This window comes from Zeugodacus cucurbitae, chromosome 2 (genome assembly GCF_028554725.1).
Source record: "Zeugodacus cucurbitae isolate PBARC_wt_2022May chromosome 2, idZeuCucr1.2, whole genome shotgun sequence".
Lineage (NCBI taxonomy): Eukaryota > Metazoa > Arthropoda > Insecta > Diptera > Tephritidae > Zeugodacus > Zeugodacus cucurbitae.
Genome location: NC_071667.1, coordinates 20,909,726 through 21,486,441, shown reverse-complemented (window position 1 = coordinate 21,486,441; position 576,716 = coordinate 20,909,726). Strand labels below are relative to the sequence as shown.

The window sequence follows — 576,716 nt, the reverse complement described above, 5'->3', positions numbered from 1 at the left end:
TTGAAATGAATTTTAAATTCCATAAGATTGCACAAATAAATTCAAATACTTTAATTTAATTTTCCTTTTTTGCTTGAATTTCACTTCACTTTATTCTTGCTCACTGAGTTCATGCAACATGAAGTCAGCAAACGGAATGCAACAATAAAATACTATTATCTATATGTATGAGTACAGCACTCATGCATACATATTTATTTGGTGTGCATAACAAGTTTTGCAATTTTCTTGAAATTTCCACTCGTCGGCTTGAAAACTTAAATTAAATATTCGAAACGTGTCGGCTCTTTATAGACTATGGTAAACGGAGTTTCTTTGACTACAGCATGTTGATTGTGCGCACAAAGTGGGCTAATTGTAAATGCTTTAATGGAAATTGAGTTTGAAATGAAGTTAGTATAACGGTATAATATACAATTTGAGGACAGCGACGGAACTTTGTAAATAAAAGAAATAACTGTGTATTTTAAATGCCGGCGAAGCTTTTATTGTAAAACAATTTAATACAAAATAAAAGAGTTTAGTACAGAAAAAGTTTAATTTCTTGGTTTTTATAGATTTTTTATACTCTCGCAACAAAAGTTACTAAAGAGAGTATTATAGTTTTGTTCACATAACGGTTATTTGTAACACCCAAAACTAAACGAGTTAGATATAGGTTTATATATACCAAAATGATCAGGGTGAAGAGTGTAGTTCAAATCCGAATGTCTGTCTGTCCGTCCGTCTGTCCGTCTATGCAAGCTGTAACTTGAGTAGAAATTAAGATATCTTGATGAACTTATCGTATCGAACGGCCCGGATACCAAACGTGGCTTCAGACAGGGTGACTCACCATCGTGCGACTTCTTCAATATATTACTGGAAAAAATAATACGAGCTGCAGAGCTAAATAGAGAAGGTACAATCGTCTACAAGATTGTACAGCTACTGGCGTATGCCGATGATATTAATATCATCGGAAGCAACACCCGCGCCGTTTGTTTTGCTTTTTCCAGACTAGATAAAGAAGCGAAGCGTATGGGTCTGGTGCTGAATGAGGACAAGACGAAACTTACACACATACGTTAAGCCAAAATGTCGGAATACCTCATTAACACCCTGTAGAATTAGGCAATCAGAATCGATGTATTCGAATGCCAACATTAACGCAGCAATGCTCAATTCAATGAAATAATCAATTCAATATGCATTACCATACCTACGCACGTCAGTACTTACACCTACACACACACTCACACACATACTACAAATGGCCATTACTCACATTGAGTCCCTTTGGGCCAGCAAATAACTTCTTATGAACGAACTGAACATTTGAATGCTTTCAACTCAAACGACTGTCACAATGAATCATTTCAAGCCAAATCAATATCCCTTGCCCACCTGTGGAATCCACAAACACATGAGCATTAGACAGCAACACACACATACACAGACACTCGTAAGAACCGACGCTTCGAAGCTTTCATATTAGGCAAAGAGACTTAGCGACAATACTAGCGTGTTAAGTACCACTACCCTTGGCGTATGTGTTAGCCGGTGTGTGTGTGTGAGTTTGAGTACATTCTCTTCATTATTTATGGATTGCATAAAGTGCTGCTTCTTGTCTGCTGCCATTTGCCCCAAGGGGAAGTACCGATTGGTTTTGTGTGCCAATTCAATTTGCCATTAATTTCAAAACCTTTTTTGTTCCTACGTCGTGCACACAAACACATCTGCACACATACATACTCACATGTTCATGTATATGTGGGAACGTTGCGAATTTATATACGAATATTGGTTTTATTGTTGTAGCTGTCCCAAATATTTCGATGGCTTTTGATTTCCCAACGGTTTACTGGTAGTATTTTTACATACTTATGTAAGCGTACATATGCGTCTGTATATTTGTATATATGTATGTCAGTCGACGAATCCAATTGCGGTTCTCATATACGCGAGAAATGTACTACCATTATATATATTATAGATTTAGGCGGTTCCTAGATATAAGTTCTAAATTCAGTTTCCATATTTAGTCACAAAACTTCTATTTAATAGTCATAATGAAAATAAGTGGTGTTTTGTTTTCTCGTATTCGAGGATTGAGGACTTAAAAAAGTATCCATTATATTCTCTAGGAACCAACATAAAAGGTGATCCATTTCGAAAGACATCCATTTCCAAAGCCTGAATCGAAGAAGAATTGTTAGCATAGACTTTATCCCCACCTAAGGGTGTGATATCACACGATCTTGCTGGCCAATCGATCGATCCAAAACGTGAAATTATCTGCTTACTGAAGTGTTCTCTCCGTCTCCGTCTTGATGAAACCAAGTCGCCGAGATCAACTAATTTTTGATGAATTATGGACCTATGACTCCGTCTTCTTCGCAATCTACACCAAACCGTTGTTTTTTTCTGGATGAAACGGCAGCTTTTGGATCTCTTCAGGTTGCTCTTCGTCTCAAATGCGACAATTTTGCTTATTTACATACCCATTAGATAGAAAGGGGATTTATGTGGTATAACTGTTTTTGCCAATATAACGGTATCTACATTAGAACATATGTTTTTCTGAGAAGACTTGAGTCTAGGAAGTCTCAGCTTAATAAATTATAGTAAGCTAATGAGAGCGAGAGAGAGATGAGGATTAAGATGTAGAGGGAGAGGTGGTGAGAGATTGAGATGGAAATAGAGAGATAGGCCTATCTCGCGTACTTTCCTTATTAGCCCTTTTTGGGCTACAACATCTGTAGAGTCCATATATGCTTGAAATCGCTTTAGACGTGATTTTAATAAAATATCACAAAATAATATATTTAAATGATAATTAAGAAAATATTTAGAGAAAATAATTGATACATTTTTATTAATTTATAAAAAATTATAGACGACAGTTAGAAACCCCAAATTTTATGAATACAAAATGTATTGAAATGAAATAATCATTCAAAACTTTATGCATAATGCTCTTAAGGATACATATACTAGCCTTTAAGCCCTTTTAAAAGAAAATCAACAACAGTCACTGTACAAAGCTGACTACAATAAATAAAGGGATATAGATTCACTAGCAAGCCAAATACCACTCAGTACATTTCATTTTACAACTATTTTCACTCAACAAACAGAGAAGAAGGGCAAAACATCGTTCCCAATTCTTGCACATTGTCAGGACACAACCAAGCACCCTTTAAATGGCCGTATGGACTGACGAATGAAAAAAGAAGAGAAGCTAAAGTGAAATCAAATAAAAACAAAAGACCTACAACCAAAAGTAGCTGATTATTTGCTTTTAAATTCCGATTGTGCACATTAGCCGTCTTTTAAATGAAGCCGAATGGCAAAAGAGAGAAAATACAATTAAAAAAGAAAAGGTAAACGAATAAGAAGAAAAAACACAAAATGGAACTTAAGAAGTAAAAATTTGTTTAACTTGCGACTTGTAGCGATTTAATTAACTTCTCTGTTTGTGTAGAACACCTGTCGGCACGCAAGCAATTTGTGGGCCACACGCTTTCTTTTTTTGTGTTTGTGTAACGCGAACCTCATTTCAGCTGCTTGAACGCCGCAGCTGCTAAGAGCGCCTGCGAAAAAGGTATGCCCACATTGTCCGTTGCGGCTCTGCATACATAATAAACTTGACTGACCTTGTTTTTGGACAAAGGAGCAAGTTTTTTTTATTTTTGTGCCCTTTCCCATTTCTTGCATTTTTTCTGCTCTTTTTCGCTCTCTGTTTGTAGTCTGCCTTATACAATTTGTATACATTCTTATTTTACCTGATTTACCTGGTGTTTATTCGCTAAATTGAATATCACTTCACTGCAGCACCCCACCAACGCCGTCAGCATGTACGGTAAACTGTTTACTGACCATTTTTCTTGAATAAATATGAAAGACTACGCAACAAGGAAAATGGTATAAATTTGAATTTGCATTTGTTGCTCTCCAAACGTGCTCCAATTATGCAAATTTCATAGCGCCGCCAACACATGCGTGGCCTGATGCGTACTACGAAGCATATCTTTTGAAATTTATGCGCATATTAGTGATTTCCCAGTGTTCGCCGCAGGGAACATTAGCATGTATTTTATGTTTGTCAGCATTAAGGATGATATTTTATGCAAGTGTTCTTGTCATTCTGTATCTTTAATTTTGCCACTTGTTGAATATCGTTAGTGTCATAAAACTGTTTTTTTTTTCTGCTGTACTCTTTCCATGTTTAATTAATTGCCAACTTCGTTTCCACTTTAAAACCATAGACATGCAAATTACTTACAATTTAATGTATATTTAAGTAAAATAAAAATGCGTTTCATAGCAGTGAGTGCTCTTTCAGACGCCTCAAAGCGTAAAAATTCAAAATGAAAGCATGCCAATGCAGCGAAAGTGTATATCTGGCATCTTGCCAAAAAATTATAGAGCAATAATCATAAAAGGAATACAAATTTCTTGTGAGAAGCGAATGCACAAATATACACGATGGTACAGTGGATGGGGAGGCTCAGTGTTTGGAAAGAATAAGCTTGAAATGTTCATTTAAAACATATTTTACTGAAAAAACACTGCAGAAAAATATAATTGTAGCAAACAAAAGTTTAGCCGTTAAAAATTGTATTTGCCTTTTCTATAATATCATAGATTTCCCATAAATTTTAACTACATCGAAGTATATACGCAGTGGTATATGTAGGTGTATATTAACTTGAACAATTGCATAAATTAAAAACGAATAAATTTCAATAAATGTTAACAAAACAATAAATAATATAAATTAGCTTATATATGTATATGTATGTATGTATATACGTATACACGTATATGTGAATGTACATTAAGTATATAAAATGTGTGTTTACTCTTGGTACGAAAAACAAATGAATTTATACTTGTATTATAAAAAACAAACTAATTTACATATTTTTGATCTCTTTCCATCGGCTTTTAGTAAAAGATATGTACTTCTACATATTTATAAAATTTCTTTTTTTTTCTACTCTCGCAACAAAAGTTGCTAAGATAGTATTACAGTTTTGTTCACATAACGGTTGTTTGTTAGTCATAAAACTAAACGAGTTAGATACAGCTTTATATATATCAAAATGATCACGATGACGAGACGAGTTAAAATCCGGATGTCTGTCTGTCCGTCCGTCCGTTTCAGAAGAAATTGCAGAAGGAAGCTGCCCTCAGATTTTTTTACAAAATGTAAAATGGCCGTACCCACTTATGGGTCAAAAACCATATCTCAGAAACTACTCGACAGATTTCAATGAAATGAAATGTATATTATATATAATATTTTCTTGATACCCTGATAACACGGATAAAAAATGGGCGGAATCGGTTGACAAGCATAACTACTTTCTTTATAACTCCATTTTGAATTCCATCTTATTCCTTCACTTTAAATTGTGTACATAAGGAACCAATGAAGATAGCGGAATAAAACTTTACATAAATAGTGCATATCATCTCTGGCTTCACTTGTGAAAATATTGTCAAAAAAGGACTACAACTTTGCAAGGCCCCAGATATCGAACATGTTGAAATCAAGGCTTAAGGGTAAATTTTAACCGAAAATATCGGTAAATCTCTGAAATAATTTAATGTAATTCAGAGGAAATTGTTTTCTTCTAATAATGTGTCTCTCTCCAAAAATTATTAAAATCGGGTCATATAATAACATCTCCTACCTCCCATATACCTCATATTCGGTTTATCAAAACTCCGGTGAGCTTTATTCCGCATATATGTATTGGTTAATATGTGAGCTATCTTAGCAAAGCCCGCTTATGCGGTTGTGCGTAGGGTTTGGGATAAATTTGGTGTTGGATTTGTGGTGGGAGAGATACTCCGTCGCAGAGTCCTGGCATTCACCCCGGTGGATGAACGTCTTGCCACAATCCGCATCAAAGCAAGGTTCTTCAACATATCGCTGATTTGCGCCCACGCCCCAACGGAAGAGAACGACGATGTGACCAAAGATGCCTTCTATGAGCGCCTAGAACGCACCTATGAGCGCTGCCCCCGCCACGATGAAAAAATCGTGCTTGGCGATTTTAACGCCAGGGTGGGTAAAGAAGGTGTTTTTGGCACAACAGTCGGAAAATTCAGCCTCCATGACGAAACATCACCAAACGGTCTGAGGCTGATCGACTTCGCCGGGGCCCGAAATATGGTCGTCTGTAGTAATAGATTCCAGCATAAGAAAATCCATCAAGCTACTTGGCTGTCCCCGGATCGAATCACTCGCAACCAGATCGATCATGTTGTGATAGATGGACGACATATCTGCAGTGTTTCTGATGTGCGTACGCTTCGTGGTCCCAACATCGACTCGGACCACTATCTTGTAGCAGCTAAAATACGCACCCGCCTCTGTGTAGAAAAGCGCACATGTCAACAAACACAAGGAAGGTTCGACATCGAGAAGCTGCAATCACAACCGACAGCCGAACGATTTTCTACTCGACTTGCACTCCTGCTCTCTGAGAGCACTCATCAGCATATCGGTATAAGGGAGCTGTGGAACGGCATCTCAAACTCACTGCGTACCGCCGCAGCCGAAACAATTGGTTTTCGGCAACGACAAAAAACAAGCTGGTACGATGAGGAGTGCCGTCTCGCAGCGGGGAGAGAACAGACTGCCTACCTCGCAACGTTGCAAACGACCACAACACGTGCGGGATGGGATAGATACCGAGAGCTGAAGAGGGAAGCGAGACGCATCTGCAGACAAAGAAAGAAAGAGGCCGAAATGCGTGAGTACGAAGAGCTTGAGAAGCTGGCAGACAGAGGGAATGCTCGAAAATTTTATGAAAAAGTGAAGCGACTTAACGAAGGTTTCAAGACCGGAGCATCCTCATGTAGAGACCAAGGTGGTAATCTGGTAACCGATGTCCAGGGCATACTGGGATTATGGAGGGACCACTTCTCCGACCTGCTGAATGGCTGTGAGAGTACAACACCAGGAGATGGCGAACCCGATCCCCCAATCGATGACGATGGAACAGATGTTCCATTACCCGACCATGAAGAAATTCGAATAGCAATTACCCGCTTGAAGAACAACAAAGCAGCGGGGGCCGATAGATTACCGGCAGAACTATTCAAATACGGCGGCGAAGAACTGATAAGGTGCATGCATCAGCTTCTATGCAAAATATGGTCGGAAGAAAGCATGCCTGACGATTGGAATCTCAGTGTGCTCTGCCCAATCCATAAAAAGGGAGATCCCCAATTTTCGCCAATTACCGTGGGATCAGCCTCCTAAATATCGCATACAAGGTTCTATCGAGCGTACTGTGTGAAATACTAAAGCCCACCGTCAACAAACTGATTGGACCTTATCAGTATGGCTTTAGGCCTGGAAAATCGACAACTGACCAGATATTCACCATGCGCCAAATTTTGGAGAAGACCCGTGAAAAGAGGATCGACACACACCACCTATTTGTCGATTTTAAAGCTGCTTTTGGCAGCACGAAAAGGAGCTGCCTTTACGCCGCGATGTCTGAATTTGGTATCCCCGCAAAACTAATACGGCTGTGTAAATTGACGCTGAGCAACACCAAAAGCTCCGTCATGATTGGGACCTCTCCGAGCCATTCGATACCAAACGAGGTTTCAGACAAGGTGTTGGCAGTCATACCTTTAAAGTAGTAGATAGTTTCGTCTACTTGGGAACCAGCGTTAACAACACCAACAATGTCAGCCTTGAAATCCAACGCAGAATCACTCTTGCCAACAGGTGTTACTTTGAACTGAGTAGGCAATTGCAAAGTAAAGTCCTCTCTCGACGAACAAAAATCAAGCTCTACAAGTCGCTTATCATTCCCGTCCTGCTCTACTTCAGAAGCTTGGACGATGTCAACATCAGATGAGACGACACTAGGAGTTTTCGAGAGGAAAATTTTGCGCAAGATTTATGGTCCTAAGAACATTGGCAACGGCGAATACCGCAGACGATGGAACGATGAGCTGTACGAGTTATACGACGACATTGACATAGTTCAGCGAATAAAAAGGCAGTGGCTACGCTGGCTACTAAGTAGTCTCTGTTGTCCGAGAGGACGAAAACACTCCAGCTTTGAAAGTGTTCGCTGGAGTACCCGCCGGGGAAATCAGAGGAATAGGAAGGGCTCCACTCCGTTGGAAAGACCAGGTGGAGAGCGACCTGGTTACACTTGGGATTTCCAACTGGCGCCGAACTGCGAAGGAGAGAGAGAGATGGCGCACTATCGTCGATTCGGCTATAACCGTCTAAACGGTTGCAACGCCAATCACATACATACATCTTAGCAAAATTAAGTGAGCGTATAGTCTTGGATATAGAGTACCTTGCTGTTGAAAATGATTGAAATCGGTTCAGGAATTACCTCTGCCCTCATATCTATATATGGCGATTTTCGTTATGCCGAATTTATGGGTAAATTTGTGTGTTATCTTAATAAAATTTCTTCAATAAATTGCGAGAGTATAAAATGTTCGGTTGCAGCCGAACTTAGCCTTTCCTCTCTTGTTTCTTTTTTTGTGAATCAGGCAACTATTTATTCTTTTATTAATGGACATAAATAACAATACTTTTAGAATATATAAGCACAATTATTGGCTGGAAAATCCAGCTGTACTTGCATTTTTGCTTTATTTGGAGTGTCAGTGTGTATACGTAATTATTCGTGAAGATAAATGAGTGCATTTTAAAACAATCTCCTATTAAGTAATTTTAATGAAGAAGTATTAAATTTGCTTACAAACTAGTTAGTTTACCAAATATTTGTGTGATATTATAAAAAAATATGTAATCTCTAGCTGTTGAACAAATTATATTATCGGTTTTGAATCGATGCAAAAAAAATTGTAAAATTAAATTCAACAAAAAAATGCCAGAATATTTTCAAACATCTCCAATTAACAGAATTTATTTATATGTATTTTCAGAAAAAAAAACAACCCAACAATGTCTATAATTTAAGGTAAGTTCCTCTTATAAACTTTCATTCGAAAAAATAGTTCAGTAATTATTTTTATTGCTTTTTGTCAATCATTACCACCCCGAAGGAACATTTTGTATTTTCCCATTATGTAGGCACATGCATCCTAAAATGCCTTAAGCAAACCATAATGAAATTCCAACAACTTTGAGCCGTCAAAAGAATAAAAAAAGTTTTCGCGGCGTATGCCATAATTTTATGTGTCGCAAAAAGCGCACTTTTTTACCTCTTAACAGCCTATTGATAACTGCATTCAATTCGATTCGCTAATACACATGTATATATTATTACATATATATAAATAAATAAATAATATACAATGACTTCCAGCAATTTTTGCTCGATTATTATGGTGTACAAAGTAGGCATTAAAAAGTCAAAACCATCGTCAACTCACGCTTGCTTGCACAGTAATAAACGTAATCGAGGCTGTTTAGGTACCGCTATAGATAGTTGTATATTGAACACTTGAAAACTGCACATTGCAATGAATTTTATTGCAGACAATTTTTTTGCTGGCAATATTTGCTGCTTTGTTGTTGTACATGTGATGGTTAACTTATGTTGGATGAAATTCTTTTATTGTATAAAAACGCGTTTAAATTTTCATTCAATAATGGTAAATATAATTGAAATATAATAATTCTGTTAGCAATTATTTTATCCTAACACTCGTAGTATGCTTCTTATTGATAGATAAATCATAAACTCGACATCTGTTTAAGGATACTTTAATTAATTAATATTTTTAAATGATCCACCAATTAAGCACACGTTATAGAAGATATTTCATGAAAACTTTTTTCAGTGAAATGAGAGCCTTTCTCTTCATCGATCATTTGAAAAAATCATGCTTGATAAGTACATAAACCATCTCTCGGATTTTCAAATATATATCGTCGATTATTGCGCACCAATCTTCTCTTACCCTTGCAATTCGGCGCCAGTTGGAAATCCGAAGTGTAACCAGGTCGCTCTCCACCTGGTCTTTCCAACGGAGTGGAGCCCTTCCTATTCCTCTGATTTCCCCGGCGGGTACTCCAGCGAACACTTTCAAAGCTGGAGTGTTTTCGTCCACTCGGACAACAGAGACTACTTAGTAGCCAGCGTAGCCACTGCCTTTTTATTCGCTGAACTATGTCAATGTCGTCTTATAACTCGTACAGCTCATCGTTCCATCGTCCGCAGTATTCGCCGTTGACAGTGTTCTGAGGAACAAAAATCTTGAGAAAAATTTTCCTCTCGTAAACCCCAAGAGTCGTCTCATCGGACATTGTCCACGCTTCTGCACCATAAAGCAGGACGGGAATGATAAGCGACTTGTAGAGTTTGATTTTGGTTCGTCGAGAGAGGACTTTACTTTTCAATTGCCTACTCAGTCCAAAGTAGCACCTGTTGGCAAGAGTTATTCTGCGCTGGATTTCGAGGCTGACATTGTTCGTGTTGTTGATGCTGGTTCCCAGGTAAACGAAATTATCTACGACCTCGAAGTTATGACTGTCAACAGTGACGTGGGAGCTACGACGCGAATGCGCCGACTGTTTGCTTGATGACTGGAGATATTTCGTCTTGTCCTCATTCACCACCAGACCCAGTGTGGAAAAAGCAGAACTAACGGCGAGGTTGTTGCTTCCGATGATATCAATACTGATTCTGACGGAGCTTTTGCTGTTGCTTAACAGCCGTATTAGTTTTGCTCCTTTTCATGCTATCGAAAGCATAAAATCGACAAAAAGTGGTGTGTGTCGATCTTCTTTTCACGGGTCTTTTCCAAGATTTGGTGTATGATAAATATCTTGTCAGTTGTTGATTTTCCAGGTCTAAAGCCAGGTCCAATATCCATCGTGGAGGATGGAGTTCACGATGTAGAGGAGGATGGAATTCACGATGTAGAAGTTCACGTAAGTGAGGAAAGTTTCGGCCTCGGATGAGAAACCCCCCTTTTGATGACGACCACGGCAAACGTATAAAGGACTATGATTTAAGGGCATGCACCTGGAATGTCCGGACCCTTAATTGGGAAGGTGCCTCTGCCCAGCTTGTTGATGTCCTCGTAAGAGTAAAGGCTGACATCACCGCAATCCAAGAAATGCGATGGACGGGACAAGGACGGAAGAAGGTGGGTCCTTGTGACATCTACTACAGCGGCCATATAAAGGAGCGCAAATTCGGTGTGGGATTCGTGGTGGGAGAGAGACTCCGTCGTCGAGTCTTGGCATTCACTCCGGTGGATGAACGTCTAGCCACAATCCGCATCAAAGCGAGGTTCTTCAACATATCGCTGATTTGCGACCACGCCCCGACGGAAGAGAAGGACGAAGTGATCAAAGATACCTTCTATGATCGCCTAGAACGTACCTATGAGCGCTGCCCCCGCCACGATGTCAAAATCGTGCTTGGCGATTTCAACGCTAGGGTGGGTAAAGAAGGTGTCTTTGGCACAACAATCGGAAAATTCAGCCTCCATGACGAAACATCACCAAACGGTCTGAGGCTGATCGACTTCGCCGGGGCCCGAAATATGGTCATCTGTAGTACTAGATTTCAGCATAAGAAAATCCATCAAGCTACTTGGCTTTCCCCGGATCGAATCACTCGCAACCAGATCGATCATGTTGTGATAGATGGACGACATGTCTCCAGTGTTTTTGATGTGCGTACGCTTCGTGGTCCCAACATCGACTCGGACCACTATCTTGTAGCAGCTAAGATACGCACCCGCCTCTGTGTACCTCGCAATGTTGCGATCGACCGCAACACGAGCGGGATGGGAAAGATACCGAGAGCTGAAGAGGGAAATGCGTGAGTATGAAGAGCTTGACAAGCTGGGCGACAGGGGTAATGCTCGAAAATTTTACGAAAAGATCCGGCGACTAACTGAAGGTTTCAAGACCGGAGCACACTCCTGTAGGACCCCCAGCGGTGATCTAGTGGTTGATGACCAGAGTATACTGTGTTTGTGGAGGGAACACTTCTCCAGCCTTCTGAATGGCATTGAAAGTACAACACCAGGAGATGGCGAACCCGATTCCCCAATCGACGACGATGGAACAGATGTTCCATTGCCCGACCGTGAAGAAATTAGAATAGCAATTACCCGCTTGAAGAACAACAAGGCGGCGGGGGCCGATGGATTGCCGGCCGAGCTATTCAAATACGGCGGCGAAGAGCTGATAAGGTGCATGCATCCGATTATTGGAATCTCAGTGTACTCTGCCCAATCCACAAAAAGGGAGACCCCACAATCTGCGCCAACTATCGTGGGATAAGCCTCCTTAACATCGCTTATATGGTTCTATCGAGCGTACTGTGTGAAATACTAAAGCCCACCGTCAACAAACTGATTGGACCTCATCAGTGTGGCTTTAGACCTGGAAAATCAACAACTGACCAGATATTCACCATGCGCCAAATCTTGGAGAAGACCCGTGAAAAAAGGATCGACACACACCATCTATTTGTCGACTTCAAAGCTGCTTTCGACAGCACGAAAAGGAGCTGCCTTTTTTATCCCCGCAAAACTAATACGGCTGTGTAAGTTGACGTTGAGCAACACCAAAAGCTCCGTCAGGATCGGGAAGGACCTCTCCGAGCCGTTCGATACCAAACGAGGTTTCAGACAAGGTGACTCGCTATCGTGCGACTTCTTTAACCTGATGCTGGAAAAAATTATAAGAGCTGCAGAGCTAAACCGAGAAAGTACAATCTTCTAACAGAGTGTACAGCTACTGGCGTACGCCGATGATATCGATATCATTGGAAACAACACCCGCGCCGTTAGTTCTGCTTTTTCCCGCCTGGATAAGGAAGCGAAGCGAATGGGTCTGGTGGTGAACGAGGACAAGACGAAATATCTCCTGTCATCAAACAAACAGTCAGCGCATTCGCGTCTTGGCTCCCACGTCACTGTTGACAGTCATAACTTTGAAGTTGTAGATAATTTCGTATACCTAGGAACCAACATTAACACCGATAATAATGTCAGCCTTGACATCCAACGCAGAATCACTCTTGCCAACAGGTGCTACTATGGACTGAGTAGGCAATTGAAAAGTAAAGTCCTCTCTCGACGAACAAAAACTAAACTCTACAAGTCCCTCATCATTCCCGTCCTACTTTATGGTGCAGAAGCGTGGACGGTGTCAACATCCGATGAGACGGCACTAGGAGTTTTCGAGAGAAAGGTTTTGCGGAAGATTTACGGTCCCTTAAACATTGGCAACGGCGAATACCGCAGAAGATGGAATGATGAGCTGTATGTGTTGTTCGACGACATAGACATAGTCCAGCGAATAAAAAGACAGCGGCTACGCTGCCTAGGTCATGTTGTTCGAATGGATGAAAGTGCCCCAGCTCTGAAAGTTTTCGATGCAGTACCCGCTGGTGGAAGCCGAGGAAGAGGGAGACCTCCACTCCGGTGGAAGGACCTGTCTTCACTTGGTATTACCAATTGGCGCCAAACCGCCAAAAGGAGAGATGCGTGGCGCACTGTTGTGGACTCGGCTATAACCGCGTAAGCGGTTTCTACGCCAGTTAAGAAGAAGAAAGCTTGTTCTTGTCCAAAACCTAATCTGATCTCTATCCATCTTCCAAAAAGTTTACTTGGAACGAGATATAAAGATGGAATTTGTTCTTTTTTCCATGAAATCTTTAAATCATAAAATTTTAATGTGAAGTAAAGATCAGTCGATAGAGTTTCGTTAAAAGTTATATAGTTGAGATTGTCAATTAATAAACAAATCGCCAAGACATTTACCTCGAAGTGTCTTTTAAGATGTTATGAAAAAAATTGTTCAGTCCATGTACAATCGGAACCTTCGTAATTTCTATCAATAGTTGAGCGTGATTTGAAAAATACTTACCGCACTACCTAACTAGTCCATGTATATGAAATCATTACATGTTTTATTGCTGTAATACAGTCCAGCTGTTCATTTGTTACATATTACATTAACTATTTATTTTAATTTTATTTCTTGTTGTATACTTCCTTCAATGTATATTATTGTTGTGTGTGTGTTCTGCGTGTATTGCAGAATACGAAGAATAGCCCATCTCCAACTGATTATCTCTTCGTAACGCTAACTAACTGCGAGTTAAAACTTACTTATTGCAGTCACGTTCGTGAGATTGCAGATAGGCAGTTGGCATTTTTATTTCCACTGCTGCTGCCAAGCAAACATATACATTTAGTTTTGTTTTATATACAAAAATATTTATATCTGAACACACAGTGCCGTAAAACAAGATAAATGAACTGCTCCACAGAGCTGAGGTTCAAACGCCAAGGAATTCATCATTTATAGCTGTATGGAATGGTGTTCACAGCTGCTGAAGTGCTTACATTTGGCGCTAATATTTCATGTTTGCACCATTTGATTTTAGTACAGTCACTCACTTTTTCGGCAAAACTATCTGCTATTAGCTGACCTTGCCGCCAGCTAACGGCACCATGTGTTATTTCTATTGCTTTCATATAGACAGTTCAATGGTATTCTTTCGAGATTTCACGTGCTCTGCAGTCTCTGTCGCTTCATCGTTCTTCTTACCATTTCACGCCTCTCCGTAAAGTACTCATTTATACTCAGTTCTACTCGTATGCTTGTGTGTGTCCATTTCCCCAGCGTTCCATTCAATTAAATTTACTACGTGTTGCAAGGGTTAACCGATGTTTAGTTGTTTGCGCGCTACATTTATTATGTGTTGGCCGAAAGCGTACACATAAAAAATGTATTTCGCTTTTATGTCCGGCGGAACCTAAGAATATTCAATATTCTTGCGTTGAGTTCTGGTGAATTGTTTGTGGTTTTGTGTGTGATATTAGCTTTTGTCAACAAACAAGAAATAAAAAAACAAAACAAAATAGGAAATAAAAATAAATAAATTTAGTTCATACGTGATCAGTTTGTGAATTCAGTCAATTTGGAAAATTTCCATATAGAATATTGATTGGCAACGCTGTCCATGTAATATTTTATTAAACTTATTACTGATTCTAACAACGCATCAAATATGGTAGTTGAGGTACTGGGGTCTGCAGTTACTTCATCCTATGAAAACTAGGAACGATCTGGATTATTCCATCTTATAGGAATACTCATACGAATGTTCCTTATATCATGATCTTTTACAAAATGAGAATATTTTCTCCGTATCAAATGTTCTAAATTTAACCATTGTACAGATTCAGAGCCTTTTGACATATTCTACTTCTAGCTCTCATTTAAGTTACGAAAACTTCGACATCATCTGTCAAAAGTAGACATACATATATGAGGTGATAAGTTGCGTTGAAGCTCTTCTGAATATTTTTCAGCAATTAGTTTTTGAATCAATGAAGTACTTACTTTAAAGATACTAATATGAAACCCCAAAGTCTTATTATTGTGATATGTCATACCATTTGAGTGAGTTTTGTGAAGAAAATATTGATCTCTCCCTCTCTTGAAGCGATCTCAATCCAAGAATGTTACCACTACTTTATAAAATTAGTTTTGATTCTGATACCCATCAAAATTCACTCAAAACTCATTTGTGAAATAAAAAATTCGGTTTACCGGAAGAAATCCTTTTCGTTTTAGTTTTAACTCTTTATCAAGTTGACTACGCATATAGTATATATAATATACGAGGATTTCCTTAAGCTTTTTATACATTTAGCTGTTCGCCAGCTCACTTGAATGCATTTTTGCTCAGTCTGCTGTGTACATTTAATTAAAAAATGTATGTTTTCATTTTTTTTTGACTGCTGAAAACCAAGAAATATATTGGCCATATTGAAAGTGAAAAATGACCTCGCATGTGATATGATACACAACTCTTACAACAAGCGTCTGTATATTATTATGTTTTTCAGCGACATAAATAAAGAGTCTTCCAATAAGAGGAATACAATACAATAGTTTAAAATTCTTTATTCCTGTGAAAGTACATTCGAAGCCATTATGTATGAAACACGATTTCTTTTCCACGGGCACGCTTGCAAAAGTCCATCAGTTTTCAAGCATAAATCGTCCAAAACTGCTATAATTTCACGTTCGATATTCGCACGAAGTTCTTATATCGTCGTTGGCTTGCTGGCATAGATCATAGACTTGACGTAGCCCAACTGCGTCAAATCGCACGATCGAGGCGACCAATTGAGTGGGCCATTTCGTGAGATAACACGTTCACCAAACTTGATTTTCAATAAAACGATTGTGACATTCGCTGTGTGGGTTGTGGCGCTGCCCTGTTGGAAGCACATATTGTTCAAGTCCATACCATCCAATTCGGGCGAAAAATATTAGGTGATCATTGAACGGTTCCGATTCACAGTAAAGTGCCGGTCTTGATCATCACGGAGAAAGTACGGATCAATGACGCAATGGTGACTCATGAAGTACGTATGGATTGCTGTCTAACCAATACGCATATGAAGCCCTTAAGCGAGAATTGAACCGACCATAAATTGGACGTTGCGCTCTTAAAGATGAGGCCACTGATTCCGCATTTCGGTAGTAAATTTTAAAAATTTCAACTGTTGGATCGTATATCTTTCCATGATCCAGTGGCAAACCCTACTGAAGAGAAATGTCAAAAGACGGGAAAAATTATGGCGTCGATTGCAGTTCCTATAGGTCTACTTTTGTAGCTACCCTATTTAAATTTATTTAAAACCCCTTTAAATTTTTTGTATATGTGCATATCTTCTTTAGTAAAGATGTAACAGTTTTCACAAGCCGGTAAAGCCGTGAAGTGCACGACTTTAACGCAACCGTTTCTGAATGTAACGTTACATTCCAATTCACCACTGTCTGTTGTATTAATATTGAGAACCTTTTACAACTAGTGAAATTGGTCTAAACTAATCTAAAGTAAACCGAATATGGTCTAATTAACTTGTTGTCGGTATGTTAGCTTCCCAGTGAGTTGAGTTCTTGATAAAGTATCACCCTTTGACAGAGTGGGTAAGGCATATAAATGCTCCCAAAGAAAAGTTTCTTCTTTAGATACGGCTTTAATCGTGTTACCAGGCAGAGAAAGAGAGAACATTATGTTAATTTTCTAATCACGATTCAATATTATAACTTCTAAAAAATCACCCCAAAATGTAAGAAGGAGGACTAATAAACCAGCAGCAGTAAGAGGTTAGGTGGAAAAATTAAGATATGGGCAAATTTTTGCTTGAAGGTCCCATACAAAGGGCATGTCGACATGTCCAAATATCTTGCAGCAGCGTCTTTAACGAAGAGATGATGAAAAAGCAGATGTCTCAGGAGGTAGCAATATGGAAAATCGAAGACATTAGTTTGTGGGAAAAGAAGATTGTTCGTCGACTTCGAAGCTAGCGAAATGGCTATGACTTATAACTCCTTTCCTGTCTAAAAACATTGTTGCCCTGTAAATTGTAAAGCTTCACACTTGCAAACAACTGAATACTGGGCGAGGCCGGCAAGTCATATTTATGCTACAATAACAAACTATTCTACACATATATATGTTTGTATGTATTTCCTACTTTGATGGTTCAAGGAAATGTCGTACGAAGTTTGTTGCTGACAACCCTATCCCATCCGTTGTGGCAAGTAAATTTATATACTCTTTGTTGCTTTGGTGTTTTGCTTGTTAAGCTCTTACGCTTGGATATTTTGCAACAACATAACATAATTTTTCCTCTCCATTGCTGTCAACAAAATGCTACAAAGGCACAACTAAGCAAACGCTGTGGGCAAGCGGTGGCAATTTTTCACTTTCAACATTTCTTCGGTTTAATTTCTTGAGCTTCGGTTGCAAATACTCGGTTTGCATGTTGGCAGTAGGAAAAGAGCAAACAAAAGTTGTAAACATTTCAGCCAAACGGATGACTCGTTGTGTAGCTTTTTATACTCTCGCAACAAAAGTTGCTAAGAGAGTACTCGTATTATAGTTTTGTTCACATAACGGTTGTTTGTAAGTCATAAAACTAAACGAGTTAGATATAGGGTTATATATATCAAAATGATCATGATGGCGAGACGAGTTGAAACCCGGATGTCTGTCTGTCTGTCCGTCCGTCTGTCCAACAACGGATAATTTGAGTAAAAATTGAGATATCTTTCCAAACTTGGAACACGTATTCTTTGGCACCCTGAGGAGGTTGCTTTCGAAAGTGGGCAAAATCGGACCATTGCCACGCCTACAAAATGGCGAAAACCAAAAACTTAACAATAAAGTTATGAAAGTAAAATTTGGAATAAAGGATCGCACTAGTAAGGGGCATATTTGGACGTTTTTTTTGGGGAAGTGGGCGCGGTCCCGCCCCCAAATCGGCTATTTGTATATATCTCGCGAACCAATAAAGCTATACAAACCAAATTTTCTGCAGTCGGTTCTCCTACGTACTCCACCACACACCATGAAAATAGTTACAATCGGATAATAACCACGCCCACCTTCCATACAAAGGTTAAGTCGAAAATTACTAAAAGTGAGTTAACTCACTAACGAAAAACGTCAGAAACACTAAATTTCACAGCAATAATAGCAGAAGGAACCTGCACTAAGACTTTTTTACAAAATGAAGAATGGGCGAGGCATCGCCCACATATGGTTCAAAAACCATATCTCAGGAACTACTCGACAGATTTCAATGAAATTCGGTATATAATATTTTATTGACATATATGATTCATTCACTTTATAATGTATACATAAGGAACCAATGAAGATAGCGAAATAAAACTTTACACAAATATACTTTACAATAATATAATGTATATGATCTATGGCATCACTAGTGAAAAAATTGTCGAAGTCAGACTATAACTTTTCAATGCCCCGAATATCGAATATGAAGAACTCAGTGCCCCAAGGTAACTTTTCACCGAAAATTTTGGTAAATCTCTCAGCTATCTTAATTTAATTCAGAGGAAATATTTTTCTTCTAATACTGTGTCTCTGTACCAGAAAAGGTTAAAATCGGGCCATAACTTCCCTTATATATGAATATTTGAGAATACCTAATTATAAGATTTTCAAAAATACGATGAGCTTAATAGCTTATAAATCGTTAATATGTGAAATATATGCCGAATATATGGTTCAAATTGTGTGTTTTCTTAATAAAAATATAGCAATAAATTGCGCGAGTATAAAATGTTCGGTTGCACCCGAACTTAGCCTTTCCTTACCTTGTTAACTATTAAACTCGTTAGGGAATGTAATAGGTTGGCTTCTTTGTATTTTTTGGAATGTGACCAATAAGCTGAAATGTGCGTAAGTTGTTGAAATTGCACATTTTTCTATATATTTTTAGAAATTTATATATGGTTCATAGTCGATAAAAAATCTGCTTGCTGTATGCTCTGCTTTACCAATTAGCTTAATATCCACTTTTCCTCCATATTCACCCCACATTGCGTTGATTGGACGACAATCATTTATTTGCCACGATAAAGTTATTATTAGGTCTAGGTTAGGTTGAAAATTACTAAACGTGGGTTAACTCACTAACGAAAACGTCAGAAACACTAAATTTCACACAAGAAATTACAGATGAAAGCTGCACTCAGATTTTTTTACAAAATGGAAAATGGGCGTGGCGTCGCCCACTTATGGTTCAAAAACCATATCTCAGGAACTACTCGACCGATTTCACTGAAACTTGGTTTATAATAGTTTCCTTACATCCCAATCATATGTTGTGAAAATAGGCCAATCGCTTCACAACCACGCCTACTTCCTATTCACCAGAACTTTGAAGACGATCTGAATCGTTTACTTTACATTATATAAAGTATGTACTAGTGAAGATATCGGTGCAGAACTTTGCACAAATACTATGTAAATAGTGTGGCAGCCCCATTCTAAAAATCGCCGAAATCGGACCATAGGTTTTTAAGGCCCCATATATCGAACACGAGGACCTCGGTGCTTCTAACCAAATATTATGGTTTCCAACTTTCAATGGACTTTATACAATATATATGACGAATATGTGGGTCAAATTGTGTATTATATAATATAAATAAAGTTAAATAAATAAATTGCGAGAGTATAAAATGTTCGGTTACACCCGAACTTAGCCCTTCCTTACTTGTTTTATATCGATTTTGGACATTTGTGTCAACATAAACCCAACAAAATATTTATAGAGATATGTTTGCATCCCAAACTTATTCTCAACTGAAAATGTTGCGAAAAATTTTGCTTTTCTTTTTTAATTCCAAGAAAAGTGCGGCTGAGGCTCATCGAATGCTTTCGGATACGTACGGTGAGGCTGTCCTAAGTGAGAAAAAGCCAAAAAAACGGCGGAAGCAAAGTTGTATACCTTTGATGTAAATTTTGTGTATTCACAATCAATTTGAGCGTATATTAAGTGCTCCATTAAAGTGAAGGGTTACGAGTTCGCTTTCTCCACTTGGGTGTTCATTGAATATAGCTATGTATGTAATAAAGTCCGGCGGAAAATAACTTTTGCTATTTGAGGAAAAAAATTACTGACATTTCAATCATCATAAGGACAGACGAGAAGGGACTCGCTTTAGCCTAAAAATATCCAAGTAATCTCTGAAGGTTTCTGGAATCATTTGACTATCAGACACGGAGCCTGAAACATATTCAGAAAATAAACCTTTTCTGTACCAGAAAAGGTTAAAATCGGGCCATAACTTCCCTTATATATGAATATTTGAGAATACCTAATTATAAGATTTTCAAAAATACGATGAGCTTAATAGCTTATAAATCGTTAATATGTGAAATATATGCCGAATATATGGTTCAAATTGTGTGTTTTCTTAATAAAAATATAGCAATAAATTGCGCGAGTATAAAATGTTCGGTTGCACCCGAACTTAGCCTTTCCTTACCTTGTTAACTATTAAACTCGTTAGGGAATGTAATAGGTTGGCTTCTTTGTATTTTTTGGAATGTGACCAATAAGCTGAAATGTGCGTAAGTTGTTGAAATTGCACATTTTTCTATATATTTTTAGAAATTTATATATGGTTCATAGTCGATAAAAAATCTGCTTGCTGTATGCTCTGCTTTACCAATTAGCTTAATATCCACTTTTCCTCCATATTCACCCCACATTGCGTTGATTGGACGACAATCATTTATTTGCCACGATAAAGTTATTATTAGGTCTAGGTTAGGTTGAAAATTACTAAACGTGGGTTAACTCACTAACGAAAACGTCAGAAACACTAAATTTCACACAAGAAATTACAGATGAAAGCTGCACTCAGATTTTTTTACAAAATGGAAAATGGGCGTGGCGTCGCCCACTTATGGTTCAAAAACCATATCTCAGGAACTACTCGACCGATTTCACTGAAACTTGGTTTATAATAGTTTCCTTACATCCCAATCATATGTTGTGAAAATAGGCCAATCGCTTCACAACCACGCCTACTTCCTATTCACCAGAACTTTGAAGACGATCTGAATCGTTTACTTTACATTATATAAAGTATGTACTAGTGAAGATATCGGTGCAGAACTTTGCACAAATACTATGTAAATAGTGTGGCAGCCCCATTCTAAAAATCGCCGAAATCGGACCATAGGTTTTTAAGGCCCCATATATCGAACACGAGGACCTCGGTGCTTCTAACCAAATATTATGGTTTCCAACTTTCAATGGACTTTATACAATATATATGACGAATATGTGGGTCAAATTGTGTATTATATAATATAAATAAAGTTAAATAAATAAATTGCGAGAGTATAAAATGTTCGGTTACACCCGAACTTAGCCCTTCCTTACTTGTTTTATATCGATTTTGGACATTTGTGTCAACATAAACCCAACAAAATATTTATAGAGATATGTTTGCATCCCAAACTTATTCTCAACTGAAAATGTTGCGAAAAATTTTGCTTTTCTTTTTTAATTCCAAGAAAAGTGCGGCTGAGGCTCATCGAATGCTTTCGGATACGTACGGTGAGGCTGTCCTAAGTGAGAAAAAGCCAAAAAAACGGCGGAAGCAAAGTTGTATACCTTTGATGTAAATTTTGTGTATTCACAATCAATTTGAGCGTATATTAAGTGCTCCATTAAAGTGAAGGGTTACGAGTTCGCTTTCTCCACTTGGGTGTTCATTGAATATAGCTATGTATGTAATAAAGTCCGGCGGAAAATAACTTTTGCTATTTGAGGAAAAAAATTACTGACATTTCAATCATCATAAGGACAGACGAGAAGGGACTCGCTTTAGCCTAAAAATATCCAAGTAATCTCTGAAGGTTTCTGGAATCATTTGACTATCAGACACGGAGCCTGAAACATATTCAGAAAATAAACGAACTTCCTATGGATACTTAGAAGATCGGACGGTTGATATCCTTTGTTGCAGAGATCGCAGCCGCAAAGATTGGATTAAAAGAGGCTAAATAGAACCGAAGTTATTTCATCCGAATTTTGTATGTTCTGGCTTTAGGATAACTTCTTAAGACGTTTAGTCTAAAAGAAACCAGAGTTTTAGACTTTAGTTTGGAAAGGACCCGAAAAAGCTTCAAAAAAACTGTTTTGTTCCCCTAAGAAGTGTTCCTCTTCCACCCTTCTTCTATTAGCCAAATAGTTGTTGGGGGATACTGAAACTAAAACTCCATAAAGTCCGTTATTACACAAGATATCTTATTCAAATTTGGGTTGGATTCGGCGCCTTTAATAGATCCGTTTAGTCGAAAGGATTATCTTATAATTTTTCATCTCCAAAAAGTCTTTTGAGAGCTTCATACTTTGCATAAAATAAGATTGTTTTTAAAGTCGAATGTTCTGCTCGACTAACTTTAATCTTTTGAAGTTTCTGAATGCTCATTACGAGTGAGTAAAGAAAATTGTAATTTCCGGCAGTGAAAATTAATTTAAGTAACTGCAACTGAGACAAAGACATTTCCGCCAAAGTTTTCATTCAACAAACCACAGAAATTTCGGAAGGAAGTTACTTCTCAACCTTAAAAGGTCTTAAACACACGACGATTTTGCCATGAACTCACGTGCAACACCGGCGTACCGGCATACCGTTACAAATGACCAAAAGTACAGTCATTAATAAAGACGAGCTCGCGTCATAGCGATTATCAGCAGCGAGTAACTGTGTACATACTACGCCGCGTAGATATGTTAATGCGCCGAGAAAAGACAGATTTTTAATAGTTTACTAAGTTGCGGTGCGAAAATTTTGCAAAACCAGAGATACCGCCGCACAGATTGGCGGTTTGAATTTGAAAGCTTACCATTCGCAAATGAACCAACTCGTCTAACAAGTAACTGACAATGAGCAAACGAGCTGCGAGGAAATTAGTGTAGTTCATAATAAGTTGGACCATGATGGGGTTTTGTAGCCCTGTTGCCCGTAATTGTGATTACACTAGTTAACTGAAATAATATCCTGAGATTGAAACTATAGTTTTAGTTGGCGTAGCGACGAAAATTTTGAACGAAAATGATGGAGATGTTACTCTTTAACAATACAGAGAATACTAACGGCGTGTTGATGAACTCGTTGTCGAAGGGTTGTGCTAAACGAGGGAGACGAGAAAACTATAAAAATTCATCCTTGTGGAAAAGGAAGCCTGTGGGACTAAGCGAACTCGAGCGATTTATTTCGAAAAGTATGAATACTTTGACAATGGGAATGAGAAAAATATATCTTCTTAGTCAAGATCGTGCGTGGAAAATTGGCCTTAGCAGGAATGAGCCATCTTTGTCTGAAAAGACCGTCTCTGTCATCCGGATCTTCAAACAATTGGAATCGTAAAACATTGTTATTCTCAGTCTTAACCTTCCTTAAGCAATTGCAATCGAAAGAAACATTCATTCCTTTTCGCAGCCAATAAATTTTTCCTCAAGGAAAACACCTTGTAAGCGTAAATAATTTCCTTTACACCCATGTTGACTGGTGTAAATATCTCAATTTATTTATTGCCTGCAATGAGCAACTTAGCAGATAAAGTTGTTGTCAATTTACTGCGACAGAAGAATTTTATTGAAATTGTTAACTCACTGTGACAAGTTTAAAATGAGTTGAGAGAGCACAAGGTGAATACACGATTACAGAATACGTGATTTCGGCTATTTAAATTTGCGGTAAAATGAAGTTGTCTTTCTACGGTAGAGATTTAGGTGAGAGAAAGTGTATGAATTTGTAATATTTTTTTTCCTTTCTGTTACGTTGATAGATACTATAAAGAAGTCGTTAATTCCGGGGCTTAAACACTTGATTTGAATTTTACGTTGTCAATACCTTCAGTGAGATAATTAAGACTACTTAATGGCCGAGACTAACTATTCGGAGAGAAATTTGGGTGAACTTATGTGAAAGAAAAGTCCTAAAAATTTATATGACAGAAAATACTGCGAATTTTTAGCTTGAGGGATTAAATTCGGAGGGTCTAGTAAACACACTACTTCCTTTTATAGTGAGAAGACTGAGGAATCGTTCCTCAGTTAAGGAGTGCCTCACTTAAAATAAGCGCTGAATTAGTTCAGACTCCCAAAAATTTATATAAAAAGTTGTTCTTCTATCTTCAGTTTGAAAGTAAGGCTGAATTTCTGCCTAAAGATGTTTGCTACCAAAAAATCGGAGTAGTAGACCCGACCGATACAGGCGGTAAATTGCGAAGATAAGAGATCTAAACTTGGATCTACTAGGGGATCAGGTTTCCCTATTAAATATGGTTCGAATATAATTTCATGCAGCACTGCGGTACATCTACCGCTTACTTAAATATTAACTTATATTTCGTTATATTCAATATTTTATTTTTCAAGCTCCTTTATTTTAATTTCCACTTTCTGTTTGCTTGCCACTTTCGTGATTTTCAGCAAAGGAATTATTATGCTGCGGTTTTACCGCAGGCAATAGGTCGCTTGTCAACCGCGAAGACGGCATTACACACACTCACAAATGTCTGCATGTAATTATGCCTGACTGCAAATGCGGTGAAAAATCAGGCAACACGCAATTTTGCGACAGACCAATGACAGCCGTCAAGCTGCGTGTTTCTGCCACAAGTGCTGGAGTTTGAGTGGTTGCAGAAACAGTAGGAAATATGATTATAATTATTCTCGTGTTTATTTCCGATTTTTATGACATATGTACGTGTCGTATTTGAGTTGATGACTTTCACATAATTTCATTTCACTTCATCTTAAATTCTGAGCACTGACTTCATTTCTCTGGACTCAATGCATTGCAACAAGAATAAATATGAATGAAAGGTTGGATACGTAAGGGAAGTGGAAGAGAAATAATATTGTAAGATCGGGAGTTATTATATTCTCTTCGAAAATGCTTTTTCCACTTTAATTTGTCGATTCTTTATGACATTCCTCTAGTTTTCCCATCAAACCAATTTCATGCTTATAACCAAGGTTCCTCAATCAAGGTCAATATATATGGTGAACTACTTCGACTATCTCGTGTTAGGTTCAGACTTTAACTGATTTCTGGGAAAATAGTTTACCCAAAAATGTCTTGTATTGGTTGAGATGATTCAATAACTCGACTCAAGTACACAAACGAGTTTAAATCCAAAAACAAAATAATAAATTGCATACGACCACACCCACTATATCACCTGTATTGTTGCTTTGGTGCTATAATTATTTGCTCAGCTGTTATGGTTGCCACCTTTTCATGTGACGTGACCCAAATCATGCTCACGCTCTTACCTGTCAATGTGACAGTTTTTTCAGCACTTGGGTGCCTAGTTACTTAGCAACTCGTGCTGTTGTCTGCTGACCTTTTGTCGCTGTCATGTTAAATGCTTGTCCGCAAAAGGTGTCAAGTGACAAAATGTGCTATTGTTGTATTTTCTACTGACTGTTTGTTTTACCTTTGTTAAATGCTAAAATGTGTTATCTTAATTAAATAAAGGTTGAGTTTAACTTAAAACGATTACATTAAGTAAAATTTATTTTGAAATTGCTAATTTTATTTAATAATAAAATCTCGGTAATAAAAGCAATGGAAATTTCATTTTGAACATAATTGATCGTCAGGTATTTAGTGAAACAAAGCGTTTTCGTAACAAATTTCATTTAGAAGATTTTCTCTAAATTATAGTAATGTCACACATACAGAAATTGGTAAAAGATATATATATATATATATATTTATTTATTTATGTATATATATCGTATATCACCATAAAGCCTTCATCATTTGCCAAATAAGCACGTTTAATATTATATATATTATATGTAAAGGCCAAAAAACATGTGAAAACAATATTCATTCTTTAACAATAAATTAAAATGTAAATTATTATTTTATGAAGCAGCTGACAAAAAAACCAATTCAAATAAAATGTGCATTCATTATAAATATTTGATAAAAAATTGAAGAGCTCTCTATTGAAAACTCTGTTAAATTACCATAAAATGGCCAATATAAGCTGGAATGTAAATATGCAATGAATTGTTCTGACAGTGGAATAATAAATAATATAGTTTACGAACGGACAATGAATTCTCGTACATGTGATTTCGAATTTATTTTACGTATACGCCGTGGCAGTCATTGAAGTGATACATAGGGTAAACAAATTTTATTTTTTTTATTACTAGAGAAAATTACAGATGTTTAGAAATTTTTAATATTATCAAAACTTTGCTTGCGATGCAAATTGGTTTTAACTCAATTTTGAGGTACTCCTAAAGATATATATTTCCATTAAGTTCACTGATGATTCTGGTAATCATAATTTTGCAACGCCAGAGGTGTCTACTTATGTTTTTCGTTAAAATGAATGAAGTGAACTAAATATCAGTTGAATGTAAAGATTACTTTGAGTAATTAAAATGTAATGAATACATTACAATTACGTTAATTATTAAAAACAATATTAATTATTTTCAGCTGATAATTCAGTACTGGGTTTTGATTACTTTATATAATTACTTGGTTAATATACTTGATACTTGAAAGTATTGGAAATTATTACTTGTTTGTTGGATTCTGATTACTTTAAATAATTACTTGGATAGTATCAAAAATATTTAATTACATTATGTAATTTGTTAATCTTTGATACTTGAAAGTAATGAATAGTTTCTTAGAATGAATAGAATTCTTAGGAATAAAATGTAATGATTATTTAATTAATAATAACTTCTTTATAAATAATATGAATATTTGCTAAAAATACATAACATAATAAATTCTGAACGACTTTAGAGTAGTAAATTATAGTTTGTGTTATGTTTGATTATATTATGTATAATTAATAGGCTTTAAATACTTTGAAGTACTTGTTTTCTTCGATTGCAACGATTTGGCGTATTTTCACAACACATCATTGGTATGTAAGGTAACTATTACAAATGAAGTTTCATTGAAATCGGGCGAGTAGTTCCTGAGATATGGTTTTTGACCCATAGTAGGCGACGCCACGCCCATTTTCCATTTTGTAAAAAATCTGAGTGTAGCTTTCATCTGCCATTTCTTATGTGAAATTTAGTGTTTCTGACGTTTTTCGTTAGTGAGTTAACCCACTTTTAGTAATTTTCAACCTAACCTTTGTATGGGAGGTGGGCGTGGTTATTATCCGATTTCTTTCATTTTAGGACTGTATTAAGAAGTGGCTAAAAAAACGACTGCAGAAAGTTTGATTTTTATAGCTTTATTGGTTTCCGAGATATGTACAAAAAACTTATTTGGGGTGGGACCACGCCCACCTCCCCAAAAAAAATTACATCCAAATATGCCCCTTCATAGTGCGATCCTTCATACCAAATTTTATTTCTATAGCTTTATTTATGGCTTAGTTATGGCACTTTATGTGTTTTCGGCTTTCGCCATTTTGTGGGCGTGGCAGTGGTCCGCTTTTGCTCATTTTTGAAAGCAACCTTCCTATGGTGCCAAGAAATAAGTGTGCCAAGTTTCATTAAGATATCTTAATTTTTACTCCAGTTACAGCTTGCACAGACGCACGGACGGACGGTCAGACAGACATTCGGAATTGAACTCCACTCTTCGCCCTGATCACTTTGGTATATATAACCCTATATCTAACTCGTTTAGTTTTGGGTGTTACAAACAACCGTTATGTGAACAAAACTACAATACTCTCTAGCAACTTTGTTACTATCAACTTTGTTGCGAGAGTATAAAAATTATATGTAATGAATAAAATTCAGTAAATTTAACTCGATTTCCTGTTCCTTCAGGGTGGCAAAAAAATTTAAGCTTGAAAGCGTTGATAGAATAACAAATACATCCAACTACCCATAGAAAACACACACTTAAAGGATTTTAAAATTAATGGCAAATTGAATTGGCACACACGCGAAGCCAAAAGTGCATTGTTTTGTGGCAGCTGCCTTCAGACCTTAAAGTGCCGTGAAGCGAAGGTAAATATTTATAAGGAAATTTGAAATATGACAAAAAGGAAGTATGCATTTGTAATGCTTAGAAGAGGTGATTTTCCAAGATCGTCAAAAGCAATAATATGTTCTTGCACGGAACTCTTACGCAATACCTTTAGTTAAGTACAAAGGTACACAAGCACTGACTGGAATAACTAATTTCAGCAGTTAAGTTGTAGAACACCAGCAGGGAACTCATAAATTCTATGAAATATCGACAAATATTTAAAATCGTATGCGCGCAAGAAAGGGTACTGAAATTTGGGGTGATCCACTTAATTGTATCGATTGTGCCATTAATTCAACGCTCAAAAATGTATAGAATAGAATTTAGTGGAATTATACACTCGTATTTTGAAATTTAAATTTCACATTTTGCTTGAAATTGCTTTTTGTAATACAATGAAATATTTATAAGCATAATTGAGACTCAATTAAGTGGAATTGAGTTAGCAATTTCACAAGCCATAATATGTAGTTTTTTTTTTTAAGTACATAAGTTGGTCAAAGTATCTATAGATAGTTATAGAATATGGTAAACTTCAGCTTCAGTTAGGCAATTTATTAAATTAATTATTCAATTTAAATGTATAACTGAGGACGAATTTATTGAATAATTTAAACAATATCAGACCTATATTATAGTTTTGTTCACATAACGGTTGTTTGGAATTCATAAAACTAAACGAGTTTGATAAAGGGTTATATATATCAAAATGATCAGGATGCGGAGACGAGCTAAAATCTGGATGTCTGTCTGTCCGTCCGTCCGTGCAACGGATAATTTGAGTAAAAATTGAGATATCTTGACGAAACTTGGCACAAATGTTCCTTGAGACCGTGAGTGGGTTGCTTTCGAAAATGGGCAAAATCGGACCACTGCCACGCAGACAAAAGTGCGAAAACCGAAAACACATAAAGTGTCAAAACTGAGCCACAAATAAAGTTATAAAAGTAAAATTTCGTACAAAGGATCGTCCTAGTAAGGGCCATATTTGGATGTAACTTTTTTGGGGAAGTGGGCGTGGCCCGCCCCCAAATATGGTTTTTGTATATTTCTCGCAAACCAATAAAGCTACATAAACCAAACTTTCTGCAGTCGATTCTCCACTATACACCATGAAAATAGTTGAAATCGGATAATAACCACGCCAAAATAATAGCCGCGCCCAAGAAATAGCAGAAACTATCTGCACGCAGAGTTTTTTACAAAATGGGAAATGGGCGTGGCATCGCCCAGTTATGGGTCAAAACCATATCTCAGGAACTACTCGACAGATTTCAATGAAATTCGGTACATAATATTTTCTTGACACCCTGATAACATGTGTGATTTCGGTTCACAACCACGACAACTTCCCATATAACTCAATTTTGAATTCCATCTTATTCCTTTACTTTATAATATAGACATAAGAAACCATTGAAGATAGCGAAATAAAAGTTTACACAAATACCATACCATATATGATGATTTTAGTTTTTCTATTGGACTTTCTACCGAGTATATGGGTCAAATTGTGTGTTCTCTTAATCAAAATATAACAATAATTTGCGAGAGTATAAAATGTTCGGTTGCACCCGAACTCAGCCTTTCCTTACTTGTTTGCATTTGTTTTTAGTGATATCAGAAATAAAATTTCGAATGAAGATTGATTTTTTAAAGACCCTCTCTATTAACCAACACATAGGCAATAATTCTGAGTATTAACATTTCAAGGAGAAAAAATATAACAGGAAGAATATGCCAATTACTCTTTCAGATCTCCGAAAAAAAGCAAAAAAAAACAAAAATAGGCCGATATCGCTCTTACCCTGATTGGGAAAACTTCTTGAAAAAGTTATAGTTAACCGGCTGATGTGATGTGGCAACAAAAGAAAACTCATAAGCCCCAACCAAACCGCATACAGAAAGAATTATGGCACCATCGATGCTCTTTTGCATCTAGATCACTTTATAATAAGCGCTCTTTCCTCTAAAAACCATGTCTCAATTTTAGCAATTGAATGGCCATGGAAAGCAATGCAATGGAAACTAGGCCCTAAAATCAAGAAATTTGTCAAGAACTTCCTCAGTCACAGGCAATGCAAAGTAAAAATAAATGGTTTCCTATCCTCCATAGCTTCACTTGACAACGGAACCCCGCAAGGGTCTCCATTATCCGCCTTCCTTTTTATAATAGCTTTCGAAGAATTTACTCAACTCACTTTCAACCATCGCGGCATAGAGTGCCAGCTTTATGCTGACGATGTAATTTTTTACACAAAGAATGCAAACCTCACCAATACAGCCCAACTGTTTGAGAATATCTTATCCGAAATTTCGACATGGTCCCTATGATCAGGAACTACTATCTCTTACGAAAAATCAAAAACATTACACATTTGAAAAAAACGAACATCCTCAGGTTTACTATCCTATTCTAACAATATTAATATTAGTATGATAAATGAACTTAAAATCTTAGGGCTAGTACTAGACTCTAAATATAGCTTTAAGTCCCATTGTAAGCATATTAGGGACTGCCTCTTAACGCGACTAAATATAATCAAATATCTAACGTCGAAAAAAAGTTTAATTCATCCATTAACGCTTATCAACGTCACCAAGGCTCTAGTGATTTCCAAGATCGACTACGCTCTACCTATTTTCGGCAACTGCCCAGTTTCTACAATGAAAATATTCTCCTCCTCTTACCATGTGGCCATGCGCAAAAGCATTAGAGCATTTCCAACAACACCACTAAAGTATATCTTTGCTGAAACTGGCCTGCCAACTATAATAGACAGGACTATCGACTGCACCAGACGTTTACTAACAAAGCTTCTGTTCACGACCAACACTATTCTCGCCAAAGACGTCCACAATGCTCTCTCGAGGAAACGGAAACATAAGTGCTTGTCAGCCATCGCGCGATGCGTTAACTTCGCCAGGCAACTTGAGTTACCTTCCTATAAATGTTCTCTTGGACCTGAAACTCGTCCACAATGAATGATAAAAAATGTTTCCTTTGCTATTAAGACCCTGCAACTGCCGAAGGATAAGACCTCAAGCGAAAAATACAGGCAACTCTTCGCAAAAAACAGATTCACTTGCGTTGCTCTTCACAAACTTCCTATGAACCTCGCTGGTTCCTTTGACTAACTATTTACCTATTTGATCAGTACTGATTTGCAACATCCCATTATGTGGCAAATCACTATGCATGCTGTGCCCACTCTGTTCAAATCAGTAGCAAGCACTTGCGGTCGCTTTGCCAGCAAGTGACGGGCATGAAAGGTAGTGAAGCGAGACAACCGACTGCTGGCATGTAATGCGTATGAAGGCATGCGCACAGATTACATACCCATATGCCATATGAACCATAGACACAAACGTACTATATTTTGGTATATTTGAAGCTGTGTGCTGTTTTTGCATTGCCCGTTGTATGCTTCACTGCGTGTTACATGATGCTATAGGCTTGATGCTGTCCATACGCTGTGCACGTGAACGGTAACCGCAACAGTTGTAGCTATACACCTGAGTGCATGCAATGCCATTGCTTGTAGTTGTGGTTTCCCTAATAACGCATTTACTTGTTCAAGCTAAAGCAACCTTTTGTTCGTAACATGTAACTGATCGCGAATAATCGAGTGATTGTTTCTGTAGCTCTTACGAGTTGAGTGGTGAGTATATGAACATATTTTTAAAGCTAGTTTGGAAAGCTTATTTTTGAAGTCAAATTTCCAAAATTCATATTTTAACAGTATTGTATATTTAAGAGATTTTCTTTAGAAAATCGTGAATATATATAGGGGTTTCATGAACTTAATTCTCAGGAAAATATAATATAAATGTTATTTTTTAATTTATGAAATTATATCTAAATTGCTTAGTCACTCTGTAAAATATTTGCTAATAATAAGCCACAATAATACCAGTAAATCCAAAGCGCTTTGAAAACGCATTTAGCAAAATATTCAAACCCAAATAAATTATATAAGAACAAAAAACAATTCTAAAAACACAAGCAAACATAGTATTGTCCTCAGAGTTCACTCAAATGGCCATCAGCTGTTTATTTGTTTTTGTATTGCATGATTTCGATGACAGAGACGATAACAACGAACCTTTAAATATCAGCAACACATGCAGCCAAAGGTTGAAGCCTAGTTCATATACATATATTTTGTACTTATATATTTGCTCCAACGTATGTAAATGTTTATTGATTGCTTACTTATCTACTTATATATGTACATATATATATTAATGCCTACCGAAAAAAGGGTCACATGTATTTTATACGCTTTAAGCTCCCTTTTTATGGCTAAATTGGATAAAGTAGGTTCGATGACCAGACAAATTGGGTTATAAATTGTGTTGGCAGCCTAAGGATTGCTTGGGTTCGCTACGATAAGGGTTTTGTATATGCAAAACGACAGGTTTCTCATGTCATATATATTTATATTAGATATTTTGTTTATACAAATTTTATGCCATGTTTGTTTATTAATAATTTGCGAGCGGATCTGTGGCTGTAGTATGTTTATTTAATTTCGGTTGCAGTCATCGACTAAACCCCGCCGTGTGCATACGTTTGCTCTCTTTCGCGGATCTCGTCTGACTTTCTCACCCGGTTCAGTGCAGTTATCTTTAATTATTCTTCTTTCGCGCTCTATCCCACGTTTGTGCGAACAAAGGTATACTCTACCAAGTGACTAATAACCTAAAAGTGCAACATGCTCCCGGGGCTACTAACCTAGGGGAAAACAGGTTCGCTAATAGCTCAAGTCTTAAACATTCTTCTTCACACGACTAGACGCGCTATGCCAAGCATAGTTTACTCATAGTTGTCAAGACTCAATTTTCTCTCCCCACTCACTAGCTATTTATATTTCTCCCTTTTCTATTTCTTGTCTTTACTTTTTTCGGTATGCTGTCGATCATACAATGGAATATGAACGGTTATGCCAACAATTATCACGAACTAGAAACTCTTATCAATTCTTACACTCCATCCATGATCTTCCTTAATGAAACTCATATTCCACATAATCAACTTGCTCACACGTAGGTTATTTTAACAATCTCCCGCACGTAACAACAAAAAAACAAGGCGCTGCTATTTTAATAAGAAGAAGCTTATCCCACAAAGTACTACCTGTTCGTTCTAATTTCTCAGTAGTTGCCATTGAAATTAATGCACCAACAAAACTAGCAGCAGCTTGCATCTACATTCCACCCACACAAGATTTTGCTTCTTCTGGTATTCTGCAATTGATAAACCAATTAGAAAAACCACTTATTTTAGGAGGAGATATAAACGAATATAAAGTTGAAGATGCGATACTTGCATCCAATATTATCTGTCTTAACGATGGATCCGCCACACATTTTTCCACCCACAACACCTTCTCCAATATTGCTAGATTCTTTGTTTGGCAGCGACCACTTCCCAATATTCATACAAACAAGTCCGCGCAACGATCAAAATACGAGCACATTTAAATTTACATCTAAATTCAAAATTGATGAGGCTGATTGGAAAAAGTTCAGACAAATATGCAACAATCTTTGCGAGACCACGCAAGTTTCCTCCAACTCGAACCAGGAGTCTGCTAAAATTTCGAGAATCATACGTACCGCTTCTAACTTTTCCATCCCTCAAACGCTTCCCAACAAAAGTAAGAAAAATATTCCTTGGTGGAACGCTGACTTGTCCAGACTACGGCTCACCAAGCAGTATTTATGGTATGAATACAAGCGAACACGCTCAGCTGAAAACCTGCTCCTTTACAAAAAGGCAAATGCGTTATTCCGACGTTCTGCCAAACATTATAAAAAGAAAAAGTTTGAAGAACTCACTGAGACCATAAACCCCCGCACTAGTCTAAAGAAAATATGGGATGATTTCAAAATGCTAACCGGGTCTCCTAAACAGCCTCTATTTTCCTACATTTAAACTCAAAGCGGTCCATTAACGGCTCCCGTAGATATTGCCAACCATTTTGTTTCTTTCCTGTCACTCTCTTCTTCCGATGCTAGCTTCTCAGACACGATCCGCAACCTAAAATCTCAACGTATAAGTATTGAACCACCTATTTTGTACCGTTTATCGCCTCGAATTTGCCCTTTCGTTCGTTAAAGGCAAAACCCCTGGTCTTGACAAAATTACCTATCCAATCATTCAAAACTTGCCTTTCCAGGCTAAGCATCGTTTACTCAACCTCTATAATAATATATTTGAAAGCGGATGCTATCCTCATGCCTGGAAAACTTCGTGTATAGTTTCTATCCTGAAGCCCAATAAGTCAGCGCTTGATGTCAACAACTATAGGCCGATATCGCTCTTACCCTGTTTGGGAAAACTTCTTGAAAAAGTTATAGTTAACCGGCTGATGTGGTATGGCAACAAAAGAAAACTCATAAGCCCCAACCAAACCGCATACAGAAAGAATTATGGCACCATCGATGCTCTTTTGCACCTAGATCACTTTATATCAAGCGCTCTTTCCTCTAAAAACCATGTCTCAATTTTAGGAATTGAATGGCCATGGAAAGCAATGCAATGGAAACTAGGCCCTAAAATCAAGAAATTTGTCAAGAACTTCCTCAGTCACAGGCAATGCAAAGTAAAAATAAATGGTTTCCTATCCTCCATAGCTTCACTTGACAACGGAACCCCGCAAGGTTCTCCATTATCCGCCTTTCTTTTTATAATAGCTTTCGAAGAGATTACTCAACAATTACACAAAGAATGCAAACCTCACCAATACAACCAAACTGTTTGAGAATATCTTATCCGAAATTTCGACATGGTCCCTATCATCAGGAACTACTATCTCTTACGAAAAATCAAAAACATTACACTTTTGTAAAAAATGAACATCCTCAGGTTTACTATTCTATTCTAACAATATTAATATTAGTATGGTAAATGAACTTAAAATCTTAGGGCTAGTACTAGACTCTAAATATAGCTTTAAGGCCCATTGTAAGCATATTAAGGACTGCCTTTTAACGCGACTAAATATAATCAAATATCTAACGTCGGAAAAAAGTTTAATTCATCCATTAACGCTTATCAACGTCACCAAGGCTCTAGTGATTTCCAAGATCGACTACGCTCCTCCCCTTACCATGTGGTCATGCGCAAAAGCATTAGAGCATTTCCAACAACACCATTAAAGAATATCTTTGCTGAAACTGGCCTGCCAACTATAATAGACAGGACTATCGACTGCACCAGACGTTTACTAACAAAGCTTCTGTTCACGACCAACACTATTCTCGCCAAAGACGTCCACAATGCTCTCTCGAGGAAACGGGAACATAAGTGCTTGTCAGCCATCGCGCGATGCGTTAACTTCGCCAGGCAACTTGAGTTACCTTCCAATAAATGTTCCTGAAACTCGTCCACAATGAATGATAAACAATTCTTCCTTTGCTATTAAGACCCTGCAACTGCTGAAGGATAAGACCTCAAGCGAAAAATACAGGCAACTCTTCGCTTCGGAGAAGTCAAAATACTCCAGTTACGGTTGGAACTTTATATACACCGACGTCTCAAAAACAGCAAACAGCTCAACGTTCGCAGTCACAAACGAAAATGGTGACTTGATTCGACACGGCACTCTCCACACAATATGTTCATCATTTACGGCCGAAGTCGTCGCTTTATTAGAAGCAGTTACTTATGTAATTCACACCAGGGGCAAGTAAATATATATATATAGTATGCACCGATTACATCGAAGCCATAGAATCGCCGGAAAATACACAAAATGAAATAGTCGTCATATGCAACAATCTTTTGAAATATCCAAACAAACTGAAACTGATGTGGATCCCTTGGCACACAGGAATATCCGGTAATGAAAAAGCAGACGCAGCTGCGAAAAATGCAGCAAATACACCAACCATAACTTTCGGTTATTTCACAAAACAAGACATTATAACTGAGATTACACGCCTAAGGAAAAAAATCAGCAAAATATAATTGGAGTGGATATATTTATCACTATTCTAAAATCAACCCGTTCAGAATTAAGCCGACCTACACTGCCGACATCACCTTACGCGCCATCAGGCCCTTTACCCGCTTACGTCTGGGGCACAGCATAATTACACACGCTTATTTATTGCAACGTGCCCCTCATGGAAACTGCCCATTCTGCGACGAAAACGCAACGTTAGAACACATATTAACCGCTTGCCCTATAAATGCAACAATTAGACATGAGATTTTTAATTCGGCCGATCCATTCCAGCTTCTGAATGAGCCCACCGCTAAAAATGTGAAAATGATTTATAATTTTCTTAAGGAAAGAGATCTACTTCGACGAATATAAAGATTTATAGCTACTCTAATTAACTCACTAACCCTACTTCCTAAGTACTAATCTATCCTTTCACTTCTGTTTTAATATTACATTAAACATACATATGTATGTAGCATAACAGACAGCCGAAGGCCTCTGCTGCCAATGCGGCTAGATATTTATTTGTAGAATATTAAGTATTGTACAAATAATTTATAAATTAAAAAAATAAAAATAAAAATAAAATATTTCGGTTGTGCATAAGATTTTTTTTCTATTAAATTACTTGTATAATTAATATTAACGTTGAGAATAATTTAACAAATATTTAAATATTTATTTGAAATTTGTGAGACATGGCGAATGAGTAACATATGGTGTATGACTCACGTTGCCACGTCGTATGAGCGACATTGTTTTGTATGATGATCGTCATCTATAGCTTCAAGAGAGGAATTTGGCTGAGTTGAAATTTGCTATATGAAAAATGCAGTATCAAATAAGCCGATTATTTCTAATGCTCAAACCAGTGCTTTTTTGATCATTTTTGTATATTTTTCAACCGTCATTCCACTTTGCTCATAGCATAAAACAAAGCATTGTCATGCCTGAATTCATTCTAAAATTCCTCCAACAGTTAAATTCTTCTCTCTACTTCTTCAAGGTGTATCGTCTAATGCTCGCATTTACCGGCATCCTTGCTGTAATCTTGATTTTGTCAAACTCACGAAGGTAGACACTTTAGCTTGTCAACAGGAAGTACACATCCGCTTTGCCATCGTGCTCAATAACGGCAACGTAGATATTCATTACTAGCAAAAGCACAAGAAGCACTCGAAGTGTACAAGTGCAATAAAGCAGCTATGCTAGGCAAGAACAAAAACAAAAGCGCAAACAATAACAAAATCAAAGGCAAAACGTTTGAAAGGAAGTCGTGGTGACGCTTCAATTATACTGCTATGCATTAACCGCGCTCTAACTATGCGAACATAGTCATCATTTAGCTAGATGAGTACGATGCGTTGGTATGAAATGAACATCTTTGTGCGGCATTGCAGTTAAGTCACCGGGATTTCCACGTAATACCGTATTTTAAATGCTTCCGTTTCCTGCCGTTTTATGGCGCTTTTCACGCACCATTGTCAACGCTTTAAGCTGTTGTAAATCCGTTTTATTACGTTTGTGGATAGTAAATTATTGCAGCGGCAGCATGTGTTTAGGTATATGTGCTTGTTGCAGAAGTCCGATAGGTAGAAATGTGAAAAGTGAGGCAAAATGATATAATCACATTAAATATGAGTTCACATTTGAAAAGTAAGCGAGTGTTTTTTTGATAAGCGAGTTGTAAAAATATGCTGCATTTCATTAGAATTTTGCGTAATATTTATATCTTCATATTCTTATTGTGAATTTAGTGAATTATGCACCAATACATTATATCATCATTATGTCCATTAAATCAGCGCTGCTCTCTTCAAAGAAAATAAATTCAATGCAATTCATTTAGTTGCTAATTTTTTTGTCATAAGCGCCTTTAATCTCATCTTCTTAATTCATTTGTTCACTCCCATCTCTACCTACTTTTATCAGTTCCATTAATCGCTAAAAGCTACCAGGCCGCGTAAGTGTCATAGGGCTTTTGTTGCAACTTTTTTGAAGAGCAGCTTAATTATGAGTCGTTTATTGGATAATGAACTATTATGAACGATGCATAGAATGCTAAGCAAAATAAGTAGTATCTGTTATTGAATCATGTCATTCTTTGCTTATTTCATACTTTGACAGTTTTCGTAAATTATTAAGAAATTGAAAGGAATTAAAACTAACTTTAGAGTTTGCAGATAAATATTTTTTTTTTCACTTAAAATAATTAAATTATAAGAATTCTTCGAAATCCTTTATATTTTTCTACTTCTCTCAATTTGATGTCTTGACTTTCACTTTAATTATTTAAAAACACAAGCCAAAGTGTTATGGTTAAGTGGCCTGAATCTTAATGGCGCATAAAATAGCCATAAGAATTTAAAGTTTTTGTTGAAAAGAATAGTTTGTGCAGAAAGCGTAAAACCATTTTTTATTTTTATTGAAAGATGACTTTAAAGAGAACTAGGTGCATAAAGTAATAAAAAATGAATATTTTAAGGGTGATGACAGCTAATACTTATACTTGGTTTAACTCTCTCACCTTTGCAAAGCTCACGGGCAGGTAGCGCAATTAAAAACTTTTCACAACAATGTGCTAAAACCGTTGGAGAGAATGAAAGGAAAGAGAGAGTGAAAAAAGCAGGAAGCGGGAATAGAGTGACGAATTGACTGGCTAACTAAATATAATACAATAATTACTGTCACGTGATGAAATTAACCTAAATGTGTAGCGACAACAGCAACATTGACAACAAAACTACTTTTAGCAATTCATTTTCCCATTTCGCTGTTGAGCATTTAAGTAATTTCGTTGTACTTAGCTTTTACGAAATTCAGTTATTATAAAGGGAAGAGCAGAGAAGTAAAAGAGACTAGCAAAACAACAGTGACAGCGCATTCAATAACTCATTGGGGACAGACCGAAAATCCTTTACATATTGTATATGCATATTTATTTATTATTTATGTAGGAGTACTTATATTGTTCATGCCGTAGTCATTACCGAAGTCTTGAAAATATTGTATACAAATAAATACAAAATGATTACGAAAATATAGCATAGTCTTGGTTAGGCGAAGGAAGAATAATAAACAGTGTTGAGCAGAACGATACGTACAAACAGTTATTCGTAGAATTATATAAAATAGGGACTAAACGACGTTGGAACTTAGAGTGACATAGAAAGTTACAGGGATCAATTAGATAGGATGGTTTGAAAGAAAAAAGAAAAACTTTCCCCAGCGATGAAAATGTGAAAATTTTATTTAAAATAGAGTAACGAAATAATGCTGTATGCACGAACACAATAACAGCGATCTACCATAAGAGAAATTAAATTTATATACTTGTCATATAAAGAGAGAGGAAGAACCAAGTATACCCAAGCTTCGACATTAAAATCTCTTATAATGGAAATAGTGATCCCAATAACGATCTTTGGGTCGGATGAGAGCAGTTAAGGTACTATTGGTCTGAGGGTTCAATAAAGTCAATGACTAAAAGTCTGGCACGAGTTTCTAGAATAGCTAAGATCGGTTTTACAAAACTTATTAGTATCTCAAGAGTAAACACATTTACTTTCGACTAGTTATTTGCACACTTGTTGCTTTGCACATTGAAAAGTCGCTTTCGTTTGCTCAAATTAAAACTAAACCTACAATATTGCGACAAAGCTAAGAGCACACATATGTACACATTTCATCTATAGGTAAAGGCACAGGAAAAAGCGCTGTCTTACTCGCATATCATTTCAATTACTTTTGTGCGCATTTCCAATTTTATTACGAGCATGACATATCCTTGGCAATGACTGTAAAGCCATTTCATCTTAGCATCCATTCGTGCTGTCTTCGTTGCCTTTAACGGCGGCAGTTCATCTTCTGTACTTGGACCGACTGACGGTGTAGTCACAGATGAAGCGGAAATGTATGGTTTAAGGCGGTAGCTATTGGTGTTAGTAATTCCGTTGCTTAAGTGTTTCCGTTTCCGGTGGTGATGCTGGTTTCGCTGGCGGTGTTGCTGCAGCTGTTATTGACGGCGTTGATACTTAAAGCCGTCGAAAGACAATTTTATGACGGTTTAACGAAATTACGCCAGCTAAATGCATTTGGGTTATAAACTATTTGGAGTTACTTTATGGATAAATATATTGGAAATGTAAATAAATTTTATTGAGCTCTTTGAAATGAAAGTTTTAAGGGTTTAGAATGTCGGAACTTTTGAAATAAAGTTAAATTATATAGAAAATCTTTCTAGACTCTACTGAGTCTAACTTATAATAATTTAATATGCTGTATTCTTTCAAACAGTGATCATTTCCAATTGGTTGGTAACCCTGAGTATCCAAAGACTTCGGTCATAGATCTGAGTACCTGAACATAGCAATTTTAAAGGGCTTTGTTCTTGGTACGGTCCTCAATATTGGTATTTTATCAGAACATTAATGAAGAATCATTCTAGCAATAAATATAGACTATGTTACTCAGGGTTAATGTAGCTTTCAAATGGTGAAAGATTTTTTGCAATCGGCTCAGTAGTTTTTGAGTTTATTCATTACAAACATAAATACAAATTTTTTCTCTTTATAATAGTAGTATAGATTATAATATTTGCAGCTTGGATTGAACTTATGTTGCATCTGTTTTCATCATTAATATATCAAAGAGTCGGGTATACTGAAGTAACTGAGTTGGATGTACCAGAGACTCATGAGCAGTTGAAGGACTCTATTTGATACTATACTAGTCTTCATCTAGATTGCCCTCAATGATTCAGTTATGAAATATGAAAGATAATTACAGAGAGTAATGATTTTTCATGACAACCCCTAATTGCTTAAGAGTTTGGCCACATTTGTAAACTATTATGTTCTTGAAACTGATTTGATATAAGAAAGGCTAGTCTAGAAGCTATTTGAAGAGAAAGTTCTTTATTCCTAAAAGAAACACCCTATATACTTAAATATGCCCCTTATCATCCATTTTCTATCAACACCTTCACAACTCAACCCACTTACTTTATAGTATATACTTTATTTACACAAATATGAACTCATATATAATGGTATGTGTGTGTATTTTCTATGCTTATTTCCCGTTTATTCACTTCAACGCGCAATTAACTTTGTTGTTTTTGATGTCTGTGGTCTCCTGAGGTTTGAGATCTTGGTCAACACATCCTCCTACTGCAACTATTTTCCAGCCATTACCCTTGCTCTGAAAGTAACTTTTGGCATGTGTGTCAATATTTACACTAGAACAAATTACATACATACAAATAAAAAATATCCGTTACATGAATATACTTTTTAATATGCTGTGTGTAGTTATTGTCATCGCAGCATCGAGGTCACTCTGAAAAGTTTTCTCACAAAGGGAATAAATGTTGAACTTTACTATTGTTTGCACAAGTTCATGTGACCCCTATATCATATCACTCAGTTTGTATGGAACACACAACAGTATATGTGAATATATGCATGTGTGTACTGGATCTTTGCCTTTGCGGCCAACTGTGGCAGTTAAAGCAGGATAAACCAACTTGGTGCTTCCTGGAACGGGAGAGGGACTGTTTGTTTGTTGCTGTTTCACATGAAATGGGTAAAAGTGAAAAAAACTGAAAGAAGTTGTGTTTAAATAACTGAAAACCCACACTTGGTGAGCAAAGAAAGCCTTTGTGTCTTGACCTTCGGCTAACATCAATTGCCCTGTTCTCAAATGAAAATGTTAATCGACTTTAACTTTATTGTTGTTGTGTTTTTGATATTTTGTATAAAATCTTTTTATTGCTAACTTGTTCATCCCCAGAGAAATTTAAACCTACTATATGCTCGCACTGAGGAACACAAATTTTTCCACTTTTTCAAGGAAATAAAAAAGTAAAAAAGCTAAAGCCACGTCATTGCTTTAGGCGATTCACGTGGCGTGGCCTCTTCATTTATTTACGTATTAAAGCATGAATGCTCTTCACCATATACCATCAATGGGTTTTTGGATTCTCGCCTTAAGGCCCTGCGTTGTTAAAGTATTTTTTGCATTATAAGATAATGTGGTACGATATACTTATATAGTACCTGGTTTTATATTCATAAATACTTGGCTTTCCTTCTTAGTTGAAAATATTATCTTTGGCCACAAAAATAATTATTCGATCTTCGGAATGATATGTCGGTTAGTTTATGAATAACCCTGTAATTTTTTCCAACAATGTTGAAAAGGCGATGCATTACAGTTCGAAATTTATATCAACCATATCAAAATATACCGAAAGATCTAACATGGATTGCGGTGTGGTAACGGGGGTATACTCCACGGATCTTGACATCTCTGTATCTCTATCTGTCTACCAAACTCAGCTAGCAGAAAAATTATAACTACAGCGACATTCAAAGAGTGCTCTAAAAGTACCGTAATTTTTGTTGTAAACTAGCTATCTATTGCATTTCCCTGCCGTGATTATTACAAGGAAATATCGGATTTCCCACCAACATACCTACACATTTTGCTTATTGTTTTCGAAATCAATAAATGCCCAATCTAGAGCACTCCTTATAAGCGAAAACTTTGTCAATATCAACACACAATCAAAACGTGCGCCAATGATAGTGCTTAATGTCAGTGTGTGCGGGTGTGTTTTGTATTTTGTTTGTGTGTTTGTAAATATATTTGCGCACAACTGTGGCTCTATTGTTTGCCTTATTGCTTTTGTGTTACATTTCGTAACTTTCAGCTTTCATTTTCACCGCTTTTATTCTTGTCGTAATTTCCATAAGCAACATTGTTCTTATTGTTGCTCAATATTTCTTATTTTGTTTTACTTTTCTTCTCTTAAATCGTCACCTTTGTTTTAGCGCTTGTTATATTATATTCCTTGTTATTGCCAAGTTTATCGTTATTGTCTGTTGTTCGTTCGTTGTCCTGTTGAATGATCTAGCAATTCAAACCATTTGCATTGTAGGTCAATGTTAGTGAAATTAGCTGATTTAGTCATTTAATATGCTTTGTTGACTTTAAGGCACCTTTCTTTTATGAGTTGATAATTGTTTAACTGCAAGTTTATTTTGTAAACTATTTTTTAATAATTATAATTATCTAAATGAGTACTTAATTTGGGAGAAAATTGGTTCACAACCGCGCCTACTTTTCTGATACCACTATTTTGGCTACTCGTTCACTTTACTAATTTAGCACCAGTGAACAAAACCTTGAACAAATATTGATTGATATTCAAGACCCCAGATACCGAACATATATTCTAAAGAAGGGTCAATACTTTCTGTAGCACCGATATACCTGATATACGGATTTTCAAACTTCCGGTGGACTTCGCTTCCAATTAGTCAAAATGCCTCTTGAGCTGAATACCTTTCTAACTATGACATACTTCAGTCTGTAGAAGATGCTATACTACCTTGATAATAGTATGGAGATCCGGTACTTGTGATACAACTTTTACCTTTTAATATTTATTGTAAGAATTACTCACATTCGAAAAAAACGTACCTGAATATACAATTCTCAAACGGTATTTCCTAATATTTTATGTAGTTAAGATTAATGAATTAGATACCATCAGATTATTAAAACGATTAAACAATGTCCTTGAGAGCAACAATTGTTACCATGATTAAAGCAGACGTTTAAAGATTTAGCAAAAAATCCATACGTACTTTGGAAAAAATATCTCACGTAATTGTTAGTTAACGAAAATTCTGAATAAAACCAATATATTTGTTTCAAAAAGTGTTGTCTTTTTTATTCTTAAATAATAATAATAATTAATAAACATGCATAACTTATAGAATAAACTAAATTATTCGCTATATCATTCTAAATCTGAATCCTCTCCGAATATCTCGATCATTCTTTGCCTTTTTCGTGTTGCAGGAGTTGCGGACTTCGTGAAATTATCGCTTTTCAAGTCACGATGGTGTACTGTTTGTATGTTAGAGTCTGTAGGTGTATTCTTGTTGTGCGAGGGTTTATGATCACTGGTGGTTCTTTTTGCTGGAGTTATAGGATCTTCTCCGAATAGCTCGAGCATCCGCTTCCTCTTTCTTGTTGCTGGTGATACAGTCACTGTTTGACTCTTCTCTCTCTCCTTTGGCAAGTCCATTTTTGATTGAAATTTTTCTCGTAAGTCTGTAATATGCTTCTTATGCGAGTTTTCCATGCCTATTTTGTTGTTTTCGGTCTTGGATGAATTTTTATACTCAGATACACGAGATGTCAATTTTGCGTTGCCATTTACAGCGGTGTGACTGTAGTTCCGAGACTCATTGCTGATTTTATTTACAGGGGTTTCTCCGAATAGTTCCAACATCCTCTGCTTCTTTCTTTCTGGAGTTTTTGCTGATTCTATTAGACCCTCACTCTTCTTTTGAAAGTCCCGTTGGTGCTGACCTTGTTGTCGTTGTGACTCTTCATCATTAATGGATTTTTGCACAATGTTGATGTTCCTCGGAATGTCCCTCACTTGATGCATAGAATCTCTCATCATAGGATGGGTAACTGTAGCAGTTTTTGTAACCAAATGACTAATGCGTTGCTTCTTTGGTCGTGGTGCATATTCATACTCCAAATTGTCCGTCTCTTGTGGAGGAGTATCAATATAAGTATGAGTTGGATTCTGGTTTTCATCATTATTGGATTTATGCACGACGTTGTTGTTCCTCGTAATGTCTTTCACTTGATGCAGGGAATTCGTCCTCTTAGGATGGATAATTGTAGCAGTTTTTGTAACCATATGACTAATGCGTTGCTTCTTTGGTCGTGGTGCATATTCATACTCCGAACAGTCCGTCTCTTGTGGAGGAGTATCAATATAAGTATAAGTTGGATTCTGGCTTTCATCATTATTGGATTTATGCACGACGTTGTTGTTCCTCGTAATGTCTTTCACTTGATGCAGGGAATTCGTCGTCTTAGGATGGGTAATTGTAGCATTTTTGGTGACCATATGACTTATTCGTTGCTTCTTTGGTCGTGGTGCATATTCATACTCCAAATTGTCCGTCTCTTGTGGGGGACTAGCAATAATATCAGTTGGGATCTGACTCCCACATGAGCCTCGATCATTCGGATGATGTTTTGGAGTTATATCTTGAGAATTGACTTGATCAGTCGGATGATGTGGTGAAGTCTTATCTTGTGGCATATTCTGCTTGACTTGATCCCGCTCATGCTCTGTATAGAAGGGCCAATTTACATTCACATAGTACCACATGTGATCACGAAGGCTGTACATACGGCAACGGAGCAGAGCAATAGCCATGAGTATGCTAGCAACGGACTTGAGCTCATTATCTCGAATTCCTTCCTTTTTTAGTCGCGCATACAGATCTTCCTTGCTGAATGGTTTTAATGCCAACAAATGGGTGAGTCGTTCCCGAATATTACGACGAGATACATCAGATGTATTTTCACTTTTCCAGAGATTTCCTTTTTCATTAGCAGAAGGCCTGTTTTTGCTGTTGTTAGCAAAATCGGCTTGTGTTGTTTGCCGGAAGTTACTATAACTACTTGATTTATTACCGGAATAACGGTTAACAGAAATGTTCGATGTCATGGTTTGTTTTCGATTAGATAGATTCAAAGTTACTTGTTCCTTAAACGAATTGTCTTTATGAAATGAAATATATTTTGTTGTACGCCGTCCTTTTATAGTAATCGACTTTAGATCATGTTCGACTTTCCTACCTGTGTCTACAGGTGAGAGGTTTGTGGGCGTGTGCTTTTACATTATACCCTTCAATTAGTTTACCTGTTAGGTACACGAAGCAGGTATATGGTTACATTCAGGTAAACTTTTTTGGACTAACGGATGCATCCGTACTTAACCCTTCCTTATTTGTTTTTAATATTATTTCCCACAGGTATTACTGATTTATATAAAATTATTATATTTTATAGTGTGGTTGGAAACTCTATGGTATATTATGTTAAACTAACTAAATTTAATCACGTTTAACGCTTTGACAATTTGCGCAGGGACAACCCTATAGAGGTCTCTGAGTCTCTTCCAATGAGAGTTGTATTTATATATTTGACTTGTTCAATTTCATTATAATTCTCTATTTTCATGATCACGTTATCGCTATAAATAATATATTTAAAATAAGTAGTTGGCAACTCCATCCTTAGAGAGACAAAAGCAGGAAAACTAGCTTTTTTAGATAAAAATATCGTTTGAATTTTGATTTACCAATATAGAAAAATCGTTGGTCACCCTCTAACTAAGTAATTCACCTGTTCAAAAAAATCTGAAGATTGCAAATTGTAAAAATAATAATACCAAAACTGTGTACAAATTGCGAAATTCAACGACCTACATAAAACTACTCTCAACCATTTTCAATTGGAAAGCAAAAGTATATGAGACGCACAACAAATTGTTCACCAGCTGACTGCTGCCTGCACAAGTTGTTGTAATTCATCAATTTTTGATTGATTGTAGTTTGCTATGCTTGTCATTTGCCACAGACGCGAGTGCATGTTATTATTTTGATATGTATTTTAAATTTTGCTGACCTCTTTCGGTGAGGGATTTCAAAACCACTAAGACCCATATAAAGGAGCGCAAATTCGGTGTTGGATTTGTGGTGGGAGAGAGACTACGTCGCCGAGTCCTGGCATTCACCCCGGTGGATGAACGTCTTGCCACAATCCGCATCAAAGCGAGGTTCTTCAACATATCGCTGATTTGCGCCCACGCCCCAACGGAAGAGAAGGACGATGCGACCAAAGATGCTTTCTATGAGCGCCTAGAACGCATCTATGAGCGTTGCCCCCGCCACGATGTCAAAATCGTGCTTGGCGATTTTAACGCCAGGGTGGGTAAAGAAGGTGTCTTTGGCACAACAGTCGGAAAATTCAGCCTCCATGACGAAACATCGCCAAACGGCCTGAGGCTGATCGACTTCGCTGGGGCCCGAAATATGGTTGTCTGTAGTACCAGATTCCAGCATAAAAAAAAATTCATCAAGCAACGTGGCTGTCCCCTGATCGAAACACGCGCAATCAAATCGATCACGTTGTGATAGACGGAAGACATGTCTCCAGTGTTTTAGACGTGCGTACGCTCCGAGGACCAAACATTGACTCGGACCATTATCTAGTAGCAGCAAAGATACGCACTCGCCTCTGTGCAGCAAAGAACGCCCGTCAACAAACACAAGGAAGGTTCGACGTCGAAAAGCTGCAATCACAACCGACAGCCGAACGATTTTCTACTCGACTTGCACTCCTGCTCTCGGAGAGCACTCATCAGCATCTCGATATAAGGGAGCTGTGGAACGGCATCTCAAACTCATTGCATACCGCTGCAGCCGAAACAATTGGTCTCCGGCAACGCCAAAAAACCAGTTGGTACGATGAGAATTGTCGTTCCGCAGTGGAGAGAAAACAGACTGCCTACCTCGCAACGTTGCGATCGACCACAACACGTTCGGGGTGGGATAGATATCGAGAACTGAAGAGGGAAGCGAGACGCATTTGCAGACGTAAAAAGAAAGAGGCCGAAATGCGTGAGTATGAAAAGCTTGAAAAGCTGGCCGACATGGGTAATGCTCGAAAATTTTATGAAAAGATGAGGCGATTAACAGAAGGTTTCAAGACCGGAGCATTATCATGTAGGGACCGAGAAGGTAATCTGGTAACGGATGTCCAGAGCACACTGGGATTATGGAGGGAACACTTCTCCGACCTGCTCAATGGCAGTGAAAGTACAACACCAGGAGATGGCGAACCCGATTCCCCAATCGATGACGATGGAATAGATGTTCCATTACCCGACCATGAAGAAATTCGAATAGCAATTACCCGCTTGAAGAACAACAAAGCGGCGGGGGCCGATGGATTACCGGCCGAGCTATTCAAATACGGCGGCGAAGAACTGATAAGGTGCATGCATCAGCTTCTTTGTAGAATATGGTCGGAAGAAAGCATGCCTGACGATTGGAATCTTAGTGTGCTCTGCCCAATCCATAAGAAGGGAGACCCCACAATCTGCGCCAACTACCGTGGTATAAGTCTCCTCAATATCGCATATAAGGTTTTGTCGAGCGTATTGTGTGAAAGACTAAAGCCCACCGTCAACGAACTGATTGGACCTTATCAGTGTGGCTTTAGACCTGGAAAATCTACAATGGACCAGATATTCACCATGCGCCAAATCTTGGAAAAGACCCGAGAGAGAAGAATCGATACCCACCATCTTTTTATCGATTTTAAAGCTGCCTTCGATAGCACGAAAAGGAGCTGCCTTTATGCCGCGATGTCTGAATTTGGTATCCCTGCAAAACTAATACGGCTATGTAAGCTGACGTTGAGCAACACCAAAAGCTCCGTCAGGATCGGGAAGGACCTCTCCGAGCCGTTCGATACCAAACGAGGCTTCAGACAGGGTGACTCACTATCGTGCGACTTCTTCAATCTATTGCTGGAAAAAATAATACGAGCTGCAGAACTAAATAGAGAGGGTACAATCTTCTACAAGAGTGTACAGCTCCTGGCGTATGCCGATGATATTGATATCATCGGAAGCAACAACCGCGCCGTTTGTTCTGCGTTTTCCAGACTAGATAAAGAAGCGAAGCGTATGGGTCTGGTGGTGAATGAGGACAAGACGAAATATCTCCTGTCATCAAACAAACAGTCAGCGCACTCGCGTCTTGGCTCCCACGTCACTGTTGACAGTCATAACTTTGAAGTTGTAGATAATTTCGTTTATCTGGGAACCAGCATTAACAACACCAACAATGTCAGCCTTGAAATCCAACGCAGAATCACTCTTGCCAACAGGTGCTACTTTGGACTGAGTAGGCAATTGAAAAGCAAAGTCCTCTCTCGACGAACCAAAATCAAACTCTATAAGTCGCTCATTATTCCCGTCCTGATGTATGGCGCTGAAGCGTGGACGATGACAACATCCGATGAGACGACTCTTAGGGTTTTCGAGAGAAAGGTTTTGCGCAAGATTTATGGTCCTCTAAACATTGGCAACGGCGAATACCGCAGACGATGGAACGATGAGCTGTACGATTTATACGACGACATTGACATAGTTCAGCGAATAAAAAGACAGCGGCTACGCTGGCTAGGTCATGTTGTACGGATGGAAGAAAACACTCCAGCTCTGAAAGTATTCGATGCAGTACCCGCTGGAGGAAGCCGCGGAAGAGGACGACCTCCACTCCGGTGGAAAGACCAAGTGCAAAGTGACCTGGCTTCACTTGGTGTTTCCAGTTGGCGCCAAAAAGCAAAAAGGAGGAATGAGTGGCGCGCTCTGGTGGATTCGGCTATAATCGCTTAAAGCGGTTCCTACGCCAAATATATATATATATAAGACCCCAATGGTCACAAGTGGCATTTGGCACGCGCATAGGTAAAATATTTAGAATATTTATCAAGTAACGGCTGCCATGCGGTGAATTAATATCTATATAATATTTTTGATTTTATATGACATACATTTATGATATACATATAGTACATATATATCAACAAAAATTAAAAAAGCGCACTAATTGCTCACATTAAGTCGCAATTACCATCATTTATCAATGTTGCAATGAGCTAAATGGGGCCACACCCCTCACTCGTTTTTAATGAGCCTAAGGACATTCGTTGCAATCCTGCGTGAAGGCGATTGGACAATAATATATAACTAAGAGAGCCTGCAATTACGTGACTGTCGCTTAACTCACTTTGTTTTACCATTTTAGGGCACGACAAGCACATTGTACAAAAACTCACCTTGATGTTCACTTTTGATTATCGAATCACTTTTTTTTAAGGAAGAAAGAAACGCACTTGTTTCGGAATAAACGTTATAAATATTTATTGAATTTAATAATGTTACACAATAATTCACGAATTATTTATGTATTTATATTGAACAACGTTATGATAAATGTATGTATCGTTAGTGATTTTAGTTTACAAAAGTGGTTGTATTAAAAATGGATGTTAAATGTTGAAACATATAAGCGGGTGCCAAATATCGGAAAACCGGGATGCTGCGAACACGGAGGTGCGATGCGAACGACGTTATCGAAAAGAAAGGTGAAGTGCTATCCTTTCTATTCCTTTTTGTTAAAGTTTGTATGCTGTCATCGTGTTTTGATGTATGTGTGTGTGTGTGTGTTAACGTGTAGTGTTCTCTGGCGTGATGAGGTGGATGTAGTGTGGTGAAATGATATGAGTGTGTTTTTCGTTTTGACTCATTTAGCCATCCCGGCCCCCCTAGGCGAATGTTTAGCCTAGAAGCCGCTGTAACTGCTGTAGCGTGGCTGCGACGCTGCTGAGGCCTGTTGACCGGCGGGATTGCGGCCTAGGCTGCTGACGTCGTGCTGATGTGGCACGATGTTGCCAGTGACGGGATTCTACCGAAGGCGGTCCGCGCCGGCGGTATTTCGTCATCAGAGTTCTTTGAGAACGCCGGTGGTTACCACTGCTGCGAGGAGCCGCTTGTCGCCCAGCGTCGCGTCTGTTAGTGCGGCGCAGCAGGGTGTGATGCGACCGCACACAGATTTGGCAACGATTGTTCGATGAACACTCCTGCGTTGCGTGAGAAGTTGCCAGACAATTCAGGCAATACCCGTGTGCCTGTGCAACCTGCTGGCGTTGCATCGGTGGCATGCCTTTGAATATGCCGCAGTGCGATAGTCGATGCGGGCGTCGACACAATGGGCATCGAATGCGCTGCAAATCCGCTGTTAGTGCGGGTGATGCTGGTGTTGATGCCATGCTATTGCCCGGGGCCGTTGGCGCGGTGGTGCCTGTTGTTGGTTGAGGCACGGCGGTTGGAATGGTGGTCCGGCGTGCTGCGATTGGGGCAGTTCCAGGGCGCGGAGCGGGAACAACCGAACGCATGGTTGGCATTGATGGTGATGCCATTTCTACGTCCATATTGCTCTGTATAGAAAAATTGTAATATTAGTTATATGTATTGTGGAGTCAACAATAATATGAACATGAGTGCCACGTTATGTGGCATGCATAGATTGTTATTTCTTATCGGACATTTATGTTAGGGTTTTATGGCGTTTTTTGATGTTCGAGGTTTCGAGTTTGTAAGCGGTTTATCTGTTTTAACGATTTATTAATTAACATTCGGTTTTCGAGTATATTTACGTTTCTTTATCTTCGGCGTTTGGCAGAAAGCATAATTTGACGAGCGGTCTGGTTAGCGTTCCGGTTTGGGTGTGGAGATCAACTACTCGAACATGACCGTCGGAGCTGTAGTGAAGCTGCTTTATGCGTCCAAGTCGCCATTCCGAAGGTGGGAGACAATCGTCTTGTATAAGGACACAATCTCCAAGTTTTGGTTCTTTTCCTTGAACTTTCCAGCGGTATCTCTTGTGGAGGTCCTTGATTAAGTCTTCCTTCCATCTACGGCTGAAATCATGATGGAGAATTTTAATTCGTTCCCATCTGTTTAATAAGGATAGCGACTCCACGCCTGGCTCAGGTATGGCCAGAATGGGTGCTCCTTTGAGAAAATGCCCTGGGGTTAAGGCTGTGAAGTCGGAGGGATCTTGCGAGAGTGGTGAGATAGGTCTAGAGTTAAGAACGGCTTCGATACGAGCGAGTAGTGTGGTAAACTCCTCATAATTGAACTTATGGTTACCTGCCGTTTTCTTTAAATGGAATTTGAAGCTTTTTACTGCTGATTCCCAGAGTCCGCCCATGTGTGGAGAACATGGTGGTATGAATTGCCAATCGATCCCTTGGGGTGCATATTTTTTGACAATTTCAGGGGCTACTTCTTGGCTGAATTGTAAAAACTCCCTTTCTGTGGCTCTTTGAGCTCCGACAAAGTTTTTTCCATTGTCGCTCATAATTTTTAAAGGAAATCCGCGTCGTCCGACAAATCGTGCAAATGCTGCAAGAAAAGCCGCAGTAGTCAGATCGGAACATAGCTCTAGGTGTACTGCCTTTGTCGTAAAACATACAAAGACAGCCACATACCCTTTTCTAAATGAGGAAGACCTTAACATCGAGGCCTTTATCTGGAAAGGTCCAGCAAAATCAACCCCAGTGATGGTAAAGGGTAGAGCATAATTGCAGCGTTCAGGTGGTAAGGCTGCCATGATCTGCGTACGCATCTTGTGCTTGTATATCGTACACTGTTTACACATGAAGATGGTTCTTTTAATTTGTGGCTTTAGTCGCGGTATATAAAATTCTTGCCGGACCATTTGTTGCATCAGGCGATGCTCACCATGCAGTGTAAGCTGATGGAGATATATCAGAAATAAATTGGTAAAACGGGATTTCTCTGGAATAATAATGGGATATCGTTCGTTATAACTAAGGCTGGAATTTGCTAGTCTTCCATTTGCCCGTATTAATCCCTTAGCGTCCAGGAATGGGTTAAGGACGAGAAGTGAGCTTCCTTTTTCGAGAGGTCGTTTTTCCAGTAGCTTTGATTTCTCTCGACTGAAATAGCGAGTTTGGGTATATAAGATGAGACTGACCTTGGCATGTTGCAAGTCGGAATGAGTTAGTTGTGCGCAATGATCACTTGATATTCCCTTAATTTTTTGTTTAATCCTTTGGATGAATTTATGGATGTAAGCGATTACCCTTAGTGCTCTAGGGAATGATGAACATCGGTGGAGAATATCATCCTCTTCGGGAGTGATATGAAAATTTTCAATTTTCCGACTTTCCGGCGGAATTATATTCCGAGCAGGAGATTTTGGCCAGAATTCTTGTGACTCTGTTAGCCATGTAGGACCGTTCCACCAGAGTGTAGTGCTGGTGAGGTGAAGTGGTTTGCAACCTCTTGTGCCAAGATCCGCTGGGTTATCTGCACTTGCAACATGTTGCCATTTTGCTGGGCCAACTAAGTCTAATATTTGAGATATACGGTTAGAGACATACGTCTTCCAAGTATAGGGTGGTTTTTCTAACCATGCTAGAACTATTTCTGAGTCTGACCAAAGATACATTTTGTGATCGTTTAATTTGAGATGGGTTTGAACTATTGAAATTAATTTTGCTAACAGAAGAGCGCCATTCAGATCGAGCCGTGGCAGGCTTAGTGTCTTCAAAGGTGCAACTTTGGCTTTGGCTACCAAAAGATGTGAAGATATTTTACTATCGTACTGAGTTCGTACGTAGACAGTTGCGCAATATGCCTTTTCAGAGGCGTCACAGAAACCGTGTAATTCTACATTAATGTCAGGGCTGAAGTTTACCCATCGAGGGATTCGAATTTCTGATATAGTGTGTAAGTTGTTAGCAAATTGAACCCATTTTGTTAAGCGTATAGGTTTTACCTGTTCATCCCATTCAGTGCCATCTTGCCACAATTCTTGAATGAGGATTTTGGCTTGAATCATTATTGGCGAAAGCCATCCTGCGGGGTCGAAAAGTTTTGCCACCGAGGAAAGTATTTGGCGTTTGGTTATGGCGGACATTGCAGATATTGACTCAATTGTATATGAGAATTGATCTGTTATCGCATTCCATTGAATCCCTAGTGTTTTTGTTGTACTAGCCTTTTCAAACTTAAGGAAGTCTGTATCTAATAAGTCTTCCTTTTTTATATCTTTTATTATTTCGGGGTGGTTTGATGTAATTTTCTTGAGGGGAAACCCTGCTGAATTAAGTGCTTTGATCACTTGAGATAGTGATTCGCTCGCTAATGGGATACTGTGGCTACCTGATAGTATGTCGTCCACGTATGTTTGTGTTTGCAACACAGAAGATGCTAGGGGCAAATTAGTTTCGCATGTTTTTGCAACTTCATGTAATGTCCTAATGGCTAAATAAGGTGCGCAATTGATGCCAAAGGTAACTGTTTTAAGTTTGTAGTCGCTAATTGGACTATTAATTGAATTGCGGAAGACTATGCGTTGGAAATCTTGGTCATCTTCATGTACCATAATTTGCCTGTAAATTTTTTCAACGTCTCCGTTAAAAACGTATTTAAACATGCGCCAATTTAGTATTAGCAACATGAGGTCAGGTTGTAATGTTGGCCCTGTGTATAGTACGTCATTGAGTGATTTGCCTGAGCTCGTACATTTTGAGGCATTGAAAACCACTCGTACTTTCGTTGTGATTTTATCTGGTCTTATTACCCCATGATGTGGAAGGTAAAAAGACAAATATCTTCCTTTGGAAATTTTCTCATATGGTACAGTCTCTTCCATATGATTGAGGTCAAGATATTCCTCCATCACATTATCATATGCTGATTTAAGCTCACTTTTCTTTATCAGGCTTTTTTCCATGCTTAGGAATTGCTGGACTGCTGATATTCTAGAGTGGCCAAGAGCTGTGGTTTCTGGAAAAGTAGGTTTGAATGGGAGTCGCACAACATAACGACCATGTTCGTTTCTTGTTGTTGTGGACTTGTAGCAGGCTTCGCATGCCTGGTCTTCTTCTGAAAGTTGAGTGATTTGAGGTAATTCTTCTACTTCCCAGAATTTTTTAAGTTGGTTATTTAAATATTCGTTTGTGATGTTTTCCACTTGTGTTGTGAAAGAATTTATTTTTTCAGTGACTTGGCCACTTATAATCCACCCAAAGATTGTATTTTGGGCTAACAATTTATTGGAGATTTTCTCAATACCTTCAAGAATTATTTGAGGTATTAAGTCACTGCCTAATAATATGTCGATTTGGGATGGGGTATGACAGTTGGGATCTGCTAACTTGAGATGTGAGCATTTTTCCCAGTGTTTTTTATTAACTTCATAGCTTGGAAGCAAATTTGTAAGTTGCGGTAGAACGATGGCTTGCGCATCTATTCTAATATCCGCACTTGGAGATACTATGGTGATTGGACATATTTTGTTGGAATTTTGAATAATGCTCCCGCCCATTCCCGAGATTTGAAAGTTAGAATGTTTTATTGGCAGTTTGAGCCGATTTTGAACCTTTGAAGATATAAAGGATCTTTGAGAGCCTTGATCTATTAGTGCTCTTAGTTTGAATAAATCACCTTTATGTTCAATGGTGATGACCGCAGTGGGTAAAAAAATTTTGCTTTCATTTTCTGAATGAAGCGCTTGAATTTTTGCTGCTTTAGAGCATGATGGTTGTTCTTCCCTTTTTTCGGGATTTGATATTTCGGGATTATTTGATGTGGTCGTAGCGACTAACCCCGTGGTTTTATTAAACTTATTTTGCTTCATATTTTGAAAATTACTAATGTGAAGCAGTGAGTGGTGTCTTCGTTGACAATAAACACAATTGAATTTGCTTTCACAGTCTTTTGTCATATGATTATTCGACAGACAGTTTATGCAAAGTCTATGTTGACGGACAACATTGTTTCTATCTGAAACGGGTAATTTTTTGAATATCTCGCAAGATCTTAATTTATGACCTTCTTTACAGAGGTCACACAACGATTGCCGTTGATTATTTTGATTTGAAACGAATGTGTGACTTTTATTGACAGGTCTATTATATTGCATATTATTGCTGGCTTGTGGCTTAAACGAGCTTTTACTCGACTCATTTTGATGACTTGATATATTCATATTTTGGCTGCCCATTCGCTCAGCTATCTCGTACTGAGCAGCGAGGAATTTCTTCATTTGCTCCCAAGTGGGCATTACTCTTCTATCGTCAAGTGATTGCTCCCATCGTAGTACCGCAGCCTGAGGGAGTTTTTCTGTACAGATAGTTACTATCATATGGTCCCAATATTCTACGGGAGAATTTTGTGTTTTTAACACTGACAGGCAATTAGTCACTGTCGAGTAAAATTTTTGATATTCCTGGCTGGATTCTTGTTTAATTTTTGGATAATGTAATATAGTTTTTATAGGGTTTTCTATCATTACCCTTTTATTTTCATATCTTTGAACTAGTGCATCCCAAGCCAGCTTAAAATTGTCGCCATTTACATCGAATTGCTTGACGATAATGCTTGCTTCCCTTGCGTTTTGTACCTTAGTTGGAATAGCTTTTGTGCTTCTGCAAGTCTAGGATGGTTTATGTAAAGGGCTGTGAACATGTCCCGGAAGGACGGCCATTGTTCATAACATCCAGTAAAAACTTCAGTATCACAAGTTGGTACATTTAGATACATGCCTTTATCTAGGTCTTCTTTTGTTGTTGTGACTTCTCTGGGAGGGGGAGTAGTGGCGCTATTTGGCCTTAATACATTTAAGTGTTCGCTTATCATTTCCTTTATTATTTCTTTATGACCATGGCAATTATTTAATTTGGCTGTCGCCGAAGCTTTTATGTTTTCTGGGAGTTCAGCGTCGTCAGCATCAATTACTGTATCGTACGCTGCCAGAAGGCGTGCCCATATTTCGTGGACACTTTCGAGTTTTACTTTTAAAACCGATTCCGTGGTGTCAGCAATAGGGGAAGCTTTGAATTGCGTGCAATAGTTTATAAAAGTATCACTTTCAGTGATGAATCTTGATAGTAAAGGATCTTTTGATCTTTTTTGTTTTACACTCTGCTTTGAGCGTGTAGCTTCTGCAGGTGTGTTTTGTGGTTTATCTTCATCAGCCATTTTCGGAATTTGTAAAAATTGACTTGATTTAGATTCTTTTGAGTCTGTGCTCATTTAGAATTGAAAATTTGATAAGATAAATTGTTTGTTGTTAACTGATAGTGTTAACTGATAAATCTCGAAAACCGAAACTCTTTTTGGAAATAAGAGTTATTAAAATTATTAAATTTGCTAAAATACGCGTTAATCGTTTTTGTTGACCGCACGTTTGTATTTACTTGCGATTTTATATTTATATTATATATTACGGACTTATCCGTATGTCCTTGTATATTAGCGCTCGTAAAAGAGGTAAAGAAGGTCAGTAACCTTTGTACATATGTGTGCACGCTATGTGCCTATTTATGTGCATATGATATGCTGAATTGGTTGGTATACAATCCTGCTTGTTTTTGTAATACAAAGAACAAGGGGTATTGTTGTAATAATATTTGCCTATACGGGCTTAAATTGTTGTATTGTATATGTACTAATTAATATATTATCACTATTACCAATTTATACGTATATTTTTTATTTAAATCGAATTTCTTTTTTTTTTCAAATAGTATTTGCCGCACCGATTAGTTTTAAGAAAAAATGTTATGCTCGCGTTTTTTATAAGATTTAGATTTATTAAAATGTATATAAAGGGTGATTTTTTAAGAGCTTGATAACTTTTTAAAAAAAAAAAACGCATAAAAATCTCATCGGTTCTTTATTTGAACATTAGATTGGTTCATGACATTTACTTTTTGAAGATAATTTCATTTAAATGTTGACCGCGGCTGCGTCTTAGGTGGTCCATTCGGAAAGTCCAATTTTGGGCAACTTTTTCGAGCATTTCGGCCGGAATAGCCCGAATTTCTTCGGAAATGTTGTCTTCCAAAGCTGGAATAGTTGCTGGCTTATTTCTGTAGACTTTAGACTTGACGTAGCCCCACAAAAAATAGTCTAAAGGCGTTAAATCGCATGATCTTGGTGGCCAACTTACGGGTCCATTTCTTGAGATGAATTGTTCTCCGAAGTTTTCCCTCAAAATGGCCATAGAATCGCGAGCTGTGTGGCATGTAGCGCCATCTTGTTGAAACCACATGTCAACCAAGTTCAGTTCTTCCATTTTTGGCAACAAAAAGTTTGTTAGCATCGAACGATAGCGATCGCCATTCACCGTAACGTTGCGTCCAACAGCATCTTTGAAAAAATACGGTCCAATGATTCCACCAGCGTACAAACCACACCAAACAGTGCATTTTTCGGGATGCATGGGCAGTTCTTGAACGGCTTCTGGTTGCTCTTCACCCCAAATGCGGCAATTTTGCTTATTTACGTAGCCATTCAACCAGAAATGAGCCTCATCGCTGAACAAAATTTGTCGATAAACACATTTCGAACCGAACACTGATTTTGGTAATAAAATTCAATGATTTGCAAGCGTTGCTCGTTAGTAAGTCTATTCATGATGAAATGTCAAAGCATACTGAGCATCTTTCTCTTTGACACCATGTCTGAAATCCCACGTGATCTGTCAAATACTAATGCATGAAAATCCTAACCTCAAAAAAATCACCCGTTATTTATGCATTACCGCGTAGGCAAACGAATATCGTATATAGTAATGTAAGCATCCACATCACCCACATACACATATAATATTATCCATACACATACATATCAAACATATCTACATTTATATTTACATAATTAAAATTACATATGTTATTGTAATAACTAACTACTTTAGTTTAATAAGAGAAATTAGAGTAAGAGAACAAGAGGATACATATGTAAAGAGAGTAATTGAGATTAAACTTTAAAACTAAGATAGGATAAGTGCAAATGAAATAAAGTAAAAAATTGAGTTCTTATTCAGACACTAAAGAAAGCGTTTGGTTTTATTCGAAGAACATAATTGGCGACGAGGATAAAAAAAAAAAATTTTGCAATTTTTAAGTTGATTTAAATAATTGCTATAATTTAAAGGTTTATTTTATAAAATTATAAAAACCAAAAATATTGAACATTACGAAATTTGGAAATAATTTAATCTTTTCGGTTATTAAAGAATAAACAAAAAATTGTGTAAAAGTTCGTTTCATAATAACGATTTAAAATAAAAACTAAAATATTAAAAGGTTTAAGGTTATTTTAGTGGACGTGTAAAGTAATGTTGAGTCCCCAAAATTCCAAATATTGTAATAACCTATACATGTTCGAAATATCATTGTGACCTCTATCAAGGACATTGTGCGTGCAAAAACATTAAAGACCTGTGCCCTCTATGAAGGTGAATCTACCGCCGTTAAAAGCAAATTAAATATATATATATTATGACTTTGCGTTTGCGACCTCTGTGAAGGTGAAAGGTGTTCATGAGTGAAAAAAAGTAATAAAATAAGACGAACAAAAACTCTCTTGTTTAAACACGAACTAGAAATAAAGTCTCTTTTAAACGGTGCCTATGAGACAAAATACAAAAAACAATTGCAACAAAATATGAAATGAGCATAAACTATCAAACACTGCAATAGCGACAACATAAAACTTCGTATGCTCATTTGTCTACATTAATACTCTCAGGAGAGACGCAACAATAAAAACAATATCTTACATTGATGCAAGCGGAAAAGAAATCAAGAAAGCGAGCATTCAGTGACATTGCACTCATAAGCATTCAACTGGAGTTTAATGCAGCAGCAACAAGCGTTCAGCAAGACAGCAAAAATGACAACAAGAACATAGGATTTACATTTACGTACATATACATAAGTATACATATATATAAGTATTTTTCAATTTGTATTACATTCTCTTGTTAATTCTTTTGATCATATATCCGTTTCCTTTTTACGCACGTTAAATTCAATTAAATACTTCGCTATGGAAGCATTACAAATAAGTAGATTTAATCTAATTTTAAATTGTATTAAAAACATTGAATGTTTTGATGGTAATGATCATAATCAGTTACCAGATTATATAGATCAGGTTGAAAATATTCTTCCATCTTTTGAAGAATTTGATAATACCAACAAAAGTATACTTTTTGGTTATATTAAAAACAAATGTGTTGGCAAAACTAGAGAAGCAATTCACAGGCACTCTAACGTAAATTCATGGCCTATTTTGAAAGAAATTTTAATAAAAAATTTTGGTGAAAAATACAGTAGTAATGACTTAATGGACGAATTAAAAACTTGCAGATTACACGGAACAATTGAAAATTATTTTTTTAAAATAAATAAACTAGCAAATAGAATACATAATAGAAATTTAACTCACGGTGACAATACTTATACGACTGAAGAAGTGAACAGAATTTCACTTAAAACTTTCAGAGATTATCTTCCTGAACCAACACGTACTATGATATTCGCTAGAGACCCTAAAACATTAGAAGATGCATTTAAAATTATATTAGATGCTAAGCATCAAAATTACACACAGTTTGGACCAGCAAAAAGAGACTATTTAAATACAAATATTAGAACTAACTTTAGCAATAATTATAGTAACCAAATTAATTCCTTTCAAAGGAAACCGTTAAATTTTTACAATAATAGTAATAAATCTAATCAACATTTTGAGACCCAACAAAATGTGCCATATCAAAATCAACATTATATGAATGCAGATTATAATCAATATAATGATAATCTAGGCAGTTCAAATTTTACTAGTCAAACAAGGCGGACAAATTACTCACAAGCTACAAACAGAAATAACCCAAATTCGAATAATAATACAAATTTGTATCAATTTAGACAGCCTATTGTAAGACTTCAAAATAAACCTAATATGAGTAAGATTAATCAACAAGATGAACCAATGGAAATTGGAAATTCGAACGTAAATTTTCCAATAGCAAGCGAGCAAAACTTCCATATATAATAATTAATAATCTTATAAAAAAATTAAAATTTATAATCGATACTGGGGCTGAATTCAGTATAATCAACCCTGGCATTTGTCACCCGAATTTGAAGCAAAATGTTAACGTAGGTGCAAAAGCATTAGGTAGAAAGATAATAATAACGAAACTTTGTAAATTTCCTATATTTCGTGAATTTAATATTAAAGATTATAATTGTGAATTTTTAGAATACGCGTTTAATGAAAACTTTGATGGGCTTATAGGTAATAATATTTTACAAAATTTAAACTGCATAATAGATTTACCTAATAGACAATTAATTACAAATAATTCTGTAATAACAATGTTTTTATCTAAAGAGGAAGAAGATTATAATGCATTAGCTTATAAAGATAACTACTTTTTTAACTGTGAAATTGAAAAATCTGATATATTACCTCAAATTCGAACTGATCATCTTGAAAAATACGAAAAAGAAAAATTAACCAATGTAATTAAAAGGTATAAACATGTTTTTTACAACAAAAATGATAATTTAACTTTTACTAATGAAATAAAGCACAGAATAGCAACAAAGCATGATATGCCAGTATATTCAAAATTATATAGGTATCCTGAAGTACATAAAGCAGAAGTTAATAACCAGATTGAAATTATGTTAAAACAAAACATAATTAGACATTCAACTAGTCCGTACAATAGCCCAATTTGGATCGTTCCAAAAAAGTTAGATTCCACCAATGAACAAAAATGGCGCCTAGTAATTGATTATCGAAAGTTAAATGATATAACTGTTGAAGATAGATTTCCTATGCCAAACATTGATGATATTTTCGTCAAACTTGGTAAATGTTTATATTTCTCAACTCTGGATTTAGCCAAGGGATTTCACCAGATAGAAGTGCATCCTAATGATATTTCAAAAACAGCTTTTTCTACAGCTACAGGGCATTATGAATTTTTGCGTATGCCATTTGGCCTTCGTAATGCTCCCGCTACTTTCCACCGACTGATTAACCATGTATTGAAAGAATACATTGGTTCAATCTGCTTAATTTATTTAGATGACGTTCTGATTTTTTCAACTAGCATAGAAGAACATTTAGAAGCAATAGACAAAATTTTGAAACGTTTGAGTCAAGCCAATTTGAAATTAAAAGTTGATAAATGCAAGTTCCTTTTGAAAGAATCTGAGTTTTTGGGTCATTTAGGTACCCATGAAGGTATTAAGCCAAACCCTAAGAAACTTGAAACTATAGACAAATTACTATTACCAAAAACACAAAAAGAAATAAAATCATTTTTGGGTATAACGGGTTTTTACAGACGCTTTATTAAAGATTACTCCAAAATAGCTCACCATCTCATTAAATACCTCAAACAAGGGATAAAAGTTAACACATGTGATAAAGATTATGTGGCGGCCTTTGAAAAAATAAAAATGTTACTTAAAAATGATCCTATTCTCATTCATCCTGATTTTACTAAAACTTTTACGCTTGTTACTGATGCGAGCAATTTTGCATTAGGAGCTGCACTTATGCAAGGAAACAAAGCTGTTTCTTTTGCCAGCCGTACTTTAAACGGCCATGAACGAAATTATAGCACAATTGAGAAGGAGCTATTAGCCATAGTGTGGGCAACCAAATATTTCCGCCCCTATCTTTTCGGCCGTAAGTTTATAATCAAAACAGACCACCGTCCATTAGTTTGGCTTCACAATATAAAAGAGCCAAATTCTAAAATCCAAAGATGGAAAATTAGGCTAAACGAGTTCGATTTTGATATAAATTATAAAAAAGGGAAAAAAAAGGTAATCGCAGACGGTCTTAGTAGGTTAAATTATGAATCATTAAATAGTGACATTGAAATTAATTTACATGAATTATTCGATGAAGACGTTAATACAGTCCATAGCGCAGAAAGTGATAGTACTGACTACATTAAAATAACCGAACAACCAATTAATTTATTTAAAAATCAGTTATTTATTCAAAATTCAAATACAAATTCTTGTACAACAAAAATTATGTTCAAAAACAAAATTCGACACTACTTAAAAGTAGCAAGTAATGATGCTCTTTTAGAATTTTTGCGCGAAAAACTACCTGCGAAAGGACTTGCAGTAGTTTACTGTCAAAATATTGAATTATACAAAGAGTTCCAGTCTTTGTATATTAAATATTTTGTGAGACACAAAAGCTTAAAAGTGTTAAAAGCACACTCGTTGTTAGAAGATATTACTGACAGAGAAAAACTTTTACAATTAATAGAAAATACGCACATTAAAAATAACCATAGAGGTATTAACGAGGTTTATGAAGAATTGAGAAGAGTTTACTTTTACCCAAAATTTCAGAAAGAAATTCAAAAATTTATCAACAGTTGCGAAATATGTAAGCTTGCGAAGTTTGATAGGTCCCCAATAAAGCATAGCTTAAACATTACAGCTACACCAGAAAAGCACAATGATATCGTTCATTTAGATATATGGTATCCACAACGAGGCACGATGTATCTTACATGTATCTGCTTATAACTTGGAAGACAGGACCTGGGTATCGATACTGAAGGCACTTAAGCAAAGAATTCAATATTTAGGTAAACCAAACTTAGTAATTTTCGACAATGAGTTGGACACTGCTGTAGTTAGGAAATTTTTAAATGATCAAAAGATAAATTTCCACACAACAACAAATATGCTGTTTATGAAAACAGGTAACGCGGACGTAGAAAGACTACATGGTACTCTGAACGAACACATTCGACTTTTTAATGCTGACCCAAATAATAAAGACGATATCATTGAAAATGTGTATAAATCAATATTAGCTTACAATAACACTATTCATAGTACTACTAAATATCGCCCAATAGATCTTTTAAATAATATGATTCCACAAGAGGAAATATTTAAACTTTCAAAAATGGTACATGAGAGAAAATCTAAGAGAATAAATGAATTAAATCAAAAAACTAATAGAGTTGTAACGGACAGTTTTGCCAATAACATTGTTAATAATAAGAGAGTTAGTAAATCAAAACCCAAATATAAAAAAATTGTAAATTATAAGCAAGATGGAAATCACCTAGTATCTACTGATAAAAAATTTAAAAAAATATATAAGTCACAAGTAAAACGAAAAGCAGGAATTAATATATAAAGAAGCATTAAAATTATTTCTATACTGTATATGTTTGAATTCGCAGGGACTGCTTATTCTGGCGGCGGAGGAATAATGTAAGCATCCACATCACCCACATACACATATAATATTATCCATACACATACATATCAAACATATCTACATATATATTTACATAATTAAAATTAAATATGTTATTGTAATAACTAACTACTTTAGTTTAATAAGAGAAATTAGAGTAAGAGAACAAGAGGATACATATGTAAAGAGAGTAATTGAGATTAAACTTTAAAACTAAGATAGGATAAGTGCAAATGAAATAAAGTAAAAAATTGAGTTCTTATTCACACACTAAAGAAAGCGTTTGGTTTTAATCAAAGAACATAATTATATACTTATATAGTACCTGGTTTCAAATCCTTAGAAAACTAGGCTTTCCTTCTTAGTTGTCAATATTATCTTTGTTCGATCTTAGGAATGATATGTCGTTCTAACGGTACATTTAGTTTATGAATAAGCCTGCAATCTTTCCCAACAATGTTAAAAGTACGATTCATTACGGCTCGATACATCAATCATCTCAATCTATACCGACGGATCTAAAATGGTTTGCGGTGTGGTAACAGGGGTATACTCCAAGGATCTTGACATCTCTCACTCTATTCGTCTACCAAACTCAGCTGGCAAATTCGTAGTATGGATTCCCGGTCGCAGGCAAATTTTCGGAAACGAAAAAGCAGACAAGTTGGCAAAGATAGGAGCTTCTCAGGACGAATCCGAAGCGAAGCAAGTACCATGTCCGTCAGGAACTATCAATCGAGATCTTCACCCACAGTATGAATAAATTACTCAGGAAAGATGGAAATCGATAATCAACTGTAAAATAACAAAGCAGATTTGACCTAAATATGGCAGGTTAAGAACCACCGACCTATTAAATAGATCCAGGAAAAGCATATAGATTTACTGCTATCATATCGGAGCATTGGCCAATTGGAGAACATGCGCTGAAAATGGGTCTGCCTTATAAGAATATCGGTCGCTGCCGCAAATTAGAAGGGAATAGGGAAACGATTTTGCACTATCTCTAAATGCCCAGCTATATCACAAACCAGATAAAAACTCTTGAGATTTACCAAGCACCAAACTTTGAATGGATGACCACAAGAAGTATAAAGGAAATAAGTAGTTTCATTGGAAGCACTAAATGGGTTAAAGATGAAGCGAGATAGCAAGATATAAAGGTCTTACAATAGTGCATCAAAAATGCCGCTTCTAACGATAATTGAGCGGGAATGATCGCACTCTTTCCTACCTACCTACCTATGTCTCGATAGAATAGACATGAATTAATCTGCGACCTACGTTTGAAGATCATTACACAAAATTTAGATTTTCGTTTTTATAGCCTTTAATTTTCTAATATTATATAAGTCGTTAAGAATTCTTTACTTGTATATCCCCGTAGTGTTTTTACAAGGAAATACCATACATCCAGTATACATACTAACTATACATTGTTTGTGGACAATGTGGACGTTTGCTTATTGTTTTCGAAATCAATAAATGCTCAGTCTAGAGCACTCCTTGTAAGCGAAAACTTTGTCAATATCAACACGCAATCAAAACGTGCGCCAATGATAGTGCTTAACGTCACTGTGTGTGCGGCAGTGTTTTGTATGTGTGTTTGTAAATATATTTGCGCACAACTGTTTCTCTATTGTTTGCCTTATTGCTTTTGTGTTACATTTCGTAACTTTCAGCTTTCATTTTCACCGCTTTTATTCTTGTCATAATTTCCATAAGTAACATTGTTGTGTTTCTTTTTGCTCAATATTTCTCATTTTGTTTCACTTTTCTGCTCTCAAATCGCCGCCTTTGTTTTAGCGCTTGTTGTATTATATTCCTTGTTATTGCCAAGTTTATCGTTATTGCTGCTTCATTGCCACTGTTGCGCTTTATTTTGTTGTTGTTGTTATTTCATTTTCTGCTTTGTTGTCCAGTTCGTTGTCCTGTTGAATGATTCAGCAACTCAAATCATTTGCATTGTAGGTCAATGTTAGTGAAATTAGCTGATTTTGTCATTTAATATGCTTTGTTGGCTTTAAGGCACCTTTCTTTTATGTGTTGATAATTGTTTAACTGCAAGTTTATTTTGTAAACTATTTTTATACTCTCGCAACAAATGTTGCTAAAGGGAGTATTATAGTTTTGTTCACATAACCGCTTGTTTGTAACACCCAAAACTAAACGAGTTAGATATAGGGTTATATATACCAAAGTGATCAGGGTAAAGAGTGGAGTTCAAATCCGAATGTCTGTCTGTCTGTCCGTCCGTCCGTCCGTCCGTCCGTCCGTCTGTGCAAGCTGTAACTTGAGTAAAAATTAAGATATCTTGATGAAACTTGGCAGGCTTATTTCTTGGCACCATAGGAAGGTTGCTTTCGAAAAATCGGACCACAAAATCGGACCACTGCCACGCCCACAAAATAACGAAAACCGAAAACACATAAAGTGCCATAACTAGGACATAAATAAAACTATGGAAATAAAATTTGAAGGATCGCACTATGAAGGGGCATATTTGGATGTAATTTTTTTGGGGAAGTGGGCGTGGCCCCGCCCCTACTAAGTTTTTTGTACATATCTCGCAAACCAATAGAGCTATATAAACCAAACTTTCTGCAGTCGTTTTTTTTAGCCACTTCCTAATGCAGTCCAAAAACGAAAGAAATCGGATAATAACCACGCCCACCTCCCATACAAAAGTTAGGTTGAAAATTACTAAGAGTGGGTTAACTCACTAACGAAAAACGTCAGAAACACTTAATTTCACATAGGAAATGGCAGATGGAACCTGCACTCAGATTTTTTTACAAAATGGAAAATGGGGGCGGCGTCGCCCACTTTTGGGTCAAAAACCATATCTCAGGAACTACTCGCCCGATTTCAATGAAACTTGGCTTGTAATAGTTTCCTTACTTCCCAATGATATGTTGTGAAAATAGGCCAAATCGCTTCACAACCACGCCTACTTCCTATATACCAGAACTTTGAAGACAATCTGAATCGTTTACTTTACAATATACATACAAAGTAAGTATTAGTGAAGATATCGGTGCAGAACTTTTCACAAATACTATGTTAATAGTGTGGCAGCCCCATTCTAAAAATCGCTAAAATCGGACCATAGGTTTTTAAGGCCCCATATATCGAACACGAGGACCTCGGTGCTTCTAACCTAACATTAGGGTTTCCAACTTTCAATGGACTTTATACAATATATATGACGAATATGTGGGTCAAATTGTGAATTATATAATATAAATAAAGTTAAATATATAAATTGGGAGAGTATAAAATGTTCGGTTACACCCGAACTTAGCCCTTCCTTACTTGTTTAATAATTATAATTATCTAAATGAGTACTTAATTTGGGAGAAAATTGGTTCACAACCGCGCCTACTTTTCTGATACCACTATTTTGACTATTCGTTCACTTTACTAATTTAGCACCAGTGAACAAAACCTTGAATAAATATTGATTGATATTCAAGACCCCAGATACCGAACATATATTCTAAAGAAGGGTCAATACTTCCTGTAGCACCGATATACCTGATATACGGATTTTCAAACTTCCGGTGGACTTCGCTTCCTATTAGTCAAAATGCCTCTTGAGCTGAATACCTTTCTAACTATGACATACTTCAGCCTGTAGAAGATGCTACACTACCTTGATAATAGTATGGAGATCCGGTTTCTGGCTTGGAGAACGGATACTTGTGATACAACTTTTACCTTTTAATATTTATTGTAAGAATTACTCACATTCGAAAAAAACGTACCTGAATATACAATTCTCAAACGGTATTTCCTAATATTTTAAGTACTTAAGATTAATGAATTAGATACCATCAGATTATTAAAACGATTAAACAATGTCCTTGAGAGCAACAATTGTTACCATGATTAAAGCAGACGTTTAAAGATTTAGCAAAAAATCCATATGTACTTTGGAAAAAATATCTCACGTAATTGTTAGTTAACGAAAATTCTGAATAAAACCAATATATTTGTTTCAAAAAGTGTTGTTTTTTTATTCTTAAATAATAATAATAATTAATAAACATGCATAACTTATAGAAAAAACTAAATTATTCACTACATCATTCTAAATCTGAATCCTCTCCGAATATATCGATCATTCTCTGCCTCTTTCGTGTTGCTGGAGTTGCGGACTTCGTAAAATTCTCGCTTCTCTTTGTCAATTCATGTTGGTGTACTGTTTGTCTGTTAGAGTCTGTACGCATCGTCCTGTTGTGAGAGGGTTTATGATCATTTGTGGTTCTTTTTGGAGGAGTCAAAGGATCTTCTCCGAATAGCTCGAGCATCCGCTTCCTCTTTCTTGTTTCTGGAGATGCAGATACTGTTTGACTCTTCTCTCTCTCCTTTGGCAAGTCCAGTTGGGATTGAAATTTTTCTCGTAAGTCTGTAATATGCTTCTTATGCGAGTTTTCCACGTCTCTTTTGTTGTTTTCGGTCTTGGATGAATTTTTATACTCAGATACACGAGATGACAATTTTGTGTTGCCATTTGCAGCGGTGGTACTGTAGTTCCGAGACTCATTGCTGATTTTATTTACTGGGGTTTCTCCGAATAGTTCCATCATCCTCTGCTTCTTTCTTTCTGGAGTTTTTGCTGATTCGATTAGCCCATCCCTCTTCTTTTGAAAGTCCCGTTGGTACTGACCTTGTTGTCGTTGTGACTCTGCATCATTATTGGATTTATGCACGATGTTGGTGTACCTCGTAATGTCCTTTACTTGATGCATGGAATCCCTCATCATAGGATGGGTAACTGTAGCAGTTTTTGTAGCCAAATGACTAATGCGTTGCTTCTTTGGTCGTGGTGCATATTCATACTCCGAACAGTCCGTCTCTTGTGGAGGAGTATCAATAAGTGTATAAGTTGGATTCTGGCTTTCATCATTATTGGATTTATGCACGATGTTGTTGTTCCTCGCAATGTCTTTCACTTGATGCAGGGAATTCGTCCTCGTAGGATGGGTAATTGTAGCAGTTTTGGTGACCATATGACTTATTCGTTGCTTCTTTGGTCGAGGTGCATATTCATACTCTAAATTGTCCGTCTCTTGTGGGGGACTAGCAATAAGGTTATCAGTTGGGATCTGGCTCCCAACTGAGCCTCGATCATTCGTATAGTGTGGTGGTGTTATATCTTGTGACTTGACTTGATCATTCGAATGGTGTGGCGGAGTCTTATCTTGTGGCATATTCTGCTTGACTTGATCTCGCTCATGCTCTGTATAAAAGGGCCAATTTACATTCACATAGTACCACATGTGATCACGAAGGCTGTACATACGGCAACGGAGCAGAGCAATAGCCATGAGTATGCTAGCAACGGATTTGAGCTCATTATCTCGAATTCCTTCCTTTTTTAGTCGAGCATACAGATCTTCCTTGCTGAATGGTTTTAATGCCAACAAGTGGGTGAGTCGTTCCCGAATATTACGACGAGATACATCAAATGTATTTTCACTTTTCCAGAGATTTCCTTTTTCATTAGGAGAAGGCCTGTTTCTGCTGTTGTTAGCAAAATCGGCTTGTGTTGCTTGCCGGAAATTACTATAACTATTGACTTTCATACCGGAATAACGGTTAATAGAAATGTTCGATGTCATGGTTTGTTTTCGATTAGATAGATTCAAAGTTACTTGTACCTTTAACGAATTGTCTTTTTGAAATGAAATATATTTTGTTGTACGCCGTCCTTTTATAGTAATCGACTTTAGATCATTTTCGACTTTTTTCTACCTGTGTCTACAGGTGAGGGGTTTGTGGGCGTGTGCTTTTTTACCCCTTCAATTGTTATACCTGCTAGGTACTCGAGGAAGGTATATGGTTACATTCAGGTAAACGTTTTCTGGACTAACGGATACACCCGTACTTAACCCTTCCTTATTTGTTTTTAATATTATTTCCCACAGGTATCTCTACTATTACTGATTTACAAAAAATTATATATAATAAATTATAGTGTGGTTGGAAACTCTATGGTGTATTATGTTAAACTAACTAAATTTTTCAATTTTTTCATTTTAAACACACTCTGTACAATCTTCAACTTATGCTTAAGGGGTTATATACAGTTAGAATTTTCAAAAAATCGATTTTTTTTATTTCATTTTCTTAATGTACATGTATTTAAGAATACACACAGAAAATTTCATATCGTTCCGGTAAATATTTTCAAAGTTACAAGCAAATGAAAAATTTGAAAAGGCGTTTCAGAGTGCTTGGAAGTACAAGGTCCAAACTTTAAACGCGTTTTTTTCAAAATGGTGTTTTCAAAGTCGGTGACCAACATTACTCGAAAACGGCTAGACCGATTAGTCTCAAAATTTAACACAACCTTCTTAAATCACTTTTTTTCTCCGATAAATATTTTTTTTTTATAAACAATTTAAGGCCGAAATTTCGGTGAAAAATCGATTTTTTTTTTTGAGAAACCGCCATGTTGTCAAAAAATTTTATTTTGCTTATTCCTTCGATTAATTACTAGATTTAACATTATTTTAACGAAATCTGTTTGGTTTTTTAATTTCGGATGATCCAGTTCCGAGATATAGTGGTCAACGCAAAACGTCTTTTTTGAGAGGAGCTCTTGGAGATCAGCTGTAGCTCTTTTTCAAATAAATATTTTTGCTAGTACTAAGTCTTAAAATACAGTTAAAAGATACCATAATATGTGTATACATTTTTGGATCAATAAATTAAAAAGTTTTCTCAGAAAAAATTCTGGAAAATTCACTTTTTTTCGGCCGTCTAACTGTTTATAACCCCTTAACGCTTTGACAATTTGCGTAGGGACAACCCTATAGAGTTCTCTGAGTCTCTTCCAATGAGAGTTGTATTTATATATTTCACTTGTTCAATTTCATTATTATTCTCTATTTTCATGATCACGTTATCGCTATAAATAATATATTTAAAATAAATAGTTGGCAAATCCATCCTTAGAGAGACAAAAGTAGGAAAACTAGCTTTTTAGATAAAAATATTGTTTGAATTTTTGATTTACCAATATAGGAAAATCGTTGGTCACCCTCTAACTAAGTAACTCACCTGTTGATTGATTGTAGTTTGCTATGCTCGTAATTTGCCGCAGACGCGAGTGTATGTTATTATTTTGAGATGTATTTTTAATTTAGCTGACCTCTTTCGGTGAGGGATTTCAAAAGCACTAAGACCCCAATGGTCACACGTGGCATTTGGCACGCGCATAGGTAAAATATTTAGAAAATTTATCAGATAACGGCTGCCATGCGGTGAATTAATATCTATATAATATTTTTGATTTTATATGATATACATTTATGATATACATATAGTACATATATATCAACAAAAATTAAAAAAGCGCACTAATTGCTCACATTAACTCGCAATTGCCATCATTTATCAATGTTGCAAAACAAGCTAAATGGGGCCACACCTTCACTCGTTTTTTAATGAGCCTAACGACATTCGTTGAAAGCCTGCGTGAAGGCGATTGGGCAGTAATATATAATATATAACTAAGAGAGCCTGCAATTACGTGACTGTCGCTTAACTCACTTTGTTTTACCATTTTAGGGCACGACAAGCACATAACTCATGGCCAAATGAAATCAAGCGCAAATTTTCCTTTTCACGGGATACTTTAAAGAGAAGCTCGGTTCAGTTACATACTGGAGGGGTTGTGTATACTCGAATACTAGAATAAGGTATTATCCTAGGAAGGCGAGTGGAATCATTATTCATTCAAAAGTGTTTCATAAAGCAATTCGAAGTTTTTGAAGAATCTTCTAGTTTTTACGGGATCTCTTCGAGGACAACCTGAAAGTTTACATTTATTGTAGCAATAATCTTTGTCAAGGAGTAAGTCTGTTCGTTATGAACTATTAACTGAGTATAACCCCACTAACGGCCATCAAAAAGGCCGATGAAAAAATATTGTCTCATTGAAAATCACAAAATATATATAAGTTTATAAATATCAAAGTGATCAGGATGACGAGACTAGTTAAAATCCGCCTGTCTGTCTGTCTGTCCTTGTAACGAATAACTTGAGTAAAAATCAAGATATCTTGACAAAACTTGGTATACTGTCCGTTTGAACCGTGAGAGGGAAAATGGGCGAATTGGACCACTGACACGCCCACAAAATGTCGAAAACCGAAAACCATAATCCATAAAGAAAGTTATAAAAGTAAACGTTGGTACAAAGGATCGCACTACAATTTATTTTGATATAATTTATTGGGGAAGTGGGCGTGGTCCGCCCCAAATAGGTTTTTTGTATATATCTCGTAAACCTATAAAGCTTTGCAAACCAAACTAGTTGAAATCAGATAATAACCACGCCCGCCTTCCATATAAAGGTTAGGTTGAAAATTACTAAAAGTGTATTAACTCACTAATGATCAGAAACACAACATTTTACAGAAGATGTTGCGCTGAACTTAAAAAAAAAATGGAAAATGGGTGACGTTGCCGACTTATGATGAAAAATGGGCGAAATCAATTCACAATCCACAAAATCGGATTATAAATTTTCTATGCCCCGGATATCGAACACGAAAAATTCAGTGCCTAAGGGTAATTTTTCACCAAAAATATCGGTAAATCGGAATCCTTTTCTTCTAACAGTGTGTCTCTGTACCAGATATAGTTATCGGGTCCTAACTTCCCTTAGCTCCCATATACATATATGCATTAGGATTATCAAAAAAAATGCAAAGCCCACCGGAAGGCTTTATACCCCATATATCAGTTAATATGTGAGATATCTTAATAAATTAAGTGAGCATATTGCATTGGATATAGTGTACCTTGGTGATGAAAATATTATGTATATGTGATGATTTTCGTTATTCTAGTGCGGTTTTTTTGTATGCTTTTCTTTACATGTTTGGTTATATTTTTTCAAAGAACAACTTTATAACCGAGATCATAAAGGAGCTGTAGTCAATTATTGAATTATTGAGCGATAGGCACATGTTCACGTCTTTATCGGTCCTTGTCGCAATTTGTTTGTGGTTATAATAATTTAAAATTCTTCAGTTGAAACATGATTTCCTATAATTTAGTTTTCCAGCATATGTTTGCTCTCTTATTCATATTTAGTTATAAGCCGCTTGCCTCTGGATTGACAATATCCGGTTATTTAATAAATTTTTGATTAACGCCATGAATAATGGAGTAGTATATATTCATAAATACATACATCTATCCAACACACACTCAGTAATAGTTACAACTATGCTAATTAAACATTAACACAGCATGCATGGCGCGAAAATTATCACGTAGGTGATAATATTTAATAATACCCGGAACTAAGTGCACTTTGAAATGTTTGTAAATGTTTCTTAAATTTCACTTCTTTGTCAATAATACGGATTTTATAAATTACATTTATGCTATGTCTTGGTGTGGACTTATTTACCTAGGTTCAGACCTTAATTAGCATACCACCAAAAAACTAAAAACTCGACACACCACAGCATAACTTTCCCTACAGTGGATGTAAAAAGTATAGCGGCGGCATCTCTTGCAACAAATGCGATTTCGACAGCGGCCACAAATGAAATGCATAGGTCGGAAGTTAGACACTCATATCAAGAGATGTGGGTGAGTCCAATGCATCGTTTGTTTGGCAGCAACAAATATTCACACCTAAATTTAGAATGTAGACGCGCTTGCACCGCAGCTTATATGAAGCCACTTTGCTTGCCCACACCAGTTGAACTCAATTTTCGAAATTCTACACATGAAAGTTTGTATGTTGTTGTAAAGTTTACATTGTTTGCTTTTATGTCGTCTACATTGTTGCTGTTTGGCGCATAAAAGTAGTGTTGATGATTACATTGTGGCTAGATTGTTGCATAACGTGGCTGCTCTGCTTACGTTGAGGATAAACTTTTAGCTAATCATGAATTTTTTAAAGACATCTAGAAGCATTGTGGGCTTTGATGCTGGACAAATGAGATTCGGTCTTCCATGCATCTAAACTTACAACACTAACACTGCACACTCACCACACTCACCACACTTACCACCTCACTCAAGAGAACACTGCGCACCAATGCACACACAACTACACCCATACACGATGAAACTACATGATGACACTACACGATGACACCACACTGCACATCCGAACACAATCAACAAAAGGGACGTACAATGCGACCCGAACGCCACTTCTTTTTTATCGTTCGAGATTCCGCATTCCCGACCACCCGATCAGCGACTATTCTCCGCCTTCCGTTGTAATTTTAAACAACTAAAATTGTCAAAATCATTCTATAAATTCCATTTGAATCATTCTGTATATACACTTAAAGAACACATATAATACATCAAAACATAAAACATATCAACACGATTACTTGCGCTTTCTTATTTATTAACGTTTAAACTAATCTAACATACGAAGGTGAGTCACAGTGACGAAAAAGTAAGTACTCAAAATTATACATGGTCCTTCGAGCCTTAACGAAAGGCACTATTGGAACACGAAACTTAAATTTAAATAAATAATTAGAAATACATAAAAGGTGACAAAAATAAAGTGTCGTGAAGAAAAAGTGCAGTGAAGGAGTTTCAAATACTAAAGCAAAAGATCACATAAAAGGTGACAAAAGTAAAGTGCGACGTGTAGAACAAGTGCAGTGAAAGAGCTTTAAATACAAAAAAGAAAAGATCACATAATAAGTGACAAAAGAAATAAACAGGTCAATGACTAGAACTATATATAAAAAACAAAATATACATATATACACATACGAAGCTCAAACTAACTGAGTCCAGGTGCAGTGCAGTGACGGACAAATAAATATAAACTCATACTGTGAAAGAATAATAATATTAATATAAATAAAATAAAAATATAAATATACGCAAAAATCAAAAATTTTAAATAAGTATACATAAAAATATAATTTAAAGTGGGTGCAAAAAATATACAACAAATACAAATACAGCACAGTAAAAACCAAAAAGGAAAAAACCGGTCGGGCGCGAAAACGAAAACCAACACACTAATAAACATAACTAAAGAAACGGGCGCGAAATTAACTAAATACAAACCCAACAATATTCTAAAAGGGTCAACCAGCAGCCAAAAGGAAAGGAGGAGAAACTCGAAAAAAAAACCCAACAAACTCTCACTCAATAAATTGGAATAAGTTCATATACCCCCTAAACCCCTGAGAGAAGACGAAGTGAGTGTATCGAATCCAATTATTATTTCTTATTCTAATATGCATAAATGTATGTCTAAATACGGATAATTGATTTTGGACCGTAATAATAAAAAAGGTTAAAACAGCTCAATAGAAAAGCAGCTATTAACAATTCGTTATTATATGCCTATACTAAATTTCGTGTATACAAATATACACAATCCTCAGATACATAAAGAAAAATATAAATTCAAACATTGGTTTGCAAAAGAGTTCAGCAATACCCCTTCTGTTTATCAAAGCAGTAAGCAGGATTGCATCTAAAGAGCAAGTAAAGGTACAATAAAAACATATAAATATATGAAATAAAAAGAAAAAGAGAAATACGTACATATATGCATATGCATAAAACATACATACATATTATATTCAATACATATCATATCAATTATATCGCACGGGACATACCTTCACATATCTATGTACATACAATGTAATGAGTGCATTTCTGCATTTCATGAATTTCGTTTTCGCGCTCTCTTCTCTCGCATAAAAAAAGTATTCACATATATTCTCACTAACATACAGCATTTTCAGTTGCACATTTACACATATATACCCACATAATTAGGGTAGACCTAAACTATAGGAAATTCTTGAAAAAGATTATAAAAAAAAAACAAATAAAAATTGTTATCGTTAATTATCGTTGTTAAACTATTAAAATTCTTAACAAAGCAAAAATTATTATCGTTATAGAAATCGAAAACCAAAACCAAATCGGCTTAACAAAAAAAAAAAATAAATAAACCATATAACAAATAATTCATACCATATATATACATACAAATATACACATTCAAAGTCCGCATAGGCAAACATCACCAGCAATACCCCTTGTTCATTGTCTCACAAACAAGCAGGTTTGCACAAACAAGCAGGTTTCATTTGAAATAAATCATTTGTACATAACGAGTGCACACATACATACATATGTAAAAAGAAATTGACCTCTTCACGAGCGCCCACATACACCACGAGGACATACACATAAGTCCTTAAAAAAAAAAAAAAAAAAAAAAATAAAATAAAACCATTTATAAACGAAAGTAAATACAAACGCGATAAATAAAAATAACGTGCCCCTTAGCAAACTTACGGAAAAATAACTCTTATTTATATTTAAAAGAGTTTTCAGTCACGACAAATCTCAGTTTACACTGAAAGAAAATATATATTATTAAATAACATTTTCTAAATGAACATAGATTCAAAAGACTCTAAATCAACTCAGAGTTTAAAAATTCCTAAAATGATTACAGACGATAAGAGTCCATGTACACCGGCAGAAGCTACACGCTCAAAGCAAGGTGCTACAAAATCGAAAAGGGGGAAAGACATGTTGTACTCTAAATTCATTTCTGAGAGTGACTGTCTAATAAGATACTGCACTCGATTTACATCTTCACCGATGCAAAACAACTCTGAATCGGCACTTGAAATAAAAGGTCAAACAATTGAAAATTTTTGTACACGTCTCCAAGCGGTGTAAGACTTAATAGTAGAAACTGATGATTCAGATCTACCAGAAAATTTTAAATCTTCGGCTTACGCCAAATATGAAAACTGTTTAGACCAATATGTAGACACAAAAATTATGATCTCAGATCAATTAAAACTTTTGAAGTCAATCGCGCCTAGTCCCCAATCGGGAGTAGAGCTGGCACAAATAAAACCCCAAGAAAATAATTCAGACATTTATCTGCAAGTGCCAGCATGCGATACGGAAATATTTCACGGATGTTATGATCAATGGCCGTCCTTCCGGGACATGTTCACAGCTCTTTTTATAAATCATCCTAAACTCGCAGATGCACAAAAGCTATATCACCTAAGATATAAAACACAAGGGGAAAAGGGCATGATCGTCAAGCAATTCGGCTTAAATGGCGACAGTTTTAAGCTGGCTTGGCAAGCACTAGTCGAAAGATACGAAAATAAAAGAGTAATGATAGAAAATCCTATTAAAACTATACTACATTACCCTAAAATCAAACAAGAAACCAGCCATGAATTGCAAAAGTTTTACTCGACAGTGACAAATTGCCTATCAGTATTACAAACACAAAATGCTCCCGTAGAATAATGGGACCATATGATAGTAACTATTTGCGCAGAAAAACTCCCTGATGCTGCGTTACTACGGTGGGAGCAGTCACTAGACGATAGAAGGGTGATGCCCACATGGGCGCAAATGAAAAAATTCTCCGCTGCTCAGTACGAGATAGCTGAGCGAATGGGCAGCCAAAATATGAATGTAACTAGTCTTCAAAATGAGTCGAGTAAAAACTTGCTTAAACCTCAAGCCAGCAAACATATCCAATACAATACACACGTAAATAAAAGTCCCTCATTCGTGTCAAACCAAACTAATAAATGTCAATCAGTATGTGAAATTTGTAAAGGGGGTCATAAAATAATATCTTGCGAGAGATTTAAAAAACTATCCGTTTCTGATAGGAACAATCTTGTCAGACAACATAAACTTTGTATCAACTGTCTGTCGAATGCTCATACGACTAAAGACTGTGAAAGCAAATTTAATTGTGTGTATTGTCAACGAAGACATCACTCATTGCTTCACATCACCAATTATCAAAATATGAAGCAAAATCAGTTTCATAAAACCACTGGGTTAGTTGCTATAACCACATCAGGTAATCCCGAAATCTCAAATCCCGAAATAAGGGAGGAACAACCATGTTGCTCTAAAGCAGCAAAAATTCAAGCGCTTCATTCGGAAATTGAAAGCAAAACTCTTTTACCCACTGCGGTTATCACCATTGAACATAAAGGTGATATATTTAAACTAAGAGCATTAATAGACCAAGGCTCCCAAAGATCCTTTATATCAGCAAAAGCTCAAAGCCGACTACATTCCAACTTCCAAATTTCGGGAATGGGCGGAAGAGTAGTCCAAAACTCGAATAAAATCTGCCCCATTACCCTAATTTCACCCCTAGCGGATAAGCGCATTCAAGCAGAATCTATAGTCTTACCGCAACTTACAAACATGCTTCCAAGATACAAAATACAGAGCAAGCATTGGGACAAAGTTTTACACCTAAAACTAGCAGATCCCAACTGCAACACACCATCACAAATAGATATTCTATTAGGCAGCGACCTTATACTGCAAATCATACTAGAAGGTGTTGAAAAAATTTCAAACACCCTTCTAGCTCAAAACACTATATTCGGTTGGATACTGAGTGGGAAACAGTTTCCACCATGACAACTCAAGTTGAAGAAATTTCAAATGAATGCCTTAATTCACAATTAAGAAATTTTGGAAGTTAGAAGAACTCCACCCTATACCACTTGAAACCCCAGAAGATCAGTATTGTGAAAACTTCTACAAAGCCACAACTACTAGATCAAAAAATGGTCGGTACGTCGTACGACTACCCTTCAAACAAGAATTCCCAAAAACACTCGCCTTAGGTCACTCTCGCACCTCTGCAACACAGCAGTTTCTAAGTATGGAAAAAAACCTACTTAAAAAGGGCGAAATTAAACCAGAATATGATGGTGGCTTAGAAGAATACCTTCATTTTGATCATATGGAAGAAGTAAGCCCATTGGAAAAAATAATTAACGGCAAATACTATTCATTTTACTTGCCACATCATGCGGTAGTAAAGCCGGACAAAAAAACAACAAAGGTAAGAGTTGTCTTCAATGCATCGAGATCCACTAGTTCGGGGAATTCCCTAAATGACATTTTATTTACGGGACCAACACTGCAGCCGGACTTAATGCTCCTCGTTCTAAATTGGCGTTTATTCAGATATGTATTTAACGGGGACGTTGAAAAAATGTATCGACAAATAGTCGTACATGAAAAAGATCAAGATTTTCAACGAATTATTTTCCGAAAATCTCCCAATAGTCCACTACGCGACTTTAAATTAAAAACAGTTACCTTTGGCGTCAACTGTGCTCCATATCTGGCCATTCGTACACTTCACGAATGGGCAGAAGACACAAAGTCAGAATTTCCTCTGGCAACCGATGTATTAAAAACTCACACGATATTCTGTCTGGAAGCCACAGCCTTCCACAAGCATACGACTCACTATCACAGGTCATAAAAGCTCTCAATACCGTAGGGTTCCCCTTAAGAAAAATCGCAGCAAATCACCCAAATATCATAAAAAATATACCAATAGATAATTTGTTGGATACTAATTTCTTTATATTTGAAAAGGAAAGTACAACAAAAACTCTAGGCATACAATGGAATGCGATATCTGATCAGTTTTCATACACTAGAGATTCAATATCTGCATTATCCGCCAAAACAAAGAGACAAATTTTATCATCTGTGGCAAAACTTTTTGACCCCGCAGGATGGCTTTCGCCAATTATGATACAAGCTAAAATCATGATACAAGAATTATGGCTAGACGGAACCGACTGGGACGAACAAGTGAAACCTCTTCGCTTAGAAAAATGGTCCTAGTTCGCTAACAATCTCAATGATATCTCGCAAATCCAAATTCCACGGTGGGTAAACTACTCACCCGAATATAAAGTTGAACTACACGGCTTCTGCGACGCCTCTGAAAAGGCATATTGTGCCACCATCTATGTGCGCACACAAAACGTTACCGCAACCACAAGCCACTTACTGGTGGCCAAAGCAAAGGTGGCTCCTTTAAAGACGTTAAGTCTACCACGACTTGAGCTCTGCGGCGCGCTGCTACTAGCGAAATTAATATCCATGGTACAGACCCATTTAAACTTGGCGACGTATAAGGTATATTTATGGTCTGATTCCGAAATTGTTCTTGCCTGGTTGGAAAAACCACCACATGCGTGGAAAACATATATTTCCAACCGCACTTCTCAAATACTTGACCTAGTGGGAGCAGCCACATGGCGACACGTAGCCAGTGCTGACAACCCTGCTGATCTAGGTACAAGAAGATGCAAACCTCTGCATCTCGCCACCACAACCCTATGGTGGAATGGCCCCAGATGGATAACAGAATCTCCCGATTCTTGGCCACAATCGCCCATGCGCAACATCATTGCTCCGGAAAGTCGGAAAATAGAAACCTATCTTACAACATTGGATGATACGAGCCCGAGCCCTCAGAGTAGTTGCCTATATACTAAAATTCACAGAACGACTCAAACTTAAAGTAAAGGGGGCAACTGACACTCAATGCGATACATTAACGCACCTAGACTTACAAAAGGCAAAGGTCGCCCTTATCGCATCAACTCAAATGCGCTACTTCAGCCGCGATATATCGTTACTAAGAGAATCAAAACCGATTGATAAAAAGAAGTTCACTCTTAGTTCTGAACCCATTTCTGGACACAAAAGGTCTGCTTCGTGCAAATGGCCGGCTTGTAAATTCCTACCTAACCTATAATGAACGTCATCCCATAATAATTCCAGAGAAATCATCATTTGCCACATTAGTCATTAGTTACATCCACATCCTAATGCTACACGCCGAACATCACCTCATGCAACAGATGGTTCGCGAAGAATACTATATTCCCCGTCTCAAGCCCCAAATAAAGAAGTGCATTTTCAAGTGCAAGATTTGCACCATGCACAAGCAGAAAATGCGAACGCAGATTATGGCAGCACTTCCACCCGAACGCTGCAATTTCGCTCCGCCTTTCACCACTACAGGTGTCGATTTTGCTGGGCCTTTTCAGATAAATGCGTCCATCCTAAGGACCCTTATGAAAGGCTATGTGGCTGTCTTTGTCTGTTTCACGACAAAGGCAGTACACCTTGAGCTGTGCACTAATCTGACAACGGAGGCTTTTCTCGCGGCATTTGCTCGCTTCGTCGGACGACGTGGCTTCCCGTCAAAAATTATGAGCGATAACGGCAAAACATTTATCGGAGCTCAAAGAGCCACAGAAAAGCAGTTTGTGGATTTCATGAAACAGGTCTCACCTGACATAGTACAAAAGTATGCCCCGCAAGGCATCAATTGGCAATTTATCCCGCCAAGCGCTCCTCATATGGGTGGTTTATGGGAATCAGCTGAGAAAAACTTCAAATCCCACTTCAAAAAAATAGCTGGCAACTACAAATTTAACTATGAAGAATTCGCAACACTATTAGCTAGAATCGAAGCCGTATTAACTCACGGCCTATAGCTGCACTCTCGCAAGATCCCTCTGACTTCACAACCTTAACCCCAGGACATTTCCTGAAAGGAGCACCCATTCTGGCCACGCCTGAGTCAGGCATGGAGTCGCTATCCTTATCCAACAGATGGGAAAGAATCAAAATTCTCCATCATAAGTTCAGCCGTCGATGGAAGGAAGAATATTTATAGGATCTCCATAAGAGGTACCGATGGCAAACGCCAGAAAAGGCTGCAAAGCTTGGAGATTGCGTTCTAATCCACGATGATTGTCTTCCTCCTACCGAATGGCGACTTGGCCGCATAGTGAAGTTTTATTACGGCTCCGACGGTCATATTCGCGTGGTTGATCTCCGTACGCAAAACGGGACGCTAACCAGACCGCTCGCCAAACTATGTTTCTTGCCAACTACCGACTCTATCGAAAAGTAATTAAACCGATCAAATTAATAAACCGAATAAACCATTCAATAAACCGAATAAACCAATTACAATCCACAAAACCGACAAAGCGCAAACGAAATCCAAATCATATAGATGTCAATCAGAATGACAATAAATTCATACCACCTAATGTGACACCAATATTCATATCCCTCATATAAAACTCATTTTAATCATTAAAACCTTTCCCCATTCAGGTAAAATGGACGTAGTGTGTACCCCCCGGTCGGCGGTCAAGACGCCTCGTTCAGCAGCTACTCCCATAGCTGCACCTCATATAGATGTCAATCAGAATGACAATAAATTCATACCACCTAATGTGACACCAATATTCATATCCCTCATATAAAACTCATTTTAATCATTAAAACCTTTCCCCATTCAGGTAAAATGGACGTAGTGTGTACCCCCCGGTCGGCGGTCAAGACGCCTCGTTCAGCAGCTACTCCCATAGCTGCACCTCGAGCAATCTATGCCAAATATGCATGCTGCCGCATCATACACTACTGCACCGCGACCTGAGACGTGACGTTGTCCAACGACATGCACCACGCAGCCGAAGCGCAGCCCCTCATCCGCGGATAAGCCGAGCATCACGACCACGACGATGGGCAAACCCACCAGAATCCAGTTCGAAGCACCCACCGACAAGGACATCGACGCGCCCCAGACAAACTAGACGACAATCTCGTCACAACACTGGTATCAGTAGTGTTGTAGCTACGCTGCAACAACTACAACGTTTGCTAGGCTAAACATTCGCCTAGGGGGGCCGGGATGGACAAATGAAATTCTGTGTTCCATGCATCTAAACTTACAACACTAACACTGCACACTCACCACACTCACCACACTTACCACCTCACTCAAGAGAACACTGCGCACCAATGCACACACAACTACACCCATACACGATGAAACTACATGATGACACTACACGATGACACCACACTGCACATCCGAACACAATCAACAAAAGGGACGTACAATGCGACCCGAACGCCACTTCTTTTTTATCGTTCGAGATTCCGCATTCCCGATCACCCGATCAGCGACTATTCTCCGCCTTCCGTTGTAATTTTAAACAAATAAAATTGTCAAAATCATTCTATAAATTCCATTTGAATCATTCTGTATATACACTTAAAGAACACATATAATACATCAAAACATAAAACATATCAACACGATTACTTGCGCTTTCTTATTTATTAACGTTTAAACTAATCTAACATACGAAGGTGAGTCACAGTGACGAAAAAGTAAGTACTCAAAATTATACAGATGCTTTGTGGTTAATTAGAAGATGTCGTCAATTACCATTACTAATTTCAATTAACTATATTAACTAGTAGAAGAGGGTGATGAAAATCATACATATAAAGACAGAAAACTGACTAAGGCGCCCGAAAAGAATGCGTCTCCGCTGAGTGTCAAAGCGAAAGGGAAACGACATCATTCAGGGCGTCCGGTGTTTCAACCTATAAGTAAATGGGCTGCTATGATTGAAGATACTTAAAACTTTTGCTAAATCCAGTGAATAGTTAAACTGTGTCAATACAGGGAAGTATAACCATAAAGCAGGACAGAAATAATGAGGACTTGTTTGGTTTTGGTTCGTCGAGAAAGGACTTTATTTTTCAATGGCCTACTCAGTCCAAAGTAGCACATGTTTGCAAGAGTTGTCCTGTGTTAGATTTCGAAGCTGAAATTTTTGGAGTTGTTGATGCTGGTTCCAAGTTATACGAAATTATCTACAACTTAAATGTTATGACTGTCAAGAATGACGTGGGAGCCAAGACGCGTATGCGCTGACTGTTTGTTTGGTGACAGGATATGACCAGACCTATTTTCTTCATTTTGTAGTGTCTAATGATATCAATATCATCGGCGTACTCCAGCTTTTGTAGAAGATTGTACCTTCTCTATTTAGCTCTAAAGATCGTATTATTGATTCCAGTATCAGGTTAAAGAAGTCACACCAAAGTGAGTCACCCTTTCGAAAACCTCGTATCGAACAGCTCTGAGAGGTTCTTCCCGATCTTGATTTGAACTTTTGGAAGACACCGGAAAAAAACTTTGCCGCTCCGGTCTACTATGATAATTCCAGCTTCTTGTTCAATTCATTAGCATCTAAAAACTGGCGAAACGAAACCAGCTATAGTAGTTGAGGAATAATTTTCACTTCAAAACCTTCATTCGTCGGAATATTTCATGAATTTTTTTAAAGAGAGTGTTTAAATTATTCACAAGAGAGTTATTCTCAGTTTTCGGATGAGCTTCACATGGCTTCATCATACATTTTGATAAGCCATTAGGTTTTATTTTAACTTGAAACAACACGATTTCTACATTAAAACAGCATAACTTTATATGTTTTCTGCAGTTTTAAAACGTGATTACACAACTTTATGTATTTTCACATGTGATATTTAAACAAGAAAAGTTTTGAAAATTATTTTGATAACTTTGGCGTAGTAAAGGTGTGGGCAAATAGTGAGCTCAAAATGTAAATATTGCTCAACCGCTCTCTACTACGAGTATTTACATAGTTAATAACGAGATATATACGTATGTATATATTTAGATTGCACACATATACATATACAATAAATGTGTTTTAAATTTATCAAAAGATACGAACGGTCATAGTCAGACCTAACATACATACTGTATACGAATGTGTGTGGTACATTTATACAAAAATATAAATATATAAACTACCTTACTGTAGTGAGTGTAGCAAATTGCCCCAAGTGAATTTATCTCAAACTGCTATTAATATTAAATGTAATCCTTTCGCACAACCACAAAAGATAAGCCCCGAAAACTTGGTGGCTAAGGTATTGCTAGCACTTGGGTGGATAGATGTTGAAAACAAGTGTCGCATAAATGATGAGCTGCGAAAAAGTTTAGATTTCACTGTGAAAACCGAACTTGTGTGGTTTGATAGTGGCGGCTGAAGATAAACTTGGCATACACACGTACATACACTTCTTCAAAGCAAGTTAGTTAAGTTATACTTTGAGTTAGATACAAAGTATATTATATTGTTGCAGTAAAAGTAAAATGTAACTATCTGCAAATGTGTGAGTGTGGCTTTCGCTCGCACCTCTCAACAATTGTTTAATTAGCTTAAATGCCACCGCATTCCCAACACCTGCGTTTTTAGTAAATATTTATTTATTAATGTGTGTGTGCGCGACGTTGTAGAAAGCTAAATATTATGGTTGGTAGTCGAGATTGTTTGTTTTTTATTAAGAGATAGAAAAGCAATTAAGTAAATACCGAATTGGTGAGGAAAGCTGGCTGGAGCTTAAGTTAAAGCATGTACGGAAAGGGTAGCGCTTTTATTATAATGAAATACAAAAATTCGTATATTCATGGAAGGAAAAAAACAACAGGAGCTAAAAAATGATAAACCCGAATATACATGAAAAACTATTACCAAGGGTTATTGGTTCGGGTTTTGCTACATATCGCGTTTGTTCTACCTATAACCACAGAGTTTGATAGGGATGGCTCAGAGTTTCATCATATAACTAAGTTAAGTGGGGAAACCTTTCTGTGTATTAACAGTAACGAGTCTTCAGCTCAGGTTAGATTCAACAATTAGATCAACAAGTGTGCTAAAATTCTAAAATCTGCGAAACTGATGAAATAATTAATAGAATATGCTATACTTAACTTAAATTAAAATTACTGTGTTTGAGATTAGATGATGATATCAATTTGGCGGAGTTTTTAGTTTCCGGAAAATCATATTTTGTGATAATAAAAAAACAATTATTTTCTTGGTATAATGCGGTTCTAAATTGTATTTATTTATATAGTCTTGATTAGAACTAAGACTCTTCTGAATCCCAATTTTGCGTTACTTTGATCTACTTTTTACTATTTTTTCTATTAAGAAATATTTACTTAAGACTTCATTAATGCAATAAATTTTTAACTTAGCTACCCACTTCCCACGAACACGCTATTTCACCGATTTCACCGTTAAGCAGTAAATCTCATATGTTTACAAATCACTGGCCGCAGTGCTGCCGCCCACTTCCGGTGTGAGAGTAACACGCAAATGAAATTCTACAAAAGAAAAAAAGTAGCAGAAAACGCAAAACGAAACGCCAACACGAGTTGTGTTCGCCACTGCGCATGTCATGTTTTCATATTTGTGGGCAACAACAATTTCACGCGAATGAAAACGAAAGGAAAAAGCTGCTTTAGGTATTTTTGAGAACACACTTCAGTCACTTGGCGGCACTCAAAACGTACGGAAGTTTGACGAGTATTTACTGGCAAAAGTGCTAACGGACGTACGGTCGTATGTATGTGTGCGTGTGTGCCGCGTATAATTCAAGTGTGAATAATATGTGTAAAGTGAGAAATTTATGCAATTGCCCGTGGCGTGTTTAAATTTGTGTAATATATTTGTATTAAAAATTGTTAAAAGTTATAGTGAAATTATATTTATATACATTTTTTCAATTAGTAAAAAAATATTCGTCAAAAATTATAGTTGTTGCATGAAACACTTGTAAGTTTGTTTTTTGTAATTTCAATTATTTGCTTTACAACTTTGCGCGGCAGACATCACTACTTGCATATAGCGGTATGTAAACGTACCTACAACAACAACAATTTTATTGTTCGACGAGTTGGAAAAAGTCGAAAATTTACGATCATTAAAAATTCATAGCCCAACGTACATACCATATACATATGCCACTTGTTTGTAAGCGTTCAGTCAAGTGGGCATAAAAAGTGGTAACTTTCGGTGAAAAGTTCAAACCACAATGCTAGGGAATAAGCTATGTGTTTCAACTGTTGACATATTTTGAACATAGTCCACCTTGTGGCGTCTTTTGGTGATATAGAGGCTCGTTTTTAAGAAATGTCTGATATTGAATGAAGTAAACTATTATCTACAGTTTTTTTAAGATAATATAACCTCGAAATTTAAATGCAATTTTTTGGCACAGAGGCGCATTCCAATATATTGGGTAAAAATTAGCCACAAGCACATATATGCTCATTTTCGTAATCTGGGGCCTTGATAAGGCCCCAACTATTATTACATTATTTATATACATATTTACTCGAATGTAAGTATAATATGCCTGTGTGTGTGGTATATCTATTTAAATGCTAGAGTCAACACATGACATGCAAATTAATTGCCGCAAAACACAATTTTTGTTTCGGCAGTTTTAGACGCCATAGCGTGTGTCAGTGGCCTCAGACATACACGAACAATTTAATGCACACAAATGTAATTACCTTAATTACAAGCTGCAGACCGAACTACAACTAAACGCATGTGAACGCAAATAGCGGTTTATATATAATACATATACAGTCATGTGAAAAATAATAGGGACACATGACACATGTCCCTATTATTTCGCACACTCAAAAACGATCTTACTTCACAAAGTGATCAACATTTTTTCTTTGATAACGGTTCTTTACATCACTTACATCCCAGCAAACAATTGCATGTTACATTTTTCATAATTTTTATACTCTCGCAACAAATGTTGCTAAAGAGAGTATTATAGTTTTCTTCACATAACGGTTGTTTGTAACACCCAAAACTTAACAAGTTAGATATAGAATTATATATATCAAAGTGATCAGGGTAAAGAGTGGAGTTCAAATCCGAATGTCTGTCTGTCCGTCCGTCCGTCCGTCTGTGCAAGCTGTAACTTGAGTAAAAATTACGATATCTTGATGAAACTTGGCACACTTATTTCTTGGCACCATAGGAAGGTTGCTTTCGAAAATGAGCAAAATCGGACCACTGTCACGCCCACAAAATGGCGAAAACCGAAAACACATAAAGTGCCATAACTAAGCCATAAATAAAGCTATGGAAATAAAATTTGGTATGAAGGATCGCACTATGAAGGGGCATATTTGGATGTAATTTTTTTGGGGAAGTGGTCGTGGCCCTGCCCCCTACTAAGATTTTTGTACATATATAATATAAACCAAACTTTCTGCAGTCGTTTTTTTAGCGATTTCCTAATAAGGTCCAAAAATGAAAGAAATCGGATCATAACCACGCCCACTTCCCATACAAAAGTTAGGTTGAAAATTACTAAAAGTGGGTTAACTCACTAACGAAAAACGTCAGAAACACTAAATTTCACATAAGAAATGGCAGATGAAAGCTTCACTCACACTACTCGACCGATTTCCATGAAACTTGGTTTCCAATAGTTTCCTTACATCCCAATGATATGTTGTAAAAATAGGCCAAATCGCTTCACAACCACGCCTACTTCCTATATACCAGAACTTTGAAGACGATCTGAATCATTTACATTACAATATATAAAGTAAGCACTAGTGAAGATATCGGTGCAGAACTTTGCACAAATACTATGTTAATAGTGTGGCAGCCCCATTCTAAAAATCGCCGAAATCGGAACATAGGTTTTCATGGCCCCATATATCGAACATGAGGTCCTCGGTGCTTTTAATCTAATATTAGGGTTTCCAACTTTCAATGGACTTTATACAAGATAGAATATATTTGTATGTATAAACATATATATATAGATTGAAGATTGAACTGTAGAGTTGTACGCACATTTGTAAATGCGGTAATAAATAGCTGCGTGAAAGCTTGCGAAATTAATAGTCTAACTTGGGTTAGCCAAAGTTCGCATATTTAGTAGATTAACGCATATTAAAGTGTGGAGTAATTAATATAGAATGCTTCTTTTATTTCAAATAATAAAATGCAAACTAAATATTTTTTTCTTTTCTGTAACATATCAAGATAAGTTTTCTATAAATTAGTGTAAGATTTATTCCAAAATGATCACTTATCACTACTAGTTAGATCAAAACATTGCTTCTGCCGAAATGGTTTATTCATTCGAACACTGTTGCCCTGAACTCAAAAACAATTCTTTATAATAATACAATACATAATAATTAATTTCTTAAAATTATCCACATCACGATATCTGGGTTTTAGGCTAATCCCTTTGAATAGCTTTTCAATAATCTCTTAAATGTAGGCAATATTTTTGAAAAAATATGGTTTCATCAGCTGATCGCTATTTTTTTATTTATTACTAGCGGCGACATCTAATGTCGTGTAGTGTTAACAACAACTCGCAGACAAAGAACGTATATATAATTACAAATTTTTGCTGCAGAGTTGCATTTCATTTTCAAGTCGATTAAAATTCAATTAAAAATTAATGTAGATTTTTATTTTGTATGGTAAGTCGATCTAAATAAGCGTTTTAATCGAGCAGAGGCCGGTTAATTGAGTAATTAGCTCCTGTGTGAAAGGGCTATTATGATATTTGGATTAAATTAACCCATTTTACTTTTGCCTCAAACATTTTAAACATTTTCAGGAACCCCAAAAGTGTGGTTGGTATAAGAATGGCTTTCTTGTTGCCCGGTACGCGTTTGAGGAACAAAATAATTTAATTTTGACCATACTTGGAGACTGCTAAAAACATATAGCTGCCAACAATTGGGCGCAAAGATGTCTCTTGTTGATTCTACCATGAAATATAAATTCCATTTATGTTTTCCAAAATATTTAACATATTTGTTTCAAAACCTCCGTCATAAAGCTCCCCAGCCTTGAAGGCATAAATGAAAACTCTTCGCATATCCGAAAATTCAATGACAATTTCAATAACAACACACAGCTTTCAAAAATATAAAGCTAATTCAAATTTTATTATTGTTGTTGTTGTTGTCAACATTGCGTAAACAAATTCAATATGTCAGCTATAAAGCTTAAGTTAATGGTAGGTGAAGAAAAGATTTACGTTTGCATTATTCAATAGCTATTCAACGAAAAGCGAATTGGAAGAAAAGTTCTAAAAGAAGCGTTACGAATAACGGTGAAATGATAAAAGCGGTTTATGCGACTGACATTTTGTATTGAATTGATTTATATGGATTGGGCATAATTTTCGTTTCTTATTTCTTTTTATTTTTTATTTTTTTGTATTGAATCTTTCTTCGAAGTAAGCAAATGTCATCAGCGGTAGGTAACAGAGTACCATGCATGTACAATGATGTTATGGAGAGTAGTGTCAAAGGGGTTGGGTTAAGCGCATAAAGTGCCTTGAAGAGTTATTATATATGGAATTGTACATGCGAAACCCTGTGAGATACACGTGTGGCAAATCTCTTGAGGGAAAAGAAATATCTGGTTAAAAGATATTCGAATAACTATGAAGAGAAAATCTGTCAGTCTAACGAGACTCTAAGTATGACTTATGGAAACTGTTTTTACCGATTGTTTTCCTTTTAAAAAAATATCGTATATGGACCCAATGAATACTTAAAACTAACTTAACAAGATTCCGACGTACCTCCGCTTTCGGTCCTACGAAACCTGATCGGACCTGGATTTTTATTGTTCGTGGAATTTTTTGGAGACTAAAAATAATCGTTTATACAAATCTAAACTGTCGGTATTAGAGAAATATCTGAGGTCTTCATTACTTTATTACCTCATATGCATAAGCCCAACTCATTCTATTTCTACTCCTGACTACCTATTTTGCAAAAAAACACATCACATCTCGAAGACACCACTATAATAAACTCGAAATACTGTATTTTGGAAATTTGAAACACGAAAATTTAGTCTGCACAGTCTGTATATTTTCTCATATGGTTCTCCACCCTTTAAATCAATTCGAAGATGATGTTAATTTTAAGGGCATGCTTTCCCAATTCGAATGAACCACATTCTTCTTTTGTTATGGACTTGGTTTTACGATTGACTTTTGAATAAGCAACCTTCTATGATGCAGTCGTGAACTTAGTTAACGCAACTGAGAGAAAATTATCGTCAAATATGGATTTGAAGTTATGGAGAGATTTGATTTTATTAATTCATAATACTCATCAGCGACTACAGCGAAAAAGTTATTTGTAACCATGAAATATAGGTAATTTAGAGAGGCTGTTTTAAAAGGTTTGGAACCACTTCTTTCGAGCTAGCTTTATTTAGCACCAAATAGGTTTCAATAGAAGAAGGGTATACTGAAACTGTGGAGGCACCGGAACTCTTTTAAACATATTTAATAATGAAGCCATTGAATTTTGGGTGTCATAATATATTCACACAGATATTTAACACACAAACTGCTTGCAATCTCATCAATTTACACATCATTGGACGTGAATTTCAAATGTGCTTTCGGGAAGTGATTAATGAGTCTCCAATTCCGTACTAATAGCTTTTAAATGAAGTTAAAGAAAATAATATAACATTTAAGCGTGTTTGCAAAACACTCAACAATAAATCTGCACATACCCAAATCGCTCCGTTTAAACACAGACAACCTGTTGCTGCAAAATGACACTAATTTTCACAGAACACCATCTTTTCGCGCATTTCTCATATTTGTCGACATAAAATTACAAGCTTGAGCAAATATTCAACGACTACTCGCTCGTAATTGCTAAGCTTTTTTGTACGTTCGTTCGATTTTATGGCGCATTACCCGCTCGGTCTGGCGTCGTTTATCTCGTGTAAATGGGAAAATAATCTCTTGAAATCTAAATAAATAGAATTTGGAGACACAATTTTATTTTGCAATAAATGTTTGTTAAGCCGGATGATATTTATCTGGGTGGCTTGCAACTCTTTTATTATTTAAAAAAAATATTTATCAACAACACAATAGCTTCGGCGACATACTTATATTTCGATTTCGGATATTCAATGTCAACCTACTAGCAGGCACTTTGGCCAAAGTCTGAACTTAAGGAGTTTTTAAATGTTTAAATTTTGTATCTTCACAAAACTACCCAAAATGTAGTTAACGAATACTCAATTAGAGGCAATTAGGTCAATCTTGGAATCAGCCGGACTCCGTAAGTTATTGTTTACTTAAAATGCTACGACGAGTCATTTATACCACAAAAATTAGCGATTGAAAGTTAGCGCCATCTATCGGCGAATAATAAATTATCTCATCCTGGACTTATGAAATAATTTAATGTTCTTTTTAGGGTAGAGGTAGTTATGGACTAGGAAAAATTAAACAGATATAACCGGTTTGTGAAAAGTCAAAAGAAGCCTGGTTTTCTTAAAACAGGTAATGTACCATGGTTTTTTTAGCGTACTCACTTATGCTGGTACTCGAGAGAAATTCTATTGATATTTCCTGTCTTTTTTTTTTATAAATTTTATTCTTTTTAAGTCACTAATGTCCCTTATCAAATATCACTTGGCTAATACTTGACACTTGCTAAGCGAGGCACTAGGTATAGACACACTTTATTCATAATTAGATCGTGCATTTGAATCAATATGTTCTGCAAGTTCCAGTTTTTTTTCCAGTTTTATTATACAGGCGGAACCAAGCCCCCAATTCTTTTCCTTCTTCTTCTTGACTGGCGTAGACTCCGCTTACGCGGTTATAGCCGAGTCTACAACAGCGCGCCACATATCCCTCCTTCTGGCAGTTTGGCGCCAATTGGTTATACCAAGCGAAGCCAGGTCCCTCTCCACCTGGTACTTCCATCGGAGTGGAGGTCTCCCTCTTCCTCGGCTTCCAAAAGCGGATACTGCATCGAAAACTTTTAGAGCTGGGGTACTTTCATCTATTCGAACAACATGACCTAGCCAGGGTAGCCGCTGTCTTTTTATTCGCTGGACTATGTCTATGTCGTCGAAAAACACATACAGCTCATCGTTTCATCGCTCCATCGTCTGCGGTATTCGCCGTTGCCAATGTTTAATGTACCACAAATCTTCCGCAAAACCTTTCTCTCGAAAACTCCTAGTGCCGTCTCATCGGATGTTGACATCGTCCACGCTTCTGCACCGTAAAGTAGGACGGGAATGATGAGAGACTTGTAGAGTTTGGTTGTTGTACGTCGAGAGAGGACTTTACTTTTCAATTGCCTACTTAGTCCATAGTAGCACCTGTTGGCAAGAGTAATTCTGCGTTGGATTTCCCGGCTGACATTGTTATTGCTGTTAATGCTGGTTCCCAGGTAGACGAAATTATCTACAACTTCAAAGTTATGACTGTCAACAGTGACGTGAGAGCCAAGATGCGAATGCGCTGACTGTTTGTTTGACGACAGGAGATATTTTGTCTTGTCCTCGTTCACCACCAAACCCATACGCTTCGCTTCCTTATCCAGCCGGGAAAAATGATATCGATATCATCGGCGTACGCCAGTAGCTGTACACTCTTATAGAATATTGTACCTTCTCTATTAAGCTCTGCAGCATGTATTATTTTCTCCAGCATCAGGTTAAAGAAATCACACGAGAGTGAGTCACCTTGTCCGAAACCTCGTCTGGTATCGAACGGCTCGGAGAGGTCCTTCCCGATCCTGACGGAGCTTTTGGTGTTGCTCATCGTCAACTTACATAGCCGTATTAGTTTTGCGGGGATACCAAATTCAGACATCGCGGCATAAAGGCAGCTCCTTTTCGTGCTGTCGAAAGCGGCTTTAAAGTCGACAAAGAAATGGTGTGTGTCGATTCTATTTTCACGGGTCTTCTCCAAAATTTGGCTCATGGTGAATATCTGGTCAGTTGTTGATTTTCCAGGTCTAAAGCCACACTGATAGGGTCCAATCAGTTTGTTGACGGTGGGCTTTAGTCTTTCACACTGTACGCTCGACAGAACCTTATACGCGATGTTAAGGAAGCTTGTCCCACTGTAGTTGGTGCAAATTGTGGGGTCTCCCTTTTTGTATATTGAGTATACAGAGTACATTGAGATTCCAATTGTCAGGCATGCTTTCTTCTGACCATATTCTGCAAAGGAGCATGCACATTATCAGCTCTTCGCCGCCGTATTTGAATAGCTCGGCCGGAAATCCATCGGCACCCGCCGCCTTATTGTTCTTCAAGCGGGTAATTGCTATTCGAATTTCTTCACGGTCGGGCAATGGAACATCTGCTCCAACCTCGGAATCGGGTTCGCCATCTCCTGGTGTTGTACTTTCACTGCTATTCAGCAGGCTGGAGAAGTGTTCCCTCCTCAAACTCGGTATACTCTGGTCATCAATAACTAGATCACCTCTGGGGATCCTACAGGCGTGTGTTCCGGTCTTGAAACCTTCAGTTAGTCGCCGGATCTTTTCGTAAAATTTTCGAGCATTACCCCTGTCGGCCAGCTTGTCAAGCTCTTCATACTCACGCGTTTCGGCCTCTTTCTTTTTTTGTCTGCAAATGCGTCTCGCTTCCCTCTTCAGCTCTCGGTATCTTTCCCATCCCGCTCGTGTTGCGGCCGATCGCAACATTGCGAGGTAGGCAGTCTGTATTCTCTCCACTGCGAGACGACAATCCTCATCATACCAGCTGTTTTTTTACATTTCCGAAAGCCAATGGTTTCGGTTGCAGCTTTTCCCATTTGATATGCCATCCCACAGTTCCCTTATACCGAGATGCTGATGAGTGCTCTCAGAGAGCAGGAGTGCAAGTCAAGTAGAAAATCGTTCGGCTGTCGGTTGTGATTGCAGCTTCTCGATGTCGTAGCTTCCTTGTGATTGTTGACATGTGCGCTTTTCTACACAAAGGCGGGTGCGTATCTTAGCTGCTACAAGATAGTGGTCCGAGTCGATGTTGGGACCACGAAGCGTACGCACATCAAAAACACTGGAGACATGTCGTCCATCTATCACAACATGATCGATCTGGTTGCGAGTGATTCGATTCGGGGACAGCCAAGTAGCTTGATGGTTTTTCTTATGCTGGAATCTAGTACTAAAGACGACCATATTTCGGGCCCCGGCGAAGTCGATCAGCCTCAGACCGTTTGGCGATGTTTCGTCATGAAGGCTGAATTTTCCGACTGTTGTGCCAAAGACACCTTCTTTACCCACCCTAGCGTTGAAATCGCCTAGCACGATTTTGACATCGTGGCGGGGGCAGCGCTCATAGGTACGTTGTAGGCGCTCATAGCAGGTATCTTTGATCACTTCGTCCTTCTCTTCCGTCGGGGCGTGGGCGCAAATCAGCGATATGTTGAAGAACCTCGCTTTGATGCGGATTGTGGCTAGACGTTCATCCACCGGAGTGAATGCCAGGACTCGACGACGGAGTCTCTCTCCCACCACGAATCCCACACCGAATTTGCGCTCCTTTATATGGCTGCTGTAGTAGATGTCACAAGGACCCACCTTCTTCCGTCCTTCTTCCGTCCATCGCATTTCTTGGGTTACGGTGATGTTAATTCTTTTCCGGTTAATTAAATAACTCACCTGATGTGGAATCCTTCGAGTAAAATCAAACTATTTTTCTTAGCGTGAAATTAAAGAAATATTATTTTCGATAATCGGTTCCGTAACACTTTACAGTGTCAAAGAGTTCACAGAAATTTTGGATATTCCGATGAGTTAGCTATACGTGTCTGTGTTATGGATCTTTCTTAAATAGGTAATATATGTCGTCGAAAGTTAGTGAGTTAGTGACTATGCTGGGAGCTATAAAAAGGTTTAAATTAAGCATTCTAAAATCAAAAAAAGCAATTTTTTAATGCCAAACTCTGGATGTAACTATTTTGGTTTGTTCGAGTGAAGGAGAGTTATTTGAACTTTTTAAAAATAAAATATGTATTCTAATAATTTTAGAATTTTAACAATAATCTCTCAAAACTTTTTACCGCAACATACATATTGATTCAACATTTTCTCATATTTTTTCTTACAGATTATTATATATGAATTAAAAACCCCGCATTTCAATTGTTTTACTTGCCTAAATACCTCTGCCAATCAAGTAAGTGTTTATTAATGTTTAAATAGTATAAATTAATTGCTTTTATTAGTTGATACTTTAAGTCTTTGAGTATATATGAGTGTCACGAAATGTATTCTCTGCATGTCATGAAATATATTTTATTGAATAATATAATTAAAGCAACAACACAATTCAATTAATGCGGCTTAAAAGGCTTAAGCCGAAAATTAGATATGAGTTTTATTCGAAAGTGTAAAAGTTGAATGTTGATTAAGTGAACATTTGATATTGGTTTAGTACATATTGAATGAAGTACGGAATTAATTTCAATTACACTATCTCTTTCACAGTGTCAAAGGTCACACTCTTGCAGTATACACCAAGAATTTCTAATAACTATAAATCGTATGATGCAAGATAGGTGATTAAATTATTATTATTTTATCTTATAGCCTTTTCACACATTCAAATTAATTGATCAGTTAAAATTTTGATGAAGAAAATAATTTTGGCCTTTACACTGCCGGCTAGTCGATAATCGATCGGCAGTTAATAAATTAATGTAAATTTTTATTTTGTGTGGTAAATCGATTTTTAATCGAGCAGAGGCCGGTTAATTGATCAATTAGATGCTGTGTGAAAAGGCTATTAGAAATGTCTTTTTCGGAAATTAAATCTGACCATAGTTTGTTCGCTGGATAAAAGTGTTTCAAAGTTACTATAAAAAATATAAGAAAAATAATTAAGGTCGGCTTCTTTTTAATAAACGATAGTAGATTTCTAAGCAATCCATTGAATTTAATGTCAAACTGTTGAAAACTTTATGGAAATACCTTTCAATGATTCGGGGTTAAACCCATTTTTGTCGTTCGATACAAACACTTAACGAAACCTACAGTTTCTAATGAATCTAACCTGAAACTTAGTATAATATATGTAAGTATATAACATGATTGTTCCTAACATTAACCCAGTGCTCTAATTTCCTTCCTTGGAACTACTTGCTATGTATAGGTCACATGTTGCTTACGAAAAAAACAAGAGTAAAGGCATTTCCTAGTTGCATATCGTGTCACGCAATCGATAGAATGAACCAACGAAAGGAAGAAATGAAAATTTATGTGAAAGTAGGTTTCAAAAAAGGGAGTGTGTCAATGTTCTCTCACATATCAAGTCAATCGCGGACGCTTTAGAAATTAAGAATGAAACGTAAAGTAAAAAATTAAAAAAAGTAAAAATCATACAAAATAAATATACATGTTTGTATGCATGTTAGGAAAGCTACAAAGGAGGTTTCCAGCATGAATTAGTATTATATTATCATATCAATATAGTAGTTTTTTAAGAATTTCATTATATTATATATATTTATATGCCTGGCAACGCATGTACATACATATGTTTTGTGTATCAGTCTACGCGCTTGCAATTGTTGTGTTTAGTTGTCATGACAGCATTTGAAGAAATATTTTATATGCTCGGAAAACAGGTTAACCTCAACAATGCTTGGGTAAATAGGACAGCACACATATATTTTCTTACATGTAGTTGTTATATGCATATACCAAAGTTTTTATGAACTCATATAAATGGTGAAGCAACACAACACTTAATTAAGAATACTTATATTATAACCCTATATTGGTCAAAACCAATGGACAACTTTTTGATTTCGTTTTATATTTAAATCCGACGTCTGATTTGTGATGCTTCCTGTTCTTATAATATAATGGAACTTTTGAAGTACCTATATAAACAAAGGTATTCTTTCGTTTTTGAACACCAATCGTCATTATACGAGGGCTGCTATATATATTTCTGGCCTAATAATGAAAATAGGAATATTTATCAACGAAAATGGTTTTATTGTTTTTCAAAATATTCTCAATCAAGATTTATACACTTTTGCATGCGCTCAAACCAATTTTCGAAGCACTTTTTTTGAGCCTTTTTTTGAGCGATTGTCAAATTGTGCGGGATCCAACGAGAACAAACCTTTTTTACGGCCAGGTGTTCATGCAATATCGAATGTATGCTGGTGGGTGAAATGCATAGGCATGCCTCTATCTGAAGGTATGTTACATGACATACATAATGGTCTTGCATTAGCAGTTCACGTACGGCATCGATGTTTTCTGGCACAACGGCTGTTTTTGGACGACCTTCACGGAATTCGTCTTTGAGCGAGCGTCGGCCACGATTGAATTCGTTGTACCAGTTTTTCACAGTGCTATAGGATGGTGTTTCAGAGCCATAGAAGCCAGAAATATATATAGCAGCCCTCGTATCATCCTACTTGGCTCCTCCCTGGAATACTTTGTGATCCCTATCTCTAAATTAAAGTCTATATGACCTCGATAAATTTCTTTTGTCAAAGCAAATCGGTTGAAACATGCTATAGGGTTCTTGATATGTTATTTTTTGAATCACTTCTATCTTATAAAGATACAACTTCAGAAAATAAACTATCCACGATTAAGTCTTCGAAGACCTGAGGTCCCCAACATACTTTTACAGTTCTTAAATATTTTCTTCAGTGATTTCCTAGTATTTCGTCGTGGTTTACGATTCTCAACAACAACAGTACAGTACTTTCCAGTACAAGATCGACGAGCAATTTACACTGCAAATCAAGATATTGGCGCCTCATAAACTTTGCAGAGAGTCGAACTCCTGCTGAGTGTGTGATTGATTGCGTTTCGATATGTCAAAAAGGTTCCGTTTTTTTCCTTTTCAAAACCATTACTTTCAGTCTAACATAGCCTAGCACGATACATAGTACGGTATACACCAAGTGCACGTTCACGGTGTTACACACACAAGCACAGTGTGTGCGCGAGTACACAAGTATGTGTGATATATGAAAAATGATGTGCGCCGATTTTTATTCCTTAGCTGCACTCAATACCTGGGGAATGGACGAGAATATTAATTGCGATTGAAAACCATTTATCAATGGCAACCGAATGAAGAACAAGTGCACAAGTTTAGTTTGTACGTACAAATTGCGTTTAGCTGGTGGAGAATTCGTTGTGAGGAGATTATATAACAGCGAGTAAGAAGTTATTGCTCGCTAATTGATTTCCTTTCCAAAATGATGATGAATGAATGATGTGTACAGATTTAGTTGTCTATGTGGGATCCATCGCGAAACCTGTCGCGAAGGTAAACCTTTGAGCCTAACCTAACCCAACTTATGGATACAGGGTGGACATATTATGGTATTATTTTTTATAGTCAACTAGCTGACCCGGCGAACTTCGCCCCGCCCAATTTTTATTTGAAATAGTTAAAACGCTTTTTGAGCTCTGTTCAAGGCCATTTATTTGTATGGAATGTTAATATATTCAGGGAATAACGTCTCTAATCAATGTAAATATTTTTGGCGAAGTTCGTTCTTTGTTTTGTTGTGTAGCGTGTAAACAAATAAAGAAGATGGCTCTCCAACACGCTAACATGACACATACATACCTATGTATGTACATATGAAACTGTAAAATTTTGACTTAAACGATAAATCGGTTTGAATCATTCGAATTCTCAGAATGAACATTTCCTCACTTTTAGATTTGCTGTGTTGTAGTAAACTATTCACTACAGTGAAATTATTATTTATGAATAAAGACGGAAACCTTAGTATATACATATCTGGTATAAAAATCCACGGGATTGAGATTTGAACTTGAGGTCAAAATTTTTAAAATTATTGATGAAAATTTTCGTAGAGTTGATAATAAGCACAAATTTTCATAAAATAGTTCATTTCTGATTTTATATTCAAGTTTTTAACAAATAAGTTAATTACAAAATTGTTAGTTGATAACATGTAACATTTAATTTTATAATCTTAGGAAAGATAATTCTTAATTTTTAATAGTAGTATTTATTTTTTTGGATTATAAACATTTTAATTTAACTTAGCACTAATTGGTGCACAATATTTTTGGTTAACCTGTCTCGAGCTAACACAAATAGATTTGATGGTTTTCCCACACGTGAGCATGCAACATATAATTGCCCATGGGAAAAACATGACTTATTAATGGACATGGCAAAAGCTAAACGAATAGGAAACTGTAGTCTGTGCATTATTGAGGTTAGATTTTTTTTTTTTCAAAATAAGATTTAATAAATAAAATGAAAAGCAAGCTAATAATACTTACTTTTATTTAATTCGTTTAAAGAGTTTTAAATAATAAAAAGAAAGCAAAGCGTGGCCGAGTCTGATAAATTTTAAACACACGTTTTACGTTTAATAAATGGTAAATTTTATACACACGTTTTACGTTTAATAAATTTTAGCTAAAATAAACGTTTGGACTTTTAATATAACAGCATCTGCTTCTATAGCGCCATCTAGCCTAATACAGCGCACTTATTCAATTACCTTACAACGTCAGCCGTTAGTATCACAAATAAGTGTCAATAAATGTATTCTCATGTAGCGCCATCTACTGCAATAGCACATATAGCTCTAAATTTAACTCCAAATGTACTCCATACTTATGTTGTGCTTAAGATAAAACAGGAAAATAGTATTTTACAGTTCATACTTAGGTTATGCTTAACTGAAAATGGGAGGCTTAAGCAATGCTTAAATAACAGCTGATTTTTGTTTTGAATTTTCAGCGACATCTTTCGTAGCGTAGGGCAAGTGTCCGTTCGTTTGCACTCAATAACAGCTTATACTTTTCCTTCAGTTCCCATAGGTGCTCCGACTCGCTAGTGATGAAATTTGGGGTTCTTTTGTTGTTTTCATCAATTTTTGATATAATTTTCCTCGCAAGTTTATGTATTATCTGTTATAATTTAAATATTTCAAACATATTTTTATGAATGACATTTGTAAAACATATGTTGCCCATAACGTTGCCATATATCATAATAAAATTTTATAGAAATTAAGCATTGACTGTGAAACGCAAACGACTACTCAGTTTGCAACAATACTTAGCTAAGATTTTATTTAGGCACAACTTAAGAATGGACTGTGAAACCGGGCATTAGCCATACAAAATTCTATACCTAAATGCAAATAAATGAAATTTTTTTTTTGCATTTAGGAAATACATGCAGAAATCAACTTTGCGATTTCCTAAATTCCTCTGAAATCTCCCAAATTCGAGGAAGATTTACTGGAAAAGAGTGGCAACATTGCTTATTTGTCTGACCATACATATGTACATAACTTTATTTATTTCACGGATTGTATGTGATTTTTTCTTAAATTTAGAATATTGGAAGACATAGATTCGTATAATATATTACAGCAAATATATGAATAAATGCAACGATGCAGCATATACATCTTTATATTATGTAATTCTAAAGAAATTTGTGTGAAAATTGGCTTTAGCAGAGTATTCAATTAATTAAATAGTTTTAATTTTGACGTCGCATTTCATTATTGAACACATTTATATACTTTAGTTAGCATAAAAACTGTCATTACACAGTATTTTCATTAAAATGGACAGTTCCAATGAATTAAAGTATTGCCTAACTTCAGTTTATAGCTTTTATTCAAAATAAATAAAAATAACAGCCTTAGCCCTAATAAATTATCGTATATTTTGTAATTTCCAAGTAAAAATTACCGATATATTAATCGATATAAATCGATTTTCCATTTTCGTGAATTCTTTGAAACCAAAGTATTGATATATTTACCGATATTAAATTTTAACCCAAAAATGCTGTGCTGCTCCGACTTGTGTTTTCCGCCCCGGTATACTTAAAGAGAAAATGTAATGAAACAACAAAAACGGACGTACATTAGGGATCAGCTGAACAATCGTGTTCTATTCTGAAATCGATTTCGATGGTTATCCAGGAAATTATGTTACTATTTCAAAAAGCATGTTGTTTCCGATTTCCTCCAATTTTATTCTGTTTAAGGAAGTGGCTAAAAGAAAGGACTCTAGAGAGTCTGGTTGATATAGATTTAGTAGTTTACGAGATACGTACAAAAAACTTAATAGAGGGCGGGTCCATGCCCATTTTCCCAAAAAATAATCATCCAAATATGCCCCTCCATAGTGCGATCCTTTGTACGAAATTTTACCTTTATAACTTTATTTATGTCTTAGTTTTGGCACTTTATAAGTTTTCGGTTTTCGCCATTTTGTGGGCCTGGCAATGGTCTGACTTCGCCTATTCAATACCAACCTCCTCACGGTCCCAAGGAACATGTGTACCAAGTTTCGTCAAGATATTTTATTTTTTACTCAAGTTGTCCGTTGCACTAACGGACGGACAGACAGACATTCGGAACTCGTCTCGTCATCCTGATCATTTTGATATCCTATATCTAACTTGTTTAGTTTTAGGACTTACAAACAACCGTTATGTGAACAAAACTAGAATACTCTCTTAGCAACTTTTGTTGCGAGAATATAAAAACATCCAAAAGAAAAAAGTTCGATTTCATCGAAATTATGTGAAAATGCATATATAAGTAGGTTCCACAGACTATGCATGGCGTTTTCTGCCTCTAAAGAACGAATAAGTGCAATCAATCATGCAATTGGTAGGTAAGTCAATAAATAGCTAAGGTTGACATAAAAAGAACAGTTGTAAAAATTCGTTGACCAAACAAGGCAAACTGCCAAACAAAACACAACAACAACCTTCAATAAACCCCCAAGTGGCAGAAATCAGCTAACTGTTCGAACTGCTTGTCAGTTTGGCTAATTTAAAATTGATTAAAATTTGCACACCAAATTAAACAAAAATTAATTCTCACGAAATAACCGTCGCCCCAAATGACTGACTCAAAACACTAGTATTTTCTCTCCACTTATACACACAATTGTTTACCTTTAGGCGAGTAAATAATTTCTACGCCCACACTTTTGCTGTTCACTACATTAGCATTTTCATTTCACGCTTGCCACTTGTATGTTCGCCGTCACTCACTCACCTCGTGGTGGCGGAGGAGTGGGAGTTGGAATCGCGATGCGAGTCATAATCAGGTGAATGCAACAAAATGTAACGAAATGAAATGTTTACCTCTCAAATGCTAACAAAAAATGGAGGCATACAGCATATACAGCGCTGTTGGACACAATGCAGTTGGCGTTTGTTTAAAGTAGCGTGCTGATGTGTGAGCGCACACACACACACATTGACCCATCTTTAAAATAGAATTTGTGTTTAGTTTTTGTTGTAGTTGTTTTTATATTTATGAAAAGACGGCGAGACGTTGTGTTTTATGAAAATTTTTGTAGCTTACGTGGCGTATGAGTAACTTTTTGTTATGGGAGAGGGGAACAGCAAAAAACACAGCTGTTACTATGTATATTACAGACTTATTACCATAATTGTGAAAAATTACAGCTCTTTTGAGTTGAATAAGTGCTAGTTATATCTAGGTTAGGTTAGGTTAGGTACGAAGGCTGTTTCCCTATAGGGGGAAACCCATTTAGACTATCGAGAGCAGTCCTTTGTGATGCCGTAAAAATTCAGTTATATCCAGCACATAACATATTTTTTCAATAAAAAAAATGATCACAAAATAAAATATGGCAACTCTTATCAAAATTAGTTTGCTATAAAAACACATTATTTTCATTAATAATGCACAGATATTATAGTATTTCAATTTAAAAGCACACTTAATTATTTTCTAAAATTAATTCAAATAATAATTTGGTGGCAACCCTATTATTTATTTATTTTTTATTTTATATATTTATACTCTCGCAACAAACGTTGCTAAAGAGAGTATTATAGTTTTGTTCACATAACGGTTGTTTGTAACACCCAAAACTAAACGAGTTAGATATAGGGTTATATGTACCAAAGTGATCAGGGTGAAGAGTGGAGTTCAAATCCGAATGTCTGTCTGTCCGTCCGTCCGTCCGTCGGTCCGTCTGTGCAAGCTGTAACTTGAGTAAAAATTAAGATATCTTGATGAAACTTGGCACACTTATTTCTTGGCACCATAGGAAGGTTGCTTTCGAAAATGAACAAAATCGCACCATTGCCACGCCCACAAAATGGCGAAAACCGAAAACACATAAAGTACCATAACCAAGCCATAAATAAAGCTATGGAAATAAAATTTGGTATGAAGGATCGTACTATGAAGGGGCATATTTGGATGTAATTTTTTTTGGGAGGTGGGCGTGGCCCCGCCCCCTACTAAGTTTTTTATACATATCTCGCAAACCAATATAGCTATATAAACCAAGCTTTCTGCAGTCGTTTTTTTAGCCACTTCCTAATACAGTCCAAAAATGAAAGAAATCGGATAATAACCACGCCCACCTCCCATACTAAAGTTAGGTTGAAAATTACTAAAAGTGGGTTAACTCTCTAACGAAAAACGTCAGAAACACTAAATTTCACATAAGAAATGGCAGATGGCTGCACTTAGAGTTTTTTACAAAATGGAAAATGGGCGTGGCGTCGCCCACTTATGGGAAAAAACCATATCTCAAGAACTACTCGACCGATTTCACTGAAACTTGGTTTGTAATAGTTTCCTTACATCCCAATGATATGATGTGAAAATAGGCTAAATCGCTTAACAACCACGCCTACTTCCTATATACCAGAACTTTGAAGACAATCTGAATCGTTTACTTTACAATATATAAAGTAAGTACTAGTGAAGATATCGGTGCAGAACTTTGCACAAATACTATGTTAATAGTGTGGCAGCCCTATTCTAAAAATCGCCAAAAGCGGATCATAGGTTTTTAAGGCCCCATATATCGAAAATATAACCTAATATTATGGTTTCCAACTTTCAATGGACTTTATACAATATATATGACGAATATGTGGGTCAAATTGTGTATTATATAATATAAATAAAGTTAAATAAATAAATTGCGAGAGTATAAAATGTTCGGTTACACCCGAACTTAGCCCTTCCTTACTTGTTTCGATTTAATTTCATGCACTGAAAGCCTCAGAGGAACAGTCTGACTGAAAAGTACTGGTAAAGAGCTGGCAACCCTAATAAATTATAATAACATTGAATATCTTTTACGATTATATATTCAAGTTCATACCAAAAAATTAGAGAATTACAGCAAACTCTCGTTAAAGACACCCTTTATTTTACATATGGTATATTCCAACATAATGTTCGATAGATTGCACAGCAATTGTCACTGCGCATGTTTTGTTTACATCGCTCAAACAAAATTTCGCTCACTCGCCGCAATGTGAGCGCAAACAAAGACAACAGTGCAAAATGCTCACATGCAAGTAAATTATTGCCATTCAGTGAGTTGGCGTTGTTCGAAGAGTTTGGAGGTTAAGTGTTTTTTCTACGGACGGACCGAAAGCGTGAATGTAAACAACAAGTGATTATAATACATCCATACATCAGGACTTGTATGATGCGTGACTTATAGAGCGTTAATTTAGTTTTGCGATAGAGGACTCCGCTTTTCAATTGCCTACTGAGCCCGTGATAGCACCTGTTGGCCGTCCGATTGATTGGGTGGCTGACGTTTTTGTTGACGGAGCCTTTTATTATCTCGAAGTTATAACTGCCAACAGTGACGTGGTCTCCTAACAGGAGGTACTTCGTTTTGCTCTCGTTCACCACTAGACCCATTTTCTTTGCTTCTTTTTCCAGGCTTGAAAAGTTATAGTCCGATTTCGTTGCGCAAAGTTTGTTCGGATATATTCTCTAGCGCTTCATTTATATATAGTAAAGTGAACGAATCGGTATTACCTTCTTCACTACAAAACTTAATGCTTATAACCGTAAAGGGGGTGGACGTGATTATTATCCCATTGCAATCAGTTCCATGGTGATTAACATTTATGCAGTTAAAGCTCACTTGTTATGCTCAAGATTATTCAATACATACGACATTTGTATCTCATTGAGAGGTATAGCAATAGAGAAGGGGACTGCTCCTTTGAGGGTTTCTATGGAGTGTTATGATGTGTGTGAATGTAGCTAGTGGACCTCTATGGGACCTGTATTCTTTCTTTATCTATCCCTTATATTGAAATTTCCATTCGAGTGGCTACTCTAGTGGTTGTGCAAGCGTGACGCAATTTTGTTGCGTTACATAATTTCGTTGCACTCGAACAAGTTTACTACCGAGCCGGAAGAAGTTTCACTTCAGAGTAACTGCTTAAATACTTCAACTTCAAATGCTAAAATTTCTGAAATATTTAAACCGCTCAGATTAGCATCTTTCAAGGCATGCAAATCAACGAAATAACAACAAAAACAGCAAACAATAATAAATGCAGTAAAATGGCAAGCTGCCAAAGAAAGGAAAGAAACAGCTGCGCTGAAAATTATACTTTATGCAAATTAGCGTTTTTTTCACTGCTGAACAACAACACCAATAGCAGCAGCAGCAACAACGCTCATTCCAACTATTGGCAATCACAAAAAAGCGGGCACACAAAAGATATCAACAAGTTTTCTTGTATAAACTATTCGACGCTGCAGCAGCAGCAGCAAGGAGTTTGTTAGTGGCACAATGAAATCCGTTGTTAAAATGGCAATTAAAAGTCTGAAAAGCGGTTGTAATGAGGAATTTAAAACTTGTTGCATTCCAATTTGTTGTACATTAATTTTAACTAGAATTTCTTTGTACGGTAGACAATAAGATATTTTCCAAATGTTGGCATTATTGAGAGGGCGAACATTTGTAACTTTGCAGGCGCTTGAAATTGGTCGCATACAAAAGCAGTGGTTTGCCATTTTTTAATTTTAATTGCTATAAAATTATGTTTGAGCTTGAAATCTGACTTTTGTAGTTAAAAATATAAAGATTGGCTCATATTACCCGAAACATCATATACAGGCATGTTCTACAATCGCACGATTTAAATTCGGCACCGAATTTGCAAATCGCGTGAATTTGGTAACAGTGTTCCACAATTGGCGCGAATTGGCTTAAATTCGAAATCAACTACGAAACAGCTGATTGAGTATTGACAAATAAAATTTGCTTCAAAGAATTTTACAAAATGAGCTTATTTACCATTGCTGCATATTTATTGACAAAAAATTAGTGGGAAAAAAATAAGAAAGTTCGGCGGCGAATTTTAAGGGTTCATTCCAATCGCTTGGATATCCCAGATTCCGTGCAAGTATATATAAAACAAAGTTTGGAAGAAGAAATTAAAATGTCGAAAGCACATTTTTTCAACAATTTTAGTATTCCCGGAATAATCGGTTGTGTGGACGGGACACACATAAAAATTACGAAGCCCCACCAAAATGAGCATCTGTTTTTTAACAGAAAGGGTTACTTCAGCGTTAATACGATGATTGCGAGTTACAAATATGAAATTTGTTGGTGATATTAATTCACTTCTTTTACATATTTGCGATTACATAATGCGTATAACGGCTGTGGATTCATGCCACCCTGGCTCCATGATGCGTGACTTATAGAGCGTTAATTTAGTTTTGCGATAGAGGACTCCGCTTTTCAATTGCCTACTGAGCCCGTGATAGCACCTGTTGGCCGTCCGATTGATTGGGTGGCTGACGTTTTTGTTGACGGAGCCTTTTATTATCTCGAAGTTATAACTGCCAACAGTGACGTGGTCTCCTAACAGGAGGTACTTCGTTTTGCTCTCGTTCACCACTAGACCCATTTTCTTTGCTTCTTTTTCCAGGCTTGAAAAGTTATAGTCCGATTTCGTTGCGCAAAGTTTGTTCGGATATATTCTCTAGCGCTTCATTTATATATAGTAAAGTGAACGAATCGGTATTACCTTCTTCACTACAAAACTTAATGCTTATAACCGTAAAGGGGGTGGACGTGATTATTATCCCATTGCAATCAGTTCCATGGTGATTAACATTTATGCAGTTAAAGCTCACTTGTTATGCTCAAGATTATTCAATACATACGACATTTGTATCTCATTGAGAGGTATAGCAATAGAGAAGGGGACTGCTCCTTTGAGGGTTTCTATGGAGTGTTATGATGTGTGTGAATGTAGCTAGTGGACCTCTATGGGACCTGTATTCTTTCTTTATCTATCCCTTATATTGAAATTTCCATTCGAGTGGCTACTCTAGTGGTTGTGCAAGCGTGACGCAATTTTGTTGCGTTACATAATTTCGTTGCACTCGAACAAGTTTACTACCGAGCCGGAAGAAGTTTCACTTCAGAGTAACTGCTTAAATACTTCAACTTCAAATGCTAAAATTTCTGAAATATTTAAACCGCTCAGATTAGCATCTTTCAAGGCATGCAAATCAACGAAATAACAACAAAAACAGCAAACAATAATAAATGCAGTAAAATGGCAAGCTGCCAAAGAAAGGAAAGAAACAGCTGCGCTGAAAATTATACTTTATGCAAATTAGCGTTTTTTTCACTGCTGAACAACAACACCAATAGCAGCAGCAGCAACAACGCTCATTCCAACTATTGGCAATCACAAAAAAGCGGGCACACAAAAGATATCAACAAGTTTTCTTGTATAAACTATTCGACGCTGCAGCAGCAGCAGCAAGGAGTTTGTTAGTGGCACAATGAAATCCGTTGTTAAAATGGCAATTAAAAGTCTGAAAAGCGGTTGTAATGAGGAATTTAAAACTTGTTGCATTCCAATTTGTTGTACATTAATTTTAACTAGAATTTCTTTGTACGGTAGACAATAAGATATTTTCCAAATGTTGGCATTATTGAGAGGGCGAACATTTGTAACTTTGCAGGCGCTTGAAATTGGTCGCATACAAAAGCAGTGGTTTGCCATTTTTTAATTTTAATTGCTATAAAATTATGTTTGAGCTTGAAATCTGACTTTTGTAGTTAAAAATATAAAGATTGGCTCATATTACCCGAAACATCATATGCAGGCATGTTCTAAAATCGCACGATTTAAATTCGGCACCGAATTTGCAAATCGCGTGAATTTGGTAACAGTGTTCCACAATTGGCGCGAATTGGCTTAAATTCGAAATCAACTACGAAACAGCTGATTGAGTATTGACAAATAAAATTTGCTTCAAAGAATTTTACAAAATGAGCTTATTTACCATTGCTGCATATTTATTGACAAAAAATTAGTGGGAAAAAAATAAGAAAGTTCGGCGGCGAATTTTAAGGGTTCATTCCAATCGCTTGGATATCCCAGATTCCGTGCAAGTATATATAAAACAAAGTTTGGAAGAAGAAATTAAAATGTCGAAAGCACATTTTTTCAACAATTTTAGTATTCCCGGAATAATCGGTTGTGTGGACGGGACACACATAAAAATTACGAAGCCCCACCAAAATGAGCATCTGTTTTTTAACAGAAAGGGTTACTTCAGCGTTAATACGATGATTGCGAGTTACAAATATGAAATTTGTTGGTGATATTAATTCACTTCTTTTACATATTTGCGATTACATAATGCGTATAACGGCTGTGGATTCATGCCACCCTGGCTCCAGTCATGACGCCTTTATATTTTCTTTAAGTGCTTCCAAACAATATCTTTCATCCAGGTATGTGGGCGGAGACCATAGATCTTGGCTACTAGGAGATTCAGGCTATGGCTTGGAACCATATTTGCTTACCCCACTCCAAGGCAAGAAATATCGTTGAGAGAGTAATCGGAGACCTCAAGAGTCGCTTTAAATGTCTTCAAACAACTATGCCATATGTCCCAGAGAAAGTTGTAAAAATTATAAATGTATGCAGTGCTTTGAACAACATTTGTCGCCATTATAACCTGGAAGCCTTTGCTTTAGATGTAGTGGACGATTTTCTGGACGAAGAAGTTGCTGGTTATAGCAGTCATCTACAAACTGCCGCTGTATCTCTTTGAGATGAAATCGCAAATAACTTAACGCGTATAGTTTAATTTTCATATTTTTGAAGTTATACTTCTTATACGAGTGCGGAACAGTTGCGATAATTGTTGCGCATCAGCAACATGTTGCGCAACAGCAACATTATGCATAAACATACATATGTACACCAAAAATCAAAAGCAATGTTCTACAAAAACAACAAGCGCCAAAAATGTATGTCGATATGTTTGCATGCTCATACATTTTAGTAAGAATCAATACATAACACAATCCATAATAATATGAGTTGGGGACATGGACCTCTTTGCCTGCTAAAACGCGACACTGATTACAAGTCTGTGGCAAAAAAAATACTATTTGCGGTCATTCGTTGTCCGTGGCAACGAAGATTTTACAAGAAATGTAAAATTGAACAAACACACAAACTTACATTTGTATATGCGTGCACGTAAGTTTGTCAACCACCAAATTTACATTATCCCAGTGAACAAACAGAAAAAATTTTATCATGGCATTGGAAGCAATGACAGGTCATGTCGCGCTTTGCGAGATGAAATGATAAAATTACGTCGAAATCCAATTGTCACCTTAGAAAAAAAATTATTCGAGTTTCTTAGCACAAGAAAATGTTTATTAATAATATCATTCAATTGTCAAAGTCTTCGTTCTCATGTTGATGATTTCTCAGATAGAGTGTTTAAACAGTCAAACATCTTGATGTTATCAGAAACATTTATGAACGACAACGAGCCTCCTGTATTCGTACCAAATTTTGATTTCGTTGTAACATTTCAACGAAATGAAACAAGAAATTCAGGCGTTGCTATTTATCACAGTGCACAAGACAAATGTCATATTCTCACTCCCCATTTAGATATAAGGCTCCGTACGCGAGTGATGCTGAAGTGACGATATCAACATCAAGAAGAATTGGCGATTTGTGTGCGGTAGAATGCAAAATGAACCCTAGCGATAATCATAATAATAATCATAAAAAATTTAATTTAATTGCCATTTATATATCACCAAATTCATCGATGAGAGTTATAAAATTATTCATCGGTAAATCTTTATTACCGTTGTCAACTGCAGGTTCGCAAGCTTTTGCAGATATTATCGGAGAACCAGTAAGGTATAGCGAACAACCGGTACTCCTTGCGGGAGATTTTAATGTAAATTTCTCATTGCCAGAAGCTGAACTATTACTGGCATTCCTCAGAGAGAAATTTTCATTAGAAATGATCAATGGAAGAAATGATCCTACGACAAAGGGAGGTACGACTATTGAAGCGGTATTGCGAGAAATATAGATAAAATAGATGTAAGACATTTCATATCGTATTTTAGTTATCATAATCCAATTGTAAATATTTTAGATATCAATCCGTGAGAACCCAGAAATGATAACTGATTTGGACTTTGGTTTATAAAATGTGCATAATAAATGTGCATATAAAAACTAGGGTTTGGTGCGGTATATGGCCGGCGACGTCATTGTATCGTACTTCTTCCGTGATGATCAAGACCGGCACATTACTGTGAATGGGAATCGCTACCTCTCAATGATATCCGAATATTTTTGGCCCGAATTGGATAATATGGACTTGGACAATATGTCAACGAATGGCATTAAATTGTGCTTTATATTTTCTAACGTAACACCACCGATTTATTAATAATATTTAAATAAATTTTACATATAATTGTTTGGTGAGCCAAATCGATTGCATTGGTCTTAAGTTACTCAGTTATATATAAACAACTTATTTATTTACATATGTACATACAATTATCAAAAGTAATTTAGAATATTAGCTGCCTTTAAATATAAAATTCACCGCCATGCCATAATTATACTCGCAAAATAATATCGAATAAATAAATCAACCACAAGTATACAAGTATGTAACTGTAACTACACACACACACCGTGTGTGAATACATTTAGTGAGGTGGACGTGTTTTTTTGTGCGTTCCGTATACTTTGAAAAATCACCAGTTTACTACCTAGCAAATACAGCATATTTACCATAGAGACATTTGGGACACTGTGCCCTGTCAAGTGGACAACTAATTAGCTGAAATAGATAAGTACAAATCTTGCTTTTTGTCAAAAAATCATTTGCACTTACCTGCCTATTTTCGGCAAATTCAGTAGAATTAGTATTTTATTTAGAATAATTTCCCCTAGAAAACAGCAATTTGTAAAAAAACGTGCGCCCCATCCAATCTGCCGTTTTGTTTTGGTCGAACAGCTGTTCCCCTTTTCGCTTTCGTTTTCCTTTTCTGATTTGTCGTTGCCAACCATCCAAATTATAAGTAAATTTTTTTAGCGACAGTCACTGAACACACATAACGGCAGGTGTCCCCAACTATTTTCCTGCCAGAACATGGCCTCTGGAAATAGTCTAGGGATTACACCAGAGAATCCGTTTAGGAGGAATTCTAAAATTTCTAGAACGCCTCCCAACGACAAAACTGAGGTATCCACCGCTGCTGGATCAACTTCAAATTGTGAAATTGCTAATCAAGCGAATAAGAGCTCAAAAATCGCCGAAGTATCGAATAACTCGGAAACGATGAACATATTTAGCCAGCTGGGTCGTAAAATTAAAGAGTTTGAGCATATGATGGCTGGTCAAAGGCATGTTAACCAAGCTATGCGTGATCTAGTCAGTAGCATTATGAGTATGCACGAAAGTTGCAAGAAAACTGATAATAAAGGCAACAAGACTATGGTGGGAAGAGCTACCCAAGGCTGCGGGAGTTATCGGGCAATCTACCACCCACGAAAAAACCAAAAAATTTTATTGAAAAGGTAAAATTAACTTATAGTGAGACAGCGAAAATAACACCAGGAGATACTACGGCTGAACCCAATGCAAGCGAAAAATGGGTTGAAGTTGTTAAAAAAAGGAGACCAATCGAAAATAAAATAAGGTCGAAACCAGACGCCATCATACTAACCAAAAAGGATGATTCGTCGTATGCGGATATTCTTCGGAAAATAAAAACTGACAGCGGTCTTGAGGAACTGGGTGCAAATGTAACACATATCCGGACAACTCTCAAAGGAGATTTATTAATCGAGCTTAAAAGTAAAGACAAAAGAGCCGAAACGTTCAAAAGTGCGCTCGAAGGAGTGGTAGGAGAAATGGCAATGATACAGCCAAAATCACATAATGTCACTATCGTGTGCAAAGGCCTAGACGAGATAACGACCCCAGAGGAAATTTCCGAGGCATTGAAAAAAGAGTTTGGAATCCAAGATATGGAAAAAGGCAACATTAAAAGTATACGAAAAACCCGTAACGGCACACAAATAGCCCTCGTGTGCCTACGTGCTCAAGATGCTAAGACCGCATTAAAGTTAGGAAAAATAAAAATCGGTTGGTCGATCTGCCGCCTCCGGGAATTTTCCCCTATTTCCCGTTGTTTCAGGTGTTTTCAACTGGGCCACTTGGCACGTAATTGCTCCAACCCGATTGATAGGTCTTCTTTGTGCACACGGTGTGGAACCGCGGGACACGTAGCAAAGGCATGTAAGAACACCCCCAGTTGCATGCTTTGTAAAAGAGAACATTCGGTCTTCAGCACGACTTGCCCCACGTATCAGGAGATGTTGAAGCTAGCTAAGAAATGAGAATACTGCAGCTAAATCTAAACCACTGCGCTGCAGCACAAGAGCTGCTAAAACAAACCTTAGTAGAAGAGAACATTGATGTCGCCCTACTAAGCGAGCAATACTCACAGCGTTCGGAAAGCACCTGGATCGCAGACATAACAGGCAAGGCAGCAATATGGTCGTGTAAAGGACAACCCTTTATGTCCTGCGCTAGAGCAGCCTCAAATGGTTTCATATGGGCAAAGTTAAAAGGAATATATTTTGTAAGTTGCTATGCTCGCCCTAGTGCATCAATCATAGAATTCGAAGACTTTCTCCTAGAGCTGTCTTTAGAAACTAGGGGCAAATCGCCAATAATCATAGCGGGCGACTTTAACTCATGGTCGACGAATCTTACGATTAAGAATAGTGGCACGAAAAACACATTTGAGAAAGGACACAAAGGTTCCATAATCGATCTAATGTTTGCGAATGACGCACTTAGTAGACGCATTAATTGGAGGGTGACGGATATATACACAAATAGCGACCACATGGCTATTATGGCTGAAGTCTTATTACCTGGGGAAACGGAACCCCTCAGTAGGAACAGGTCTAAAAAAAGAGGCTGGAAGCTAAAAGAGTTTGATTCTGACCTTTTTGCGACAGCCTGGCGCTGCAAACGTTCCATGCGAAGACGCAGCCCGCCTGGTATCCGCAGTTCGTAAAGAACTGGTAGCAGCTTGTAACGCAACTATGCGCAGGACAACAACAAATAACACCAATCGAAGGCCAGTATATTGGTGGAATGAAGAGATAGCAACACTGAGAAAGCTCTGTCATACATCTAGACGTCGCCTACAGCGCAATCATGGTGGCGAAAACGAAAACAGTCTTAGAGAATCGTTTAAAAATCATAAGAAACACCTGAAGTCAGCCATTACTCGCAGCAAAAGAAACTGTTTTGAAAAGCTATGTGAGGAAGCAAACGTAGACCCCTGGGGAACAGCGTACAAGATTTGTATGAAAAAAATCAAAAATAAGTCGCAGGATACTAAAAGCGCAACGTTTATGAAGGAAGTCGTCGAAGCATTATTTCCGACGCATGACCCCATCTCGTACGCTGAACATCAAAACGAAGCGGCTGAGTCACCGCTATTAGTTACGGAAGAAGAACTATTGGCCATAGCGAGAAAAATAAAAAACAACAAAGCGCCTGGAATAGACGGAATACCCAACAGAGCTTTAAAGGAAGCTATAATTATGAAACCCACCCTGTTTGCAAACATGTACAACGCATGTATAAAAGAAGGGGTGTTCCCCGACTCCTGAAAAGTCCAACGTCTAGTTTTACTCCCAAACCAAAGGAAACCACCAGAGGAGCCATCATCGTATCGTCCCTTGTGTATGCTCGACACAATGGGCAAAGTATACGAAAACATTATACGAAACCGCCTGGAGTTAGCAATTCTGGAAGCCGGCGGACTATCAGAGAAACAATACGGCTTTATAAAACGAAGATCCACTATCGACGCACTAAAGGAAGTCCTTGAAACTGCAAAAGGTGCAGTCAGTGGAAAAAGATGGAAAGGTGGTACAAAAAAATACTGCGCACTCATTACACTGGATGTTAAGAACGCCTTCAACTCCGCAAAATGGGCAAACATTATTGACACTTTATACAAAATACACACTCCCCAATACCTCATTAATATAATAATGAGCTATTTTAAGAACAGAAGGCTGATATTCGATACGGACGAAGGCACTAAGAGCTATTTTATTTCGAGTGAAGTACCGCAAGGATCGGTTTTAGGTCCCCTCTTATGGAACCTAATGTATGACGGGGTGCTAAGAATAGAACAACCAAGGAGCATACAATTAATAGCATATGCTGACGACCTCATAGTGGTAGCAGTGGCCAAGCACCTAGATGATCTCCGGAGCAAATGTAATGAATGCATAAATAGCCCACGCCAATGGTTCTCTTCCATGAATCTGAAACTAGCAGAGCACAAAACTGAAGTATTGCTCATAAGCACAAGAAAAATTGAGGAAGCAATAACTCTGACTATAGGGGAGTGTGAGATTACTTCACAGCCACAGCTGAAGTACCTAGGGGTAATACTAGACTCAAGACTAAAATTCAAGGAGCATTTGGCGTACTCGTCAAACAAAGCAAACAAAATTTATAACGCCCTATCAAGAATGATGGCGAATAGAGGCTGCGTGCGTTCCAGCCGAAGATTTTTAATTGCAAAGGCTATGAGCTCTGTAATTTTGTATGCGGCACCAATATGGATCCAGGCGTTAGATATTAAAGCGTATGCTAGACCAATAAACGCAATATATAGACTGTCTGCAATAAGAGTAATAAGTGCAGGGAGATGAATTCGCGCGACTGCATAAGTTAGCAGCGCCCCCTACAGAGAATATAAAGTTAGAAGAGAGGAAAGCGAGCATCACGAAGTGGCAGCAACGGTGGGAAACCTCAACCAAAGGACGTTGGACCCACAAACTAATACCGGACATCCATTCGTGGATACATAGACAGCATGGTGACCTTGATTTCCACCTGACCCAAATATTAAGTGGTCATGGGTGTTTTAGAAGTTACCTTTATAAATTCCGTAATGACTTTAGCCCGTATTGTCCGGCGTGTTTAAAGTCTGTAGAGGATTCTGAACACGTATTTTTCCATTGCCCTCGCTTTATAGATATAAGGGAAAAGTTGAAAGAAACCATGGGTGGTAGCTTGACGGTGGAAAATTTGATTGCACTTATGTGTCAGTCCTCTGATAATTGGAAAGCTGTTAGTGAAGCGGCAGCCAGAATAGTGACAGAATTGAGACATCAACAACAGGCTAGGCGTCAGTCAGTCCGCGCTATAGAGGAGACTTAAATTGTCTTGGCACTCCCATAAAGTAATACCTAATCTGGTGGTTCCGTGGGAGTGTTTTGTGTTGGGAGTAGGTTAGGTTTAGCGGATTAAAGTTCAGCACTTCGGCTTTCGATGCTGCCCCCTACATTAAAAAAAAAAAAGATTTGCATACAGTTGAGTGCACACTTCCCTCCAAACCGCACACACACGCACACACACCAAAACAAACTGGTAACCTCCAACAAACGCCTGCAGCTATGCAATGGCATAGAATCTTCAGCAAATAAATTTATATAAATAAATAATGTGCGCATATGGTGAAAACAGACGCACACACACATACATATAAGTGAACATATGCATACAGTTAGTTGCATATGGCAGCAATAAACAAGAGACAAGCCGAAAGATGAGTGTGTCTGTGGCGAGTTTAAATGCATGCATGCAACATGCCAAATGCAGCATGTAGCTGAACAAGTTGCAACAACAACGCACAAACACACAGATATGGATATGCGAGTGAGTGTTTATAAATATAGAGAATGCATGCGGCAACGCTATAATTAGTTTAGCGTAGTTCAGTAAACAGTAATGAATAGAAAGAAAACAAATCTCAAAGAGGTCGGTCGCTCACACACACACACATGCCAACAGTGTGTTGAAAAGTAGAGAAAGTGAAAGTAAAAAACCTGCGCTTATATACCCGACAGACAGATAAATAGAAAAAGTTGATGTTTACAAACTCAAGCGCGTTTTTACACACCGAACACATTTCGCCATTGAGGCATGTGTGCCATGGCGTATGAGTGCTCTCGCAATTCTATGCTCAACATAAAAACAAAAACCTACTTTGAGTTTGAAAAAAGTATGCAAAGTATATGTGTTTGATATTTATATTTAACTTTAGCGTTGAACTTGTAAGCATACTCAGGCATACGTGCGCATTTGTGTGCAGTTCATTAAAGCCACTCAGGTGGCGCATGTTCGGTTGGCATACAAAGCTGAAAAGTCTTCCAAAGCAAATTGAATACAATTTTCGTTTTATATAAGCATTTCCCTTTTCAAATATTTATCTTTTATGCAGCGGTATAAAACTTTTCTTTTAGAATTCTATTTCAATGTGTTCATAATTTTTCAGTAAAGCTTTCATTTCTAATTGTAAATGGAAACTAATTAACTTTATTTTGTAATAATGCGATTAAAATTGTGCAAAGCTATGCAAACTTTTTTATTTAATGTTTTGAAATTTGTTTTTTTAATGTTATCAAAATACTGAATTAGTTTATTATTTACATCAATATATAAAATGTTTCAAATAGTTGGCAATTATATTTTAAAAACTCTAAAGATACTCCGATGCCTTACTTTTTTAACTTGTTTATTAAAATAAATATTTTGGAACAGTTGGCAACCCTGTTATATTTTTTTATAAATTTATAAAAATATTTTCAAATAGTTGGCAACTCCGTCATTATAATAATTCCAAAGTTTAATTATTTACCAGTATTCTCTTCTTTTAATTTTGATAAATTTCTTATAGCAAATGACGCAATATTTTTTCCCGCTCTTTTGACATTTCACTTCAGTATTTTAATTTTGCCATTTCATCATGGAAATACAGTGGAACTTCCTTAACTCGAAGTTCTCCATACTCGAACTCTTGAATTAGCAATAGAAGCCAAATTTCATACAAATCTCCTTCCATAAATCGAACTTTTCGACCAGGGCATAATACAAAATTTAATTTTACTATCGAGGCACATATGGTCCCTCTATATCATATGGTGGAGAACAAAAAATGTGATATTACTCTAATGAATTTCATAAATCATGTAACAAAAACTTGGGAAACAGACGTCGAGAGCCAAACAATAGCAAAGTGCAACACACCAATTTAAAGAATACATGTTTTAAATAAAACGTTATGCAAGGTAAATAATTAAAACTGTGAATAAATGTATATTTTACAGCTTTTTAAAAAATGTATGTTTTAATGAAAATTTCTATAACTCGAAGTCTCTCTAACTCGCAGATTTTTGTGAATTATGGTGATTCGAGTTAGAGAAGTTCCACAGTATATACCAACCAAAACCGATTCGAAAGTATTAAATTTATTACCGAAATGCGGAGTCAGTGGAGAACTTTAAGAGCGCTACGTCCAATTTATGGTCGTAGTAATCGTTCTGCCAGATGAAAAATTGAGCGTTTAGTGGAAAGTGAATCCACAGGAACAATGCAAAATGTTTCTGTGCCAGTGAGACAAATAAGTGCTCGTAGTGTCGAGAAAATTACTGCCACTGGTGCATCAATTGTCGTTTTGGCGAATTTTGCGAAAAGATTTTGGCCTACATCCTTACAACTAGAATTGTCGTATGTTCGTGAATTGGGCTGAGCAACAACTTGAAAATACTATTCCGCATTTTCATCGTTAAATGATCTTCAGCAATGAGGCTCATTTCTGGCTGAATGGCTTCGTTAATAAGCAAAATATGCGTTATTGGTCAGGCAGCAATCCACACGTACTCCATGAGTCACCATGGCATCCATAAAAAATTACTGTTTGGTCGGTTTATGAGCCGACAGCGACATTGGTCCTGAATTGGATGATATGGATTTGGACAATATGTGGTTCCAACAGGTCGATGCAAAAGCCGCACAGTCAATCACAATCGATTTATTGAAAACATGTGGGGCTACGTCAAGTCTATGGACTATGCCAACAAGCCAGCGACGATTGAAGAACTTCGAACGAATATCAAACGTGAAATTGCAGCGGTATTGGCCGATTTATGCTTAAAAACCCTCGAAAATTGGGTCCAACGTCTGGACTTCTGCAAGCGTCCATGTGGTGGCCATGCAAAAGAAATCGAGTTCCATACATAATGGCATCGAATGTACTTTCATAGAAATAAAGAATTTCATAGATATCCCAAAGCGTTTTGGTTCCATTTAAAATTTATTTATATTTATTTATTTGTAGCGCTCTTATTGAAAAATCCTTTATATTAGGAACTTTATTTTTTTTTCCCGGTCGACTATAATCTCTAACGGATATTTTCTGTTGAAGCTCTCTTAATTCTTAAGTTGCTTCTTCAAAGACATATGTAGTGATTTGAAGATCTTACTCCAATTTTATATCCTTGCATACTGACAAACAAAGCATACTAAGCTATTGTCCACATTTCAAGAGCAATAAAGTTTGGCTATGTTACATTAAAAGTATCCAATGTTAGACCTCTCAGTAGGCCTTAAAATATAAGAAATATATACTGACTGCAAAAATCTCAGCTTACACGCTTTCTTCTTCAATTCAAGCTTTAAAATGACTTTCATTAAAATGATTTGAAGTCATAACACTTCGATTGACAGACATTGTAAAAGTAAAAAAATCACAAAAAATCGTAAATGGCAGAGAACGCAGTTAACGTATGGCAGTAAAACACACACTCAACCACAGTTTACGATAAGCTTTTAATATGCAGCTTGTTGGCCACAAGCAACAAGTCAGCAAACACGGCGAATTCAGTGCGCTCATGCTGTGACGCGCTGAATGTGCGAAAAAAATCGAAATTAAAGTATAAAAGAAAAGGGAAAAACAAAAACATAACAAAGGAGGGAAAATGAAAGGGAAATAATTTAATTGCTGCTTGGTTCGTTGTCTGCTTGTTGCCGCCGTCGCGAGTTATCCTTGCTGCGGTTGTTCTGGTATACACGTGCTTCAGTTGTTGTGCTCCTTATGTAATATGGATGTGTAGCGTGTTGTTGTTGTAGCAGCTTTTGGCAGCGCAAGGTATCCATTTAATCGCTCTTGGCGCATATTTGCGCTGCTGTCAACTGGCAATGCCATTATGCTCTGTATTTTCTTTTTGCTTGTTTGTGTGTGTATGTGTATGTTTGTAATTATGAGTAGTAATGGTTATGATTGTTCATTGTCTTTTGAATGTTAATTATGATGTGCAAACATTTTAATTTTTTCGTTAATTTGAATAAGTGCTCGAGGTTTCTTTTTTATCACTACTGTGAGTGGGCGGAAGCTTTCGTATTTCTTTTGATTTTTTCAATAGAAATTCATTATTTTTCTGCCAAGAATTCCTCTCATTCGCCTCATTCTGTTCACTCAAATGAAAAATAAAAATTCAAACTGTACTTTATGTATACTAACCTCACCCGCGCTGAATATGTAAACAAATGTAAGGCATGTCATAAACATAATGCAAATTTACAGTTTAATCCCTTACAATGCTGTCTCTGTCCCTGTCTCTGTTTTTCATTGTGTTATTGCCTTTTCATATTCAGCAGCTTTAAAAAGCTTATCTGCTACGGCTCGATGACTAAGTGCTCAGTCATTATATTGCGATAACAATTGTTGCGTCCTTATAACCTTATGCCAGCCAGCCAGCCAGCCAGTGTATGTGCAGCATCCTTTGCAGTCCTTATGTATCCTTAGGCGTCCTTATGCGTTCATAAGCAGATTAATTAGATAGAGTGATTACACTGGATCACAAATTTGAATTTGTTTTTTGTTCCACGGATGCCACTATCCAATTTGTATGTGAAATGGCTCGCTGATTTCGAAAATCGAGTTAATTTTTTTTATGGATACGTTTTTGAGATATTTGCAATTTACCGTTATTCGACAAAAAAAAAAATTTAAGCTACCAACGAACAAAATCCATGGATAAAAAGGAAAGTTATACATGATCAAATAAATATATCCAACTCTCGCAAAGTCAATGTATACGTATATGCGTATGTAGTGTGTAAAGTAGGGGTGGGATATCTGGCTATGCGCTGTTTCTGTTCAGTAAAAAGTCAATTTTCATGTCGTTTTTAGTTTTTATAAACTCATTTATTTATATATTAGTATTATATATTATTCTCTTATGAGAAACCAACAGTAGTCACCCATCATACCGACGTCCCAGAAACCTTGGTATCGATTCTCAATTAATTGTATTTGATGGTGAAACCTTTCGCCTTCGATCAGGGGACAGCCACTTGCTTGATGAATTTTCTTGTGCTGGAATCTGGTACTCCAGACAATCATATTTCGAAGTCGATCAGCCTCAGGCCGTTTGGCGATGTTTCCTCATGGAAGCTGAATTTTTCGACTGTTGTGCCAAAGACACCTTCTTTACCCACCCTAGCGTTAAAATCGCCAAGCACGATTTTGACATCGGGGCGGGGGCAGCGCTCATAGGTGCGTTCTAGGCGCTCATAGAAAGCATCTTTGATCACATCGTCGTGAAGACGTGAGCTGCGTGAGTCATATGCAAAAGAATCGTTCCTGGCCACTCCCAAGTGAATGGCAATCAGAAACTTTCCTCACTGGCGTGAACTTCTACATATGACCCCACCCCATTCGAGGTTAGTTATTATAATCAATAGTTAAGATATTAAGTGACTCAGACATCAATAATCACACTGCCTGACCCTCAGATATAACTCTAATAGGGCGAGAGTGAAATCTCAATTAGTAATTGTTTTATTTTCGATTGCTAGGGTATACTTCTACAAAGAAATCGTCGGTGATTATCATTAATAATATATAATGATTGTCCTTGAGTCTTGAGAGGTTCCAATCAAGTTAGATTTGAATAATAATCCATAATTTAATGTATGAAATCGGTTTCTATATTTATATTTGCTTATAATTAGCCACAATAATACCAGTAAACCCAAAACGCCTTGAAAACTCATTTATCAAAATATTCAAACCCAAATAAATTAAATAAAAACAAAAAACAATTCTAAAAACACAAGCAAACATAGTATTGTCCTCAGAGTTCACTCAAATGGTCATCAGCTGTTTATTTGTTTTTGTATTGCATAATTTCGATGACAACGAACCTTTAAATATCAGCGTCACATGCAGTCAAAGATGAAAGCCTAGCTCATTTTGTACTTATATATTTGCTCCAACCTATATAAATGTTTATTGATTGCTTACTTATCTACTTATATACATACATATATTAATGCCTAACGAAAAAAGGGTCACATGTATTTTATACGCTTTAAGCTCCCTTTTTATGGCCAAATTGGATTAAATTTGCGAGCGGGTCTCTGGCTGTTCATAAGACTATCTTGTTTTCTATTGAATTACTTGTATAATTAATGTTTACGTTGGATAATAATTTATAAAATGAATAAAATGTTAAATGAAATTTGTGAGACATGGCGTATGAGAAACATATATTGCATGACACCGGATGCAATGGTCTATGAGTGACATGTTTTTTGTAAAAAGATCGTCATCTATATCTTCAAGGCAGGAGTTTGGTTGAGTTTAAATTTGATTATCGTGAAATACAGGAATTCAGTTTATTTTTATAATCGACGATCGACCAATTCTTCACCTTCATATGATTAAAAACAAAGCACTGTCACTGTCATCATTCTAAAATTCCTCCAATTGCTAAATTCTCCTCTCAACTTCTTCAAGGTGTTTCGCCTAATGCTCGCATTTACCGGCATCTTTGCTGTTATCTTGATTTTGTCAAACACACGAAGGTAGACACTTTAGCCTGTCAACAGGAAGTACACATCCGCTTTGCCATCGTGCTCAATAACGGCAACGTAGATATTCAGTACTACCAAAAGCACAAGCAGCACTCGAAGTGTATAGAAACAAAAACTTGAAGGAAGTTGTAGTTACGCTTCAATTATACTTCTATGCATCAATCGCGCTCTGACTAGGCAAACATAGTCATCATTTAGCCAGAAGGATGCGTTGCGTTAGTATGAAATGAACATCTTTATGAGGCGTTGCAGTTAAGTCAATGGGATTTCCACGTAATACCATATTTTAAATGCTTCAGTTTCCGTTCGTTTTATGGCGTGGATCGTAAATTATTGCAGCGACAGCATGTGTTTAGGTATATGTGCTTGTTGCAGAAGTCCGTTAGGCAGAAGTTGTGGAATATGAATGGAGGTGAAAAGTAAATGGAAAAATGAAATAATCAAATTAAATATGAGTTCACTTTGAAAAGTAAGCGAGTTGTAAAAATATGCTGCATTTCATTACAATTATGAGTAATATTAATATCTTCAGAGACTTCTTGAGAATATACTAAATCATGCTCATGTACTTCATAATTCTTTATATCCATTATTCTGAGTATTAAGCAGCTCTGCGCTCTTCAAAGAAAATAAATTCAATGCTAAGCATTTAGTTATTACTTTATTTATCATAAGCGTTTTTAATCTTTATCAGCTCCATTAATCGCTAAACGCTACCAGGTCGCGTAAGTGTCATGGCGCTTTTGTTGCAACTTTATGGAAGAGCAGCTTAATTATGTGTCGTTTATTGGATAAAGGACTATTATGAAAGATGCATAGAATGCTAAGAAGAAGAAGCAGAAACTGTTATTGAATCATGTCATTCTTTGCTTCTTTCATATTTTGACATTCTTGTATATTGTTGGAAGGCATTGAAAGGAATTAAAATTAACTTAAGAATTTGCGAATAAATATCTTCTTTTATTTTTTAGAAAATTATTTTCAATTATTTACTCATGAATGCAATACAACGGACTGCATAGATTGGGACAAGCCAAATTTTTTCTTAAGGTATTTTCTCTCAAAGTCTAGAAAGTCGGTTTTCAGAAAGTAAAGAGTTAAGTAGGAGGCTGTCACTCGGTTGTTTATGGTTTCGTTAGCAGAAAAATATAAAATTATCCAAAAAGTATTATTTAAGAAGAGGATGCCTAGAGCTGTTAATATTATACATCGAGTTTGTGTTATGAAAAGTTTTTCGCAAACCTAAATCAATGGACCAGAGCAGGTTTAACACTTTTAGACCCCGTATTATTACGATAAAAAATATGGCAACATTTATCAAAAACTAGCTGGCCCGGCGGCAAACTTTTCTCCGCCTTAGAGGCAATAAACGAGCTGATTTTGAATGACATTTATTCATTTCAATTTTTTATTTGGATGGCCTTGTGATTTGTTAATATTCATAGCGAATGCAAGACGAATCGGAAATTGAAATCATTTAAACTGAGACGCCATATCGGTTGGGGTCATCGGGATAATCGGAATGAGAATTTCCTCAGATTCGAACTTTTCTTTCAATATAATCGATCACATTGTTCAACAATTTCCTACCACCAAACTTGTTCCGTTGCATGATTTGGGTTGGTTTAGCTTTCGAAGCATTATTACTACGTTGCCAACCTTTAGTCGTAAATTTTTCGGTGGTAAGCAAGGCACATCCAAGGAGTTTAAAAATTCAATTGGATAGTTGGTAGCTTCATCTTCGTTTATTACACAGTCAATAGATTTGAATGAATGATCTGTACCACTGACCTCATTCTAAATTATGTAGTTCAAGTCATCTACATTTTTATTTTTGGCTGCCAAAATTGATCGCTCACTCAACCATTTATAATTATGCCAAACGGTGTTGATGAGCTCGTTTAGAAATGCAACTCTTATGTTTGTTGTTAGCTTAAGTTTCTTCATATATTGCCATAAATTAGATGCTTTCAGGCAAATTTATTTTACTTCTGTCTCACTCTCCTGGAAAAATAGTTTGGTCCAATACCCAGAAAAAAGTAAAATTTGACGAAACTAAATTATTATGGAATGAAATTTTATAATAAATCATCAGACATCTACAAACAGATTGGTGTGGCAGAAGTAGGCCTAAACATTATGCTTTCGCTTCAATTAAAGGGCAAGGAAAGAATGTTCTGCCAATGAATAAATAATGTTGTATATATAATTGGCATAGGAACTGGTTTAAGCGATTATAGCTGAATCCACCAGAGTGCGCCACTCATTCCTAATATTTGCTTTTTGGCGCCAACTGGAAACAAGGAGTGAAGGCAGGTCGCTTTCCACTTGGTCCTTCCAACGCAGTAGAGGTCGTCCTCTACCGCGGCTTCCTCCAGCGGGTACTGCATCGAACACTTTCAGAGCTGGAGTGTTTTCATTTATTCCTACAACATGACTTAACAAGCGTAGCCGCTATGAAAGTGAAATTTGGTACAAAGGATTGCACTATGAGCGGGATATTTGGACGTGTTTTTTTGGGAAGTAAGCGTGACCACTCGCTAAGTTTTTTGTACATATCTCGTAAACTAATAAAGCTAGAACAACGTCCACGGTCGGTTTTTTAAGGTAATGCAGCCGAAAAATGGAGGAAATCGGATTATAACCATCACCTCCCATACAAAGATTATGTTGAAAACTGCTGAAAATGCTTTAATTCAATAAGGAAAACCATCAGAAACCTTAAATTTCATTATTTCATTATAAAGATGGCAAAGAAGAACTGCACTCAAAATGGTATACAAATTTTTCAATGATCGTGGTTCCGCTTACTTATGGGTCAAAAATCATATATCGAAACTACTTGACCAATTTCAAGGAAATTTTGTTCATAATATCTTCCTGGCTTCCCAATGATATGTTGAAAAAAAGGTCAAATCGGATCACAACCACGCCTACTTCCCATATACAAGTAGATCTGAATCGTGTACTTTACAATATATATAGGTAGCACTAGCGTAGATAATCGAAAAGAACTTTGCAAACATACTACATTTAAAGAATGGCATCGCCCTTCTAAAAATCGTCGAAATCGATCCATAAGTTTTCAAGACCCTATATATCGAATATGAGGACCTAGGTGCTTCTAACAAATTTTTTACCGAAAATATTGGTAAGTCTCTCAGATATTTTGAGGAAATTCAGAGGAAATATTTTTCTTCTAATAATATGTCTCCGTGCCAAAAATGACTGAAATCGGTCCTAACTTCACCTATCTCCCATATACTTAATATTAGGGTTATCAAACTTTCAATTTCAATTTCAGTTAATACCATATATATGCCGAATATGTGAGTTTTAGTTGTTATATTAATAAATTTAAATAAATAAATTGCGTGAGTATAAAATGTTCGGTATCTATAAGGTACCGGTAAGCTACCTCCATATCAAATTTATGCCAAATCGGTTCAGCCATTCTTATTTTATAAGTAGTGTAACTAACACGACTTTCTTTTTTATATATAGATAATTAAATATTCTTCAGTCGTGTCTCTGAATATTAAACTACGCGGATCTATGTGAGATTCTGGTACTAAGTAAATATATCAATTTTCAAGATAAAAAATAATTTCTCTATATATATTCCTAATTTAAATATTTTGCCATGAATTTTTAAGCTTGAAAACTTCAAAAGCTCACTGCCACTACCTTCTCACTTTAAGAGAAGGAAATCTTGACTTTGACAACATTCGAAAAAGTCACTGTTAGATCATTCGGGGAGATATATGTATACTAAACTTTGTTTATTAGCATGAAAGAAGTAAAGCGTTGAGATATATGAACTGACCCAGAAAAGTTGTTCTCCGAATGTTATAGTATTTTTGTCTCTGAAAGCAACTAAGACAAGACTAGGCTAACATGGTTTGGAAGGTAAGAGTCAAAGTTAGAACTTGAGGTGCTGAGCAGATAAGGTACTATTAGTCTTAGGGTTCAATAAAGCCAATGATTAAGAGTCTGACATGATTTTCTAAAATAGCTAGGGAATATCAGTGTGACTCTCCAAACAGTGTTAAAATATCTAAATAATCATACTCCAATAGCTTGCTGATTTCAAAACTTAATTAGTATCTCAAGACTTAAGACATTTCCCTTTCTACTAGTTATTTGCACACCTGTTGATTTCCACATTTCAAAGTCGCTTTCGTTTGCTCAAATTAAAACCAAGCCTACAGAAAATAGCAATATTGCGAAAAGGCGTAGAGAAGAGGCACACATATGTGCATATTTCATCTATAGGTAAAGGCACAGGGAAAAGCGCTGTCTTACTCGCATATCATTTCAATTACTTTTGTGCACATTTTCAATTTTATTACGAACATGACGTATCCTTGGCAATGACTGTAAAGCCATTTCATCTTAGCATCCTTTCGTGCTGTCTTCGTCGCCTTTAACGGCGGCAGTTCAGTTTCTGTACTTGGACCGACTGACGGTGTAGTCACAGATGAAGCGGAAATGTTGGTTTAAGGCGGTAGCTATTGGTGTTAGTAATTCCGTTGCTTAAATGTTTCCATTTCCGGTGGTGATGCTGGTTTCGCTGGTGCTGTTGCTGCTGCTGATATTGACGGTGTTGATACTTAAAGCCGTCGAAAGACAATTTTATGACGGTTTAACGAAAGTCTCATACGCCAGCTAAATGCATTTGGGTTATAAACTATTTGGAGTTACTTTGCGGATAAATATATTGGAAAAGTAAATTTTATTAAGCTCTTTTGAAATGAAAGTTTTAAGGGTTTAGAATGTAATGGTGAGGTTTCGGAATTTTTGAAATAATTTTAAATTGTATAGAAAATATTTGTAGACTCTTCTGAGTCTAACTTATAATAATTTCAGTGGTCGACACAAAAAATGCATCAAAGATCAGACAATGATATTCTTATAGGATTTTCATCGCTGAACACGAATATTACCTCCAAAAATGCCCATCACGTCGAGATTTGGAGCAAAATGGACTCAAAGTCTCAGATCTCAAAGTGCTAGAAGTCTGTAACTAGGCTTAAATTGAAGCTTAAACTGTCAACTATAAGAATCAAATCGATAAAGTTCTGAATCAGTCAAAAATTTTCATATAGCACAACTTAAAAATCCCATAAGAATATCATTGTCTGATCTTTGATGCAGAGAAAAAGTTACTTTTTGTCGACCAGTGGTTTTTACGATGGGTTCTTGCAGACATTGATCTTTTCCAATTGATTCGTAATCCTGTGTATCCAAAGACTTCGGCCACAGATCAGAGGTCCTAAAAAAAGCAGCTTCAAAGGGTTTTGTTCTTGGTACGGTCCTCTATATTGGTATTTTAACAGAACATAAAGTAAATGAAGGATCGTATACTCAATATTCCAAAACAGATTCGCTGTTGCATATTCCAGAGAACAAGCGACATAATCTACAGTACTAGAAGTGCAAAACTTGAGGACTGAAATGATAGTAGATTAGTAGATAGAGAGTAATTGGTCAGGGTTGGTTTTCAGTAGATAAAATGAAGTCAGTTAAAAAGAATAATTATTATAGAAGATAATTTGATCGGATAAATATTATATAACATAATATAATATTTGCAGCTTGGATTGAACTTCTTTTGCAATACCGATCGTTTTGAACGAACTAGTGAGAATAAAAATCGTTCTTAAAATTTCTCTAGTCAACGACTGTTATATTAGTTCAAGTAGTTCACTCTCTTAACGAGCAGTTTGTGACGCTATTTGACGACATATATATATATAATTTTAGTCTTCATCTAGAATGTTCTAAATTTAGTTTTTATGGAAACTCCTAATTGCTTAAGAGTTTGTTCGAAGGACATTAGAACTCATTTCTAATCCATTATGTTCCTTAGATTAATCATATAGACCACATATAATTTACTATTCTTGAGATTGATTTGAGATAAGAAAGGCTAGCCTTGGAGAAGTAACATAAAATGCTAAGTCTTATTTGAAAAAATAGTTTATCTCTTATATCTCTACTATTATTATAAAGAGGAAAGATTTGTATGTATGTTTGTATTGACTAAACTCGAAAACGACTGTGCCGATTTCGCAAATCCTTTCACCATTGGAAAGCTATATTCACCAGGGGTAACATAGGCTATATTTATCGATCTTATCAACTTTCTGGAAATAGTTCCCAGGTAAGGGTATCAAAAAGACTCCGTGATGGAGAATCTTAATCTGAAAGAGAAAATCGTCTTGCACGTCGTTCTCTTCGCATCGCAATCGCGTGCCAGAGAGTCGAGTAAAGAACGCTCGCAGCTGCTTTCTGAACAAAATTTCAAAACCTGTCAAGTACGCGCTTGAGAGTCGAGTACGGAGCGTGTGCAGCGGCTTGAAGTATAAAATATTTGAAATATACAAGCTCGCACTAGACCGTCGAACTCTGGGCGTTCCCAACGCTAATCAAATAGAAAGACAACTGACATCAAAGAATATAGATTGTAATCACGATTTTGCTCATTACAAACAATTTCATGTTCGAATTTTCCATTTGTATGGGAGAGTGTGTATAAGTGTGTAAAAGCTTATAACTTTTAAAATGTTTGTTTAAGCCCGTGCAAAGCCGGAGTGGTCTGCTAGTTATTTATATATTTCCACTTTCCATCAAAACCATCACAACTCAACCTACTTACTTTTTAGAATATACTTTATTTACACAAATAGGAACTCATATATACTGGCATGTGTGTGTACTTTCTATGCTAATTTCTCGTTTATTCACTTCAACGCGCAATTAATTTTGTTGCGGTTGATGTCTGTGGTCTACTGAGGTTTGAGATCTTGGTCGAGTATATGTTGGTTGAGTATATGTACTGCAACTATTTTCTGGCCATTACCCTTGCTCTTAAAGTAACTTTTGGCATGTGTGTCAATATTTACACTAGAACAATGTACATACATACATATATACAAATAAAAAATCCCCGTTACATAAATATACTTTTTAATATGCTGTGTGTTGTTATTGTCATCGCAGCAACGAGGTCAATCTGAAAAGTTTTCTCACAAAGAGAATAAATGTTGAACTTTACTATTGTTTGCACAAGTTCATGTGACCCCTATATCATATCACTCAGTTTGTATGGAACACACAACAGTATATGTGAATATATGCATGTGTGTACTCGATCTTTGCCTTTGCGGACAACTGTGGCAGTTAAAGCATGATAAACCAACTTGGTGCTTCCTGGAACGGGAGAGGGACTGTTTGTTTGTTGCTGTTTCACATGAAATGGGTAAAAGTGAAAAAAACTGAAAGAAGTTGTGTTTAAATAGCTGAAAACCCACACTTGGTGAGCAAAGGAAGCCTTTGTCTCCTGACCTTCGGCTAACATCAATTGCCCTGTTCTCAAATGAAATTGTTAATCGACTTTAACTTTATTGTTGTTGTGTTTTTGATATTTTGTATAAAATCTTTTTATTTTGGTCCCCAAAATTGCTAACTTGTTCATCCCCAGACAAATTTAAACCTACTATATGCTCGCACTGAGGAACACAAATTTTTCCACTTTTTCAAGGAAATAAAAAAGTAAAAAAGCTTAAGCCACGTCATTGCTCTTCATTTATTTACGCATTAAAGCATGAATGCTCTTCACCATATACCATCAATGGATTTTTGGATTCTCACCTTAAGGCCCTGCGTTGTTAAAGTATTTTTTGCATTATAAGATAATGTGGTACGATATACTTATATAGTACCTGGTTTTATATTCTTAAATACTTGGCTTTCCTTCATAGTTGAAAGTATTATCTTTGGCCGCAAAAATAATTATTCGATCTTCGGAATGATATGTCGGTTAGTTTATGAATAACCCTTTAAATTTTTCCAACAATGTTGAAAAGGCGATGCATTACAGTTCGAAATTTATATCAACCATATCAAAATATACCGAAAGATCTAATATTGATTGCGGTGTGGTAACGGGGGTATACTCCACGGATCTTGACATCTCTGTATCTCTATCTGTCTACCAAACTCAGCTAGCAGAAAAATTATAACTACAGCGACATTCAAAGAGTGACGTAATTTTTGTTGTAAACTAGATAATATCTATTGCATTTCCCTGCCGTGATTATTACAAGGAAATATCGGACTTCCCACCAACATACCTACACATTTTGCTTATTGTTTTCGAAATCAATAAATGCCCAATCTAGAGCACTCCTTGTAAGCGAAAACTTTGTCAATATCAACACACAATCAAAACGTGCGCCAATGATAGTGCTTAATGTCAGTGTGTGCGGGTGTGTTTTGTATATTGTTTGTGTGTTTGTAAATATATTTGCGCACAACTGTGGCTCTATTGTTTGCCTTATTGCTTTTGTGTTACATTTCGTAACTTTCAGCTTTCATTTTCACCGCTTTTATTCTTGTCGTAATTTCCATAAGCAACATTGTTGTTATTGTTGCTCAATATTTCTTATTTTGTTTTACTTTTCTTCTTGTTATATTATATTCCTTGTTAGTGCCAAGTTTATCGTTATTGTCTGTTGTTCGTTCGTTGTCCTGTTGAATGATTTAGCAACTCAAACCATTTGCATTGTAGGTCAATGTTAGTGAAATTAGCTGATTTAGTCATTTAATATGCTTTGTTGACTTTAAGGCACCTTTCTTTTATGAGTTGATAATTGTTTAACTGCAAGTTTATTTTGTAAACTATTTTTTAATTTGGGAGAAAATTGGTTCACAACCGCGCCTACTTTTCTGATACCACTACTTTGGCTATTCGTTCACTTTACTAATTTAGCACCAGTGAACAAAACCTTGAACAAATATTGATTGATATTCAAGACCCCAGATACCGAACATATATTCTAAAGAAGGGTCAATACTTCCTGTAGCACCGATATACCTGATATACGGATTTTCAAACTTCCGGTGGACTTCGCTTCCAATTAGTCAAAATGCCTCTTGAGATGAATACCTTTCTAACTATGACATACTTCAGTCTGTAGAAGATGCTATACTACCTTGATAATAGTATGGATATCCGGTTTCTGGCTTGGAGAACGGATACTTGTGATACAACTTTTACCTTTTAATATTTATTGTAAGAATTACTCACATTCGAAAAAAACGTACCTGAATATACAATTCTCAAACGGTATTTCCTAATATTTTAAGTAGTTAAGATTAATGAATTAGATACCATCAGATTATTAAAACGATTAAACAATGTCCTTGAGAGCAACAATTGTTACCATGATTAAAGCAGATGCTTAAAGATTTAGCAAAAAATCCATATGTACTTTGGAAAAAATATCTCACGTAATTGTTAGTTAACGAAAATTTTGAATAAAACCAATATATTTGTTTCAAAAAGTGTTGTCTTTTTTATTCTTAAATAATAATAATAATTAATAAACATGCATAACTTATAGATAAAACTAAATTATTCGCTACATCATTCTAAATCTGAATCCTCTCCGAATATATCGATCATTCTCTGCCTCTTTCGTGTTGCTGGAGTTGCGGACTTCGTAAAATTCTCGCTTCTCTTTGTCAAGTCATGTTGGTGTACTGTTTGTCTGTTAGAGTCTGTACGCATCGTCCTGTTGTGAGAGGGTTTCTGATCATTTGTGGTTCTTTTTGGAGGAGTCAAAGGATCTTCTCCGAATAGCTCGAGCATCCGCTTCCTCTTTCTTGTTTCTGGAGATGCAGATACTGTTTGACTCTTCTCTCTCTCCTTTGGCAAGTCCAGTTGGGATTGAAATTTTTCTCGTAAGTCTGTAATATGCTTCTTATGCGAGTTTTCCACGTTTCTTTTGTTGTTTTCGGTCTTGTATGAATTTTTATACTCAGATACACGAGATGACAATTTTGTGTTGCCATTTGCAGCGGTGGTACTGTAGTTCCGAGACTCATTGCTGATTTTATTTACTGGGGTTTCTCCGAATAGTTCCATCATCCTCTGCTTCTTTCTTTCTGGAGTTTTTGCTGATTCGATTAGCCCATCCCTCTTCTTTTGAAAGTCCCGTTGGTACTGACCTTGTTGTCGTTGTGACTCTGCATCATTATTGGATTTATGCACGATGTTGGTGTACCTCGTAATGTCCTTTACTTGATGCATGGAATCCCTCATCATAGGATGGGTAACTGTAGCAGTTTTTGTAGCCAAATGACTAATGCGTTGCTTCTTTGGTCGTGGTGCATATTCATACTCCGAACAGTCCGTCTGTTGTGGAGGAGTATCAATATAAGTATAAGTTGGATTCTGGTTTTCAGCATTATTGGATTTATGCACGACGTTGTTGTTCCTCGTAATGTCTTTCACTTGATGCAGGGAATTCGTCCTCTTAGGATGGGTAATTGTAGCAGTTTTTGTAATCATATGACTAATGCGTTGCTTCTTTGGTCGTGGTGCATATTCATACTCCGAACAGTCCGTCTGTTGTGGAGGAGTATCAATATAAGTATAAGTTGGATTCTGGTTTTCAGCATTATTGGATTTATGCACGACGTTGTTGTTCCTCGTAATGTCTTTCACTTGATGCAGGGAATTCGTCCTCGTAGGATGGGTAATTGTAGCAGTTTTCGTGACCATATGACTTATTCGTTGCTTCTTTGGTCGAGGTGCATATTCATACTCCAAATTGTCCGTCTCTTGTGGGGGACTAGCAATAAGGTTATCAGTTGGGCTCTGGGTCACAACTGAACCTCGATCATTCGGATAGTGTGGTGGTGTTATATCTTGTGACTTGACTTGATCATTCGAATGGTGTGGCGGAGTCTTATCTTGTGGCATATTCTGCTTGACTTGATCTCGCTCATGCTCTGTATAAAAGGGCCAATTTACATTCACATAGTACCACATGTGATCACGAAGGCTGTACATACGGCAACGGAGCAGAGCAATAGCCAAGAGTATGCTAGCAACGGACTTGAGCTCATTATCTCGAATTCCTTCCTTTTTCAGTCGCGCATACAGATCTTCCTTGCTGAATGGTTTTAATGCCAACAAGTGGGTGAGTCGTTCCCGAATATTAAGACGAGATACATCAAATGTATTTTCACTTTTCCAGAGATTTCCTTTTTCATTAGCAGAAGGCCTGTTTTTGCTGTTGTTACCAAAATGGGGTTGTGTTGTTTGCCGGAAGTTACTATAACTATTGACATTCATACCGGAATAACGGTTCACAGAAAAGTTCGATGTCATGGTTTGCTTTAGGTTAGATAGCTTCAAAGTTACTTGTTCCTTTAACGAATTGTCTTTTGGAAATGAAATAAATTTTGTCGTACGCCGTCCTTTTATAGTAATCGACTTTTCTACCTGTGTCTACAGGTGAGGGGATTGTGGGCGTGTGCTTTTTTACCCCTTCAATTGTTATACCTGCTAGGTACTCGAGGAAGGTATATGGTTACATTCAGGTAAACCTTTTCTGGACTAACGGATACACCCGTACTTAACCCTTCCTTATTTGTTTTTAATATTATTTCCCACAGGTATCTCTAGTATTACTGATTTACATAAAATTATATATAATAAATTATAGTGTGGTTGGAAACTCTATGGTGTATTATGTTAAACTAACTAAATTTTTCAATTTTTTCATTTTAAACACACTCTGTACAATCTTCAACTCATGCTTAACGCTTTGACAATTTGCGTAGGGACAACCCTATAGAGTTCTCTGAGTCTCTTCCAATGAGAGTTGTATTTATATATTTGACTTGTTCAATTTCATTATAATTCTCTATTTTCATGATCACGTTATCGCTATAAATAATATATTTAAAATAAGTAGTTGGCAACTCCATCCTTAGAGAGACAAAAGCAGGAAAACTAGCTTTTTAGATAAAAATATTGTTTGAATTTTTGATTTACCAATATAGAAAAATCGTTGGTCACCTATTAACTAAGTAATTCACCTGTTCAAAAAAATCTGAAGATTGCAAATGTATTTCTCTTTCCTTTTCTGGCAACTCTCGAATTGTAAAAATAATAATACCAAAAGTGTGTACAAATTGTGAAATTCAACGACCTATATAAAACTACTCTCAACCATTTTCAATTGGAAAGCAAAAGCATATGAGACGCACAACAAATTGTTCACCAGCTGACTGCTGCCTGCACAAGTTGTTGTAATTCATCAATTTTTGATTGATTGTAGTTTGCTATGCTCGTAATTTGCCGCAGACGCGAGAGTATGTTATTATTTTGCGATGTATTTTTAATTTAGCTGACCTCTTTCGGTGAGGGATTTCAAAAGCACTAAGACAATGGTCACACGTGGCATTTGGCACGCGCATAGGTAACATATTTAGAATATTTATCAGGTAACGGCCGCCATTCGGAGAATTAATATCTATATAATATTTTTGATTTTATTTCTGATAATATAGTACATATATATCGACAAAAATTTAAAAAGCGCACTAATTGCTCACATTAATTCGCAATTGCCATCATTTATCAATGTTGCAAAACAAGCTAAATGGGGCCACACCTTCACTCGTTTTTAATGAGCGTAACGACATTCGTTGAAAGCCTGGGTGAAGGCGATTGGGCAGTAATATATAATATATAACTAAGAGAGCCTGCAATTACGTGACTGTCGCTTAACTCACTTTGTTTTACCATTTTAGGGCACGACAAGCACATAACTCATGGCCAAATGAAATCAAGCGCAAATTTTCCTTTTCACGGGATACTTTAAAGAGAAGCTCGGTTCAGTTACATACTGGAGGGGTTGTGTATACTCGAATACTAGAATAAGGTATTATCCTAGGAAGGCGAGTGGAATCATTATTCATTCAAAAGTGTTTCATAAAGCAATTCGAAGTTTTTGAAGAATCTTCTAGTTTTTACGGGATCTCTTCGAGGACAACCTGAAAGTTTACATATATTGTAGCAATAATCTTTATCAAGGAGTAAGTCTGTTCGTTATGAACTATTAACTGAGTATAAACCCACTAACGGCCATCAAAAAGGCCGATGAAAAAATATTGTCTCATTGAAAATCACAAAATATATATAAGTTTATATATATCAAAATTATCAGGATGACGAGACTAGTTAAAATCCGCATGTCTGTCTGTCCGTCCGTGTAACGAATAACTTGAGTAAAAATCAAGATATCTTGACAAAACTTGGTATACTGTCCGTTTGAACCGTGAGAGGGAAAATTGGCGAAATTGGACCACTGACACGCCCACAAAATGTTGAAAACCATAATCCATAAGGTTAGGTAGAAAATGACTAAAAATGCGTTAACTCACTAATGATCAGAAACACAAAAATTTTACAGAAGAAATGGCAGAGGAAAGTTGCCCTGAACTTCAAAAAAATGTAAAATGGGCATGGCGTTGCCGACTTATAATGAAAAATTTGCGAAATCAATTCACAATCCACGAAATCGGATTATAAAATTTTAATGCCCCGGATATCGAACACGAAAAACTCAGTGCCTAAGGGCTATTTTTCACCAAAAATATCGGTAACTCGGAATCTTTTTCTTCTAACAGTGTATCTCTGTACCAGAAATGGTTAAAATCGGGTCACAATTTCCCTTAGCTTCGGATTATCAAAAAAAAATTCAAAGCCCACCGGAAGTCCTTATACCCCATATATCAGTTAATATGTGAGATATCTTAAAAATTAAGTGAACATATAGTCTTGGATATAGTGTACTTTGGTGGTGAAAATGAGTGAAATCGGTTCAGGAATTACCTCAGCCCTCATATATTATATATATGTGATTATTTTCGTTATTCTAGTGCGGTTTTGCCGAATATATGGGTCAAATTATGCATTATCTTAATAAAACTATATTTATAAATTGCGAAGGTATAAAATGTTCGGTTGCACCCCATCTTAGAATTTCTTTACATGTTTCAAAGAACAACTTTATAACCTAGATAGATACATGTTCACGCCTTAGTTGGTCTTTTGTTTGTGGTTATAATAATTTAAAATTATAACTCCAGTTGAAACATGATTTTCTTTAATTTAGCATTTTCCAGCAGATACTTGTTATCTTATTCATATTTAGTTATAAGCCGCTTGCTTAAGGATTGACAATATGCGGTGATTTAATAAATTTTTGATTAACGCCATGAATAATGGAGTAGCATTTTTCTAAAATCTCTTATATATTCATAAATACATACATCTATCCAACACACACTCAGTAATAATTACAACTATGTTAATTTACCTAAGTACAGACCTTAATTAGCATACCATCAAAAAACTGAAAACTCGAGACACCACAGCATAATTTTTCCTACAGTGGATTTAAAAAGTGTGGCGACGACATCTCTTGCAACAAATGCGATTTTGACAGTGACCACAAATGAAATGCATAGGTCGGACGTTAGACACTCATATCAAGAGATGTGGGTGAGTCCAATGCATCGTGTGTTTGGCAGCAACAAATATTCACACCTAAACTTAGAATGTTGACGTGCTTGCACCGCAGCTTATATGAAGCCACTTTGCTTGCCCACACCAGTTGAACTCAATTTTCGAAATTCTACACATGAAAGCTTGTATGTTGTTGTAAAGTTTACATTGTTTGCTTTTATGTCGTCTACATTGTTGTTGTTTTGGCGCATTAAAGTTGTGTTGATGATTACTTTGTGATTAGATTGTTGCACAACGTGACTACTCCGCCTACGTTGAGGATAAACTTTCAGCTAATCATGAATTTTTTAAAGACATCTAGAAGCATTGTGGGCTTTGATGCTTTGTGGTTAATTATAGAGTAGAAGATGTCGTAAATTACCATTACAAATTTTAATTAACTTTATTAACTAGTAGAAGGGGGATGTAGAGCGGGTCGCCTCCTAGTGGTGCATCCTGGGTAACGCTAAATGACCTGCGGCCTCCACGGCCTTTTGGAAGCTCCTCACGGACTACGACCCTGGACCGACACGGACTAAGATTTTTGAAATTTGTTTTGGATTTGGTTATTACCTGGGCTGGTGGTCTTGGTATTCTGCCATCTGAGTATGTAGGGGTGACACTCTACAGAAATGGCTGGTGGGTTAATGCCAAGGCTGCCTCCGTCCCGTTAAAATTCTGGCAGGCCTCGGAGTACGTTCCACTCCCGTCATCATTAAGTTGATGTGGTAGGTGCAGGTTGAGAAGACTCTCTCTTTACGCTGGTCGGCTCTGAACGCATTGCCCCATAAGGGCGTGCGTCAACCCTCGCCTTGGCCTCTTAACTGAGATAACCTTGGGACCACTTTAAAGGCGACTACCTTCCGGGAGATGGATAGCGGCTCTGAGTGGGGACCCAATTAAATCATGAATAGCAACAACTACAAAAAAACGGAAGTGGGAGATGGAAAGTCGAAATCGACTTTAAAAACGGACAGTGTCCCGGGAGGTTCACTGCCGGCGGCGACGGAATCGTCTACCGCGAAAGGCGGTGAAAATACAAAACCTCCGCAGGAGAGGTTACCCCCCGTAAAGGGCAAGATGTTAGGCGCTGTCGGCGGAAGCCTGCCGAAAACAGCGGTTAGTGTAGCGGGTGTGCGAGGCGAAGTCGCCAGCACTAGTAAAGGAGCCTCTGCTAAGCTCACAGGAGTTCCGGGGCCCGGAGCAAGCGCTAGGAAACAGGTGTCGGCGTCCAAAAAGTTGAAGTCGGACCGCCGCATGGCAGCCAAGATCTTGGAACGCTACGGTGGCGAGCATGCTGAGCAGAAACCTGGGCAGCATGCTAGCACACTCGAGTGGGCTAGGAAGGTGCTTAGCGACGGTGGCGATGGTAAACCGGTGGGATTGGGTGGAACTCAATCGCAGGCTAAGCGACAAAGGTCGTTCGAGGGGGAATCCTCTCTTGGCAAGAAACCTCGGACTGGAGAGGCCCCGAAGTTTAGCGAAATCGCCAAACTTGCGGGGTCAATTGAGCTTGGGGTGTGCGACCGGAGCAGGGAAGATGGAGCCATCTCCCATGAGGAATGGAAGCGGGTCGCGGCGGCCATTTCCGCGGTTTTCATGGGGGTGATCAGAGGAAACCCTGGTCCCCCTCCAAGCTGCGAGAGCGCAGGATGGCACTACGGCATCCACAAACTTGTCAGGTGCGCTGATGAAAGATCAGCATCCTTGTACAAGGAAGCGGTGTCCCTGGTGGGAGAGGTCTGGAAGGGGGCTAAGCTCGAAGCGGTGGCTAAGGAAGAACTTCCACTACGCCCTCGTGCTCGGGTGTGGCTCCCCGCCGAACCCTCCACTCCGGGAGAGATCGAAGAAATCTTGCGGTACTGCAATCCTTCTCTTCCCGTTCAAGATTGGAAGGTCATTCGGCTAGAGAAAACTCAGGAGCCATATCGGCAAGCGCTGATACTTCTGAATAAGGAGTCCTTGGGTCCTCTCAGCGATGTAAAGGGGGTCATCAGCTATGGTTTCGAGAAGGTGGTCCTTCGGGTCCTCCCCACCGATGCCAAAGCCGATGTCCCACTACCTCCAGGAGCGGGAGAGGAGGGAATTGATGCCCAAGCGGGTATGGATGTTGACACATCCCACTCGGACACGGCGAGTATTGGAGACGGATCCGTCTTCAATCTCGGCAAATTGTTCGAGGAGGATCGAGCCGAATGTATGGAGAGTGCGGAACTCGCACTGTTGGAGAAGAGTTTGGAGGATGAAGATCCTGCAAATTAATTTCCAACACGCAAAGGCGGCATCCGCCAACTTACTGCTTCGTCTAGGATTGGACGAGGCCGACGTCGTCCTGATCCAGGAGCCGTGGCTAAGCAGCAACGGTGTATCGGGTTTAAGGACGAAGAGCCACAAGCTAATGACAGCCAGCGGCGCAGGTAAAATCAGAGCTTGCATGCTTGTCCGTAATGAACTTAACGTTTTCCTCTTACCCAATTACAGTAGCGGAGACGTTGTGACCACCAGATTGGAGGGTGATGCCGGAGAACTCTGGCTAATCTCGGCCTATATGCCGCACGACGACGAGGTGGAACCACCTCCCGTTATACTGAGAAAGGCTCTCTGGGAGGCCAGGCGTAGGAAAGTCAACGCCATCATTGGCTCGGATGCCAACGCAAGACATACTGTCTGGGGAAGCTCGGACATAAACGTTAGAGGTGAGTCGCTCTTTGATTTTATAAGTAGTGTTGATTTATTTGTATGCAATAGGGGGAACTCCCCTACGTTCGTGACTGCGGGTAGGGAGGAAGTCCTCGACCTTACCATGGAAAGTTCTCAATGATCACTCCTTTTCGGACCATAGGTATATCAGTTTCAACCTGGACAGAGCGTGTCCAGTACGCAAACCTTTTAGGAACCTTAAGAATACTAATTGGGTTCTTTATTGTAGGAAGCCTCGTTCAGCTCTTCCGGCAGCGCCCCCACGAGACTCAGTTCTCTCGGCCAATGCTATTGATGAGTGTGTCGAAGTTTTCAGCTCTGGGTGCAGGATGGCCCTTGAAAGTTCCTGTCCTCTGAGATCTCAGAAAGGCAAAGGGAAACCTCTTTGGTGGACGCCGGAACTTTCGGAGCTCAGATCTTCAAGTCCAAGATTTTTCAATAAAGCCCGTAGAAGTGGTCTAGGTGACGATTGGGCTTTGTATAAGGTGGGACTTGCCATTTTTAAGTCGGAAATGAAGAAGGCCAAACGGTCTTCTTGGAGAGCTTACTGCGAAAGTGTGAAAGGCTGCCAGGAGTCCTCGAGATTTAGGCGTATTCTGTCCAAGAGCCCAACATCCGTGGGTTACTTGAGAAATGGTGCTGGTGAGTGGACCTCGAGCAGTGAGGAGTCACTAAAGCTACTTTTGGATGCTCATTTCCCAAAAAACCAATTAGCGGAAAGAGTATCCCTCGGAGAGCTTCAAGGGGGCGAAAGCCACCTAACTTGGTCGTTGAATTCTTTCAAACCTTACAAGTCCCCCGGACTAGATGGCATCATACCTGCGCAGCTACAGCGAGCGGCCAAGGTATCATGCAGCTGGCTGGCACCGATCTACGCGAACTGCGTCAGACTGGGTCATATTCCGGAGGCTTGGAGGCAGGTTAAGGTGTCTTTCATCCCAAAAGCAGGTAAAAGCTCTCATGTTACTGCAAAAGATTTCAGGCCTATTAGCCTCTCCTCGTTCCTCTTGAAGACGCTGGAGAGGCTCATGGATCTGTACATAAGGGACAAAATCCCTAGAAATAAGCTCATTAAAGCTCAACACGCCTACTGTAAGGGCAGGTCGGTGGACACCGCCTTACACTCGGTAGTGTCGTGGATAGAGGAAGCCCTCTTAAATAATGATTACGCGGTAGGTACCTTCCTCGATATCGAGGGGGCCTTTAACAATGTAAGACCGGAAGCGGTCATTGCCGCATTAGACGATTTTGGGGTAGAAGCGAACCTTAAGTACCTCATTTACAGTCTGCTCAGCGACAGAACTGTCTTTGCGGAGTGGGGAAGCGTTTATGCGCTCCGGACTGTAAATAGGGGTACCCCGCAAGGTGGCGTTCTCTCCCCTTTGCTCTGGATCCTGGTGGTGAACGACCTTCTGGGGGAACTTGAAAATCGAGGCTGTCGAGTGACGGCCTATGCTGATGATGTAGCCCTTTTGGTCAAAGGAAAATTCCTAAGCACCGTATATGAAATGACCCAAGGTTACCTAGAAGTGGTTACCCGCTGGGCGCATAGAAGTGGCTTAGCCATTAACCCGAGTAAAACGGAACTCGTCTTATTCACAAGAAGATATAAAATTCCAAACGCCACTCTCCCCTCATTAGGAGGCTCCAGTCTGCAACCTGCGGACAAGGTGAAATACCTGGGGCTTATTCTTGATAGGAAGCTCTCACGGAAGCCAAACATTGAGGAGAGGGTAAGAAAGGCTACGGTAGCTCTTTACTGCTGTAGAGGGGCTATTGGTAAAAGGTGGGGTCTCTCACCGAAAGTGGTTTTATGGTTGTATGAGACCAATATTAAACCTATAATGTTCTATGGCGTTGTCGTCTGGTGGAGGGCACTCGAGAAAGTCACACTAGCTAAGCAGCTGGAGCGTGTCCAAAGAGCGGCTCTCATTGGAATCAGCGGAGCGCTAAGAACTACACCTACAATGGCTCTAAATTTCTGCAGAAAGCTCTCTATCAATACCAGCTTTAGGCTACCTGACCACTGTAGTGTCTTCCAAGCAGAGGTCGCAGCGATCAAAGTAGCAGTGGACGCACTGCTTCGTATGGTGACCTCTTTTAGAGAGGTATGTATTCACTCCGACAGTAGGGCGGCAATACTGGCATTGGAATCGATGACAGTACGCTCTGTGCTAGTTAAGGAGTGTCTTAGATCCTTATCAATAGCTTCTAGCTATTTTGCAATTCGACTAGTGTGGGTACCCGGTCACCGCGGGATCGCTGGTAACTGTATAGCGGACAAGCTTGCAAGGGAGGGTACCCTAGCTACTTTGACGTCGGAATGGGAGCGTATTGGTAGTCCTTGGTCCACCTGCGCAAGAGCGCTGGACATGCAGACTACGCATGAGCTCGTCAAACGCTGGTCAACTACCAGTACTTGTGCAGTGGCGAGGTCCTTCTGGCCCTCTGTGGACCGTAAGCGGTCCTTTCAACTGCTTTCTCTGGGCAAGGTTCATCTCAGCGCCATTATGGGTGTACTTACTGGACATTGTCCAATGGGTGCCCATGCGGTTAGACTTGGGATCGCGGCAGATGCAAGTTGCCAAAGCTGTATGGAGGAAGGCGAGATGGAATCATCCAAGCATTTCCTACTGCACTGTCCAGCTTTTGCCAGACTGAGGTTGAAACATCTCGGAAAGCCCTTTTTCGGCGATCCTAGCGAATTGGCTAGAATCGATATTACCAGTCTTAAGAAATTTGTAACGGATTCCAAGCGGTTTTCTGAATCTTAAAGGTCTATGATCCACAGGGAGTTTTATTGGTACCACAATGGACAGCACCTGGCTGTCTAAGTGAGATCTTCTGTCTTTACAGAGATCTGCCTACAAACCTAACCTAACCTAACCTAACTAGTAGAAGAGGGTGATGAAAATCATACATATAAAGACAGAAAAGTGACTAAGGCACCCGAAAAGAATGCGTCTCCGCTGAGTGTCAAAGCGAAAGGGAAACGACATCATTCAGGGCGTCCGGTGTTTCAACCTATAAGTAAATGGGCTGCTATGATTGAAGATACTTAAAACTTTTGCTAAATCCGGTGAATAGTTAAACTGTGTCAATACAGGGAAGTATAACCATAAAGCAGGACGGAAATAATGAGGGACTTGTTTGGTTTTGGTTCGTCGAGAAAGGACTTTATTTTTCAATGGCCTACTCAGTCCAAAGTAGCACCTGTTGGCAAGAGTTGTCCTGTGTTGGATTTCGAAGCTGAAATTTTTGGAGTTGTTGATGCTGGTTCCAAGTTATACGAAATTATCTACAACTTAAATGTTATGACTGTCAAGAATGACGTGGGAGCCAAGACGCGTATGCGCTGACTGTTTGTTTGGTGACAGGATATGACCAGAACTATTTTCTTCACTTTGTAGTGTCTAATGATAACAATATCATCGGCGTACTCCAGCTCTTGTAGAAGATTGTACCTTCTCTATTTAGCTATAAAGATCGTATTATTGATTCCACCCTTTTGGAAACCTCGTATCGAACAGCTCTGTAAATATTGCTCAACCGCACTCTACTACGAGTATTTACATAGTAAATAACGAGATATATGCATATGTATATATTTAGATTGCACACATATATATATACAATAAATGTGTTTTAAATTTATCAAAAAATACGAACGACTGACTATGACAGACCTAACATACATACTGTATACGAATGTGTGTGGTACATTTATACAAACATATAAATATATAAACTAACTTACGCCAGTGGGTGTAGCAAAGTGCCCCAAGTGTATTTATCTCAAACTGCTATTAATATTAAGTGTAATCCTTTCGCACAACCACAAATGATAAGCCCCGAAAACTTGGTGGCTAAGGCATTGCTAGCACTTGGGTGGATAGATGTTGAAAACAAGCTGCGAAAAAGTTTAGATTTAACTGTGAAAACCGAACTTGTGTGATTTGATAGTGGCGGCTTAAGATAAACTTGGCATACACACCTGCAAACACTTCTTAGAAGCAAGTTAGTCAAGTTCTACTTTGTGTTAGAAACAAAGTATCTTATATTGTTGCAGTAAAAGTACAATTTAATTATCTGCAAATGTTTGTGAGTGCTTGTATGTGGCTTTCGCTCGCACCTCTCAACAATTGTTTAACACAACACCTGCGCTTTTGGTAAATATTTATTTATTAATGTGTGTGTGTGCGACGTTGTAGAAAGCTAAATATTATGGTTGGCAGCCCGGATTGTTTGTTTTTTATTAAAAGATAGAAAAGCAATTAAGTAAATACCGAATTGGTGAGGAAAGCTGGCAGGAGCTAAAGCATGTACGGAAAGTGTAGCGGTTCTATTATAACGAAATACAAAAATTCGAATATTCATGGAAGGAAAAAAACAACAGGAGCTAAAAAATGATAAACCCGAATATACATGAAAAACTATTACCAAGGGTTATTGGTTCGGGTTTTGCTTGACCTACATATAACTACAGAGAATGATAGAAAAGACTCAGAGTTTCATCATAGAACTACGTTAAGTAGGGAAAGTAGAACTACGTTAAGTCAGTAAAGAGTATTTAGCTTACAGCATCGAGAATTAGATCAACAAGAACAGAATGGAACATTAGTTCCCATTCATTCTTATTCATTCAGTTCACATCCATAGTGTGATCCTATAGAGGTACCTTTTTCAAAGCATATTTTTGACAGATCAAACGTGAGTCGTGCCAAGCTGCCATGTTATTGTTGTTCAGTATTGTTTAGCATTTCATCATGAAAAGACTTAGGCCTGAACAACGCTTACAAATTGTTTAACTTTATTAGGAAAATTCACGTTCTGTATTCATTATTGGAAAACATTCTACCGAATACCACGTCCGTGGACCGTGGAGAGTCGATTCGGCCCCGTTCGCAGTAACTCGGACTGACGTATGGAACGACTTGGTGCATTTTTTGTCGAAATATGAAATTGAAAACGTACAAAATACAGCTTGTGCAAGAACTGCAGCCGTTTAACCTTCCGAAGCGACATTTCTTAGTTCTATGGGCTCTTGAAGAGTTCCAAGAAGATCCGACGTTTCGACGTCGAGCCACATTCTGTTCAGCGATGAGGTCCATTTCTGGCCCTAAAGATTTGCTATTTCATTAAAAAAAACGGTTTGTTGTGGTTTCTGGACCGGTTAAATCATAGGTCCATATGTCTTCAAAAATGATGCCGGTGAGAACGTATCCGTCAATGGCGACCGTTATAGCGCCATGATAACCGTCTTGCCCGAATTTAAATGGGCGGAGCTAACATTTTTTTAGGACAGATATATATTAGTCTTAACTCAAATATGAAGTGATAAAATTTCAAAATCCTATGTATCCTGGTTCATTAGTTACAGGATGTTGTTAAAGGCACAAATTAATTTATTATAAATAAACTAAACACTTTTCTCATGAAATTTTGTTCTTAAATAACTCTTTACTTATTTATATAGTTTACTGTGAGAGAACACTTCGGTGAGCAGATAATTTCACTATTTGGGCTAGTCGATTGGCTAACAAGATCGTGTGATATCATATCGGTAGACTTTTACCTGTGGGGTTGCATAATGTCTAAATTATAAAGTAAAGAATATTGTTTTAAAATACAAATTCGTGTATGTATATTATATTAAAAGCAATAATGTGATAAATTAGGTCTGGTTTACAGAAAAAACATATATCAGCTGAAAAGCGAAAGCGAATAGAGGTGGAATGAAAAAAGAAGAGAAAGTGGAAGAGGAAGTTAATGCTTCACAAAAATTCTAAAATATTCAAAACTAATGAAATAATTACTAGAATCTACTATACTTAGCTTAATTAAAATGAGTGTGTTTCTAGAGTAGACGATGGTCTTAATTTGGCGGAGGTTTTAGTTTCCAGAAAGGCATCTTTTGTGATAATAAAAAAAATAGTTTTCCTGGGATAATCTGTTTCTAAATGATATTTATTTATATCTGATCTCGGATAGAACCAAGAATTTTTTGAATCCACATTTTGTGTTACTTCGAAATACTTCCCATTCTTTTTGCATAAAGAAATATTTACTTTAGACTTCATTAATGCAATAAATTTTTAATTTCGCTTCCCACGAACACGCTGTTTCACCGATTTCACCGTTAAGCAGTAAATCTCATATGTTTACAAATCACTGGCCGCAGTGCCGCCACCCACTTCCGGTGTCAGAACAACACGCAAATGAAATTTTACAAAAAAAAGAAAAAAAATAAGCAGAAAACACAAAACGAAATGCCAGCACGACTTGTGTTCGCCACTGCGCATGCCATGTTTACATATTTGTGGCCAACAACAATTTCACGCGAATGAAAACGAAAGGAAACAGCTGCTTTAGGTATTTTTGAGAACACACTTCAGTCACTTGGCGGCACTCAAAACGAACGGAAGTTTGAAATACGAGTATTATCAGGCAAAAGTGCTAACGGACGTACGGTCATTTCTATGTGGGCGTGTGTGCCGCGTATAATTCAAGTGTGAATAATATGCGTAAAGTGGTAAATTTATGCACTTGCCCGTGGCGTGTTTGAATTTGTGTAATAAAATTGTTGAAAGTTACAGTGAAATTATATTTAAATACATTTTTTTTCAATTATTAAAAATATTATTCGGCACAAATTATAGTTCCTACGTGAAACACACGTAAGTTTTTTGTATTTTCATTTATTTACTTTGCAACTTTGCGCGGCATAGTTGTCATAGTCATAGCCCAACGTACATACCATGTACATATGCCACTTGTTTGTAAGCGTTCAGTCAAGCGGGCATAAAAAGTGATAACTTTCGGTGAAAAGTTCAAACCACAACGCTGGGGAATAAGCTATGCATTTCAACTGTTGACATATTTTGAACATAGTCCACCTTGTGGCGTCTTTTGGTGAAGTAGAGGCTCGTTTTTTAAGGAATGTCTAATATTGAAGTGAAACAAATTATTGTCAAGACCTCCAATGTGGTACTGATGCAAAGTTTTGATATCCTCACTAACCGATATGGTTATTGTGTTATATGGGATGTAGACGGGGATCTGAATCCGAAATTAGGTTGGAATTAGTCGAAAAGTGCCTGAGATATACATAGTATTTGACCTAAAAATGGGCGACTTCACACCCATTTTCCATTTTATATTTAATTTTTAATTTTTTAAATTAAGATACGAAGAAAATTCAAATAGTACTAAAATTTATCTCAAGAAACATCCCATCGATTGTCCGAAAATTTCTCATAAAAATCTCTCAAACCGCCAGAGATTCGAAATATGTAGGAATCTTCGGCCTATTATCAAATATTTTATACCCCGACAATCCATTAGAACGAATATGCTACTCACTCAAAAAAACTAAATAAAATCATTGAATAATTTTAATTAAATCTGCCCTTAAACAAAATGTGCAACATGGCGTATACTGAATATTCATAGCCGACCGCTAAGAAAATTGTTAAAACTTCCGAAACATGCGCGTAGTAGCGTAATTAGAAAAAAGCACCAGCCGCTGCTTACTCTTTTACCTACGCTTAGCGTGTATATTCACTCATATACACACAACAACAACTACAAAGAAATATATGAGTACATTAGGCTACAATTTGCAAGAGGAAACCGACCTAAACTTGCCATGGTTGTAAGCGACGCGCAACTATTATTATATTATTTATATAGATATATACTCGTATGTAGGTAAAAATAGTATGCCAGTGTGTATGGTATACCTATTTAAATGCTAGAGTCAACACATGACATGCAAATTAATTGCCGCAAAACACAACTTTTGTTTCGGCAGTTGAAGCCGCGTAGCGTCTGTCAGTGGCCTCAGACATACACGAGCAATTTAATGCACACAAATGTAATTACCTTAATTACAAGTAGACCTAACTATAACTTAACGCATGTGTACGCAAGTTATATATATGTACATTAGACTGGTCTTTTTTTGTATGGGAAAATTTTTTTTTTTTGCAAAAAAAAAGTGTGTCCCGCCCCCGCAAATTTTTCCTTTTTATGCCAATAACGAAATTCCAAAATCTTAAACTGATTGCCCTAGGTTAAGGCGTGGCACATGCCCACTAAAGTGGCTAAAACCGGTTTATATGGACTTTTCAAGAGACAAGGCACGAAAATATAAGTAAAATGTTTCATAGATGTCTTTAGTATATTATTATATTGAAATTAACTTACTTTTATTGATTAATATTCTTTATAATCATTTAAACTTAAGCGTAAAGGTCTGATTTATTAATGCTAGCGTATTTTTTCCTATATTCAGTTACTGTTTGCAAGATGTATTGTTTCTCTTCTTCGTTTTTTGTTAGAGCTGCATTATATTCTTCCATTAGTTTTACAAAACGCTCTGCGGTATCATTAACAACATGTAAGTTTTTCACAATATTCATTCCTTTTTGAAATTCGGAGTTATTCCAAAGAATTTCGGCCTCTTTGATAACCAGATACGCACTTGAACGAAGATCCAATTTCACTTTACGCATGTTATAAAACAACACTTTCAAAACTTGCCCATTGGAAGGCAGCTTAGATCCAACAATTTGGCTTTCGTCATATTCTAATAAATAAATTTTTTCACTAGCCCTTGTGTCCATTTTGTAAATACAATCAATATCAATTCTCTTTAAAGCAATAATGTTTCTCTGATTCAAAGCTCAAAATAAATACACTTCACTTTTTACACACTTTTAATTGCCACGTGGCTCAAAACTAACGGTATTGACCAGATGTTGACTTTCCTCCGTTGTTGCCAACATTTTATTTTACGATTTAAATATAAGTTTACAGAGTTGCCTTTTTGCGATTTTTTTAAAGGCTTATGTTTTAAAACTTTTATGCAAACAGTAACTGAGTATAGGAAAAAATACGGTAGCATTAATCAATCAGACCTTTGCGCTTAAGTTTAAATGATTATAAAGAATATTAATCATTAAACGTAAGTTAATTTCAATATAATAATATACTAAAGACATCTATGAAACATTTTACTTATATTTTCGTGCCTTGTCTCTTGAAAAGTCCATATAAACCGGTTTTAGCCACTTTAGAGGGCATGTGCCACGCCTTAACCTAGGGCAATCAGTTTAAGATTTTGGAATTTCGTTATTGACATAAAAAGGAAAAATTTGCGGGGGCGGTACACTCTTTTTGCAAAAAAAAAAAGAAATTAAGTCCGATCTAATGTACATATAAAGGGTGATTTTTTAAGAGCTTGATAACTTTTTAAAAAAAAAAAAACGCATAAAGTTTGCAAAATCTCATCGGTTCTTTATTTGAAACGTTAGATTGGTTCATGACATTTACTTTTTGAAGATAATTTCATTTAAATGTTGACCGCGGCTGCGTCTTAGGTGGTCCATTCGGAAAGTCCAATTTTGGGCAACTTTTTCGAGCATTTCGGCCGGAATAGCCCGAATTTCTTCGGAAATGTTGTCTTCCAAAGCTGGAATAGTTGCTGGCTTATTTCTGTAGACTTTAGACTTGACGTAGCCCCACAAAAAATAGTCTAAAGGCGTTAAATCGCATGATCTTGGTGGCCAACTTACGGGTCCATTTCTTGAGATGAATTGTTCTCCGAAGTTTTCCCTCAAAATGGCCATAGAATCGCGAGCTGTGTGGCATGTAGCGCCATCTTGTTGAAACCACATGTCAACCAAGTTCAGTTCTTCCATTTTTGGCAACAAAAAGTTTGTTAGCATCGAACGATAGCGATCGCCATTCACCGTAACGTTGCGTCCAACAGCATCTTTGAAAAAATACGGTCCAATGATTCCACCAGCGTACAAACCACACCAAACAGTGCATTTTTCGGGATGCATGGGCAGTTCTTGAACGGCTTCTGGTTGCTCTTCACCCCAAATGCGGCAATTTTGCTTATTTACGTAGCCATTCAACCAGAAATGAGCCTCATCGCTGAACAAAATTTGTCGATAAAAAAGCGGATTTTCTGCCAACTTTTCTAGGGCCCATTCACTGAAAATTCGACGTTGTGGCAGATCGTTCGGCTTCAGTTCTTGCACGAGCTGTATTTTATACGGTTTTACACCAAGATCTTTGCGTAAAATCTTCCATGTGGTCGAATAACACAAACCCAATTGCTGCGAACGGCGACGAATCGACATTTCACGGTCTTCAGCCACACTCTCAGAAACAGACGCAATATTCTCTTCTGTACGCACTGTACGCATTCGTGTGGTTGGTTTAATGTCCAATAAAGTAAACTGAGTGCGAAACTTGGTCACAATCGCATTAATTGTTTGCTCACTTGGTCGATTATGTAGACCATAAATCGGACGTAAAGCGCGAAACACATTTCGAACCGAACACTGATTTTGGTAATAAAATTCAATGATTTGCAAGCGTTGCTCGTTAGTAAGTCTATTCATGATGAAATGTCAAAGCATACTGAGCATCTTTCTCTTTGACACCATGTCTGAAATCCCACGTGATCTGTCAAATACTAATGCATGAAAATCCTAACCTCAAAAAAATCACCCGTTATATGTAGTATATATGTATGCATATTCATATATATATATATTTAATGCAAAGGCGCTTGAATTGTTCACGCAACTGTAGAGTTGTACGCACATTTGTAATTGCGGTAATAAATAACTGCGTGAAAGCTTGCAAAATTAATAGTCTAACTTAGGTTAGCCATAGTTTTCATATTTGCGAGGATTAACGCATATTAAAGTGTGGAGTAATTTATATAGAATGCTACTTTTTTGAACAATAAAATGCAAAATATATAGTTTTGTAGTTTTTACTTTTAAATAACATATCAAAATATGTTTATATAGATTAGTGTAAGAATGCCTACAAAAACATCGCAGTTAATTTATATAATAATAATTAATGTCTTAAATTTTTCTACGATATCTAGGTTCTAGGTTACTTCCTTTGAAAGACTTTTTCAATATACTCCTAAATGTAGACTATGTTTTTCAAAAATTATAGTTTCAGCGTAGCTGAATATTAAATTAAATTAAACGATTTATGTGATCTAATGTCTATTGTACCTATTTTAGACTACCTCAATCAGCGTAATCATTTTCAATAACCCTAAACGTGTGCTTGGTATAAAAATGGCCTTCTTTTTGCCCGGTTCGCGCTTGAGGAACAAAATAAATTAGATTTGATTATCCATACTTGGATACTGGTAAGAACATATCGCTGCCTACAATTAGGTGTAAAGAAGTTTCGATCTGATTCTATCATGAAATAGAAAAGCAAAAATTCCATTTATGTTTTCCAAAATATTTAACCGAAATCTAAAAAAGAATAAATTATTATCTGTATATTTTTTTTTCAAAACCTCGGTCATAAAGCTCCCTAGCCTTGAAGACATAAATGAAAACTTCTTCGAAAGTATGAAGCCTGTTCTGATTGGTAAGTTCCTTAGAGCTCTAAAGTTTCAAATAAATATATCAATAGACAAATATTACACTAGACATTACCTGTTAAGAAAAAAAACCCATCCTTCAAAGTTTCCCAAGACCATTATGTACGATGTATGTTCTGTCTACAGAGTTCTGTTGTGAGAATTGATGTTCCGAATATATTCGTAGAAGTGACTTGAACTAAAAGCCTGTATAGAGATATCCTAATTGGTCGCTTAAGTGCCTAAAATGAAGATTCCGAAGACACTATATTATATTTGGTAAAGTCGAAACTGTCCGTCAGAATAGCGCATAGCCCATCTTCTCTCAGCAGTACTAGAGGGTATTTTTCATATTATAAAGTCAATGATATCGGAACCATCTGAAGGCTACAATCGACTTTTTAAAAATGAGAACTACTGTCTAAATTAAAAGAAACTCCCAAATGCTGGTTCAACAATGCCCTCGTCAATTTGTATAAGCCTATATTTTGTTTTAGACATTGCAAAGCGGATTATTCAGGGACAGCACTTTTTGAGACAGCCCAACAGTAGTGAGAGGGTCATCAGAATAAATTTCTATAATTCCTGATATATGCAGACTACTAGAATTTTACTGTGAGCTATAAAAAATATCCCATTTCGAGAATATATTTGCGCTGCATTAACTAAACTATACAAAATCCCTATATAGTACAATAAACAATGACGGCATTGATTCTAATAAAATCGTGTAGTGGTTTGTTTACCTTTAACTCACTAAATTATACGACTATATATATGAAACATTAGCCAGTCGCTCTTGTTTACATTAAGTTGTTTTTAATTTGAGCAAGCCACCAGGTTTCTCCAGTAGCGATTTTATGGCATATAAAAATATATTTGTGTGTGTTTATTATTGCGAAGTCCATTTCGTTGTTTATAAATCCACAAAATGTTTATATTTCACAAAAATACAACACCGACCAAAAACAAAAATGTTTAGTACAATTTAATGAAGTGATGTTTTGCAGTTAAAGCGAAACCGAAAACAGTTTTTGTAGATATTACATTGTACCGATCGTATTAATATTAAGATTAATTTTAAGAAAATGAAAATATATAAACAAGTCTTTAATTGTATTAATATTTATAATAAATATATTTGGCGTAGGAACCGCTTAAGCGGTTTGCAATTTGGCACCATTTGGAGATGCCAAGTGCTGTCAAGTAGTAAAGGTTTTAATCTTCCGCGGCATCCACCAGCGGGTACTGCATTGAATGAACACTTTCAGAGCGGGAGCGCTTTCGTTCATTCGAACAACATGACCTAGCCGGGATAGCCGCTGTCTCTTTATTCGCTGAACTATGTCAATGTCGTCGAATAGCTCATACAGCTCATCGTTCCATCGTCTGCGGTATTCGCCGTTACCAATGTTCAATGTTACCAATGGACCATATATCATTAAAACCTTTCTTTAGAAAACACCCAGTGTCGTCTTCTCGGATGTTGTCATCGTTCACCTTACATCAGGACGGTATAATGAGCGACCTGTAGTGCTTGATTTTCGTTCGTCGAGAGACGAGTTTTCAATTGCCTACTCAGTCCAAAGGAACACCTGTTGGCAAGAGTGATTCTGCGTTGGATTTCGAGGCTGACATTGTTTGTATTGATAATGCTGGTTCTCTGGTAGACGAAATTGTCTACGACTTCAAAGTTTTGACAGCCAACTGTGACGTGGGAGTTAAGAAGCGAGTGCGCTGACTGTTTGTTTAATGACAAGAGATATTTCGTCTTGTCCTCATTCACCACCAGACCCATTCACTTCGCTTATAGAAGATTGTACCTTCTCTATTTAGTTCTAAAGCTCGTATTATTTTTTCCAGCAATGTATTAAAGAAGTCACACGATAGTGAGTCTTGTCTGAAGCTTCGTTAGGTATCGAATGGGTCGGAGAGATCCTTCTCGATCCTAACGGAGCTTTTGGTGTTGCTCATCATCAGCTTACACAGCCGTATTAGTTTTGCGGGGATACCAAATTCAGACATCGAGGCGTAAAGGCAGCTCCTTTTCGTGCTATCGAAGGTAGTTTTAAAAGCGATGAAAAGATGGTGTGTAACGTTCTTCTCTCTCGGGCCTTTTCAAAGATTTGGCGCATTGTGAATATCTGATGTGGATTTTGCAGGTCTAAAGCCACACTGATAAGGTCCAATCAATACCTCGGTAATTGGCGCAGATTGTGTATCATTTCATTTTCGTCATTTACATACACTTGGCAATAACTCACAAAAATATCTACAACAGAAATCCTTTTTAAACACATTATTAACATAAATACATGTATTTATTAATGAGATGATGAGAATTTTTATCTGAATAACCAGCGCTCAGGCAGCCATATATAAAATTTGAAAACTATCTTCGCATATCCGAAAAAGCAATGACAATTTCAACAACAACATACTTCTTTCAAAAATATAAAAATCAAAAAAGTATATTGTTATTGTTGTTGTTGTTGTCAACATTGTGAGAACAAACTCAATATGTCAGCTATATAGGTTAAGTTAATGGTAAGTGGAAAGAAAAGATTTACGTTTGCATTATTCAATAGCTATTCAATGAAAAGCGAATTGAAAAGAAAAGAAGCGTTACGAATAACGGTGAAATGATAAAAGCGGTTTATGCGACTGACATTTTGTATTGAATTGATTTATATGGATAGGGCACCATTTTCGTTTGCTTATTTCTTTTTATTTTTTATTTTTTGTATTGAATCCTTCTTCAAAATAAGCAGATGTCATTAGCGTTAGGTAACAGTTTTGCACACGCATGTACAATGATGTTAGCAAGAGTAGAGTCGAAGGTGTTGTGTTAAGCGCATAAAGTGTCTTGGAGAGTTATTCTATATGAAATTGTACAGGCGAAACCCTGTGAGATCCACGTATGGCAAAACTCTTGAGTGAAAATAAATATCTGGTTAAGAGAGATATTCGATTAACTATGATGAGAAAATCTGTCAGTATAACGAGACTCTACGTATGCCTTATGGCAACTGTTTTAACCGAGTTTTGTCCTTTTAAAAGAATATCGTATATGGATCCAATGAATACTTAAGACCAACTTAACAAGATTCCGACGTTCCTCCGCTTTCGGTCCTACGAAATCTGATCGGACCTGGATTTTTTTTGTTTGGTGAATTTTTTGGAGACGAAAAATAATCGTTTATACTGTCATCGTAATCGTCAACTGTCGGCATTAGAGTAATATCTGAGGTCTTCATTACCTCATACGCATAAACCCAACTCATTCTATTTCTACCCCTGACCACCTACATATTTTGCAAAAAAACACATCACATTTCGAAGGCACCACTATAATAAACTGGAAATCCCGTATTTTGAAAATCTGAAAATCGAAAATTTGGCCCGCACTGTCTGTGGATTTTCTCATATGGTTTTCCATTCTTTAAATCAATTCGACGATGATGTTATTTTTACGGACATGCTTTCCCAATTCGGAAATGAACCACAAGGTTCAAATTCTTCTTTTGTTATATAGTTTGTGTTACGATTGACTTTTGAATAAGCAACCTTCTAAAATCCAGTGATGAACTCAGCTAAGGCAAATGAGAAAAAAATATCGTCGTTGGTTTGAGGTTATGGAGAGCTTTGATTTTATTTATTCATCAGCGATTACAGCGGAAAAGTTATTTGGTACCAGGAAATATAGGTAATTTGGAGAGGTTTGGAACCACTTCTTTCGAGCTAGCTTTATTTTGCACAAAATGTGTTTCAATAAGTGAAGGCTCTACTAAAATAGTGAAGACACCGAGTAGAACTCATTTAAACATATTTAATAATGAAGCCATTGAATTTTGCCATGCCATGGTGCTAAAGGAGGATGGGATCATATGTAGAAGTTCACGCAAGTGAGGAAAGTTTTTGATTGTCATTCACTTGGGAGGGACCAGAAACGATTCTTCTCCATATGGTTCAAGCAGCTCACGACTTTGTTACACTTGGCATCTCCAACTGAACCGAACTGCGAAAGAGAGAGAGAAGTGGCGCACTATCGTCGATTCGGCTATAACCGGCTAAACGGTTGCAACGCCAATCACATACATACAAGGGTTTAAATTTAGTATCTTCACAAAACCAAAATTATCAATTAGAGAATTCAGTCTATATTGGAACGGTCACGGAATCCTATGATTCCTATATGAAAATTAACGCCATCTATCGGCGAATAAAATATTCAATCATCATGCCTCATGAAATAATTTACTGTCATTTTCAGAGTAGAGGTAACAATGGACTAAGGAAAAACCTAGGGCTGGAACCACTTTGTGTAAAATGGGAAGAATCCTTGTTTTATCTGATTTTGTCAGCGAAATCACTTATTCTAGTACCAGATAGTTTTATTAATTTGTCTTGCTTTTTACCCTTTTTAAATTAATTTTAAACTTTTTACGTCACTAATGTCACTTATCAAAGATATTTAACTAATACTTGATAGTGTCAAGAGAGGCGTTATTATAATTTATATACGATCGTTTAGTTGAATCAATATGTTCTGCAAGTTCTAGTCTTTATTTTCTAATGTTATTATAGCGACGGTTCTTTTAGTCTTAAACTCAAACTATTTTCTATACTGTGAAATTAAAAAAAAATATTATATTAGAGAATCGGTCCTGTAACATTTTATAATGAGAAAGAGTTCTGAGAAATTTTGGATCTTCCGACGAATCAGCGTTACGTGAGTGTGTTATGGATTTTTCATAAATGTTATGAATCATTCTCAAACCCTTGACCTTACTCTCTTGGTTTGTTCCAGTCAAAGTATGTTGTTTGACCTCTCCCAAAAATATGATATGTATGTGGACAAAATATCTTTAAAATTTCAACAGCAACATACATTTTGATTAAATATTTTTCTTATTATTTTTTACAGATTATTACATAGAGTTTGAGAAACAAAATTACTCCGCAAATCAATGGTTTTAATTGCCTAAATACCTCTGCCAATCAAGTAAGTAATTATTAATATTTAAATAGTTCAAATTAATTGCTTTTATTAATTGATACTTTAAGTGCATGATTATGTATGAGTGTCACAGAATGTATGCTAATATAATTAAAGCAACAGCACAATTAAATTAATGCGGCTTAAAAGGCTAAAGGGGAAATTTTGAGATGAGTTTTATTCGAAAGTGTGAAAGTTGAATGTTGATTAACTGAACATTTGATATTGGTTTAGTATATATTGAATGAAGTACTGAATTAATTTCAATTACACTATCTCTTTCACAGTGTCAAAGGTCACACTCTTGCAGTATACACTTAGAATTTCTTTCTAGCTAATAAATATAAATCGTATTATGCGAGAGCGATGATTAAATTATTATTATTTTATCTTATAGCCTTTTCACACAGTCAAATAAATTGATCAAATAAAATTTTGATTGGGAAATCTGTTTTGGCCGTCACACTGCCGGCTACTCGATAATCGATCAACTGTTACACATTTTTGGTTTAGCTTTTCATAAGAAGTTGGTAAGTAAACATTTACCGTCGTGTGGCGTGAACAACAACTCCCAGACAAAGAACTTATATATAATTACAAATACAGACTTCGTCGTAGAGTTGCCTTTCATTTTCATGTCAATTACGATTCAATTAAAAATTAATGTTGAAAAATTAGATTTATATTTTGTATGGTAAATCGATCTACATCAGCGTTTTAATCGAGCAAAGGCCGGTTAATTGATCAATTAGCTCCTGTGTGAAAAGGCTATCAGAAATGTCTTTCGGAAATTAAATCTGACTATAGTTTGTTTGCTGGATAAAAGTATATATATATATATTTGGCGTAGGAACCGCTTTAAGCGATTATAGCTGAATCCACCAGAGCGCGCCACTCATTCCTCCTTTTTGCTTTTTGGCGCCAACTGGAAACACCAAGTGAAGCCAGGTCACTTTGCACTTGGTCTTTCCACCGGAGTGGAGGTCGTCCTCTTCCGCGGCTTCCTCCAGCGGGTACTGCATCGAATACTTTCAGAGCTGGAGTGTTTTCTTCCATCCGTACCACATGACCTAGCCAGCGTAGCCGCTGTCTTTTTATTCGCTGAACTATGTCAATGTCGTCGTATAAATCGTACAGCTCATCGTTCCATCGTCTGCGGTATTCGCCGTTGCCAATGTTTAGAGGACCATAAATCTTGCGCAAAACCTTTCTCTCGAAAACCCCAAGAGTCGTCTCATCGGATGTTGTCATCGTCCACGCTTCAGCGCCATACATCAGGACGGGAATAATGAGCGACTTATAGAGTTTGATTTTGGTTCGTCGAGAGAGGACTTTACTTTTCAATTGCCTACTCAGTCCAAAGTAGCACCTGTTGGCAAGAGTGATTCTGCGTTGGATTTCAAGGCTGACATTGTTGGTGTTGTTAATGCTGGTTCCGATATTATCTGGATAAACGATATTATCTACAACTTCAAAGCTATGACTGTCAACAGTGACGTGGGAGCCAAGACGCGAGTGCGCTGACTGTTTGTTTGATGACAGGAGATATTTCGTCTTGTCCTCATTCACCACCAGACCCATACGCTTCGCTTCTTTATCTAGTCTGGAACGCAGAACAAACGGCGCGGTTGTTGCTTCCGATGATATCAATATCATCGGCATACGCCAGGAGCTGTACACTCTTGTAGAAGCTTGTACCCTCTCTATTTAGTTCTGCAGCTCGTATTATTTTTGCCAGCAATAGATTGAAGAAGTCGCACGATAGTGAGTCACCCTGTCTGAAGCCTCGTTTAGTATCGAACGGCTCGGAGAGGTCCTTCCCGATCCTGACGGAGCTTTTGGTGTTGCTCAACGTCAGCTTACATAGTCATATTAGTTTTGCAGGGATACCAAATTCAGACATCGCGGCATAAAGACAGCTCCTTTTCGTGCTATCGAAGGCAGCTTTAAAATCGATAAAAAGATGGTGAGTATCGATTCTTCTCTCTCGGGTCTTTTCCAAGATTTGGCGCATGGTGAATATCTGGTCCATTGTAGATTTTCCAGGTCTAAAGCCACACTGATAAGGTCCAATCAGTTCGTTGACGGTGGGCTTTCGTCTTTCACACAATACGTTCGACAAAACCTTATATGCGATATTGAGGAGACTTATACCACGGTAGTTGGCGCAGATTGTGGGGTCTCCCTTCTTATGGATTGGGCAGAGCACACTAAGATTCCAATCGTCAGGCATGCTTTCTTCCAACCATATTCTACAAAGAAGCTGATGCATGCATCTTTTCAGTTCTTCGCCGCCGTATTTGAATAGCTCGGCCGGTAATCCATCGGACCCCGCCGCTTTGTTGTTCTTCAAGTGGGTAATTGCTATTCGAATTTCTTCATGGTCGGGTAATGGAACATCTATTCCATCGTCATCGATTGGGGAATCGGGTTCGCCATCTCCTGGTGTTGTACTTTCACTGCCATTGAGCAGGTCGGAGAAGTGTTCCCTCCATAATCCCAGTGTGCTCTGGACATCCGTTACCAGATTACCTCCTCGGTCCCTACATGATAATGCTCCGGTCTTGAAACCTTCTGTAAATCGCGTCATCTTTTCATAAAATTTTCGAGCATTACCCATGTCGGCCAGCTTTTCAAGCTTTTCATACTCACGCATTTCGGCCTCTTTCTTTTTACGTCTGCAAATGCGTCTTGCTTCCCTCTTCAGTTCTCGATATCTATCCCACCCCGAACGTGTTGTGGTCGATCGCAACGTTGCGAGGTAGGCAGTCTGTTTTCTCTCCACTGCGGAACGACAATTCTCATCGTACCAACTGGTTTTTTGGCGTTGCCGGAGACCAATTGTTTCGGCTGCAGCGGTATGCAATGAGTTTGAGATGCCGTTCCACAGCTCCCTTATATCGAGATGCTGATGAGTGCTCTCAGAGAGCAGGAGTGCAAGTCGAGTAGAAAATCGTTCGGCTGTCGGTTGTGATTGCAGCTTTTCGACGTCGAACCTTCCTTGTGTTTGTTGACGGGCGTTCTTTGCTGCACAGAGGCGAGTGCGTATCTTTGCTGCTACTAGATAATGGTCCGAGTCAATGTTTGGTCCTCGGAGCGTACGCACGTCTAAAAATCTGGGGACATGTCTTCCGTCTATCACAACGTGATCGATTTGATTGCGCGTGTTTCGATCAGGGGACAGCCACGTTGCTTGATGAATTTTTTATGCTGGAATCTGGTACTACAGACAACCATATTTCGGGCCCCAGCGAAGTCGATCAGCCTCAGGCCGTTTGGCGATGTTTCGTCATGGAGGCTGAATTTTCCGACTGTTGTGCCAAAGACACCTTCTTTACCCACCCTGGCGTTAAAATCGCCAAGCACGATTTTGACATCGTGGCGGGGGCAGCGCTCATAGGTGCGTTCTAGGCGCTCATAGAAAGCATCTTTGGTCACATCGTCCTTCTCTTCCATTGGGGCGTTGGCGCAAATCAGCGATATGTTGAAGAACCTCGCTTTTATGCGGATTGTGGCAAGACGTTCATCCACCGGAGTGAATGCCAGAACTCTGCGACGGAGTCTCTCTCCCACCACAAATCCAACACCGAATTTGCGCTCCTTTATATGGCCGCTGTAGTAGATGTCACAAGGACCCACCTTCTTCCGTCCTTGTCCAGTCCATCGCACTTCTTGGACGGCGGTGATGTCAGCCTTTAGTTGTATGAGGACATCAACCAGCTGGGCAGAGGCACCTTCCCAATTAAGAGTCCGGACATTCCAGGTGCATGCCCTCAAATCATGATCCTTAGTACGTTTGCAGGGGTCGTCATCAAAAAGGGGGTTTCTCATCCGAGGCTCGGTGTTTGTTTTCATTGGGGAGATTTTTTTATGTGGTGGGTCCCAAGCCCTACGCACAACCGCAGAAGCGGGCTTCGTCTTCTCACTTTAGCTCGCCTCCAAACGGATGTCTGTTAGCTACCCAGGGGATACTTGGTCTAAAACCGGAAGTCGTGAGCTGCTTGAGTCATATGCAAAAGAATCGTTCCTGGCCACTCCCAAGTGAATGGCAATCAGAAACTTTCCTCACTTGCGTGAACTTCTACATATGACCCCATCCCTGGATAAAAGTGATAAATATAAAAATAGCGGGATAATTAAGAAAACATACTCTTCGATAATTGATATTCGACAAAACAAGAATCGATTGAAACTATTACAACTAGAGAAATGCGTGTGAAAACTGCATCGGACTCCTTAGAGGAGATCAAGGCATAGTTTCATAGATCGTAAGTCAAAAGAGCATGTTTTGTGTTTGTTTTTGGCGCTATGTCTAATGAGGGTCGGCTTCTTTTTAATAAACGATAGTAGATTTCTAAACAATCCATTGAATCTAATGTCAAACTGATGGAAATCTTTCTATGATTCAGGGTTAAACACATTTTTGTCGTTTGATACAAAAAATGCCAACACTTAACAAAAGCTTTAGGTTCTAATGAATCTAACCGCCACTTAATATAATATATGTATGAATTGTATGTACATAACATGTCTGTCGCTAACATTAACGCAGTGCACATATATTTTCTTACATATAGGTACTATATGCATATACCATAGTTTGTATAGGACTGGTGAAGCACAAAAACTCTTAATTAAAATAAAAACATGTACACTACAACCTTCTATTAGTCAAGACCAACTGTCAATTGCTTGATTTCTTATTATGCTTTCTGATATTTCTTAAACCCAAAGGTGTCTCTATGTGTACAATTTCTCTCGTTCATTTGAACAAATTCGAGAATCTTATCCTTAACAAAATTTTTCCTGGTACAGCGCAGAAAATTCTTCTTATTTCAAAAAAGAAATATGTAGAATTTAAGATTTTACAAGTAAAAAATGTCGAAGAGTTTCTCAAAAGTGTTGCATTCTACACAATTTACTTCACTCACAAATAAATAGTGCACAAGTAATAAGTACCGTTATACTTGCGTCGCTGTGTATTACTACAACTTGTTTTATTTGTATGCAAGCTGCTGGAACTGTAAAAACCTGTGAACTGCATATTTTCATGTTAATTAAAATACTTTTACTTCAAGTTGGCTCACGGAAACAATGTGCGAGTCGAGCAAAGTATGTGTTGAGAAATTGTTATATTTTTGAACTTGCCAGCAATTGCGGCAGGAAATTGCAAGAAAGTTAAGCTTCCGCTAGCTTTGTGGCTAGGAATTTTATTAAGTAGAAGTTTAACTTTAATTTTCAGTGAAAGAAAATAGGTAAGATCAGCTTATGGGGTTCTAAAACTTAAGTACAGGGAATTCTCCAAACTGAAACTAAGATAGGTAATATCATCCTATTTGGCTCCTTCCTGGAATACTTTGTGATCCCAACGAAGTTTGGAATCTTGAATCTCTAAATTAAAGTCTATATGACTTCGAGAAATTTTTTTTGTCAAAGCAAATCGGTTGCAACATGCTACAGGGTTCTTGACATGTTATTTTTTTTGACTCTGCGACGGAGTCTCTCTCCCACCACAAATCCAACACCGAATTTGCGCTCCTTTATATGGCCGCTGTAGTAGATGTCACAAGGACCCACCTTCTTCCGTCCTTGTCCAGTCCATCGCACTTCTTGGACGGCGGTGATGTCAGCCTTTAGTTGTATGAGGACATCAACCAGCTGGGCAGAGGCACCTTCCCAATTAAGAGTCCGGACATTCCAGGTGCATGCCCTCAAATCATGATCCTTAGTACGTTTGCAGGGGTCGTCATCAAAAAGGGGGTTTCTCATCCGAGGCTCGGTGTTTGTTTTCATTGGGGAGATTTTTTTATGTGGTGGGTCCCAAGCCCTACGCACAACCGCAGAAGCGGGCTTCGCCTTCTCACTTTAGCTCGACTCCAAACGGATGTCTGTTAGCTACCCAGGGGATACTTGGTCTAAAACCGGAAGTCGTGAGCTGCTTGAGTCATATGCAAAATAATCGTTCCTGGCCACTCCCAAGTGAATGGCAATCAGAAACTTTCCTCACTTGCGTGAACTTCTACATATGACCCCATCCCTGGATAAAAGTGATAAATATAAAAATAGCGGGATAATTAAGAAAACATACTCTTCGATAATTGATATTCGACAAAACAAGAATCGATTGAAACTATTACAACTAGAGAAATGCGTGTGAAAACTGCATCGGACTCCTTAGAGGAGATCAAGGCATAGTTTCATAGATCGTAAGTCAAAAGAGCATGTTTTGTGTTTGTTTTTGGCGCTATGTCTAATGAGGGTCGGCTTCTTTTTAATAAACGATAGTAGATTTCTAAACAATCCATTGAATCTAATGTCAAACTGATGGAAATCTTTCTATGATTCAGGGTTAAACACATTTTTGTCGTTTGATACAAAAAATGCCAACACTTAACAAAAGCTTTAGGTTCTAATGAATCTAACCGCCACTTAATATAATATATGTATGAATTGTATGTACATAACATGTCTGTCGCTAACATTAACCCAGTGCACATATATTTTCTTACATATAGGTACTATATGCATATACCATAGTTTGTATAGGACTGGTGAAGCACAAAAACTCTTAATTAAAATAAAAACATGTACACTACAACCTTCTATTAGTCAAGACCAACTGTCAATTGCTTGATTTCTTATTATGCTTTCTGATATTTCTTAAACCCAAAGGTGTCTCTATGTGTACAATTTCTCTCGTTCATTTGAACAAACTCGAGAATCTTATCCTTAACAAAATTTTTCCTGGTACAGCGCAGAAAATTCTTCTTATTTCAAAAAAGAAATATGTAGAATTTAAGATTTTACAAGTAAAAAATGTCGAAGAGTTTCTCAAAAGTGTTGCATTCTACACAATTTACTTCACTCACAAATAAATAGTGCACAAGTAATAAGTACCGTTATACTTGCGTCGCTGTGTATTACTACAACTTGTTTTATTTGTATGCAAGCTGCTGGAACTGTAAAAACCTGTGAACTGCATATTTTCATGTTAACTAAAATACTTTTACTTCAAGTTGGCTCACGGAAACAATGTGCGAGTCGAGCAAAGTATGTGTTGAGAAATTGTTTTATTTTTGAACTTGCCAGCAATTGCGGCAGGAAATTGCAAGAAAGTTAAGCTTCCGCTAGCTTTGTGGCTAGGAATTTTATTAAGTAGAAGTTTAACTTTAATTTTCAGTGAAAGAAAATAGGTAAGATCAGCTTATGGGGTTCTAAAACTTAAGTACAGGGAATTCTCCAAACTGAAACTAAGATAGGTAATATCATCCTATTTGGCTCCTTCCTGGAATACTTTGTGATCCCAACGAAGTTTGGAATCTTGAATCTCTAAATTAAAGTCTATATGACTTCGAGAAATTTTTTTTGTCAAAGCAAATCGGTTGCAACATGCTACAGGGTTCTTGACATGTTATTTTTTGAATCACTTCTATCTTATAAAGATACAACTTCAGAAACCAAACTATCCACGTTGAAGTCTCCGAAGATCGACGGATTAACAGTCCTGACCCAACTTACTTTTACAGTTCTTAAATATATTCTTCAGAGATTTCCTAGTATTTCGTCGTGGTTTACGATTCTCAACAACAACAGTACAGTACTTTCCAGTACAAGATCGACGAGCAATTTACACTGCAAATCAACATATTGACGCCTCATAAATTTTGCAGAGAGTGGAACTCCTGCTGAGTGTGTGATTGATTGCGTTGGTATCGATATGTCAAAAAGGTTCCGTGTTTTTTTCTTTTGAAAACCATTACTTTCAGAACTGCGGGGCCTAGCACGATACATACTTCAAGTACGGTTTCAACCAAGTGCACGGTCACGGGGTTACTCACACAAACACAGTGTGTGCGCGAGTACACAAGTATGTGTGATATATGAAAAATGATGTGCGCCGATTTTTATTCCTTAGCTGCACTCAATACCTGGCGAATGGACGAGAATATTAATTGCGATTGAAAACCATTTATCAATGGCAACCGAATGAAGTACAAGTGCACAAGTTTAGTTTGTTCGTACAAATTGCGTTTAGCTGGTGGAGATTTCGTTGTGAGAAATATTTAATGCTATGGTAGGTTATATAACAGCGAGTAAGAAGTTATTGCTCGCTAATTGATTTCCTTTCCAAAAAACCTCAGTAAGTTTTTGTAGACATTTTTTATATTTTATGAACTTGTGAAACAGTTGACTCACCGTATTAACTGATGGTTATTTTGGTTATTGAATGATGTATACAGATTTAGTTGTCTAAGTGGGATCCATCGCGAAACCTGTCGCGAAGGTAAACCTTTGAACCCAACCTAACCTATGGAAACAGGGTGGTCATATTATGGTAATATTTTTCCATGGTCAATGTTTAAAATGTCCTTCTCGAAGCTTCCGAAAGAGCATTATCTCTAATGAGACAAGTCTGCATCTCGTTAGCTTTGCTAATAGTAAAAATTACCACTCGGAATTTTTTTTTAATATTTTACCACTCAGTTATTCTAAACCTTACAACTTTTCATCAAAAAAAAATTTTAGCTATAAAATTTAATCACTTTAAAGTAACTTATATTGATTAAGTAAATTGCTTAATCCTATGAATTTCACTTTAAATATGATGTATTAATATGAATACAATTAATACATATACATATGAAAGTACATGCTTTCATTGGAATGTGATTGTACAAAAACAAATTTAATATGGATTATTTATAATTTCTTTGCAATGATTTCTATAAATATATCACAGTAAATATGTGAATAAATGCAACGATGCAGCATATACATCTTTATATTATGTAATTCTAAAGAAATTTGTTTGAAAATTGGCTTTAGCAGAGTATTCAATTAATTAAATAGTTTTAATTTTGACGTCGCATTTTATTATTGAACACATTTATATACTTTAGTTAGCATAAAAACTGTCATTACACAGTATTTTCATTAAAATGGACAGTTTATAGCTTTTATTCAAAATAAATAAAAATAACAGCCTTAACCCAAATAAATTATTATATAATTTGTAATTTCGAAGTAAAAATTACCGATATATTAATCGATATAAATCGATTTTCCATTTTCGTGAATTCTTTCAAACCAAAGTATCGATATATTTACCGATATTAAATTTTAACCTAAAAATGCTGTGCTGCTCCGACTTGTGTTTTCCACCCCGGAATAAAGATACTTAAAGAGAAAATGTAATGAAACAACAAAAAACGGACGTACATTAGGGATCAGCTGAACAATCGTGTTCTATTCTGAAATCGATTTCGATGGTTATCCAGGAAATCATGTTACTATTTCAAAATGCATGTTGTTTCCGATTTCCAATTTTGGTCTGTACAAGGAAGTGGCTAAAAGAAAGGACTCTAGAGAGTCTGGTTGATATAGATTTAGTAGTTTACAAGATACGTACAAAAAACTTAATAGAGGGCGGGTCCATGCCCATTTTCCCAAAAAATAATCATCCAAATATGCCCCTTCATAGTGCGATCCTTTGTAAGAAATTTTACCTTTATAACTTTATTTATGTCTTAATTTTGGCACTTTATATGTTTTCGGTTTTCGCCATTTTGTGGGCCTGGCAATGGTCTGATTTCGCCCATTCAATACCAACCTCCTCACGGTCCCAAGGAACATGTGTACCTAGTTTCGTCAAGATATTTTATTTTTTACTCAAGTTATCCGTTGCACTAACGGACGGACAGGCAGACATTCGGAACTCGTCTCGTCATCCTGATCATTTTGATATATATAACCCTATATCTAACTTGTTTAGTTTTAGGACTTACAAATAACTTTTATGTGAGCAAAATTATAATACTCTCTTAGCAACTTTTGTTGCGAGAATATAAAAACATCCAAAAGAAAAAAGTTCGATTTCATCAAAATTATGTGAAAATGCATATATAAGTAGGTTCCCCAGAATATGTATGGCGTTTTCTGCCTCTAAAGAACGAATCAATCATGCAATTGGTAGGTAAGTCAATAAATAGCTAAGGTTGACATAAGAAGAACAGTTGTAAAAATTCGTTGACCAAACAAGGCAAACTGCCAAACAAAACACAACAACAACCTTCAATAAACCCCCAAGTGGTAGAAATCTGCTAACTGTTCGAACTGCTTGTCAGTTTGGCTAATTTAAAATTTATTAAAATTTGCATAAGCAATTAAACAAAAATTAATTCTCACGAAATAACCGTCGCCCCAATTGACTGACTCAAAACACTAGTATTTTCTCTCCACTTATACACACAATTGTTTACCTTGAGGCGAGTAAATAATTTCTACGCCCACACTTTTGCTGTTGACTACATTAGCATTTTCGCACCAACAGACAAATTCAAATTACCGAATTTCCATAGCATTGCCCTGGCATTCATTTCACGCTTGCCACATGCATGTTCGCCGTCACTCACTCCCCTAGTGGTAGAGGGCGGTGGGTGCTGCGCTGCAAGTCATAATCAGGTGATTGCAACAAAATGTAACGAAATGAAATGTTTACCTGTCAAATGCTAACAAAACATGGAGGCATACAGCATATACGGCGCTGTTGGACACAATGCAGTTGGCGTTTGTTTAAAGTAGCGGACTGATGTGTGATCGCACACACTCACATTGGCACATCGATAAGATGGATTTTTTTTAGTTTTTGTTGTAGTTGTTTTTATATTTATGAAAAGACGGCGCTGCGTTTTATTTTATGAAAATTTTTGTAGCTTACGTGGCGTATGAGTAACTTTTTGTTATGGAAGAGGAGAATAGCAAAAAAGTAACACAGCTGTTACTATGTATATTACAGACTTATTACCATAATTGTAAAAAATTACAGCTGTTTTGAGTTGAATAAGTGCTAGTTATATCTAGCACATAACATACTTTTGAAATAAAAAAATTATCACAAAAAAAAAATATGGCAACTCTTATCAAAATTAGTTTGTTATAAAAACACATTATTTTCATTAACAATGCACAGTTATTATAGTATTTCAATTTAAAAGCATACTTAATTATGGTTTAAAATTAATTCAAATAATAATTTGGTGGCAACCCTATTTTTTATTTATTTTTTATTTTATATTTATTTCGATTTAATTTCATGCACTGAAAGCCTCAGAGGAACAGTCTGACTGAAAAGTACTGGTAAAGAGCTGGCAACCCTAATAAATTATATTAACATTGAATATCTTTTATGATTATATATTCAAGTTCATACCTAAAAATTAGAGAATTACAGCAAACTCTCGTTAAAGACACCCTTTATTTTACATATGGTATATTCCAACTTAATGTTCGATAGATTGCACAGCAATTGTCACTGCGCATGTTTTGTTTACATCGCTCAAACAAAATTTCGCTCACTCGCCGCAATGTGAGCGCAAACAAAGACAACAGTGCAAAATGCTCACATGCAAGTAAATTATTGCCATTCAGTGAGTTGGCGTTGTTCGAAGAGTTTGGAGGTTAAGTGTTTTTTCTACGGACGGACCGAAAGCGTGAATGTAAACAACAAGTGATTAAAATGGCAAATAAAATTTAATGATTTGTGTTGTGGTGAGAGGTGAAATTGTTTTTAAAATGCTTACAGAATCTGTGTACTAATTAAAGTTGAAAATAATAATATTAAATGTTGTATGAACAATAGTAACGAAAAAGAGAAAGTTCTAATTTCATTTAAAGTTGAATAAAATAATTACTAATACGTTTTAGACATAGAACAAAATTAAATGAATTATAAAATAAAATAAAAATTAACAGCTGAATATAGACATAAGCATATTACGGTGAGGTGTGATTCATATTCGAAACACGGAAATTCCAAAAATTTTGGAAAATATTTTTTATACGAAAAAACCTTCGGAAATATCCAATAAAGTGACTTATAACTAGACCTCTGGCCAAGGGTGAATCGAAATAGGAAACTCTTCGCCTTTATCAAAGTTCATTTCTCCTTGGTCGTATTGTCCCATGGGTTCCACGCTATCAGAATAAAACTCTTACCGTGCGTATGCTAGGACGAGGTCGAATTATCTCATCGATTTCTTCTATAATGTCCAGCCTTTGCGAGACAAATATGTTTTGGATCTCACTTTCTGGTGATTCTTGCTTCACAACGGACTGTCTATCATAGTCTAACTGTATTTCCCCATCATCCGAGTCACACTACATTTGGTTAGTCCAGAAACTGAAGGGTACAATGAGATTATGACGGACATAACCTCTAGAACTACCTTTTGAAAATATTGTCTATTCTTTTATGGTACTCCGACTAGAGCATCAAAGGCCATATATTTCTAAACTTTCTATTAGAATACTATAATTGAAACATCTCTATACCAATATTTGAGGTTGGTTGAGTGATCGAGGTCCATTCTAATCTCAGCAGAGTTCGGTTTCCTAAACATGGAATGCTCGATACTTAAGTCTTTGATATCGGCATTTGAGAAACAAAGAGTCGAAATTCGTTTCGCTATTTCTCTTTCTGGGATAGTTCAGCTGGATGAAGTTTGTATTCACAAACTAGCTTTTTACCCTTCACTAACAACAGTAGGTTTCTTTAACACAAATCTATTTTATGCTGGGACAACGTCTGACGTGCGGTAATTTGGAGTCCAATTGAAGTATCATTGGACAATCCGCGTTGTCTTCCATAATGGGTGTGTACAATTGGCATCTTTTGATATGTGAAGTCCTTCCAAAAAGTGAACAATTTTAATAACCGAAAGTAAAACATGAAGCTTCATTCATTTTGAAAGTGTACGTACGCACAACACTCTATCCAGGCCTGTATGGAAAAGTTATTTATGACAGCACCATCAAAACCTCATACGGTAATGAACATCTTAAGCTAGCAAATTCATAAGGTAAGATTAACTGGATTCCCAATTTGTATATTAACTTGCTCCACACACAGTCGCACGAATTTCCGTTGATAGGAATTACTCGAGGCGTAACTTCGTGTGTAAATACCACCTTTCGCCGAATGTTAATTAATTTTTTATTTACTTAAGCTATCCGTAAATGCGTACACATCTGCAATAAAAAACTTTCGAGTAACGCATACCAGCGAGCGAATCTCCAAATTCAACGACAAATCCAATCTCGTGGCTGTTAAGTCGTCTGCCACTGCCTAAATAAATAATGAGCTTAGCTGAAGGTAGACGCCGCCGTCACAGCGTCAATCACACACGCTGGACAGTTACAATATTTTGTATTTATTGTACAAGTTCTTTTAAATAGATATTTGAGAGAAGTTTTCACTCACAGCCTTCTCAAGCCATACAAATTTTAATGTCGAGGTTAAAAGTGAATTTAATTGGATTTTGTTCACTTTTGAAAAGTTGTGAAAAGTTAAATTAAAAGTCTGACATGCGAGGATGGTGCTTGTTTAATGAGAAGAAGATTCAAAACATTAAAATGTAATATTCATCATTTTTGTATACGCTATATCCATATCGCCGAAGAACTCATACTGCTCGTCATTCCAACGAATCCGGTACTCACCTACGCCCACGCGTAGCGAGCCATAAATCCCTCGGAGGACTTTATATCTCGAACGCTCCTAAGGAATGCTCGTCTTTGTTGGTCATCGTGCTTGCTTCCGCACCATACATCAGGACTTGTATGATGAGTGACTTATAGAGCGTTAATTTAGTTTTGCGATGGAGGGCTCCGCTTCTCAATTGCCTACTGAGCCCGTGATAGCACCTGTTGGCCGTCCGATTGATTGGGTGGCTGACGTTGTTGTTGACGGAGCCTTTTATTATCTCGAAGTTATAACTTCCAATAGTGACGTGGTCTCCTAACAGGAGGTACTTCGTTTTGCTCTAGTTCACCACTAGACCTTTTCTTTGCTTCGTTTTCCAGGCTTGAAAAGTTATAGTCCGATTTCGTTGGCACTGCTCCTTTGAGGGTTTCTATGAAGTGTTATGATGTGTGAATGTAGCTAGTGGACCCCTAGGGGACCTTTATTCTTTCTTTATCTATCCCTCATATTGAAATTTCCATTCGAGTGGCTACTCTAGTGGTTGTGCAAGCGTGACGCAATTTCGTTGCGTTACATAATTTCGTTGCACTCGAACAAGTTTACTACCGAGCCGGAAGAAGTTTCACTTCAGAGTAACTGCTTAAATACTTCAACTTCAAATGCTAAAATTTCTGAAATATTTAAATCGCTCAGATAAGCATCTTTCAAGGCATGCAAACCAACGAAATAACAACAAAAACAGCAAACGCTAATAAATGCAGTAAAATGGCAAGCTGCCAAAGAAAGGAAAGGTACAGCTGCGCTGAAAATTATACTTATTGCAATTTAGCGTTTTTTTCACTGCTCAACAACAACACCAATAGCAGTAGCAGCAACAACGCTCATTCCAAATACTGGCAACCACAAAAAAGCGCGCACATAAAAGTTATCAACAAGTTTACTTGTACAAACTATTCGACGTTGCAGCAGCAGCAGCAAGCAGTTGGTTAGTGGCACAATGAAATCCGTAGTAAAAATGGCGCCTAACAATTTTGGCGGTGGGTTCGTTGTCTTCTGCCTCCTATCTATCCCTTTTTTTCTCATTTAACAACTGTAAAGTAACTTTTTTCTCACTCTCAGTGTTATAGTTTTGTTGCCATGTTATTGCCATTTCATTTCTGAGTGGTTGTGGGCAAAAGTTTGCGTGCGCGCGCTTGCAGGCAATAGTTAAAGTTTCGATGGTAATAAGAGGGCGGGCGTGTGGGTGTTTTTGTGTTTTCGTGCTCTATATACATATGTATAGCAGTATGTTTGTATATGCATTAATGCTCACAATTTGTATTTGATAGTTGTGTGGGTAGGTCCTCCGGCAGGCAAAAATAAAGCAGCATGAAAATTAAAAGTCTGAAAAGCGGTTGTAATGAGGAATTTAAAACTTGTTGCATTCCAATTTGTTGTTAATTTTAACTAGTATTTCTTTGTGCGGCACACAATAAAATATTTTCCAAATGTTGGCATAATTGAGAGGGCGAACATTTGTAACTTTGCAGGCGCTTGAAATTGGTCGCATACAAAAGCAGTGGTTTGCCATTTTTATTTCTTATTGCTATAAAATTATGTTGGAGCTTGAAATCTTGCTTTTATAGTTAAATTTATATATTTTTAATACTTTATGATCATATTACTCGAAACATCATATAAAATCATATAATACAAATTCTATTTAGAAATAAAGAGTTCTATTTTTTGCTAAAATATACTGGAGCGTAAATATAGTAATGCTCCAATATAAATTATTTGTTTTATAAATAAGATTATAATTTTTATAATTTCGCAAAAAGTATCAAAGAGTGTATAGTAGTTTTGTTCACATAACGGTTGTCTCTGTCACCCAGAAATAAAAGAGTTAGATATAGAGTCATATACATATAAATGATCAGAGTGACGAGTAGAGTTGAAATCCGGATGTCTGTCTCTCCGTCCAGTGCAAGCGATAATTTGAGTATAAATTAAGATATCTAGATGAAACTGCTTTCGTAAATGGGCGAAATCGGACCGCTACCACGCCTAAAAAATTACGAAAACCGAAAACACATAAAGTGCCATAACTTAGCCATAAATAAATTTATAAGTTGAATTGGGTTAATAACCACGCCCACCTACCGTACAAAGGTTAGGTTGAAAATTACTAAAAGTGCGTTAACTCATTAACGGAAAACACCAGAGGCGTCGCTCACTTATGGGTCAAAAACCACTTGACCGATTTTATTGAAATTCGGTATATAATAAATAAATAAATTCGGTATCATGAGACAGAGGAATATGGGCGGAATCGGTTTGCAACAAAATTTGAGCTGTGACATCATACGTGGAGACATTTTCGAAATCGGACTGTAACTTTTCAATGCAGCGTATATCGAATATGAAGAACTCAGTGCCTAGGGGAATTTATAACCGAAAATATCCGTAAATCTCTCAGATATTTTAATTTATTTCAGAGGGAATCTTTTTCTTCTAATAATGAGTCGAGTCATAACTTCTCCTAGGTCCTATATGCCTAATTATGGGTTTTTCAAAAATACCTTATAGATCAGTTAATATTTGTGATATCTTAGCCAAATTAAGTGAACATATAAATAGTTATAGATATAGAGAACCTTGGTGAATCTACCAAAAAAAATATAATTTTCTAATATAAATATATCTAAAATTGATTTTAGAGCACACTAGAGATTTAAAGTATTATAAACAAATTATATATTTGCCTTTAAAATAATAAAAAAAGTAAAATTTTCACAAATAAATTTAATTTAAAACTTTAACCCTTTAGTATATTACTGCTGAAGATAACTTGAACACTCTTTTCGAAGAAAGTACCCAGGAATATAATATGAGCGAGGTTATGACATCTATAAAGAAGTATTGAAATCATGATTTCTGCTCAGAACTATCGAAGATAGCAGTTTTACTGAAAAAACCAACTGGTTTCGGGTATTCTAATGAATCTAAGTCACTTCATTTCGCACGTTACTTGGGCTTCAGAGTGCCAAATTTTTTTGAAACAGAGTTGCCACCTTGTTTTATATACCTTGTTATATATGCAATAATCCACAGTAATTTAGAATTTTAGCTGCTTTTAAATATAAAGTTCAGCGCCATGCCATAATTATACTCGCAAAATTCTCATTAAACCATAAGTTTACAATTATGTAACGGTACACACAAATAACCCCCCAAGATTTACACGTAGTTGAGTGCACACCGCTCTCCAAACCGCACACATACAAACACACACCAAAACAAACTGGTAACCTCTAACAAACGCCTGCAGCTATGCACTGGCATAGAATCTTCTCCAAATAAAATTATATAAAGAAATAATGTGCGCATATGGTGAAAACAGACGCACACACACACATACATAGAAGTGAACATATGCATACAGTTAGTTGCATATGGCAGCAATAAACAAGAGACAAGCCGAAAGATGAGTGTATCAAAGCAAAAAACCTGCGCTTATATGCCCGACAGATAAATAAATAGAAAAAGTTGATGTTTACAAACTCAAGCGCTTTTTTACACACCGCACACATTTCTTTGAGTTTGAAAAAAGTAATCAAACTATGTTTAGGTGTGTTATATATATATTTGGCTTTAGCGTTGAAATTGTAAGCATTCTCAGGCACACGTGCGCATTTGTGTGCAGTTCATTAAAGCCACTCAGGTGGCGCATGTGCGGTTGGCATACAAAGCTGAAAAATCTTCCACAGCAAACTGAATACAATTTTCGTTTAATATAAACATTTCTCATTCCTCTTTACAAATATTTATCTTTTATGCAGCGGTATAAAACTTTTATTTTAGAATTCTATTTCAATGTGTTCATAATTTTGCGTTCATTTCTAATTGCAAATGTCAACTAATTAACTTTATTTTGTAATAATGCGATTAAAATTGTGCAAAGCTATGCAAACTTTTTTATTTAATTTTCAGAAACTTTCTTTTTTAATGTTATCAAAATACTAAATTAGTTTATTATTTACATCAATATATAAAATGGTTCAAATAGTTGCCAGTTACATTTTAAAAACTCTAAAGATACTCCGATGCCTTACTTTTTAAACTTGTTTATTAAAATAAATAGGTTTTTTTATATGAAAATAGTTTAAATCGGATATTAACCACGCACACCTCCCATACAAAGATTAGGTTGAAAATTACTAAAAGTGGGTTAACTCACTAACGAACGTCAAAAACACTAAATTTTACAGAAGAAATGGCAGAAAGAGACTGCACTCAGACTATTTTACAAAATGGAAAACTGGTGTGGCACCGCCCACCTATGGGTCAAAAGATTTTAATGAAATTCGGTGTATAATATTTTCTTGACACTCTGATAACACGGATGAAAAATGGGTGAATCTTTTCACAACCACGACTACTTCCCATGTACCTCAATTTTGAATTCCATCTGGTCCCTTCACTTTATAATGTGTACTTAAGGAACCAATGAAAATAGCGAAATAAAACTTTACACAAATAGTGCATATCGTCTCTGGCTTCACTTGTGAAGAAATTGTCGAAAGGGACTATAACTTTTCAAGGCCCCAGATATCGAACGTGGTACACTCAAAGCCTAAGGTAAATTTTTCCCGAAAATATGGGTAAATCTCTCAGATAATTTAATGTAATTCAGAGGAAATTGTTTTCTTCTAATAGTGTGTCCCTGTTCCAAAAATTATTAAAATCGGGTCGTAACATTTCCTAGCACACATATTCCTAATTATAGGTTTTTGGTGAGAAAATAATTGAAATCGGTTTAGGAATTACATCAGCCCTCATATCCCATATATGATGATTTTCGCTATTCTATTGGACTTTATGGCGAATAATTGTGTGTTATCTTAATAAAATTACATCAATAAATTGCGAGAGTATCAAATGTTCGGTTGCACCCGAACTTAGTCTTTCCTTACTTGTTTTGACATATATAACCCTATATCTAACTCATTTAGTTTTATGACTTACAAACAACCGTTATGTGAACAAAACTATAATACTCTCTTAGAAAATTTTGTTGCGAGAGTATAAAAAGATGTGCATTCTTGGAAGAGACCTAAGTGGAGGTAAATTCTTAACACATTTGCAAGTTCTAATCATCTAAGTCGTCTTACTTTAACAGACGTATCTAATGAAACGATTTACCGAGAGCCGAAATCAAAACCCATTGGGGGGTTTTAAGCATTCAGTTACGAAATAAACCTCTCTGTATGCCTTAAAAGATAAGAAATATATACAGACAGCAAAAATCTCTGCTTACGCGCTTTCTACCTCTTTCCAAGTTTTAAAATTACTTTCATAAAAATAATTTCAAGTCATAGCACTTCGATTGACAGACATTGTAAAAGCGAAAAAAATATAAACAAGTAAGGAAGGACTAAGTTCGGGTGTAACCGAACATTTTATACTCTCGCAATTTATTTATTTAACTTTATTTATATTATATAATACACAATTTGACTCACATATTCGTCATATATATTGTATAAAGTCCATTGAAAGTTGAAAACCATAATGTTAGGTTAGAAGCACCGATGTCCTCGCTGTTCGATATATGGGGCCTTTTACAAACCAAGTTTCATTGAAATCGCTCAAGTAGTTCCTGAGATATTCTTATGTGAAATTTAGTGTTTCTGACGTTTTTCGTTAGTGAGTTAACCCACTTTAGTAATTTTCAACCAAACCTTTGTATGGGAGGTGGGCGTGGTTATTATCCGATTTCTTTTATTTTTGGACTGTATTAAGGAGTGACTAACAAAATCTACTGCAGAAAGTTTGGTTTATATAGCTCTATTGGTTTGCGAGATATGTACAAAAAACCTATTTGGGGCGGGGACACGCCCACCTCCCCAAAAAAATTACATTTTATTTCGATAGCTTTATTTATAGCTTAGTTATGGCACTGTATAGGTTTTCGGTTTTCGCCATTTTGTGGGCGTGGCAGTGTACCGATTTTGCCTATTTTCGAAAGCAACCTTATCAGGGTGCCAAGGAATATGTGTTCCAAATTTGATTAAGATATCTTAATGTTTGCTCAAGTTATCGCTTGCACGGACAGACGGACGGACAGACAACTGGATTTCACCCGTCCACCCGTCATCCTGATCATTTATATATATATCTTTTATTTCTTGGTGACACAAACAACCGTTATGTGAACAAAACTATAATACTCTGTGCAAAATGTTGCGAGGGTATAAAAATTACAGAGAACGCAGTCAACGTACGACAGTAATACACACACAGACACAGCTCACGATAAGCTTTTAATATGCAGCTTGTTGGGCACAAGCAACAAGTTAGCTGACACGGCGAATTCAGTGCGCTTATGCTGTAAGGCGCAGAATGTGCAATAAAATCGAAATTAAAATATAAAAGAAAAGCGAAAAACAAAAACAATGAAGTCGAAACATAACAAAGGAGGGAAAATGAAAGGGAAATAATTTAATTGCTGCTTGGTTCGTTGTCTGCTTGTTGCGCCGTCGCGCGTTATATCCTTGCTGCGGTTGTTCTGGTATGCATGTGCTTCAATGATTGTTGTGCTCCTTATGTGATATGGATGTGTTGTTGTGCGTTGTTGCAACAGCTTTTGGCAGCACAGTATATCCATTTAATCGCTCTTGGCGCATATTTGCGCTGCTGTCAACTGGCAATGCCGTTAATGCTCCGTTTTTTTGCTTGTTTGTGTGTGTGTGTGTATGTTTGTAATTATGAGTAGTAATGGTTATAATTGTTCGTCGACTTTTAAATGTTAATTATGATGTGCAAACATTTTAATTTTTCGTTAATTTGAATAAGTGCGGTTTCTTTTTCATCACTACTGTGGGTGGGCGAAAACTTTCGTATTTCTTTTGATTTTTCAATAGAAATTCATTATTTTGCTGCCAGGAGTTGCTCTCATTCACCTCATTCTGTTCATTCAAACGAAATATAATAATTCAAACTGTATGTACTTTGCATATGTATACTAACCTCACCCGAGTCAAATATGTAAACACAGAATGCAAATTTACAGTTTAATCCCTTGCAATAATGCTTTGTTGAGCCGTGTGTCGTATACGTAACCTTTTCATATAAACACAAGCATAAACGTTTTTCAATTGCTGTCACTTTCATGTTCAGCACATTTAATTTCCCGCTTGTTTTGCTTGCGCAATATTCTAACTAATTACTCTCTCTGCCTCTGTCTCCGTCTTTAATTGTGTCGTTGCCGTTTTATATTCAGCGGCCTTAAAAAAGCTTATCTGCTACGGTCGATGATTAAGTATTCAGTCATTATACTACCACAACAGTTGCTGCGTCCTTATAACCTTATGCCAGCCGGCATACGAGCCGCATCCTTTGTTGTCTTTATGCATCTTTATGTGTTCTTATGCGTTCATAGGAAGATTTATTGAGAGGAGTGATTATTACTTGACTCTACTGCCATTCATTTTGATGAGTTTATAATTCATTCAAATTAATTCATTTAAATTATTAAAAACAGAGTTCCCATATTTGCATATTTACACAACTGAAATAAAAATTCTATAATACGAGTATCTTGAGCAATTATCTGCGAAAATCGTTCTAATTAAATTAAAATAATAATAATATGTGGTTGCCACCTGGTTAAATATTTTGACATTATTAAAAAGCTGAAAATATACAATAAAATGTAAAATAATAAACATCCAATGTTTTCTAAAACTTAAAAATGTGTATAAGTGTCAAGAGTGTTGCCAACCTTTAATCTTTAGTACTCCGTATTATTAGCATTGTATAGAATATTATATTTTTGATATTTTTATTTATTTCTCATTAAATTTCTCTTAAATGGCAAAATATCTTCAACATTAAATCCCAATTTCATTTAAGTCCTTAAAGCATTTTGCATATCTTTACCTTGAATTTATGCACTCACACAATAAAGTTTTTTCTACGGTTTTTCTATCGCGGTTTACCTTGAAGAAAACAGTTGTCCCAATAGACTGCTTATTTTATAAGCTGACACCTGTTTCCTGTCATAACCGTAACCGTAACTGTCGTTGTCAGCAGCCACACCTAGTCAACTCTCCACAACACGCACTCACTCGCACCAACTTACGAGAAGTATGCACATAAACAAATACACGTAAACACATAACAGACAGTATAAATATAGAAGTAAACAAGTTGTCACTGCATTTGCGGACAGTCAATTCTAATAGCAATGCCAGCGATGTAGTAGTAGCGTGGGAGCTCCTTGCTAAATACATATACATATACTACACTTATTTATATGTATCATTCTACTTGCATACAAGCGAAACAGCGATAAATAAGTAACAAACAACAAAGTAGAACTTTTGTTGTGCTAAGTTTACGTTGTGTTGGAGTTTACGTGGCACATAAACTTATAGATGAGTAGTCGAGGATAAAAGATCCAACTTGTGTGGCTATTCATAATACACCGTACATTTCTTACACATTTCAGTGATCAAGGTAACGAGTGTGGTTGAAATCAAAATCGCTGCACTCAGATTAGTATAACAAACGTAAAACGGGTGTGGCACTGCCCACTTTTGGGCCAAAACCCATACCTCAGGAACTATTCAACCAATTTCCCAATTTCAATAAAATTTGGTGCATAATATTTGTTTGACATCATACGCCTACTTCCCATATAACACAATATTAAATTCCATCTGATGCGTTCTCCTTTCAATACTTCTCCATAACTCAAACTCTTGATTTGGCAATATAACTCAAATTTCATACAAATTACCTTCTATAACTCAAAGTCTCTCTATTTCGAAGTTTTTTTTTGTGGATTACGGTGTTTCGAGTTAGTGAAGTTCAACTGTATATAAACAAGTAAGGAAGGGCTAAGTTCGGGTGTAACCGATCATTTTATACTCTCGCAATTTTTTTATTTAACTTTATATTATATAATACACAATTTGACCCACATATTCGTCATATATATTGTATAAAGTCCATTGAAAGTTGGAAACCATAATATTAGGTTAGAAGCACCGAGGTACTCGTGTTCGATATATGGGGCCTTAAAAACCTATGGTCCGATTTCGGCGATTTTTAGAATGGGGCTGCCACACTATTAACATAGTATTTGTGCAAAGTTCTGCACCGATTTCACTAGTGCTTACTTTATATATTGTAAAGTAAACGATTCAGATTGTCTGCAAAGTTCTGGTATATAGGAAGTAGACGTGGTTGTGAAGCGATTTGTCCTATTTTCACAACATATCATTGGGAGGTAAGGAAACTATTACAAACCAAGTTTCATTGAAATCGGTCGAGTAGTTCCTGAGATATGGTTTTTGACCCATAAGTGGGCGACGCCACGCCCATTTTCCATTTTGTAAAAAAATCTGAGTGCAGCTTCCATCTGCCATTTCTTATGTGAAATTTAGTGTTTCTGACGTTTTTCGTTAGTGAGTTAACCCATTTTTAGTAATTTTCAACCTAACTTTTGTATGGGAGGTGGGCGTGGTTATGATCCGATTTCTTTCATTTTTGGACTGTATTAGGAAGTGGCTAAAAAAACGACTGCAGAAAGTTTGGTTTATATAGCTCTATTGGTTTTCGAGATATGTACAAAAAACATAGTAGGAGGCGGGACCACGCCCACTTCCCCAAAAAAATTACATCCAAATATGCCCCTTCATAGTGCGATCCTTCATACCAAATTTTATTTCCATAGCTTTATTTATGGCTTAGTTTTGGCACTTTATGTGTTTTCGGTTTTCGACATTTTGTGGTCGTGGCAGTGGTCCGATTTTGCTCATTTTCGAAAGCAACCTTCCTATGGTGCCAAGAAATGAGTGTGCCAAGTTTCATCAAGATATCTCAATTTTTACTCAAGTTACAGCTTGCACAGACGGACGGACGGACGGACGAACGGACAGACAGACAAAGTTGCTAGAGAGTATTATAGTTTTGTTCACATAACGGGTGTTTGTAACACCCAAAACTAAACGAGTTAAATATAGGGTTATATATACCAAAGTGATCAGGGTGAAGAGTTCAAATCCGAATGTCTGTCTGTCCGTCCGTCCGTCCGTCCGTCTGTGCAAGATGTAACTTGAGTAAAAATTAAGATATCTTGATGAAACTTGGCACACTTATTTCTTGGCACCATAGGAAGGTTGCTTTTGAAAATGAGCAAAATCGGACCACTGCCACGCCCACAAAATGGCGAAAACCGAAAACACATAAAGTGCCATAACTAAGCCATAAATAAAGCTATGGAAATAAAATTTGGTATGAAGGATCGCACTATGAAGGGGCATATTTGGATGTAATTTTTTTGGGGAAGTGGGCGTGGTCCCGCCTCCTACTATGTTTTTTGTACATATCTCGAAAACCAATAGAGCTATATAAACCAAACTTTCTGCAGTCGTTTTTTTAGCCACTTCCTAATACAGTCCAAAAATGAAAGAAATCGGATCATAACCACGCCCACCTCCCATACAAAAGTTAGGTTGAAAATTACTAAAAATGGGTTAACTCACTAACGAAAAACGTCAGAAACACTAAATTTCACATAAGAAATGGCAGATGGAAGCTGCACTCAGATTTTTTTACAAAATGGAAAATGGGCGAGGCGTCGCCCACTTATGGGTCAAAAACCATATCTCAGGAACTACTCGACCGATTTCAATGAAACTTGGTTTGTAATAGTTTCCTTACCTCCCAATGATATGTTGTGAAAATAGGACAAATCGCTTCACAACCACGTCTACTTCCTATATACCAGAACTTTGAAGACAATCTGAATCGTTTACTTTACAATATATAAAAAAAGTACTAGTGAAGATATGGTGCAGAACTTTGCACAAATACTATGTTAATAGTGTGGCAGCCCCATTCTAAAAATCGCCGAAATCGGACCATAGGTTTTTAAGGCCCCATATATCGAACACGAGTACCTCGGTGCTTTTAACCTAATATTATGGTTTCCAACTTTCAATGGACTTTTTACAATATATATGACGAATATGTAGGCAAATTGTGTATTATATAATATAAAGTTAAATAAATAAATTGCGAGAGTATAAAATGTTCGGTTACACCCGAACTTAGCCCTTCCTTACTTGTTTATTGAATTTTATTTGAAGAGCCAAACTTTATGCAGGCACTTCCATTACACCCCGTAAAAATAGTTGATATCGGATAATAACCACGCCCACATCCCATACAAAGGTTATATTGAAAATTAAAAAAAGTGCGTTAAATCACTAACGAAAAACATCAGAAACACTAAATTTTACAGAATAAATGCCAGAAGAAAGCTACACTCAGATTTTTTTTAATTTTAAAGGGAAAATGGGCGTGACATCGTGCAGTTATGAGTCAATACAGAAACTGCATGCACCTTATCAGTTCTTCGCCGCGGTATTTGAATAGATCGGCCGGTAATCCATCGCCCCCGCCGATTTGTTGTTCTTCAAGCGGGCAATTGCTATTCGAATTTCTTCATAGTCGGGTAATGGAACATCTTTTCCATCGTCATCGATTGGAGAATCGGGTTCGCCATCTAGTGGTTTTGTACTTTCACTGCCATTCAGCAGGTCGGAGAAGTGTTCCCTCCATAAAATCTTCGTTAAGTCGCTTCATTTTTTCATAAAATTTTCGATCATTTCCTCTGTCTGCCAGCTTCTCAAGCTCTTCGTACTCACGCATTTCGGCCTCTTTCCTTTTTTGTCTGCAGATGCATCTCGCTTCCCTCTTCAGCTCTTGGTATCTATCCCATCCCGCACGTGTTGTGGTTGTGGTTTGCAACGTTGCGAGGTAGGCAGTCTGTTTTCTCTCTGCTGCCAGACGAAGTTGCCGAAATCCAATTGTTTCGGCTGCAGCGGTACGCAGTGAGTTTGAGATGCGGTTCCACAGTTCCCTTATACCGAGATGCTGATGAGTGCCCTCAGAGAGCAGGAGTGTAAGTCGATACTGTACGTATTTCATGGCTGTCTATTGCGATTGCAACTTTTCGAACCTTCCTTGTGTTTGTTGACGGGCGTTCTTTGCTGCACAGAGGCGGATGCGTATCTTCGCTGCTACCAGATAATGGTCCGAGTCTATATTTGGTCGTCGGAGCGTACGCACGTATAAAACACAGGAGACATGTCAACGTGATCGATTTATTAGCGCGTGTTTCGATCAGGGGAGTAGCTTGATGAATTTTCTTGTGCAGGAATCTGGTACTACATACAACCATACTTCGGGGACCAGCGAAGTCGATCAGCCTCAGGCCATTTGGCGATTTTTCGTCATGGAGGCTGAATTTTCCGACTGTTGTGCCAAAGACACCTTATTTACCCACACTAGCGTTAAAATCACCAAGCACGATTTTGACATCGTAGGAGCGTGGAGCAAATAAATATGTTGAAGAACCTCGCTTTAATGCGGATTGTGGCTAAAGGTTCATCTACTGGGGTGAATGCCAGGACTCGACGACGAAGTCTCTCTCCCACCACAAATCCAACACCAAATTTGCGCAAGTTAACAAACTGTTGTTTGTCGTGAGTAAAACATATTATATTTATTAGGGCAGTACACTTATTTTCGTGTTGCCTTTTTTATTCATAATTTCTTACTGCATTATTATTCATGGGTTCATGGGTATAGATCTTCCACTAGCACTAATATACTCAAGGGGTGACAAAATTTGTATAGATTTTGGTCTAGTTCCCATATCACTATTACAATATTTCCCAAACGTTGAGCATTCCAAATTACACTATAACGTAACCCATCCTTTTTTCCTTATAATTTAAACTTCAAAATATCGAACCTTATCCTCAGAAGGCCTTTGACAGAACCCTTAATTAAATACATACAGAGAGTATATATACATACATATTTGAATATTATTAAATTTCACTCTCGTAATTAATATCAATTACATATGTATGTACACTTTCGGAAAACAATTTGAATTCATTTTCTACCTGCATGACTTTTAGGTCTTTACGATCGTACGCACCGGTATACATTTTTTCACCACAAAATCAAAATGCATGTATGTAGGAACAACTCAGTTTTTTTATTAATGTTTTCTTATTATATTACATTTTACATTTTTAGTTGTAAATTAAATTAGTTTTAATAATTTTAATTTAAGTCTTTAGTTACAGTAGGTTGTAAATTAATCTTTAGTTTTTTAGCGAGGTCTATCTTACGCTATGGTTATACTGAGACTGAATTCGTTTTCATTTTCAGTTCTTCTTTTGTCGTCCGTGTTAGTGTCCATATCGGCGTCTCGTCAAGTTCGGTCAGTCTGTCAGAGTTGTAATAGTTAGTATCAGTATTTCTGTCCGGTTCTATGTTCCCTGCCTACATGTATAATACCATTGTGTGGCTGTGAGCGATTGAGAATGGGTTTATTTCAAAAGTTATTGAACGAACTGTGCGAAAAAAAGCAATAATCAAGATATCGAGACAGTGACAGTGCAAGCCAACCAAAGCCGTACTGATGTACGTGTGTATGTATATGTAATATATGAATGCACTCGTATTACACAGGAATAGCTAACGAACGTTATGCTAACTCGGTAACTGTGTACATATGTATGTGCACTCTGAGTATAATCAAAAACAAAAAACGAACGAACGGAGGACAGAGGACAATGACAGAAGACAATTAAGACACAGCTTTTTTGAATTCGGTGATGGGCGGACGTGCCGCACTCACCAAGAGTATTTAAGAACAATTTGTGAAATATTAATAAGCGAAATATTTATAATAATTAAATAAACCTGAAATGAACTAAAAGGGACAAAGTGTTGTTATAATCCGAAAGGGCTCTACATACATATGTGTTAACCTTAGCATGATTCGTGCTATAACAATAATAATGGTCGAGTATTGTTGTGGAGAAAAATTTAAGTACGCGCCCTCACAAGTTAATGCACTTAGCGTGAGAACAAATTACTGTGTATAAACACAAATGTACATACATACGTTCATAATAGAGTTTATACAGTAGCGGATAGTATAAAGTGTATATATAAACTTTTCTCTTCTTTTTAATTGGCGTAGGAACCGCTTACTCGGTTATAGCCGTGTTTAAAACCGCGCACCATTCGTTCCTCCTTTTGGCTGGATGAGTGGTTGTTCCTTAAAAACACACAGTTTGTGCTATTTTAAGTAAAAAATCTAGATCCGTATGCTAACTTCTCGAGCAGAGTAAATGTTCTCAGTGAACATTATACATAAAGCTCGGCATTTAATCGAGTCTAGTGTTTAGAATGACTTTATCGAACTCTCTGTAAAAATTAGAATTTGTGGTCTGGTTAGGCTTACAGCTGATTTAGAGTTTAAATGATTGGTATTTATGATCTTTAAAATCTATACTTATATTATAAAGCTGAAGAGTTTGTTTGTTTGTTTGAACGCGCTAATCTCCGAAACTACTGGTTCGAATTGAATAATTCTTTTTGTGTTGGATAGTCCATTTATCGAGGAAGGCTATAGGCATAGCCTTCATATAGCATCACGCTGTGACCAATAGGACCAACAGTGGTAAATGTGTAAAAAACAGGGGAAATTATTTATCTTTGAGGGCTTCCGTTCCTTGCGCTGCGAAAGCGGTTCAAGATACATAAAAGTTATGTATGAAAGAATTATTTCTCTTTTAATGATCTAAAAAAAGATTATTAATCTTTATTCAAATAAATATGTTGTTGGTTAAGAGTATTTAATTCTGAATAAAATTGTCTTTGACGACACTTAATTTCAACGAACAACTTAAAAGATAATATTACAAATAAATAACTCGGAAACAAAATCAACTCGTACTCTGCGCTGCGCTGGCCGGCGGGCGAGAAGCGGTGTTTGCGGGCGCGCCGGAGGTGGGTGTAGCTCTACGAGATACCATGACGCGCGGCTCACTCGCGCGGTCGGCTCCGTACTGAACGGTCGAACGCAGCGCTAATTTGTTTTTGCGATATATTATCATCATAATAATACTTTTTAAACACATTTTCATTTTGTAGTTGTTTTCTATAGAGTAGATATTTTTTTGTTTTAGTATATTACTTTGTTTCTAATAGTTTCACAGTAATTAATCCTTTTTTGTTTTCATGTAGATTATTAATTAAACAAGTAGGTTAGTACAATATAAATTCAACTTTCTTTTATTTTCAAAACAAATAATTTCACGCATGGCAACGACTGCGCTGTCAGCTAGTATATTATAAACGGTTCTAGGTTGCGGGGGAAACTTGCATATTGCGAGCTTTTGATTTTGATTTTTTTTTATTAGAGTAAATTATTGTGTTCATGATTTTCTCTTTTCAACAATTCTAAAACCAAAACAGTTAAATAAGTTCACACAGTTTCGCACTTTTTCGCTTTACATCAAAAACAACAACTTTATGTGTGCGTGTCTAAGTGTGTGAGGATTTGAAACATTCGACGACTCCAAAGTCACCTACTGACAGTCACGTACTAAATGAACGTACAGGCACGCACACTCTCACATGTTCACCCACTTTCACACATCTGAACACTCTTAGACTCGCTACCACAATTGCATGTGCCGCGCAAAGTGTCTGAGCGTGCACGCAGCAGCAGCGGCAGCGCGTTTTGCGCATTTGCGTAATAATCATAATAATTGTATTGCCAGCTGTTGTCGCGAAAGTTCACGGCCTCCGTTGAGTGGGGCAAACGATTGTGCCCCGTCTTTATATATATATATATGTGTGTGCATTGCCGATGAATATTACTTTATGTTGGTGTGTGTGTTTGTCAGTTAAGTTACCCCATTCTTTAAAGCACATCTGTTATTATTGTAAATACAATAAAACTAGAAGTGCAAAAGCCATTAAGCTTTATTGTTTATTTTCATTATATTTTAGTCGACTTTTCGCTCAACTAATAATCATGTACTCAAATTCTAGCGTTTTCTTCGCCGTTAAGTTGAGCGCGGCTCTTATATTTTATGTGGTTTTTTAATAAATGGCATAGTCATCAGCGACAGTTGTTGCAAATGTGCAGCAGTTGTTTGTTGGCTTCGCACGACGCACTCGATTTATAGATCGATAACCCCAAACGAGACTAACATCTTTACACTTTGAGTGTAATAAATATATATATCTGATCCTTTGCGGGAGAAAGAGGTGTGAGCGCATCCTCATCATACTTCCGATAAGTGTAAAGTATATGTATATGCATGCATGTGTCTAACACACACTGTCACACCAATGCCTTGTAAATGTTCATCATACGCCCTGCTCTTAGCAGCCATAAGTGTACATTCCACAAATAGTCATGTTTGTATGTACTCAAGTAGGTGTGTATTCTTGCATATTTGCATGCCTGCTTTGAGATGTCGTTAAGTTCACTTTAGCCCACTTCTCAACAACAATTGATGTTGACTAATTTGCTTGTGCATTAACGTTGGATTTTGAAGTATGCTTCTGCTTGACACTTACGCTGTGATTGCTGCCTTTGAAGATGATGGATTCGATTATTTGCGCAAATAATGTGACTAGAACTTCTGATGATGTTTATAGTGCAATGTTTTGGTTGAATTTTTCGTAGAATGAATTTAAGTTTATAATTGGATCTTCTAATTTGATTTATTGGTTTTTCAAAAATTTGGTGGGCTTTATTCTGCACCGACATAGTTAATATGTGAGATATCTTAGCCAAATTAAGAGAACATATAGTTTTGGATATAGTCTACCTTGGTGGTGAAAATTAGTGAAATCGGTTAAGGAATTAGCCCTAGCCTTCATATACTATATATGATGATTTTCGTTAATCCATTGGATTTTAAGCCGAATATAAAGGTCAAATTGTGTTTTCTTTAAAAAATTACATCATTAAATTGCGAGAGTATAAAATGTTCGGTTGCACCCGAACTTAGCCTTTCCTTGCATGTTTTTGTAAGACATTTCTTTAAGCATCCAAACTATTCGTCCTCAATTCAGATTTGTTTTTGATTAAAAGAGATTATAAATTAAACATGCAAATCGAAATGTGCGTGAAAATTTATATATATTGTTATTCACATATATCAATAAGCTATTAAATTCAATCAAAGATCAGTAAATTTCTTTCTTCAAATTCTTTTGCATGAATTCATATTAAATATTTTTATTTTTATCATTTAGTTTTATTTGAAATTAATTTTAAATTCCATAAGATTGCTCAAATAAATTCAAATACTCTAATTTAATTTGCATTTTTGCTTGAATTTCATTTTATTTTTGTTCACTGAGTTCAAGCAACATGATGCCAGCAAACGAAAAGCAACAATAAAATAATAATATTTATATATATGAGTACAGCACTCATGCCTACATATTTATTTGGTGCGCATAACAAGTTTTGCAATTTTCGTGAAATTTCCACTCGTCGTCTTGAAAACTTAAATTAAATATTCGAAACTTGTCGGCTCTTTATAGACTATGGTAAACGAAGTTGCTTTGGCTACAGCATGTTGATTCCGCACACTAAGTGGGCAAATTGTAAATGCTTTTATGGAAATTGAGTTTGAAATGAAGTTAGTATAACGGTATAATGTACAATTTGAGGACTACGATGAAACTTTGTAAATAAAATAAATAACCGTGTGTTGTAAATGCCGTTGAAGCTTTTATTGTAAAACAATTTAATGCAAAATAATAGGGTTGTGTACAGAAAAGTTTAATTTCTTGGTTTTTATAGATTTCAAACCTACACAGTCACCTCATAACGTTGGATTCCAAGTTTCCAATAGAAGTTCTACAGTCGTATTACTAGTCCCTCGTTGAGGACAATAGTCCCACACAGTGCGACGATGTGTTTTAAATTGTTTTAAAGTCTTAAGTTTACATAACCACCAAGCCACGTACCCAAAATGTACTGGAAACTATGTTGAATTATTGGAAAAATTATCATTTTCGTTTATCCAGAACACCCTGTTTTTTTCATTTTTTTTGAATATATGACTTTTCTGTTCTTTTTTTGAAGCGGAATATATTTAGATCTCTTACACACATATGTTTAACCAAAATGTCGGAATACCTCATCAACACCCTGTAGAATTAGGCAATCAGAATCGATGTATGTATTATAATGCCAACATTAACGCAGCAATGCTCAATTCAATCAAATAATCATTTCAATACGCATTACCATACCTACGCAGGTCAGTACTTACACCTACACACACACATATATATACTACAAATGGCCATTATTCACATTGAGTACATTTGGGCCCCGCAAATAACTTCTTATGAACGAACTGAACATTTGAATGCTTTCAACTCAAACGGCTGACACAATGAATCATTTCAAGCGAAATCAATATCCTTCGCCTACCTGTGGAATCCATAAGCACATGAGCATTAGACACCAACACACACACACTCACTCGTAGGAGCCGCCACTTCGAAGCTTTCATATTAGGCAATGAGACTTAGCGTCAGCACTAGAGTGTTAAGTACCACTACCCTTGGCGTGTGAGTTTGAGTACATTCTCTTCATTATTTATGGACTGCATAAAGTGCTGCTTCTTGTTAGCTGCCATTTGCCCCGAGAGGAAGCACCGATTGGTTTTGTGTGCCAATTTAATTTTCCATTAATTTCAAAACCTTTTTTGTTCGTACGTCGCGCACACAACCACATCTGCACACATATACACACTCGCAAACTCATGTATATGTGGGAACGTTGCGAATTTATATGCGGACAGTGGTTTTATATTTGTAGTTGTCGCAAATATTTCGATGGCTTTTGATTTCCCAACGGATGGTTGGTTGTATTTTTACATACTTATGTAAGCGTACGTGTGAGCAATTGTCGAATCCAATTCCGGTTTTCATATACGCGAGTAACTGTAAGTTGTTCATTTGGTTACCATCTATATATATATATAAAATTAAGTGGCAAAACTTCCTGTTCGCATACTCCTCCTAGACGGCTTACCCGATTTCAATGAAATTGTCAGGGGTGATTGGGATCTGTGTGGAGGGTGCACGTTTTGCAAAAAAAAAAAAAAAAAAAACAATAAAAAAACAAGTAAGGAAGGGCTAAGTTCGGGTGTAACCGAGCATTTTATACTCTCGCAATTTATTGATGTAATTTTATAAAGACAACACAATTCGACCCATATATTCGGCATAAAGTTCAATAGAATAACGAAAATCATCATAAATAGTATATGGGGTCTGAGGTAATTCCTAAACCGATTTCACTCGTTTTCACCAGCAAGATACAATGTATCGAAGACTATACGATCACTTAATTTAATATTACTTATAATTAGGTATATAGGATCTGGGGGAAGTTATGACCCGATTTTTACCATTTCAGGTACAGAGAGAAACTGTTATAAGAAAAATTTCAGAGGGAATGAATTACATTAAAATATCTGTGGGATTTACCTATATTTTCGGTGAAAAATTAAGCTTAGGCACTGAGTTCTTCATGTTTGATATCAGGGGCCTTGAAAAGTCATGGTCCGATTTTGACAATTTTTCCACAAGTGATGTCACAGCTCAAATACAGTATTTGTGTAAAGTTTTATTCCGCTAGCTTCATTGGTTCCTTATGAATACATTATAAAGTGAACGAATCAGATGGAATTCAAAATTGGGTTATATGGGAAGTAGACGTAGTTGTGAACCGATTTCGCCCATATTCCACCCGTGTCATCAGGGTGTCAAGAAAGTGTTATATACCGAATTTCATTGAAATCGGTCGAATAGTTCTTGAGATATGGTTTTTGACCCATAAGTGGGCGACGCCACGCCCATTTTCCATTTTGTAAAAAAATCTCAGTGCAGCTTTCTTCTGCCATTTCTTATGTAAAATTTGGTGTTTCTGACGTTTTTCTTTAGGGAGTTAACCCACTTTTCGTAATTTTCAACCTAACCTTTGTATGGGAGGTGGGCGTGGTTATTATCCGATTTCTTTCATTTTTGGACTGTATAAGAAAATGGCTAAAAGAAACGACTGCAGAAAGTTTGGCTTATATAGCTTTATTGGTTTGCGAGTTATATACAAAAAAACTTATTTGAGGGCGGGGTCACGCCCACTTTTCCAAAAAAATTACATCCAAATGTGCCCCTCCCTAATGGGATCCTATGTTCCAAATTTCATTTTCATAACTTTATTTATGGCTTAGTTATGACACTGTATAGGTTTTCGGTTTTCGCCATTTTGTGGGCGTGGCAGTGGACCGATTTTGCCCATTTTCGAAAGCAACCTCCTCAGGGTGCCAAGGAACATGTGTTCCAAGTTCCATTAAGATATCTTAATTTTTACTCAAGTTATCGCTTGCACGGACAGACGGACAGACGGACAGACGGACGGGCAGACATCCGGATTTCAAATCTACTCGTCATCCTGATCATTTATGTATATATAACCCCATATCTAACTCTTATATTTCTTGGTGACACAAACAACCGTTATGTGAACAAAACTATGATACTCTGTGCAACAGGTTGCGAGAGTATAAAAAAAAACATGATACTTCCCGACCAAACAAATTCTCATGAAATAATGTTTTGCCGCAAATGTCAAATGCCTTTTACTAATAAACAGAAACAACTGGCGGATGTTTACAATTAATAAAAAAAAAACATTGACATCACATGTTGTATCAAAAAAAAATTTTTCAACATTGTGTGTATTTTTCTCAGATTTAAACGTGATTAACATTCTGCGTACAACACAAAGCAAGTGAGTATTGTTGTTGTTTCGTATGTGATGCCATGCGGTTCGATTGTCGCTTGAAAATGCGCGGTGTGTGTAAAAAAAAGTGTTTCAACATTGTGTGTTTTTTCCAGATTTAATTCCATCGATTTGCTACATTTATTCGAACCAATTTTGTGTTTTTCTGCTGACCGTGCAACACACACAAAGCAAGTGAGTATTGTTATTGTTTCGTAAGTGCTTCCAAGCGGTTTGCAAATGCACTGTTGGTGGGTCTTATTGCATATGAGTGTGTGGGTAAAATAGATAGTTTAAGATGTAGTTTTAGGTTAATTTTTCCATTTTTATTTATGTACTTCAAATATGCATACTCTAGAAAATGCCTCGACTACGCCAACGTAATACGGTTGGCAGGCATACGACTCATTCACGTCGAATGTCAATATCAAGAAGAAATCAAAACGAAGAGCAACGCGCTCAAGTGAATGCCCGAGGTAGAGCGGTGTATAGAGATCGGCGTGCACAGATTAGAGCTGAATTCGCCGACAATCAACGGTCAAATTACCGTCAAGGCCGAGTTCCGCTCCGCCTTCGCGATCAAATGGAACATGTTGGCTTTCACTACGATCCTGACTGCGACTACAGCCTGCATGGTGCCATTGGAGCAATGGATATTATTTGCATGCATTGCAAAGCAGCGAAGTTTCGAGGAGAAACAGCTGGCATGTGCTGCTCCAGTGGCAAAGTGAAACTGCCTGCATTGGAACCGCCACCAGAACCATTATATTCCTTGCTCACTGGAGAATTGCCGACGTCTTAGCATTTCTTGCAAAACATACAAGCATGCAAGTCATGCTTTCAAATGACTTCTTTTGGTGCCACAAAAATAATTAGAGATCCATTTATGCCGACGTTCAAGGTGATTACTTTGCATGGCATTTCCAGTGAAACATTTGACATTTTTATTCTACAGATTCAGGGGCAAATATACCATCGAGCAACTAAATTAACGATTCGATTGTTCAAAATCGCATTGGACCGCATGCCGTCTGATAACCATCGAATCGTCATCAGAGCAGACAAAATGCCGATGGGGCAGCATGCCAGACGATTCAACGCACCAACAATCGATGAGGTGGCAATCGTCATTGTTGGCGAACAGTTTGAATCGCGAGATATTGTACTGCACCGTAGAAACGAACAACTTCAGCGTGTTTCTGAGCTACACCGTAGTTATGATGCATTACAGTATCCGATATTATTATGGAGAGGATATGACGGCTATCACATCAATATGCGATTGATAAATCCAACTACTGATAAAAAAATACAATTTCTGAGAGGAAATGTTACTTACGATTCAATATTTTGTGTATTGTTCATTTATAGGCCAAGAAACACCGAAAAAACTCAGTGCGATGAACTTCTATTCGTACAAAATAATGATTCGTCCGCAAGAAGACAACTATATCCTGAAATGTCGCAAGCTTTTCCATCAGTATTTGGTTGACATGTATGCGAAGATCGAGACCGAACGTTTCAACTTTATTCGATTCAACCAAGCGAAATTGCGTTCTGAAGAGTACATCCATTTGAGAGATGCCGTAATGAATGATGCAAATGTGAATAGCATTGGACGTCTGACAATATTGCCAGCCACATACATCGGCAGTCCGCGCCATATGCACGAGTATGCGCAAGATGCGATGTCGTATGTGCGCCATTACGGCAGACCGGATCTGTTCATAACGTTCACGTGCAATCCCAAGTCGAATGACATCAAATGCCATTTGTTCCCCGGTTAATCAACAACTGATCGTCACGACTTAACAGCACGTGTATTCAGGGAAAAGCAAAAAGCAATGATGGATTTAATTGTGAAACTTCGTGTTTTTGGAGAAGTTCGATGCTGGATGTACTCGATCGAATGGCAGAAAAGAGGATTACCGCATGTACACATCTTGATTTGGTTAGTTAGCAAAATCCGACCAGATCAGATTGATAAAGTCATCTCAGCGGAAATTCCAGATGAAGCAATCGACCCACAATTGTTCGACGTTGTAACAAAAAATCCACGGCCCTTGCGGCGCTATTAATCCAACGTCACCATGCATGATTGACAATAAGTGTTCAAAGCGCTATCCTAGAGCTTTAGTTGATGATACAATCACTGGAAATGACGGATATCCATTATATCGGCGTCGATCCGCTGAAGATGGTGGTAATTCAACGGTCATAAAAGTTCGGAATCAAGACGTCGATGTTGATAATCGTTGGGTCGTGCCGTATTCACCATTGTTGTCAAAAATTTTCGAAGCGCACATCAATGTAGAATATTGCAACTCTGTCAAATCGATCAAATACATCTGCAAATACGTAAATAAGGGCAGTGATATGGCAGTTTTCGGAGTGGCTGATTATCAGAGAATCGATGAAATTCAGCAATACCAAATGGGCCTTTATATAAGCAGCAACGAAGCGGTATGGCGCATTTTATCGTTCCCAATACACGACCGGCATCCCGTTGTTCTTCATTTGGCAGTTCATCTCGAAAATGGTCAACGCGTTTATTTCACTGCAGGCAATGTACAACAGAGCGCAGTACGACCACCGAGGACAACACTAACTACCTTTTTCGAGTTGCGTGAAAACGATGAAATTGCAAGAACATTGCTATATTCCGAAATACCACAATATTTCACTTGGAATCCATCATCGAAAACATTTCAACGACGAAAGCAAGGGGAGCGTGTTGACGGTTATCCAAATGTCCGTAAAACCGATGCCATAGGACGCATTTACACCATCCATCCGAACAACGCCGAATGTTTCTATTTGCGTCTGCTATTAGTCAACGTGCGCGAACCAAGATCATTTGATGATTTGAAAACTGTTGACAGTCAGTTGTGTGCGACGTATCGTGAAGCATGTCAGCGATTGCATTTGTTAGAAGATGATATGCATTGGGACACCGCACTTCATGACGTATCACTCACATCTCATCCATCAAAAAAAAACATGTAATATCTACATGCCTTCCGTCAAATCCTCAAGAACTGTGTAATAAGTACAAAGACTGCATGACCGAGGACTTATTAATTTAGGCGCGTAATCGAGCATCGGACGCAGACTTGCTATATACATCACAAATGTATAATGATGCTTTGATATTGGTTGAAGATCTGTGCCTTACAATTGCGAATAAGGCATTAGCGCAACTTGGCATAACTGCGCCCAATCGTTCAGCGATTGATATGCTTGACCATGAGCTTCAACGTGAACAACAAGCTAACATTACCAAATTGAATATTCAGCAGAAAAATGCTTATGATAAGATTATACGAGCGGTTGACAATAACGCCGGTGGATTCTACTTTCTGGACGCGCCCGGTGGTACAGGGAAAACGTTCCTGATCTCTTTGATTCTTGCTACTATACGGTCACAGCAGAAAATTGCGCTGGCAATTGCTTCGTCAGGCATCGCTGCTACTATACTTGATAGCGGCCGAACAGCACATTCTGCGTTGAAATTACCGTTGAACATCCAAGTCGTTGAAACACCAACGTGCAACATATCGAAGAATTCAGCAATGGCAACAGTTTTGCGAGGAGCTGGAATAGTTCTATGGGATGAGTGCCCAATGGCTAACAAAAAGCCATTAGAAGCTTTCAATAGAACAATGCAAGATTTACGTCAAAAGCAACAACTTTTTGGCGGAGCATTAGTCTTATTATCCGGCGATTTTCGGCAAACTTTTCCAGTCATTCCTCGATCAACTCCTGCCGACGAAATAAACGCATGTTTAAAATCGTCAGTTTTGTGGAGACATGTTCAAAGGCTGACTCTTAACATCAACATGCGAGTCCAATTGCAAAACGATCGATCCGCAGCGGCGTTTTCGAAGCAGTTGTTGGACATTGGCGAAGGCAAAATACCAATCGATGATACCGGTTTGATCAATTTTGCCATTCAAGAAAAACTGCCAGGAGAAGCTACAACATATACAACATGTACATCGATTAATAGCGTTTTGAATCAAGATGAAATAGTCAATTATCCAACCGAATTCTTGAATTCTTTGGATCCCCCCGGTCTGCCACCGCATCGTTTGGTCCTGAAAGTCGGTTCACCCATTATACTTCCACGAAATCTGAAGCCACCGACTTTGTGTAATGGCACAAGACTTTCAGTCAAAAAATTGTGGCCAAATTTGATTGAAGCAACAATACTAAATGGCAAGGCAGCAGGTGAAGTTGTACTCTTACCACGCATTCCCATGATTCCAACGGACATGCCGTTTGAATTTAAGCGCTTGCAGTTCCCAGTACGTCTTGCCTTTGCGATGACCATCAACAAATCGCAAGGGCAAACGTTTCAAGTGTGTGGTGTCAATTTGGAAGAACCGTTAAAATATTAAAATATCGTATTGAAAATTCATTTGTCTTAGTGTAAATGAAAATATATTTATTGAAGTCAAGAAAATTTAGAAGTCTGTTCAACCAAGTTTGAAGAAAAAGCAATTTCGATAAACGTTTTGTTGTCAAACGATTGCGTTTTTCGGTCGCAGTTGCACCCGCTTTTGATATTTGAGTTGATATTTAACGTAGTTATTGCTTATTTTATTGAAAAATGTCCATACTTCGCTTTTAACTGGCGCCATTGCACTTCAAACAACTGAACGTAAAATGCGTTTGACTTAACTGTAAATGCAGTGTTACCAGACATTCATTTGTTGATATTAATGACATATTAGGATTTAACTATGTTTACAACGTTTGCAGTCATTAATGACTGATGTGACCAATTTCAACCCTTGTACGCTAACTTAGATGAACATAAAATGTATTAAATTTCAAAATGCTGTTTGCGATTATTTTGCAATTACTAGAGTAATAGTCGAGTAATTAGAAAAGGTGTTTCGATGCAATTAAATCGTAAATTGAATGAAAATAATCGATTAATTTAATCAAATGATTAATCGTTGCCATCCCTATTCCTAGGTAAAAATTCTAATATCAGTTGCCATATTTAGTCACAAAACTTCTATTTAATAGTCATTTTGAAAATAAATGGACTTTTGTATTCTCTTATTCGTGGATTGAGACCTTAAAAAAGTATCCATTATATTCTCTAGGAACCACCTTAAAGTAATAAAGAGTTTCCTACTTTTTTAAAGAAAAATACATACATAGAAAATTCAAATTGGGGAATGTTTTGAAAGAATTTATTTTATAAAGATTATCGCCTTCAAATATTGGCCGCGGTTACGTCTCAGATGGTCCATCTGCTGAGTCAAATTTTTTCGATTACTCGGTTCCACCTGCCCACAAACAGCACCAAACTATTGTTTTTTCTGGATGAAATGGCAGCTCTTGAATTTCTTCAGGTTACTCTTCTTCCCAAATGCGGCAATTCTGCTTGTTTACATACCGATTGAGGCAGAAATGGGTCTCATCGCAGAACAGAACTTTGGCTCTGATCTTCTTGGAATTCTTAAGAGCACATTGAGCGAAGCAATGAAGGTTGAGCGGCCTATCCATTTAAGATCTCGACCTAAAATACACCAAATCGTTCCATACGACAGTCTGAGTTGCAAACAAAAAAAAAAAAACAGGACAGCTTGAAACAACTCATGCATGATCTATCAAAAAAAAGGAAATTGAAACAAGTAAGGAAGGGCTAAGTTCGGGTGTAACCGAACATTTTATACTCTCGGAATTTATTTATATAACTTTATTTATATTATATAACACACAATTTGACCCACATATTCTTCATATATATGGTATAAAGTCCATTGAAAGTTGGGAACCATAATATTAGGTTAGAAGCACCGAGGTCCTTGTGTTCAATATATGGGGCCTTAAAAACCTATGGTCCGATTTCGGCTATTTTTAGAATGCGGCTGCCACACTATTAACATAGTATTTGTGCAAAGTTCTGCACCGATATCTTCACTCGTACTTTTTTTATATATTGTAAAGTAAACGATTCAGATTGTCTTCAAAGTTCTGGTATATAGGAAGTAGGCATGGTTGTTAAGCGATTTGGCCTATTTTTACAACATATCATTGGGATGTAAGGAAACTATTACATACCAAGTTTCATTGAAATCGGTCGAGTAGATTTTTGACCCATAAGTGGGCGACGCCACGCCCATTTTCCATTTTATAAAAAAATCTGAGTGCAGGTTTCATCTGCCATTTCTTATGTGAAATTTAGTGTTTCTGACGTTTTTCGTTAATGAGTTAACCCTATAAACTATAATACTCTCTTTAGCAACATTTGTTGCGAGAGTATAAAAAGTACCTCTACTTGTATCACCCGTTATTAATACTATTTTAAGACTCATCGCTATATACATTAATATCTGAACATATTTTGAGTTTTTCATTATCGACTGTAATGATGAGGCTGAAATAAAATAAGAACCACCTTAAAGTCAAAACTTTAAAACTGAGTTTAATCATCGTCCTAATAAAATGTGCGTATTTATTTTAAATACCTTTATTTTTATTACATTTAACATAACGGTAAAAAACTTAATAATGGAGAACCCATAACAACATTTTTGTAAGATTATATGGAGATCTACAATTAAAGGCAACCATTGATAACTTGTAGCGTCCTCGAAATTAACGAAAAGGACTTTGTTGATTTATGTGGTTTAATCGTTTTTGCCCATATAACAGTACATTTGAACATATGATTTTCTGTGAAGACTTGAGTCTTGGAAGTCTCTGCTTAATAAATTATAATAAGCTACTGAGAGTGAGAGAGAGATTGGGACTAAGATGTAGAGGGAGAGGGAGAGGGGGTGAGAGATTGAGTTGGAAATAGAGAGTAGTCCTATCTCGCGTACTTATTATTATACTATTATGGAGAGATTATTCTCCACCTCCTTAAGTTTTTGGGCTAAAACATCCAACAGTCCATATATGTTTGAAATCGCTTTAGACGTGGTTTTAATAAAATATCATAAAATAATTTATTTATCATCATTTATATATTTAGTGAAAATAATTGATACATATTTATTAATTTATAAAAAAAAACTATGGACGACAGTTAAAAACCCAAAACTTTATGAATAATGCCCTTAAGGATACATATACTAGCCTTTAAAACCCTTTTAAAAGAAAATGAACAGTCACTGTTCAAAGGAGATAGATTCACCAGCAAGCTAAATACCACAGCACATTTCATTTTACAACCATATTCACCCAAAAAACAGAGGAGAAAGGCAAAAATCATTTCCAATTCTTGCACATCGCCAGAACACAACCAAGCAACCTTTAAGTGGCAGTATCGACTAAAATGAAACAAGAAGATAAGCTAAAGTGAAATCAAATAAAAACAATTACCAACAACCAAAAGTAGCTCATTATTTGCTTTTAAATTCCGATTGTGCACATTAGCCGTCTTTTAAATGAAGCCGAAAATAAAATTAAAAAAGAAAATGAAAACGTGAAAGAAAAAAACACAAAATGGAACTTAATAAGTAAAAATTTGTTTAGCTTGCGACTTGCACCGATTTAATTTACTTTTCTGTTTGTATAAAACACCTGTGGACACGCAAGCAATTTGTGGGCCACTCGGTTTCTCTCGTTTGTGTAACGCGAACCTCATTTCAGTTTGAACGCTTAAGAGCGCCTGGCCACAGGTATGGCCACATTGTCCGTTGCGGGTCTGCATACATAATAAACTGGACTGACCTTGTTTATGGACAAAGGCGCATGGTTTTTATATGTTTGTGCCTTATACAATTTGTATACATTCTTAATTTACCTGGTGTTTATTCGCTAAATTGAATATCATTTCACTGCACCACTACACCAACGCCGTCAACATGTACGGCAAACTGTTTACTGACCTTTTTTCTTGAATAAATATGGAAGACTACGCAACAAGGAAAATGGTATAAATTTGAATTTGCATTTTGCTTGTTTGGTTAATATAGACGCTGCTTTATTCGCTTGGCACTGTTGATCTTTCTTTAATTAAATTTTCTTGAAAATTGCATTATTTTGGTGTTTCAAACTTTTTTTCTAGGGAAATGTTGTATGCGCCACTGCGTATGAGTAACAATCTCCGTCCACTACGTATGAGTAACAATATTCTGAGTAATAGTAATTGAAAATTCTCTTGTTCCGCTATATAATTGCACCGGCGGCTGCAAAGTTAAAGTATTTGTTGCTCTCCAAACTTGCTCCAATTATGGAAATTATGCATAGCGACGCCAACACATGCGTGGTCTGTTGCATACTACGAAGCATATCTTTTGAAATTTATGCGCATATTAGTGATTTCCAGTATTCGCCGCAGGTCACATTAGTATTTCTTTTATGTTTTTCAGCTTTAAGGATGATATTTTATGCAAGTGTTCTTGTCGTTCTACTTAAGTATGCGAATTAGTTGTAAGGGATGCTTTAAATCTTTAATTTTAAATCTTAAATCTTAAAACTTAAATCTAAAATCTTAAATCTTAAATCTTAAATCTTAAATCTTAAATCTAAAATCTAAAATCTAAAATCTAAAATCTTAAATCTTAAATCTTAAATCTTAAATCTTAAATCTTAAATCTTAAATCTTAAATCTTAAATCTTAAATCTTAAATCTTAAATCTTAAATCTTAAATCTTAAATCTTAAATCTTAAATCTTAAATCTTAAATCTTAAATCTTAAATCTTAAATCTTAAATCTTAAATCTTAAATCTTAAATCTTAAATCTTAAATCTTAAATCTTAAATCTTAAATCTTAAATCTTAAATCTTAAATCTTAAATCTTAAATCTTAAATCTTAAATCTTAAATCTTAAATCTTAAATCTTAAATCTTAAATCTTAAATCTTAAATCTTAAATCTTAAATCTTAAATCTTAAATCTTAAATCTTAAATCTTAAATCTTAAATCTTAAATCTTAAATCTTAAATCTTAAATCTTAAATCTTAAATCTTAAATCTTAAATCTTAAATCTTAAATCTTAAATCTTAAATCTTAAATCTTAAATCTTAAATCTTAAATCTTAAATCTTAAATCTTAAATCTTAAATCTTAAATCTTAAATCTTAAATCTTAAATCTTAAATCTTAAATCTTAAATCTTAAATCTTAAATCTTAAATCTTAAATCTTAATTCTTAAATCTTAATTCTTAATTCTTAAATCTTTAATCTTAAATATAAATTTTTAATTTTTAATCTTTATCTTTAATGTTATATAACATTATATTTTAATTAAGCAATATCTTTCTCCCATCCTCTATATTTAACTTTATCTTTAATCTAGTCACTTCATGAATATCGAATATCGGTAGTATCATAAAACTGTTTTTTTCTCTTGTCGCCAACTTCGTTTCCACTGTAAAGCCATAGACATGCAAATTACTTACAATTTAATGAATATTTAAGTAAAATGAAAATGCGTTTCATAGCAGTGAGTGCTCTTACAGACGCCTCAAAGCATAAAAATTCAAAATGAAAGCATGCCAATGCAGCGAAAGTGTATGTCTGGCATCTAGCCAAAAAGTTCTAGAGCAATAATCATAAAAGGAATACAAATTTCTAGTGAGAAGCGAATGCACAAATATACACGATGTTTCAGTGGATGAGGAAGCTTAGTCTTGGAAAAGAATATGCTTGAAATGTTCATTTAAAAAATATTTTACTGAAAAAAACACTTCAGAAAAATATAAATGTAGCAAACAAAAGTTAATCCTATTGATGGCACTGATATTTAAAAATGTCTACAAATTGTATTTGCTTTTTCTATTAGAAAATCCAGCTGAGCTTGCATTTTTGCTTTATTTGGTGTGTCTGTGCGTATACGTAACTATTCATGAAAAGATGTGAGAGCATTTTAAAACAAGTTTCTATTTTCATAAAGAAGTATTATATTTGCTTATAAACTAGTTAGTTTAGTAAATATTTGTGTAATAATACACAACTGGAAAAAATTAAGGGATCAAAAATAAATTCCAAATTTTTGGGCAAATTTCAACAGGCCGTAACTTCGAAAGACATGGTCGTACAAGAAATCGATAAAGAAGGAAATTATAGCTCCAAGTGTCTAGTTTTTGGATTAGAACTTTAAAAAATTTTAACCTCTGCGGTTTTTGAGTAATCGTAGAAAAACCAGCAACAAAAAAATTTTCAAAATTTTTTTAGTTTTTTTTGGTCTACGGGCGTGAAAAAAGGTTGTTTAGCTTAACCACTATAAGGATCAGATACTTTGTTCATTCAGCTTTAATTTGGTTTTTTGAACACCTCGATACGTCCACTTCTCGTCGAGATATCGGTCTTCAAATGGAAAAGGATCTTTTTGTTTTTAATTATCAATATCTCAGCAACCAATGATCGCACAGAAAGTTAATGGTGGGTTTCAAGAACTTGAATGAATTCTCATTAACGACTAGCCATTGCTTTTCCGAAAACAATTTTTTTTTCTTATTGTCACATGAATTTGAAAATGGAACAAAAAAAAGGGCTTTTGGTGGTTTTTTGGAAAATCGTGCGCTAGATCGAAAAGATTGAGGAAACCACTAATGACCTTTTACAGTTCAATAAGTCCACAAAAACCCTAAAAAAAATCAAATTAATTCAGCCAGCCGTTTTTTTGTTTCACTCGATAAAATTTTTGAAAAAATTAAAGGATCACGTTTTTTGCTCTGAACAGCTCATAATTTTAAAAAATGAAAAAAAAATCGTTTTTTCTAGCTTTTTCCACATTTTTGCTCCAGAAAAATCTTAAATTTAAAACAAAAAAAAAAACAAGTTAAGGAACAAGTTGTCTGCGATTGGGGAAGTTTCGAGCAACAATATTTGCATTGACAAAAGGTTGTCGTCCGCGCCCGTAGACCAAAAAAAAAAATTAAAAAAATTTTGAAAATTTTTTTGTTGCTGGTTTTTCTACGATTACTCAAAAACCGCAGAGGTAAAAATTTTTTAAAGTTATAATCCAAAAACTAGACACTCAGAGCTATAATTTCCTTCTTTATCGATTTCTTGTACGACCATGTCTTTCGAAGTTAGGGCCTGTTAAAATTTGCCCAAAAATTTGGAATTTTTTTCTGATCCCTTAATTTTTTCCAGTAGTGTATATAAAAATATATATTATCATCTGATATATTAAAGGCATATACATATATTAGCTGTTGAATTTGTATTAGAATTTCCAACTCGATTCAGAATCGATATAGAAAATTATTAAATTATTTTTAAAAATATTATCGTTTTTTTTTTTAAACAAATCAATTTTTCCTTTATATGTATTTTCAGAAAAAAAGCAACCCAACAATGTCTATAATTTAAGGTAAGTTCCTCTCATAAACTTCCATGCGAAAAATAGTTTAGTAATTATTTTCATTACTCTTTGTCATACATCACCACCCCGAAGGTGCATTTTGAATATTCCCATTATGTAGGCATATGCATTCTAAAATGCGTTAAGCAAACAAAATGAAATGCCAACAACTTTTGCACCGCCAAAAGAATAAAAAAAATTTTCGCGGCGTATGCAATAGTTTCGCTGGCATTTTGCCAGCATAAGGCAATGCCATAATTATATGTGGCGCAAAAAGCGCACTTTTTACCTCTCAACAGCCTGTTGATAACTGCATTCATTTGGATTCCCTAATATATATGTATATATAATTACATATATATAAATTATATACAATGTTATAACAATTTTTGCTCGATTATTATGGTGTAAAAAGTAGGCAATAAAAAGTCAAAACTAGCGTCAACTCACGACTGCTTGCACAGTAATAAAAGTAATCTAGGCTTTTTAGGTAGCGCTAGAGATAGTTGTATATTGCACACTTGAAAATTACAACTATCTTGCAATGAATATTATTGCAGACACTTTTTTTGCTGACAATATTTGCTGCTTTGCTGCTGTACATGTGATGGTTAACTTATGTTCGATGAATTTTCTTTCATTGTACAAAAACGCGTTTAAGTTTCCATGGTAAATAAATGATTTTTTTCGGTTAGCAATTATTTTATCGTGACTGTTCGTAGTACGCTTCTTAATGATAGACGAACCATAAAGGCGATATCTGTTTAAAGCATACTTTCCTAATTAATATTTTTAAACACTTCCAAATGATCCACTATTTAAGCACTCGTAATTGAAGATAATCTATGAAATTTTTTCAGCGAAATGAGAGCCTTTCTTACAATAGATCATTTGAAAAAAATCATGTTTGATAACTGCATAACACAGGCCAACACTCAATTTGCTTCTTTGAATTTATCTACTGATTCTAATTAATTTGCGCGCTGAATTTAGCTCTAGTTCAGTAGTCATGATAGCTTTTTTATACCCACCACTTAACTTATGACCTGAAAAAATAAGTGGAGGGTATATAAAAGCTCTTTCTTTCGGATTTTCAAATATCCATCATTTGTATGTATGTATGCAATTGGCGTAGAAACCGTTTATCCGATTATAGGCGAATCGATAATAGGGCACCTTTCTTCTCTTTCCCTCGCAATTCAGCGACAGTTGAAAATCCTTAGTGTAACTAGGTCGCTCTCCACCTGGTCTTTTCAACGGAGTGGAGGCCTTCCTCTTCCTACACTTTGCATCAAACACTTTCAAAGCTTGAGTGTTTTCGTCCATTCGGATAACATAGATTGTTGTAGCCAGAGTAGCCACTGTCCGTTTATTCGCTGAACTATGTCAATGTCGTCGTATAACTCGTACAGCTCATCGTTCCATCCCTGCAATATTAGGGGCAGCTCTTTTTCTTGCTGTCAAAAGCAGGTTTCAAATCGAAATTTTACAAACGAAAAGGTGGTGTGTGTCGATCCTCTTTTCACGGGTCTTCTACAAGATTTGGTCTATCGTGAATATCTGGTCAGTTGTTGATTTTTCAGGTTTACAACCACACTGATAATGTCCAATCACTTTGTTGACCGTGGGCTTTAGCCTTTCACACGGTACGTTCGATAGATTAAGCTGCTAAATTTTTGTCCAAAACCTAATCTGGATCCCTATTCCTCTTCCGAAAAGTTGAATTGGAACACGACAGATCCGTCGATAGAGTTCCCATTAAAGTTATATTAGTTGACATTAGAAATAAATGAAAGATTCTTGAAGACATTTAGCTCGAAGTGTCGTTTAAGTTTTTACAATAATTATTTCACCCTATATAAAATCGGAACCTTCGTAATTTCTATCGATATATGAGCGTGATTTGAAAAATACTTACCGTAAAGCACTACCTAACTAGTCTATATAAAATCATTACATATTTTATTGCTGTAATACAATCCAGCTGTTCATTTGCTACATATTAACAATTCATTTTAATTTTATTTCTTGTTGTCTACTTCCTACAATGTAAATTGTTGTGCTTATTGCAGAATACGAAGAATATCCCATCTCCAACTGATTATCTATTCTGTGAGTAAATGCTTGCTTATTGCAGTCACGTTCATGAGATTGCAGATAGGCAGTTGTCATTTTTATTTCCACTGTTGCTACCAAGCAAACTTAAACAGTTAGTTTCGCTTTATATACAAACATATTTATATCTGCTACTTGTAAGTGCTTCTTGCTGTTTCCTCCAGTTTTTGCTTCAGTCTCCTTCAACTTTAGTGCTGTCATTACATATGGACACGCCTGCCAATCCACAGCTGTCAAATGTCATGCCGCCTCAACACTGAACACTCAGTGCCGTAAAGCAAGATAAATGAACTGCTCCGCAGAACTGAGGTTCAAACGCCAAGGAATTCATCATTTATGGCTGTATTGCCTGGTGTTCGCAGCTGCTGAAGTGCTTATATTTGGCGCTAATGTATCATGTTTGCACCATTTGATTTCAGTACAGTTACTCACTTTTCCCCACACAACTATCGGCTATTAGCTGACCTTCCCGCCGGCTAACGGCACTATGTGTTATTGCTATTGCTTTCATATGGACAGTTCAATGGCATTTTTCAGAGGTTTCGCATGCACTCTATTCTCTGTTCTTCTTACCATTTCACGCCTCCATAAAGTACTCATTTATACTCGTATGTGTGTTCATTCCCCAGCGTCCAATTCAATAAAATTTACTACGTGTTGTAAGGGTTAATCGATGTTTAGTTACTTGCGCGTAGTATTTTTATATGCTGTTCGAAAGCGTTCAGATAAAAAATGTATTTCGTGCATTGCTTTTATCTCCGGCGGGACCAACGGATATTCAATATTCATGCGTTGAATTGTTTTCGTTTTTGTGTGTGATATTTGCTTTTGTCAACAGACAAGAAATAAATATTTTATAAATGTTATGAACGAAGAAAAATAAAATAGGAAATAAAAATAAATAAATTTTGTTCATACGTGCTCAGTTTGTAAATTCAGTGTATTTTGAAATTTTCCATATAGAATATTGATTGGCAACGCTGTCCATGCAATATATTATTAAACTGAATACTGATTCTAAAATGGTTGAGTTCAGATATGGTAGTTGAGGTACTGGGGTGTGCAGTTACTTCATTCTTGAGAAAGTGGGAACGATCTGGATTATTTCATCTTATAGGAATAATCATACGATCTTTAACATAATGAGAATATTTTACTTCATATCCACTTCTAAATTTAACCATTGTACAGATTCAGAGCTTTTTGACATATTCTACTTCTTGCTCTCATTTAAGTTACGAAAACTATGACATCATCTGTCAAAAGTAGACATACGTGGGGTGATAAGTTGCGTTAAACCTCTCCTAAACACTTTTCGAAAGTTTAGTTTTTGAATTGATGAAGAACTTATTTTCAATATACTAATCTGAAACCCCAAAGTCTTATTTTTGTGATATATCATACCATTTGAGTGAGTTTTGTGAAGAAAATATTGATCCCTCCCTCCCTTGAAGCGATCTCAATCCAAACTCATTTGTGAAATACAAAATTCGGTTTACCGGAAGAAATCCTTTTCGTTTTCGTTTTAACTCTTTATCAATTTGACTACGCATACATTACATATAATATATGAGGGTTTTCTTAAGCTTTTTATACATTTAGCTGTTCACCCGCTCATATGAATGCATTTTTGCTCAGTCTGCTGGGTAAATTTAATTAAAAAATGTATATTTTCATTTTTTTCTGACTTCTGAAAACCAAGAATAATATTGGCCATATTGAAAGTGAAAAATTACCTTACATGCGATTTGATACACAGCTCTTACAACAAGCGTTTGTATATTATTATCTTTGTCAGCGATATATATAAAGGATTATTCCATAAGATACAATACAAAAGTTCCTGTGAAAATACAATCGATGCAATTATGTATGGATTCGTACGAAGTTCATCAATCATCGCTGGCAAATAGTATTTTTTTCGGGATGCAATGGTGACTCATGGAGTACGTGTGGATTGCTGCCTAACCAATAACGCATATTTTGATTATTGACAATAGCATTAAGCCAGAAAGGAACAGACCATTAATTGGACCTAGCACTCTTAAACTTGAGGTCACTGACTTTTGGTAGTAATAATAATTTTGACTCGTTGTTGTATCGTACATTTTCAATGGTGAAATGGCAACCCTTACTGAAGAGAAATGTCAAAAGAGCGGGGAAAGTATGGAGCCGTTTTCTGTTCCTATTGGTTGACTTTTGTAGCTACCCTATTGAAAAACACTTTACATTTTTTGTACATGTGTATATCTTCTGTAGTAAAGATGTAACAGTTTTCACAAGCCGGTAAAGCTCTAAAGTGCACGAGTTTAACGCAACTGTTTCTGAATGTAACGTTTCATTCAAATTCACCACTGTCTGTTTTATTAATATTGAGAATCTTTTACAACTAGTGAAATTGGTCTGAAATGGCCTAAAGTCAACCGAATATGGTCTAATTAACTTGTTGTCCGTATGATAGCTTTCCAGTGAGTTGAGTCCTTGATATAGTATCACCCTTAACAAAGTGGGCAAGTCATATAAATACTCCAAAAGGACAGTTTCTTTTATAAATAGATTATGATATGCGATCCCTTATTAGTTCCATTATGTTTGATAATGATCTCGAAATTTGATTGAGAAACCAGGTTTTGCCATTCACACTGTCGATTAAAATTCAATTAAGAATTAATGTAAATTTTTATTTTGTCTGGTAAATCGATCTTAATAGGCATTTTAATCGAGCAGAGGTCGGTTAATTGATCAGTTAGCTCCTGTTTGAAAAGGCTATTACATTTTTAGTAATTTCCACTGTCAGTTGTTAGTACAATAGTTTATAACGTCAACTGAGATTCCTAAACTTCCAAGCATATTTAAGCTGTTGGTTCTCATATGGAATATTTCTAGCCGTTTGCAACAGTTTGTATCCCAAAAGCACAACTACTCTAAATACTTATCAAGTCAATTATGCCAATTCAAATACCTGCCTGCATCCGAACGTCTTGGCTAACTGTCAGCCAACCAACTTTGTCGAAATAACTTTAGATACGGCTTTAATCGTGTTACTAGGGAAGTGCATTATTCCAAAGTTTAGAATTTCAGAGAAAGAGAGAGAACATTATGTTAATTTTCTAATCACGATTCAATATTCGAACTTCTAAAAAATAACTCCAAATGTAAGGTCATCACAAATATGAACCACAGCAGCAAAAATATATGAACCACATTAGGGAAAATATAGCACAGCACTCGAACAAATGTGTTTGATGCCTGTTGAGGGCAGCTTTATACCTTTTAATTTAGCTCAATAGTTATTACTAATTTTCTAAATACGAGGGCTGCTATATATATTTCTGGCCTAATAATGAAAATGGGAATATTTATCAACGAAAATGGTTTTATTGTTTTTCAAAATATTCTCCATCAAGATTTATACACTTTTGCATGCGCTCAAACCAATTTTCGAAGCAATTTTTTTGAGCCTTTTTTTGAGCGATTGTCAAATTGTGCGGGATCCAACGAGAACAAACCTTTTTCACGGCCAGGTGTTCATGCAATATCGAATGTATGCTGGTGGGAGAAATGCATAGGCATGCCTCTATCTGAAGGTATGTTACATGACGGTCTTGCATTATCAGTTCACGTACGGCATCGATGTTTTCTGGCACGACGGCTGTTTTTGGACGACCTTCACGGAATTCGTCTTTGAGCGAGCGTCGGCCACGATTGAATTCGTTGTACCAGTTTTTCACAGTGCTATAGGATGGTGCTTCATAATCATACAAAGATTTTAGTTCATCGATGCACTCTTGTCGCGATAATCCACGTCCAAAGTTGTGAAAAATGATCGCACGAAAATGTTCACGAGTTTATTCCATTTTTTGACCGAGATGAATTTTTTAATTCCCTGTAAATAAAACAATTCACGATTAAATGACAAAACGTTCTGAGTGATGTTATGCTAAAAAATGTCAAACCTTCCAATGGAAATGTCAGATTGCACCTGGCAACACTTAGTATTGCCTAGGCCAGAAATATATATAGCAGCCCTCGTACCAGTACGTATGCGCTATACGAGGTCAGTTTGATAAGTTTATAGATAGAGATTGTATAGATGGAAGCTCTACTGCTTTAATGTATTATTCAAATACTCTCTTTTATGCAATCCGACAGAGCTACTTAAATGAGCAATACTAGTAAAGGAAATCCGAGTAACCTCTTAGAGATGCGAAGTGGAGTCCTGAGTGGATCCAAAGTCAGTGGAAACGGATCTAATACTAGAGTGGGAACTAATTCGGATGTCGTACTTCAAACTGCTCGGGATTCTGTGGAAGGAGGACTAACAAATCAGCAGCAGTAAGAGATTAGGTGGAAAGCTTCACACTTGCAAACAACTAAATACTGGGCGAGGCTGGCAACTCATATTTATGCTACAATAACAAACTCTTCTACACATATATATGTTTGTATGTACTTTTTTTGCTGGTTCAAGGAAATGTCGTACGAAATTTGTTGCTGCCACCCTTATCCCATCCGTTGTGGCATGTAAATTTATATACTCTTTGCTGCTTTGCTGTTTCGCTTGTTAATCTCTTACGTTTATATATTTTGCAACAACATAACATAATTTTTCCTCTCCATTGCTGTCAACAAAGTGCTACAAAGGCACAACTAAGCAAACGCTGTCGGCAAGCGGTGGCAATTGTTCACTCTCAACATTTCTTCGGTTTAATTTCTTGAACTTCGGTTGCAAATACTCGGTTTGCATGTTGGGAACAGGAAAAGAAGAAACAAAAATTGTAAATATTTCAGCCAAACGGATAACGGGTTGTGTAGCTTTTTAGCTATTTAACTTGTTATGGAATGCAATAGCATGGCCTGTGAATTATTTATTATTTTTGGGAATGCGAATAATAAGCTGAAATGTGCGTATTATTTGGCGCGGTTGGAGAGCTGGGTTAAGTTGTGGAAATTGCACATTTTTCTACAAATTTTTTGAAAGTTATATATGGTTCATAGTCGATAAAAAATCTGCTTTCTGTATGCTCTGCTGTACCAATTAGCTTAATATCCACTTTTCCTCCATATTCACCGCACTGTGCGTCGATTGGATGACGGTCATTTATTTGCCTCGATAAAGTTATAACTTTGATGTACATTTTTTGTATTCACAATCAATTTGGGCGTAAATTAAGTGCTCTATTAAAGTTAAGGGTTAAGGGTTCGCTTTCCCCAGATAACCTTTCGGTCATGTTTTTATGTTGAACTTAGCTATTTATTAAAGTCCGGCGGAAAATAACTTTTCCTATTTGAGGAAAAAAATTACTGACATTTCAATCGTCATAAGGACAGACGAAAAAGGAAAGTCAAATGTCAGGCACGGAGCCTGAAACATATTTAGAAAATAAACGAGCTTACTATGAGTACTAAGGAGATCGGACGGTTGATATCCTTTGTTGGAGAGATCGCAGCCGCAAAGACTGGATGAAAAGAGGCTAAATAGAACCGAAGTTATTCTTTCCGAATTTTGTATGTTCTGGCTTTAGGAATAACTTATTAAGTCGTTTAGTCTAAAAGAAACCAGAGTTTTAGACTTTAGTTTGGAAAGGACCCGAAAAAGCTTCAAAAACTGTTTTGTTCCCCTAAGAAGTGTTCCTCTCCCAGCCTTCTACTATTAACCAGATAGTTGTTGTTGAATACTGAAACTATCTTCCGTTATTACAGAAGATATCTTATTCTAATATGGGTGGGATTCTGCGTCGTTAATAGATCCGATCTTATATAACAATTTTCCTTTGAGTTATTGTTACCGCTTATCATTCTTCATCTCCAAAAAGTCTTTCGAGAGCTTCATACTTCGCATAAAATAAGTCGAGAGTTCTGCTTTCGACCATTTTAACCTGCACATATCTACGCGCTAACTTTAATCTTCTGAAGATACTGAATGCTCATTACGAGTGAGTAAAGAAAATTGTAATTTCCGGCATTGCAAATTATCTTAAACAACTGCAACTGAGATAAAGACATTTCCGCCAACGTTTTCATTCAACAAACCACAAAAATTTCGGAAGAAAGCTCCTCCTCACCCTGGAAAATCTCAAACACACGAATTGTTTGCCATGAACTCACGTGCAACACCGGCGTACCGGCATACCGTTACAAATGACCAAAAGTACACTCATTAATAAAGGCAAGCACGCGTCAAAGCGATTATCAGCAGCGACTGAATTCATAGTACGCCGCGTAGATAAGTTATTATACCGAGAAAAGACAGAGTTTTAATAGTTTACTAAGTTGCAGTGCAAAAATTTTGCAAAACCAGAGATACCGCCCCATAGACTAGCGGTTTGACATTGAAAAATTACCACTCACAAATGAACCAACACGACTAACAAGTAACTGTAAATTAGTGCAGTTCATAATAAGTTGGACCATGATGGGGTTTTGTAGCCCTCTTGCCCGTAGTTGTGATTACACTAGTTAACTGTGAAAATATCCTGAGATTGAAACTATAGTTTTAGTTGACGACGAAAATTTTGAACGAAAGGAATTTGACGAAAACGATGCAGAACTCGTTGTCCAAGGGTTGTGAGGGAGGCAGACGAGAAAACTATCAAAGTTCATCCTTGTGGAAAGGGAAAAATGCGACACTAAGCGAACTCGAGCGATTCTTTTCAAAAGGTATAAATACTTTGACAATGGGAATGAGAAAAATAGATCTTCTTTGTCAAGAGCGTGCGTGAAAAATTGGCCTAAAAAGGTATAAGCCATCTCGGTCAGTCTTACCATTCCTTAAGCAAGTGCAATCGAAAGAAACATTAATTCTCTTTCGGACCCAATAAATTTCCCTCAAGAAGAACCCCTTACAAGCGTAAAGAATTTTCTTTCTATCTATGTTGAGTGGTGTAAATATCTCCATATATTTATTGCCTGCAATGAGCAACTTAGCAGATACAGTTGTTGCAATTTCACTGCGACAGAAGAATTTTAATGAAATTGTTAACTCACTGTGACAAGTTTAAAATGGGTTGAGAGAGCACAAAAGGAAAAACGATTGCAGAATACGTGATTTCGGCTATTTAAATTTGCGGTAAAATGAAGTTGTCTTTCTACGGTAGAGATTTAGGTGAGAGAAAGTGTGTGAATTTGTAATAATTTTTTTCTTTTCTGTTACGTTGATAGACACTATAAAGAAGTCGTTAATTCCGGGGCGTAAACACTTGGTTTGAATTTCACGTTGTCAATACCTTCTGTGAGATAACTAAGACTACTTAATGTCGGAGACTAACCCTATTCGGAGAGAAATTTGGACATACTTCTGTAAAAAAGTCCTAAAAATTTATATGACAGAAAATACTGCGAATTTCTAGCTTGTAGGATTAAATTCGAAAGGTCTAGTAAAGACACTACTTCCTCTGATAATGAGAAGTATGAGGAATGACTTTAAGGATTGCCTCACTTAAAATAAGTGCTGAACTAGTTCAGACTAGCAAAAATTTATATAAATAGTTGCTCTTTTATCTTCAGTTTGAAAGTAATGCTGAATTTCTGCATAGAGATATCTGCTACCACAAAATCGGAGTTCAAAACAAAAATCAGTGAGTAGTAGACTTGACCGATACAGGAGGCAAATTGCGAAGATTTCTGAGATTGAGCCGAAGTAGTCGAGTATAAGACACTGCCCATATTAGAAGCTAAAGTAAGAGATCTAAAGATCCAGCTCCGCGGAGCATCTACCGCTTACTTAAATATTAACTTATATTTCGTTATATTTAATATTTTATTTTGCCAGCTCCTTTATTTTAATTTCCACTTTTCCGCAGGCAATATGTCGCTTGTCAACCGCGAAGACGGCATTACACACACACACACAAATGTCTGCATGCAATTATGCCTGACTGCAAATGCGGTGAAAAATCTGGCAACACGCAATTTTGCGGCAGACCAATGACAGCCGTCAAGCTGCGTGTTTCTGCCACAAGTGCTGGAGTTTGAGTGGGGAACAGTGTGTTCATTTCCGATTTTTATGACATATGTACGTGTCGTATTTGAGTTGATGACTTTCACATAATTTCTTTTCACTTCATCTGCAATTCTTGCACTGACTTCATTCCTCTGACAGTTGGACCAATGCATTGCAACAAGAAGAAGTATGAATGAAAGGTTGGATACGTAAAGCAAGTGGAAGAGAAATAATATAGTAAGATCGGGAGTTATTATATTCTCTTCGAAAATGCTTTTTTCACTTTAATTTGTCGATTCTTTATGATATTCCTCTAGTTTTCCCATCAAACTAATTTCATGCTTATTATCAAGGGACCTTGATTGACCCTCAATAAAGGTAAATTGAATAGAACATATATGGTGAATTCCTTCGACTTTCTCGTGTTTGGTTCAGACCTTAACAGCTTTCTGGCTTAACTGATAATGACGAAGAAGAAGAAATTAAAAAGGAACGCTGGAAATAGTTGTCCAAAAAATGCCTTGTATAGAGTGAGACAATTCACTGACTCGACTCAAATACACAAACAAGTTTAGATCTAGATGTAAAAGTACAATATTCAATGACCACACCCACTATAAATGTTGTGTCTTCACTGTCTTGTTGCTTTGGTGCTATAATTATTTGCCCAGCTGTTGTGGTTGCCACCTTTTCATGTGACGTGACCCAAATCATGCTGACGCTCTTACCTGTCAATGTGACAGTTATCTCAGCGCTTGGGTGCCTAGTTACTTAGCAACTCGTGTTGTTGTCTGCTGACCTTTTGCCGCTGTCATGTTAAATGCTTGGCCGCAAAAGGTGTCAAGTGACAAAATATGCTATTGTTGTATTTTTACTGGCTGTTTGTTTTACCTTTGTTAAATGCTAAAATGTGATAGATTGTAGAGACCGACCGGTTAATCGGCCTTGGTATCGGCAATATTTGGACGATTCTTAGCCGATTCTTTCTACTTCTTTCGGATTACACTAAATACAGTTTTGTTTAACAACTTGTTAAGATTTTAAAGATAATGTCATAAAGCCACTATTATAGAAGCATTTGTAACTAGGAGAGTCTATTTTTAAAAGTTCGCCATAGACAGGATCACGTAATAATCACTTGATGCTGTCCTGGACTATAAGGTGCATGCAAAAGAACCTGCCAAACAAGCTTCCAAAGTTTCTTTCGAGTCAATATGACTATGTCACAATATGCCTTTCACAATGCGAGACATAAAAGACAAAAGTCATCTCTTTAAAATAACGGATTAGTTTTACTAGACCTACTATTTTCGAATATTGGCCTTAATACTCATATTTGTCTTTAAGGAATTAAATGGCCTATTTTCAATAATTTTTTTTCTATCTAAACAATTATTTATATTATTTAGTTGTAATCGTTCAAGCACGAGTAAATAGTATCTCGAACACCTGTGCAAAATTCATCAACATCGGTTGAGTAGTTTTCGAGAACATTTGACAACCGACTTTGAAAACATGGCTCCGAAAAAAACGCGTTTAAAGTTTTGAGGAACGATAATAACTGACTTGGAACGCACACCTTCCAAAAGCTGTATCTTCGAAACTATTATTCGAATCGACTTGAAAATTTAGGATAATATTCTTGGGATGTTGAAGAAATTAATAAGCAAAAAACAAAAAAAAATTAAATCCACGAAACCCACGTAACTCCTTAAAAGAAAAAAGGTATATTGTTGATTCGCTTTGAAAAAATGTGAATAACTTATTTTTTTCTATCAACGTATGTATATATTATAATAATAATTTATTTAGTTTTGCATATTAATTAGATGAATAAACACCTTCATATTTACATATTAACTGAGTTGTTTACTTATTTTTGAATGTTATTTGTCTTTGTTTTTCTTTTGTTTCTATACTAATTTACTAAATAGAGTTGTTGATGAAAGAATCGGCATCGGCATCGGCATCGGCCAACAATTTGGTATCGGTCGGACACTAATAGATTGTTATCTTGATGAAAGGACGACATACGACAAAATGTATTTTGAAGATGTTAATTTTATTTAATAATAAAATCTTGGTACTAAAAGCAAGTGAAATTTCATTTTGAACCTAATTGACCGTCAGATATTTAGCGAAATATAGAGTTTTCGAAACAAAGGTAAGTGCATGGGAACCTCTCCAAATTTTAGTATTGGCCCATACACAGAAATTTGTAAATGATATATATATATATATATATATATATATATATATATATATATATATATATATCGTATATCACCATTAAACGAAAATTATTATTTTATGAAGCAGCTGACAAAAAACCAATTCAAACAAAATGTGCGTTCATTGTAAATATTTATAAAAAATTGAAGAGCTCTCTATTAAAAACTCTGTTAAATTGCCATAAAATGTCGGATATAAGCTGGTGTGTAAATAAATATGCAATAAATTGGTCTGACAGTGGAATAATAAATAACAGATTTTACGAACGGAAAATGAATTCTCGTGCATGTGATTTCGAATTTATTTTAAGTATACGCCGTGGCTGTCAATAATGAAGTTTACATATGGAGTAAATAATTTATATTTTATTTATTACTAGAGAAAATAATATATGGATAAGAATTTTTACTATTATCAAAACTTTGTGTGCGTTGTAAATTGGGCTTACCTCAATTTTAAGGTACTCCTAAAAATATAAATCGCGTGCAAAATATCTTCATCAACATTACTTAAGAAGATTATTAACACATATTACCATCGAGTTCACTGATAATTTTGGTAATCATAATTTTGCAACGACAGAAGTGTCTACTTATGTTTTTTATAAAATTTATGAAGTGAACTAAATATCAGTTTAATGTAATGATTACTTTGAGTAATTAAAATGTAATGAATACATTGCAATTATATTAAATATTAAAAACAATATTCATTATTTTCAATTGAAAATTAAGTACAGGTTTTTGATTACTTTATATAATTACCTGGTTAATATAAAAAAAATGTAATTACATTATGTAACTAGTTAATCTTTTATACTTGAAACTATTGGAAAGTATTATTTCAGTTGATAATTAAGTATGGGATTCTGATTATTTCAAATAATTATTTGGATAATATCAAAAAAATTTAATTATATTATATAATTAGTCAATAGTTGACACTTGAAAGTATTGTTTAGTTTCTTAGAATGAATATAATTCTTAGGAATGAATTGTAATTATTATTTAATTACATTCTTTGCATTTATTTAATAGTAATTACTTCCTAATTAATAATATGAATAATTGCTATGAATACATATCATAATAAATTCTGAATGACTCAAAAGTAATAAATGACAGTTTATATTATATTTTATTATACTATTTACCTAAAAAAATTAACTTAAAATTGAGAACATGTAACATTCATTAATTATTGATTACAATTACGTAATTAGTTGGCTTTAAATACTTTGAAGTACTTGTTTTCTTCGATTACAATAAAGTGATAAAATGTAACAAATGAATGTATTTGATTTATTTAATATATACAGTATATAGTTAGTGATTACTTATAATTATATAAAAGTAATGTAATTGAGTTCGAGTATATTAATGCAATGTTGATTGTTTTATTATAATTACAATATTTCAAATATATTTACAATATTTTTGACTTAACATCTGAAATAATTAAGAAAATTAAATTAAATTAATTATTCTCAACATTACTGTGTATTTAACTAGTATGTGAAAAAGATAATTACAAATCATATGAAATTAAAAAAGTGTAGTAAATTTAAGCCGAATACTGTTCCTACTGGGTAGCAAAAAATAGATAATAAAATACGCACTTAAAGGATTTTAAAATTAACGGCAAAATGAATTGGCACACACGCGAAGGCAAAAAGCGCGTTGTTTTTGTGGCAGCTGCCTTCAGGCCTTAAAGTGATTGTGCCGTGAAGCGAAGGTAAATACTTATAAGGAAATTTGAAATATGACAAAAAGGAGGTACGCATGTGTAATGCTTAGAAGAGTTGATTTCGTAAGAGCGTAAAACACAATAATATTTTCTTGCACAAAACTCTTACGCAATACCATTCGTTAAGCACAAAGGTACACAAGCGCTGACTGGAATAACTAATTTCAACAGTTAAGTTGTAGAACACCAGCAGAGAACTCATAAATTTTATGAAATATCGACAAACATTTAAAATCTGATGCACGAAAATAAAATGTAAGAAAGGGTGCTGAAATTTGGGGTCGAAGTGTGATTTTGTGCGTGAGCTTTTATGTTAAATTGTTGTTGGTATATCACCAGCGTGGCATATTCATATTGTAGCAGTGAGAAATTGCCAACATTGATCAGTGCATGTGTTTGGGTTTAGTCGGTTGCATATGCAAATAAGCGGATTTACACTTTGAGATGTTTTTCATTGTCATATGTGGAAATATATGTATGTATACACGTATATAAATGTATGTTCGTATTGCTTTCAACGTTACCCAAACACGAGATTTATAAGCTTTTATATAAACAACATTTTTTAGCTTCAACACACACACAATTGCGCGCAGGTGCGTTGGATGAATGAGCGCGAAGCTGAAAAAGTATAAACATATAATCAGAAATATACTTATGTATTCTCATGCACATTTATTAAGCTGATGTAGCTCTTTGTACTGATTGCTTTCACACTTCCGTGTAGCGTTCTCTCGATATCGATCTCTATTTCGATAAAACAAGAGAATACTTGCTTAATTCCAACCACATTCTGCTGAATTTAAAAATTATTATCCCGCGTGAATATGTGTAATTAACCGAAATGTGTTAATTAAGCCGATTACACTTAATTGAATTGATTGTGCCATTAATACAACTCGTAAAAATGTATATAAATAGCTTTTAGTTGAATTATACACTCGTATTTTGAAATTAAAACTTAACATTTTGCTTGAAACTGCTTTTTATAATACAATTAAATATTTATGAGCATAATTGAAACGCAATTAAGGGGAATTGAGTTATAGCCTTTTTACACAGGGGTTAATTGATCAACAAAGCGGCCTCTGCTCGATTAAAACGCTTATTAAGATCGATTTACCATACAAAAAATTAAAATCTACAGTGACTTTTAATTGAATTTTAATCGACTTGAAAAATGAAATGCAACTCTTCGACAAAGATATACGATAAACGTTATCGATTAGCCGGCTGCTTAAAAGGCAAAAAAGGGTTTCTTAATAAAAGCGATTTAACAAGCTATAATATGTAGTATATTTTTTATTTACGAAAAATTTTATTAATTTTGTTGGTGAAAATATGAAAATATCTATAGGTAGTTGGAGAATATGAAAAGCTGCTGCTTAAATTAGGAATTTTATTTGGTTCATTATCATCCAATTTAAATTAATTATTCTATTAAAATATATAACTTAGGACAAACTTATTGAACAATTTAACCAATATCCGACGTATTTACTCTTTTTGGCGTTTTTTTCGCTTGAAAGTCTATTTTATAGTTTGAATAGATTACTTACCCTACCCTGATGGCATTTTAAGGACATAAGTACTCACGCAAGCAGCGATTGATTTTTTAATTAGGTATCCGCATACTATCTTGCTCGAATTCATCTGAATAACCTTGTTGTTGCATATAAAATTTTTGACAAGTTGAAAGCGCCCATAGAATGAGAGCAGAGAAGCGACCAATCGAATACTGCTATTATTTCTTTTGGTTCGCATAGGGCTAAAATTTGCTCAAGGATAGGACCAAATTATATAAAGCAGTGTTGTATTTCATAAATAAAAGAAAACTGTTGTATATATATTGAGCGTATGATAAAATATGTGTTAGTAGTGTTTAATTAGTAGTGTTTAGTGAAATCATGAAAATTTCACATAAAACATAGTTACTGTTTTATATCAGGAGACTGATTAAAGGATTAAAACTTCGGGATCTTAAATATACATATAAGCACTAAAAGAACTTAAATGCTAAAGAATTAGAGATATTTAGGGAATTATCGAATGGTTAAAAAACGGAAACTGCAGACATTTAGAATCAATATTATTATTTTTGGATAGAGTTGCAACCTGTTAATTAAAAAATTTATCTGAATTTAAGAATTAAATGAAAAATTTAAATATTGCTATCAAAAAAGTGGGTTTAAGAAAAATGTTTGATGAAGATTGATATTTGAAAGAACACCTAATATTTATAGTCTCTCTATTAACCAAGACACAGACTACAATTCTGAATATTAATATTTCAATAATCTTTGGATCGACCTAAAACTTTACAGGAAGAATATGCCAATTACTGTTTCAGATCTCCGTAAAACAGCAAAAAAAGATTCACTTGCGTTGCTCTTCACAAATTTCCTATGAACCTCGTAGGTTCCTTTGACTATTCGTATATTTGATCAGTACTGATTTGCAAGATCCCATTATGAGGCAAATCACTATGCATGCTGCGCCCGCTCTGTTCAAATCAGTAGCAAGCACTTACGGTCGCTTTGTCAGCAAGTGACGGGCATGAAAGGTAGTAAAGCGAGACAGCCGACTGCTGGTATGTAATGCGTATGAAAGCATCAAGTACATGCGCACAGATTACATACCAATATGCCACATGAACCATAGACACAAACGTAGATATATCTTTTGGTATATTTGAAGCTGTTTGCTGATTTTGCATTGCCCGTTGCATGCTTCACTGTGTGTTACATGATGCTATAGGCTTGATGCTGTCCATACGCTGTGCACGTGAACGGTAACCGCAACTATTGTGGCTATACACCTGAGTGCATGCAATGCTATTGCATGTTGTTGTGTTCAAGCTAAAGCAACCTTTTGTTCGTAACATGTAACTGATTATTAAGATTCGGGTGATTGTTTCTGTAGCTCTTACCAGTTGAGTGATGAGTATATGAATTTATTTTTAAAGCTATTTTTGAAAGATAGTTTTTGAAAGAAAAATTAATAAATAATCAAAGTCAAGTTCCAAAGTTCACATTTTAACAGTATTTTATATTTAAGTTTTTAGGAAATCGTAAATATATAATATAGAGGTTTCATGAACTTAATTCTCAGGAATGCTAGTATGGTAAAATAATATTATTATATAATATAATATAGTATGTAATATATATATTATTTTTCAATTTATAAAATTATATCTAAATAGCTTAGTCACTCTGTAAATTTATATTTGCTTATAATTAGCCACAATAATACCAGTAAACCCAAAACGCTTTGAAAACTCATTTAGCAAAATATTCAAACCAAAATAAATTAAATAAAAACAAAAAACAATTCTAAAAACACAAGCAAACATAGTATTGTCCTCAGAGTTCACTCAAATGGCCATCAGCTGTTTATTTGATTTTGTATTGCATGATTTCGATGACAGAGACGATGACAACGAACCTTTAAATATCAGCGTCACATGCAGTCAAAGATGAAAGCCTAGCTCATTTTGTACTTATATATTTGCTCCAACCTATATAAATGTTTATTGATTGCTTACTTATCTACTTATATACATACATATATTAATGCCTAACGAAAAAAGGGTCACATGTATTTTATACGCTTTAAGCTCCCTTTTTATGGCCAAATTGGATTAAATTTGCGAGCGGGTCTTTGGCTGTTCATAAGACTATATTGTTTTCTATTGAATTACTTGTATAATTAATGTTTACGTTGGATAATAATTTATAAAATGAATAAAATGTTAAATGAAATTTGTGAGACATGGCGTATGAGAAACATATATTGCATGACACCGGATGCAATGGTCTATGAGTGACATGTTTTTTGTAAAAAGATCGTCATCTATATCTTCAAGGCAGGAGTTTGGTTGAGTTTAAATTTGATTATCGTGAAATACAGGAATTCAGTTTATTTTTATAATCGACGATCGACCAATTCTTCACCTTCATATGATTAAAAACCAAGCACTGTCACTGTCATCATTCTAAAATTCCTCCAATTGCTAAATTCTCCTCTCAACTTCTTCAAGGTGTTTCGCCTAATGCTCGCATTTACCGGCATCTTTGCTGTTATCTTGATTTTGTCAAACACACGAAGGTAGACACTTTAGCCTGTCAACAGGAAGTACACATCCGCTTTGCCATCGTGCTCAATAACGGCAACGTAGATATTCAGTACTAGCAAAAGCACAAGCAGCACTCGAAGTGTACAGAAACAAAAACTTGAAAGAAGTTGTAGTTAAGCTTCAATTATACTTCTATGCATCAATCGCGCTCTGGCTAGGCAAACATAGTCATCATTTAGCCAGAAGGATGCGTTGTGTTAGTATGAAATGAACATCTTTATGAGGCGTTACCGTTAAGTCAATGGGATTTCCACGTAATACCGTATTTTAAATGCTTCAGTTTCCGTTCGTTTTATGGCGTGGATCGTAAATTATTGCAGCGACAGCATGTGTTTAGGTATATGTGCTTGTTGCAGAAGTCCGTTAGGCAGAAGTTGTGGAATATGAATGGAGGTGAAAAGTAAATGGAAAAATGAAATAATCAAATTAAATATGAGTTCACTTTAAAAAGTAAGCGAGTTGTAAAAATATGCTGCATTTTATTACAATTATGAGTAATATTAATATCTTCAGAGACTTCTTGAGAATATACTAAATCATGCTCATGTAGTTCATAATTCTTTATATCCATTATTCTGAGTATTAAGCAGCTCTGCGTTCTTCAAAGAAAATAAATTCAATGCTAAGCATTTAGTTATTACTTTATTTATCATAAGCGTTTTTAATCTTTATCAGCTCCATTAATCGCTAAACGCTACCAGGTCGCGTAAGTGTCATGGCGCTTTTGTTGCAACTTTATGGAAGAGCAGCTTAATTATGTGTCGTTTATTGGATAAAGGACTATTATGAAAGATGCATAGAATGCTAAGAAGAAAAAGCAGAAACTGTTATTGAATCATGTCATTCTTTGCTTCTTTCATATTTTGACATTCTTGTATATTGTTGGAAGGCATTGAAAGGAATTAAAATTAACTTAAGAATTTGCGAATAAATATCTTCTTTTATTTTTTAGAAAATTATTTTCAATTATTTACTCATGAATGCAATACAACGGACTGCATAGACTCGGACAAGCCAAATTTTTTCTTAAGGTAATTTCTCTCAAAGTCAAGAAAGTCGGTTTTCAGAAAGTAAAGAGTTAAGTAGGAGGCTGTCACTCTGTTGTTTATGGTTTCGTTAGCAGAAAAATATAAAATTATCCAAAAAGTATTATTTAAGAAGAGGATGCCTAGAGCTGTTAATATTATACATCGAGTTTGTGTTATGAAAAGTTTTTCGCAAACCTAAATCAATGGACCAGAGCAGGTTTAACACTTTTAGACCACGTATTATTACGATAAAAAATATGGCAACATTTATCAAAAACTAGCTGGCCCGGCGGCAAACTTTTCTCGCCTTAGAGGCAATAAACGAGCTGATTTTGGATGACATTTATTCATTTCATTTTTTTATTTGGATGGCCTTGTGATTTGTTAATATTCATAGCGAATGCAAGACGAATCGGAAATTGAAATCATTTAAACTGAGACGCCATATCGGTTGGGGTCATCGGGATAATCGGAATGAGAACTTCCTCAGATTCGAACTTTTCTTTCAATATAATCGATCACATTGTTCAACAATTTCCTACCACCAAACTTGTTCCGTTGCATGATTTGGGTTGGTTTAGCTTTCGAAGCATTATTACTACGTAGCCAACCTTTAGTCGTAAATTTTTCGGTGGTAAGCAAGGCACATCCAAGGAGTTTAAAAATTCAATTGGATAGTTGGTAGCTTCATCTTCGTTTATTACACAGTCAATAGATTTGAATGAATGATCTGTACCACTGACCTCATTCTAAATTATGTAGTTCAAGTCATCTACATTTTTATTTTTGGCTGCCAAAATTGATCGCTCACTCAACCATTTATAATTATGCCAAACGGTGTTGATGAGCTCGTTTAGAAATGCAACTCTTATGTTTGTTGTTAGCTTAAGTTTCTTCATATATTGCCATAAATTAGATGCTTTCAGGCAAATTTATTTTACTTCTGTCTCAGTCTCCTGGAAAAATAGTTTGGTCCAATACCCAGAAAAAAGTAAAATTTGACGAAACTAAATTATTATGGAATGAAATTTTATAATAAATCATCAGACATCTACAAACAGATTGGTGTGGCAGAAGTAGGCCTAAACATTATGCTTTCGCTTCAATTAAAGGACAAGGCAAGAATGTTCTGCCAATGAATAAATAATGTTGTATATATAATTGGCATAGGAACTGGTTTAAGCGATTATAGCTGAATCCACCAGAGTGCGCCACTCATTCCTCATTTTTGCTTTTTGGCGCCAACTGGAAACAAGAAGTGAAGGCAGGTCGCTTTCCACTTGGTCCTTCCAACGCAGTAGAGGTCGTCCTCTACCGCGGCTTCCTCCAGCGGGTACTGCATCGAACACTTTCAGAGCTGGAGTTTTTTCATTCATTCCTACAACATGACTTAACCAGCGTAGCCGCTATGAAAGTGAAATTTGGTACAAAGGATTGCACTATGAGCGGGATATTTGGACGTGTTTTTTTGGGAAGTAAGCGTGACCACTCGCTAAGTTTTTTGTACATATCTCGTAAACTAATAAAGCTAGAACAACGTCCACGGTCGGTTTTTTAAGGTAATGCAGCCGAAAAATGGAGGAAATCGGATTATAACCATCACCTCCCATAAGATTATGTTGAAAACTGCTGAAAATGCTTTAATTCAATAAGGAAAACCATCAGAAACCTTAAATTTCATTATAAAGATGGCAAAGAAGAACTGCATTCAAAATGGTATACAAAATTTTAAATGACCGTGGTTCCGCTTACTTATGGGTCAAAAATCATATATCGAAACTAATTGACCAATTTCAAGGAAATTTTGTATCTTCCTGGCTTCCCAATGATATGTTGAAAAAAAAGGTCAAATCGGATCACAACCACGCCTACTTCCCATATACAAGTAGATCTGAATCGTGTACTTTACAATATATATAGGTAGCACTAGCGAAGATAATCGAATAGAACTTTGCAAACATACTACATTTAAAGAATGGCATCGCCCTTCTAAAAATCGTCGAAATCGGTCCATAAGTTTTCAAGGCCCTATATATCGAATATGAGGACCTAGGTGCTTCTAACAAATTTTTTACCGAAAATATTGGTAAGTCTCTCAGATATTTTGAGGAAATTCAGAGGAAATATTTTTCTTCTAATAATATGTCTCCGTGCCAAAAATGACTGAAATCGGTCCTAACTTCCCCTATCTCCCATATACTTAATATTAGGGTTATCAAACTTTCAATTTCAATTTCAATTAATACCATATATATGCCGAATATGTGAGTTTTACTTGTTATATTAATAAATTTAAATAAATAAATTGCGTGAGTATAAAATGTTCGGTATCTATAAGGTACCGGTAAGCTACCTCCATATCAAATTTATGCCAAATCGGTTCAGCCATTCTTGATTTATAAGTAGTGTAACTAACACGACTTTCGTTTTTATATATAGATAATTAAATATTCTTCAGTCGTGTCTCTGAATATTAAACTACGCGGATCTATGTGAGATTCTGGTACTAAGTAAATATATCAATTTTCAAGATAAAAAATAATTTCTCTATATATATTCCTAATTTAAATATTTTGCCATGAAATTTTAAGCTTGAAAACTTCAAAAGCTCACTGCTACTTAAAATACTTCTAATAAGAAACTAATAGTTTCTGTCAATTAATGTTGAGTAAAGAAATCTCATAGAATTCGTTGAAAGCGTTTCATTTTTCAACTTCTCACAATTCCATGTCTTGAATTTCACTTTAATTAATTAAAAATAAAAGCCAAAGTGTTAAGGTTAAGTGGCTAGAAGCTAAATGGACGATGAAGATTTAATGGCGCATAAAATAGCCAAAAGAATTTAAAGTTCTTGTTGAAAAGAATAGTTTACCCAGTGAACGAGGAAAAGTTTTCATAATTTTACTGAAAGATGGCTTTAAAAGGAACTAGGTGCAAAATGTAATGAAAAAATTGATATTATGGTAAGGATGATAAAAACTAATAAATTTTATACTATTTGATTTTACTCTCTCACCTTCAGAAAGCTCACGGGCAGGTAACGCAATTAAAAACTTTTCACAACATTGTGCTAAAACTGGTGGAGAGAATGAAAGTAAAGAGAGAGTGGAATAAGTGAACAAAGCAAGAAGCGGGAGGAGAGTGATGAATTGACTGGCTAACTCAATACAATACAATAATTACTGTCACGTGATGCAATTAACCTAAATTTGTAGCGACAACAACAACATGAACAACAAACCTGCTTTCAGCAATTCATTTTCCCATTTCGCTGTTGAGTATTTAAGTAATTTCGTTGTACTTAGCTTTCACGAATTTTTGTTATTCTAAAGGGAAGGGAAGTGAAGTGAAAGAAAATAGCAAAACAACTGTGACAGCACATTCAATAACTCAGTGAGGAAGGACCGAAAATCCTGTATGTACTTATATTGTTCATGCCATAGTCTTTACCGTTGTCTTGAGTACATAAATACAAAATGATTACGAAAGCAAAGCATAGCATGAGTTTGAGACAGCCAAAGAATATTAAACAGTGTTGAACATAAATATACGTATACATAGGTGTTAGTAAAATTGTATAAAATTAGGAGACTAAAATTCGTTAGAACTTAAAGTGACATGCATGGAGCAATTAAATAAAAATACCGGTTTGAGCTAAGTTATAATCTTTCTTTTCATCACTTTAAGAGAAGGAAATTTTGACTTTGACAACATTCGAAAAGGCACTGTTAGATCATTCGGGGAGATATATGTATACTAGACTTTGTTTATTAGCATGAAAGAAATAAAGCGTTGAGATATATGAACTAACCCAGAAAAGTTGTTCTCCGAATGTTATAGTATTTTTGTCTCTGAAAGCATCTAAGACAAGACTAGGCTAACATGGTTTGGTAGGTAAGAGTCAAAGTTAGAACTTGAGGTGCTGAGCAGATAAGGTACTATTAGTCTGAGGGTTCAATAAAGCCAATGATTAAGAGTCTGACATGATTTTCTAAAATAGCTAGGGAATATCAGGGTGACTCTCCAAACAGTGTCAAAATATCTAAATAATCATACTCCAATAGCTTGCTGATGGTGACGGATTTGAATCAATTAAGATCGGTTTTTCTAAACTTAATTCGTATCTCAAGACTTAAGACATTTCCCTTTCTACTAGTTATTTGCACACCTGTTGATTTCCACATTTCAAAGTCGCTTTCGTTTGCTCAAATTAAAACCAAGCCTACAGAAAATAGCAATATTGCGAAAAGGCGTAGAGAAGAGGCACACATATGTGCATATTTCATCTATAGGTAAAGGCACAGGGAAAAGCGCTGTCTTACTCGCATATCATTTCAATTACTTTTGTGCACATTTTCAATTTTATTACGAACATGGCATATCCTTGGCAATGACTGTAAAGCCATTTCATCTTAGCATCCTTTCGTGCTGTCTTCGTCGCCTTTAACGGCGGCAGTTCAGTTTCTGTACTTGGACCGACTGACGGTGTAGTCACAGATGAAGCGGAAATGTTGGTTTAAGGCGGTAGCTATTGGTGTTAGTAATTCCGTTGCTTAAGTGTTTCCGTTTCCGGTGGTGATGCTGGTTTCGCTGGTGCTGTTGCTGCTGCTGATATTGACGGTGTTGATACTTAAAGCCGTCGAAAGACAATTTTATGACGGTTTCACGAAAGTCTCATACGCCAGCTAAATGCATTTGGGTTATAAACTATTTGGAGTTACTTTGCGGATAAATATATTGGAAAAGTAAATTTTATTAAGCTCTTTTGAAATGAAAGTTTTAAGGGTTTAGAATGTAATGGTGAGGTTTCGGAATTTTTGAAATAATTTTAAATTGTATAGAAAATATTTGAAGACTCTTCTGAGTCTAACTTATAATAATTTCAGTGGTCGACACAAAAAATGCATCAAAGATCAGACAATGATATTCTTATAGGATTTTCATCGCTGAACACGAATATTACTTCCAAAAATGCCCATCACGTCGAGATTTTGAGCAAAAGGGACTCAAAGTCTCAAAAAACTCTGTTATTGGCCTTTTTTGATCACGTGTAGAGAATTATGCTGACGTGCTAGAAGTCTGTAACTAGGCTTAAATTGAAGCTTAAACTGTCAACTATAAGAATCAAATCGATAAAGTTCTGAATCAGTCAAAAATTTTCATATAGCACAACTTAAAAAATCCCATAAGAATATCTTTGTCTGATCTTTGATGCAGAGAAAAAGTTACTTTTTGTCGACCAGTGGTTTTTACGATGGGTTCTTGCAGACATTGATCTTTTCCAATTGATTGGTAATCCTGTGTATCCAAAGACTTCGGCCACAGATCAGAGGTCCTAAAAAAAGCAGCTTCAAAGGGTTTTGTTCTTGGTACGGTCCTCTATATTGGTATTTTAACAGAACATAAAGTAAATGAAGGATCGTATACTCAATATTCCAAAACAGAGTCGCTGTTGCATATTCCAGAGAACAAGCGACATAATCTACAGTACTAGAAGTGCAAAACTTGAGGACTGAAATGATAGTAGATTAGTAGATAGAGAGTAATTGGTCAGGGTTGGTTTTCAGTAGATAAAATAAAGTCAGTTAAAAAGAATAATTATTATAGAAGATAATTTGATCGGATAAATATTATATAACATAATATAATATTTGCAGCTTGGATTGAACTTCTTTTGCAATACCGATCGTTTTGAACGAACTAGTGAGAATAAAAATCGTTCTTAAAATTTCTCTAGTCAACGACTGTTATATTAGTTCAAGTAGTTCACTCTCTTAACGAGCAATTTGTGACGCTATTTGACGACATACATATATATAATTTTAGTATTCATCTAGAATGTTCTAAATTTAGTTTTTATGGAAACTCCTAATTGCTTAAGAGTTTGTTCGAAAGACATTACAACTCATTTCTAATCTGTTATGTTCCTTAGATAAATCATATAGGCCACATATAATTTACTATTCTTGAGATTGATTTGAGATAAGAAAGGCTAGCCTTGGAGAAGTAACATAAAATGCTAAGTCTTATTTGAAAAAATAGTTTATCTCTTATATCTCTACTATTATTATAAAGAGGAAAGATTTGTATGTATGTTTGTATTGACTAAACTCGAAAACGACTGTGCCGATTTCGCAAATCCTTTCACCATTGGAAAGCTATATTCACCAGGGGTAACATTGGCTATATTTATGGATATTATCAACTTTCTGGAAATAGTTCCCAGGTGAGGGTATCAAAAAGACTCCGTGATGGAGAATCTTAATCTGAAACAGAAAATCGTCTTGCACGTCGTTCTCTTCGCATCGCAATCGCGTGCCAGAGAGTCGAGTAAAGAACGCTCGCAGCTGCTTTCTGAACAAAATTTCAAAACCTGTCAAGTACGCGCTTGAGAGTCGAGTACGGAGCGTGTGCAGCGGCTTGAAGTATAAAATATTTGAAATATACAAGCTCGCACTAGACAACTGACATCAAAGAATATAGTTTGTAATCACGATTTTGCTCATTACAAACAATTTCATGTTCGAATTTTCCATTTGTATGGGAGAGTGTGTAGAAGTGTGTAAAAGCTTATAACTTTTAAAATGTTTGTTTAAGCCCGTGCAAAGCCGGAGTGGTCTGCTAGTTATTTATATAACCATTTATATATATCAACCTACTTACTTTTTAAAATATATACTTTATTTACACAAATAGGAACTCATATATACTGGTATGTGTGTGTACTTTCTATGCTAATATCTCGTTTATTCACTTCTACGCGCAATTAATTTTGTTGCGGTTGATGTCTGTGGTCTACTGAGGTTTGAGATCTTGGTCAACATATACTCGTACTGCAACTATTTTCTGGCCATTACCCTTGCTCTTAAAGTAACTTTTGGCATGTGTGTCAATATTTACACTAGAACAATGTACATACATACATACAAATAAAAAAATATCCGTTACAAGAATATACTTTTTAATATGCTGTGTGTAGTTATTGTCATCGCAGCAACGAGGTCAATCTGAAAAGTTTTCTGACAAAGGGAATAAATGTTGAACTTTACTATTGTTTGCACAAGTTCATGTGACCCCTATATCACATCACTCAGTTTGTGTGGAACACACAACAGCATATGTGAATATATGGACTGGATCTGGATCTTTGCCTTTGCGGCTAACTGTGGCAGTTAAAGCATGATAAACCAACTTGGTGCTTCCTGGAACGAGAGAGGGACTGTTTGTTTGTTGCTGTTTCACATGAAATGGGTAAAAGTGAAAAAAAAAACTGAAAGAAGTTGTGTTTAAATAACTGAAAACCCACACTTGGTGAGCAAAGGAAACCTTTGTCTCTTGACCTTCGGCTAACATCAATTGCCCTGTTCTAAAATGAAATTGTTAATCGACTTTAACTTTATTGTTGTTGTGTTTTTGATATTTTGTATAAAATCGTTTTATTTAGGTTTATTTATACTCGTACTTTGCTGTCCCCAAAATTGCTAACTTGTTCATCCCCAGAGAAATTTAAACCTACTATATGCTCGCACTGAGGAACACAAATTTTTCAACTTTTTCAAGGAAATAAAAAAGTAAAAAAGCTAAAGCCACGTCATTGCTTTAGGCGATTCACGTGGCGTGGCCTCTTCATTTATTTACGCATTAAAGCATGAATGCTCTTCACCATATACCATCAATGGCTTTTTGGATTCTCACCTTAAGGCCCTGCGTTGTTAAAGTATTTTTTGCATTATAAGATAATGTGGTACGATATACTTATATAGTACCTGGTTTTATATTCTTAAATACTTGGCTTTCCTTCTTAGTTGAAAATATTATCTTTGGCCGCAAAAATAATTATTCGATCTTCGGAATGATATGTCGGTTAGTTTATGAATAACCCTGTAAATTTTTCCAACAATGTTGAAAAGGCGATGCATTACAGTTCGAAATTTATATCAACCATATCAAAATATACCGAAAAATCTAACATGGATTGCGGTGTGGTAACGGGGGTATACTCCACGGATCTTGACATCTCTGTATCTCTATCTGTCTACCAAACTCAGCTAGCAGAAAAATTATAACTACAGCGACATTCAAAGAGTGCTTTAAAAGTACCGTAATTTTTGTTGTAAACTAGCTAATATCTATTGCATTTCCCTGCCGTGATTATTACAAGGAAATATTGGACTTCCCACCAACATACCTACACATTTTGCTTATTGTTTTCGAAATCAATAAATGCCCAATCTAGAGCACTCCTTGTAAGCGAAAACTTTGTCAATATCAACACACAATCAAAACGTGCGCCAATGATAGTGCTTAATGTCAGTGTGTGCGGGTGTGTTTTGTATGTGTGTTTGTAAATATATTTGCGCACAACTGTGGCTCTATTGTTTGCCTTATTGCTTTTGTGTTACATTTCGTAACTTTCAGCTTTCATTTTCACCGCTTTTATTCTTGTCGTAATTTCCATAAGCAACATTGTTGTTATTGTTGCTCAATATTTCTTATTTTGTTTTACTTTTCTTCTCTTAAATCGTCACCTTTGTTTTAGCGCTTGTTATATTATATTCCTTGTTATTGCCAAGTTTATCGTTATTGTCTGTTGTTCGTTCGTTGTCCTGTTGAATGATTTAGCAACTCAAACCATTTGCATTGTAGGTCAATGCTAGTGAAATTAGTTGATTTAGTCATTTAATATGCTTTGTTGACTTTAAGGCACCTTTCTTTTATGAGTTGATAATTGTTTAACTGCAAGTATATTTTGTAAACTATTTTTTAATAATTATAATTATCTAAATGAGTACTTAATTTGGGAGAAAATTGGTTCACAACCGCGCCTACTTTTCTGATACCACTATTTTGGCTATTCGTTCACTTTACTAATTTAGCACCAGTGAACAAAACCTTGAACAATTATTGATTGATATTCAAGACACCAGATACCGAACATATATTCTAAAGAAGGGTCAATACTTCCTGTAGCACCGATATACCTGATATACGGATTTTCAAACTTCCGGTCGCTTCCAATTAGTCAAAATGCCTCTTGAGCTGAATACCTTTCTAACTATGACATACTTCAGTCTGTAGAAGATGCTATATACCTTGATAATAGTATGGAGATCCGGTTTCTGGCTTGGAGAACGGATACTTGTGATACAACTTTTACCTTTTAATATTTATTGTAAGAATTACTCACATTCGAAAAAAACGTACCTGAATATACAATTCTCAAACGGTATTTCCTAATATTTTAAGTACTTAAGATTAATGAATTAGATACCATCAGATTATTAAAACGATTAAACAATGTCCTTGAGAGCAACAATTGTTACCATGATTAAAGCAGACATTTAAAGATTTAGCAAAAAATCCATATGTACTTTGGAAAAAATATCTCACGTAATTGTTAGTTAACGAAAATTCTGAATAAAACCAATATATTTGTTTCAAAAAGTGTTGCCATTTTTATTCTTAAATAATAATAATAATTAATAAACATGCATAACTTATAGATAAAACTAAATTATTCGCTACATCATTCTAAATCTGAATCTTCTCCAAATATCTCGATCATTCTTTGCCCTTTTCGTGTTGCAGGAGTTGCGGACTTCGTGAAATTATCGCTTTTCAAGTCACGATGGTGTTCTGTTTGTATGTTAGAGTCTGTAGGTGTATTCTTGTTGTGCGAGGGTTTATGATCACTGGTGGTTCTTTTTGCTGGAGTTATAGGATCTTCTCCGAATAGCTCGAGCATCCGTTTCCTCTTTCTTGTTGCTGGTGATACAGTCACTGTTTGACTCTTCTCTCTCTCCTTTGGCAAGTCCATTTCTGATTGAAATTTTTCTAGTAAGTCTGTAATATGCTTCTTATGCGAGTTTTCCACGTCTCTTTTGTTGTTTTCGGTCTTGTATGAATTTTTATACTCAGATACACGAGATGACAATTTTGTGTTGCCATTTGCAGCGGTGTGACTGTAGTTCCGAGACTCATTGCTGATTTTATTTACAGGGGTTTCTCCGAATAGTTCCAACATCCTCTGCTTCTTTCTTTCTGGAGTTTTTGCTGATTCTATTAGACCCTCACTCTTCTTTTGAAAGTCCCGTTGGTGACCTTGTTGGCGTTGTGACTCTTCATCATTAATGGATTTTTGCGCAATGTTGATGTTCCTCGGAATGTCCCTCACTTGATGCATAGAATCTCTCATCATAGGGTGGGTAACTGTAGCAGTTTTTGTAACCATATGACTAATGCGTTGCTTCTTTGGTCGTGGTGCATATTCATACTCCGAACAGTCCGTCTGTTGTGGAGGAGCATCAATATAAATATAAGTTGGATTCTGGTTTTCAGCATTATTGGATTTATGCACGACGTTGTTGTTCCTCGGAATGTCTTTCACTTGATGCAGGGAATTCGTCCTCGTAGGATGGATAATTGTAGCAGTTTTCGTACCCATATGACTTATTCGTTGCTTCTTTGGTCGAGGTGCATATTCATACTCCAAATTGTCCGTCTCTTGTGGGGGACTAGCAATAAGGTTATCAGTTGGGCTCTGGGTCACAACTGAGCCTCGATCATTCGGATAGTGTGGTGGTGTTATATCTTGTGACTTGACTTGATCATTCGAATGGTGTGGCGGAGTCTTATCTTGTGGCATATTCTGCTTGACTTTATCCCGCTCATGCTCTGTATAGAAGGGCCAATTTACATTCACATAGTACCACATGTGATCACGAAGGCTGTACATACGGCAACGGAGCAGAGCAATAGCCATGAGTATGCTAGCAACGGACTTGAGCTCATTATCTCGAATTCCTTCCTTTTTCAGTCGCGCATACAGATCTTCCTTGCTGAATGGTTTTAATGCCAACAAGTGGGTGAGTCGTTCCCGAATATTAAGACGAGATACATCAAATGTATTTTCACTTTTCCAGAGATTTCCTTTTTCATTAGCAGAAGGCCTGTTTTTGCTGTTGTTACCAAAATGGGGTTGTGTTGTTTGCCGGAAGTTACTATAACTATTGACATTCATACCGGAATAACGGTTCACAGAAAAGTTCGATGTCATGGTTTGCTTTAGGTTAGATAGCTTCAAAGTTACTTGTTCCTTTAACGAATTGTCTTTTGGAAATGAAATAAATTTTGTCGTACGCCGTCCTTTTATAGTAATCGACTTTTCTACCTGTGTCTACAGCTGAGGGGATTGTGGGCGTGTGCTTTTTTACCCCTTCAATTGTTATACCTGCTAGGTACTCGAGGAAGGTATATGGTTACATTCAGGTAAACCTTTTCTGGACTAACGGATACACCTTCCTTATTTGTTTTTAATATTATTTCCCACAGGTATCTCTAGTATTACTGATTTACAAAAAATTATATATAATAAATTATAGTGTGGTTGGAAACTCTATGGTGTATTATGTTAAACTAACTAAATTTTTCAATTTTTTTATTTTAAACACACTCTGTACAATCTTCAACTCAAGCTTAACGCTTTGACAATTTGAGCAGGGACAACCCTATAGAGGTCTCTGAGTCTCTTCCAATGAGAGTTGTATTTATATATTTGACTTGTTCAATTTCATTATAATTCTCTATTTTCATGATCACGTTATCGCTATAAATAATATATTTAAAATAAGTAGTTGGCAACTCCATCCTTAGAGAGACAAAAGCAGGAAAACTAGCTTTTTAGATAAAAATATTGTTTGAATTTTTGATTTACCAATATAGAAAAATCGTTGGTCACCTTCTAACTAAGTAATTCACCTGTTCAAAAAAATCTGAAGATTGCAAATGTATTTCTCTTTCCTTTTCTGGCAACTCTCGAATTGTAAAAATAATAATACCAAAACTGTGTACAAATTGTGCAAATTGTGAAATTCAACGACCTACATAAAACTACTCTCAACCATTTTCAATTGGAAAGCAAAAGCATATGAGACGCACAACAAATTGTTCACCAGCTGACTGCTACCTGCACAAGTTGTTGTAATTCATCAATTTTTGATTGATTGTAGTTTGCTATGCTCGTAATTTGCCGCAGACGCGAGTGTATGTTATTATTTTGAGATGTATTTTTAATTTAGCTGACCTCTTTCGGTGAGGGATTTCAAAAGCACTAAGACCCCAATGGTCACACGTGGCATTTGGCACGCGCATAGGTAAAATATTTAGAATATTTACCAGGTAACGGCTGCCATTCGGTGAATTAATATCCATATAATATTTTTGATTTTATTTCTGATAATATAGTACATATATATCGACAAAAATTAAAAAAGCGCACTAATTGCTCACATTAATTCGCAATTGCCATCATTTATCAATGTTGCAACAAGCTAAATGGGGCCACACCTTCACTCGTTTTTAATGATCCTAACGACATTCGTTGAAAGCCTGCGTGAAGGCGATTGGGCAGTAATATATAATATATAACTAAGAGAGCCTGCAATTACGTGACTGTCGCTTAACTCACTTTGTTTTACCATTTTAGGGCACGACAAGCACATAACTCATGGCCAAATGAAATCAAGCGCAAATTTTCCTTTTCACGGGATACTTTAAAGAGAAGCTCGGTTCAGTTACATACTGGAGGGGTTGTGTATACTCGAATACTAGAATAAGGTATTATCCTAGGAAGGCGAGTGGAATCATTATTCATTCAAAAGTGTTTCATAAAGCAATTCGAAGTTTTTGAAGAATCTTCTAGTTTTTACGGGATCTCTTCGAGGACAACCTGAAAGTTTACATATATTGTAGCAATAATCTTTGTCAAGGAGTAAGTCTGTTCGTTATGAACTATTAACTGAGTATAAACCCACTAACGGCCATCAAAAAGGCCGATGAAAAAATATTGTCTCATTGAAAATCACAAAATATATATAAGTTTATTTATATCAAAATGATCAGGATGACGAGACTAGTTAAAATCCGCATGTCTGTCTGTCCGTCCGTGTAACGAATAACTTGAGTAAAAATCAAGATATCTTGACAAAACTTGGTATACTGTCCGTTTGAACCGTGAGAGGGAAAATTGGCGAAATTGGGCCACTGACACGCCCACAAAATGTTGAAAACCATAATCCATAAGGTTAGGTAGAAAATGACTAAAAATGCGTTAACTCACTAATGATCAGAAACACAAAAATTTTACAGAAGAAATGGCAGAGGGAAGTTGCTCTGAACTTCAAAAAAATGTAAAATGGGCGTGGCGTTGCCGACTTATAATGAAAAATTTGCGAAATCAATTCACAATCCACGAAATCGGATTATAAAATTTTAATGCCCCGGATATCGAACACGAAAAACTCAGTGCCTAAGGGCTATTTTTCACCAAAAATATCGGTAACTCGGAATCTTTTTCTTCTAACAGTGTATCTCTGTACCAGAAATGGTTAAAATCGGGTCATAATTTCCCTTAGCTTCGGATTATCACCCCATATATCAGTTAATATGTGAGATATCTTAAAAATTAAGTGAGCATATAGTCTTGGATATAGTGTACTTTGGTGGTGAAAATGAGTGAAATCGGTTCAGGAATTACCTCAGCCCTCATATATTATATATATGTAATTATTTTCGTTATTCTAGTGCGGTTTTGCCGAATATATGGGTCAAATTATGCATTATCTTAATAAAACTATATTTATAAATTGCGAAGGTATAAAATGTTCGGTTGCACCCCATCTTAGCATTTCTTTACATGTTTCAAAGAACAACTTTATAACCTAGATAGATACATGTTCACGCCTTAGTTGGTCTTTTGTTTGTGGTTATAATAATTTAAAATTATAACTCCAGTTGAAACATGATTTTCTTTAATTTAGCATTTTCCAGCAGATACTTGTTATCTTATTCATATTTAGTTATAAGCCGCTTGCTTAAGGCTTGACAATATGCGGTGATTTAATAAATTTTTGATTAACGCCATGAATAATGGAGTAGCATTTTTCTAAAATCTCTTATATATTCATAAATGCATACATCTATCCAACACACACTCAGTAATAATTACAACTATGTTAATTTACCTAAGTTCAGACCTTAATTAGCACACCACCAAAAAACTAAAAACTCGAGACACCACTGTATAACTTTCCCTACAGTGGATTTAAAAAGTGTGGCGACGACATCTCTTGCAACAAATGCGATTTCGACAGTGGACAGTGGACGTTAGACACTCATATCTAGAGATGTGGGTGAGTCCAATGCATCGTTTGTTTGGCAGCAACAAATATTCACACCTAAATTTAGAATGTAGACGTGCTTGCACCGCAGCTTATATGAAGCCACTTTGCTTGCCCACACCAGTTGAACTCAATTTTCGAAATTCTACACATGAAAGTTTGTATGTTGTTGTAAAGTTTACATTGTTTTTATGTCGTCTACATTGTTGCTGTTTGGCGCATAAAAGAAGTGTTGATGATTACATTGTGGCTAGATTGTTGCATAACGTGGCTGCTCCGCCTACGTTGAGGATAAACTTTCAGCTAATCATGAATTTTTTAAAGACATCTAGAAGCATTGTGGGCTTTGATGCTTTGTGGTTAATTATAGAGTAGAAGATGTCGTAAATTACCATTACAAATTTTAATTAACTTTATTAACTAGTAGAAGAGGGTGATGAAAATCATACATATAAAGACAGAAAAGTGACTAAGGCACCCGAAAAGAATGCGTCTCCGCTGAGTGTCAAAGCGAAAGGGAAACGACATCATTCAGGGCGTCCGGTGTTTCAACCTATAAGTAAATGGGCTGCTATGATTGAAGATACTTAAAACTTTTGCTAAATCCAGTGAATAGTTAAACTGTGTCAATACAGGGAAGTATAACCATAAAGCAGGACGGAAATAATGAGGGACTTGTTTGGTTTTGGTTCGTCGAGAAAGGACTTTATTTTTCAATGGCCTACTCAGTCCAAAGTAGCACCTTTGGCAAGAGTTGTCCTGTGTTGGATTTCGAAGCTGAAATTTTTAGAGTTGTTGATGCTGTTTCCAAGTTATACGAAATTATCTACAACTTAAATGTTATGACTGTCAAGAATGACGTGGGAGCCAAGACGCGTATGCGCTGACTGTTTGTTTGGTGACAGGATATGACTAGAACTATTTTCTTCACTTTGTAGTGTCTAATGATATCAATATCATCGGCGTACTCCAGCTCTTGTAGAAGATTGTACCTTCTCTATTTAGCTCTAAAGATCGTATTATTGATTCCAGTATCAGATTAAAGAAGTCACACCAAAGTGAGTCACCCTTTTGGAAATCTCGTATCGAACAGCTCTGTAAATATTGCTCAACCGCACTCTACTACGAGTATTTACATAGTAAATAACGAGATATATATGTACATATGTATGTATATCTTTAGATTGCACACACTTACATATACAATAAATGTATTTTAAATTTTTCAAAAGCTTTGGAGATACGAGCGGTCATAGTCAGACCTAACATACATACTGTATACGAATGTGTGTGGTACATTTATACAAACATATAAATATATAAACTACCTTACGCCAGTGGGTGTAGCAAAGTGCCCCAAGTGGATTTATCTCAAACTGCTATTAATATTAAATGTAATCCTTTCGCACAACCACAAATGATAAGCCCCGAAAACTTGGTGGCTAAGGCATTGCTAGCACTTGGGTGGATAGATGTTGAAAACAAGTGCCGCATAAATGATGAGCTGCGAAAAAGTTTATATTTAACTGTGAAAACCGAACTTGTGTGATTTGATAGTGGCGGCTTAAGATAAACTTGGCATACACAAACAAAGTATCTTATATTGTTGCAGTAAAAGTAAAATTTAATTATCTGCAAATGTTTGTGAGTGCTTGTATGTGGCTTTCGCTCGCACCTCTCAACAATTGTTTAACACAACACCTGCGCTTTTGGTAAATATTTATTTATTAATGTGTGTGTGTGCGACGTTGTAGAAAGCTAAATATTATGGTTGGCAGCCCGGATTGTTTGTTTTTTATTAAAAGATAGAAAAGCAATTAAGTAAATACCGAATTGGTGAGGAAAGCTGGCAGGAGCTTAAGCTAACACATGTACGGAAAGTGTAGCGGTTCTATTATAACGAAATACAAAAATTCGTATATTCATGGAAGGAAAAAAACAACAGGAGCTAAAAAATGATAAACCCGAATATACATGAAAAACTATTACCAAGGGTTATTGGTTCGGGTTTTGCTTGACCTACATATAACTACAGAGAATGATAGAAAAGACTCAGAGTTTCATCATAGAACTACGTTAAGTAGGGAAAGTAGAACTACGTTAAGTCAGTAAAGAGTATTTAGCTTACAGCATCGAGAATTAGATCAACAAGAACAGAATGGAACATTAGTTCCCATTCATTCTTATTCATTCAATTCCATAGTGTGATTCTATAGAGGTACCTTTTTCAAAGCATATTTTAGACAGATCAAACGTGAGTCGTGCCAAGCTGCCATGTTATTGTTGTTCAGTATTGTTTAGCATTTCATCATGAAAAGACTTAGGCCTGAACAACGCTTACAAATTGTTTAACTTTATTAGGAAAATTCACGTTCTGTATTCATTATTGGAAAACATTCTACCGAATACCATGTCCAGCACGCAGTGAACAAAATATAGCAGTCGTAGCTGAGAGTGTACATAACGACCGTGGAGAGTCGATTCGGCCCCGTTCGCAGTAACTCGGACTGACGTATGGAACGACTTGGTGCATTTTTGTCGAGATATGAAAATGAAAACGTACAAAATACAGCTTGTGCAAGAACTGCAGCCGTTTAACCTTCCGAAGCGACATTGCTTCGTTCTATGGGCTCTTGAAGAGTTCCAAGAAGATCCGACGTTTCGACGTCGGGCCACATTCTGTTCAGCGATGAGGTCCATTTCTGGCCCTAAAGATTTGCTATTTCATTAAAAAAAACGGTTTGTTGTGGTTTCTGGACCGGTTAAATCATAGGTCCATATGTCTTCAAAAATGATGCCGGTGAGAACGTATCCGTCAATGGCGACCGTTATAGCGCCATGATAACCGTCTTGGCCGAATTTAAATGGGCGCAGCTAACATTTTTTTTAGGACAGATATATATTAGTCTTAACTCAAATATGAAGTGATAAAATTTCAAAGTCCTATGTATCCTGGTTCATTAGTTACAGGATGTTGTTAAAGGCACAAATTAATTTATTATAAATAAACTAAACACCTAAATAAATACATTAGTCACTAACAGCGTTGCCGTTTTGATACAATTGTATCTTCTAAATTTTGTGATTTGATACTTTTTTGTTCACAAACGGCCTATTTTGATATTTTTCTGCTGATAGAATTTAATTTTTTGAAACTATGAGAATGTTAAACTAAAAACAAACCTATTGTATCTGGATAGTATTAAAAAGTTGTGGGAATGTAGGCCAATTAAAAAACCCAGAAAAATATAAACTGGACAGAGACATTTTTTTAATTTGCTTCAAAGTAATGAGTTTGCCTTATAACTCTGTGGCTGCTGAACTGGATTTTTTTAGATTTAAGGGGAATTGTGAGTCGAAAATGGACTTCTTTTGAAAATTAGTTCTGAACTGAAAAGTCACCAATAAGATTTCTATTATTTTTTTTACAGTTTATTGTTAATCATAATACAGGAAAAATAAAAACTCATTTATTATGACTTTCAGTTTTCGTTCCATGAGCAAACTGTTGTGAAATAAATTGAAATTAAAAAAAATTATGATATTTGCAAAAAAATACTTGAGTGTCTTAACTAAAATGTCTATATTTTTAATAAAAACAACCAGAAAAAACTGGTCTGAATTAGATACACAACTTTACTTATTATTTGTTTTTCAAAATTGAACAATCGTTTAAACTAATTTTTAAATCAGTTAAAACAATAGCCGCAGAATTAGATTTAGAAATTAAAATTCCGCGTTTGGCGAAACGGCAAATAAAATAATGAAACATTGTCTTTTTACCTAGAATTTTTTGAATCCACATTTTGTGTTACTTCGAAATACTTCCTATTCTTTTTGCATAAAGAAATATTTACTTTAGACTTCATTAATGCAATAAATTTTTAATTTCGCTTCCCACTTCCCACGAACACGCTGTTTCACCGATTTCACCGTTAAGCAGCAAATCTCATATGTTTACAAATCACTGGCCGCAGTGCCGCCACCCACTTCCGGTGTCAGAATAACACGCAAATGAAATTCTACAAAAGAAAAAAATAAGCAGAAAACACAAAACGAAATACCAGCACGACTTGTGTTCGCCACTGCGCATGCCATGTTTACATATTTGTGGGCAAAAACAATTTCACGCGAATGAAAACGAAAGGAAACAGCTACTTTAGGTATTTTTGAGAACACACTTCAGTCACTTGGCGGCACTCAAAACGAACGGAAGTTTGAAATACGAGTATTATCAGGCAAAAGTGCTAACGGACGTACGGTCATTTCTATGTGGGCGTGTGTGCCGCGTATAATTCAAGTGTGAGTAATATGTGTAAAGTGGGAAATGTATGCACTTGCCCGTGGCGTGTTTGAATTTGTGTAATAAAATTGTTGAAAGTTACAGTGAAATTATATTTAAATACATTTTTTTTTTCAATTATTAAAAATATTATTCGGCACAAATTATAGTTCCTACGTGAAACACGCGTAAGTTTTTTGTATTTTCATTTATTTACTTTGCAACTTTGCGCTGCATAGTTGCCATAGTCATAGCCCAACGTACATACCATGTACATATGCCACTTGTTTGTAAGCCTTCAGTCAAGCGGGCATAAAAAGTGATAACTTTCGGTGAAAAGTTCAAACCACAACGCTGGGGAATAAGCTATGCGTTTCAACTGTTGACATAGTTTGAACATAGTTCACCTTGTGGCGTCTTTTGGTGAGATAGAGGCTCGTTTTTAATTATTTATTGTTTATAGTTTTTTAAAGAAAATATAACCTCGAAATTTAAATCAATTTTTTTTGGTACAAGGGCACCAAACAATATTTTCTCCAAAAAGTTTACCATAGACACTGAGGTCCTCATTTCATCATGGGCCTTGAGAAGTTATATTCCGATATCGACAATGGTTATAGGCGTGGTTTTGAATCAATTCAAACTGTAACATAACTCACGAAAAACCCCTTCGATCATCCGAAAATTTCTCATAAAAATCTCTCAAATCGCCAGAGGCTCGAAATATGTAAGAATCTTCGGATTATTATCAAAGATATTATACCGCGACAATCCATATGAACGACAATTCTGCTCACTCAAAAAAACTACAACAATTTTATAACTTAAATTAACTCTGCCCTTAAACAAAATGTGCAACATGGCGTATACTGAATATTCATAGCCGACAGCTAAGAAAATTGTCAAAACTACCGAAATATGCGCGTAGAAATTAGAAAAAAGCACCAGTGTGAGTGACGACGCCGCTGCTTACCCTTTCACTTACGCTCAGCGTGTATATTCACTCATAATAACAGCAACAACTATAAAGAAATATATGAGTACATTAGGCTACAATTTGCAAGAGGAAACCGACCTAAAGTTGTAAGCGACGCGCAACTATTATTATATTATTTATATCTATACATATATACTCGTATACATATATACTCGTAAGTTCAGCATGCATGTGTGTCCACACATGACATGCAAATTAATTGCCGCAAAACACAACTTTTGTTTCGGCAGTTGAAGCCGCGTAGCGTGTGTTAATGGCCTCAGACATAAATGAGCAATTTAATGCACACAAATGTAATTACCTTAATTACAAGCTGCAGACCTAACTATAACTAAACGCATGTGTACGCAAATAGCGGTTTATATATAATATATATATATAGAGTATATATACATATATATACATTTAAGGAAAAGGCGATTGAATTGTTCACACATCTGTAGAGTTGTATGGACATTTGTAATTGCGGTGATAAATAGCTGCGTAAAAGCTTGCGAAATTAATAGTCGAACTTATGCAAAGTTAGCATATTTAGTGGATTAACGCATATTAAAGTGTGGAGTAATTTATATAGAATGCTACTTTTTTGAACAATAAAATGCAAAATACATAGTTTTGTTGTTTTTACTTTTAAATAACATATCAAAATATGTTTATATAGATTAGTGTAAGAATGCCTACAAAAACATCGCAGTTAATTTATATAATAATAATTAATGTCTTAAATTTTTCTACAATATCTAGGTTCTAGGTTACTTCCTTTGAAAGACTTTTTCAATATACTCCTAAATGTAGACTGTGTTTTTCAATAATTATAGTTTCAGCATTGCTGAATATTAAATTAAATTAAACGATTTATGTGATCTTGTGTCTATTGTACCTATTTTAGACTACCTCAATCAGCGTAATCATTTTCAATAACCCTAAAAGTGTGCTTGGTATAAAAATGGCCTTCTTTTTGCCCGGTTCGCGCTTGAGGAACAGAATAAATTACATTTGATTATCCATACTTGGATACTGGTAAGAACATATCGCTACAATTAGGTTTAAAGAAGTTTCGATCTGATTCTATAGAAAAGCAAAAATTCCATTTATGTTTTCCAAAATATTTAACCGAAATCTAAAAAATAATAAACTATTATCTGTATATTTTTTTTCAAAACCTCGGTCATAAAACTCCCTAGCCTTGAAGACATAAATAGAAACTTCTTCGAAAGTATGAAGCCTGTTCTGATTGGTAAGTTCCTTAAGGTGAATGATATCGGAAATCTCTGAAGTCTACAATCGACTTTATAAAACAGAGAACTAGTGTCAAAATTAAAAGAAACTCCCAAATGTTGGTTCAACAATGCCCTCATCATATTGTATAAGCCTATATTTTGTTTTAGACTTTGCAAAGCGGATTATTGTAAAGTTCAGGGACAGCACTTTTTGAGACAGCCCAACAGCAGTGAGAGGGCCATCAGAATAAATTTCTATAATTCCTGATATATGCAGACTACTAGAATTTTACTGTGCGCTATAAAAAATATGCAATTTCGAGAATATATTTGCGCTGCATTGACTAAAATATACAAAATCCCTATATAGTACATTAAACAATGACGGAATTGATTCTAATAAAATCGAGTAGTGGTTTGTTTACCTTTAACTCTTTAACTGAATGTATGTACATATATGCGAAACATTAGCCAATCGCTCTTGTTTACATTAAGTTGTTTTTAATTTGAGCAAGCCACCAGGATTCACCAGTAGCGATTTTATGGCATATAAAAATATATTTGTGTGTGTTTATTATTGCGAAGTCCACTTCGTTGTGTATAAGTCCATAAATTGTTTATATTCCACAAAAATACAACACTGACCAAAAACAAAAATGTTTAATACAATTTAATGAAGTGATGTTTTGCAGTTTAAGCGAAACCGTAAATAGTTTTTGTAGACATTATATAGTACATATGTAGATCTAGATACGTACATTCAACCGTTCGTATTAATATTAAGATTAATTTTAATAAAATAAAAATTATATGAAATAGTCTTTAATTCGATTAATACTTATAATATATGTATTCGGCGTAGGAACAGCTTAGGCGGTTTTCATTTTGGCACCATTTGGAGATTTCAAGTGCTGTCAGGTCCCTTCCCACTTGGTCTTTCCAACGGTGTGGAGGTCTTCCTCGTCCTCGACTTCCGAAAGCGGGTACTGCACTTTCAGAGCTGGAACGCTTTCGTCCATTCGAACAACATTACCTAGCCGGGATAGCCGCTGTCTCTTTATTCGCTGAACTATGTCAATGTCGTCGAATAGCTCATACAGCTCATCGTTCCATCGTCTGTGGTATTAGCCGTTACCAATGTTCAAAGGACCATAAATCATTAAAACCTTTCTCTAGAAAACACCCAGTGTCGTCTCATCGGATGTTGTTATCGTTCACTTTACATCAGGACGGGATAATGAGCGACCTGTAGAGTTTGATTTTCGTTCGTCGAGAGACGAGTTTTCAATTGTCTACTCAGTCCAAAGGAACACCTGTTGGTGAGAGTGATTCTGCGTTGGATTTCGAGGCTGACATTGTTTGTATTTATAATGCTGGTTCCCAGGTAGACGAAATTGTCTACGACTTCAAAGTTTTGACAGCCAACTGTGACGTAGGAGTTAAGAAGCGAGTGCGCTGACTGTTTAATGACAAGAGATATTTCGTCTTGTCCTCATTCACCACCAGACCCATTCACTTCGCTTATAGAAGATTGTACCTTCTCTATTTAGTTCTACAGCTCGTATTATTTTTTCAAGCAATGTATTAAAGAATCACACGATAGTGAGTCTTGTCTGAAGCTTCGTTAAGTATCGAATGGGTCGGAGAGATCCTTCCCGATCCTAACGGAGCTTTTGGTGTTGCTCAACATCAGCTTTCACGGCCGTATTAGTTTTGAAGGTATACCTAATTCAGACATTGCGCCATAGAGGCAGCTCCTTTTCGTGCTATCGAAGGTAGTTTTAAAATCGATAATAAGAAAAAATTATTGCTGTGGGTTTATATTACTTATTATTATATGAAAGTACAACATTTGAAGGATACTTAAAAAAATTTTATCGAAAAATAGCGAGGAATAACGGATTTATCGTCGATCTCTGCAGGCACCTCGAAAAGAAGTTTTGTGCGGTGACCAGCCTACAGCATCACTGGATCATCCGAAACCAAAAAATCAAAATGTTTTCTTTAGTTTATTAGTTTATCTTTCAATTGACGTCGAGTTTTTGTTTTAATTTTTGGTACCATTTTCAAGCCAAAATGACGATTTTAGACGAAAAATCGACCTATTTGTTATTGTGAAATTGTTAGTAATTAAATTTTTTGGAAAAATCGACGTCATTTGAGAGCCATATATATGTAGAATATTTGTTCAAAATTTCAAAACGATCTGTGCAGTAGTTTTTTCTGTAGGCTGGTCAGCGACTTTAAAAATTACATATTTTGGAAAATCGATTCACAGTTTTGTAAACTCAGCGCAGGTAGCTGGAGGTACCGTTATTCAACCTGTCGTAACATCGTTAGTTTTTCTCCGAATGACCTAAAACTTTAACGCAATATTCTTGAGATATTGATGGTTCAGAAAAAAATAAAATAAAATGAAAAAAAAGTTGTCAAACCTTACGATTAGATTACGTTTGCATTATTCAATAACTATTCAATGAAAAGCGAATTGAAAAGAAAAGTTCTAAAAGAAGCGTAAGCGAATAACGGTGAAATGATAAAAGCGGTTTATGCGACTGGCATTTTGTATTGAATTGATTTATATGGATTGGGCATCATTTTCGTTTGCTTATTTCTTTTTACTTTTTATTTTTTGTATTGAATCCTTCTTCAAAATAAGCAGACGGCATTAGCGTTAGGTAACAGTGTTGCACACTCATGTACAATGATGTCAGCATGCGTAGAGTCAAAGGTGTTGTGTTAAGCGCAAAAATTGTTTTGGAGAGTTATTGTATATGGAATTGTGCAGGCGAAACCCTGTGAGATCCACGTATGGCAAATCTCTTGAGTGAAAATAAATATCTGGTTAATAGAGATATTCGATTAACTAAGAAGAGAAAATCTGTCAGTATAACGAGGGTCGAATTATGCCTCATGGCAACTGTTTTAACCGAGTTTTGTCCTTTTAAAAGAATATCGTATATGGATCCAATGAATACGTAAGACCATATGCAACTTAACAAGATTCCGATGTTCCTCCGCTTTCGGTCCTAAGAAACCTAATCAGACCAGGATTTTTATTATTTGGGGAATTTTTGGGAGACATAAAATAATCGTTTATGCAAATCGAAACTATCGGCATTAGAGTAATATTTGATGTCTTCATTACCTCATATGTATAAACCCAACTCATTCTATTTGGTCTACCCCTGACTATTTTGAAAAAAAAAAAACACATCACATCTCGAAGACACCACTTTAATAAACTCGAAACCCCGTATATTGGAAATCTGAAACTCGAAAATTTGGTCCGCACAGTCTGTGGAGTTTCTCATATGGTTCTCCACTATTTAGGCCAATTCGAAAAGGATATTACTTTTACGGACGTGCTTTCCCAATTCAGAAATGAACCTGAAGGTTCAAACTTTTCTTTTGTTATGGACTTGATTTAACGATTGACTTTTGAATAAGCAACCTTCTAAGATGCAATGGTGAACTCAGCAACTGAGAGAAAAACAGCGTCAAATTGTGGTATGAGGTTATGGAGAGATTTGATTTTATTCATTCATAATATTCATCAGTGATTACAGCGAAAAAGTTATTTGATACCTGGAAATATAGGTAATTGGGAGAGGTTTGGAACCACTTCTTTCGAGCTAGCTTTATTTTGCACAAAATGTGTTTCAATAAGTGAAGACTCTACTAAAATAGTGAAGACACCGAGGGGAACTCATTTAAAAATATTTAATAATGAATAATGAATTTTGGATGTCATGGTGCCAAAATATATCCACACAGATATTTAATACACAAACTGCTTACAATCCCATCATATTACACATCATTAGACGAGCATCTCGAACGTGCTTTCGTGAAGTGATTAATGAGTCTCCAACTCCGTACTAATTGTTCTTAAATTAAGCTAAAGAAAATAAAATAAAATTTAAGCGTGTCTGCAAAACACTAAACAATAAATTTGAACAACCCAAATCGCTCCTTTAAAAGTATACAGACATCCTGTTGCTGCAAAATGACACTCAATTTGTCGGAATACCATCTTTTCGCGCATTTCTCATATTTGTTGACATAAAATTACAAGCTAAGCAAATATTCAACGACTACTAGCTCGTAATTGCTAAGCTTATTTGTATGTTCGTTCGATTTTATGGCGTTGTTTATCCCGTGTAAATGGGAAAATAATCTCTTGAAATCTAAATAAATATAATTTGGAGACGCAATTTCATTTTGCAATTATTGTTTGTTAAGCCGGATGATATTTATCTGGGTGCAATAAATATGTACATGTGGCTTGCAACTCTTTTATTATTTAATAAAAATATTTATCAACAACACAATAGCTTCAGCGACATATTTATATTTCGATTTCCGATATTCAATGTCAATTTACTAACAGGTCTTTACTATTAGAGAATGTGGACTAGGCAAACTTTTGGTTAAAGTCTGAACTTAAAAGCTTTTAAGGGTTTAAATTTAGTATCTTCGCAAAACTAACTACCTAAAATGCCATTAACCAATATTATCAATTAGAGGCAATTCGGTCTATGTTGGAACGATCATGGAATCCTATCTTAAGATGATAGTAGCGATTGAATGTTAACGCCATCTAGCGGAAAATAAAATATTCACTCATCATGACCCATGAAATAATTTACTGTTCTTTTTAGGGTAGAGGTATTAATAGACTAAGGAACAACCTAGAGTTATAATATAGAGTTTTTTCAGCTAAATAACTTATGCTAGTACTAGATAGTTTTATTAATTTATTTTGTTTTTTATCTATTTTAAATTAATTTTAAACTTTTTACGTCTTTAATGTCACTTATCAAAAATATTTAACTAATACTTGATAGTGTCAAGAGAGGCGTTATTATAATTTATATACGGTCGTGTAGTTGAATCTATATGTTCTACAAGTTCTAGTCTTTATTTTCTATTGTTACTATAGCGACGGTTCTAAGACTAAAACTCAAACAATTTTTTATACTGTGAAATTAAAAAAAAATTATTAGAGAATCGGTCCTGTAACTATTTATAATGTGAAATAGTTCTAAGAAATTCTATATCTTCCAGCGAATCAGCGTTACGTGAGTGTGTTGTGGATTTTCCATAAATGTTATGAATCATTCTCAAACTCTTGATCTTATTCTCTTGGTTTGTTCTAGTCAATGTATGTTGTTTAACCTCTCCCAAAAATATGATATGTATGTGGACAAAATATCTTTAAAATTTCAACCGCAATATACATATTGATTAAATATTTGTCTTGTATTATTTTTTACAGATTATTACATAGAGTTCGAGAAACAAAATTACCCCGCAAATCAATGGTTTTATTTGCCTAAATACCTATGCCAATCAAGTAAGTGTTTATTAATATTTAAATAGTTTAAATTAATTGCTGTTATTAATTGATACTTTAAGTGCATGATTATGTATGAGTGTCACAGAATGTATGCTAATATAATTAAAGCAACAGCACAATTTAATTAATGCGGCTCAAAAGGCTAAAGGGGAAATTTTGAGATGAGATTTATTTGGAAGTATGAAAGTTGAATGTTGATTAACGGAACATTTGATATTGGTTTAGTATATATTGAATGAAGTACTGAATTAATTACAATTACACTATCTCTTTCATAGTGTCAAAGGTCACACTCTTGCAGTTTTCACTTTATTATGCGAGAGCGATGATTAAATTATTATAATTTTATCACATAGCCTTTTTACACATCCAAATTAATTGATCAATTAAAATTTTGATTGAGAAACCAGTTGGGCCTTCACAGTGCCGGCTACTCGAAAATCCATCAGCTGTTACTCATTTTTGTTTGTGATTTTCATAAAAAGTTGGTACGTTTCATTAGCTGATCGCTATTTTTTATTTATTTCCAGCAGCGACATCTACCGTCGTGTAGCGCGAATAACAATTCACAGACAAAGAGCGTATATATAATTACAAATACGGTCTTCGTCGCAGAGTTGCATTTTATTTTCAAGTTGATTAAAATTCAATTAAAATTTATGTAGAAAAATGAAGTTTTAAAGATTAAGAATAAATTAGCGTTTTAAGCAACGGACAGTTAATTGATAAATTAGCTCCTATATAAATGTCTTTCGAACATTAAATCTGGCTATAGTTTGTTCGCTGAATAAAACTGTTTCAGAGTTAAAATAAGAATCGATTGAAACTATTATAACTAAAGAAATGGTAACCTGAGTGTGAAAACTTCATCGGACTCCTTAGTGGCCGACGGAGATCAAGGCATAGTTTAATAGATCGTAAGTCATAAGAACATGTTTTGTGTTTGTGTTTAGCATTATATCTAATGAGGGTCAGCTTCATTTTAATAATCGATAATAGATTTCTAAACAATCCATTGAATTTAATGTCAAACTGTTGAATGTGTACATAACATGATTGTTCCTAACATTAACCCAGTGCTCTAATTTCCTTCCTCAGAACTAATTGCCATGTGTAGGTCATATGTTGCTTATGAAAAAGAAAGAGCAAAGCGATTTCCTAGTTGCATATCGTATCACGCAATCGATAGAAAGAACAAGCGAAAGGAAGGAATAAAAGTGAAAGTAGGTTTCAGAAAAGGGTGTGTGTTAATGTTTTCTCACATGGTAAGTCAATCGCTTTGTAAATTAGTGAAAAGTAAAATAAAATATGTAAAAAAAGAAAAATCATACAAAATAAATATATGTACATGTGTGTTTGTATGTAAGAAAAGCTACAAAGGCGGTTTCCAGCACAAATTAGTATTTTGATTAAAATTCAAATATTATAATGTCAATCGATTATTTTTTTATGAATTTCATTACACAAATTCATATGCTTGGGAACGCATGTATACATATATGTTTTCATGTATCAGTTTGCGCCCTTGCAATTGTTGTGTTTAGTTGTCATGACATCATTGGAGGAAACATTTTGTACGCTCCGAAAGCAGGTTAACCTCAACAATGCGTGGGTAAATAGGGCAGTGCATATATATTTTCTTACATATAGGTACTATATGCATTTACCATAGTTTGCATAGGATTGGTGAAGCACAAAAACTCTTAATTAAAATAAAAACATGTACACTACAACCTTCTATTGGTCAAGAACAACTGTCAATTGTTTGACTTCATTTCAAACTTGAACCCGGAGTTTAATTTATTATGCTTTCTGATATTTCTTAAACCCAATATAAGGTGTTAATATTTGTACAATTTCTCTCGTTCACGTGAACAAAACTCGTGAATATTGTCTTTATTAAAAATTTTCCTGGTACAGCGTAGAAAATTCTTCAAACTATAACCTATTTTTTCATGCTTCGTAAACATTTCTGCACAATTCATAAAGAAATAAGTAGAATTTAAGATTTTACAAGTAAAAAATTCAAAGAGTTTCTCAAAAGTCTTGCATTCTACACAATTTACTTCATTCACAAATAAATAGTGCACAAGTAATATGTACCGTTATGCTTGTAGCGTTGTGTAAGTATTACTACAACTTGTTTTATTTGTATGTAAGCAGCTGAAAGTGTAAAAACCTGTGAACTGCAAAATTTTCATGCTAACTAAAATACTTTTACTTCACTTCACCTATTTGCATCCACCGCACCTCAAGTTGGCGCTCGCAAACAATGTGCGAGTCGAGCAAAGTTAACGGTGCAAATTATGTGTTGAGAAATTGTTTTATTTTCGAACTTGCCAGCAGATGCGGCAGGAAATTGCAAGAAAGTTAAACTTCAACTAGTTTTGTGGCTAGGAATTTTATTAAGTAGAAGGTTAACTTTAATTTTCAGTGAAAAAACATATGTAAAATCAACTTATGGGGTTCTAAAACTTAAGTACAGGGAATTCTCCAAGCTGAAACTAAGATAGGTAATATCATCCTATTTGGCTCCTTCCTGGAATACTTTCTGATCCCAACGAAGTTTGGAATCTTAAATCTCTAAATTAAAGTCTATATGACTTCGAGAAATTTTTTTTGTCAAAGCAAAATGTCAAAGACATGTTATTTTTTGAATCACTTCTGTCTTATAAAGATACAACTTCAGAAACCAAACTATCCACGTTGAAGTCTCCGAAGATCGACGGATTAACAGTCCTGAGGTCCCCAACTTACTTTTACAGTTCTCAAATATATTCTTCAGAGATTTTCTAGTATTCCGTCGTGGTTTACGATTCTCAACAACAACAGTACAGTACTTTCCAGTACAAGATCGACGAGCAATTTACACTGCAAATCAACATATTGACGCCTCATAAATTTTGCAGAGAGTGGAGAGTGTGTGATTGATTGCGTTGGTATCGATATGTCAAAAAGGTTCCGTGTTTTTTTCTTTTGAAAACCATTACTTTCAGAACTGCGGGGCCTAGCACGATACATACTTCAAGTACGGTTTCCACCAAGTGCACGGTCACGGGGTTACTCACACAAACACAGTGTGTGCGCGAGTACACAAATATGTGTGATATATGAAAAATGATGTGCGCCGATTTTTATTCCTTAGCTGCACTCAATACCTGGCGAATGGACGAGAATATTAATGGCGATTGAAAACCATTTATCAATGGCAACCGAATGAAGTACAAGTGCACAAGTTTAGTTTGTTCGTACAAATTGCGTTTAGCTGGTGGAGATTTCGTTGTGAGGAATATTTAATGCTGTGGTAGGTTCTATAACAGCGAGTAAGAAGTTATTGCTCGCTAATTGATTTCCTTTCCAAAAAACCTCAGTAATTTTTTGTAGACATTTTTTATATTTTATGAACTTGTGAAACAGTTGACCCACCGTATTAACTGATGGTTATTTTGGTCATTGAATGATTTAGTTGTCTAAGTGGGATCCATCGCGAAACCTGTCGCGAAGGTAAACCTTTGAACCTAACCTAACCTTTGGAAACAGGGTGGTCATATTATGGTAATATTTTTCCATGGTCAATGTTTAAAATGTCCTCGAAGCTTCCGAAAGAGCATTATCTCTAATGAGACAAGTCTGCATCTCGTTAGCTTTGCTAATAGTAAAAATTACCACTCGGAATTTTTTTTTTAATATTTTACCACTCAGTTATTCTAAACCTTACAACTTATCATCAAAAAAAAATTTTTAGCTATAAAATTTAATCACTTTAAAGTAACTTATATTGATTAAGTAAATTGCGTAATCCTATAAATTTCACTTTAAATATGATATATTAATATGAATACAATTAATACATATACATATGTAAGTACATATGTAAATTGAGTACTACGTTAAAACTTAATATGCTCATTTTCATGCTTGCCTTGAGTATAAATATTTATGTTAAACATCCTTGCGTGATTCGCCACACAAAAAGCAAGCAAGCTTTCTATAAGGCACACACATACAAATAGGTACCAACAACAGTTAGGTGTTCATGTTATAACAATATAACGGGTGATTTTTTTGAGGTTAGGATTTTCATGCATTAGTATTTGACAGATCACGTGGGATTTCAGACATGGTGTCAAAGAGAAAGATGCTCAGTATGCTTTGACATTTCATCATGAATAGACTTACTAACGAGCAACGCTTGCAAATCATTGAATTTTATTACCAAAATCAGTGTTCGGTTCGAAATGTGAAATCCGCTTTTTTATCGACAAATTTTGTTCAGCGATGAGGCTCATTTCTGGTTGAATGGCTACGTAAATAAGCAAAATTGCCGCATTTGGGGTGAAGAGCAACCAGAAGCCGTTCAAGAACTGCCCATGCATCCCGAAAAATGCACTGTTTGGTGTGGTTTGTACGCTGGTGGAATCATTGGACCGTATTTTTTCAAAGATGCTGTTGGACGCAACGTTACGGTGAATGGCGATCGCTATCGTTCGATGCTAACAAACTTTTTGTTGCCAAAAATGGAAGAACTGAACTTGGTTGACATGTGGTTTCAACAAGATGGCGCTACATGCCACACAGCTCGCGATTCTATGGCCATTTTGAGGGAAAACTTCGGAGAACAATTCATCTCAAGAAATGGACCCGTAAGTTGGCCACCAAGATCATGCGATTTAACGCCTTTAGACTATTTTTTGTGGGGCTACGTCAAGTCTAAAGTCTACAGAAATAAGCCAGCAACTATTCCAGCTTTGGAAGACAACATTTCCGAAGAAATTCGGGCTATTCCGGCCGAAATGCTCGAAAAAGTTGCCCAAAATTGGACTTTCCGAATGGACCACCTAAGACGCAGCCGCGGTCAACATTTAAATGAAATTATCTTCAAAAAGTAAATGTCATGAACCAATCTAACGTTTCAAATAAAGAACCGATGAGATGCGTTTTTTTTTTAAAAAAAGTTATCAAGCTCTTAAAAAATCACCCTTTATTTAAGTTAAAATTAATTAGAAATAATAATAATAATAATAACCATAAAGGTACTAGATAAATATGTCTGTATAATATGTATCACGTTAAAATGTTACGTATACGCCGTGTGTGCTGTGCTAGAAAAGGTTGAAGTGCAGATAAATTGGGAAAAAATTTAAAATATTTTTGCAACATATTCATTTAATAAACAAATGACATGACTTTATACTATAATCTGCATTTTGTATTAACATTTCAAGCATATATGCTCATTTTTTGCAAACTCGCAAATTCATTGGAATGTGATTGTACAAAAACAAATTTAATATGGATTATTTATAATTTCTTTGTAATGATTTCTATAAATATATCACAGCAAATATGTGAATAAATGCAACGATGCAGCATATACATCTTTATATTATGTAATTCTAAAGAAATTTGTGTGAAAATTGGCTTTAGCAGAGTATTCAATTAATTAAATAGTTTTAATTTTGACGTCGCATTTTATTATTGAACACATTTATATACTTTAGTTAGCATAAAAACTGTCATTACACAGTATTTTCATTAAAATGGACAGTTTATAGCTTTTATTCAAAATAAATAAAAATAACAGCCTTAACCCAAATAAATTATTATATAATTTGTAATTTCCAAGTAAAAATTACCGATATATTAATCGATATAAATCGATTTTCCATTTTCGTGAATTCTTTCAACCCAAAGTATCGATATATTTACCGATATTAAATTTTAACCTAAAAATGCTGTGCTGCTCCGACTTGTATTTTCCACCCCAGAATAAAGATACTTAAAGAGAAAATGTAATGAAACAACAAACAACGGACGTACATTAGGGATCAGCTAAATAATCCTGTTCTATTCTGAAATCGATTTCAATGGTTATCCAGGAAATCAAGTTACTATTTCAAAATGCATGTTGTTTCCGATTTCCTCCAATTTTAGTCTGTACAAGGAAGTGGCTAAAAGAAAGGACTCTAGAGAGTCTGGTTGATATAGATTTAGTAGTTTACGAGATACGTACAAAAAACTTAATAGAGGGCGGGTCCATGCCCATTTTCCCAAAAAATAATCATCCAAATATGCCCCTTCATAGTGCGATCCTTTGTACGAAATTTTACCTTTATAACTTTATTTATGTCTTAGTCTTGGCACTTTATAAGTTTTCGGGTTTCGCCATTTTGTGGGCCTAGCAATGGTCTGATTTCGCCCATTCAATACCAACCTCCTCACGGTCCCAAGGAACATGTGTACCAAGTTACACATGTTACTAACGGACGGACAGACAGACATTCGGAACTCGTCTCGTCATCCTGATCATTTTGATATATATAACCCTATATCTAACTTGTTTAGTTTCAGGACTTACAAATAACCGTTATGTGAACAAAACTAGAATACTCTCTTAGCAACTTTTGTTGCGAGAATATAAAAACATCCAAAAGAAAAAAGTTCGATTTCATCGAAATTATGTGAAAATGCATATGTAAGTAGGTTCCCCAGACTATGCATGGCGTTTTCTGCCTCTAAAGAACGAATAAGTGCAATCAATCATGCAATTGGTAGGTAAGTCAATAAATAGCTAAGGTTGACATAAGAAGAGCAGTTGTAAAAATTCGTTGACCAAACAAGGCAAACTGCCAAACAAAACACAACAACAGCCTTCAATAAACCCCCAAGTGGCAGAAATCTGCTGACTGTACGAACTGCTTGTCAGTTTGGCTAATTTAAAATTGATTAAAATTTGTATAAACAATTAAATAAAAATTATTTCTCACGAAACAACAGTTTGCCCCCAAAGACTGACTCGAAAACACTAACATTTTCCCTCCACTTATATGCACAATTGTTTACCTTTTGGCGAGTAAATAATTTCTACGCCCACACTTTTGCTGTTGACTACATTAGCATTTTCGCACCAACAGACAAATTCAAATTTCCATAGCATTGCCCTGGCATTCATTTTACGCTTGCCATTTGCATGTTCGCCGTTACTCACTCCCCTAGTGGTAGAGGGCGGTGGGTGCTGCGCTGCGAGTCATAATCATGCGATTGCAACAAAATGTGGCGAAATGAAATGTTTACCTGTCAAATGCTGACAAAAAATGGAGGCACACAGCATATACAGCGTTGTTGGACACAATGCAGTTGGCGTTTGTTTAAAGTAGCGGACTGATGTGTTAGCTCACACACTCACATTGGCACATCGATAAGATGGGTTTTTTAGTTTTTGTTGTAGTTGTTTTTATATTTATGAAAAGACGGCGCGGCGTTTTATTTTATGAAAATTTTTGTAGCTTACGTGGCGTATGAGTAACTTTTTGTTATGGGAGAGGAGAATAGCAAAAAAGTAACATCTGTACTATGTATATTACAGACTTATTACCATAATTGTGAAAAATTACAGCTGTTTTGAGTTGAATAAGTGCTAGTTATATTTAGCACATAACATATTTTTTCAATAAAAAAAGTATCACAAAATAAAATATGGCAACTCTTATCAAAATTAGTTTGCTATAAAAACACATTGTTTTCATTAATAATTCACAGTTATTATAGTATTTCAATTTAAAAGCATACTTAATTATTTTCTAAAATTAATTCAAATAATAATTTGGTGGCAACCCTATCTTTTATTTATTTTTTTATTTTATATATTTTCGATTTAATTTCATGCACTGAAAGCCTCAGAGGAACAGTCTGACTGAAAAGTACTGGTTAAGAGTTGGCAGCCCTAATAAATTACATTTACAATTAATATCTTTTATAATTATATATTCAAGTTCATACCAAAAAATTAGAGAATTACAGCAAACGCTCGTTAAAGACCCTATATTTTACGTATATGGTATATTCCAACAAAATGTTCCATAGATTGCACAGAAATTTTCACTGCGCATGTTTTGTTTACATCGCTCAAACAAAATTTCGCTCTCTCGCCGCAATGTGAGCGCAAACAAAGACGACAGTGCAAAATGCTCACATGCAAGTAAATTATTGCCATTCAGTGAGTTGGCGTTGTTCGAAGAGTTTGGAGGTTAAGTGTTTTTTCTACGGACGGACCGAAAGCGTGAATGTAAACAACAAGTGATTAAAGTGGCAGATAAAATTTAATGATTTGTGTTGTGGCGAGAGGTGAAATTGTTTTTAAAATGCTTATAGCATCTGTGTACTAATTAAAGTTTAAAACAATAATATTAAATGTTGTATGAACAATAGTAACGAAAAAGAGAAAGTTCTAATTTCATTTAAAGTTGAATAAAATAATTACTAATACGTTTTAGATATAGAACAAAATTAAATGAATTATAAAATAAAATAAAAATTAACAGCTGAGGTGTGATTCATATTCGAAACACGGAAATTCCAAAAATTTTGTAAAATATTTTTTATACGAAAAAACCTTCTGAAATATCCAATAAAGTGACTTATAACTAGACCTCTGGCCAAGGGTGAATCGAAATAGGAAACTCTTCGCCTTTACCAAAGTTCATTTCTCCTTGGTCGTATTGTCCCATAGGATCCACGCTATCAGAATAAAACTCTTATCGTATGCTAGGACGAGGTCGAATAATTTTTTTTCAATATTTGTTTATTTATTGAATCTGCTCTTTGGAGCCTAACAATAAGTTATTACATCTTAATTCTAATTAAAACTAGACAAGCTCAACCAAGTGATTGAGTTGTTTTGGTGAAACGTTGCTCTTCAGTGTGCTGGCATATCTCTTCTTTTTAGACGTGATTGATTGCAAGAATGTTCTAAAGCGTTAGCCAATGGGTTTGGGTGATCTCGGAGTTTGGATAAATATTTGTGTCTTCTGTTCTCTACTTCTTTCTTTACCATGAGAATACCAAGATCTTTACGGATATTTGCATTACGCATGTGCCATGGTGAGCACGTGATTGTTCTAAGCTTTTTGATTGAAATCTCTGAATTATATCGATATTGGTTGCACAGGTCGTACCCCACAGTTGAATGCCGTACATCCAAATCGGTTTTATTATCGCGTTATATAACAGAACTTTGCTGTCTAGGCTAAGTTTTGATTTTTTGTTTAGAAGCCAATTTAACTTTGCTGCTCTTATCTTCATGCAGGTTATTTTGCTCGATATGTGTTTTCTCCACGTGAGCCTTCTATCTAAGTGAATACCAAGATATGTTACTTCAGTCGCTTGGGGCACTAAAATATTGTTCATTTTAACTGCCGGGCACGTTTTTGGTCTTAGGGAAAATGTAACATGCTTGCACTTTTGTTCATTTACATTTATACGCCAGTTGGTTAGCCATTCTTCGACAAAAATCAAATGAACTTCTAATACTCTTGATGCGAGGTCGAATCATCTCATCGATTTCTTCTATAATGTCCAGCCTTTGCGAGACAAATATGTCTTGGATCTCACTTTCTAGTGATTCTTGCTTCACAACGGATTGTCTATCATAGTCTAACTGTATTTCCCCATCATCCGATTCTAAAAGTAACATTACATTTGGTTAGTCCAGAAACTGAGATTATGATAGACATAACCTCTAGAACTACCTTTTGAAAATATTGTCTATTCTTTTATGGTACTCCGACTAGAGCATCAAAGGCCATATATTTCTAAACTTTCTATTAGAATACTATAATTGAAACATCTCTATACCAATATTTGAGGTTGGTTGAGTGATCGAGGTCCATTCTAATCTCAGCAGAGTTCGGTTTATTAAACATGGAATGCTCGATACTTAAGTCTTTGATGTCGGCATTTGAGAAACAAAGAGTCGAAATTCGTTTCGCTATTTCTCTTTCTGGGATAGTTCAGCTGGATGAAGTTTGTATTCACAAACTAGCTTTTTACCCTTCACTAACAACAGTAGGTTTCTTTAACACAAATCTATTTTATGCTGGGACAACGTCTGACGTGCGGTAATTTGGAGTCCAATTGAGGTATCATTGGACAATCCGCGTTGTCTTCCATAATGGGTGTGTACAATTGGCATCTTTTGATATGTGAAGTCCTTCCAAAAAGTGAACAATTTTAATAACCGAAAGCAAAACATGAAGCTTCATTCATTTTTAAAGTGTACGTACGCACAACACTCTATCCAGGCCTGTATGGAAAAGTTATTTAGGACAGCACCATCAAAACCTCATACGGTAATGAACATCTTAAGCTAGCAAATTCATAAGGTAAGATTAACTGGATTCCCAATTTGTATATTAACTTGCTCCACACACAGTCGCACGAATTTCCGTTGATAGGAATTACTCGAGGCGTAACTTCGTGTGTAAATACCACCTTTCGCCGAATGTTAATTAATTTTTTATTTACTTAAGCTATCCGTAAATGCGTACACATCTGCAATAAAAAATTTTCGAGTAACGCTTTTAATGTTTACTAACACCCACAACAGCACACACACATCCGCGAAAGTCGCTTATATTACCCTTAACCTTGTAACTTTCTTGTAAAATACCGCGAAAAATTAACTACCTTCAGGCGTGTGTATTTGCGTCTTCGTAAAGCGCTTACCGCCCGCATACCAGCGAGCGAATCTCCAAATTCAACGACAAATCCAATCTCGTGGCTGTTAAGTCGTCTGCCACTGCCTAAATAAATAATGAGCTTAGCTGAAGGTAGACGCCGCCGTCACAGCGTCAATCACACACGCTGGACAGTTACAATATTTTGTATTTATTGTACAAGTTCTTTTAAATAGATATTTGAGAGAAGTTTTCACTCACAGCCTTCTCAAGCCATACAAATTTTAATGTCGAGGTTAAAAGTGAATTTAATTGGATTTTGTTCACTTTTGAAAAGTTGTGAAAAGTTAAATTAAAAGTCTGACATGCGAGGATGGTGCTTGTTTATTGAGAAGAAGATTCAAAACATTAAAATGTAATATTCATCATTTTTGTATAGGCCCACTATAACCATATCGCCGAAGAGCTCATACTGCTCGTCATTCCAACGAATCCGGTACTCACCTACGCCCACGCGTAGCGAGCCATAAATCCCTCGGAGGACTTTATCTCTCGAACGTTCCTAAGGAATGCTCATCTTTGTTGGTCACCGTGCTTGCTTCCGCACCATACATCAGGACTTGTATGATGAGTGACTTATAGAGCGTTAATTTAGTTTTGCGATAGAGGGCTCCGCTTTTCAATTGCCTACTGAGCCCGTGATAGCACCTGTTGGCCGTCCGGTTGATTGGGTGGCTGACGTTGTTGTTGACGGAGCCTTTTATTATTTCGAAGTTATAACTGCCAACAGTGACGTGGTCTCCTAACAGGAGGTACTTCGTTTTGCTCTAGTTCACCACTAGACCTTTTCTTTGCTTCGTTTTCCAGGCTTGAAAAGTTATACCCCGATGTCGTTGCGCAAAGTTTGTTCGGATATATTCTCTAGCGCTTCATTTATATATAGTAAAGTGAACGAATCGGTATTACATGGGCGTTGTTGAACCTTCTTCACTACTTAATGCTTCTAACCGTAAAGGGGGTGGACGTGATTATTATCCCATTGCAATCAGTTCCATGGTGATTAACATATATGCTGTTAAAGCTCACTTGTTATGCTCAAGATTTAATACATTCAATACATGCGACATTTGTATCTAATTGAGAGGTATAGCAATAGAGAAGGGGACTGCTCCTTTGAGGGTTTCTATGAAGTGTTATGATGTGTGAATGTAGCTAGTGGACCCCTATGGGACCTGTATTCTTTCTTTATCCATCCCTCATATTGAAATTTCCATTCGAGTGGCTACTCTAGTGGTTCTGCAAGCGTGACGCAATTTTGTTGCGTTACATAATTTCGTTGCACTCGAACAAGTTTACTACCGAGCCGGAAGAAGTTTCAGTTCAGAGTAACTGCTTAAATACTTCAACTTCAAATGCTAAAATTTCTGAAATATTTAAATCGCTCAGATTAGCATCTTTCAAGGCATGCAAACCAACGAAATAACAACAAAAACAGCAAACGCTAATAAATGCAGTAAACTGGCAAGCTGCCAAAGAAAGGAAAGAAACAGCTGCGCTGAAAATTATACTTAATGCAATTTAGCGTTTTTTTCACTGCTCAACAACAACACCAATAGCAGCAGCAGCAACAACGCTCATTCCAAATACTGGCAACCACAAAAAAGCGCGCACATAAAAGTTATCAACAAGTTTACTTGTACAAACTATTCGACGTTACAGCAGCAGCAGCAAGCAGTTGGTTAGTGGCACAATGAAATCGGTTGTAAAAATGGCGCCTAAAAATTTTGGCGGTGGGTTCGTTGTCTTCTGCCTCCTATCTATCCCTTTTTTCTCATTTAACGACTGTAAAGTAACTTTTTTCTCACTCTCAGTGTTATAGTTATTGTTGCCATGTTATTGCCATTTCATTTCTGAGTAGTTGTGGGCAAAAGTTTGCGTGCGCGCGCTTGCAGGCAATAGTTAAAGTTTCGATGGTAATAAGAGGGCGGGCGTGTGGGTGTTTTTGTGTTTTCGTGCTCTATATACATATGTATAGCAGTATGTTTGTATATGCATTATTGCTCACAATTTGTATTTGATAGTTGTGTGGGTAGGTCCTTTGGCAGGCAAAAATAAAGCAGCATGAAAATTAAAAGTCTGAAAAGCGGTTGTAATGAGGAATTTAAAACTTGTTGCATTCCAATTTGTTGTACATTAATTTTAACTAGTATTTCTTTGTGCGGCACACAATAAAATATTTTCCAAATGTTGGCATAATTGAGAGGGTGAACATTTGTAACTTTGCAGGCGCTTGAAATTGGTCGCATACAAAAGCAGTGGTTTGCCATTTTTATTTCTTATTGCTATAAAATTATGTTGGAGCTTGAAATCTTGCTTTTATAGTTAAATTTATATATTTTTAATACTTTATGATCATATTACTCGAAACATCATATAAAATCATATAATACAAATTCTATTTAGAAATAAAGAGTTCTATTTTTTGCTAAAATATACTGGAGCGTAAATATAGTAATGCTCCTATATAAATTATTTGTTTTATAAATAAGATTATAATTTTTATAATTTCGCAAAAAGGAGCAAAGAGTGTATAGTAGTTTTGTTCACATAACGGTTGTCTCTGTCACCCAGAAATAAAAGAATTAGATATAGAGTCATATACATATAAATGATCAGAGTGACGAGTAGAGTTGAAATCCGGATGTCTGTCTCTCCGTCCAGTGCAAGCGATAATTTGAGTATAAATTAAGATATCTAGATGAAACTGCTTTCGTAAATGGGCGAAATCGGACCGCTACCACGCCCAAAAAATTACGAAAACTGAAAACACATAAAGTGTCATAACTTAGCCATAAATAAATTTATAAAAGTAAAATTTGGAGTAAAGGTTCGCACTAGGAAGGGGCATATCTCGATGTAATTTTTTTGGATATACATATCTCGCAAACTAATAAACTTATATAAACCCATTACACGCCATAAAAATGGCTGAATTGGGTTAATAACCACGCTCACCTACCGTACAAAGGTTAGGTTGAAAATTACTAAAAGTGCGTTAACTCATTAACGGAAAGCACCAGAGGCGTCGCTCACTTATGGGTCAAAAACCACTTGACCGATTTTATTGAAATTCGGTATATAATAAATAAATAAATTCGGTATGATGAGGCAGAGGAATATGGGCGCAATCGGTTTGCAACAAAATTTGAGCTGTGACAATATACGTGGAGACATTTTCGAAATCGGACTGTAACTTTTCAATGCAGCGTATATCGAATATGAAGAACTCAGTGCCTAGGGGAATTTTTAACCGAAAATATCCGTAAATCTCTCAGATATTTTAATTTATTTCACAGGGAATCTTTTTCTTCTAATAATGAGTCGAGTCATAACTTCTCCTAGGTCCTATATGCCTAATTATGGGTTTTTCAAAAATACCTTATAGATCAGTTAATATTTGTGATATCTTAGCCAAATTAAGTGAACATATAGTTATAGATATAGAGAACCTTGGTGAATCTAACAAAAAAATATAATTTTCTTAAATATATCTAAAATTGATTTTAGAGCATACTAGAGATTGAAAGTATTATAAACAAATTATATATTTGCCTTTAAAATAATAAAAAAGTAAAATTTTCACAAATAAATTTAATTTAAAACTTTAACCCTTTAGTATATTACTGCTGAAGATAACTTGAACACTCTTTTCGAAGAAAGTACCCAGGAATATAATATGAGCGAGGTTATGACATCTATAAAAAAGTATTTAAAATCATGATTTCTGCTCAGAACTATCGAAGATAGCAGTTTTACTGAAAAACCCAACTGGTTTCGGGTATTCTAATGAATCTAAGTCACTTCATTTCGCACGTTACTTGGGCTTCAGAGTGCCAAATCTCAGACAATACACATAGCGAACAGCCAAGCATTAATATTTTTCTTTTTTTTTTTGAAACAGAGTTGCCACCTTGTTTTATATACCTTACAATATTCCACAGTAATTTAGAATTTAACTGCTTTTAAATATAAAGTTCAGCGCCATGCCATAATTATACTCGCAAAATTCTCATTAAACCATAAGTTTACAATTATGTAACGGTACACACAAATAACCCCCCCAGATTTACACGTAGTTGAGTGCACACCGCTCTCCAAACCGCACACATACAAACACACACCAAAACAAACTGGTAACCTCTAACAAACGCCTGCAGCTATGCAATGGCATAGAATCTTCTCCAAATAAAATTATATAAAGAAATAATGTGCGCATATGGTGAAAACAGACGCACACACACATACATAGAAGTGAACATATGCATACAGTTAGTTGCATATGGCAGGCAGCAATAAACAAGAGACAAGCCGAAAGATGAGTGTTTCAAAGCAAAAAACCTGCGCTTATATGCCCGACAGATAAATAATTAGAAAAAGTTGATGTTTACATACTCAAGCGCATTTTTACACACCGCACACATTTCTTTGAGTTTGAAAAAAGTAATCAAACTATGTATAGGTGTGTTATATATATATTTGGCTTTAGCGTTGAAATTGTAAGCATTCTCAGGCACACGTGCGCATTTGTGTGCAGTTCATTAAAGCCACTCAGGTGGCGCATGTGCGGTTGGCATACAAAGCTGAAAAATCTTCCACAGCAAACTGAATACAATTTTCGTTTAATATAAACATTTCTCATTCCTCTTTACAAATATTTATCTTTTATGCAGCGGTATAAAAGCGGTATATTTTCTTTTAGAATTCTATTTCAATGTGTTCATAATTTTGCAGTAAAGCTTTCATTTCTAATTGCAAATGTCAACTAATTAACTTTATTTTGTAATAATGTGATTAAAATTGTGCAAAGCTATGCAAACTTTTTTATTTAATTTTCAGAAACTTTCTTTTTTAATGTTATCAAAATACTAAATTAGTTTATTATTTACATCAATATATAAAATGGTTCAAATAGTTGCCAGTTACATTTTAAAAACTCTTAAGATACTCCGATGCCTTACTTTTTTAACTTGTTTATTAAAATAAATATATTGAAACAGTTGGCAACCCTGTTTTTTACACAAATTGAGAACTTCCTTATTAGCGTTTTTAGACAGCCAAATTAATTTATCAATTAAAATTTTTATTGAGCAACCTTTTTTTGCCCTTCGCACTGCCGGATACTCGATGAACGATCAGCTGATATGAATTTAAATGCTCGCGCACTAGGAGGGGCCATATTTGGATGTAATTTTTTTGGGGAAGTGGGCGTGACCTTGCCCCCAAATAGGTTTTTTGTATATGAAAATAGTTTAAATCGGATATTAACCACGCACACCTCCCATACAAAGGTTAGGTTGAAAATTACTAAAAGTGGGTAAACTCACTAACGAACGTCAAAAACACTAAATTTTACAGAAGAAATAGCAGAAAGAGGCTGCACTCAGACTATTTTACAAAATGGAAAACTGGTGTGGCATCGCCCACCTATGGGTCAAAAGATTTTAATGAAATTCGGTGTATAATATTTTCTTGACACTCTGATAACACGGATGAAAAATGGGTGAATCTTTTCACAACCACGACTACTTCCCATGTACCTCAATTTTGAATTCCATCTGGTCCCTTCACTTTATAATGTGTACTTAAGGAACCAATGAAGATAGCGAAATAAAACTTTACACAAATAGTGCATATCGTCTCTGGCTTCACTTGTGAAGAAATTGTCGAAAGGGACTATAACTTTTCAAGGCCCCAGATATCGAACGTGGTACACTCAACGCCTAAGGTAAATTTTACCCGAAAATATGGGTAAATCTCTCAGATAATTTAATGTAATTCAGAGGAAATTGTTTTCTTCTAATAGTGTGTCCCTGTTCCAAAAATTATTAAAATCGGGTCGTAACATTTCCTAGCTCCCATATTCCTAATTATAGGTTTTTGGTGGGAAAATAAGTGAAATCGGTTTAGGAATTACATCAGCCCTCATATCCCATATATGATGATTTTCGCTATTCTATTGGACTTTATGCCGAATAATTGTGTGTTATCTTAATAAAATTAGATCAATAAATTGCGAGAGTATAAAACGTTCGGTTGCACCCGAACTTAGTCTTTCCTTACTTGTTTTGACATATATAACCCTATATCTAACTCATTTAGTTTTATGACTTACAAACCACCGTTATGTGAACAAAGCTATAATACTCTCTTAGCAAATTTTGTTGCGAGAGTATAAAAAGATTTACATTCTTGGAAGAGACCTAAGTGGAGGTAAATTCTTAACACATTTGCAAGTTCTAATCATCTAAGTCGTCTTACTATAACAGACGTATCTAATGAAACGATTTACCGAGAGCCGAAATCAAAACCCATTGGGGGGTTTTAAGCATTCAGTTACGAAATAAACCTCTCAGTATGCTTTAAAAGATAAGATAAAAATCTCTGCTTACACGCTTTCTACCTCGATCCAAGTTTTAAAATTACTTTCATAAAAATAATTTCAAGTCATAGCACTTCGATTGACAGACATTGTAAAAGCGAAAAAAATATAAACAAGTAAGGAAGGACTAAGTTCGGGTGTAACCGAACATTTTATACTCTCGCAATTTATTTATTTAACTTTATTTATATTATATAATACACAATTTGACTCTCATATTCGTCATATATATTGTATAAAGTCCATTGAAAGTTGAAAACCATAATGTTAGGTTAGAAGCACCGATGTCCTCGGTGTTCGATATATGGGGCCTTAAAAACCCATGGTCCGATTTCGGCGATTTTTAGAATGAGGCTGCCACATTATAAACATAGTGTTTGTGCAAAGTTCTGCACCGATATCTTCGATAGTGTTTACTTTATATATTGTAAAGTAAACGATTCATATCGTCTGGTTCTGATATATAGGAAGTAGGCGTGGTTGTGAAGCGATTTGGCGTATTTTCACTACACATCATTGGAATGTAAGGAAACTATTACAAACCAAGTTTCATTGAAATCGCTCGAGTAGTTCCTGAGATATTCTTATGTGAAATTTAGTGTTTCTGACGTTTTTCGTTAGTGAGTTAACCCACTTTAGTAATTTTCAACCAAACCTTTGTATGGGAGGTGGGCGTGGTTATTATCCGATTTCTTTTATTTTTGGACTGTATTAAGGAGTGACTAACAAAATCTACTGCAGAAAGTTTGGTTTATATAGCTCTATTGGTTTGCGAGATATGTACAAAAAACCTATTTGGGGGCGGGGACACGCCCACTTCCCCAAAAAAATTACATTTTATTTCGATAGCTTTATTTATGGCTTAGTTATGGCACTGTATAGGTTTTCGGTTTTCGCCATTTTGTGGGCGTGGCAGTGCACCGATTTTGCCTATTTTCGAAATCAACCTTATCAGGGTGCCAAGGAATATGTGTTCCAAATTTGCTTAAGATATCTTAATTTTTGCTCAAGTTATCGCTTGCACGAACAGACGGACAGACAGACAACTGGATTTCACCCGTCCACCCGTCATCCTGATCATTTATATATATATATCTTTTATTTCTTGGTGACACAAACAACCGTTATGTGAACAAAACTATAATACTCTGTGCAACATGTTGGTATAAAAATTACAGAGAACGCAGTCAACGTACGACAGTAATACACACACAGACACAGCTCACGATAAGCTTTTAATATGCAGCTTGTTGGGCACAAGCAACAAGTAAGCTGACACGGCGAATTCAGTGCGCTTATGCTGTAAGGCGCAGAATGTGCAATAAAATCGAAATTAAAATATAAAAGAAAAGCGAAAAACAAAAACAATGCAGTCGAAACATAACAAAGGAGGGAAAATGAAAGGGAAATAATTTAATTGCTGCTTGGTTCGTTGTCTGCTTCTTGCGCCGTCGCGCGTTATATCCTTGCTGCGGTTGTTCTGGTATGCATGTGCTTCAATGATTGTTGTGCTCCTTATGTGATATGGATGTGTTGTTGTGCGTTGTTGCAACAGCTTTTGGCAGCACAGTTTATCCATTTAATCGCTCTTGGCGCATATTTGCGCTGCTGTCAACTGACAATGCCGTTAATGCTCCGTTTTTTTGCTTGTTTGTGTGTGTGTGTGTATGTTTGTAATTATGAGTAGTAATGGTTATAATTGTTCGTTGACTTTTAAATGTTAATTATGATGTGCAAACATTTTAATTTTTCGTTAATTTGAATAAGTGCGGTTTCTTTTTCATCACTACTGTGGGTGGGCGAAAACTTTCGTATTTCTTTTGATTTTTCAATAGAAATTCATTATTTTGCTGCCAGGAGTTGCTCTCATTCACCTCATTCTGTTCATTCAAACGAAATATAATAATTCAAACTGTATGTACTTTACATATGTATACTAACCTCACCCGAGTCAAATATGTAAACACAGAATGCAAATTTATAGTTTAATCCCTTGCAATAATGCTTTGTTGAGCCGTGTGTCGTATACGTAACCTTTTCATATAAACACAAGCATAAACGTTTTTCAATTGCTGTCACTTTCATGTTCAGCACATTTAATTTCCCGCTTGTTTTGCTTGCGCAATATTCTAACTAATTACTCTCTCTGCCTCTGTCTCCGTCTTTAATTGTGTCATTGCCGTTTTATATTCAGCGGCCTTAAAAAAGCTTATCTGCTACGGTCGATGATTAAGTATTCAGTCATTATACTACCACAACAGTTGCTGCGTCCGGCATACGAGCCGCATCCTTTGTTGTCTTTATGCATCTTTATGTGTCCTTATGCGTTCATACGAAGATTTATTGAGAGGAGTGATTATTACTTCACTCTACTGCCATTCATTTTGATGAGTTTATAATTCATTCAAATTAATTCATTTAAATTATTAAAAACAGAGTTGCCATATTTGCATATTTACACAACTGAAATAAAAATTCTATAATACGAGTATCTTGAGCAATTATCTGCGAAAATCGTTCTAATTAAATTAAAATAATAATAATATGTGGTTGCCACCTGGTTAAATATTTTGACATTATTAAAAAGCTGAAAATATACAATAAAATGTAAAATAATAAACATCCAATGTTTTCTAAAACTTAAAAATGTGTATAAGTGTCAAGAGTGTTGCCAACCTTTAACCTTTAGTACTCCGTATTATTGGCATTGTATAGAATATTATATTTTTGATATTTTTATTTATTTCTCATTAAATATCTCTTAAATGGCAAAATATCTTCAACATTAAATCCCAATTTCATTTAAGTCCTTAAAGCATTTTGCATATCTTTACCTTGACCAAAAGTTATGCACTCACACAATAAAGTTTTTTCTACGGTTTTTCTATCGCGGTTTACCTTGAAGAAAACAGTTGTCCCAATAGACTGCTTATTTTATAAGCTGACACCTGTTTCCTGTCATAACCGTAACCGTAACTGTCGTTGTCAGCAGCCACACCTAGTCAACTCTCCACAACACGCACTCACTCGCACCAACTTACGAGAAGTATGCACATAAACAAATACACGTAAACACATAACAGACAGTATAAATATAGAAGTAAACAAGTTGTCACTGCATTTGCGGACAGTCAATTCTAATAGCAATGCCAGCGATGTAGTAGTAGCGTGGGAGCTCCTTGCTTAATACATATACATATACTACACTTATTTATATGTAGCATTCTACTTGCATACAAGCGAAACAGCGATAAATAAGTAACAAACAACAAAGTAGAACTTTTGTTGTGCTAAGTTTACGTTGTGTTGGAGTTTACGTGGCACATAAACTTATAGATGAGTAGTCGAAGATAAAAGATCCAACTTGTGTGGCTATTCATAATACACCGTACATTTCTTACACATTTCAGTGATCAAGGTAACGAGTGTGGTTGAAATCTAAATCGCTGCACTCAGATTAGTATAATAAATGTAAAACGGGCGTGGCACTGCCCACTTTTGGGCCGAAACCCATACCTCAGGAACTATTCAACCAATTTCCCAATTTCAATAAAATTTGGTGCATAATATTTGTTTGACATCATACGCCTACTTCCCATATTACACAATATTCAATTCCATCTGATGCGTTCTCCTTTCAATACTTCTCCATAACTCAAACTCTTGATTTGGCAATATAAGTAAAATGTCATACAAATTACCTTCCATAACTCAAAGTCTCTCTAATTCGAAGTTTTTTTTGTGGATTACGGTGTTTCGAGTTAGTGAAGTTCAACTGTATATAAACAAGTAAGGAAGAGCTAAGTTCGGGTGTAACCGAACATTTTATACTCTCGCAATTTATTTATTTAACGTTATATTATATAATACACAATTTGACCCACATATTCGTCATATATATTGTATAAAATTCATTGAAAGTTGGAAACCATAATATTAGGTTAGAAGCACCGAGGTACTCGTGTTCGATATATGGGGCCTTAAAAACCTATGGTCCGATTTCGCGATTTTTAGAATGGGGCTCCCACACTATGAACATAGTATTTGTGCAAAGTTCTGCACCGATTTCACTAGTGCTTACTTTATATATTGTAAAGTAAACGATTCGGATTATCTTCAAAGTTCTGGTATATAGGAAGTAGACGTGGTTGTGAAGCGATTTGTCCTATTTTCACAACATATCATTGGGAGGTAAGGAAACTATTACAAACCAAGTTTCATTGAAATCGGTCGAGTAGTTCCTGAGATATGGTTTTTGACCCATAAGTGGGCGACGCCACGCCTATTTTCCATTTTGTAAAAAAATCTGAGTGCAGCTTCCATCTGCCATTTCTTATGGGAAATTTAGTGTTTCTGACGTTTTTCGTTAGTGAGTTAACCCACTTTTAGTAATTTTCAACCTAACTTTTGTATGGGAGGTGGGCGTGGTTATGATCCGATTTCTTTCATTTTTGGACTGTATTAGGAAATCGCTAAAAAAACGACTGCAGAAAGTTTGGTTTCTATAGCTCTATTGGTTTTCGAGATATGTACAAAAAACATAGTAGGAGGCGGGGCCACGCCTACTTCCCCAAAAAAATTACATCCAAATATGCCCCTTCGTAGTACGATCCTTCATACCAAATTTTATTTCCATAGCTTTATTTATGGCTTAGTTATGGCACTTTATGTGTTTTCGGTTTTCGCCATTTTGTGGGCGTGGCAGTGGTCCGATTTTGCTCATTTTCGAAAGCAACCTTCCTATGGTGCCAAGAAATAAGTGTGCCAAGTTTCATCAAGATATCTTAAGTTTTACTCAAGTTACAGCTTGCACAGACGGACGGACGGACGGACGAACAGACTGACATTCGGATTTGAACTCCACTCTTCACCCTGATCACTTTGGTATATATAACCCTATATCTAACTCGTTTAGTTTTGGGTGTTACAAACAACCGTTATGTGAACAAAACTATAATACTCTCTTTAGCAACATTTGTTGCGAGAGTATGGGTGTGGCGTCGCCCACTTATGGGTCAAAAACCATATCTCAGGAATTACTCGACCGATTTCAATGAAACTTGGTTTGTAATAGTTTCCTTACCTCCCAATGATATGTTGTGAAAATAGGACAAATCGCTTCACAACCACGCCTACTTCCTATATACCAGGACTTTGAAGACAATCTGAATCGTTTACTTTACAATATATAAAGTAAGCACTAGTGAAATCGGTGCAGAACTTTGCACAAATACTATGTTCATAGTGTGGGAGCCCCATTCTAAAAATCGCCGAAATCGGACCATAGGTTTTTAAGGCCCCATATATCGAACACGAGTACCTCGGTGCTTCTAACCTAATATTATGGTTTCCAACTTTCAATGGAATTTATACAATATATATGACGAATATGTGGGTTAAATTGTGTATTATATAATATAAAGTTAAATAAATAAATTGCGAGAGTATAAAATGTTCGGTTACACCCGAACTTAGCCCTTCCTTACTTGTTTATTGAATTTTTATTGAAGAGCCAAACTTTATGCAGGCACTTCCATTACAACCCGTAAAAATAGTTGATATCGGATAATAACCACGCCCACATCCCATACAAAGGTTATATTGAAAATTAAAAAAAAAGTGCGTTAAATCACTAACGGAAAACATCAGAAACACTAAATTTTACAGAATAAATACCAGAAGAAAGCTACACTCAGATTTTTTTTTAATTTTAAAGGGGAAAATGGGCGTGACATCATCCAGTTATGAGTCAATACAGAAACTGCATGTACCTTATCAGTTCTTCGCCGCGGTATTTGAATAGATCGGCCGGTAATCCATCGCCCCCGCCGATTTGTTGTTCTTCAAGCGGGCAATTGCTATTCGAATTTCTTCATAGTCGGTTAATGGAACATCTTTTCCATCGTCATCGATTGGAGAATCGGGTTCGCCATCTCCTGGTTTTGTACTTTCACTGCCATTCAGCAGGTCGGAGAAGTGTTCCCTCCATAAAATTTTCGTTAAGTCGCTTCATTTTTTCATAAAATTTTCGATCATTACCTCTGTCTACCAGCTTCTCAAGCTCTTCGTACTCACGCATTTCGGCCTCTTTCCTTTTTTGTCTGCAATGCATCTCGCTTCCCTCTTCAGCTCTTGGTATCTATCCCATCCCGCACGTGTTGTGGTTGTGGTTTGCAACGTTGCGAGGTAGGCAGTCTGTTTTCTCTCTGCTGCCAGACGGCAATCCTCATCGTACCACCTTGTTTTTTGTCGTTGCCGAAATCCAATTGTTTCGGCTGCAGCGGTACGCAGTGAGTTTGAGATGCGGTTCCACAGTTCCCTTATACCGAGATGCTGATGAGTGCCCTCAGAGAGCAGAAGTGCAAGTCGAGTAGAGTATTTCGTGGCTGTCTGTTGCGATTGCAACTTTTCGAACCTTCCTTGTGTTTGTTGACGGGCGTTCTTTGCTGCACAGAGGCGGGTGCGTATCTTCGCTGCTACCAGATAATGGTCCGAGTCTATATTTGGTCGTCGGAGCGTACGCACGTATAAAACACAGGAGACATGTCAACGTGATCGATTTATTAGCGCGTGTTTTGATCAGGGGAGTAGCTTGATGAATTTTCTTGTGCAGGAATCTGGTACTACAGACAACCATACTTCGGGGACCAACGAAGTCGATCAGCCTCAGGCCATTTGGCGATTTTTCGTCATGGAGGCTGAATTTTCCGACTGTTGTGCCAAAGACACCTTATTTACCCACACTAGCGTTAAAATCACCAAACACGATTTTGACATCGTGGGAGCGTGGAGCAAATAAATATGTTGTATGTCGTGAGTAAAACATATTATATTTATTTGGGCAGTACACTTATTTTCGTGTTGCCTTTTTTATTCATAATTTCTTACTGCATTATTATTCATGGGTTCATGGGTATAGATCTTCCACTAGCACTAATATACTCAAGTGGTGACAAAATTTGTATAGATTTTGGTCTAGTTCCCATATCACTATTACAATATTTCCCAAACGTTGAGCATTCCAAATTACACTATAACGTAACCCATCCTTTTTTCCTTATAATTTAAACTTCAAAATATCGAACCTTATCCTCAGGAGGCCTTTGACAGAACCCTTAATTAAATACATACAGAGAGTATATATACATACATATTTGAATATGATTAAATTTCACTCTCGTAATTAATATCAATTACATATGTATGTACACTTTCGGAAAACAATTTGAATTCATTTTCTACCTGCATGACTTTTAGGTCTTTACGATCGTACGCACTGGTACACATTTTGTCACCACAAAATCAAAATGCATGTATTTAGGAACAACTCAGTTTTTTATTAATGTTTTCTTATTATATTACATTTTATAGTTAATATATGTAATAGTTAGTATCAGTATTTCTGTCCGCTTCTATGTTCCCTGCCTACATGTATAATACCATTGTGTGGCTGTGAGCGATTGAGAATGGGTTTATTTCAAAAGTTATTGAACGAACTGTGCGAAAAAAAGCAATAATCAAGATATCGAGACAGTGACAGTGCAAGCCAACCAAAGCCGTACTGATGTACGTGTGTATGTATATGTATATGAATGCACTCGTATTACGCAGGAATAGCTAACGAACGTTATGCTAACTCGGTAACTGTGTACATATGTATGTGCACTCTGAGTATAATCAAAAACAAAAAACGAACGAACGGAGGACAGAGGACAATGACAGAAGACAATTAAGACACAGCTTTTTTGAATTCGGTGATGGGCGGACGTGCCGCACTCACCAAGAGTATTTAAGAACAATTTGTGAAATATTAATAAGCGAAATATTTATAATAATTAAATAAACCTGAAATGAACTAAAAGGGACAAAGTGTTGTTATAATCCGAAAGGGCTCTACATACATATGTGTAAACCTTAGCATGATTCGTGCTATAACAATAATAATGGTCGAGTATTGTTGTGGAGAAAAATTTAAGTACGCGCCCTCACAAGTTAATGCACTCAGCGTGAGAACAAATTACTGTGTATAAACACAAATGTACATACATACGTTCATAATAGAGTTTATACAGTAGCGGATAGTATAAAGTGTATATATAAACTTTTTTCTTCTTTTTAATTGGCGTAGGAACCGCTTACTCGGTTATAGCCGTGTTTAAAACCGCGCACCATTCGTTCCTCCTTTTGGCTGGATGAGTGGTTGTTCCTTAAAAACACACAGTTTGTGCTATTTTAAGTAAAAAATCTAGATCCGTATGCTAACTTCTCGAACAGAGTAAATGTTCTCAGTGAACATTATACATAAAGCTCGGCATTTAATCGAGTCTAGTGTTTACAATGACTTTATCGAACTCTCTGTAAAAATTAGAATTTGTGGTCTGGTTAGGCTTACAGCTGATTTAGATTTTAAATGCTATCAATGTGGTATTTATGATCTTTAAAATCTATACTAATATTATAAAGCTGAAGAGTTTGTTTGTTTGTTTGAACGCGCTAATCTCCGAAACTACTGGTTCGAATTGAATAATTCTTTTTGTGTTGGATAGTCCATTTATCGAGGAAGGCTATAGGCATAGCCTTCATATAGCATTACGCTGTGACCAATAGGACGAACAGTGGTAAATGTGTAAAAAACAGGGGAAATTATTTATCTTTGAGGGCTTCCGTTCCTTGCGCTGCGAAAGCGGTTCAAGATACACAAAAGTTATGTATGAAAAAATTATTTCTCTTTTAATGATCTAAAAAAAGATTATTAATCATTATTCAAATAAATATGTTGTTGGTTAAGAGTATTTAATTCTGAATAAAATTGTCTTTGACGACACTTAATTTCAACGAACGACTTAAAAGATAATATTACAAATAAATAACTCCGAAACAAAATCAACTCGTACTCTGCGCAGCGCTGGCCGGCGGGCGAGAAGCGGTGTTTGCGGGCGCGCCGGAGGTGGGTGTAGCTCTACGAGATACCATGACGCGCGGCTCACTCGCGCGGTCGGCTCCGTACTGAACGGTCGAACGCAGCGCTAATTTGTTTTTGCGATATATTATCATCGTAATAATACTTTTTAAACACATTTTCATTTTGTGGTTGTTTTCCATATAGTAGATATTTTTTTGTTTTAGTATATTACTTTGTTTCTAATAGTTTCACAGTAATTAATCCTTTTTTGTTTTCATGTAGATTATTAATTAAACAAGTAGGTTAGTACAATATAAATTCAACTTTCTTTTATTTTCAAAACAAATAATTTCACGCATGGCAACGACTGCGCTGTCAGCTAGTATATTATAAACGGTTCTAGGTTGCGGGGGAAACTTGCATATTGCGAGCTTTTGATTTTGATTTTTTTTTATTAGAGTAAATTATTGTGTTCATGATTTTCTCTTTTCAACAATTCTAAAACCAAAACAGTTAAATAAGTTCACACAGTTTCGCACTTTTTCGCTTTACATCAAAAACAACAACTTTATGTGTGCGTGTCTAAGTGTGTGAGGATTTGAAACATTCGACGACTCCAAAGTCACCTACTGACAGTCACGTACTAAATGAACGTACAGGCACGCACACTCTCACATGTTCACCCACTTTCACACATCTGAACACTCTTAGACTCGCTACCACAATTGCATGTGCCGCGCAAAGTGTCTGAGCGTGCACGCAGCAGCAGCGGCAGCGCGTTTTGCGCATTTGCGTAATAATCATAATAATTGTATTGCCAGCTGTTGTCGCGAAAGTTCACGGCCTCCGTTGAGTGGGGCAAACGATTGTGCCCCGTCTTTATATATATATATATGTGTGTGCATTGCCGATGAATATTACTTTATGTTGGTGTGTGTGTTTGTCAGTTAAGTTACCCCATTCTTTAAAGCACATCTGTTATTATTGTAAATACAATAAAACTAGAAGTGCAAAAGCCATTAAGCTTTATTGTTTATTTTCATTATATTTTAGTCGACTTTTCGCTCAACTAATAATCATGTACTCAAATTCTAGCGTTTTCTTCGCCGTTAAGTTGAGCACGGCTCTTATATTTTATGTGGTTTTTTAATAAATGGCATAGCCATCAGTGACAGCTGTTGCAAATGTGCAGCAGTTGTTTGTTGACTTCGCACGCCGCACTTGATTTATAGATCGATAACCCCAAACGAGACTAACATCTTTACACTTTGAGTATATATATCTGATCCTTTGCGGGAGAAAGAGGTGTGAGCGCAACCTCATCATACTTCCGATAAGTGTAAAGTATATGTATATGCATGCATGTGTCTAACACACACTGTCACACCAATGCCTTGTAAATGTTCATCATACGCCCTGCTCTAAGCAGCCATAAGTGTACATTCCACAAATAGTCATGTTTGTATGTACTCGAGTAGGTGTGTATTCTTGCATATTTGCATGCCTGCTTTGAGATGTCGTTAAGTTCACTTTAGCCCACTTCTCAACAATAATTGATGTTTACTAATTTACTTGTGCATTAACGTTGGATTTTGAAGTATGCTTCTGCTTGACACTTACGCTGTGGTTGCTGCCTTTGAAGATGATAGATTCGATTATTTGCGCAAATAATGTAACTAGAACTTCTGATGATGTTTATAGTGCAATATTTTGGTTGAATTTTTCGTAGAATGAATTTAAGTTGATAATTGCATCTTCTAATTTGATTTATTGGTTTTTCAAAAATTCGGTGGGCTTTATTCTGCACCGACATAGTTAATATGTGAGATATCTTAGCCAAATTAAGAGAACATATAGTTTTGGATATAGTCTACCATGGTGGTGAAAATTAGTGAAATCGGTTAAGGAATTAACCCTCATATACTATATATGATGATTTTCGTTATTCCATTGGATTTTAAGCCGAATATAAAGGTCAAATTGTGATTTCTTTAAAAAATTACATCATTAAATTGCTAGAGTATAAAATGTTCGGTTGCACCCGAACTTAGCCTTTCCTTATATGTTTTTGTAAGACATTTCTTTAAGCATCCAAACTATTCGTCCTCAATTCAGATTTGTTTTTAATTAAAAGAGATTAAAAATGAAACATGCAAATCGAAATGTGCGTGAAAATTTATATATATTGCTATTCACATATATCAATAAGCTATTAAATTCAATCAAAGATCAGTAAATTTCTTTCTTCAAATTCATTTGCATGAATTCATATTAAATATTTTTATTTTTATCATTTAGTTTTATTTGAAATTAATTTTAAATTCCATAAGATTGCTCAAATAAATTCAAATACTCTAATTTAATTTGCATTTTTGCTTGAATTTCATTTTATTCTTGTTCACTGAGTTCAAGCAACATGATGTAAGCAAACGAAAAGCAACAATAAAATAATAATATTTATATATATGAGTACAGCACTCATGCATACATATTTATTTGGTGCGCATAACAAGTTTTGCAATTTTCTTGAAATTTCCACTCGTCGGCTAGAAAACTTAAATTAAATATTCGAAACTTGTCGGCTCTTTATAGACTATGGTAAACGAAGTTGCTTTGGCTACAGCATGTTGATTCCGCACACTAAGTGGGCAAATTGTAAATGCTTTTATAGAAATTGAGTTTGAAATGAAGTTAGTATAACGGTATAATGTACAATTTGAGGACTACGATGAAACTTTGTAAATAAAATAAATAACTGTGTGTTGTAAATGCCGTTGAAGCTTTTATTGTAAAACAATTTAATGCAAAATAATAGGGTTGTGTACAGAAAAGTTTAATTTCTTGGTTTTTATAGATTTCAAACCTACACAGTCACCTCATAACGTTGGATTCCAAGTTTCCAATAGAAGTTCTACAGTCGTATTACTAGTCCCTCGTTGAGGACAATAGTCCCACAGTGCGACGATGTGTTTTAAATTGTTTTAAAGTCTTAAGTTTACATAACCACCAAGCCACCTACCCAAAATGTACTGGACAATTGAATTATTGGGAAAATTATCATTTTCGTTTATCCAGAACACCCTGTTTTTTCCTTTTTTTTTGAATATATGACTTTTCTGTTCTTTTTTTGAAGCGGAATATATTTAGATCTCTTACACACATATGTTTAACCAAAATGTCGGAATACGTCATCAACACCCTGTAGAATTAGGCAATCAGAATCGATGTATGTATTATAATGCCAACATTAACGCAGCAATGCTCAATTCAATCAAGTAATCAATTCAATACGCATTACCATACCTACGCAGGTTAGTACTTACACCTACACACACACATATATATACTACAAATGGCCATTATTCACATTGAGTACATTTAGGCCCCGCAAATAACTTCTTATGAACGAACTGAACATTTGAATGCTTTCAACTCAAACGACTGACACAATGAAAGCGATATCCACCGCGAAATCAATATCCTTCGCCCACCTGTGGAATCCATAAGCACATGAGCATTAGACACCAACACACACACTCACTCGTAGGAGCCGCCACTTCGAAGCTTTCATATTAGGCAAAGAGACTTAGCGTCAGCACTAGTACCACTACACTTAGCGTGTGTGTGTGTGAGTTTGAGTACATTCTCTTCATTATTTATGGACTGCATAAAGTGCTGCTTCTTGTTAGCTGCCATTTGCCCCGAGAGGAAGCACCGATTGGTTTTGTGTGCCAATTTAATTTGCCATTAATTTCAAAACCTTTTTTGTTCGTACGTCGCGCACACACCCACATCTGCACACATATACACACTCGCAAATTCATGTATATGTGGGAACGTTGCGAATTTATATGCGGACAGTGGTTTTATATTTGTAGTTGTCGCAAATAGTTCGATGGCTTTTGATTTCCCAACGGATGGTTGGTTGTATTTTTACATACTTATGTAAGCGTACGTGTGAGCAATTGTCGAATCCAATTGCGGTTTTCATATACGCGAGTAACTGTAAGTTGTTCATTTGGTTACCATCTATATATATATATAAAATTAAGTGGCAAAACTTCCTGTTCGCATACTCCTCCTAGACGGCTTACCCGATTTCAATGAAAATGTCAGGGGTGATTGGGGTCTGTGTGGAGGGTGCACGTTTTGCAAAACCAAAAAAAAAAAAAAAAAACATGATAATTCTCGACCAAACAAATTCTCATGAAATAATGTTTTGCCGCAAATGTCAAATGCGTTTTACTAATAAACAGAAACAACTGGCGGATGTTTACAATTAATAAAAAACATTGACATCACATGTTGTATCAAAAAAAATGTTTCGACATTGTGTGTATTTTTCTCAGAATTTAAACGTGATTAACATTCTGCGTACAACACAAAGCAAGTGAGTATTGTTGTTGTTTCGTATGTGATGCCATGCGGTTCGATTGTCGCTTGAAAATGCGCGGTGTGTGTAAAAAAAAAAGTGTTTCAACATTGTGTGTTTTTTCCAGATTTAATTCCATCGATTTTCTACATTTATTCGAACCAAATTTTGTGTGTTTCTGCTGACCATGCAACACACACAAAGCAAGTGAATGTCCGAGGTAGAGCGGTGTTCAGAGAGCGGCGTGCACAGATTAGAGCTGCATTCGCCGACAATCAACGGCCAAATTACCGTCAAGGACGAGTTCCGCTCCACCTTCGCGATCAAATGGAACATGTTGGATTTCTACATGAACACAATGAATTGATTCGATTGTTCAAAATCGCATTGGACCGCATGCCGTCTGATAACCATCGCATCGTCATCAGAGCAGACAAAATGCCGATGGGGCAGCATACCAGAGAATTCAACGCACCAACAATCGATGAGGTGGCAATCGTCATTGTTGGCGAACAGTTTGAATCGCGAGATATTGTACTGCACCGTAGAAACGAACAACTTCAGCGTGTTTCTGAGCTACACCGTAGTTATGATGCATTACAGTATCCGATATTATTATGGAGAGGATATGACGGCTATCACATCAATATGCGATTGATAAATCCAACTACTGATAAAAAAAATACAATTTCTGAGAAGAAATGTTACTTACGATTCAATATTTTGTGTATTATTCATTTATAGGCCAAGAAACACCGAAAAAACTCAGTGCGATGAACTTCTATTCGTACAGAATAATGATTCGTCCGCAAGAAGACAACTATATCCTGAAATGTTGCAAGCTTTTCCATCAGTATTTGGTTGACAAGTGTGCGAAGATCGAGACCGAACGTTTCAACTTTATTCGATTCAACCAAGCGAAATTGCGTTCTGAAGAGTACATCCATTTGAGAGATGCCGTAATGAATGATGCAAATGTGAATAGCATTGGACGTCTGACAATATTGCCAGCCACATACATCGGCAGTCCGCGCCATATGCACGAGTATGCGCAAGATGCGATGTCGTATGTGCGCCATTACGGCAGACCGGATCTGTTCATAACGTTCACGTGCAATCCCAAGTGGAATGACATCAAATGCCATTTGTTCCCCGGTTAATCAACAACTGATCGTCACGACTTAACAGCACGTGTATTCAGCGAAAAGCAAAAAGCAATGATGGATTTAATTGTGAAACTTCGTGTTTTTGGAGAAGTTCGATGCTGGATGTACTCGATCGAATGGCAGAAAAGAGGATTACCGCATGTACACATCTTGATTTGGTTAGTTAGCAAAATCCGACCAGATCAGATTGATAAAGTCATCTCAGCGGAAATTCCAGATGAAGCAATCGACCCACAATTGTTCGACGTTGTAACAAAAAACATGATCCACGGCCCTTGCGGCGCTATTAATCCAACGTCACCATGCATGATTGACAATAAGTGTTCAAAGCGCTATCCTAGAGCTTTAGTTGATGATACAATCACTGGAAATGACGGATATCCATTATATCGGCGTCGATCCGCTGAAGATGGTGGTAATTCAACGGTCATAAAAGTTCGGAATCAAGACGTCGATGTTGATAATCGTTGGGTCGTTCCGTATTCACCATTGTTGTCAAAAATTTTCGAAGCGCACATCAATGTAGAATATTGCAACTCTGTCAAATCGATCAAATACATCTGCAAATACGTAAATAAGGGCATTGATATGGCAGTTTTCGGAGTGGCTGATTATCAGAGAATCGATGAAATTCAGCAATACCAAATGGGCCGTTATATAAGCAGCAACGAAGCGGTATGGTGCATTTTATCGTTCCCAATACACGACCGGCATCCCGTTGTTCTTCATTTGGCAGTTCATCTCGAAAATGGTCAACGCGTTTATTTCACTGCAGGCAATGTACAACAGAGCGCAGTACGACCACCGAGGACAATACTAACTACCTTTTTCGAGTTGCGTGAAAACGATGAATTTGCAAGAACATTGCTATATTCCGAAATACCACAATATTTCACTTGGAATCCATCATCGAAAACATTTCAACGACGAAAGCAAGGGGAGCGTGTTGACGGTTATCCAAATGTCCGTAAAACCGATGCCATAGGACGCATTTACACCATCCATCCGAACAACGCCGAATGTTTCTATTTGCGTCTGCTATTAGTCAACGTGCGCGGACCAAGATCATTTGATGATTTGAAAACTGTTGACGGTTAGTTGTGTGCGACGTATCGTGAAGCATGTCAGCGATTGCATTTGTTAGAAGATGATATGCATTGGGACATTGCACTTCATGACGCATCACTCACATCTCATCCAAAACAAATACGCGTACTATTCGCAATAATAATATCTACATGCCTTTCGTCAAATCCTCAAGAACTGTGGAATAAGTACAAAGACTGTATGACCGAGGACTTATTAATTTTGGCGCGTAATCGAGCATCGGACGCAGACTTGCTATATACATCACAAATGTATAATGATGCTTTGATATTGGTTGAAGATCTGTGCCTTACAATTGCGAATAAGGCATTAGCGCAACTTGGCATAACTGCGCCCAATCGTTCAGCGATTGATATGCTTGACCATGAGCTTCAACGTGAACAACAAGCTAACATTACCAAATTGAATATTCAGCAGAAAAATGCTTATGATAAGATTATACGAGCGGTTGACAATAACGCCGGTGGATTCTACTTTCTGGATGCGGTGTTTCAACGACTTGGATGTTCAACGGTAATTTCAACGCAGAATGTGCTGTTCGGCCGCCATCAAGTAGAGTAGCAGCGATGCCTGACGAAGCAATTGCCAGCGCAATTTTCTGCTGTGACCGTATAGTAGCAAGAATCAAAGAGATCAGAAACGTTTTCCCGGTACAGGGATTCAGATTTCCCGGTACAGGGATTCAGATTCAGTTGTATTTGGAAGAACCGTGCTTCTCCCACGGCCAATTGTTCGTCGCATGCTCGAGCGTGGGAACACCATGGTGCTTAGGGATGGCAAAAAAATTTTTTTTATCGATTAAATAATCAAATGATTAATTGCAAGATATAAAAAAATAATTGCAATTAATTGCAATTAATGTCAAAAAATCGAGTAATCGCTTAATTCCAATGTTTTCAAATAATACTAAATTGCATAAAGACCACCACCAAGTTTCAGCGCCGAATTTTGTATTATAATGCTCTATCACAGAGTCCGAGACATATCCTAAAAGAGAAAATGGTCTATATTTGAAGTTAAGTAGCACAATGGTATTAAATTTTTCAAAATATGTACAGCAATCTTAAAGTAAAAGAATTGCCTCTTGCTTGAAAGACTATGTTTTGCAACTTTGCGTAAAAATAAAACCAATAAAATATAGGAGACTATATTCTTATATCAGACATTCAAATTATGTTGGTATATACACAAAAACAAAAACGGAAATAAAATTAAAATATCGTATTAAAAATTCATTTGTCTTAGTGTAAATGAAAATATATTTATTGAAGTCAAGAAAATTTAGAAGTCTGTTCAACCAAGTTTGAAGAAAAAGCAATTTCGATAAACGTTTTGTTGTCAAACGATTGCGCTTTTCGGTCGCAGTTGCACCCGATTTTGAGAAAAGCCGCTCAGCTGGTACTGAGGTACCAAGTAGATGACAATACTTTTTTGAAAGTCCGTACGGTTTTCATTTCTTCCCAAGCATCAATAGTGTTTCGAAGCTGAAGGGCTTTCATTAATTGGTTTGCTGCTGCAACTCGGCATTTCAATCATGGTGCCAGTGTCATCATCACTTATGGGAACATTGTCGTTACTCCTAGATTTCAGAGTCTAATTTGTACACATACATTTATATATAACTAGAAGAAATTTAAAATGTAATACGGATTGCTCCAACTTACCACAATTTGCAGGCTACTGTTGCATGCTTTAATTTTAAATACTGCAACATATTTGATGTGTTATTAGAAAATTTTAAATTTTTGCAGCAAAGTTGACATTTAACGTAGTTATTGCTATTTTATTAAAAAAATGTCCACACTTCGCTTTTAACTGGCTCTTCAAACAACTGAACGTAAAATGCCTTTGACTTAACTGTAAATGCAGTGTTACCAGACATTCATTTGTTGATATTAAACTACGTTGACATATTAGAATTTAACTATGTTTACACCATTTCCAGTCATTAATGACTGATGCGACCAATTTCGACCCTTGTACGCTAACTTAGATGAACATAAAATGTATTAAATTTCAAAATGCTGTTTGCGATTATTTTGCAATTACTAGAGTAATAGTCGAGTAATTAGAAAAGGTGTTTCGATGCAATTAAATCGTAAATTGAATGAAAATAATCGATTAATTTAATCAAATGATTAATCGTTGCCATCCCTATTCCTAGGTAAAAATTCTAATATCAGTTGCCATATTTAGTCACAAAACTTCTATTTAATAGTCATATTGAAAATAAATGGACTTTTGTATTCTCTTATTCGTGGATTGAAACCTTAAAAAAGTATCCATTATATTCTCTAGGAACCACCTTAGAGTAATAAAGAGTTTCCTACTTTTTTAAAGAAAAATACATACATAGAAAATTCAAATTGGGGAATGTTTCGAAAGAATTTATTTTATAAAGATTATCGCCTTCAAATATTGGCCGCGGTTACGTCTCAGATGGTCCATCTGCTGAGTCAAATTTTTTCGATTACTCGGTTCCACCTGCCCACAAACAGCACCAAACTATTGTTTTTTCTGGATGAAATGGCAGCTCTTGAATTTCTTCAGGTAGCTCTCTTCCAAAATGCGGCAATTCTGCTTGTTTACATACCGATTGAGGCAGAAATGGGTCTCATCGCAGAACAGAACTTTGGCTCTGATCTTCTTGGAACTCTTAAGAGCACATTGAGCGAAGCAATGAAGGTTGAGCGGCCTATCCATTTAAGATCTCGACCTAAAATACACCAAATCGTTCCATACGACAGTCTGAGTTGCAAACAAAAAAAAAACAGGACAGCTTGAAACAACTCATGCATGATCTATCAAAAAAAGGAAATTGAAACAAGTAAGGAAGGGCTAAGTTCGGGTGTAACCGAACATTTTATACTCTCGCAATTTATTTATATAACTTTATTTATATTATATAACACACAATTTGACCCACATATTCTTCATATATATGGTATAAAGTCCATTGAAAGTTGGGAACCATAATATTAGGTTAGAAGCACCGAGGTCCTCGTGTTCGATATATGGGGCCTTAAAAACCTATGGTCCGATTTCGGCGATTTTTAGAATGGGGCTGCCACACTATTAACATAGTATTTGTGCAAAGTTCTGCACCGATATCTTCACTCGTACTTTTTTTTATATATTGTAAAGTAAACGATTCAGATTGTCTTCAAAGTTCTGGTATATAGGAAGTAGGTTGTTAAGCGATTTGGCCTATTTTTACAACATATCATTGGGATGTAAGGAAACTATTACATACCAAGTTTCATTGAAATCGGTCGAGTAGTTCCTGAGATATGGTTTTTGACCCATAAGTGGGCGACGCCACGCCCATTTTCCATTTTATAAAAAAATCTGAGTGCAGGTTTCATCTGCCATTTCTTATGTGAAATTTAGTGTTTCTGACGTTTTTCGTTAATGAGTTAACCCACTTTAATAATTTTCAACTTAACTTTTGTATGGGAGGTTGGTGTGGTTATAATCCGATTTCTTTCATTTTTGGACTGCATTAGGAAGTAGCTAAAAAAAACGACTGCAGAAAGTTTGGTTTATATAGCTCTATTGGTTTGCGAGATATGTATAAAAAACTTAGTAGGGGGCGGGGCCACGCCCACTTCCCCAAAAAAATTACATCCACATATGCCCCTTCATAGGGCGATTAGGGCTTAGTTATGGCACTTTATGTGTTTTCGGTTTTCGCCATTTTGTGGGCGTGGCAGTGGTCCGATTTTGCTCATCTTCGAAAGCAACCTTCCTATGGTGCCTAGAAATAAGTGTGCCAAGTTTCATCAAGATATCTTAATTTTTACTCAAGTTACATCTTGCACAGACGGACGGACGGACAGACATTCGGATTTGAACTCCACTCTTCACCCTGATCACTTTGGTATATATAACCCTATATCTAACTCGTTTAGTTTTGGGTGTTACAAACAACCGTTATGTGAACAAAACTATAATACTCTCTTTAGCAACATTTGTTGCGAGAGTATAAAAAGTACCTCTACTTGTATCACCCGTTATTAATACTATTTTAAGACTCATCGCTATATACATTAATATCTGAACATATTTTGAGTTTTTCATTATCGACTGTAATGATGAGGCTGAAATAAAATAAGAACCACCTTAAAGTCAAAACTTTAAAACTGAGTTTAATCATCGTCCTAATAAAATGTGCGTATTTATTTTAAATACCTTTATTTTTATTACATTTAACATAACGGTAAAAAACTTAATAATGGAGAACCCATAACAACATTTTTGTAAGATTATATGGAGATCTACAATTAAAGGCAACCATTGATAACTTGTAGCGTCCTCGAAATTAACGAAAAGGACTTTGTTGATTTATGTGGTTTAATCGTTTTTGCCAATATAACAGTACATTTGAACATATGATTTTCTGTGAAGACTTGAGTCTTGGAAGTCTCTGCTTAATAAATTATAATAAGCTACTGAGAGTGAGAGAGAGATTGGGACTAAGATGTAGAGGGAGAGGGAGAGGGGGTGAGAGATTGAGTTGGAAATAGAGAGTAGTCCTATCTCGCGTACTTATTATTATACTATTATGGAGAGATTATTCTCCACCTCCTTAAGTTTTTGGGCTAAAACATCTTAGAGTCCGTATATGTTTGAAATCGCTTTAGACGTGGTTTTAATAAAATATCATAAAATAATTTATTTATCATCATTTATATATTTAGTGAAAATAATTGATACATATTTATTAATTTATAAAAAAAAAAAACTATGGACGACAGTTAAAAACCCAAAACTTTATGAATAATGCCCTTAAGGATACATATACTAGCCTTTAAAAACATTTTAAAAGAAAATGAACAGTCACTGTTCAAAGGAGATAGATTCACCAGCAAGCTAAATACCACAGCACATTTCATTTTACAACCATATTCACCCAAAAAACAGAGGAGAAAGGCAAAAATCATTTCCAATTCTTGCACATCGCCAGGACACAACCTTTAAGTGGCAGTATCGACTAAAATGAAAAAAGAAGATAAGCTAAAGTGAAATCAAATAAAAACAATTACCAACAACCAAAGTAGCTCATTATTTGCTTTTAAATTCCGATTGTGCACATTAGCCGTCTTTTAAATGAAGCCGAAAATAAAATTAAAAAAGAAAATGAAAACGTGAAAGAAAAAAAACACAAAATGGAACTTAATAAGTAAAAATTTGTTTAGCTTGCGACTTGCACCGATTTAATTTACTTTTCTGTTTGTATAAAACACCTGTGGACACGCAAGCAATTTGTGGGCCACTCGGTTTCTCTTTGCGTTTGTGTAACGCGAACCTCATTTCAACTGCTTGAAAGGTATGGCCACATTGTCCGTTGCGGGTCTGTTTATGGACAAAGGCGCATGGTTTTTATATTTTTGTGTCTTATACAATTTGTATACATTCTTAATTTACCTGGTGTTTATTCGCTAAATTGAATATCATTTCACTGCACCACTACACCAACGCCGTCAACATGTACGGAAAACTGTTTACTGACCTTTTTTCTTGAATAAATATGGAAGACTACGCAACAAGGAAAATGGTATAAATTTGAATTTGCATTTGCTTGTTTGGTTAGTATAGAGCGTCGGCGCTGCTTTATTTGCTTGGCGCTGTTGATCTTTTTTTAATTAAATTTTCTTGAAAATTGCATTATTTTGGTGTTTCAAACTTTTTTTATAGTGAAATGTTGTATGCGCCACTGCGTATGAGTAACAGTATTCTGAGCAATATTAATTGAAAATTCTCTTGTTCCGCTATATAATTGCACCGGCGGCTGCAAAGTTAAAGCATTTGTTGCTATCCAAACTTGCTCCAATTATGGAAATTATGCATAGCGACGCCAACACATGAGTGGCCTGTTGCATACTACGAAGCATATCTTTTGAAATTTATGCGCATATTACTGATTTCCAGTGTTCGCCGCAGGTCACATTAGCATTTCTTTTATGTTTTTCAGCTTTAAGGATGATATTTTATGCAAGTGTTCTTGTCGTTCTACTTAAGTATGCGAATTAGTTGTAAGGGATGCTTTAAATCTTTAATTTTAAATCTTAAATCTTAAATCTTAAATCTTAAATCTTAAATCTTAAATCTTAAATCTTAAATCTTAAATCTTAAATCTTAAATCTTAAATCTTAAATCTTAAATCTTAAATCTTAAATCTTAAATCTTAAATCTTAAATCTTAAATCTTAAATCTTAAATCTTAAATCTTAAATCTTAAATCTTAAATCTTAAATCTTAAATCTTAAATCTTAAATCTTAAATCTTAAATCTTAAATCTTAAATCTTAAATCTTAAATCTTAAATCTTAAATCTTAAATCTTAAATCTTAAATCTTAAATCTTAAATCTTAAATCTTAAATCTTAAATCTTAAATCTTAAATCTTAAATCTTAAATCTTAAATCTTAAATCTTAAATCTTAAATCTTAAATCTTAAATCTTAAATCTTAAATCTTAAATCTTAAATCTTAAATCTTAAATCTTAAATCTTAAATCTTAAATCTTAAATCTTAAATCTTAAATCTTAAATCTTAAATCTTAAATCTTAAATCTTAAATCTTAAATCTTTAATCTTAAATATAAATTTTTAATTTTTAATCTTTATCTTTAATGTTATATAACATTATATTTTAATTAAGCAATATCTTTCTCTTATCCTCTATATTTAACTTTATCTTTAATCTAGTCACTTCATGAATATCGAATATCGGTAGTATCATAAAACTGTTTTTTTCTCTTGTCGCCAACTTCGTTTCCACTGTAAAGCCATAGACATGCAAATTACTTACAATTTAATGAATATTTAAGTAAAATGAAAATACGTTTCGTAGCAGTGAGTGCTCTTACAGACGCCTCAAAGCATAAAAATTCAAAATGAAAGCACGCCAATGCAGCGAAAGTGTATGTCTGGCATCTAGCCAAAAAGTTCTAGAGCAATAATCATAAAAGGAATACAAATTTCTAGTGAGAAGCGAATGCACAAATATACACGATGTTTCAGTGGATGAGGAAGCTTAGTCTTGGAAAAGAATATGCTTGAAATGTTCATTTAAAAAATATTTTTCTGAAAAAAACACTTCAGAAAAATATAAATGTAGCAAACAAAAGTTTATCCTATAGATGGCACTGATATTTAAAAATGTCTACAAATTGTATTTGCTTTTTCTATTAGAAAATCCAGCTGAGCTTGCATTTTTGCTTTATTTGGTGTGTCTGTGCGTATACGTAACTATTCATGAAAAAATGTGAGAGCATTTTAAAACAAGTTTCTATTTTCATAAAGAAGTATTATATTTGCTTATAAACTAATTAGTTTAGTAAATATTTGTGTAATAATACACTACTGGAAAAAATTAAGGGATCAAAAATAAATTCCAAATTTTTGGGCAAATTTCAACAGGCCGTAACTTCGAAAGACATGGTCGTACAAGAAATCGATAAAGAAGGAAATTATAGCTCCAGTTTTTGGATTAGAACTTTAAAAAATTTTAACCTCTGCGGGTTTTGAGTAATCGTAGAAAAACCAGCAACAAAAAAATTTTAAAAATTTTTTTAGTTTTTTTTGGTCTACGGGCGTGAAAAAAGGTTGTTTAGCTTAACCACTATAAGGATCAGATACTTTGTTCATTTAGCTTTAATTTGGTTTTTTGAACACCTCGATACGTCCACTTCTCGTCGAGATATCGGTCTTCGAATGGAAAAGGATCTTTTTGTTTTTAATTATCGATATCTCAGCAACCAATGATCGCGCAGAAAGTTAATGGTGGGTTTCAAGAACTTGAATGAATTCTCATTAACGACTAGCCATTGCTTTTCCGAAAACAAATTTTTTTTCTTATTGTCACATGAATTTGAAAATGGAACAAAAAAAGGGCTTTTGGTGGTTTTTTGGAAAATCGTGCGCTAGATCGAAAAGGAAATTTCGATTGAGGAAACCACTAATGTTAAGTATGCCTTTTACAGTTCAATAAGTCCACAAAAACCCTAAAAAAATCAAATTAATTCAGCCAGCCGTTTTTTTGTTTCACTCGATCAAATTTTTGAAAAAATTAAAGGATCACGTTTTTTGCTCTGAACAGCTCATAATTTTAAAAAACGAGAAAAAATCGTTTTTTCTACCTTTTCCACATTTTTGCTCCAGAAAAATCTTAAATTTAAAACAAAAAAAAAACAAGTTAAGGAACAAGTTGTCTGCGATTGGGGAAGTTTCGAGCAACAATATTTGCATTGACAAAAGGTTGTCGTCCGCGCTCGTAGACCAAAAAAAAAACTAAAAAAATTTTGAAATTTCTACGATTACTCAAAAACCGCAGAGGTTAAAATTTTTTAAAGTTATAATCCAAAAACTAGACACTTGGAGCTATAATTTCCTTCTTTATCGATTTCTTGTACGACCATGTCTTTCGCAGTTACGGCCTGTTGAAATTTGCCCAAAAATTTGGAATTTTTTTCTGATCCCTTAATTTTTTCCAGCAGTGTATATAAAAATATATATTATCTTCTGATATATTAAAGGCATATACATATATTAGCTGTTGAATTTGTATTAGAATTTCCAACTCGATTCAGAATCGATATAGAAAATTATTAAATTATTTTTAAAAATATTATCGTTTTTTTTTAAACAAATGAATTTTTCCTTTATATGTATTTTCAGAAAAAAAGCAACCCAACAATGCCTATAATTTAAGGTAAGTTCCTCTCATAAACTTCCATGCGAAAAATAGTTTAGTAATTATTTTCATTACTCTTTGTCAAACATCACCACCCCGAAGGTGCATTTTGAATTTTCCCATTATGTAGGCATATGCATTATAAAAATAAGCAAACAAAATGAAATTCCAACAACTTTTGCACCGCCAAAAGAATAAAAAAAATTTTCGCGGCGTATGCAATAGTTTCGCTGGCATATCGCCAGCATGAAGCAATGCCATAATTTTATGTGGCGCAAAAAGCGCACTTTTTACCTCTCAACAGCCTGTTGATAACTGCATTCATTTGGATTCCCTAATATATATGTATATATAATTACATATATAAAAATTATATGCAATGACTTCCAACAATTTTACACGATTATTATGGTGTAAAAAGTAGGCAATAAAAAGTCAAAACTAGCGTCAACTCACGACTGCTTGCACAGTAATAAAAGTAATCTAGGCTTTTTAGGCAGCGCTAGAGATAGTTGTATATTGCACACTTGAAAATTACAACTATCTTGCAATGAATATTATTGCAGACACTTTTTTTGCTGACAATATTTGCTGATTTGCTGCTGTACATGTGATGGTTAACTTATGTTCGATGAATTTTCTTTTATTGTATAAAAACGCGTTTAAGTTTCCATGGTAAATAAATGATTTTTTTCGGTTAGCAATTATTTTATCGTGACTGTTCGTAGTACGCTTCTTATTGATAGACGAACCATAAAGGCGATATCTGTTTAAAGCATACTTTCCTAATTAATATTTTTAAACACTTCCAAATGATCCACTATTTAAGCAGTCGTAATTGAAGATAATCTATGAAATTTTTTCAGCGAAATGAGAGCCTTTCTTACAATAGATCATTTGAAAAAATCATGTTTGATAACTGCATAACACAGGCCAACACTCAATTTGCTTCTTTGAATTTATCTACTGATTCTAATTAATTTGCGCGCTGAATTTAGCTCTAGTTTTCATGATAGCTTTTTTATACCCACCACTTAACTTATGACCTGAAAAAATAAGTGGAGGGTATATAAAAGCTCTTTCTTTCAAATTTTCAAATATCCATCATTTGTTTGTATGTATGCAATTGGCGTAGAAACCGTTTATCCGATTATAGGCGAATCGATAATAGGGCACCTTTCTTCTCTTTCCCTCGCAATTCAGCGACAGTTGAAAATCCTTAGTGTAACTAGGTCGCTCTCCACCTGGTCTTTTCAACGGAGTGGAGGCCTTCCTCTTCCTACACTTTGCATCAAACACTTTCAAAGCTTGAGTGTTTTCGTCCATGCGGATAACATAGATTATTGTAGCCAGAGTAGCCACTGTCCGTTTATTCGCTGAACTATGTCAATGTCGTCGTATAACTCGTACAGCTCATCGTTCCATCCCTGCAATATTAGGGGCAGCTCCTTTTCTTACTGTCAAAAGCAGGTTTCAAATCGAAATTTTACAAACGAAAAGGTGCTGTGTGTCGATCCTCTTTTCACGGGTCTTCTACAAGATTTGGTCTATGGTGAATATCTGGTCAGTTGTTGATTTTTCAGGTTTACAACCACACTGATAATGTCCAATCACTTTGTTGACCGTGGGCTTTAGCCTTTCACACGGTACGTTCGATAGATTAAGCTGCTAAATTTTTGTCCAAAACCTAATCTGGATCCCTATTCCTCTTCCGAAAAGTTGAATTGGAACACGACAGATCCGTCGATAGAATTCCCATTAAAGTTATATTAGTTGACATTAGAAATAAATGAAAGATTCTTGAAGACGAAGTGTCGTTTAAGTTTTTACAATAATTATTTCACCCTATATAAAATCGGAACCTTCGTAATTTCTATCGATATATGAGCGTGATTTGAAAAATACTTACCGTAAAGCACTACCTAACTAGTCTATATGAAATCATTACATATTTTATTGCTGTAATGCAATCCAGCTGTTCATTTGCTACATATTAACAATTCATTTTAATTTTATTTCTTGTTGTCTACTTCCTACAATGTAAATTGTTGTGCTTATTGCAGAATACGAAGAATATCCCATCTCCAACTGATTATCTATTCTGTGAGTAAATGCTTGCTTATTGCAGTCACGTTCATGAGATTGCAGATAGGCAGTTGTCATTTTTATTTCCACTGCTGCTACCAAGCAAACTTAAACAGTTAGTTTCACTTTATATACAAACATATTTATATCTGCTACTTGTAAGTGCTTCTTGCTGTTTCCTCCAGTTTTTGCTTCAGTCTCCTTCAACTTTAATGCTGTCATTACTGTCATTACATATGGACACGTCTGCCAATCCACAGCTGTCAAATGTCATGCCGCCTCAACACTGAACACTCAGTGCCGTAAAACAAGATAAATGAACTGCTCCGCAGAACTGAGGTTCAAACGCCAAGGAATTCATCATTTATGGCTGTATTGCCTGGTGTTCGCAGCTGCTGAAGTGCTTATATTTGGCGCTAATGTATCATGTTTGCACCATTTGATTTCAGTACAGTTACTCACTTTTCCCCACACTATTCGCTATTAGCTGACCTTCCCGCCGGCTAACGGCACTATGTGTTATTGCTATTGCTTTCATATGGACAGTTCAATGGCATTTTTCAGAGGTTTCGCATGCACTCTATTCTCTGTTCTTCTTACCATTTCACGCCTCCATAAAGTACTCATTTATACTCGTATGATTGTATGTGTGTTCATTCCCCAGCGTCCAATTCAATAAAATTTACTACGTGTTGTAAGGGTTAATCGATGTTTAGTTACTTGCGCGTAGTATTTTTATATACTGTTCGAAAGCGTTCAGATAAAAAATGTATTTCGTGCATTGCTTTTATCTCCGGCGGGACCAACGGATATTCAATATTCTTGCGTTGAATTGTTTTCGTTTTTGTGTGTGATATTTGCTTTTGTCAACAGACAAGAAATAAATATTTTATAAATGTTATGAACGAAGAAAAATAAAATAGGAAATAAAAATAAATAAATTTTGTTCATACGTGATCAGTTTGTAAATTCAGTGTATTTTGAAATTTTCCATATAGAATATTGATTGGCAACGCTGTCCATGCAATATATTATTAAACTGAATACTGATTCTAAAATGGTTGAGTTCAGATATGGTAGTTGAGGTACTGGGGTCTGCAGTTACTTCATTCTTGAGAAAGTGGGAACGATCTGGATTATTTCATCTTATAGGAATAATCATACGAATGTCCTTATATAAGGATCTTTAACATAATGAGAATATTTTACTTCATATCCAATTCTAAATTTAACCATTGTACAGATTCAGAGCCTTTTGACATATTGCTCTCATTTAAGTTACGAAAACTATGACATCATCTGTCAAAAGTAGACATATGTGGGGTGATTAGTTGCGTTAAACCTCTCCTAAACACTTTTCGAAAGTTTAGTTTTTGAATTGATGAAGAACTTATTTTCAATATACTAATCTGAAACCCCAAAGTCTTATTTTTGTGATATATCATACCATTTGAGTGAGTTTTGTGAAGAAAATATTGATCCCTCCCTCTCTTGAAGCGATCTCAATCCAAACTCATTTGTGAAATACAAAATTCGGTTTACCGGAAGAAATCCTTTTCGTTTTCGTTTTAACTCTTTATCAATTTGACTACGCATACAGTACATATAATATATGAGGGTTTTCTTAAGCTTTTTATACATTTAGCTGTTCACCCGCTCATATGAATACATTTTTGCTCAGTCTGCTGGCTAAATTTAATTAAAAAATGTATATTTTCATTTTTTTCTGACTTCTGAAAACCAAGAATAATATTGGCCATATTGAAAGTGAAAAATTACCTTACATGCGATTTGATACACAGCTCTTACAACAAGCGTTTGTATATTATTATCTTTGTCAGCGATATATATACAGGATTATTCCATAAGATACAATACAAAAGTTCCTGTGAAAATACAATCGACGCAATTATGTATGGAACTCGATCTCCAGACGCTGAACCCAATTTCGTCGCTTTCTAGCATACATCTTTTCACATTCGATACGTACGATTCGTACGAAGTTCATCAATCATCGCTGGCAAATAGTATTTTTTTCGGGATGCAATGGTGACTCATGGAGTACTTGTGGATTGCTGCCTAACCAATAACGCATATTTTGATTATTGACAATAGCATTAAGCCAGAAAGGAACAGACCATTAATTGGACCTAGCACTTTTAAACTTGAGGTCACTGACTTTCGGTAGTAATAATAATTTTGACTCGTTGTTGTATCGTACATCTTTCAATGGTGAAATGGCAACCCTTACTGAAGAGAAATGTTAAAAGAGCGGGGAAAGTATGGAGCCGTTTTCTGTTCCTATTGGTTGACTTTTGTAGCTACCCTATTGAAAACCACTTTACATTTTTTGTATATGTGTATATCTTCTGTAGTAAAGATGTAACAGTTTTCACAAGCCGGTAAAGCTCTGAAGTGCACGAGTTTAACGCAACTGTTTCTGAATGTAACGTTTCATTCAAATTTCAAATTTCACCACTGTCTGTTTTATTAATATTGAGAAATGGCCTAAAGTCAACCGAATATGGTCTAATTAACTTGTTGTCGGTATGTTAGCTTTCCAGTGAGTTGAGCCCTTGATATAGTATCACCCTTGACAGAGTGGGCAAGTCATATAAATACTCCAAAAGGACAGTTTCTTTTATAAATAGATTATGATATGCGATCCCTTATTAGTTCCATTATGTTTGATAATGATCTCAAATTTTGATTGAGAAACCAGGTTTTGCCATTCACACTGTCGATTAAAATTCAATTAAGAATTAATGTAAATTTTTATTTTGTCTGGTAAATCGATCTTAATAGGCATTTTAATCGAGCAGAGGTCGGTTAATTGATCAGTTAGCTCCTGTTTGAAAAGGCTATTACATTTTTAGTAATTTCCACTGTCAGTTGTTAGTACAATAGTTTATAACGTCAACTGAGATTCCTAAACTTCCAAGCATATTTAAGCTGTTGGTTCTCATATGGAATATTTCTAGCCGTTTGCAACAGTTTGTATCCCAAAAGCACAACTACTCTAAATACTTATCGAGTCAATTATGCCAATTCAAATACCTGCCTGCATCCGAACGTCTTGGCTAACTGTCAGCCAACAAACTTTGTCAAAATAACTTTAGATACGGCTTTAATCGTTTTACTAGGGAAGTGCATTATTCCAAAGTTTAGAATTTCAGAGAAAGAGAGAGAACATTATGTTAATTTTCTAATCACGATTCAATATTCGAACTTCTAAAAAATAACTCCAAATGTAAGGTCATCACAAATATGAACCACAGCAGCAAAAATATATGAACCACATTAGGGAAAATATAGCACAGCACTCGAACAAATGTGTTTGATGCCTGTTGAGGGCAGCTTTATACCTTTTAATTTAGCTCAATAGTTATTACTAATTTTCTAAATACGAGGGCTGCTATATATATTTCTGGCCTAATAATGAAAATAGGAATATTTATCAACGAAAATGGTTTTATTGTTTTTCAAAATATTCTCCATCAAGATTTATACACTTTTGCATGCGCTCAAACCAATTTTCGAAGCAATTTTTTTGAGCCTTTTTTTGAGCGATTGTCAAATTGTGCGGGATCCAACGAGAACAAACCTTTTTTACGGCCAGGTGTTCATGCAATATCGAATGTATGCTGGTGGGAGAAATGAATGGCATGCCTCTATCTGAAGGTATGTTACATGACGGTCTTGCATTATCAGTTCACGTACGGCATCGATGTTTTCTGGCACGACGGCTGTTTTTGGACGACCTTCACGGAATTCGTCTTTGAGCGAGCGTCGGTAGGATGGTGCTTCATAGCCATACAAAGATTTTAGTTGATCGATGCACTCTTGTCGCGATAATCCACGTCCAAAGTTGTGAAAAATGATCGCACGAAAATGTTCACGAGTTAATTCCATTTTTTGACCGAGATGAATTTTTTAATTCCCTGTAAATAAAACAATTCACGATTAAATGACAAAACGTTCTGAGTGATGTTATGCTAAAAAATGTCAAAAATGACAGATTGCACCTGGCAACACTTAGTGTTGCCTAGGCCAGAAATATATATAGCAGCCCTCGTACCAGTACGTATGCGCTATAAGAGGTCAGTTTGATAAGTTTATAGATAGAGATTGTATAGATGGAAGGTCTACTGCTTTAATGTATTATTCAAATACTCTCTTTTATGCAATCCGACAGAGCTACTTAAATGAGCAATACTAGTAAAGGAAATCCGAGTAACCTCTTAGAGATGCGAAGTGGAGTCCTGAGTGGATCAAAAGTCAGTGGAAACGGATCTAATACTAGAGTGGGAACTAATTCGGATGTCGTACTTCAAACTGCTCGGGATTCTGTGGAAGGAAGACTAACAAATCAGCAGCAGTAAGAGATTAGGTGGAAAGCTTCACACTTGCAATCAACTAAATACTGGGCGAGGCTGGCAACTCATATTTATGCTACAATAACAAACTCTTCTACACATATATATGTCTGTATGTACTTTTTTTGCTGGTTCAAGGAAATGTCGTACGAAATTTGTTGCTTCCAACCCTATCCCAACCGTTGTGGCAAGTAAATTTATATACTCTTTGCTGCTTTGCTGTTTCGCTTGTTAAGCTCTTACGTTTATATATTTTGCAACAACATAACATAATTTTTCCTCTCCATTGCTGTCAACAAAGTGCTACAAAGGCACAACTAAGCAAACGCTGTCGGCAAGCGGTGGCAATTGTTCACTCTCAACATTTCTTCGGTTTAATTTCTTGAACTTCGGATGCAAATACTCGGTTTGCATGTTGGGAGCAGGAAAAGAAGAAACAAAAATTGTAAATATTTCAGCCAAATGGATAACGGGTTGTGTAGCTTTTTAGCTATTTAACTTGTTAGGGAATGCAATAGCATGGCCTGTGAATTATTTATTATTTTTGGGAATGCGAATAATAAGCTGAAATGTGCGTATTATTTGGCGTGGTTGGAGAGCTGTGTTAAGTTGTGGAAATTGCACATTTTTCTACAAATTTTTTGAAAGTTATATATGGTTCATAGTCGATAAAAAATCGCGTCAAAGCAGTTATCAGCAGCGACTGAATTCATAGTACGCCGCGTAGATAAGTTATTATACCGAGAAAAGACAGAGTTTTAATAGTTTACTAAGTTGCAGTGCAAAAATTTTGCAAAACCAGAGATACCGCCCCATAGACTAGCGGTTTGACATTGAAAAATTACCACTCACAAATGAACCAACACGACTAACAAGTAACTGTAAATTAGTGCAGTTCATAATAAGTTGGACCATGATGGGGTTTTGTAGCCCTCTTGCCCGTAGTTGTGATTACACTAGTTAACTGTGAAAATATCCTGAGATTGAAACTATAGTTTTAGTTGACGACGAAAGGAATTTGACGAAAACGATGCAGAACTCGTTGTCCAAGGGTTGTGAGGGAGACAGACGAGAAAACTATCAAAGTTCATCCTTGTGGAAAGGGAAAAATGCGACACTAAGCGAACTCGAGCGATTCTTTTCAAAAGGTATAAATACTTTGACAATGGGAATGAGAAAAATAGATCTTCTTAGTCAAGAGCGTGCGTGAAAAATTGGCTTAAAAAGGTATAAGCCATCTCGGTCAGTCTTACCATTCCTTAAGCAAGTGCAATCGAAAGAAACATTAATTCTCTTTCGGACCCAATAAATTTCCCTCAAGAAGAACCCCTTACAAGCGTAAAGAATTTTCTTTCTATCTATGTTTAGTGGTGTAAATATCTCCATATATTTATTGCCTGCAATGAGCAACTTAGCAGATACAGTTGTTGCAATTTCACTGCGACAGAAGAATTTTAATGAAATTGTTAACTCACTGTGACAAGTTTAAAATGAGTTGAGAGAGCACAAAAGGAAAAACGATTGCAGAATACGTGATTTCGGCTATTTAAATTTGCGGTAAAATGAAGTTGTCTTTCTACGGTAGAGATTTAGGTGAGAGAAAGTGTGTGAATTTGTAATAATTTTTTTCTTTTCTGTTACGTTGATAGACACTATAAAGAAGTCGTTAATTCCGGGGCGTAAACACTTGGTTTGAATTTCACGTTGTCAATACCTTCTGTGAGATAACTAAGACTACTTAATGTCGGAGACTAACCCTATTCGGAGAGAAATTTGGATATACTTCTGTAAAAAAGTCCTAAAAATTTATATGACAGAAAATACTGCGAATTTCTAGCTTGTAGGATTAAATTCGAAAGGTCTAGTAAAGACACTACTTCCTCTGATAATGAGAAGTATGAGGAATGACTTTAAGGATTGCCTCACTTAAAATAAGTGCTGAACTAGTTCAGACTAGCAAAAATTTATATAAATAGTTGCTCTTTTATCTTCAGTTTGAAAGTAATGCTGAATTTCTGCATAGAGATATCTGCTACCACAAAATCGGAGTTCAAAACAAAAATCAGTGAGTAGTAGACTTGACCGATACAGGAGGCAAATTGCGAAGATTTCTGAGATTGAGCCGAAGTAGTCGAGTATAAGACACTGCCCATATTAGAAGCTAAAGTAAGAGATCTAAAGATCCAGCTCCGCGGAGCATCTACCGCTTACTTAAATATTAACTTATATTTCGTTATATTTAATATTTTATTTTGCCAGCTCCTTTATTTTAATTTCCACTTTTCCGCAGGCAATATGTCGCTTGTCAACCGCGAAGACGGCATTACACACACACACACAAATGTCTGCATGCAATTATGCCTGACTGCAAATGCGGTGAAAAATCTGGCAACACGCAATTTTGCGGCAGACCAATGACAGCCGTCAAGCTGCGTGTTTCTGCCACAAGTGCTGGAGTTTGAGTGGGGAACAGTGTGTTCATTTCCGATTTTTATGACATATGTACGTGTCGTATTTGAGTTGATGACTTTCACATAATTTCTTTTCACTTCATCTGCAATTCTTGCACTGACTTCATTCCTCTGACAGTTGGACCAATGCATTGCAACAAGAAGAAGTATGAATGAAAGGTTGGATACGTAAAGCAAGTGGAAGAGAAATAATATAGTAAGATCGGGAGTTATTATATTCTCTTCGAAAATGCTTTTTTCACTTTAATTTGTCGATTCTTTATGATATTCCTCTAGTTTTCCCATCAAACTAATTTCATGCTTATTATCAAGGGACCTTGATTGACCCTCAATAAAGGTAAATTGAATAGAACATATATGGTGAATTCCTTCGACTTTCTCGTGTTTGGTTCAGACCTTAACAGCTTTCTGGCTTAACTGATAATGACGAAGAAGAAGAAATTAAAAAGGAACGCTGGAAATAGTTGTCCAAAAAATGCCTTGTATAGAGTGAGACAATTCACTGACTCGACTCAAATACACAAACAAGTTTAGATCTAGATGTAAAAGTACAATATTCAATGACCACACCCACTATAAATGTTGTGTCTTCACTGTCTTGTTGCTTTGGTGCTATAATTATTTGCCCAGCTGTTGTGGTTGCCACCTTTTCATGTGACGTGACCCAAATCATGCTGACGCTCTTACCTGTCAATGTGACAGTTATCTCAGCGCTTGGGTGCCTAGTTACTTAGCAACTCGTGTTGTTGTCTGCTGACCTTTTGCCGCTGTCATGTTAAATGCTTGGCCGCAAAAGGTGTCAAGTGACAAAATATGCTATTGTTGTATTTTTACTGGCTGTTTGTTTTACCTTTGTTAAATGCTAAAATGTGATAGATTGTAGAGACCGACCGGTTAATCGGCCTTGGTATCGGCATCGGCCAGTATCGGCCACAAAATTCAGCATCGGTATCGGTATCGGCATCGGCAATATTTGCCCGATTCTTAGCCGATTCTTTCTACTTCTTTCGGATTACACTAAAATACATTTTTTTTTAATTTTTTTGATTTATTTAAAGCAAATCACCACGATGATAATTTAAGTAATATAAAGAAATTCAATAATTTCGCATTAAATTGAAGGTTTTATTTAGCACTGCTAGAAAGATTCGATTTATGTCAAATATTCACAGTTTTGTTTAACAACTTGTTAAGATTTTAAAGATAATGTCATAAAGCCACTATTATAGAAGCATTCGTAACTAGGAGAGTCTATTTTTAAAAGTTAGCCATAGACAGGATCACGTAATAATCACTTGATGATGTCCTGGACTATAAGGTGAATGCAAAAGAACCTGCCAAACAAGCTTCCAAAGTTTCTTTCGAGTCAATATGACTATGTCACAATATGCCTTTCACAATGCGAGACATAAAAGACAAAAGTCATCTCTTTAAAATAACGGATTAATTTTACTAGACCTACTATTTTCGAATATTGGCCTTAATACTCATATTTGTCTTTATGGAATTAAATCGCCTATCTTCAATAATTTTTTTTCTATCTAAACAATTATTTATATTATTTAGTTGTAATCGTTCAAGCACGAGTAAATAGTATCTCGAACACCTATGCAAAATCCATCAACATCGGTTGAGTAGTTTTCGAGAACATTTGACAACCGACTTTGAAAACATGGCTCCGAGAAAAACGCGTTTAAAGTTTTGAGGAACGATAATAACTGACTTGGAGCGCACACCTTCCAAAAGCTGTATCTTCGAAACTATTATTCGAATCGACTTGAAAATTTAGGATAATATTCTTGGGATGTTGAAGAAATTAATAAGCAAAAAACAAAAAAAAATTTAAATCCACGAAACCCATGTAACTCCTTAAAAGAAAAAAGGTATATTGTTGATTCGCTTTGAAAAAACGTGAATAACTTATTTTTTTCTATCAACGTATGTATATATTATAATAATAATTTATTTAGTTTTGAATATTAATTAGATGAATAAACACCTTCATATTTACATATTAACTGAGTTGTTTACTCATTTTTGAATGTTATTTGTCTTTGTTTTTCTTTTGTTTCTATACTAATTTACTAAATAGAGTTGTTGATGAAAGAATCGGCATCGGCATCGGCCAACAATTTGGTATCGGTCGGACACTAATAGATTGTTATCTTGATGAAAGGACGACATACGGCAAAATGTATTTTGAAGATGTTAATTTTATTTAATAATAAAATCTTGGTACTAAAAGCAAGTGAAATTTCATTTTGAACCTAATTGACCGTCAGATATTTAGCGAAATATAGAGTTTTCGAAACAAAGGTAAATGCATGGGAACCTCTCCAAATTTTAGTATTGTCCCATACACAGAAATTTGTAAATGATATATATATATATATATATATTTATATCGTATATCACCATTAAACGAAAATTATTATTTTATGAAGCAGCTGACAAAAAACCAATTCAAACAAAATGTGCGTTCATTGTAAATATTTATAAAAAATTGAAGAGCTCTCTATTAAAAACTCTGTTAAATTGCCATAAAATGTCGGGTATAAGCTGGTGTGTAAATAAATATGCAATAAATTGGTCTGACAGTGGAATAATAAATAACAGATTTTACGAACGGAAAATGAATTCTCGTGCATGTGATTTCGAATTTATTTGAAGTATACGCCGTGGCTGTCAATAATGAAGTGCATATGGAGTAAATAATTTATAGTTTATTTATTACTAGAGAAAATAATATATGGATAAGAATTTTTACTATTATCAAAACTTTGTGTGCGTTGTAAATTGGGCTTACCTCAATTTTAAGGTACTCCTAAAAATATAAATCGCGTGCAAAATATCTTCATCAACCATTACTTAAGAAGATTATTAACACATATTACCATCGAGTTCACTAATAATTTTGGTTATCATAATTTTGCAACGACAGAAGTGTCTACTTATGTTTTTTATAAAATTTATGAAGTGAACTAAATATCAGTTTAATGTAATGATTACTTTGAGTAATTAAAATGTAATGAATACATTGCAATTATATTAAATATTAAAAACAATATTCATTATTTTCAATTGAAAATTAAGTACTGGTTTTTGATTACCTTATATAATTACCTGGTTAATATAAAAAAATGTAATTACATTATGTAACTAGTTAATCTTTTATACTTGAAACTATTGGAAAGTATTATTTCAGTTGATAATTAAGTATGGGATTCTGATAACTTCAAATAATTATTTGGATAATATCAAAAAATTTTAATTATATTATATAATTAGTCAATAGTTGACACTTGAAAGTATTGTTTAGTTTCTTAGAATGAATATAATTCTTAGGAATGAATTGTAATTATTATTTAATTACATTCTTTGCATTTATTTAATAGTAATTACTTCCTAATTAATAATATGAATAATTGCTATAAATACATATCATAATAAATTCTGAATGACTCAAAAGTATATATATATTTTATTATACTATTTACCTAAAAAAATTAACTTAAAATTGAGAACATGTAACATTCATTAATTATTGATTACAATTACGTAATTAGTTGGCTTTAAATACTTTGAAGCACTTGTTTTCTTCGATTACAATAAAGTGATAAAATGTAACAAATGAATGTATTTGATTTATTTAATATATACAGTATATATTTAGTGATTACTTATAATTATATAAAAGTAATGTAATTGAGTACGAGTATTTTAATGTAATGTTGATTGTTTTATTATAATTACAATATTTCAAATATATTTACAATATTTTTGACTTAACATCTGAAATAATTAAGAAAATTAAATTAAATTAATTAAGAAATTAATTATTCTCAACATTACTGTGTATTTAATTAGTATGTGAAAAAGATAATTACAAATCATATGAAATTAAAAAAGTGTAGTAAATTTAAGCCGAATACTGTTCCTACTGGGTAGCAAAAAATAAATAATAAAATACGCACTTAAAGGATTTTAAAATTAATGGCAAAATGAATTGGCACACACGCGAAGGCAAAAATCGCGTTGTTTTTGTGGCAGCTGCCTTCAGGCCTTAAAGTGATTGTGCCGTGAAGCGAAGGTAAATACTTATAAGTAAATTTGAAATATGACAAAAAGGAGGTACGCATGTGTAATGCTTAGAAGAGTTGATTTCGTAAGAGCGTAAAACGCAATAATATTTTCTTGCACAAAACTCTTACGCAATACCATTCGTTAAGCACAAAGGTACACAAGCGCTGACTGGAATAACTAATTTCAATAGTTAAGTTGTAGAACACCAGCAGAGAACTCATAAATTTTATGAAATATCGACAAACATTTAAAATCTGATGCACGCAAATAAAATGTAAGAAAGGGTGCTGAAATTTGGGGTCGAAGTGTGATTTTCTGCGTGAGCTTTTATGTTAAATTATTGTTGGTATATCACCAGCGTGGCATATTCATATTGTAGCAGTGAGAAATTGCCAACATTGATCAGCGCATGTGTTTGGGTTTAGTCGGTTGCATATGCAAATAAGCGGATTTACACTTTGAGGTGTTTTTCATTGTCATATGTGGAAATATATGTATGTATACACGTATATAAATGTATGTTCGTATTGCTTTCAACGTTACTCAAACACGAGATTTATAAGCTTTTATATAAACAACATTTTTTAGCTTCAACACACACACAATTGCGCGCAGGTGTATTTGATGAATGAGCGCGAGCTGAAAAAGTATAAACATATAATCAGAAATATACTTATGTATTCTCATGCACATTTATTAAGCTGATCTAGCTCTTTGTACTGATTGCTTTCACACTTCCGTGTAGCGTTCTCTCAACTACAGAGAGAAGTTCGACATACATTTGCATTCAGTTTATTTATTATCATTTAATTTAAGCTTCTTAGAATGAACATAATATTTAATTAATTTTTGGAACACAGATTTCGAACTTTTCCGAATTGATTCCATATTTTTCTGGAAGCTATTTCGATAAAACAAGAGAATACTTGCTTAATTCCAACCACATTCTGCTGAATTTAAAAATTATTATCCCGCGTGAATATGTGTAATTAACCGAAATGTGTTAATTAAGCCGATTACACTTAATTGAATTGATTGTGCCATTAATACAACTCGTAAAAATGTATATAAATAGCTTTTAGTTGAATTATACACTCGTATTTTGAAATTAAAACTTAACATTTTGCTTGAAACTGCTTTTTATAATACAATTAAATATTTATGAGCATAATTGAGACTCAATAAAGTGGAATTGAGTCATAGCCTTTTTACATAGGAGCACACTCCTGTAGGACCCCCAGAGGTGATCTAGTTATTGATGACCAGAGTATACTGAGTTTGTGGAGGGAACACTTCTCCAGCCTGCTGAATGGCAGTGAAAGTACAACACCAGGGGATGGCGGACCCGATTCCCCAATCGACGACGATGGAGCAAATGTTCCATTGCCCGACCGTGAAGAAATTCGAATAGCAATTACCCGCTTGAAGAAAAATAAGGCGGCGGGGACCGATGGATTACCGGCCGAGGTATTCAAATACGGTGGCGAAGAGCTGATAAGGTGCATGCATCAGCTTCTTTGCAGAATATGGTCGGAAGAAAGCATGCCTGACGCTTGGAATCTCAGTGTACTCTGCCCAATACACAAAAAGGGAGACCCCACAATTTGCGCCAATTACCGTGGGATAAGCCTCCTCAACATCGCGTATAAGGTTCTGTCGAGCGTACTGTGTGAACCGTCAACAAACAGATTGGACCTTATCAGTGTGGCTTTAGACCTTGAAAATCGACAACAGACCAGATTTTCACCATGCGCCAAATTTTGGAGAAGACCCGTGAAAATAGGATCGACACACACCATCTCTTTGTCAACTTTAAAGCTGCTTTCGACAGCACGAAAAGGAGCTGCCTTCATGCCGCGATGTCTGAATTTGGTATCTTCGCAAACCTAATACGGCTGTGTAAGCTGACGTTGAGCAACACCAAAAGCTCCGTCAGGATCGGGAAGGACCTGGGAAGACCCGTTCGATACCAGACCAGGTTTCAGACAAGGTGACTCACTCTTGTGTGATTTCTTTAACCTGATGTTGGAGAAAATAATACGAGCTGCAGAGCTAAATAGAGAAGGTACAATCTTCTATAAGAGTGTACAGCTACTGGCGTACGCCGATGATATCGATATCATTCTCCGAAATATCTCCTGTCGTCAAACAAACAGTCAGCGCATTCGCGTCTTGGCTCCCACGTCACTGGTGACAGTCATAACTTTGAAGTTGTAGATAATTTCGTCTACCTGGGAACCAGCATTAACAGCAATAACAATGGTCCAACGCAGAGTCACTCTTGCCAACAGGTGCTACTATGGACTAAGTAGGCAACTGAAAAGTAAAGTACTCTCTCGACGAACAAAAACCAAACTCTACAAGTCCCTCATCATTCCCGTCCTACTTTACGGTGCAGAAGCGTGGACGATGTCAACATCCGATGAGACGGCACTAAGAGTTTTCGAGAGAAAGGTTTTGCGGAAGATTTATGGTTCCTTAAACATTGGCAACGGCGAATACCGCAGACGATGGAACGATGAGCTGTATGTGTTATTCGACGACATAGACTTAGTCCAGCGAATAAAAAGACAGCGGCTACGATGGCTCTGAAAGTATTCGATGCAGTACCCGCTGGTGGAAGCCGAAGGTGGAAGGACCAGGTGGAGAGGGACCTGACTTCGCTTGGTATAACCAATTGGCCAGAAGGAGGGATACGTGGCGCGCTGTTGTGGACTCGGCTATAACCGCGTAAGCGGTGTCTACGCCAGTCAAGAAGAAGAAGAAGAATTGATCAACTAACCGGCCTCTGCTCGATTAAAACGCTTATTAACATCGATATAATAAAAAATCGACGGTAGATGTCGCTGCTAAAAATGTCAATCCCCTGATGAAACTTGCCAACTTCTTATGAAAAGTAAAAAACAACAAGTAAGGAAAGGCTAAGTTCGGGTGCGACCGAACATTTTTTGCTCTAGCAATTTATTGATGTAATTTTATTAAGATAATACACAACTTGACCCATATATTCGGCATACAGTTCAATAGAATAACGAATATCATCGTATATGGTATATAAGGGCTGACGAATTCCTAAACCGATTTCACTAATTTTCCCCACCAAGCTAAACTATATACAAGACTATATGCTCGATATCTCACATATTAACGTATATATGCGGAATAAAGCCCGCACATTATTAGGTATATGGGAGCTAGGGGAAGTTCTGATCCGATTTTATATATATTATATACTTATACCTTACAAGAAGAATATGTCAATTACTGTTTCAGATATCCGAAAAACAGCAAAGACAAATTCACCTGCGATGCTCTTCAAAAATTTCTTATGAACCTCGCAGGTTCCTTTGACTGACTATTCGTGTATTTGATTAGTACTGATTTGCAACATCCCATTATGCGGTGAATCACTATGCATGCTGCGCCCACTCTGTTCAAATCAGTAGAAAGCACTTGCGGTCTCTTTGCCAGCAAGTGACGGCCATGAAAAAAAGGCCGAGCAGCAAGTGCATGCACACAGATTAAATACCCATATGCCACATCATAGACACAAACGTAGATATATCTTTTGGTATATTTGAAGCTGTGTGCTGATTTTGCATTGCCCGGTGCATGCATCTCTGCGTGTTGCATGATGCTCAAGGCTTGATGCTGTCCATACGCTGTGCACGTGTAACATAACCGCAACTGTTGTGGCTATGTACCTGAGTGCATGCAATGCCATTGCATGTTGTTGTGGTTTCACTAATAACGCATTTACCTGTACCAGCTAAAGCTACCTTTTGTTCGTAACAAGTCACTGGTTGCGAATAATTGTTTCTGTAGCTCTTACCAGTTGATTGGTGAGTATATGAACTGAAGATAGTTTTTGAAATAAAAAATTAATAAATAATCAAAGTCAAGTTCCAAAGTTCACATTTTCACAGTATTTTATATTTAAGTTTTTTAGAAAATCGTAAATATATGTATACTATATAAAGGTTTCATGAACTTAATTCTCAGGAATGCTAGTATACTAAAAGCATATTACTATATAATATAATAGTATATAATGTTTATAATAAGACACAATAATACCAGTAATCCCAAAACGCTTTGAAAACTCATTTAGCAAAATAGTCAAACCCAAATAAATTATATAAAAACAAAAACAATTCTAAAAACACAAGTAAACAGAGTAATGTCCCCACAGTTCACTCAAATGGCCATCAGCTGTTTATTTGTTTTTGTATTGCATGATTTGCATGACAGAGCCGATAATAACGAACCTTTAAATATCAGCGTCACATGCAGTCAAAGATGAAAGCTTAATTCATATACATATATTTTGTACTTATATATTTGCTCCAACCTATGTAAATGTTTATTGATTGCTTACTTATCTACTTATATACATACATATATTAATGCCTACCGAAAAAAGGGTCACATGTATTTTATACGCTTTAAGTTCCCTTTTTATGGCTAAATTGGATTAAGTATGCTCGATGACCAGACAAATTAGGTTATAAATTGTGTTGGCAGCCTAAGGATTGCATGGGTCGCTACGATAAGGGTTATGTGTATGCAATGCGACAGGTTTCACTTGTCATATATATTTATATTAGATTGTTTGTTTATATAAGTTTTATGATATTTAGCTGTTTGTGTATTTGCTGGATATTTGTTTATTAATAATTTGCGAGGAGGTCTCTGGTTCAAGCATGTGTATTCAATTTTGGTTTTGTATAATAGTATTTTGTTTTATATTAAATTACTTGTATAATTAATGTTTACGTTGGAAAATAATTTATATAATGAATAAATTGTTAAATGAAATTTGTGAGACTTGGCGTATGAGTAACAAATGTTGTATGACACCCGTTGTCACGGCGTATGAGCGACATTTTTTTGTATGATGATCGTCATCTATAGCTTCAAGAGAGGAATTTGGCTGATATGAAACTTCATAAATGATAAATCAGAATTATATAAGCCAATACCTAAGGGTAATAATTATTATATTAACAAGTAAAGAAGGGCTAAGAAGAACATTTTATACTCTCGCAATTTATTTATTTAATTTTATTAATATAACACACAATTAGACTTGACACTTGGAAACCCTAATAATAGGTATATGGAAGTTAGGTGAAGTTAGGAACCAAATTCACTCATTTTTGGTCCCCTTTGAATTTCATCAAAATATCTGAGAGATTTACTTATATTTTCGGTAAAAAATTTATTAGAAGCTCTGTGGACGTCATGTTCCATACATGGGGCCTTAAAAACTTATGGTCGGATTTCGGCGATTTTTAGAAGGAAGCATAATGCTATTTATGCAGTGTTTGCGCAAAGTTATGTTCCAATGTGTTATGTTAGTTTTCAACATAACTTTTGTATGGTGGCAGGCGTGGATATAATCCGATTTCCTCCATTTTTGGACTGTATAAGGTAGTGCCTAAAATAAACGACTGTAGAGAGTTTGGTTGATATAGCTTTAGCAGTTAATGAGATATGTACAAAAAACTTAGTAGGGGAAGGGGCTACGTCCACTTTCTTAAAAAAATTTCATCCGAATATGCCTCTCACTAGTATAATCCTTTGTATTAAATTTCACTTTCATAGCAAAATTATGGCACTTTATGTATAATAGTTATGGCACTTTATGTATATTCAGTTTTCGCCATTTTGTGGGCGTGGCAGTGCTCTGATTTCGCCCATCTTCGAAAGTTTCGTATGGTGCCAAAAAGCACGTGTACCCAGTTTCATCAAGATTTCTCAATTTTTTACTGAAGTTACAGTTTGCACAGATGGACGGACGGACGGATTTGAACTTTACTCGTCAACCTGATCACTTTGGTATATATAATCTATATATAATTCGCTTAGTTTTAGACGTTACAAACAACCGTTATGTGAACAAAACTATTATACTCTCTTAGCAACTTTGTTGCGAGAGAATAAAAATTATAATTTTTCACCTTCATTCTACTATGTTCATAGCATAAAACAAAGCACTGTCATGGCTGAATTCATTCTAATATTCCTCCAACAGCTAAATTCTGCTCTCAACTTCTTCAAGGTGTTTTGCCTAATGCTCGCATTTACCGGCATCTTTGCTGTAATCTTGATTTTATCAAACTCACGAAGGTAGACACTTTAGCATGTCAACAGGAAGCACACATCCGTTTTGCCGTCATGCTTAACAACAGCAACGTAGATATTCATTACTAGCAAGAGCACAAGCAGCACTCGATGTGAACAAGCGCAACAATGCAGTTACGCTAGGCAAGAACAAAAACAAAAGCGAATACAACAACAAAAGCAAAGGCAAAACGTTTGAATGGAAGTTGTAGTTACGCTTCAATTATACTGCTATGCATTAACCGCGCTCTAACTATGCGAACATAGTCATCATTTAGCCAGAAGAGTGAATTGCGTTGGTATGAAATGAACATCTTTATGCGGCGTTGCAGTTAAGTCACCGGGATTTCCAAGTAATACCGTATTTTAAATGCTTCCGTTTCCTGCCGTTTTATGGGTCTCTTCACGCAGAACTGTCAACGCTTTAAGCTGCTGTAAATCCGTTTTATTACGTTTGTGGATCGTAAATTATTGCAGCTGCTGCATGTGCTTAGCGATATGTGTTTGTTGCGGAAGTCCGTTTAGCAGTATTTGTGGAAAGTAAGACAAAATAAAATAATCAAATTAAATATGAGTTCACATTTGAAAAGTGATTTTTGGTGAGCTGGTAGCAAAAATATGCTGTAATTCATTACAATCAGGAGTAATATTTATATCTTGAGATTCTTCTTGAGTATGTGGTAAATTATTCATAAGTACTTCACTATTCTTTATATCCATTATTGTCAGTATTAAGTAGCCCTGCGCTCTTCAAAGAAAATAAATCCAATGTTAGGCATTTAGTTGCTACTTTTTTTATCATAAGCGCTTTTAATCTTATCTTCTTGATTCATTTGTTCACTCTCATCTCTGCCTACTTACGATAAAAGCTACCAGGCCGCGTACGTGTTATGGCGCTTTTGTTGCAACTTTATTGAAGAGCAGCTTAATTATGTTTCGTTTATTGGATACAGAACTATTATGCAAAATGCATAACAATTTTGTCTACTTTTTCAAGGAAATAAAAAAGTAAAAAGCTAAAGCCACGTTATTGCTTAAGCGATTCACGACGATTGCCACCGGGCCAGCTAGTTTACATTTGTTGCGGTTGATGTCTGTGGTCTCCTGAGGTTTGAGATCTTGGTCAACATATACTCGTAGTGCAACTATTTTCCAGCCATTACCCTTGCTCTTAAAGTAACTTTTGGCATGTGTGTCAATATTTACAATAGAACAATGTACATACATACATCCAAATAAAAAACTCTCCGTTACACGAATATACTTTTTAATATGCTGTGTGTTGTTATTGTCATCGCAGCATCGAGGTCAATCTGAAAAGTTTTCTCACAAAGGGAATAAATGTTGAACTTTACTATTGTTTGCACAAGTTCATGTGACCCCTATATCATATCACTCCGTTTGTATGGTACACACATGCATACTTACATTCACATATGCTGTTGTGTGTTGACATTTTTCTGCTCTTTGCCTTTGCGGCTAACTGTAGCAGTTAAATCATGATAAACCAACTTGGTGCTTTCTGGAACGGGAGAGGGACTGTTTGTTTGTTGCTGTTTCACATGAAATGGGTAAAAGTGAAAAAAAAAACTGAAAAAGTTGTGTTTAAATCAACTGAAAACCCACACTTGGTGAGTTAAGGAAGCCTTAGTGTCTTGACCTTCGGCTAACATTAATTGCCCTGTTCTCAAATGAAAATGTTAATCGACTTGAGCTTTATTCTTGTTGTGTTTTTGATATTTTGTATAAAATGTGTTTATTTTGTTTTATTTACACTTTGCTGTCTCCAAAATTGCTATCTTGTTCATCCCCAGAGAAATTTAAACCTACTATATGCTCGCACTGAGGAACACAATTTTTTCTACTTTTTCAAGGAAATAAAAAAGTAAAAAGCTAAAGCCACGTTATTGCTTTAGGCGATTCACGTGGCCTCTTCATTTATTTACGCATTAAAGCATCTTCAAGTGAATACTCTTCACCATATACCATCAATGGCTTGTTTGATTCTCACCTTAAGGCCTTGCGTTGTTAAAGTATTTTTTGCATTATAAGATATTGTGGTATGATATACTTATATAGTAGTAGTAGTTGGAAATATTATCTTTGGCCGCAAAAATAATTCTTCGATCTTTGGAATGATATGTCGTCCTAACGTTACTTTATGAATAAGAATGCAATCTTTCCCAACAATGTTGAAAATTCGATCGATTACGGCTCGATACATCAACAATCTCAATATATATCGACAGATCTAAAATTGCGGTGTGGTAACGGGGGTATACTCCAAGGATCTTGACATCTCTGTATCTCTATCTGTCTACCAAACTCAGCTAGCATCATTCGAGCAAAAGTACTCGGTAGAAAGGTGTGGTGCTCGGTGGTGAACTATAAGATCATGGAGAAAGTAAATATATACACAGGCAGTCTGGCTAGTTCTAGTCTGGTAGTGCTAGATTTGTCGTCACTAAAGATTAATTAATATGATTAAAGTCCTTAAGAATTCCTTACTAAACTTATAAACTTATATTTAAAGTTTAAGCGAGGGAACATGAGAGTACTCTATCCGAATATTGAAAAATGACAAACACGAACTGAGAGAGGTAAGAAAAATTATAACTACAACGGCATTCAAAGAGTGCTCTAAAAGTACCGTAATTTTTGTTGTAAACTAGCTCATATCTATTGCATTTCTCTGCCGTGTTTATTACAAGGAAATATCGGACTTCCCACCAACATACCTACACATTTTGCTTATTGTTTTCGAAATCAATAAATGCCCAGTCTAGAGCACTCCTTGTAAGCGAAAACTATGTCAATATCAACACGCAATCAAACCGTGCGCCGATGATAATGGTTAACGTCACTGTGTGCGGGTGCGCGGTGTATGTGTAGATGTAAATATATTTCCGCATAACTGTGGCTCTATTGTTTGCCTTATTGCTTTTGTGTTACATTTCGTAACTTTCAGCTTTCATTTTCACGGCTTTTATTCTTAATATAATTTCCTTAAGCAACATTGTTGTTATTGTTGCTAAATATTTCTCATTTTGTTTCACTTTTCTTCTCTCAAATCGTCGTCTTTTGTTTTAGCGCTTGTTATATTATATACCTTGTTATTGCAAAGTTTATCGTTATTGCTGCTTCATTGCCACTGTTGCGCTTTATTTTGTTGTTGTTGTTATTTCATTTTCTGCATTGTTGTCCAGTTCGTTGTCCTGTTAAATTATTCAGCAATTCAAACCATTTGCATTGTAGGTAAATGTTAGTTAAATTAGTTGATTTTGTCATTTAATATGCTTTGTTGGCTTTAAGGCACCTTTCTTTTATGAGTTGATTTTCAAACTTCCGGTGGACTTCGCTTCCAATTAGTCAAAATGCCTCTTGAGATGAATACCTTTCTAACTATGACATACTTCACTCTGTAGAAGATGCTATTCGTTCACTTTACTAATTTAGCACCAGTGAACAAAACCTTGAACAAATATTGATTGATATTCAAGACCCCAGATACCGAACATATATTCTAAAGAAGGGTCAATACTTCCTGTAGCACCGATATACCTGATATACGGATTTTCAAACTTCCGGTGGACTTCGCTTCCAATTAGTCAAAATGCCTCTTGAGATGAATACCTTTCTAACTATGACATACTTCAGTCTGTAGAAGATGCTATACTACCTTGATAATAGTATGGAGATCCGGTTTCTGGCTTGGAGAACGGATACTTGTGATACAACTTTTACCTTTTAATATTTATTGTAAGAATTACTCACATTCGAAAAAAACGTACCTGAATATACAATTCTCAAACGGTATTTCCTAATATTTTAAGTAGTTAAGATTAATGAATTAGATACCATCAGATTATTAAAACCATTAAACAATGTCCTTGCGAGCAACGATTGTTACCATGATTAAAGCAGACGTTTAAAGATTTAGCAAGAAATCCATATGTACTTTGGAAAAAATATCTCACGTAATTGTTAGTTAACGAAAATTCTTAATAAAACCAATATATTTGTTTAAAAAAGTATTGTCTTTTTATTCTTAAATAATAATAATAATTTATAACATGCATGACTTATACTATAGATAAAACTAAATTATTTGCTACATCATTCTAAATCTGAATCCTCTCCGAATATCTCGATCATTCTTTGCCTTTTTCGTGTTGCAGGAGTTGCGGACTTCGTAAAATTATCGCTTTTCTTTGTCAAATCACGTTGGTGTATTGTTTGTATATTAGAGTCTGTAGGTGTCTTCTTGTTGTGGGAGGGTTTATGATCACAGGTGGTTCTTTTTGCTGGAGTTATAGGATCTTCTCCGAATAGCTCGAGCATCCGCTTCCTCTTTCTTGTTGCTGGCGATACAGTCACTGTTTGACTCTTCTCTCTCTCCTTTGGCAAGTCCATTTGGGATTGAAATTTTTCTCGTAAGTCTGTAATATGCTTCTTATGCGAGTTTTCCATGCCTATTTTGTTGTTTTCGGTCTTGGATGAATTTTTATACTCAGATACACGAGATGTCAATTTTGTGTTGCCATTTGCAGCGGTGTGAAGGTAATTCCGAGACTCATTGCTGATTTTATTTACAGGGGTTTCTCCGAATAGTTCCAACATCCTCTGCTTCTTTCTTTCTGGAGTTTTTGCTGATTCTATTAGACCCTCACTCTTCTTTTGAAAGTCCCGTTGGTGCTGACCTTGTTGTCGTTGTGACTCTTCATCATTAATGGATTTTTGCACAATGTTGATGTTCCTCGGAACGTCCTTCACTTGATGCATGGAATCCCTCATCATAGGATGGGTAACTGTAGCAGTTTTTGTAACCAAATGACTAATGCGTTGCTTCTTTGGTCGTGGTGCATATTCATACTCCGAACAGTCCGTCTGTTGTGGAGGAGTATCAATATAAGTATAAGTTGGATTCTGGTTTTCAGCATTATTGGATTTATGCACGACGTTGTTGTTCCTCGTAATGTCTTTCACTTGATGCAGGGAATTAGTCCTCGTAGGATGGATAATTGTAGCAGTTTTCGTGACCATATGACTTATTCGTTGCTTCTTTGGTCGAGGTGCATATTCATACTCCAAATTGTCCGTCTCTTGTGGGGGACTAGCAATAAGGTTATCAGTTGGGCTCTGGGTCACAACTGAGCCTCGATCATTCGGATAGTGTGGTGGTGTTATATCTTGTGACTTGACTTGATCATTCCGATGGTGTGGCGGAGTCTTATCTTGTGGCATATTCTGCTTGACTTGATCTCGCTCATGCTCTGTATAAAAGGGCCAATTTACATTCACATAGTACCACATGTGATCACGAAGGCTGTACATACGGCAACGGAGCAGAGCAATAGCCATGAGTATGCTAGCAACGGACTTGAGCTCATTATCTCGAATTCCTTCCTTTTTCAGTCGCGCATACAGATCTTCCTTGCTGAATGGTTTTAATGCCAACAAGTGGGTGAGTCGTTCCCGAATATTACGACGAGATACATCAAATGTATTTTCACTTTTCCAGAGATTTCCTTTCTCATTAGCAGAAGGCCTGCTTTTGCTGTTGTTAGCAAAATCGGCTTGTGTTGTTTGCCGGTAGTTACTATAACTATTGACTTTATTACCGGAATAACGGTTAACAGAAATGTTCGATGTCATGGTTTGTTTTCGATTAGATAGCTTCAAAGGTACTTGTTCCTTTAACGAATTGTTTTTTGGAAATGAAATAATTTTGTCGTACGTCGTCTTTTTATACCAATCGACTTTAGGTAATTTGAATTTTCTACCTGTGTCTACAGTTTGAGGTCAGCGAGGGGTTTGTGGGAGTGTGCCTTCCCCCCTTCAATTGTTATACCTGTTAGGTGTACGAAGCAGGTATATGGTTGCATTCAGGTAACCTCTTCCTGGACTAACGGTTACACCCGAACTTAGCACTTCCTTATTTGTTGTTAATATTATTTCCCACAGGTAGCTCAAGTATTACTGATCTACAAAAAATTATTATATTTTAAAAGCGTTCGCCAACTCTATGGAGTAATATGTCAAACTAACTAAATTTCTTTTGAGTTTAAACCCCTCTGTACAATCTGGAACTCATATATAACGCTTTGACAATTTGCGCAGGGGCAACACTAGAAAGTTCTCTGAGTCTCTTCCAATGAGAGTTGTATTTATATATTTGACTTGTTCAATTTCATTATTATTCTCTATTTTCATGATATCTGTAATCATATTCCAATGTTATCGCTATAAATAATATAAAGTTTTCTGGCAACTCTCGTATTGTAAAAATAATAATACCAAAACTGTACACAAATTGCGAAATTCAACGACCTACATAAAACTACTTCCAATCATTTTCAATCCGATAGCAAAAACGAATGACACGCACATCAACTTGTACACCAGCTGACTGCTGCCTGCACAAGTTGTTGTAATTCATCAATTTTTGATTGATTGTAGTTTGCTATGCTTGTCATTTGCCACAGACGAGAGTGTATGTTATTATTTTACGATGTATTTTTAATTTAGCTGACCACTTTCAGTGAGGGATTTCAAAAGCTCTAAGCCACACAATGGTCACACGTGGCATTTGGCACTCACATGGGTAAAATATTTATCAGGTAACGGCTGCCATCCGGTGAATTAATATTAATATTTATATATGTAATATTTTTGATTTTAATTTTTTCAATATACATAGTATTTGACATATATATAACATCGACAAAAAAAATCGTACTAATTGCTCACATTAAGTCGCAATTGCCATCATTTATCAATGTTGCTAACAACAACAAGCTAAATGGGGCCACACCCTCACTCGTTTTTAATGAGCCTAACGACTTTCGTTGAAAGCCTTCGAGAAGGCGATTGATTTATATAATATATATATATAAATGCATATCTAGGAGCGCCGGTAATTACGTGACTGTCGCTTAACTCACTTTGTTTTACCATTTTAGGGCACGACAAGCTCATGGCTAAATGTATTTAGGAGAAAGTAAAAGATATTATATATGAAATCAAGGGCAAATTTGCCATTTCTCGAGATAATTTAAAGATAAGCTTGGTTCAGCTACCTTTTGTAGAGCAGTGCATGTATACTCGAATACTAGAACAATGTATTATCCTAGAGAGGAGAGTAAATTAGAATCATTATTCATTATTCATTGAAAACAGTTTTATAAAACCAAGCTGGGTGTTCGGCGAATCTTCCAGATTCCACTGGTTCTATTAGGGGACACCCTGTAACTTTTTACTTCTATTGTGTGATGGCCAAGAACTTTTCGAAATATATCTACATGGCCTATCTCAAGTTCTATGAGAGTTTAACCTACCACAGCTACAGTAGTAGTTTGAATAACTACTTACTTGATTGACTTTATGTATGCCAATAGAAAGGATAGGGTGATTTTTAATATTAAAAATATTATCTCATTGAAAATCACAAAATATATATAAGGTTATATACTATATATCAAAATTATCAGGATGACAAGACTAAAAATCCGCATGTATATCGTTCCGTCCGTCCGTGTAACGAAAAACTTGAGTAAAAATCAAGATATCTTGACAAAACTTGGTACACTGCCCCTTGGGACCGTGAGAGAAAATGGGTGAAATCGGACCACTGACAAGCCCACAAAATGTCGAAAACCGAACACCATAATCCATGAAGAAAGCTATAAAAGTAAACTTTGGTACAAAGGATCGCACTATAATTTATTTGGATGTAATTTATTGGGGACGTGGGCGTGGTCCGCCCCAATAGGTTTTTTGTATATATCTCGTAAACCTATAAAGCTATGCAAACCAAACTAGTTGAAATCAGATAATAACCACGCCCGCCTTCCATATAAAGGTTAGGTTGAAAATTACTAAAAGTGTGTTAACTCACTAATGATCAGAAAAAAAATTTACAGAAGAAATGGCAGAGGGAAGTTGCGCTGAACTTCAAAAAAATGGAAAATGGGCGGGGCGTTGGCGACTTATGATGAAAAATGGGCGAAATCAATTCACAATCCATAAAATCGGATTATAAATTTTCAATGCCCCGGATATCAAACACGAAAAACTCAGTGCCTAAGGGCAAGTTTTCACCAAAAATATCGGTAAATCGGAATCTTTTTCTTCTAATCTCTGTACCAAAAATGGTTAAAATCGGGTCATAATTTCCCTTAGCTTCGGATTATCAAAAACAAATGCAAAGCCCACCGGAAGTCCTTATACCCCATATATCAGTTAATATGTGAGATATCTTAAAAAATTAAGTGAGCATATTGTCTTGGATATAGTGTACTTTGGTGGTGAAAATGAGTAAAATCGGTTCAGGAATTATCTCAGCCCTCATATATTATATATATGTGATTATTTTCGTTATTCTAGTGCAGTTTTGCCGAATATATGGGTCAAATTATACATTATCTTAATAAAACTATGTTTATAAATTGCGAGGGTATAAAAAATTCGGTTGCACCCCATCTTAGCATTTCTTTACATGTTTCAAAGGACAACTTTATAACCTAGATAGATACATGTTCACGCCTTAGTTGGTCTTTTGTTTGTGGTTATAATAATTTAACATTATAACTCCAGCTTGCTTTAGGATTGACAATATCCGGTAATTTAATAAATTTTTGATTAACGCCATGAATAATGGAGTAGCCAATTTCTAAAATCTCTTATATATTCATAAATGCATACATCTATCCAACACACACTCAGTAATAATTACAACTATGTTAAATTACCTAAGTTCAGACCTTAATTAGCACACCACCAAAAAACTAGAAACTCGAGACACCACAGCATAACTACCTAACCTACAGTGGATTTAAAAAGTGTGGCGACGGCATCTCTTGCAACAAATGCGATTTCGACAGTGGCCACAAATGAAATGCATAGGTCGGAAGTTAGACACTCATATCAAGTGATGTGGGTAAGTCCAATGCATCGTTTGTTTGGCAACAACAAATATTCACACCTAAATTTAGAATGTAAACGTGCTTGCCATGCAGCTTATATAAAGCCACTTTGCTTGCCCACACCAGTTGAACTTAATTTTCTAAATTCTACACATGAAAGTTTGTATGTTGTTGTTTGACAAAGTTTACATTGTTTTTTTTTAAGCCGTCTACATTGGTGTTTTTGTTACTGTTTTGGCGCATAAAAGTTGTGTTGATGATTACTTTGTGGCTAGATTGTTGCACGTCGTGGCTGTTCCGCAATGAACGAAAGATAAGAAAGTTTTTATAGAACTCTTACATGTGAATACTGTTGTGATGCAATCTTAAATTATTCGAGAAGATTTGAACTATAATACTGTAACCATATACTCGAAAAATAAAAGAGAGAAGCTGTGCCTAAAAGCCGGATTTTCCGGTTATAATTCCCAAATAGAAGGGCTGGAGTATACTTGATATAACGTGGGGCATATCGATCAGAAGACGAAACGCTTTGAAAAAATAGCTTTCATTAAATTGATAAGGAACATCATTCAAGGCGTCCAGTGTTTCAACCAATAAGTAAATGGCTGAAGATACTCAAACCTTTTGCTAAATCCAGTGAATGTTTAAACAGTGTCAATATAGGGAAGAATAAGTTTACCCAAATAGAAAGGCTGGAAACTTCTAGTGCCGTTCTCTCAAAGCCCTCTTCCCATCTCATCGGATGTCGACATCGTCCACTCTTCTGCACTACAAAGCAGTACGTGAATGGTGAGTAGAGTTCGGTTTTGGTTCGTCGAAAGAGCACTTTACTTTTCATTTGCCTACTCAGTCCAAAGTAGAACCTGTTGGCAAGTGTTTTCCTGCGTTGGATTTCGATGCTGACATTTTTAGTGTTATTAATGGTTCTAAGTAATACGAAATTATCTACATCTTTAATCATATGACTTTCAACAATGTTGTTGGAGGTAGGACGCGCATGCGCTGACTGTTTTTTGATGACAGGAGATATTTCGTCCTGTCCTCATACACCAACAGATCCATTTTCTTCACTTCCTTATCCGGTTTGGAAAAAGCAGAACAAACGGCGCGGTTGTTGCTTCCAATGATATCAATATCATCGGCGTCCAGCAGCTGTACACTCTTACAGAAAATTGTACCTTCTCTATTTAGCTCTACAGTTCGTATTGTTTTTTCAAGTATCAGGTTAAAGAAGTCACATAAAAGTGAGTCACCCTGTCTCAAACTTCGTATCAGATAGGACGGAGCTTTTGGAAGATACCGGAACAAAACTTTGCCACTCCGGTCTACTATAACAATTCCTGCTGATTGTTCGATTCACTAGCATCTAAAAGCTGGCGAACCGAATCCGAGGCATAATTTTTAATATTTTGTTTCATAATTGTTTCATGATTTTTTTTTTATGGAAGTGTTTAAGTTATTCCAAAGAGAGTTAGTTTTAGTTTTAGGACGACGTTCAAAAGGGTTCACCATAAAGTTTTAGTTGCCATTAGTTTTTATTTAAACTTCAAACAACACAATTTCTACATTAGAACTGTATAAATATATAAATATGTTTGCTGCAATTTTAAAACGTGAATACACTACTTTATGTATTTTCACATGTGATATTTAAACAAGAAAAGTGTTGAAAATAATTTTGAAAACTTTGGCGTAGTAAAGGTGTTTTGCAAATAGTGAGCCCAAAATGTAAAGATTGCTCAACCGCACACAACTACGAGTATGAGATATGTATATACATATGTATCTGCATATTTATATATATGTTTAGATTGCACACACTTACTTATACAATAAATGTGTTTAAATTTATCAAAAGGTCATATTTAGACCTATCATACATACAAATATACGAATACACATATAAATATATAGACGATGTTGTATATACATTTAGTGAGGTTTTTTGTGCGTTCCTGCATGAAAGAAACACTTGTAAGTTTATTTTTTGTAATTTCAATTATTTGCTTTGCAACTTAGCGCGGCAGACAGCACTACTTGCGTATAGCGGAATGTAAACGTACCTATAACAACAACAATTTTATTTGTTATCTTATTCATATTTAGTTATAAGTCGCTTGCTTTAGGATTGACAATATGCGGTGATTTAATAAATTTTTTATTAACACCATGAATAATGGAGTAGCATTTTTCTAAAATCTCTTATATATTCATAAATAATACAGTAATAATTACAACTATGTTAATTTACCTTAATTAGCATACCACCAAAAAACTAAGAACTCGAGACACCACAGCATAACTTTTCATACAGTGGATTTAAAAAGTGTGGCGACGGCATCTCTTGCAACAAATGTGATTTCGACAATGGCTACAAATGAAATGCATAGGTCGGGGGTTAGACACTCATATCAAGTGATGTGGGTAAGTCCAATGCATCGTGTGTTTGGCAGCAACAAATATTCACACCTAAACTTAGAATGTAGACGTGCTTGCATCGCTGCTTATATAAAGCCACTTTGCTAGCCCACACCAGTTGAACTCAATTTTCGAAATTCTGCACATGAAAGTTTGTATGTTGTTGTAAGGTTTACATTGTTTGCTTTTATGTCGTCTTCATTGTTGTTGTTTTGGCGCATTAAAGTTGTGTTGATGATTACTTTGTGGCTAGATTGTTGCACAACGTGACTACTCCGCCTAAGTTGAGGATAAACTTTCAGCTAATCATGAATTTTTTAAAGACATCTAGAAGCATTGTGGACTTTTGGAAGACACCGGAACAAAACTTTGCCGCTCCGGTCTACTATGATAATTCCAGCTCCTTGTTCAATTCATTAGCATCTAAAAACTGGCGTACCGAAACTAGCTATAGTAGTTGAGGAATAATTTTCACTTCAAAACCTTCATTCGTCGGAATATTTCATGAATTTGTTTAAAGAGAGTGTTCAAATTATTCACAAGAGAGTTATTCTCAGTTTTCGGATGAGCTTCACATGGCTTCATCATACATTTTGATAAGCCATTAGTTTTTATTTTAACTTGAAACAACACGATTTCTACATTAAAACAGCATAACTTCATGTGTTTTATGCAGTTTTAAAACGTGATTACATAACTTTATGTATTTTCACTTGTGATATAAACAAGAAAAGTGTTGAAAATTATTTTGATAACTTTGGCGTAGTAAAGGTGTGGGCAAATAGTGAGCTCAAAATGTAAATATTTCTCAACCGCACTCTACTACGAGTATTTATATACTAAATAACGAGATATATACATATGTATATATTTAGATTGCACACATATACATATACAATAAATGTGTTTTAAATTTATCAAAAGATACGAACGGCTGACTATGACAGACCTAACATACATACTGTATACGAATGTGTGTGGTACATTTATACAAACATATAAATATATAAACTACCTTACTGTAGTGAGTGTAGCAAAGTGCCCCAAGTGGATTTATCTCAAACTGCTTAATATTAAGTGTAATCCTTTCGCACAACCACAAATGATAAGCCCCGAAAACTAGGTGGCTAAGGCATTGCTAGCACTTGGGTAGATAGATGTTGAAAACAAGTGCCGCATAAATGATGAGCTGCGAAAAAGTTTAGATTTAACTGTGAAAACCGAACTTGTGTGGTTTGTTAGTGGCGGCTGAAAATAAACCTTTTATTCAAACATAAATACACTTCTTGGGATCAAGTTAGTTATACTTTGTATTAGAAACAAAGTATCTTATATTGTTGAAGTAAAAGTCAAATTTAATTATCTGCAAATGTGTGTGGCTTTCGCTCTCAACAATTGTTTAATTAACTTAAATGCCACCGCAATCGCAACACCTGCGTTTTTGGTTAATATTTATTCGTGTGTGTGTGTGTGCGACGTTGTAGAAAGCTAAATATTCTGTTTGGCAGTCGGGATTGTTTGTTTTTTTTTTTTATTTTATTTTATTAAAAGATAGAAACGCAATTAAGTAAATACCGAATTGGTGAGGAAAGCTGGCTGGAGCTGAAGCTAAAGCATGTATAGAAAGGGTAGTAGCAGGAGAAACCTTTCTATATATTAACAGTAACGGGCCTTTAGCTTAGGTTAGCATCAATAATTAGATCAACAAGTGTGATGTATTCAAGAAATAGAATGGAACATTAGTTCCTATACATTCTTGTTCGTTCAATTCACATCCATAGAGTCAGTAGAGAGCAGAGAACTTATCAGCAATACTTCCAGTGAGTTGAGGATGTCCCAATGTTCAAGAAATGTAATAGCTCTACTTTTAGACCCAGTCGAATACTATGTCAGCCATACACACTTTTTTCTTGACAGATCACACGTTAGTTCTGTCAAGCTGTCATGTGTTTTTTGTTCAGCTTTAGATTTCAATTTTCTGTGCTTTTCTCATTAAAAAAGGAGGGGACCTCGAAATGGATCACCCTTTAGAGAGATATATAGCACACAGTATATTTAAATGGGATTGTTTAGCAAGAAGCATATTTACTCACTATTTAGTTTTATCTAAGGGTAATAACATATTAAGTTTTTTGGAAAGCTGTCTCTTATATGTTCTATAATTTCTCTATAATATTTCTTATTACCTACCATCGTCTCTGTTTTTTATATTCCAGATATTATTTTGAAATTGTAAATGAAGATATTTGTGCTTTTATGTAAAAATAAATGTAGTTTTAAAATAAATTCACTTACCCATAATATACTGTAAGTCTCTAGGACGTTACTGATACCTGAAAAAAGTAAAACATATTGTTTTGTATGTATATATAATACTATATGTAATAATATTATAAATTAGGTCTGATTCACAGAAAAAAACACATAACAGCTGGAAAGCGAAAGCGATAAGAGGTGAAATTCAAAAAATACAAAACTGGGAAAGACCTAGAAGAAACCAAAAAGGAGAAGAGAAAGTGGAAGAGGAAGTAAATACTGAATTCTAAAAAAGGCGAAACTGAATTATTAATTAATAGAAGTAGCACTTAACTTAAATTAAAATGAGTGTGTTTTAGATTAGATGATGATATCAATTTGGCGGAGTTTTTAATTTCTAGAAAAGCATTTTTTGTGATAATAAAAAAAAAATTCCTGGTATAATGCGGTTCTAAATGGTATTTATTTATTTAGTATCAATTAGAACTAAGACTCTTCTGAATCCCAAATTTGTGTTACATCCAGCTACTTTTCACTTTTTTTGCATCAAGAAATATTTACTATAAACTTCATTAATGCAATAAATTTTTAACTTAGCTTCCCACTTCCCACGAACACGCTATTTCACCGATTCACCGTTAAGCAGTAAATCTCATATGTTTACAAATCACTAGCCGCAGTGCTGCCACCCACTTCCGGTGTGAGAGTAACACGCAAATGAAATACTACAAAAGAAAAAAAGTAGCAGAAAACACAAAACGAAATGCCAGCACGGCTTGTGTTCGCCACTGCGCATGCCATGTTTACATATTTGTGGGCAACAACAATTTCACGCGAATGAAAACGAAAGGAAACAGCTGCTTTAGGTATTTTTGAGAACACACTTCAGTCACTTGGCGGCACTCAAAGCGAACGGAAGTTTGACGAGTATTTACTGGCAAAAGTGCTAACGGACGTACGGTCGTATGTATGTGTGCTGCGTATAACTCAAGTGTGAATAATATGTGTAAAGTGGGAAATGTATGCACTTGCCCGTGGCGTGTTTGAATTTGTGTAATAAAATTGTTAAAAAATACTGTGAAATTATATTTAAATACTTTTTTTTCAATTAGTAGAAAAATCGGTAAAAAAATTATAGTTCCTGCATGAAACACACGTAAGTTTTCTGTAATTTCATTTATTTGCGCTGCAACTTTGCGCGTCAGACATTACTACTTGCATATAGCGGTGTGTAATCGTACCTACAACAACAATTTCATTGCTCGGCGAGTTGGAAAAAGTCGAAAATTTACGAACATTAAAAATTCATAGCCCAACGTACATATCATATACATATGCCACTTGTTTGTAAGCGTTCAGTCAAGCGGGCATAAAAAGTGGTAACTTTCGGTGAAAAGTTCAAACCACAACGCTGGGGAATAAGCTATGCGTTTCAACTCTTGACATATTTTGAACATAGTTCACCTTGTAGCGTATTTTGGTGTTTCACATAGGAGATAGAAATACTCGTTTTTTAAGAAATGTCTAATATTGAAGGAAAGCAAATTATTGTCTGCAGATTTTTTCAAGAAAATATAACATCGGAATTTAAATGCAATTTTTTGACACATAGGCACATTCTAATAGCTTCGGTAAAAATTAGCCACAAGCACATAGACGCTCATTTGCTATATCTGTGGCCTTGAGAAGTTATAGACCGATATCGAAAATATTTAGTTGATATTTATTTAGCGATGCCACACCTCCAATGTGGTACTGATGCAAAGTTTTGATAACCTCACTAACCGATATGGTTCACTAGTGATATATGTATTGTAAAGCGAATGAGTGAAATAAATATCGAAATTGTGTTATATCGGTTGCAGGTGGGTTGTGAACCCCAAATTTGGTTGGAATTCGTCGAATAGTACCTGAGATATACATAGTTTTTTACCCAAAAATGGGCGACCTCACAAACATTTTCTATTTTTAATTTTTTAAGTTAAGATACGAAAAAAATTCAAATAGTATTAAAATCTAACTTATGAAAATCTCTCGATTATCCGAAAATTTCTCATAAAAATCTCTCATTCCACCAAAGTTTCGAAATATGTAAGAATCTTCAGACTATTATCAAAGAAATGATACCCCGACAATCCATTTGAACGAATATGCTGTGCACAAAAAAAACTACATATATTGTATAGTTTTAATTAACTCTGCCTTTAAACAAAATGTACAACATGGCGTATACTGAATATTCATAGCCGTCAGTTAAGTAATATGCTAAAACTACCGAAATATCCGCTCAGAAATTATGGAAAATGCAACAGTGTGGGTGACGACGCCGCTGCTTACCCTTTGACCTACGCTCAGCGTGTATATTTACTCATATTAACAACAACAACTACAAAGAAATATATGAGTACATTAGGCTACCGACTTAAACTCGGAATGGTTGTAAGCGACGCGCAACTATTATTTTATTATTTATATCTATACATATATACTCGTATACATATATACTCGTAAGTTCAGCATGCATGTGTGTGGTCTACCTTTTTAAATGCTAGAGTCAACTCATGACATGCAAATTAATTGCCGCAAAACACAACTTTTGTTTCGGCAGTTGAAGCCGCGTAGTGTGTGTCAGTGGCCTCAGACATACACGAGCAATTTAATGCACACAAATGTAATTACCTTAATTACAAGCAGACCTAACTATAACTAAACGCATGTGTACGCAAATAGGGCTTACATTATGTATACATATATTTAATGAAAAGGCGCTTGAATTGTTCACGCAACTGTAGAGTTGTACGCACATTCGTAATTGCGGTAATAAATAGCTGCGGGAAAGCTTTCGAAATTAATAGTCTAACTCGGGTTAGCCAAAGTTTGCATATCTCGAGGATTAACGCATATTAAAGTGTGGAGTATTTATATAGAATGCTCCTTTCATTTCAAACAATAAAATGCAAACTATATGTTTCTGTTTTTTTTTCATGCTACTGAAAGATAAATTTTTTATATTTAAAAATTATCACTTACATTGCTTCCGCCGAAATTGTCCATTCACCCGAATACCGTTGCCCTGACCTCAAAGACAATTCTTTAGAATATACAATATATAATAATTAATTTCTTAAAATTTTCCACACCACGATATCTTGGTCTTAGGCTAATGCCTTTGAATGGCTTTTTCAATAATCTCCTAAATGTAGGCAATATTTTTGAAAAAATATAGTTTCACCGTAGCTGAATATTATAACCTTTTCACACAGCCAAATTAATTGATCAATTAAAATTAAAATAAGAAACCAATTTTTGCCTTTCACACTCCCGGTTACATGATAATCGATCAGCAGTTACAAATTTTTGTTTTTGCTTTTCAGAAGTAAGAAGTTTCGCTATTTTTTATTTATTTCTAGCAGCGACATCTACGTAACATCGCGTTAACAACAACTTGCAGGCAAAGAATGTATATATAATTACAAATACGGTCTTTGTCGCAGAGTTGCATTTCATTTTCAAGTCGATTAAAATTCAATAAAAAAATTTTGTAGAAAACTGATAATGGTTAATTGATCAATTAGCTCCTGTGCGAAAAGGCTATTAGGATATTTGGATTAAATTAAACGATTTATGTGATCTAGTGTCCTTGAACCCTTTTGCCTCAATCATTGTAAACATTTTTAGGAACCCCAAAATTGCATCGGCCACATAACTAATTATATACAATAAACCAGTCCTCTAGACATTAGCTCTTAAGAAAAAACCCACCCTTCAAAGTTTCCCAAGATCATTTTGTACGATGTATGTTCTGTCTACAGAGTTCTATTGTGAGAATTGATGTTTCGAATATATTCGTAGAAGTGACTTGAACTATACAGGCTAGAGAAATCCTAAGTGGTCGCTTAAGTGCCTAAAATAAAGACTCCGAAGACACTATATTATGTTTGGTAATGTCGAAACTGCCCGTCAGAATAGCGCATAGCCCATATTCTCTCAGCAGTACTAGAGGGTATTTTTCACATTATAAAATCAATGATATCGGAACCCTCTGAAGGCTACAAACGATCTTTTAAAAATGAGAACTACTGTCTAAATTAAAAGAAACTCCCAAATGCTGGTTCAACAATGCCCTGATAATATTGTCTAAGCCTATATTTTGTTTTATTAAGAATTTGCAAAGCAGATTTTTGTAAAGTTCAGAGTCAGCACAAAATATCAACTGTTTGTGTCAGGCCACAAATGCACATTACTAAGACTTTATTGTGTGATATAGAAAATATTCAATTTCGAGAAAATATTTGCGCTGCATTAACTAAAATATACAAAATCCCTATATACAGTATAGTAAACAATGGCATTGATTCTAATAAAATCTGTGTATTGTTTTGTTTACCTTTAACTCACAATTACACGAGTATATACATAGGTGTATGTACATACATATGTATATGGGAAACATTAGCCAGTCGCTCTTATTTACATTAAGTTGTTTTTAATATGAGCAAGAAACCAGGTTTCTCCAGTAGCGATTTTATGGCATATAAAAATATATTTGTGTGTGTTTATTATTGCGAAGTCCACTTCGTTGTGTATAAGTCCATAAATTGTTTATATTCCACAAAAATACAACACTGACCAAAAACAAAAATGTTTAATACAATTTAATGAAGTGATGTTTTGCAGTTTAAGCGAAACCGTAAACAGTTTATATAAATATTATATTGTACTTATGTACATAGTTATAGATACCGTTTGTAATATTAAGAAATAAAAATATATAAACAAGTCTTTAATTGTATTAATATTATTAATATATATATTTGGCGTAGGAACCGCTTAGGGCAGGGGCGAACGCAGGGGGGGTTTCAATTAATTAATTGAATTTTTAAATAATAGAATTTAATTCTAAATAGTCATTTGAAAAATTTTAATTTGTTGTTTTCAAAGCAATCTTCCTGCCGACGATGTATGAATATGTAAAATAAATGAATACATTAGTCACTAACAGCATTGCCGTTTTGATAGAATTGTATCTTTATACTCTCGCAACAAATGTTGCTAAAGAGAGTATTATAGTTTTGTTCACATAACGGTTGTTTGTAACACCCAAAAGATATAGGGTTATATATACCAAAGTGATCAGGGTGAAGAGTGGAGTTCAAATCCGAATGTCTGTCTGTCCGTCCGTCCGTCCGTCCGTCTGTGCAAGCTGTAACTTGAGTAAAAATTAAGCTATCTTGATGAAACTTGGCACACTTATTTCTTGGCACCATAGGAAGGTTGCTTTCGAAAATGAGCAAAATCGGACCACTGCCACGCCCACAAAATGGCGAAAACCGAAAACAGATAAAGTGCCATAACTAAGCCATAAATAAAGCTATGGAAATAAATAATATTTGGTATATTTGTTATGAAGGATCGCACTATGAATGAAATAAATCGGATCATAACCACGCCCACCTCCCATACAAAGGTTAGGTTGAAAATTCCTAAAAGTAGGTTAACTCACTAAAGAAAAACGTCAGAAACACTAAATTTCACATAAGAAATGGCAGATGAAAGTTGCACTCAGATTTTTTTACAAAATGGAAAATGGGCGTGGCGTCGCCCACTTATGGGTCAAAAACCATATCTCAGGAACTACTCGACCGATTTCAATGAAACTTGGTTTGTAATAGTTTCCTTACAACCCAATGATATGTTGTGAAAATAGGCCAAATCGGTTCACAACCACGCCTACTTCCTATATACCAGAAGAGAAGACAATCTGAATCGTTTACTTTACAATATATAAAGTAAGTACTAGTGAAGATATCGGTGCAGAACTTTGCACAAATACTATGTTAATAGTATGGCAGCCCCATTCTAAAAATCGCCGAAATCGGACTATGGGTTTTTAAGGCCACATATATCCAACACGAGGCTCTCGGTGCTTCTAACCTAATATTATGGTTTCCAACTTTCAATGGTCTTTATACAATATATATGACGAATATGTGGGTCAAATTGTGTATTATATAATATAAATAAAGTTAAATAAATAAATTGCGAGAGTATAAAATGTTCGGTTACACCCGAACTTAGCCCTCCCTTACTAGTTTTTGATACTTTTTTTCTAAATTTTGTGATTTGATACTTTTTTGTTCACAAACGGCCTATTTTGCTACTTTTCTGCTGATAGAATTTAATTTTTTGAAATTATGAAAATGTTAAACTAAAAACAAGCCTATTGTATCTGGATAGTATTAAAAAGTTGTGGGAATGTAGGCCAATTAAAAAACCCAGAAAAATATAAACTGGACAGAGACATTTTTTTAATTTGCTTCAAAGTAATGAGTTTGCCTTATAACTCTGTGGCTGCTGAACTGGATTTTTTTAGATTTAAGGGGAATTGTGAGTCGAAAATGGACTTAAAACATCGAGAGCTGCTTTCCAAAATTGAAAACATTTTGCCAAATAAATGCATAAATCTTGACGTTATTGAGATGCAGGAGACTGTTCGTGTTTTAGAAAAGCAGTGGTCCGCTGATGTAGAAGATCCCGATGATTTCGTTGCTGAATTTAGAATGTGGAAAAGGTTAAAAATCTTTTCTTCATATTATATTTTCTAACTAAAATTTTGAATATATTTTCAGGAACTGGTTAAATCAAACAAAGAGATCCAAAACTCTTTTGGACGCGTTGAATTGTTGAGATGAAAAAATTTTCAAAACAGTGCATCGTTTTTAAAGATTGGAGCAACAATCCCAATATCTGTCGCTTCAAGTGAACGCTCGTTTTCCTTACTTCGCAGGCTTAAAACATATTTAAGAAATAAAACTGGAGAAGCACGCCTGAACGGAATGGTTCTCTTAAATATCCATAGAGATATAGACGTGACGGAGGAAGAGATTTTAAATGTTATGGCCCAAAATAAAAGAAGATTAGACTTAAATTTGTGAATAAAGTAATGAAACATTGTCTTTTTACCTAAAAGCCCCCCCCCCCCCCCCCAAATTTTTTCCTGCGTGCGCCACTGGCTTAGGGGGTTTGCAATTTGGCGTCATTTGGAGATTTCAAGTGCTGTCAGGTCACTTTTCACTTGATCCTTCCAACGGAGTGGAGGTCTTCCTCGTCGTCGACTTCTGAAATAAGGTATTGCATTAAACACTTTCAGAGCTGGAGCGCTTTCGTCCATTCGAACATGATGTAGCTTTTATAAAATTGAGCAGCTCAACAAGTTTAACGTGCGCAACTTCCGAGATGTTGTCTAGAAAACCATGTCCGATTATTGTCCTGTACAATGCTTTGCATTCACATAGAAGATGCACAATAGTCTCTTCTTCTTCTACGACCTTGCAGCTTCTGCAGTAGTCATTGCTTGGTAACCCCAGTCGGTCCGCATGTCTTCCAATAAGGCAATGACCAGTTGACTAGAGTTCTTATGTCCTTCCTTTTAAATTTCAGTAGACGGCTCGTACGGCCTTTATTCCAATAAGGCCTCGTCTGCCTGCTAGTTGAACAAGTCATAGATTCTATCCACCTGGATTCAGCCCAATCTATGACCTGCTTATCAATTAAGTGCTTACAAGTGGCCAACGATATGCATATATCCTCCTTACTCGGATCCAATTGTAAGGTTGTGCCTAATCTAGTTAGTTCTTCTGCCACACAGTTACCTGTAATTTCAATGTGTCCAGGAACCCAATGCAGGTTTATCGTGTCCCTGGTTATAAGTGACTAGTTGGGAAGATTCCCTTAGTCTAATTGCAGACTTTACTGCCATCTGTTTACAAACTAAGTCTATAGGCAGTAAGTAAAGAATAACCTCTAGTGCCTGACTTGGCGTTGTTCTAAGAGCTCCGCTTATACATATACTTGCCGCTCTTTGTAAACTTTCCATACGCTTTATTGCGTATTTCTTTTCCATTATTGGCCACCAGACCAGTATGCCATATGTCATGATCGGCCTTACCACTGCTTTATAGAGCCAGTGAGTTATACGAGGCTTTAGTCCCTATTTAGGTCCCACCATCCTTTTACAGGTGTAAAGAGCTATATCAGCTTTCTTCACCCTAGCGTCAAGGTTTGGTTTCCATGAAAGCTTCCTGTCTCATATTACTCCCAGGTAGCTGTTTCTGCCACCCATAAAATTTTGCCATTTATAGCTGGTGGTGTAAAATTTGGAATTCTGTGTTTCCTTGTGAATAATACTCCATTTTGCTAGCATTTAAGTTTAATCCGCACGATTCTGCCCATCGGTTTATATCGTTTAATGCAACTTGCATAAGATTAGCGAGAGTACTTGGAAATTTCCCTCTAACCGAAACAACTACATCATCACCGTAGGCCACAACATGTACTCCTCTCTTTTCCAGATTTAACAACATTGTTAAAGAATAGCGTATATGGATCCAATGAATACGTAAGACCAAATGCAACTTAACAATGTTCCGACGTTCCTCCGCTTTCGGTCCTAAGAAACCTGATCAGACCTGAAATTTTATTATTTGATAAATTTGATTTGATGTCTTCATTACCTCATATGCATAAACCCAACTCATTCTATTTGGTCTACCCCTGACTATTTTGGAAAAAACACATCACATCTCGAAGACACCACTATAATAAACTTTCCCATATTTTGGAAAGCTGAAACTCGAAAATTTGGTCCGCAGAGTCTTTGGAGTTTCTCATATGGTTCTCCACATCATCTCATTTAGGCCAATTCGAAAAGGATATTACTTTTACGAATGTGCTTTCCCAATTCAGAAATGAACCAGAAGGATCAAACTTTTCTTTTGTTAATATTGACTTTTGAATAAGCAACCTTCTAAGATACAGTGGTGAACTCAGCAACTGAGAGAAAAACAACATCAAATTGTGGTATGAGGTTATTAAGACATTTGATTTTATTCATTCATAATATTCATCAGCGACTACAGTGAAAAAGTTATTTGATACCAGGAAATAAAGGTAATTTGGAGAGATTTGGAACCACTTCTTTCGAGCTAACTAACTACCTAAAATGCCGTTAACCAAAATTATCAATTAGAGGCAATTCGGTCTATATTGAAACAATCAATCGGAATCCTATGGTTATCTTATTAGCGATTGAAAGTTAAGGCAATCTATCGACAAATATAATATTGACTCATCATGCCTCATGAAATAATTTACTGTGCTTTTTAGAGTAGAGGTAATAATGGACTAATGAAAAACCTAGAGTTATAACCACTTTGTGAAATGTGAGAAGCCTGGGTTTATCCGATTCTTTCAGCGAAATCACTTATGCTAGTACTAGATAGAAGATAGAGAATTATTTTGTGTTTTATCCATTTTAAATTAATTTTAAACTTTTTACGTAACTAATGTCAGTTATCAAAAATATTTAACTAAAATTTGATAGTGTCAAGAGAGGCGTTAGGTATAGTCAGTCCCCAATTTATAATTTGGTCGTGTAGTTGCATCAATATGTTCTGAAAGTTCTAGTCTTTATTTTATAGTATACGGATTCTTTTAGTGTTATCTTCTAATTCCAATTCCCTTTTAGTTGATTAACAAACCTAGTCAAAAATCCTATTAATCTCTGAAATAAATATTGTTAAGTGATTTCAACAAATTCAAACTATTTTTCATAGTCTGAAATTAAAGCAATATTATATTAGAGAATCAGTGCCGTAACAATTTATAATGTGAAAAAGATCTAAGAAATTTTCGATCTTCCATAACATATTTCGTCAGAAGTTTATGGGTTGGTGACTAAGCTAAGAGTTCTAAAAAGTCTTAACTTTAGCACCCTAACATCTAAGAAAAACAGTTTTTTGCTGCCAAACTCTTACGCTCTCAGTTTGAGAGAGTTATTTGATCTCTTCTAAAAATAAAATGTGTATGCCGATGATTTTGAAATGAACTAAATATTTTTCTTGTATTCTTTTTTACAGATTATTACATAGAGTTGGAGAAACAAAATTACCCCGCAAATCAATGATTTTACTTGCCTAAATACCTCTGCCAATCAAGTAAGTGTTTATTAATGCTTAAATAGATAAATTAATGGCATTTAAGTCTGTGATTATATACGAGTGTCAAGGAATGTATGCTAATATAATTAAAGCAACGGCACAATTCAATTAATGTGGCTTAAAAGGCTTAAGGGGATGAGTTTTATTCGAAAGTGTGAAAGTTGAATGTTGATTAATTGAAAATTTGCTATTGGTTTAGTATATATTGAATGAAGTACGGAATTAATTTGAATTTCTTTCACAGTGTCAAAGGTCACACTCTTGCAGTATACATTTAGAATTTCTTTCTACCAGTTTTGGGCTTCACCCTGCCGGCTACTCGATAATCGATCAGCTGTTGAAAACGAATGTAGATTTTTATTTTGTGTGGTAAATCGATAAATTAGCTCATGTGTGAAAAGGCTATTGGAAATGTCTTTGGCAAATTAAATCTGACTAAAGTTTATTTGCTGGATAAAAGTGTTTCAAAGTTACTGTAAAAATAGCGGGACAGTTAAGAAAAGAAAGAAAGAAAAGTGAAGGTCGGCTTCTTTTTAATAAACGATAGTAGATCCATTGAATTTAATGTCAAACTGATGAAAATCTTATGGAAATACCTTTCTATGATTCAGGGTTAAACACATTTTTTTCGTTTGATACAAAAACTCCCAATACTTAACAAAACCTCCAGGTTCTAACGAATCTAATCGCCACTTAGTATAATATATGTATTAATATGTAGTATGTACATAACATGCTTGTCCCTAACATTAATTCAGTGCTCTAATTTCCTTCCTCAAAACTAGTTGCTATGTGTAGGTCACATGTTGCTTACGAAAGAGCAGGAGCAAAGCGATTTCCTCGTTGCATATCGTGTCACGCAATCGATAGAAAGAACCAACGAAAGGAAGAAATAAAAATTTATGTGAAAATAGGTTTCAGAAAAAGGAGTGTGTTAATGTTCTCTCACATAAAAAGTCAATCGTGGACGTTTTAGAAATTGAGAATTAAATGTAAAGTAAAAAATGTAAAAAAAAGTAAACATCATACAAAATATAGATACATGTGTGTATGTAGGTAAGAAAAGCTACAAAGGCGGTTTCCATCATGAATTAGTATTTTGATAAAAATGCTAATAATATTATTATATCAATATAGTATTTTTTATGATTTTCATGATATATTATATGTTCATATGCCTGGGAACGCATGTATATATGTTTTTATGTATCAGTCTACGCGCTTGCAATTGTTGTCATGACAGCATTGGAGGAAACATTTTGTATGCTCCGAAATCCGGTTAACCTCAACAATGTTTGTGTAAATAGGACAGTATAATCTATATTTTTATGCTTCGTAAACATTTCTGCGTCATTCAAAAAAGCAATATTTTACAAGTAAAAATTTCAAAGAGTTTCTCAAAAGTCTTGCTTTCTTCACAATTAACTTTACTCACAATTAAATAGTGCACAAGTAATATATACAGTTATGCTTGTGGCGTTGTGCAAGTATTACTACAACTTGTTTTATTTGTAAGTAAGCTGCTGAAACTGTAAAAACCTGTGAACTGCAAAATTTTCATGCTAACTAAAATACTTTTACTTCACTTCACCTATTTGCATCCACCGCACCTCAAGTTGGCGCTCGCAAACAATGTGCGAGTCGAGCAAAGTTAACGGTGCAAATTATGTGTTGAGAAATTGTTTTATTTTTGAACTTGCCAGCAGTTGCGGCAGGAAATTGCAAGAAAGTTAGACTTCAGCTAGCTTTGTGGCTAGGAATTTTATTAAGTGGAAGTTTAGTTTCAATTTCGAGTGTAAGAAAATAGGTAAAATCAGCTTACGGGGTTCTAAAACTTAAGTACCGGGAATTCTCGAAGCTGAAACGAAGATAGGTAATATCAACCTTTATGGCTCCTTCCTGGAATACTTTGGTTCTTGACATGTTATTTTTTGAATCACTTCTGTCTTATAAAGATACAACTTCAGAAACCAAACTATCCACGTTGAAGTCTCCGAAGATCGAGGGATTAACAGTCCTGAGGTCCCCAACTTTCTTTTACCGCTCTAAAATATATTCTTCAGAGATTTCCTAGTACCTCGTCGTTTTTTACGATTCTCAACAACAACAGTACAGTACTTTTCAGTACAAGATCGACGAGCAATTTCAACTGCAAATCAACATATTGACGCCTCATAAAATTTGCAGAGAGTGGAACTCCTGCTGAGTGTGTGATTGGTTGCGTTGGTATCGATAAGTCCAAAAGGTTCCTTTTTTTCCTTTTTTAAACCATTACTTTCAGTCTAACAAAGCCTAGCACGATACACACTTCAATTACGGTTTCTACCAAGTGCAAGTATGTATGATATATGAAAAATGATGTGCGCCGATTTTCATTCGTTAGCTGCACTCAATACCTGGTGAATGGACGAGAATATTAATTGCGATTGAAAACCATTTATCAATGGCAGCCGAATGAAGTACAAGTGCACAAGTTTAGCGGTTGTGAGTTGTACGTACAAATTGCGTTTAGCTGTGGTAGGTTATATTACAGCGAGTAAGAAATTATTACTCGCTAATTGATATTCTTTCAAAAAAACAACCTCAGTAGTTTTTTAGATCATTTTTAATATTTTATGAACTAATGAAACAGTTGTTTCAACGTATTAACTGATGGTTATTTTGGTCATTGAATGATGGAAACAGGATTAGTTGTCCAAGTGGGATCCATCGCGAAACCTTTCGCCTGTCGAGGTCAACCTTTGAACCTAACCTAACCTAATCGATACATATTATGGTAATTTTTTCCTTGATCAATATTGAAAATTTCCTTGTCGAAGGTTTCGAAATAGCATGATCTCCAATGAGCCAGATATGTACCTCGTTGACTTCACTAGCAGCAAAAATTACCATTCGGAAGCCTTTGTTTAAATATTTTACCCCTTAGCTATTCCAAACTTTAAACATTTTCACACCAAATCGTAAAATTTAATCACTTTAAAGTAACTTATATTGACTAATGGATTCGCTTAATCCAATGAATTTCACTTTAAATATGATATCATATTACAAATTCACCCAATATATGTGTAAGCATGTAAATTGGGTATTATATTAAAATTAAATATGCTCGATTTCAGGCTTGTCTTGAGAATAAATATTTATGTTAAACATTGTTGCTTGATACGCCGAACAAATTCTTGAAAATTCAGTGAAGCCAGCATTACACACACATATATATAACTAAGTACAAATACATAGATAGCTAGGGGTTCATGTTGTAACAATATGTTTAAGTTAATATTAATTAGAAATAATAATAATAAAGGTACTAGATGAATATGTCTGTATAATAAGTATCACGTTTAAATTTTACGTACACGTCATGTGTGCGCTGCTAGAAAATGTTTGAAGTGTACATTAAATGTGTGTCATACAGAAAAATTGTGAAAAAACTTAAAATATTTTTGCAACATATTCATTTAGCAAACAAATTGACATGACTTTATATTATAATCTGCATTTTATAGTAAAATTTCAAGCATATATGCTCTTTTTTTGCAAATTCGAAAATTCATTTGAATGCGTTTGTAAAAAAATCTTTGTATAGATGTGCATATCAATATACTTTAATTTGAATAATTTCTAAATATATTACAGCAAATATGTGAATAAATGCAACGTTGCAGCGTATAAAGCTTAAACATAAATATAATGCAAATATAAAGAAATTTGTGTGGAAATTGGCTTTAGCAATTAATCAATTAATTAAATATTTTTAATTTTGTCGTCGCATTTCATTACTGAACATATTTATATACTTTAATTAGCACAAAACATGTAATTACACAGTAATATCATTAAAATAAAAAAATAAAAATAACAGCCTTAGCCCAAATAAATTCTCATATAATTTGTAATTTCCAAGTAAAAAATATCTATATATTAATCGATATAAATCGATTTTCCATTTTCATGAAGTACATTAGGGATCAGCTAAACACTCCTGTTTTATTCTGAAATCGATTTCGAAGGTGCACCCATGATATCCAGGGAATACACTTAGACTATAAGGAGAATCCTTGTTGTATGGTTAGAAAAAAACTCCTAATTAGATATTAATGCTCGAAAACACGCAATGAACCTACAACTTATCTGCATAGATTTTTTACTTCTAAATCCGCTAGTTCGCGAGGATGTTAAAAAAGTGAAATTAAAGGAATTTTAGTCTCGATCTTGCATAGGCAGGGCAGTTCATAAGGAAGTGTTGAGCTGATTTGACCTCGTCTTCTTCTAAGACAAAAAAATTTAATGGAACAATAACCCCTACAACTAAGGGTGTATTACTGAGAGCTAAGAACGACCTAGACAAATTTTACTTTTATAACTTTATTTATGTCTTAGTTATGGCACTTTATGTGTTTTCGGTTTTCGCCATTTTATGGGCGAGGCAATGGTCCGATTTCGCCCATTCAATACCAAACTCCTCACGGTCCCAAGGAACATGTGTACCAAGTTTCGTTAAGATATCTTATCTTTTACTCAAGTTCTCCGTTGTACTAACGGACGGACAGACAGACATTCGGAACTCGTCTCGTGATCTTGATCATTTTGATATATATAACCCTATATCTAACTTCTTTAGTTTTAGGACTTACAAACAACCGTTATGTGAACAAAATTATAATACTCTCTTAGCAACTTCTGTTGCGAGAGTATAAAAACATCCAAAAGAAAAAAGTTCGATTTCAACAAAATTATGTAAAAATGCATATATAAGTAGGTTCTCCAAACTATGTATGACGCTTTCAGCCTCTAAAGAACGAATCTAAGTGTCATGTAATTGCTAGGTAAGTCAATAAATAGCTAAGGTTGACATAAGAAGAACAGTTGTAGAAATTCGTTGACCCATCAAGGCAAAAATTTAGCAATCTGCCAAACAAAACACAACAACAGCCTTCAATAAACCCCCAAGTGGCAGAAATCTGCTGACTGTACGAACTGCTTACCAGTTTGGCTAATTTAAAATTGATTAAAATTTGTTTAAACAATTAAACAAAAATTATTTCTCACGAAACAACAGTTTGCCCCCAAAGACTGACTCGAAAACACTAACATTTTCCCTCAACTTATATGCACAATTGTTTACCTTTTGGCGAATAAATAATTTGTACGCTCACACTTTTGCTGTTGACTACATTAGCATTTTCGCACCAACAGACAAATTCAAATTACCGAATTTCCATAGCATTGCCCTGGCATTCGTTTCACGCTTGCCACTTGCATGTTCACCGTCACTCAGTCACCTGGTGGTAGAGGGCGGTGGGTGCTGCGCTGCGAGCCATAATCAGGCGATTCCAACAACATGTAGCGAAATGAAATGTTTACCTTTCAAATGCTAACAAAAAATGGAGGCACACAGCATATACAGCGTTGTTGGACACAATGCAGTTCGCGTTTGTTTAAAGTAGCGGACTGATGTGTGATCGCACACACTCACATTGGCACATCGATAAGATGGTTTTTTTAGTTTTTGTTGTAGTTGTTTTTATATTTATGAAAAGACGGCGCGGCGTTTTATTTTATGAAAATTTTTGTAGCTTACGTGGCGTATGAGTAACTTTTTGTTATGGGAGAGGAGAATAGCAAAAAAGTAACATCTGTACTATGTATATTACAGACTTATTACCATAATTGTGAAAAATTACAGCTGTTTTGAGTTGAATAAGTGCTAGTTATATTTAGCACTTAACATATTTTTTCAATAAAAAAAGTATCACAAAATAAAATATGACAACTCTTATCAAAATTAGTTTGCTATAAAAATACATTATTTTCATTAATAATTCACAGTTATTATAGTATTTCAATTTACAAGCATACTTAATTATGTTTTAAAATTAATTCAAATAATAATTTGGTGGCAACCCTATTTGATATTTATTTTTTATTTCATATTTATTTCGATTTAATTTCATGCACTGAAAGTCTCAGAGGAACAGTCTGACTGAAAAGTACTGGTTATGATAATAAATTATATTAACATTGAATATCTTTTATGATTATATATTCAAGTTCATACCAAAAAATTAGAGAATTACAGCAAACTCTCGTTAAAGACACCCTTTATTTTACATATGGTATATTCCAACTTTATGTTCCATAGATTGCTCAGAAGTTGTCACTGCGCATGTTTTGTTTACATCACTCAAAGAAAAATTTCGCTCTCTCACCACAATGCGAGCGCAAATAAAGGCAGTAGTGCTCACTTCCCTGTGGCAATATGCTCACATGCAAGTAAATTATTGGCGTTCAGTCACTTGGCGTTGTTCGAAGAGTTTGGAGGTTTAGTGTTTTTTCTACGGACGAAGCAAAAGCGTGAATGTAAACAAGAAGTGATTAAAATTACAAATAAAATTTAATGATTTATGTTGTGTTGTGTGCTAATTAAAGTTGAAACAATAACATTAAGTGTTGTATGAACAATAGTAGCGGAAAAGAGAAAGTTCTAATTTCATTTAAAGTTGAATAAAATAATTACTAATGCGTTTTAGGCATAGAACAAAATTTAATTAACTATAAAATAAAATAAAAATTAACAGCTGAATATAGACATTAAGCTATATTCCGGCGAGCTGTGATTCATATTCGAAACACGGAAAATCCAAAAATGTTGAAAAATATTTTTTATACCTTCTCAAGTAACCAATGAAAGTGTCTTATAACTAGACCTCTGGCCAAGGGTGAATCGAAAGTTTGTATTCACAAACGAACTTTTTACCCGTCACTAAACAAAACATTCGTCGTCTTCTATTAAAAGCAGTCGATTTCTTTAATCAAACCTATTTTATGCTGGGACAACGTCTGACTTGCGGTAATTTGGGGTCCAATTGAGGTATCATTGCACAATCCACGTTCTCTTCCATAAAGAGTGTTGTGCGTACAATTGGCATGTTTTGATAAGTGAAGCCCTTCCAAGTAGGGACCACTTTTAATAACCTAAAGTAAATTATGAAGCTTCATTCATTTTGAAAGTGTACATACGTACAACACTCTATCCAGCCTTTCCCTATGTAGAGGGGACCTTTATGACACCACCATCAAAACCTCATATTCATTACCGCCTTAAGCTAGGAAATTAATAAGATAAGATTAACTGGATTTTCGTCGAAAGATATTACTCGAGGCGTAACTTCGTGTGTAAATACCACCTTTCGCCGAATGTTAATTATTTTTTTATTTACTTAAGCGCGCCGTAAACGCGTACACATATGCAATAAAAAACTTTCGAGCAACGCTAAAATTTACTAACATCCACAACAGCACACACACATCCGCACAAGTCGCTTATATTACCGTTAACCTTGTAACTTTCTTGTAAAATAACGGAGAAAAAATTAACTGCCTTCAGGCTTTTGTAGTGTGTCAGTGTGTGTGTGTGTGTCTTTGCATCTTCGTAAAGCGCTTACCGCCCGCATACCACTGCGAGAGAATCTCCAAATTCAACGACAAATCCAATCTCGTGGCTGTTAAGTCGTCTGCCACTGCCTAAATAAATAATGAGCTTAGCTGCAGGTAGACGCCGCCGTCACAGCGTCACTCACACACGCTGGACAGTTACAATACTTTATATTTCTTGTACAAGTTCTTTTTAATAGAAATGTGAGTGAAGTTTTTACTCACAACCTTCTCAAGTCATTGACCTCGGCATTTAATGAGCTGGCGTCAAATTTCGTCAAATGTCGAGGTTAAGAGTGAATTTAATTGCGTTTTGTTCACTTTTGAAAAGTTGTGAAAAGTTAAATTAAAATTCTGACATGCGAGGATGATGTTTGTTTAATGAGAAGAAGATTCTAAACATTAAAATGTAATATTCATCATTTTTGTATATTTGTCATAAGCTTCAATTTGTGCTTTTCTTTTTATATTGCCACTATATCATTGTTCAAATTTTGGGGATAAATCCTATTATACGATCAACTATCATCCGATAATAAGGAATTGTTAGAATGGGTGTACCCAAACATTTTATGCTCTCGCAGTTTATTTATTTCATTTTATTAAGATAACACACAATTTGACCCACATAATCGGCATAAAGTCCAATAGAATAATGAAAATAATTATATATAGTATATGGGGGCAAAGGCATATGATTTAACTTATTTTTTTGACACACAAGCACTTTGTTAGAAGAGGATTATTCCCTCTGAATTTTTATGTAATCTTTTAGAGATTTACCCATAATTCGGCAAAGAGTTTTCCATAGGTACCGAAGTCCTCAAGTTCGATAACTGGGGCCTAGAACAGTTCTAGTCTGATTTCAGCGATTTTTAGTTGGGCAATCAAATTTACGCAAAGTTTTGTTCAGATATCTTCACTGGTACTTAACTTATATATTCCAAAGTGAACGATTCAATATTGTATGGGAGGTGGGCGTTCTTCACTACAACATTTAATGCTTCTAACCTTTGTAAAGGTGGTGAACGTGATTATTATCCGATTGCAACCAGTTTCATTGTGATTCACAAATATGCGCTTAAAGCTCATTTGTTATACTCGAAATTTAAGTTGAGCTATCGTCGAATTAAGTCCTTTAAAGACCTATGTTTAACCTACAAACTTTGGCATATATATATACCACACCGAATTCTGGGCTACATTTGTATCTAATCGCCGGTATAGCAATAGACACTGCTTCTTTGAGGGCTTAAATGAAGTGTTATGGTGACGAGAATGTAGCTAGTGGACCTATACGGAACCTGTATTGTCCATGATGGACAGTCCATCCCTCATATTGAAATTTCCATTCGAGTGGCTACTCTAGTGGTTCTGCAAGCGTGACGCAATTTCGTTGCGTTACATAATTTCGTTGCACTCGAACAATTTTACTACCGAGCCGGAAGAAGTTTCACTTCAGAGTAACTGCTTAAATACTTCAACTTCAAATGTAAAAATTTCTTAAATTTTTAAACCATTCAGATTAGCATCTTTCAAGGCGTACAAGCCAACTAAAAACAGCAACAACAACAAACACTAAAACATTTAGTAAAATGGCAAGCTGCCAAAGAAAGAAAAGAAACAGCTGCGCTAAAAATTACCCTTAATGCAATTTGGCGTTTTTTCACTGCTCAACAGCAACACCAAAAGCAGCAGCAGCAAAAAGGTTCTTTCCAACTACTGGCAACCACAAAAAAGCGGGCACACAAAAGTTATCAACAAGTTTTCTTGTACAAACTAATCGACGCTGCAGCAGCAGCGACAAGCAGTTAGTTAGTGGCACAATGAAATCGGTTGCAAAAATGGCGCCTAAAAATGTGGCGGTGGGTTCGTTGCCTCCCAGTCAAAAATCCGATCATCCAAAGATTAATCTTAGAACGCTCCTTTGCGAGTAATGGATTACTCCAGAATGCTCCGAGGCCCATGCATTTATTACTCCTTTTTAACATAGCATATCCTTACGAGGGATCACTCCTTTCGAACTTCTAATGTAGGACAAACAGAGCATTCTTTAAGCTCTTTTTGACCTCTGAAATGAGAGCAGAGGGAGTAATCTTTTTTGTCTCCAAAAAGAGTAGAAATCCGACACACAAAAATATAAACAGTGTTGTAAATAATTGAAAATTTTTATTAATTTTTTTTATTTTTAAGATATAAGATATATTAATTCACTTAACAAAATAAATAATAGTTGGTAAATGGTAGAAGTAATTTTAATATTTACGTTGAATTGAAAGTTGGAGTAGATTTTAGTGAATAGGTCATTCGGTTTCGATCGTAAAGTCCCCACATGATGTAAAGTTTTCTTTAACGGATTCTGGAAAGTATGAAAAAAATAAATAACATATATTAGTTACTTAAACGAAATATAAAAAATTGGATCTTACCGAAAAACAATAGTTTTTGTTTTTAATTAGCTTTCATGTCTGGAGGCTTTGATGGACCAATATAATTGACTATTTTTCGATTTATTTTTGGACTAATCGTCTTGAGAATAAATATACACAAATTTTTTATAAATAATTACATATATTACATATATTATAATTTTTCACTTTTTACCCATATAACAATTTTATACAAATATTCGCGACACTTGATTCACGTTGACGCGTCGATTGCAAAATTCATACTAATTTAAATTGACAAAATTCGCTTTTATAGAATATAAAAGAATTTCACAATAATTAACAGTTATGATCAGCCTTTACGCTTTATCCTCTATTCTTATAAAGCTCATTTATTCCTCCAAAATTTATCAAAAAACGAGAAAACAAAATATTTTTGTAAAAATTAACGAAAATGCCTTTATTGCTCACATAACGCTCGAAATGGATGAACAAATCATTACTCCTTCTTTACTCGATTTTGGTATTAATTCAAAGATTTTTTACTGGGCTTCTTCCGCCTGCCTCCTCCACCATTCATTTGCTGCATTTGCTCATTTCTTTTTTTCTCATTTAATAACTGTAACGTAACTTTTTTCTCACTCTCAGTGTTATTGTTATTGTTGCCATGTTATTGCCATTTCATTTCTGAGTAGTTGTGGGCAAAAGTTTGCGTGCGCGCGCTTGCAGGCAATAGTTAAAGTTTCGATGGTAACGTGCAGGTGGGCGTGTGGGTGTTTTTGTGTTTTCGTGCTCTATATAAATATATAAATATACAGATATGTATGGATGTTTATACACATATATATGCATTAATGCTCACAATTTGTATTTGCTAGTTGTGTGGGTAGGTCCTTCGGCAGGCAAAAATAAAGCGGTTCTAATGAGGAATTTAAAACTTGTTGCATTCCAATTTGTTGTACACTAATTATAATGATAATTTCTTTGTGCGGAATACAATAAAATATTTTCCAAATGTTGGCATAATTGAGAGGGGGAACATTTGTAACTTTGCAGACGTTTGAAATTGGTCTCACACAAAAGCAGTGGTTTGCCATTTTTTAATTCTAATTGCTATAAAATTATGTTGGAGCTTGAATCTTACTATCTTATTTCTCGAAACATCATATAAAATAAAAAAATACAAAATATTTTTCGAAAGAAAGTGTTCTAATTTTTGCTAAAATATAGTGGAGCGTAATATGGTAACGCTCCAAAACTAATTATTTATTTTATAAATAAGATTTTCATTTTTTTATAATCTTGCAACAAGTTGTAAAGAGAGTATAATAGTTTTGTTAACATATCACATAAAACTAAATGAGTTAGATATAGGGTTATATATACCAAAATGATGTCTGTCCGTGCAAGCGATAACCTGAGTAAAAATTAGATGTCTAGATGAAACTGCTTTCATAAATGGGCGAAATCGGACCACTACACGCCGAAAACCTATAAAGTGTCATAACTAAGCCATAAATAGAGTTATAAAAGAATTTGGTATAATGATCGCACTAGAAATGGGCATATTTAGATGTAATTTTTTTTGGATAGTGGCATTGCCCCCACAACAAAATAGGGTTTTTCTATATATCTCGCAAACTAATAAAGCCATATAAACCCATTACACACCATAAAATTAGGTGCAAATGTAATGGACTGGCATATTCTTAAAGAAATATGATTCCATTACATTCTCCAGAAAGTTTTATATTGATTTTGATCCATTATCCGTTCAACATCCACAATTGGGCAAATACCACGACAGGAAAATACTCTCCAAACAATAACAGATCCGCCACTGTGTTTTTTTACTGTTTTCACAATGTACCTTAGGTTTAGGGCCATGTTTGGAGGACGCCTTACATATGATTTTTCATCGTATTGGAATAATTTTAACTCATATTCGTCACTCCATAGAGCTATATTCCAGTATTGGGAACTCTGTATCATTTACTTTACAAATTGCAACCGCTTCCTAATATTTTATTTTTTGCTACAACAGTTTTTTTTTGGCAATGCCTCCACGAAGTCCTGAGTCTTTTAGGTACCATCTTATCGCCCGAGCTGAGATTTCTACATTAATTTTATGTCTAACTTCAGCATTTATTTCTCGCGAAGTCATGAAAGGATTGTTTTTGTTCGCCCTACAAATTATCTTGTCCGCGAACAACCTTTATTTTAGCAAGCAAACCTTTCGGATGTAGTCGACTTTAATAATTTATCCTTTTGATAGGATCTCACAATTAACTCTCTCATTTTTGGAGTAAATCACTTTTTTTGCCCCTTCTAAAAACTAAAACGTATTTACGATTTGTCAGATCACTTAGTAACTAACTTTATTGCGTAATGTTCAAGAAAATCCGAGAATATAAAGAAAAAACTCCGAGTTTCTAATTGCGTGACCAGCTTAAAAACACAGACCGACAAAGAATTTTAATTTTTTTAATAACAAGGCAGCAAATAGTCACGCCATTATTTAGCAACAACGTTCAATACCTACACTATGAATAACAGTGCACACAATTTACACTTCGTGTCTTGCAAAAACTTTACAGTGATTTGGTTTATTTCAAAAATGTCGTTTCTAATTATAAGGCCACCACTATACATACATATGTACTTACAAATTTCCAAAGTAATTTAAAATATTAGCTGCCTTTAAATATAAAATTCAGCGCCATGCCATAATTATACTCGCAAAATTCTCATTTGTATGAATAAATAAATAAACCATAAGCATACAAGTATGTAACTGTAACTACACATACACACAACCCACCGCGGAATTACACTCCGTTGAGTGCTCACTGCTCTCCAAACCATACATACACCAAAACAAACTGGTAACCTCCAACAAACGCCTGCAGCTATGCAATGGCGAATATGAAGAAAACAGACACACACACAGACACACACACACACACACACATAGAGTGGACATATGTATACAGTTATTTGCATATGGTAGCAATAAACAAGAGACAAGCCGAAAGATAAGTGTGTCTGTGGCGAGTTTAGATGCATGCATGCAACATGCCAAATGCAGCATGTAGCTGAACAAGTTGCAACAACAACTACTCAGATATAGATATGCGTGTGTGTGTTTATAAATATAGCGAGTGCATGCGGCAACGCTATAATTAGTTTAGCGCAGCTCAATGAACAGTAATGAATATAAAACAAAATAAACCTCAAAGAGGTCGGTCGCTCACGCACACACACATGCCAACAGTGTGTTGAAAAGTAGTGAAAGTGAAAGCAAAAAACCTGCGCTTATGTAGCATACAGACAAGATAAATAGAAAAAGTTGATATTTAAAACTCAAGCACTTTTTTACACACCGAACACATTTCGCCATTGAGGCATGTGTGCCATGGCGTATGAGTGCTCTCGCAATTCTATGCTCAACATAAAAGCAAAAACAGACTTTGAGTTTGAAAAAAGTATGCAAACTATGTATAGGTGTTATATATATATATTTGGCTTCAGCGTTGAACTTGTAAGCATACTCAGACATACGTGCGCATTTGTGTTCAGTTCATTAAAGCCACTCAGGTGGCGCATGTGCGGTAGGCATACAAAGCTGAAAAGTCTTCCAAAGCAAACTAAATACAATTTTCTTTTAATATACAAACATTTCTCATTCCTCTTTACTAATATTTATCTTTCATGCAGCATTACTTTTATTTTAGAATTCTATCTCAATGTGTTCATAATTTTGCAGTAAAGCTTTCATTTTGCAAATTGCAAATGGCAACTAATTAAATTAATTTTGTAATACAGCGCTTAAATTGTAATTGTAAAATTATTGTGTGTGCCAAACTCGTTTGGAAATGGTTGAAACTCTTATGCTCTTTGACGGGTTAAGATGACGTTGAGGCCGATTCCGTTTGAAGAAAAGAGTTGCACTTTATAAATTTGGTTTATTTATATGGATGTGTGTTGACAATATTGTTAATTGTTCTTTGTGTAATTATTTAGAATTAAGTGTTAGTATATCGCAACTATATTGACCTGTGGTACAATTCCTTGTGTTGTGTAGGGTATTTGCTCCTCTGTGTTGATGATACGTGAGTTGTGTTTTGTTGTGGAGGATCTTCTCCTTATTTAGTTACACTTTGTTTTATATGATGTTGTGTTTTACCGATTTGTTGTTCTTCGTTATCACTTCTTTTGAGTTTTGTGAATTTGGGTTTATCACTTTAAATTATGTGTTTTGAATTTATTTGTGATTTTCACTTTTCTTTAGAAGCGCGGGTTTTTGGGTTGAGTCGTTTTACTTCCTCTGTTTCTCTATATGTGTTGTTGTGTGTAAAGGATGATGGTGATAGGTGAAGTTGGGGCGGTTTGTCTCCTCTGCATTACTTCTCTATTACTTTTCGGAGAATAATGCAGAGAAGTATTTGTTTGGACTAAACACTCTTTAAAACAAACAGTAATTTTGAATCATTAGAGATTTATGAAGAGTTTTTCAATAGGAACGCTACAAAAGTAGACTGATAGGGGCAGCAAATGACGCAATACTTTTTTCCGCACGTTTGATATTTCATTTCAGTATTTCAAGTTTGTCATTTCATCATAGAAGTATATACGATCCAACAACGAGTCGAAATTATTAAATTTATTACCGAAATTCGGAGTCAGTGGACTCAACTTTAAGAGCCTTACGTCCAATTTATGGTCGAGTGTCTGGTGAAAAAATTTAATTCCGCAGGCACAGTACAAAATATTCCCGTACCAGTGAGACAAAGAAGTGCCCTTGCTCGTGAATTGGGCTAAGCAAACACTTGAAAATGATCTGGATTTTCATCGAAAAATCATCTTCAGCGATGAAGCTCATTTCTAGCTGAATAGCTTCGTTAATAAACAAAGTATGCGTTATTGGTCAGGCAGCAATCCACATGTACTCCATGTGTCACCATGGCATCCCGAAAAAATTACTGTTGGGTGCGGTTTATGGGTCGGCGGTGTCATTGGGCTGTACTTCCGCAATAATCAAAACCTGCACCTGATAACCGAACAATTTTGGCCCGAATTGGATTATATGGACTTGAACAATGTGTGGTTCCAACAGGTCGGTGCAAAAGCCACACATCTTATGTCAAAATCGATTTATTGGAAACCAAGTTTGGTGAACGTGTTATCTCACGAAATTACCGAGTCAATTGGCCGTTGTGCGATTTGACGCCGTTAGACTCTTTCCTGTGGAGCTACGTCAAGTCTATGATCTATACCAACAAGCAAGCGACGATTGATGAATTTAGTACGAATATCGAATGTGTAATTGCAGCAGTATCGGCCGATTTATATTTAAATCCGTCCAACGTCTGGACTTCTGGTGGCCACGCAAAAGAAATCGACTTCCATACATAATAGCAGCGAATGTACTTTCATAGAAATAAAGAATTTCATAGATATCCCAAAGAGTTTTTGTTTCATTTAAAATTTATTTATATTATTTATTTATTAGTAGCGCTCTTAGTGAAAAACCCTTTATAATAGGTACTTTATTTATTTCTAGGTTATAAAAGACGTCAAGCTCCAGTCTCCTAATATCCTGTCGACTATAACAGATATTTTCTGTTGAAGCTGTCTTAATTCTGAAGTTGCTTCTTCAAAAGACATATGTGGTGATTTGAAAATCTTCTTCTTGACTGACGTAGACACCGCTTACGCGGTTATTTGAAAATCTTACTCCAATTTTATATCCCCGTATACTGACAAACAAAGCATTCTAAGCTATTCTCCACATTTCAAGAGCTATAAAGTTTGGCTATGTTACATTAAAAGTCTCCAATGTTAAACAAATGAGATACCACTCAGTAGGCCTTAAAGGATAAGAAATATATACTGACTGCAAAAATCTCAGCTTACACGCTTTCTTCTTCAATTCAAGCTTTAAAATGACTTTCATTAAAATGATTTCAAGTCATAGCACATCGATTGACAGACATTATAAAAGCAAAATAATCGGAAATGGCAGAGAACGCAGTTAACGTACGGCAGTAATGCACACACAGTCAACCACAGCTCACGATAAGCTTTTAATATGCAGCTTGTTGGCCACAAGCAACAAGTCAGCAGACACGGCGAATTCAGTGCGCTCATGCTGTGACGCGCAGAATGTGCAAAAAAATCGAAATTAAAATATAAAAGTAAGGGAAAAACAAAAACATAACAAAGGAGGGAAAATGAAAGGGTTGTTCTGGTATGCACGTGATTCAATGATTGTTGTTCTCTTTATGTGATATGGATGTGTTGTTGTAACAGCTTTTGGCAGCACAAGATATCCATTTAATCGCTCTTAGCGCATATTTGCGCTGCTGTCAACTCATAATGCCATTAATGCTCTGTATTTTCTTTTTGCTTGTTTGTGTGTGTGTGTGTGTATGTTTGTAATTATGAGTAGTAATGGTTATAATTGTTCATTGTCTTTTGAATGTTAATTATGATGTGCAAACATTTTAATTTTTCGTTAATTTGAATAAGTGCTCGCGGTTTCTTTTTCATCACTATTGTGGGTGGGTGGAAGCTTTCGTATTTCTTTTGATTTTTTCAATTGAAATTCATTATTTTGCTGCCAGGAGTTGCTCTCATTCGCCTCATTCTGTTCATTCAAACAAAAAATAATAATTCCAACTGTACTTTATGTATACTAACCTCCCCCGCGCTGAATATGTAAAAAAAATTTAAGGCATGTCATAAACATAATGCAAAGTTACAGTTTAATCCCTTGCAATAATGCTTTGTTGCGCTTTATATTGTTCGTCATAAACTAATTGTGCAATATGTCGTATACGTAACCTTTTCATATAAACGCTAGCATAAACACTTTTCAATTGCTGCCGCTTTCATGTTCAACACATTTCATTTCCGCTTGTCTTGCTTGCACAATATTCTAACTGATTACTCTCTCTGCCTCTGTTTTTTATTGTGTTATTGCGGTTTCATATTCAGCTTATCTGCTACGGCTCGATGATTAAGTGATCAGTCATTATACTGCCACAGCAGTTGTTGTGTCCTTATAACCTTATGCCAGCCAGCGAGCCAGCCAGCTAGCCAGTATATGTGGCGCGTCCTTTGCAGTCGTTATGTATCCTTAGGCGTTATTATGCATTTATAAGCAGATTAATTAAAAGGAGTGAATATTACTTGACTCTCATGCCATTAATTTTGATGAGTTTATAATTCATTCAAATAAATTCATTTCATTTATTAAAAATAGCAAGTATCTTGAGCATTTATCTGCGAAAACCGTTCTAATTAAATATAAAAAAATATTAATATGTGGTTGCCACCTGATTTAATATTTGGAATTTAATAAAAAGCGGAAAATATAAAATCAAATGTTAAATAATAAACCTTCATTGTTTTCCAAAACTTAAAAATGGGTATAAGTTTTAAAAATGTTGCCACCCTTCTTGAACATTTAGTGTAAAAATAAATGAAATAGAAATATAGTTATAAATTTTCAAAAAACTCTTATAAAATGTTATATGTGTATTTCTTATATGCATAAATTTGGCTAAACATTGTTCTTTTAGGTTAAAAACGTGTACAGTGTTGCCACCTGTTTTCGATATATATATAAAATATAACTTCTAAAAAGCGATTCGGTTATAAAAATATTATTTATATGAGACTACAAAAGGAATTTGACTTGGTGTTGCCACCTTATTAATATAATACAAAACATAAATTTAAATTTATAACTTTTCAAAGAGGTCAAGATTTTTCAATTTTCTTTGTACATTCGGTATAGAATATGAAGCAAATCATAAAGATATGGGTTCAAATTTTTATACTCTCGTAATAAAGTTACTAAGAGAGTATAATCGGTCCACTGCCACTTCCACAAAATGGCGAAAAGCGAAAACAGGTAAGTTGCCACAACTAACCCATAGATAAAGTTATATAATTAGGTACAAAAGATCGCACTAGGAAGGGGTATATTCCGATGTAATTTTTTTGAGAAAGGGGGCGTGGACCTCCACTTACTAATAACATATATCAACATATCTTAACTAATAAAGATATATCAACGAAACTCGCTAGGGTCGTTTCCTTGAGGCACTTCCTTATACAGTCTAAAAATGGAGGAAATAGGATGATAATCCCAGATAAAGGTTATGCTGAATATTACTAAAAATTTTTGGTACACAAAATTTAAATGGGCGTGGCTCCGCCCACTTATGAGTCAAAAACGATATCTCCAAAACTCCTCGACCAATTTCAATGAAATTCGGTTCATACTATTTTCCTGGCATCCCAATAATATGTCATAAAAATAGGTCAAATTGGTATACAACCACGCCTACTTCTAAATTAATTCTTAGGAATGTTCGTTAGACTTAATTGATAGTATCTACAACAGTACTCAATAGAATTCCCAGGAAATAAATATAATTTTAATAGCATTCCATATCGTTAGCATTGAACAATTTTATTTTTGATAGTTTTATTTATTACTCATTAAATTTCTCTTAAATTGCAACGTATCTCCAATCTTAAATCTTAATTCCATTTAAATTCTTAACGCATTTTGCATATCTTTACCTTGACCAAAAGTTATGCACTCACACAATACAGTTTTCTCTACGGTTTTCCTATCGCGGTTTACCTTGAAGAAAACAGTTGTCCCAATAGACTATTTATGAGCTGACACCTGTTTCCTGTCATAACCGTAACCGTAACTGTCGTTGTCAGCAGCCACACCTAGTCAACTCACCACAACACACACACATACACAGTCGCGCCAACTTACGAGAAGTATGCACATAAACAAATCTACATAAACACATAACAGACAGTATAAATATAGAAGTAAACAACTTGTCACTGCATTTGCGGACAGTCAATTCTAATAGCAATGCCAGCGATGGCGTGGGTGCTCCTAGCTATATATATCCTACACTTATTTATTTGTAGCATTCTACCAGCATACAAGCAAAATAGCGATAAGTTGGAGTTTACGTGGCACATAAAATTATAGATGAGTAGTCGTGGATAAAAGATCTAACTTGTGTGGCTATTCATAATACATCGTACATTTCTTATACATTTCAGTGATCACGGTAACGAGTGGAATTGAAATCTAGAAAGAAGCGCTGATCGGATTATAACTTTTCATGGCCCCAGATATCGAAAATAACAACCTTAGAACGTATGGCTTATCTTTTACCGAAAATTTTACATATATTGTATTCCAAATATTTTTTGGAAATGTATAGATAACTGTTTTCTTTTTGTAAATCGCCCCTCTACCGAGAATGGTTGAAATCGGGTCGTAACTCCTCCAGCTGCCATACACTTCATAACAGATCTTTAGTTTGGATGACACCTCAGAATTGTATTCTTAAAATCTGCCAGTATAGCTGATTTGGGAAGAGGCTCCCTAGGAGTAAGAGGATTACATAAACATGCTTAAAGGAGTATACGGATAATATTGAAGAAGAGGTCTGAAAACTGAAAGTAAGGTTTATTAATTTTTTTTAATAGTCGAAAAATTAACTGTGCTTTCGTCAAAATATTTAAAGTTTAAGAACCTTTATATTTTCATTTAGAGATTGTGGGTCTCTTAACAGATAATAGCTGAACTGTCAAATTAGAGAACAGTCTTTTCAGGAAAACACTTACTTTAGTTCTATTTCAAATTATTAAAAGTTTTCTCAAACAGCTCTTTAATAGCCAACAGTTGAAGACATTTTTTGCTTCTTCCCCCCCGATTACGAATAGAATGGCAGCAATGTAATAGTGTAACATTCTCTTTGCTCTTCTATGCCACTCCTAATTTTATTGTTGTTGGTAAATCTGGATTTATGACTTTTTAATGTGTTGCTGGCAGCAAAGAAAGAAAGAAAAAGAAATCCACAAACAGGTATCTTTTCAGGAATGTCTATAAATTGCAGCTGAATGCCGTAAAATTAGCTGTAGAAAAATGACAGCTACGTCTTCCCCATACACAAATTTATCATTTTGTTGTTTTGTGCGGAGTGAAAAAAATGGGGAAAGAAAAATCGCATTTAATGCATGACAGCGCAGAAAAACGTTCATGCAGTACATAAATCTGTGCGGCATGGCGTATACGTAACATTAAAGACTAGCTGCTGAATACGCTTTTAATGCAACGGCGCTATTACTTAGCGCTCGCATATTTTTCTCTTTTTAACTAATGAGTTTTCGCTGTGCATTTTTTAAAGCAGCTTATCTCGACTAGCTGCATGATTAAGTGCCGAGTCATTGTCTTAAGCGCCATTGTATTTGTGACCTTAGAAGCTAACTTGCTTACGCTTATGACGATGAGAAAAACAGCAGCGATACGATGAGCATATTCATTGCGACGAGTGATGATTACTTCATGTTGATGACGCTCATTTCACGGTGATTACAGATTTTAGGCGCACTTTTTTTTTATTTAGACATTGTCATTATTGTTGCGCACTCGTAAAACCGCCAAAGCTATTCAACATGTCTTATGATATATTTGTTAGCTGCGAATTAACATTAATATAAAAATTTATCGTAAAATGTGTTGCTAAGAGCATAACTCGAGAACCGCTGAACCGATTTCGCAAATTCTTTGTTTAGAATGTTTTTAGAGGTACCGGGACGGTTCTGTCACTTCATGGCCTCGAAAGAGGAGCTTATTCATCGTGTTTTTCCTGACATGAAACCATAATATAATAAACATAAATGGCTGATTGAATGACCTATAGTGGTGGTAAAAAAACAAGGATTTCTTTGATCTTAATGCGACAATTTAAAATTTCGTTAAAGGAGAGTTGACACAGCTACAAACCAGGATGACGTATATATGATGATTTTCGTTTTTATATTGAACTTATGCGGAACATATGAGTCACTCGAACTTAGCCTTTCCTTAGTTGCTTTATTTTTTATTATTTAATATAGTTGAGAGCGCGCGTTTTATGTGCTCAGTGAAATTTACGTATTTTGCTGATTTTTTTCTGAATGAAAAACGATTTTGTTTAGTTATGCATAATAATTTCTGTTGATATTTAGTCTCAAATAACTTCGATTTTTTTTTACGTCTGCTAAATTTCACAAAAATTCCACTGAAACAATTTCAGCCACAGCTAATGAATAAATGGTGAATAGTTAATAAATTTAATTATTTGTCCTCAGATATATGGGTAATTTGTTGCAAATTAATCCACCAACAATGATAAGCCACATTCGTTCACAAAAGTTTTTCGTCTGCTGCGTTTGTCATCTGTTTATTACCGTTACAAATTATAGCAAACAAAACTTCTGTTCAATATGTAAGGTTAGCGCTCTCCACACCTCTCGCTTAGCTATTCGCATTTCGAGTTTGTTTAATGTGTAACGTCTGTTTCGAATGTCCCGTTTATTTGCCTTCAAACAATACACTTTCAAACCCATTCTGCCTTTGTTGCCATTACTGAAACGAAATTTTCAACTCCATTAAACTTGATAAGCTCACGTTCTGAGCATAAAAATCTTGAATGGTTATTGGAGTGGAAGCCACCACTCACCACGAGTGCTGCACAGAAGGAGGAGTGTCAAGTGTGTGCTCGACTGCTTGCCAATTGTCATACTAGTCTGTAGGTATGCAATAAACTTCTTGCCAAAAGAAATGAAGAATGAACACGCTAAAAGGCATTATTAACAAAAACAAAAGATGTTGGAGAATAATTTGATTAGATTTATGGCCAATGAGTGCCTTATGGAAAGAAAATGCTTTGATATGCCTCTGGTTGGAATTATTTGTGACTAAGACATTTTATATTTCGATTTTGACTTCGAAACCTACCAACGATGATGTGAGTAGAGGTTAAAGTCTCATTTCTTTCATGGAATAAAAAGAGATATTATTAAAATAAGTATATCCACTTCTCCGACCAGCAAAACCATTTTAACTATAGGATTTGGGGGCTTATACTGGAATCAATTTATTTCGTGGACTTCGTTTTTACAAGTAGTTTCATCTTATTGAAACTACATGTATGATAATTTCCGCTGTGTAGCATAGGAAATCGATAGAACTTACTTGAAATTGTGAACAAGTGACGGAAGAAATTAATTTTTCAAACATCCCGACGAGATCGATCATTCCACAAACCATAAAGCGAGAAACCAAAGTTTGCGAACTAATTCGTCTTATCGGCTGATTCGAATAGTGTAGTAACTTCTTCTTCTTTTCTGGAGTAGACATCACTTACGCGATTATAGCCGAGTTAACAACAGCGCTTCATTCACTTTTCCTGTTTGGCTTTTGTGCAGCCAGGTCCTTCTCCGCTAGTTTTTCCAACGGAGTGGAGGTCTTCCTCTTCCGCGGCTTCCACTAGTGGGTACTGCGTCGAAGAGCTGGAGTGGAGTTTTCGTCTATGTATTTGAACAACATGACCTAGCCAGCGTATCCTCTGTCATTTTTATCGCTGAACTATGCAATTATCATCGTATAGCTCGCACAGTTAATCGTTCCATCGTATGTAGTATTCGCCGTTGCCAATGTTCAAACCATAAATCTTTCGCAAAACCTTTCTCTAGAAAACTTCTTGTGTCGTCTCATCCGATGTTGGCATCGTCAACGCTTCTGCACCATAAAGCAGGACGGGAATAATGAGGGACCTGTAGAGTTCGTCGAGAGAAGACTTTACCTTTCAATCGCTTACTCAGTCCAATATAGCATTTGTTGGCAAGCGTGATCAAAAGGAGGGTTTCTCATGCGAAGCTGTGTTTGACCTTTCATTGGTGAGGATTTTTTTGTGGAGGGTTCCACAACCGCAGAAGTGGGCTTCGTCCTCTTACTTTAGCTCTCCTCCAAACGTATGGCTGTTGGCTACCCAGAAAATACTTGGTGAGAAACCGGAAGTCGTGAGCAGATTGATCTATATGCAAAAGAACCCAATTGAATGGCAGTCAGAAACTTTCCTCAGTTGTGTGAACTTCTACATATGGCCCCATCCTCGCGTGTAGTAACTATGTGACATAATAATGAAGACCTTGAAGTAGATTCTAACTTTTGATAATATAACGATGATAATGAATGGCTAGCAGGCTAATGGATTTGCCTCGTTCAATAAGCCACTGTTAATACCTCTGAAACCGACAAATTAGCTTTAATTTGCTTAAATATTCTGGAAGATAGACCAGAAAATACCATAAAAATGCTTTTCACAGAGTTCTAGGGGAGAAATGTTATTTTCCGAATATTGAATGTTGTACATAAATTTAATTTACTACTGCAGCATTAATACCATCTGTTGAAGCATTTTTGTGACTCAAAAGCCACTTCTTCTACTTACAGCTCAACAAAGACATGCATCGTGTGCGCTTTAAAATTGCACAAAGCGAACTGTAGACACACAAGGAATGATGAAACCGAAACTCAAGTCAGCTTTAAATCAAAGTGAACTGCATTTATAGGAAGAACTAAGTGAAGAAAGGGAAACGCCAGGCAGCGTCGAGTAAGCGCAAACACAGAGGCATCTATGAAAAAATGCCGCCTCTAAACGAAGTGCTACGAGTAAACTGGAATTTGCAAATCATATCATGTATCGTCGTGCTGCTCACAACACAGAGCATACAGCTAGGTAACTATGCACACAACAACACATATACAACTGTACTCGCAAGTGTCTAATGCACTTCAATGCCATTGACTAACAGCTCTAATGGGATTTTGATTTTTTGTTGTGCATTTTTTATATTTTTTTTTTTACTTTTTTATGCACTCTAGCCCACTGTATCGACTGCTTCAAATGCGTCTCATTCAACGGCGCCAACAAGGCATGCGACGATCCCTTCCACAACAACTATTCCACCGCCATACTGGAATCACCGTGCATGGGCGGACGAAAGGGACGTAACGGTTTATTTCCGGCGACGGCCTGTATCAAAATCGCCGGGATTTATGGTAGGTCGACTTTGCGTATATACGGGGACGGCCTGATAAGTACTTAGTTACCAGCTAACTGGGAAGAAAACGTGACAAAAGTCCACACTTCACCCGGTAAACTGCTGATTGAAAGAGCGCGCGATAGCTGAAGCTGTAGGCATCTCAAAAAGTGTCACACTTCGGACAACAAGCACAATCGTGAGACCTCATCACAGCAGTACCTTACGCTCAATTCTAAGATGTTTCTGCATAGTTCCCTGAATGCCAAAACATGGATCTATTGATCAAGACCAAGGAACAGTTAAAAAAGTGGTTTTCGCTCGGCGAACATACTCCGTAAAAGTAGGAAGACGGTCATATATGTGGGACCATCCCACAACTATGGGACGGAAGAAGATGAGATCCCCGAGGCAAAACAATCACAGAATTCTATTGTCGGAAAAATGGCTTATTAGGTGAAGAAAGAAGTGCTCTTCCACCAAGTCAATGCAACGGAACACATCCTCACAATCTATTCGGTCGGATTACACCACGAACTAATACTCTTCCAAATATTTGACACTTTTTTTGTTTCCAAACTTGAAAAAGTTCTTCGCCGAAATCAGAGTGTTTCTATGCTTAGTACTTATCGGATCGTTCTCGTTTATGATTTTTTATTGCTCTTCTAAAGTGAACGTTTAGTTGATGCCACTTCTTTATAACTCTTCCATGCCTGCTCTTTGCTTGCCACTTGTGCTGCGGCAGATGATACCGGCGAATCGATAACGGTACGAGGTTGCGCGCTGGACAGCGGTACACTCACCACGGACACGGAAATCATACGTATGTCACATTGTGGCAAATTCTACTACGATGACAGGTGAGTGGACGAATGTATGTAGGTGAAGAGTTCAAATATGTATCTAGTTATAGGGATATTTGTGTCCCGTTATTGAACTGCCAGCTTTTCTTCGTCATAGCTTACATATGCTTCTTCTCTTCATTCATTCGCAGATACGTACACGGCTGCTTGCAGAGCTGCAACGATGCGGACGCATGCAATCATGCGGTAGCCAACTATAAAAGCTCTCCGCAAACACTGTGGCATCAGTGCAGCTTAGCGTTATTGACATTCATAGCGTTACATGAACATCTGCTCGGCCTAATCAGGTAGCAGTGTAACTGTAGTTACTAGAACGTGTACATTGGCGCAGCGGGACGACGTGTTGCAAGTCATAACTCGATGGTGAAGCGCTGTGTTGGGATCATACGTAGTACACATACATACTATACAAGCAAATAGACACAATGTGAATTTACAAATAGGTTTAAGCGTTATTGTGCTGCTATACAATGGTTCAAAAGCAAGCAATTTACATTCTCACCCACACACAAATATGTATAAATAATCACACACATGCATAGATATGTGTTCGTATGTATAAAACTGCAAGCTATTCGAATTGAAAATGTATGTATGGAAAAAACAAAAACAAAACGCAATCAATTTTCATCAAATCCAATTTGTGCGCAAGCATGAAGCTCACTATGTTTTCTTATGAAACGCACGAAACTTTTTTGCTTTGCAAATAGCATAATTGGAAATTTTATATGTGATTTGCACAAAAACAAAAAAATAATTGAAAACTAAATGAAAACATAATCATCTAAGTAATGCCATATGTGTCTAGGACTCGACTAAAAACGAAACTTCTCAAGTGCTATATATTAGTTTGTAAATTGAGTATTATTCTGGTAGTTAAATTATTGTCCAAATTTCTATGAATTTCTTATTAGTGTTTAGTGGTAGTATTTTTTTCCAATTATTTAATTTAATTTGAATTATATTTTTTTATTTGTTGCCAATAATATGTACTACAAGCCTTAATGTAGGCAACGGAACCAATCGTATCGTGATACGAGCAAAATCATCCCAAAAGTAGGCAACCTTTTTTTCTAAAAATAGAGAAATTATACCGAAATGCTTTTCCGGCAAAAACTCCCACATTACCGTAACAAATTAGAGACGTATTTTGCCCATAAACACCAAAATCTTTGATCTACAAACCTGATATATTTATATGTAAACAGGTTGCTTTTAGTTCTTCTTTCAAATTGGAGTCAAAAATAAGAAGAAGAGAAGTGAGGTCGAAGCTTCTCGTTATATTATTTTCATTACATAATAGTCCTCCTTGGAGTGTACAAATAAAGTGTTAATGCATGATTGAGATTTTTATGAAATTTTATTAATAATAATTTTATTAATGATAATACTCGGGTATGAAGTCTTCTTACGACCACAAATAAAACCCTGTACTTACGAGCTCCGCCATAATAATTATTGTAGATAATACAATCTTACCTTGGGGGTCCTATATCAGAGAAACGAATCCTTTGGAAAAAGTTTTGAATCACATGAAGAGGCTATCTAACGAGTATTGCATTGTTTGGCGACGAATATCGAATAAAATGAAAACTGATTCAATAAATCAATAGTTCACCTGATTATCGATTAACGTTCTAAATCCATTCCCATTTCTATCTCTAATCAATTACTTATAACTAAAAATATTTATGAACAGGTTGTTAGGAAATAATAGGAGTGCCAAGTGACTTCATGGATAATGGTGAAAAAAATAATATAAATGTTAGTTGATTGTTTCGAATTTATTTTGTTATCTAACAATTTTTTGCACCTTTGGAGGGATATGAGCAAACTGCTTTTACTGTCTCCCAATTCTACTTAATATTTATAGGAACCACATTAGCGATTTCATTTTGTATGTTGGTCCACAAATTTTGGGTCGGATTGAGATCAGGAGACTGGCACGAATTCTTCGTCACTTTGTTAGTATGCTTCGGTTCATTATCTAGCTAGAAGACCCAAACCAATCGCATTACATCACTAGCACATGGTGGCATGAATTCCTTCATAATTATGACTTAAACATGCCCTTCCATGAAATCTTTGACCCAGTGTATTTGCCCTACACCGTAGTAGAAAAAGCAGCCCACACCATTATGTTCATACCATCAAGTCTTTAACTGTATTTATGTAATGGTCTGGATTAAATTCGGGTTTGAGTGGTTTTTTTAGATACCAGCGAAAACTTTTCCACCAAACAGAACAATTTTGGATGCATCAGACCACAGAATGTTACACCATTTTTCTGATGCTTAAGCAATGTGTAATTTTGCAATTGAATTCGTGCTGCTAGGTGTTTCTTTATACGAAAATAAAATTTCCTCGGGGTACGGACTTTTAAATTATTATTATTCAATCATTTGCTAAAATTTGGGATATTTTATATATTTTTTAAGCTTAAGAAAGGATGGTGCCTCGTGTATTAGTTATGCACGTAAGTTTATTTGATATAAATTGTGGTTTCTTGCGTGTTTCAGCTTTTGACGCATATTTAATAGAATTTAGTTCCATCGAAATATCGCACCCGATAAAAATTTTGTACGTTTTTCCATGAGAAATTAATTTTTGAATTAATAAACGTTGCTCATAACTTTAAAATGAAATGATGTACCACAATGATTCGTTCAGAAGGTAGTAAAAATATATGTTAAGGTACTTTTGTATCACCTAAGTGACAAAGAACGATTAATTTTTAATTTTCTGCTGATTTCAAATAAACTCTCCTATTATTTTGACTAGCCAAAGATTGAAGTTAATTAAGAAATTCGTTAATTTTCGGAAATATAAAAAGATGTAGACAAAAATAATGCTGCTTCTTATTTTTAAATTAAATAAAAAAGTATATTGTTTTAGCCACCATTTCTGAAATATTTACAAAGCAACACTGTTTCGATTAATCGATCGATTAACAAATTATCGATTAAAAATCTAAAATCCACTTACAAAGTTTGTAATTTTTGACAACCATTGAATTTTTTTAAGTTAAACCTGATCGATTTATCGATATCTCAACTGATTATCGACTACAAATAAAACTTGTGTAACTGTCCGTTAAAGCCGCGTTTTCCAGAATGTTTAAAGCAAATACTGATCCGAAAACTCCACATTTAAATTGAAATTAAATTTCTTTAACTTAATTATTTTTTGAAATAAATATTTTATAACAAATTTCTTTTAATTGAAATATATTTTTTGATAACACAACTTGTTTAATTACTTACTACCACTAATCTCTTCGAAACTGTTAAAACTTTTTTGTCTAAAATTCATTTCTAACCTATAGTATATATCATCACTAGCATTTTATATATAACACTCCCATATTTAAACTAAAATTGTACATATACACAACATAAATATAATATTGTATTATAATTTAAAAAGAAAAACGTTAGTATAGTGAAAATTGTTTCGAAATTAGTAATTAAACAAATACGCCTCTTAGTAGTTTTTTCAAAAAATAATACGAACAACGCTGTATTTATGTATTTACATAAAATTTCGCATAGTAAAAACTTAATTTAAATGAATTTGTGAAGCGTAGAAAAAATGAATGCAATTAAATAATAATAATTTTAAATTAGTTTTAGCCAAGCACAAGCGAAATTTTAACTTAGAAAACATATGAGTATCTGTTATGGCATAAAGCGATTTTTTCAGTGATTACGTGAAACAATAATTTTGCGCAATTTGCAAAAACACAGTAAATTAAAATACATAATTAAAAAAAATAAAAATGATTTTTAACACAACAAATAAAAGGTATGGCATTTAGTCTAAATTAAGCCATAATTATAGTATTCAAACGAAGTTATTGTGTAATAAAAAGCTTTTGCGCAAAAAGTGAGGTTAGTAATAAAAAATTAATATTTCTTTCGCGCACGCACTCAATTTTCAGCGTTTTTCTATTTGCACACATACATTTATAAATAGTTGTACATACATAATTAATGAATTTCATATTGAACACATAACGCAAATATTTAATAACTATTGATAATAAGGCTTCAAACGAGTGAGCTTTAATGGTTTCCTAAACTCAAAACTCATAAAATAAAAGTATTGTATATAAGCTAAGCGGCTTTTGTTAGAACTTGTATTGTACTTTTCTAAATAAAAAGCAAAAAAAAATTTAAAAATCAAATATTGAAAATCGCATTAAGCTTGCAGCAAAGCAATAAGCATAATTGAAATTATAGAATTTACGCATTTTCACTTATAGGCAACTTAAAAACTCGCAAATGGCACATACACATACACACACGCATACATATTTATACATATAATGCATACATATACAGTTATGTAAATACAAAGAGTATTAGCAATGCAAACAATAGCTGTAGGTAGCCTATTTTTCTAATTGTTGGAATATTGCAAAACATTTAACGGTACAATGGTTTGGCTAATGAAGAAAATGTTTAAAATAAAAACCACAACAAACATCAATAAATTACTAGTTATATAGCAAATCAACGAGCGTTCTTTATAATCAAGTACACACATACATACATTTTTAAGCATTAACAAATTGAGGTTATGCACAAAAAAAGAGCACAACAAAAGGCAAAAAAATTACATTTACAAATAAATATTTAAGCGAAAAAAGCGCATAATCAAATATTCATGTGAGTGAATAATAAACACAAACAAAAACAAGAAAAAGTGTGCAGCAAAAAAATCACAACCTAACCTAAAAATCGACAAAAATCAAAATGTTCAAAAAATCACAAAAACAAAATCACAAGTATTCGATAAAGTTTACATACATTATACTATTGAACGTTTTTACTACCATTTACTACTAAATAAAAATAATAAAAAATATTAATATTAACGAAAAAGTAAATTTAATAAAAATCGTATTAACTAAATATGTATGTATATGAAATAAAGTAATGCGCAAGGAATTATTGTTAAATATTTAATGCAAAATTTAAATTATTCTCACTTATGTATTACATATTCTTTTAACATATCACTTCAATCTGATTTATGCATTGTTATAATTTAATTTAACTTACCATATACATATATATAAATAAGTTTAAGCTAAAGCAAATATGTAATTAAGCTAGCAAATTTTCAAACAGGAAGCGCGTGATATTAATAAAATTCTAAAATAAACAAATATTCACTTCGTACTCACACTAGACGTCTGCTTTTGATTTATTTTAATGGCTTTTAATCTAAGTTAAAGGTTGGAAATGGAAAACTTTTCAACAAATTTGTAGAAATTAAAGTCCAGGTAAGTAACTATTAAAGGCTAAGTAAAGTAAAATAAAAATCTAGAAGATACAAAATCAATAGTTAGTCACAGTAGACTCAAAATAAAACCGGAACTCAATTATATAACTATCTGCAACAGCCGCAAATGATATTGACCACACTAATTGTTGAAGATATCTAAAAGAGATCGCCAAGCTAAAAATAGTATACAAAATTAAATCGTATAAGAATACTCTATTCAATAATTGTCTCAAAGTGGTCAGAGGAACTTCCAACTGGACTCTTTGCATGAGATTTCCGTAAAGATACAGCCGCTAGCTACAAAGTATTCATATAAAATAATAAATATGTATCACTAGCCCTTGCTAAACCTTTTTGCGCACTACATTACAAAACTTATTTTTATTGGAAATATAGTGGAACTTCTCTAACTCGAATCACCAAAATCCACAAAAAAAAACTTCGAGTTAGAGAGAAGAAGTATAGAAGTTTTCATTAAAACATAAATTTTTCAAAAGACTTTAAAATATAGATTATTCCACAGTTTTATTTAGTTACTTTGCAAAAAATTTAACTTTAATTTTGTATTATGCCCTGGTCGAAAAGTTCAATTTATGGAAGGAATTTAAAATACTACTAACTTCCTACCTGCCCGATGTTAGACAGTGTGACATCTAACTTAATGTAAGTAGTATAATAATGTAGGAAGCTAAAAATAAGAGACCTTATTACTGTAGTACATTTTTGTAAACTATGTTCTTTGTTTTTCCCTCTCTGGCCAACACATGGAGATTCTGTGGATTTGAGACACGTGAGCAATGCACGTATAATTGTCCGTGAGAAAAACAACTATTTTCTAAATTAATGCCGGCTACTTTTAATGTTTGCCCCTGAGTTTTATTTATCGTTATAGCGAATGCGATTTTCAGCGGAAACTGTAATATCTTAAACTGAAATGGTAAATCTGTCGGAATTATGGATATACGGGGGATTAAAACATTTTCTCTTTTTGTCATTCCAGGCATAATGATTGCTTTTACAATTAGGCAATTCACGAGCTTTGTTGTATGTCTTATGTCATATTTTAATATTCTTAAAAAATATGATACTTGTGAGCACCCTTAACTGTTGTATGTCATATTTTGTCATATTTCTACACTTAATCAGCTGATAGTGAAAAATTAAGAAGACAGAAATGCTATATATCCGCGATCCGCGATAAAAAATCATCAATATATTTATGCGATCATCCGATTTTGGCCTTAGCAAAAAAAACAGCGATTTTTGCTGAGGCCAAAACCAGATATATGTCCGTATTTTCCAGATATATACAATTAAGGTATTCACAAGGTTTCATAGTGTGTCATATCGTCATATTGTCATATTTTTTTATGACTGTCATACCAACACTGTTGTTGTTTCACATGCAAAATTAAAATATGACTGATACAACACTGCGTGGTATGTTTCTTGAGTTCGCTATTCTATACCCCTACACACTTGCTGCCGATTTTTTTCGGTTTTTTGCGGCATATGCCTAGTACTACTGTAACCGGTTACTTTTTACTTTGGGACGTTTTGGGGCAAAACTGTGACGAGTGGGTAGTCGGTTTTCTGTGAAGAATCGGTTTTTTTGGGTCGGTCAGTGGTCGGTTTTGCTCGTGCCCTTCTGCCTGAACACTTCTCAACCGATTTATACCGCACATTTAGGCAATTCACAAGCTTTGTTGTATGCCTTAACCAGTGTTGCCGCGAATCACATTTTTATTTTACCAAATCCCTTGAAAAAATTTACCAAATTAAAAAAAAATTACCAAACTTTTTTTTTACAAATTTTATTTATAAATAATAAAAGAAACACATTAACTTATTTTTTTAATATAAAAAAAAAGATATAACAAATATCACTTCGTGTTTCTCTTAACATTGATGACAAAAAATTTGTCATAAAATAACTGCTTGTTTCTTTTAATGAAATAAATTTAGTTATTGTTAACAATCGTTAAATGAGCTTGAAGGCCTTACGAATTTTAAGGAAGTTTAAAAATTCATCAACAATCAAAGAGATCACCACATCTCCTCAATAGCTATAACTTAGACCTCTTTGATTGTTGATAATTTTTCGATTTTTCCAAAAATTCTAATGGCCTTCAAGCTCATTTAACGTTTGTTAACAATAACAAGTTATTTGACAAGGCAGAAAAAACCAAAAACATTGAAATAAACTTAGTTTTAAGATCAAAGTTGGTTGATCAAAATAAATACATATTCATATGTATTTTTACATTTGACAAAATTAATCAATCACATATCAAATTTCATTTAAAGTAATGTTTAGCTGCCCACACATAATTTGCTTCATTTTGAGAATTAGCAAGTTCTTGACAATTTATTTCTTGTTTTCGATTTAATTAAAGACAAATCGGAAAACTTCCATTCGGCAGCTGCTGAGCTGTGGGGTGAAGTCATCAAATTATATATAAAATTTGTGAGATCTTGGAAGCATGCTTCTTCCATTCCATTTTTAAAAACTGAAATTTTTTCCCAAAAATCTAGAATATTCATTTCCGTGTTCAATTCCAAGTTGGTGAGCCTTAATAATTTCCATTGGCTAACTATAATTTCAGGATCGCTAGTTGCCAAACCTGGGAAGTTTTTTAAAATGGTTCAATCGATAGTTCAGAGTTGGATAAAACTTTACCGGGTATTATTACTAAGTTTTTAACATCTTCTCTTGAAAAGTCGAATCGTTGCTTAATTTGTTTTAAGAGCTCTAAGTAAAATTTTAGAACATTTCTTTTTATTCTTACTTTCTGAAACACATTGGTGTTTTTACTGTGGCTGTTGTTATTTGATAATTTTTTTGTTATTTATGGCAACGCTGGAACAGTGCTGGTTTCATTTATGTCAAATGTGCTTAAGACTTCTAACCAGGGAAGAATTTTATAGTACGTTTTTAAAATGTTTCTACAAAACTATTTGAAAAAAATTGAAGATAATACAATTCAATCGAAATGGACCTAAATTTTGAAAATTTACCAAAATGAATAAAAATTTCACATTTTACCAAGAGGAAAATAATTTACCACATTTGGTAAAATTTTACCAAATCGGCAACCCTGGCCTTAACTGTTGTATCTTTCAACGTCCGATCTAAAGCTTCAATTGCTCTTTTATGGGTCATGGTACACTCACCCCAAACTAATAATTTACATTGCGAAACGTCCACGCTCGCTGTTTTTACTTATATTACAGACTGGCATTTCTTCATGGGCTAAGTTTAATGGCAGTTTAAGCACCGAATGTGCCGTTCGATCACCATTGAGCAGAGTGGCGGCTATTCCGGAAGAGGCAACTGCTACAGCAATTCCTTTATCTTTTCGGATTTGGGCTAAAAGCAAGTTTAAAAGAAAGGTTTTTCCCGTGCCTCCAGGAGAATCCAAAAATAAGAAACCACCTTCGCCATATTCGATTTTTTTGACAACATTGTCGAATATTAACCTTTGTTCTGGGTTCAAAAGTGGGACAGACCCTGTTAATTGTTGTTGTATCGAAATATAGTTCCCGTATTAAATCGCTACTGATTTCCTCGGTTCTCTGTGGTCTGTTCATTCCATAATCTGATAAATCCTTTCCAGAAATCGTTTTAACCTGTTCTTCAAGTTTTGTCAGACCCTCATTGTAAATTAAATCAGTGTACGTGACATTGGGATTTTGGGTTTTCTGCCTACTTCCTACCCCCTAAGTACGATGACGTGATCATTTTGATCTTATATCCGTTTTTGATCAGCCGTTTAGACGTGAAAGAGCAAAAGTCCCAACAAAAACGACTAAAAATCACTAACTCAATTTAGTTATCTGCTTACCCCCTAAGAACGATGGCGTGATTATTTATAGCCTATGACCATTTCTAGGTTATCATCTATTACCATACCAAATTTCATCAAAATCCGTTCAGCCGTTTAGACGTGAAAGAGTAACAGATAGACAGAGTTACTTTCGCATTTATAATATTAATATGGATATGGATATAAATCTTCAGTACGTGTGTTAGTCATTGACCTCCTTCTAAACGGCTGGACCGATTTTGATAAAATTTTGTGTGTGTATTCCAGGGTGTTTGAGGATGGTTTAGATTCACAATACGATCAACTAGATATTGTTTTCTTCTTGACTGGCGTAGTTATATTATTTATTTAAAAATTGTTGTTGATGTTAGCACATATGGTTGTGGCAGTAAATGTGTTGCTAAGCGCATAACCCGAGAACAGCTGAATCGATGCCGCCAATTCTTTTTTTACAATATTCCTTGAAGTACAAGAGTGGTTCTTGCGGGGAAAAAAATTAAAAAAAATGCCTGAAAAAGTCTGAAATCCACACTTTTCTAATCTTCCATACAAACAATTTGTGGGCTGATGTAATTCCAGAACCAATTTCACTCCTTTTCACCACCAAGGTTAACGGGAATAGGGGCAACTTGGCACCTGTTAGTAGGCAAACAAACGGCACATTCGGCCTTGAAATTACTCCTAAATTGCAAATGAACGAAACACCGGTCGGCAAAATCGCCAAAAATAGCGCTATAACGAAAATTTTCCAAATATTCAAGAAGTCGCTGGACTTTAAAGGATCTTGATTGTCGATGAACGTTTTTGGTGGAGCCAGGATTCTGTTAGCAGGTGTTTTACGCCAGACTCTTCCAATTATTCCTGGACCAAGTGTTACTGACGGGCTAATCGCATACCTAAAATCATTTAATTTGTGGCGACACATAAAGAATCGCCAATTAACAACTTACATACGAGTGTTTTTGCAACAATATCAAATTGCGATTGTAGAAGCAGTTGGAAATGGTAGGGTCGCAGTTGACATCTATATTGGTGGTAAAAAAAAACAAAGATATCGATGATCTTAATGCGACAATTTAGAATTTCGGTCCAGGAGAGTTGACACAGCTACAAACCAGGATGACGTAGTCAATTATCCTAAACTATTTAAAATTGCCTGTACTATCACCACTCACTTTGCAATTAAAAGTAGTGTGAGTTGTCATCATTCTGCGTAACATAAATCAATCTCGAGTAATCAATATCGTCGCCGAAGACAAGATTGGACCAACTTAATTTAATGTATACCTTAGCCACAAAAACGTATGGCCGCGTCTGCTAGTAAAACCATATTTTTCAATTTACATTGCAAATTTAATTAGTGAAGTTATCTTTTTCACTCGCGACAACGGAAGCTGTAAGTAAATGGCTGTGTGGCGGAACACTTTCAGGAACAGTGTTGTATTAGTTATGGAAGAATTATTTGTTGGAAATTATATGAGATGTACAATGATATGTATGTTAATAATACGTAATGATGTGATCAGTTAGACTATATAATAAAAACAAATATCAAACACAGATCTGATAAATCAGTGGAGTTATAGAAATATTATTGTTATTTTATTTATAATATGTATTTATTTTAAAATATATATATTTATTGTTATTGTTTTGGAGAATTGCTGCCAAGTAGACAGCTCTTTGCTGGATATAAAAATTATTAAATCTATGAATGAAATAATTATTGAATTTTTATAAGAAATTAAAATGACGTACAGTACTGAAGGCTGTGGTGGCATGTAAAATGTGATTTAGAGCATATTTGGAACAAATTAGTGGTGAGAGTTTTGTTATTAAATATCTGCTAACTAATTGTGTGTTTAATATGTTTATGCACTTGGGGTAGACAAGTAGACATAAGGACAACTATACGGAAAAGTACTCGTACAATTTTCACTTCGTGGCATCAATCAAAAAGTTGGGAATGTGAATTATACGCGTAGTATAAGAATAAAGTACAATAGTTCTAACAATTAATCAATACTCCTTTGACATAAGATAACCAAATTCTATTATGCTTTCTAATATTGCTATTATTGGTAAATTTGACAACTGCGGTAAGCTTACTAATTGACAAAGAACTCATTCTATGTACTTATGACTACTATTTATTTTCGACAAAAAAATATGTAATATTTAAACTCTTTACTTGTACATTGATAATATTTTATATTTACTATATTTTAGTATAAATTATAAAATATTTTCCATATACTCCATATCTTCTTTTACAAATTTATCCGCAACATCAGCAGGCACTTCCACCTCTCTATAGTTATCCAAACCGATTTCTTCCTCTTTCCTGTAAGCGTAAAAGAAAAAAATTACATTTATGTAAGAATTTTTGCAAAAAATTTAGTAATTTACTTAATCAGAATATCAACGACGTTTTCACATGCCAGTAGGCACTCTTTATCTTGACCAAATTTCGCTTCCCATTTGTGATATTCACGCAATATTTCGTAAACGCCTTTAGAACGCAAAACCTCGCGATAACGCTTAGTTGCGCACAGCTGTAGCAGCGACTCTAAAAGCATTTTGCGCAAATCAGGATCTTCCTCGCGTGTTTTCGTTTCAGGTAAATACTGCAAGTGTATAATAAATAAGTTTTTTCACCTTATTGAGGCGTAGAAACTACACTTACTTGTAGCTCCAGTGGTAGTTTTTCATTTTCCTCATCGCTGAACTCTTCGGGGCCGCAAAGTGGATATAATATCGCATGCAATATGTCATCCTTTTCATTTAAAATAATATTGTGGTAGACGGGATCAAAGCAAATATTTTTCAAAATACCGATTGTGCCCCCACGGCGCACAATATTATCCTCATATGAGGCGAACGGTAATATCTTTTCGAGGAAATCATATTTAGCTTCACAAGCAATTTCGCGACCTCTGGCACTTTGTGTCAAATTGCAAAAGATTGCAGCTGCATTATATTATATATTTAGTAACTTCTATTTATATATTTTAAATTGTGTGCGCGCTTACCTAAATAGTGCAGTTTCATATTTTGTTTGTTATAATCTAATTTTGTAAAAGCTTTAAGTAAAGCTGGCATAGTTGTGCTATCATTTTCCAGTTCCACAATTATATCTTCAACTAGTTTTTCACTACGTGTTAAATTACTTAACACCATTGTCCAGGGATCGGCTAACTTCGAATTCTCATCCACTATTTGCTTAATAGCAATTGATATTAAAGGAAAAGCCTGTTGAGAATGCATTACATTTGTTAAAATTATATAAAACATATTTTTTTTTATTTTTGTACCGGACTCAGTGATTTTGAGGTTTCCAAAACATTTATAGCATCATCCTCTTCGGCAGTTAGGTTAATTAAAGTTAAGGCAGCATATTTGGCTATTTCATTAAATTTGTGATCATGGAGATTAAACACCGCCACTAGTACTTCATCATGTTGGAGTATTGCCTTTTTGCCTTCAACTGAACCACTCAAAGCTGCAGGAAAACAATTTATTATAGAATTAGTTACAATATTTTATTAATTTGTAAAACATACAGAGCACATGTGTTAGCGATATGGATACCAAATCCGCTCTCTCCAATGGATTCATAAATTTTACTATGTCTTTGAGTGTGTCTGCATATGATACTGCTTCAGCGTCTTGATTCGCCATTTTATTTTAACTAGATAATTCAGTTCCAATGAGTTTATTATAATTTTTTACATATGTTATAAAAACAACGTGCGATGCACAGCAAATAATCTAAAAACATAAACAATAACAATGTTGTATACTCCATTTTTTGTTCCCCAAAAGGGACATTCTGAAATTAGGTATATAATTGTGGTTTTATTATTTTGTTTACTTAATTATAAATATTAATAAGATTTATTATACTAAGAATTCTAATATAATATTATTTCCAAACATATTTATCAAATTACTGAAATCCTTCTAAAGTGAAAATAAAAACATCTTTCGAAAGTCTAATTGTTTGAACCGATGTCTATGAAGAGGCAACACTGTAACTCAGCTGGGTATTATTTTCAATAGTTGCTGAATATGTGCTGAATACTTCCAACTCAGGGTTGCATTTATTGTTAAGTAACGAAAATTCAAATATTAACATTTTATAATATTTTTGAATATACCCTGCAAGACAGGTACCGGCGAATTCTCCGGTGAAATGCTAGGGAGCGGTACCCACAGTCTCAATGAAAGTTTCTATGCCATTCTTAAGGGCGAATTGACAAAAGTACCCGAAACTATTGTGTACGTGTGATCGTTCATCCCTTTCTTGCACATTACATTCATCATTTAGCAATGTATATATACCTCTTGCACAATTTGGGGAATGGTATTGGTATAATCACGGATGAAAGACCCAATACTGCGAACGAAAACTTCACGTGCACTTTCAGTACTGCGACCCACAAAAGACCAGAAACTATACCCTCTGTTTTCGGTTAGTTCTACCAAAATCCCAAATGAGAATTTAATAACAAAATCATTAATTATATTACATATTTATTGAAAATATCATGCCATTTAGTTGTTTATTATTATATTTACTTTATACATATATTATCGTACTACACTATATACATATGTATAAAGTAGGTGAAAATGAATATTTGAACAATTTTTGCTATCGGACAAAGGCTGGAGGAAGAGTGGAAAATGTCAAATACTCCGTGCGGTCTGGAAGTGTAAGCTGCGCACATTATGTGAGGACTCTTTTGGTTTCTTTCGGAGTTTTTATAAGATCTGTTCTTTCATTAATTTCACTAGTACTAGATTCATCTGGGAGGAGGGTTTCTATAAAATATAAAGTAAAATTTGAATTTTTATAAAGTTTGTAATAAAAGTTGGTTATAATTACCTTATGTTTCAGGAATTCTAAATCTAACACGGCACCGTTCAAGACTTAACATCCATGCTCTTGCTGTAGTATTTCCATTGAACTAATTTCGGTGAATTTATGTCCTTGTAAAGCGATACAACAACGTTATGGTTCCTCAATACAAGGTGAAAATGAATCAAAAAAGTCCTCCTAATTAAACATACAAAAAGTTTTTAAATTTCTATGAGCACAAACATTCACTTAAATTTACCCTTTAATTTCTGTGTTTTAGCTGCTAATGGCACGGCCAAGTGCCGGTAAGCTCAAAGATACTGAAACTGCTTTGCCCTCTAGCTCATTGGCAAAACCCAGTTGACATACGCCATGTCGTTATAATTCTCGTGCTTGTGTTGACCAAAAGGTTTAATTGCACGCAAAAAAGTGACATTAAACGTAATATCTGGTGTGTGAATGATTTGTGTTCCATGTAGCAGCGTTTGCGTCGATAGTTTTGGATTTGCTTGCAGCACATATTCCATCGCTTCGAAAGTTCTACGCTGCTACAATAAGTGACACCAATAAGTTTGCGTACCTTTAACGCACCATATGAGGTTTGAAATATCTGTGTGGAAAATTAATTAGAATTTAAGGCAAGATAATATTATTATATTCAACAATTATTTACGTATTAAATTGTTTCGCCATTGATGTTGACCATTGTTGGCGTAGCTTCTATTGCGTGCTTCGAATTGACAGTGCAATGAAGTATTTCTGTATCACCCTCTTCAATTCCATATTTTGGCTTTAGAAAACTTTTATTTTACGTTTTACTTATTTAAAAATGCGTGCTTCAAAAATTTAAACTTTAATTGGGCTGCAGATCACTGAATTAAATAAAACACGCAAAATAATACTTCACAAGCAGCCATGATATAGCTCAAAACAAAACTTGTTCAAACACGAGAACTTTGGTTGTTTCTTTCTATCATTCAGGGTGCTGTATGAGAGAAGAGTTGAGTTAAATGTTTATGCACATTTTACCCTTTGTTGTGTATGTGTGTATGTAGTGGTGTTATTAAAATTTCTTTGAATGTGTTGGAGTTTCAGTACCCATGACTTGCTGGGTATAGATTCAAATTGCAAGATATATTATTTAATATAAACCGATTTACTTAACAAAGTTTAAACTTCTGGTTTTTAAGCAATATTCGGAAGAAAATGTCTCGATATTATTTCGAACCGTTTATACGTACATACATATTTTAGGATATTGTTATCGAGCTTTTAGACTAGTCGGATTTCGAGGAAGTCCTCATGTTTTATACTACTTCTTTTTGAAGGTTTGTTGAGGAAATATTGTTCAGATATTAGTTTTTTGGTGTAAATTCCGATGGATTAATTAATTGCGAAAGAAATCAGGCTAGTATCACGATTTTCGGTCTTGAATTAAGTTGGTTTCAGTATATACGATCAATAATTGAGATATATAATTTCCAATATAATTTATTTAGAAGTTTATATCCAGTTTTATTTACATATATACTTTGCATAAAGTTTTATGTATGTACATATAATACATTAAAACATGTATTATGTAAATTTGTTTGTTGCAATTTGCTATTGTTAGTAGTGTCCGATACCAAATTTTTGCCCGATGCCGATTAATCGGCCAGAAAGCAAAGAAACGGCCGATGCCGATTCAAATTTCATAAAAAATACCTGAATATTAATACATAAACACATGTATTTAGTAAACAAATAACATTACAAAATCAATATTTATGCAAATACATATTAACTTATGAATGGAAATTTGTACTCATAGTAGTAACTTCTGTTGACTAGATTCACATGTATATATGTATGTATTTTCAATTCTTTAATATGTATCTAGTAACCATATATTTTGAAATAATGATGATTGATTAGAACAATACTTAAGTTAACGTAAAAAAATTCAGTTCATACTATATGTATATGCACATTTAATGATCAAAATTAATTAATTTTATGTTATAATATAGAAAAAGAAGTTTATTTTCCATTTTCAACTCTTCACTTGCAACACTTGTTGCCAATTCTCCCTCTTGCGTTAGCATATCGTAGTCGTGGGAGTCCCAAAGGTTATTATTATGGGCACTTTTAGCGTGATAAGTTGATGGTAAAGTTCTGCTCCCATTCGTTTGCTGTTAGAAAGTCTACCAAACCTCGCTCGGCAATGTATAGGTTAATGATAACTTTATGTTCATATAGAAGATTGAACATCATATCTGTGCTGTTCCACCTGCAAACAATGTCCTGGATTAAGGAATGGTTTGGCAAACCAATGTTTTAAATATCGACAAGTCTGTTCACTTCTTTTGAAATGACTCACAATTTTACGACCTTTTTTATTTAATTCTTTTTAAAATACTATCTTGAATCACTAGTTGTAACGTATGTGCACAACACCCTAACCACTTATGTATCTTTTTGTAATCTCATCGCAACTGTCATGTTTGCTGTATTGTCAGATATAGCAATATGGATTTTCGTTGTAATATTATATTCTTCGAGTACACTGTTTAATGCAGCTATTATATTATCTGCTGTATAGTCTTTATCTAATACGCTGGCTGCGCCTTTACACGATATATGCTTACATTATTTGGATCTGCAATATTTAACCTTCTAAAAGCGCTGCCTTCTACTATATTATTGGACAGCATGTCGCAATGATCAGGTTCATGATTGATTTATCAATTCGCTCCGCTATAGGATGGTCATCTGGGTAAAACGATTCATTTTTTTTTGCTCAACAGTATGGTATGGTTTCCTGAAAGTAGCTGCAACTTGGCTCATGTTCTCTTTGCTTCTTGTTGGACGTGATAAAACTCATTTGTTCGTTTTCATACAGTACCCACTGATCATGATGAACAATTCCAAATGTTTTTTTTTTATATGTACCGTCGTCTGCTGTTTTTTACTAGAATTTCCTAAGGATATTACCTTTTTGGTAAGTGTTGTACTTGGCTGTACTAACATTTCTTTCAAAAAATTTGCAAATAGGATTTGGTCGCATCATTTCTCCTATATCTAAACTAAAATCTGTTACTTACAAAAATCTGCAAAAAAGCTCAACAAGGTATTAAAGCGCAAACTCAATTGAAAACTTAGATATCTATTTACAGCGGAATAATCAGAACGATGCATGGAATAAGTACATTACAGGGACGTCACATGAGTTAATATTTAAAACTTTAAATTAGTTAAAAAAGTAAAAATTGCAACATGGAATGGCATTCGAAATCTGTGGAAAGAATCGGCCAAATATGGCCGATGCCGATGCTGAATTTTGTAGCCCATGCCGAAACCAAGGCCGATTAATCGGTCGGACTCTAATTATTAGGCTCTAGACGTCTGTTTCCTGTGCCTTTGTTACATGATTTATGAAATCTATTAGAGTAATATCATCATGTTCTTCTCAATATGATATAGAGGGAAAATTATGCCTCGATAGTCGAAAAGTTCGATTTATGGAATTAAATTTGTATGAAATTTTACTTCTATTGCCAATTAAAGAGTTCGAATTATGAGGAACTTCGAGTAATGGAAGTTTCACTGTATAGCGTGTTAGTACTAAAGGCTGTTGTACAACCTGGAAATATCATATTTAATTGTAAATCTAATTACCTAAAACTAATTACGGGAGTGCTTACTGACCAACAAAAGCTATAGTTATTAAAATGTACTTACATACATGTATTAATCGCTAAAATATAAAAAATTAAATTTCCCAATCACATCACGATTCTGTGGGCATAATGTAATTAATTAAACAACAAAGCTTGCACAACTAATTAAATTGATTTCAATTTAGATGTTGTTCATATAGGAATAATGGGAGGAAATTATGGCCATTGTTATAGTTGTATGTGGTAGTTCGCAGAAGATAATGCAGGCCCGTTTCGTTTATGTAGAACCAAACTGTCACGGAAACAAAGCCACTATCATCATATATTCTGCTAAACAGAAGCCTAACTATCAAAGGCGACATCTATACCCAGGAGCGCACAAGGTACCATTTTCTCTGCCCTGAAAAGCTTCCTGAAACTCTGTGAGTGGGCTTTCCTTCCAAGGTAGTTATTGAGATTTCTATATTCATCAGCAGTTCCATACCTTTAAGTACAAAGTCTAATCGAACTACAAGATTTGGCCAGATACCATATGTCTATATTTATACATACAAACAACAGTTGACACACCTCCACGCCCAAATCATGTTAATCAACTATAATATTCCCTTCAATTGTCAAATATGACAAATGCCAGCTTTATTGCTTAAAGTTATTTATGGTCCGTTATATTTGAGCAACAATAAAGCGCAAAACTTTTCCAATATTTATAAGAGTTTAGTGCAAACGAAAAGGCCAAGCAACTTGCCGGCCGGCAGATCAACACCACACCACACCGTGATCACAACACCCAGGTGACCAGGCTACAAACTAATGCCTTTAAGCTGCATTGAACTTTCCTGAAATTCTACTTATTTTTGTCAAGAGCGCATTTGTGTTAATAAACCACGAAATTTAATTGGCAATACTTAATTGTGTTGATTCCGTTGAATTCAACAATGCGCAAACCAGTCAATTGTTAAAGCCTACGTTGCTGAGGATGCTGAGAGAGGTGCTGCGCAATCTTTTGAGTGGGAGCAGCAAACCGAAATTAATTTAATAACAAATCCATGCGCCAAACAGTGTGTGGTTGCTTTCATTTCATTCAACTGTAGCGAGTCAATAAATTAATTAAAACGTAATGTGATAAAAGAAAAAAATGACGACTCATACATATAAACACACATTTGTACATACTTTTAAGGCCTGAGCACCTGTAAGAACAAGCGCTGTAACACTCATCTTAACCGAAATAAAACAGGCCGTTCCAATAGCATCGCTTGTAACAGTATATAAACTACAACAACAAATGTCATGTTAAACAACAATGGCTGGGGTATTGACGGCAGTTGTTTGGTAGGTACTTCCCGGCGCGAGAATAGTACTTTTTAATTTTCGCCGCTTTGTTGTTGTTCATTTCAGTATAAAAACTGCTCCGAATTCGTGTGAAAACTCGTGCAATTACATACACACATACACTCGTAAATAAATTTCTTTTACGAAACAACAAGTGATTCATTAATTTGCGTTGTTTAAGCTTTGTTTAGTTTAGTTGATAATAACAGTAACGGCATTTTTAACTGTAAAACAATTAAGTATATTTAACATATTTTAAGTATAAAATACATTCCTTTATGATTTCTGTGGTAAATTACCGTTAAATAATGCTTAAAATGGAAAGTAAGGACGGGGGTCAGACAGACCAGATCTATTTCGGAATATACAGGAGATTACGAGTTCACCTTGATAAAATACCTGTCATGTTGTTTTCAGAGGCATTATTTTTCGATTGCTGTTCGTTGTTGTAGCGGCAGAAATCATTCCCCAAATTAGTTGAAGGAATGCTTCCGAGTTGACAGTCTTTGTCTGAATAAAAATCCGAGTCCAATATACTTACATAGACCGAAATGCTTTACCCTCTATATTTGTCCTATTTATTTAAAATGAAATCTTTAAGCTTTAAGCTTTAATAACTTTTTTGGCTTTCAGAGCTGGAGCACTTTCTACCATTCGAACAACATGAACAACTTCAACAGCGACTACGCTGGCTAGGTCTTGTTATTCGCTGGACTATGTCTATGTCGTCGAATAAGACATACAGCTCATTATTCCATATTCTGCGGTATTCGTCGTTGCCAATGTTTAAGGGACCATAAATCTTCCGCAAAACCGTCTCAAAGAATGTTGACATCAAGGTTAACTTCTTCTTTGAATGAGGGTTCAGTTTTTGTTCGTCGAGAGAGGACTTTACTTTTCAATTGCATAGTCAGTCCATAGTAGCACCTGTTGGCAAGAGTGATTCTGCGATAGATTTCAAGGCTGACATTATTATCGGCGTTGATGCTGTTGCCTAGGTATACGAAATTATCTACAACTTCAAAGTTATGACTGTCAACAGTAACGTGTGAGCCAAGACGCGAGTGCGTTGACTGTTTGTTTACTTTCTCTATTTAGCTCTGCAGCTAGTATTATTTTTTCCAGCAATAGGTTGAAGAAGACGCACGATAGTGAGTCACCTTGTCTCTCGTTTGGTATCGAACGGCTCGGAGAGGTCCTTCCCGATCCTGACGGAGCTTTTGGTGTTGCTCGACGTCAGCTTACACAGCCGTATTTATTTTGCAGGGATACCAAATTCAGACATAGCGGCATAGAGGTTAACGTAACCTTTATACCCGAGATACACATGTAGTAACAATACCATGATAAAAGTATTATGGTATTGTGTTTACTACGTACATTGACACACATCGATTTGTAGTAAACTGAAATACCAACTTTGTTTCATAGACATCAGATATTTCAAAAAAATGTAAACAATAAATATTTACATATGAGTAATGGAGAAATCAATTTTTAAAATTACAAAAGAATGCAAAAATATGTATTTTCTGCACAAAAAACAGAAGTAGTTGAAATGTATCTTACAAGCCCGTCGCTCACGGCCATCAAAATAAGGTGATACCAAAGTGTATTCAACAAAGTGAACTAAGTATATGACATTTCATTTTTTTTACCCGCATATGACATGTTTGTTTCCATTGATTTAACCCTTACATTTATTTCAAAAATTCAAATTTTGAAATTCAAAAGTAAACAAATTTCAAACCAAAAAAAATATTTTTTAAATGAATAAAAGAAAATGCCAAATATTTTCTGCTTATGCAAAACAACTCATGGAAGCAATTTACTAATGTTTTGTGCTCCAACTGACAAATTGCAAACAATTTAATCAATATATATTATATTGTTCAAGATAAAAAAGACGGGTTAATGTAAACAAATACATGAATTGTTTACTATTTTATTGTCAAAAACGGGTGTGTCAAATACTGAGTTCACTTTGTTGAATACACTTTGGGTGATACATGACCCTGGCGTTGTGAAAAAAAAAACTTGTGAAAATTTTTTATATTTTCCATTTTATTTATTTATTTTTTAAAAGTCATTTTGACAAAATATTTTAAAAAGCTTTTGTATATAAGCTCTCTCCAGCGGCTGTTATATGTACCTAAGACAGACATATGGTTTCCATACTATAATATGTACTACAATAAAAGCTCTAGAAACCATGAACCAGCATAGTGACACACATGTAGTATATTGTACTATGTTTACATTCATCAGCTGATACAAATAAATTCAAGCAAAATGTAATTATGAATAACAGGCAGGAAAATTGATCCTGACTTAGTTATAACTTCAAGCAATCTTAAAATATTATTATCCAATATAATTATTACATATTACATATTTTTCACATAATTTTTTTTTCAAATTTTGTTTTTTATTTTCAATTAATTTTGAATTTAATTTATTTTCTGTATGTCAAAATGTCAGAAAACATATGATTGTGGCAGAAGAGCTTAAAGCTTTCGGTGTGTTCAATGCAATCCATTGTAGTACATTTCACAACACCACAAAATTTCAATGGTTTCTAGAACTCTATTGTAGTACGGAACACCATTTGCTTTCAAACAAAATTCGGAAAACCGGTGATACACATATGGTTTCTGAAGCATACTACAATGTATACTACATGTCTGTCTCAGGTATTATGAAGCAGAAAAGCCCCTTAATGGAGAAAGAGCCTCACTATGCGAGCCTCACTTTCATTCAGAAATATATGTATATAGAGACAGTTGAAATCCGGGCTGTTCGGATCAGACAAGCCTATCGATTGAGGAGCCTCAAATATGCGAGCCTCACTCTTTTTGAAATATAAAAGAGAAAATGCATTGATGCATTCACTCATTCTGGTAAGTAAGAGTTTGAAAGATATGGAAGCGGTGGATAGCCTTCAAGATGCTCGGAAGCAGCATTAGTGAAATCACACAGACTTTTTTGGTTTGAGAGTTCACTGAAATTTGATTTGATATATATATAGTAATGAAACAATTTATATAATTATTTCCATCGAAAGAGTCTGGTATCTTGAAAAGGAAGCGTCTCCTGAAATACACAAATTCATTACTTGACTTAAAAGCCTTTAATATAATTTCTTATCGACTGTATTCCTATAATTACATCAAATTAACACGCATAGCTTTAAATATAGCTGTAATGAAATCAAGACCTTCTCTAAAAATTCTTTACGCACAACCGATGCAAGCAAAACGAAATGAAAGCAAAACGAAAGCTTCGTTCAGCCAAAGTTTGCAGTTCAAGTGATTGGTAGATCGTTTGATCAATCATAAAAAACCGTTATGCAGTGCTTACACAGGCATCTACCGCCCACTTTATGGTCGCCTAACTGATCGTGATTTTTGTATCAACTGTGTGCTGTGCAACGTGTGAGTAACCTGATGTCATCGTCAGAACATGTTTGCTTTAACTTCGTCGTTCGCTTTATTTTTAAAACTCTTTTGTGTGTAACTAATTTCACTTAAGCATCGTGGTGGTGAGTCGTCGACATCGCTTTCAATTTATATCTAAATAAGTATAATCCGGTTAGTAAGTTTTGAAGTGTTTGACTGGGATAGCGGTATACTTTTACCGTAAACTGGAAATATTTGCAGATACCCATTAGGAAATTTTGTTGAATGAGGAAACTTATTTCTCCGTACATGAGTATTACCGTAATACTTAAACAAATTAATCAGACTTCTAAATAGATGAAGTCTCTGATTTTTTAATAAACGACTTGAGAGTAAATTACTTAACTTTTTTCTTTTAATACAGTAAAGCCTGCAGAAACATTCCTACTCTCATACTTTCTCTCCATCGGTGGTCGCTGCCTTATCTTCCAGTGTCCTGTTGAAATACTTCATTTGGCCGAAAGCTAACCAGTCAAAACTAAGAGGATAGAGCACTAAATCTCCATAGAAGATAATACCGGTATTCATATTTTTACGCTTAATTGTGGTCCGAGCTCTGCACACTACTATTTTTCGAATTATATAAATGAGATTTTAGGAACATTTAGTAACACTGACATTTCGATTTATTTCGGCAAGCTCAATATCAGAATATATGTGATCATTTAAGATGCCCCACTTCACGTTCTTCTTCCTCAGTATTAGAAAAGATGTGATCACATAAGAGGTCGTACTTTGCATTATTTCCCCTTTCACTTTCGTCGCTTCTCGCTTCTAGAATTTGGATTACAATCGATAGAGGTTTCAGGGTCGAGAGCTCCAAGTGTCTAAAGTTAAATTTTCTATGTCCTAAGTTGCATTCTACCCTCGGCTAAAGTTAAATTTTCTAAAGTCTAAAGTTAAATTTTCTAGGTGCTAATTTGCATTTTCCCCTCAGCTTTCGCCTTTGTTGCCTCTCTCTTCTAGAATAAGGATTAGAATCGATAAAAGTTTGTGGGTCGAGTTCGAGAGCTCAAAGTTTCTAACTTAAATCTTCGAGGAATATCATATTTCCTCAAATGTTATGAGAAGTCTCTCAGCTGATACGAGTCTCTCTAATGCTTATGGCATATTTTTTCTTTATTGAAGTTAATTTTTCCAGGTCCTTCTTAGCATTTTTCCCCCGGCTTTCGCCTTCGTTGCTTCCCTCTTCTAGAAATTGGATTGGGATCGATAGACGTTTCTGCGTCGAGTTCGAGGTCGAGAGTTACAAAAGTTAAAATTTCGAGATCCTAATTTGCATTTTTCCTCCAGCTATCGCCTTCGTTGCTTTCCTCTTATAGAATTTGGATAATAGTCGCTATAGGTTTCTCGGTCGAATTCGAGGTTAAGAGCTAAAAGTGAAAAAGGTTAAGTCGGAATAACATATTTCCTTAACAGTTATGAGAAGTCTCTCAGCTGATACAAGTCCATATGATGATTATGTCATTATTTTCATTTATTGAGGTGCGGCCATCAGACTGAATGTTTAGTGGTCGTTTCTTTGTTTCAAGCACAAATTTCCTATTTGGTCATTTTGTATGCACATTTGCTGGTAAGGTATTACTTTCTGCTTTACATTACGTTTTATTGCGTATACACTAATCTCTGCGTCATGGCTTAAGTAAAAAATTTAACGCTTAAAGTCACCGTAAAATAAAAGGACATTCGTGCAAAAGTATTTAAATTTGTTAAGCTGTAAAGTGGTTGGTGTTTTCTTTGATAAATCGCCACCTGTTGAGCGACAGCATCAGAGCGTAAATACGACGCAATGCCGGTTGTGTGATGTCATACCACCTACTGTTGACTGCGTAGGGACAATTTTATATACTTCATCACTTCCAACTAACTACGCATAAACTCTAATTGCAAGCGACTATTTTTAATCACTGGAATGAGGAATTATGTACTCATATCGGTTATTTTCCACACTCATCGGCGAAGGTTTAGCGCGGGCGTACGTCAACCTTCAACCCCTCCAGCGGCAATATTTCCGGCCGATAGCGTCTTGCGCGTGTTGTATACTCTTAGGAAAATAGTTAATAGAATACAATAAAAAATTCTAATTCCATTATTGCCAAATGTAAAGTCAATGTAATTATGTAAAAATAATTGTAATTTGCGCTGATCTACGTCACGTCAGCCAGCGATGCAGACGATAAGTTAGAATTTTTTGCCACACCAACCAGCGTTCATTCAAATTCATTGAGCAAATGCGTAGTAATTTTGGGGAAAAAAATGAACTGGGGTGACTCCCCTCAGAATACCTAGTACTCTAGTGAACTAAGCGCCGATTTTGGTTAAAAACCAGTGACTACCGCACGTTCTAAATCATTTCGGCGCTGCTAATTGCTAATTGTTATGCAGCGTCAGTGCGCAGACGCAAATGTTTTATGAGTAGGAAAAAATTAAGAAACGAAAAAAATAAAATATATTTATAAAAAATATAAAATATAAAAAAACGAAAATAACGCTTTAAAACACAACAACACAAACAACATCATATTTCTTGTAATTTGCATTCAACACTCATTAAAAAAAGTATAAAACTGCTGCGCCAACGGCATATTAATTGCGCATGCGCGCACGCCGTTCAATTTGTTCTACAAACCAAAAATGGGTGGTTTCGCTCAGCCGGTTACACTACTTGCGTGTGGAAAAACCCAAAAGCGTATTGCATTTAGCGCTTGGCGTCCAATTGCGGTTTTTCTTCGAACTCAAAGAAAAAGCTGTTCGGTTGTGCCGTTTGCTGCCCGTGCGACAGTGATAAGATTAGCATTTTGCCGATTACTCGCCGATTTGCTACGTGATCTTAATGGCTAAAATTTTTACCGATAATCATTCATTGCGTATGTGGTATTCCCACGATGTGCGGCGTTAAGTAACAGCGTCACCTTGAAAGAGTATACATTACAACTACTCTTCAGCGGATGAGTAATAAAATTTGGAAAAACCGCATCGAAAAGTGCTAGTAGAACGTTTAGGTAAAGCAGTGAGTTCTACGAAAACCAAAACATATCTTTTAACTGTTCAGAACTCGTCAATAAATCAATCAATAACCGGTAGTCTCTACAAAGTGATTACCAATTCACATCATTCAGACGTTAATACCTCATTTAGGCCCAAAAACTCACGCTAATATTATCGTTTTAGTATTCAAAACATACATATATTCTTATAAAGATTTTACTTAAAAAAGTTTAGTATTGCTTAATTATTTGTACCATATTGTCTCAAAACCTGACTTAACAATATACCGAAAATGTCTTTATGTTTCGACCAAGTTTTCACACCCATTTTTATTTTAATAACTGTCGTCTCTAGGTCCCAAACTTCCTCTGGACTTCATCAAGTAGTAACCTGAGAACAAGTGAACCCATCACAACGGAACGAGGCAAGTTGATGCAGAGAATATTAATGAAATATTTACTCGAGAGAAAGAAGACAATTTCTCATTTCTATACTCCTATCATTACAGGGTATGTTGAAAAAGTATGGAGAACAGAATGTATCACTCAGTAAAAACCCGACTTCTACACTACAGTTCATAATGTCAGTATAACCTAAATATTTGTTTCTTATATAGGAAAATCTCAACTATAACTGCATCATATGAACCATATATAGAATCATATTCAATATATTGGCACGAGCTAATTCAGAGTATCACTAATGTCATCAATATCTAGTGGGATCTGATGGAGACACATTTTTTTAAATTTATGACCATTGTTATCCCGACATGAGTCGAATCTGAATAGGATGAATTTGATATTAGATGACTGGTTATTGCTACTGGAGAAAAACTTAATCTTAGAGAGTACATCTTCAGCAGAAATTTTTCTTCAATATTTCTTTATTTATTGAATCTGCTTTTACTGTAAGCCTAACAATAAGTTATAAAATTTTAAATCTATTTAAAAAACTAGACAAGCTCAAACAAGTGATTGAGCTGTATTGGTGAAACGTTGCCCTTTAGTACGCAGGCATATCCCTTCTTTTTAGGCGTGTTTGATCGCAGGAATGTACTAAGGCATTAGCCAATGGGTTTGGGTGATCACGGAGTTTAGATATATATTTCAATCTGCTGTCCTCTACTTCTTTCTTTACCATAGGGATACCAAGATCTTTATGGATATTTTCATTGCGCATGTACCATGGTGAAAACGTGATTGATCTAAGCATTTTCGATTGGAACCTTTGTATTATATCAATATTAGTTGCACAGGTCGTACCCCACAGTTGAATGTCATACATCCAAATCGGCTTTATGACCGCATTGTACAAAAGCACTTTGTTGTCTAGGCTATGTTTAGAGTTTTATTTAAAAGACAATTTAAATTTACAGCTCTTATCTTCATGCACGTTATTTTACTAGATATATGTTTTCTCCACGTAAGCCTTCTATCTAGGTGAATACCAAGATAGGTAACTTCATTCGCTTGAGGTACTAGAATATTGTTCATTTTTACTGCCGGGCACATTTTTGGTCTTAGCGAAAATGTAACGTGCTTATACTTTTGTTCATTCACATTTATACGCCAGTTGGCTAGGCATTCTTCGACAGATCTTATGTGCTCCGATAATATTCTTGATGCTATAATGTGGCATTTGTTACGGCTCACTAAAGCTGTGTCATCCGCGAAAGTTGATGTCAAAACATTATTAGCTGTTGGAAGATCAGCAGTATATATGATGTACAGAGTTGGACCTAAAACACTGCCTTGTGGTACACCAGCCCTTATTTGTCGTTCATCAGATATGAAGTCACCCACTTTAACCATAAATTGTCTATTTTTTAAATAAGACTCCAATATTTTATACAATTCTAAAGGTAGAATGTTTTTAATCTTATATAAAAGCCCTTCATACCACACCTTATCAAATGCCTGAGTTACGTCTAGAAATATAGCTGAACAGTACTCTCTGTGCTCGAATGCTTTTCTTATTTCGTTAGTTATTCTATTTACTTGTTCTATTGTACTATGTTTTGCACGAAACCCGAATTGGTGCGTTGGTATTACATTATTTTCGTGGAGGAAAGGAGACATCTTTAATAGTAGCACCTTTTCAAATATTTTCGAAAGGCAGGGTAGAAGACTGATTGGTCTGTATGAAGACGGCTGTGTCAAGTCTTTCCCAGGTTTATCTATGAGGATAATCTGCGACTTTTTCCACGAAATTGGATAGTATCCGAAACTTAGAATTGCATTGAAGAGCAAAGAGAGCACCTCTACAGCAATATTTGGTAACTCAATTAGCAATTTTGGGGTGATATTATCATGTCCTGGCGACTTTTTTGGATTAAGTTCTTTTATGATGCCAATAATTTCAGAAGATGGAGACTTAAAGGACTCGGGCGACTCATTTGCTGTGTTAGGTAAGATTGACAATTTAAAGTTATTCTTTGGGAAATTTGGTTGAAATACCTTTTCTAGGTGATTTGCAAAACAAGTAGCCTTTTCCTCGTCACTTCGAGCCCAATTTCCACCCAAGTCTCGTATAAGCATGTTGGAGTCGACTGGTGGCTTCATGGACTTTTGGGCTTTCCAAAGTGAATTTTGCTTGCTTGAGTTTGGACACAGCAGAAATTTAACTCAGTTTTAATATTTTGCAGTCCATGCATTTTCCTTTTATTTTCGTCCTTGGGACCTTGGAAATACAAGATATGTTTTTTTCTCGCTTTCATTAAAGATGAAGTCGTCACTTTTTTCAACCTAATTTATATCGATTCTACAGCTTCTGTTTTGTTTTCAGCTTCACAGTATGTGAGATACATATTCTCGAAGAAAGCTGAAGCGTGGGAACTGCTTCAAAGAAGAGGTTACATTAGCCAATAGAGCGGATGTATTTCAATATTTCACACTTTTTTCATTAGATGCTCACTTGCAAGAAGCTTAGATATCTAATGTTTACTTTCTCCACAGGTGTTACAGTGAATATCGTTTTTGTGTCTCAACTGCTTGTTCATTTCCTAAATAATACGCTTACCTTTACATTCAAATTGAAATTGAAAAAAAGTTCTCCAGACGCACAACGATTCTGCTTAAGCGTAATTTTATCTGCCGACGGAGGATATCGAACATCTGTTGCAGAGGCTGATCTGCAGATATGGTTTCTCGTTTCTTTTTTATGATCTTCATTTTATTTCGTTAGAATACTGGGCGGCATTTTTTGTTTCACTCAGCGGACCACAATGGAACTTTATTGCTTAAGAGTTCACTGCTCAGTGAAGCTGTCATCCGATATGAGCTTCCTCAAATTGGATGCGTGACGTGGCTGCAGTTCCACTTCTTTCGGATGCATTCGATTCGTTAATGTCTTATTTCCTCACTTCCTTTCTAATGTAGTTAGTTGACATGAGCGAATTCACAGGTGGCAGTTTGCAAACATAATTACTTATATAATGCGTAAGTAAATGGCGGGGTATTGCTTACATCATAGATTTCGTCGTAAAACAGCATTAGCTTGCTGTCATCAACAAATTTCGACGTCATTGTTGCTGAGGGAAAAAAGCTTTAAAAGTTTAATTAAACAAAAACGCCATGCCGTCTATCAACTCTACGGGTGTTCGGTCATTATATACAATTATGTTTAATGCTAAAAATTCGAGCAATAGATTTAACCCTACAATGGCTTTGTTACTAAAGTGGGCACGCATACACATAATGGACATGAAGGAGCTTGGTATACTAGATTCAGTCCCGTTAAAGAACCCTTTTTTTTGTATACATCGTTGTCTGCAGTACCACACAACTGTAATTGGGGAAAAGATTCATTCCACTGGACGTCGATTCGAAAGTCCAACTGAACTATACACTTCAAGTAGGAATGATCTTTCTTCCAAAAACATCAAACATCTTCGTTGTATGTCTTCAGAACTCCACAATTTGAATCCATTCTGACGTGGGTTGGAACATTTTGTCCCTTAGTCATAATTGCTCCAACTCAAATGTGGTCGAGAAAGAGATAATTGGATTACCATCTTTAGTCTGAGATTTTTAATAACAGCAAAGCATAAAATTTTCGTTGTCAGGCATACATTTTGTAGCCATGAGGTTGAAAGCCTCTTCAAGAGAGCGAGTACTTTTCGTTTTGCTTTCGGGACAAGTCACAAAATTGGGGTTTTTAAGATTTTGGAGAGCGGCTGGTCCATAGTGTTTAAATAGAGGACTTCTCCTTTATGGATACAGCCGGAAATTCTCGTTTTCATCTCTCCGTAACTCGTACATCGAAACTTTAGAGGTGGTTCTGTCGTTGCCTCCTCATGTTCCTCATTTTCCAAATAATTTAGACCTTTAGCTGGAGAGCTTCAGCGATGTAGATGGTGGCTTGATTATACGAAACTGAGTTATACTAATTCTAACATAACTTGAAGGTGAGGGTATCAGCTGATAGTTCTAGCGATAAATTGCCTGTTTAGTCAAATTTGAAAATACTAAAATAGTCTTTCGTTTGAGAAGACAGCTTATTGTTTTGTTTGTTTGTTTTGAATGGAAAAATTTTCTGAAATCCTCATGTTTCCTGACACATTTGGGTATTGCTGTACATAACTAAGAGATATTTAGAAGAAACTTGAACATGAATTAATTGTATATATACATATAATAAAAAATATTCATTAATGGGCCAGCTGCATTGATTATTTGGTACCATAGCTGCTATAAATAAATTACAAGTACGAGCCTACTCCCATATGGAGGCACATCCTTGGCTGCAGTCAGTTAGTATGTGATACTTAACGCAGCTCAGCAGGTGTTGATAATGCAAAAAAGTGTGTTATTTTTGTTGTAAGCGATATCAGCTGTATTACAGACTTGCCCCATATTACAATAAGCGCTACGCCACACAGATTGATTTACAACTTAACGCCCACACTTGTGAGAGGCGAAAAAAATAAAAGATTTTTGCACAAAGTGACGCCTGTCGCCTACGACCTGCTGCCTGCAACACACCGCCTGTTAGCCAGATATCATGGCTTTTACCTGTTGCTTGTTGCTATGCCACTACTTCCACCAGCTGTGGTGATTTGCGAAATAAGTAACCACGCACACACATGTATTCATGACATACAAGTGTTGCGGAGTGCAAGAATCAAGTGCCATACGTATGTATGTATTTATGTACATATAGTACATATGTACAAATGCATATATATTTGTAGGAGTATATACCAATTTTTTGAGTAGATATGCTTATAAGCGTTTATGTGATTAAGCATGCCTTCACGAAACTACTCATATGCCGCTATATATGTACATATGTGTGTATGTATGTACGTGTGTCTATGGCTGCATGTGTGTGCGTATAAGTTTTGAATTATGATGAGGCACAAAAGGTTAATAACTTGTGTAACATGATAGTCATAATGAGGTAGACGACCGTTCTTGATGCCAGCAGTAAACAGCTGATGCCTGTACAGTGGGTTAAGATAGGGGAAAATTTAAAAATTAAATTACAGAGTTTTTAATTATGAATATAGAAAGCGTTAAAAGTAAATTACAACAATTTTTTTAAATTAAATTATATAAAAAGATATAAAATTACTGTGAACGTCAGATAACATTTTTTATACTCTCGCAACAATGTTGCTAGAGAGTATTATAGTTTTGTTCACATAACTGTTGTTTGTAACACCCAAAACTATACGAGTTAGATATAGGGTTATATATACCAAAGTGATCAGGGTGAAGAATGGACACTTCATGTGTTTTCGGTTTTCGCCATTTTGTGGGCGTGGCAGTGGTCCGATTTTACCCTTTTTCGAAAGCAACCTTCCTATGGTGCCAAGAAATAAGTGTGCCAAGCTTCATCAAGATATCTTAATTTTTACTCAAGTTACAGCTTGCACAGACGGACGGACGGACGGACAGACAGACAGACATTCGGATTTGAACTCCACTCTTCACCCTGATCACTTTGGTATATACAACCCTCTATCTAACTCGTTTAATTTTGGGTGTTACAAACAACCGTTATGTGAACAAAACTATAATGCTCTCTTAGCAACATTGTTCAGAGAGTATAAAAAGGAAAAATATCAGTTAAGTGATATTGTATAATACTAAAACACACATTTTGCAACAACAATCCACTGTAAATCTGTCGCCAGCCTCACCGTTTGTATGTGCCTACATCGCTTAGTATACCTTTAATGGTTTTTTTTGTACTATTTTAACACACAGTCAGCCCAGCCAAGCATTGAGCAAACAATATGTACGTGTATACATGGGTTAATAGATATGTGTAAGCACATGTATTGATCTGCATCATCTTTGACATCTTTTATGTATCAAATTACGGCTGAATTGACATCAGTTCCGGCCAGTCACTTGTGGCGCTTGTTGCTTAACGCTTATTGTTGTCTTATCGCCGATGCGCTCATTCATAAGCGTGCCATTATCTGCAATACATACATATTAGCTTTTGCAACAACAACAAGCATTAAAATTTTCAATACGCAATGTAATATGATCTATGAATGTATATATTTGTATATATAGATATATACGCACATAATTATGTGGAACAGACAATGGGTAGTAGCATCAGTACATACATATGTATTTATATACTGTTATAAGTAGGTATATTATGTGGGTGTCAATTTTTTTGAAGTCTATACTCGTTGGCAATAACTTGTTACATATGGCAGACAATGTGGTTGTATTTTTATTATTTTTGTTTTGGAATAACATTATCACAGTATAGATTTTAACCAAAAATGTGTCTATTTGAATAAAATATATAATAATATACGCAATAGTTGTGCCGAGCCCTTGATTTAGATCCACATTTAAAAAGCTAGAAGACTATCTACAGCCAGTTCTTTAGCAGAAAACTATTACCACATCCTTAAAACTCTTCTGAGATTCAATTGTTGAGTTTGTAGAGTCATCTTACCTAGAGTGCTTAAAGTTAACTCGATAGAGTACCAGTGAATTTTCTCAAAATGTGTCTAGAACATCGATGAATTAAACTTCATCCAGAACAGTAATTATAGTAATTCCCGTTTAAGTGCCCCTTCTTAATACGAAAGACTTTTGAGACACTTAAGCGGGAAAGGCACTTAAATGAATCCCGCTTAAGTACCTCGAGGTACTTACCAAGCTTTTTCTCAAATACTTTGATCTTATATTTTTTCTTTTAGAATGTCACATTTATTTCTTATTAATAACAAAAATACTTACTAATATCAATAAATATTCAAAAGAAACATTACGAAACTATTTAAACCGGGGATCACTGTATATCAGAGTTCTTGATACCTAGTGAAGCAAATATGCCAGTTTTTAGTTCTATAGAGAGGTCTGTATATAAAAATATAGCAATAAATTGCGAGAGTATAAAACGTTCAGTTGTACCGAACTTAGCCTTTATTTACTTGTTGATTTTACTTTTAGCTGCGTTGGACAATAAATTTATTGTACTTACGTGTTGATTTTACTTTTTAAATAAATATTTACAATATTTTATTGTCCAACGAAACGCAGATAAAAGTAAACGCAAGTAAGGAAAGGCTAAGATCGGGTGCAACTGAACATTTTATACTCTCGCAATTTATTGCTATATTTTTATTAAGATAACACACAATTTGACCCATATATGCGGTATAAAGTCCAATAGAAAAACGAAAATCATCATATATGGTATTTAGGTAATTCCTGAACCGATTTCACTCATTTTTATCACCAACATACATTATATCTAAGATTATATGTTCATTTAATTTGGCTAAGATATTTCACATATTTATAAGCTATTAAGCCCACCGTATTTTTAACAAGTAAGGAAAGGCTAAGTTCGGGTGAAACCGAACTCTTTATACTCTCGCAATTTATTGATGTAATTTTATAAAGATAACACAATTCGACCCATATATTCGGCATAAAGTTCAATAGAATATCAAAAATCATCATAAATAGTATATGGGGACTGAGGTAATTCCTAACCGATTTCACTCGTTTTTACCACCAAGATACAATATATCGAAGACTATACGGTCACTTAATTTTATATTACTTATAATTAGGTATATGGGATTTCACTCGTTTTTACCACCAAGATACAATATATCGAAGACTATACGGTCACTTAATTTTATATTACTTATAATTAGGTATATGGGAGGTGGGGGAAGTTATGACCCGATTTTAACCATTTTTGGTACAGAGACAAACTGTTAAAAGAAAAAAATTTGGAGGGTATGAATTACATTAAAATATCTGAGAGCTTTACTTATTTTTTTGTGAAAAATTATTCTTAGGCACCGAGTGCAGTTCTTCATGTTCTATATCAGAGGCCTTGAAAAGTCATGGTCCGATTTTTTGACAATTTTTCCACAACTGATGTCACTGCACAAATACAATATTTGTGTAATGTTTTATTCCGCTATCTTCATTTGTTCCTAATGTATATATTATAAAGTGAAGGAATAAGATGGAGTTCAAAATTGAGTTACGAGGGAAGTTGTCGTGGTTGTGAACCGATTTCATCCATTTTCCACAAGTGCATCAGGGTGTGCAAAAAATATTATATACCAAATTTCATTGAAATCGGTCGAGTAGTTCTTGAGATATGTTTTTCGACCCATAAGTGTGCAATTTCACGCCCATTTTTCATTTTGTAAAAAAATCTGAGTGCAGCTTCTTTCTGGTATTTCTTCTGTAAAATTGAGTGATTCTGCCGTTTTTCGTTAGTGAGTTAACGCACTTTTAGTAATTTTCAACCTAACCTTTGTATGGAAAGTGGACGTGGTTATTATTCGATTTTTTTCATTTTTGGACAGTATTAAGAAGTGGCTAAAAGAAACGACTGCAGAAAGTTTGGTTTATATAGCTTTATTGGTTTACGAGATATATACCAAAACCCTATTTTGGGGCGGGGACAGGCCCACTTCCCCAAAAAAATTACATCCAAATATGGCCCTTACTAGGACGATCCTTTATACCAAATTTTACTTTTATAACTTTATTTATTGATTAGTTATGACAATTTATATGTTTTCGGTTTTCGCCATTTTGTGGGCAAGGCATTGGTCATTTTGATATATATAACCCTACATCTAACTCGTCTAGTTTTATGACTTACAAACAACCGTTATGTGAACAAAACTATAATACTCTCTTAGCGACTTTTGTTGCGAGAGTATAAAAATGAATTTGACTTCATTGACTTCTAAATTGGGCTCTCGATTGATTATGATACCTTAATCTCAGCCTCGATACTACTCAGCTGCGAATCAACACCAAAAAGTGGATTTTAGATACCGCCAGCTAGCTTATCGTAATTATGTCCACCCAAGCCACTCGATGCATAAGTTGAAGTCGAGAAAGTCTTCACTTACGTTCTTACAATCCTCAGTGAGAAGGATTTGCAAAAATCCTTGCTCCGACGTAATACACAAAGAGAGAAGAAAAGAGAGAGAACAGTGCTCTTTTAATCAGCTTGAATTAATCCTATAGTAGACCACATAATTGTAGAAGACTCTCGAATACATAATCGCGAAATATATTAACAACTGCGCTCAATTATTAAATGACCCTCCAGCACTGTGTTATAACTCTTAGTTTCTTTAGCAGCTTTACACCTTCTTAATACCAATAAAATTATTTTTAAATATTTCCCTGCCAAGGAGCATTACTAAAGCAAATACAACTAAATTTAGAATGCAAGCATAATCAGACTATTTAGTTACCGCAATCCATTGTAATCCTTGTTAATGGCACGAGCAACAGAAAGCGGTGAACTCTTGCCAAACTTTTAAGCCAGCGAGAAAGTGAAGAAAGCTTAGCGCAAGTTCATTTCGCATTACCCTTTTACACGCTCCCACTATATTAAGCGCGAGGTAAAGAAATAATTCTGCTTATCAAATTTCACAATTTCTGCTTGCGTCTGTTCAGGGGATTGATTCTAATTTTATAATAACCTCGTTACACGTTTTGAAATCGTTAGTAATATGCACGAGAGTTGACATCATAATGTGGGAGCGAAATATTGACACGCCTTTTTGCAAATATCTGCTCCTTTCACCATTTAGCAACGCTCGAAAAACAAAAATAAAGGGTCAATCTTAACTTTACAACGAACTATTGGTGCTACTTAACTATTTTCAGCGGAAAATTAGTTTTGTCTATTCATATTTGGAAGCTTATTTGTAATGACTGCGGCAATACGCTGAAAAGGCTTAAGTCGACTTAAGTTAGTGGGAGCAATTTGGGGGATTTAATGACTGATTGGAGTCTCGATGTTGTGTTTCATCTTACAAAGCGTTAAATTATAATAAAATAGATAGAAAGATTGGTACAGATTTTGTCTATAAATTAAAATAATTATACCGACTGGTTCAAAATGGACATTTCCTTCTCTATCCGTCTACCGGACTCGGCTAGCATAGAGAAGGCCTGTGAAGCTCGATCAGGAGATAGTTCAATATACAATTTCGACAATTAACCGAGAACAGATGGAAATGTACAATCAAATGCAAAATAACTAAACATATATGGCGAAAATATGAAAGACAAGAACAAGGGACTTAGGAACAGGAAAAGTATTTTCAGGCTTACTGCTACTATAACAGGACCTTCGCCATTTGGAGAAAATGCTATGAAAATGGGTGTGCCCTACAATAACAAATGCCACAGCTGTGAAAGAAGCGTATAAGAAAATAAATTTCCACTTTCTCTGTGAATGTCCAGCCATATCGCAGATCCGACACAGAATACTTGGAACGTTAACCCTAATTTTAATTTTTGAAAAAAAAAAAAACTTAATTCGTCTACATTAGTGTCGTCGCCTTTAAACTTGTCTACACTTAGTCACACTTAGTCACACTTATGCCAGCGCTTCTTCCAATTGTTGAAACACTTCTAATGCTCTCTTCCCTTCTGTTTAATGACAACTCGTTTTAATTAAATACTCAGAATCCTCAAAATTTGGTTATAATGGTATCCTATCGAAAACAAGGAGTGAGTAAATGTGCTTTGAGAGCAAAATTTTTTCTGAAATTTCAGTTTCAGTTCAAAATGTCAAAGCACTAATGGAGAGTGAAAGTTGTTATGGACTGCTGATAAAAATTCTCATCTAATTCACAGTTATAGCCGACAGCTTTTCGACTGAATGCAAGTGGAAGTGCTCAAAGTTCATAATTAAAGTATTATATATACATATATTTTTACACTAATCATAGTTAGTTTCAGTATTCTGTTTAATGCAATAAAACATAATAAGTAGTCAGTTGTTTTGACAGTCCAGATATCCTCTGGCTTCCTTTCTTTAATATCACATTAATAACACAGAATATGGGTTACTTCTTATTTTTTTTACATATTAATTACATTGGCATATATATTTATAACAAGCTGACAAGCTCTATTATCTCTTTTATTCATTTAAATTTATATTTACCTTCCCATTACATGGGTTCATACATATATTTTAATATGTGACTTTCACTGTGTCAAATTCAAGGCACTAATTTGACAATATTACAAAAAGTTGTCAATTTCATTTGCAATTTAATTACACAATCACTTAAATGACAAATATAAATTAGACTTTTTTAACTAAGTTGCAAATTGTCATAAATTGCTAACTATACAAAATGACAACTATTTTGACTACGAAAGTAATCAAATTTGAAATAATGCGAACAGCGCACAATAAAGTTATTGCAGCAATGGATGCTAAAATGAAAATGACTATCATGCTGTGTAAATATGTGAAAAGTCTTAACTCTCTTAAGATAACACACAATTTGACCCATTTTGAAAATCCTATAATTAGGTATATGAGAGCTGGGTGAAGTTATGACCCGATTTTAACCATTTCTCCTACAAGAAACACACACAGACACACTATTAGAAGGAAAATATTTGCTCTGAATTAAATCAAGATGTCTGAGAGATTTACCGAAATTTTCAGTGAAAAATTACGGAGTTCTTCATATTCGATATTCGGGGCTTTGGAAAGTTATAGTTATAATTGAGCTATATGGGAAGTTTTTCGTTAGTGAGTTAATCCACTTTTAGTAATTTTCAACCTAACCTTTGTATGGGAGGTGGGTGTGGTTATTATCCGATTTCAACTATTTTCATGGAGTGTGGTGCGGTACGTAAGGGAATTGATTGCAGAAAGTTTGGTTTATATAGCTTAATTGGTTTGCGAGATATATACAAATAACCGATTTGGGGGCGGGGCCACGCCACCTTCTCTAAAAAAGATACATCCAAATAGCCCCTTCCTAGTGCGATCCTTTATTCCAAATTTTGCTTTTATAACTTTATTTATGGCTTAGTTATGACACTTTATGTTTTTTTGGTTTTCGCCATTTTGTGGTCGTGGCAATGCTTCGATTTTGCCCATTTTTTAAAGCAACCCTCTCACGATCCCAGGGAACATTAAGATATCTCAATTGTTACTCAAGTTATCGCTTGCACGGACGGACGGACAGACATCCGGATTTCAACTCCACTCGTCATCCTGATCATTTATATACATATATATAACCCCATATCTAACTCCTTTATTTCTTGGTGACACAAATAACCGTTATGTGAACAAAACTATAATACTCTCTTTAGCAACTTTGTTGCGAGAGTATAAAAAAATTATTAAAATAGCTGTTTATAACTTAGAAATCTCAGAGAGAAAGTTATTATTTTATTACCTTTATTTTATAATGACCCTCAGTCCATCGCTTAAGTATAAAAAAATTGATGATATTTGATATTTTTTCTATAAAAATTGCTAATCATTTATACAATGCACAATTTGATACTTTTTTTTTGTTTATATACATATTAATATAACTTAATTAATATTAAATAATTCAAATTTTCAAATTGGATTTCATCCAATTTATAGTGTCTCAAATTACTCAACCGTTCCTTAATTATATTATATAAAAGCGCCTTTCTAGAGTGTAGAGTTTCACATTTTTAATAACGGTTTTTCCCAACCCACACTATTACGCCACTCACGGTTTTGCGGTATTAACCGAAAATGTCCACTGACACACATTTTTTGCGGCATCCTTTACATTTTTCGTAAAAACCAAGGCGAGTATAGAGTTACAAAAGATGCCGCAAAACTTCTAACTGCGCGAGCGTCTGTGTAATTGTGTGCCCTGTGTTGTGATGTAACAATGTTATGGGCGCGCTGACAAACGCTAGCTGGCTGTGGTACTGGCGAGCGCAGATGAACCTTTAATTAACACGCTTTTTGCTGTTATTGCGGTGCAGAATTAAAGGCAGCTTGCAGTTGGATATACGATTTGAATATTTTTTTGCTAACTATTTGCTAGTTACTCACAAACATACTGTGAGTCCTTTGCCATTTGCGACAGCTATATTTATGGCTGCTCATATGCATGTTTGCATAAACTCAATGCGTGTATGTTCGTAAATGTATATATGTTTTTCTTTATGTAAGTTCTGAAGTTAGTATGTTTGTGCGTTTTTTTCATTGCTTATGTGCGCCTGCTGCGAATCAAGTTGCCTAATCGTCACGCCGAGTTTCTCAAATCCATTTGCCATTTGAGCGCCGTCATACATACTTACATATGAATGTATATGTATGTATATACATGTTTGAAAGTATTTTTGCAAATATCCGCTAAAATATATGTGTATGTGTGCCTTTCTATTTACTCAACGTTTCGCATTACCCAAACATGCGAATATACAAGTAGATACATCTATACGTATGTAAATATACACATATATACATACATAATCTATATGCAAACCACAAAGTTGTTGCCGGCAAAATCCCTTTTCGTATTTTCTTTGTTGCTTTCGCAATTTTTGTGCGCTTTTATATGGAGCTTCCTTATTTACGGCACACACACACTCATATTTAAATACATACTTTCTTCAACATGTTTGAAGTTCGCACTATTCCGTTAGGTCGGTTGTGTTTATCGTTTGCCTGCACGTGACTCGCCCACATGCGGAAACTCATGCTCCGTCTAAAAAACAAAAAGGACCTCGCACAGTCAACTTTCACTTGTGCTTTCCGTGTTTGTTGTTGTGTGGCAATCATTGTTTTTGTTTGGCGCACATGTTTGTCAGGCATGTTGTTGGTTGTGACGCAACACAACCTCGAACTTGTTCGTTATGCAAGTTTACTTTAATTGCTATCTCGGTCGATAGTGGGTCGATTAGTCCTTTGCGTGTCGAAGTCAGAGTTGCCGCTGTGAAATTTTTTAGTTCTCTGAAAGTGTCAACAGCAAAAAGAACTGCCTACGAAGTCATATATACTTAAATAATGTCGATTATATCAATGGCTACTAGGACACTAAATTTTTAAAATCCTGATCCTTTGACTTTAACTTTATCTTACCATGGTCATTTTACGGAAGCGATGCAGAGAGTTCTCACGCGAATTGTCTCTACAAAAGACAGATTGTTACATTTCGTTGCTCTGTTGAATCCTCTTGAGACGTAGGGCCGTTCTTCCTTCCTTTATCATTTTGACTGTCTAAAAATAGTTTTCACTAATTGAGAGCTCTAACCTCAGACGAGAATCAAAAAATAAAAATCTCGAAAACCTAAAAAGGCTGTCTGAACAGTAGCTTTATTGAGTTCAATACGGAATACCTCAGAACTGATCTATTATATATAAATTATATATCTTTATGACCTAATGCCATTAACCTGATATCGGTTTTAGTATTCTATTCCAATAACTAATATGAACCATTTCGATTGATTGGTCGATGAAGAGAATTTTGTTCGAATCAGGTGAAAAGTAACTGCGATACGAGATTCGCATTGAAGTGAAATATTTCGAAAGTTACGCGGGTCTATTATCCGGTTTAGCAAAAGGAAATTATTTCTGACCACGTAAAAAGCTTTCGATAAGCAATAAGCTTAATGAATTCAGAAGAAAATAGTGCGAGGACTATAGAACCAAAAATCTTAGGCTGGACCATCCTTTCAATACTTAGATCAAAGTGGCAACTCTAAAAATAGTTGTCTGATCAACAACTACAAGCACAGTCAGCAACTGAATTCTAGTTCGCACAATGGTGGGAAATGACCAAAAATGTGACAACCAAAACAAGAAGTCACTCAAAATAAGGAAGATTATACGACGCTACGCTAACTTATTTTAAGGGGATGTAGCTAAACATATACGCACGTACTTACAACACTATACGAGTATTGAAAAAAAAGCTAATCGAAGAAGAGTCGAACGAACATTGTGCGCCGCTGCAAGCAACAATACCGACTGTCGAGCGAAACGCATCGCATCAACACCGCAATGCGCGGTACACAACTCGGCGACACAATGAAGACGACAAACTCACGGTTATGGCACACCAGCAGCGACCGTGGCCAAGAAAGACGGGTCAGTCGATGCCGACTTGTTGTGCGTGTTGGATGGCAATCTGTCCGTTAACTGTCCGTTAACTGTACGTAACGGAAGTCACAATTCAACGACCTAATAATTCATACTTGAACATATACGAAAGCGCAGTGCTTACTAACTCAAAAGGATAATGCCAGCTAGTGTGCAATAACAATAACAATAACAAATAACTGTGTGCTGTCGTAAGCGTGTAAAGTCGAAGATAATGAGAATTAGTGGCAGACGGAAATGCTGAAGTGTTAAATTGTTGTAAAAAGTGTTAAACTTTGTAGCAAGTGAGTTGTTGGCGGTGAAAATTTCTAAGCGCTTTTTTTAAATAAATTGTTGGAATGTGAAAGAAAGTTATTTATTAGAACTGTGGATGACTTAAAAGCTGCATGGAATTGAAGTTTTAAGACGAGTTTTGATAAAAAATCGCGGAAATTGATATAAAAATGTGCGGTGACATTTGTGCTGTGTTAAAATTCTAACTTTTTTTAATGAAATTGCTTTTTTTTAATTAAAAAAGATTGTAGTTTTTGGACATTATCGTATTTTTTACTTTTTTTATTTAATAATTTTATCTTTTATTTTTCGAGATTCCAAGATAAAAAAAAAGTAAAAAAATATTAATTGCAAAATCTGCTCATAAACTATTTATTTTTTGTTAAACTAAATTCTAAATAATTAAAAAGTTTGAACTGAAATATATATCAATAAATTATTTTTTTATTTTATTTAATCTTAAAAATTATTTCTAACTAAAAACTTTTAAAAATAAATAAATAAGATTAATTAAGCAAGAGTAAAAAAATAAAACTACTATTCATAATAACAGAATATTCAATATTAAAAATATAAATATAGCAAATTAATAATACATAATTAAAATTGAAAAATTATGAAAAATTAAAGAAAATAAATAAATAAAAATTGAAATAATTTTGAAAACTTTCAGTTGCCTTGAGTGAAAAAAAAATCTTGAAAAATTAAATTCTAGAAATGCTAAAAAATCATTATCATAAAATATATAACAAATGAAAAACATAAATGAAAACTAATAACAACCAAAAAAAAAATTACATAAATAAAAATTCAACTTCGAATTAAAATAAATTAAAACTACTCTTGTCGTGGACAGACTCTATAAATTGGAAAAACAATTTGAAAAACAGTCGAAAATTAAAAAAAATATTCCAAAAATTATTATAAAAAAAATTATATAAATTGTTTTTTCTTTTTTATAGATTACGTCGATATATTTTATGTCAAATCACACAATTATTATTATAGGAATGACTAATTAAAAGCTGTTCAAATAAGTGTAAAATAAACTACTCGAAACATTTATACCCAAAAACAAAAAGCATGACATAATTAACTTGTCGCGGTTTTGCTTTGAAAACATTGTTTTAAGTAACTAAAGTGCAAAAGATTATTGAAAGCAGTACCTGGAACAATATAATGGAATAAGAAAGCTATTATATGCGCAACAATTACAAATTGAATACAGAAAATTTTTCAACAACAAAATTCAACATAAGCATCGTTATAAAAAAAGGAGTCTAAACTTTTTAGCACACAAAGTGGTAAGTTTCTTTAAACAAATATGATTACACAATTATATATAAATTACAAAGAATTTCAAGGTTATAAAAAATATATAAAATAAATAAAAAAAATGAAAAATTGTTCTTATACCCAAAAAATCAACATCATAAATGTAAATGAATTACTATCTCACATCTGTCATAATACCATTTGCTTCTCTAAGAACCGAACCAAATTTGAATGATATGCTACTATTGAATATATTAAGCGGTTAGGGGTAGGCAGGATTTTCAAAAAATCAATTTTTGCATTTTCGTTCGTCTTAAAAATATTCTTTGAAGTTGATCCGATAATTACTTTTCGAGTTATTCAAGAAATAACAAAGAGCGCTCGGGCACTCCAAAACGCTGGTGTGAAACTTTAAATGCGTTTTTTCTCAAAATTAATTTCGTTGAACTGGTGACAACTGAACTCGAAAACTGTTCAGTAGATTTTTATGAAATTTATGCAGTTTTTAGAATACAAAATAAACTCAGGCCTAATCGAATGATTTTTTTTTTCATTTCGATTTTTTAAGACCAATCACTGTTGATTTATTTCCGAAAGTCTAGAAAAAATTTCCTGAGGCCGCCATTTTGGTAATTTTTGAAAAAAGGATCATCTATTTATTATTATTAGGATATATTTATAAAACTAATTGTTTTAACCGATTTATTTTAGATGAATCTTCAAGGGCTTATGATAGTCACACAAACAGCTATAACTTTGGAAATTATATTTTTTTTTCAAATTTTCATGACTTCATATTATTACTTTTGTAAAATAACATGATTTAATGCAAAAAAAAATTACTGAAAATTCACATTTTTGCGTGCCTGTGACTATTCGAAACCTTTAACAATCGCATGCGCCTTAAAGTATGCTCATCAGACTAGCATTGTATGTATGTGATTGGCGTTGCAACCGTTTAGCCGGTTATAGCCGAATCGACGATAGTGCGCCATCTCTCTCTCTCCTTCGCAGTTCGGCGCCAGTTGGAGATCCCAAGTGTAACCAGGTCGCTCTCCACCTGGTCCCTCCAACGGAGTGGAGGCCTTCCCCTTCCTCGGCTTCCTCCGGCGGGTACTGCATCGAACACTTTCAGGGCTGGAGTGTTTTCGTCCATTCGGACAACATAACCTAGCCAGCGTAGCCGCTGTCTTTTTATTCGCTGAACTATGTCAATGTCGTCGTATAACTCGTACAGCTCATCGTTCCATCGTCTGCGGTATTCGCCGTTGCCAATGTTCTTAGGACCATAAATCTTGCGCAAAATTTTCCTATCGAAAACTCCTAGTGTCGTCTCATCTGATGTTGACATCGTCCAAGCTTCTGCACCGTAAAGCAGGACGGGAATGATAAGCGACTTGTAGAGCTTGATTTTGGTTCGTCGAGAGAGGACTTTACTGTTCAATTGCCTACTCAGTCCAAAGTAGCACCTGTTGGCAAGAGTTATTCTGCGCTGGATTTCGAGGCTGACATTGTTCGTGTTGTTGATGCTGGTTCCCAGGTATACGAAATTATCTACGACCTCGAAGTTATGACTGTCAACAGTGACGTGGGAGCCAAGACGCGAATGCGCCGACTGTTTGCTTGATGACAGGAGATATTTCGTCTTGTCCTCATTCACCTCCAGACCCATTCGCTTCGCCTCCTTATCCATGCGGGAAAAAGCAGAACAAACGGCGCGGTTGTTGCTTCCGATGATATCAATATCATCGGCGTACGCTGGAGCTGTACACTCTTGTAGAAGATTGTACCTTCTCGGTTTAGCTCTGCAGCTCTTATAATTTTTTCCAGCATCAGGTTAAAGAAGTCGCACGATAGTGAGTCACCTTGTCTGAAACCTCGTTTGGTATCGAACGGCTCGGAGAGGTCCTTCCCAATCATGACGGAGCTTTTGATGTTGCTCAACGTCAACTTACACAGCCGTATTAGTTTTGCCGTATTAGCATTAGATAGTTTAATTCTAAATGAGAAGTGATTTTATTGTAATGGGAACCTAATAAAAGATTGCATCCTACCCTTTAATTTATGCATTCATAACTTTCTTTTCTCTCACTCTCTCTCTCTTCTCTCTAATAAATTAACCAATAAAATATTGCTTTAAATTGCCAAGTTAGATTATTCACAAACAATTAAAGCATATCGTGTTAGCCACCTTCATGATAATTTGCAATAATTCGCTTCAATAACAATTTTATAGCAGCAATTTGTTAAGTGGCGTAATTACTCAAAAACCCCCAAAAAATATGTGAAAAAATACACACAAATTACTTTCGCATGCAATACATCGATAAGGTCAAATTAAAAGTCTGCCAAACTTGCTGCACCACCACTTATGTACGCCTTGTCTAGCATCACTTGCGCTCATCGCATTGCAATCAGCACAGTTTTATACCCGAATGGGCCTGCACGGCGTATAAGTGCCCGGGAAAGCATTCTAAATGCATATTTGCTGGTGTTGGTGTAGGGTTTTGCGAATTGACCAAAAAGTTGAAAATGCACCTGCACTAATCCATTTAAAGCCGTTCAAAGGCAAGCGATGAATGACGCAGGCGACTATTTGAATTGGTGCGCATTGTTGCAATGAAAATTTGGTGTAAAATGCAAATGCATATTAGCATTGACTACTTTGAGGCTATGCTGAATGGATGGGGAGCTGCAGTGTATGCATTGAACTGGTGCTAGTTTTTAGCGAGAATAGAGCAGAATATGAAAGAATCGAATTTTAAAGTTTTCAAATAAGTAAGCCGAAAACAATGTTTTATAAATTATTTGACACCAGCGCCATCTATGTTTGGAGTAAAAAATCAATTATTACTTATTTAGACCTTTCTTACATATTTCATGATTAGAAATCGTTATTTGTAGCCCATTCAAATTTATTTATATTTAATTTTCATTATTTTCAACATCTTCAATTTACCATAAAATTAGATTTTTATGCATTCTTTCTCCTACCTAGATTTATACCTTCACTAATTTGCCATTAAGCGATTAAATGATGTGTGATTTAAGAATTACAAGAAAAGAATGTGTGATATAATACATGGTGTTATACATATGTACCCTGCCGTCAGCATATATCAGCTTAATTACAAATTCAAAAAGCAACTCTGTTGTATTATACATACATACATACATACATACATAGTAACCAGTAGAAGTAAACTCAATGTGAATACGAAGATTTACTCATGCGGGCACCACAAATTCCCACACAAATGACCACAAAATTGCATGCAAGCATATTTTCACACATAATTAGGACACATTTGTTGGCTGAAATGGAATTGTTGGTACCTTTTGCCGGCATTTTGCTGCCTCTAGGAATTCATTTGGTTGTGTGTGTGCAATTTAAGTGGGCTTTTTATGTGTTTTCTTTCAATTAATTAGCACCGCCGCACATAAAAAGTGTAAATAAGTATGCATGTAGGCAGTGATTGGATTTACCACATATATATGAATGAATAAATAACTCGCTACGCTTGTGCTATTGACGGAAATTATTTGATGGTGGGAAGGAGGGGCAATTGATTAATATCTAAGTAAAATTAAAATTAAATTTAAAATTAAAATTAAAACTAAAATTAAAATTAAAATAAAATTAAAATTAAAATTAAAATTAAAATTAAAATTAAAATTAAAATTAAAATTAAAATTAAAATTAAAATTAAAATTAAAATTAAAATTAAAATTAAAATTAAAATTAAAATTAAAATTAAAATTAAAATTAAAATTAAAATTAAAATTAAAATTAAAATTAAAATTAAAATTAAAATTAAAATTAAAATTAAAATTAAAATTCGAATCGATATACAGAACATAACGAAGTAAAAGCTTCTAAATACCATTTTGGCTTCTGAAAAACGCAACAGAGAGCACTGCCAGTAGGTTGTTATTTCTCGCCAGTCGTGCGATTAATCGTTTGAAGATTCAATAACATTCAATAACTAAACACAAAATACGCACACGACGAAGTAGAGCGTAGAAAAGAAACCACCAAAACCTAAACCAAGCACGTCGGCTGACTAAATGCTAAGCCAGTGAACCGACACGAAATGATATGACAAGTGCGAGCACAAACAAATCGAAATACTTAACATAAGTAGGCCAAAGATGCTGGTGTGACAAAAAAAACATTTGCCATAAAACAAATACAAACTAAGCTTTGCCACAAACGCAAATAAGCGCAAGCCATACATCAAGCATTGATTTGCAGGTTAAAACGGTGTATAAACGCTACAACTACAACTACATCTTTAACATTTTGCATTGAACTGAATTCGGTTGATATATTGAGTGGAAAATGCAAAACAGGGGTGTAATAAAAAAGAGCAATCGCTTTAAGTGTGGCACTCTTTACGTGTAATACCAAACGCACGAGTAGTCACACTTGGCCAACGGGGCGTATGAGTAACATTGATGAACAAGTTTTGTGGGCGCTGAAATTGGCAATGGGGAAAACTTGACGCCGGCAAATATTAAATTATACGCCGAAAAAACGTGTGTTTGTGTGTATGTTAAGAGAGTATGGGTGAGTGGGTGTGCACCCATCATTGCCAAATATTGACCACTTCAGCGCGCACTTACGCATTTATTAAAGTGTAAATATTTAATGTGGCGTGTGAAGCGACGCAGTTAAGGAGCGATAAAAAGGGAGAGAGGAAAAGAGAGAGTGCTGCCAGTCCAAAGCACCAAAGCACATAACGACGAATTCCATTAAATTTTGTATTAATAAGTAACTGTTTATGTGCAATATAATGACACTTGCACGTGTGTGCGTGCGTTTGTGTGTTGGTGATAAGCGCCATCATCTGCATAGAAATTGCCAAAAGCGCTGCCGTTTGTGCGCTTGAGAGTTTGGTTAAGTGAATTTGGTCGCCTAGAGTTGCGTGTAGTTGTGTGAGAATCGTTTATATTTGTCGGCAAATATGAAAGCGCTGCTTTATTATATTGTAAGGCAACAATTTCAGTTTTTGTTACTTTTTTTTTGCAACACAGTTACATTTTCATTTGCATTTATTTATTTATTTTGTTGAATTATACTCGTAAATGCAATCAGCGTTTGCTCGATATTCAAATTAGCACAGTGTGGAGGCGAAATAATAATTGATTCGGTTGAGTCAAATTGGCATATTATGCTTTTGAGCACATATTTTCCCAATTCTGACGTTATTTCCTGCAAAATGTTGAAAGTCCTTTGACCTAGTCACTGTGGTTGAGTATACAGAAAATAAAGACTTTCCTCAAATAAAATTAAAATGTAGCACTATCAGCCAATTTGTATATAAATTCAACTTGTTTTTTATATCTTTATCCCTCTAAGGTCAGTTGTCTTCAGTTATATCATTTTGAATAATAAAATTAAATAATTGTATATTTTTTCACACTATATTTAGCACATATTACATGTTTATATAAACTCTTTCACTTGAATATGTAATTTCTCAAAATAATCTTAATTACATATTTGAATGGTACTCATACGCCCCGTCATCATACTCTGAGGTATTGAATAAGAGTGCTATTCGTTAGAAAATTGAGTATTTTAGTATAATACGTATACTAATATGTAAATAAAAATCGATTTGAAACATAATATTATAAATATTTTTTATGTATGAGGTATCCACGTACAAATGTTTTAAAAACAAACAAAAAGTATTTCTAAATTTTTAGACTTTATTTTTGAAAGTATAATCTTTTCATTTGGCGCAATATTTTATATTTTTATAAGTATATCCATCACAGTAGTTTCTTCGTAATCGGTATCGATAAAATCTAAACTGTAATAATTCTACAAATATCATAACCTAGAATTATAAAATAATCTTCACTTTACTGAAAGTTTATAAATTAGATATCGATAAAATTATCGATAAATATTTCAAATGATCGATTATCAAATATATGAATTTCGACAAAATAATGGAAATATATGGTTGAACAATGGTAACAAATCGTGTTACATAAGTATAACAATCACAGAAGTTGTTATTGCTAACCTTAAAGTCTATTTAACTTATAACCGGTACATTTTGATCCGTCTTCCAAGCTCACGGTTTAACGATTAATCGTAATTAATATAATCAACTTCATGTTAAAATTGAGAAATTCAATAAATCGGTAAATATTATGATCAACAACTGAGAAAATACATTTTTACCAATAAATTAGAACTATTGTAGTATCTGTAATCGTTATCGATAGAAATGTAAACTGTTATAATTCTACAAAAGTCGCTAACTACAAAAAAATTACTTTACTAAAAAGTTATCGATTATATATCGATTAAGTTATCGATGACTATTTCACATGATCGATTATAAAATATTTGTATTTCGATAAATTAATTGTAATATATTGTCTAACAATGAAATTGAAATACAGTTTCGAAGCCTGTGATCGATATTTATCAATCCAAGTCAAATATAGGGTTTAAATTCCTGCTCAGTTATTTACAAATTCCGCTGCTCATTATAAATTACTGTCCTCAGTTGCTTTACTACCCGATAGTATCGCAATTCTACCTGTCAACATGCATAAGTTACACTTGACCACACTGTACGGCAACGCCAGCAGGCGCCAACTCCTTCTCCACGTATGTGGGCGCATGTTATCATAAATTCTTCATAGACATATATATTTATATTTTTATACTCTCGCAACAAAAGTTGCTAAAGAGAGTATTATAGTTTTGTTCACATAACGGTTGTTTGTAACACCCAAAACTAAACGAGTTAGATATAGGGTTATATATACCAAAGTGATCAGGGTGAAGAGTGGAGTTCAAATCCGAATGTCTGTCTGTCCGTCCGTCCGTCTGTGCAAGCTGTAACTTGAGTAAAAATTAAGATATCTTGATGAAGCTTGGCACACTTATTTATTGGCACCATAGGAAGGTTGCTTTCGAAAATGAGCAAAATCGGACCACTGCCACGCCCACAAAATGGAGAAAACCGAAAACACATAAAGTGCCATAACTAAGCCATAAATAAAGCTATGGAAATAAAATTTGGTTTGAAGGATCGCACTATGAAGGGGCATATTTGGATGTAATTTTTTGGGGTAGTGGGCGTGGCCCCGCCCCCTACTAAGTTTTTTGTACATATCGCGTAAAACGGCAGAAACACTAAATTTCACATAAGAAATGGCAGATGGAAGCTGCACTCAAATTTTTTTTACAAAATGGAAAATGGGCGTGGCGTCGCCCACTTATGTGTCAAAAACCATATCTCAGGAACTACTCGACCGATTTCAATGAAACTTGGTTTGTAGTAGTTTCCTTATATCACAATGATATGTTGAGAAAATAGGCCAAATCGCTTCACAACCACGCCTACTTCCTATTCACCAGAACTTTGAAGACGATCTGAATCGTTTACTTTACAATATATAAAGTAAGCACTAGTGAAGATATCGGTGCAGAACTTTGCACAAATACTATGTTAATAGTGTGGCAGCCCCATTCTAAAAATCGCCGAAATCGGACTATAGGTTTTTAAGGCCCCATATATCGAACACGAGGCCCTCGGTGCTTCTAACATAACATTATGGTTTCCAACTTTCAATGGATTTTATACAATATACATATATGACGAATATGTGGGTCAAATTGTGTATTATATAATAAAATAAAGTTAAATAAATAAATTGCGAGAATGTAAATGAATGTTCGGTTACACCCGAACTTAGCCCTTCCTTACTTGTCTACATTGTTATTGTTATTGTATTAGAATTTCTTTCCTTGTTTTAACACAGTCTCCTCGAACTCGCCTGTTAACATGACTTTGTGTGTGTGCGTTACAACTATTATTTTCCAGCCAAGTTATTATGCTCTCTCGCCATTGTATACCATTGTGGTTGTGTTTGTTGGTTTTTGTTTTCTTTTTGTTTTTATTGTTCGAGCGCCCATCTACCATTATCCGCAACTAGTAGACGTCGCAGTGGCGCCAACAAGTCGCGCTTGCGTTGGTAGATGACACTCTTTGTTTTGTTAGACACCTTGTGCCTGTGTGTGTATAGTGTATATATGTATTTTACCCTCTGTAGTGAAAGTGGCCACCCTATGTATGCCATGTGGTTAATGTGGCAGCATGACTGCGCCATACGCACGCTCACACATACACACAGACATAAAATAGCCCAGTTAATGTCTCGCATTTAATGAGCGACTTAATAATTTCTAGTTTCTACCACAAAGTTAAGACCGTGTAAAAATAGCTGCTTATTTGTTGCAAGCATATTTTTCTCCTCTTCTTATACTTTGCTAATGTGATAATGCTTGTTGACACATGCCTTTCAGCGCTTTCAGCTAGTCGTCGTCAAACTATATAAAATATAACCAAAAGTGGGAAAGGGGTAAATTCAGTGTTTACAATGTAAGTGCAAGAAGAGTGGGCGCTTGTTTATTATTTAAATATTGATTTACGTCAACTATTATACCTACACAAGCCACAACTTATTTTTGGCTATGAAATATTTTTGCAAATACAATTTTTTTATTTGCACAAAGGAGAGGTGTGGGGGGATGACTACTTTTCCGTTGAAATATGACATTATTTTTATTTTTTTAATATTTTCCAAGCAAGATGCAGTGACATGGTAAGATAATTACTCCATGCTACTACTACTATTAAATAAGAAATAATAAAAAAATTGTTTTTAAGCAATTTATCGATTTAATATTTTATACACATTTCTTTATAATTTTATTCATTCTTTCTTCTTTCTTTTTATCACTTATAATGCATAATGTCAAACTTTCTTTGCGTGACTCGTAATTTATGACTTTCGTCTGGCTTTGTTTTATGTCTATTATTTTATATAAATATTTATATATGTAGATATAGTTATTTTTGGTTCATGTCAAGCAAATGTCAAATAATATACATAGGCAAATAATATTTTGGTAATAGAGAAATTAATGAAATATAAAAATTTCCATACTTTGTAATAGAACTTAGATATAGCACTAATAAAGAAAACAAATTAGCCATAAACATATTTGCAAGATCATAAAAATCGATTAAACCAAAATTTGACAGTGTGGAAAAGTGTTTGCTGAGTAACTAAGTTTAGGACTAAACAAATAAGAGAATATTGATTTGAGCATTGCATATTTTTTTTCATTCGTAAACATTTATAAAAATATACAAACTCTGTAGTTATGCTCAATTAATTTCAGGAATTAAAACATTAAAAGATAAATCAACTTAAAATTGAATATGTTATATGATAACATAATGATAAATGTGTATCGATAAAAAATCGATAGAAGTCTTTAAATATCGTCGAAAAATTGAAAAACTTACTCATTTTAATCAGAAACATAATATAATTTACCTAATATCGATAAATTTTATATTATAGCAATCTAATTGGAATACAAAAGACCGAATATCACTAAAAAATTGTAAATCGATGAACTTGATAAGAAAAAAATCAATAAAATTTGTTATCGATATAAAGTAGCAAATCTGAGAATTTCGCGCAAATAAAAAATTTGGAAAAACTAATAAAAATGTGTTTAGCTAAGAGAGTAGGTTAATTAATAATTATCGATAACTTTAGCATATTATCGAAAATCAAATATCGTACATTTTCAGTAAATTGGTGAGGTATGGTCATAGCATGATAAAAAGTTATCATCATATCAAATGAAAAATGATATATAGCCGAATACAGTAGAAATTCCATAACTAGAACTTCTATAACTCGAAGTTCTCCATAACTCGAGCTTTTGAAATGAAACGAAATAGAAGTCAAATTTTCCTTCCTTCCATAACTCGAACTTTTCCACCAAGGTTTAAAACAAAATTTACAAATTTACTATCGATGCAGAATTTTAAAAGACTCCTTCTATATTATATGGAGGTGAACAAAAAATATGATATTACACTTATGGATTGCATAAATCATGTAACAAAGGCATGGGTACAGACGTCGAGAGCCAAACAATAGCAAATTGCAACAAATAAAATCATAGAAAAATAAAAACGAAAATTTCTATAACTCGAACCCTCTCTAATTTGAAGTTTTATTATCAAGTATAAAATAAATTGAAATGTTCAAATGTTTGATATAAATTTATAGGCAAGAAATAACATAAATTTATTGCAAAATCTTCAGAAAACAACACAAACAAATAATGAAAAATTATATCTATTTATAAATATTTGAATGGAAAAAATTTAATATCCAGTTAAAGTGTTGATTCATTATATTTATTATAAATATCATTCACAAACGTTCAAATCGTTTATTAAATTTAGACAAATATGTGAGTCAAATGTTCGTAAATATAATGTAAATTGACCAATTCGAATTCATTCATTTGGACTAATATAAATATAAATACCTATATATATTTGCACTTGTGGATATTTTTACTTTTATATTTGTTTTCTAAAACCAAGTGGCCTCAAATCAGAGTATCAGTATTTTCTCTAAATCGTATGCAATTAAATGTTACTCATACGCCCCGTATATCATACTAATTGGTATTAAATAAAATTGTATTTTAAAGAGAAAATTTGTATTTGTCAAACATATGAGTAGAATTTGAAAATGCTCTTGATATGTAAAATAAAAATCTGAAATGCTGTTAATTATTTTTTAGTCTCTTAGAACGTTTGAGGTATTAAAGCCTATAATAAAAGATTATTTATTTGAATAACAATTTAATTAAATTTCCTTCTATATAATATTAAAAAAATATATTTCCACTAGCTGACCCGACCACACGTTTTTGTTGCTAAGGTATACATTAAATTAGTAAATTTTTTAATATAGTGAAAAAATTATTGCGCATAAAGACGAAAACATTACAGCTGCTAAATTTGAAAATTATTGATATACATTATTGCAGATCTGCATTAAGCGTAATTCATCATATTTTGTTATGTATTTTTTGTATGTAACAAATGAGCAAATTTCATAGTTGGCTTCGGTGACAATATTGATTACCTTCTTCACATCCAGTCTTGTGCTATTGCAAAGTCGAGGTTCAATCAGCCATTTATGGTTATTATATTGTGGTTTCATGTCAGGAAAAACACGATGAATAAGCACATCTTTCGAATCCATGAGGTGACAGACATCTGTCCGAAATGTTCCGTGGAAATGTCAACTGCGACCCTTCCATTTCCAACTGTTTCTACAATCACAGTTTGAAATTGTTGCAAAAACACTCGTATGTTAGTTTTCATTGGCGATTCTTTATGTGTCGCCACAAATTAGATGATTTTAGGCTTGCGCTTAGCCCGTCAGCTTTGCAATTTATATGCCTACTAACAGGTGCCAAGTTGCCCCTATTCCCGCTATACCTTGGTGATGAAAATGAGTGAAGTCGGTTCAGGAATTACTTCAGCCCTCATATACTATATATGATGATTTTCATTATTCTAGTGGACTTTATGCCGCATATATGGGTCAAATTGTGTGATATCTTAATAAAAGTATAACAATAAATTGCGAGAGTATAAAATGTTCGGTTGCAGTCAAATTTAGCCTTTCGTTACTTGTTATAAATTGTTTTGGGCTGTCGACACAACCTTATACAATTGAACAATGACAAAAATATTTAAAAAAAGCAACAATGACAAAAATCTTCCTTAATTAGGATTTTTTGTTTTCTTTTTTATATTTTTGTTGTCAATTCAAATAAAATTCTCTTATTATTATCTTCCTCGCAATTTTTTCATATTTACTTACTTTCTAAGCCTTTCATGGCCTTCCCCGAATATTTCAAAACTACAATTAGCCAGATCGGTTTGGCCGTTCTCAACTTTTTGCGAGACTAAAGAACAGAAATTCATTTTTACATTTGTATGGGAGATTAGAAAAGTGTGGATTATAGACTTTTTCATGCAATTTTTTTAATTTTTCTCTCCGTAAGAACCATCCTTGTACTTCAAGGGATATACTAAAAAAAGAATTAGCAAAATTGGTTCAGGTGTTCTCGAGTTATGCTCTTAGCAACACATTTAGCGATTAATTTTTATATTATAGATTTAACAGTATAAATTTCAATCAAAATATATGCATATAATTCAACTAACCACACAACTTGGCTGTTGCAATTATACGCGTATAATTAATTTAATTAAAATAATGGTCTGTCGACCATTGGCACGCTCCCACAATAAACACGACTAGCAATCGTTAACACAACGCTTACCGCAATCTTCCGGCAATATATGCAACGTTTTAAGTGAATTTATTACTCGCACCAGAATGTGACAGGGCAAGGTCAATTAGCGGTTATTTCAACTAACTAGGAAGGTTTATACGCTCCTTTCGATCTGATACTTTTACACACATACATATTTACATATATGTATGTATATACAGTAGTCATTTATGTGTGTGAACATTTTTCCGACTAACTCCATATACATAGCATATGCATTTGAATGGGAAGACATTGAATTTTTCTGTTTGCCAAGGTCACCGCTGGTCGTTTAATTCAAAAGCATTGTACGCTGACACTCAACAACTTGGTGCTGCTGTCAAACTCGCAAAGCGCTCTCCCACTTGCTCGTTTGGCTGCTCGCATTTTTTATTCCAGCCGATATGGAGTGCCAAGTGGTAATTGCTAAATAACGGTTAAATATAAAGTATATATGTATTAACCTTATACTAAATACAGTTTTATATATTGCATGTAGTTTTCAAATGTGGTCGACGTGGCTCAGCAATGGAAATCAATAGCTATGAAATATTAATAAACTACGAATGAACAAGCATGTTAAGCGAGGAATGAAAAATATTCGAGCGCATTATGCGAAATATTTAACGGTTAGTGGAGAGTGTGACATGTGGTGGTTGTGAAGTATAAGAGTTAACATTTGCTTGTGAATATAGAATATATACATATATTTTATAGATAAGTATATAGTGTTTTTTAAATGTATTTATATATATATTGGATCATTTGTGTTTTAAAAAAATATACATATACATACATATATGCATATTTATTTCTAGTGTTATGAAATGAAAGTTGGCAACCCTATTCGATTGATTTTTAGCAGGTGTTCTTTAATAATAAATATAAACTTTTTGCTTTGAAACTGAAACTACAAGAGCCAGTGGGAAATATCTTTAGCACATACTACCACCTTCCTTTAACAACTTTGATTAATTCAGTTATGTTTCAAAACATCTGATGTAATATCAGTTGCTCTGAAACATATACTTTTATTTTTAATTTGTCCCTTGTAAATCAATTAAATTAACTTCCATATTAAAGTTTATCTAGATATAATTTAAATTTTCAAGTCTTAAATATTTGGCATCTGGCAACACTATTTTAATATTTTCTTAGCAACAATTTTTTCTATTAATTTAAAAATTGAAAATTGAAAATTTATTACAAATTTCAAAAAAACAATGCAAATTATTACAAATTCTTAAAAAAGAGAGCTGCCACCTTATTGTTATGATATACTTTAAAAACTTTTTTCTTACTGAATAATTTTACTTTCCCATATTATATTTCCTCAATTAGTTGATAAAAGTAGATTTGAGAAGAAAGAAACCATGAAAACGATAGTTGACATCGGATAATAACCACGCCCACATCCCATACAAAGGTTATGTTGAAAATTACTAAAAGTGAGTTAACTCACTAACGGAAAACTTCATAAACACCAAATTTTACAGAATAAATGACAGAAGAAAGCTGCACTCAGATTAAAAAAAAAGGAAATGGACTTGGCGTCGCCCACTTATGGGTCAAAAACCATATCTCAGAAACTATTCGACCGGTTTCAATGAAATTTGGTACATAATATTTTCTTAAAATCTGATGAAATCGGTTCACAACCGCGCCTACTTCCCATATAACTCAATTTTAAATTCCATCTGATTCTTTTACTTTATAATATACATATTAAGAACCAATGAAGATAGCGGAATAAAACTTTACACAAATGCTGTATCTGAGCTGTGGCCTCACTTGTGGAAAAATTGTCGAAATCGCACTATAAATTTTCAAAGCCCCGGATATCGAACATGAAGAACTCAGTGACTAAGGGTAATTTTTCACCGAAAATATCGGTAAATCTATCAGTTATTTTAATATAATTCAGAGGGAATCTTTTTCTTCTAATAGTGTGCCTCTGTACCAAAAATGATAAAAATCGGGTCATAACTTTCCTTAGCTCCCATATACCTAATTAACGGTTTTATAGGCTTAAACCTATGTATATATATGTGAGAAATATGTGAAATATCTTAGCAAAATAGTGCAAATGTGTGAAATCGCTTCAGGAATTAACTCAGCCCTCATATACTACATATTAAGATTTTCATTATTCTATTGGACTTTATGCCGAATATGTGGGTCAAATTGTGTGTTATCTCAATAACAACATATCAATAAATTGCGAGAGTATAAAGTGTTCGGTTCCATCCGAACTTAGGCTTTCCTTACTTGTTATTTATTTCTTTATTTTATTAAAGAAATCAGAGTTGAAAACTATATAAAAATGCAGATGGCAACCCATGTCAGAAAAAAAACTGTGTGGAATGATCTCTGTTTTTTTTTCAAAAAACAATAAATTGTATTTTCTTAAAGAACTAATACTTATTTAGTTCTCATATATATATTTTTTTTAATTTATAAATTTAGTTTGTTTAATTGGAAACTCTATAGCAATAAAATACGTTTTTAAATTAAAAATCACTGCAATATAATAACAGAAGTAGCGAACACACTACGCTTAAATAATTTTTATTCAAATAGCCAATACCTTAACGGGGGTGCTGAAAGTGCAAAGGATAAACACACGGTCACCACAGACAAGGGCAAGGAAAGCTGAGCGGATATGAACTGAGATATGTATATGAAGAAAAATCAAATCAAAATATGCACGCATACATACCAAATACATGCACTGATTTGGCCTTCGAAATGAGAAAGATATATATGTATTTATATATATAATGCTACATACATCTATAAATATATACATATATACAAATGTCCGAGTGTATTAAAAATACGAAAGAGATTGAACGAAGTAATGAAGACAGAATTAACGGAAATAACACTTCACCAAGTAAGGAAGGAAGCAGATGGGACGAAATAAGGAAAACACCATGCTGTGGCTCGCTGACTCTGCAAGACAGTAGGAAGAACGTGTCTGGAAACCGAATGGACTTCACAATAAGGTCGGAACACTGAGCGCGAACACTTATTGATAAATCACGGTTGTATTACAGTGTTTATCCTTGGTACGTATATAGATGTATATTAAAATAACGGTTTGCTGACCGCTGCAACAACAACAAATGGACCCAACTGAGTTTAAATTGCGCATTCTGCTTGTTGGCTGTGATAATATGTACAAAAGAAAATTGATGATAAGACCGTTTACATACATGAAACGGATTACGGAGGTTAATTATTAACTTGGCAATTACTTTTTATTAAAATTGTTTACTTTGAAAGCTTTAAGATTTGAACTTCCTTGTTTCAGAGTTTTCAATCAAAATCAAAGGGAAGGATTTTAATACTGAACAAATAGAATTTATAAATGAATTCATTTATCACTTTTAAATTATTTGTAATCTTCTATAATTGTTATGAGAAAACAAAAGAACTCGAAAATATTCTCGAGTTCTCCCCTCGTAGAGCCCACTCCTTATTTGCGAAGAACTCGGACAGCCAATTTTCACAAGCCTCTTTTGTGTTCAACTTTACACCTCCAAGGGCGTTCGTCATGGACAGGAATAGGTGGTAATCACTTGGGGCTATGTCCGGGCTATATGGTGGATGCGATAAAACCTCCCTTTCCGAGCTCCCGTAGCTTCTGACGAGTCATCAACGAAGAGTGTGGTCTGGCCAATTTATCTATTGGCCAATTCTGGACGCTTTTGGTCGATCACCTGCTTCAAGCGGTCTAGTTGTTCGCAGTAGATGGTAGAATTAAACGTCGCGCCATATAAAAGCAGCTCCTAGTGGACGATTCCATTCCAATCCCACCAAACACACAGAAAAACCTTCCTGGCCGTCAATCCCGGCTTGGCCGCCTTTCGACCGCGACCGTTTTTGATTGATATTGTCGTATGTGATCCATTTTTAGTCGCCAATCACCATCAGCTTCAAAAATGGGTCGAGTTCGTTCCGTTTCAGCAGCATATCGCAGGCATTGATTCGGTCCAGAAGGTTTTTTCGTCAAATCATGGGCCACCCAAATATCAAGCTTTTTTGTGTATCCAGCCCTCTGCAGATGCCGGTCTAACTCGATGTTTTCCATGATTTGATCGGTATTCGTCGTCACTGGTCTTCCGCCGGCTGGCTTATCCAGGGTGTCGTTTTCACCCGCTCTGAATCGTCGAAACCATTCCTCCGCAGTTCGAAGTGATACAGTACCTTCCCCCAAAACACCATTAATCTCGCGGAACGCCTTTAACGAAGGAAAACTTTAAAATAGCGCGAATTTCGGCGTTAGTGAATTCCATGTTTACACGTCTATAACTGTTGAACGCAATATCCAAACTAATCATGCATAGCGTCGTTTTGTGGGTTATGTCAAGACCTTTCAAAGATGTATAGTATTGCCAGATACGAGCTCTGTAGCGCTTTATACATAGCCGCTAAATTCAAAAGACAAAAAGGCGGAAGGGAGATTTTATTATTCTCTCTGGACAGTCTATAAAGCAAATGCGAAGCTGCTTTGCCACTTGTAACATCCAACTTGCAACGAGCACGTTAACTTTTGTAATTACTATACTTTTCGCCACATATCCCTTACACAATGACCGCATTAAAGGAGATCTCCCGCGCTTTAATTGATTGCTTTATTGTCGCTCAAGTAGCTCAGCATTAACACGAGACCTCCAGAGTTCATCTACATCCAGCAATTTGATTATATTGCTGAACGTGCCACTGTCACTTGTCACCAGTCACTAGTCACACTAGCTTCCCGACTGCCAACAGCTGCAGCAACTGCCAATAGCTATATAGATAGTGTTCATAGCGTTATTGCATAGATGAAACACAATTAAGCGTGGTTCGCCACAAAATACTAAATATGCGGTGCTGCGGGGGAAATAAAAAACAAAAGCGAGCAATGCATGTGCTGCTTATATGTTGTGTTTGACATTTGTATGTGTGCGTAGAGATTTTTTTGTTTGCTCTACTAACCACCTGCTGCTTGCAGTCGTGTACACTTTTTGTCGCAGCGCTAATTGTTGTTGCTGTCGCCGCACGCAGAAAGACAATTAATTTACAAAATTGCATTGTAACACCAGCTGTGCCACTGACGGGACCCGCCAGCTAGCCAACAGACAGGCGAGGGGACACAGGATGTCTCACTGACTTGGTGGCAGCTCGCTGGCCTTTGTGTGGTTGACATGGTAGCTTAAAGTGTACCGCATTGCGGTCGTGTAGGTGTTGTAGGAGTGTGTGTGTGCAACAATTAACATGCCACACGTTGCATTCGTGGAATTTAGACTGCAATGAAATACGATAATCAAATGTTAATATAAATTTCAGTTTAAATTGCAATTTTTGTTAAGCTCCTAATTAAGATTAGCGCAATTATTTGAGTAGATTTGTGAAATCCTCATTGATTTTTTAAATTTAATTTGAAATAATGTGTGACTTTTCAGAATAAATGTATCATTTACGCAGAATTTCGACGCAATAAATAAAGCTATAGTTTAATAAACAAAAAATAAAATTTTAGGTAATAAATTTTTTATTTTTTTATCTTATTCTGTTGAAATAAACTCGTTTCGTATACTCGTATTTTAATGTTTTATAACTCTATTTTTTAATTTTGAAGCTTTTGATGTGTGCTTTTTCACACCGCCAGCTTTCACACACGAGGTTTCACATATGAGCTTTCTCACTCGAGCATTCATTGGCACTTTTCATGGAGCCGTTGAAAACGAGAGTATATATATAATATATAGTATAGTATATACACATAGTATGTATACATCTCGTTGTCATCTTTTGACTTAAGCTTTCACATTCCAGGTTTCTTTCGCGGGCTTTCAGTCATTTTAGCTCGTGCTTTCACTTTTTGATTGAGATTTAACGACCTGCTCTTTATCTTAACAAAATTTTGCTTTTGTTATTGAGTTACTTCCAATTTTGGGCACAGCAATCTGACCTGTATATAGACACTCAATCGTTATTATATTCTACGCATACGATATCAGGTTCATTTTATTGAATTTAAAAATCGATTTCCATCATAAAAAACTTTTATGCATGCCACCATATACAATTTCACAAGCGGTGAAACCCTTTTACACCGTATGTCAATGGCCTAGCTAAAGTTTCGTCAAAGGGTGAAAGCTTGTTGAATTGTCAAACTTTTTGCGAAAATTTCAAATAAAGTACGGAGCTCTATATCCCCTTACCTCACGGCACTGTCTCATTTTTGTATTTCATTTCGAATAGCAAATAGTCTACTGGCCACATATGAGTACATATTTACATATGAGTATTAGATCCCTTAGGGAGCACACAACAAACGAACAAATAATTGAATATCAGGGAGTGTCGTGCGTAAAAAATGATAAATAAATTAAATATATGCGAAAAAAGTGAACATTTTTTTTATAAATACACAGTATTGGCACAGTCTAGTGTCACACCCTGTAGCAGAATTGTTGGCAATGGCATTGCGTCCATTAGAATTTTAAATGTGGCAGCCATTGCTGCTTTTTTCAGTTGGCTGCATTGACACGCAGTGAACCAAATAAAATATATTCACAAATACACGCATTTTCTATTTGTTTTTATTATTGTATACACCAATAAATGCGTGGGTGTGTGTGCGCTCACATATGAATTAGACATGAATTACTGAAAAATGACGACATAAATTCACGATTCGATTGCTAGGAACTATTTTAAAGCTAATAATGCGCGCATATGTGTTAGTACGTTAACGGCGCAGTTAGTTGTTGTATACATATATTCATACTTATATATAAATATATATATAAATATATAGGTAAATATGTATGTATAAGTCAAACTTTTCATTCTCTTTGCTTTAGTTTCCATTTGATCTCGCTTCTTTACTATTCAATTGACAGTTTTATAATCTGAGCAATACTTTATATACATATACTATATTCGAACACATATGCACATACTTATAAAACGCCCCATCGGTTCTACTTTTATCTGTGGCAACAGTTTTGTTGTCAATGTGGAGAGAATGGCGCAGTATGTGACAATTACGTTTTCTTTGCTTTCATTTGCTGGTTGCAGGAGCTGCCATGTACAGCTGCTGGTACCGTTATTCGTTTAAAAAAAATATTTTGAAATTACTGTTTCGATTTTATACAAACATAATACTATTTCTATTAAGAGAGAGAGAGAGAGAGAGAGAAAATGAGAAATGGAGAGAAAATGATAGAGGATATAACAAAATGCTTTTAGCTTGATTTTTTTTATATCTTAAGTGTACATGTCTATTTTTTTTAATTATATGTCACTTTGACAGTTACAGCTCTTGCTGGCAAGAAATTTTGACAGCATGTCATTATTATATTTACGTTAAATGGAATTAATTATTTTTTTCATAGTAAGAGTTGTTGCAGCCGATATTTTGTGCAACGGTTGGCGTTATGAAGGAATGATAAAGCAGTCTTTATTTTTGAAATCATATCATTTATATAAATGATGGGCGTATGGGTAATAGGTAATGACAGTTGATTACTTTTTTATTGCACTATCTTCCTAAATTCCAATGGGAAAGATGCTACAACTCATCTTTGAAAAAGATTGGCGATCTTGGCAAATTCCAGAGACAGGTAGAGAGCAGGCCACTCCAAGTGAATGACAGTCAGAAACTTTCCTCACTTACGTGAACTTCTACATATGACTCCATCCTACACTGGCATTACCATACAGTATTTCACACATCTCCCACATAAATACACTGTTGCAATAAACCTCTCTTTCATTGCATCACTTATTTCTCTAATCCAATAACAATCGATAATTCCACATTTAATTAAATCTAAAGCTGCCCTAAATAAAGTGAGAGGAAAGGGCAAGAAATGTCATTGATTGAATCATAGAATTACATGCATACTTGAAAGATTAAATAGATTTAAATCATTTATCAATGCTTAATTGAGTTTCGTTTGAATATCGCATTTCACATTGCAGGCTTCACTCAAAAGATTTGTAATTGCATATTTGTAGTAATTGGCTATTCAGCAAGCAATGAATTAGCTGATTAAGGTTAAAGTAACATAAGGATCAAATTAAATATACATATATTTATTATTAGCGCATTTTAATACTTAAATAAAGTATTTATTTTAAAGCATTTTTGATTTTTCACAAATAACACTGGTCGACAAAAAGTAACTTTTTCTCTGTATCAAAGATCAGACAATGATATTCTTATAGGATTTTCATCGCTGAACACGAATATGACCTCCAATCACGTCGAGGTTTTGAGCAAAATGGACTCAAAGTCTGAAAAAACCCTGTTTTTGGCCTTTTTTGATCACGTGTAGAGAATTATGCTGACGTGCTAGAAGTAACTAGTGTAACTAGGCTTAAATTGAAGCTTAAACTGTCAACTATAAGAATCAAATCGAAAAAGTTCTGAATCAGTCAAAAATTTTCATATAGCACAACTTTTCATTAATATGTAAGAGTGCCCTAGTGTACCGCTCTATGAGTGCAAGTAGAGCGCGCGCGCACATGAAAAAGTGATTCTTCGATTGTTTATGCTTTTAATACATTTCTAATAAGGAATTTTGTTGTTTACATTTTAATTTATTGTAATTTATATGAATATCATATAAAAGTTGTTTTTCGATTTCAATTCACTTAAGAAAATGGTTTTGAATTCCGTTTTCTTCTGCACCGATTTTTATTTTTCGAAACAATTCCAATTAAAATATTGTATAATTGCTCATACATACAGTACACTCGATTTATCGATTATTAATTATTTCGATTATAGTCGGACAATAATCGATTAGATCGATATTAAAGATTTTTATATCAGTACTAATACAAATAAAGTAAATTTTTAAAATATTGTGTGTTCTTAGCTAACCAATAGCAGTATTTATAAAGCGAAAACTTCAAACTGAAAAATTAGTTATAAACGATATATTTGGTAATCGATAAATTATTGATTTCCTTGATTACCTTTCATCTGATTTGAATAGTGCTTAGAACAATAGCTGCATCCATTCTGCGCACCTTTCTGATCATTTTGGTCTACAGATCTATCAGGTCTGCGTATCATGTCTCCCACAATTATATTAATTATTTTTGTTCTTGCGTTGTATGAAAAATACATATATAAAATAGCTAGAAGTTCACATAAACAAAAAAAATCCCTACCAAGCTAACAACAGACTCATAAACTTTCGCACATTTTTTTTTCGCCAACATTTTCATGTCCAATTTAGTGCCTGTTTGCTTAAAGTGACCAATATAAATTACGTTTAATAGCTTTGCGGTAAAGTTTTTAACTGCCACAAGAACAGATAGTTTCATATCAAGCGCACGTAAGCAAAAATACATATCATTCCAATAGCCTGGAAGCACCTGACAATGCCCGGCTACAAGCTGACTGCCGATATTCACAATTAACCCTCATAAAGCAAACAATGGCATAAGTTCATAATACCGAAATTAATTTGCGGAAACTGCAAAACTTCATTGTGCCGTTGTTGTGGGTTGTTTTGTTGCATACATTTCATTGTTGTGGTTGTTGTTGTTGCAGCTGGTAGGCTGACGGCTGTGGTTTAAAGAGAGTAAAAATACAAGAACTGGGAGAGTGCAGAGCTGTAATTTGGTGCGTGTATGTTTCACCTTGTACTTTATGTATATTATAAGTACAGATATTGTTGTTGTTCTTGTTATATGAAAGGTTGTTGTTGAAAGTGCATGCCTGCAATTTGGGAGATAACAAAGCGCCATGTTAAATTTTGCTGCATACGTATTAAATTAGTTGCTTGAGTGAAACTTCCAAAACTACAAGAGCAGCAACAATATGCATGAAATTCTGTCGTTATATACAATTTGCGTTAACATACAAGTACAGGGCGTTACTCTTTATAAAGCTGCCAATGAAGTCTACACCCTTGATACTTGTTTGTGAAATCTAAATCCGGGTTATTTTGCTAATGTAATTCAATGAATGTCCGAATGAGACCCCACTTATTGAACTAAAATTTTTGAGAAAATCTCATGTTTTCAGTAAAGTGTCTTTATGAATTCTTTCACTTCTGAAAATTCCGTTATAGATCTCTTAGTTCGAGATCCGTACATCGATTTCGTCAATGTTCAATGCCAAACATATGTATATTAGTCCAGTTATTTCGGCTGGTTCTGGCAGACAGCTTTTGAATTCGCAAGATCTATCGAGGGTTTCCTGAGATTGAATGATTGATTCCGACAGATCTTCTTCAGTTATCTATCCATCTATATAATTGTGTTATGGACGTAAATGTATTGGAACTAGTGGTGTATTTGGCCAATGTTAATTGGGTTAAATATTTATGGTCCATGCCTGGTTCTGACAGTGCGTCAATTTGTTCCTTGTTTTGGTTGCCACAAGTGATTTCGACTTGAGCGATTTGAACGAGGAAATGAAGACATCGGATGGGCCGAATCTCTATATTAAAACCCCCTTTATTTTGATACATGATCATTTGAAGCTTCCGCCAGGAACTGCAACGTAGCGAACAAACGACATGTGCGACAAGCGCTTACCATTTTCCAACCACTATGCCACCGCAACAACACTTAGCACTCAGCACAGAGCACTCGAGATTTCCATGGAATTCAAAGCGCTAAACATTTTAAAGTTCCCTTATTGCTTGTATGCTGCAACAAAACATTCATACAACGCTTGAGGCAAAAGAGCACACAGCCGCCATTGTTGACTCGTCTGCCACATGCCAACCAGTGCCACTTGCTACTTCTCACATGTCACATACCATTTCTTTCATGCCTACAAAACGCCGATGAAATGAGTAAAGCGCTCAGGCGGAAACTAGCAAAATTGCCATTTCCAGGTGGGTCGATATGAGCCAATGCCAATAACGAGCAGCACTACGAACTGCCATCTAACGGTTGCCCCGCATTGTACGAGCTTGCACCAGTTGCAGCCTTGTATTTGTGGTGTAAGTGCATGCCACTCGTTTGTGGTGTGGCACTGTGTGACAATGTCTGCAGTTTAAAATGGCTGTTAACATGCAACATCAGCATCAGCACCGACACACACACACACATCAAGCACTTGCTTGCATGCAAATGGCGGAGGTGTGTTGTTGCAAAAGTTGCAATGTTTAGCGTTTGCCATGTACTTTTCACAGTTGCAATTTAAAACAGCAATTTTCACTTGTAATTTTCACATTCTCCATTTTTACACTCCCCACTAGACATACACACACACACATAGTGACAGTCAGTGCCGTTACTTTGTCCCAGCACTTGGGCCAAAGAGTAACTTGCGCAACACTTCCGTCACTTATGCATCCACTTGTCAAACGCTTTGCTTTCGCTTGCGCCGTTGAGTCTCACGCTTCGTTGCTCATCAACTTTTCACTTCTACTCTTCGCGCATTTTTAGTATTTATTTGATGTGTGTGCTCGCTGGCTCTTTCGTTCGTCAGCTGTTGTGGCATCAACTTCGAGCGAGCACTGGCAGGAAGTGTCGCAAGTAGCCGCGCGCACCCCGAGCAAATTATATTAAAAAGTTCACCCTAACCTCATTTTCAGTCCTGCTCTCCTCTATGCCACTCACGCTTATGCGTTAGTGGGAATTTTGCACCAGCAGTTTAAAGGAGAGATCATCATGAAATGCATCATTATCGTCGTTGCTTAACCCATTTCGTACGCTTTTACCTCATTTCCATCAAGTTTGTACATAAATAATAAAAAAAAATAAATGAAACTACCGCGTCATAAACCCTACTCCTGAGTATGCTGGCAGATGCCTGGTTGAGCTGGCCGAAATAATTTCCACCATAAGTTTATAGAAAAACAAAAAATTATCCCTTTTTCATATTTATGTGGATAATGAAAATTAATATAAAAAGAGAAATAATTATCGATTAATAACCACGCCCACCTCTCATACAAAGGTTAAGTTGAAAATTACTAAAAGTGCGTTAACTCCCTAACCGAAAACACCAAAAACACTAAATTTTACAAAATAAATGACAGAAGAAAGCGTCGCCCACTTATGGGTCAGAAATCATATCTCAGGAACTATTCGACAGATTTCAATGAAATTCGGTTTATAATATTTTCTGTACACCCTGATAACACGGATGAAAAATGGGCGAAATTGGTTCATAAACACGCCTACTTTCCATATAACTCAATTTTGAATCCTTCTGATTCGTTCACTTTATAATGTATACATAAGGAACCGATAAAGATAGCGAAATAAAACTTTAGATTTTACTTTATAATATATATATTAGGAATCAATGGAGATAGCGGAAAAAATTTCATTCCGATGCGTAGGAAAATAAACCGTGATATAAGAATGTGCCGTTCTTAAACTTGTTATGTTGCATTAGTTTTTAACCACAATAACCACTTTTTTTACGAAATTACGACATATTTTGTGTTCCTACACATATTGTGAAAAGGTGAATTTGATTTTCTTTTCAGAAAGAACGACATATTTTGTATTACAACGAATTTGGTGAAAAATTAATTAAATTTTTCATATTGTTTTTTTTTCAGTAAAAACGACACATTTGACCTATGACCGCGAAATTGATTTGCATTTTTCACAAATAACGACATAATTCAAAGTGGGTCACATTTATGCCCAAGAAAAGGCATTAGTACACTCTACTTGGTTCATTTATGTTCGACATTGTATTTAAAATATTACAGGCCACTAGTTTTGTCAAAAAACTGATGGCATTTTTCTATATTTAAAATTAAATTTCGGAAGTTACTTACTAAATTTCTTAATAGTTTCTAATATTTTGCAAAATATATATTGTTAAGTTTTTTTTTGTTTATTTTACATACGTAATACTATTTTTTAGAAAGTACAAGTTTTGAATAATTTTTTTAATTTCGAATTTATTTTTTTGAAAATTATTTTATATTTTATATAAATTAATTTAACAATGAATGTGATACTAACAGCCGGTTTCACGAAACAAATTTAAGTGAACAATAATTAATTTCAGTTTCACCATTTGACTTAATTTTTATTTAAGTGGTCACGCTTTGCCATTTAAATATTATTTAAATACTGTCATATGTAATCATGGTTACGCTTTTCTATCAGCTGAATTCCCATTTGTTTACCATTTAATAAAGAAATACAATTTATTTGTTTACATAAATCAGCTGTTATTCTTACTAACATCCCTGTCTTTTAATTTTTTGGATGCCTAATGTCAATAATGGTGAAACGCATTAAACTTAAGTGCAAAATTAAATAAAAAATAAAATTAAAATTAAATGGAACATAATTTTCAATTTAAATATTTCGTGAAACCGGCTGTAACTGTTATTCTGAGCAATAATTATAATTTTTTAAAAATCTCAAAATTTGTTGTGTTTGTCATTAGGTTTTTAATTATTACCTGCTCTTATTTTTGTTTGTGTATTCGTGAATTGCAGTTTTTTGATGCTTCACTATGTGCCCAGCGCTAGTTACATTTTCTGCGCTCCAACTATGCGCTACAACACAATGCACTCTTTACTGCAAAATTTTCACTGCATATTTTCCATTCGTTACACATTTCGCAAACATCCACACGATTGCAGCCGAACTCACGCCTCATTTGCATGCCGCACCCCAACTGCCAGCGCATCTGAAAATGATTTTTTTATAATTTCTGTTCCATACAACCCGCAAGTCACATTAATCCACTGTGCTGAGTTAAGCTGCTGTCCGGTCCAACAGGCAGTGAGTCAGCCAGCAGCCTGTGATGGGCTATGGGTATGCAAAAGGATATACAAATTCATTTCGTTAAGATTTGATTGAATTAAATATTTCACTTGCAGTTGGCATTCTGTTGGAAGTTTACTTTCGTTCCACAGCATCAATGTAGGTGTCTTGTGCAGTTGAAGTTTTGTTGCCTGGGGATGCTCTGCAGCGATTCTAACTGCAGCTAGGTGTGTGCAGTTATGTGGAAAGAACGCTCTGCACGCTTCGCAATGCTGGAAGGAAGTCATGAAGGGTATATGCTTCTTCTTACATACATACAGACATACATACATATGTACAGCTATATACAATTTTCTACTATTTGTGTGGCTGACCATTCAGGATTAACTACTTGTGTGGTCCTTCGAATCACATCAAACGAAATTCCAGTGTCAGAGGTTACCGTTACAGCTCATTTACGATCTCTGCCGGCGGATACAATAGCAGATACACAGTTTCTCATAGTCACATGCTCACTATATACCAAAAGGTAGCCATATTCTCAAAGCTTAAAGACTACGAAGGCACATGTTTTTACTAGAAACTATGAAATAAGAGTTAAAGTAAACAGTATGTATGTGATTGGTCCGTACCGAGACTGATTGTTATTTATAGACCTAGAAGACTTGAGAAGCCAGAACCTATTCATCCAGGTAGATAAACAATCATCTATACAATTCGTTCGTATCAGTACGAGTCTAATCTGAAAACTCTTATGATCAAAATAATGACGGATTCAAAGTCATTAGATGATTTAAATCTCGAAATGAGCTTGAGGACTATCAATTCAAGTTACTTCAATTAGTTAAAACTATTTTGGATATCGCAGTATCCATCATATGCCTCTTTTACCATTTTATTGACTCTTTTCAGGTCTTTTTGAACCTACGGAACTTTCACAATACCGTGGGTTCCACCACGTTAATCCCATATAAAAAGAGGGACAATTTTTAACACAATAAAATCTGTCTTAGATTTAGCCATTAGAGTCGTCAAATCGTAGAAATAGGCAAAAGCTCTGTAGAATACTGAAAGCTTAAAAAAAAACGAAATTATCATATATCAATTTTGGAAAAGGAAAAAATTATATTGTTAGAAAAGTTTAAAGTTTCAAAAACTACTTTTTTGTAAATATTTAATTTAAAATATGTCTTTAATTTGTGAAGAAATATGGGATTTGGCAAAAAGCTCTGCTTAAAGCTTTCTAAAAATAAACTATTTGAAATATTCTTTCTAAAATTCTGGTTTATTTTTAAATTGCATTCGGTTATACACACTTTTTCTGACAATTTATTGCGAATCTTTTGTGGGCTGGGCCACTCTACACTGTTTTTTCCACTTTTCTCGCTTTAATTTCTGTTGTAAACACATCATTTACTTTCATTGTTGCCACACCTGGAAAACTCGTCATTATGTTTGACTTTGTTTACCGTTGCGTTCGTTTGACTTACGGTGTAATTTTTCCGCTCACTGAGTTTTTCTAACCGTACACGGTTGTCACGCTAAACGCTAAAAGTTGCAATTCCCTTTGATGAAACTATATTGGGTGGGCACGGGCTTCAGACTTACATACATACATATTTTAGTTAGCTCATTGGGCAAAGCAAAATTGAAAAAGCGCTTTTGTTTCTGACTTCGGCTTTAACTATGTGAGGTTTTTATGCGATTTTACAAAAGTTTGCCAAAGAGATAATTAGTTGATGTATTATGAAACCAAAAAATGAATATAAATGTTGAAGAGAAATCAAATTCAATCCCAAGAATGAGTGATCCGCTAGATGGCGCTGTGTAAACATTTGTTTAAAGCTCATTTTGGTAGATAGTGTAAAGCTTATGTTTTTTGATCATTTAATACTAGAAAAAACTTTGGATTCATATTCTAAAATTCGTTTGTTCTTCCCAGCTTCTGCATTTATCTCTAATAGCAGAACTTTAAAGCTCGAAATAAAGTTTAATAAATGAATTTTCTACTGCCAGTTGCCTTGCCCACGGCACCCTTCTTTCCATTGTGAAATTGCGCGAATTAAATTTTTGGAATACTTTTGTGCAAAAAGTTAAAGGCTTAATTAAATAGTAATGCGTAAATATTTGTACATCATTTTCAGGTTGTTTAAACGCTATTATTTGCTTATTGAAAATGGCTGAGTCATGCGTCCAGCCGGTCAGCTAAACAACGTATATAATATTAATGGCGTGCCACTTAAATTAACTTAAATAAAAAACGATATAGACTGTGTCTGAAAAATGCTACGGAAATATACAATTAGAATAAGTATACACAGGGCGTCTGAATTAGGTTTCAATGTTTAGAAGAATAGTAGTTGGAAATCACTCGAATATTCTGTTGCTTCAATATCATATACTCGTACACACAATACTCAACCAAATAGAGTTGTCAGTTGCATAATGCCTCGAAAGAATTTAGACTCTCACATGTTAAAATATAAATTCCATGATGTTAAAAAATCTGGGTAACAGATATAAAATACTTAACCATACTCTCTCGATCTTATCTTAAAAACAATCTAGATAAGTTCTGGAGGGGCTGGGCTAATATTAAATTCCCTCGACGCACATGTTCAAATCGATTTAGCCGTTTTTCGAAAATTCTTTACGAGATCTTTGTAAAATTAAGCATTTTAGAAATCCATTTCTATTCGAGATCGTCTCAAAATAACCTTTATAATCTTGGAAAGAACTTTTGTTCTATAAATCTTAGAAAAGTTAGTTAGAAGTCGGAGATGTCTAGAAACTAGTGTGGTCCAAGTATTTTCGAAGTAACTTCAGTAATATTCCACAAAGTTCGGTCAAAAATCTAAGCAAGTCACATTATTTGCCAATTAAACTGTTTTCCACTAATTTATTACAAAATCGTAAAAAACCGTGTAAATGAAACACCCTTTATGTGTATTTACATATTTAAATCTTATTTATATTTGCTTACATTCGAAATTTGCCACAAAAAAACAAATTGTGGTCACGCTGCTAGAAAGGTAAATAAGAAAATATTTTGCAAATGTAAAAAGTGCCGTTATGCCGGTACTTGTGCGAGTGTACGAAAACGTGATGTCTGAATGTGTGCCTTTTTTCTGGAAATCTTAAAGCTTACCCAACTATTTGCCGGTAGCAGTATATCAGCTATATTAGTGTGTATATAAAGGGGTATACAATGATTATACAACTTTCGCTCGATTGGCCAACTAATGTGTATTTACAATAGCAACTGTGTTTTGGTTTTTTTTTTTCACATAAGATAGTGAAACAAATGCCTCTGCAAATAAACATAGATACACTTGTGTGTTTTCTAAAGAAATCAGCTTAAATATTTAATTGAATTGTAATCCGCTGCATGACTTTCGGTATTTATGGTAGGAAATTATTTATTATGCATGTATTTATGAGTGTAGCTTTCCTTAGATTCAGAGAAATATGTATATACATATAGGTGTGCAAATAAAATCACTTCGTATGCATGCCTGAACAGTTCGGTGAAATCCACTTAATCTTTATCAAACTCTATTAGCTTGCAATAAAATTCGAAGTTATTATTAACAAACTCATTGGGTTATTTGTTTCTAAAACACTTGTAAGGATTCAATTTAATTTAAATTTCTTTAGAAAATATGAAATGAAATTTCTTAAAATTAAATTAAGAAAGTTTGTTAAGAAACATTTTGTTAATATTTTTCTTTTTAATTTTTTTAAATTTTAAATGCCACAAAAAATAATTTGGTATTCCAATAAAGTTAAAGCTAAACCGATAAAGCACCGCTATGGGAGTACTACGATTATTATTCAACTGTGTGCCTAAAACGAGGTAAAATTGTATTTCAAGTAAAAAATGTTGCCTACATTTAGGATCACATTGTATTTAGATTAAAAAAGCACCACTCAATATATGAATAAAAAATCTAATGATTCTCAAACTAAAAAATAATAATGATAATAAAAACGATATAGATTAGTCGAAAGTCTGATTATTAAATTAAAAATATCGGTTATTTAATTTAAAAATATGATTAAAACATACTCTTTAGATGTTTAATTTTTAAATATATATTTTTAGTAAGTATATCATATCGCTTTAGACTAAGAAAATAAATAACTCATTAAATATTTAATAAGTTGATTTTGAGATTACAATTAATCCTTGCCAACATTTAGGCAGGTTAAAACTTAACTTTTCAAAATTAAATAAAAAAATAAAGGATAGCAAAATTTTGTATAGTGTTGAAATACAGTCCTGTATACAACGTACATATCCATGCAACTCTGAATTTTTTGTATTCACTTTATCCATAACGAATTTCTTTTTCACTCTTGTTCTGAATAGCATCGAAATAAAACGTGTATTATAAAAGTACTGTGTGTACAGAGTCTTTGCTTTTTTCTCTTCACGAGGAACCAAAAGGGTAAACTTGCACCAACATTTCTAACATATAGACACTAAGAATTCTAAAAATTTGGACTCTCTCGAAATTAGACACTCTAATTTTTACATTTAAACACTTTTATTACTTTTGAAATTCAAAAGAAATTTTTTCGAAATCTGCGCTCCAAAATGTAGACTACATTTAAAAGTTTATTTTCAGTTTTCATTCTTTTATTCACAAACTTGACAAATACGCGCTACTATTATACAATTACATTGATATCAAACAATATATAGAGTGACAAAATATAGGCTACTCTAATTCAACATATTTTGATAAAAAAAACTACAAAGTATAGGCTACTTTACTTCATGTTTCTTTGAATATTTCCCTCGATCAATAATTTCTTAATAATAAATATAGATTGTGCTTAATGTTTGATTTTGATTAAAGACAAATATTTAAAATATCAATATACTACTATATTTTGACTATATTTCGTGTGGATCCTAAATGTAGGCAATAATTTTTTGTAGTCTTAAAGAAAACACTATGAAAAAGGTTCTGCAGACTTGAAAATTTTTATAAACTGTTCTGTGTAATAATGCTTATATTGCCTGAAAATATGATTAGAAGGTTGCCACCTGTTTAGAGATTTAAAGTAAAGCAAATTATAAGGTAAATAAATACTACAATATGTTGGTATACGTATCAAACTGAAGAGAAAAAATCAATATTTAAGATAATTGATTTGGAATGTTGCCACCTCTTTAAAAATTCCAATACAATAAAACAAATAAAAGTATTCAAAATTGAAAATGACCACCTGTTCGAAAAAATTAAAAATATAACTTAAGTGTTTTTGTTCACAAAGAAGCAACTCAAAAATTATTTTTATCCCTTAGTCATTTCAAAGCAATTAAAAATCAATTACTTTTATATGTACTACTAATAAATACTGCCTTACATAGTAACAAAATGGGTTACATAGCATGATATAATCAAATTTACGGTCCATTGCACTCAACACACTACCAATACTCAGAAAAGGCAAACATTCACGCCGATGTTTAACTAAATTGTTGATGTTTTAATTTTCATGTCAAACAAGTGAACAAGTGTACACAAATATATACATATATATAAAGTATCTACACAAGTATATACATATGTACTTTATCAGTGTCTTTAGCTCTTCCTCCTTGAAATCCATTGTGTTGGCCATTTCCTGTTGTTTGAAGCAGCTGTATGTTAATTCCTGGAAATGAATATAAAACAATAAACTAGAAATATGACAGTTGTTATCATTATGTTCGAATAATTAATACATGTTGTTGTTTGCATGGATGCATATTTTGAATTCCAGTGGCGTGTGTCAACTTACGGCTAAATAAATAATAAAATTAATACGCTATGTGTCTGTATACGTGCAAGCGACAACAGCAACGAATAGCGGTACATAAGGCTGAATATTATTTGTAAGATAAGATACTTAAACTAGTGTCAATAAGCAAATATAATATAATTAAACAATTTATATCGATAAAGGCATTTGGAAATTGGAAATTAGAAAACATGACAGGGGACTTATAAACGTATAGGTATATAACTACATATATAACCTATGTATCTATACTTGTATGTACTGATACAAAATGAAATTTTAATGTACATGCTAAAATCAAATACACAGTTGACTCAACTAAATCTTAGTCTAGATTTTGTGTTAAACCAAGGTTATAATTATACAAAATATGTATTTAATAATAATAAGGCTGTTGTCAGTGAAGAACGGGTTGCAAAAGAACGCTCGCCTGTTTAACCTGCACAATACAATACACATAATGAGTGATGTCTCTTCCAAATAGTTGACTCGATCTAAAAATGTGTTGAATAAGGGAATATTTTAAAGGTATGTCTTTCAAAAACGTCGACTGACCGAATTTTTGAAAATGTTAAACCCGGACTACATCATTTAAGCATTGTCAACAAACATCTATATTACAGTAAAAAATATAAAATTTCTTGAAAACATGGTCCTTCTCTTTTGTTGGTATATTTAAGCCGATCTTGGAGAGGTAATTTTTAACGGTGATTTAAGATATATATGAAGAGGGCTTCACGAGGGAGGTCTTGAGTCCAAAAAATGGCCAGACCAGTACAATGCCAATCATTTCAAATTCATCCCATCCGGAATTACTTCAGGTTTCCAACTTATCGGAATGATCTTTCCCAGTTCAGTCGAAAGACTTTGACAGAAATTCGGAAGAGAGTGACAGAAAGAGAAGAGAAAAAGATGGAGATGGAGAGACTCTGAAGTGTTCCTTGGTCCAACATATTTTCTGGTCAATAAATCAAACTAGAATGAATATTTCGTCTCTTTATTTATTTTAAATAATTTAAATATCATTTAACCTTCATTCGTAAGCATATTGTCCAAATTAGTAAGTCCTATGACCCCGCTGACACTAATTTATTCATTTCATCACAATATTTACTTCGCCGATCATATGTTTATTTATTATATAAAAACTAGAAAATATCACAACACAAACTAATAAATTAACAAATTTCTGATTGTTTTCGAATATTTTTTCTTCAGCAGTCACGCATTTTGGCGCATCAAATGATTGACGTTATTTGTTGATTGAATTCACTTTTCACACCGAAGTGTGAAATAATACTATATTATATATTTAAATATGACGATGCTACACAAATAAGTCGAAGCTTTCATACTCGATGGTTAAATGTGCGCATAAAACGTGTTGAAGGCGCAGCAACAACAACGAAGACAGTAGCAGCGGTAGTAGAGCAGCAAATCGTGGAACAACAGTGGTAAGTCGATACATTCGTTTTACCAAATGCAAATACGTTCAAGTAATTTAATAGCTTTTAGCACTGAAAAAATGTTTATTAAAATCGAGCGCGTGTGCAAAATCAATATATTTACCTACGCATGAATATTTACATATATGTATAATATGGAAATACTTTACTTAAGTGCTAGGTTTTTGTAATGAGTAGACTTTTTGTATAAAAAATAATATTGGTTTAACTTAAATGAAATTTAAAAATAATAAAAATTATTAAAAATTTAACTAAATCTTAAAAACATATTCATAGTTTAGTTTGAAACATAAACATATGGCAACCCTTATTGTTTTATTTAAAATTAATTGTCAAGTATTTCAAATTTCCGACAGCTGGCAAGTCTGAGGAGTTGCCATCATTTTTGGAAATGTTTATTTTTTTTATTCAAATCGTAATATAGCTATAATCTATCAAATTTATGAAAAACAAATAGATGGTAAACCCTTTTAAATATTTTGACATTAAAATATTTTTTTAATCTGTCCTGCTGTATAATCTTATTGTAAATATGTAATTATTTGAAGAATTTCATTGAATTAGGTAAAAAAAAACAGTGGCAACCCTAAAAACATTCTAAAAAATAATTTTCACTCTCTAGTCTTCTTAAACCTGCACAATTTTGAGTTCATATTGTCATATGCCATTAATTTTATTAAAAATAATTATTAATAAAAAATATAAATGGTTGACAACACTTATTAATTTCCATCATATTACACTTACACATTTTCAACAATAAGCTTTTGTACACCAATGTAGTTCATTTAGCTTGTCAATTTAATTCAATAATCTTTTATAAACAGGTGGCAACTCTGCTCCAAATTATTTTTTGCAGAAACTGTTCTTTATTTTTTATTTATTTTTGTAGTAAATATATCTCTAATTAAAAAATTAAAAAAATTGAACTGCATGAAAAATTAAAAAAAAATTTATTTTTAATCATTCGAATACTACAAATCAATAAATAATGAAAACATAATTTAATAAATCGGTATCTCTAAACAAGAAATTATTTTATAATATTTTACATTCCTCTTTCAAATATACAATTCTTTTTTTATATTCCCATACACATAATTATGGTATTTACTATACCCTGTTGCCTCTACATATTTTTCCATTCGCAATGACTGACTGCTGACAATTATATCATTGTCAAAGCGAACGTTGTGCGCCAATGAAATGCGTCAAATCACATGAAATCATTTAAATTGATATGAATTGCTTTGGGGCGTACGCGCACGTTTATATGCATTTGTTGTTGCTGCATTACCATATTATGCTCAGCAGCTGGGAAAGTGTGAATAATTTGCTTAAAGGATATAATTGTAATCAATTGGCAATTTATTGAATGTCTGCAGGCGTAAAGAGACGCAGCAAATATTTCTAGATCAATAATTTAAATCAATTATGGAATTATTAGTGTTGACTAGAAATGTGAGAATACTTGAATTGTTTTCAAAAGTTATTTAATGTGCCATATTTGGGTTTATATTTTTGTTTTTGTGTTTGTTATTATTAATCCGCTGAGAACGTGAATCAACTAAATCATGATAAAACCCACAATAAGGGCTAGACAAATTTAAATGTCTACCAAATAAATTGAGCTTATTTTTTCATTCACTAGGCAGTTGTGTTATTTTGAACTACCTTAAACTTTAGTAATCCAACACGTTTTTTTTTAATTATCTTAAGATCTCATACTTAACCCCATAACCTTTCTGTTGTAGTCCTTATTTTTGATTTCCTTCAGTTCATTTATATTTATTTGGTACCAGAACTATAAATACATTGAGCTGATGTAAAAATATTCTTGATTCTTTTTTGGTTATGAAGATATAAAATTCCTGAGTATTTTTGCTGAAACAATAGTTTACATATTATTTGTCCATATAGATATTGGAAACGCTATGTTTACTTTGAGTTGCATCGATGTCGTTTAAGTAATTATATTAATACAATTTAAAAGTGGTAATTTAACAATAATGTCAAGATCTCTACTTCACATTATTCTAGTTACTAAGATCCGGTTTTGTTTTGGCTGACACTTCCTATATATTGGTCAAACTCTGTTTTTGATAAGATCTCTCAACATTATAGAATTTAATCCAGGCAAATACCGTTTTTTGGCCACTTAACGCTGTTCAGAGCGATAAGCATCAATAACGTTACCATCTTGATTGCTACAACATCGTCTTCGGACCGGATAGATAACTTTAAGTTATGTTACGGGTTTCAATTTTAAGAGAGCTTTTTAAATAATATATTACTCAACATACTAATTAAAATATGCCTTTAGATACCATTTAAAAGTGTGGTCAAGGTAAAATATAATTTTATTCAAAAGTTATATATTATGTACAAACTTCAAGGAAGATTTGAAAAAGTTCCAGCTCTATAAACAATTTCAAGTGGGCCTGGTGTAAAATTGTTTATTTTTAAAGATAATGTGTTGAGTTCCAATTTTGGCAGAGATAGTTTATAGATTATGGGGTTATACGTCAAGGGTTATAGGTTTTCAAGTAAGCTATCGTTTAAGTCAAGAACTATTTAGGGTATATACGATTTCAATACCCCTAAAGAACTACCACTGGAAGATACTATATGTTTAGTTTTAGCGCAGCTATCCTCTTAATACACGATTTGAATCGAGCCCACAAAAATCAAATTGTTATTGATTTCTATTCCTCATTTAGGTGAGTATATATATATATACATATGTCCAATATTTGTGCTGATAAACAACAATATTTACATAAATATGTCAATGCGACTTTGCTCGTCACAGCTTTCGTCAAAATCATCATTCATTTTGTAGGCCAACGCACGCAACGCACGCATACTCATGTGTTATTTCATACAATATTTCACTATATAGCCTCCTGTATGTATGTATGTACATATGTATGCGTGATAATGGTGATAAGTCAGCGCAAATCCTTGTTTACATTTGCCACCAAAACAGCATAGCGCGGCGGCGCTGACTGAATCGAGCGTGTGCTAAGTATGTGCGCGTGTGAAAAGCAAGTGGATTAGTCAACTTTCGAGCGGCATTACGCACTTTGTCGGCGTTGAAGTGAAGAAATTCAAATTAAGTATGTGTGTATTTGTGCATATAATGAAGTATTTAACATATTTCTATGAGGCGTGATGATATGTGATTATGTGAACACAAACAATGTGGATGGGTGTGTGTCCGTCTGTGTCTGCGGTCGCACTTTTATTGTCTGTTTACACAACTAAGTAACACTTTGATTGATTATGGCGAGCAAAGGTTCTGTTAAGGCATAGCCATCATATCAGTAGGCGTGATTTTATGTGAATTTGTTAAGCTTAAATACGTACTAGTACACATACTTTTGTAGGCGACTGTACGGACCTAGAAAATCCACTCGAAAAATTGGAGTTCGTTATAGAAACTTAGCTATTCAACGACCTTTGAATAGAAAGTCATAAGTCTTAAAATAAATACGATAATCTAATTTGACAGCTTGTGCGAAAGTTTAAGTATAGCTTATTATCTCAAGTTGTCGCAGCCCCCTTGGTCCACATATTGAAGCTGTTTCTCACATTTTATTTGTTTTTTTTTTTGGAGGACTAGTGGGAGGTTAAGTCAAAATCATTTTCTTTCATCCATTTGCCAAACAAAATTTTAGAATGACGAATCGAAGGAATAACTGGTATAAATTCTAAAACTGGTATAAATTCTAAAATTTGTATAAATTCTAAAACTGGTATAATCATTTATAAATAGTATAGAAAGCTTTATCAAACTTTAATGAGTTTCCTTCTTTATATTTTGCTACTTAGACATATTGGATATAGATAGAAATAGCGAATTAAACAACAAACTGGTATAAATCACTTGGAGTGAATATAAAGCATACTAAATAGTAATTAGTTTTTTTTAAGTGAACCGTGCTGAAATATAGCTAGAGGAATATATATAGAGATAAGTGACGAATCGAACATGCAAATGGTATAAGTAAGATACTCGTATATTGGCATTATCACTATTGGTAGCATATGTAGTAGTGGTTATACCTCATTCATACATACTAGTTTGCATACAATTTAAACGAAATCACATTGTTGTTGCTTTCAAACGAAAACGATAGCTTAAATATTATACACAATTCGTTATATAATGGTCGCTCTTCTGTTGGTTCGATTTTTCAAAATTTTGCAAATCTTGAAATCTACTTATGTAAGCCCTTTTTACTCTATCATACACATACACTGTACCTATCTATATATAGATGTTTTCAATAACATATATAACATATGTAAAATATGCATGCAATTGTTTCATTTGTAAATATTTCCAAATTGGGTTCAAGTACATTTCGCTAAAATAGCCTTAACAGGAGAATTTACCTTGAAACAATATATATGCGCCACTCATATATATGTAAATATATTTGCCTTAAATAAATAATGCTGACCCAACACTTTCACTACCGCGCACTTATGCTTTTCTAGTATTTATTTAATAGAAATAAATACGCAATGTCTGTGGCAAATGCGTTTCAAAGTCAAATTGATGTAAAATTGCAATTTACTTTTACTTCGAAGTTGAGCTTATGTTGACTTAAAATGCTTTGACAAATTACTTTTACTTTAAATTTTCAATATTAAAATGAATGAAGATTTTTGAATAAAATATTTTTTTTTGCTGAGTTTTTTGAAAGAATGGCAATGAAAGAAAGAAAAAATAATATTTAAAATGGTCAAAAATGCATATTAAATTATATTTAAATATTTAATGTTTTTTAAACAGGTGGCAACATCATAAAATACTTATAAATATAAAACTTGCTAAATTTTCTTACTAAAGGCCGATAAATTAAATTTTATGCTTTGCAAATATTTACAATATACACAATTCAATACATATGGCAACCCTTTAATATTATTTATTTTATAGTTTCGCCAACTTTATAGCTTTCAAGTGCAAATAAAATACTTGTACATGTGAAGCAACAATTGTCGTTTGTTCGATAGCAATTCCAGCGTAATCTGTATAGTAAAAGGAAAAACTAAGAAATTGTCTCAGCTGTGGGATGTATTCATATATAAGTATATATGTAATCAGCTAGTTATACTGAAAAATGTAAAAAAGTACTTGAAAAGCTTTTAAAATGCACTCACCGTCAATTGGAAATAAAAATGTCCATCTCTATGTGAGTGTATGTGTATGCCACCCTAGTGGCTACATACCGCAAAGGACACATCGGCACATCAGAAATGTGAAAAGATATCATCTTAACTTGTCACATTGTAGTGCATTGCCCCACTGACCCTGATTTTCAATGCAAGTCAATAAAACCAGCAGGGAAAGCATGTATGTATGCGTTATGATAGTTACAGCTGGCAATCCTGGCAATTAATATGAACATTTAATTCAATACCCATATGAAATGCAAGCAAGTATTCTATAGTGAAAATTTTCTGAAAGTTCAATTTGCTACTCGGTTCTTCGCTTGTCGCTTTTCTATAGTTGATTTGGTCGAAATATCGTTATAGAACACTATCTGAGCTATTCCGAATAGAGCGGAAATGTCTTAGTGAAATAATACATAACTTCACTGTTGTCTTAAAGATTCCAAGTCAAACATTGGTATTTATCGGAGTTCTTTATATGTAGATACTTAATTATCTTAGAATACAAGTGTTACAAGCTTAAATGTTGTATTACCAGCTTAAATGGACTGAATTCGGTGAAATATTCTTCAACGGACTGATGTAATGTAGTTCTAAACCTATTTGTGGAGCAATTGATCGGAAATACATTCGCAACATTGAGTTACTAGGTAATGAGATTTTCACTTCAGCACCATCGCTAACCTATACTACAAACTTAAATACGACCTTATCAATATCTAAGAGCAGTCTTTCAAAGGTGGAGTATCAATATCTAAGAGCAGTCTTTCAAAGGTGGAGACCTCTACTACCTTCTAATGGGTTTAGTTTCAAGTATTAGTATCGGTAACTGTTTTCAAAACTTTGAAAGTCTTAAAGTATTTGTCTTTAAATCACTGTTCCGGTATCGCTTTAGATTTGTTGCATTTCTTTTACAACAACAATTTCATATTAACTAAAATATATAAATAGTTAGTTAGTATATGTATATCTGTGTCATACAGTTCCCCATTTATACACCAGTATATGGTAATTAAAGTCATTCGAGCCGCTTTCAATATTGTTTGGCTCTTCCCAGGATACTTGAAATCTGTACTAAAGAGACCGCCATTGTGCCTCATTTCTTTATGTAGCAGCTAAGTCTATACACATGTACATTCATAAATTCATTTCTATGCGGTTTGCTCCACAGTTTCTGCATCCTTGTGGCTTTTTGTGCTTTTTCCTGGCAGCTACCTACTGCTATCATTGACTGTTGCTTTAAGGATTTTCGCTGTAAGCTTGTTCAATACGCAAGATTAAACAAGGAAAATGAAACAGAAGCATACAGAACTCACAGAGCTGGAAAGGTTACCAGGTCAAAAGCCGTTTGAGTGGCGCGTGTTATTGTAACGAAGTGTCAAGTTTTTTTACAACTCTTAAACCCAACTATACTTGCAAGTATTTTAATAATTAAAGGAATTTTTGTATGAGATTTAATATAAATATATGTGTTTATGTGTTTGTATGTACTAAGTATAAAAAATTATTAAAGCAGCATCTGCTACACGAACTCCAGACAAATGCACAAAAAAGAAGGCAAACTCGAGAGCAGTGGCGTGTTTTTGTAAGAGATACTCAAGAGTTCAGCTGAAAAACAGACGAAAAAAAGTAGGAAAAAGTAATGATGCACAAACAACAATATTGTTTTCAAGATATTTGCAAAAAAAAAACAACTTTGAAGTACATACTGCACGAACTAAAAAAACACCGAACCATGTTAGACACACATAATTTGTAAAAAAAAAAGTTGCTCAGTTCAAGTTAGCTGAAGATAAAAACAAATAAACTTGCAACATGATGCGTTTCGCGTAATTTCCCTCTACCCAAAGGCTTCCTCAATATTTGAATTTAATTTGAAATCCTCCCTTGAAATTTTTATCTAATATATGTTTCCAGGGGTCACTGGGTTAGTACTTAAAATGTCGTATGTCCAAACTTTTTAAAGAACTCTTTATTTTCAAGGTCACCTAGGTCAGTGATTTTCAAGCCTAGGTCAAACTAACTCTAAGTAGACTCATTCTTCGGGATAACTATTTGTACCTAGTTTAAACACATTAATTATAGATGTTCCAGAAAAAGTTTATAGAACTTTGGACTTCGAAGTGTTCGAATTAATCAAATATGTTATGAAAGATTTCCCAGCCTATTTTGTATTACAAAATCGGTCAATTTTGCCAAAACAAGTCAAGTATAACTCAATTTTAGCATAAACTAAACAAACTTGGACCAATATTGGATACTACCACAGCAACAAGTAAAAAGATGTGGTATTCTACAGAACAGATAGGTCACTTCTGCTGTAATATATTTGAGAAACTATGAAGAAAAATATCCAGTTTAATATCAGCTAACTCAACAGATCTACTACTATCCCCTTTTCAAACTTCACTAACTACTGCAGTGTCAGCGGTAAACACCTTTCTCGCACCTTCACCCAGTTTAGTTAGCGGCTCGTAATAATTTCTTGTGCCATTTTTGCTTAAAAAATTATGAAAATAAATAAAATTCGAAGTGCTGAATGCCACGCGCCATTAGCATACCGCGATTTAACCGAAGTTTGCCTTTCTTATTTCATTTTTGATGATTTTGTTAAACGCCGAACATACAAAAAGAATTGATTTTGTGGAGCTTCTTTTAGCACTCTAAAAATAACTTTTATTGTCCAAATATTTTATTGGTTTTATCCGGTAGGTAAATAGTGAAGAGTCGCAGACGTCAAGACGTGATTTAATCCTGCTATGCAGTATATATTGGAATTATGTATCGATCGCCGCAACGCCATTTCGTGAAGTGTTATGTGGGTACAGTTGAGTGCAAGTGGTGCTTTGCTTGCGATCTTTGCTAATAAAAGCAATAAAATTTTAATTTTTTTTCATACAATACAGCTAATTTTGAATGTATACTTAGACTGTACACATAGTGGAGAGTTGTGTTGAATTTCTTATTATCTGCAAATATTTGTTGAATTGAATTTCAGGGTTCATTGTCTACTTCGCTAGTTTTATTTTCAGTAATCGCTCGCCACTCAATTCTTTCTCCATGCGCACATTTTACTCTATCTCTCAGTGACTTCACTATGCTCATAGCCTTATTGTGTCATTTCTAACTTTTAACAAGTATCTAGAAAGCTATTCAACGCCTCAATTGAAGCATCATACTATGCGATTGAAATAATGTTTTTTTTTTATATTTTTTTAGGTTGTATTATGTGTTTTAAGTTTGATGATACATATACATACTCTATACAGAATTGTCCATATTAATAGTATTTCAATAATATTCGAAAAATAGAAAGAAAATTCGAAGAGAAAGATTGGAGTTTGGATCTAGTCAAAAGAATAGAAAGATTTAGGTCTGTATGAATAGGATATAGGGTTAAGAATTGATTTTATGTTTTAATGTTATTTCATTACCAATTTTAAAGGTCAATTTAAGAATGTAAATTCGAAGAGAAGGGAATGGAGATTTATCGATTACTCAGCTTTTATGTATGTTATCTCCGCATTGCTAAATATGTGCCCTCGTGCCCTAATTAAGCTAGTACAAGTGACTGAAGTCCTCGTTCAGAATTCAGATTACCCAAAATTAGGTCAGATCCTTCATAAAATAAACCGATTTTGCAATCCGTCGGGGAAACTTTCAATCTTGTGACGTGTAATGGAGAAATAGTATCATTCATAGCGACCTGTTGAAAAGACATTTTACGAATGTATTGTACCACATTCACAAGATAGAGAAATATATGCCTGAAAATTATCGAACTATATATTATATTAGAACCTCAAAACATAGTTGAATCTCCTAGAAAGGAGCATTTAGGGCAGAGATGGTATTATGCCGTTAACACTCTTTTCCTCAAAAGGAATTCTACATATGGGAGACGAAATTAAATCAAATTCGTTATTTTGCAATAATCTTACAAAATTAAACTAACATTTTATCTTATAGGATCATTCCATTCTTAACGATTTTCTGCACTTTTCAACCTTTTTACTTTCCTAGCGCTCCACTCCTCCTTATATTGAAATTGAAAGTGTAACTATTAATTTGAAAGCTTGTGTAGAACACATAAATACACTCTAATACTACAATTTACGACCTCTATCCAGATATAATACGCTTTTCACGATTTTTTACAGTATTTATTTATAAGTTCGCTGTTTTTTTTTTGTGTGGTGGTTTTGCACTCATCTCTTCATTTGTTTGTTAAAGTCCATCAAAGTGAATATTCGCAGCTAAATTGATGTGTTTAAAGTATTTGTTTGTCGGTGCCGAAAATAATTTCTGACAGCTCTTGTCAGTCGCCGCAGCGCGAAGAGCTTCAAGTGCATATAAACTTAGTTGCTTGGTACGCAATAGCCGTACATACTGACAAACCTGGGTACACATTTTGTTGCACGGCTTTCATTGAGTAGATTTTCTGTTAATGTATTTACGTCTATCAAGTAGTAAATTGGTACTGACATGCACAGGAAGTTCATAATAGTGTTTGTGGCGCTGACATCAAGTTTAAAAACTATTTTTGAAGTATTTTCTTACAGGAGAGAACATATAATTCTCAGAATGTGATACGAGGGTCACCATTTTTTTTACTCGTCAGTGGAATTGTGCCTTGACTTCGTTGAAGTGATTTCGGAGATCGTCTTGTTATTATAGGACATATGAGGAGTTCTTTAGGTTTTAATCAGCTGTCTGTTGATGGTATTATCCTCTCGAATATTCGTCCCGAGCTCGTACTAAGAGACCTTTATCGTGGACTGTGGACCTGACCTCAATTTATCTGATCAAAGAAAACTTTTAATTTAATTCGTAACCTATATCTTCTTTTACTTCTTTGTCATCACGTAGTTTTTATGGCAAGTATTTTGTTTGAAGTACAGTTCGCTTTAAATTGACGTTGTTGACCTGTGGTAACAAAACTTAGTCATGGAAATTAGTATATGTTTCTGGTATTCAATTCAGGCTCAAAAGACTTCCCCTTCTCTCGGCCAGGTTGACCTTGTCTCAAGGTTTATAAAATATGTAATAAAATCTCTGGGAAGGAACCTAAGCCAAAATTTTGGAAAACCTTATATACATGATACTATGATACTACCATATCTTCACTGTAGCTAATTTTTTATAACACTAAGAGTTACTTTTATAATCAATAAATAGCTGTAACCCTCCTAAAATTGTATAAACATACGTATATATATAAATATCTATGAAATCCGTTATTTACCGATATGTCATACAAAAAGTTTGACAATTGTCGCACGAAAGAGGCGAAAAACGACAAAGTAGATTGCATGTGACATGCAACGCTTACCTGAAGGTTATTTTTTGTGTTTAGATACCATTCCAACAACTTTTGTCTGATATATCAACAAAATAAAATATTTTATTTGTAATAATAGTACACTTCTGCATCGCTTGGACCTGCATTTGAACGGCTCATCGTTTCTATTATAAGGCTATTAATGCCAAAGAAATGTTCGAAGTCTTTATATTGCTGAATGAGACGCATTATTATTGGTTTTGGAAACTATTATCGATGACGATTAATACAGTAAAATATTCATTGAAAAGTTCCAAAAACAATGAAACAGATCAGGTTACTGAAGTAGAAATATTAGAACTTAGTTCAATTCATAAGTAAAAGGGAAATTCATTTAAGTACCGATCTCATTTAAATATCTTGTAGACATCCTATTTGAGAACTCTTATAATTTCGGTTCCTCTAACTTCATGGAATCGCCATTTCACCACAGCAAATTTAATTTCAAAACACTTTCTGTCATTAACTAAGTTTCAAACATGAATGTTGAACTTCCCCTAGCGGTTTTATGACGGCGGAAACTGTATCAGGCATCTAAACGAGACCTTAACTGACCAAAAATATCTGGGTCAAATTCTATTTTAGGTACTTTTTTATATAATTTCTTCACATTTCCCAAATCAATGCAAGGTCTACCAGTAAGTATGTTCTAAATACCAAAAGATGTTAATAAAAATAGTTGTAAAATTGCATAATCACCTCAAAAGTCAATTTATACGCATTTCCTCACTCAACCACATCAGCAGAATAAAATACTAACACCAAAAATAAAAAACAAGTTCTTTGTGAATTATGGTATGACGTGCGAATAGCCGACGGGGCCATTCGTGGTGAATAATGGGTATATAATAAACTGTGAGCGTGTTGACAACACCTGCAACTACATAAATTTCCTTTGTGATACACCTGCGCCAAAGTGCTACGAAATAGCGGTGCTTTGTCTGTTGCTGCTATTGTGGGTGATTATTGGTGTTGGTGATTATACAAAGGTGCTGATGCTGAGGTGATATTGTTGCTGTTGTTTAGTGGTGTTAGTGTTGCCTGGCATGCTGTCCACTCAATGTCTGCAGCAGTGATCGTGGCCAAAGCAAATCTGAATGAATGAATGAATGTGGGGAAAATGTTGCGAACAAAAAAGCATTCGCTAAAAATAGCTGATGAAAATGTTTTGGTTTTTGTTTATGACATGTTCATTGGTGTTTTTCTGCTTTCCTTCAGATTATCCGTTTTCGTAAGTTTTCTTGTTGTTGGCGTGTTTTTTATTATACATATTTTTGTTGTACTTAATTATGTATACACCATATTTACGTATGTATATTGCTTGCTGTGGCTCGTGGGCGTAAGCGTCAATAGGCATTAGATAAACGGTTCACTAATTTATGCAATAATATTTGTTACGCATGCATAAGAAGGGTGTTCTAATATGGCTGTAGAGAATTTTTTATTTTATATTGTATGTGTAATGATTGTTTCAATCAAATTGGTTCACATTTAGGTGCTTTAAAGAAGTGGTTTGTCAATTAAAATATTAGTATACTAATATAAAGGGTGTATTAATTAGATCGTATTTCGTATTTCGTTATTCGAATATTTGATATATTTCTTGTCATATAATAGAATATTTAAAATGGAATTTTTTTCAACTTAAACTTAAAAATTTGTATTATTAAATAGCGCAATATATTTAAAATATTATCCAAAAAGATCATATCAATCCGAGTAATAATCTAAGAGATATGATCGGAAGTTCCGTCCATCAGGCCACGTCAGTGCGAATATTAAACTTTAAACGCATTTTTCTCAAAACTCAATTTTCAAAATTCTCAAAAATTCAATTTTCAAAATTCTCAAAAATTCAATTTTCGATATTTTCATTATTCCTTAATTCATTAACTAGATTGAGCCATATACTATCGAAATATTTTCGGCTTATCGATTTTAGATGAACCAATCATGAGTTATGATGTCCACCGCAAGATATTTTCTTTTGGACATGTCATGGGAGATGAGGTGTCAACGACTGAGTTTTCGGAATTTTTAAATATAACTTTTATAAAATACTGTTTAAACATAACATACATGAATTGTTTAAATGAGATATATTATTGCATATATTAAAAAATAATAAAAATAGCCTCTGAAACCCACCTAGCCCCTTAAATAATTTTGATAAAAAAAATATCTTAACCTGAAGACAAAAGATGCCAAACACTGTCCAAATGAAAACTAAGAAGAAGTTATGAACCTCCACAGAATCGTTAACGTTCTCAAGTCGATATTCTATCTATCGCAAAATATTGGCATGCAAGCGTATACCTAAATCTAGAATACAGATGAATGGATCTTGGTGTTAATACTCGTACTTACTGCCTTCCGAAACCAAAAACTCTGAGTTAAGTTGCCAAACAAAATGCTAAGTGACAAGTCTTATGTGAGATCAAAAAATTGAGGCATTCTTGTTCACCAGTTCATCGTCCCGGACGACGGTTTAACGTTTTATCAATATAAGTGGAGTTTCTCTGTTGTACGTACCTTTTCCGACTAAAAGAGTTAGATTTAGAGACATATATACCAAAGTGATCAGGGTGACGAGTAGATTTGAAATCCGGATGTCCGTCCGTCCGTCCGTCTGTCCCTCTGAGCAAGCTGTAACTTGAGTAAAAATTAAGATATCTTGTCAAAACTTGGCACAAATATTCCTTGGGACCGTGAGAGGGTTGCTTTCGAAAATGGGGAAATACAAAGGCTATTTCGAAAATTACTAAAAGTGCGTTAACTCACTAATGAATAACATCAGAAACCCTAAATTTTTCAGAAGAAATGACACAAGGAAGCTGTACTCAGATTTTTTACAAAATGGAAAATGAGCGTGGCGTCGCCCATTTATGGGTCAAAAACTATATCTCAGGAACTACTCGACCGATTTTAATGAAATTCGGTATATAGCATTTTCTTGACACCCTCACACGAGTGGAAAATGGGTGAAATCGGTTCACAACCACGGCTAATTTCCATATAACTCAATTTTGAATTCTATCTCATTCCTTCACTTTATAATATATACATAGCGAACCAATGAAGATAGTGTAATAAAACTTTACACAATTACTGTATGTGAACAGTATCAGATCATAACTTGTGAAAAAAATTTAGAAATCGGACTATAACTTTTCGATGGCCGCATATCGAATATGAAGAATTCAGTGCTTTCGGATAATTTTTCACCGAAAATATCGGTAAATCTCTCAGATATCTTATTTTATCTGGAATCTTTTTCTTCTAATAATGTGTCTCTGAACTAAAATGGTTAAAATCGGTTCATAACTTCCCCTAGCTCGTATATATATAGGTTTTTCAAAAATACGATGGGCTTAATAGAGAAATCGGTTCAGGAATTACCTCAAGTTCCTCAGGGTTACCCAGTTGACACGTTCCAACTGGGTAACCCTGTATAATAATTATTATCTATCTATCATATATGTTTCTAAGTACTTCTGTACCCATATGTCACCCTATCCATATACTGCCGGCCGGTCAGCGTAAACTCATTTAAATTTTTCTCACTCAACTGCGCCAGCTATCAGCTTGATCTACCGATGCGATGCTATTCGATTCATGCTAGCAACAACAATAACAACGATACCAACTCACGTTGACAAACACAAAAGATTTATAAGCGCGTATAACAGTTGCTGTCAATATTGATGTGAAAGCTCTTATCCATAGTACAAATAGAGGCTTACGCTGATTATATATTCATAGGCACAAGATAAAGAAGAAGCAGAAAAACAGAAACAATAATAACAAAAAACCAGCATATGGTATGAGAGGCCAATTAAAATGCGTTAACACGAATCGCGGAAGACTCGCGCGGATGAGATAAATTGCGAAACGGTTAGACAAATTGGCGATGTTGGAAAAGCACAAATACATACATAGACACACAAATTTACACATTCATACATTCATACATTCATACATATACATATTTCTAGATAAAATATTGTATTTATATGCGCTGATGTGCGCAGAATGCGTGGCGTGTGTGTCGAAGCCGATTAAATTGCATAAGGTGTGCCGCGGTGTGGTGTGGTGCGGCATGCAGCAACAACAATACGAACACCGCTAATCTGGCTGTGATATTGCAACAAATGTCTGCTAAAGATTTATACACAATTTCAATTAATGAATCGGTATGAATGAATGTGTATGTGTAGGCGGAAACAAGTAAATGTGCTGCTTAAATTTAATATTCTATTCTTCTAAAATTTAAATATTTTTTTCCATTTTTATTTTTTTATCGCATAAATGTATATACAACTCGCTTACCCAAACAATTTATGGTAAGAGGCAGCTGGCAACAGTGTTTAGTTCTCTGTTTTGTATAAAAAATTAATAATAAAAAAAATTTTTGGGCATAAGCTATTAATTTAATAAGCAAATTTAAAAATACCTAACATTAAAATATGCAAATGCTAAAAAGTTGCCAAAATCCAGTTGGGGAGAAAATCTAAATATTAACAATTCAGTTGCGTTATGATGTAATTTGAATAAAAAATTTAGTTAAGGTGTCTATAAATAGATTTAATTTATGCGCGTACAGTGAAGACTCGATAAAGTAATCTATTTGATAAGAAAATATTTTTTTTGGTATTTTAAAATTATCGAAGAACTATTATGGTTTGGCATGCATGAGACAAAGTTTTCCAGGTGCTCCAATTTTAAATTAAGCCTAAACCAATATTTTTCAAACAAGCAATGTTTCTTCACTCTTTTCACAGCCAATAGATCCGACTAGAGTCTGCAAAAAATGTCTCCATTGTTTTAATCCAAAATCACTACAAACGTTTTAAAAAGCCGCATAAATAAGCATGAAGTGATTTACCGAAGACCCACAAAGCTAGAAGGGTCATAAATATTTCTACAGAATGGACATACGATTTTTTCATGTATGATCCAAGTAGAGGTACTTTTTTCAATCACCTTTTTTTTGACAGATCACTCATGAGTCGTGTCAAGGTGTGTTGTTATTTTTGCTCAGTATTGATTGGCAATTCATCATGGAAAGACTTACGCCTAAAGAACGTTTACAAATTGTTCAACTTAATTACGAAAATTCACGTTCTGTAATGAATGTGTTTCGCGCGCTTCTTATCTCATAATCGGATTTCAAATTGAAAACGTACGTTTTCGCTTCGCGCTATAGGCTCTTGATATATCCCAAGAAGATCCGACGTTTTCAATGGGTATGTAACGAAGCAAAATTATCGCAAATAATTTCACGTTAGGGCTAGTCGATTGGCCACCAATATAATTTTTCGAACCTAACCTAAAAATCAATGATTAATTGTAATATAAACCGAGAGATATTACGCGCATCATAAAAGAGTTCTTCAACGAGGTGGTATAGGTTATATTAGACGATAGATTGAAAATAAATTTGGTCGCATTATGCAATAGATCACGCATCATTCAAATGACAGTTCTAATATGTCTAATTTTTGAAGATTAATCTTAATTATCACATCTACTATTATTAAGTGTGGATTCTGTGAACTTTAGATGATTCAAATGAATAAAGGCGAATAATCAGAACCGAAAAAATACTCGCATCCTCTCCGATCTGTTGTCATCTTCGAGACCAAGTTGACATTCCGTTATTTGAAAAAAATATTGCCTTGAGGCTTATGAGGCCTCAGGCTATTAATGGGTGATCCATTTCGAGGTTCCCTACTTAAAACAAAACAAAACAAAACAGAAAATTCAAAATTAATGGGGAATGTTTATTATCATTCGAAATAACATTAGTTTGCATTTGCTTTCTAAAGATTATCCCTTTCAAATGTTGTCCGCGGATATGTCTCAGATGGTCCATCCGTTTAGTACAATTTTCGATGACACGTTCGAGCATTGCGACTAGTAACTGGTGAATGACACGCGCGATGTTTTGTTCCAAAGCCTGAATCGAAGCAGGATTGACCGCATAGACTTTAGACTTTAGACATATCTCCACAAGAAAAAGTCTAACGGTGTGATATCACGTTACAGATTAAACAATAAAATCTTATGTCATAGCACTAGTTACAATGAACTAGCTGCAAATGATTGTGAAATACGTTGAAAGCCTACAGGGTTGCATATTTGTAATATTTGAAATGTCTCAGTGCCACAAAACTGTCTGTCCTTTTCCATTTCCATATGTCATTGTGCACTAAGTGATATTAAGTTTGGCAATTACTTTCAATGCGAAGAGGTAATATATCTACTTAAGTGAATATATGCCCACAGAAAGTGTATATATGTGTATATGTATATTAAACGACACAAGGAAATTGCTTGCGGACGGCGGTACGCCACGTCGAATGCCAATGAGAGTCGCGTCGCTGAATTTTTTCTAGGAAAATGAAAAGAGAAAGCATGTATGAAGCATAATGGCGCGAAATATAAAGTTGGAGGGGTTCAAAAACAAACTTTTCGAAAATTCATATTGCTCGTCATTTAGTTGCCTTGCCACGTTTCGTGGCAACATGTGTGCACGTGTGCGCATACCGCGAAAGGTTGCAGCTGGCCTTGGCGTGGCAAACAGCAAACTTTGTCAAACTCTCTGACTGTCTGTCAACTTATAATTAGTACTGTTTACGTTGCCCTGCATTAATTACAGCAATGACTGAACTGTCAATTTCGAAGTGAGGAACTGTTGTTGCAAAAGCGCCAAAAGCACGCTTGTTATTATAAAATAAAACAAATTCATTTTATTTTAATAATTTAAGACGCTTCGCTTGTAGCTACAAATCAAACGATTCAAAATATTTACTAAAAAAAAAACAACATGTGAACGCGTGATAATTCAAATCTTTCATTTCTCGCTGTTAATAAGAAACCGCATATGAGCCATTAGATGGCATACGCTGAAGTATCCCAAGTCGTTTTGTTGTTATTAGCGTGTTTTTTTCACTTTGTATTTGCTTGAACTATGCTATTTGTTCATTGTTGTTAGTTTTTTTTTATATTTCGATTGAAGTGTTTTGTTCCGCGTCTCAGGTATCAACGTTTATCTGCTTGAATTCTTTCAGACAAATTTAAATATTATGTTGTTGTTGTTTTTTCGTTGCTGCTGCTACACTTCAATGCTCACGAATTTAATATGGTTTAATTTGATATCTTGCGCTAAGCAAATCTCTCCAGTTAAACGTGCAAGTTCACATAAGTAAATAACTGTAGATATGTACACATGTTCTTGTGTAAAGAACACGGTATTATGCAGCCCAGCAGAATCACCGGCATAATACTAGAAAACTATAACAACAATAGAAACAAAAGTCAATTCGCAAATAGCGCCATGAGGCACCACACCGGTCAGGTACTATATAGAAAAGTGAATAATTTGTAATATGTATATACATATATACGAGTATTTATGTGCTCATGTCAAGTATATAAAGCGATTTGTCAGCGCGGTCCGCGCTTAAGCATAGCACAGTGTCACGTTTTACCTTAAGCTATGGATGTGATTATATCTGACTCAGGCTATTGAGTGAAAAGTGTCTCTATGATTCCAACAGAGCTTTGGGAGTGTTATTTCCTTCGTAAGAAATCAAATAAGTTTTTAGTTATTTTATTATATTTTTTGTAGAACAGTTAACGATCTAACCTAAACACTGAACATTTCCTCGATAATTTTGTCTTTCTTGTATGAAATATTGATATACATTGATCTTATATGACCAGAAAGTCAGGTTCTCGAGACTCATACCGAGAACTATTGTTGATAAAGGGGTACACCTTCCTGTTGAATAGTTCCAGTACTTCGTTTTTAGGGTATACATTATATTAATAGTACCGGGCAAATAGGGGCTGTAAGATCTAAATAATTATATGGGAATCCTTTAAACGACAGAACACACGCCGGATGGGGTGACATATATCAGTTCCATGTTTTTTTACATAATTCAGAACTAATACCAAGATTTGGAGCCAAAATACAGATTAGCTCTCGGAATTTAGTCGAAATAAATGGTTAATTTTTAAGTTCGCTGGATCTACTTCGTTGGGTCAAATTAATGAAACATTTGATGTAAATAAACTCAAAGAGAATTTATGGAACTGAAAATAGACTCTCTAGCTTTTAAACACTGTGCCGCCGAATACATATATTCCGTATATATTATATTTTAATTTTCTTGTTGTTGTTGTTAATAAATCCACACGCGAATGACAAATCACGTACTGAAATATATTCTAAATGTCGAAAATTGGCACATATAACGGTGACAAGACAGAAATCACAACAAAAAAAGAAGAACAACAAAACAATTACAAAAACAACAAAAATGTTAAAACACCAAAAGAAACGATTAACAAATTTAGGACCAAAAAGCGATTTAAATAAGCAAAAAAAAAATAAATAAAAAGTAAAAAAATTAAATGAAATTCAACAAAATTATTCACTAATAGCGCATAAAGTCTCAAACGACGAACAGCGGCAACAAGTATCGCAAAACCATTTAAGCCAACACCAGGCAACAGCTGTGACAATCAGCCAACCGCCACGCCGCCAGCAGCGCTCACTCACACGTAACATTTGCCAAAATTAGCGACAGCACAAATTTGTCAAAAGTCGCGACAACCGAGAATATTCATCACAGCCAAGTACACCCACTACACACACACACACCCATATTTGCGTTCCCCTCAACGCGCTTGCCTATTAGAGCGATACTTGTCTTGACTGGCTGTCGTGCTGCCAGACTGGTTGATTTTTTTTTGTGGCAGTGTAATGAAGTGTAGCGACGCATAGCGTTGGCATACGTCTAATTAATCTGCAACATAGCTGACAGCGGTCGATACTCGTGCGTATGTGTACGGTTAATTACGCAAATAATAATAATAATCTTTAAGCAATGTGTGGTCATCAGTTGATTATGAATTATCGATTGTGATTTGGTGATTTTGGAAGTGTTTAAGCGTTTAGTCTTGCAACTAGGTAGTTTTTTGACGCTTAATTGAGTAGGTATACTATTAATTTAGTTGATTAAAGAAATGTATACACCTATAATTAATTATACGTCTTCACTGATGTTCCTAATTGATCGATTCAGAAAATGTTGGGCAAATGAATCTTTAATTCTACTAAATTAAGCTTATAAAAGAACATCCGAAAAGTACCATCTAATAACATGTATTTAATTCTACTCAATTAACCTCATAATAGAAACATAATTAATAGCCTAATTAGTGATAAATTGACAATAAATGAACAAGAAAGGCACAATGTAATAAGATGTCTTTAATTGAAATCCATTAACCTCATAATAGAACAATTAACTAATTGCCTAATTAATGTTAAATTATATATGTATGTCTAATATCCCTTTTCTGGGATTTCTATGAGGAAAGCATTGGTTTAAGTAAACGAATATGAATGAATATGATAAAAAATAAAGTAAAAATTAAATTGATGTTAATATTAATATATAATATATAATAATACATTTAATAATAAATTGAATCGACAACATTGGCGTTAATTTGAAAGAAATTTTAAGTAAACTCCGAAAATATTTATTTCAAAGAATAATTAATTAAAATAATATTGAAATTTGACCAAAAACCTATAAGAAAATGGTGGAATGAAATAGGTTTCAATTATTTAAGCTAAATTGAGTACGTTTGAATACCTAATATTTTGAGTAACTTTACAGCAATATGCTTTTAGGGAGAAAACTCGTCATTGGCTATCCGGTAAAATACCAGAAAATTATATCAGACACTTATAAGAAAAACTGTTTTATACTAAAGTGATTAAAAGCCAGTAACACTCTATTTTAAGCCTTTGACTTCACATTTAAGAATCATGTGAGCACTTCTACATTGTTTGCTTATACGACTTTCTTTATTTGCTTTCTAAGAGTACTATAATATGTTTGTTAAACAAACATTTTAGGGTGTTGTAAAATTCGAGCGCAAAACATCATTAAAATTATTTGCACAAATCAAAGCAGTCTAGCTTTGGAGACAATAAATCGATAAAACTCAAATGATAACTTATCAGATAGCAATTTGGAAACTTCTGTCGCCCTTGGCATTAAAATACTGTGTCGAACTGTGTTGCCAATGCAAATCCATACACACCCAAGTAAATAAACGAACAATAAGAGCCCATTAATTCACACATTTGTATAATACTTTCCGTTATGGCAATTAGAGCACGCCTACACTCGTTCAAAATGAAAAGTTTCAAAAAGAAATTAATTGGTAGTAAATTATTCTATACAGAGTTACTCATATATGAAGTGGTGAATATATAACTAAAAGTTGGAATTTCTAAGTACTTTACATGTATTGAGATGCTAGAGACCTGTATTATCCTAGATACCATAAAATTTGTTTTCCAAATATTTCAAAATAGATGTGTTTGCGGGTCATCCAATATAGATTGGACTGGTTTTTATCTGTGTAGCCTGTGATCTAAGATCTGTCTATCTATCTAAATCTATCTCTGAGGAGATCTTTAAAAGCAGTCTCTAACTATGTCCCCCTTGTTGGAGATAGGTTTCTGATTTGTAAAGGGTTTGAAAGGGCAGTTACTCTCTAGAGAGAAAAAACAAATATCTTCAAAATTAGAGTTAAGTGCTTTGAATCTAATCCACTTAAGAGAAACGTCTTTCTATGTGTAGAGAGCTTTAAACTGACTTGTTTCCAAATCTATACTCATTATAGAGTTTAACCAATCAATTAAGCAAAATTCTTGGGGACCGTTGTTATTATATCTTTTAAAGAACTTTACCAGCACTTTATCAATCTAATTAAATAATATTGATTATTCTTATATTATTCAATTATGCGATCATTAAATGTGCCATCGAAACAAACAATTCAATTCTTCACACATTTTAAAAATAGTTAATTATTATTATGCCACAACCGAAATCAAATTTGATGTCAGTTTGACACAAAAAGCACCATTTGTACTTCACATTTCTCGATTATATCTAAATCTATTTGCTTCCGAGAAAAAAAGAAATATTATTATTATATTTTGACACAATTATAAATTCAAAGATCTAATATTGAGTACTTATATATCTTAAATGCTTTTAGACATGCACGCAATTAATATTGAACGTTTTTATCGATAACACTATCGCTGACTTGCAATCTTTGCTCTAATTAACAAAAGTCTATTATATTCTAAAATATTCTAAACAATATTTAATGATGACTCAATTACAGATGATTAGTAAAAATTAAAAAAATACAATAAAAGCAAACTCATACAGCAACTGTCAAATTATAATGCCAACAGTTGACAGCTCGGCTGATAACACGTCACTCGGCTAATATTCGCACTTAAGTACTCGTATAATGGAGTATATGGCACAAAGAGGCACGATAAATAGCAACTTTTATCAATAAATAAGTCCGAACATATGAAATGGCCAATGAAATTCTTATATATGTTAACTGTTATCAATATTGTTGCTTTTTGTTTTGCGCTTCGGGCAGATAAAGCAAAACCTTTGTAGTCTTAAGAATTGGCTGCTAAATGTTTGAACTTTAGTAAGTTTCATTGAAAGCGGAATTTTATCTTTGTTTTCCTGGGCTGCATAATAAAATAATATAAAATCACGTTTTTCCACAGATACGCGCCGAGACAGCGCATTGCTTCGTGTGAATGTCACTTGTATAAATATGTATGTGTATTTTTTTATGATAAGTGACCTATCACAACTGCTGATGCCATCGCAATATTATTTTTTATTATTTGTTATTTCGTTTACACTTTTTTATTTTCCTAAAAGGTCTTCGAACTTTCTAGTCATTCATAAAATCTTAAAAACTTGCTTTAACCAGCAAACAGTAGCCGCTTCGTGTATGTGCGCATATATTTAGTTTATTATTTACATAAAAAAATCATAAAAAAATATTCTCAATTTGAGTCCAACAACATTGCTAAAAGGGTTGGTTAATGTCAGCCGCTGACTCTCTGTCTGACTGGCTGTTGAACTTGTAACTTCCGGTATGCAAGGCTGAAATGGTCTTAAAATATGTTAAAGTGCTTGCATTCCAACACCTTCCAGCGGTAATTTTACAGCAGATATAATGTCAATGCATTACAAGCTACTAGGAATGCGGGGAGAGAAAAGAAATGCCTGTAGAATTCGAAACGTTGACTTTATTGTATACAAATCTGAAGTAATCTAAAAGATAGATGGCATAAAAGTCTGAATTTGTACTATTAAGCATGCATTTGATACATAAAAGACCGAAAGAAAGTAAGTTGTATACGGCTCTCAAAAGGTAGGAAGAATTTTTTTATAATAATTAATAACTGAACCTGAAAATGGCAACACTAAAAAAGATTTATAAAAAAATGGAATCGACTTGTTTTACCTGGATTATAAATTTGAAATACTAATGGAAAGCTTCTTCCCAAACAATCAGCAAATCTAAGTCAGCATTTTATTAAGTCTTTATTATTAAGGTGCTTATATATAGGTGTATTTATTATTATTGGATAACTTTTGTCGACGGTTTTGAAAACTAAATTGTTTTCATTACTGATTTATAATTAGAGCTTAGCAATAAATTTTTAATGATACCCACTTTTTTCGCTTTATTTACATGATTCTAGCATATACAAATTCAATTCTTTATATGTCCAACTAGTTTTACATAACAATTATTTTATCTAATGTAAGAACTACAAGAACTCTATACGATATGTGCTAATATTAAAAACTAATAGCCTTTTCACACAGCTAAATACGATTATAATTAAGAAACCGGTTTTTGCCTTTCGCACAACCGGCTACTTGACTAACTATCAGCTGATATACATTTTTGCTTTTGCTTGTTCATAGGTAAATTTTGTCAGCTGATTGATATTTTATCAATAACCACAACCAAATTTCCCCCGTGGACAACTAGCCGTTGAGTTGCATTCCAGTTCCAACTCGATTTGTATTCGTTTAGGAATTAAAATCTAAATCAGCTTTTTAATAGAGCAAAGGCCGGTTAATTGATACACTAACTCCTGTGCGAAAAGACTATAAGACATGCTTTAATTTATCAAATTTTTTAATTACAAATAAAACAAATAAAAATAAAAATAAATAAATTTTGACTTTTAAAAAGTTCTTATCCCACTAGACTTCGTACTAATTTGCCATTCTTTCATTTTTATGATAATTTTTTCACTAAATATTGACTAAAATGACATCATTATATCTATCAGCTGTTTAAAAGTACATACATTTTCGAAAAAAAATTATATAATATTTGAACAATTTCACATAATCTATACAATCTTAATACATGCAATCTGCATTCTCAAATAAATTCCAGAAATTACACAAAAACCTGTTTTCTTACTTTTTCTATCTAGACACTTCTAAGAAATGCATTTTTGAACTTGTGCAAAATGCTAATCCGTCTGCATTTTATTGAAAGTTTTTTTAATGATAGCAATGAATATTTTAATGCTGAGTCTAACCAGTCTCTTGAGCGTAAATGTCTACGAATGAAACTTGAAACGCAAAAAATTGCGCGAACTCATTGCATACATAAATATTTATAAAGTTCATTGAATGTGCAAAGCATTCCTGAGTTTGTTTGAAGACATTAATTTAAAATTAATTTGTGCTATTATCTCTTTGAGGAGATGCATGAAATCAATATTTTTTATTAAAATTGAAAAAATATTTTAAGACAAGTATTAACTATTTAATAATTAATTAAATAAATTGTTATATGAATTGTTGCAATTAAAAACTAATATCTAATAACCGCCTCTTAGCTGTTAAATAATGACTGAAAGGTAGTGATTGCTGTCAATTAATTACTAGAAATTGTTTTTTAATTAGTTTTTGAGTATAGTATTTGAGAAAATTCAAAACTCATAGATACTTTCAGAGTAACTGTTTTCAATTTTTTTCGATAGATTTTATTTATTAATAAACTAATTAATAAATATTAATAAACAGAAACTTAGCCGTTAATTTTTAAGTTTACTTTTTCAGTAACATAGAATCGATTTTTGGCGACAATTATCGATAAATTCACTTCAAAAATAAATAATTTAACATTTTCTTTCATAAAATCATTTACTATATAATGTAACGGATTTCCAAAATCTGTCGTTTACTCTAAAACTCTACCTTGAGTTCGATCACTGGATTGTCAAATAAAAGTCACTGTTTAATGGTTATACACTTATCTTTATTTCTAATTTAACAAACTTAACACTTTATTACTCTTTGTACAAGTTTACAACTTCTTACTTCTAATTTCTTGCACTTTACTCGGCAACTCTCTAATTAGAACTATGTGTTGCTGCCAGTCCGGCAGCCCTTATATACCCGATTGTTAGCAAGTTATCGTCACTCGAAAATTCTGGCAACGACGAATATCGATGTCTGGATAAATCTGGAAAGTTATCGATTTCGTTGTTGATTCTAGTTTATTCTAGCATACATGTTCGTCACAATAATATAGTATCCGATTTTTTATTGATCGATTTTATCTTTTATCGATTTTAAATTTATCTTTTAAAGCACAATTCATTGAAAGTGTAAATTCTTTGAAGCAGTATTAATTTTTTGCAGCAGAAATTAAGTCAGTGTGTTTTTATGACATCGATTAACCGATTTTAATTTGTATCGATTTCAAATAATTCTTATAAATTGCATTCTATCGAACAAAATTTAATACCTTAAATTGATATACATTTTTTTGAGGAGTAGAGAATATTAATTAAATGGATTTGTGACCTCGATTAATTGATTTTACCGATATTTGGTATATTTTAGATTTTAAAGAATATCTCAAAAATAAATATATTAGAATAAATTAAATACAAATTATTTTGCCGGGGTTTCGATGAAATGAAATGATGATTGAAACTTACAGAAAAGATAATAATTTAAAGCATATTAGAAGCAGTACAGATAAAGTAAACAATTGTTAACTTCGATTAATCCTAAATAACGGTTATTCAATCGATCCTTACGTTAATTGTTAGGTAAATACCTATAACATCTATGTATTTGAACAATGTCCAAGTAAAATATTATTTATTTAGTGGAAAGACTTTCTCTCTAATGATAACAGTAATATCTGAAGATAACGGAGTTTCACAGCTCTTTGCAACTTTTTTCAAGAGTTTTAAACTTCCTAACAACAGCAAGCGGTTAATCGTGTTTTAAATGGCTGATTTATTCTTTTAAATTTTATTTTGTTTCTAACACCAAAAGGCGGGTATTTGAATTCGCATGCAAAGTGTGATAATTAAACTTAAGGTGTTATATGTTTTATTGCTTTGCTTATAAATATGTATGCGCGTGTGTAAATAAGTAATTAGCACATCACTCAGCTGAGGATTCGTTTGAAAGCGGCTGCCTACCGCAAGTGCCAAACAAATGCCGTATTTACATAAGAATCTACATATATTTAAAATATATATGTTTATTTAAACGGATATAAGTATATATATATGTACTTACATGCCTCCAAATGGGTACACACCCAACTCAAAAAAATATTATATAATATATTTGCTTATCTATATACATATATATTTATATGTATGTATATATAGATTTCACCAACAATTTCTTTGTACATATGTACATAGCAATTAAGCATATAAAAGCCATGGCTGTAAGCTCGTAATTAAAATGTCTACCAAAGTTGAGCGGAACTGATAAGGGCACACCACATTTGCTTGTGAAATATTCAAAGAAAAACGTTGTACAAAAATAGCCGAAATTTATAAATAGCTGAGTGCAGGAGAGAGTTTATTCTTAACAATAATTAAAATTATACAAAGTGCGATATATTTATAGTCTATATATAATATACACTTATTTATAATCCAATCAAAGCAATCTGACATTCCCTTGCAATAATTCGCATGTAAATATTTCGTGCATTAAATTGTCTATTGCTGATAAAGTCTTCAAAAACACTGAGATGCTTGGTCATCGCTGAGTATATGTATATGAGTGCACTAGCAATATTTTCATATTCTTGCTGCCACCTTACATAGTCCCACACAAACCCATTCTCATATACATATTTGAAGTGTTTTTATTCGGCTGGTGCATTCACCTCACTTGTGATTAGCTGCTGAGCGATTTAGCTAAAGCTTCAGAGCTATGGCGAGGTCAAAGTATTTAATAAAAACAATGCTTTTGAAATGTTTCGTTGCAATTAATTAAACAAAGGGAGAAAATTTTAATTCAAAGCTTAAAAAGCAGCAAAAGTGTTAAAATTCCGCTATATACATACAAATTTACATACATATAGACGGAGAGGTGTTTATTTGATTTTTGAAAATTTTGATTAATGAAGTGTGCTGAAATTGATAAGATGAAGACGATTTGCATTGGCGAATGATTCATTCAACAGTTTATTAAGTAAGAATAATTTTATTTACCTGTTCTAATTACTTATGATAATGTTATAGATAATCAATCTACCATTGAGAGTATTAAACATATTATAAATGTATTAGGGAGTTGTGGAAATTCAGAAAATTTTTTAATTTAGTTAATTAGTAATTTATCTCGCTTATAGCGTTTTTAGACATGAGCTAATTGAACAACTAAACGGCCTCTGCTCGATTAAAACGCTTATTATGATCGATTTACCATACAAAATAAAATCTACATTTATTATTAATTGAATCTTAATTGACTTGAAAATCAAAAGCAACTCTGCGACAAAGACGTACGATATACGTTCTTTGTCTGCGATTGGCTGAATTTTTCGATAAAAAAAGTTACGGTAGATGCCACTTACCAACTTCTTAAGAAAAGGAAAACAAAAATGTATAACAGCTGATCGATTGTCGAGTAGCCGGCAGTGTGAAGGGCTATTACTGTAGAAATGAAGGCCATTTTCTAATTAATTAATCCACATATTAAACATGGATCAAAGCTAATCCTCTTAGCTACATTCATATATCCATAAATATGTTTATAATCGTTATTTACAAAGAATATTGTTAATTGTCATCAAATATATGTTTATATATAAAATATAATTAGTGTTCAGTTTCTAGGTGAATATATCACTCGTCCGTATGGCAATCAATTTCTAATAGTTGGAAATTCGGCGGCTTTTTGCTTTCAACCAAATAAAGTGTATTGCACTTCACGCAGATGTACCTAGGCTAACAATATTAGTATTGTCAGCACACCTCCTTGATTGGCATTATTACCAGGTACGGTGTGAATTTAAATAGCATATTTATAATAGGAAAATTTTCGGCTTAGCATTTATAACACTTAAACATATGCCGTCTGTCTGTCTGATTTAAATTATATCGACAGTCGTAATAGTTATTCTAACCTTGAAAATATTTAATTTAAAATTTTAATTTTATTCACATTAGGGCGGTGTGAGGTTTTGTTTAAAAATTACGAGAATGAAATTAAAGGAATACAATTTTTTTTTTTATTTTACAACCACAATATAATAAATATAATGACAATAATATACTCTTTATGTTCAATGTCAAAATGAATACATTTTTTTTCAATTGTTGCACATAATTTGTATTAACTTACGCTTTACATTGTATCGTATAACATAGTGAATTTATATTTAATTGTAAAATTTTAATTGTCTCGTCTAATACTCAATTTAATATTAATTGACCAATTAAAATTAGAAAATTTGGCTAAATCAAACTCTATTAAGTAAATTAAATTCAATATTTCTTAATTGACTCAATTAAGTCTAAGTTCTTTTAGACTAATATTTTTTTCTTTAAATGCAGCTTCATTTCTACAACTGCGTTGAAATATGTTTTTAATTGAGTGATAAAGATAGAAATGCAGTAGTTGGAAGTTTACTTTTAACTTGGGCTGCTAAATTGAGCCATAATTGTATATGTTAATTGCTCAATTAACTGTTTATATGTGTAATACGACAGAGAGTAATTTGTGTAATATAAGTACTAGTAATTTTAGCAGAGCTCGATTGACGTTTTAAATTAATAAAATATGTTAATTATTCAATTAGCTAATTGAATAATTGAAATATATTTTAGAATTACTTTTTTTCAGTACATTATTGTACGACTAATATAATATTTTGATAAATTAGTACAACCCTAAAGCCTATATGCACATTTAATAATCTTTTTAGTTGGACTGTTATTAGATATCTGAATTTTAACTTAATACAAATTCGATGCACTAAAATAGTTTCCAACAACCACCTGAGCGGTCTGTTATGCATCGCATGGCACTTACTATAATATACTTAATGCATATTATAACTATGTGAAGTGCTTGTAAAAGTCTACTAAAATTTACTATCAATTAAATATAGTGGGTTATATATAATTGTGTAAGCTCTTTAGACAATTAACGTTTAAATAAATATTAAAATTGAAAGTCCACTTCATATTATTGTAGTATAATCTCTTTGATTATTCATAAGTTCTAACACATGTGATTTTTTTCTTTATACTAGAACTGATAATCAAAATCTTTTTTCTTTCTTCCGATTTGTTGAATATTTCATCATGCATATACATATGTAATCTGAGCTGATTTTCCAATATGCATACATACAAATATATATTCATATACTAATCAGACAGATGCGTCGCTAATCGAGGCAAATATATGCGTGAGTACATTAATATTCAAGCTAAATACAAATCTAGCCCATTGTCTGACCCATATAAATATGTTATATGCATATATATTTGCGCTTTCCTACGTCATTTATTGAAAATAAAAATATAAAATGACTTATTTATTAATATTATTGCTAAATCGATATCAGTGAATTGTCAATCAACCATAATATTGACAGCTGCAAGGACGCCACAAAAATATGCTAAGCGATCATGGAGTCGGAAACAGTTAAAAATAAATTTTGGATTTGATTTCGAGTCTTGTTTGTTCTTTCGGGCAGTATGCACACAATCAATTGGTCACACTACGAAATGTCACTCTACTTCCAGCCTCATGAATTCCACCTCCACTCTCTTCAAAAAAGCTTTGGATTTCATATTTCCTATTCCATCAACTAAACCATAATTCCTCAAAGCTTTAAAGCATTTCCTTCTTCTCTCATTTATTACGTTCCAGTGTGAACTATAAATTAAATTAACTTCAGTCATTTACAGGACTACACTTTATATTTAAGAGCACTTACCCATGCACAGCTCAAATGTTAGATAAATGGACTTATTATTGGCAAGCCTTTTGAAAGGTGTGATTGTAATTTCTGCTACCACCTCTCTCGACACTAACTTTTAGTAGCCATACACTCGTTTACTTCAGTCTCACTGGATTAATAGCTAATTGCCCGCCCATAAAACAACAACAGTTCGTATGAGCTCATTTTTTCATTTCAATTTGTATTTACTTTTTGTCGTTGAGTTTAATTTTTCTCTCTTTCCTAACCCCCGCTTGCATTGCATCGCTTGCTTTTTGTTAATCTTTAATTGATGATGATTAAATACGATTAAATACTGTGTAATGATTAAAGACGGCCACCAACTAGAGGTGTGATTAATTTACGTCATCGGCTTGTCAATGTGTTTGTATGTAAATATTTCCATTCAAACGAATGCAAAAACAAAATAAATTAATTGTGTATTTTGATAAAAACAAACATGTCTAGTGTAATCGGAAAGTTTTTACATTTTTATTGTCGCCCTGCATTATACCCGACAAGTTCGTAGTTTATGGCTTAGTAGCTGGATAATAATACTGCATCAGTGGGTGTTACATTTATTGAGTCGTTAAGCAAATATTATAAACAAAATTATTTAATGACACCAACAATCTGAGTAAGCATTGATTTTGTTTCGTTTGTGGATTAGGCGAACCCACATTGTTGAGTCTGTGGATAATATTCGGAAGATCGTCGGTTCGAAACTAAGGTACATCTTATTAAAAATGTAATACAATGATCTTACACTAAAAGCATTTACTTTACTATAAAACTCTTCAAATATAATGAGAAATGAGTCACAAATTTTTCATTATTATTTTCCAGTTGTAAAATCAGTAGAATCTATTGAGAATTCAACACTTCTACCCTTTCTGCATTTGTACAAATATTCAACCTATGATTAGATCAAACCAAATTGAATTAACTTTACTTTTTAAAATAACTTAATTTGCCATGAATTAGCATTATTTATTCGCATTCAATTCCGCTTGAAATAACTCTTATTTTAATTGATTTGGATTTACTTACTAATTCAATAAATTTAAATTGACTTAATTTGCTGTACATTTTACTAAATGTAATGTTAATTGACCTCATTTAGCTTAACTTATTTATTATTTAATAACAACTGAAACCAGTTCGAATTAATTGACTTCTGTTTATATGCAGTTGACTTTGAGTCGACTCAATGGGCTTGATATATCATAAATATGACTAAATTAATTATTATTTATGGTATGACTGCATTTGCTTTATTTAAATTGACTTCAATTAAACCGCAACTAAGTGGCTTCAATTAAATTTCATATGACTTAATTCCACATTAATTAGATTCAAATTAAATACATTTAATTTAATTAATGAATCTCGTAGTGACTTCATTTAAGGGCACTTGACTGGATTAGTATAGCCTTAAATAAATGTAATTCATAAAAATATTACTGAAATTTAATTCAATTGAGATTTGACTAATATTTGTCTGATCAATTAAAGACTTATTAAAAATTAAACAGAATTGCTATAATTGAACAAAGTAGGCAACGACTAAATACTTAATTTGGCTTAACTCGTTAGCTTTGATATTCTAAAAGCAATTTTACTAAGTCCCTCTCCTTCTGTGTTTCACAGTTAAACTGAAAAATACCAAAACAAATTATCTCACTGTGTGAAAAACCAAACGGCCGACCGTAAACCTCATTAGACTCGTGATACTGGTACTGGTATTTCATAACTGGATGGGTGTGTATCATTGGCTTACTCGTTTATAAAGCATGTGTGCACGCGCTTAAGCTTTTGACCGTTAATTGAATAGTGATGGATAGGTTGTATGTCGTTATAAACGTTATTTGATATCAATTTCTTCTAGACACCGTTAGACATACGCACATATCATCAATTTTCATTTACGAGTAATTATTATGCACCAAGCGAAACGCTCAGAGTTCAGCAGATGTCTCATAGGACAAGCGGACACTGAACCCAATAGACGAGGCTTAGTTGCGCTAATAGCTACATATGTAACTGTCAAGAACAAGAGAAGTATTAAAAAAAATTGAGAAATGGTAGAAAAAAAGCAATGCGGTTACCAGCAAATGACCGCCAGACTGGCGCTACGATTGATCCTTAATTACAATTATTTATTAATTTCTTTCGTAAGAAAGTTTCTTCAGCGCAACGCAATTTCACTTTTTCTGTTTTTTTTTTTGAGTGATAAGGGCTTTTAAAAAATTAAAAATACAATATTAGCAAAATGCCGGAAGAAATGGATGAAGAGTTAATTGATCGCTGCTTTAAGTGTTGATACATCTCTTTTCAATTTCAATAGTTGATGAAAAGTCAATTACAATAAACAGTTATAAAATTGAAACGGAAATTGTTATCTTAATAAATTTCATAATTATGAATTGTAATACTATATGTATATCAAAAGTGGTCAGCTTAGTATTTCTATTGTTAATATATCAGATTGCTGTTGATTGACATATTCATTGAAATAAATTATAATAGATAGAATTAATGAAATAATTAGAAGAAGAGATGAAGTTTCTTTTTTTTTAATTTAGGCCATAAGCACCTGAAAGTTTTCTAAGCCTATCATAACTGGTCAGGCGTCATCATATTCTAATCCATACATCTACTCTCTCCATTCTTTTAAGAGATTCACCAACTCAAAGTCAATATTTTAGAAAATTCTTCTCTAGTACAATTAATTTTGTTGATTAAAAGTGGTATAAATAGCTGTTAGAGAATCTACATTAGAAGATTATTTTTCTGAAAAATAAGATATAGAGGCTTTTGGAAGCATACCAGATACAGGGAAAGCAACTGAAACTATCTAAAGATTCATATATAAAGTATTGTAGGTTTCGTATAGTTTTTTACATTTACATTTTTGCAAGTGTTGCCACCTGTTTGAGAAATTGAAATTAAATTTCGTATGGCCGGTTCTATGTTACCGGAATTGACCAGTATTTTTTCCGGCCAAGGGCTGTAATTTCAAAAAAAAAAAAACAAAACATATTTTAGACAGAGCTGCCATCTTATCCAAATGGAAATTTAGCAAAGTGTCTATTTCACATCAAATACCACATATTTGTGTTTTTTGTTATAACTAAGCCTTTCTAAAATATTTATTTATTAATTATATTACATTTAATTACTAGTGTTTTAATTTAAAATTACTCAATCTCATACCTCTTATAACATCATATATTTTTTTAAGGATGTTATGGCTCATTAAAATTTGTATAGACTTTCTAGAGCATAAAAATTCAATATTCTACTAATTACACAACATTTACCCTTGAAATTGTCTCTAATTGACACTTCCAAATAGATTGCATTACATGTGTACTGTATCGCCAATGCACCGAACACATTATTGCCATATAACCGCTAAGTGTGCGCCTGTGGAGCAGTTAATGTCTTCCGTTTTGCGTTAACCAAATGATTGACATAAACTTTGCATCTTCACAACATTGAAATTGTCAGTTTGTTGCCTTCGCGCATGTAATTGAGTGTCGTGCACTTGGCAACCCTGTGAGTGATAGGTCCGCAGCGCTTGCCAACACAAGTGACAGCTCTACAAATATATAAAATGTAAGTATTGCCCATTATGGTCGCTTACATTGCTATTGTAGTTGTTGTTGTTGTTATCGTTGCTCGCAATACACAATCAACGCCTTAAGTAAAACCGTAACGACACTAACATCAATGTCAATAATAGTAAGAATTTTTCATGCCACGATTTTTATATATTTTCCGCTCGTGTTTTTTATTAAATTTATTTTATATTTTTTCTTCATTACCTGATGAGGTCTTTTTCTTTATAATACACCAATTTCATGTGGGCTGCATGGACTTGCCTTGTAGGTGTATATTGCATGCAAGCTTCTTCGCGTCAGCATCGTCACTCGGACCAGTCGGTGTTCTCACGTGTTCACCTTTAAAAATATATATGTATCTATGTACCGGCCGGTCAGCCAGCCAACAACAACAAGCGGCTCAACTGGAAATTCATTCATTCGTTCACATACACTTATTCATTTATCACACTTCAACGAGCCCAGCTGCTCGGTAGACAATAGACGCCGGCCACTCCCGCTTAGTCAACCAGTCGCCCCGTGGCTCGTTTGCGTGGTGACAAAGGTGAATGGAAAAGTTTGACTGTAGACAAATCGTTTACATACTACGAGGGCTGCTATATATATTTCTGGCCTAATAATGAAAATAGGAATATTTATCAACGAAAATGGTGTTAATGTTTTTCAAAATATTCTCCGTCAAGATTTATACACTTTTACATGCGCTCAAACCAAATTTGCGAAGCACTTTTTTTGAACGATTGTCAAATTGTGCGGGATCCAACGAGAACAAACCTTTTTTACGGCCAGGTGTTCATGAAATATCGAATGTATGCTGGTGGGAGAAATGCATAGGCATGCCTCTATCTGAAGGTATGTTACATGACGGTCTTGCATTATCAGTTCACGTACGGCATCGATGTTTTCTGGCACGACGGCTGTTTTTGGACGACCTTCACGGAATTCGTCTTTGAGCGAGCGTCGGCCACGATTGAATTCGTTGTACCAGTTTTTCACAGTGCTATAGGAAGGTGCTTCATAGCCATACAAAGATTTTAGTTCATCGATGCACTCTTGTCGCGATAATCCACGTCGAAAGTTGTGAAAAAAGATCGCACGAAAATGTTCACGAGTTAATTCCATTTTTTGGCCGAGATGAATTTTTTAATTCCCTGTAAATATAACAATTCACGATTAAATGACAAAACGTTCTGAGTGATGTTATGCTAAAAAATCTCAAACTTTCCAATGGAAATGTCAGATTATACCTGGCAATACTTAGTGTTGCCTAGGCCAGAAATATTTATAGCAGCCCTCGTATATGTCACGGCCTAGTCAATTTACAGATATTCACTATTGTCGCAGACGTAATGTCGTCGCGAATCGTTTAATTATTTGTTGTCTTATTCAGCTTTTATTGCTGATATTTGCATATTTTATTTGTTTGGGTTCGCTTTTGCCTCCAGCGGTCATTTGTGTAGTGTTCGTATAGAGTAGATAGAGATATGGAACTGGAATAGCAAGGTCGATGTTTGGAAAATGTTTCCGAGGTTACAGGCCTTGGTCGATATACAAATGCTGGTTATGTAGACCTTTCAATATTATCAATATAATAATAAACTCTATGGTTGAAAGAGTTTGAGTTTGACGACTCATTAGCCTGGATAAAATATATTATAGTATTGTTCCACCATTCTTCTATTTAGAAATATTCAAATAAAATCAGTGAAATTGGATACTTTTCATGAATTATTAGACTCAGCACTCTAATTCACAAACTCAATATTATATCAGCCTTCAGGTTTGAAATAATAATCGATTTGAAACCATAAAAATAATTTTAAATTAGAATTATTAGATAACATATTAAATTAGAGAAGAGCAAGTGAAAAATATATATCGATAAATTTCAAAGGTGTGGCTAGTAGCGAAAACAAATATTGATACATATTCTAGTGATTATTCCTATCGTTTTACCAAATATTTAACTTTCATTAACATATTTTTATGCATATAAAATGATAAATAATTATCGATTATTTACACAAATTATCTATATTTATTTTATCGATAAATCAATATATTTATTTTTTATCGATTAATCGATATTTGAGTATTACTTATACTCAGAATTAAATTAGATTTTTCACGCATATTTGGTATACTCCTCCTCGGTACCTTCCAATTTAAATAAACTTAGTTTTAGTTAAGTTAGTTTAAGCTGAATATTGATCTTAAAGTACTACGAAAAGTTAACCTCCAAGTTGGACATTTATTACTATATGCTAACCTGCTCTCATGCTACTCAATTTAATTAGCAACTAGCAAATTGGCAACAAAGAAAATGCAAATAAAAGCTTTTAACTTTTCTATCGTTAGACATTGTTGTAATGGGTTGTGGTCGTTATCAAATACACGTATCTACATAAACATAAACGTAAACATATACTTGTGTATAAATACGGATCCATATGCTTGATCTGTTGCTAAGTAATAGTTTAGGAGCAATGCTGTTGAAATACGAGAGTTGTTTGATAAGTCGGTGTCAATTAGTTATTTGCAGGAAGCAAAAAAACTCTGTAGAGCGCTTTTATAGTTCTTGAAGGCATTGCAAAGTTGGTTTTCGCTTCAATCATCTATTTTATTTATACCATTAGAAAGTCCAGTAATTTAGGAATGTTGATATCTTGAAAATACATATAATGGACTGCTGACTGAAATCCCATACCTCTGGCGAACATGGTATGACCTTATTCTAAGGTTTTAGCCAAAGTCTTTTCTTACTTCTAATACATACAACTTGGCTTCAACATTCTTTCTGAATTCCGAAAAGCTAGTATTGTAAGTCTAACCTACCTGTCGCTCTAACAGAGAAATTTGCTTCATATGGGCCGTATTCTTGACCTCGCGTAATATTATTATTTGTTTAAAAATATTTTTACTTTACTCTAATAAACAGAATAACATATTTATACTCGACATAATATAGTGTTTTCATACCAAAAATAGCCCACAACACTTAGGCATTCAATATTATTGTTGTTATTATAAAATTTATTGGAATTATTTGTTGGTAAATATATTTACTTTGTATGGGGTTATCATTGTATAACCCTAATGTATGCCTTCTCATAAACATTTGCCATTATTTACATATAAATGTGCCCCTTAACGTGCTAAGATGTGATAAGCTTTAGAGTATCTCATAAATAATCACAACGCACTGACAGATTTTCACACGTTTCAGCCAGTCACATGCAGGTGAAATCACGCGAGGAGTGATGAATAATATATTGGCAGCTTCTGTACGAATAGTAACTGAAATATTAAATATAACCAATGAGAAGGTTGACATACGCACTTAATACGGGGTTTAAGAGCTTTTCAATTCAATCAATTTTAACTCGTTGAAAATATACTAATTGACTAAATTAAGGGACTGTTTTAATACAGTTATTAGACTCTTACTCTCCATATCTACAATGTTATACATGGTTTTATGTAAAATTTCTATGAATAGCGATAATGTTTGACAATGCAAATTGAGATTAATTTGTAAGAGAATTTTTTATACCAGCAACCGTGCAGCCCTGTAATTTAGTCAATTTTTATTATATTCGCTACATTATATGCATATGTATTTAATATTAAAACGAACAATTATTATTAAAATGAAATAAATATTACTCTATTACTTAATTTAGCCAGGATGAATTAATAATTGGGTAAATTTAATATCAGAAATACCTACACTATTACTTTATTGAGTCAGGATGAATTATTCATTGAGTCAATTTAATATCAGAAATACTTACTAGTCGGTACTATTACTTCCTTGAGTCGGTATGGAATACTAATTGAGTTAATTAAATATCAGTAATCCTATTTTTCGACACTATTGATTAATAATGTTGGATGGATTAATAATTAAGTCAATTAAATATCTGAAATGGCCGGCACTTACTTAATTGAGTCAGGATGGATTACTAATTGAGTAAATTTAATATCTGAAATGCATACTTGTCGGCTCTATTACTTAATTAAGCCAGGTTGGTTTACTAATTGAGTAAATTATTTATCAGAAAATTTAAAACTTGAATTAAATATTCCTCTCAATCTTAATTCCCTCATTTCAAAAGTTCAAAGCAATAATTGTGCACTTTTAAATTAATTATTTTAAATAATAGCTTGGGCTCGAAGCCATTGTACTTTTAGCGACGTTCGAAGTACTATTCGCGTATTGATTAGAGAAATTATAGTTTACTAAACTATAATGCTTTTTAGGTGATTGACACTTGAGATTATTTAAGTTATAAAAGTTCTAGAAATATGAAACTATATTTTTAAAAAGTAAGTATCGAAGTAGTTATGGAAAGTATTGATTAAAGTATTTAGTTATTAATTGCATATAATTATAAATTTTATGGATACCGGGAATATGTTAAGTAGCTATGACATATAAACATTTTATCTAAAAGCTTAAACATGTTATTTCCACTTAATGTAAGTACATAGCTATTAACTATTTGTAGTGTTTGCTGTAATGGTAGTTTTATGAGTACTGAACGTTGTTAATAAAAAAATGGCAAAGTTCAGCAGTTTTTTACAAACAATTCATAAGAAAATGTTACATACTGTTAGTCTACAGTGTTGATTTTTAATGGCTGCACATGAATTTCATTAACATATTTTATTATAAGGCGTGTATTATTAATGTTCGATAAATATTTGCATGCGACAATGTGCGAGATCAATAGTTCAAAAGTATCACGAGGGTTTGATGAGGGAAATTTAACTTAGATAATGATAGATTACTCATTTTGCGTCTGCTGGTCGGCAAAGTGACGATAAAAGCGCTGTACTTTGATATTATGATTTCATTTCAACGAGAGCAACGTATATTTTTACTCTAACAAACATTGTAGACTACCGTGATTGATTGTTAGAATAGATTAAATTTTTTGACTCATGTTTTGTGTGACGTCAAAAATGTTCAGAGATTGTCAGTAAAGCTAAGCGTAACATTATATATATATATATTTGGCGTAGGAACCACTTTAAGCGATTATAGCCGAATCCACCAGAGCGCGCCACTCATTCCTCCTTTTTGCTTTTTGGCGCCAACTGGAAACACCAAGTGAAGCCAGGTCACTTTGCACTTGGTCTTTCCACCGGAGTGGAGGTCGTCCTCTTCCGCGGCTTCCTCCAGCGGGTACTGCATCGAATACTTCCAGAGCTGGAGTTTTTTCTTCCATCCGTACAACATGTCCTAGCCAGCGTAGCCGCTGTCTTTTTATTCGCTGAACTATGTCAATGTCGTCGTATAAATCGTCATCGTTCCATCGTCTGCGGTATTCGCCGTTGCCAATGTTTAGAGGACCATAAATCTTGCGCAAAACCTTTCTCTCGAAAACCCCAAGAGTCGTCTCATCGGATGTTGTCATCGTCCACGCTTCAGCGCCATACATCTGGACGGGAATAATGAGCGACTTATAGAGTTTGATTTTGGTTCGTCGAGAGAGGACTTTACTTTTCAATTGCCTACTCAGTCCAAAGTAGCACCTGTTGGCTAGAGTGATTCTGCGTTGGATTTCAAGGCTGACATTGTTGGTGTTGTTAATGCTGGTTCCCAGATAAACGAAATTATCTACAACTTCAAAGTTATGACTGTCAACAGTGACGTGGGACCCAAGACGCGAGTGCGCTGACTGTTTGTTTGATGACAGGAGATATTTCGTCTTGTCCTCATTCACCACCAGACCCATACGCTTCGCTTCTTTATCTAGTCTGGAAAACGCAGAACAAACGGCGCGGTTGTTGCTTCCGATGATATCAATATCATCGGCATACGCCAGGAGCTGTACACTCTTGTAGAAGATTGTACCCTCTCGTATTATTTTTTCCAGCAATAGATTGAAGAAGTCGCACGATAGTGAGTCACCCTGTCTGAAGCCTCGTTTGGTATCGAACGGCTCGGAGAGGTCCTTCCCGATCCTGACGGAGCTTTTGGTGTTGCTCAACGTCAGCTTACATAGCCGTATTAGTTTTGCAGGGATACCAAATTCAGACATCGCGGCATAAAGGCAGCTCCTTTTCGTGCTATCGAAGGCAGCTTTAAAATCGATAAAAAGATGGTGAGTATTGATTCTTCTCTCTCGGGTCTTTTCCAAGATTTGACGCATTGTGAATATCTGGTTCATTGCAGATTTTCCAGGTCTAAAGCCACATTGATAAGGTCCAATCAGTTCGTTGACGGGGGCTTTAGTCTTTCACACAATACGCTCGACAAAACCTTATATGCGATATTGAGGAGACTTATACCACGGTAGTTGGCGCAGATTGTGGGGTCTCCCTTCTTATGGATTGGGCAGAGCACACTAAGATTCCAATCGTCAGGCATGCTTTCTTCCGATCATATTCTACAAAGAAGCTGATGCATGCACCTTATCAGTTCTTCGCCGCCGTATTTGAATAGCTCGGCCGGTAATACATCGGCCCCCGCCGCTTTGTTGTTCTTCAAGCGGGTAATTGCTATTCGAATTTCTTCATGGTCGGGTAATGGAACATCTATTCCATCGTCATCGATTGGGGAATCGGGTTCGCCATCTCCTGGTGTTGTATTTTCACTGCCATTGAGCAGGTCGGAGAAGTGTTCCCTCCATAATCCCAGTGTGCTCTGGACATCCGTTACCAGATTACCTCCTCGGTCCCTACATGATAATGCTCCGGTCTTGAAACCTTCTGTAAATCGCCTCATCTTTTCATAAAATTTTCGAGCATTACCCATGTCGGCCAGCCTTTCAAGCTTTTCATACTCACGCATTTCGGCTTCTTTCTTTTTACGTCTGCAAATGCGACTCGCTTCCCTCTTCAGTTCTCGATATCTATCCCACCCCGAACGTGTTGTGGTCGATCGCAACGTTGCGAGGTAGGCAGTCTGTTTTCTCTCCACTGCGGAACGACAATTCTCATCGTACCAACTGGTTTTTTGGCGTTGCCGGAGACCAATTGTTTCGGCTGCAGCGATATGCAATGAGTTTGAGATGCCGTTCCACAGCTCCCTTATATCGAGATGCTGATGAGTGCTCTCAGAGAGCAGGAGTGTAAGTCGAGTAGAAATTCGTTCGGCTGTCGGTTGTGATTGCAGCTTTTCGACGTCGAACCTTCCTTATGTTTGTTGACGGGCGTTCTTTGCTGCACAGAGGCGAGTGCGTATCTTTGCTGCTACTAGATAATGGTCCGAGTCAATGTTTGGTCCTCGGAGCGTACCTACGTCTAAAACACTGGAGACATGTCTTCCGTCTATCACAACGTGATCGATTTGATTGCGCGTGTTTCGATCAGGGGACAACCACGTTGCTTGATGAATATTTTTATGCTGGAATCTGGTACTACAGACAACCATATTTCGGGCCCCAGCGAAGTCGATAAGCCTCAGGCCGTTTGTCGATGTTTCGTCATAGAGGCTGAATTTTCCGACTGTTGTGCCAAAGACACCTTCTTTACCCACCCTGGCGTTAAAATCGTCAAGCACGATTTTGACATCGTGGCAGCGCTCATAGGTGCGTTCTAGGCGCTCATAGAAAGCATCTTTGGTCACATCGTCCTTCTCTTCCGTTGGGGCGTGGGCGCAAATCAGCGATATGTTGAAGAACCTCGCTTTGATGCGGATTGTGGCAAGATGTTCATCAACCGGGGTGAATGCCAGGACTCGGCGACGTAGTCTCTCTCCCACCACAAATCCAACACCGAATTTGCGCTCCTTTATATGGCCGCTGTAGTAGATGTCACAAGGACCCACCTTCTTCCGTCCTTGTCCCGTCCATCGCACTTCTTGGACGGCGGTGATGTCAGCCTTTAGTTGTATGAGGACATCAACCAGCTGGGCAGAGGCACCTTCCCAATTAAGAGTCCGGACATTCCAGGTGCATGCCCTCAAATCATGATCCTTAGTACGTTTGCAGGGGTCGTCATCAAAAGGGGGGTTTCTCATCCGAGGCTCGGTGTTTGTTTTCATTGGGGAGATTTTTTTTATGTGGTGGGTCCCAAGCCCTACGCACAACCGCAGAAGCGGGCTTCGACTTCTCACTTTAGCACGCCTCCAAACGGATGTCTTTTAGCTACCCAGGGGATAGTTGGTCTAAAACCGGAAGTCGTGAGCTGCTTGAGTCATATGCAAAAGAATCGTTCCTGGCCACTCCCAAGTGAATGGCAATCAGAAACTTTCCTCACTTGCGTGAACTTCTACATATGACCCCATCCCCCAGCGTAACATTAGATTTTATTTAAAAGCCCAAATTATCTCAAATTCTTTTATATAAAGAAAAAATACGCCTACCAGCTGTTTTATCTATTCCAATTTTACGTCACTGAAAAAGCTGATGATGTCAAAAACTAGACAAAGTAAAACGCTCAATTTTTATGAAGAATATTGCGGTTAACTCTTCCATAAGTATTAGAAAATGTCAAAAATTAATGTCAATTTTTATTTTGTATGGTAAATCGATCTTAATGAACGTTTTAATCGAGCAGAGGCCGTTTTATTGATCAATTAGCTCCTGTATGAAAAGGCTATAAGTGTCAATTTACTAATTTTCTCAATTTTTTTACTAATCTCAATTAAGGAACTTATCAAGTAATAAAATCGAAATATATAATAGCCTGTAAGGCCTTTCTAACTTTTTGAAATATTTGTTGAGCCGATCTCATATAAAAAATTCTTCTTCAGAAAAACTCCATTTAATAGGTAATTTAATAATCTCTCCTCGAGGACCAGATGAATAAGTTTAGTTTTTATCCTCAACGACTGAATAATGTTAAGGAAGTTGAGTTTTTCGTTCGATTTGTTCAACATAAAGCGTATTCAGCAGTATTTACGGTCTTGCGCTCCATTAATGCTGAGTAAAAGCAGCAAAACAGGCGTCAAAATATGGGTTAAACTCAATTCATATCTCGTGGGTATATTACCCAGCACATCCAACCTACATATTCATATCAGATATTTAATTTTAAATTCGGTTAAATATTTATTTATGATGCTGAATAAAAAACCGTTAACGCCATCGAATATTGAACTTGTGCGCGTAAATTATGTATAAAACGCCTCATTGACTGTTACGGCCCACCAAGCAAACCAGTCAAAGTCATAAACCGGCCGTCTGACTAAGACGCCGACAGACGGACTGGCCGACCGACTGTTAGGCATGACGTCAAAGCCTGAAACGACGAACATTTATTACGCTTCGATTGCGCTTAGCTGAACTGTATAGAATCAAGCGGTATTGAGCGGAGCTGAGCTGTGTTTAAGGTAAACACTAACGCGTTTCGTTTGACGCATTGCCTGTCGTTGGCATACAAAATAAAAATAACCAAATAATAATAAATAAAAACACTTTTTTAAGAAAACAAGTACATTTGTATTTATAAAGGTATGTAGAGACGCAGTTATGTATGCTGTTTGTACTAAATGAAAAAAAAGAGAGATGACAAATATAGTAGTACTACCGAGTATTTAATCTGACGCAACATCACTACGGCAGAAATAGCCCAACGTGGGACAAATTTGTGAAGCGTTTTGAGTTTACAATGATACTTTTATAGCGAGATTTGTCGTAATATTCGTCGAAGAGATTGCCCATTATTCCTCGAATGTTTTCCCATAAAATCTGTCAACTATCTTAAAGCAAGATAAAACATAAAACAGACGCTCTACATCGTAGCTTTCAAAGTAAAATGGGGCTTTCGTATCCATCGGTAACATTGTAGTATTGTCAAAAGATATTATAGACATCAACCTAGAAATATATCTATCAATTTTGGCTAGGATCCCGCTCGGACATCCAGAGATGGAACTGGCTCTTCAGACTTCGCTTTGGTGTTCAATACACGGGATAATATAAATGATCTCGGCCCACCGAAATAGTATTGGCATCTTTCAGACCAAATATCGTTATATTTGAAGTTGCGTCCGTCGGGCCCAGAACTTGAAGTAGTATAGCTTCAATGAGTTTACCAAGACATTTGATTCATAATTTTTAATGTTGCTATAGATAATAGATAATAGATAGCTTAGACAATTAGGAAAACATTTAAGGTTTTTAGAATAGTTCGGCTGATTTTCGGGATATTTATACCAATACCTCCGGGTAATGATACTTGTTGTAAAAAACTTGTTTATGCTAAAAATCCACTTGAAGATCTCTCAATGCTGAAATCGTAGTTGTGGATTATTATTTTGCCTCGTTCTTTACATCGAATCACCAATTGACTATCCTTCGGTGATTGCTTTGATGTTATTCCACAAGAAGGAAATATTATAAAGTCCGCTCTGAACTCCTGGTCCGAAGATACAATATTTTAAAAATTTTAAAAATTTCGATTCTTGTGTCTCGATATCTGAATCCAATGAGTCCATCTAGAGTTCACTATATTTCAGAATATATGAAATATGTCAATATACTAAATACTTGTGGGTATATAACATACGGTTCGGTGCACATTTACCCGCACCCTACGTGTTTCACAAACATTTGAATATATGATGCTTTGAAAAATACGAGTAATAGCTAGCTGCACACACACTTTTCACTACAAGGTCTAGAAGCGTAACATGCGATACATACATACATGTGTATGAGGGTACACATTAGCTATGAAAACTTTGTTTGCTATAACAAAAATAATAACAAAATTCACCAACAAAGTGGACAAAATAAATTTTGGCTTAAATAAACATATCAGCACGACAGCAACATAGCATTTTCGTCAACGCCAGCGGATTAGTTTACGCACACACACACACTCACTCGCGACGAAAGTGAAAGAGTTGAACAAACAAAAGCTATTGGATGTTCACCGCTAACGCAACGCAACGTACTCGCTTGACATTGTCACCGTTGAGCCGGTGGATTCTGCTGGATAATTGATTTGGCTGCCTGCGCCAAGGCGTTGACTTGGTCGCCTTTAATTGGTCGAAGCGCGCGCTTCTGGGCGTGTTGATTACGCTTTGTCAGCGTGCTGCGTGGAGACAGTGATGGCTTCTGCAATTGTTTTTGTTTGTATTCAGTATTCATATTTTTGCTGCTTGGTTGCTTTGAAATCTCTGTTTCTTTTGCGCTGCTTTCGTAACAAATCTGCAGCGCACTCATTTTCTGTGGTACTTTTTGTTTAGCAATTTATTTTTTTTTTTGTTGATAGCCGTAAGTTTTTTGTACACTTTCCGGCGTGTCTCCACTTGTGAGAACTCTGTACTGGTTGCGTCGTACGAATGCTGTCGCGCGCCATTAAACAACCGATATATTTATGATATGCTAATTGTAAGCGCTATAATTACCTGTAGACTATTTAATGACCGTAGTAATGTGTTGCAGCGTTAGGTTTTATAGACGGTATACAGTGAGAGAAATCGGTGCAAATTTTAAATTATTGTTAATTTTTTTTTTTAAATTGTAAACTTTTTGGAGAGCATTTTGTTCGAATGAGTTCTTGATTAAAAGTACCATCATCAGAATCCACTCTCCAAATTGAGTCGAATTGTGTTTATATTTAAAATATTCATTTTATTTTGTTCATAGTAATTTTTTAAAATTTGGAAGCTTTCTGCTACGTCTTTCGACACTTGGCATGTATTCAGAAACCTCCGACGCTATCTCTGGCTTGGATAATGCCTCTAATATGAATATGTCCACACTACCGATCAGAATTATGTTCCCATTCGGTATTAAAAATCAGTTTTAGAAAGCCATTTAAGGTCTTTGCCGAAAATACGTCTTCTTAAGTTAGTTCAAAAGTTGTTTGAGCTACTCGACGACAGGATATCAGGATTGCCACAACAAGCTCAATTTGTAAAATTTTGATTTTCTATTAGTTTCCAACTTTTGAAATTTAATATACCTAAAACTCTCAGATATATGATGTTACGAATTTTCCAAACTTAGAATAGATCGGTACAGTAGTTTCAGACCTACTATAATATAACTTAGATAGGGTGGTTAAGGCCTTGAGTTGACAAGCTAATACACTTTGGGAATTATCTGACTTGTTCTATAGCTCTCGACTTTTGTAACTTTAAATATATATCCGTTATTGTAATATACATATATGTTTGGGATAACTTTAAGCCTTAAAGCTGATTAACGAGGGTACAAGGCTGGTTCTACCAGCTATATTATATTTTCGAATAAATATCTATTCAGTGTTCTCAGCGGTATTTAAAACAATGCAGGAACTTTCTGCTAGTTTAACCGAGGAACTTTCGGCCTTGGAACAGTTGAAGGTTCTCACTAATACTAGTAATAGTTTTTTTTACTGGTATTAGTGCGTCAGGGAATTCCCCATACTTGTTCGCGCTTCTGCCCTTCTTTAGCTATATATATTCTATAGATGCTCCTCGCATTTTTTGCATATTTCTACATATTTATTGCCAATTTGAATGTGACTCCACTAATCCTACACACACATGTAAACATTTTTACGCATAAACAGCTAAATTACTTAGCTATTAAAACACGAAAGTCTACCGGTATATGCCGAAACTTGTTTTGCGAAACACATATACACACACATATATTTAAATACTTGTTTTAATATAGTATCTGCAACTGTGATTTAATTACTCACGACAGACATTTGAATGGAATTTTATTATTTCATTAATTTTGTACCACTTTTTTGAATTTTTGTTTTTGTAAATAATTTTTTATACCTTTTATTTCCACTTTATCCGCATTTACACGCTTTGACATTTTATTTTCCTTGACTATTGTTTCTTCTTCCTTTTTGCACACCTTGAAACATGTTTGTATGTGCGTCCGTTGAAGTCTTAATCGAGTTGTCTAAAAATTGTTGAATTTTTGTAAGTCATCATTACTTTGTGGTTTGTCATTAAATGTTTTGATTGCTTTGACTGTCTGGGGAATTTTACGTAACCTTTGGAGTCGCTGTTTACTTGTTGTTTGTGTTGCTAAAGTGCTTCATTGCCTTTACGTCAGGGCCTCAAGAATGAATGTGTCGAGATTCTAGATTCTGGCTACTAACATATGCGTTGGTAATTAGTGTCTCGCGGTACTTGAAGTGATATTTGAATAGGCACATGTTATTAATCACAAAAAATAAATTAATGTTATTGTTGTTGGTCAATAGTTATAGGTCACCAACATTATGTTAAACAGAATTTCCCTTGTTTTTAAAATTTGGTAGAATTATCTGAGAAGAAAAGGTTATTTCAAAAATACTCAGGCTTGAGTAGGTTTATGTTAAGTTAGGAATACTCTCGAAACCAACTCCGAAGTGAAACTAATTTCTAATAAACCTGTAAAGCTTTGCTCCCTTTGTTTTGCTAGGCACTAGGGATTACTGACAAATATCTGTCATACCGATACCATCGAAAATCTAATGGATTTAGGAGTAATTTAGAGGATTTCACATACCTTTATTCTCTTCTCGACTGCCTAGCTTTCGCTTTGTTGAGGTTGAAACAACTTGAATGTAATTTATTGAACCGAAGTAATTTGTTGCTATCAAAAATATTTTAAAAGGTCTACTAGCCTTAAGAGAATTGTGATAAGCCCAAAGCAAATCCTTTCGTATATAATAATAAGGACTCTTGATTCATACCGAGGCGTTAGGTACTTCGAAGGACTGGTGTTTCAACTTCCTAGTAGGATTTCCGCAATTTTCGTCGGGGGGATTAGCTTAGAAGCCGAATCTAGCATATCATAGAATGTTCTATTTAAAATTGGAACTATCTGAAATAGTATAAATATCTAATTTTTTTGAATTTCTTCTAATCGAAAAAAGGATCAAAGCTGAAGCCGGTGACACACTGAAACAATAACACGCGGCTTTTATCATTGACTCACAATTATAATTCTAAATGTTTATAATTCTAAATTGTTTTCGCCATAAAAGGTCTGGGTTCGATTGAGCACAAATCAATCGTGTGTCTGTCACATAAACACTTGTCTCGTAGAAATTATCACAACATACGAGCAATTGTTGTTAGTAATTAAACTGTTTTATTATTTTTTGATATTTCATTTCCAACTTATACAACATATTTTCGTTTACAATAAAATTAATAGCGAACTTATTAGAGATATAGAGATAGAGAGTCACGTTGTTTACGAACCGCAAATTTGCTTAGCCCAATTAAGGGGGCAAGAAAATGTAAACAACTATTTAGATTTTCAGAAATTATTATTTATAATTAAATCGAGTTTCTTTTTACATAAGTCCCGTTGCATGCCAGTCACTCGTGCCGGTCACTCGTGCACTTTTGGTTTGGTAACTACATAAATACTGACAGAATGAATAGGAGTGAGTTTATAATTGGTTTTAGGCCACAGACACGACCCATAATTTATAAACTCTACGAGATGTGTCGGGTATTCACATGCCGCTGAGCACAGGTGACATTCGCAACTATGAATATGTATGAGGTTGCTTGGGTTGCTCGTGTTTAGATCGCGTGAAATTTCGCTAAGTTGTAAAGTCGAACGGCAGCAACGTAAATGTGTGACGCAACGAATTAAAGTCACGCCTATAATTAAAATAGTGATGTTTTAATGAAATTTGAATTGATTTTAATCAGTTTTTTAATTTATATTCAATCTTGTACTCATATTTGAAAATAAAGCAATTGGAAGGTTGCCAGCTTTGAGCTTTTTTTTGTTAAAATAATTTACTATTTAAAGATACAATAAGAACTGTAAAGCTTGCATAAAGTTTTCAGTTGGATATATTTTTTAAGAGTGTTGCCATCTGTTTGAAATTTTTGTTATAATAAATTTTTTTTTTTTTTTTTTTCAATATTTCTTTATTTATTGAATCTGCTTTGTTTAAAGCCTAACAATAAGTATTAAAATCTTAAATCTATTTACAACTAAGTAAGCTCAAGAATGTGTGTGTTCTAAGCATTTTAGATTGGAATCTCTGAATTATATCAATGTTGGTTGCACAGGTCGTACCCCACAGTTGAATGTTAATAAAATTGAAAAGTTTTATTATATTGGTATGCATACGTTTATGAAAATTCATAGCTAAAAATATTTTTTTTTTATTATTATAATATTTTTATAGAGAAATAGCTTTGTTCCAAAAATCTTAAATCTCACAACTTTTTCCAGGGGATTCTTTAATCTTCTTCTTGTTCTTTGTATACTAATTCTAAGAAGCCATGCATTAAGCCATACAAATTGGTAATCTTTAACATGGCGGCGAATTTATTTTTATTTCTCTTAATACCAACCGTATTATACCAGTTGTTTTACAATTGCTGGAGAGTTGCAATCAACGGTTATTGCATTAGGCCAGGCTTCTGCGCAAATTTTAATAAGCTGATTTTGTTGTTCAGTCCATTGAAAAAAGTTTGTTGTATTTTTGGCGGAAAGTGATATTATCCACTTTTAAATAATTTGTAAACTAAGCGCTTTTATAAAAAAATATTTTCAGCTTAGACTTTTTTTAGCATCTTTAATTTGATATTAATGATTTAAAGGAACCACATATTAATAGAATTTACTCATTTTAATTAAAATACTAATTCCTCACATATATTTTCATTTTTAACGAATTAGTTATTTTTAAAAAGGTGGCGACAATGCCAAAGTAAATTATGCATTTTTGAATCCCCTTAGCCTGCAGAGATTTCTTTAACTTCTTTGATAAAATTTTTAGAGTAAAATATTGGAAACATAGCAACCTTCAAAAAAATTTTTAGTAACTCAAACAAAAAAATAATTAAAAACTTTATGAACTCCACATGCTGCTCGTGCCATTTTAACAGCTTTCAAGCCGACCTTCAACGTTTATTTGAAGCACTATACCGTTTAAATACCTGAAATTGAACTTTTGAAATCTCTTAATTGACATCTGCCGCACATGCATAATTTATCCATATAGCCATTAAGCTTTGTAAATATTAATATAATTATTAAATTCTGTTTATTAACCATATTAAAAGCCAATTAGCTTGATTGGCCACGTGCTGCTTATTGGTAATTCATTATAAATACATCTGTGTACTAAGTGCACTATGCGACAATTCCGAATAGGTTGATGCTCCTATGGAGGAATTTTAATTAAAATTTAAAAATTTTAAGGAAAAAGTAATAATTTTATAACAATATGATTTTGAAAGTGTTTTTAATGTTATTTTTGACAAAAATTAAACAAGTCAATGAAAACTTAGGTCAGTGACCAAAAAAGGTATTGAAATTAAATTTCATAGAGCAAAGTGATACTAATGTATTTCCATACTTAAATTTAGCATAAAGAGATAACTCGATAAATCATCATGGCTATATGCCAAAAGAGATTAATAAAGTCGACTTAAGTTAATTGAGATGACAATTCAAATTACAATAAAATAGTAATAAATAATATGACACGACTTTTACTAACTCCACAAAATAAAAAGAGAGACTTCCGAGTAACGGAAGGTAATTTGTATGATTATAATTCTATTGCCAATTCAAGACTTCTAGTTATGGAGAATTTCGAGAACAGAAAGTCGACTTAGCTATTTTAATATATCGCCACAGAGGTAAAATAATTCGAAATCAGCTGTGCCATCATTCGGGTAATGAAAAATACATTTCGATGGATAAATGTTAAAAGCAGGGATCTAAAAAAATAAAAATCAAAAATAACTTTTATTTTTGATCTAAAAAAATAAAAATCAAAAATAACTTTTATTTTTGATCTAAATATATAAAAATCAAAATTTAAATATCTTACAATATTTCGCATATAGTTCACCTAACAATCAGGATGGTGTAATCAAAATTTTTCTACGATGTTCCTTTATGTATGATTTTTTTTATTAAAAATTGTAAAACAACTCTTATTTCCGGTCCCTGGTTAAAAGTGCCCAAGACGACTTAATTCAGGAGAGCCAATTGTATTCTTTTAATTAAATTATGCGCGACTCGACATTGTTTTCTATCTGCAGCAAAAGACTATAATTACAACAAAATATATAAAGAAAATGTATACAGACCTTAACTAGAAATCATTATACACACTATAACTTAATTTGACTTAAGCTACTTTAACATTCCGCCACCGCGATATTATTTCTATCACGGCAAATATGAAATTTGTTTTCGAAAATTTTATCAGCTGCCATAACAGTTGTTCTTATACTACGAAATTCACGCATAAATAATTTGCCGATATGAAAATATTGTTGCCATGTGTCAAATAAGTTATTTGTTACAAACTAACATTTAGCTCGTCGTGTCATTTTGATTTTCCAAACTAATTGAATTGATAAAACAGGCAACATGTGGTACTGTTATTAACTTTGTAACTATAATAATGCCTATGGATTTACGCATAAATCTATGTATGCGCCCAGTATCGTTTTAATATGTCAAATATTTGACATTTTATCACAAATTCACAAACTTTTCCCCATATACACTTATGTATGTATGTATGTATGTACGATCGCCAGACAGATTTTCAGGGACTCACTCGCCATCTGCTTAATAATTGAACTAATATTTATGTCAAGTAATGTAAACACATCGACAACACATCGATCATCACATATATGCATGTATTTGACAGTATTTATATCAAATGATTAAGTATTCTAGTTAAGGGTCGGTAGGAAAAATATTTAGGTAATAGTCCTGGAATTTATGTCTCGATGTTATTGAGATACTGTGGTATTTGAAAAATAGTTCCCTATATATTCTTAAACCATTGTACTCACCTATCAGGTAGCACATTTCTACAAATTGATACAAAAGTTAGGAGGTTAGGTTAGCTTTTACAGAGGATATCCTAACCATGGTAGTGAGTTTTTCGGAGATAAATTTTAGAGCTGAAAAATTATTATTATTCCTAGTCATCCAGAACAAGAGACCATTACAAGATGTAGGAAAATCGTCGATGAAATCATTAGGCATATATTGAAACTTTATAAAGTATAGAAATATTTGAGTTGGATAAGGTTTCAGGCTACCGTTTTCGAACCTGAAGAACTAGCGTGTCCTTTAGGTGACTTTTCATAAGTGAATGATCTAATTTGTCTGTGTACAGATCAATCTAAAAAGTGATCTCTGAGTTTTGGGTTCAATTATGCGGAGTTTTCAATTAAGGGCTTTGCAATGATACGGTTTCGAAGTTTTTTTTTTTTTAATTAACTATCCGTTGCACATGTATACACCATACATTCCTACAGGGTATGTACATACATGAAAACGCACTCAGCTTAACCACGGCGGGGGCGTTGCAACCAACTGATAAGCGCACCAAATATTTGGCTTTCGGACATTTTTGAAAAAATCGCTTGGTGTTTATTATGGCGATGATGAAATCAGTCGTAGGCCGATCACGTGCTTAACATGAGCCAACATAAGCGGCATAAACGACATGGCGAGTGACCACAAACACTGCACTTGTAAATAATAGTAATTACAACAACAACAACAATATTAAAACAAAGGTCAATATTGACTTTAAAGTGTTTACAAAGTGCGAACGCATTGACTTACCGGACACGACTCAGAGAAAATCCAAAACTGATAGGAAATTTTGTTTTGCATTTTGAAAAATTATTTTCCTGGCAAATATTTGCACGGAACAAAGTCAAAAATAAAAAAAAAATAAAAACAAAAACTACGTGGCTGAGCAGAGATAATCGAATTTAATTGTCTTTTCTTTCCTTTTTGTGAGTTTCTACTATTTCTCTTTTGTATGCTACTCTTTGCAGATGACACCCCACCGCGGCGGCGCCTAAAAGCTGGAATTTTCAACGGTGTCAAAATAAATTGAAAACAAGAAAATATTAAAAACAAACAAGCGCAGATGAAACAAAAGCTGTTTACGAAACCAAAACAATACGCGAAGAGGATAATCCCAAAGCAAAAAAAATAACTTTTGATGCTTAAAAATCCATAGATTTGTTATTGTTGTTCACCATTTTTGCGGTGTGCCGACTAGATGGAAATCAGATGCGGCGCTGCGTATGCAGCATGACATGAAAGACTACACGGGTAGGAGCAATTGACAAACGGAAGCACTCGAGTGCCGAAAATTGCCAAAATTGTGCGGAAAAGAAACCAAAAGCTTCAGCAAACACGCGGTTTTGTGTTGTTTGCAGATATACAAAGCGTAGATAAATAAATATAGGAGTAAAATAAATGCAAAATTTAAGCGGTGGAAAACCAAAATAAATATAGGCTATTATTCCAATTAAAAAGCTGGATAAAGAAGTGATTGCAAAAAGGAGAAAAAAAGTGTTTTTAGCAAAAAAATTTTCGGTAAAAAAACACTATTTACCGTTATAAACATAAACAAGAAGTGTACGGAAAATTTGCAAAACCAAAATTCTGAAAAATAATTTAAAATAAAATATAAAAAATTGAATGAAAAAGTAGCAAAATTTTAGTCAAAAACTAAATTTTAATGAAAGCAAAAAAAAACTGGAAAATTAATTTAGACTAAATGCAAAAATTTAATTGAATTAAAGAAATTCAGCTAATAGAGAAAGATATATTTTTGAAAACATTGTATCAAAAAAATAAAAAAAGGAAATTTTATTGAAAATAATTACAAAAATATTACAACAAAAAGTGGAGCCAAATATAGTAGAAAAACTAAAAAAACTCCAAAAATAAAAAATTCAATTTAATAAAAATCTGCATCTCTGCAAATTGATTAAAACTTTATGTGAAACAAGTTTCTGATAATTTTAAAAAATCGTGGAATATAATAAAAAAAAAAATTATATTTAATTTAAAAAATAATTTTTTTCAAGTTACAAAAAAAATTAAAGTTGCTGAAAAGTATAGAATTAAATTATTTAAGATTTGCAATTAAATAAAATTTAATTTAATTTAAATAAAAATATTTAAAATAATTTGAAAAATTGTGATAAATGTTATGTACACAAGGAATCACAAGAAAAAAAAGGAATGTAAAAATCACCGAAGAAGGGACGCTCAACACAACAACGCGCACATAAGCCAAATCCCCTCAACCATACTTTCGTCAAGCTAATTTTAAAAGCGCTAAACCACAGAAGATATAATAACACAAAGCGGCTGAAAAAACGACACATCAAAAGGAAAGACGCACCCAGATGGACAGAACACGCCGAAGAGGCATGATCGCCAATGCAAATTAAAGAAGTGCGCGCGCGACACCTTCGCCGCCGCCAGTTATATCTGCGTACAAACAAAACTATACAATTAATCAATTCATAATTTAACTACAGAATTGACAAACAGTGAAAAAATTACAACAAAGTCTAACGACACGCCGCTAGCGGGCAATTAAAGCAGACACATGTCAATAGAGACGAAGCGGAAGCCAACAAGACAAGCGGCAAGTGAGCGCAGCATGCGATAAATGGGCGAGCAGATATCTCGTGAAACGGCGCGATACTTACAACAAAGTAGCCGACAAGCAATAACAGCAACAACAAATTATAGCATGACTTGTGAAAACAGCAACGGCTAGCTTGCTCGAACCAAAAGATATGTGTATATGCCTAGCACACTATAGAAAATAAAGCACAAAGCATCATCAGTGCGTCGACTCATCAACGGCACACACACACAACCTATCGTGGGAACTTTTCATGAAACGCTGGACTTCGTAACGCTAAACAGTTGAGCGCATTGTACTAAAGCGCTGCGTGCGGAGTGTGAGAGAGCGCGCCTAAATTTATAGTAACTCAATGTGCTCAGCGCGCTCGTGAGGCAAAAATTGTACGCAGAAATCACGACACAACACCAAAGCAGTGCGCTTAATTGAGCATTGTTGAGCGCAAGTGATACAGCGCTTTGTGTATGTTGGGCGCGAATGTGAGCGCGATCGTTGCCACAGCCACCCACTTGCGCGCTCAGCTGTTTGCTTGCCATAACGTTGGCGATCAATAGTGGCGCTCACGTTAATAATACGAAGAACGCGCCGCTCGCGTATTTCGCGTATGCTTTTGGATATATTACATGGCTAGCGCGCAGCGAGCGCTCTACAGTTTTGCTTGAAACGTTTTGGAGTGAAGATCGTTGAAGTTGTAAAGTGCGAAGAAATTCGAAAACGGTCAAATGCGAAACAGACGATTCGCAAAAGAAAAAATATAAAAACAAAAACAAAATTGTTACATGTGAAACTGAATGCTGAGTAAATGTATAACGCTTAGCAGCGCTCAGTTAGAAGCGTTAAATTTTGTCCATAATTTTTTAAGTGTATGCCATAAACGCAAGCTGCAAGTTGAGTGCAAGTTTGCCAAACAAAAGCCAACGTACAGCCAACTGGAATTGTGAAACAATCAATTTGTGTTTTGTTAAACAAAAAATGTGTGAAATTTTGTTTAAAAATTCGGCAATCTTGTGGCGTGTGTAGACTACAGAAATACAATAAAAAAAGAAAAGAAAAATAAAAACTTCAGCGCTCGTACTAACAATAAGCGTTCGCAACGCAGCAGTAAGCAAAAAGCGCAAAGCACAACCACAGCAAACTGGTAATAAAGTGAACGCGCCTGTGAATTGTGCATAAATTTGAAAACAAGTAAACGGCGAAGCAAAAGAAAAACGTTTTTTGTTTTAGTTAGTTGGAAGTTGTATGAAATCCCCGCGAGCCAACAGTCAAAGTGAGGTTAAGTGTGGCGCGCAATTAAAGTTGAAAAAATAAATTTAAATAAATATGTACAAAAATATACTAAATATACATATATATGTATAGTTGTTATATGTAAATTGTAAATATATATATATATAAAAAAACAGACGCGTACGCGCTAGACAGTGAGGAACATTCAGTACTAACGCGCGATTATTAAACTGTAACATTTGACAAGAAAAAGCGTAAAGCAGCAAAGCAATTGTGTAGTTGTTGGCGGCTGAAAACTTTCCGCCATCAAAGTAAAAAAGAATTAAAGTGAAGAAAGTGTACGCGCAACGCCCGCGCGCCAGTCGACAGACAAAGCAGTTCAAAGGGAGCGGCAAGGCGTGAAAATTCGCGCAGCTAAAAACCGCAGTGTGAAAAAGTACAAAAAAATAGAAACCGAGTGTGAAGCTGCTAAAGTTAAAAAAATAAAAAAGATAAAACAAGAAATTAACGATTTGGCCACTTGTGCGTAATGAGCGCCACACCCCTGCACGCCAAGCTGACAAGTGCTGACTAAGCGCTTAAGTTGAAAAACAAAAAAAAAAACATTAAAAGTGTTAACTAGTGTAACGCGCAACAGTTGAGAACGCAGAACGCGCGTTCGCACGCTTTGTTTTTATAAACACCATTTTTGTTGTTACACAAACGTGTACCAATGCCGCGTCAGCTGTTTACGCATAGAAGATTTACAAGTAAAACATTAAAACAACAGCAGCAACAACAACAAAAACAAAACGAAAACAGTGCATTAGTGTCTGAAAGTGAACATTTTTTGTGCAGCTGAGTAACCATTTGAGTGCGTTAAATCCCGCAGCGCATGCTAAACGCTTACACCACCCGCTCCTACAACAAATAATGGCCATAGATTTTCTAATACTCGCGCTATTGCTATTCTCGTTCGTCATCAATTTGCTGGCTTTGGGCGCATTCTGGGTAACGCCCGGCCTGCGCACCACTGCCAATCGCTTTACCATCAATTTGCTGGTGATTAATTTGATCGGCTGCCTCATATTGGCGCCCACACTCTTCCTCAGCCAAGCAACGCGTCGCGTCGCCAACGAGGATGCCGCCGCTAATGCGTCCACATTGTCTCTTTCGGCGACCGCGAGCGATGATCGCATTGAGATACTCGCCAAACCGGGTAATCGTCAGATGACCATCAAGCATAACGGTAAATTGGTGGAACAGGAAGGCGTTATTGTGCGGCGCAATTTGACGAGCGCACAGGATGCGCGCACCATCGAAACGATTTACAAGTGCAATTCAACCTACTGTCAGGAGTTGACAATCGACGAAGGCACCGACACAATTGTCATCACCGAAATCGAGGAGGCGAATCATCATGCTGAGTCGGCAAGTGCAGCGCCTGTTGATGTGGTCGCCGCGTTGCTGCCGCATCCACACATACGCTGTTGGTCCATTGATATGGCGGCCGCTTTGGGCGCGCTTGGCGTGCTACTTGTCGTCGGCGATACGTGGTGCGCCGTCACCGATCCGCTGCGCTATCACACGCGCATATCCAGCTTGAAGACATGGATATTCATTGCGCTCACGTGGGTGGTTGGTTTGTTGTTTGGAGCCTTATCGGCCTTTCGTGAAATCGACTTTACCACCAAAACTGTGCTGCACGACCAGCAGGGCTTTGCAGAGTTGAGTTTGAGCTCAGCGAATAGCATTTTTGGCATCACTTTCGCCTGCCTTTACTTCGTCATCATCATATTGTTGCCGTTCGGCTTCGTTTGTGGCATGTATTGGCGCATATTTAGTGAAGCGCGTGAGAATGGCTTACGCATGCGTCAGAATGGTTCGTCGCCGTTGTTGCAGAGCGCTCTCAATTTAACACACCATCAACAAAGTTCATCGTTACAGTATACTAATATGTGCGCGCACCGCAACTCCGTCTCTTCGGCGTCATCGAATGGCGGTGGCAGCGCTTGTGACCGCGGCGGCTTGCATATGCAGATTGATCATCGTAAAAGTTCGCCAGTGTGTGCGCGTCGTGATTCCGCCGCTAAAGTGCTATTGCCCACCATCTCCGATGATGGTTTGTCTGATGAGGCAGTACAACTCGAATCCGGCGATTACAACGTCGAACCGTTAGTGCCACTCGCACAACAACCCAACTACGCGGATCGCAATCAAAATATATTGCTCACACTACAGACGGCAAGTGGAGAAATCAAGCGTAATTATTCGGCGCGCCAGCTGCCGCTACTCGGCACATCGTCGCAGGATTTGCTGGAAACCAATCGGCTGCAAGGCGTGCGTCAAGTGCACTCATCACCTAATCTGCACAAGTACACGCAAGATGCGCTCGAGTCCAGCTGCTCGCCGCACCTGCTGGGGCATGCGCAGCTGCATCCACAACACGCCGCCTCTAGTAACAGCACCACCGGCATACGCCAACAACATTTCGTGTCGCCCAATGCGCATAATCGCCAGCACTCGCATGTGCTGCAAATACCTTGCCTGCCGCATAGCTCACCGAAAGCGCTTAGTTACATGTCAACGCTGCGCCATCGCCTATCGAACGCCTCATCGCTCTTCAAGTATCGCGAAGAATCGCGGACAGTACGCATCAGTATTTTAGTGATTATCATGTTCCTGGTGTCATATTTGCCGTACGGCTTCTTAGTGCTACTGCAAAGTCGTCTGCCCAGCGCCAACTTTGAACATTCCACACAGCTTGCCATCTTCATGCTGCTCCTCGGCAACCTAACATCACCCTTCATATTTGCGTATCGCAACAAACGCGTACGCCGCGGCGTTAAGCGCCTCTTCGGTTTGGAAGCCAGCACACGCGAACGTTCGCTACAGCGTCAGAGCAGCTCCAGCGGACGTGGCAGTGGTTTTCTCAATCGTCATTGCGCCGGCACACGCAACAGCGCCAACATTCGACGCAACATCAGCAAAGTGTCCACATATTCGCTGAACTCCTGCAAATTCCTAACTCCACAGAATTCACTCAGCAGCGCCGTTGTGCCACCAGCACAGGCGGCAGCCGCCAACCGTCACAGCAGTCCCGCGCGCATACATGGCCTGCGCCCAAACAGCAGTTGCAGTACGATCATCAATTTCGGTGCGCCACCAGCCAAAGAGCAGGTGTTGCCGACGGCGCAACAGGTACAGCAGCAGCAGCAAGCGACAGCAGTAGAGGCTATACAAAAGACTGCAACCAAGTCGTGTGACACACCAACCGCGCTCAAAGCAACCTTCATCTTGAATATGAATAGCAATTCACCGAATGGCACCGCGCGCATTACCGAAGCGCTGCCAGCGGCGAATGGCAAATTCGCGCCCAAGCGCAGTCTCTTCAAGATCTTCTTTCAAAGTTCAAAGAATCTGGGCTGCGCTTCGGCGCAATCATGCGCTCAGAGCAAAGATGCTGAAGTGGAACCAGCCGAGGTATGAGTTGTGCAACAGCAAGACAGCCTTGGCAGAAGGCCTAGTGAAAGTCTAAGGTACAGCGTGCCAGCACAGATGCTCGTGTCAATCATCAGCTTAGCTGCTGTGGCTACGTACCAAGCCGTTATTGAGAGGCACATACAATGGTCTACGCAACGCAGACACGTATGTGCAGTCCATAAACAGCCGGCAGCTGACAAAGCAGTAATTCAAGTGCTACAGCAATCCGCAAACGGGCAACGACATAGTCGTCATGTCACCACCACAGAGGCAGCAGCAACAACAAATGGCAGCGAAGCGGTAAGCGCATTGCAGTTCAACAAGCAGCAACCAGTCAGTATTGAGTATATACATACATGATATATGTTCTTTTATGAGCTAATAGATTCTAAACATGCTAGCGGTAGTTTGAAAAAATTCTTTATTGAAACCACACGCTTTGCTAGTGGGCGTTTAAGCTGCCGCGCGCACAGCAGCTAAATTTATAGTAAGCTTTCAAAAATAGTTGTGTATGTGTGTATAGTTTGTTTTATTCAAAAATTAAATAAAATGAAAAGCTTCAGCAAACAACAAAAGAAGTGAAAATGTGTAATAAATTATGATTTTTTACAAATAAGAAAGTCAGCTTATGCAGTTTACACACTTTCAAATGCAGAAAAGGTAAACAAAAAATAAGCAAAGCATGAAATCTTAGAAATTTTTTAGCTAATTTGTACCTAAAATGTAACTAATTTTTTTTTAAATTTGCACTGAAAATGACTTAAAGAAGAAAACAGATTTTAGTTTGTACCGAATTTGTATCTAATTTGTAACCAATTTGTATCGACTTTCGTTAACAAATTTTTTTCTTTTTTTTTACCAAAACATTTTTAAATTCTCAAACCTTGTTCTCGTATGATTTTACTAATTGTTCGCACCATGACTACCTAGAAAACAAAAGTCGAGCGAAAATTTTATTTTAAAACAGAAGAAAGGCGTTGCTATAAATTTACTTATTTATAAACGCTTATTTGTATATTTTTTTGCCTTATTTGTACAAGTGAAAGTGACCTAGAAAATTGGAAAAACAAAAGAATTAGCAAAAATATATACAAACACAAATCAAATATGAGCTAAAAGCACTTAAATTATAGCTGAGACCATAGAATTTATTTAAAATGTAAATAATGTCAAATTATATAAGTCATTTTGAATGGCCAAAACAAAACCTAAGTCAATATGTATATAGCGAGAAATTGAAAAAAATTAACGACTTAAGCTTTTAACTAGTAAAAATCTTTAGAAAAAAATATTTGACAAGCGTAAAAGTTAGAATATAATATGTGTATGTATAATAAGATTATATATATGTAAATATATATAGGAACGGAAAATGCAGCAGAACACATACAAGCATATTTATATACTGATGTATATATATACACAAACATAAAGCCGTTTAATTTATACATTTGCATATTTTGCGCCACTGTAAAGCTGTGAAAATCTAGAAATGATGAAAAAAGTAGTTCACGCCTGATTTCCAACTGATTAAACACTATTATGCAATTGAATTCAATTGAACTTTCCATTTGATGTAACAGGAAAAGCTTTAATTACACTATAGCATTCTAATATTCGTAGCTAATTAATATTTATGTATATAATTAAATGTTATCTAATAAAATTATATATGTAATCGTGTATGTACATATAGAAAAAAGAAAAGAACTTTCACACACAAGCAAAGAATATAAGCAAATAGAAAATAATGGATACAGCCAAAGTAGATTGTAATTGTATAGAAAACAAAAAAACAGCGAAAATAAGTATCAAAAAGAAAATTAAAAGTAAATGTACAAGCCATAAATTAACCAAATTCTATTAAAAATCGAAATCTGCTTGAAATTAAAATTTTCACCATAAATTTGTGGTTCATAAAAATAAAAACCATTTATACAAAACAAAAAAAAGGAAACAAAAGAAAGACTAAAATTTAAAAAAAAGGTATTTTTATTTGCTATAATTTTTGCTATAAACTTGTGCTATAAATTTTTGTTAGAAAATTTGTTATAATTAGTTAACAAATACGATGTTTAGAGTTTTGTTATAATTCATGCTATAAATTTTTGCTATAAGTTTTCTTTTAATTTGCAATTTCATCTCGTTAAAATATTTGCTATTTTTTCTATAATTCATGGCTATCATTTTTTTTATAATTTTAAACATTTTTTTAAAACTCGTTAATATTTTTGTCATCAATTTTGGCTATAATTTTTACTATAATTTTTCTATAATTCCCTTTTGTTACAAAAATCAATTACAATTAATACACATAACACATAGAATGGCACAAAAAAATATGTCTACTCATAAAAATTCTTTCCATACTTAATTGCTGTTTTTTTCTACCAACTCGCAGACAATTTATAAATAAATTATTCTTTTTACTGCACACGCACTCGCAACTCTGTATAAATATACATATATATGTATGTATTTATATATCAGTCTTTTTTTGCACGCTTCCACTTAGCATTCACCTGACGTATTGCATTGCAACTTCAAGTATGCAAACATTTACACATGTATATATGTATATATACTATATATATATATATATATACGTATTCATGTACATGCGTCTAAAGTTTTTTTTATTAATATTTAAATAAGTAGTGGCGCGTTGCAATGACTTGCAAGTGTACAGTGGGTAGAAAATGATAAAAAGTTCGGGCAAAAATAAAAAAAAATTATTTAAGAATAATTTTTAAAAATTGAAAAATAATAGAGAAAAAATAAATCAACAAAAAATAGCAAAAAAAAATTAAAAAAGACAATATCAGATGTATTTTATATTTGCTAAATAAAAATACTTGTGCAAAATATACACATATATTTTTTGCATTTTTTTTCAATAATTTGATTAAAATTATTTTTATTAAAAAAACCATAGAAAATATATATTAATTTATTTTCTGAACTCCTAAAAAATATACTATAAATTTCAAACTCCAACAGTATTAAGTATGGTACAAAATAATTATATGAAAATTATCAAATGCTGATTTCTTATTTGTATTTTTTTTTAAAGTATTAAATAAATTTATGAACCACATTTTTTATCTAATTCTCAATATATGAAAAGTATTAAATTCAAACGATAGATATATTTTTTCTAATTTTTAACCCATACTTGCCCACTGTACCTACGCATACTTCATATAAATGAATATATTTGCAAGCTTACACACTAATTACTTTCCTCACTCACTTTCATTAATGCAAAATTTCCCCAAGCTTGCGATTTGATTTTCACCTTGAAAGTCTAGCCAAAGCACTAAGGGCGAAATAAATTAATAAGTTTTTGTCTCAAAAGTTTTTTATTTTACATTCGAAATAAAATACTTTTAATTTCAACAAATAAATTAAAATAATCACAAAAATTAAAGCAACGAAATAAACAGCAGAAGAACACACGATATGTATTACTTAATATGCTTTTGTAGACAAGTGTAATTAATATATGTCTGTATGTATGAATGTCTTCATGTAATTAGCATCAATGTGTAATAGTCAATTTATTGTTGTGATTACATTGGTATATGTATGATGAAATATTTATTATTGTAATAAATAATTGCATGCAGAAAGCAATAATACCTCATTAGTTGCATGTCTGTATGTACATACACTACTCGTATAAAACCAAAGTCAATGAAACAAATGAGTATATAAATGACTACATTAAAGCGTACACACGTCCAATTGCTACAACAAAAAAAAAAAAAAAAAAAAAAAAAGAAAACAAGAAACAAAACAATTATAACTGTCCGCTAGTATTGAACCAAATGAAGCACAATGCATAAACTAGAACGACTACACATACATACACATACTATAGCTACATACATATATTCTAGTAAATGTTCAACGATATGTGAAATCAGCGCAAGGCCCAATTAAATATAGAGCACAAAAGCGCATAGAAGTTTAGTAAATAATCGCTGAAATTAGTGAAATTTAGTGGAGTAAAGTAGTTTTTGACAGCTGAAATGAATTAAAAAGGCGCTGAGTAGCAGCTGAATTTGTTTGAAGCGCGCTGAATGAAAAAAATTACAAATATCATTAAATACGCTGAAAGTAATGCATTAAAGTAATGCATTAAATATCTTATGAAAACTCAAATGCATTACAAGCGCTTAAATTATTGAGAAAAACTTATTAAAAAAATTGAGCTGAATTCGAGTTAAAACCACAAATTTTCATTGCAAGCGCTTGAATTAATGAGAATATAACAGAAGAGTGTGAAAAACAAGCTGAATTAGTTTAGCGTTGAAAACTAAAAAAGCTATTTTTTATATTTGTCTAAATAAATGCAAAAAAAAAAAATAAACTCTGAATTATATAAAATTTTAAAGAAGAAAAAAAATTAAAATTTTTTACTTTTGCAGCAATAAAAAGAGTTGCTAAATTATGCCAAAATTGCGCTGTATAACATCAATTATCACTATTGCTTTATTTAAGTTAAACGAAACATGTGCTTAATATATATTAACAGCGCTGAATATGATCTTAAACATTAAAATACAGGCCAAAACTATTTTGTATGTCTAATTTGCGCAAAAACAACATTAACAGCAAATTAAATTGCAATAAAAATCACAAAAACAAAAATAAAAATAATAAAAAAATCTACAAACAACTCAAGCCATAATTTCTAAACACATATAGCTTTACTAATATACGATTATTTAACAATTAAGTTCAACGCAAAATTATATAATATAATTAATATTTTTTTAACAACAAAAACACAACTACAAACTACAAAATACAAACTTATTAGTACTATGTACTCTTTAATTAATTATTTTTTACAAAATATTAATTTTTTTACTAAAGAAATATTAATTATTTCTCTAAATATTACAACGTTCAGGTATGACTTGTGTAGTGCAAATGTATGAAACGTGTATACAAATATGAAATGTCAAATGAAAAGCCAATTGTGATGTTACAACAATTATTTTTTTAACACAAATTTACCAACTAATTATTTATAATATAATAATGAACTAAATAGTAATTAAATATAAAAAGTTTTAAGCAAATCAACTATAACTATGACTGTCTATATAAATAGAAATATAAATATATTTAAGCTAAAATAATAAATGTAACATATTGTTGATAACTGAAAGCTTTTTTATTAATAATTTATTTTTCCAAACTAAAGTGTGAAAACAAAACCACAGACCTAAAATTTAATTTAGTGATATTTAATATGTGACAAAACAATGTGTTTAAGCATAAAAAACATTTTAATTATAATAATTATTTATTCTATATAAAATACGATGTCAAGAAAAAAAAAGAAATTCCACACAAAAAATTAAAACAAGCACTAAACCCTAAAGAACTACGGAAATAAAACAAATTAATATTTGATGTGTCTTAAAATAATATGTTTCACTATTCATACTGGGGGGTTACATGGGTCGCTGGGTTTACTGTCGATTTTGTGCAATTTGGGAAGTTTTTTCGATTATTTTAAGCCGATTGGTTGGATGAGAAATCGTAAGTATGAATTTTCGGAATATTTTTGTTTAGTTCGCCTTAGGTACATACATTTGACTAATTCCGTCGAGAGAATTTTGCTCAACTTTACTCCAGAACTTTATTGGGCAACAATAAGGATCTATGATTAACTTCATTCTTATATCAAGAGATTGTGGTGATAACAATTGAGATTTCTGGATTTTCGTAACGTGTAGCTGGAACTATTAAGAATGCTTGATACTGACGTGGGAACCTCAAAATCGTAAATCATTATCCTATTGTGTTGGTAACGTTAGGACTCCATTTAGTTTTAGAAATTACAATAATGGGCCTAATCATTGAACGAGGACAAGACAAAATATCTCCTGACAAAATATCAAACAAACAGTCAGCGCATTCGCGTCTTGGCTCCCACGTCACTGTTGACAGTCATAACTTTGAAGTTGTAGATAATTTCGTATACTTGGGAACTAGTATCAACAACACCAATAATGTCAGCCTCGAAATCCAGCGCAGAATCACTCTTGCCAACAGGTGCTACTTTGGACTGAGTAGGCAATTGAAAAGTAAAGTCCTCTCTCGACGAACAAAGTCCCTCATCATTCCCGTCATATTTTATGGTGCAGAAGCGTGGCCGATGTAACATCCGATGAGACGGCACTATGAGTTTTCGAGGAAAGGTTTTGCGGAATATTTATGGTCCCTTAAACATTGGCAACGGCGAATACCGCAGAAGATGGAATGATGAGCTGTACGATTTATACGACGACATTGACATAGTTCAGCGAATAAAAAGACATGTCATGTTGTTCGAATGAACGAAAGTGCCCCAGCTCTGAAAGTGTTCGATGCAGTCCACGCTGGTGGAAGCCGAGGAAGAGGGATGCCTCCACTCCGATGGAAGGACCAGGTGGAGAATGACCTGTCTTCAATTGTTATTACCAATTGGCGCCAAACTGCCAAAAGGAGAGATGCGTGGCGCGCTGCTGGGGACTCGGCTATAACCGCGTAAGCGGTGTCTACGCCGGTCAAAAAGAAGATGTCCAAAAAACTTCGAAACATTCGACTGAGTACTTTCTTTAAAAAAATCACGAAAATCGCCTAATGGGTTACGCTGGCATAGCCCCTTAATACAATCCATGTACTCGAACACTTAATTCGAGGCACATTTCAGGAGCCATATTTAACTTTATAGCATTACTTTTTAGCGTCTTTTTCCAATTCCAGCAGCCCTGAGTTTCAAACTAAGGCCCTCATTTTAGAATTTCAACTATGGCAGAGGCATTCCTATGTGAGCGGTGGATCAGAAAGACGTATTACATCGTTTTGGAAAAAGTGAGTTATGATATTCTAGATCACGAAGAATTTCAACTGTTATTCACATTTAAAAATATATGTAAAAGAATTAGGAGTTAAGACATTAGAACATGTGTATCGAGAGAAGAACCGATCCAATCCCGATGAAAAATGCGATATTTTGAAAATAGAGTCCCTTCAAGACTTCGATATAGCAATATAGCTTAATCTAGACGGCAGCCGAAGAGGTTAGTTTGATGTTTAAACGGTGCCTAGTTGGTCACGAAGTATCTATGTTGCGTTTTTTCTTAATTCTCCAACTATTATTAATCTTAAAAAATCACCAAATTTGATCCAAATGTGTCACTCTAACATCATTTATCTTGCTTTGTTCAATTATTAGGTTAAGTTACGTATCAACATAAACGATCGGTATAATTATTTTGGGCGACATTAATAAACCGTATGTACATATTATCCATACACATATATTTTCTTTTATATATAGAGTACCTAAGTACATACATGTATGTATGTATATACTTACAATATACGAGGGAAAAAGTCTATTGTTACCAAATTGGACTAATCGCATTTATAGCCACAAAATTAACACCAATCAAAGGCGAACGATTGTGATCTTGACTTACACTTATAATTACCCACATAGTCGTACATAAGTATGGTCGCATATAAGTATGGTATATGTAGAAGGTTCTTAAGAACGTTTCTAGCGCGCTTGTAGCTTTACCTTTTTGGCTTTTAATTGACTTTGTCAGCACGTCAATGCCACAGCGCTGCCACCGTTGACATTCAATGCTTGTGGTAATATGCCAATGATTATTGTTGGTCACTTGCAAAAAATGTATGAACACATATCATATGTACATATGTATGTATATATGTATATGGATATTCAGCAACAAGGCATAGCGAATGAGTGGTTCAGTACTAATATGTCCAAAGCCACTTGCCAAATGGATAAATGCTTGTAAACTTGCGTATAAGTAAATAATGGATAAATAATGTATGTAAATACCCAGCAGGAAATGCAGAAGGTGGAGAGAAATTATTTAATTTTACGAAGTTTATTTCTTTCCAGATTTTTTTATAGAAATTAGAAGAGTAAATAAAACATAAAGAGACGCCAGAACCGAAACAGCTTAAAATAGAAGCTTTTTCGGATAATGAAATTTTGTGTGTTGAATTTTCAAAGCGATATAATGAGAAAAAATGAATTTATTCATTAAAAAGCATATTTCTGAATATTTACTATCCTAAATTGCCACAGTTGAAGCATTACTTTCAATAAGTGCCTATAAATTACAGCTTTAGAGCAATATTTTTTATGTCTTTCATGTATATGTGTTATAGTAAATAATATATGAACTCAAAATCTCCTTCCACAGAATATTTCCTATTTGCAATAGTTCTTTAATCATTTTTTCTATTCCAAACTAAGTGTTATACTCGTATATATGTATGTAATTACTTGGCGATATCGCAATACTGGCGTGTTGGCCTTCCATTTTTGAAAATTAATCGTTTTTATAAATGTAGACTTATTACATATAGGATGGAATTAGAAGAGGATCAGAAAAATATATCGAATTATCGACAAATTTAGAGAGCTTTTAGTAAAATTAATTTAACAAGTAAGGAAAGGCTAAATTCAGGTGCAATCAAACATTTTATACTCTCGCAATTCACTAATGTATTTTTATTAAGATTATACACAATTCGACCCATATATTCGGCATAAAGTCCAAGAGAATAACGAAAATCATCATATATAGTATATGAGGACTGAGGTAATTCATGAACCGATTTCATTCATTTTCACCGGCAAGGTATACTACATACAAGACCATACACTCACTTAATTTAGTTAAGATATTTAACATGTTAACCAATATATGCGGAATAAAGACCACCGTATTTTTTAAAAACCTATAATTAGGTATATTGGAGGTTATAACCTGGTTTTGAACATTTCAAACTATTAGAAGAAAATGATTCCCTGTTACTCAACATTAAAATATCTGAAAGATTTACCGATATTTTCTGTGAAAAATTACCTTTAGGCACTGCGTTCTTTATGTTCGATATCAGGGACCTTGAAAGTTATAGTCGGATCTCGACAATTTTGGCACAAGTAATACCTCAGCGCAAATACAATATTTGCATGTATTTATTATTCAACTCGTTTCCGCATCCTGATCATTTTGATATATATAACCCTATAGCTGACTTGTTTAGTTTTATGACTTAGAAACCACCTGTATGTGAACTAAACTATAATACTCTCGTCGCAACTTTGTTGTGAGAGTACAAAAATAATAACCAGATTAAATTTGTGTTCTATTCTTGGAGAAGAGTTAACAAAGCCAGTGATAGATTCCATAGTATTATTTAATATTAAATAATTGACTTCCCGTGCGAAATTTGTAAAGCTGCTGTACTATGTGGCCTTGGGGTGGGGATGAGGTATGCCTTTGGATTGTTCATACTCTATTTTATTTGAATCAATCCAATATGTCAACAAAATAAAGCCGTACATTAATTTAAAAATAAAGCTTCATATCAAAGTACTCATATTGATTTTAAAAACTTAAATCGACTTATATATACCAACTCTCATCGCTACATCGCACAATGTCCACTGACATTTAAAATTTTATTGTCTATTAGTGACTGACAGAGCGCCCACTTGGAGCTGTGAACAGAAACCTGCATACTTTACTCCCCCATTAGCAGTCACCGCACTCCTGCTGCCCCTGTAATGGCCAAATTGGCTGGCGTTGTATGCGCATGCGCGGCATTTAAAAAGCGTGTTCGCCGCCACAAAAGCTGGTGAGTCAAGTGTATGCACGTGCCATAGAATTTTTAATGTTTGTTATATTTATTTATATTTTTTGCACTAAAAGGGTAACAAACCATGACTAAGTAATCATATAAAACAATGAAAATTAAAACAATCTACATATATTGAAAAAGAAGCGGTGTTCCTTAGCGCCTTAAATGTTACAGCGGAGGCGTCTAAGTCCTCGAGGTGTTGAGTTATGTCATTAGCTAAATATGCGAGCACAAACGAGCTGCGATTTATAATTAATTTAATAATTATTGCTTATTTGGTGAATTAACGTGTTTGTTGTTGTTGGTATTACGGGCGCAGTAGCCGTTTACTGTATGTTGCAGGGTAATCAACTTGTTTTCGAGCGCTTAAATACATATCTACATATGTATGTATTAATTCTGCGTATTTTTGTATTATTCCTAATTTTATTACGCCGTAGAATGCAGGTCAAAAGGAAATTAAGAAACAGCAGTGCAAGTTGAATATACTCCGAAAATAATAAAAACAAAGCTGCATAATCAATATTTTAGCGTTTTAACCCTGTCATGACCAATGTTAAATATTCGTTAACTGTCATCATTATTGCGCTGTGAATACAATTTTGAAGTCTTTGAAGAATGTTCTTTGAGTGAAGTTCACACTTTTCATATTCATAGCTAACATATTGTCACAAAATGACTATATAATTCGTCCGATGATCGTAAATTATTTCATCGAATTTATGCCAATGAGTTACCTCTCTTGGGAACAACTGGTTATCGGTTAAAAAAGTCATTGATTTCATTCTTTGAGAGACTTATATCACCTCGAATTTGAAGAAAGCTTCTGAAAATTAAAAATTTACAGTATCTTTAATATGAAAATTTTTGATTACTGATTGAGTTGCCACCTGTCAAGAATGTACAGCAAACATTTGCGTGTTCAACGGTTAATGCCGTTTAAGACAAAAAATAAACCAAAAAAAATTAAAGAGTTAACAATTACCTAACCACAAGAAAAAATCATAATGAACGAAACGAAATTTATATTTTAAATGTGTGTAAGCAGTTTTTATTTGTTTATATTTGGGTGTGTATATGTGAGATATGCTGAAATACTTTTTCCGGTTTAATTTTTAATTACTTTGTTTTTTGGTTCTTCTTTAGTTTTTGTTTATTTATTTTTTGGTTTTTTGAAGGGTATTCTGCAGATATCGCACTTTGTTTGGTTAAGAAAACATCGACGTCACTATGATTCATTCAGCAAAAGTTTAGACTCAGCGAATGAAAGTATTCATACACAAATTAACAATAATGCGTACGGAATTATACCATAATAATAACATAATTATGTTGTACATATATCTACATATATATCTACAAACATATGGAGTCTACAAAGACACTACATTCATATATACTTGGTGCAAATATTCATTGAGGCCTTACTGTAAATGTATGACGAATCAAATATTTCAATTGCACGCATTGAACCCCATCGTCCGGGTTCAACTGCATGCCGCTTTTTAGTCAAATATAAATAAATAATAAATAATGAGTATGATTAATTCATTCAGTTGGCATTATTAGAAATATTGAAGAGATATGCGTATTATTGAATTAGATTGTGGATGAACAATTAGACAACACAGTAGACCAATGAATAGGGAAGTATTATATTTAGTAATAGGAAGCTTGTTGATATTGATCACGCAAAGTCAGCGCGTAATTAAGAAGCGAAATGCTTTAATCTAGATCTCCATAGAAACAAAAATCTTTATATTAAACATCCATAGTCTATTCTAGAAAAAAATAAAGAAAGCTTCATCAACATTTATTCATGTATATGTATAAGATATAGCGATTCCAACTAATCTTAAGAGATGAGATCCGTTTTATAATCTAAAGAGATATACACAGCTTAAGTCCGCAATACGAGGTAATAAAAAATGTTTTCCAATCCAGTAATGGCTATACCCTTTTATTAACCACTATAGACCACAAAAAACTAGGTTAAAGCTCTAGCTGAACGATTAGTGAGCTCTCTCCAGGTTTAACTGACAAAAAGCAGGTAGAACGTGCCACTTCCTCATCGACATCGCATTCAGAGTAACTTTCTTAATGAGCTCAGGCTCAGCAACAACTCTATTTCCCATTTTATATTAGTATACCCATATTAGTAAGCCTAATATTTGGCTATAGATCAGTATTGGGGACTTCAGCTACTTATGATCTCACAAAATTATCTTGTAACTTGATTGATGAACTTATATAAAGAATCAGAAACAGAATCGATTAAGTATAGCTTTCGAAGCGTCTCACGTTACAATAACAAAGGAGAATATCAAAGGCTTAGTGATATTCGGAGAAGCAAAAAATTATGTTGAGTTCGAATCGCCTGGGGAACACCATAACCCTCCTGATGGCTTAAATACATTTAAGTTTTCGTTTGAAGTCGTTTTTAAAACACTCTAATTCCTTGAAAGATTGTAGTCAATCAAAATTGCATAAATTTTGAGTTCTCTGCGAAACTGCAACTAAATTGTTATCAAATTTCTTGTGAAACATGCAAGCAGATAAAATCAAGAAATGGAGCAGACCAAAAACAAAGGAAATATGCAGCGGATTTGAATACTTTCCTACTGAAAACTCTCAATGTTTCCGGTCCAAACCGCATACGCGCAACTAAACTATGCCACTTGTTGAATATTGTAGATGCATTTGAGTGTTCTTTTTATTAAAACCGCGTTACGATAAGAGTGCGCGACATTGACTAGTCACTGCCGCATTCAACGCAGAATCGCAATATACATATTTTTTCTTTCTGCATCCAAGTCTTTTATTTAATATTGCGATGCGTCACTTGTTTAGTGCAGTAGCGGCGCGATGTGTTGAGATACCCTGTAGGAAGGCTTAATATTTTTATTCTGTAAAATCGCTAAATATTAATACTTCTGCCAATTAAGGCTTAATGTGTCTGCATAGAAACTTTAAGTAGTTCAATGGACTGTTCCAGGTTCTTGTGAAGTGTTATTGTGTTACTGAGTATACATCTGAGGAAAAATTAATCTATTATTTATAAGATACAAAAAGGTTTCCGATTTTAGTTCAAAACGCCACCTGAATATATATTTTTTCATAAATATCTACTTAATGTGAATTTACATTTGATGAAAGATGCTATAAATATCTAACTGTAGTTTTGTTGAGGGTCATTTCCCTCTTGGATATAAGTTTACTTGAAGAAGAACGCTATTCTGAAATATTCATAAGATTTTGTCATTGGTTAAGGTGTATTTACTTGGATTCCACAAGTAGTTTTGGGATATAATGCTGTGCTGATCGTCTTTAAATACATATGTACATATATATTTGCGATTTCATTGACACGAATGTTACGAAAATAGATTTACTCTAATTCAAAGATGGTTTTTTAATTTACATATAGACTATTCATGTTAAAGTATAAATTGATATTTCTGCACTGTTATTTTTCTCAATTTTTATTCAACCTTTGCATATTTTATTCATGTTTGAATTTTTTTTGTTAGATGTTAATAAGTAGAAGAAAAAGTAACCAAATTAATAAAACTTCATTTTATACCATAGAAAATAGTTATTTGTGCAAAATTCATATTTTTAGTTAAGTATTAACTTTTAAACAATTTGAATGAAATGTTTTCGATTTATTAATATGAAATTGGGCCCCCATTCTTGTTTTTCAACAGTGTTAGCCAATTTGTCATAGAAGTGGCCAACTTTTACGGTACTAAAACGTTTATCTTCGCCCATTCCTCCTCAATGGCTTGTATTAGCTGGCATATTGCTTTGTTCAGCTAAAATAGTTGTGGAAAGTATGCCCCATAAATCATCTATTGAATTCAGATCTAGACTTAATGACGGGCACCGAAGTTAGGGAATATTACGCGACTCAAAAAAGGTTTTAGTATACCCTGCGACGTAGATAAGTGCGTTGTCCTGCTGTAACACCCAGTTATCGCCATGATACGTGTAAGTTTCCTTTCAAAATTTGTTGTAGACGTTCTCTTGGCACTTATAGACCAAATTCCGCTTTAATTTGGAGCTACTCATCATGTACTGAGTTGCCAACTTGCGAATATGCCATTTGGTACGTTCATTTATCGAAGATTTTTGTCCAGTATGTTTATGTTTTTTGTATTCCTCGGTGTTTCTAAAAAGTTTCGTATGTTTTTTCGATGCCAGATGTAGACGATCAGCAGTATTTACATAATTTTTTTTTACATCTTTGTTCATAATCCCTTGATCTTGATCTGTTTTTCAGATGAAATTCGGTTCGTAGTCGCATTTTTAACTAAAATGAAAGTTAGTAGTTATTTTTATATAGATTGAATGGCCAACTTTTATTTTTCAAATATTGCTTTCATCGTCGTTAGTTGTCTTTATAATTTCAATAGTCGAGAGTTTTTTGCACAAATATCAATTTTTCTGAGGTACCTAAGGCATCTAAGCTATATAATTATATTAGATACTGTACCTTAAACTCAGGAATCTTATAAATAATACTCGACTTATTTAACTTTAGAATTTAACAATTCATAAAACTGTATAGCCTTTATTGCTGGGATGTAGGACCTATAAAAACTTATAATATATTCTTTATTAATATTCGGATGACATTTTTTTTGTAATACCCGAAAAAATGATCCAAAATACATATCTAATATGTACCTTACTCTAGATCTATAAACCATTTTATATATACTTATTACAAGTCATTCTGAATCTAATATCTTGAATTAGTTCGATAGCAAATTTTAAAGTAGAAGTTTCATTTCATTAGTTCTGTATTTCCAGCAGGGTAGGCATATATACTATCGTACTACTCTACATATATGAATGTGTATCAAACATTTGATACATACATACATCCATGTGTAGCCCTAATACCCTCACACAAATACATACGTATATGACATATATATACGAGTATAGGCAAGTGGGGTGGCGTGCAAATGACCGAACTCAGTGAACTGTCGTCTGTCTAGATAGTTCCAAATCAGTTGTGACTCTTTCGCACTGTATATACCATATATCAATGTAAAATATGTGCATATATGTATGTGCGTACGTCAGCAATATGTTTGTTGTATGAATGAATTTTGTAGCACTTAAGTGCTCCAATGCTTATCGCTCGCAATCAAAATGTAAATTTATCAACCCAAACAAATCACAACTTGATTTGTTGTTCATCAAAATAATTGTCGCAGCAAAAGCTGGCAAACTACATAACTATCAACTATGCAAACTAGTATATGTATACTTATGTATGTATGTACGTGCTAAGATCACGGAAAACAAACTATAGTGGCAAGAGTCTATTTGCTTGCCACGAACCTTTTTGCGCTGCTGACACTTTGATATGCCTATAACTGAAGATACATATATACGTATGTATGTACCAGAAGCGCTTATCAAAGTTTGAAATTGTTGTGACATGCACTTCGCACGGCGCTTAAGAGATTTCGGCTTAATAATAATACGAAAATATTATTGTTTTAATACATAAACGCCAAAGAGCGCGTGAGCCAAAGTTGATATTCCTGGAATTGGGTTCAAATTGGCAGAAATATGTTCGTACTCGAATATTGGTGGTAGGGTGGTATAAAATCTATTCTATAATTTTGTATAAAACACATTATTATAAAAATATATACATATAATACACCATAATCTGCGTACATGACAGTCTGCTAGAGAACTTAACATAACCACCTCGATGTGCTCAATAATCATTATGAAAATGAAATATTCTTTCGTAGAAAAACTTATTGAGTCTAAAGAATTAAATATATGTATGTACTTTTGTACGATGCTGATGTTATGCCTGTCTAAGATCGGCCTCGAACCATTGATACTGGTTCGGATACTTTCTAATGGATAATGGCAAATAATGAGAAGACAAGAAGACTGAAGACTGAAACTTGACCGATTAGAACTTCGACAATATGTTTCTGGTTGCAATTTTTATCGGTGGTATTACATCTTATTAGCCGCTATTATCCAAGAGTGCCATATTTTTAAAATATATAAAAAAACCTGGAAATAAAAGCATTGAAAATTACGATTATGAATTTATGAATCAGTCCTCCAATGCACGATAACAACAACCGCCATGATACAGGTTTGTTCCAACGATTTGAGGTTCTATCGATCTCTCACATAGGTTGAGTAAGGTTTATACAAAATGCAACGAGCAATTCCAACTTTCAAGTAAATTCTTTCATTTTCTACAATCGAAAAGCTATTTTGGGATAGCTAGGTTTGGGGATTAAAAAGCTCCTTGAGTCAGCTGTTAGACTGTAGATGAGAAGTTAGACTTAGATGTACTTAGACTTAGATCTTTGCTGATATCATCCTTAAAGAGATGTTTTGAAATAGTATATGTTCTTCTGACATTTTACAACGACTATCCAGGTCAACCCATCTATTTGGTTGCCAAATATGGAATCTCGCAGCCTCCGACATCCAAAGGCTGCAAGTTTTAACAATCCGATGCCTTCACAAAATTGCCGCATTTTCTGGCCCGTCATCGTCCAATACGCACTTATGGTCACGAGATACCGATAAATGTGAATATCTTATCTAAGGTCCTAGAAAGTTGGAGTCAAATCCAGAGGCTAGCATAAGAACGTAAATCGATAAAAAATATTGCGCAAAGTAAGAATCACCCTAGTAGGGTTTTCAAAGAGTTAGAATTCTGCGTAATGACATAAAATCCACAAAGTTCCTGCTGTACGCGATGAAGTAGTCAAAAAAAGAAGAACAAGCTTTTCAAAAACAAGATGGTAGCGAAGCGTCTTTGTCACGACCAATTTGTTAGCCATAGTTGCTGCGTTATATCTATGAGCGATGCTCTTGTTTTTGTTTACTCATACTGTCTATATATATATATATATATATATATATGTACATATGCTATGTGTGCCTGTCTGCCGGGCCCGTCTTAGCCTGTTTGCCCATTGTGCTGAGTGACAGCGGAATATTCCGTTACACGCACGCCAAAGTGGCAGCTATGCAAAAATTTCTTGACAAACTCATGAGCTCTCGCAACAAGCAGGTAGCTTTAACATTTCTCCGAAGTTGCGACTATTTATTACGCTTACAAAGTAATACTCGTTGACTAATTATTTTTCTTAGTCATATTTTTCAAATGGCGCCCCATCGCAACTTTGTAGGTGTGCCGATGCGCTATTTTCCTGCTAAAGAATGTTCGGGGAAATATATTAACACAAATATACTTTCATGCTTACATATTTACATGCATACATACATACATATAAACGACCTTGGATATTTTCGTCCTTACAAACTTACATATATATTTGGAACGTATGTGTCTGGGTGTTTGTCTTGCAGCTGCAAATTAGCTCCACTTAGGCATTTACACTTAAAAAATGGATTAATTGCAAAATAGCATTGCAATCTGCTTATATACACGCGTAGGCCAGTTGCACTACTCATTAGAGTCGAATGACATTGGATTACCAATTAAACTCGTAACAATGGTTATTTACGGATTTAAGATCACTTTGATTTTATACAATTCTCCCAGTAACTATGAAACGAATTTGAGTGCACATAGGCAGTGCACAAAAAGTGAAAAATAGCAATTCCTGAAAGTCACTTCATTTTATTAAATCAAAATTCTAATGACTGATTGTCGTGCTGTTTAACCTTGAATTACTCATTTTACTGGAAAATTTTCGCCTCTAATTAGAGTGGAACGAGAGAAAAAAGTGCATAATTCCCATATCAACTGCAAAATATTGATTACTTAGTAAAATATCGAATTTTTGTTCCCAAGTCGATTACGCATTTCGATCGTTTAATAAAATATCTATCGATTATTAATATATCGATTTTATACTTTGGACTTTTTGACATTCAAGTACAGATTTCAACTTCAGGAGATTTGAACGATTTTGACTTTTGTTACTCATACCAGTGTCACTTCCTAAGAGTAAATTAGCAACGGTTAATTGATATCGATATTTCAGATACGGATATGAAAAAACACTTCCAGAAAGAAAAAAAGTTGTAATTTCCAAACTTATGCCTAATGACTACATAAAATCACTACTATGAGTACTCATACGCCATGTCGACCCCACAATCAGCACCTTAAAATAATTTAGAACCATAAGTGTATCAGTCGTATACTCACATACATAGTATATGTATATGGACAAATAAATAATGTAAAATTTTACAAAGAAGCTAGAATAGTAACTGGATCAAGCTGTTAGTAGATCCGGGATTCAAATCCGTCTATTACACTGTACAACATTCGGCTGGGTATTGGAGTTTTTCGGATGTTTGAGTCATATGTATAAACATTGTATTCTCCGATTTTCGAAGTTAGCCTCCAAAATAGAAATATTTGGATTTAAAATTTGAAAAGTTTACTTAAATTATTATCAATTAAAGGATATAGCAAATAAAAAGAAATTCGAAATATAGATATAATCTAAATGGTATTCCTAATTCAATGGTACATAAAACTTTTTCGTCAAGCTTATATGACAAACAATATAAAAGGGTCTAGTCTTTTACGATATAATTCTTTTTTTTTTTTCAAAGGTCAAACTTATGTTTCTGTTTTGTATTACAAATTGCTTAGATAGACTTCTATAGGTCAGTAGTTTAAACTTTATCACAAACATAATTCTCCAACTATTGGAAAAAGCTCCTGAAACTAGGCAACAATATAATTGGATGGTATTTGTTGCCTAAATTTAGGATGAAATCATTGATACAGGAGTTTCGGTAAAGTTAAAAAGAAAAGTATCATAATAACGAAGAATTTAACATTTTTCATATTTTTACTGAATCTCTTTCATCCGTTTAAAGAATATACTTTTAAAATTTTCTAAATTTCAATTATGTACTGGTGACTAATGGCTACAAACTTGCATTGCAAGATGCAAGCAATAATTTTTTTCCTCGACAATAATTGCTTAATCAAATTGCGCCATACACGGAATCACTCACGCAGCACTCGGTCAGCGCGTGGCAGCGTTTAATGGCGTAGACCAACTATAGGCAGACTGTTAAATATTTAAATGCATATGTATGTATGTGTGTACATAAATGCATGAAATTATATGTTATTAATGCAAAAATTTCTAAAATAACTGCAACGAATAAATGGTTCGTTGACTATCATAAAAGACCGCTGCCGCAATAAAATGACTTGTCAATTAACAAATCTATAAATAATGCGAATATATGCTAAATGCACGCATATATATGTATATGTGTATATAAAAGGTACTTAATAAATTATAAAATTGAAATATACATCAAAAATGTTCCGCAAATGCTACCAAAATGCCAATAGCCCAGCCAAATTACTCATAATTACAAGCGATGCGAATATAATGCGCTGAGTGAGTGAGTGCAAAGAGCAGAGAAAAAAAAACGAAAAATGTAATTATAAAAATTCTTTTTGTGTAACTTTTATATAATAAATTTCATATTGTGTTATGAATTTTAATTGGATTATTTTATTTCCCAGCGCAGGTGGAGAGGTACATGACGGCAAATTAAAATAAATTTGCGTTTTTTTCGCAATGACTTGGCATTTTGTAGGCATTTTTGTGGACTAGAAAGAGCACAGAGCACAAAAAACCCACACACCGGAATTAACAGTAATTTCAATTTGCGCATTGTTGCTTCGAATTACTTTTCTCATTTCCGGTTGCGCAATATAGTGCCTTCTCCACAGCCAAAAAACAATTGTGTGCGACAGTGTTGGAATTCACGGACTTATTACTTCGATATAAGTGTATAAGTAGCCATATTTGTATATTTTCTCTCACTGAGCAGCCCCTTTTTTGGCAAGATATTCAGCAACAATGTTGCATATAAGTTTTCTTGACGCTATAAATTAAACACTCTAAATAAATATGTACATAGTTGCATACAAATGGAGCAGACACGAGTTTTTACCGTGTAGGAAAAATAACTGTTCTTATTATCCATAACTTTTTTCAAATTTCTACCAGTAATTGTGATCTAAGTAGATCAATGATGATGCATTAAAAGTACCTCGACTTCATTCAGTTATCAGGTAATACATTTAGTAACCAGTACTAGTCCTTCAAATATTTCAGGAATTCTAGAATTCAAAAATTCTTTAAGGCAGTATTCTGCTTTACAGGCTTCAAAAAAGCGATTTTTTTGTTTTGTTTTAAATCTCTTCCAAAACTATCCAAGAATATGTCTTTAAAATTCGACATATTTTCGAAGCTAGAGCAGTTTTAGTGGCCGAGTGTCGAGCAGGTGCGAATGCTCAGGCAGACTTTAAGGCGCGTTTTCTCGAGTTTTCATTTTCACAAGTGTTAGAAAACGGTGCCGGCGATAGCATAAAGAATAAATGTCCGATCGAAAAAAACCAAAGTTATCTACCTTCAGTATCTTCTGTTTGAACTAAAAATGTTGGACAAAAGTATTATTTAAACTACTTGTTTTGAAACTTAAAGTAAATTTTTTTCTTAAAAATGTGAATTTTTTTTCAAACTTCGAAAAAATTTGGAATTTTATAACTTCTACGGTATTTTTTTTAGTTCATAAAGAAAAGAAACTTATAAAAATAAAAAAAAAATTAGTTCGACTGTTTCAGATGCATAAATTCGTCACACTATATAGATAAATTCTTCACACTATATCTCCAGAACTGCTACTCGGATCGGCCTAAAATTAAAGGACAATATTCTAACTATATCTCTTATAGAGAAACTATAGTTTACATATCCTTTTTCACACATAACCCTCATTTAAACGAGGCTGGTATCAATTTCAGTCCAACCCTTGTCGAACAATCGACGCGATCTCTCCAAAAATCGTCATTATGTATGAGAAAGTGAATGATTAAAAAAACAATTTATGAATGAATACTAACAATAAAGAAGAACTCATTTGCAATTAAATTTCCATTGTCGTAAAAAAAATATTCCACAAATTTCCAATGGGGTACAATATACATATTTACACACCCGTGGATAGTTTGTACATATGTGTTACTGCAATATTATTAACATTGCACAAGAATTGACATGAGCGCACTTAAAAAAAAAACAATTTTTGTTTGGCCAAATGCCAAATGTTCTCAATAACAACAAATAAAACAATACATAACAATAACAACAACTGAAAGAAAAATAACAACAACAATACACAGCTACAACAATTCCGTATGTTTGTTGGGCGAAAATGAAATCTGGCCAACATCTTGTTTTGCTCTGTTCGATTTCAATTTAATTTCCTGTTTAAGCGAAATTACACGCCCACCTGATACGGCAATGAAAAGGAGCGTAACACAATAAACAACGTGCGTACAATGTAGTATTTCATAAATATTTATATGTATACATACATATGTATGAGTTTATGCAATAACGGTATTTTACACAAAAAATAATAATAAAAATTTTAATTTCAATTTCAATTTTGAACAATTGCGATTTACACTATTTAAACATATGAGGTAACCCTAAGACTTTACAGTCTGCTCAGGTTCACATTCAATTACATTATTGTCTCTCCTTATAATTTGTTGAGTTAATAGGGCTGGTCTCACTGAACAAAATAATGGAATTTCTAGAGAAAAATTATCCACTTGGAGACATTTTTCATTTCAAATTAAACTTTATTTCAAGGCCCCTTATTATCGGAGTTACCAATAGACTCAGACACACAATATAACGAGCTGTTCTTGCAAAAGCGTAGAATCTATGGATTGCTGTTTCTCATTTTTTCTGTCCATAATTAATTGCTACATAAAAGGAAGAAGAGAGGGTTTTAAAAAACAAATGATTTCAGCAGTTTAGTAGAAGTTCACTTAAGCTTAGAGATGTTTCAGCTCTGTTGAAATCATTTTAATACAAACAAGTATTCAAGATAACTTTTGAACACTAAATAATTTTAACCCTCTAATGCCCGAATTAAAATGTGCGGAAATAACATTATTTATGACAGATATATATTTAAATCAAATATGAACTGATAAAAATTTAAAAGTTCTTTGTATCCTGGTTTATTAGTTATAGGATGTTGCCTATTGGCAACAACTAAATTATTATAAATATTTCTCATCACTGATTTTTAAAAAAATAACTCTATTATCTTTATTTATTTATATAGTTCACTTGGTTTTAAAATAAAACAATTATTTTATGTTTTTGAATATATTTTGTATAAACACTTTTTTCGCGAAACGATCTTGACAATTTCACTCTGCGGAGAACGCCTACTGAATGAATACGTACCCAGCTCATAACAGAAAAAGTGACTGTAAGCTTGCACTACACAGATGTCTACATAATTGAAAAAAGCGCTGGTCAAAAAAAAAATTAAATAACGAGAATTTGAAGACGGTGAGTACAATATTGCCTATAGGCAACATTAAGCATGAAAAAGTTAATCTAATGTTCAAAAGTATACTTTGTAAATTGTGACGTTCAAAAAGTCAAGTCGAAAAAAGAACCGTTAAGGTTTATAATCATTAAATTTATTATCGTAGAACCAATAGTGGATCGTCAATAATCCTTTTTTCGAAAATTATCAATATTTTTGCTAACTGGATCTTACTTATAGATTCATCAGAAAATTCATACCACGAGGAATAGAAACTATGTACCAGAAGCTCCAATAATTTCAGTTTATTTGGTTCTTATGAGATGGTTTTTAATACTCTAAAAATATATAATATATATAATATAATAAATTATAATAATATAATTTTTGACAACCTAATAGCGTTTTTAGACAGCCAAATTAATTGATCAATTAAAATTTTTAATGAGAAACCCTTTTTGACTTTTATACTGCCGGCTACTCGATAACCGATCAGCTGTTATACATTTTTTTTTTTTGCTTTTCATAAGAAGTTGGTAAGTTACATCAGCTTGATGAGATTGATGTTTGTAGCAGCGACATCTACCGTAGCTATTTTTTTATCAAAAAATACAGTCAATCGCAGACAAAGAACGTATATCGTATATCGTACGTACGATTAAAATTCAATTGAAAACAAGAAAGGAAGGGCTAAGTTAGGGTGTAACCGAACATTTTATACTCTCGCAATTTATTTATTTAACTTTATTTATATTATATAATACACAATTTGACCCACATATTCGTCATATATAGTGCAAAAAGTCCATTGAAAGTTGGAAACTATAATATTAGGTTAGAAGCACCGAGGTCCTCGTGTTCGATATATGGGGCCTTGAAAACCTATGGTCCGACTTCGGCGATTTTTAGAAAGGGGCTACCACACTATAAATGTAGTATTTATGCAAAGTTCTGTTCCGATATCTTCACTTGTGCTTACTTTATATATTGCAAAGTAAACTATTCAGGTCGACTTCAAAGTTCTGGTATATAGGAAGTAGGCGTGGTTGTGAACCGATTTGGCCTATTTTCACAACATATCATTGGTATGCAAAGAAAATATTACAAACCAAGTTTCATTGATATTGGTCGAGTAGTTTCGGAGATATGGTTTTTGACCCATAAGTGGGCGGAGCCACACCCACTTAAAATTGTGTATACCAAATTGGGTGGAGCCCTTCTGTACCTTCTTTATAATGAAATTTCAGGTTTTGGTGTTTTTCCTTACTGAATTAAAGCATTTTTAGTAGTTTTCAACATAACCTTTGTATGGACGTGGTTTTAATCCGATTTGCTCAGAACTAGAGTATAACAAAGCGAGAGTATAACAAATGTAGATTTTATTTTGTATGGTAAATCGATCTTAATAAGCTTTTTAATCGAGCAAAAACCGGTTAATTGATTAATTAGCTCCTGTCTAAAAACGCTATAAGGGTAGGGTGTGGTATATACTATGTGAGTAAATTTCTATCAGATCTCAGATACTTTTATAAATCATAATATATATAAACATGTTTCTTTACTATAATTTAGTTGAAATCCATTTAAATTTCTAACAACTTTTACTTAAACCGTTAGGTTATAGAATATAAACAATAAAAGACATTAAGAATAACAAATAAAAATGGTTCCAATAGTTATTATACGTTTTAATGGATATTTAAACTACTTCTGTACGATTGTTGAGTTCAAAACCTTTTCCATATTAGAAACAAACTTGAAGTGTGTTTTCAAAACAAAAAACTCGAACCCAACAACATTAACGTTATACAATAAATTAGCTGTATAAAAATAGATCTCAAGATTAGGTCACGATTTCAAAAATAGTAAATAAAGTTAAAAATATATGAATATTATATATGTATATGTAAACGTTCAGGTTAATATCAAAAATGGCGATAACCGATAAAAGCTAAATTTAGCTGCAATTTATTACTGCCGAAAGCATTTACATAATAATTAAGTCATGTTACCTCACAGCGCTGCAAGGAAAGCATAAATTACAAGTGACAAACAAAATGACAAAGCAGCGAAAGGAAATAAGAAGGAAAAATAAAAATTCGAAAAAAGAAATCAAAAATGTTAAACGCAAATTCACAATGCAGTGAACCTAACGCAGTCAATGTGATATATGACACGAGATCACAAAATTGTAAGGAGCGAGATATCAAGCGATAATCAAGAAGCCAAAACCATAAGAAAAAACAATAAATACAAGGGGAAAGTAATGAAAGCAAAAAAAATTCAAAAAATAATAAAAATAAATTTCCTTTTCATCATAGATCAGATCAGATATTTTAAATTATTAAATTATTAAAAAAAGTTATTTATAAATGTCCTTCATCGGACGACTGAGACAGTTTTGTGTCATTTACTGCAAGATGCAGCGGACAGTTCACGCTCACCTGTGCCCAGCTGTCCCACATATGGATATGTTTGCATATACCACATACATACATACATAAATATAGTACACATAAATATTTACATATTTGCTGCAAAATAAACTCTGTTTGCTTAGGCTTGTTTGCCGTTGCTTTCACTACACCGTTAAACCAGCTAATGTGCAGATTTACCCAATTATCCAGATTTTGGTACCGCAGCCTGGGACAGTTGCTATGTATATGGTTAAAACGTTAAATGTTGCCGAAATTTGGACCTTGAATACGCTGAGACTGTTTGTATTCATCTTCCTCTTCTTTTTAATTTTTTGGTTGGTGTCTTCAAACAAGACGATACGCACATAAGTGAGTATATATTTATTTATATATATGTTTGTATGTCATATTTACCTTTAGCGTCGCTTAAATGCTTAAATATTAGAATATTGCTCATATTTTTCTCGCATAATTTTTTTTATATAAAAAAATCTCATGACTTTTAGTCGGCGACACATAACCTTGCAAATATCACGTGAAAGCAATATGAGGTTGGAAAAAATGTGTGTGTTAATAATTTTAATTGCCATTTTTTGTATATTAATTAATGTAGCGCAAGAAAATAAATAAAATAAATATTTTATCTTATTTTAATTGGAAATTTTAGCAAAGAAATATTTGCAACTTTTATGTTAATTTTTTAATAATTTATTGGCGTTGTTTGGTTTCGTAGGTCATTAGCGTTGTTTTCACCAAGCAAGAAGTGGAAAATTTAAGTTTGCTTCATAAAACCTACGCACTCAATATTTATTGCACAGTTTAATTTGACATAATTTAAAGCAGCATAGGATGCCACTGACCCACAAGATGCTTTTGAAAGCCTCTCAAACTCGCGGTAAAGTACGAGGGTCACTATTTGCTATTCCGACATAACAAGTGGAACATGGATATTTGGCGCTCAAAACCTCATTATAATAAGAAGGTTCGCTTTGATCTTATCAGGCTAATACAATATCCATGCCAGAAGCAGCCCCCCAATAAATTATATGAGAGGTCATTTAATGTAGAAACTCTAAACTATCGATGTTTTCAGAACGAATATTCTCAAAAGAAGCAGAAGAGAAAAGTAATATATATACATAGCCAAAAAATCAAAACGTGATCAAAAGCGCATACTATAATATATGAAAATGTCTGTTTAATGAGTTCATTAACATACATATGTACATTTACCCCGATTTGGTTCAACTAACCTCAATAAATATCGATAAACATTCAACGAGCCAACGCGTCACAAAAATTATGTTCCGCCATAGCGTATTAATAATATCCAGTTTCAGTGGGTAAAAAACAAAAGCAAAAAGATAGCGAAAAAATAATTAAAAACTACCCACAACTCGGAGAGTTAGTTTATGCCTTAAATGTTTTAATCATTCATTTTGCATTGTCATCAAAAAAACATACACAATCACATCAGCATATGGAAATTTTTATACAAGGTAACATTAACCGTTTTCGAAAATCATAGCTTTATCTCATGCCTTATAAGGGCATGCGTTAATTAATGAAAATATAAGTAATTTCGTTGCTTTTTGTGTTGAATCCAATATTTATTTATTCTTTTTATCACAGCTACAATATTTAAGAGCTTATGAGCGAAGAAATTAAGTAGAAATTGTTCGAAAAATGGTTCTAGAAGTTCTATGAATTTTATGAAAACTTTTTATATTTATTAATCCAACTTATTGCTTATTCTTCCTTAAAAATAGCTAAAATTCTCTTACATCATAATTCAAACACCCTATTTTGGTCTATATTTCAAACTTTTGGTCCAACTTAATAATTACTGTCTAATTTCCTTTTATCTGGAGCTAAATTACATTTATATTATATATATTATTCGCGAACATACGACGCTCTGGTGATCAATCGGCTTCAGTTCTTGTGTCAATTTGATCTTGTAAGGATTTAGGCCCAGATCTTTTCGTAAAATTCGCCACAATGACGGCACAGAGGTGCCAAACGCTTGAGAACGACGTATGAGAGACTGATTTGGGTCTTCCTCAATTGATGCGCTAGCGGCAGCAATATTCTCGGCGCGACGGGCACGTCTTTGTCTCATTGGCACGGGAACATTTTGTACTGTGTCTGTGGATTCAAATTTTTTCCTTAAACGTTCAATTGCTGATCTGACAGAAGGATTATGACGACTATAAATTGGACGTAGCGCTCTTAAAGTTGAGTTCACTGACTCCGAATTTTGGTAGTCAATAATTTCGACTGGTTGTTGGATCTTTCCATGATGAAATGCAAAGAGAAATGTCTTACTGAAGACAAATGTCAAAAGAGCGGGGGAAATATGGGGTCGTTTGCTGTCCCCATTGGTCTACTTTTGTAGCGTAGCTATTGAAAACCACTTTAAACTCTCTTTGGTTGTATTCTACTGTAAAATTGATTGTACTCGAATTATGTTCCGAATTGGTAAGCAATTGCTGTATAGAACCCCTAAACTATGAGAAAAAAAATATTACAATGAAAAAATATAAATTGTGTTTATTTGTGAAAAAATATATACATAGATGGTATGGGTTCTGTCACTCAGCAAGGTTCCCACATATGTATGTTTAAAGTTATTTCCGGAAACTTTCGCAAACCTTATGGTTAGACTCGTTGAATGCTGCACTAGATGGGCGGTGATGAGAGATTTATAAATAAGTATTTAGTTATTTTCAAGTTATTTTTTTTTATTGAAATACATTACACAAATGGCGCCTTAGTAAGCGCTGATAATTTATAAATAATTATATGAAAAGAGTTCTTTACTTCTTCAAATTGGAAAGCATGAATTACAATGACGTGGCCGTCGATATGGTACATGGAACAGAACCACTAACTGCTTGTATGATGTTTCATTCAAAGCATTGGATGTGATAAGCTGTTGCGAAATCCATTCTAAAAATATTTCTCCACGGTTGAAGCTATATTCTCAAATGTTTCGAGAAAAAGTCAGCAGAATAGAAATCACTCTTACTAACTTTGGAGTAAGTAGAGATATGAGAAGTTGGGTTCTCACTTCAGTCTCTCCAGTTACGTTTTAGCACATGCTGCAATAGCATATATAATGATTAACTCTCCTGCAGAATTCTCTTAATTAAAATTTCAAGAAAAATAATGATTGATTCGGAAATTTGGAGCTGTTCTGAGGATTAGATTTTGAGTTACTAATTAAACTAAATTAGGTAATATGGCTTTTTTAATTGTATTAAATTGTATTAAAAGCCATTTATTTGAAATTCTTTTTTAGGAGAGTTTAAAGAAAGAGATGAAATAAATATTTGATATTCTATAAGACATGTCTAAGAAAGATTGTCAATGGGTTTCAAAATTTCCAACTTTGGAGAAAAAAATTTTGTCTTATTAAATAGTGCGATATGTTGAAAATATTAACCAAAAATATCAAATCAACCCGATTAATATTCTAAGTGTTACACCATTTGGAAGTTCCGCCCATAGGGCCACATCAGTACGAATGTAAAACATTAAACTCATTTATTTCAAAACTAAATTTTTCAAGTCGGTGGACACGATAACTCAAAAAGTTTTGAGGCGAATTTGTTCAATATTTGCACACATCTTTGGAAAAACATTATCTAGTTAATTAACGAAGGATGTTTTTTATGTTCATTACAACTAATTTTTTCGAGTTAGAGTTCTGTCAAAAATTCAAATTTTAATTTTTTTTCTTTTGTTCGTTCATTAACTAGATCTATCCACGTACTAGCGAAATATTTTTGTTTTATCGATTTTAGATGAACCAATCATGACCTTTTTTTTTTGTACATGTCATGGGAGATGAGGTGCCAACGGCTGAGATTTGGACTTTTTAAATATAAAATTCACAAGATACTGTTTAAACATATATCTTTGATACGCTGAATTGTTTGAATGAAATATATGATTGTATATAATTAAAAAAAAAATTTAAATACCCTTGTTTTAGCCTCTGAAACTCACCTAACCCCCTAAAGCAAGAGATGAAAGAAATATTTGATATTCTATAAGACATTTCTAAAAAGATTAAAATCGTAAATTAAAGTAATTGTTAAGATAAAGAAACATTACAATATAGGTATCATACTAAAAATTTTTACGAATTAACCCATTTGATAAATGTTCTCTCTGGAGGGTTGCCAGATATTTAAATAAAATAATAGTTGATAAATATTAAATGAAATTGATATAATAAAAGAAATATCACAACAGATGGAACAATGTCTTATTTTGGAAACATTTTTGTGTGGTTGCCACTTGTTTGAAAAATGAAATTGAAAAAACCTCTGATTAAAAATCACTATAATATGATTATCAAATAGAAACGATAAATACAAAAGGCTAACCGTTGAAAATATTTTTGAAGAGAGTTGCTAACTCATTAAAATTTAATTCAATATATAAATTAGATAAGAGAAACGAATAATTAAAATACGATTAACTCAAAATATTTAAGAAGAATGATTAAAAATTGTTTTGGGAGAGAGAGTTGCCAAACTTTCTACAAATTTAAATTAAATAATAAAATAAAAAATGTGATTATAATAGGCATTAAAAATAAACAGTTTTATAAGATAATAATGACACAAATATTATTAAAAAGAGTTGCTGTATATTTAAAAAAAATGTATTAACTACAATATCACCAGCAATTACTGTGTCACTGTACGGTAATATCTAAACTCTTTAATTAACTAATAAGTAAATGCTTTTTTGTCTTTGAATAAATATGTACTTAAACATTAAACATTTGAAAACTGTACTCTGTACCTCATAATTCGACGGCTTTTAATACATACATACATACATACATACCTATTATATTAGGTAACTCCGCAAATATCAATGAAAATGCGAATATATTCTAGTATGAATTATAATTTAAATAAATACGAGACTCTGTATTTAACTGCGCCAAATGCATAACCCTTTATAGCTTTAAGTAAATACCGGTAAATCGGTGAAATACGCCCACAAGCGGTACGAGTTTATGCATATCTGGAGTGTATTAATTTGTCACATGTGCCTACTTGGGCGCTAAATAGCCGCCTATATGAATATATTCATGTAAATATGTACGCATGTGTGTGTGTGTGTGATTACACAAATTTGTTCATATTTTTGTAGACGTTTTGTATGAACAATAATTGAGCACCTACAGATATACGCTATATATGTAGGTATAAACAAATGTGTATGCGTTGGCTGAAAAACTACAAACTACTTGCTACAAAATATAATTAACTGTTAATAAGGGCAAATACGCACACACACACATACAAAGTTTTATATGAATTTATGTACGGTACGTGGGATAAGTTAAGATAAGCGCTTTCTTATCACAGATCTTATTTGCTTGTAGAAATTTTGTTTAGTGGTGAAATAAATCGCTCAACTTTTTAGTTTCTAGTGAAGTTTTATTTTTAAGATAAATTAATTTTAACTATAATAAAAATGTCTTGAATCATTTTCTGTAAAACAATAAATATTTTATCTCCTTAATGTCATTAAAATAACAAAATAAGGTTAAAAAACTTAACTGATATTACAGGTGTTTATAGCGACTGACTATTAGCTCTTTGGTTGATATGTTTGATATAAAACAAGAAAGGAAGGGTTAAGTTCGAGTGTGTGTTATTGTAATTAAGATAGCACTCAATTTGATCCATCCACATATTCGGAATATTATATGAGCACTGGGGTGGCAAGAAAATGTTACGAGCCGAATTTCGATGAAATTGGTGGAGTAGCTTCTGAGATATGGTTTTTGACACATAAATAGGCGGATCCCCTGCCCTTTACCATGAAATTTAGAGTTCCTTTCGTTTTTCCTTAAAAAATTAAATAATTTTTAGCAGTTCGAACATAACCTTTGTCGGTGTGGTTATAACTTGAATTCCTCCACTTTTAGACTAGATAGGGAAGTGGCTAAAATAAAAGAAAGAACTCTAGATATGGTTCATATAACACTATTAGTTTACGACTTAGTAGGAGAGGAGTCCACGCCCACTTTCCCAAAAAAATTACATTCAAATATGCACCTTCCTAGTGTGATCCTTTATACAAAAACAAATTTTACATTTATAACTTTATTTATAGCTTCGTTATAGCAAGCCGGACGAAAGTGGGTGGGTAGTCCGTGGTCCACTTGCGCTAGAGCGCTGAACAAACTGATCCAAGTGAGCTCGTCAAACGCTGAGCAGTCAGCAGCTGGTCTGCTGTTCATTGATGTGTTTATTTGTCTTTGCCCAATAGGTACACATGCGATGAGATTAGGGATCAAGCCAGACGCAAGTTGGCAAAGCTGCTTGGAGGAAATAGAAGAAGAATCATCCAAGCCCTTCTTCCTTTAATGTTCAGAATTCGACAGACTTGGGCGAAAACACCTCGGGCGGCGCATCTTCAGCGAACCCAGCGAAGTGATATGGGTGTCACAAAGGACATTCGAATATGTCTAAGTGAAACTCTCTGCAAGTGCGGTAAGTTTCATGAAGATATCTCCATTGTTATTCAAATTACAGTTTGCGCAGACGGACGGACGGACAGACAGACATTCGGATTTAAAATTTGCTAGTCATCTTGATCTTCATCACTTTGGTATATAACTCTTTTAGTTGTAGGTATTACAAGCAACCATCATGTGAACAAAACTACAGCAAACTCTTTGCAACAAGTTGCGAGAGTTTAATTAACCGGAAACATAGAAACCTCTTTACTAGATATAGGGAAATGATATGGACGGTCTGCAGGGATTGACGCTTTTTCAGTTGTGAGATATGACATATTTAGTAGAACCACTCCGTCGTATTCAATGTAAGTTCTTAAAATTCTATTTTCTACGACGTTTATTGACTTCGTATTACATTTATTAACTTCAACTCCATTTTGGTCTCGGTAGTTGATTATTGATTTATTACGTGGAATCTTGAAAATCAAGGAAATAGAAATAAGGTAGATGTCGCGCTTTGCTGGAGCAAACTTCACGTCTTTTTGATCTCTTAACAGCAAAGTTTCTAAATAACTCAAGTTCTTTATTGATATTTTCTTAATATATAGATAGTAGTTTCTGTGTGCTGGATTTATGAAAAAATCAACCCTGCATTAAAAATTCTATATATATGTATGCTCTTGTCTAAATGCCGGCAAAAGTAAGTGACATTGAGAGTAACAAAGCTATTACACTGGCAGCCGGTATGTCATGTTTATATGTGTATGTGTGTTGACCATAAACCCACCGCTGCAATACTTAAGGTAGCGGTAATTTCCGAAAACAATCAATATTGGTGAGACCGACCGCCTTCACAGCAAGCTATGTACGTGCAGCAAGTGTCGTTCGACGGCACACACCACATATAAAAAGACTAACTCGTAAATATGCACTCGTATAACTGTACTTCGCGCACCGAACAATTTTCAAGGCCTTGCCACACAAGTTTCGCCAGCGTTGAAGTAAATTATTCTTTTGCTGCAGCTGCGGCGTCACAGCGAAGCTTACAGCCGAAATAAAGCGCTACACACATAGATGAATAGATAAACAGCGTAGCAATAAATGTTTTCCTTGAACTTGCCGCAAGCTTTTGCCGGATTTTTCGATTTTTTCTTCGCCGTTGTAGTTGTTGGTAGAAAAGTATAGTGCGCTAAAGGGGTTGAGACGGAATCGGGGCGTAAAGTTGAAAGTAGAGGTCACACACACATATATATTAGATTTTGGCAAATGAAACTCTTTTTATATATGTTTGTATATCTGTATGTGTATACATAAGTGTGCATCTACACGTGGATGTGTCTGTGCAGATAGTACTTCCTATTAGTGCAATGTCGTTTAATGAACTATAGATTGTCAAACGATTTGTGACATAAGCCACGCAAACAATCTTTAAAAATATCTTTAAATTAATATTCACACACACAAACAAATATACACATGAGTATACTCAAATATATATGTATGTGCCTATGGTACTTTTGTTTGGTTTTCGCGATTGAAATACAAATTGAGGTTTGCACTGCGACCTAAGGTCTATTGTGGCCTCTCCAATTATCATAGTATACTATCTAACCTCAGAACGTTAGGGCAAGACTCCGCCAAAAGAAAAGCGATTTGCAAGTGGTCTTCCGATTTTTTTGAAACTTTGGGAAATAATAGTCTTATATAAGTAACTTTTAACCCCAAAAATAATTTTCAAAAATTTTCAAAATGGCGGCCGCTACGCCATGTTGAAAAAAAGTGCAGTGTTTTTTTCAGAAATTAATATCTCCGAAACTTCTTAATCGATTTTAATGAAATTTACAGGCGATATAATTAATAGTACGTAGTTTAATGTTATATTATGACCAAAAAAAAATTCCCAAATTTTGACCAAAAAAATTTCAAAAAAAAATTTTGAGTTAATTTTTAGTTAATTTGGCCACTTTTTTTAACTTTCTAATAAACATTTTTCGATTCCTTATGATTTCACCTTTATTTAAAAAAAAAGAAAAGTTTGGAGACTTGAATAGTTTTCGAGATATTGAGGTTTTAGTGGCAGCGCGCACTTCGATTTCTATGTACTGCGTTGCCGTACCGTTAAACGTGCACGAACCTGCATTAGATACCCTGCACAACCAGCTTTGTGCAGCACATTTCTCACAGTCTGGGGATTTATATTTTTTTTTGAATTCGACATTTATATTATTCGTTATCTTTACAGCCGAAATGCGCGGGTTACGCTTGACGGCAACTATGGCATTGCGTTCTTCGTAGGGAGTCAAAGCTTTAGGTCTGCCCGACCTGTGTTTTATATTTAGATCACCATTATTTGTATACGATTGTATAATGTTATAAACACTAGAATGACGTTTCCCTACCTCCTTGCCAATTTCCCGCAAAGTTTTATTTTCCAAATATAATTTTAATATTAATTTTCTTATTTCGAGCGAAATTTGTACACCACGGCCCATTTTTTATTTTATTTAACAACTAATTACACTAAACTCTTGCTTTTCCGCTTGATTATGTTTGATTATATGATTTTCTTAACTAAGAAACCTTAACAGTATTGCAGGGCTGATGGACGCGATACGCGAGTAAGTGACCAGGTGTCTCCGCTACTAGATCACAGAATCGGTAATGACCCGATCCGAGTAGATTTCTAGTTTGTGCAGGTGGCACCTTAGTCTGCAGTGGCCAGTGCAGAGTGCCACTAATTGACTCAGAGATTTTATTTTGGTATCACGGGGAGCAGGAGTCCTTGGTGTTCGCTCCAACCTGCTCATGCGGACTGACCCCTCAAAAAGTATCGTGGTGGTTGTGGTTCAATACCCGAATGCGGGGAGTGTGATCTTGGTTACTCAATGTGGAGTTGCATTGCAATCGGGTGTCGAACCCAAAGTACGGCAGAGGTTTTAGATAGGCCTCGAACTCTACCAAGGTGGTTATTGTGTCCATTCCACAGGTAAGGCTGTCGTCGGCACGTACTCACGTAAATATTGGCATTAGATGTTGCTGAGTTTATGAAATGTAATATACACGTATATAAACTTTTGTTTCATATGATCAGAAGTTGGGATCTCAAAAGGTCGCACGGATCTCTTCCGCATTTGCCCTCGCTGGGTAAATTTGAGTCGAATGAGAAGTTTATATTTACATAAGGTCTCCGTATCGGTATGCGAGGGTCCAGGAAACTTTGAAAGCTATCCCAATTGTGGTCAATTTATTGTCATTCCCAATCCCCTTTATATTTGAGTGGTTATAAACACTGGTTACAGACATTCAGCTTTGCTCAGTTATGTTCGAATTGATATGCACATTTTTATACTCTCGCAACCTTTTGCACAGAGTATCATAGTTTTGTTCACATAACGGTTGTTTGTGTCACCAAGAAATATAAGAGTTAGATATGGGGTTATATATACATAAATGATCAGGATGACGAGTAGATTTGAAATCCGGATGTCTGTCCGTCCGTCTGTCCGTCTGTCCGTCTGTCCGTGCAAGCGATAACTTGAGTAAAAATTAAGATATCTTAATGAAACTTGGAACACCACTGCCACGCCCACAAAATGGAGGAAACCGAAAACCTATACAGTGTCATAACTAAGCCATAAATAAAGTTATGAAAATGAAATTTGGAACATAGGATCCCATTAGGGAGGGGCACATTTGGATGTAATTTATTTGGAAAAGTGGGCGTTACCCCGCCCCCAAATAGGTTTTTTGTATATAACTCGCAAACCAATAAAGCTATATAAGCCAAGCTTTCTGCAGTCGTTTCTTTTAGCCATTTCCTTGTACAGTCCAAAAATGAAAGAAATCGGATAATAACCACGCCCACCTCCCATACAAAGGTTAGGTTGAAAATTACTAAAAGTGGGTTAACTCCCTAACGAAAAACGTCAGAAACACCAAATTTTACATAAGAAAAGGCAGAAGAAAGCTGCACTGAGATTTTTTTACAAAATGGAAAATGGGCGTGGCGTCGCCCACTTATGGGTCAAAAACCATATCTCAAGAACTATTCGACCGATTTCAATGAAATTCGGTACATAACACTTTCTTGACACCCTGATGACACGGGTGGAATATGGGCGAAATCGGTTCACAACTACGTCTACTTCCCATATAACCCAATTTTGAATTCCATCTGATTCGTTCACTTTATAATGTATTCATAAGGAACCAATGAAGCTAGCGGAATAAAACTTTACACAAATACTGTATTTGAGCTGTGACATCACTTGTGGAAAAATTGTCAAAATCGAACCATTCAAGGCCCCTGATATCAAACATGAAGAACTCAGTACCTAAGGTTAATTTTTCACCGAAAATATAGGTAAATCCCTCAGATATTTTAATGTAATTCATTCCCTCTGAATTTTTTTCTTATAACAGTTTCTCTCTGTACCTGAAATGGTAAAAATTGGGTCATAACTTCCCCCAAATCCCATATACCTAATTATAAGTAATATTAAATTAAGTGAGTGTATAGTCTTCGATACGTTGTATCTTGGTGGTGAAAACGAGTGAAATCGGTTTAGGAATTACCTCAGTCCCCATTACTATTTATGATGATTTTCGTTATTCTATTGAACTTTAGGCCGAATATATGGGTCGAATTGTGTTGTCTTTATAAAATTACATCAATAAATTGCGAGAGTATAAAATGTTCGGTTACACCCGAACTTAGCCCTTCCTTACTTGTTTATCAATAAAACCCCAACCACTTGTCGAAAACATAAACGAACCTTCTTTATAATTATATATTTATGCTTGACCGTGATTTAGATCCATGACCTAGCGTATGGAAATCACGCACTTCACACTCTTCTCTATGACGACCGGATTTATAGTTATGGATGTTTACAATACACTCATAAATTTAGCTCCCTTTTCAATATGTGCACTGTTTATTTGTGGCGTTGCATATCGCTAAACAGTTTTAAATGCAATATGTAAATACACAAGTGTATTTGTAGCCTCTTTAAGGCGGCCGCAGTGACCTATTTGCAGCGACCATCAATTTGCGTTGAGAAAAAACAGATGGTTAACATTGTGTATGTATGGGTATATGTTTCGAAGTGGAGGTGTATTTAGTCTAGTATACAAAACTGCAAAGCGTTGCACCATGCACGGCTGTAAATTCAAACGGATATATCCATATATGTGCTGGAAAATATATTAAAGCGGCAGCCTTTTGTGTTGCATTCTGAGAATTCTGAGAATTTTGAAATTTTATTTGTTGAAAGAACAGTTATGTATTTAAAATACAAAATTTGGAAATTTAGACGTAAACCACTTATAAGATCTAATAACAGTTTTACAGTTCGGAGGATCTATTAATTGGTTTTGATTTGGGGACAGACTTCATAGAAACAAGTTTTATGCAATCTTCCGTACTCGATTTCCTTGACCCGTAATAGTCATTGTCTTCGAAACAAAGCCAAATGTCTGTTGGAAACAAGTCTAGAGTTTGAGAAAATGGCGTGATCTCATCCCTTATGGTTATCACTTGAGCTTGAATAATTTGCTGAAACATTTTCATGGATTAAAACCTTCGACACTCTGTAGTCATGTCATAAAATCAGTGCTGTACTAATTCTTTGTTCTCCATCCTTGAAAATATTTCAAAATTTTTTTGCTATTTTTACCCAGCATTAAAGTTAAAAAAAGTTATTACATTGGTTGGGAGTTTGGGCGTTAATAAAAAATATTTGCATGTTGCTTTAACACATGATGCAGTTTCAATAAAGTAATCAATTTATGTATATTCAACTTTTACTGTCACACAGATTGATACGCGCCATTGAGTGCGCTGCTCTACCATATGCATATGTATGTATTAGTATGTGGTTATATATGTGTGTGGGTAGACCATATATAAAATTGTAATAGTCGATGGAAATAGCATATTGTATATGGAACACACAATTTTATTAAGCTTGCTACTCTGTAAAACTGTTGGTGTAATTCAATTTAATCTGCTGTGATTGCTTATCTCTGCTTTCAATCTTATATGCACTAAAAAATACATTACCGAAGAGTTGATAGTATTAAGTTATTTTTCTCTTAAAAAAAAAATCAGTCACCGGAGAATTAAATAGCGAGCGTAGTCAAGTAAATTGAAAGTGTGATCACGAAATTGAAGCTCTCACGGGTTTGAAACACTGCAATGGAAGAGGCAGTATTCAGTATCCGAGCCTCATAACAGACATATACTATATTGAAATAAGAAGACAATTTTTGTCACACCTCAAGCTAATAAGACTTCTTTGTACCCATTTAGGGGCCTGACATTCATCCCAAACTTCATCAGAGGGGTTAGAATTCTTTGGCTGTGAATCGACTTACATAGCTTCTGAATGGATCCATGAAGATCTTCACGTTTTTGGATATTTTTTAGGACACGTGTTTAGATCAATTTAGCTTTAGCAATCTTGAACCGAATCCGAAATGGGACAACACCATTTTCTTTTGAAAATGAACAAACTTAACCCAATCTGCAATTGGACTCTGTAAATCTGTAACTATATGTAATATAATATTTTACTCATTCAGCTGGAAGAGATCATTGACCGATTTGAGCTCTCTTTATATATCTTTATATACTATACAATTCTTCAGTACTCGTGTATGTCACTGAACTCCTCCTATACGGCTGGACCAATGATTAAATGATTTTTTTGTGTGTCCTCTGCAGAATTCGAGAATGGTTTATAGTCACTTTTCAGTCCAATTTAAATATGGCATTTAATTAATTTTAAATTTATAATTTTTTTATGTGTTATATATACCAAAAATAGATGGTGAAACCACCTAAAGGTGTATGCAATTGTTTTGGGAAATGTTTTATAACTGGATGTCGCTACTGTCGGTGTACCCTATCTTCTATCTAATTATACTATACATATATTAATTCCAGTTTGTTCCAACAAAAAAAATTACGCAAAGCAGCATAATAGCTTGAAATATCATGCAGGACAACGTCTGTCGGATCCGCTAATATATATATCACCCATTTACACAAATAGTGTCATAACTCAAAAAACACGATTTTTGAGTTGAGTATGCAGAAATGTGTGCAATTTAATCGTCCATATTGTATACAAATTTTTTTCTGATGCTTATAAAAATAAACCATTAAATAAGAATGTGACGTTATTAACATTATGTTGCATTATTTTTTAACCACAAAAACGACACATCTCAGTTTTGCCAGAATTAGGCATGGCTTTTTTCAGAAAGAAAGACATATTTTGTGTTACAACACATACTAACATAGGCTGAATTTGGTTTTCTTTTCGGAATGAACGCCATATTTTGTGATAGAACGCTATTTGTGAAATGGAAATTAAATTTTTCATTTTGCTATTTTCACCAATAACGACACATTTAACTTATGATTAATATTTTTCACAAATAACGACATAATTCCAAAGTGGTCACGTTTATGCCTACGGCAAAGCTTTTAGTCCACTCATGCTCATCATTTTATTTAATATATTATATGCCACTAGTTTCCATACACTTATGGCATTTTTATATATTTGCTGAATAAGAGATTTTTCTCCTGAAAAATCGACTTTTTTGAGTTGTCACAATATTATCTATATGCCATGTTTGAACTTTACTAACAGGCATAATATTTTTGTGTATGAAAACCGCATATTTAGAGAGCTTAATTAAATACTAGACTGATAGTTGAAGGCACGAAACATGAATAAAGAAGCTCTTCTTTTTTTATAAAAATAAGTTGAAGAGTCACAATATTACCATTGAATAAAGATTTGTGGAATATTTTACCAAAAAAACATCTTTTGGTCGCAAAAGAGATGATGGTTAACGAAATATAGTCATCGGCTTTCGCTGCTTGTGATTTTACTATGTTATCGTAGTATGGATATCCTCGAGAGCAAACCTTAAATCTTTTGCAACCCAAATAAATCGCTTATCTCTGAAAAAAATTAAAGTCCGTTAAAGTATTGGAAGTTGGACTGCTTCTTTGTATATATATTTATATTTAGGTGGTGTTAATTACAATTTTATTTAAAATTTTTCTTATCAGTTCGAAAAAAAATTAATAAGGTAATCACATGCTCTAAGTTGATACGGTCAAATGAGATGATAATAATTAGTATTCGGCCATATTCCATTTCTACAAAATGTATTATTTTAGACCTCTTTTTTTGTATAATATATGCAGATACCCGGGGACTACCCGCTTAAGTGTCCCTTCTTAACATGCAAGACTTTTGAGACACTTAAGCGGGAAAGGCACTTAAATGAATTCCGCTTAAGTGCCTCGAGGTACTTACCAAGCTTTTTCACAAATACTTCGATCTAATAAGCGGGGATCACTGTGTATATATTCTTCAAATAACTGTCTAATAGAAATCATCATGACATTCGTCGAGGCATTCAGCCCACTAACTTAACATAAATTATTCCATGAATGGTTTCATAAACGCCTTTTTTTTTTTAAACATAGTAGGCGTGGAAAAGGCAATAGTACGCCAAGTCATGAAACGGTACCACATTTGGTTCTTCTATAGTTCGACAAAAATATCTCAGTTTTTCATCGAGTATCCTATCGCAAAAAGTCAGCTTCTCTCTAAATCAATTAAGCATAAAAACACACATTCAATTATTTGTATTTTTTGTGGGCTGATTTAAAAACAATAATTTTGGTTCACGGAATTTTTTTAATACTATATACATATGTGTACGTATGTGTACATATAGTACATAAAAATTAGCATATGCATATTCTGTTGTTATCATTTTATTATTGTAAAGTAAAGCAAAAACGTTGTTGACGAGCCCACAAAAATATTTTCCTTGAATATTATAAACATACGTACATATGTACGTCCTTACATATATGTATATACTGTATGTGTAAATAAATAGATTTACTAAAAAATATACACGGTTCATAGTTAAAAAATAAATACACTTAGTAGTGCATATAGCACACAAACACTAATGCATACATACTATCGTAAATCTGTATGTCTGTATGTATGTTACAATATACAGACATATATTGGGATAGGGAAGAGTTGAAAAGCAGTCACTATAAATCAATATAGCATGCAAACATAAACATATACATGTCTGTATGTAAGTAGCTATTTACTATATACATATATGAATATATACATATGTGTGTATTATGACAAAAATAACAATAAAAGCGGAAAATTAACGTCAACAATTGGGCAAGTTCCATGTGTTGTTGTTGACTAAAGTCGAGTTGATTTGAGTTCAGTTTACGATTTTTTCGTGTGTGCATAAAAACACAAACATACACACACACAAACTTACAAATGTACAACGAATTTTGTATGAATGTATAACTCTTTAGCCAACGCGCATCAACAAATTGATTTTGTTGTTATACATATTTGTTTCTTTATTTTTATTTCATTAAAAACTACAAAATAAAATGCGCGTAAACAATATTTACTATCAAACAAGTGAATCGACAGCCAAGTGAACGCACTGAGCACTGTTGGGGTTTCGATGTTTCGACGAATAATTCATAAATTGCTTTTTGAGCGCCACCTCCAATGCATTTGCGTGTGGTTTATCGTTGAAACAATACTATAGCATTTAATATTTACTATTTGTTAGATCGCCGCTATTGTGCGGCTTAAATGGTGTGGGGGTGTTAGGCTTCTTGACTAGCTTCGTCGCGTTGATGACCTCTGCCGGTGGCGCAAAGGTAATTGACACGCAACTTCTCCTTAAATAGTTGTTGTTACTGCAAAAACTCATAACGGCATAACAAAACGTATGTCTACATAATTATTACTAATGCATTAGGGTGATCCATAACACGGAGAAAATATTTTTTAACATACATATTATCAAACTCAACTTTCTAACACTCTGCAAAGTAAATAGTTTCCAAAGCTACGCTGGCTAGGTCATGTTGCCCGAATGGACGAAAACACTCCAGCCCTGAAAGTGTTCGATGCAGTACCCGCAGGAGGAAGCCGATTAAGGAGAAGGCCTCCACTCCGTTGGAGGGACCAGGTGGAGAACGAGAGAGAGAGGTGGCGCACTATCGTCGATTCGGCTATAACCGGCTAAACGGTTGCAACGCCAATCACATACATACAATGTGAAAGCAACAACAAAGATATCTAGTTGAATTCGTGTTGGAGAGTATGCGAATACCTCAGTAAAAATTCTGTCTATGGACGGTGGTAGAAGAGTTCACTGCGACCAAGTATAGACAATTCGATTTCATTGCTGCCAGTTCGTATGAAAATTTGGAATTGGTTTGTTCGATTAGCTTGTCTATATCAGTTAACCAATCGATAACAGCTATTGTTAAGGCACATAGCAGATGGGTTACTACGTTAGGTTAATTTAAATTGACTTAAAATTAAAATTTCATTAAATATATATATATTTTTATTTTTTATGGATCACCCTGATGTACATCAAATGTAAAAAAAAGTTTATAAAGTTTTATAATAAAACAGAGCAATTTTTTTTATATCATTAGAAACCACCCTAATATATAAGTACATATTCCTTCTGTCAACTGTAACATTTCCAACCATAGTTGTAGCGAACAATGAGTTTAAGCTTTTCTAAATTTTTTGACGAACCACCCTAATATGCATACCTATACATCATCACTAGTCACATTCGAGAACAGCTGATCCAACAAAACTTCCTCAAACATTTAAATGAACAAAAAACACATAAAGACAACACAAACAATAGTAAAAGTGTAATAACTATGGCAACAAAAACAATAACAAAGAATGAAGGAGCAACAATAACATTGTGGTTGCAAACGAAATTTAAACCAAAATCCAATAAAGTATCTCCACGCAAAGTAAATAAATAAAGACTGCTCAGACAATTCAGCACGAAGCGCTCAAGTTGTGGCAACAGCAACAGAAAGAACAACAAATTTTTGTTGCCAACACAAATTCCAACTGAACAAAGTTATTGTTTATTTAGATTATTTGCTGACGCCTTTCGTCTATTTACTGGCTTTAGATATTACTTCTCCACTGCGACTATGTATACCCTATATATGCGACATTTGAAAATAATTGTAAACCTTTGACCTGCGACTTTTCATGTTGGAAAACGTAAACTGATAATAAATTCAACAGTCCACAGTCTTAAAGCGATTTTAATTTTTATACTTGAGGGCTAAACCTGTATTAATATTTTATTAGTAAAGGGTTTAACCGTACGAGGACACTTCGACCAAAGAGGTTTTATAAACCATTAAAAATCCGGAACCAACTACATGAAATAAGTCTGGCTTTCAATCTGGTTCTACCCTCCTTTAATAGACATTCGACAGATATGAAGAATCAAACTCCACGACTTCACCCAAAATAGAAAGTTTCCCATTGGCCAACAACTGGGTACTCCTAAGTGTTTTTAACTTTTTATTGTTTCTTAATAAGCCAGCGAAGTCAGTGAAATGCTTTCCAACACTAAAAACTTTCCCTACTTTCAGGGAAACAGTCATAACTTTACCAAAATAGCAGTTTTCCAAAAAAATTGGCTGAAATACACGAAAGCTTTGACCGAAAATTGATATCTAAAATGAGATGATTGACCACTTTACAGCAACCTTGAAGTCTCAAAGATGCTTGCACTATGAAAGAAGCATCTTTCGATTGTTGTTCTTTAGAGAAAAGAAGCTTCCAGTAGACTCCTTATCCGTGTATAACTAGTACTAACGGATGTTTGGAGTTTTATCCAATTTATCAAAAACTGGAACTATTTGTGAATATTTCGCCCTGCTATACTACTAAATCAAACACACGCCTAATTTACAGTGTAAATAAACGATTGATTTGGATTGTTCGATTGAGCGATTGAAATTTCTGGAAATATAATTTACAAACAATGACCATTATTCATTTATTTACAGCATTTGTTTGGATTTCCCTTCATTTATCATACGATAGATTCGTATTTAATTGGCGCTATTGCATTAACAGCCACTAAACACTGGACGTTGGCGAGTTCAACGCCCCAAATAAACTGAAGCAACAAAATACAACTGTTCATTCACACTTTGCATTTCGCGCTAAAATATTATATATTCGTGTGGTATATAGGCGTGTATGTTCGCTTTATTCTATGATTCTGCATAAAATTCCAACGGAATCAGCAATATTTTGCCAATATCAATTTGAATATTTTTATTTGGTAATCGAATATGGGCATGCGTCACAGCGGAGCGTAGTTCCTGCCACTAGCGCGTGGGTCAGCATGAAAATGCCGTTTCACAGTTTCGGCACGTTCACCCGATTCGCAATTCGACGACTGCACAGGCAAATGACCGTTCTACTAGAAATTCTATAAGTGCAGTGAATGCATTGCAGCTGGTCAAATTGTCATAGTTAAATTATGATATTTGTGTATTGATGGCTTTGGGGTAGAGCGAAGCCTGTAGGAAATATCTGCAAACTTTAAAAAGTATTTGTCACTTTTGGTTTCTCATGGCTTTTGACTGTAATTTGTTTATTGAACTTAAGGAATTTTAAAGAATTAAAGAGGGTTTTCGAATTTTTCTTCATGGAAAGACCATTGGAAGGTGTAGGAGACGTAATATATTATGAGAAGAAAACACCTCTGATATTTGGAAAGTTTTTGAATTATGATTAAGTATAATATAAACCGGCTGGCAGTTTCTATTGTCGACAGCGGAATGAGTTCTTTTTTATTTCCAATACTTGTTCTAGCATATCTGCTATGAATAATATATGAACGAATATTTGACATGAGCTCGACAATTATTCGAGAATCATTGGAGAACATTTTCCAATAAAGCGACAAAAAGTAGTCAGGAGGAGTCACGTCGCAACATATTTTAGGCTAGTTAATGTCACCGAAGGCAGTAACCGTTAAGAACTTGTTCATATTTGGGGTCATTGTCTATTGATATCGATTTTCAAGTTACTTTAGAAAAGGCACTAACATCAAATAATTTCATAAACAAAGCGATTTCCTACTGCGTCTGCTTTTGAGATACATTTATGGCGATTAATTTTATTCCAAACCATATTTGACGGCGCGCATTTAAGGCGTCAAATGAAAACATTTAAAGACATTTAAGATTATTGGGTAAACTCATATTTATATTTAATACTGTACACGTGGCAGGAGAGTACTTAAATATGTATAGAAGTGGATGTATTCTTGGTATTATGAATGATAGAAATTTCTATAGAAATTAAAATTTTTTTGATAATTAAACAAAGTATCATAGTCAAATCCCTCCATTACTTCCCATGATGTATTGGCAATAAGCCATTTCTGAGATTCCATAAAATACCATTAACTTGTTTGCTGAAATCACAAAGAACAGTGATAGATAATTTCGCAGATTTCGCATAAAGCATAAACACCGATAACAAAGTGTCCATTGCAGAATTTCAGATTCAACGAAATATCACTATTGCCACAAGTGCCACTTTCGATTAAGTAGGTAAAAGAAAAGTGAACTCCCCACTCGATAAACAGAAAAAGCACTTATTTTGAAAGTATTTGATGTGGCAATGTCTGATAATGGCAATTGAAGGGGATTTCTATATATCATATACTGCAAATATATCACAAGTATGTTTACAAAACTAAATGGCACGGTACTTGGCATCATTTGCTGTAAGAGCAATGTTGGAGGAATGTCAGCTGCATTGCCATCATAGGTATGTATTGAAGATAAAAAGCCACATAAAAGTCCGCAGGGTAATTTTTGATCCAATTCTTTGTTATAGTCCATTCGATATTGAAAAGAATTTGATTTTATTAAAATAGCTCCCTGCGCATTGTAAAGAGTATTGTATGCGCATTGTAAAGAGAGGATTGCTCAAAACCCCTATTATGCTCAAAGTACCGCAAACCTTCGAAGAATATTGCTGCTGGTTTCTTGATTAATATAGAGGGTTTCTGTGCCAAAGTTATCTATCAGTCACTTTTCGAAAGAACAGCATCAGCTAAACGGAATAATATCCAATTCGAAGGACCGGTCTTTTCACTGTATATTTGTTCTGATTTCGAAAACCGAAAATGCTTTCTTTAAGTCACTTAATTATGTTCTGCTTACACTGACTGACGATGTTATATACGATTATTTTTAGCTTGGATAGTTATCCCGTTTGACTAATATCAGCAAGGCGATATTACAACCTAAAAGCCGTTCTTAAACTTTGTAACTCTCTCAAAAACCCATAGAGATCTGATATGTATGAGAATATAGACTTCACTGTCTTCTTTGTGATGTCATATAATCTGACAGTTCGGAGATCAATTTATATATGTATGGAGCTCAAACTCAAAGAAAGAGAATAAAAAAATCAATACAAACTATAGAACCATGGGTCGCCGATCCTCCATCTTCAAGAGTTATTAATTTAACTAAATGTCGTGTAGCAGAAGTTAGGACTTAACTCCCTAAATATCCATTGATATATCGTGGATCGGACAATATCATTTCCCTCAAAGAAAAAATATATTTAACCGTAGAATCGGACATGTGATAGCTACAACTCGAGAACTTGGTTTATCTTTTTGATCTTTTATGGTTTTTATATTATTATTATTGGGGTTATGTTAGGTTAGGATTAAAAAATTTACGCATGTCAATGTCCAATGAACTGCAGTATTCTTCACATAATAAGCTTGATGACTCAATATTTTCTTTATTTGCAATTCGCTTGTTAGGAAGTCAAATAACTCGAACATATTTATTTTGACTTCCATGTTTTAAAATATTCCACAAATTTATTTTGGTAGACGACACCAAAAATAAACACACAAATTAGCATATGGTTGAGTATTTGCATTTGCGGTCAAAAAGCAATTACCGTCATGGGAAATAAGAGCTTGCCTATTATTGTATATATTTTATATTAGCACTATAATAAATGGGCTAGTCACTCAATATAAATACACAAATTGCAATAATATTGTCTTCGGGAGATTTCCTATAATTATGTAGGTAGACCAAAATATTTACTTAGAAGAAATGAATTGATGAAAATATTATTTTTATAAAAAAAAATAGATATTGGCTGCAGCTTTTTTAGTTTAGATGAAGAAAGATGTATTATACCATTCCAAGAGATTTAAGATATGTATACTATTTCCTATGTGTAATTGTATGGTAAACTGGAGAGACAAATAAATTTACTTCAGTTTATGGAATGGAGGTTGGGATTTGGGTATAAAAACAGAGTGGGTGGGAATCAATATATTCGGTATATAGGAATTAGATAAGAATCGGTTTATTTTTAATTTTCTGTATTGACTCAAAATATATTTAGCGAAAGTTTTATTTTATTGATATTACTCAGATATTCACTGTTCGGTGATGAACCGGAAGTACGAAAATCATATTACAATTTATATGGAGGCTAGGGCTCAACCCACACGAGATTAGTCAAAAACTTCGTAGACTAATAAGACACCAAACCGAATTTTGCTCTGACCAACAACAACTGAGCATGCGTTTTTGTCTCTTGTCTCGTTTGGTGAAGGTATCGCTTTGGAAGAAAATACGTCTTAACTAATCCGGTGTGGGTTGACCCTTAGTGAAACTGTATAGTTTTAGTGCAAAACCACCTAGTTGTGCCAGGTGACATATTCTAATCTGATTTATATAGAATCTCATACTGACCGATATAATCCATATAGTATAAACCAGAAAGACAAAAATTATGAAATTGTTTAATCTATCCGGATCTCCTTCCTATTTATATTTTGTATATATATATATTTTTTTTTAAATATTGAAGGAGAAACATAACAGTGATACTATTTCTGATAAGATTAATTTCGATACTTAAAATAAACTAGAGTTATATATGTATACTTTGTCAAATATGGTAATGGGCTTCAAAACCACCTTATATGCAAATTAATTCTGAAACTACGGGTCAATAGCTGGCATATAAACTTTTGTATGGGGGGGTGGACGTTAGTTATTACGTGATATTTCCCTGAAACATACAGTATAGGTATTCAAACAAGGTATTGCCGGTTTCTCTGGAAAAAACGGATAGACAGATTTTGTTTTTGTAAATAAATGAATTGAATTATTTAATATAGTTAATTACTAAGCTAGTTAATTATAAATATATTCTTGAATGTAATTATTTCAAAAGAAATTCCCGTTCACTAAATTACTCATATGAGCCACCAGCTCCCATAACCAGTCAAGGCGCTTATCAATATTCTGTAACTGCTGCTGATGCTATATTGAGTGGGGAAAACCATACCACAGCAACATGTTCGCATAAAAAGTAGACAATTTAAAAACTGCAGACTTCTGGCAACACCACTGACTCATTATACAACGCGCTGGCGCTGCTGTGTCTCATCTTGTAAACTTGGCTTTAATTGTGGCTGTTTGGCGAGTCTGCTCTTGGCTGACTATTACTATATTACATATGTATGTATGGACGTACATATGTATATATTTATGTATAAGCACGCATGTGTCTCGCATTTACATAAATTTGTAAAAAAAAAAATATGTAAAAAACGCGCAGCCATTCGACGCTTCCACGCATGAAACTGGGTAAAGGGCAACTGGCCTTAAAAGCTAATATGTATGAGACTACTTTTGCTGTTGTTGTTGTTGTATGTTTTGTTTGCGGTCACTGTGCTTGCTGGTGTTATTCCCCAGCTGATTTTTATATACATAAAATGAACTTTATCCGTTTACTATTTCTGCACAGCCGTTCAAAAACCGGTTTAAACGGGTTAACTATGTATGTTTGAATGTATGTGTGCACATATGGAATATATTATACTTATTTTTAGTTGGTATTTAAAATTTAACTTCAGTTTAAAAATAAACCGATTTTTTAACATGTCTCTACTAACAAGATGTGCGCTTGTCGACCTGTGTGCAATAAATTATACGCCCCCTCTAGCAATAATTTAAATAATTAGATCGTGGTATGGCGTGGTATTTCGTAGTATGTACATATTAAACAATAAAATAATTGGATTGTCACTCAACAATTGTTTGCTGCATTTTACAGCAGTCAGCGCATTTTTTATTAAAATATTTGCATCAAATAAATATATATTTTATATAGTATTTGTACAATTAATAACATCATAAAGTGTATAATATTCGCAAATGAACATAATTTGCGCATTTGTATGCAATACGGATGCCATGTGCAACAGAAAATACATATAATAAAAGAAAAAAATAAGACTAACATAAAAACATAATAATTTAAATATCCACCGCGTGACGAAATAATAAAAAAAAATCGCATGCGATAAAATTGTGTGCACGATAATTTTCATCGAGGGCAGCAGATACACTTTATTTACAGAGCGTAGATGAGGCTGAAACGATAAATCAACAGAGGAACTGAATTCGCGTGCGAATGAATGTGTGAAATAAAATGTCAATAAATAGATGAACAATGTAAAGAACACAACTGTAGCTATGCTGGTATAATTAAATATACATATACATACGTATAAAAGATCTTTTAGAAAGTCATTGTTGTTTGAAAATACAGCATTTAAATAAGTACAGCTGATTGTAAAATAATTATTTATATTAGCTTAAAAAATATATGGAAAGATTTGAGATATCAAATAAATTTTATATACATTACGAAATATGAGATTTAAGATATAAGGTGGTTTTGGAGGTATACAATTTCGCAAGTGGTAAATGTCAACCGAACAAGACTTAGCTATTCCGAAAATGAGGAACATTTTTGGAGTAAAGACGACGTAAATAAACTAAACTTTTTGAATTTGGCGGGAGAACAATTCTCAAGAGAATCTGCCAACTGATTAAGAAGAACTTTTTGGTCCTCTAATCCAATAAGTTTTAGCATGCGAAACCATCCATTTCTGGTAACAAACCTACTTGACCTTGACTACTCTTTTGGAAGTCATGCCAATGGTCTATATGAAAAAATTGCTTCAACGATTATAAAATTCGACCGAGCAGAATTCATTGCGTTGTTGGTGAGATCAGTCCGTATATGTATATCGAAAAAATGGTTCAAAACATAACCGAGGGTATGGTTTTCATAAGACCCATAAAGATCATACGAATGATTTCAACAAGTTTTAAACTCGTTAAAAGAGCCACAATAAAGTGCCAAATTAATAAAACTAAAATGTTGGACATTTAATTTAGACGAAGTTCTCTTTGAACAAGTAAGGAAAGGTTAAGTTCGGGTGTCAACGAACATTTTAATTTTATTAATATAACACACAATTTGAACCACATATTCGTCATATAGATGGTATAAAGTTCATTGGAACCCCTAATATTAGGTAAACCGGAGCTAGGTGAAGTTATGACCTAAGTTTACTCATTTTTGGCACGGAGACATATTATAATTTATTAGAAATACTGAGGACCTCATGTTCAATTTATGGGGCCTTAAAAACTTATGGTCTGATTTTGTGGATTTTTAGAAGGGCTATGATACACTATAAATGCAGTATTTATGCAAAGTTCTGTTCCAATATCTTCTTACTTTATATATAGGTCTGATAGGTCTGATCTGATAGATAGGAAGTAGGTGTGCTGATTGAACTGATTTGGCCTATTTCCACAACATATCTTTGGGATACCAGGAAAATAGTTTCGGAGATATGGTTTTTGACCCATAAGTGGGCGAAGCCATGCCAGTTTCAAATTTTTATACCAATTAAGTGCAGCCTCGCTTTACCATCCTTACCATGCAATTTAAGGTTTCTGATGTTTTTCCTTACTGAATTAAGATATAAGATATAAGATATAAGTTATAAAATATAAGATAAAAGATATAAAATATAAGATATAAGATATAAGATATAAGATATAAGATATAAGATATAAGATATAAGATATAAGATATAAGACATAAGATATAAGATATAAGATATAAGATATAAGATATAAGATATAAGATATAAGATATAAGATATAAGATATAAGATATAAGATATAAGATATAAGATATAAGATATAAGATATAAGATATAAGATATAAGATATAAGATATAAGATATAAGATATAAGATATAAGATATAAGATATAAGATATAAGATATAAGATATAAGATATAAGATATAAGATATAAGATATAAGATATAAGATATAAGATATAAGATATAAGATATAAGATATAAGATATAAGATATAAGATATAAGATATAAGATATAAGATATAAGATATAAGATATAAGATATAAGATATAAGATATAAGATATAAGATATAAGATATAAGATATAAGATATAAGATATAAGATATAAGATATAAGATATAAGATATAAGATATAAGATATAAGATATAAGATATAAGATATAAGATATAAGATATAAGATATAAGATATAAGATATAAGATATAAGATATAAGATATAAGATATAAGATATAAGATATAAGATATAAGATATAAGATATAAGATATAAGATATAAGATATAAGATATAAGATATAAGATATAAGATATAAGATATAAGATATAAGATATAAGATATAAGATATAAGATATAAGATATAAGATATAAGATATAAGATATAAGATATAAGATATAAGATATAAGATATAAGATATAAGATATAAGATATAAAATATAAATAATCTGCTTTAGATAACGAGAGCAAATATTAACTTGTTCCATCTAGGAACTATGGGGGAAATAAATAGATGTATAATAGATAGCTATAACAAGAATTCGGAGGCATTTTTGCCTCCTTCATAAAATCAAACTCTGATAAAGCCTTTCTATTCTCTGAGAGTAATCAAGTGATGATAATCTGACAATAAAACAACCGAAGAAAACTGTGGCACAGAGCAAAGAACTATCAGAATAGTAGACCTCTTCTCATACAAACACGTAAAAGATGGTCAAAGGCAACCGAAAAATGGAAAGCAAACAATAAGAGCTGCAAATAGATATAGGGGTAAATAAGCGTCACATTAGCCAATGTGATCCCTGCAGCTACTCTCAAATTGCAACAATGGTCACTCCACATATCTTCCGCGACATTTGAAACACCTTTCTGCCAAACCGAATCAATCAAAATACCAACGCTACATTAGAAATTGGCAACATGCGATGCATAGGTGAGTAGCTTAGTAACGCGACAGGTTATTCCCACGACCAATGTCAGTACCAAAAACAAAATTATAAATTACGGGCAAAATTGAATTGACCTTCAATTACAACAGGCGTGCAAGCAGCGCCAGAGCAAACAGCCAGCGGATGCACACAAATACAAAAACAAAAGCAAACAAACGAAACACTCACTGGTCACTCGAAGTCGGCTTAATCAAATATGCATTTGCTGAGGTCTGCTTTTGTAGTTTTGTGGGTGTGTGAGTGTCTGCTTGTGTGGGCGCGAGTTTCGTGTTTTGGCCTTTGGGGCCTGTCAGCGCAACACCGGAGCACTCATACGCCCCGCCCGACCGACCGTCAACTGAAGTGAGTGAAGTGCATTGCAGTGTTGCGCTGCATGGCTAATCAGACAACGGGTATTTGTGACCAACAACAACAGTAACAAACACAAATTATAACAATAGCGATGCCAATAACAAGAACAACAACAAAAAATGATAACAATGGTATGTCGCTTACGGCATTTACGGCGAAAAGGGTTCAATTTCGACTGGTTGGGCTGTTGCACGTTTTTGCTCGCTGGAACGTGCTCGGCATTCGCAAATGCATTCGCTGCGCTGCAGACAATCAAATTGCCAGTGTGGATGGTAATAGCCCAAGCAGCGTGTGCCGCACGGAATTCATTTAGTCTTGGCATTGTCGCTGGCGCTTCCTCTCACACAGGTGACACACACGGTGCAGTTAGTTGAGGTGGCGATAGCGCTGGTGTTTATGGTAAATTATGCTGGTATGCCTGAAATATGAGTACAACGAATGCGGATGCGGATGGTGGGTGGTATGCTTTAATGACACACACACATTGAAATCGATCGTCATGTGAGCGCTACTCAATGAAATACTGACTTTTTCGGCCGATTTTAATATTTTTTTGGAATTCGGTTTTATATTCAATATTTTTGTTTTTGTCTTTTTTTATTCAATTTTGTTTTTTTTTTTTATAATACATATTTTGGAATTTTTTTATTTTCTTTTTTCCAACGCCATTAAAAAGCAATAAAATTCTGTACATGTGGCGTGGCACATCGCGACACTCATTACAATTTCATGCCTGTCATAAAATCGCACTTAACGCTTTGCAAAAATTGACTGACTTGGCCATCACAGCGGCAGAAACAACAACCAAAACTCCAGCGCAGACAAATCGACAATGGTTATTTGTAGAATTGCCTTTTAGTAACACACATTATATTTAATTTGGCATATGCAAATACTTATAGCTTTATATTTTCAAGCACTGGTGGAACAATAAAATTTTTAAAGGGGGTTAATTATTATTATACTCTCGCAACATGTTGCACAGAGTATTATAGTTTTGTTCACATAACGGTTGTTTGTGTCACCAAGAAATACAAGAGTTAGATATGGGGTTATATACATATATATAAATGATCATGATAACGAGTGGAGTTGAAATCCGGATGTCTGTCCGTCCGTCCGTGCAAGCGATAACTTGAGTAAAAATTAAGATAGCCTAATGAAACTTGGAACACATATTCCTTGGTACCCTGAGGAGGTGGGCAAAATCGGTCCACTGCCACGCCCACAAAATGGCGAAAACTGAAAACTTATACAGTGTCATAACTAAGCCATAAATAAAGGTATGAAAATAAAAGTTGGAACATAGGATCCTAATGCGAGGGGCACATTTGGATGTAATTTTTTATTTAAAGTGGGCTTGTAGCCATTACCTTATACAGTCCAAAAATGAAAGAAATCGGATAATACCCATGCCCTCCTCCCATAAAAAGGTTATGTTGAAAATGACTAAAAGTACGTTAACTCACTAACGAAAAACGTCAGAAACACTAAATTTTACAGAAAATTTATATCAGAAAGAAGCTACAGTGAGATTTGTTTACAAAATGGAAAATGGGCGCCACTTATGGGTCAAAAATCATATCTCAAGAACTACTCGACAGATTCCAATGAAATTCAGTATGTAACACTTTCTTGACACCCTGATGAAACGGGTGGAATATGGTCGAAATCAGTTCACAACCACGCCTACTTCCCATATAACTAAATTTTGAATTCTTCTGATTTGTTCACTTTATAATATACATATACATTAGGAACCAATGAAGATAGCGGAATAAAACTTTACACAAATAGTGCATATCATCTGTGACATCACTTGTGGAAAAATTGTCAAAATCGGACCATGACTTTTCAAGGCCCCTGAAACAGTTGTCTCAGTTTGTAAAAATTTATAAAATCATAAAAAACAATTTAAACAAATTAGATAAAGACCAACTAATTTATTTTATATTAATCCTTACCTCTATGCCGCTATGTCTGAATTTGATATTTGAAGTGCCTATCCAAGCCGTTCGATACCAAACGAGGTTTCAGACAAGGTCACCCACTATCGTGTGACTACTTCAGTCCATTGCTGGAGAAAATAATACGAGCCGCAGAGTTAAATAGAGAAGGATCTTCCACAAGAGTGTAAAGCTGCTGGCGTACGCCGTTGATATCGTTATCATTGGACACTAAAACCGCGCCGTTAGTTCTGCTTTTTCCAGACTGGATAAAAGCGAATAAAAAGAGGTGGTTGCGCTGGCTAGGTCATGTTGTTCGAATGGAAGAAAGCGCTCCAGCTTTGAAAGTGTTCAATGCAATGATCGCTGGTGGATGTCGATCTTCCACTCCGTTGGAAGGAGCAGGTGGAGAAGGACCTAGCTGCACTTGGGATTTCCAATAGGCGCCAAACTGCGAGGAGGACAAGTGGCGCGCTGTTGTAAACTCGGTTATAATCGTTAGAAGTGTCTACGCCAGTTAAGAAGAAAATGTTTTGGATAATTAAACTTTCTGCTGTTTTGAAAGAATTTTTTCGCTTAAGCTCATGACCGGATGAAAATAGTGAAGACACATACCAACCGTCATAGTCCTTAAGGTACATATACTTTATAGTAAATGCTCTCTTTCACAATATTAAGAGATGTAGTTAGTCTCAAACTCATTAAATTGAGTATCTTTTTTTATAATTAGACAAAAAAGATCTTAAAGTTAAAATTTATTACAATTAATTTCCGTAACTAAAATAATATCCAAATACAGTTGAATGTCAATCCAGTTGAATGTAATTGTCAAATGGATGGCATCGCTTTCGACATAAGCGGTTCTAAACCCCTCCACTTCCTCCTTTCCATAATAACTTAGTGGCCTTTGGTGTATATGCAAAGATACTCATACTACACTAGTATTTTTATTCAGTCATTTAGTGTCTTTATGGCCACGCTGTGGCGAACCTGTTCAGTTATTACCTTTTCGATTGCCTCATTCGCCGCTTTTGGATTTCTGTTTAACCGATGAAGTTCACTTTAAGCAGATTTAGTTTATATATATTTTTGTCTTTGATTAGTTTGATTTAGCTTTAAATCCATAATTAACGTATGAAGTGCAAATTTACTCAAAATCAAATTATGAGAGAGAATTTCAAAGTTGGATTTTTGTAATAAGTTACAGAAATCACGAATCTTAATAACAGTAAACCTTTTCATAAAATGCGTTAATATATCTTGATTGTTTCTTTATTTCATGTATCTCAATTGGAAACTAGTAAAAACAAGTAACATTATTAGCTCAGGGGTTGTTCAACTAGCTTATAGTAGTTTTAACAGACCGATTACAACTGTGTATAAAGCTACATATTAACGTATGTTTCGTCATTAAACATATTCCAACGAATTGACAACACTTTACTAACAAAATATTGAAGACTTATTAATTATCAAATGCCAAATAATTAAAACAGCAAAAAAATAAATTATATTAAACCTTCGAAAATCAAACTTTTTTCAGCCCTGACTTTATTAAACATAAACAAGTAAGAAAAGGCGAAGTTCGGGTGCAACCTAACATTTTATACTCTCTCAATATATTGATATAGTTTTATTTGACAGCTTTCTTTCATTTTATTATTTTTTTTTTCTGAGCCATCAACATCTCAAGAATATTGTGTTAAAGTTTTAGGTCATTCGGAGAAAAACTAACGAAGTTACAGCAGGTTGAATAACGGTACCTCCAGCTACCTGCGCTGAGTATACAAAACTTTGAATCGATTTTCCCAAATATGTCATTTTTAAAGTCGGTGACCAGCCTACAGAAAAAACTACTGCATCGATCGTTTTGAAATTTCGAACAAATATTCTACATATATATAGCTCTCGAATGACGTTTTCCAAAAATTTTAATTACTAACAATTTTACAATACAAATAGGTCGATTTTTATACTCTCGCAAAAAAAGTTGCTAAAGAGAGTATTATAGTTTTGTTCACATAACGGTTGTTTGTAACACCCAAAACTAAACGAGTTAGATATAGGGTTATATATACCAAAGTGATCAGGGTGAAGAGTGGAGTTCAAATCCGAATGTCTGTCTATCCGTCCGTCCGTCCGTCCGTCCGTCCGTCTGTGCAAGCTGTAACTTGAGTAAAAATTAAGATATCTTGATGAAACTTAGCACCATAGGAAGGTTGCTTTCGAAAATGAGCAAAATCGGACCACGCCCACAAAATGGCGAAATCCGAAAACACATAAAGTGCCATAACTAAGCCATACATAAAGCTATGGAAATAAAAAAGGATCCCACTATGAAGGGGCATATTTGGATGTAATTTTTTTGGGGAAGTGGGCGTGGCCCCGCCCCCTACTAAGTTTTTTGTACATATCTCGCAAACCAATAGAGCTATAGAAACCAAACTTTCTGCAGTCGTTTTTTTTAGCCACTTACTGATACAGTTCAAAAATGAAAGAAATCGGATCATAACCACGCCCACCTCCCATACAAAAGTTAGGTTGAAAATTGCTAAAAGTGGGTTAACTCACCAACGAAAAACGTCAGAAACACTAAATTTCACATAAGAAATGGCAGGTGAAAGCTGCACTCAGATTTTTTACAAAATGGAAAATGGGCGTGGCGTCGCCCACTTATGGGTCAAAAACCATATCTCAGGAACTACTCGACCGATTTCAATGAAACTTGGTTTGTAATAGTTTCCTTATATCACAATGATATGTTGTGAAAATAGGCCAAATCGCTTCACAACCACGCCTAATTCCTATATACCAGAACTTTGAAGACAATCTGAATCGTTTACTTTACAATATACATATAAAGTAAGCTCTAGTGAAGATATCGGTGCAGAACTTTGCATAAATACTATGTTAACAGTGTGGCAGCCCCATTCTAAAAATCGTCGAAATCGGACCATAGGTTTTTAAGGCCCCATATATCGAACACGAGGACCTCGGTGCTTCTAACCTAATATTATGGTTTCCAACTTTCAATGGACTTTATACAATATATATGACGAATATGTGGGTCAAATTGTGTATTATATAATACTAGCTGACCCGCGAACTTCGCCCCGCCCAATTTTTATTTGAAATAATTAAAACGCTTGAACTCTGTTCAAGGCCATTTATTTGTATGGAATGTTAATATATTCAGGGAATAACGTCTCTGATCAATTTAAATATTTTTGGCGAGGATCGTTCTTTGTTTTGTTGTGTAATGTGTAAACAAATAAAAAAGATGGCTCTCCAACACGCTAAATAACAGCTGATTTTTGTTTTGAATTTGCTTTGAATTTTCAGCGACATCTTTCGTAGCGTAGGGCAAGTGTCCGTTCGTTTGCACTCAATAACATCTTATGCTTTTCCTTCAGTTCCCATAGGTGCTCCGACTTGCTAGTGATGAAATTTGGGGTTCATTTGTTGTTTTCATCAATTTTTGATATAATTTTCCTCGCAAATTTATGTATTGTCTGTTATAATTTAAATATTTCAAACATATTTTTATGAATGACATTTGTACAACATATGTTGCCCATAACGTTGCCATATATCATAATAAAATTTTATAGAAATTAAGCATTGACTGTGAAACGCAAACGACTACTCAGTTTGCAACAATACTTAGCTAAGATTTTATTTAGGCACAACTTAAGTATGGAAGTATGGTGAAACCGGGCATTAGCCATACAAAATTCTATACCTAAATGCAAATAAATGAAATTTGTTTTTTTGCATTTAGGAAATACATGCAGAAATCAACTCTGCGATTTCCTAAATTCCTCTGAAATCTCCCAAATTTAAGATAAATAAAGTTAAATATATAAATTGCGAGTGTATAAAATGTTCGGTTACACCCGAACTTAGACCTTCCTTACTTGTTTCGTAAAATGGTACCAAAAATTTAAAAATTTAAAAATTAAATAAAACTCGACGTCAATTGAAAGATAAACTAATAAACTAAAGAAAGCTTTTTGATTTTTTGGTTTTGGATGATCCAGTGATGCTGTAGGCTGGTCACCGCACAAAAACTTCTTTTCGAGGTGCCTGCAGAGATCGACGATAAATCCCTTATTCCTCGCTATTTTTCGATGAAACTTTTTTTAAGTATCCTTCAAATGTTGTACTTTCATATAATAATACGTAAAATAAACCAACAGCAATACTTTTTTCTAAAAAAATTCGTGAAAAAAGGGACCATATTTCGACGAAACAAATTCAAAGTCGTGGTTGTCAACCAATTTCGTCAATTATGATTACAGCCAAATATGCCCCTGCCTAGTGCAATCCTTTGTACCAAATTTTACTTTTATAACTTTAATAATGACAGTGGTAGTCTGATTTCGACCATTTTCAATAGCAACCCTCTCACGCTTCCAAAGAATTTTAACACGTATCGTCTTCCTGATCATTTTGATATGTATAACCCTATATCTAACTAGTTTAGTTTTATGACTTACAAACAATCGTTATGTTTTGTGCGAGAGTATAAAAATGTATTCCCCGAAACGACCAACCACAGCAGCTCACCCAAAGATCGATCAGATATTTGTGCGACAAGTTGTTGTTATTAGTTTAATGTATACTATTTAAACATTTTTAATATTCTTTCATAAAAATTTGTGTTTATAATTTTAGCAAATTAATTACTCCTGCAAATAGCCACTACATGTTCTAACAAAAATCTTCTTAAGGCTCATTATTTATCGAATTCCTTCAAATTTAATGCAACCATAAATATGCTGGAAAAATCTTTATTGCTTTCAAAGTAAGCAAAATTTATTGGAGAAAGAAATCTGCTGTGTAGAATTTGAAAATAAATTTATTATTATTTAAACGCAATAAACCTGCGCTGTTGGCTTTATCATGTTTAAATATAATCCGTTCTATAAATAAAAGTATTGAGTGTTGACTTAAGGAGGCAAAAAGTACCATAGAACGGATGTTCAATGAATGCGTTAGAATAATAAATAATTAGCGCGCATACCAGATGCACACAATTCAAAAGTTATGTGAGTATATAAATAGTATACGTAATTAGTATATATATAATCGTGTGCCAAGGCTAATGGTGTTTAATTAGGTACTGAGAAATACTGAGGTTGTTTTAAAAGTTTAAGCTGGTGCTAATTCGCTTTTTAGACTGATCTTGCATTAAATGTTGGTCTGAGGATACACCTCAGGATAAGAATAAGTTTATTGAATTAATATTTGCCTTTCGGACCCAAGTACTCATGAAAAGTAGCTCAACAAATTCTTATTATGAAATATATTAAAAATATTTCATATGAGAAGCGCTTTTGGATTCGAGCAATCCCCAACGAAGCTTTCATTATAACCGAACATTTAATACTCACGCAACTTATATGTAATAATATTATGACAAAACACAATTGGGATCATATATTCGGCATACAGTCCACCAAAATAGCGAAAATCATTATTTATAGTACATGGAAGCAGTTGTAATTCCTAGACCGTTTTCCCTCATTTCCGTATGGCCCGATTTCAGAGATTTTTAGACGGGCGATACTACACTATAAATGACGTACTTGAACTAGTTCTGTTTCGATATCTTCACCGGATTGTAAAGTAAGTTCCAAGTTTCATTAAGATATCTCAATTTTTACTCAAGTTACAGCTTGCACAGACGGACGGACGGACAGACATACATCCAGATTTGAACCCCTCGTCACCCTGATCACTTTGGTATATATAACTCTATATCTAACACGTTTAGCCTATTATACTCTCTTAGCAACTTTGTTGCGAGAATCATTTGCTAAATAATGTATTTGGTATGTACAAAAATTATTAGCTGTGGTGAGTTGAGCAATCATAGGGAACCATTCAACCATTCCAGCCTTCATTAAAAAGTGAAAATAAAGCCAAACGAATTGAATCAACAATTTATGACAGCACTGGAAAAATAAATAATTCATATTCACATATAAACCCAACAGCAAATTTTGTATTAATATAATTATATACATAACGAACTTCACTAGTAATAAATATGTTTTGTACAATACTCAACCTAGTTTTGCCACGAAGAAAAGCGGATCGAACGCACAACTGGTTTAAATCACCTAGATTAGCATAATCGATTGGAGACAGAAAGCATGTGATTATACCTGGTTGCAGTGAAGATACGCACCCGCCTCTGTGCAGCAAAGAAAGCCTGTCAACAAACATAAGGAAGGTTCGACGTCGAAAAGCTGCAAACACAACAGACAGCCATGAAATACTCTACTCGACTTGCACTCCTGCTCTCTGAGAGCACTCATCAGCATCTCGGTATAAGGGAACTGTGTGACGGCATCTCAAACTCACTGCGTACCGCTGCAACCGAAACCATTGGCTTTCGGAAAAGTCAAAAAAAACAGCTGGTACGATGAGGAATGCCGTCTCGCAGCGGAGAGAAAACAGACTGCCTACCTCGCAATGTTGCAAACGACCACAACATGTGCGGGATGGGATAGATACCGAGAGCTGAAGAGGGAAGCGAGGCGCATCTGCAGACAAAAAAAGAAAGCGGCCGAAATGCGTGAGTACGAAGAGCTTGAGAAGCTGGCAGACAGAGGGAATGCTCGAAAATTTTATGAAAAAATGAAGCGACTTAACGAAGATTTCAAGACCGGAGCATACTCATGTAGAGACCAAGGTGGTAATCTGGTAGCCGATGTCCAGGGCATACTGGGATTATGGAGGGAACACTTCTCCGACCTGCTGAATGGCAGTGAAAGTACAACACCAGGAGTTGGCGAACCCGATTCCCCAATCGATGACGATGGAATAGATGTTCCATTACCCGACTATGAAGAAATTCGAATAGCAATTACCCGCCTGAAGAACAACAAAGCGGCTGGGGCCGATAGATTACCGGTCGAGATATTCAAATATGTCGGCGAAGAACTGATAAGGTGCATGCATCAGGTTCTTTGCAAAATATGGTAGGAAGAAAGCATGCCTGACGATTGGAATCTCAGTGTGTCATAAAAAGGGAGATCCCACAAACTGTGCCAATTACCGTGGGATAAGCCTCCTAAATATCGCCTATAAGGTTCTATCGACCGTACTGTGTGAAAGACTTAAGCCCACCGTCAACAAACTGATTGTCATGTTGTCCGAATGGACGAAAACAATCCAGCTCTGAAAGTCTTCGATGCAGTACCCGCCGGAGGAAGCCGAGGAAGGGGAAGGCCTCCACTCCGTTGGAGGGACCAGGTGGAGAGCGACCTGGTTAAACTTGGAATCTCCAACTGGCGCCGAACAGCGAAGGAAACAGAGGAGTGGCGCGCTGTCATAGATTCGGCTATAACCGGCGAAACGGTTGAACGCCAATCACATACACATACATACATACCTTTTCGATGAGATATACACATCCGATTAAGCGCAATTAGTACATTTTTCTACAGGGTTCATATATGAAACCAAGCAGAAACCACTGTTCTTTATATAGCATGAATATGGCCGCAAGTATACAATTGTGTTTTTCTTTTTAATTAGGCCTATTATAAAGCACTGATTTCCCAAAAACAAAATAATACAGGAGTATGGGAAAATAACGGTCAAATAGGAAATCAATGAATAATAATAATTCAGTTATTAAGTGAAATATTTAAATTTCATGAACGTATAATTGTGAATGGTGAGAATTAGTTGGAGGTTCCACCGTTAGCTCGATTATTGTGTTTTATAGTAATAGTTGATCAATTGCTGTAAGTTATTCATAATGTTATAAAAGCAATGGCGAACGAAATTGTACGATCAATTTGTGACAGTGGTCGATAATTATACTTACTAACAGATAGCGCTATTAATGCAAGAGAAACTATACATTCAGCAAATATCGAAATTTCAACCGTATCGTACTGGTAGTTTTGTTTCGAGCACAGGTAAAAAGTACATGTGTCCCGAAAACGTTGGTCTACCGAGGATAACGTGACAAAGTCCACGATGTCGTATCGGCAGACAATCGATTTCAGTTCAGCAAGATAGCTGATGCTGTAGGTATGCTATTATGGACATGAGAAAGCTATCGGCGCAATGAGTGCCGCGTTTGCTCACTCCGGACAACAAGTTCAATCGTGAGACCACTTCAATGTAATATTTGAGGCTGTTTATATAGAATTTAACATGGGGGAGTTTAACGTTGACCTAATTTGATTTACTTGTTCTTGTAAAAACGTTTAACCTTTTAAGTAGGAGCATCATCTCATATTTTCGGATCAGAATAAATTTATTTATGAAAGCCCAGATGAAAAAAGTTTTTATTTCCATGACGTTCGCCATGGATGGAACCAATTAGAATCGCAAATACACTCGGATGAAAGGTGTAATGGTGTAGGGAGCCATATTATATTATGGTACCCGCGAATTGCAGTCTTTATCTGAATAGAATTTGAAAAAGTGGATTTCCCGTTTTTTTTTAATATTTTTCGCAATCTAGAATGGTATTTAAAGCACGACAGCTGAATTTGAAGCTTGTCCGGTCTGTAAAAATATGGACACAAAGCCAAAATGTCGGTGTTCTGGAGTGGCCGCCATACTCCCCAGACCTAAATATTATAGATCACGTCAGGGGATGGTTGGTTAGGAAGGTGTATGAGAGTGGTAAGCAATATACCACCAAAACCGAACTAATCGACGACATAAAACTCATTTGTTCAACCATTACACTAGATTTTATTAAAGGAGTTCTCTCCACAATAAAATTTATGAAGTTTTTATTAACAATAATTTCAGTAAAAAATAATCGAATTATCAATGAAAAATGTTAAGTTAGACTTTTCATATGAAATAAGCGGAAAAGATTAAGTTAGAGTAGGGGGCGCTATCCTAATGACGCAATTTTCGATTGCAAATGTTTGTACTGTTTTGGTTTTTAACTCATTAAAATTTTATAAATAATCATTTTGTGTTCTTTTCTATCTAATTTTGAGACAAATTGTTTGAAGTATGTTAGAAAAAATTTTGTAGCTCTAACCCAAATCTATGAAAAATATTTGGTATCAACCAAGCATGCTTGGTGCGGCTATCCTGATGACGCGCAGTTGTCACACATTCTATTGCCTAGATTGCCTCCCTCAAACACACACAAAAAAAATTACCTTAAAATTTTAAGGTGTTTTCTTAATAGTCTCGTAAACATTCGTATAAAAAATAATTATTAAATCTTACTCTTAAGATCACATGCTTTTTTTATGGAAAATTCCTTTAAATTGGAAATTTCTCAGTTTATTGATACTTTGCCGCCGTGAGAGATTCCCGCCCGCTACATGACTCAACCGTATAGCGCCTTTACTATTTACTTTATTATCATCATATTTCCAGCTATTACAACACTGCTATGCAATCATCAAATGACCTAACTAATTCGCACACAGTCATTGTGTGAAAATTATCTATTAAAGTCAACGCTGCCGAGCTCCATTTCATTCCATTTGCATTTACTCGCGTGCGAAGCGCGCTCACACGCCGACATTCATATACAAATCTACTGGTATACTAACCTACAAACACGGCTTCGCATTAATGCACTCATTTATATGTATGCGTGTGGGTGTGAGTATGATTGTGTGTTTATACGCCAATTTATTTCCTTTTATTGCTGTGAGATAATCCAATATCTTCACACAATCCGCAGGCATTAAATTAGCCTTCAAATGTGGGTATGTGCGAGTATTTGCCTGAGCAGTAAGCGAGTAAGTCTGCGAATGTGTGCGGGTGGTGGGGGGCGGTGATGGTGTGTTTGTTATATTGCATTCTATCAGCATTGGCATTGTACAGGTATTAGATGAAATCTCTTTTATGAGTCAATTTCGAGACGCCAATTTTCTTAGCGGTTAAATATGTAATTTTCAGTGTAATTTCTTCGGCGCACACAAGTCGTCAGTTGCGAGGAGGAGCATGTGATGTATAACCGTACATATTTAAGTGTATTCTGCAGAATATTTCTGATATTAATTGAAGAAAGAGAAAATGATATAGTAGACGACAGGCAATGATAAAGATGCATATATATAATCATTTATATATACGTAAGATGTGGCTTTATACGGATTCAAGTCGAAGGTCGATTTCATGGAATTCATTTAAAGTGGATGTTTTGGAATTTTTAAGAATTTCATAAGTATGCTTGCTTCTTCTTATGCCACCAAGGTTATTTCTTGCTGTCTTCTTTTTCTAAGAACAAAATAAATTAAGATTCTTACCCCCAATAGTATTCACATTTTAATAAGTATTGTTGGTATTTGGCAACAAATTCATTTATAAAGGGCCTTTCAATAGCGCTCTTTTGACATTTCTCTTCGGCCATTTACCATTACGTCATGGAAATATATACGATCCAACGACGAGTCGAAATTATTAAACTTTACTACCAAAATTCGGAGTTAGTGTCCTCAACTTTAAGAGCGCTACGTCCTACGTAGCGATGAGGCTTATTTCTGGCCGAATTGCTTTGTCAATAAGCAAAATATGCGTTATTGGTCAAGCAGTAATCCACACGTCCATGAGTCTATTTTCTGTTGGGCTACCTCTAGTGTATGGTCTATGGTGCAACAAGCCAGTGTCGATTGATGAACTTCGTACGAATATCGAAGGTGAAGTTGCAACAGTATTGAACGATTTATGCTTGAAAACTGTCGAAAATTGGGTTCATCGTCTGGACTTGTGCAAGCTTGCCCGTGGTTGTCATGCAAAAGAAATCGAATTCCATACATAATGGCATCGAATGTACTTTCACAGGAATAAAGATTAAAAAAATAATTATTAAACAAGTAAGGAAAGGCTAAGTTCGGGTGTAACCGAACATTTTATACTCTCGCAATTTATTTATTTAACTTTATTTATATTATATAATACACAATTTGACCCACATATTCATCATATATATATTGTATAAAGTCCATTGAAACCCTAATATTAGGTTAGAAGCACCGAGGTCTTCATGTTCGATACATGGGGCCTTAAAAACCTATGGTCCGATTTCGACGATTTTTAGAATGGGGCTGCTACAGTAGTAACATAGTATTTGTGCAAAGTTCTGCATCGATATCTTCACTAGTACTTACTTTATATATTGTAAAGTAAACGATTCAGATTGTCTTCAAAGATCTGTTGTAAAGGAAGTAGGCGTGGTTGTGAAGCGATTTGGCCTATTTTCACAACATATCATTGAGATGTAAGGAAACTATTACAAACCAAGTTTCATTGGAATCGGTCGAGTAGTTCCTGAGATATGGTTTTTGACCCATAAGTGGGCGACGCCACGCCCATTTTCCATTTTGTAAAAAATCTGAGTGCAGCTTTCATCTGCCATTTCTGATGTGAAATTTAGTGTTTCTGACGTTTTTCGTTAGTGAGTTAACCCACTTTTTGTAATTTTCAACCTAACTTTTGTATGGGAGGTGGGCGTGGTTATGATCCGATTTCTTTAATTTTTGGACTGTATTAGGAAGTGGCTAAAAAAAACTACTGCATAAAGTTTGGTTTATATAGCTCTATAAGATATGTACAAAAAACTTAGTATGGGGCGGGGCCACGCCCACTTCCCCAAAAAAATTACATCCAAATATGCCCCTCCCTAATGGGATCCTACATACCAAATTTTATTTCCATAGCTTTATTTATGGCTTAGTTATGGCACTTTATGTGTTTTCGGTTTTTGCCATTTTGTGGACGTGGCAGTGGTCCGATTTTGCTCATTTTCGAAAGCAAATAAGTGTGCCAAATTTCATTAAGATATCTTAATTTTTACTCAAGTTACAGCTTGCACAGACGGACGGACGGACAGACAGACATTCGGATTTGAACTCCACTCTTCACCCTGATCACTTTGGTATATATAACCCTATATCTAACTCGTTTAGTTTTGGGTGTTACAAACAACCGTTATGTGAACAAAACTATATTACTCTCTTTAGCAACATTTGTTGCGAGAGTATAAACACCAGGTTTTGCCTTCCGCACGGCAGGTTATACGATTAACGATCAGCTGTTATACATTTTTGTCTTCGCTGTTCATAATAAGTTTGTAAGTTTCATCAGCGAATTGATCTGATCATCAATAACCATCAGACGGTTGTTTGTGTCACCTAGAAATAAACGAGTTAGATATGCGGTTATATATGTATAAATGATCAGGATGACGAGTGGAGTTGAAATCTGGATGTCTGTCCGTCCGTCTGCCCGTGCAAGCGATAACTTGAGTAAAAATTGAGATATCTTAACGAAACTTGGAACACATATTCCTTAGCCCTCTGAGAAGGTTGGTAATCGGTCCATTGCCACGCCCACAAAATGGCGAAAACCGAAAACATATAAAGAGCTATAACTAAGCCATAAATTAAGCTATTTATGAAATTTTGTATGAAGGATCGCACTATGAAGTGGTCAATAAGTTCTCAAGACCCTATATATCGAATATGAGCACCTCGGTGCTTCTAACAAATTTTTTACCGGAAATATAGGTAGATCCCTCAGATATTTTGAAGAAATTCAGAGGAAAAGTGTTTCTTCTAATAATATATCTCCGTGCCAAAAATGAGCGAAATCGGGTCATAACTTCCCTATCTCCCATATCCTTAATATTAGGGTTTTCAAACTTTCAATGGACTTTATACCATATATATGCCGAATATGTGGGTCAAATTGTTTGTTATACTAATAAAATTAAATAAATTGCGAGAGTATAAAATGTTCGGTGACACCCGAGCTTAGCCATTCCTTACTTGTTGATATTGTAAAAGTAAAATTTATGTATTATTTTATCAAATTTTCTTAGGATTACAAAAGCTGAATGTTTTTTCCGATAATCTCATCCAATGCTCATAATCTAGCAATGCTTTAAGCAGCTCGTATTTCCCGCAGGCTATCTATGTACAAATATATTTCTGTAATATTCGTTATAATTATTATTATACTTTGAGATCGTGTGAAGGTAAAATGTAATCAGACATTGCCGCAATAATCAACAGTGAGTTAGCTGTGAAGTCAACGAAGAGCAGTAGCTACGCTATGCAACAATAACAAGTACATACCTATATGTAAACGTATATACAAAATTTGAGTAAATAAATAGACAATGGAGTTGCAATGACTCACATACTTAAATGCATAAATTATACAAATACATGTGTTTGTGGGTAAGTAAAAAGGTGTTGTGTGCTAAATAAGTATATATTTTATTTGTACTCATACCTATAAGCTTATTTATTCACTTATGCAAATATGTATGTATGCATATATAAATACTGAGCTGTCTATATTATTTACTAGATTTATCAAAAAAATGTATATGTATGTATATATACATACAGATATTTAGAGTTTATTAAGTACCTTCATTTATATATGATATACATATGTACACCATTGTATTTACATACAATGCAAAAAAGTAGAGCAAAATCGACTTGAACTTGAACCGCAAGGCAGTGAAGCTTAAACTTTACTGAGATTCAATGGATTTTCGCAAGGCTCATTAATTACGCACAAATAATTTAGTACATTTCTCACATGTATACTATATAGGTATGTATGTGCGAGTTGTTTATTTACTGTTAAATACAAATACACACAAATGGGCAACAACAAAAGCGTAAAGTGCATAAAAGTAGAAGGCGATGCGCATTTTCAGCCAGCGATTTTGTATGTTTTTAACGGTAATGAGTTACAATAATATGTCAATGAGTGTGGGAGTGTGTGTAAGTGTGGGCTACGCATTTAATTGTCTCACCGTTATCACAGATAGAGCTTGTTGTTGTTGTTATTATTATTTGTAGAAGATGCGATTGTTTTCACAGCTATTAATAGAAATGCCATGCAAATAAATATAAATACTGTTATATACATATCTTCAGACATATATTCGCACATACATCCAAACATACATTTAGGCGTATGAAAGTCAGCAATAAAAGCACCTCGCTTTCATGCAATAAAACGCTTATGGTTTATGTTCCTTAATTTTCTGTTTTTTCAGTTTTTTTTTATATTTCAGCGCTTCTCGGTAGAATAAACACTCATCGCTTTTCAACAACACGCACTCACACTTTTCAGCGGCACGCATTCATAAGCAAATATAGCGATTTATTTATAAATACCTAGAATTAATAAAGCAAATACCAATCATGCCGTCAAAGACACAATCCCCCAGCCGAACATCCAGAACAGATACTCGCTAGTACATAAATAATATTCCATAAGTCATAGAGCTATTAGACCTCCCCGCAGCTATTGACATCACCTGCGCACTGGACCCCCGCCAAGCGTTACGCAGCATTAACTTAAGTTTCTTTTCTCTTGTGCTGCTGAAATTCCTTTGTGAAGTCATCATCACTCTCGCTTGCTTACTTTCACGTGCACATTCTCGTACAGGAGTGGCGCGGTAGGGACGGGGTAGTTTACGCTTGCTGGCACTCTCAGTAATTTAGTCAAGGCTCAGACTGAAATCCCGCTGACGTGCCTGACCTATCTTGCGGCGCATTAGCTGTGACTAGGCAACCACTTAAGGCATAAATTGTGCCATCGCACAGAGAAAGTCGTGTCAATGCCGAGCTCGTAGTGGTTGGAACACGCTGCGGGTTCTATTTTCGCCATAGTGTAGTAAATTTATTAGCAGTTAGAAATAAATAAGAAATTCCCAGTAAATTTGTCTTGTAACTCATATTTAATACATACATACAATCATAAATAAATATTGAAATGATGTCAAGTCATGAGTTGAGTGTTGATGTCGTAAGCAGCCGCGTGAGCTAATGCTCAGTGGCCATATTACATGGAATATTCACATCAATATATTAGTGGCTCGGGAATATCGTTGAATATAATTATCTTACATAGACTTACAACTTGCGAAAATACTACAACTACAAGCTGTAATGCCTCGAAAGCTCATTTAATCTTCTGGACTGCCAATCTATTCAAAAATACCAAAGAACGAAGCTGTATTAGTTGAAGTGGTTGGTGGAGATCCAAAAGTGACTGTCACGAACGAAATCTAAAAAAAAACCTTAATAAGGTTTTGGATGACTCATTTTCGAGATAGCTGATATTCTGCAGATATCAAGGAAACGTCGTTCATAAAAAATTGGGTATGTTAAAACTTTGTGTAACTGAAGTAACCGCATGAAAGAGGACGGCTTGAGTCAATGAAATTGAAAATTTCCTGTTGAAAATATAGCTCCTTCTTGATAGGGTTACCATAAAGAAATTATAATAGCAACGGCAGAGTCTGATGGATTACCGGCCGATCTATTCAAGTACGGCGGCGAAGAACATGCATACATACTTATGTGCATACATCGGCTTATTTGTAGAATATGGTCAGAAGAAAGCATGCCTGACGATTGGAATCTAAGTGTGCTATGCCCAATACATAAAAAGGGAGACCCTACAATCTGCGCCAATTACCGTGCGATAAGCCTTCTCAACATCACATATATGGTCCTGCCGAGCGTATTGCGTGAAAGACTAAAGCCCACTGTCAACGAACTGATTGGACCTTATCAGTGTGGCTTTAGACCTGGAAAATCCACCATGGACCAGACATTCACCATGCATGAAATCTTGGAAAAGAACCGAATCGATACTCACCACCTTTTCATCGATTTTAAAGCTGCTTTCGACAGCACGAAAAGAAGGTATGAGTGGCGTGCTCTGGTGGATTCGGCTATAATCGCTTAAAGCGGTTCCTACGCCAAATATATTTTTGTTTTGTAAAGCATTTTACGAAACTATATATTTTCCATTTTGATCTAATATCTTTGTTATATTTCGGGTAAGAGATTGATTCCAAGCTTATAAAATTGTTGATCCTTGCTCGAATTTGTATGATGTCACGCATTATCATTGTGGAACACTACACCATTTCTATTGATATATTCGGGACTCTTCTCTTTGAGTGCACCACTCATATGTCCACAATACACCTCAGAATTAATCATGGTATTGTCGAGCGAAAGCTCAAAATAAACAATCGCTTTCAAATCCAGCACCAAATAGACAACATAACCAATTTTTGTGAATATCGGCCTTTGAAATGGTTTGAGCTAGATCTGACATTTTAATCTTGATCTCTTGCGTTTTATATTTTTGTAAACAAGCCAATTTTCATCGTCAGTAACAATACGCTTCAAAAATGGCTCGCTTCGTTGACGTTTGATAAGCAAATAACAGTCGTTAATGTGACGAAAAATTTCGTTCCTGCAATTGCGATCTTAAGGCTCCACCTCGTGCTGGAAGGCCTCTTGAAGCCGATATGGATAAATTAAAAACGTTGGTCGATGCAAATCGTCGAATGATAACTCGAGAGATTACTGAAATTTAAATTTGTCTAACAAGCACATCATTTTTACCTTTTCGATAGTAAAACGGTAAAATATGCCGAAATTGCTGTTTTCGATCTTCCATCTTCGTTAGGGACCAAACAAAAACTATTCCAAAAAAAATCAATAAAAGAGTTTAGAAAAACGCCTTACTAAAACAGCTCTTAAAATGTATAACGGTAAAGCGGTTAAGTGTGAAGTTGGCTGCGATAAAAATTCAATAAGATCAGCTGTTGTCATCAAACGAAATTACTTAATAAACTACCCAATAAATTATTCTTAATAACTTTAAATGTATGTATGTGCTCAAATTCTCAAATTTTTATACTCTCGGAACACAAGTTGCTAAGAGAGTATTATAGTTTTGTTCACATAACGGTTTGTCATAAAACGAGTATAGGGTTATATATATCAAAATGAGCAGGGCGACGAGACAAGTCAAAATCCGATTTTTTTTTTTATTTTACATTGCAACTAGTTCTAAAATATTTACAAAAGAAAGACTAACAAGCAACTTGAGTATGATATATATTATTACAAAATTACAAAAATACTCTGAGAGGATTGGCTAATTTAAAAGATCGCTGGGTTTTACGCGTTTGAGTCGTCTTGGTGGTCCATCTCTAGAAGTTAACATGACTACTTCTACGTTACAATGCTTTAGCAATCTGGCTTCATGTGTTGCTGCAATTTTTAATATTTCAGCGTTAACTGAGTTTACGTTTAGATCACGCTCTATATCAGCACATCTACAATACCAAGGCGCTTTGACAATAAGCCTTAGTATTTTGTTTTGGAGTTGTTGGATGACTTTCTTATTATTTGCATTAGTACATCTCCAGAGTTGTGCACCATAGCTCCATATTTTCGATGGATAGGATAACACTGATTTGTTACCAATTAGCCAATTAATATTCTTGAGTCGCATGTCTAGTTCTTTCCGTTTGTTTTTTACATGAATTTTCCACCGTAGCTTAGAGTCAAGTGTCATTCCCAAGTATTTAGCGGAGTTGAAGTATGGTATTCGTACACCGTCTATGAAAATTGGTAAGTACTGTATTTTGTTGTACGTGAAAATAATGTGTTCAGACTTAGCTTCATTGAGTTTTATCTGCCATTTCTTTGCCTAATGTAGGACTTTATTTACAGCTTCTTGGAGATTATTAGTTGACTCTTATTCACTGCTACCGACAGCAAGCATCGCGGTATCATCTGCAAATGTGGCTGTTGTGTAATTGTAGTCTACTGGCAGGTCATGCGTGAATAAAATATAAAGAAGAGAGCCCAACACACTACCTTGTGGAACTCCTGCTTTTATTTCCTTAAGACTAGAATACTCGTCTCCTTGTTTAACACGAAAGTAGCGATCTGACAAATATGATTTTATGATGTCATAATGCTGTTTCGGTAAAATCAGTTTCAATTTCGAAAGCAATCCTTTGTGGTAAACTTTATCGAACGCTTTTGCAACATCCAAAAATACGGTAGAACAGAATTTCTTTTCCTCAAAGGCTTTTTCTATAGTATTTGTAATTCTATGGATTTTATCAATCGTAGAATGGTTAGCTCGAAACCCAAACTGATGAGCTGGAATTATGGCTTTTCGTTCTATGATTTTATTGAGTGTTAAGGTCGTAACCGGGGGATTTTTTGTTTTCAGGTTTTTGATTTCCTCACTTAATTCACTGCTTGTACAACTTGAGATTTCCTCGCTTTCCTGACTGCAAACAGTAGGGTAATCTACATTTGTTTCATATGGGGAGAATATTTTAGCTAAATAATCGGAAAATACTTCCGCTTTTTTTTTAATTATCTCTGGCCCAAGTATCAGCGCCTATTTTATTGGGACATACGTGAGTTTTTGGTGTTTGTAGTCTTTTACAGCTTTTCCAAAGAGAGTAATCGGAATTTCTTTCATTGGTTAAGGACCGAAGATATTTTGCGAAACTTTCATTTTTGAAACTCTTAATTTTCCGATTAAGATCTTTTGACACTTTATTTAAAATGGATTTATCAACAGGGCAACGAGTTAAATGCCACTTATGTCGTAGCTTACGCTTTAATTTTATTATTTCTCTTATATCGTTGGGATATTGAGAGTTCACAGCAAATTTCCTTACTTTCGGTGTACTTTTCCAAGCTGCATGTTGCACGCTTGTTGTAAAATGTAAAATTTCAGATTCCAGTTGGTCTATATTTAATATAGAGTCATATTTGCTTTCATAACATTCCATGATCTTTCTGAAGTATTCCCAATCTGAACGTTTATTGCACAAGGCCGTACAGTTTCACTATAGGTTAAGTAGATTGGCGAATGATCCGAGTTTAGGTCATAACCCTGATTAATCGATAGATAGTTCCGGGATATTTTGCCAACAATGAAAAAATCTATCAGGTGTGGAATCTTTTGACGATCTGTTGGCCAATATGATGGTAGGCCCGTCGATTATGCATAACTTCCGGTTGACTGCAGTGATTTGTAAAGTTCTCTCCCCTTTGTAGTCGTAAGCCTATATCTGTGTCTATTTATTAAGTTTTGGTACTCTTCACATTGGATTTGCTGTCTTGGTGGACTATACACCGAGGTAAATGAGAGTGGACCTTTAGCTCCGTAAATAGTCACTGTTGTAGTTTGAAACTTATCAGTTGTAAGTTTTTCTTCCTCAACATGTTTAATTGTATTTATAATTAATATGGTAGTTAATATGGTAATATTAAATTTAATTGTATGGTAAGTTTCATAGTTTTTAATTATACTCTCGCAACAAATGTTGCTAAAGAGAGTATTATAGTTTTGTTCACATAGCGGTTGTTTGTAACACCCAAAACTAAACGAGTTAGATATAGGGTTATATATACCAAAGTGATCAGGGTGAAGAGTGGAGTTCAAATCCGAATGTCTGTCTGTCCGTCCGTCCGTCTGTGCAAGCTGTAACTTGAGTAAAAATTAAGATATCTTAATGAAATTTGGCACACTTATTTGCTTTCGAAAATGAGCAAAATCGGACCACTGCCACGTCCACAAAATGGCAAAAACCGAAAACACATAAAGTGCCATAACTAAGCCATAAATAAAGCTATGGAAATAAAATTTGGTATGAAGGATCGCACTTTGAAAGGACATATGTATTTGGATGTAATTTTTTTGGGGAAGTGGGCATGGCCCCGCCCCATACTAAGTTTTTTGTACATATCTCGCAAACCAATAGAGCTATATAAAGCAAACATTCTGCAGTCGTTTTTTTGCCACTTCCTAATGCAGTCCAAAAATGAAAGAAATCGGATCATAACCACGCCCACCTCCCATACAAAAGTTAGTTTAAAAATTACTAAAAGTGGGTTAACTCATTAACGAAAAACGTTAGAAACACTAAATTTCACATAAAAAATGGCAAATGGATTCATTAGTTTTCGTTTTGAAATCTGCAGGATCTTCTACCTTTCGAGTATACCGTCAGCTTTTTTGTGGCCGAATGTCTGTCTGTCCGTCCGTCCGTGAACGGATAACTTGAGTAAAAATTGAGATATCTTGACGAAACTTGGCACACATGTTCCTAGGGACCGTGAGAGGGCAAAAATGGGGAAAATCGGACCTCTGCCGCGCCCATAAAATGGCGAAAACCGAAAACAGATAAAGTGTCGTAACTGAGCCATAAATAAAGTTATACAAGTAAAATTTGGAATAAAGGATCGCACTAGTAAGGAGCATATTTGGATGTAATTTTTTTGGATAAGTGGGCGTGATCCCGCCCCAAATCGGTTATTTGCATATATATCGCTAATCAATAAAGCTATATAAACCAAACTTCCTGCAGTCGTTTCTTTTAGCTACTTCTTAATAAAATCCAAAAATGAAAGAAATCGGATCATAACCACGCCCACCTCCCATTAGGTTGAAAATTACTAAAAGTGCGTTAACTCACTAACGAAAAACGTCAGAAACATTAAATTCTACAGAAGAAATAGCAGAAGGAACCTGCCCACAGATTTTTTTACAAAATGGGAAATGGGTGTGGCATCGCCCACTTTTGGGTCAAAAACCATATCTCAAGAACTACTCGACATATTTCCATGAAATTCGGAATATAATATTTTCTTGACTCCCTGATGGCACATGTGGAAAATGGATGAAATCGGTTAACAACAACGACAACTTCCTATATAACTCAATGTTGAATTCCATCTTATTCGTTCACTTTATAATGTATACATAACCACTGAAGATAGCGAAATTAAAATTTTCACAAATACACTAGCGCCCATAGAGTATATGATCTGTGGCATCACTTGTGAACAAATTGTCGAAATCGGACTATAACTTTTCAATGCCCCGGATATCGAATATGAAGAACTCGGTGCCTTATGGTAATTTTTCACCGAAAATATCGATAAATCTCTCACATATCTCAATTTAATTCAGAGGAAATCGTTTTCTTCTAATAGTATGCCTCTGTACCAGAAATGGTTAAAATCGGGTCATAGCTTCCCCTAGCTCTTAGCCTTTCCTTACTTGTTGTTTTATTAAAATTATTCCGGGAAATAATAGATGACACACCCTGTAGCCTGTACACGACCAGATGAAAACGTGATTAATTCACCATAAATGAGTTTCACATAACAAATCGTTTGACTAGAATGTGCTGACATTTATTTGATATCTAATTATAAATCATAAATGGCAATTAAGTACTTTTGTGGTTATAAATACCAATAAAATGCGGCAAAAATTTAAAACTCGTTATTTTACATAACTCACACAACGTACGCATTACAAAGTGAAGCAGTGAAACAAACAAGCAACAATTTCATTAAATGCCGAGCTCATTAAACTTTCTATTCAACTATGCGTTCAAGTTCTACGAAGAATGTAAAGCAAGTTGTGCTGCGTATACATAAATTCCCCCCTGCAGCTAATTAGCAGCGCTTTGCGTGCTGCGTCGTATGCAGCTAATATTACTCATACGCCCGGGTGTGCGCCACAAAACAATTGGGCAACTAATTATTGCCAGCGTCACCACGCACTTCCCGGCGCTCGCATGCAAGGCATTCATACTAGGAAAAACTTGTGTAAATTTCAACTGAAATTCAATTAAATGCAATGCGAGCTGAAGAAAAATCGCAAAAAAAAAATAAAGAGAAAAACCAAAACGAAAAAGCAAAGTGCAACTGTTTCACTAGAACGGGCATAATAGAGCGCATTAATAGGGCCAGTGGCAATTTGGCGTTTGCACTCAACTCAACACACTTTAAAAGGCAAGTGCTCAAAATACGCTGTTTATATGTATTTGTATGTGTGTGTATGTCAACATGCAGTTGGCATAGAACAAGTGCCATATGTGAGCCCACTTGATTGACTACCACATATGTTTAAATGCATGTACATATGTATGGATGTGTGTGCGCTCATGTGTTTATTAGCCAACTAGAAAGCCAAGAGGAAATAATAAATAAATGTATAAATATGTACATATGTCTATAGTGTATATTTATATACATATGTATGTTGTTATCCATGTGCATGTTGGTGAATTTTTCTAAAGAATTTATTGTTCGTTTTGCAATTCGCACTTATTGTAATTGTAAATTATTTGTATTATTATTGTTTTTGTTGCAGCAACATATCAATTTATTGGCGGAAAGCGCCGCGGCGACCAGTTGGCCAGCTTGCTATGCACGACAGCTGCAAAGTTCAAGCATGCATGGCAAATGAACGAAACTAAATAAATGAATGAATGCACCTACATGCATATGTACATATAACGGCAAATTTACATATATATTTGTGTGTGTACTTGTGCACTTTAATGTTTACAATGTAATTAATAAATATGAAATCAATCAGTTAATTTTCCGCCAACACACAACAGCTGCCAATTGATTGAATTGGGGTTTTACACCACTTTCAATGTAAACAATTAGTGCTCAATATACATACATACAAATATACATATACATTATTAGAGAAATTATTACATATATAAATATAACTGTCGTATAAATTGTACTATTTTCGCTTACATTCATAGAAATTTATGTTCAAATTGCCATCGAAATTACGTAATCCGTGTTCTGTTTTCCAAAATAACATAATATATTATAATATCTCCCTTCCGCTTTTTTGCTCTTTATTCAATGCTTTATAAAAGGTATTACAGTGATCGGATTTAGTTCAAATATGCTCCTTTTCTTTCGATAATCTGTTTCCATCTAGACTGCAACTTCATAATACACCCCTCGTAGAAGCCCCCCTCCTTATATGCGAAGAGCTCGGACAGCCACTTTTCACAAGCCTCTTTTGAGTTCAACTTTACACCACCAAGGGCGCTTCGTGGTGGTAATCACTAGGGGCTATGTCCGGGCTATATGGTGGATGCGATAAAACCTCCCATCCGAGCTCCCGTAGCTTCTGACGAGTCATTAACGAAGTGTGTAGTCTAGCGTTGTCCTGGTGGAACACTACACACACTTCCTGTTGGCCAATTCTGGAAGCTCCTGGTCGTTCGCCTGCTTCAAGCGGTCCAGTTGTTCGCAATAGATTATAGAATTAAGCGTCTGGCCATATGGGAGCAGCTCATAGTGGATGATTCCCTTCCAATCCCACCAAACACACAGCAAAACCTTCCTGGCCGTCAATCCCGGCTTGGCCAATGTTTGGGACGATTCGCCCTTCGACCACGACCATTTTCGCTTGATATTGTCGTATGTGATAAATTTTTCGTCGCCAGTCACCACCCGCTTCAAAAATGGGTCGTTTCAGCATCATTTCGCAAAAGTTGATCCCAAACATCAAGCTTTTTTTTGTATCCAGCCAGATGGTTTGATGACTAACTCCCACCTCCTGGACGATGTCACGAGGTGACACATGCAGGTCCAACTCAATGTTTTCTATGATTTGATCGGTATTTGTCGTCACAGGTCTTCCGCCGGCTGGCTTACCCATGGTGTCATTTTCACCCGTTCTGAATCGTCGAAACCATTCCTCCGCAGTTCGAAGTGATAGAGAACCATCCCCCAAAACACAATACACGGAACGTTTCTCTAGCGGATTTGCCTTTAACAAAGGAAAACTTTAAAATAGCACGAATTTCGGCGTTAGTGAACTCCATGTTTACACGTCTATAATTCTTGAAGTTATGTCTAGACCTTTCAAAGATGTATAGTATTACCAGATACGAGCTCTGCAGCGCTTTATACATAGCCGCGAAATTTAAAAGACAAAAAGGCGGAAGGGAGATATTTGCCAACCTAATATAAGTACGCAGATTATATTTCTTTGTGCTAAAATCTATTAAAAAAAAAACAAGTAAGGAAGGGCTAATTTCGCGTGCAACCGAATATTATATACTCTCGCAATTTAATTATATATAATTATTGAAGTTAGGATAATTCCTGGACCGATTTGAACTATTTTTACCACCAAGCTTATGATATATCCAGGATTTTAAGATCACTTAATTTTGCTTAGATATCTCACATATTAACCGATATATACGGTATATAGTACACCGGAGGTTTGAAAATCCGTATATGTAGTTTTTCAATAACCGCGCTAAAAATAAATTTTTAAATAAAACAATATCAATGAAATTCTCTATTCGATACCATTATCTATGGAACTCGATTACTTTTTTATGGCCACTACGGGCACGCTTGCAGAAGTCCAGACGCTGAACCCAATTTTCGTAAGATAACACGTTCACCAAACTAGATTTTCAATAAATCGCAGTGTGGCTTGTGGTGCCAGGCCAAAAATATTCGTTTATCATTGAGCGGTCAGTCAAGACGAATATGTTGAGGCCACTGACTACGAATTTCGGTAGTAAATTTAAATAATTTCGACTCGTTGTTGGATCGTATATCTTTCAATGATGAAATGGCAAACCTTACTAAAAATGTCAAAAGGGCGGGAAAAAATACGGCGTCGTTTGCTGTCTTTACTAGCGTGCCTTTTGAAAAACGCTTTATATGGGAACTAGAAAAAGTATTGGCCTGTTTTTGGGTCTTTAAAAGTTATAGTCCGATTTTGGAGATTATTATACACCTCCAATGTAATATCGACTCAAAGTTTAATTCCGATATTTGCATTGGTTCCTGATTTATATATTTTGTAAAGTGAACGAATCAGATGGAATATAGCTTTGTATTAAATGGGATGTAGGTGGGGTTGTGAACCGGTTTTTCCTGCTTACCATCCGTAGCGTCACGGTGTAAAGAAAATATTATGTACCAAATTTGTTTAAGTTGTTGCTAAGTTATGATTTTCGACCCAAAAGGGGGCGGTGCCACGACTATTTTAATTTTTGTATGCTAATCTGAGTACAGCACTTCTGAACCATCTTCTCTATAAAGTTTGTGCTGTTACTAACTTTATTGTTTTTTGGACAGTTGAGTATTGTAATACATTTTGAACCTTTAAAATATTTAAAGTATTCTGCCTTCTGAATATTGTTAAAAATAGAATTAAAAAGATTTTAAAATCGTTCCATTATGGGATCCTAAACACAAAAAGTATCGAAATTTTCGATTACTTTGTTGAGTTTTCTAATTGTGTTAAGGAATCTGTCTTATCAAATACAAAAAAATATATTATTTGCAATTACAAATTTATGACTTCATTTACATAGTGCAATTGTTTTTGTTTGTATTTTAAACATTGGAATTGACATTTTAAGTCTCGCTTCCATTTCGACCGCAAAACTTTAATTCCCCTTCGCTGAACCGCAACCAGTTAATTGGCCGCCCAAAAGCGAGTGCACTTCAATTAAAGCTTTTTATTGTCCTTTTTTCATTAGATATAAACTCAGCGCCATTATGTGTTGCACCACAAATTATTGACATTTTGCAAAAGCAATTTCAAAACAAACGAAAGACTTGCTACACTTAAATAGAGAAGACCGAAAAAAGCGTAATTAATTCGAATTGCAAATTTAAAATGGAATTGATATTGTAATTGTAATTGAAATTGATTATATAAACCCGTTGCGTATCTCTTAACTTGACCGTCAGCATTACCAGCAACAACAATATATTATTTTAACAACTAGTGGCGGTGCCGAATAAGAACGGCGGCAGAAATACAAAGTTGCGGCAAGTTTAAAGAAATATTTACATACATACGTCCGTATACTAATAAATTTATAAATGACAAAATATTTCATTTGAATTAATAAATTTAATTTTACGTTGGCTTTGTAGTCAAAATCGTCACATACATATTTTATGACTAATTTTACGTATTATTTTTGTCGTATGGGTACTTATGAGTTATGAGAAAAATTATTTGATTAATTATATAGTAATAAGTTTATTAAGGAAAGATCACTAGCGTCTTCCAAACTCTGAAAAGGTTCTGTTTGAATTTTTATATTTCAAATTTTCTAAAATACAGTTGTATAATGGCTGGAAATGTGGGCGGAAAAATACCCATTTCTTCAAAATTTTACTCAAAAACGAAGGCGAAAACCGAACCTCTTGAAATATGATCGAAAATTAAACAAACCAGAAATAATGTCATAAATTCCTAAACTAAACTATACCGAATTCTATGTTTTTAAGGAGCTACACCAGTATTCGATAATTTATACTTTCAAAAATATCCTGTGAAATCGACAAGGTCGTATCTTGAATAGTTTTTGAATGGTGTTCTAAAGAGCGCCCGCTCGCAGCCATAAACCTCTATAGTCGAAATTTTAAACGCAATTTTTACAAAATGAGATTTTTCAAAATTCATCATAACTCATCGAGAAATTGGCCGATCGACTTCACCTCCGAGGATAGCACATAATTATACCTTATTATGTCCAAAAAACTTCGAACATCTAACTTTTCAAGGGCAACTTTTATTTTATGTTTTCGAAAATAAATTAATTCATACCCACCACAGTCGGTTCCACGTAATTGAAATGGGATCAGAGTTTTATAAAATAAAATAAAACAAGTAAGGAGGGGCTAAGTTCGGGTGTAACCGAACATTTTATACTCTCGCAATTTATTTATTTAACTTTATTTATATTATATAATACACAATTTGACCCACATATTCGTCATATATATTGTATAACGTCCATTGAAAGTTGGAAACCATAATATTAGGTTAGAAGCACCGAGGTCCTCGTGTTCGATATATGGGGCCTTAAAAACCAATGGTCCGATTTCGGCGATTTTTAGAATGAGGCTGCCACACTATAAACATAGTATTTGTGCAAAGTTCTGCACCGATATCTTCACTAGTTCTTATTTTATATATTGTAAAGTAAACAATTCAGATTGTCTTCATATTATTGGCATGTAAGTAAACTATTACAAACCAAGTTTCATTGAAATCGGTCTAGTAGTTCCTGAGATATGGTTTTTGACCCATAAGTGGGCGACGCCACGCCCATTTTCCATTTTGTAAAAAAATCTGAGAGCAGTTTCCATCTACCATTTCTTATGTAAAATTTAGTGTTTCTGGCGTTTTTCGTTAGTAAGTTAAACCACTTTTAGTAATTTTCAACCTAACCTTTGTATGGGAGGTGGGCGTGGTTATTATCCGATTTCTTTCATTTTTGGAATGTATTAAGAAGTGTCTAAAAAAAACGTCTGCAGAAAATTATATAGCTCTATTGGTTTCCGAGATATGTACAAAAAACCTATTTGGGGGCGGGACCACGCCCACTTCCTCAAAAAAATTACATCCACATATGCCACTTCATAGTGCGATCCTTCATACCAAATTTTATTACCATAGCTTTATTAATGGCTTAATTATGGCACTTTATGTGTTTTCGGTTTTCGCCATTTTGTGGGCGTGGCAGTGGTCCGATTTTGCTCATTTTCGAAAGCAACAGACATACAGACAGACATTCGGATTTGAACTCCACTCTTCACCCTGATCACTTTGGTATATATAACCCTATATCTAACTCGTTTAGTTTTGGGTGTTACAAACAACCGTTATGTGAACAAAACTCTCTTTAGCAACTTTGTTGCGAGAGTATAAAAATATATAATTTCTCACATAGTACATGCGTGGTATATATATAGTAAGTAATTTCGTCAATGTGAGACATGCGATTCATCAAAGCGCTCTCGACCATTCGTCAGCTGCGGCACATCAATATATTGTTTATGAGCACATTACATATAACATCATTCACACCCAATTTAAATTTTCATGTTTTTTCTAGCAATACTTTTTATTTTTTTCACTTTTTGCTTCCATATGGCTCAATTGGTTCGCTGATCTTGCCAAATCATGCCCACATATTTTTTTTTTTTTTTTTTTTTTTGAGGTATATAATACTGCATACGAATTTGTTGTCGACGATTGTTGGCGACGAAAACGACAAACAAATAAATGTATGTATGGTAGCAATTATGATTGGCATAATATACACTTCAATATATATATAGAGAACAACTTAATAACAATGTTGATGAAATTTCGGGGAGGTGTTAGGTACATAACTTTGTGTTAATATTCTTTTTGTAAAAGAAAATCCATATGATTCTTTAAAATATAGTAGGACGAAAAACACATTTGAATCATTCACTTATCATTTAAAATAAAATGTTCGATCCGAAAAACTTTCAATTAATTTCGCTGCGGACGAAATATTTCTTAAAACCATAAGACAAAATAACATATTGAATCAATATTTTCTAACAAAAATCTGTCAGAAAGTTGGTTCTAGGACGGATATCTTTCTGATAACCTGCATACTCAGATCTTATATTCATTGCATGAAACATTTATATCCCTAGATGACACTGAGAACTAAGTACGTCAAAAAGTATATTTGGAAAAATCCCTAGTAAGATTAGGATGTGGGCATACTTTGGTTAACGTATTGTGGAAATGCAAAATGAAAATAAAGCCCACAGGGGTTGAAGCTTAGTAACCTGTTTCAATGATTTCTTAAAAAAATATTTAAAAAAATAGAAAAATGTATATTCACAGATGGTCTTTAAGCAATAATGATATAATTATGACACAACTATTCATTACATTGCATTTTATTTTTAATTACAAACCGATTCTCAAATACTGGTTAGCGCCTAATTGCAAACACATTTCGTCTTCTTGAGATAATTTTAATGCCATCGGCGCTGCCGTAATTCACCAACAACATTTGTATGTATTATAAATAAATTATTTTATGTAGACATAATGACTCATTTGTTTTTGATTTCTCTTACGATAGTCTGCATTGCAATTGCATTGCTTGGCAACAGCTGAGACTCTGCTGCAATCATTGCCAAGGCGGAACCTCGAACTTGTGCGCGCTGGCTCATTATGTGACAGTTCACATATGCACACATTTGCTTTAAGAACAGCAACAGCAACAGTGACAACATTTACATGTAACCAACGCGATTTCTAGATGCTGAGATTTGCCGACTTGTGTGTTGTCTACTGGTTAGCGCCTAATGCGACTGGCTGCTTGATTAGGGCTGGCACTTTGCATGGCAGATGTATAATTGGGATGGCCATTTCGTTATAGAGAAATATGAATAATAATATGGAATATTTTATTTAATTTTTTTACTATATTTAGACTTTATTTTAACTTGGGTCTGTATGCCCATATCATCAGCATCAGCTAAACTGCGGTATCATAAGAACTTTACATTCGCATATTTTTAGCTCGAGGTTTTCGTCTATCTATCTTCTCCACCATCTTTATTACTCACAATAGATTTCTAGAATACTTCAAAATTACTTCTTCACTCCCGAAATTGCTTTACCAAAGATACTACCACGCCTATAGTTCAACTCCGCTTCGACTCCTTTTAAAATCTCACAAATATCATCCTATATACTAAGCTGAAGATTTTGGAAGATATAACGAACTATTTTAGGTTAGAAGACAATGATGAAAAACTGGAACGACTCAAAAAAATTCATCATCTGAATTACAGCGATATCTTGTATACTGTGATTTGTGTGTAGCAAGAAATAATATCTGAAAGTCTCAGAAATTCGTCTTTAAGGTTTCAATTCGTCTTAAGTTCAAACCTAAACTAGTTAAGTAAACATTTGCTCACCAGCTCGAATAGAGAGATCAAATTATCAATTTCTCTCTTTAATTTCTGATTTCAAAAAGCAAAGTTCTAATCGTAGTTACTATAAGGGCAAGTGGGGCAATATTATCAGCAAGTGGAAATCTACACTCTCCCCTTCAGCGATTACAACTCTCCCAACCTTCCGGTTAGGTCAGTTAATTAGATTTTAAGAATGTCGTAATCAGTTTTTATTATAACGCAAAACAATTAAAATAATGAGCAAAACTTATATTTATAAGTATTTAATTTCAATGTTTGTAAACAAAAAAAATCTGTTGATAATTAGACTTTTTCAAGGTCTCTTTTATTTCGTATTAGAACAAGAACATATTTAGTATATACATATTTATTTCTATATAAACTTAAGCATTTCCTCGTAAAACCCTAATTTACACATAGCACTACTTATCACAAGATTCTAAGTGACCTTCGTTTTTGTAAATCATTTCAATCATTCTCAGCGTTTATTACTTTGCATACGTGTATATGTAACTTTGCAGTAATAAAGTCGTATTAATTATGAAGCTGCTGACAGCAACGCTCAAGAATGTAACGCTAACGGTTGTCAGCTGTTGAAAGGCGAACCCAGCAAATAGTGTGTGGAAAGAATCAACACCAACACGCATTCAATTAGTCAAAATAAATCAAGCCAATCAATTGAATTGAATTGAATTGAGCTGAATTAAATTGAACTGAACTTCAATAAAGTGTATAGTTACATATATGTAAGTAAAGGCAATCTCATGAATCCATTTTTTCTCGAGAATCGTCACAGACTTAATTGATATTCGAGGTACTCGTACTCGTAGTCTAGCTAAGAAATATATCCTCAGAAATCATTCTTCAGGAAAGGTAGCATGTCAATGAATTCCATACAATTGGGAACGAGATCGGTGTGTGATGATCTCTAATGATAATTTAAAAAAGATGTTTATGTTGTTTTCTTTCTCAAGTTCGGTGTTATCAGTTGTTTCAAATATCTTTCATTTGAATTTAGTTTTGTAACCAGTAAAGGTCTCAGTGCCCTCCTTAATTCCACGCCCATGTAGAACATATGATTTTATTTAGAATAAGTCTTACATTCTTATCGCGTTATATTAATAGGAAAGTACAAATAAAATATGGTGTAAAAATGTATTAATAAAAGGAATCGTAAAATACTGACTAATTATTTTCAATTTTATTTCAATTACCAGATTTGATTGTTTCCACTGTAGCCTCAAAGCAGTGGTGATTTGTTTATTGTTGAAGCTGTCGATTGCTTAAATGATTAGTAGAAATATGTAAATAAAGAAGTATTCTATCAGTGTTGAAAATTATTTTCTGTTTTTTTTTTTTATATTTTTCTAAGAAAATATTTCAATTTAGCAAAAACTAGTATTTCAAATGTATAGCTAGAATCTTCTTTCAAATAATACGAAAAACCAATAAAAATGCTCAACCAAAGATTCAAAACAAATAAACTTATAATAACAAATTTCTTAAAGTACACTTCCTGCAATAAGTACCGAGCACTCATACTGATTGCGGCTCATCCATGGGGTGCTCGCCTTGAAAGTTCACTCATTGCACGAGTTGAAGGGCGACAAAGATGTCACTACTGACAATTACATAGCGGAAGTGTAAGGGCACGTATGCCTGTGCCTATGTAAACAATCTGAGTTGAGAGAAAATGAAAAGCTAACACCCGCATAGCCAGTTTTAGACCTTCCCATACCGCAACACCCTTCGCCTGTCCGCACATTTTGATTCCATTTCAATTATGTTCGCCGACTGCTGATGGATGGATAGACATATGAATGAATAGGTAAATTAATGTATTCACTTGGCGTGGCCTGTCCATCAGTATTTATGACACGCAAAAAGTATAAGAGCGGTAAATGAATCTAATGGAACTAGTCAGTTTAGAAGCAGTACTGGTTCTTAGGTGGCGATAGATTTGGTATGTATTTTAGGGTTAGGTAAACTATAAAACAGAATTGCATTTGACAAGAACTGACCTTAGACAGAAAGACTTTTTTCAGAGTGTTCTGTGATAGATCATTATAGTTCGAAAAACTTTAAACCTCTCAGAAAGCTAGATTAAGCAAGCTTTCTTATCGTTGTTAATGATAAGTCTAAGGTCATATCCACCGACAAAAACTTCAATTCATGACAGTCTTGGTTCACCCTTACATGTACATATGTCTACAAAATCCGGGTGGAACTTTTCGCAATCCGTTGAGCTTGAAAATTAACTTAAGGTATTTTTTTTTATTTGAGAAGGAGTACCAGCCACAGTCGATTATAAAAACCACCCCATTCATTGCTTGTCACAATTCTTACTAAAGAGACCATTCGACTTCCTATGTGCATACTTCAATTAGTTCACTAATCCATACATATCTACACAGACAACAAGTGCGCCTGCTGAAGGTGCCACATTAGACCAGTTGAGCGACCGCCTCCAAGTGTCAGGGCCAAGTTCGCCACGCACAAGTGACCGCCACATATCAACCCATCAGCTCCATAATGCACAACCTTCACCTATCCAGCCAATGACTTGCAGTACTTTCACCAGCCGAACGCCTTGTCTCTATACGCATACATGCGGCAATCGAAAATTACTATCTCCAAAGAATAGAATAGAAATTCACAAAAGAATAAATAAACATTGAAAAATCTCAGCGGATTGAGGTTTCGTGTTTGCGATTGTGCAACAGTGATGATTTCCTTGGGATTTCTGAATGCAGGAAAAATTTCTTAAAAAATATTTATATATGTTAGTAAATACTATGGTTGCTTTAAATGTGTGAAGGAGAAGGAGTCAGTACTTAGATAAACCTAATCTTCGTTATAAAAAATATATGTTTTTTCCTTCGCCTATATTAGTATCTATTTTAGGCAACGGTTTAACAAAAACTTTAACTTTTGGATCTTTATATAGTGTTCCCAACCTAAATTTGATATAGATCAAAATAGGTGTACGTTGCCTTAGATCTTGTTGTCTATTTTGATTTGTAGTGCTGAGTTTCATTGGCCACCCTAATATATATATCTGAACATATAAATACAAAAAAAGTACAAAGCGAAAATTTCTGTCATTTACACAAATCACTTGTGTTGGCTAGACAATTATTGCACGCTCTGCTGCTCGTGCGCTGCCGAAATTCAATATGTCGTGCTAAATTAGTTTCTACGCTAAAATTATGAAATGAAATAAATATTAAATCTTTGACATTGACCAAAATATGCAAAATATTTGCTAAATGCTGCTATTGGCAGATCAGTTAATATGTTTATATTTTTAGACATGCAATTACTTAAGTAGATATACAAATGAGCGACACGGTAATGTGATTCATTAGAACTCGAGCAACGAATACAGGTGTAAACGAGGATGGTCCGAAATGTGCTCGCCAAGAATTAAAATTACGAGGTACAAGCATTCAGCAAGCAAGCTAATTTCGATTTAGTGGATCTTGATGTCTTAGATCGCGTAATTTTATATTCAAACAGTATTCCGTCATCATTAGTTTTGAAAAACAAATGATCAAGAAACACAAGAAATGTTTCCAAGTGAATCCAACAGTTGAGGCATTCAAAAAATATAGTAGCTCTAGGATATCCACTTCAAATCAAGATACATTTTTTTGAAAACTAGCTTTTTAGGAACCAAAAATGTAGAGATCTTAAAGGTTTTCTTCATCAAAGAAATATGAGTACTTGTATTTTAATAACATATGGACTAGCTTAATGGTTGTTCTCATTTTCAGGACTACCCTCGTATATATATTTATTATTTGTATATGCATTGATATAATCATAAGTAATTCGTTTTCATTTATAAATATATTTTATATTTGACACATGTGTAACGGTACACTACTTAGCCACTCAGTTGCATAAAACGGGTAAAAGAACTGTGTAGAGTAAGGAAAAAAACGAAATAATTTGTAGACACTTGCTTACAAGTGTTTTATATGTTTTTATGGATTTGCATACAATAGTATATATGAGACAAATTTATATATATTTTGCTAAAAACAAATTATTTGATATCATTTCGAACAACAGGCAATACATACGAGTATATATTTCATAAACTGAGTGGTGTGGATTTATTGAAGTGCAATGCCCGCTTACTGAAGAACATAAAAAATAAATATAAATGTAAATATGTACACCAAATGCATTACGAAATTTTGCTGTAGTCATCTATGTTTGATAAGTGATATCCTAAATTTGGAAATTATTAGAAAACAAGTAAGGAAGGGCTAAGTTCGGGTGTAACCGAACATTTTATACTCTCGCAATTTATTTATTTAACTTTATTTATATTATATAATACACAATTTGGCCCACATATTCGTCATATATATTGTATAAAGTCCATTGAAAATTATTCTTCTTCTTAACTGGCGTAGAAACCGCTTACGCGGTTATAGCCGAGTCCACAACAGTGCGCCACGCATCTCTCCTTTTGGCGGTTTGGCGCCAATTGGTAATACCAAGTGAAGACAGGTCCTTCTCCACCTGGTCCTTCCACCGGAGTGGAGGTCTCCCTCTTCCTCGGCTTCCACCAGCGGGTACTGCATCGAAAACTTTCAGAGCTGGGGCACTTTCATCCATTCGAACAACATGACCCAGCCAGCGTAGCCGCTGTCTTTTTATTCGCTGGACTATGTCTATGTCGTCGAACAACACATACAGCTCATCATTCCATCTTCTGCGGTATTCGCCGTTGCCAATGTTTAAGGGACCGTAAATCTTCCGCAAAACCTTTCTCTCGAAAACTCCTAGTGCCGTCTCATCGGATGTTGACACCGTCCACGCTTCTGCACCATAAAGTAGGACGGGAATGATGAGGGACTTGTAGAGTTTAGTTTTTGTTCGTCGAGAGAGGACTTTACTTTTCAATTGCCTACTCAGTCCATAGTAGCACCTGTTGGCAAGAGTGATTCTGCGTTGGATTTCAAGGCTGACATTATTATCGGTGTTAATGTTGGTTCCTAGGTATACGAAATTATCTACAACTTCAAAGTTATGACTGTCAACAGTGACGTGGGAGCCAAGACGCGAATGCGCTGACTGTTTGTTTGATGACAGGAGATATTTCGTCTTGTCCTCGTTCACCACCAGACCCATTCGCTTCGCTTCCTTATCCAGGCGGG

The 576,716-nt window shown here is 34.9% G+C and overlaps 5 protein-coding genes and 1 long non-coding RNA gene across 20 annotated transcripts; 2 read left to right on the top strand and 4 right to left on the bottom strand.

Moving 5' to 3' along the window:
- The first annotated feature begins 95,387 nt into the window (after nt 1-95,387).
- Nucleotides 95,388-359,132, top strand: LOC105217179 (uncharacterized). 15 transcript variants are annotated; one of them, XM_054226899.1, is made up of 11 exons: nt 145,542-145,882; nt 155,549-155,626; nt 189,912-189,990; nt 201,051-201,084; nt 246,234-246,311; nt 287,432-287,465; nt 330,107-330,184; nt 353,348-353,633; nt 353,780-353,956; nt 354,683-354,797; nt 354,932-359,132. In XM_054226899.1, the coding sequence occupies exons 8-11, from the start codon at nt 353,540-353,542 to the stop codon at nt 355,089-355,091; spliced, it is 546 nt and encodes a 181-aa protein (XP_054082874.1). In that variant the 5' UTR covers nt 145,542-145,882; nt 155,549-155,626; nt 189,912-189,990; nt 201,051-201,084; nt 246,234-246,311; nt 287,432-287,465; nt 330,107-330,184; nt 353,348-353,539; the 3' UTR covers nt 355,092-359,132. The 15 variants fall into 15 exon arrangements, with proteins under 15 accessions (XP_054082897.1, XP_054082874.1, XP_054082858.1 ...); XM_054226883.1 differs by lacking the exon at nt 189,912-189,990; XM_054226901.1 differs by lacking the exons at nt 145,542-145,882; nt 155,549-155,626 and adding an exon at nt 189,643-189,804.
- Nucleotides 126,652-133,316, bottom strand: LOC128919917 (RNA polymerase II elongation factor ELL2-like). The gene is made up of 2 exons (XM_054225592.1): nt 132,149-133,316; nt 126,652-126,743 (listed from the first exon to the last, which is right to left on the bottom strand). The coding sequence occupies exons 1-2, from the start codon at nt 133,314-133,316 to the stop codon at nt 126,652-126,654; spliced, it is 1,260 nt and encodes a 419-aa protein (XP_054081567.1).
- On the bottom strand, nt 310,705-312,243 carry LOC128919916 (uncharacterized). Its single transcript, XM_054225590.1, has one exon. It carries the CDS (start codon nt 312,241-312,243, stop codon nt 310,705-310,707), a length of 1,539 nt encoding a protein of 512 aa, XP_054081565.1.
- A 6,534-nt stretch (nt 359,133-365,666) lies between the features above and the next one.
- LOC105217180 (protein HGH1 homolog) lies at nt 365,667-367,704 on the bottom strand. The gene is made up of 6 exons (XM_011192062.3): nt 367,483-367,704; nt 367,234-367,421; nt 366,952-367,171; nt 366,606-366,889; nt 366,329-366,546; nt 365,667-366,263 (listed from the first exon to the last, which is right to left on the bottom strand). The coding sequence occupies exons 1-6, from the start codon at nt 367,598-367,600 to the stop codon at nt 366,155-366,157; spliced, it is 1,137 nt and encodes a 378-aa protein (XP_011190364.1). The 5' UTR covers nt 367,601-367,704; the 3' UTR covers nt 365,667-366,154.
- Nucleotides 367,705-368,429: 725 nt separating this feature from the next.
- On the bottom strand, nt 368,430-371,927 carry LOC128919890 (uncharacterized). The gene is made up of 5 exons (XR_008470027.1): nt 371,870-371,927; nt 369,457-371,055; nt 369,043-369,393; nt 368,811-368,981; nt 368,430-368,746 (listed from the first exon to the last, which is right to left on the bottom strand). It is a non-coding gene; the product is annotated as an uncharacterized LOC128919890 (long non-coding RNA).
- A 111,665-nt stretch (nt 371,928-483,592) lies between these two features.
- Nucleotides 483,593-492,508, top strand: LOC105217181 (uncharacterized). Its single transcript, XM_011192064.3, has one exon. The coding sequence runs from the start codon at nt 486,157-486,159 to the stop codon at nt 488,710-488,712; it is 2,556 nt and encodes an 851-aa protein (XP_011190366.2). The 5' UTR covers nt 483,593-486,156; the 3' UTR covers nt 488,713-492,508.
- Nucleotides 492,509-576,716: the final 84,208 nt, after the last annotated feature.

Excerpts from the sequence above, each read along its gene's own strand:
- LOC128919916 (XM_054225590.1), bottom strand. The coding sequence starts at position 312,243 with ATGACATCGAACATTTCTGTTAACCGTTATTCCGGTAATAAAGTCAAT.
- LOC128919917 (XM_054225592.1), bottom strand. The coding sequence starts at position 133,316 with ATGACATCGAACTTTTCTGTGAACCGTTATTCCGGTATGAATGTCAAT. Across the intron at positions 126,744-132,148 it reads AGAGTCACAACGACAACAAG|TATCAACACCGTCAATATCA; the intron begins GTCAGTACCAAC and ends GACGGCTTTAAG.
- LOC105217180 (XM_011192062.3), bottom strand. The coding sequence starts at position 367,600 with ATGGCGAATCAAGACGCTGAAGCAGTATCATATGCAGACACACTCAAA. Across the intron at positions 367,172-367,233 it reads CCTCAAAATCACTGAGTCCG|GCTTTTCCTTTAATATCAAT; the intron begins GTACAAAAATAA and ends CATTCTCAACAG. Across the intron at positions 366,890-366,951 it reads TATGAAACTGCACTATTTAG|CTGCAATCTTTTGCAATTTG; the intron begins GTAAGCGCGCAC and ends AATATAATGCAG.
- LOC105217179 (XM_054226922.1), top strand. The coding sequence starts at position 353,540 with ATGCCGCCTCTAAACGAAGTGCTACGAGTAAACTGGAATTTGCAAATC. Across the intron at positions 353,634-353,779 it reads AACACAGAGCATACAGCTAG|CCCACTGTATCGACTGCTTC; the intron begins GTAACTATGCAC and ends TATGCACTCTAG. Across the intron at positions 354,798-354,931 it reads AAATTCTACTACGATGACAG|ATACGTACACGGCTGCTTGC; the intron begins GTGAGTGGACGA and ends ATTCATTCGCAG.
- LOC105217181 (XM_011192064.3), top strand. The coding sequence starts at position 486,157 with ATGGCCATAGATTTTCTAATACTCGCGCTATTGCTATTCTCGTTCGTC.